Source organism: Heptranchias perlo, chromosome X (assembly GCF_035084215.1).
Source record: "Heptranchias perlo isolate sHepPer1 chromosome X, sHepPer1.hap1, whole genome shotgun sequence".
Lineage (NCBI taxonomy): Eukaryota > Metazoa > Chordata > Chondrichthyes > Hexanchiformes > Hexanchidae > Heptranchias > Heptranchias perlo.
The window spans coordinates 2,002,218-2,540,539 of record NC_090370.1 but is presented as its reverse complement, the minus strand read 5'-3'; the positions used below and the strand labels follow the sequence as shown (position 1 = coordinate 2,540,539).

The following is a 538,322-nucleotide window of genomic DNA, read 5'->3' as shown; positions in this document are numbered from 1 at the left end:
GTGCCCGCAGTAAGGGCCGTGAACTGGGAGACAGAGCGCGTGCCCGCAGTAAGGGCCGTGAACTGGGAGGGAGAGCGCGTGCCCGCAGTAAGGGCCGTGAACTGGGAGACAGAGCGCGTGCCCGCAGTAAGGGCCGTGAACTGTGAGACAGAGCGCGTGCCCGCAGTAAGGGCCGTGAACTGGGAGGGAGAGCGCGTGCCCGCAGTAAGGGCCGTGAACTGGGAGGGAGAGCGCGTGCCCGCAGTAAGGGCCGTGAACTGGGAGACAGAGCGCGTGCCCGCAGTAAGGGCCGTGAACTGGGAGACAGAGCGCGTGCCCGCAGTAAGGGCAGTGAACTGTGAGACAGAGCGCGTGCCCGCAGTAAGGGCCGTGAACTGGGAGACAGAGCGCGTGCCCGCAGTAAGGGCCGTGAACGAGGAGACAGAGCGCGTGCCCGCAGTAAGGGCCGTGAACTGGGAGGGAGAGCGCGTGCCCGCAGTAAGGGCCGTGAACTGGGAGGGAGAGCGCGTGCCCGCAGTAAGGGCCGTGAACTGGGAGACAGAGCGCGTGCCCGCAGTAAGGGCCGTGAACTGGGAGACAGAGCGCGTGCCCGCAGTAAGGGCCGTGAACTGGGAGACAGAGCGCGTGCCCGCAGTAAGGGCCGTGAACTGGGAGACAGAGCGCGTGCCCGCAGTAAGGGCCGTGAACTGGGAGACAGAGCGCGTGCCCGCAGTAAGGGCCGTGAACTGGGAGACAGAGCGCGTGCCCGCAGTAAGGGCCGTGAACTGGGAGGGAGAGCGCGTGCCCGCAGTAAGGGCCGTGAACTGTGAGACAGAGCGCGTGCCCGCAGTAAGGGCCGTGAACTGGGAGGGAGAGCGCGTGCCCGCAGTAAGGGCCGTGAACTGGGAGACAGAGCGCGTGCCCGCAGTAAGGGCCGTGAACTGGGAGACAGAGCGCGTGCCCGCAGTAAGGGCCGTGAACTGGGAGACAGAGCGCGTGCCCGCAGTAAGGGCCGTGAACTGGGAGACAGAGCGCGTGCCCGCAGTAAGGGCCGTGAACGAGGAGACAGAGCGCGTGCCCGCAGTAAGGGCCGTGAACTGGGAGACAGAGCGCGTGCCCGCAGAAAGGGCCGTGAACTGGGAGACAGAGCGCGTGCCCGCAGTAAGGGCAGTGAACTGGGAGACAGAGCGCGTGCCCGCAGTAAGGGCCGTGAACTGGGAGACAGAGCGCGTGCCCGCAGTAAGGGCCGTGAACTGGGAGGGAGAGCGCGTGCCCGCAGTAAGGGCCGTGAACTGGGAGACAGAGCGCGTGCCCGCAGTAAGGGCCGTGAACTGGGAGGGAGAGCGCGTGCCCGCAGTAAGGGCCGTGAACTGGGAGACAGAGCGCGTGCCCGCAGTAAGGGCCGTGAACTGGGAGGGAGAGCGCGTGCCCGCAGTAAGGGCCGTGAACTGGGAGACAGAGCGCGTGCCCGCAGTCAGGGCCGTGAACTGGGAGACAGAGCGCGTGCCCGCAGTAAGGGCCGTGAACTGGGAGACAGAGCGCGTGCCCGCAGTAAGGGCCGTGAACTGGGAGACAGAGCGCGTGCCCGCAGTAAGGGCCGTGAACTGGGAGGGAGAGCGCGTGCCCGCAGTAAGGGCCGTGAACTGGGAGACAGAGCGCGTGCCCGCAGTAAGGGCCGTGAACTGGGAGACAGAGCGCGTGCCCGCAGTAAGGGCCGTGAACTGGGAGACAGAGCGCGTGCCCGCAGTAAGGGCCGTGAACTGGGAGACAGAGCGCGTGCCCGCAGTAAGGGCCGTGAACTGGGAGACAGAGCGCGTGCCCGCAGTAAGGGCCGTGAACTGGGAGACAGAGCGCGTGCCCGCAGTAAGGGCCGTGAACGAGGAGACAGAGCGCGTGCCCGCAGTAAGGGCCGTGAACTGGGAGACAGAGCGCGTGCCCGCAGAAAGGGCCGTGAACTGGGAGACAGAGCGCGTGCCCGCAGTAAGGGCAGTGAACTGGGAGACAGAGCGCGTGCCCGCAGTAAGGGCCGTGAACTGGGAGGGAGAGCGCGTGCCCGCAGTAAGGGCCGTGAACTGGGAGACAGAGCGCGTGCCCGCAGTAAGGGCCGTGAACTGGGAGGGAGAGCGCGTGCCCGCAGTAAGGGCCGTGAACTGGGAGACAGAGCGCGTGCCCGCAGTAAGGGCCGTGAACTGGGAGGGAGAGCGCGTGCCCGCAGTAAGGGCCGTGAACTGGGAGACAGAGCGCGTGCCCGCAGTCAGGGCCGTGAACTGGGAGACAGAGCGCGTGCCCGCAGTAAGGGCCGTGAACTGGGAGACAGAGCGCGTGCCCGCAGTAAGGGCCGTGAACTGGGAGACAGAGCGCGTGCCCGCAGTAAGGGCCGTGAACTGGGAGGGAGAGCGCGTGCCCGCAGTAAGGGCCGTGAACTGGGAGACAGAGCGCGTGCCCGCAGTAAGGGCCGTGAACTGGGAGACAGAGCGCGTGCCCGCAGTAAGGGCCGTGAACTGGGAGACAGAGCGCGTGCCCGCAGTAAGGGCCGTGAACTGGGAGACAGAGCGCGTGCCCGCAGTAAGGGCCGTGAACTGGGAGACAGAGCGCGTGCCCGCAGTAAGGGCCGTGAACTGGGAGACAGAGCGCGTGCCCGCAGTAAGGGCCGTGAACTGGGAGGGAGAGCGCATGCCCGCAGTAAGGGCCGTGAACTGGGAGACAGAGCGCGTGCCCGCAGTAAGGGCCGTGAACTGGGAGGGAGAGCGCGTGCCCGCAGTAAGGGCCGTGAACTGGGAGACAGAGCGCGTGCCCGCAGTAAGGGCCGTGAACTGGGAGGGAGAGCGCGTGCCCGCAGTAAGGGCCGTGAACTGGGAGACAGAGCGCGTGCCCGCAGTAAGGGCCGTGAACTGGGAGACAGAGCGCGTGCCCGCAGTAAGGGCCGTGAACTGGGAGACAGAGCGCGTGCCCGCAGTAAGGGCCGTGAACTGGGAGACAGAGCGCGTGCCCGCAGTAAGGGCCGTGAACTGGGAGGGAGAGCGCGTGCCCGCAGTAAGGGCCGTGAACTGGGAGACAGAGCGCGTGCCCGCAGTAAGGGCCGTGAACTGGGAGACAGAGCGCGTGCCCGCAGAAAGGGCCGTGAACTGGGAGACAGAGCGCGTGCCCGCAGTAAGGGCCGTGAACTGGGAGACAGAGCGCGTGCCCGCAGTAAGGGCCGTGAACTGGGAGACAGAGCGCGTGCCCGCAGTAAGGGCCGTGAACTGGGAGACAGAGCGCGTGCCCGCAGTAAGGGCCGTGAACTGGGAGACAGAGCGCGTGCCCGCAGTAAGGGCCGTGAACTGGGAGACAGAGCGCGTGCCCGCAGTAAGGGCCGTGAACTGGGAGACAGAGCGCGTGCCCGCAGTAAGGGCCGTGAACTGGGAGACAGAGCGCGTGCCCGCAGTAAGGGCCGTGAACTGGGAGACAGAGCGCGTGCCCGCAGTAAGGGCCGTGAACTGGGAGACAGAGCGCGTGCCCGCAGTAAGGGCCGTGAACTGGGAGACAGAGCGCGTGCCCGCAGTAAGGGCCGTGAACTGGGAGACAGAGCGCGTGCCCGCAGTAAGGGCCGTGAACTGGGAGGGAGAGCGCGTGCCCGCAGTAAGGGCCGTGAACTGGGAGGGAGAGCGCGCGCCCGCAGTAAGGGCCGTGAACTGGGAGGGAGAGTGCGCGCCCGCAGTAAGGACCGTGAACTGTGAGGGAGAGCGCGTGCCCGCAGTCAGGGCCGGGAACAGGGCATGACTTGAAATTGTATTGTATGTACCTTTACAGATTTTATGAGTAAAGTTTATTTTGAAATAAAAAAATCGTTCATTCCTTCACCGTCGCTGGGTCAAAATCCTGGAACTCCCTCCCCGACAGCACCGTAGGGGAATCTTCACCACACGGACTGCAGTGGTTCAAGGCAGCAGCTCACCACCACCTTCTCAAAGCAACTCGGAATGGACACTAAATGCTGGCCTTGCCAGTGACGCCCACATCCCGAGAATGAATAAGAAATATTTAGAGAAAACTAACAGGGACACCTGTTTTGTGAATTTGACCCTGGTTCTTACGAGCACAACCTACCAACTCTCGTCTCTTCTCATTCCCATACACTACAGCACTCTTGTTCTTTGGCACAAACTTTGACAAGTATTGGAAAATGGAAACAAACAAAAGAAAGTGGCAAAAACACTAATGAACATCACCTTTCCTTAGTTTTACAAAATAATTCCCATTGGAAAACAGCTGACTGCTTCATTTTAAATTCACAATCTAAACTTTCATATGAAACAGATATAAAATGAAGATATGGTTTAGAGAGACACCAAAAAGGGCAGGGGCTCGGATATAAAGTGGAGAAAGTGATGCTTCAGTTGTATGGAGCTTTGGTCAGACCCCACCTGGAGTCCTGCATTCAGTTTGGGGCACCACACCTCAGCCAGGATCTAAATGAAGGGCAGAACAGGCTCAAGGAGCTGAATGGTCCACTCCTGATCTTATCCACTTTGTTGCTGAAACCCTCATACATACTTCTGTACTCTGACTTTCCTTGCTGGCCTCCCTTCACCCTCCATAAACTCTAGCTTGTCCAAAACCTACACTGGCTCAGAGTCCCCAAACACATTAAATTTAAAATCCTTAGCAATATGGCTGGGATTGGGAATTTAGCTGACTGGGGCTCAAACCTGCATCCTTCTGTTTTGTGGTGCCACACCTTGGTGTTCCAGCACAACCACCACCCAAACCACCTTTGGTCACCAAACTTGGAGCAGACCAGTGTTTAGTGTGTCTTGAGTGTATGCTAACAGTCCCCCAGGATTCTCAATGTCAGTTGTGTCACTGTAGGAAGATAGCACACAAAAGTCAGGTGCTTCCCCATCATCAGCAGAAGGCCGATAGCAGGTCACCTCCCTGTTTGTTCGCCACATACTATTTGTACCGGAGTGTTATGCACGGAAATACCTTAAAAAGAGGACGATTTCTCCCTCCCCCCATCTTCCCAGCCACACCCTCCCTCCACCCAAATATAGAAAGATATAAATGGACCAAAGACATTTTCTGGAATGGTTTATTACAATTCAAAACATTTTTAATAAAATAAAATCTCAGTATATTTTCCCAACACTGAAATCAGATTTAAAACTTTATATATATTACTTGTGACGTACAATAACCAGATGGGTATTGCCAGTTACTTTTATACCTGAATTTTAATGTCATTAAAGCCACCATGATGCATACACCAATAGCAGTGTTAGATCTCATCATCTAATACACAGCAGCTCCATAGATCCCACCAAATGAGAACAGCTGTAGCAGTAAATGTTCCCTAACAAACAGCTCACATGCCATGCCAATGCTCCAGTGCTGGTTGATTTGATTTTCATTAATTACCTACATGAACATCTCAGAGTTATACAACACAGCATACACATGTTCAGCAGCACCACCATTACACTGATGGGTAAACATGGAGTAGTACCTCTTCCTTTAATTTGTTGCAGATAGCAGAGGCAAGAGTGGAATTAAATTTGTTCAAGTAAACCGTAGCTGTAAGTGAGGGAGGCAGTGTACACTCCAAGACACTGTCTCACATTGAAGTGACCAGCAGTATCCCATCTCCATCACAATTCCACTCCCAGATCAGTGCCAGGGCATTTAACAATGTAAACCGTGCCAGTGACACATCGCGGCCAGGCTGCAAAACATTTCCACGTTTTTCAGCTACCTCAAGATGTAGGAGTGCAACTCAATGAGCTCAGATAGCCTCACAATGTGGGTATCAGGCATGGCACAGCAATTCAACGAATGGAATTTTTTTTAATACTTCTCATGTCACATGTAGTTAATTCTGGCCATTCCTAAAATTGTGAACATTCTGGCTTGCAGCAGCAGTACTTGCTCTCTCTTTATAACATGAGTGCGCTTCACAATGGAACAAGAGGCAAGAGAATGTCATCTAGTAATACTGTTTAAGGAAGGGGGCAGGGGGTTGTCCAAACAGTTTCCACTCACATTTTCTTACTTCTGGGACATTGAAGCCAAAGTGTAGAGCGGATTGAAGGAGCAGAAAATAATCAAGTAAATGGTTCCACAGAAAATGAGGGGAAAATATGCCAACTATTTTAAAAAGTAACCTTGTTCTGACCCACACATTTAAAGAGTGAGTGTCACCATGAGGAACGATGCTTCCTTTTATTTTTGGTTTCTACATTTTTCTAATTGTTCAGTGAGAGCTGATAACACTGTTAGGGTTTAAGGAGATAACTGAACCTGACTTACTTTGGAGCTAATTAAGAATGGGAGATACGGTTATAAGACTGGAGATTATTCACCATAAAAAGTTTTGATTAAATTCAGCTCCCTTGCACATCAGACACCGGAACTTTTCCAGGACAGGACTCCTAACAATGTGATTAAGATAAAAATCACTCAAAAAGGGCACAAAAAGCAATGCTAATCATAATTCCTTATACTACAGTATTGAAAAGGAGTTCTGATGATGAAAGACACTCTTTGCATAGATACAAATTACACAAACATCAAAGTCTTGTGAACTTGGTAATATCACAGTAGATATAACCTGGTTTAACACTGCTGTGTAGTTAATCTTTACATTCTCAACCAAAGACACATTTAGTATAGAGTTCACAGTACAGAGGAGGGAGCATTAAAAAATAGAAAGTAAATAGTTCTTTTAAAGAAAAAAATCAAATGGCAGCAACACAACTGAGCTGCCTGAAATATGCCTTCAGTGTATGTATAGAGTTATTTAACTTGTTCAGATTTACACACTCTGTATCTAACTTTCCCACTGATAAATAGCAATAAAAAGAAAAACAGCAGTGGTGCCAGAGTTTTAAAGTCAAATTTTTTTTGTGGAAGCTAAATTTAGCTGACAAATAAAAAGACAAAAATTAAAAAGGTAAATGGTTGTTTTTGAAAGTTCAATTAGGCCGTAGAAACACTGTAAAGATGTCTAATGCTCTCCCCTTCTCTCGGTTAAAAGAATTCAGAACTGCTACCCGTGACTCTTTTGTTCCCCACCCCCATAAGATCACAGCAGCTATTGTTTCTGAACAGAGAGTAATTTGTTTCTTGGCTTCCCTGAATTCCAAGCAGTGCACCAGTAACAGGCCAGTTCTTAAAAAAATCAAGGACTGGTCAGTAAAGTCATTAAAAACCCAAAACACCCGAGAAGAGTCTGAATTCAGGGACACACCACCACAGCTTCCAGTCTTCTGGCACACTTGATCCTCGCGTTGTGGGTACTTGACTGCCATGCACATGCAGCATCAGTACCAGCACGCCTAGTCCAGTCCAGTTTGGACGCAGATCACATTTCACCGAATCAATTGCTGAGTGTATCGATGCATAGTTATGTATTTTTGATCATTTCGATAATCCAGGTGACAAGTCAACCAAGCAGTGCAAAGAGCTTCCTCCTTTATGGAAAGAGGCCTGGTCCATAAACCTCACCCAGATTGGTGAACATTTGCTATCCGAGGCCCAGTCTCAATATTCATGATCAACTTCATTGTCATAAAAACCATTGTCGTAGATCTCATCCTCTATAAACATGCCACCTAGTCCGTACTCTTGTTCGTGAACAGAAATTTCGTTGGGATTGAGGTGAGATGCCCCTTCAACAAAGTCAGCATATCTGCAGAATGAGACACAGACTCCACAATCACACCAATGTCCCAACCCCAATAGCTATTGAAAAATTCAAAAACTATTTTAAGCCAAGAGGAGCATTTTTTTCTTACAAGAAACACTTTCCCAACATTTCTAAATAATACTTTGTGCAGTTATTAAAAACACAAACTTTTGATATTTTTGGAAAGAGCATCAATTACTCACTCCCTAGAATCATCTTATCCACGAGTTATCAGAACACACTCTGGTCATTTTTTTCCCCCCTCTTTTCTCCCTCCACTCCTGAAAGCATTGACTACTGCTGGGGTATGGATCCATAGGCACCAACAGGCCTCCTGTATCCAACCAGCCACTCTTCATTTTGAGAGTCTAGATAGTGAGTGTCAGCTGGCTGCTCAACAGAGGGGCACATCACAGCCGAGCCCCGTCTTCCTCTTATTTTACATCCAGAGCTTCCAACAGGTGTGACTGGATAGCGACCAGAAGCAGAAACACTGGTTGACATTTCTTGTCCAAAGCCCAGGGCACTGAGACTAATTGTAGCACCCCTACCATCGTGCCACCCAAGATCAGCTAACACACCAGACTGAGGATCAAACCTAGGAACTTCCTGCCTGTATGATTCAGCCCCACACTCGGCAGTGCATTTGCCAACTGAACCATCAGAGGAGCCTTCAAGGTACTTTGATTGAAAAATGGATTTAACTTTTATATTAAAAAAGTGATGACAGGCCTCTCAATTAAAGCTGTAGTTTCCACAACTTTTCTGAAGCCAGAGCTTAAGCACGTTTCAGTGACAAACTACTGAGATATTAATGGAGCATCTCTTTACCATTGAGAGCGGCTCACACATTGTTTCAACACAGTTTTCAATGCATTTTATAAGTTATTTTCCAACTGGGGAACTGGGAGATGCAGTAGACCAGCATGCTATCCTTTTACCTTGGAGCAGAGATTGATGAGATAAAAGTCACTTGCTGCTCAAGAGTTCGACACAATTGGAGTTTGGGCCACTCAACCAAGTTCTTTGTGGGCTCAAATACATTGCACAAAGCTATTGAAATTTGGCACAAATCGACAATTTTGCTCAGAACAGCTCAAAGATGGTTGGTGTGGGATGAGGGAAGATTCACAATTAAGGGGAGGGGAGGGGAGGGGGATGTGGGGTGGTAATGTCCATTGTTGGAGCAGAGTAGAGGGAGCTTTACTCGGCATCAGATCCATGCTTACCTGAGATGGACGTGCATGATGCTGAAATTGGGTGGCCCAAGTAAAAAAAAACATTCCATTTCCCAGCAGCAACATCTCATTTTAATCACTACAAAAATATTTTTTGAAGATATTTTGGTGAATTCCCAAGACAAAAAAAATAATTAGGGTTTCAACACGCAACACCACAGAGTGACAGAACGTGAGCAAGTGCCAGTGACTCCCCCCATATACTGAGCTCCTCACTCAGCTGTGCAGAGGCAAGAGACTTTCTCTATTTGAGGGGGAGAAGAGAGAGGGGAAAGAGAGGAGAAAAGAATAAGAGTCTCATCGAAGGCTACTCTCACCCACCTCCTAAAGGACAGTTTCAAAAGTGGCATTCGCAGACGCCTGGGAACAGATCACCCGGGCTGTTGATGTGGGGAGAAAACGGGAGAAAATAATTGAAACACCTCAGCCACATGCTCTCCTTTTGATTTTGTTCCAATATACTTGGCATTTAAATGTGGTGCACATGATAAATACTACAGGCAGCCATTGTGGCCCTTCATTCTGGAAATTACTATACCTGAGGGATGTTCAAGTATGAATTTTTTCTGAAAACCTGACTTCCCAGACTGCAGATTTCACATTTCACCATCTATGCTGTACAACTGTGATAGATAGGTGCAAAAATGTAGCACCTCCCTAACACGAAGCACAGTGTTACACCAGGTGTATACTGCAGAGGTCAAGCAATGGCCTTAAGCAATAATTTGAATGCTTGTTTAGAGTTAACTTCAGGAGGTTTTACCCATGAGTATCCACATCCATCAGGAGAATGATCAAGTTGGGGGAAGTTCATCACAAACTCATACACGGTCCATGATAGCAGCGGGCTCGATGGGTCGGATCACCCTTTCTCATTCCATCTTTAGGCTTTTCTGGGTTTTAATTAGGAGCAAGACGCAGTGCTGATACATAACTTAATGTGCTCCAACCTGCTAAGCCACAGAGAGCGAAGAGGTGCATTTACTATCTGCAATTTCTGCACACACCCAGTTACTGCCCTTGGCTGTACAGTCAAGGGCAGATAACAAACTAAGACCCTGGTGCTTCCTTAAATGAAGAAAGCGGGTGGAATGGGAAAACCAGTTATCCAGGCTGCTCTTGCACATCTCCTGACTACCAGCTCAAGGGCAGCGGTGTGAAAGGCCCAGGAACAGGCTATCTGCCCATTCTCTCAGAGGACGGAGGAAGAAAGTGAATGCGCGAGAGGATTGAAATGGCACACAAACATTACCTCTTTGGTGTTGAAAGTCTGGACACTGTTTTCCATGCATTGAATTCGGGGCTGCTGCAGTACTTTCGCAGTTCCACCAGGGCTTTCTGTGTTTCTACTTCTCCTTGCCTCTGATATTCCTCTTCAGTTAGAAGCCGTTGGGGCTCTGGCTTGCCTCTCCATTTGAACACTTGCCTAAAATTAGAGTTTTTAGAAAATTGTGTATTTTTAGTCAGAACTCAAGTTTGTTCTTCTCTCTGGTTACAGGGCTCACCTCACGGCAACAGTCAAAACACTTTCTAAAATCTTCTCTCCACACCTCCCCTTTCAATATGTACCCCAACCCCCCTCCTTATTTCAGGAGTACAAGTTTATTATATATCTAAGAAAATTACTTGAACTTAGACAAGAACTTAGACTCAGAAAGATTAGCCTGTCAATTCCTTATGGGAATTTAAATTATTTCTTAAGTTCCCTATTCATTTAGGAACCACTACACAATCTCAAGGGCAGACAATTAACCTGTTTCCAGGCCTCCGCCAGTCTACAACCTGCCACGAGGTGTGTCCTCATCATTTTGCTTTCCTAATGCTCCAGATATGTTGTACCTAGTAGTACACCAACAAGGTTTAAGCAGCAATGCAAGCAGGACATCAGTGCAAGGTGGGGGTGTGTATGCCCATGGAAGAATTCTGAACAGTAAGGACTTACTGCCTTAGTTTCATACTTTTTTAAAAAAGCAACATTTCCAGTTATGCAGTCACTGGGTATGTAGTGAAAGCAGCACAGGACAATTCCTCGGAGCTGTTTGATGCTGGTATAAACCTACACCAGTGGTATTACACCACATGTCTGATACTGGAGCAATGAAACTCTTGGCACAGTATAAAAGGCCATATCAGGAGAAACAGCTCCCCTCTGTCAGCTAGCTCCACAGATAGGGATTATAGAATATCTAATAGCAGTACATGAGTGATGGAAATGGAGCTTTGGGATGGAAAACCAAACACATCTTTGTCCTTCCACAATCCACCTGAGGCACTAGAAGTACATCTGTGAAGAGGTGACCTTCATCCCTTCAGTTTGGGCTGAACATTTGCCCAAGTCTCAGGTGTAGGACACTGCTTTAACCTTCTGTTCCACTCAGTCCCCGGTCAATGTTTTTTTTAATAACACAACCACTCTGGTATTTCATACAGGTAATGTGTGAACTTTTGAGGTCTATTTTTCCCTTTAGAAATTGCTGATTGACCCAGTGCCTTTGGTGCTCTTCTGCCTATCTTGAGAGATCAGGAGTAAACTCCCCCCCCCCCCCCCCCCAACTATATCCAGGAGTAAAAAGGAAGGTGGTTGACTCAGACATAATAAATCCCATAAGTTTTAGGTTGTACATGTCTGCTTGTGGAAACTGCTTTTCGATAAAAGCACAAAAGTGTTGGGAGACTTGTAACAGTTCATATCAGTTCTGTTTCCACAGTGTATATGCAAAAATCATGCTGCATAATACCCCCACAGATTAATTCCTTTACTGGGAGATTCCCACTGCATAGAAGGCAAACATTCCTTCCTCTAGATGACAAACTAAGAATTTTATTTGAGAGGGAACTGGAAATCACCTTTCCCTGATCAGTTTCCCCTCTCCATTCTGAATGATAGACAGAAGCCTGGCAAATCGGCCCTCTAGAAAAGGTCCCTCCCTGAACCCCTCTACCTCCAAGACCCTCCTTAAAATCCAGCTCTTTCACCAAGCTTTGGTCACCCCTCCTAATATATCATCCTTTGGCTTGGCTTCCATTTTGTGATTACACCTCTGTGAAGCACCTTGCGACGTTTTTCTACGTTAAAAGGCGCTACATAAGCACACGTGGTTGTCTAAGTACAAAGGTAAGTTGAGACTGGGATTCAAACTCCAGTCTCCTGGTTGGTACCTCAACACTCTAGCACTGAAGTTACTGAGTCCTTTTCCAAAGCCACAGTGACAAGATATTCACTACAATAATCTGCTTTATTTTTCCCCAGTCTGTTCTGTAGCAGAATAATGCCAACCTGATGCACTGGTCCCAGAGACAGGAGCAATAAATCTGCTTTTACCCATTTTGCACGGCTAAACAGGTAGTTATTTGCTCTGAGAAGAGTTAATACATAAAACACTTACTTGTATGCAGCATATGTCCACCTAAATGGAAGCTCTAGGTTCTTGATGCAGAAAGCTACAATGATGAGCGCCAGGGCAACTTGTCGTACTTGAATACCAGAGTATATTAGTAATAGTCCAAAGAGTTGCAGGGCCCAGTTCAGCAGATTGACACTTCGCTCCTCCTCTGGTGGGCCATACTTGTAGCAAACAGCAAAACTAACGAAGCCAGCTATTGTCACATAGCCTGAAACATTAACAGCACAGGAGGAAAAACCTTCATAAAACGATTCAATGGCTGTTTCTTACAGATAATCTGCACACCAGGGCCGATATAATCTCAGCTGCAGCAAGCTATATACCAAGGGGTGGAAGGAGGCAGACAGATTCAACCAATGGGAGAGGGGAGCAGAAGAATAAAGGCGCCACACAGAGATCAGGTGCTTCCTCACTGCGAGGGAGGGAGGGAAAATAATTTTAAAAAAGGAAGGATCACCCTGGCCTCTCTCAAATACGTTCTAGCTGCCGGTGACATAAACACTGGTAGATGTGGGAGAACTGGTCACCTATCCGGCTGAGGTGTGATGTGTGACTGAGGAGACGACGAGATAGAATTTTTTTTTTTAATTTCTCAAAACTGCACTTTTTTGCCACTCCTCCTTGCACCCCTCCCTCCCTGTGTGACACACACCAGTTCCCCGGCCAAAAAAGTGGACAGAGAAAAAACACACTTAATTGCGCAGGGAAACAGTCAACCATGAAAGTCAGCAATGCCCTGCATTTGTAAATAGTTTTCAGTAGTAAGGCTGTTCTTTGAGAACTAGAACTCTGCAAGGTCAGGTTTGTTAAAATCAATTCCTGTTCCTTAAAATAACACACTTTAGGTCCACCTTTAAAATAATTTCAATCCAAAAGGTTTCAAATTCTACCGATACTAGATCTCATGTAACACTGCTCACAGTCGATGGGATGATACACTTTTATAATGACAGGCGTGTTATATCGTGCAACACACAATGTATTTTATAACATATAAACAAAACCACATACAAGATTAAGTGGTGCTGTTCGATAACCAATTTAAAAATAAACCTAGAAACAAAAAGAAAATGGATTATGCATTTTTTAAATTGCTGGAGCTTTGGGGGTTTCCGTGTTAGTCTCCAGAGGGAGGTAGAAGCAGAGCACGAATCAATCAAACTCCAAATTCTCCTCTGGAAACACAGCTCAAAATCTGATGGGGCCCATTTACTGCTCGCCTCATCCAACACGTTTTCTTTGGACATGGTGACCTCTTAGTGTACAAGGAGCAGAGGCTGAAGGTGGAAACACTAGGTACCCAGAAGTGAGAAAAAAAAAAATCAGGTACTAGCAAGAAAGTACAGGGCCTGAGTTGCGAATGTACAAAGTGGAAGTGAGGGGCACATCCAATATCTGCGCAGAGGTCTCAGGAGAGGCATCGAGGGGCACACAGCTCACGCACATGCAAAGCGCAGAAAATACCAATGAGGTGGAGACTGCCAGCTCCAGGAATGGAGCAGAACTCAATCCCCAGACCTGTGCAATGGATATTTGATGCAGGGAGTTCGAGGGTCAGATTTTCCTCTTTTGTGCTCGGGCATAAAGCATTGCAGGGTGGGGCGTGTACAAGAAACATTAGGGGGTGGGAGGATCTGATGCCTGCGATGCAGCCCGCCCGATTTTCCTTTGATTTAAATGGATGGAAAATCAGGCAGACTATGTTACAGGAGTGCGATTCCCCCCGGGGACGATTTTCCCCATGTGTTCCACCCATACAATACTCAACACACTAAACTTACCTCATTGATGTAAAGAATAATGTAATTTCTTATGTTCTAAATGTAATTCTTAAGCAACATGCCTGCTGAAATGAATTCTGCTGGGCTCCTGATTACTATCCAATGGTTCTTTCTGGAAAGTAGATGCATGCGAGCATCAAGCACAGGATTGTACTCAACTATGATATCTTGGATGGTCAAATTGCTTGGCCACACACACCATCTAGACTCCCAATGAATGGTCACTTGGGCAAGGTACCAGAGGGCTGCCGCTGCCCTTGGAATCATACCCAGCAAGAATCAGCATCTTCAGGAAAGGAGACGGGGACAGGAGAAACCACTGGGGAAATAAAGATGGTAAAATTGCAGCACGAGACTTGGCCTCAGTTTTGTCATCCAGTGATAGGAGAGAATAGTATCAGTGCCCAGGGCAGAATGTTTATTTTTGGTTGTAGACTCTGAGTTATTAGCCTCAAACAACAAGAGTACTACTCCCTTCATTCCATTAGTTCAATAGTATAAATTCACCAGTCGCAAAGTTCTATTGACAGAGTGAAAGTAGAAACGATCACATCCTGGTATCGGCTGGCTAGACTTTATTTTCAAAAAAATTCCATGTCTACCATAAATTAAATGAAAACGAAAAACAATCTTACCTAAAACATACTGCCAATACTCTCTTAGGAGAAACTGTAAATTTCTCAGTGTCACTTGGATTAGATACAGGGACACAGACCAACCTCCCACCAGCAACAAGTAGAGAGAACTTTTCTAAAAAAAAGGAAGGAAAAATTAGCAACAAGTAATTGATTTTTTTTTGGTATTCACTGAAGGCGAGGGACATCCACGCTGAATCATGGAACAGTTCTAGCACCATTCAGATGTAGAAGGAAAACTCCCACTTTCTGTCCAACTTCAGAACAGTGTCCCCAACTCGTGTACCAGTGTGAATTTTGCTCTTCATCCATACCAGCGTTCCAACAGCCTCTTAACCTGGGTTCAAATCCAACCCATTCAGATACACCTGACTCGCTGCTAGAATGGTCTAGTTCAGGCTGTCTCAACCCAGCTTGTAGTAGGCAGATATTCACAGCACAGAATTCCTCTTAATTCAGCACCAACTTGCACTAAATTTGCAATCTCGCTCAGGAGGAACACATGGATTGCTTTTATGAGGACAAAATGCACACTGGTGCAAAAGTGGTTCCTCTTTGGAAACAGGGACACAATAGAGGGACCTTCACCTTGTACCGAACCCACACTACATCTGGAAACACAATGCTGACAGCAGTTACAAAAATTGGAAAAGTATTCAATTGCCCACCACGGACATTCATCACCTCAAGTGCCAAAAAACGCAGCTACTTTACAAGGTCCTGCTCACGAAACAGGGTGGAAAAACAGAAATGAGTCCATTTCTCACACTAGGAAAAAACTCTTACCGACCTACCTTGGGTAGAAAACGAGACAGGACAAAGATGAGAATGATGAGTGAAGCCAATACTCCCAAACTCATTCCTGATGTATAGAAAAAAAGCTGACTCCTGAAAGGAAAAATATATCAAATACATTTCACACTTTTCATTGCTTTTTTTAAAAAAGAGCAGCGTCACCATGAGAACACAACCTCTCCTTCCCCACTCTCCCTGGCACCAAGCTGGTATCTTCTACAAAACTGAAAAGCTCAGCGAAGAGAGGCACAAATTATGCCGGACCTCCAGCTCAACTAATTACAGATCCAACACTTAAAAATACCTGCCCTCCTTTTTAAAAAGTTATTTTAAATGGGGCAAGATGGAAGGAGCAGAGGACAGGGGAAGTAGGAGAAGACAGCTCGTCGTTGCAAAGGTGAGTCTGGAGGTTGTCTTCACCCTCCAGGATATTGATGAGGAGAGGGGGACACAGTAGATTTTGGATGATCAAGCCAGATCAATTGGTGGACAACTAACATAGGAACAGGAGTAGGCCATTCAGCCCCTCGAGCCTATTCCGCCATTCAGTTAGATCATGGCTGGTCTGTTTCTTAACTCCATCCACCCGCCTTGGTTCCGTAATCCTTAATACCCTTGGCCTAACAAAAATCTATCGATCTCAGTTTTGAAATTTTCAATTGACCCCTGGCCTCATCAACTTTTTGGGGGAGAGTTTTCCAGATTTCCACTCCCCTTTGTGTGAAGAAGTGCTTCCTGACATCACCCCTGAACGGCCTGGCTCTAATTTTAAGGTTATGCCCCCTTGTTCTGAACTCCCGCCAGAGGAAATAGTTTCTCTCTATCGACCCTATCAAATCCTTTAATCATCTTAAACACTTCAATTAGATCACCCCTTAATCTTCTATACACAAGGGAATACAAGCCTAGTCTATGCAACCCGTCCTCATAATTTAACCCTTTTAGTCCCGGTATCATTCTGGTGAATCTGCGCTGCACCCACTCCAAGGCCAATATACCCTTCCTGAGGTGCGGTGCCCAGAACTGAATGCAGTAACTCCAGGTGGCATCTGACCAGAGCTTTATATAACTGGAACATAACTTCCACCCCTCTGTATTCCAGCCCTCGAGATAAAGGCCAACATTCCATTGACCTTTTTAAACTATTTTTTGTACCTGTCCACTAGCTTTTAGTGATTTCTGTACTTGGACCCCTAAATCTCTCTGCTCATCCACAGTTCCCAGCTTCTCGCCATTTAGAAAATACTCTGATCTTTCTTAGGTCCAAAGTGGATGACCTCACACTTTCTCATGTAGAACTCCATCTGCCACAGTTTTGCCCACTCACCTGATCTATTAATGTCCCTTTGCAACATTCTGCTCCCATCTACATTATTTACTCTGCCACCTAACTTAAGTGTTGTCAACAAACTTAGATATATGGCTCTCTATTCCTTCATCCAAGTCATTTATAAATACAGTGAAAAGCTGTGGCCCAGGCACCGATCCCTGGGGGACACCACTAGTCACATTCTGCCAATTTGAGTACATACCCATTATCCCTACTCTCTATCTCCTACCACCTAACCAATTCCCTACCCATGCCAATAGGTTGCTTCCAATTCCATATGCTCTCATTTTTGTAAACAATCTCTTATGTGGAACTTTGTCAAATGCCTTCTGGAACTCCATATAAATAATATCCATATCTAACATGTTAGTTACCTCTTCAAAAAAATCAACTAGGTTTGTTAAACATGACTTACCCATTACAAATCCACACTGGCTCTCTCTGATCAGCTTATATTTGTCCAAGTGCTCACTCTGTCCCTAATAATAGATTCAAGTAACTTCCCCATAACTGATGTTAGGCTAAAAGGCCTATATTTTCCTAGTTTATAGTTGTAATTGATAACTTTAATTTATTACTGATTATTTACTTCTATTTATTATTTATGTATACCAGATATTAATTTAATGCTATTTGGGTCCCTTTAATGTTGGTATCTGCCACTTAGTTTATTTTATCCCTTTAGATATGATGAATTACTCTGATTTATTTATTTATATCTTTACTTATTTAACTTTTATTTAGGTTTAATAGTTTAGAAAGTGTATAATAAATGAAGTACTTAGCTGAATTCCTGAGGTTCTGCTGCTCCCTCCTCCACTTGCCTATGATGTCACTTTTTGAATTTATCCCCACCTGGTTTATGCGTCGCTTTTAAACGCTCCACTCTCCCGACGTGCTTTGCTGCACTGCTGCTGCTGCCTGGTTTATGCACTGCTTTTAAACGCTCCACTCTCCCGACGTGCTTTGCTGCACTGCTGCTGCTGCCTGGTTTATGCACTGCTTTTAAACGCTCCACTCTCCCGACGTGCTTTGCTGCACCACTGCTGCTGCCTGGTTTATGCACTGCTTTTAAACGCTCCGCTCTCCCGACATGCTTTGCTGCACCACTGCTGCTGCCTGGTTTATGCACTGCTTTTAAACGCTCCACTCTCCCGACGTGTTTTGCTGCACTGCTGCTGCTGCCTGGTTTATGCACTGCTTTTAAACGCTCCGCTCTCCTGACGTGCTTTGCTGCACTGCTGCCTGGTTTGCGCTGCTTTTAAACGCTCCACTCTCCCGACATGCTTTGCTGCGCTGCTGCTGCCTGGTTTATGCGTTTCTTTTAAACGCTCCACTCTCCCGACATGCTTTGCTGCACTGCTGCTGCTGCCTGGTTTATGCGTTTCTTTTAAATGCTCCACTCTCCCAACGTGCTTTGCTGCACTGCTGCTGCTGCTGCTGCCTGGTTTATGCGCTGCTTTTAAACGCTCCGCTCTCTCGGTGAGCTTTGCTGCACCACTGCTGCTGCCTGGTTTACGCTGCTTTTAAACGCTCCGCTCTCCTGACGTGCTTTGCTGCACCACTGCTGTTGCCTGGTTTGCGCTGCTTTTAAACACTCCACTCTCCCGACATGCTTTGCTGCACTGCTGCTGCTGCTTGGTTTATGCGTTGCTTTTAAACACTCCACTCTCCCGACGTGCTTTGCTGCACTGCTGCTGCCTGGTTTATGTGTTGCTTTTAAACGCTTTGCTCTTCCAACATGCTTTGCTGCACTGCTGCCTGGTTTACACTGCTTTTAAATGCTCCGCTCTCCCAACGTGCTTTGCTGCACTGCTGCTGCCTGGTTTATGCACTGCTTTTAAACGCTCCGCTCTCCGGACGTGCTTTGCTGCACCACTGCTGCTGCCTGGTTTATGCTGCTTTTAAACGCTCTGCTCTCCTGACGTGCTTTGCTGCACTGCTGCTGCCGCCTGGTTTATGCGCTGCTTTTAAACGCTCTGCACTCCCAACGTGCTTTGCTGCACTGCTGCTGCCTGGTTTACGCTGTTTTTAAACGCTCCACTGCTGCTGCTGCCTGGTTTATGCGTCGCTTTTAAACTCTCTGCTCTCCCGACATGCTTTGCTGCACTGCTGCTGCTGCTGCCTGGTTTATGCACTGCTTTTAAACGCTTTGCTCTCCCGACGTGCTTTGCTGCACTGCTGTTGCCTGGTTTATGCGCTGCTTTTAAATGCTCTGCACCAGGCCAGCTAAGCACAAGGTGCGCTCCACCTTGTGACCTTTAGATTTAAGGAAGCAGAGATGAGAATTATACCAGAGAAACAGTGGAGGTGTGAGACAGTAAGGGCTTAGAGAGCACAAGGGCATTAAAGGCAGAGGCAAGGGAGATGCTGAGCAGGTTGAGTGCAGCGGCTGTGTTAAGGTGGATGGAGAGCCAGAGAGGAAGAAGTTAGGAATCTGAAAGAGTGTTGGAAGGGGGGGTGCTGGGGGAACACATTTCCCAGGGGCAGAGGGTGAATGAAGAGGGGTTTGAAGCAGGCAGAACAACGTGGTGGTTAATGGAAATGAGGAAGTGGTCGAGATGGCTTTGGTGAAGACAGAAACTTCAGAGGTGGTAATCTCTCTCTCTCTATGACTACTTTGAGCTGGTGGCCGTGTGTGGGAGTTTACGTTGGGGGGGGGGGGGCTCACATGTAACAGTATTTGCAATATTTTCAAAGGCCAACACTTCTCCTTCCCTCGCCTTCCTCAAAATTTGAAGAAAAAAAAGACAGATCTGAATCTGCAAACCTGCTCGCACTGGCATAGGACTTACAGCAAAGGTGTCTGTCAGAACAAGATTCTATCAAATATAAAGCGAGATATTCCAGCCCTTTCTAGGATACTTTAAAATTAATACTGATGAAAATGGAGGACAACGAATTTCTTTCTGAAAGGCCCTGCCCAAAACATTAATCAGTCTGTTCTCTCCACAGATGCTGGCTAACGTGATGCGTGTCCAGCATTTTCCACTTTATTTGGCTGCACAATAATATTTTGTCCCTTCCTTCACCATCTTACCTGCTTAAGGTTTCAGCATAAAAAAACAGCAGCAGCCCGAAAGTGAAGATGAGGATCAGCTGCGGATCGAGACCTGTAAACAATAGGTCAGGATAAGAAGGATACACAAATCTACCCAACAGCACACAGAAAAAGTTCAACAAATTTAGGGACATAATGAAATTCAACCAGAAAGGAATAAAAAACAGCCCAGCTTCCTTCTCATTTCTTAAAAAAAAAGGACAAAGTGCTCGAATGACTCAGTTGGTAAGTACAGTCCCGGTGCAATATTGAAGGTACAAAGCTCGACCGTTGGTCTGTACTGAACTAGCCAGTTGCTTTTTTTTTAAAGTACATACGTGGGGACATCAAGCTCAGCTGCAACAGCCTCCACAGTCAGTCAAATAGCCAGCTAACACGCACACGTGAAGAATGGCCACTTGGGCAAGGTAGTGGAGGGGGCTGGAGTCGGTGGGCTGTAACTCAAGTACAATTCAGCAGCAGAGGGTTGAAAAATCAGAACCACTGCAGGCAGCCTAGAGGTGTAATACATTCACTTACTACACCACAGACTGGAGACCTGACAACACATCTCAGTCAATCAACGCAATGCCATTTATGAGGGATTAAATTGATTAAAAACTCACGTCGTGTCAACAGGACCTCATAAGACCTTGCACTGCTCGGTTCCACTTTAAAGCAGGTTTTGTTGCTAAACAGGTCGACGTTAATGTAAGTTTCATTCACTTTCTCCTTTAACATGGATGTCACCGACTCCACGATCCAACTCCACACCCCTGGGGCTTCCAGCTCCATTTCATCATCCGCTTGCTTTATTTTAAATTTCTCAGAGCTCTTCACTCGGATCTGAAGAGGTAAATAAAGGAACAGTCACCAATAGTACAGCAAACACATGTCCAACAGGACTATAGATTACAAGCATTCCATGTGTTCAAATAAAGGACGACACACCATTACTACAAGTTAGTATTGAGTCAGAATTTATACCCAGCACTCCTGAAGACATTGGTTTTAAGGTTTATATGAAGAGTGAAATAGTCTGTTACACTCATTGCTCAGAATTTCTAAAAATGTTTGAATCACTTCACTCTGATGACCCTTTGGGAACTTACAGTTTAATGTGACTTTTCAACAAAGTCACCGCTCTTTCAATTAGGAAAGTTTAATTGAATATGGCACAAAAATAAAAATTGGTTGAACATTAAGTGGGTGCTTGAAGATTGTGCAGATTGAGGTATCATACATTAGAAGCTCGTGTGTATGTAAATCACAGATGTACACAAGCAATTTCTCCTTCTGGCACAACCACAACTTCTCCCAGCCCATCCTGGCACAATCACAAGCTCTCAGTGCCTCCCTCAGCCGATTCTCAGCACAAACTCAACCTCACGCCACTTCCCCTACCCCATCCTGGTATAACCACAACTGTTTGCCACTTCCTGCCCACTGGTGCAGTAGAATAATTAACTTACTCTGACTGTCCCCCTCCCCCTCCAAAGTGCAACACCACATTTCCCTACCAAAACTCAAAAGCTGATGAATGTTCATCAATTAAACAGATCAAAATAATTGGTCAGCATTCTTTTCAGTGGTTGAGAATTCTGCCTGCCTATGTCCAGGTCCTGAACAAACTATTAAAATGAGCACCATAGTAGGTACAGCACAGGAGGAGGCCATTTGGCCCATCGTGCCTGTGCCGGCTCTTGGAAAGAGCTAGCCGTTTAATCCCATTCCCCCGCTCTTTCCCCACAGCCCTGTAAATTTTTTCCCTTCAAGTATTTATCCAATTCCCCTTTTGAAAGTTATTATTGAATCTGCTTCCACCACCCTTTCAGGCAGTACATTCCAGATCATCACAACTCGCTGCGTAAAATAATGTCTCACGTCACCTCTGGCTCTTTTGCCAATCACCTTAAATCTGTATCCTCTGGTTACCAACCCTTCTGCAACTGGAAACAGTTTCTCCTTATTTACCCTATCAAAACCCTTCATGATTTTGAACACCTCTATCAAATCTCCCCTTAACCTTCTCTGTTCCAAGGAGAACAACCCCAGCTTCTCCAGTCTCTCCACATAACTGAAGTCCCTCATCCCTGGCACTATTCTAGTAAATCTCTTCTGCACCCTCTCTAAGGCCTTGACATCCTTCCTAAAGTGTGGTGCCCAGAATTGGACACAATACTCTAGCGGAGGCCTAACCAGTGTTTTATAAAGGTTTAGCATAACTTCCTTGCTTTTGTACTCTATGCTGCTCCCATAGGCTTTTTGTTAAAAAAAAGCCTTCTCAACTTGTCCTGCCACATTCAAAGATTTGTGTATGTGCACCCCCAGGTCTCTCCGTACCATTTAGTTTATATTGCCTCTCCTCATTTTTCCTACCAAAATGCATCACCTCACACTTTTGCAGGAAGGAGGCAGATAGAAAAGCAGAATGGACAAGTGTGATGGAACTAGCTGTGGCAGAAATTGGCGTGACAGGAAAGTGTCACAGGAAGTGAGACATTTACAGGAAATATGCACATATGCAAGACTTTTAATATGTTACATAAATAAATGATAAGATTAGATCAATGGACTGTATTGGGGAGTGAGCAGATAGGATCTTCGTCTTAGCTCCACTTCTGATTAGGACATGCTGAGCATCATCCACCAGCAGGGACAGCTAAGAACCCAATCCATATAAATCTGTGAGCAATATTACAGGAAATCCACTAATATCAGTAAAAAGCAATGAGCAATAGATTTGTATGTTGCCACACATTATCCACCACTGGAGGTCGCTACAGCACCAACACAACCAAAGGCCATAGAAAAGTTCGGTTCAGTTGATTCATGTACTCTGCTATGCATTTAGATTCTGACTATGTAGCCAGTGCTGAGACTTTGCTGGACACTGTTTAACAGGTAGCTAGAACAACACAAACATTTAAAGAGGCAGCCATGTGCATCAAAATGTGAACCAGAGATTGGTCCCTTTATTAATATATTTTAATAAGTATATACACGCACACATCTATTATTAAAGGTCTTGCATACAGTGTGCTCTTCCTTCCTGTAACACTTTCCTGTCACTATTTCTGTCATGCTTATTCCATTATAACTGTTACACTTAAACTTACCTATTTATTACACTTATCTGAGTCCTCATAGCTCAATCTCCAAAGTAGATGGCCCTCTGTTCTCAGTGCCACCAGCCTGAGACCAGCAGAAATTGGGCCTTTTACCTGGTATTCCCTCCTACCACCTCTCCCTCAGCCCTCCCCCGAGGGAGATGTTACCCCTCCCATGCTCTCCTGTTGCCTCATGCTGCTCCCAGACGAGCCCCAAGCACCTGTGCCATTCTTCTCACCCCACTGCTGTAGCCTCATTTACTAAGATAGTAAAAGCAAAGGAAGTACTTTAGAAAACTTAAAGCACGTTCCTGGGTCACAGCTGGGAATGCAGCCGTAAAATTTCAGCAGTTACGGGCAGGCAGGATTCCCCTACAGTATAAGTGCATTCAGAACTTGAAATAACAAAGGTTCCCCAGTTGAAGTGCTAGCTGTGGCTCAGTTGGTTTCCTAGATTACAACAGTGACTACACTTCAAAAGTACTTCATTGGTTGTAAAACCCTTTGGGAAGTCTTGAGGTCATGAAAGGCACTATATAAATGCAAGTCTTTCTTTTCTTTAGCGCTGGGAAAGCACTGTTCTAAAACTTTGAAGGAGGAGGGAGAGAATACATGAAGGATTACAGCTTTTCTCACAAAATTATAGACATAATTTGAACCTACAAACACCAAGTATCCCATATTTTGTAATAAAAATTCAATTTTACTTATTTAATCACCATAAATCAGGGCCCTAATATATTTAATGTTACACAGCACAAAAACAACCGTTCCTCTGACTCAGTGAGAAACACGGGAATTCCACTAGTTCCTGCTCGCTATCTGAATTTCCCTCTCTCATGAAGGGCCTTGGGATGCTTTGTTACAATAAAAGCAGTGCAAGAAGTTTGTTGAAGTGCTGCTCTAACATTCGAGTATAAAAGTACATTAGTCCAACAAAAGAAAGAGGCAGTTGCCAAGTGAGTGACAGCTGTGTTGATTCCAGCATACGGCAGGTACCGTGAACTTCAAACATCACGCCCAAAATTCCAGGGAATGCTGCATGCCTGACATTTAACCTGTCTTTACATAGATTACTGGCCACTACTACCAGCATTGATGAGGCACCTTATCAAATCTAAATATCTCAAGAACTTCAGACAGTTAACTACTTTTGAAGTGCAGTGACTTCTGTAAGCAAAGTTCTGAACCTCTGGATACAAACAGACAAATTGAGGTCTCTCATAATGTATCCCTGTGTTGGTAGATATGCTGTCGTGCATCAATGAAGCCACAAAAGGCAATGCTCATCTCGATCTGATATTCGTGAACAGCCCAGAAAATGTACCCCCGAGGGTCAACAGTCACAGGATGATAAAGTTTAACACGATCGGGAAGTCAGAGATACTCAAGACCTTTCAAAAGGGCTAAATTTAATGAAATAAAGGAACTAAAGCCAAACAGATTAGGAGAGATTGTTCCACACTTCAGCAGAAAACAAATGGAACACCTTTAAAAAGGTATAATGCTGAGCATGCAGGATAAATACATTCCAAAAACCAACAAGCTCAGACTAAACAAACGTGGCCTTAAATAGATCAGCAAACAAATTTAAAGTAAGATAGAGGAGAATGGAATGTACAAATCCTTTGGGGAGAAAGGAGAAGGGGAGCACTGGGACGAATACAAGAAATTGCAGAAACATGTTAAAAAGGTGATCAGAGGCGGAGATATACCTGGGAATAAATAAGCGTGGTAGCTCAGGTCAAGCATAACAGTAAAACAAAATCTTCCAGTACCACAACCGCTAGAGGGCAGTCAGATAATTGATCAGATATTAATTTTCTGTTGTATTTTATTGTTATATCTTAATTTGGTACAGCAACAGATAATACAACAAAATTAAATAATGATGCATGTAGGTTACGATGGGAGGTCCAGAGTTTTGGATTCATTATAGTCAGAACGCAAAAAAACTTTCACATTACACACTAAAGCGTGGGCTCACGTCAAAACATACAGCAGCTAGTGCAAACCACCACAATGCTGTGGGTGGGTTAAGAAAGGAAGTTCTGAAGCAATGGGGATTTTTGTGCAGCAGTAAAGGGAGATCCCACAAATTTGTTTTCATCAGAGCAACACTCCCATTTTAACCCCTGCCCCATTTCCCAAACATGTTCTAAACACTATGCAGAGTTAGGGGTGCAGCACGCCCCAGGACCTTAGGGACGATCATATGAAAAAATGTAAAACTGGTTTTGTGATCTCCTGAATTTCTCAGCTAAAGAAAGGCTTGGAAGCCCAGTTTAGTAGACTTACTGATCCTTGTGCAATTTCATTGAGTGCTTGACCCCCAAATTCATCATGGAAACTCTAACTAAGGGACAGCAGGGATGTGGGCGTGGATGAATATTGCAAAACCATTTATATCTGCACAAGGGATATCTTGCAGGGGTGCACAGGGAATTTTAAATCATCCTTCGTGCCCCTCCCCACCCCTGTACAAAAGATCTAGATTATTTGTGACAAGAATATTTTTGTGGATCAGGTCACTGATAAATGCAAATATATTTTTAAATCACAAATTAGCACAGGCATGATGAGCAGAATGGCTTCCTTCTGTGCTGAATCCTACTATGATACTACGATATCAACAGTTCTACAGAGTTCAGGAATTTTGCTCGATGACCTTCGGGGATCAGGGCGTGTTTATACAGAACTTTCTCTCAGAAGATTAAACGGGTGGGGTAGAGTCGATGATAAGGTAGAGCGTACACAAGGTGTAGAAGGAGCGGGTTTGATAGACTGAATGGCCTATTCTCACTCCATGGTTTCTTATGCCTTTAAACAGTGGCTGCTTTTGGCAGCACTGCATTAAAATGCAGCCAACACCAAGATTCACAGAATTATGTCAAGAGCGTGTCTGCCACTAGAAACAACCATTACATCCCTAGTGTGGCTTTTGGTGCTGAGCAGAGTGCGTACGCAGCAACTTTCATTGCAGTACACAAGGAGAGCATGAACTGCACAGGCAGAGACTCAATACTGACAGGCAGCATAGTGCTGCAAACTACATGTGGTGATCTGGCAAACACAAACACTAAGAGAGACGACATAGACAGAGTGTAAGAAACAGAGAAAGAGGAGAAAACTAAAAAAGCAGAGTCTAGAGAGTGAGAATACAGAGAAAATCCAAAGCAAAGGGAAAAACAGTCAAACAAAACGCTATAATCTCAAACGAAACGCTATAATCTTTCTTTTGTGTTCTCCATTTCCTCTCCCCGCACCACACTAGCATCTTCCCAAGGAATCTGGAACACATGGACAATTGCAGGAGAAAAACCACAATCTAACGCTACAGCACAGTTTATTGGAGCTCCAGAACAGTACATCACCAGTCCATCCCCCACCCCTTCCAGATGATGATTCTTCAAAGAAAAGATGAGGTACAGTGTAGTGGCCCACCTCCCATCGAACAGGTTTACAGTCTGGGCAGCTGCAAAGCCTGGACTTCCTCTTACCTGAATCCGGGTCCAAATCTCTCTCCATCCAGGTACCAGAACGTTCTCAAAGCAAAAGTTCTTCTGTTTAGAGAAGAGATGGGCACTGCCTTCCATAATGTAGGTAATGTGGCTGTTTCCTCCTGTTAATAAATGTTCCAACAACAAAAACAAAAGTTAGTAAACAATCACCAACTGAACATCCTGATGGTTGATTCTGTAAAACATCCCTATTGTTCTGGGCGTTCAGATGCCCACGACACCAGAGCACTGGGGCATTCAACGTGGCGTCCATGCCGCTCCTACTGAGCCGTTCCCCAAGGGGGAGGAAAGGTGAGAGGGCACAGATTCCAATCTCAGCCCAGTCAAAGATGGGGACAGAGCTAACCAGACAGAAGAGTCCATTCCACTTCAAAGTGGCCTCCTAGCATCTCAATACACAGAGCACCATCATCAGCACCATCTTGAAAACCAATGCCAGAACAGATAGAGAGACAAGGAAACACAAAGAAGGGATTCAAGGAGAAAACTACTTTTTGTGCAGAACTGCAATATCTTGTTAACATATGCTCAATAAAAGCTCCTCGGTTTAGGCTCCGAGTTCCCCTTTTGAATCCTAGCAAGTTACTTGGGAAAAGTTATCAGAAAGAAAACAAAAGCTGACAAAACACACGGAGACTTCTCTTCCAAAGTCATTGCAGCAGTTTGCAAACAAAGAATGTTTTTTTGCAAGTTATTTTCTACTCTCTGGCTGGAGCACGGGCAAGCCTGCTTCCTGGCCCCACCAATGCTCTTCTGAACCAAAGCTGAGCAAGTGCATCAATGACCTGGAATGACTCGAACCCCCCATCTTCCCTCCCTCCATGCGGGAAAGTGCCATTTACTACTTCCCTACAGCAGTGGCAGCTCAACATATGGGAAGGGCAAAAACCAGCATCCCATCATTTCATGACAATGCACACTGGTGCTTGGAGTGCAGTGGGGAGAAAGAGAATCATTTCATTCACTTTATGTCGAAACATTGTGAATGTATTCAAAGAAAACAGGTTTATAATATCACTTTTTCTCTGCGGCTTCATTTTGTTGTTAGACTCCTTTTAAACAACTTATACTTATATAAAGCCCCTCATGTACAGCAACATCTCCGAACACTTTAACAAGAGAAAGAGGGCTCTATCAAGGAGACGGGAAAGATTGGCGGTGGGGGGGGGGCGGAAAGAGAGGCAGAGGGAAAAATAAATTAATGTACAATCAGAGAATTTTTAGGTCCTCGAAGGCAGAGAAAGTATTTTAAAGGAGAGTTCCAAAGTGCAGCAGCTGAAAGGTGAGTCCCCAATGGTGGAGTGGGGGTCCAGTGGTAATCCAGAGTCTGGGGAGGTGAGGGGGTCCAGTGGTAATCCAGAGTCTGGGGAGGTGAGGGGGCCCAGTGGTAACCCAGAGTCTGGGGAGGTGAGGGGGCCCAGTGGTAACCCAGAGTCTGGGGAGGTGAGGGGGCCCAGTGGTAACCCAGAGTCTGGGGAGGTGAGGGGGCCCAGTGGTAACCCAGAGTCTGGGGAGGTGAGGGGGCCCAGTGGTAACCCAGAGTCTGGGGAGGTGAGGGGGGCCCAGTGGTAATCCAGAGTCTGGGGAGGTGAGGGGGCCCAGTGGTAATCCAGAGTCTGGGGAGGTGAGGGGGCCCAGTGGTAATCCAGAGTCTGGGGAGGTGAGGGGGCGCAGTGGTAACCCAGAGTCTGGGGAGGTGAGGGGGCCCAGTGGTAATCCAGAGTCTGGGGAGGTGAGGGGGCCCAGTGGTAATCCAGAGCCTGGGGAGGTGAGGGGGGCCCAGTGGTAATCCAGAGTCTGGGGAGGTGAGGGGGCGCAGTGGTAACCCAGAGTCTGGGGAGGTGAGGGGGCCCAGTGGTAACCCAGAGTCTGGGGAGGTGAGGGGGCGCAGTGGTAACCCAGAGTCTGGGGAGGTGAGGGGGCCCAGTGGTAATCCAGAGTCTGGGGAGGTGAGGGGGCCCAGTGGTAATCCAGAGCCTGGGGAGGTGAGGGGGGCCCAGTGGTAATCCAGAGTCTGGGGAGGTGAGGGGGCGCAGTGGTAACCCAGAGTCTGGGGAGGTGAGGGGGCCCAGTGGTAATCCAGAGTCTGGGGAGGTGAGGGGGCCCAGTGGTAATCCAGAGTCTGGGGAGGTGAGGGGGCCCAGTGGTAATCCAGAGTCTGGGGAGGTGAGGGGGCCCAGTGGTAACCCAGAGTCTGGGGAGGTGAGGGGGCCCAGTGGTAACCCAGAGTCTGGGGAGGTGAGGGGGCCCAGTGGTAACCCAGAGTCTGGGGAGGTGAGGGGGCCCAGTGGTAATCCAGAGTCTGGGGAGGTGAGGGGGCCCAGTGGTAATCCAGAGTCTGGGGAGGTGAGGGGGTCCAGTGGTAACCCAGAGTCTGGGGAGGTGAGGGGGCCCAGTGGTAACCCAGAGTCTGGGGAGGTGAGGGGGCCCAGTGGTAATCCAGAGTCTGGGGAGGTGAGGGGGCCCAGTGGTAATCCAGAGTCTGGGGAGGTGAGGGGGCCCAGTGGTAATCCAGAGTCTGGGGAGGTGAGGGGGCCCAGTGGTAACCCAGAGTCTGGGGAGGTGAGGGGGCCCAGTGGTAACCCAGAGCCTGGGGAGGTGAGGGGGCCCAGTGGTAATCCAGAGTCTGGGGAGGTGAGGGGGGCCCAGTGGTAATCCAGAGTCTGGGGAGGTGAGGGGGCCCAGTGCTAATCCAGAGTCTGGGGAGGTGAGGGGGCCCAGTGGTAACCCAGAGTCAGGGGAGGTGAGGGGGCGCAGTGGTAACCCAGAGTCTGGGGAGGTGAGGGGGCCCAGTGGTAACCCAGAGTCTGGGGAGGTGAGGGGGCCCAGTGGTAACCCAGAGCCTGGGGAGGTGAGGGGGCCCAGTGGTAATCCAGAGCCTGGGGAGGTGAGGGGGGCCCAGTGGTAATCCAGAGTCTGGGGAGGTGAGGGGGCCCAATGGTAATCCAGAGTCTGGGGAGGTGAGGGGGCCCAGTCGTAACCCAGAGTCTGGGGAGGTGAGGGGGCCCAGTGGTAGTCCAGAATTTGGCATCATCAGCAGACTCCATGCCAGTCGATGATGTCGCTGATTTTTAACTTGTGGGTAAAAGGGGACTGTGGTTGGAGACCTGAGGCATGGTACGAGTGACCATAAAGACACAAAGCAGCATTTAAGGATACATAGCAGCTCTGTTGGATCAGATAGGAATGGAACCAAGAAAGTAATGCTACGAAATTGGGCTGTGAAGGACAATGGAGTAGTCAACAATGTCAAAGGTGGCAGAAAGGTTGAGGAAGGACAAGTCATAACTGCAATCATACAGGCCATGGGCTAGTTAGATCAAATATTGCTCATGACATGCACCATTCCTTGCCAATAAGCTAGCCTTTTGCTCCCATATTTCTACCTCTGTTGTTCAGTGTGTGTTAACAGCCTGGGTGATTTTCCTACCCTGTGGAGAAGCACCTGGGCACTGCTTTACACCTCCCTACTGTAGCATGACTGGGAAGGCCCACCCATGGAATATCACGGGCAAGAATCCATGTCGTACTACACAATGCCATCAGTTTGAGCACGATACTTTGCAAAATCACACAGATCAAATCACCCTCTCAAAGTGAAGCCTTTTTAATATGTGACAAAAAGCAACTTAAAAATTGGATATGGGGGTATAACACAGTTTATTGCCCATCCCTAATTGCCCTTGAGAAGGTGGCAGCTCACCACCACCTTCTCAAGGGCAATTAGGGATGGGCAATAAATGCCAGCCTCACCAGCAACGCCCACATCCCATGAACGAATAAAAAAATTTGGACGCTCATTGAAATCGGAAGCTTATGAATAGAATTGGGGTTACATTTTTTTTTACTATAAAAAGGTACACAAAGAGTTCACATTTTCGTCACTGAAATCTATGACGAGAAACAAATGGGAGATTTGAAGTCTGATCAAGTTACTAAAACTGAATGGTCAACTTCCAAGTGATTAGAATACATACTTGCAATCTACAGCACCTTACTACATCACTCAAAGCCCATGTCAGGTACTTCCAAGTGTAGTAACTGTTATGTAAGAAAACATGTCAGCCATTTTGCCCCAGCAACATCCCACAAACGGCAATGAGATGACCAATTAATCTGTTTCTAGTGGTGTCGGTTAAGGGAGGAATGTTGGCCAATTCACTGGGAGAATTCCCTGCTTTTCCTGAACCACAGGAGCAGGCACACATGGCCCCAATGTAACATATCAGAAGGACAGCACCTCCAACAGTGCAGCTGTCGGTCAGCACCACACCAGAGTGCCAACTCCAAGAGTAGGACTTAAACCCACAACTTGTGGCTCAGAAGGCAATTGCACCAAATAAGCGATCCTGAGCCATTTACAAGTTCCAGGTTTGATCCCTGGTCTGAGCTGAGTTACCTCATTTTATCCAGGGTGGCAGCAGATTTCCTGATCACCATCCAGTGACCCTCTGCTGGAAAGTGTGTGTAGGTGGGTGCCAGGATACCCCCTAAAATGGTCAAAGAACTTGCCAACACTGCCTCTCTACAAGCAGAATGGTCACTAAGGCTAAGGTACTACAAAGTGTCTAACACCCGTGGATTGCACCCAGCCACAGGCAGCAACTGGGGGAGGAGAGAAAACTGGCAGATAATAAAGGCCCGGGCACAGGGACTGTGTATCCTGAGTGAAACTATCAGCAGCCTCGGTGCCGGCTTCTCCACGGCCGCCGGCATCACCTCAAAACTTTTCCGCCACTACAGAACCTTCCCTTTCCGTACCTGGGGCCGCCGCCGCCGCACAAATCGTGACTAAAAACAAATAAGCCGCCGAAATGAGCAACACGCGCCGGTCTTTCAGCAGCAAAACTCCGTTACAATTCATTCCTCCCGCCATCACCAACCCAGGCCTAACAGACGTGACGCTGCAGCCTAACTTCATTTAGACATGTGTCCCACAGCTGATTGACAGGATTACCCGCCAATCACGAACTCCTCTCCCTTCACATCTACCGGCCGAATATCGTATCAGCCAATAGAAACGAAACGGAGGTGGGACTTCCTGGTTTAAACGCTTTGCTGGAATACAACCTGTCTTGATCGTATGAGGAGGAGGGGACAAAGGAGTGAGTGACACTAGCAACTGCAAGAAGTTTTAAAGGTATAAAACAAGAAAAGTATGAATTTTATTTGTTTCCCATTTCTCTTCTGAAGGAACTAACTCTTTGCCGGGGTCGGTCCACAGGCAGAAGTTGCCCAATGGTATCTCTCCCAGCTGGCCATTCTTAATATGTCAGTCTAGAAAGTGTCAGCAAATGCAAAATACAAATTTGACCACAAGAGCATCACAGCCAAGCCCAGTTCTATCATTGACACAAGCACCTTCCTTACCAGAATCACTGGATAATGATAAGAAGCAATGTGATAATCTCCCTCCCCTAGGGTTGCCAACTCTGGTTGGACGTATTCCTGGAGGTTTCATCACAGGACCGCATGCCTCCAAACATCCCGCTCCCACCATTGGTCGCCTGACACGTGCATCCTCGCAGTGCCCCACCTTCCCACGTCCATTGGATAGCGAACAGACCTTTGGTTACCCGATTTGATGATTCTTGACTGTAAGTCAAACAGCCTCTGCACCCCCCCCACACAATCACCAATTTTTTTTAATAACTAATAAAAGAAAATGAAGTAAAACAAACAATCCTTTTTAATGACCCTATGATTTTCCCCTGGAGTTGCTCTCAGTAGTGTCTGGGAGATTTAGTAATTCCTGGAGACTCCAGGACAATCTTGAAGAGTAGGTACACCCTCCCTAGCCCAGGGACTCTGAAGCAATATTAGGATCCCCACTGCCAGCCTAGCTGAGGTCAATTAACACAGTGCAAACCTGGGACCTCCCTGCTCTGTATGGCTCAGTAATACACCAGGCAATGCATCAAACAATGATCTAACTGCAGTTACTTTTTATCTTAACAGCTTTCATACTGTGAGGCAGAACATTTATTCAGTTTTGGTAATTTACTCCCCCCAGTAGCAGCTACCTTGGCACTGCATTATGTTGATACATGATGACAACATGTAAACTTCAGGACTAACAACCCTGACACAGTCTTTGAAGTTTATCAAGTGATTACAGAAAATTAATAGGTCAAGTACTTATCAGAAATATCAAAAGCATTTATTCATGTTTTCAAAATAAACTAAGAAATGTTTCTGGAATATTCCAGGCTGGTAATCCAGTAGTCATTTTTTTTAAAAAGTATTACAAAGTCCTGCCGTGAGCAATTCCATCAGAGCCAATAGCGGTTCAAGATTGAGAGTTTCGTATCTCTCTTGAAAATAACAATACATTTGATGCTGCTGCATAAGGGACATGTAGGTGGGAGTGTGTTAGAAGCTATAACACATTGAGGGATTTTGTGACACCACAAGCCACAAGAGCAAAGTTCAAGCAGTTGTGTCAATGCCATTTCAACACTGAGATGTAATTTCTTTGAAACATATTCCTCCTGCCTGTGTTACTCTGCAGAATAGCCATTAAGTCAGAAGGTTGTGGGTTCAAGTCCCACTCCAGAGATTGAGCACATAATCTAGGCTGACACTCCAGTGCAGTACTGAGGGAGTGCTGCACTGTTGGAGGTGCCGTCTTTCGGAAGAGACGTTAAACCAAGGCCCCATCTGCCCTCTCAGGTGGACGTAAAAAATCCCATGACACTATTCGAAGAAGAGCAGGGGAGTTCTCCCCGGTGCGCCGGCCAATATTTATCCCTCAACCAACACCTAAAACAGATTATCTGATCATTATCACATTGGTTTGTGGGACCTTGCTGTGCGCAAATTGGCTGCCGTGTTTCACATTAGGAATTGAGGGGACAATATCAAAATTTGCTGATGACACCAAATTGCAGGTATGGCAAATTATGACAGAGATTGTGGAAAACCGCAAGAAGACATAGATATCGATCTAGACATAGATATATAGGGTGGGCAGATAGGTGGCAGATGCAGTTCAATCTAGAAAATGTGAAGTAATACATTTGGAAGTAAGAATAGGGGATGGAAGTACACTTTAAATGGTAAGATTGTAAATTAAGTAGAGGAGCAGAGGACTTTGATGTACAAATATATAGGTCATTAAAGGTGGCTGCACAACTAGATAAGGCCATCAAAAAGGCAAACAGAATCCCTGGTTTTGTTACAGTTTGGGCACCCGATTATAGGAAATAAATAAAAGCAATTGAAAAAGTAGAGCATAGATGCACTAGGATGTTGCCAAAGATAAAGGACTACAGTTATGAAGGGAGACTTGAGAAGTTAGGGCTTTTTTTTTTACTGGAGCTGAGAAGGTTGAATGGTAACCTAATAGAGTTCTTCAAGATTACGAAGGGTAACGATCAGGTAAAGAGTGATAGATTGGTCGACAGGGCAGTAACAAGAGAGCAAATTTTAAGACAATCACAAAAAGAATTAAAGGGGAAGTTACAAAAAAATTCTTTATACAGGGTAGTTAGAATTTGGAATTCGCTGTCACAAACTGTTGTTGAAGCAGAGTCCATAAATTCTTTTAAAAGGGAATTAGTTGCTTGAAAAAGAGGAATATTAAAAGTAATGGGGAGTGAGCAGGAGAGTGGTATTAGACTGGGTCATTCATGAGGGGGAAAAAACTGCTGCAAAACTGATGGGCCGAATGGCCTGTCACATTCTATGATTGTGTGAAGTCATTGCACGTCATCATGTTGTTTCCAAGTGATAAGTGGTGGAACGGTGCAGAGCATTACACACACTGACCTCCAGTGACATGCACCGGGGGATGGAAGCAAGTTTGAGCCCCACTCACCAGTCCCTGATCTGAGCCACTCTGAGTTGAGGAGGTGCTAAGCAGAGGCTGCACAACATCCCAGCGGGGAGGGGTCGAAGAATCTGAAGAGTGTCATGCCTGTGCGTTCCCTGGTGCCTCCTGGTAGCCAGCTACAGGAGGTATTGGCAGTGGCCTCAGAGCAGGCCATGCATCTGCCCCCTTAACTACAGGCATTAAACAAGGAAAGAGGTTAAAAAAATGACAGGAAAAAAGGGATACCTCCCCCACCAAAACACTGCTGAACATAAAGTGGTGCTCTGCTCTTCAAACATTATCCCTCCCCCAAAACTGGTACTAATGCCCCTTTAAACCTTGTGATTTGAACTGCAGTGGTCTGGGCTCTGAAGTGTGCTGCACATTACATAGTAGTAGTCATACCCTGTCTAAAACACCCTTCACTGTTACTTCCTGTTTCTTGTCACCATATTTGGAGTCTGGCTGGGAAACCAAAAGTGACAGCTGCCATGTCACACTCGTAGCTCCTTCCTTCTGTGATGGGGGATTTTTATTACTTTGCATGTTTTTTTCCACTAAATGGAACCAAATCAGAAACCCAGTTATTTTCTGTATTTGCAACATAATAAACCCCCCTCCCCCGCACCCTACACCCACACTTACCCCAGTTCCAACACCCCTGTTCCTTTATCATCTGTCTTTTTTTTAAACTGTTTACTGAAATATTTCCTTTATGACATAAATTGTATCTTTCTACCATTTTCTTAGCTATTTGAAATGAACTTTTTCAAAGCTCAGTGTATAGTTAATGCAGATATTTACAGAGTCAGTGGACAATTGGCACAGCTCAGTCATGCACCAGTGTGCTGTGCCATAGATTGATAGGACACGGGCTAATTCATATGCAGTGTCTCCCCACAATCCCCTTCCCATCCACATAGCAACTCTATGGGGTAGATTTTGACTCTGTGCACTAGTGTAAAACAGGGATAGTGGATTTGTAACACACTGCAGCCTACATGTTATTCTGTGTGTAATTCATAACGTCATCTCAAACTCCCTCGATGAGTGGGTGCTGTGTGGAGGCACTTAAACTTGACCCCACAAAAGGGACAGTCTTGTTAGGCCTAAAGGGCTTTATCTGTTCCTACAAACTCTCATGTTCTTAATGTGACATCATAAAGGAAATGATTCCTACATACATACGTACGAACATATGAATTAAGAGCAGGAGTAGGCCATTCGGCCCCTCGAGCCTGCTCTGCCATTTGATAAGATCATGGCTGATCTGATTGTGATCTCAACCCTACTTTCCCGTCTACCTACTATAACCTTTGACTCCCGTAAACAATTTTACAACACCAAGTTATAGTCCAACAATTTTATTTGAAATTCACAAGCTTTCGGAGGCTTCCTCCTTCGTCAGGTGAATGTTGTGGAAATGAAATCCTCAAACCCTTCGCATTTATAAATCACAGAACAATACCTGGTGATTACAGAAAGTCTTTCCAACTGCCCGTTGCCAAGGCAATCACAGTGTGCAGACAGAGAGGTGTTACCTAAAAGGCCACCGAATATACAAACCATCAAAAAAAAGAGGCAGAAACATAGAAAAGACAGCAAATGACCAGTTATATTAAAAACAGATAACATTTGTTCGCTGGTGAGGTAACGTGTAGCGTGACATGAACCCAAGATCCCGGTTGAGGCCGTCCTCATGGGTGCGGAACTTGGCTATCAATTTCTGCTCGACGATTTTGCGTTGTCGTGTGTCTCGAAGGCCGCCTTGGAGTACGCTTACCCGAAGGTCGGTGGCTGAATGTCCTTGACTGCTAAAGTGTTCCCCGACTGGGAGGGAACCCTCCTGTCTGGCGATTGTTGCGCGGTGTCCGTTCATCCGTTGTCGCAGCGTCTGCATGGTCTCGCCAATGTACCATGCTCTGGGGCATCCTTTCCTGCAACGTATGAGGTAGACAACGTTGGCCGAGTCACAGGAGTATGAACCATGCACCTGGTGGGTGGTGTCCTCTCGTGTGATGGTGGTATCTGTGTCGATGATCTGGCATGTCTTGCAGAGGTTACCGTGGCAGGGTTGTGTGGTGTCGTGGACGCTGTTCTCCTGAAAGCTGGGTAATTTGCTGCGAACGATGGTCTGTTTGAGGTTGGGTGGCTCCGGTATCTCCACACTTTGACTCCCTTGTTAATCAGGAATCTATCTAACTCAGCCTTAAAAATATTCAATGACCCTGCCTCCACCGCTCTCTGGGGAAGGGAGTTCCACAGTCTCCCTGAGAGAAAAAATGTCTCCTCATCTCTGTCTTAAATGGGAGACCCCTTATTTTTAAACTGTGGCCCCTAGTTCTAGTGTCTCCCATAAGGGGAAACATCCTCTCAGCATCTACCCCTTCTAGTCCCCTCAGGATCTCATATGTTTCAATAAGATCACCTGTTATTCTTCTAAACTCCAGTGTATACAGGAGTATATCCTCTGGGAAAACAGTTTGCCGCTGAATTTTAAAAAAGCAAAAAACTGCAGATGCTGGAAATCTGAAACAAAACAGAAAATGCTGGAATCACTCAGCGGGTCCGGCAGCATTTGTGGAGAGAACAGAGGAGTTAATGTTTCAGGTGTGGACTCTTCGTTAAAACTGTTAACTCATCTGTGTCTCCACAAATATGCCTGACCTGCTGAGTGTTTCCAGCATATACCTCAATAGGACACCGCCTACTGCATCAGTATCACATTTCCAGTTCCCACACCAGCCATCCTTAAAGCCTTTCTGAGTAAGGCTATGGATGCCAATTTGTTGTAAATTATAGGCATTTTTACTTTAGGTTCACACCCACCAGGAGCTAGTTTAAGACTCGCCAAACTCGTTTCACTTCAAGCTCATAAGTCACCAATACAACTGTGGAGGGAGGGATCAGGCTACGGCGAATGACCTTACAAGAGCAAGGCGCAGTGAGTTAAGCTACTTACTCAACAAAGCTTTGCGTTCAGGCATACTCTTGAAATGGTGCTGCTAAAAAGTGGGGGGGGGTGAGTGTGATTCCTTTCTCTTTGGGCCTTGGTAGGGTCCCTTGAATTAAGAATTGAGTGGGTGGCTGAAGAAAGCTCAGCATCCACAAATGAGTAGCCTGGAGTCTGTGGGTGGAAAGATGTGCGTCAGAGAGGAGGAGGGAAGCACATGGAGCCAGGCAGATTGATTGTGGCTTTCCAGGAATAGCCTATCAATGAATATATTAGGAAAATAAATAGCCAGAGCCAGGTCAACATCCTCAATTTAGAAACCACCTACCCCCAACATAAGCACTCTGTGTGCTAATTAATTTGCTCTAAGAAGTCTCACTGCACTCTCAGCCAGACACTCTCAGCCAGACATCCCTCACTTTTCAAATGAAAACATAATAAATAATCATTGGCTGGCATTGTGACCAGAAATCTGTGGAAATTTCAGGCAAAATCTGCAGGGACATTTGGAGGAACATGCAGGATATTTGCTCTCCCCCTCCCTCCCCGCATCATGGAGTGACAGGAAATGGATGAGGAACAGGGTTAGGCGATTTGGCCCAGAGCTGAAGTCACAGTGGACAATCAGGAGAATTCCCTGTGGAAATTCACCCCTAGATTTCATCTCTTTGCAAAACGTTAGAAAGGCCATAAAAAATGTTGCAATACAGAAGGAAAATACTTACCGACTATCAGGCTATGTTTGATGGCGCTGAGGATTGCTCCCATCCAGAGAATGGCTTCAGAAAAATTAGCAAAAGTAAAAAGACACACCTTTTGGCTCATTAAGGCCTCATTGGAGGCTCTCCATGAACAACCCATGCAGAATTAGGTATTCGAACAGCAAAACTCAAAGGGCCAGGAATTACTGCAGCTAGCACAATTCGCTGCCTGGGTACCACAATTTTGCATAAAAAACCTGGGGGCAGTGAAAAGGCACTGAGTGATAATAAATCACTTAACAAATGTTGAGAGTGAAGTTCGAGCAGATTGTCAGTTGAACCCTGAGATGCTCCTCCACACACTCAATAACCCACTCACGCCTGTGATGCTCCGAATTAGCCAGTTTGCTCTTTGGACTCTGAAAGGTCCCTAATTGACAAGAGACTCATTCTAACAGATTGTGTCATTAGAAACCTAATCCCAACCCGACTGCACTACAGCCATATAAGATACTCAGCCATCTTTTACTTTCCACGTTTAGTATTTGTTCCAGCAAAGGTTCATTTTTAATCTGAAGGCAAGCTACATGTTGACGACTGGTACTTTATCATTCATGCAATGACTTCTTCTCCCATGTTCTCTGCATGTGAAATGCTGAACACAATCCAATCTGGCAGCAATACTTCACAACATGCCCAGACCATTTCATAGGTGCCAGGATATTAAACCTGTTATTCTACACGCTTTATGTAAAGTTATTAAAATGACACCCTTTCTCCCTCACATTTTTGTTGCGTGTGAATTTTCCGACTGTGCAACAATTCTATTTCAATCTAATTCCTGAGATATTTCTGAATTATCTACCCGCTTCTTTTCTTCAGCTGGTTGGCAGTTCACTGAAGGGAACCTGAATTATGAATGATTTAATCCGAGTGCTCGAGGTCTTCACAGTCATCTGTTTCATCAAGTTTTTGACCCTTAATGGAACCCAATCAAATCATTCACCCTCAAAAGCAACTGACAGTATCCAGTACAAATATTAAAGACAGGTCTGAAATTAATATAATTGTTTGTTGTCGTCTTTATCTGTGGAAATGTCTTAAAAATTGTGATAGATGATCCTAGGTTTTTTGCTTGGTTTCCCTTGGGGATCAGGGAGTATTTATACAGAACTTTCCCTCAGGAGATTAAATGGGTGGGTAGAGTCCATGATAGGGAGAGTGTACATGGGCTGTGGGGGGAGATTAAATGGGTGGGGAGAGTCCATGATAGGGGAGAGTGTACATGGGCTGTGGGGGGAGATTAAATGGGTGGGGAGAGTCCATGATAGGGGAGAGTGTACATGGGGTGTGGGGGGAGATTAAATGGGCGGGGAGAGTCCATGATAGGGGAGAGTGTACATGGGCTGTGGGGGGAGATTAAATGGGTGGGGAGAGTCCATGATTGGGGAGAGTGTACATGGGCTGTGGGGGGAGATTAAATGGGGGGTAGAGTCTGTGATAGGGGAGAGTGTACATGGGCTGTGGGGGGAGATTAAATGGGTGGGGAGAGTCCATGATTGGGGAGAGTGTACATGGGCTGTGGGGGGAGATTAAATGGGTGGGGAGAGTCCATGATAGGGGAGAGTGTACATGGGCTGTGGGGGGAGATTAAATGGGTGGGGTAGAGTCCATGATAGGGAGAGTGTACATGGGCTGTGGGGGGAGATTAAATGGGTGGGGAGAGTCCATGATTGGGGAGAGTGTACATGGGCTGTGGGGGGAGATTAAATGGGTGGGGAGAGTCCATGATAGGGGAGAGTGTACATGGGCTGTGGGAGGAGATTAAATGGGTGGGGAGAGTCCATGATAGGGGAGAGTGTACATGGGCTGTGGGGGGAGATTAAATGGGTGGGGAGAGTCCATGATAGGGAGAGTGTACATGGGCTGTGGGGGGAGATTAAATGGGTGGGGAGAGTCCATGATTGGGGAGAGTGTACATGGGCTGTGGGGGGAGATTAAATGGGTGGGGAGAGTCCATGATAGGGGAGAGTGTACATGGGCTGTGGGAGGAGATTAAATGGGTGGGGAGAGTCCATGATAGGGGAGAGTATACATGGGCTGTGGGGGGAGATTAAATGGGTGGGGAGAGTCCATGATAGGGGAGAGTGTACATAGGCTGTGGGGGGAGATTAAATGGGTGGGGAGAGTCCATGGGCTGTGGGGGGATAGAGTCCATGATAGGGGATAGTGTACATGGGCTGTGGGAGGAGAGGGACCAAATGGCCTTTTCACATTCTCTGCTTTATGTTGTGTTCGAAGCGTAAAGTTAAAATAGGATTCCTGATATACTGTCCTCACAAGAAGCGACGGATAGTGTGTTAGAAACATTGCGCTGGGATTCCCACACAGAGTTCTCCGGCGGGAGACCGGCGGGACCCTCGGCGAAACCACGTAAAGAGCTAAAAACATCCGCTTGCCCGTTTCTCGGAAGTTTCCGCCCATCACTCACCGAAGTTACGGAAGGAGATCGGGGGAACCCCTTGGGATTCAGGCTCACTGTCTCCATGCTGGGGGAGGGAGACCAGTCACATTTTGTGCCCCATTTTTGGTCACAATGCTGCATTTTGACACAAATTCCACCTTGACATTCAACCAATCAAGACAGTTTAGATATAAAGATATATCAGAGATATCAGTCTTTATATCTAAAACCTTTAGATATAAAGACTGCTCCTTTGATATAACATTATGTTTAAAAAAAAACAGATGGTTTTAATAAAAAGTGAATGGAGCAAGAAAAAGGACACAAAGATTAGTAACAAAACTAAAGACGAGGAGAGGAATTGAGGCTTTCTGAACTTTCAGTAGGCAGTGTGCGGTTAGTGCCTTCTCTGTTCGATAAAAGCCCTCCATTGTGCCTTGTGTCTGCTGCCTCCTGCCGCCCTCTGATCGAGCGTCTCCCCGGGCGATGGAGGTTGTTATTCGGTCAGATTTGGTCTCCTCGCCGCCCCCGTCTCCTCCCACGGACGGACACGCGTCATTCGGCAATCTTCTCCCCCATGTGGGAGGCACGAACCAAGCCGGGAATATCCAGAGCCCTCTCCAACAAGACTTCAGCACACAAAAAAAGAAACATTCAACACTTTGACAGCAGAGCAAAAAGTAGCAGCGAGAAGGGAGCAGCAGAGACAGAAGATCGAGGTTCACCCATAGGGTGCTCCTGGGAATCCACAGAAAGTGTCTAACATCACATCAACCTCTCAGACGCCTGATCGCCAGAGTCCGAAGGGCAACTTCAGTCAAGAAACTGACAAATGTAAAGGTAAAGACTGGGGAAAGCTCAAACTGAACGGACTCATGGGGTTAGCCAGGTCCAGAGGGAATCTCCTCTCTATCAACTGCTGTTTCATTCTAAAGTACCCCCAGCTATTACAGACTGAGGATTAGACTGTTCTATCACCCAGGGTATGGGGAAGGTTGACAGTCAGTTGTAAAGCTGTAATACACACCTAGTAGATACACTGAGACCATAAACTGGAAAAAGCTTGAATTTTTTTTTGACATCCACAGAACCAACCGAGATTAAATTACAGCCTTTAAGTCACTGCAGGGTACTTTGTATTTTATATAATATATTCTGATAATTCAAAGTTGTCTTTGCAGTAAAAAAAATGGAATATCCAATTATTTGAATTAAGCAACTTAAATGACATAGGAAAGTGGGAGTTTAGAGCTTAAAAAAATGAATTATCGGATAAATTGAATTAAGCAACTTTGAATTAAGACGAGGAGACTGTGTGCTGATTGTGTACAAGAACATAGGAATGTACAGAACCAGAAAAGACCATACTGGTCCATCTAGTAAAATCTACACTAATATACACTGACTGAGTACAAATAGTATATACACAAATAGTATACACTGATTATAAATAGTATATACTGACTGTGTGTAATATATACTGTGTGTCATATACACTGACTGTATATTATACTAATATATAGAATATAATGTACACTAATTGTAAATAATATATACCAGCAGTGTGTAATATATACTGACTATGTAATATATACTGTGTATAATATACACTGGTTGTATATTATATACTGACCATACAGTATACACTGTGTATGATATATACTGACTGTGTATAATATACAGATCGTATATACTATGTACGGACTGTATAATATACCGTATAGATCTACCAACTGTATGATATATATTGACTGTGTATAATATACACCAATTGCATGTAATATATACTGACTGTATAATATACACTAATTGTATATAACATATACTGATAATAGAAGTGGTGGTGTAAGATGGTGACATTGTTTTTATATGGCATTATCACATGACAGGTCTTATAGTAATACGAGTTTATACTTCAACAGGGGATTAATACTGGACAAACTATTTGGTATGAATTATAAAATACAAGTTTTCATTTAGTATTTAGTACTAGTATTAAACAGATTTCCTGTTTGCTGTGTAATCATTACGATTTTCCTCTCTATACAGCTCAACGTCCAAGACTTGATGCTGCTCCCATATCTGGGGAGGTTCTTCTAACACCTCTCTCTCACTCCTGAGCAGGATACCAAAAAAGCTGGTCATCTGATTGGTGACCTCTCTCCCATCTGTGCCTTCCAACCACCGTCTCCCATTGTAACCTTTCCCTATTTTATAAGCATTAAGGTCAGTGCTCCTCTGAATGTTACTGCCTTGTTCCTTCTGAGTTCCAAATACACCATCCTACACACTCTTCCTGCTCGCTACATTCTCGCCATGTTGATATTAAGACTCATCATCGTCTCCGACTCATCCTTTCCCAAGACCTTAAAAACTGTGGAACTCCTCAGTCTTTCCTCCTGCATTTTACCGGATTTTAAAATCCACCTTTGATGTCACTTAGTCACTTCTCCTTGATTTATCTCTTCTCTTTTATACTTTCCAACCTTACGAAGACACAAAAGGAATTAGAGTCAAGTCCATCAATGCTCACCCTATCCAGTAAATGCTGCAATCTCATACACTACTTTCTCCAATCACAAGAATTGCCAACTCCTGCGGTTCAAGGATCCAGCTGTTGCTTCTTCCCCTCGACCCCCTGCTGCTCGAGCTACCATTAAAACTTTTTATTTTTAAAAAAAGTTTTTAAATAAACCCTCTCTGGTGTAAAGTTTCATTTTTTAATGCAATGCTGTGGGCTGAATTTTCAGCCTTTCCGCTCGGTGGATGAGGGTGGCAGTGCCCCGAAAATGGTGGGCAATGATCTGATGCCCCATTGCTGTGGCCGCAGCAATGTTTATGGGGGCTACTCCATGGCGGCCGGAGTAACCCCCAGAATCGGGCTCTTATGAAGTCCATAGGACCCTGATTGCCACTTTTGGACTGAGCTGGGCGGAGCCTGCACCTTACTCGCTCCAGCCAGTATCATTGTAAACAATTTTACAACACCTGAGGAAGGAGGTAGCCTCCGAAAGCTTGTGAATTTAAAATAAAATTGCTGGACTATAACTTGGTGTTGTAAAATTGTTTACAATTGTCAACCCCAGTCCATCACCGGCATCTCCACATCATGACAGCCAGTATCAGATAGCGATCCGGCCGAAGAGAACTCGTAGGGTGAGCTGCTCGTCACGTTTGTGGGGCGAGGAGGAGGAGGAGGAGTGCAAATGAGACCTGGCCTTCAAAGTGGACCGGGCCTGTCCGTAGGATTACTGAGCAGCCAGCCAGCGTGTTGCGCTCTGGGGGAAGAATTCACCCCGTGTCTTAAAAACATCACTGAGAAAATAATTCTATACACTGTATAAAGGTGTGAACCCCATCTACCTACAGGATAACAGTGACTTACAGAGCTATAATACAACCCATTGCTTCCACCAACACTGTAAACCCTCAACAAGTCATTTTTGAACATCCCCTGAACCAATAGAAACAAAATGAAGCCGTTAAATAACCGCTGTGTGAGTTGGATCATTTCATTAAACCTTCCTTCCTCTCCAGCAACAAGAGCCTCTAATGCAGTTGGGATTTACAGGACTTGCAAAATGGTGACATTTATCAGAATCTTGACTGATCTTTATTTATAGAGCAAAACATTCTACTAGTGATAGACTGTGTGAGAAAACATTCCACCTGTTTTTTTAAAAAAAAACAGATTTTGGTCTGAATCACAAAGGACCTGCCAGAAATGTTAGGGAACCAAGGCGTCTACTGAGAGGGAGGAACTGAAGGAAATCAGTATTAGTAAAAAAAAGTGCTCGGGAAATTAATGGGGCTAAAGGCTGACAAATCCCCAGGGCCTGATAATCTACATCCCAGAGTACTAAAGGAAGTAGCCCTGGAAATAGTGGATGCATTGGTGATCATCTTCCGAAATTTTATAGACTCTAGAAAAGTTCCTACAGATTGGAGGGTGGCAAATGGAACCCCACTATTTAAAAAAGGAGGGAGAAAAAAAACAGGGAATTACAGACCAGTTAGCCTAACATCAGTAGTGCGGAAAATGCTAGAGTCTATTATAAAGGATGTGATAACAGAACACTTGGAGGGCATTAACTGGATTGGACAAAGTCAGCATGGGTTTATGAAAGGGAAATTATGCTTAACAAATCTACTGGAGTTTTTTTGAGGATGTAACTAGTAGAATAGATAGGGGAGAACCAGTGGATGTGATGTACTTGGATTTTCAGAAGGCTTTTGATAAGGTCCCACACAAGAGGTTCGTGTGCAAAATTAAAGCACATGGGTTTGGGGGGAATATACTGGCATGGATTGAGAATTGGTTGACAGACAGGAAACAGAGAGTAGGAATAAACGGGTCTTTTTCCAGGTGGCAGGCAGTGACTAGTGGGGTACCGCAGGGATCAGTGCTTGGGCCCCAGCTATTCACAATATATATCAATGATTTGGATGAGGGAACTAAATGTAACATTTCCAAGTTTGCAGACGACACAAAGCTGGGGTGGAATGTGAGCTGTGAGGAGGATGCAAAGAGGCTCCAATGTGATTTAGACAAGTTGGGTGAGTGGGCAAGAACATGGCAGATGCAGTATAATGTGGATAAATGTGAGGTTATCCACTTTGGTTGTAAAAACAGAAAGGCAGATTATTATTTGAATGGTGATAGATTGGGAAAAGGGGAGGTGCAACGAGACCTGGGTATCCTTGTACACCAGTCGCTGAAAGCGAGCATTCAGGTGCAGCAAGCAGTTAGGAAGGCGAATGGTATGTTGGCCTTCATTGCAAGAGGATTTGAATAAAGGAGCAGGGATGTCTTACTGCAGTTATACAGGGCCTTGATGAGACCACATCTGGAGTATTGTGTGCAGTTTTGGTCTCCTTATCTGAGGATGTCCTTGCCATGGAGGGAGTGCAATGAAGGTTTACCAGACTGATTCCTGGGATGGCAGGACTGACAAATGAGGAGAGATTGGGTGGACTAGGCCTATATTCACTGGAGTTTAGAAGAATGAGAGGTGATCTCATCGAAACATATAAAATTCTAACAGGACTAGACAGACTAGATGCAGGGAGGATGTTCCCGATGGCTGGGGAGTCCAGAACCAGGGGTCACAGTCTCAGGATACGGGGTATGCCATTTAGAACTGAGATTATGAGAAATTTCTTCACTCAGAGGGTGGTGAACCTGTGGAATTCTCTACCACAGAAGGCAGTGGAGGCCAAGTCATTCGATGTATTCAAGAAGGAGATGGATATATTTCTTCATGCTAAAGGGATCAAGGGATATGGAGAAAAAGAGGGAACAGGGTACTGAGTTAGACGATCAGCCATGATCATTTTGAATGGCGGAGCAGGCTCGAAGGGCCGAATGGCCTACTCTTGCTCCTATTTTCTATGCTTCTATTACATTTTGTGTTGTTTACTTGCAGGTTCACCAGGACTCACTGACAATGTCATTGCCACGAACCCTTGGTGAACTTCAGCTTTACCGTCTCCTCCAGAGGGCCAATCTCCTGGCATATTACAATATGTTCATTCAGCAGGGAGGGGATGATGTGCGGCAGCTTTGCGAGGCTGGAGAGGAGGAGTTCTTGGAAATCATGGCCTTGGTTGGCATGGCAACCAAGCCTCTCCATGTCCGAAGGCTACAAAAGGCCTTACAGGAGTGGGTGGCCAACCCAGCCATCTTCAACCAGCCTCAGGCCTCTGTTCCGGTCAGTAGCATCCCCCTATTTAAACTATCAGATGCTTCAAAGAGGAAGTCAGTCAATAATGGCAGAGGCATGCAAGTCAAACATCTGCAGAGTTTCGTCACTGCATCAGCAAAGAGCGTCAGCCCCAACTCCTCATCCGATGGCAGGGAGAAGAATTCCCCAGTGCAGATTTCCAGCGATGCCCGGGTTTGGCAAGGGTGGCACACGCCAGAGACCGGCAGCAGCCTGGCAGAGGAGGAGCAACTTCTCCCCACGTCTCCCCGAGAGAACACCTGCAAACTGGACCTCGACGCGGTCCGCTCAATCGCAGAGAGCGTCAGGCAGGTGATGAACACCTTCCCCAAAAGCGATCCCAAGGAAGTCAAAGAACTTTTGAGACTGAACAAGAAGCTGGCAAAATCCATCGGTCACATCTTCGAGATGGAGAACAGTAATCCCGTTAAGGAGGAGGAAATCCGGAAGCACAGTGCAATCTACGGGCGATTTGACTCCAAACGCAGGGACAGCAAACAGCTGACACAGCACGAAGTTGGGAACTGATTGTATAGTTCTTGTAATGTTAATAGAGGTAGTTCTGACACAATGTGGGGGGAGGAGGCAGTTTAATAAATATTCAATTACAGGTAGGGGATTAAAGGAGTGCTCTGAATGTTGACAAATCATTGTAAATACCCACGCCCCTCGAACCTCTTATCATTGTGTAACAGGGCTGCAATAAAGAGAAATATATTTATATCATTTTAGTTTTAAAACGTTCTACCTGATCCATATTCTTAATGTTAACAATGAACTCAAATGGGTATCTTTAGCTTCTCATACTCTAAATGCTTATAAGTCTTAATGCTTGGCTTTACCTTGTGTCATGGACGGTTGCTGGGATGCCAAATCCCACAATGACCCCACACTTTCTCATTCACCATTACCCATGTATCCTTTTCATTGATGTCTATTGCGAGTAATCATTGAGCTGCTTGTTCATAGTAGAGAGGATCAAGAAGGTGCTTGTTCCGCAGAACTCCCAAGAGTGCAGAGTGTAGGAGGGCACGAACAGATGAAGAGCAGAAGAACAGTGAATCTCAAGATCTTAAAGCCGCACTGCCCCATCATTAAAATGTTTTCTGCGTTTAGATCAGAGTTTCAGCAGTTAACGTTTTTATTGAGAAATCAAGGTGAAGAGCCAAGGCCCAGAGTGCTGGGCTCTACCACAGTTCAATAGAGTAAGGAAGATGATGAGGTAAATCAGGAAGTGATGGTTAGGTGACGGCAAGCTTGGGTTTTTAAAGCCTGCAGATTGTAGGAAGAAGGGAAGACTGAGGGAGGTGAGGAGTTCCACGGTATTGTGGTCCAGGGAAAGAATGAGTTAGAGCAGGAGACGTGCAATGAGTCTCGATTTCAACGGTGAGGGTGCAGAGAGGAGGAAGAGGTGAAAAACCTGTAGTTTAAGACAAGAGCAGCCCTGATAAGATTCATTTAGAAGTCATTTGAGTTTTGATAAGACAGAATAAGAATTGGAAATATAGGTTTTATGTCATTCTGTGAACCCCAAATTCCTGAATCTTTTGTGAGTAATGTTAAAGAGAGAGGGGAGAAAGTCGTCGTGGGCGTTCGCTAATTGGCAGCCCGTTCCACACTCCACCAATGGAAAAGAAAATTGAGCGGAATGTAAAACAGGCTGCCGATTCACCTGCGCCGTTTTGCACTATCACCTGAGACTAATTTCTCCCCCAAAGTGTTTATCAGTAAAACCAGTCACCTCTGCTTCTCATCCCTCAGTATTAAAATGCAAATTTCTAAAGATGAATCATTTGAATTGTGTTGTCTTAGTGCTGCAGATAAGACAAATATAGGACATTGCAGCTTTAAGACTTTTTTTTATTCGTTCATGGGATGTGTTCATCGCTGGCAAGGCCAGCATTTATTGCCCATCCCTAATTGCCCTTGACTTCTCCAGGTCCCATACAATAGTATTTGCCATCCTGTTTGCAAGTGTGCAATCTTCTTATAGATGGTGATTGCTGTTGTACTTGTAGGCGTTTAAATCTTGAAATGTGAGTTTAACAACGCATCCTAGGTTGCTGAGGGAAGTAAGGGTGGAAATTGCAGAGGTACTGGCTGTAATCTTCCAAACATCCTCAGAGACGGGGTTAGTGCCAGAGGACTGGAGAATTGCAAATGTTACACCCTTGTTCAAAAAAGGGTGTAAGGATAAACCCAGCAACTACAGGCCAGTCAGTTTAACCTCGGTGGTGGGGAAACTTTTAGAAACAATAATCCGGGACAAAATTACCAATCACTTGGACAAGTGTGGATTGATTAGGGAAAGCCAGCAGGATTTGTTAAAGGCAAATCATGTTTAACTAATTTGATAAGAGTTTTTTGATCAGGTTAGCACAGAGGGTGGACGAGGGCAATACAGTTGATGTGGTGTATATGGACTTTCAAAAAGCGTTTGATAAAGTGCCACATAATAGGCTTGTCATCAAGATTTAAGCCCATGGAATAAAAGGAGCAGTAGTAGCATGGTTACAGAATTGGCTAAGTAACAGGAAACAGAGAGTAGTGGTGAACGGTTGTTTTTCGGACTGGAGGGAGATGTACAATGGTGTTCCCCAGGGGTCAGTGCTGGGACCACTGCTTTTCTGGATATATATTAATGACTTGGACTTGGGTGTAAATGCACAACTTCCAAATTTGCAGATGACACAAAATTTGGAAGTGTAGTGAACAGTGAGGAGGATAGTGATAGACTTGAAAAGGATATAAACAGGCTGGTGGAATGGGCGGACACGTGGCAGATGAAATTTAATGCAGAAAAATGCGAGGTGATACATTTCGGTAGGAAGAATGAGGAGAGGCAATATAAACTAGAGGGCACAACTCTAAAAGGGGTACAGGAACAGAGAGATCTGGGGGTTTATGTGCACAAATCATTGAAGGTGGCAGAGTAGGTTGAGAAAGCGGTTAAAAAAGCCTACGGGATCCTGGGCTTTATAAATAGAGGCATAGAGTACAAAAATATGGACGTCATGATGAACCTTTATAAAACACTGATTCAGCCACAACTGGAGTATTGTGTCCAGTTCTGGGCACTTTAGGAAAGATGTGAAGGCCTTAGAGAGGGTGCAGAAGAGATATACTAGAATGATTCCAGGGATGAGGGTCTTTAGTTGCAAGGAATAGACTGGAGAAGCTGGGATTGTTCCCCTTGGAGCAGAGAAGGTTGAGAGGAGATTTGATCGAGGTGTTCAAAATCATGAAGGGTCTAGATAGACTATATAGAGAGAAACTGTTCTCATTGGTGGAAGGGTCAAGGACCAGAGGATACAGATTTAAGGTGATTGGCAAAAAAAACAAAGGTGACATGAGGAAAAACTTTTTTTTACACAGCGAGTGGTTGGGATCTGGAATGCACTGCCCGAGGGGGCGGTGGAGGCAGATTCAATCACAGCCTTCAAAAGGGAACTGGATAAGTACTTGAAAGGAAAAAATGTGCAGGGCTACGGGGAATGGGCGGGGGAGTGGGACTAGCTGGATTGCTCTTGCATAGACCCAGCACGGACTCAATGGGTCGAATGGCCTCCTTCCGTGCTGTAACCTATGATTCTAACAAGATTCTTCAAACATACAATACATGAAATAAAGCATTATTTGTACACACATCATATGCATGTATGTAGATTTATTTTGTTTGTACTGGTGATATCAGAGATGTACTTGTACCCCATCTGAGGTATCAGACTGGCTGCTCTATTATCAAAACAGCTTCTCTTCTTGCAGAGTGACTCTGTCTGTGGTGTTTGAACGGACACCCCAGTTTTTGAGTGCGTTGTCTTGGAAATTTTGAAAATGTCAACTGGAAATAAAGTCTGCTTTTTTGAACAGAAGGTATTTTATCCCCATTTCCTTTATTAATTGCGACAGGTTTTCATCATCAACTAAACAAATATCAGAACTTGAGCCACGATCCACTCCTTTCAGGCTTGGTAACGTGGTAACTCCACGCCCCCTGTATACCACAGACTGCATCTACAAGATGCTTACAGGAGTTGCTATATCTAAATGATACAGGACCTGACCTGCAGTAACTTGCTTTACAATCCAATGGGATAGATATTTGGGAGATTCGCCCATTTAAACCAGAGACATTGGAAAAGTGCCTTAGTTTGCCTGAACAAATGTACCAAACCAATTACCTGGACTCCCCCCTCCCCGCCGAAAAATGACGATGTATTTTCTGTTCTGACGCTTTAAATACAGGCGCCTGGAAATTATTGTACAGAAAGTTTGATTGCACAACACTTGTACAAAATTCCTCTCTGCTCTTTTTATCGGGCCATTAACCTCAAAGTGGCTAAAATACCACGGAGAGGAAATTGATACAACATTTCCAACATTCATACAGTTCGCAGTCATTTCTAGCCTGGAACGGCTGGGAAAAGGAGGACCAGTTAAAACTCCACCTGCCTCAATTAGCTGCTAATTTTGAAACTCCACACTACTCGGAAGCTGATGGCCCCGAACAAAATGGGGATTCAATTTGGTCCAGCACCAAAACAGAGCCCTTACCTCTAGATCTTCGCTCAGCTTCAGCCTCCGTATTTATGGGGTAGGGAGGAGAAACCAGCCAGGGATCCTGTTAGAAAATGTGCACGATTGCACGTCAGGTGAGGACATGATTGGGCTCAGCTGCGATGCCACATTCAGTCGAATAGCTGGCCAATGCTCACACACGAATATTGGACATGGGGGTAAGGTGCCAAAGGGCACTGTGGAACTGTACCCCAGCAAAAGTCGTGTTATCAGGGTGGGGGAATTAGAAGATTTTAAAAGAAGGAATGCAGAGAAATGGCTGCTCAAAGGTGCAGGAGATCAGCAAGTAGCTACACCTTTCAAAAGGCTCCTCTCTCACAGGGAAACAGCGTTCTCAATCAGTTCGGAGTGGAGTGCTAGTTTCTAAAAGTACGAGGCGCTGCTCGTATTGCCTGGATTCTGAAGCGCTCTGTTTCTAATCCTGTTTCCAGCTGACTATCAATGAAACGGCCGCTCGGTTTTGCACGCAAGATAACACCCAGCTAATGCGGAGAGTCGATCTCTTTTCACTGGCTAGACAGGTGGCTCGAGAATGCGCTTATTCTTGTACTTACAGCAAAACACGGTAAGACATAGCAGGTACCCTATTATACTATAATGTACAGACCAGTTCTAAATGCTGCTCTCTTTGATTTATTTAAATATAGAATTTTTCTGTGCCAGTGAGGGTTATTATGGTATGCACTGTGGTGGACTCGGTCTCTTGCCTCCTGTCCGATAGATCCTATGTCTAATCCCTGTTCTGTGCCGATTTACTTGATCTCAGCTGTGGTGGAGGTTCAGACACTACAATTGTTCTTGGTGTCCCTGGGCTAGGGAAAAGGAAAACGAGATTCAAGAGTTCCAGCTCCTGATTACCACGCAGTGACCCCTGATGGAAAGCTTACGTATGTTCATAGGATCAAACAAGGGTTAGAGGAGATCTGATAGAGCTGCTCAAAATTATAAGGGGTAAGATAAATAGGGATAACCTATTTCTACTGGTCAGTGAGTCGATAACTGGAGGCATAAATTTAAGATCATGACTGAAAGGGGAGAGGTTAGAAGAACAACTTTTACACAGAGGGTTGTTCCTACATGGAATGCCTGACCAGAAGCAGCAGGGGAAGCAGAATCCATAATAACTTTTAAAAGGGATGTAGCTAAATTGATTGATTCCTGGGATGAGAGGGTTGTCCTATGAGGAGAGATTGAGTAGAATGGGCCGATACTGTCTGGTGTTTAGAAGAATGAGAGGTGATCTCATTGAAACATATAAGATTAGAAACATAGAAAATAGGAGCAGGAGTAGGCCCTTCGAGCCTGCTCCACCATTCAATATGATCATGGCTGATCCTCTATCTCAATACCATATTCCCACTCTCTTTCCCCCATACCCCTTGATGCCTTTTGTGTCTAGAAATCTATCTAGCTTCATCTTAAATATATTCAGTGACTTGGCCTCCACAGCCTTCTGTGGTAGAGAATTCCACAGGTTCACCACCATCGGAGTGAAGAAATTTCTCCTCATCTCAGTCCTAAATGTCCTACCCCGTATCCTGAGACTGTGACCCCTTGTTCTGGACCCCCCAGCCAGGGGAAACATCCTCCCTGCATCCAGTCTGTCCAGCCCTGTCAGAATTTTATATGTTTCGATGAGATCCCCTCTCATCTTCTAAACTCGAGTGAATAGAGGCCGAGTCGACCCAATCTCTCCTCATACGACAGTCCTGCCATCCCAGGGATCAGTCTGGTGAACCTTCGCTGCACTCCCTCTATGGCAAGTTTCTGAGAGGGCTTGACAGGGTAGATGCTGAGAGGCTGTTTCCCCTGGCTGGAGAGTCTAGAACTAGGGGGCATAGTCTCAGGATAAGGGGTCGGTCATTTAAGACTGAGATGAGGAGGAATTTCTTCACTCAGAGGTTTGAATCTTTGGAATTCTCTACCACCGAGGGCTGTGGATGCTGAGTCACTGAATATATTCAAGGTTGAGATAGATAGATTTTTGGACTCTCAGGGAATCAAGGGATACGGAGATTAGGCGGGAAAGTGGAGTTGAGGTCGAAGATCAGCCACAAACTAATTGAATAGCAGATTCGAGGGATCGTATGGCCTACTCCTGCTCCTATTTCTTATGTTCTTATATTAGAAAAAGATACATTTTTTAAAAAGTACAGGAGAAAGGAGTTGTTTCTATTCAGAGAGCTGGTACAGCTATGATGGGCCGAATGGCCTCCTTCTGTACTGTAATTCTATGGCTGTATGATTCTATGATCAGATCTTACCACACAATCAAATACCTTGCCAACACTTGTGTGAAATACTAGAGGGCAGCCAGTGTATGTGGAACCTGTACTCCAACATGAGTCAGTGCCTTCAGGAGGGGAGAAATTAAAAAGACATTCTATTCAAGCCTACAGTTCCCTTTTAATCTTCTACAACTATTTTTAATTATTATTCTACCTTCAGAGTAAATTCTGATGAAGTCGATGGTCCCGCTGTGAAAATGATTAAGCTTGAGGTAAGTCCACTCTTTGGGTTTAACAGCCCTGTATTGTGATACAGTATCAGCCCGACAATGACCCTGGCACTGTATCAGTCACACACTTGCTTATTCAGCCCTTTTTTTTTTACAATAAGAATCACTTAGAAACAGGCTCTGAGCACGCAATGGTGGTACAGAGTCGGACAGAATTCACCAAACACCTTGGTTATAGATTCAACAGGGTCCAAATACAACAGAGAGGATAACAGCAGCCTGTCCAAGGAGAGCCTCTGTGGACACCTGCAGGGTACGTACAGCACTCTCACCACTTTACGTTTTCACAACTTTTTTTGGGGGGGGGGGGGGGGGGAAGTTGTGGTGACGAAGAATTATTTATGCACAGTTTTATTTTAAAGTTTACATGAGCAGTATTCACCAGTCAGGATAATAAATGACATTTCCTCGCTGTGATTCCATTTACAGGTCATTCCTGTCACAACAACACAGGTTTTGATGAAGAAGGCCCTTCAGCCCATTTGATATCCTTCCAGAACACCAACCCCACTGTCTCCCCATGACAAAACCCAGATATCTTAAATGGGTCCAGTTTCCTGGCCTCACCCACCCTTCTGGTTCCAGCTTTTGACTCCTCTCTGTGTAAAGAGATACTTCCTGATGTCTGTCCTAACCTTGCCCTTCACAGCCTTGGCCCTGTGTCCTCTTGTCCTGCTGCTCTGGGCTGTCTGAAACTACTGTTCCAGGGATGTTTTGCTATCCCATTAAGTATCTTAGACACGTCTTTAAGGGCCCCGGTGAGCCGTCTCTCTAAGGCTGAAGAGCCCCTGTTTATCAAGTTATTCCTCAGCTCATCTGTTACCATCCGGCTCGTAGAGTCGGACAGTCTGACCCTGCCCGTTTTAAGGGTGAGCTCCAAAACCCCATCTGACCCACAGTTTGATCAGAATTGGGATCACTTGGAACCTTTCTGTATTTTGCTGGTTAGGATGAGTTCAGAGTTCAGACACAGCCTCTGCCTATTACATTGCAGTAAACAAACAATTGCAACGAGATGGAATGCAGATCCAGAGTGGGTTTGGTCGATCTGTATAGTAGATTTCCAAATTCAGATGTCAATTCAGCTTAGCCAGTCAATCTGATCTGCCAGTGCTGATCCATGTTATTAAGGACATTATAATGAGCTATGTTGCATTTTATGTATTTTAATGATGGATGTGCTTTAGTGATGAAGGAAATATAGCATCTTGCATTTATATATAAACTATTCCTGTTAATTTAAAGTCATTTTTTGCTAGAAAAAAATTCAAATTATCCAATAGTTTGAATTTAGTAATTTTAATAAAACAGCATTGGGAGTGTTTTTGCACAATTTGAATTAAGCAGTGCAGACTATAGCACCTTATCACATCTCAAGGTGCTTGACATACATTACTGTGAAATGCAGCAACTGTTGTTATGCAGGCAAACATTTTGCACACAGCAAGATCCCACAAACCACAATGAGATGAATGACCAGTGAATCTGTTTTTGAAGGTATTGGTTTGAGGGATAAATATAAGCCAGGACACCAGACTTATTCACCTGCTCGTCTTCAAATACAGCCGGGGGATCTAATATCCACCTTAGAGCTTACAGAACTCCCAACAGTGCAGCATTCCCTCAGTACTGCACTGGGAGTTTCAGCTTAGGGTATTTGCTCAAGTCCTGGAGTGGGGCTCGAACCCACAACCTCCTGACTCCAAGATGGGAGTGTTACCAACTGAGTCAAGCTGGTAAATAGCCCATGGGCTGGGCTAATTAAGATAATGTGTAGAACCAGAAACCCTCCAAACACAAAGGTTAGCCAAGTTGAAAGGCAAGGCCCGGATTCACTCCATTTGACATTTAGATTCTTCTTTAAGCTGCAGTTTATTGTGTGTGATCCACACACCTCAATGAATGATTTGTGTTTGCTTCTTTTTAGGGCCAGAATGTCATTGGAGCTTCAGCTCATCACCATGCATTTCGACAGACATGGCAAGGATCACCAGCACCCAGGCCGCCTGCAGCAGGCACTGCTGGATGAGGGGCTTCGATTAGCAAAGCTGGTATCACATGACCAGTGAAACAGACTGAGCCCCTGCATGCAGGGGAATCCCCAGAGCGGAGGTGAGGCCCCAGTCAACAGTAAACTAAGAACTGAGCGAGGTTTTGTGTAGGAGGGCTGCGGCGGGGGTGGTGGTGGGGGGGCGGGGCGGGGGAGTGGAAGAGAAGGGAGATCAGATATCAAACTAAACGCCCTCCAAATCATTCCAAAAACAGGAGTAGGCGGTGGGCTGACCTTTTGTCTCAGCAAATCACTTGAACTGGCCAAATAAAAACCTAAAGGGAATTCCCAGAGTGGGTTAAGCAAGAAGCCCCCTCACCAGTTCTACTCTAATGCCATTCCAGACCAGCCACTTTTAAACAACTCAGATTTACTAAACTGATATTACTTTGATTGACAAAGAAAGAACTTGCATTTATATAGCACCTTTCATGACCTCAGGATGTCCCAAAGTGCTTTATAGCCAATGGATTACTTTTGAAGTGTAGTCACTGTTTTAATATAGGAAATGCAGCAGCCAATTTGCACACAGCAAGCTCCCACAAACAGCAATGTGATAATGACCAGATCATCTGTTTTTTGGTCATGTTGGTTGAGTGATAAATATTGGCCCAGGACACCGGGGAGAACTCCCCTGCTCTTCTGGTCACTGACAGAGGTGCTGCCTGAGTCGCAGAGCAGCTCCATGCATTTGAATAGGAGTCACAGAATGAAACCAGCCTTTGCACCAGTCCAGAGCAGCCCGACCCTAGGGAAACACACTAATGGCACAGTGCCCAGCCCATAGCGTGCTTTGCCAGGGTGAGATGGCTTTGCATTAGGTCTCAGCAAAATAAATGGAGCCACTTGAGAGATGCAAGTGGCAGAAAAATTTGTAGGGCTCTGGGGAAAAGAGTGGGACTATTGAATAGCTCTTTCAAAGAGCCAGCACAGGCACAGTGGACCGAATGGCCTCCTTCTGTGCAATATGGTTCTATGACTCCTCCCTTTTGGAGAGCTCTGTTATTAGTAACAAGTTAACCTTTTATTACTATGTTTTGATTCTAATTGTCTTGCTTCCTATTTTGTTTGAAAAGCAGAAAGCCAGGAGTGTCTGAAAGGCAGCTGTCAATCAGCCTCATTGAACATAGAGAACGGACTGAAAGCAGTGAAAAAGGAGCAGGAGGACGATGGGTGAAATAATTAAACCAAAGGATGTAATAAAACCAAAAAAAAGCCAACAGAATACAATTGATAAACAGAGGCTGAAACTAATGGAACTGAGCGTATGGTGGTCCTGACCATTTTTAAAATTCTCTCAGGGGATGAGTGGGATCTGCACTACTTGTCAAGTTTGAAGTTAACCCCCCCCCAAATCAGGCAGTGATTTGTCCATTTATCTCAGAAAGTGATTATTGAGGAGTTTGCGTTGGCACTGCACTGGGATGGTCCTTCTGGAGTTAATTCAGATCAGACACTTACACAAATAAGATCAGGGCCCATTCCACATGAATCCTGCTCCAAAAAGGGTACAGACTTCGATTCCTTCTGCACTACACATCAGCGCAGAAGGTTTGAGATGTAACTACACATTCCACATTGAAGTGGTACAGGACAGGTCTTCACGTTACCGACCTGTACAGAGGTTCCTCCATTAAACAGCGAGCTGGAAGCGATTGGAAGGAACGAGAGTTGGTTTTAGATTATTAATGTTGAGGAGGTTGGCTGAAGAGTATTGGGGTAAGTTCATGGCCACGTGTTTCTCCATTACTGCTCCATTATTAGCATAAATGGGGCAGATTCCCCAGCACTGCAAACCCACCACAGTGCATGATCCCTTGAAATAGAAGCAGTTCTGTAATATAAAGAGCCATTAGTCTTAATAATAAATTAACACCATCGCACCTGGTGCTATCAATCCCTTCTCTGTTAACGCAGATTATGTGTCCTGTTACCATGACTACGGTACTCCATTAACAGTGAGTTGGGACTGATTGGAAGGAGCGAGAGTTGGTTTTAGATTATTAACATGGCGGAGGTTGGCTGTAGTGTATCACAACATCTGAACAATGTTATATTACAGCGCCCGCACTGGACCTTGTACATGGGATATCTTGGAATGTGCTTCAAGATGGCACCTTTAGCCAGCAGAGCCACACTAGAAGGGTTTATCAACTGAGATGAGATGCCTGGAAACACCTACACTCACATGTGTGTGTCTGTATATCGTACAAACCTATCTCTACCCCCCGTTACAGCTTCCAAACAATTCTTTTCCTCTTTTCCCCCCTCCTGATGATTTTCCCCAGGTGCTCCCCAACCTCCAGTATTTTACCTGAGTGACCCATTCTTTACTTGCAAGCCTGGACAAGGAGTCTCAAGCAGGTACTGGAGCCAATTCCAATCCCGTCCTCACTTCCTGTACCTTTCCAGCACAGAGCTCTGGCCTTGGATTGGATACTCAAAGCCTCCTGGTCTGTATGGCTCAGTTCACACTTGGCAGTGCACTTACTGACTGAGCCATCGAGGGGGTTTTAAACCCATTTCAGCTGCAGGAACATTAACTGATATTTTGGTGAGCAGGGTGACGACGAGCTTTGACATACTGTGGAGTATGGTGATAGGTTTGGAGCTGCAGGTTACCAGTGCAGTGAGTTTAGACAACTCTCAGGATGGAAGTTGACCCAATGGTCAGACCACGAAGTGATTAAAAAATCGTCTGTCAATCTTGGATCTCTCGCTTACATCAGTACAAATATTCAATGCCCCCTGAACATCTATTTCAGTTTGCTCTGTCTACATCTACAAATATTCCAACTCCCATTCCAATTCATTAATTTATTTAAGGAAACAAATTTAATTTTTTTGTTTACTGATATAACAAGTTAACAGTGGAGGCACTGTGAAAGGAAAGGTCTGTAACTCTGAGTATTAAACCAAAGAAACAAATGCTGTCAATTTCTCAATCAGTTTATTCATTTTCAGCCTCTGCTTTATCTTAGTACTTGTAAACAATTTTACAACACCAAGTTATAGTCCAGCAATTTTATTTTAAATTCACAAGCTTTCGGAGGCTTCCTCCTTCGTCAGGTAAATGTTTCTACTTATCTTAGTACAGAATAGGAGTTTGGATGCTTGTGTTTCTATTTTTTTAAAATTGGTATGGGAGAATCTTTTTTTTTAAGAAAACTCTCAACCACACGTTCACTGAGCGATTAGCGTCACATTTATATATCACAAAGTGATTCTGTAGTGTGTTAACTCCACTGTAGGATGGATTCAGAGTGCCAGTAACAACTGAGCATGCGCAGTTACTCAGAAATTGCAATTGCAACTTTCTGTTCCTGGCTGCAGACCTTCCCTGATGTTAAGGGGAGAGGTCTGTACAGACCAGCAGAATGAAAACTGCATTGCTGAACTGTACAGGCTCAGCTGAAGGCTCGGCCTATACCGGATGAGCTCAGGTCTCAATGCTCAACCTGTACCCGATGGGCTGAGGCCTTGGCCTGTACGGGTGAGTTGAGAGCTCAGCTTGCCTACATCCAGGCCAAAATGATGGCAGGTAGTGTATGTTTGCTACCACAGGGATACAACATCTCTTGGGGCAGGCGGGGGAGAGGGGGGGGGGTTTGCAGTGCTGCATGACACACTAGGATCACCTTGTTTATATTGTCATACTACCTCCAGAGGCAAGTTGTAATATAAATGTGGTGTTAGTCCCACCCACCATGTTCCCAGGGTACCGTGTGAGGTAGACCTCTTGACTAAAAGCCAAAGAATCTGGGCTAACAATCCCCCCTCCCCCCAGCAGTTATATCTTAAACAGACGCTGTCTTGATGAAAGTGTTTTGCAAGCATATTTTTCATGTATGGAGAAAGAGATCAGCTGTCTATCATTTTCAGCACAGGGCATCAAGCATTTGATTTATGTCAACATGTCAGATTTTTGTAAACATATTTTCACGAAGACCACACCTTTTAAAGTGTGAGATAATCTGTGAGATCCTAATCCTCACCTGCAAAGATCCAAGCCAGATTTTACACTCAGTTATTATTATTGCTTCTGGTTTGGAACAGGTGAAGTGGATTAAATAAAGGGGTCAGGAATCTGCACAGGAATGGAGAAAGATTTATTGCAGTCAGTGTAGTACTGGTTTAACCGATGGTTAATTACGCACCTCCTTACTGCCTCTTAAAATGCACTGTATTGTTGTAGATGTTAATATTTTTTGTAACACACTTGTTTTTAAACGGGTAAACGTTAATTTTAAGCTCCAACAGTGAAGAGCAGCTACACCAAAGTTCCCCTGAAAAGAGAAGTTATTTCAGTGGCATCAATAGCTTTTCATGAGTGATCTGTTCTGTTCAAAACCTCATTTTCCTTTTCAATGTAACTTGCTTACTGTGCTTGTAGTTAAAGGTTTAGGTGATAGTCACAACTCGCTAAGGCTGGTCAGCACAGATCGGCCGGGTGTCCCCAAAGCAGACGTGAAATTCATGGCTACAACTAAAGCCTGTTATTATGCCGTCATGTCGTACAGTGGAGTGGGGGAAGGATGAAGATTCAAACCTGCCATTCCCTACTCAGTAAGATTCCCATTGAGGCTGGGCTGGAGATTGAATCAGCAGGGAGTACTCTAGTGTGGCAGACCCCACAGTGTAGCAGGTAGCTGACTCTCCTTACTGGAGAGCAGAGCAGTGGATGGGGTAAACTCCAAAAGGGGGGCATTAAAATGTGGAATAAGAGATGAGCTAATCATCCCTCTCATTCAATATCAGCTCTGCACTATTTAAAAAGAAAAAAAGAAATAACGTACATTTTGTTTCGCACCTTTCAAAACCTCAGAACATTCCAAAGCGCTTTACAGCCAATTAAGTACTTTTTGAAACGTAATCACTATTGTAATGTAGGAAACGCGGCAGCCAATTTGTGCATAGCAAGCTCCCACAAACAGCAACGTGATAATGACCAGATAATCTATTTTTTTTTTTAAGTGATGTTGGTTGATGGATAAATATTGGCCAGGACACTGGGGAGAACTCCCCTACTCTTGCCTCGGTTTAACGTCTCATCCGAAAGACGGCACCTCCAACAGTGCGGCGCTCCCTCAGTACTGCACTGGGAGTGTCAGCTTGGCTTTAAGGGGTACCTGAGCAAACTGGGAATGAAGATTTATTTAAAAGAGCATCAGCCTGAGTCATGGATCAAACTGTAGCTAAAGAAAAACATGATGTATTTGGTAGAATTTAGCTTAATGTCTAAATGTAGAATTGCTTTTGGAATATAAAGGGCAATAAGCAATGACCTTATAACCTGGACTGTCACAACTGCAACTCCTGCACTAACGGATCTCTTTATCTGTGTCTTAGGCTGTGAGAGGGAAGTGTCTTTGTACGTTTCTAGAAGATTAGCGACCACTCTTTTATTGCGTGTACACTAATGTATAGTATTTATTTTGTTATGTGTAAATAAAGTACATTTTAGAATTTATTTCTGGTGGTCTCCTTGGGGGTGATTTTAACCCCCAAGAACGGGTGGGTTGGGGGCAGGTGGGGGGCAGGTGGGAGTTGATAATAGTTGTTTTTTGGGTCGCAACCGTAACCCAGCTTTATTTCCGGGTTTAACTTGGGCATGTAAAAGTACAGGCTTCCCACTGGGAATGCAAAGTCCGAAAATTTTGTGTGTGAACTACTTGGGGGGCGGGGGGGAGGGCGGGGGTGGCAGGACTGAAGTACAGCGTACAGTGGGTGGCTGGCAATGAGCCACATTGAGCCAATCCTCAGGTGACAGGTCAAGCAGTGGCTTGACCACCTTTTAACGGATGAGAGAAAATGGCGAGCGGGGGTGGGGGGAAAGGGAGAGGTAGGTTTGTACGATATACAGACACACACGTGAGTGTAGGTGTTTCCAGATATTTTGTCTCAGTTGATACACCCTTCTAGTGTGGCTCTGCTGGCTCAAGGTGCCATCTTGTAGCACATTCCAAGATATCCCATGTACAAGGTCTAGTGCGGGCGCTGTAATATAACATTGCCTCTGTTCAGATGTTGTGATACACTACAGCCAACCTCCGCCATGTTAATAATCTAAAACCAACTCTCGCTCCTTCCAATCAGTCCCAACTCACTGTTAATGGAGCGCCATAGTCATGGTAACAGGACATTTGATCAGTGATAACAGAGAAGGGATTGATGACACCATCGCACCTGGTGCTGCTAATTTATTATTAAGACTAATGGCTCTTTATATCTTTGGATCAAAAAAGGATAGAACAGGGTACTTTCTAAATGGTAAAAAGTTAAAAACAGTGGATGTCCAAAGGGACTTAGGGGTTCAGGTACATAGATCATTCAAGTGTCATGAACAGGTGCAGAAAATAATCAAGGCGGCAAATGGAATGTTGGCCTTTATATCTAGAGGACTAGAGTACAAAGGGGCAGAAGTTATGCTGCAGCTATACAAAACCCTGGTTAGACCGCACCTGGAGTACTGTGAGCAGCTCTGGGCACCGCACCTTCGGAAGGACATATTGGCCTTGGAGGGAGTGCAGCGTCGGTTTACGAGAATGATACCCGGACTTCAAGGGTTAAGTTACGAGGAGAGATCACACAAATTGGGGTTGTATTCTTTCGAGTTTCGAAGGTTAAGGGGTGATCTGATCAAAGTTTATAAGATATTAAGGGGAACAGATAGGGTGGATAGAGAGAAACTATTTCCGCTGGTTGGGGATTTTAGGAGTAGGGGGCACAGTCTAAAAATTAGAGCCAGACCTTTCAGGAGTGAGATTAGAAAACATTTCTACACACAAAGGGTGGTAGAAGTTTGGAACTCTCTTCCGCAAACGGCAATTGACACTAGCTCAATTGCTAAATTTAAATCTGAGATAGATAGCTTTTTGGCAACCAAAGGTATTAAGGGATATGGGCAGGTATATGGAGTTAGATCACAGATCAGCCATGATCTTATCAAATGGTGGAGCAGGCATGAGGGGCTGAATGGCCTACTCCTGTTCCTATGTTCCTATTACAGAACTGCTTCTATTTAAAGGGATTGTGCACTGTGCTGGGCTCGCAGTGCTGGGGAATCTGCCCCATTGGTAGTAGTACAGTACTGTAAAGAGGGCATAAGAGACAGTTTAAAGCAGACACAGTCCAAACCTCCCACACCAACAAAATAATTAGCATTTGTGCTGCCTTCAAATGCACTGGAACCAAAGAACGGAGAAACACAGGAGCCCTTTCCACAGGAAGGAGAGTGTTTCAGGAAGAAGACTCAGAGCAGGTCTCCTACCCTCCATCTCAGGTGAAGGTATATGACCAAGGGAGACTGGGGTGGGTGGAGGGAGAAACCAGAGAGTAAAATACTTTTAGTAAACAAGCATGGGTGTGCATATACCACCCTCCATATTGGGTGCTTAGGCACCTTTTTTACACCTGTAATAAGGGCGCTGTGCCAATGAATTTCTAGGCCTATCCTATTTATGGGTAAAATGCTTTAGTGAATAGTAATGAATAGAAAGAGATTTGGGTTTTTCCATTCACTGACCACTGAACAGTGTTCTATCAGATCTTGTGTGTACTGACAATTCTAATCAATGTGATTTATTTGAGGTGGGATACATGGTTTGATCTTCGCTCTGTAAAATACCTGATCGCGGCCACTGATCAGGGGCCATTGCCAGGCTCCCTCCCTACTCCCTTGGCAGGAAAACTGAAAAGGAAAGCCATCACAGGCCCACTGTCGCACAGCAGCTCACACCCAGTTGGAGAGCAGCCACCGAGGGGGGGCAGCAGTCAGCGGGAGACACGCAGCCTGGTAGCACCTGCAAAGGGAGAGAAAATAAGTCGAAAAAGTGATTTGAAACCATACAAAATGTATGGATGATTTTTAATTTTTTTTTAAAAAACAGTCTGTAGCAACTGTTAGAAAGGAAAGTTCTCTTACTTCAAATCAGCTTTTAATACATATGACTCACATTTCAGAGATGAATCATAGACTGCAGGCATCAGCATTGCTGTCATAGGGGATAGAGACCAACATCCATTAAATGTCAGATCCAAGACAGCTGTCTGCAATGTGCCTGACCTTTAACCTCAGGTGGAGATGGGGAGGCTGTGTATTATGCTCGTCACAGTCCTATCCTCCTCAGTGTGGTAACAGTGAAACACTGCAAAGCCCTGGGAGAACCCAGCTTACGTGTAAAGCGCCCCATACACACAATTCTTATTACAATATTAAGTCACAAATTTCAGCTGAAAAGTAGAATTTGCCATAGCAATGTCAGTAGTGCATCACTCGATACAATAAAAATAAATGATTTTTAAAATGTATTGCCACAAGCACAGCTTGCTTACATACACCTGTTTTTGTGCCATTGCTCCCATTTTCTTCCCATACTCTTCAATCATTCCCAATGTCAAGGGGGCAGGCAGCCTTTGCCAAAGTACCTTTGAAAATGTTTGTGCCTGACCTCGGACAGTGTAGAGGCAGCTTTACTCTGTATCTAACCCGTGCTGTACCTGCCCTGGGAGTGTTTGATAGGACAGTGTAGAGGGAGCTTTACTCTGTATCTAACCCTGTACCTGCCCTGGGAGTGTTTGATGGGACAGTGTAGAGGCAGCTTTACTCTGTATCTAACCCGTGCTGTACCTGCCCTGGGAGTGTTTGATGGGACAGTGTAGAGGGAAGCATTACTCTGTATCTACAAATAGCAATGAGTTCAATGACCAGATAATCTGTTTTAGTGATGTTGGTTGAGGGATAAATATTGACCAGGAAACTGGAAGAACATCCAGTCGTGAATGGTGGTGGACAATTAAACAACTAACGGGAGGAGGCGGCTCTGCAAACATTCCCATCCTCAATGATGGCAGAGTCCAGCACGTGAGTGCAAAAGACAAGGCTGAAGAGTTTGCAACCATCTTCAGCCAGAAGTGCTGAGTGGATGATACATCTCAGCCTCCTCCCGATATCTCCACCATCACAGAAGCCAGTCTTCAGCCAATTCGATTCACTCCACGTGATATCAAGAAACGGCTGAGTGCACTGGATACAGCAAAGTCTATGGGCCCCGACAACATCCCAGCTGTAGTGCTGAAGACTTGTGCTCCAGAACTAGCTGCCCCTCTAGCCAAGCTGTTCCAGTACAGCTACAACACTGGCATCCACCCGACAATGTGGAAAATTGCCCAGGTATGTCCTGTCCACAAAAAGCAGGATAAATCCAACCCGGCCAATTACCGCCCTATCAGCCTACTCTCAATCATCAGCAAAGTGATGGAAGGTGTCGTCGACTGTGCTATCAAGCGGCACTTACTCACCAATAACCTGCTCACCAATGCTCAGTTCAGGTTCCACCAGGACCACTCGGCTCCAGACCTCATTACAGCCTTGGTCCAAACATGGACAAAAGAGCTGAATTCCAGAGGTGAGGTGAGAGTGACTGCCCTTGACATCAAGGCAGCATTTGACCGAGTGTGGCACCAAGGAGCCCGAGTAAAATTGAAGTCAATGGGAATCAGGGGGAAAACTCTCCAGTGGCTGGAGTCATACCTCGCACAAAGGAAGATGGTAGTGGTTGTTGGAGGCCAATCATCTCAGCCCCTGGGCATTGCTGCAGGAGTTCCTCAGGGCAGTGTCCTAGACCCAAGCATCTTCAGCTGCTTCATCAATGACCTTCCCTCTATCATAAGGTCAGAAATGGGGATGTTCGCTGATGATTGCACAGTGTTCAGTTCCATTCGCAACCCCTCAAATAATGAAGCAGTCCGAGCCCGCATGCAGCAAGACCTGGACAACATCCAGGCTTGGGCTCATAAGTGGCAACTAACATTCGCGCCGGATAAGTGCCAGGCAATGACCATCTCCAACAAGAGAGAGTCTAACCACCTCCCCATGACATTCAGCGGCATTACCATCGCCGAAACCCCCACCATCAACATCCTGGGGGTCACCATTGACCAGAAACTTAACTGGACCAGCCATATAAATACTGTGGCTACAAGAGCAGGTCAGAGGCTGGGGATTCTGCGGCGAGTGACTCACCTCCTGACTCCCCAAAGCCTTTCCACCATCTACAAGGCACAAGTCAGGAGTGTGATGGAATACTCTCCACTTGCTTGGATGAGTGCAGCTCCAACAACACTCAAGAAGCTCGACACCATCCAAGATAAAGCAGCCCGCTTGATTGGCACCCCATCCACCACCCTAAACATTCACTCCCTTCACCACCGGCGCACTGTGGCTGCAGTGTGCACCATCCACAGGATGCACTGCAGCAACTCGCCAAGGCTTCTTCGACAGCACCTCCCAAACCCGCGACCTCTACCACCTAGAAGGACAAGAGCAGCAGGCACATGGGAACAACACCACCTGCACGTTCCCCTCCAAGTCACACACCATCCCGACTTGGAAATATATCGCCGTTCCTTCATCGTCGCTGGGTCAAAATCCTGGAACTCCCTTCCTAACAGCACTGTGGGAGAACCTTCACCACACGGACTGCAGCGGTTCAAGAAGGCAGCTCACCACCACCTTCTCAAGGGGCAATTAGGGATGGGCAATAAATGCCGGCCTCGCCAGCGACGCCCACATCCCATGAACAAATAAAAAAAAACTCCCCACTCTTCTTCCAATAGTGCCATAGAATCGTTTACAGCCACCCGAGAGGGCAGACGGGGCCTCGATTTAACGTCTCATCCGAAAGATGGCACCACCTACAATGCAGCACTCCCTCAGTACTGAACTGGGAGTGTCATCTTAGATTATTGGCTCACGGCTAAAGTGTGTTCTACACATTATACATGGGAAATACATACTAGGAAGCTTCCAGGTTCAACCACTATGTGAAGTTAGCTGGTCTGAGGTGGGGCACAGTAGGAAGACTACAATTGGTCCGAGTATCCCTGGGCTTGGGGGAGAAATCATCCAGGGTTCTTGCTTCTGATTGTTATCCAGTGACCCCTGCTGTGATACCCCTTACAATCAAATACCCTTCTAACACTTACTGTCTGGGCTCACACATGAAGAATGGCCACTTGGGAGAGGGGCGAAGCAATGATGGCCTGCAATTACCCGTGGAACTGTACTTCTGCAGAGGTTGGTGCCTTCAGGAGAGAAGGGGGCAAAAAATACCCCTTCCATCGTAAGAAGCCACTCCATTTACCTTAGAAAGAACTTGAATGGGGGACTGGATACTGCAATATGTTAACACACACACACACACACACACACACACAGCCCTTTCATCTCTGAGACCTGTCCAGCCCAGATTAAAGGGATAAAAGTCTGGTCTCCTGTTGGTTCGAAGGGTCCTACATGAAATTAGCTTGGCCAGTCTCTACCCAGTTCTTAATGGACATAGCTTACAAAACTGCCCATAACTTAGCTCTAAATGGGCAATCTCATTCAGATCACAAGAATGGCTTGTATGGGAAATAGAAGTGATGTACTGTGGTTGGGGCAGAGTACAGGGAGCTTCACTCTGGTTGTGCTATACTTGACCAGGGAGTGTTTGATGCCAACACTGGATGCTTGGAATGGGAAAGTGTGCCAGTCCCAGCATCAGCATCCATCACTCGAATGCAAAACAATTCCCCATTTTCTTCTTAAAAAAAGAGCATCGACTGAGGAATGTCATAAAATTACAAATAATCTTTACAAGGTATACAGCTGACATCTGGTGGCAGTAAATAGCACTGCAATAATTCTTTTCTTATATTTTGGGGTTTTCCCAAACTCAAATGCAAATAAGTTCCAAGTAAATTTGCAATAATGATGTTCAAGTTATTCTTTCTGTCTCAACACCATCCAGTATCAACGCAGAGCTTAATGGATAGTGGCGTCTGCATTAACAGCAACTGCCAGCTCTGAAACAGACCCAACATTGAACAAAACCAACCCATAATGGCTGAGTTAGTAAATGTCCATTATGAAACAGAACCACACAGACCAGGAAGGAGACAGGTTCCATCCTCAGTCTGTGCTGAGTCAAGTAGATCTCAGACAGGGCAGCAGTAATGCATTAGGAATGTCCTCAGTGTCCTTGGATTACAGGGCATGGGGGAGGGAAATCACCCTGGGATCCTGATCACTATCCATCACCCCTGCTGGAAAGAGTATGTGTGCAGATGCCAGCTGAGGACGGGATCAGGCTTAGCTGTGATACTTCACATGCTTAAATACCTTGTCAACACTCATTGTCTAGGCTCACACTTGAAGACTTGAGCACATAATTCACTGGCTGGCACTCCCAGTGCAGTACCGAGGGAGCGCTGCACTGTCGGAGGGGCGGTACCGAGGGAGCGCTGCACTGTCGGAGGGGCGGTACCGAGGGAGCGCTGCACTGTCGGAGGGGCGGTACCGAGGGAGCGCTGCACTGTCGGAGGGGCGGTACCGAGGGAGCGCTGCACTGTCGGAGGGGCGGTACCGAGGGAGCGCTGCACTGTCGGAGGGGCGGTACCGAGGGAGCGCTGCACTGTCGGAGGGGCGGTACCGAGGGAGCGCTGCACTGTCGGAGGGGCGGTACCGAGGGAGCGCTGCACTGTCGGAGGGGCGGTACCGAGGGAGCGCTGCACTGTCGGAGGGGCGGTACCGAGGGAGCGCTGCACTGTCGGAGGGGCGGTACCGAGGGAGCGCTGCACTGTCGGAGGGGCGGTACCGAGGGAGCGCTGCACTGTCGGAGGGGCGGTACCGAGGGAGCGCTGCACTGTCGGAGGGGCGGTACCGAGGGAGCGCTGCACTGTCGGAGGGGCGGTACCGAGGGAGCGCTGCACTGTCGGAGGGGCGGTACCGAGGGAGCGCTGCACTGTCGGAGGGGCGGTACCGAGGGAGCGCTGCACTGTCGGAGGGGCGGTACCGAGGGAGCGCTGCACTGTCGGAGGGGCGGTACCGAGGGAGCGCTGCACTGTCGGAGGGGCGGTACCGAGGGAGCGCTGCACTGTCGGAGGGGCGGTACCGAGGGAGCGCTGCACTGTCGGAGGGGCGGTACCGAGGGAGCGCTGCACTGTCGGAGGGGCGGTACCGAGGGAGCGCTGCACTGTCGGAGGGGCGGTACCGAGGGAGCGCTGCACTGTCGGAGGGGCGGTACCGAGGGAGCGCTGCACTGTCGGAGGGGCGGTACCGAGGGAGCGCTGCACTGTCGGAGGGGCGGTACCGAGGGAGCGCTGCACTGTCGGAGGGGCGGTACCGAGGGAGCGCTGCACTGTCGGAGGGGCGGTACCGAGGGAGCGCTGCACTGTCGGAAGGGCAGTCTTTCAGATGAGACGTTAAACAGAGGCCCTGTCTGCCCTCTCAGGTGGACATGAAAGATCCAACAGCACCATTTCAAAGAAGAGCAGGGGAGTTCTCCCCAGTGTCCTGGCCAATATTTATTCCTCAACCAACATCACTAAAAACAGATTATCTGGTCATTATCACTTTGCTAATTGTGGGAGCTTGCTGTGCACAAACAGTCTGCCGCATTTCCTACATTACAGCAGTGGCTACAACAATGGCCATTTGGGCAATTGGCATCCATGGAGCTGTACCCCAGCAAAGGAGTCGGCACCTTCAGAGGAAGAATGAGGAGAAAATTGAAGGGATGGGAATTTTTCTTTAAATCAAATCTGGGAAAAGAAAAAAATAAGACATGTTGCATTATCTAAAATCTAGGACTTTTATTCTCATCTTTTTGATATGCTGGAAAGATTTTCACAGTTCACTTTGTAAGAATGTTTTTTTTGCCTTAAACAGTAAGTGCAAATGGAAAAACAAAATAAAATAGTATTAGCTGCGTCTCCAATACAGAAAACAATCAATAGCCAAATCTTATTATTGATAAAGGGAACAAACACCCTGTGTATATGACTGTATAGGGTCAAGCCCTCAGAAAATTCCAACATATTCAGGATTATGATTTCATAATATGTACAGTGGATTACAAAAACTGTGACACATCATGTAATTAGAGGCCAATCAAGAGTCTATAGAGGGCATCATTTCAGGCAGCCAAATTGAAGCAGGTTAATCCCTATAAATCAATGCAACAGCATGAGTAGAAACAGGCCATTTGTAGATCATGCTTTTGCACCAAAGTCGGAGTTTATATGGATAGGTATAGACTGAGATAACTGAGGGAAGAGGGGGAAGGGAATGTTCTCTGTGGAGGCCAAGGTTGAATAGTTGAAATGTGAAGATGGATGTATATGCTGGATTGGATTACCTTTAGGGATCAGTGAGTATTTATACAGAACTTCCCCTCATGAGATCAAGTGAGTGGGTAGACTCTGTGATAGTGTGCACATGGGCTGCGGGAGAAGATTAAGTGGGTGGGTAGAGTGTACAGTGGCTGTAGGAGGAGATTAAATGGGTGGGTAGAGTCCATGATAGGGGAGAGTGTACATGGGCTGTAGGAGGAGATTAAATGGGGGGTAGAGTCCATGATAGGGGAGAGTGTACATGGGCTGTAGGAGGGGATTAAATGGGGGGTAGAGTCCATGATAGGGGAGAGTGTACATGGGCTGTGGGAGGGGAGATTAAATGGGTGGGTAGAGTCTGTGATAGGGGAGAGTGTACATGGGCTGTAGGAGGAGATTAAATGGGTGGGGAGAGTCCATGATAGGGGAGAGTGTACATGGGCTGTAGGAGGAGATTAAATGGGTGGGTAGAGTCCATGATAGGGGAGAGTGTACATGGGCTGTGGGGGGAGATTAAATGGGTGGGTAGAGTCCATGATAGGGGAGAGTGTACATGGGCTGTGGGGGGAGATTAAATGGGTGGGTAGAGTCTGTGATAGGGGAGAGTGTACATGGGCTGTAGGAGGAGATTAAATGGGTGGGGAGAGTCCATGATAGGGGAGAGTGTACAGCGGCTGTAGGAGGGGAGATTAAATGGGGGGTAGAGTCCATGATAGGGGAGAGTGTACATGGGCTGTGGGGGGAGATTAAATGGGTGGGTAGAGTCTGTGATAGGGGAGAGTGTACATGGGCTGTAGGAGGAGATTAAATGGGTGGGGGGAGTCCATGATAGGGGAGAGTGTACATGGGCTGTAGGGGGAGATTAAATGGGTGGGGAGAGTCCATGATAGGGGAGAGTGTACATGGGCTGTAGGGGGAGATTAAATGGGTGGGGAGAGTCCATGATAGGGGAGAGTGTACATGGGCTGTAGGAGGAGATTAAATGGGTGGGGGGAGTCCATGATAGGGGAGAGTGTACATGGGCTGTAGGAGGAGATTAAATGGGTGGGGAGAGTCCATGATAGGGGAGAGTGTACATGGGCTGTGGGAGGAGCGGGACTGATGAGTCAATTAGGCATTTCATATTCTGTGCTTTATTATGTTATGTTCTTAATTTGTGTGCAAATTAAATTAACTTCAAATAAATTCTTCACCTTAATCTCTAAGAATTTTAAATCACCTCTCATAGTTTGCAATGGTGAAACAATCCTTGCAGCCCGCTCGAATATAAGGGTCCCTGCCCCAATATGGCATTTGAAATATCCTCTATATACAGGTGTATAGATTTTAACATTAACCAGTTGAATAACACTGCAATGCAAAAGTACATTACATCGTAACCTCACAACAAGACCACTGAAAGATCGATTTAGTGCACTGTGATTTTAAATGGCTCCCTCACGTCTTAAATAGCTCTCCTGAAAAACCAGTAGATTCCGCTTCCTGCAGGCACCAAAATCACAACCGTTGTGATTTTTTAAAGGGCTACTGTCTTTGTTTCCAGAGATGGAGGGGAATTAGAACAGCAGCACATCATCTATAAAAACAGTGTCCCCTTAAATGTCCTACCCCATCAACTGCATCCGTTTCCCACACTAGCTGTCTTGTGGTCTCTCTGAGTGAGACTTTTTTTTAATTCGTTCACGGGATGTGGGCGTCGCTGGCAAGGCCAGCATTTATTGCCCATCCCTAATTGCCCTCGAGAAGGTGGTGGTGAGCCACCTCCTACTGCCAGTTTACTACAAATTACTGCCAAATCTGTAGATTATTAACTTTTTAAAAAGAATACTTTTTAAAAAGAATATACAGGGAAATTTGAAACTATGCTTTGTTTAATTGCAAGCATGCTACAATACTCCTTAAATATTTAATTAGAAAATAAAGTTTCTTTGTGCCAGAGTGTGGTTGTCAATAGATGGGTGACTATTCCAATCTAGGAGATATTGATTTATTATACTCCTTTTAATTCAAAGTCACTTAATTTGAACTGTCTTGATAATTTGATTTTTTAAAGTACTAAATTCCCACTTTGTTGTGTTATTTACATTACTTAATTTGATTTTTTTGAAGTGCAAAAACAATATTGAATCATCAGGTGTAGACTGTTGTGGCAGGTTTGATTGATGCTATAAAACAGCACATCAGCTTCTCGGCTCCCCGAACACAAAATTAATACATCTCATTAAACTCACAGCAAGAAAACCACAGCCTTTTCTCAGTCGATTGAGTCAACTCTCATTATTACAAACCTACGGGGAACAGGGGTTCACTTTACTTAGGGCTAAATTCATCCAACATCTTTAATAGTATTCATGAAAATATTGGGTCTAAGCAGATTTGACTGTACTAAGTTTCCCATTCTAAGCAAGTTTATGTTCAATTTCCTTTCCATTTTAAATGCATAAGGTACCCAAACTTGCCAACCACTTTGCTTCAGCCATAGATTTGAACAAAAAAGTTAGTAAAATATACAAAACTACTCACTTCAAAAAGAATCACTTTGACCCCACTATTACAATACATTGAGAGAAGTGAACATACACAATTATTGTTTGATTGCTCGAGTGCATATTATATACATTGAACAGTATGAAAAATTAATAACTTTCTTGCTATGTTGTGCACTTAGTCCTTTATATAATCCAATGTTTATAGGTTATTTCCTGTAAACTACAGTAAGAATCCCAGAAGCAACAGTTTGTCTGTAGATAATGCTGATTAAGTCTATTAACTGTTGGTTAAATTGGGTTTAACAGTGAATCCCTCTAATTTTACAGTTTGTACAGGAAAATGCATAATGGAGTCAACAGAAATCTTATTTCAAAGCTCAACAATGCACATATTGGTCCCTCTTCGCAACAAAAAAGCCACCTGTATAACTTGGCACTTGAGAGTGCTCTTTCCTAAACTCTCAGACATCTCAAAACTCAGTCGAATTTACATGGGACGTATCCATTAGGTTTCTGCTCAGGAGATCATCCAGCTCTAACTCGGAGGGTACAGGAAGGTTGTCCGCACTAAGAGGAGAAAAATGAAGAACAGGATGTGACATTACTGTTTCTAAAAGTGGGGTCATACAGTAAGATTTTCAAAAAAATAAATAAAAATCACTTATTCGATTTACAGGTTGTATTTACTTTTGAAGTTAATAAATAGTTTTACTTTGGTTTTACTGAGCTGTGTAAAATCTGTTGAGTAACAATTCATCACATGGGATTCCAAAGACACAATGAGGCTCTCACACAGTTGTGTATATTTGAGTGGCACTACACAATAATAGGGTTAGGGTTGTTCCTTGGCTGAAGGCTTAGGTTGGAGTTGAGTGGGGGTGCACTGCATGTCAGCAGGTTTTGAACAACAGCAATGCATAGGTGGGCAAGTCCTGGAATGGGGCTCAAACCCAGAACCCAGAACCTTCTGACTCACGTACAAGAGTGCTACCACAATACAATAGTGTAATGAGTCAATACAATGTACGTAGTAACATTTTCTTGTCCTAACTTTCAATACTTTGTGTCTTTCTCCAATTTAAGATCAAAAAAGATTTTTATCTTCTCTAGCTGGATCTTTCTGTACCATTTCCTGAGGAAGAAAGCAAGCAAATGACCTGCTTCCAAAGTTTGTCAAAGTTACTCTGTATCTGGCTACTAGGGTGTGGTAGAGTAGCCAGTCAGAATGTTGGGGGCCGGAGGGGGGGGGGGGGGGGTGGGGAAGAGAGATTGGTGACTGGCACAGTGCCATTTTCTTCTCTCTCACTGCGAGGGAGGTGTCTACCTCTGATTGGTGGACCCCCTGGTGCCATAGCCAAGCTCAAGCCATGTTCTCAATTTCAACAAGATTGCTGCGGGGAGATGCTGAGTGGAGGGCAGACACTTCCTTATCAAGAGAGAGAAAGTCAGAGGGAGAGTCACCCTGGACTGTTCTTGCTCAACTCTTAGCATCTGGTTTTAGCACTGCACTGGCCCAAGCCCTGGGAATAGGAAGTCCATTCTCTTGAACAGGGATGGTGTATGGCAGAGGGAGACCTGTGTGGGGTTTGGGGGAGAAGGGGAAAAGATAACTTAAGAAAAAGGGAATCTTACCCCCAGCAAAAAGGGTCTAAATGCATTTATCTGGCTTACCCACTTACAAACTGATGATCACCTTCATAGTAGTTGTTCATCTCCGAGATGTCATTCTCATTTTGATATGGATTAATGAGATGGCTGCTTTTCCGAAGAAAGACAAGTATTAGTCAGGTAATGTAACAGGGCAAGCATATCACGTGGATACGAACACTAAGAAACTGGAGTATAAATGCAAAACTTTGAGTGAGTATAACCCCCTATTTAATCTTCAAAGTGCTGCAATACGTTACAGCCCTGGCACTGTGTACCAGCTATTGGCTTATGCCCATGATTACCCACAGAGTTCATGATCTTGGGCACACAACTATGGGGAGGCACCAATGGAAGTTAGATACTTTCAAGAGGGAGAGAGTTATTCCAGCTGCTCCTGTGTATGCCAATGAGCAGTTAAAGGGAGGCATTGGGTTTCCTTGATTGCTCAGTAGGTAATGATACCTTATGTGTTACTGAGCCATACAAACCAGGAGAGTTTCAGGATTGATGCCTGGTCTGTACTGTTAGTTGATTGCAAGCTCACGAGTTAAGTCAGTATCCAGTGAGCCCTGCTGGAGAGTATATGCGCATGAGGACAGGGTTGGGCTCAACATGGTGCCCTCCACAGTCGAAGCTCTTGACGGCACTCACCATCTACGCTCTTGCATGAAGAATGGCCACGTTGGTGAGGTACCAGGGGACCTTCTGCACTTACAGAACTATGTCCCAGCAAGATGAGGAGGGGAGAAAATTGGGGGCAACATTAAGAATTGCATAGGCAGGCTTACGAGGGCGACTCAGAACTCCAAATATGTTTTCCATGGAATCCTGAACTCCTCCCAGAGAGTGACCTTGAGTGGTCACAAACACTTAGAGTTTAAACAAAAATACTACAATAAGAAAGTCAATGGAAATGGCAAAAAAAAAGCATTAATGTAGTGAGAACTGTAACCATTTGATTTAATGAGCAGTGGGAGGAGGAGGGGGAAAGGAGCAGGACTGAATAACGCGTGTCTATGGTTAACCTGCAAAACATGGCAGCTCCAGTGGGAGACCAATCACCTCATGATGAGCTTTAAAAAGCTGTTTTCAACTTTAAGAACTTATTTCTTGTTTTTAAATTACCTGGAAGGATATGGGAAAGAGAATCTAGATTAATAGTGCAGCATAAGGCCACTATAGGGCCTGATACCTTTAACTCTTTTGACACTATGGGGGTAGAAATGGATAGAGCCAGCCTACCGGCGCGAACTGGGCGCAGGAAACGATCCCTGCGGTGGTACGGGTAGGCCCGAGTCCCAAGTGAAATTGGACCCCTGGCCTCATTTAAATTAGACCGGCAAGCTGCGGACGCCTGCTACGGTCCCCAGGCAGCTCGCTGGCAAAGTGGATGTAAATTTCAAGCCGCTGCGTCACTAGTTGTGGCCCACATGTGGGTCCTGGGAGGAGGAGGGAGAGGGGGTTGCTGAGCGGGAGCCAGTAACAGTCTTCAGGGCTGCTCTGGTGGCAACAAGATCCTGAGGTGTCAGGAGGCGAGTTTCCAATGAGACAAAATTCTGCTGGAAGCAAACAAAAATGAGAGTGCTGGCAGTGCGAGACACGACATACCAGCATTTTGCTCTTGTCGCAGATGAGCCGGGGTCTTGGCCTGCTCGTACTGCTCAGCAGTGCTGGCCTGTACAACCTAACACTGACATTTGGGAAGGTATGTAAAAAGGAAGAGAATAGCAAAAGTAAACGTTGGTCCCCTAGACGCTGAGACAGGAGAAATTAAAATGGGGAAATCAGGAAATGACAGATGCGTTAAACTAATATTTTGTATCTGTCTTCACAGCAGAAGACACAAAAAGCATACCAAAAATAGTGGGAAACCAAGGGGTAATTGAGAACGAGGAACTTAAAACAACTAATATCACTAAAGGAAAAAGTACTGGACAAACTAATGGGACTAAAAGCCGACAAATCCCCTGGACCTGACGGCCTACATCTGAGGGTTCTAAAAGAGGTGGCTGCAGAGATAGTGGATGCATTGGTTGTGATCTTCCAAATTTCTCTAGATTCTGGAACGGTCCCAGTGGATTGGAAGGTAGCAAATGTGACCCTGCTATTCAAGAAAGGAGGCAGAGAGAAAACAGGGAACTACAGACCAGTTAGCCTGACATCAGTAGTAGGGAAAATGCTGGAATCCATTATTAAGGAAGTTGTAACAGGGCACTTAGAAAATCATAATATGATTAGGCAGAGTCAACATGGTTTTATGAAAGGGAAATCATGTTTGACAAATTTATTAGAGTTTTTTGAGGATGTAACTAGCAGGGTAGATAAAGGGGAACCAGTGGATGTAGTATATTTGGATTTTCAAAAGGCATTCGATAAGGTGCCACATAAAAAGTTGTTACACAAGGTAAGGGCTCATGGGGTTGGGGGTAATATATTAGCATGGATAGAGGATTGGTTAACGTACAGAAAACAGAGTAGGGATAAACGGGTCATTTTCAGGTTGGCAGGCTGCAACTAGTGGGGTATCGCAAGGATCAGTGCTTGGGCCTCAGCTATTTACAATCTATATTAATGACTTCGATGAAGGGACCGAGTGTAATGTATACAAGTTTGCTGACAATACAAAGCTAGGAGGGAAAGTAAGCAGTGAGGAGGACACAAAGAGTCTGCAAAGGGATATAGGCAGGTTAAGTGAGCGGGCAAAAAGATGGCAGATGGAGTATAATGTGGGGAAATGTGAGGTTATTCACTTTGGTAGGAAGAAAAGAAAAACAGAATATTTTTTAAATGGTGAGAAACTATTAAATGTTGGTGTTCAGAGAGACTTGGGTGTCCTCGTACAAGAAACACAAAAAGTTAGTATGCAGGTACAGCAAGCAATTAGGAAGGCAAATGGCACATTGGCCTTTATTGCAAGGGGGTTGGAATACAAGAGTAAGGAAGTCTTACTACAGTTGTACAGGGCATTGGTGAGACCTCACCTGGAGTATTGCATACAGTTTTGGACTCCTTATCTAAGGAAGGATATACTTGCCTTAGAGGCGGTGCAACAAAGGTTCACTAGATTAATTCCTGGGATGAGAGGGTTGTCCTATGAGGAGAGGTTGAGTAGAATGGGCCTATACTCTTTGGAGTTTAGAAGAATGAGAGGTGATCTCATTGAAACATAAGATAATGAGGGGGCTTGATAGGGTAGATGCTGAGAGATTGTTTCCCTGGCTAGATTGTCCAGAACTACGGGGCATAGTCGCAGGATACGGGGTCGGCCATTCAAGACTGAGATGAGGAGGAATTTCTTCACGCAGAGGGTTGTGAATCTTTGGAATTCTCTACCCCAGAGGGCTGTGGATGTTGAGTCATTGAATATATTCAAGGCTGAGATAGATTTTTGGACTCTAGGGGAATCAAGGGATATGGGGATCGGGCGGGAAAGTGGAGTTGAGGTTGAAGATCAGCCATGATCTGATTGAATGGTGGAGCAGGCTCGAGGGGCCGAATGGCCTACTCCCGCTCCTATTTCTTATGTTCTTATGAAACAAATGCAACTTTTTAGCAACTGCGCGATCTTGCACAAGTGATGTTTCAACATTGCTGACGGTGCCTTGCATCTGCCCTGTAAAATCAAGAAGGCAAATTCGAAGGACCAGCAACTTTTGATATATTGCAGAACCACTTTCACGAAAATATAAGCATGCTACGAATCAGTCATGGGACTGGATTTCCCTCTTTGCGGCAGAGTGGTGGCAGGGTGTACTTCCACGGTCACTCTGAATCTGTTATGACCACAGCCCATTTTCCTGGGTTGAGGGTCACTTAGCATGTAGGGTAGGATTCCAGGCACCAAGAGGGAGCCACTGCCAACTGAATTGGGCAGTGCTGCCAGAGCACCCAAGGAAGCATCAAGGGACGTTAAAGGGGCAGAAAAGCTCCGACGTAGTGAGCTACCAGTTTTGTAGCCAACAAAAGTAGCTATATGGGGGCCAAATTGGAGGGAGAGAAGGCTCCGAAGTAAGCCATCTTCCTCCATCTGCAGAAATCTGGCAGAGGTGGAGGGAGGGAAATACAGCTGGGGGCGGGGAGGCAGGGCCGCACTGCCCATTTCAGGCAGGATTGCGGAGGAAAATCCAGCCCAATGTGTTGTATTAATATCAGAGCAAAGTTACAAATGAGATTTACGGTTCTTAACTATGAAAAGAACTAAATCCAAACAGGTCATGGACCAAAACTAACATTTTAGAAACAGAACTAACCCCTGAATTGCATTTTGAAAGTCTTCATCCTGGTTGATGTTTATCATCGTATTAGGAGACAATGAAATGGAAGAGGTGCCTGCAGCATCTCCACTATTATTGGAAGATAAGAAGAGCATTATACTTTAACCTGGCAGTGATTTAATTAAACGTTAAATAGGTGCTGATGACAATGGATAGCTTGTAAACAAAGGCTGCTGTTAAATGGTAAATATCCTCTGCTGAACTGTCACACAAGTCTAGCTGTTGTAATGGGAGATACCTGCACACTTATCAGTCAATTTCATACACCATTTATAGTGCTTCCACCAAAAGCTGTTCCACAAAGTGACGTGGCTGTCTGAGATTGAAATTCACTCTTTTCACACTACCCAATGCTCCAAATTCAGCAGGAGCAATGGTGACAAACTGCACATGTGCAATATTTCCACGTGCAAATACAATTTTAAAGCAACCACATGTTGGTGACTTTATGTTTCTTGCTATGGACCTTCCCTGCTCTCGGCCCTTACAGGCTCACAGCCAGAAAGAAATGGGGTCTTAACATGCTGGTACTGTACTACCTCAGTTATAACTAACCTCGGGCTGGTTAGCAAGCATTCACTGCAGTACCAACTGACTGGAAATAATTTGCCTTTAGGAGAGTCGAGCAAACAGTTTTTTTAAAAAGCTTATTTGGAGACAAACCTTGGCACGAGAGCTCATTTATGTTCGTCACCATCGGTGCTTATTTTTTTCTTTCCTCTTCCTCTCTTGAAGGTGTTGAATTGTATAGGGGTACAGTTCCACAGGCTAACTGCCCTCCAGTGTCTCAAGTAGCCATGTGGAAGCCTAGACAGTGGATGTCAGTAGGTTATTCTCCCACAGGGGATGTCAGAGCTGAGCCCAATCATGCCTTCCTCAATGTTCATACACATACATACTTCCCAGCTGGGGCAACTGAATAGTGACTGAGCCCAGGGTCACTTTCCAGCACAGGTCACAGGATAGCAATCAGGAGCAAGAACTCGAGCTGATTTTACCCCTCCCTAGCTAGGGGTGTGGAGGCCATTTGTAGCACCACTACAGAACTAGATAACTCAGCACTGACGCAGATTGAACCTGGGATCTTCTTACTGTCTATGGCTCAGTACCACACTGGGGACTACATTTAACAAATAAGCCATCATGAGAGTTAGATATCTAATATCCAGCCTTGTGTATACGAAACTAACAATACCTTAGTAAATGGACTGGGTCATGGAGAAAAGTTGCTCCAAACACGAGTCTGTATTAAAACTTTGCACCTTGGTCCTCATCCCATTCCACTTCCTGGCTGCTTGCAAAGGCTCAACCCAACAATTTATAACCTGGGTGTCCTACTCAACCCTGAGCCCAGCTTCAAATCCCATGCAATCCATAACTATGATTACCTACTCGTACCTCTGAAGTATAACCTATCTCCATCTCTACATCATCCACTGTCAGTGAATTCCTCATCCATGCCTTTGTCAACTTCAGGCTCAAGTTTTCCAACATCTTTCTTGCCCCTGCACAAATTCTAATGCATCAGGAACTCTGCTACCTGCATCCTATTCCTTACTAAGCTCACTCACCTATTATCCCCAATCCATGGCAACCCCCGTTGACTCCATGTCCCTCAGTATATCGACTACAAAATCCTCAGCCTTGTCTACATACCCCTCCACAGCCTCCCTAGCTCTGCAACCTATATTCTTACTTGCCCCCTCTGTTCACTCAATTCTGTCGAGAGTGCATCTCTCTCTTTCATCACTTCACCATTGGGGACAGAGCTTTCAGTCATCTTACTCCCCATGCTCTGGGACTCTTTTCCTAAACCTCTCCCCACTCCTGCAAAAGGCTCTCAAAACCTAACTCTGCGAGAGTGCCCTCAGTCACCTCCCAAACACCCAGTTATTCCTGTTCAGATCAAACCCACAACTGTGAAGCACTTTTGAACGCTGTTAATATTAAGGCACTGCAAGTCACTCATCGCCTGTGAAACTGTATCCAATAAGAGTAAACACCTTCAGGGGGAGGAGGAGAAGATTGTGGATTTAAAAAAAAAAATCCTCTGAGATTGTGGCTCCTAAAAATGATGACAAAGAAGCAGACACCGGTGCGAGTGGGGAACAGAATTAGTGTGGGGGGAGGAAGAAAACTAGTACAAGAGGGTGACGAGAGTTAGCATGAAAGGAGGAAAAGAAGTATTAATTAAGAAAAATACACGTGTGGTGGGAACAAAAATTCAAAACTAAATTTTGCAACGTCAGTTATTAAGAGCAGCCTCTACACTTACGTATCGTAGTTGATGTTACTCGGGTTGCATGGGAACGGAGCACACACACTGTAAGGCGGAGACACTGGCGAGGAGACCATGGGGCGTGTTTGATCACTGAAATAAAGTGCAAAAACGATGAGCGTTTTACACACTTCACGTCTGGCTGCTGACCCGACCAAAAGAAATGGAAGGCACATCCTGAGTGGCAGTGTGATACAGTCAACATCTGTGCAAACAAGGCTCACGCCCAGCAAAGTTACAAGTGGGTTATGTTGAGAGTCATGAGTGGAGATATTGATCATATCTCATTGTTGGCCACAATAACATTCTGTTGGCCACATCTGCTGCATGCTTGCAACAAAAAAAAATAATAATGAGCAGCTCGGAATGATTATGAGGCAGTAATCTCATTGAGGAGTTCAGATGACAGTTATGAATAACTATTAATAGTCACTTGAACCTGCAGATTAGATTACAGCCTTGAATCACTTCCATCTATCCATTTCTTATATGGAACCCACCTTCAATCTGCTACATGTTGCCTACCATCTTCCTGTATACGCTGGGTTAAATTACGAGGACAGGTTGCATGAACTTGGCTTGTATTCCCTTAAGTTTAAAAGGTTCAGAGGTGATCTGATCGAGGTGTTTAAAATAATAAAAGGATTTGATAGAGTAGATTGAGAAACTATAGAGTGTAACATTTCGAAGTTTGCAGATGATACAAAGATGGGAGGGAAAGTAGAGAGTGAGGAGGACACAAAAAACCTGCAGGGGGATATAGACAGGCTGGGTGAGTGGGCGGAGATTTGGCAGATGAAATACAATATTGGAAAATGTGAGGTTATGCACTTTGGCAGGAAAAACCAGAGAGCAAGTTATTATCTTGATGGCAAGAGACTGGAAAGTACTGCAGTACAAAGGGATCTGGGGGTCCTAGTGCAAGAAAATCAAAAAGTTAGTATGCAGGTGCACCGGGTGATCAAGAAGGCCAACAGAATGTTGGCGTTTATCGCTAGGGGGATAGAATATAAAAACAGGGAGGTATTGCTGCAGTTATATAAGGTATTGGTGAGACCACACCTGGAATACTGCATACAGTTTTGGTCTCCATACTTAAGAAAAGACATACTTGCTCTCGAGGCAGTACAAAGAAAGTTCACTCGGTTAATCCCGGGGATGAGGGGGCGGACATATGAGGAGAGATTGAGTAGTTTGGGACTCTACTCATTGGAGTTCAGAAGAATGAGAGGCGATCTTATTGAAACATATAAGATTGTGAAGGGGCTTGATCGGGTGGATGCGGTGAGGATGTTCCCAAGGATGGGTGAAATTAGAACTAGGGGGCATAATCTTAGAATAAGGGGCTGCTCCTTCAAAACTGAGATGAGGGGAAACTTCTTCACTCAGAGGGTAGTAGGTCTGTGGAATTTGCTGCCCCAGGAAGCTGTGGAAGCTACATCATTGAATAAATTCAAAGCAGAAATAGACAATTTCCTAGAAGTGAAGGGAATTAGAGGTTACGGGGAGCGGGCAGGAAACTGGACATGAATTTAGATTTGAGGTTAGGATCAGATCAGCCATGATCTTATTAAATGGCAGAGCAGGCTCGAAGGGCAGATTGGCCTACTCCTGCTGCTATTTATGTTCTTATGTTCTTATTTCCTTTGGTGGGGAAGTCCAGAACAAGGGGGTATAATTTTAAAATTAAAGCTATGCTGTTCAGGAGTGAAATCAGGAAGCACTTCTTCACATAAAGGGTAGTAGAAATCTGGAACTCTCTCCCCCAAAAGCTGGAGGTCAATTGGAGCTTTCAAGACTGAGATCGATAGATTTTTGTTGGGTAAGGGTATCGAGGGATATGGAGAAAAGTGAACAAATGGAGTTGAGGTACCTAATTGAATGGTAAAACAGGCTCAATGGTCCACTCCTGTTCCTATGTTCCCATGACTCCTGCCCCAAGTTAAAATCGGGGCTTAAGTGTTTTTGTTATCATGCAAGGCTGGATCAGGTCTTGGTTGTGGCTGGGGGGTGAGGTGAGAAGGGAGGTTGGAAACAGAGATCCAGCGGTGGTGACGCAATGGCAACAGCTGAATGCATTGCCCCAATAGTTGGGGGAGGGGATGCACAAGAAGTCAGATTTGGAGCAACAGGGAGTTCGATTGGGGGCGGGGATGGTTGTAGAACTAGGAAAGGGAGGAGTGAGGTCCAGGGTGTTGGTGTGGAGGTGGGAATATAAGTTATTGGTAGAGATTTTCTGCCAATGATCGGATGGGTAAGATTGGAACCAAATGAAGGCAGTCCCGCCAAGGTGAACAATGGAGGAGAGGCATCGGAGGAGGATGGTGTGGGTGACTGTTTCAAAGGCTGCAGACAGGTTGAGGAGGAATAATCCACCAAGGTCACAGTCACAGAGGATGTCATTGGTGATTTTGCTTAGGGCCGTTTTGGTGATGTGGCAGTGGTGGAAACCTGATTGGAAAGATTCAAACATGGAGTTGCAGGAGAGATGGGCATGGATTTGGGAGACAACAATATGCGCAAGGACTTGAGAGGAAAGGGAGACCGGAGATGGGGCGGTCATTTGCAAGGACAGAGGGGGCGAGGGTGAGTTTTTTTTCAAGTGGGAGTAATGACAGCAGTTTGGTAAGGGAGGGGGACAGTGCCTGAGGGGGACACTTGTTGAAGGGTAGGGTGGAGGTGGCAGGGGAGTGGAGGTTGAGGAGAGGGTTCGTAGCTCAGAAAAGCAGCTAGGGGTTTTCTTTACTCTCTGGGATGACCCTAGTATAATAGCCAGGAAGGGAGGTTAGGTGGCCGGCAGTTCAGTACCAATTTAGGGAAAGGGAGAAGGAGGTGGGTATCATGAACGAGATGAGGTTGGAGAGGGCATGGAGGGAGATGGGAGAGATACTAAAGAGAGGTGGCGACTCAAGGCTAGGGTGGGGAGGATGCCTGGGATGAGGTTTGGCTTGGTGGACAAGTGGAAGGGGGAAAATCAGCAAAGGAAGCTCAATGGATGGTCTCACTCCTGATGACAAAGTAGTCTATAAGCACCTCACACTTGTTGGAGGGTCGGGTGGAGGTGGCAGGGGAGTGGAGGTTGAGGAGAGGGTTCGTAGCTCAGAAAAGCAGCTGGGGGTTTTCTTTACTCTCTGGGATGACCCTAGAATAATGGCCAGTTTTGGCAGAGAAGAGTGAGGCCTGGTGGAGCTTGACGTAGTCCAGCTTATATCTGGTGATGGAGGACTAAACCAGTTGTGTGTCAGATAGGCTCAAGGTTGGGGTCCATACCAGGGTGAACTACCGGGATGGGAGACAGTGAAGGTTTTACTGGGGACAAGGTCATCAAAGGTGAAGGTGAGGGAGTGATTGAGCAAATCGACAGCTGCAAAGGTATTGTGTGAAATGGAGGGCCAAAAGCTAGGCAGTTGTAAGTGACTTGGGATAAGAGTTTTTTTTCCAGGGGCAGAAGGAAGTGGAGTTGGTAGCTGGGGGTGGGGGTGGTGAGGGATACAAGGAAGTGGTCAGAGATGGCCTTGTCAGTGATTGAGACTATGGGAGATGACAAGGTTGAGGGGGTGGCCATAAATATGGGTAAGAAAGTTTAGGGAGAGAAGGTGAGGTGTCTGTGCTCACTTACCCATCCACCATGGTCTTTACACCAGCATGGAGATACCCATCCTTTCCCTTCACTTCCTCTGTAGAGAAAAAAAATCAGAACAAGATTCTTTACTTGTTCTCCTGAATATTTTTCAGTAACAAAGAACAAATGTCTTTCAAAGATTTTTCTTTTTCATTGAAGTGTTGTAATAACGCACCCGAGCCAGGGAGTGGTGATACTCGTACAGTCTGCTTTGCATGACTTTAAATTGCGCTCGGATATGGGCAAAAGTTCTTTAAATTAATTTAGGAACAGGAGGAGGCCATTCAGCCCCTCGAGCCTGCTCTGCCATTCAATTAGATCATTGATCTGTATCTTAACTCCATCTACCCGCCTAAGTTGCATAACCCTTAATACCCTTGGCCAATAAAAATTAATTTCCATAACACGTAGGCATTGTCAATCAAAGTCATGACTCTGCCACCTCCCCAGCCCTGCTGGTTGCTATTATAAGCCACACCAGTGTGTGACCAGTGCATGCAGAAGAGTAATTCATTTTTGGTCAGCAACCGGGATTACTACTAAACAAGAACAGGGTGAGAAATCAACTGTTTTGTCACCATGCACACAGGACCAGCAAGAGCAGACATTTTCACTTATTTTCTAATGCACGGGGATCTTTTTAAAAAAAAAAGTATGAGATATGATCTATTTTTGTGAGTTGGAGGAGGTAGTTTCACAGTGGCTTCAGCTTGAAACCCACTGCAATACAAGTGGAACCATTGCTATTGAAATGGCTATTTGCACTTACCGCCCCTATTATGCTGGAAAATGGGGCAGTAAGCGAACAGAATTTTTTTTTTTAAAAAGCAAGTTTAATGGCCCCCCCGACTCAATTTTCGAGCAGGCCTTGAAATGGGTGGCCAGCACCCTCGCCTGAAACATGCAGGAGCCTTATTTCATTATTTAAAATTGGGGTCCTACGTTCTCCTCCTCCCCCCACCCCCATGCCTATTGATCCCTGGCATGGAATGGCCCAACCAGTGGTCCTTAATGGGACCATTGCAGACCTCTCCAAAAGCAGACCAAAAATGTTATTTTTTCACCTTCCTACCCCTTCATCCCCCAGGACTGAACTGTCAGCTGACGTAGTGCAGGACCTGGGTGATTTCCTGCCCACCCTGGCTGAATGCAAATGAGGCCCAACCACCAAGATGGTTCGGGCCTCTTGCTGATGTGATTGGGTTAGCGACTGCGACTGCTGCTGCCGGCCCAATTAGCGCATCAGACAAAAATCACCCCCTCAAAATTTAATAATAGCAAAGAGGTAACTAACCCATCAGGTCTATGCTAACCAGCACTTTGATACTAGTGAGCACTTTGCCTGACGGGAGAACGATGCGGAGCTTGCAACAAAATTCAGCACTGCCCGTTCTGCATTGTTCAAAGCAGTCCTCGTTACCTGCAGTATAATAACACTAAGTTAATCAGCATTTTGCAGTCCATCTGTGTGTAGTTTACCATACGTTACTTAGTACTTACTTGTGTAGTACTTTTTGAATGCTTCATCTTTGGGTCTGTTAGGATACAGGCAAAGCAGGCGTTCAATATCTCGGACACGATCTCCCAGCGATCGAATGGTTAAATCCTTTGTGGTGAAAGGCTGAACATTGTATACCTGTCTGCCAACTGCAGTAAGAAACAGAAACAATCAGGCTGAAACAATGCATAAAAAGGAGGGCAAAAATAAACTTCCCACCATTGTCAGTACAGCTCAGCAAACACAGACAAAAAAAACACAACGGTTTTGATTGAAACATTTCAGTAACCAGACCGTGCAATGCTGTTACTATGTTTATCCTTTTTCTTTAGGATCTACACCAATCAGCAACATGAAATGAAACAGAAAAGAGCTTGAAAGTAAGCAAAAAACCCAGAAAAGTGAATCACTTTCACACAATCTTTGTTTAAAAAATATTTTTTGCACACGTGTTTACATCCTAGCAACGTGTGGGTGCAGGGCTCCGAATCCCACCTGAAGGTAAACAGGCTGGCCTCTCAGGAGTAAAATAAGATTCCCGATCAGCATCATGATCTGCAGACCTTGACCTTTTTGCACCTTACTCAGTCCAAGATTTGGTAGGGCAGGATTTTGCTTGTCCTTAGCCAAACATAGCACCCCCATCATGTTCCAACTTTGATCAGTCAAGTCAACACAGGCCTGAGAAAGAGCCTGGGACTTTCCTGATTGTATGGATCACTACTACACTGGGCAATGTATTTACCAACTGTGTCAGTGAGGGAGCTGTATAACATCACAAGAAAAGTCAAAGGCAAGAAAAATCTGTTTGGCCCATCAAAGCCCATCCTCTAGTACCCTAATTCTCTCACTATGGCATACAGCTGTATTTCAAACACCCATAGATACCTAGGTCATTAATGTACACTAGAAACAACAGGAACGTATATATATATATATATATATATATATATACACACACACACACACACACACACACGTACATACATACATACATACACACATACATATATTGCCTTTAACATAGGAAAATGTCCCAAGGTGCTTCACAGTCAGAGGTATAAGAGGTTAGGGGAAATGACTGAAGGCTCTGTTAAAAAGATAGGTTTTAAGAAGGATTCTGAAGGTGGAGAAAGACGTAGGGGTTTAGGGAGGGCGAGCGTCGGGGTAAAACAGTTGAAAGCTCTGCCATCGATACTAGAGCGAAGGGAGCGGGATACACAGTAGACAGAATTGGAAGAGCAGAGGGTGCAAGCAGAGGCGTAGGGCTGGAGGAGATTGCAGAAGTGCTGGTGGGGATGAGGCCATGGAAAGATTGAAGATGAGGATTTTGAAATTGATGCACTGAAAGACAGGGAGCCAACTGAGGATGGGGGATTCCATTCAATACTGCCCCCAGTCTGACATTACAAAATAGAGTCCTCATGGGAGGTGTAAACAATTTCTAATCAAGTCCCATGTTCTATCCTGGATTCCTGTGGCTTTTAATTTAATTAGAAGTGCAGATTTCAGAATGTCCAAATAAACTAAATCATAGGGAGTGCCACTATGTCCTTTGTACTTATTTTTGTTTTACTTGTGGTACATTGAATGGGGGACCCAATATTATAATACACTTATCAATCTGTTGGATAAATATATCCAAAGGTCCCCAAGGACTTTTAATAGATACATCTTCTTAAAAAAAACATAAGAAAAATCTCTAAACATTGCAAGAAGTGGAATACAGTGTTACCATTCTCAAAACCATCGATCCATGCTATTGTAATCCCTCCAATCTCAGAGTCACTGAAGCGCAGCAGAAAGGTCCCATTCACTTGTTGATTAAGCAGTCTGTTGGCGTAATGCTTACTTACAAAACCGAGGATCAGTCTGCAAATGAAAGGAAGGATAACGAATGGGCTTGTCAGCAAATCCCTTCCATAGATCAGTGAGTGGCAAATAGTCGGGGCAGACAATCCTTCAGTACGTTGTGTCCATACTAGTTTATAACGTTGTACGCAGATAAACTCTACTCCCACAATGTCATAACTCACAACTCTTCCACATTTGAATATCAGTAGTTGAACCAGACACTATACCCATTCTCAACATCCACAGCCAATGTTTCTCAGAATTAGATACATTATCACCACCTCTCTACAATATTGCATTTGTTACTTTCAATTCAGTGTGAAATGCAGTTTTATATTTTAATGACTGGAAAAGGACTGCCTGGCTCTGATCAGGCTAGATTGTGGCACATTATAACATTCACATTTGATCAGTAGATGGACAGCATGAGGTTCAAGTGCACTTCTTCACATCTCTAGGGGGTGTAACTTTGGATATCAATACAGGCTGATGCTCCAATCCACTCACCAATATATCTAAAGGATGATACCTGTATGTATTTGGGATAGAGGGCGGGTTTGAAGGAATACTTGTGCCTGCTAAATGCAAGTCCATTAAGATTTTGGAGCAAGAAAATTATACAGACCCCTCCATAATTTTTAATCACTACAAAATTAGCAGCTGTAGGGCCACCTGTACACATAGGCCCCTCAATTGGCTAATGCAGATTAGTTTGGAGAGGGGTTAAAATTCCTACCCATTATTCCAGTAATCCTTCAGGTGCTTCTTGGTGAGCTCCATCACACCATCAAACCATTGCCAGAAAGTGAAGGTTCTTCCAGGTAGGTTTTCCTGTAAGAATATTAAAAAGATTCAACAATGTCCTATCTGCACTAAAGATCACGTGAAAATTTAAATCACCAGACACGTGAGAATGATAAATTCACGTGTTGGATATTTTCCTGTAATTTATCAAGATGAGTCACTCCAGACCACTTCTCATGCTCTTCCTAGCTTCACAATGCTGCTGCCTAGAAGCAAGTCACCTACCATCCTGTTGGGTATGAAGTGCCTCTGGCACATCGGGAACCTAAAGGGCCGATTTTAACTCGGGGTGGGAACTGGGAGGTCAAAGCGGGCAGCGAAGCATCCGGCCCCGAGTGGGAGGACCGGGAGATTTGCATGCCCTGCCTCCGACTCCTGCCCAAAGCTGGCACCACTGACAAGCAGGAATAAAAATTGGTTTGGCCGGGGGGGGGGGGATTTGGAGGTCAGGCTGTCGCCGGGGACTCATGGAAATGGTCCCCGGCAAGGTAAGAAGGGTTTGGCAGGGGGGGGCGGGGAGAAACAATGGGGGAAGAGAGGCAGGGAGAGTCGGAAGTCCGTTACCGGGGGAGAGGGAAGCCTGGGGCAGGGAGGGTCCAAGGTATCCATGCAGTGCCAGGAGAAGCACTCCAGCTCCTCCTGGTCCACAAGGAGCCTTTAAAAAATTTAAAAGTCACTTACCCAGACCTGGATCCTTGCTGCTGCTGGCTTTTGCAGGTGGGCTGGAAACTGTGTCGGCTATAGGTGGGCCCACAGTTTAAATAGCGTGCCCATCCCAATGATGTAATCAGGACATGACACTGCCATTTAAATTATACCCCTACTCCTCTGGGACAGGCAGCCTTTCTGTGGCTGAAGACAGGTAAGTAAAAATGGTGGGGATGGAAACGCGGCGCAAACCTCACCCGCCACCTTACCTCCCCCCACTCCCATTTGGTTGGCGGGGGGGTGGGCATAGGGGGGTTTAAAATTTGCCTTTAAGTGAAGAAGGAAACCAACAACTGGGCAAAATAAGCATTTCTGTTCTGGTGGCACAAACCAACCTTAAGGCCCATGGTCAGTGAAAAAGCTCAATGCAGGAAGCACCATGTAATCTACAATTTTAGATCAAGTTGTAATCTGCATTTTTTGGTGGCATGAAATTTTCACTCAGTATTGATGAAATAATTGAATAAAATCTCAGCAAAGTGGGTGTGACAGTACATCACCAAAGCCTAGTATTCAAGAGAGAGAGACAGAGAGAATAAACAATAAATGAATTTCACATAGTAACCTGTATCATACTACTCCTGGCACATCATAATGGTACAACACAGGGCTGCTGTGTACTAAGTCAGAGTGTTTAGATAAGTTGTGGGAATTAATATATTTAAAGTTTACCTTGTTAAACTGAGACCAAGAGACCATCCTGTCTGTGAAGTCGTCCATGACATAACTCTGCTCATCAAATACCTTCTGTGCCAGGAAGACAAAATGCTCCTTGCACAAGCCCTGGGTTGACTGCACCTCTGCCATAAATTTCATATTGAGGGTGTCACACATTTGAGACCATGACACTCTATCTGGTACATGGAAGGGTAATCTTTCCTGCAACAAAGAGGCAAAGGAATATGGAGTTCAAGATCATTATCTGGAAGCACAGCACGACCATGCTTAAGCTGGCACAATGGTACCAGGCCCTCAGACAGCATGATATTGTATGGTAAATTACAATAGTTCAGTAGATAAGTACACTATCCAGTGTGGCATTGAACCAGAGAGACTAGGAAGATCCCAGGTTAGAGTTAGACGATTTCAGTTGGGCAGCAGTAGGAGCCTCAGGCTTCCTGGCTTAGGAATTGACCAGACTTACACATCAAACCTGACACCTTGCTCAGCATGACTCAGTGACACACTACATAGTGCACTTAATAGCTATTTTTAAAAAGGAAATTTAAAAAAAAAATTGGAAGCAGAGTACTGCCAAAGCCAAATTCCAACCAACCACTCATCTTGCCCTGCACCTCTAAATAAAAGTAAAACATTCCACGTTAAACATACTTACGATCTCAGAGAACGCATTGTCCCACAAGATTGTGGCAGTAGCATTGTTGTCTTGACTGCCGTGAACAATTACCACAATAGGCAGTGATAAGGCCTGTAACAGAACAAAAAAATAAACATCTTACTGAACTTTATTTGGTCATATGAAGGACTGAACCTACTCCCAATATCTAGATCCAGATCTAGATCTAGAACCTAAAGCCCCAATTTTAACTCAGGACGCATTCGGGACGGGCAGGAAACCCCTGGGGACAGTCGAGCGTGAGGCCATTTTAACTGCCAGGCCTAATTTACATTTCTCCCGACTGTCTCTTGCCCAAAAGCTGGCGGGAATGACGCAAGAGCCAGTGGGCAGGAGTGAAAAATTGGGCAGGAGGCAGACACTACCGAACAATCTCCAGCAAGGTAAGTGAGGGGGAAGGGCAGGGGGGAAGTAATCCCCTCTTCACTTACCTTGCTGGAGTAAGTAGAGAAAATGACATCCGTGTGCCAGCGCCCCATATTTACACTGCTAAAACCTGCGCCATTAGTCCAACAACAGAATCGTACACACAAGAGATGTCATACAGATAAAGAAGCAAGTTTAAGCAATATTACATGAGAAAATCAATGCATGGATATTATTCTCCCACTGTACAAACTACAGGTGTCAAATGTAAAATTGCCTAAGGAGGTGTGCAAGAGCACCTCAGGGCACCCACTTTGACAATTTTATATCCTTTTCTCACTGTTGGGAAGCACCAGTCCTCTGCATGCTCAGTGGTTCCTCCATGCTGACTAAGCTGAGAGAGGCAACTGAGTTGAGGGAAATCACAGGCTCAAAACTTCTAATCACTGTGTGACTCAGTATGTTGGTGCAGCAACCCACATGTGCCATCTGGTTGCTCTCTGCTCCAAACTAAATTACGTAGCAACTGTGGAATCAATTCCTGTTGTTGTTCACCTCCAGAGTATCTAACTTACTGTAGTTAATAGAGCTAAACATGTCATTAATGTCTCACTGTATGTACATCAGTGTCATACTTGCGATGAGAATCTCCCTTAAATGCTTACTCACTTACAAGGTAAGGGAAGATCAGTTTCACCTGTGACACGAGAAGCCCTTTGACTAGAGAATGGTACATTTACAGACTTGGAATCAATTCATGAACTAGTTCTATATTTGGCTCTTGGGGTCAATGTCAGTAGGAGCTAAGATTGGTTTCATAGCTCACCCACGTGCTTGCATCATCATTCTAACAGCATTTTACTACTTTGACGTACATATAACCACAAAAGGAAGCTGAAGTGAGAGTGCTAGTGTGAAGGAATGAGCAGGAACCTTAATCTTGTATTTGAACTCTCACATATTTCAAAAATTCAATCAAACCCATTCTTAGGTTTTTGATAGTTCATTTGAGATTGTTCTGTATTTTCCCTCCTCACAAATATTTTTTAAAAATAAAGATTGTGGGACCTTGTGCAGGGCCTGGGACCTCACACATTTTCATAATTCTGATGTCCAAACAAAGTGGAACTTTCGATTTTTAAAATTCCTGCCCTGCCCTGGTTTCTACTTGTACCTTTGTGGGATTTAATCCAGATGATGGATTACTCTACAATGCAGATGAATTCCCCCCCACCATGGGGCTGATGGCAGAGCCCATTGGTGAAACAAAATTTTGACCCATGGTCAGTTTTCAATTTTCAGCTGGGTTAAGGGGAGGAAAAAAATAATTCAATTAGACAACAAGTCAAATTGCGCCACCATCACATAAACACATAGCAAGCAGTTATAGAGTGGCATTTACACAATCTAAGGCAGGTCTGTTCATGTGCCCTCTTGGTATTGAATTGGTGCAGGACGTGAAGATGCTTAAAAGGAAAACAAATATACAAGCAGCAGCTTAAAGGCCATCCAAAAAAGTCTTGAAAAATCTCTTTCTACCACTGGTGAAATACTGTTAGTAACAAATTCTCAGATACCTGAACATGGTACTTCATTTCACTGCCTGTGATGCTGAGTTCAGAAGAAAACAGAACAGCAAACTTTTCCTCAGTCACCGATTCGGTCCCTCTGCGGTCCGAGCGTTTGATTTTCTTTAAGGACTTGAATTTTGCAAAAAAAGAGTTAAGATCTGCTTTCGATCAAGAGACTGTCAAATGGCAAAGCACACTAATAGTTAGAAAGAGAAACAAAACTAGCACAATAATTTTATAGAATTAAAAAAATGCCTGAAAGCATTTACAACAGTGTGTAACAGACATTCAGATTTTATTTGACATTTATGTAATTGCCACTAATGATTTAGGTTGAGGATATCACATCCTTGTCACACATTCTCCCCATTTATTATTCTTTCCATACATACTGCTCTTACTTTTAGCCCCCTTGTTCATTACATTTTTGCAATGATATGTAGCCTGTCTCTTTATTCCAGGGGTCAGGTGGATGTTAAAGATCCCATGGTACTATTCAAAGAAGAGCAGGGAATTCTCCCAGTGTCCTGGTCACATTTCTCCCTCAACCATCAAAAAGACGAATTGATCATTCATCTCATCATTGTTTGAGATATTGCTATGCACAAGATGGCTATTGTGTTCCAATTTCACACATAGCAATATCTCACAAACAGCAATAGGATGAATGATCAGTTGTCTACAATAACAGTTATTGCACTTCAAAAAGTAATTCATTCTACGTCAAGTGGTTTGAAATGTTTCAGAGATGTGATAGGCACTTTAAAGATCCAAATCTTTTTCTTTCTTTCATACGCTGTTGCATAAAAGTCAAAATTCAACATCTTTGGCCAGTGTACAACATTGTACTGTATTAAAAGTATGGGATTCCGCATCCAGGCTTTCCTATGTGGACGCTCCTGATCTTGGCCATGCCGTCAAAGGGAGGTGCTGAGCAGAGGCCAAGCACTTTCTTACAAGGGAGGGAAAGAAAAAATATCAGAGATCAAATCACTCTCGGGCATTCTCGTTAACTTTCTAACAGCCAGATTCACAGCAGCACTGGCAGAGATCTAGGAGGCAGGATGCTAGCCTTCTTGGCCATTAAATGATACAGTAGTCGGGGACAGCTAACAAGTCTTTATGTAACATCACAATGTTTGTTGCAGCTACAAAATACTTTTTTGCAAACATAATCAGAGACCCAAAGTACCTCCATGAGAAGTTATAGGGAGTGCACAGCACAAAACTCCCCACAATTCAGTGCTATTGTGACCGAGTCATCATTCTCAGAAGGGCTACAAGAATGGCTGGTATGGAAAATAGAAAGATCACCCTAGGGAATGCTATGCTCAAGTTGGGGTTGGGACACATACGTAATCTGGGAGGACTCAATCCTGATATTGGAGGCAAAAGTGGGAAAATGTTCTACTTCCCAAAACTGACATCCCTCATCTCAATGAACAGGAAAATTCACCAGAAAGAAAAACACAGGTAAATATACTGCAACATTTGTTTTGATATTAGAACAGTGTTGGATCTCCTCTACTGAACAAGGCATGTTTGAACAAAGCCAATGACATGTGCGTTACCTTGTACTTTATTGCCTTCTGGCTAGCATGATCACAATCTGATTAATGAATAGTATTTTAAACACAGCCACCTAACATTTTTTATTGTTATTACCAAGAAATCTAGGTGAAGGGCCAAGGCCCATAGTACAGGATATCATTAAGACTGAAAAAGAGTAAAAGATAAAGTAAGTCAGGAAGTAGGGAATAGATGACGTCAAGCTTGGATTTTAAAAGCCTCTAGATTATAGGAGGGAGGGAAGACTGAGGGAGGTGAAGAGCTCCATAGTTTTGAGGTCCTGGAAAAGAATGAGTTAGAGGAGGAGACAATATGATAATTCTTGATTTCAGGATGCAGGAAGGAAGAAGGGTGTATAGGATGTATATTCGGAACTTAGAAAAAGTAAGAGGGGAAAGCTCAGAGCAGCACTGACTATAGTAGCATTGATAAAATAGATGGAGACAGAAATGGTTATGAGAGAAAGAGGGAGAGAGAAAGTGTCAGTTGGTTAGTTAGAGGTTACAGAAGGGCAACAGATCACTTTTTCTTGCATCCCATTTAGGAGTGAGTGAAGTCTTTGAGCTTCCCTAGATATAGGAGCAGTATTCAAGTCTTTGATGGACCTCAGCTTTAAAGAGTTAAAAACTGTTGAGGGGCAAGGAAGTGTTTGGCACAAAAGATGAAACTAGAGATAGCTTTAGTGACGGAGGAGATGTGGGAGTTCTTCTTGAGGTCAGAGGAGATAGTGAGGCTAGGACCTGATAGATGAAAGGCAGAGCCATCAAAGATCAGAGGAGGTTAGGCTTGTGAAAGACATGAAGAATTGAAAGAAACAAGATTTGCATTGCCCATTGGAGGAGATCTAGATGCAGTGATTGAGCCATTGCCCTGCTACAGGACTGGAGGTTAATGATACTTGCATCTTATCATGTACAAACACCTCAAAGTGCTTCACAGAATGAATTGTGTTTGGTGCTCAGCATTAGTAGCAATCTGTTCAGTAGAAGACAAGTGAAGCCTCCTGATCATCAACACTGAAGCTGCCACGAATGACAATTTCAGCAGAGATTAAATTATAGTTGATAGATACAATTTTGCTTGACAAAAAGTTGAAAATTTACAGAGCATTATCAAGGTTAGGAGAGTGATAGAGACAAGAGTTGAATTTAGTAAGGTGAAAGATTTTTTTTTATTGATTCTTGTGGATGTCGCTGGCAAGGCTGGCATTGATTGCCCATCCCTAGTTGGCCTAAGAAGGTGGTGGTGGGCCGCCTTCTTCCACCAACTGAGTAGCTTGCTCGACCACTTCAGGGGGCATTTAAGAGTCAATCATGTTGGTGTGAGACTGAAATCACATATAGGCCAGACCGGGTAAGGACATTAGTGAACCAGTTGGGTTTTTACGACAATTCGACAGCTTCATGGTAACTTTTACTGATACCAGCCTTTTATTTAAACGGAATTCAAATTCTCAAACTGCATGGGAACTCACGTTCTCTGAATTACTAGTCCAGTAACATAACCACTATATAAGAGATAATTTTAGCCACAGAGGAGTGATTCAAGAGAGCTAAGGTGAGCAGCAGTGAAGTCAGAATGGACATAAGAACATGAATCCCCTTTGGGACTGTAATATTTGCCTTTTGCTTTAACACCTACCATATTCCTGAAGCTGGCACTGGTGGTTTTTGTAGCATTGCTAAACTCCAATAAGCTGGTATTATTCACAATCTCTCCTGTGTTTTCACTGGAACAAAGGATATGATAGTTTCACATTTTTGAAGTATATTATTTTTATAAATAGTTTTAATGACGTGCACAAATTAAATCCAAATTTGCACAATGGACATAAGAAAAAAAATCCACAACAAAAAGTACAGTAACTGATTTTGAATTTGTTCCAAAGTTAAGACACTGAAGCCTTTATAATGCTGTTATAAACAAACAATGAGAGTTATTTATAAATTCATTGTAAATCCAATTAAGCTTACAATGGAAATATTTACATATTAAGTGAAAATTGAAAAACATTTACTTTTTTCAAATAAAATTGTTTGCATGCAAGGCAAAATTTGTTGGTGTGTGTATGTACGTATAGAAAATTGATCAATAAAAGGATGGTTGTGCCCTAGGCACAAAAGGACTGCAGAGTAATACATTTCTCAATAAACCTTGACCCACATCAATGTTGCCTTGGTCTACCTGTTGAGAACCTACTTGGGTCACTCATGAGCTAATAGATAAGCACACTGCTTCTTGCTTTGTGCAAATGTCTATTAGCCTATTACATGGGCAGTGTGGAATTGGTCAATTTTACAACACCAAGTTATAGTCCAGCAATTTTATTTTAACTTCACAAGCTTTCGGAGGCTTCCTCCTTCCTCAGGTAAATTACCTGAGGAAGGAGGAAGCCTCCGAAAGCTTGTGAAGTTAAAATAAAATTGCTGGACTATAACTTGGTGTTGTAAAATTGTTTACAATTGTCAACCCCAGTCCATCACCGGCATCTCCACATCATGGAATTGGTCACACAGAGATCATTTATTCATTTGGCTGAAAAAAGACTGAGGGGTGACCTAATTATGAAATTAAAAATTATGAAGGGGTTTGATAGGGTAGACATAGAGAAGATGTTTCCACTTGTGGAGGAGTCCAAAACTAAGGCCATAAATATAAGATAGTCAGTAATAAATCCAACAGGGAATTCAGGAGAAACTCCTTTACCCAGAGAGTGGTGAGAATGTGGAACTCGTCACCATATGGAGTAGTTGAGGTGAATAGTGTAGATGCCTTTAAGGGATTTAAGGCTATTATGATAGGGCAAGATGAAGTAGGGAGGGAGGCAGCTCGTGTGGAGCGTAAACACTGGCGTAGACCTGTTGGGCTGAATGGCCCGTTTCTTTGTTGTAAATTCTATGTAATTCGATGAATCAGGAGCAGTTGTCATGGATATGGTTCTCCAGGAGAAGCTTATAAAATAAACTTCCGATCAAATGACTGACTGACTGACCTCGTGCAGAGAGAGAAAATAGGGAGCAGAAAATTCATCCAGGATTCCAATTCCTGATCGCTATCCAGTTATCCTTACTGGAAAATGTGCCTGCGTGGATGCCGGGTGAGGACAAGATTGGCTTTGGTTATGATGCCATCCAATGTCAAATAACCTGCCAGCTTTCAGTGTCTGGGCTCACATATGAATAATATTAATGCGCACTTGGGTGAGGCAGTGGAAGGCTTGTTGGCACCTGTGGAACTGTACCCCAGTGTGAATTGACATCTTCAGAAGAGATGGGGCAAGGCAAGGAAAAAAACAATTTTGAATTTCACCCACACTTATTTTTCACTTTTATTAAGTACGTAACTGCAAGTCTGATGTACTGCACCAAATTTTAAAAACTCGCGAAATTCTGAGATTTTGCTTAAAAATTCAAAGTCCCTCTATTAACATAGGAACAGGAGTAGGCCATTCAGCCCCTCGTGCCTGCTCCACCATTTGATAAGTTCATGGCTGATCTGTGATGTAGCTCCATATACCTGCCTTTGGCCCATATCCCTTAATACCTTTGGTTGCCAAAAAGCTATCTATCTCAGATTTAAATTTAGCAATTGAGCTAGTATCAATTGCCGTTTGCGGAAGAGAGTTCCAAATTTCTACAACCCTTTGTGTGTAGAAATGTTTTCTAATCTCGCTCCTGAAAGGTCTGGCTCTAATTTTTAGACTGTGCCCCCTACTCCTAAAATCCCCAACCAGCGGAAATAGTTTCTCTCTATCCACCCTATCCGTTCCCCTTAATATCTTATAAACTTCGATCAGATCACCCCTTAACCTTCGAAACTCCAGAGAATACAACCCCAATTTGTGTAATCTCTCCTCGTAACTTAACCCTTGAAGTCCGGGTATCATTCTAGTAAACCTACGCTGCACTCCCTCCAAGGCCAATATGTCCTTCCGAAGGTGCGGTGCCCAGAACTGCTCACAGTACTCCAGGTGCGGTCTAACCAGGGTTTTGTATAGCTGCAGCATAACTTCTGCCCCCTTGTACTCTCGTCCTCTAGATATAAAGGCCAACATTCCATTTGCCTTCTTGATTATTTTCTGCACCTGTTCATGACACGTCAAAGATCTATGTACCTGAACCCCTAAGTCCCTTTGGACATCCACTGTTTTTAACTTTTTACCATTTAGAAAGTACCCTGTTCTATCCTTTTTTGATCCAAAGTGGATGACCTCACATTTGTCTACATTGAATTCCATTTGCCACAGTTTTGCCCATTCACCTAATCTATCAATATCCCTTTGTAATTTTATGTTTTCATCTACACTGCTTACAATGTAATATAGCATGTTAACATCTTTGCTATTATACAATAAGATTTAAACTCCGGTTATATCGGGTTTTATTTTCCTCCATGTTACACAGAAGCAGCAGACTGTATTACATTACACAGAGAATACCATACCTATTATGTATTATACAGGGAATAGTAAACCCTGTACATATTACAAAGTGATGGGGGGGGGGGGGGGGGTGGGGGGGGGGGGTGGGGGAGGAGAGGGAGGGAAATGTCTAGTCATGATGCTCCAGCCATCATTTTGTGGGGCAGGCTTGATGGACCAGTTGGTCTCTTCCTGCCCATCAATTTCGTATGTTTGTACAACAGACCCTATATATATTATAAGGGGTAAAACTATTCCAGCTCTGCTATGTTGGATTTATTCTTACCTGTGTACGTTCCCATGCTGTCTCATAACTCTGGCCTGTTGCTCTGTAATGATTATGGCTTTCACAACAGGCGGCTTTGTTGGGGCATTCAACTTCACCCCAAGCAGAAATCGAACTGTTGAAGAAAACTTACTCTGAGTCTTTAGTACCTGTGGAGGCTGCTTTTCCACGAGGAATGCACTGTAAAAACATGGAAACAAGTCAAAATATCTGGTTACTATTGGCTAAAACAGGTTAAACACTTCCTTAAACTTTATTAAAAAATGATATTTATCATCTCTTCTTCCCCTCTGCCGATCTCCCTGCCCCAAGGACCACCTGTGGGTATAGGAGATGTGTGGCAGCGGCCTGGGAGAAAGGTTGACTCTCTCCTCCTCTCCCTGAGGGGAGCTATCTAGCCTCTGCTTAGTGCCTCTCCACAGTGATGAAGTGGAGACCAGGAACTGAGCAGAGTGGGGGAAGTGAAGCTACATCCTCCACCCTCATTGCACATTGTTGCCCCAATGCTCTACCTGAAAAAAAATTAATACCAATTTTTACTGACAGTAGAATGATCTGAAAGCCAAGCTGCATCTGTTCTTTTTTATTATTCTAACCCCACTGAATGTTACTGATGCACGTGAGCTATACAAACACACTGATGCACACACAGGCTGAGAGGCAGAAGCAGTTTAGCAATGACAGCCTTCAGGCCTCACTTTTTCCTTATTATGTTGAGTCTTGGTGAACTTGACATTCAAATCCATGATACAAAATTCTGTGGCACTCCACCATTCACACATCCTTTTCTCAGTGGAGGTCACCTCTATGTTCCAAATGACTGTGTTTTGCGCAAGATAAAATGGTGACTGCTGTGCACGCATGTCAGATTGTGGCTGGAATGACGTAGGACAGTTAATTCAGCGGCAATTCCAGCTATCACTTTAGGTTGCAGTACCTCTGAATTAGGGCCAGCACGAATGCTATTCCACATGAAGGATTTGCTTTATGTCAGGACACATGCTGAATGCAGAAAATCATATCGTTTGCGCTTGCAGCTCTCGGTTGATTGCGGCAGAAGTTAGTTTGGCCTGCAACCTCCATTTGGTGGTATAAGCAAGGTGGTAATAAAGGAGTTACCTTCTGACCAAGGTGTTGAGTAAGGAGGAGAGTTTCTCAGGCACTGCTGATATCTGATCAATAGCAATGACTTCCTGTGTGCTAATCAGCCCGAGTTCTTGCTGAATCTGACAGTTCATTTCCGCAAGCTTATCACACCTGGAATAAGAAGAGACTTTGACATAGATGTTTAACCCAATTAATGAATTAAAAGAATGCACAGAGCATTCTAGCAACTAAAATACTAGAACGCTAAGAGTCTTGATAGCAAGACCCAAGTTGGAATTCCAAATGGATGCTAACATTCCAGCTTTCCCTGGAGGATACACTGCTCCAGTCTTACTGGAGTTAACTGGTGACTAACTGGTATCTTATCACGATTGCAGTGCAAGCAGATCGTCATGTACCTTATAAGAACATGACCCACTGAAGGACAGCCAGCACCAGTGAAGTGCTAACGACCTTAAACAGGAACAAAGTACTTTGAATGGTGCACTAACAGCCAAAAGAGCTGAATTACCCTCAGTAGACATGTTGTCATTAATTCAGAGTGCTCCAGCAATCAGGTCATATCAGATGGATATGGTAACTCAATCCCTCACACTGATTGCTCAGTAATTCCTCCATCACAAATGTCCGGATGTTGAGCACGAACTGCATCATCGGATATCTGGCATGTAGGAAGATACTCAACCCTCTTTAAACAAAGAAACACGCAGACATATAGATGAGGAATGTCCACAGCTCAATCCCCACTCTGTGCTGAGCTAGCTGATAGCCAAAGCAACGATCAGGGCACTACAATTGGCTTCAGTGTCCCTGGGCTAGGAAGAGAAAAAAAAAATCAGCTGGAATTCCCACTCCTGATTGCTATCAGGTGACCCCTGCTGGCAAATGCATGTGTATAAATATCAGCAAGGATGATATTGTGCGTGGTTCTAATGCCTCCCATGAGCAAATAACCAGCTGACATCCACTAGGTTCATGGATGAAGACCGGCCACTTGGACGAGGTGCTGGAGAGCTGCCAATGCCCATGGAACTATATATCCAGCATGATTTAACGCCTTCAGGAGAGGAATTAAAAAAAGCAAATCATAATAATTGTAATCTTGTAAATTTTTATTTCTGAAATGAGCACTGAATATGACATGGCTTCTTTAACAAAAGCTACTAAACCTAATTTTAAATTACCCAAATCAGATGTGTTTTTGAATCACTAAAATAACACTTTACAAAACAGTCTTTTATTTATGAAATACTGTGACAAGAATCAGGGAAAAGCTTTGTAATAAACAGCTCTGTTTGCAGCTCCGTCACAACATGTTGGTTTGAGCCACAATGGCTCAAACCAATACATTATTTTTAAGAATCATCATGGTTTTTGTTTTCAAAAACTGGAAACTTATTGAGATGTTTTCAGATTTGGTTTATGATTGGACTTATGTGAAAGTCAAGGCAAGCCTAGAAAAGAAGTTTATTTAAAATGTATCTGTATGAAAGCTCATACAGTGTCATTCACATTCTGCTCCACTACATAAAAGTGGCACATTAATGATCTTTTTTAAATAACTAAATGGTTGAATGCACTGATCCTCCATAAATGGAAAATTACAGAAGTCCAGAACTATTTCTTTTGGTTCAGGATCTGTTGAAGTTAACTGTAGGACTCGAGAAGTAAATTGAAATGCTGCCAGCTCAGTTTTCATACACAAAAAGGAGCACTCTCTCTTTTTCTATAGCTCAGCAAGGAATTCCAGTGGCACACATGTACTATAGCACTTGAATACTAAAGCATTTGACCACCGAAACAATTCAGTGCCAACAGCTCCTGGATTAGTTTGTCCACATGACATACATATAAAGACTTACAGTGCTTGCAAATTCACAGACAGTAACAGAGGTTGTATACAGGTAGATAGCACTGAAGCGGAATCGCAATACATCAAAGTGCAAGAGACCCAGCAAATAAATTTAGATGCATCAAGACTTTTGATGGAGATTTTTGCTCCTGGCTCATTCCCGCTCACTTGGATTCTCCACCACCAGTATCCCACTCTATCAGGTTGCCTGCATTTGGTATAAGTACAGTACCTGCATTCCTATACCTGGCCTGACATCAACATTGTGACTTTAGTGCTGGTTTCCCACTCTCCCCTCACTGACTACTAGTTAACACATGCAACAGTCAGTGAGAGACCAGGAGTTGGATGATTCAGTGCTATTGCTGTGCCATAATGTCTGTTCTCAGTGCTGCTACCTCACTGGTCCACCCTGTAGTACAGCAATAGTGCTGACTACTCAAACTCCTGATCTCAAGCTGATTACAATTCCTAGTTAGTGCATGAGGCAAAGGGGAAAGCAGAAGACTGGCAAACTCCATGGTGACCAGGAGTCAGAGGGGCAAGATCAGCAAACCACTGCTGGAGTCAGAATAAGAGGTTATAACAACATTGATGTTGGACTAGGTTTAGGAATACAAGTTCTGTACTTTGCCTGCAGCCTGAAAGAAGTGGGAGACCGGTGCCAGAGAGCTCAGAAGAGTGGGACAGGGCCAAATTTACTTTCATATATTGAAGTAAAATTCAATGCAATTTAATGCTAGGGTCCATGATTGCACCAAGACTTCAATATAGCAAGACATTCAATACATAAAATACATATGAGCAGGGTGGAGGTCGTTTCTTGGTGGGTGGCCCTTCTGTTTAGCCTGCAGTCAAAGGCAAATTTGAAATAACATCTACAGATAACTTATTTTTAATAGAGTATAAAATGACCAACTATAGGTCCATCATTCAACAGAAAGTGGTATGCATCAAATTTCTCAAATTGTTTTGTAATCCTGCAATACTGACATCACAAGAGACTAACAACCCCTTGTGATTGTCATTCAGCCAAAATTTCTACCATTAATTATGAATGAGTGGGAATTGCCAGTGTTCAACGGTAATTCAGAGCATCTTAATTTGATGTTTAGCGCCTACGTGCCAATTTATTTGTAAAATACTGCACAGCAAATGGACTGAATCTGGTTCCTCACCATTCCTGTAGTGACCCCAGGTTGTCCTCAAAGTAGGCACCATTTCCTGACAGCTGTAGTCGTCGTTTCCAGTTCTGAATCATATTCAGCACAAGGCCCTGGACCTGTTCCAGAGATCTCACCGCTTCCAAGATGCTGTAATTTCTCTTCTGTTAAAAAGCCATTCAAAAAATCCAAAAGATTCATTGTTAGCCTTAAGGCACGTTTACCCTATTGATTGGGTCCCAGGGAGCAACACTGAAACAACTTCTGTTCACCCAATGTATTTTGTGCTTGTTCTCCCCGTAGGCCCGTTGGATCCGAACCATAGGACAGAGGCCCATTTATCTGTTCATGCACAGATCATACCAACATCATGCATGGTTGCAGATGACAATGGCCTCTATTTACTGTTTAGTGCCAGGCAAAAAGCAAAGGTGAAAGTGAGCCACCATTCAATATGTTTAGATTAGTTGATATATGGTTGGGTAGAGTTTTTTGTATATATAGTGCTTAGACACTAGACTATTAATTGTATCATGTGATTTATATCAATTAATGTTAACTGTATCATGTGATTTTATATCAGTGTTAACTATCATGTGATATCAATTAGTGTTAATTGTATGTGATTTATATCTTAACTATCATGTGATTTTATATCAATTAGTGTTAATTGTATGTGATTTATATCTGTTAACTGTATCATGTGATTTATATTAGTGCTAACTGTATCATGTGATTTATATCAATTAGTGTCAATTGTATCATGTGATTTATATTGTACGTGTGTTTTTTATATATATATTTTTTAAAAAACATGAATCTCTGTGAATGAAGGCTTGGAAGCAATTGAAGACCAGGCTCTAGTATTCCATCCTTCACTACTGGGCTATCCGGTTTATGACATAGACCACATGAAATTATTGGCAAATCGCAAAGCAAAGCTAAAATAATAAAACAGAATAAGTCATGGGCTATACAGTAATCGGGAGGCATGTATTCAGTGGTGTTACGAATTAGTTTAAGGCCTCCTCCCCCCCAAACCATGTTCAGTTTGTGTGTTTTCCACTTTATAGCAAGCCTAACCGAATAAGAAATTTGTATCCAATTTAGTTCACTGTCTCAGCCATCCTTGAAAATTTAGTTCATAAACTTTTCTGTAAAATTTCTGTACAATTTTATAAGAACGTCTGTATCATAGCAAGTGAGGAACGTTAACTGTAATCTCTGACTTCAGAGTTCGTGTGTTCAGGAACACTGCACCACTAACTCAAAATAAGCACTAATTAGTGGTTCAGAACCACATTAAATTGGAGTTTCCTTTTTAATGTGCACCATCTTCTCTCCTCTCTCTTCCCCCCCCCCCCCCAATTATTAACTTTTTCCAGCTTAACATTGGCAAGACCAAAGCCATTATGATCTGCACCCTTGCCCACTGTCCAACCACTTCCCTGACATTTTGCAACCTGTGTCCCAACTGACCTGCAGCTGAGCCAAAAATCCATTATTTGATTCTTCACCAAAACCAACAATTTCCATTTCTAACATGCCTTGTCTCCAACCATACCTCAACCCCACTGTCACTGAAATATTCATTCATGCCTTCACCTCCAAGCTCAATTTCTCCAACCCCTCCTTGTCAGTATCCAAAGTTCTTCTCCCCAACACACACACTAACTCATCAAAACACCTGGCGCTGCATCCTATCCTGGGCTAAGTTCCACTCATCTATCACCCCTGCCGCAATGATATCCTTACACACATTGAATCCTCATCCTTGTTTAAAGATCCCTCCACAGCCTCATCCCTTCCAACCTATCAACCTCCTCCGGCATTATGTCCCAGCTCACACCCTCTGTGCTTCTAACTCTAGCCGACTGTGTACCCCCCAACCCCTGCCCCAACTCCACCATCAATGGCAGAGTCTTCAGCCATCACTCCCCTACAGCCTGGAATTCTCCTCCTAAACCCCTCCAGCTTACTACATCTCTCTATCTACAAAAACCTGAAAACCTCTCTTTCTGACTGTGCCTTCAGCACCTTCCCTAACTCTTCTCCCAAGTGCTGCTCAGTGTCTGTTGTCTGTCCCCCTCCATTTTGTGAAGTGCCTTGGGACGTTTCGCTATATAAGGCGCCATATAAATGCAATTTGTTGGCTGCAATTGACTGTTAAGTACATTATTACTGGTTATTTATTAAGAGCCATTTTACTTTTGAACTGTTCATGGAAGGTTCAGCACAATCAGCAAAAGCTTTTGGATGGTTGCCTACTGCCAGGGCAGTCATAGAACATGATTACACTACTGAGACAACTGAAAGTCTTCAATGAAGTTTTGGCCATATAGCTAACTGAGATGCCTAGTTTTAAAAAAAATCATATCACATCAAAGATCCTAACTTTAACTAACTTAAGTGCTGTATAATCAAATTAACTTTATCCAATAGGCAAATAGATGTATATCAGAATATTTCCATTCCTTAAACTGCTAATAGTGGCAGTAAGCCAATTTTCCCTGTGCATCTTCTTATAATTTTCACTTTTTCAAAGGCACTATAATGTGTCAGTTTAAAATAGTTGTTCAACTTGCACTTGCTAATTGATGAGAGATTAACTTATTTGAAGAAAATATAAACAATCTAAATAAACTTTTGCTGGTTCAGCGCATTTGCACAGTTGCGTCACAGTGCAAAATAATATCATAACACAAACAAGGAAATGCATGGAACCACTCTATACATCTATAGTGCCAGAACAGGAGGTCCCTAATCCAATGGCAACTTGCAAGACCCATGAAAACCTGGGTCTGTAATCCAGTCAAAACTATAGAGGTTGTTTCCTTCATATTGGGAGTGTCGATGAGAGGGAGAACTATATGTCTGGAATGGAGGGCACTCGGTAAAAGTCTCTTTAGATTAGATGGTGCTGTTGTTACGAAGCAGGATTGATTTGAGGAGGGTATATGGGGAAGCAGCAGCGATTAGGAGCATGCAGTGGAGCAGCACTTTAGTGCATATCCAAATCCAGTCCAGATCAATGGAATAAAAGTCTCTCTCTCTCTGCCATTGTACGGATCCCAAGTGAAATGAGCCTGGACAGGCTCAACTCCATTCCAAGTGGGCGTTGAGGTGACACCAAAGAATTTAGCACAAATTTCCAACCTCACTCACAGAAGCTGATAAGGGAAATGGAAAAATTCACACTGGTGCACTAGAGCGTGCCCTTGTACCTGGGCTTGTTTCACATTGTTGGGGAAATTAAAAGGAAGCTTTGCTCTAAATCTAATCTGAGCATGTTTCATGCTGATACTGGATGCAAACTATATAAACATGTTCTACTTCTTAGCATTACTATTCTTTGCCTCATTGAGGATAAAACCTGTGTCACTTTTTTTGTATAACATATGCAAGAATTGATTTGCTGACTATTCAGTGATGGATCTTACAATTTAGAATTAGAGGAATGTACTGAACCTAAAGATGTTGGTTAAGTCACAATATGCTTGGAATGCACTGTAAGGTATTGTAATCTTGTTATTCTTTGGATTTTGGAGTTGAAAGCTCCCTGATGGCTCAATGAGTAAATGTGGCACTAAGCCATACAAACCAGGAAGGTCCCAGGTTCAAACCTCACTCTGTGTTGAGTTAGCTGACCCCAGTTGGGATGGCAGTAGGGATACTATAATTGATTTCAGGGCCCCCAGGACTAGGGGAAGGAAGGGAAAACCTGCCAGGGGCCTGGTTCTGATCACCATGTGGTGACTCCTATTGGAAAGTGCAGGTATGTGGGTGTTAAGCAAGCACAGAATCAGGCTCAGCTGTGATGCATCCCACAGTCAAATAGCCGACCACCACTCACTGTCTAGACTCACACCTGAAGAATGGGCACTTGAGTGAGGTATTGGAGGGCTGAGGATGCTAGTGGATCTGTTTCCTAGCAAGGAGTCATTACTTTCAGGAGATGTGGGGAAAATAAAAAAGAAAAACATTTGAAAAGAAAATGGCAGGACCTTTGCCAAATGATTAAAATGAGTATGTTTTTGGGCAATGGGTAAGAAATGAGATTTTTGCTGGTTTGGCGGGGGTGGTGAAGATAATAGAACAAATATCTTTCATGAACAATTGCTACATTATGAAGGACTGTGCTTTTTTAAAAATGTAAATTTCTGATTTTAAAAAAAACTGAGCAGGCCGGTGTACAGTGCGCTGCTATTGTCTTTATACACACACACACCACACACACACACACACACACACACACAAACTGCTAATGGATGGACTGATCCAAAGAGTTTCTGGAACCCACACAGCTAACAAAACAGATTCCATACAAACTATCGATAGCAGCTGGATGGTTACAGCCAGTTTCCCAGATGCAATACTTTCTTTGCTATATGAAAATATATGATGCATTTATAGTGCAGCTTTTCATTTGCGCTTGTTGTGAATTTACAGCCACTGTGAACTAGACATCAGACATTCTTGTAAAACGCAGCGCAGTCTGCCAACTGGTATGGAGGAAAAGGCACCCGCCACCATGCACCCTGCACTTGAAACTTTTCCCTGCAGTCTCCTATTACAATTGCTACTGGCGTAAACTTTCCCAGCAAATACTCTTGCCGTGCATCATGAATTCACCGAATCATGGAATGATAGGGCATTCGGCCCATCATGCCTGTGCCAGCTCTTTGGACAAGCTATCCAATTAGTCCCACTCCCCACTGCTCTTTCCCCATAGCCCTGCAAATTTTTCACCTTCAAGTATTTATCTGATTCCCTTTTGAAAGTTATTATTGAATCTGCTTCCACCGCCCTTTCAGGCAGCGCGTTCCAGATCATAACAACTTGCTGTGTAAATTTTTTTTTCCTTATGTCACCTCCGGTTCTTTTGTCAATTACCTTAAATCTGTGTCTTCTGGTTACTGACCCTCCTGCCACTGGAAACATTTTCTCCTTATTTACTATGTCAAAATTATTCATGATTTTGAACACCTCTATTAAATCTCCTCTTAACCTTCTCTGTTCTAAGGAGAACAATCCCAGCTTCTCCAGTCTTTCTGTATAACTGAAGTCTCTCATCCCTGGTACCATTCTGGACCCTTTCTAAGGTCTTGACATCCTTTCTAAAGTGTGGTGCTCAGAATTGGACACAATACTCCAGCTGAGGCCTAACCAGTGTTTTATAAAGGTTTAGCAGAACTTCCTTGCTTTTGTACTCTATGCCTGTTTCTGAAGCCAAGGATCCCATATGCTTTTTTTTTTTTAAAAACAGCCTTCTCAACTTGTCCTACCACCTTCAGAGATTTGTGTACGTACACCCCCAAGTCTCTCTGTTCCTGCACCCCCTTTAAAATTGTACCATTTAGTTTATATTGCTTCTCCTCAATCTTCCTACCAAAACGAATCACTTCACATTTCTCTGCGTTAAGTTTCATCTGTTATGTGTCTACCCATTTCACCAGTCTGTCTATATGCTCCTGAAGTCTGTTACTATCCTCCTCACTATTTACTACATTTCTGAGTTTCATGTCATCTGCAAATTTTGAAATTATGCCCTGTATACCCAAGTCCAGGTCGTTAATATATATCAAAAAGAGCAGTGGTCCTAATACTGACCCCTGGGGAACACCACTGTATACTTCCCTCCAGTCTTACCACTACTCTCTGCTTTCCGTCCCTGAGCCAATTTTGTATCCATGCAGCCACGCCCCTTTAATCCCATGAGCTTCAATTTTGCTAACAAGTCTATTATGTGGCACTTTATCAAACGCCTTTTGAATGTCCATATATGCATCAACCGCACTACCCTCATCAACCCGCTCCATTACTTCATCAAAGAACTAAATCAAGTTAGTCAAACAAACAACCAACCAACAACTTCATTTATATAGTGCCTTCAACATAGTAAAACGTCCCAAGGTGCTTCACAGGAGCGATTATCAAACAAAATTTGACACCGAGCCACATAAGGAGATATTAGAACAGGTGAGGTAGGTTTTAAGGAGGAGAGAGGGGTAGAGTGGCAGAGAGGTTTAGGGAGGGAGTTCCAGAGCTTAGGGCCGAGGCAGCTGAAAACACTGCTGCCAGTGGTGGAGCACTTAAAATCAGGGATGCGTAAGAGGCAAGAATTGGAGGAACACAGAGATCTCGGAGGGTTGTAGGGCTGCAGGAGGTTACAGAGATAGGGAGGGGGCGAGGCCATGGAGGGATTTGAAAACAAGGATTTTTAAAATCGAGGCGTTCCCAGACTGGGAGCCAATGTAGGTCAGCGAGCACAGGGGTGATGGGAGAACGGGACTTGGTGCGAGTTAGGATATGGGCAGCAGAGTTTTGGATGAGCTCAAGTTTATGGAGGGTGGAAGATTGGAGGCCAGCCAGGAGAACATTGGAATAGTCCAGTCTAGAGGTAATAAAGGCATGGACGAGGGTTTCAGCAGCAGATGAGCTGAGGCTAGGGCGGAGTTGGTCGATGTTATGGAGGTGATAGAGAGGATTTATGGTCAGAAGCTCATCTCGGTCAAATATGACGCCAAGGTTACGAGCAGTCTGGTTCAGCCTCAGACAGTGGTCAGGGAGAGGGATGGAGTCGGTGGCTAGGGAATGGAGTTTGCGGCAGGGATCGAAGACAATGACTTCGCTCTTCCCAATATTTAGTTGGAGGAAAATTTTGCTCCTCCAGTACTGGATGTCAGACAAGCAGTGTGACAAATGAGAGACAGTGGAGGGGTCGAGTGAGGTAGAGCTGGGTGTCGTCAGCGTACATGTTGTGTTTTTGAATGATGTCGCCGAGGGGCAGCATGTAGATGAGAAATAGGAGGGGGCGAAGGATAGATCCTTTGGGGACTCCAGAGGTAACAGTGTGGGAGCGGGAAGAGAAGCCACTGCAGGTGATTCTCTGGCTACAAATGGATAGATATGAATGGAACCAGACGAGCGCAGTCCCACCCAGCTGGATGACGGAGGAGAGGCATTGGAGGAGGATGGTGTGGTCAACCGTGTCAAAGGCTGCAGACAGGTGGAGAGGGATGGGGGGGTAGTTTACCGCTGTCACAGTTACATAGGATGTTATTTGTGACATTGATAAGGGCCGTTTCAGTACTTGATTGGAGGGATTCAAACATGGAGTTGCGGGAAAGATGGGCATGATTTGCCTTTAACAAATCATTTATTAACCTATATTTTTCCAAGTGCCAATTAATTTTGTGCCAGCTTAATATCTCTAAAAGTTTCCCCACCACCAACGGTAGGCTGACTGGCATGCAATTGCTGGGTTTATCCCTCTCCCCCTTTTTGAACAGGGGTATAACATTTGCAATCCTCCAGTCCTCTGGCACCACTCACATATCTAAGGAAGATTGGAAGATTGTGGCCAGATCCTCCGCAATTTCCACCAGCAACCGAGGATGCATCCCATCCGGACCAGGTGTCTTTTCTACTTTGAGCGCCGCCAACCTTTCAAGTACCTCCTCTTTATCTATTTTTATCCTGTCCAATTTCTCTACTTATCTCCTCCTTTAGTGAAGTCAGATGCAAAGTATTCATTTAGTGCCTCAGCCATGCCCTCTGCCTCCACAAGATCATCTCCTTTTTGTTCCCTAATCGGCCCCACCCTTCCTTTGACTACTCTTTTACTATTTATATGTTTATAAAAGACTTTTGGGTTCCCTTTTATGTTACCCGCTAATCTATTCTCCTACACTCTCTTGGCCCCTCTTATTTCCTTTTCCAGTTCTCTCCTGTACTTTATGTATTCAGCTTGGTTCTCTACCGAATTGTGAACCTGACATTCATCATAAACCTCCTTTTTCTGTTTCATTTTAACCTCTATATTTTTAGTCATCCAGGGAGCTCTCGCTTTGGATGCCCTTCCTTTCCCCTTTGTTGGAATGTGTCTAGTCTGCACCTGAACTCTCTCCTCTTTGAAGGCCTCCCATTGCTCATTTACTGATTTACCTGCTATCTTTGATTCCAATCCAACGGGGCCAGATCCCTTTTCAATTCACTGAAATTAGACCTCTTCCAGTTGAGTATTTTCCCATTTGATTTTTCCTTGTCCTTTTCCATAACAACTCTAAACCTAATGATATTATGATCACTGTTTCCCAAATGCTCTCCCACTGAAACATGCTCCACTTGTCCCACTTCATTCCCCAAACTAGATCCGGCACTGCTTCCTTCCTCGTTGGGCTGGAAACATATTGATCAAGAAAGTTCTTTTGTACACATTTCAGGAATTCCTCCCCTTCTTTGCCCTTTACACTGTTATTTTCCCAGTCTATATTAGGATAATTGCAGTCCTCCATAATCACTACTCTATAGTTAGTGCATCTTTTTGCAATTTGCCGATAAATTTGCTCCTCTATCTCCTTCCCACTATTTGGTGGCCTATAGTATACACCCAGCAGCATAATAAGCCCCTCTATTGTTCCTTAATTCTAACCAAATAGATTCTGTCTTTGACCCCTCAAGTACATCATCCCTTTCTAATGCTGTAACAGTATCTTTGATCAATATTGCCACCCTCCACTCCTTTCTTTCCTTCCCTATCTTTCCTGAATACATTGTAACCAGGAATATTAAAGTACCCAATCCTCTCCACGTTTGAGCCAGGTCTTCGTTACTGCCACTATATCATAATCCCATGTGGCAATTTGTGCCTGCAGCTCACCAACCTTATTTACCACGCTCCGTGCATTTACGCACATGCACTCCAAACCTCTTAGTCTGCCTCGCATTTCCCCCCTGGATCCTTCCTATTTCTGAACTACTCTTTATTCTAATGCTGTTTGTCTCTCCTAGTCCTCTATACACCTTGTATCTCCTCTCTAATGATTCATCCTGGTGCCCCTCCCCCTGCCAAATTAGTTTAAAACCTCCCTGCGAGGGCATTGGTCCCAGCCCTGAAGTGCAACCCGTCTGTCTTGTACAGGTCCCTCCTGCCCCAGAACTGGTCCCAATGCCCCAGGAATTTGAAGCCCTCCCTCCTGCACCATTTCTCCAGCCACGTATTAACCTGTCTTATCTTACTGCTCCTATAATCACTAGCACGTGGCACTGGGAGTAATCCAGAGATTACTACATTTGAGGTCCTGCTCTTTAACTTCCTCCCTAGCTCCTGAAACTCTGTCTGTAGGACTTCAACCCTTTCCCTACATATATCATTGGTTCCAACATGGACCACGACTTCTGGCTGTTCCCCTTCACCCCTCAAAATGTTCTGCACCTGAGTAGCACTCAAAATCATTTTTTCCATTCAACACGCAACTTCTCTTACTAAACTGCTGTTGAAGGCGTGAACCTCTTAATGAAGTCCTGCACCTTCTCAATTTATTGGCAATAACATAAAATAGAGAGAGAGAATCATCTATGCTTGCAACCCTCCTTCGATGCCATGTGTTATTCCCAGTCAAAACAAGGCAATCAGCTGCCAATGCTGCTCTAAACTGGAAGTGTACCAGGTTGGCCTGAAGCAACTGGCTCAAATTAGCCTAATTACTTTTTCTCTCTCTAAGGACAAGAGCTTTCACCACCTCAGGCTCAGAAGCAGTTTTGACTGTTTATCAACAAAAGCACAAATAGAAGTTGGCAGTGAGTAAAAGAAAATACGTGCAATTATATAGCGCTTTATGTCTCTCAGAAACGTCTCAAGGTGCTTCACATACAATGTATTGTTTTGAAGTGCAGTGACTGTTATGTAGGCAAATGCAGCAACCATTTTGCGCACAGCAAGAATCCTCAAACAGCAATGAGATGAATGACCAGATAATCTGTTTTTTGGTGGTGCTGCTTGAGGGAGGAATGTTGGGCCCAGGACACTGCAGAAACTCCCTGCTCTTTTTCAAATAGTGCCATGAGATCTTTAACACCCACCTGAACAGACAGGGCCTTCATTTAAAGTCTCATCCAAGTACTGCACTGGGAATGTCAGCCTAGATTATGGGCTCAAGTTCTAGAGTGGAGCTTGAACCCATAATCTTCTGACTCAGAAGCAGGATGAGGTTTCAGATTGCTCCCCACTTCGAAATTCAGATTCTGAACATTCTTTATTCAATGGAAGACAGTTATAATCATTTGTAAGCAAGCCCAAAACTCCTTTGAACCTCAGCAATGCAATCAATTTAGTGCCATATTTTTGTCAACTGACCCTGAACACAAGACTCCAACTGCACATTCACGCTGTATCAGCTTCAATCCAACAACTGGAGCCAACATTAGATGAATGACCTCGGTCAACCTAGGTACCGGCATGAGTCTGGCTAGACATACAGACTGCCGAGTTTCAGTCCAAATCAGAGGCTCAAGTAAGTGTAACACTGTGGATGTGGGTGTAGCAAAGTTATTTAATGCCACTTCATTCACATTTTAATGCTGTTGACCAAAGAGCATTTGCACAGACGCACGAAGACACACACAGACACACACACCCGAAACGTGACAATTCTAGATTGCAAATTCCAAGACTGACATATGACTGTTTAGGAGAGTATCTCAGAACATAAGATGGTTAAGCAGTTGGTGATGAATAAGCCTAGCCTGCAGCATTGGACTCTGAAATCTAGAAATGGACATCTAGAACATGAAGGTGTGTATCACAATACAGGCTGCGCTGCAAGTGGTGGGGGAGAAAGAGATGATAGAGAGTAAACATGGTCCCTTTGGGGGTCAAACTGGCTCGAAAATAACACACCAGGCGATGGAAGATTGGAACAGAGTCAACCCTGCATGGCAGGCTTGGTACAGTGTTGCGATACTCGAGCCATGCAGGTCCACAACAATCCGGGGGGGCTGGGGCGGTGGGCGGTATTGATAATTGACCAGCTAGCCAGAAGGGGGTAGCCCTGTGAGTTGGGAGTGTGCTTCTTCCAATTTGGCTCCAGATAAACCTGCAAGTCAATAGCCTAAGTGTTGTCAGTGCTCCATGCTAGTAAGCTGCCTGGAGTTAACTGGTTAAACAACAGTACTCCCAAGCCTTGGCTCGTCATCCCACACTTAAAACTCTCTGGGCTTGGGTAGTGGTGCGTGTCCCTAGGAGGAGCAAGTGTGGATATCAGGCAAATGGAAACTCTACTTGCATGGATTTCTCAGTAGCTTGGGTTGGAGACTCTTTATCACATTGATGGGTCTCCATGTATGTTAAGCTACCCAGCTGACCAAAAAACAATCTACATGGTTTGGTGGAAGCAGGGGTATAGGGCAACCTTGAGAGGGCTCAATTGCTCTGATGATTGGCAATGGAAGCAACTCCCAGGAGAGGCCTCAAATCTGTTCACACTTTCATGAAGTGTTTCCACAAACATTTCCTTAGCTTGGCCAATTGCTTATTACTCCAAACAGAAGTAAGCTCACCCTTCTGTGATCGTCCTGTGTGCTCTTCTGCTGGTTTATATGCTCCTCCCGCTTGGTGTATTCTGGTAATGAGCTATTTACTTGCTGCTGGTGGAGCTGAGCTGAAATAAAAAGAATTGTGCAATGAACCTCAGATCTAGGAAGACTTCATTAAACTCTCAAACAATTTTTCCCTTTTGCTCGTCCATCTGACCTGACATCGAGAGAGAGAGAGAGAGAGAGAGAGAGAGAGAGAGAGCGCGCGCTCTGCCCCTCTGTAGCCAGCCAGCAGCAACCACTCAGGCATGACTCTGCCCTCTGATTTTCCTTCACCCCTGCTGGGAAACAGCACAGCCTCAGTTTGGCAGCTGCCCACTTAACGTGGCTCCTATCAGGGACTAATAGGAGTGTAACATAAATTGTGTCCAGCCCAGGTTCATAGCACTCAGTGTCACAACATTACCTAACGCTGCACAAACCCATCCATACATAAATGAAGAGTGTATGGGTGGAAAGGGACAGAGAATAAAGAATGAGAGAAAGAGGAAGAGACATGCATGAGACAGAGTGAGAAATGCACACATGCATGAAGTGACTCAAGAATGAGAAAGACATTCATTTGCCTGAAAGGCTTGTACCCCTTTTTTCTCTCTCACTTGTACATATGCAAGACAAAGAGACGTATATGCAAGAGAGGGGGGCGTGCACGAGAGAGAGAGAGAGAGAGAGAGAGAGAGACACACACACACACAAGACAGAGAGGGGGCACATGTGAGCAAGAAGGAGATGGAGAGGGAAGAGTGTCTGTGCACAAGAGGGAGAGGGCGAAGTTCGTGCAAGCCCAAGAGAGGGGGCATGCTCACAGAGCAGAGGGCGCAAGCCAAAGGATGCATGCAAGAGAAAAGGGAGAAAAATGGGTGTATGCACGAGAGAGAGAGAGAGAGAGAGAGGGAAAATGTGCACGCAAGAGGGGCGCATGCAAGTGAAAGAGGGGCATGCTTGATTGAAGGGCGCATGCATGTCTCTTCCTCTTTCTCTCTCTCGTTCTTTATTCTCTGTCCCTTTCCACCCACCATCCCATACACACTTCATTTATGTACGTTATGGGTTTGTGCAGCGTTAGAAGAACTTTTATAGTTTATATTAGGAAAAAGGTGGTGGTCAGGAGCAGTGTTGGCACCTTAAAAACTGAAAGTGGGGATATTGTCATTGACAATGGGGAAATGGCGACATGTTGAACAATTACATTGCGTCCGTATTTACAGTAGAAAAAGAGGATAGCATGCCGGAAATCCCAAGAAAACTAATATTGAATCGGGGACAGGGACTCAATAAAATTAACATAAGTAAAACAACAGTAATGAAGAAAATAATAGCACTAAAGAGTGACAAATCCCCAGGACCAGATGGTTTCCATCCCAGGGTTTTAAAGGAAGTAGGTGAGCACATTGCAGATGCCCTAACTATAATCTTTCAAAGTTCTCTAGATTCAGGAACTATCCCTCTAGATTGGAAAATTGCACGTCACTCTGCTTTTTAAGAAAGGAGAGAGGGAAACCGGGGAATTATAGACCAGTTGGCCTAACATCTGTTGTGGGGAAAATGCTGGAGTCTATAATTAAGGATAGGGTGACTGAACACCTCGAGAATTTTCAGTTAATCAGAGAGAGCCAGCATGGATTTGTGAAAGGTCGGTCGTGCCTGACAAACCTGATTGCATTTTTTGAAGAGGTGACTAAAGTAGTGGACAGGGGAATGTCAATGGATGTTATCTATATGGACTTCCAGAAGGCATTTGACAAAGTCCCACATAAGAGACTGTTAGCTAAGGTAGAAGCCCATGGAATCGAGGGAAAAGTACGGACTTGGTTAGGAAGTTGGCTGAGCGAAAGGCGACAGAGAGTAGGGATAATGGGTAAGTATTCATATTGGCAGGATGTGACTAGTGGAGTCCCGCAGGGATCTGTCTTGGGGCCTCAATTATTCACAATATTTATTAACGACTTAGATGAAGGCATAGAAAGTCTCCTATCTAAGTTTGCCGATGACACAAAGATTGGTGGCATTGTAAGCAGTGGAGATGAAAACATAAAATTAAAAAGGGATATTGATAGATTAGGTGAATGGGCAAAACTGTGGCAAATGGAATTCAATGTAGACAAATGTGAGGTCATCCACTTTGGATCAAAAAAGGATAGAACAGGGTACTTTCTAAATGGTAAAAAGTTAAAAACAGTGGATGTCCAAAGGGACTTAGGGGTTCAGGTACATAGATCATTCAAGTGTCATGAACAGGTGCAGAAGATAATCAATAAGGCTAATGGAATGCTGGCCTTTATATCGAGAGGACGAGAGTACAAGGGGGCAGAAGTTATGCTGCAGCTATACAAAGCCCTGGTTAGACTACACCTGGAGTACTGTGAGCAGTTCTGGGCACCGCACCTTCGGAAGGACTTATTGGCCTTGGAGGGAGTGCAGCGTAGGTTTACTAGAATGATACCCGGACTTCAAGGGTTAAGTTACGAGGAGAGATTACACAAATTGGGGTTGTATTCTCTAGAGTTTAGAAGGTTAAGGGGCGATCTGATCGAAGTTTATAAGATATTAAGGGGAACAGATAGGGTGGATAGAGAGAAACTATTTCTGCTGGTTGGGGATTCTAGGAGTAGGGGGCACAGTCTAAAAATTAGAGCCAGACCTTTCAGGAGTGAGATTAGAAAACATTTCTACACACAAAAGGGTGGTAGAAGTTTGGAACTCTCTTCCGCAAATGGCAATTGATACTAGCTCAATTGCTAAATTTAAATCTGAGATAGATAGCTTTTTGCCAACCAAAGGTATTAAGGGACATGGGCCAAAGGCAGGTATATGGAGTTAGATCACAGATCAGCCATGATCTTATCAAATGGCTGAGCAGGCACAAGGGGCTGAATAGCCTACTCCTGTTCCTATATTCCTATGTTATGTAGTGACACTGAGTGCGACGGAGCTGGGCTGGACACTATTTATGTTACACTCCCATTAGTCCCTGATAGGAGCCACATTAAGTGGGCAGCTGCCAAACTGAGGCTGCGCTGTTTCCCAGCAGGGGTGAAGGAAAATCAGAGGGCAGAGTCATGCCTGAGTGGTTGCTGCTGGCTGGCTACAGAGGGGCAGAGCGCGCTCTCTCTCTCTACAGGGATGTCAGGTCAGATGAACATGCAAAAACCATGGAATCACTTGAGAAACACATTGATGCTACAATGGGGAACAGTAGGATCTTTCTGGATTGATTAATTAAGGTGCACTGAATATCCTTCCTCATCCTTAATGATCTTGTGATCAGAACGCTCCACCAGAAATAGTAACTTGTCTTCTCTTTCCAGATGCCAGCAGACCTGCTGTGTATTTCCAGCATTTTCTGTCTATATTTTAAGTTCTGATAGAAGTACAATATATCTTATTAAATTGATTATCTAATATTGAAATGCTGGTGAATCTGTGTGTGAAGATTTGTAGAAAATTTCCCAGATGTCAAATATCCTAATATGGTGTATAAAGAATCAGTCCTTTTGATGTTGCCAAATTGGGTTTGACTCACTAATTTAGCAAAAGTTAGTCATGTAGTAAATTCTCAGTCTCCAAACAGATTTCACGTTAGATTTGTTGGTATTTTGAACTTTGTGAAAGTCCAGCTGTGATCTGCTTCATACCTACCCTGGTAACACTCTAACTGCTGCTGTTCACGGAGGAGAGTTTCATTGATTTGCTGAATGCCACTGCGGTACATCTGAATGTTCTTGATTAAGTTACTCAGCAGAGTGAGCTGCTGTAACACATTTGCATCTTCCTGCTTCATCCTTTCACTGTTGGTGGTCGGAACAGCTTGGGCTGGTAAGGAGATAGGTGGTGCAACACTGACCTACAAAGCAAAACAAAGAAAAATGGCTGTAACATCACCTGCTCTGATCAAAATTTCATAAATACTAAACCGGATTGTCAAAAATGAACCATTTACTGAGTGAATACACACCTTTCATTTGTTACTTCCTCCCTTGAGAGTACAAGCATGATTGTATATTCTTCTATTTTACAATGGTCTCTTATTTGAGTAACTGGGATGACTTTCCTACCCCGGCAGCTCCCAGAAGTAGCTTGGCTTGTGCTCTGGAAATAACCGTTTAATGAATAGTCACACTGCCAGTTCAAATTTTCACTCAGTCATCGTAACATATATCTGAGAGTCCATGAAGGAACCAAAATAGCGAGCGGGTCCTTGTTACCAACAACTGGGGGGCCTTCCCACATCTCCATTGTTAAAACTGCCTCCAAGAATCTGTGTTTCTTCTTTCACCATCAACGACTTTCACTCTCTAACGCCCAACTCAGTCCAAGACATGAATACTGCTCTCATACCTCAGGACACTTTAACATCTTCTCATACTCCTTCAGGGGATACCAAAAAAAGGCTCATCATCTGACAGACAATCCCACTCTCACCTGAAGCCTCTAAACCCCTCTCACAACCTTTCTTGTCTCTCTATTTTATCTCTATTCTCTCCGCTATGCTCAGTGTTCCTCTAACTTTCCTCTCATTCTTCTAAGTTCCAAATACACGGTCTTACAAGTTCTTCCTTACACCTTCAATCTGTGAAAATTAAGACTCATTGCACCGTCTCAATAATCTAATACTTGAGCCAGGCAGGTACGCAGTACTCTAGCACACTGCTGATGCCTAGTGCATTAATGAGGGATAGACCTGTTTCTGGGGACAGGAGTTCTCTCATTCTGCTTCAAATGAACCTGCAAGTTAAGGTGGTTTTGAATGGACAAGCAGCAAGAAATTTACCAGTGCTATGTATTGGTAAGCGGCCTTAATATTAGCTGGTTAAGAACCGGCAGTGCCCTTGCGCACACTTATCCTAATCCTTGGCTCTTGCCAACATGCGCCTAAACTTACTGGACTTAGGTAAGTGGGGTGTGTCCCTACAGGGAGAGAGTGCGCAGTCCATATTGAGCTGGCTGAAAGTCTACCTGTGTGGATTTCCCAGTAGCTTGGCATAGATACTCAATCATGGTGGTCAATATCAAATACACCCAGCTGACCAGAACAAGTCTGCCCTCCCTCCTGGAAATCCCCAGCCCAAAATTAAACCAAAAAATCCCCCTCATCCCACTGAGCAAAATTTCAGTCCCTGCCCCTCTCTTCCAAAAGCAAGATTTCAACCCTACCCCCATCTGGCTGCATTTCTTGTTCCAACACACCCACTGGCTGCCAATCCCTCCCCCCCACTCCCAACTCCCTCGTGGCTACAGTTCCCTCACAGGCTACCTCTGCCTTGCCTCATTTCCACTTTTATAGTAACCTCCCCAACAGCATTTCCGATCCTCCACACCCACCACCTGGGGACATAATTCTTTTCCCCCAATGATTAGCTATTACATGCCTCAATCCCCCTATCCCCGTTGATCTGAATTTCCCTTCCTCACCACTCCCTCCCTTCATCCCCCACTGTCTTCTCCTTCCCCTCCTCTCCCTGTGCCATCCTTGCTTCCCTTCCCACACTTTGTTCCATTATCCCCCACCCTCTAATCCTGCCTGACCTGAAAAATTCAAATGGGCTTTGAATAGCCATATACAATGCCACAGCTGTTCAGCTAGTAGGCTTTTAATACCCAAACATGAAGCTACCTGATCACTACTTCTTGATTTATCGCGTCTCCTCTCCTACTCTTTTCAAACTTGGTAGTGTTCTGCGCCTTCAGCCCTTCAGATAGGTTACTCAGTCAATACAAGTTAGTAGTATGATTGCATGCCAGAATGAACCAAGATTTATTTATCATTGCGCTAAATATTATTTGCATCCTGTCACGCAGTCCTAGATCTAAGCCAATGACAATTGTAAAGCAGCGTGCAAGAGTATCTGCATTTTCCCCTCCTGTGGATAAGTATCTCAACTCCACTCAAACTCTCCCCACAACAGCATGACTGATATCAGCAGCTCACCAAGCGGGAAATTGCGGCCTCCCTCACTGTGCCACCCAGAAATAGTATCCACTGACTGACAGATCTCCCATGGTATTGCTCATGGGTATTCCATGACTTGCAGTGTGGTTTCTGGTGTTCCCACAATCCTGCTTTCAGCCTAAACGTGACAGAGGTTTACCCCTATTGCTGTAATACAGTGAAGCAATATAGCTTATGATTAACAAGATAAATAATACTAAACAGTTATGGATACTGAAAGATACAGGGCCTCACAGATCAAATATTTGTATTATTATTTACCTACTATTTTACAATACTTGCAAGTAAGGGTGCATTTACACTATAACTGTAGCATTGGTGTGAAGCACCGCTGCAAGACTGCTTCACACCAATGCTGCAGTTATAGTGTAAATGCAGCTTGATTTGGAATCAGAGCCTGACTTGACACCAGTACAAAGAGAAGTAAGATCCTTGGAGCCAGGCAATCTTACTGCACTTCACTTTGGAGTCATTTTAGGCCTTGACACTGGATTTACAGTCCACAAGCTTGTAGTATAAATGCAGTGTAGCTGTTTGTTCTTCCCTGCCCAAAGCCACTTACTCTCAGTTTACTTAATAATTGTTTTGCTGTACATCCACAATGGATTTGCAGTATTTGCTTAAGATACAAGTATTTCATTTGTTCTTCCCTCCCCAAAATGTTGCTTCTTTTTCTCAGCTATTTATGTGATTAGAGAAGATATCTTTCCTCTCTCTTACTTCCCACACTGGATTTGTAGTTCTTGCTTTAACTGTTGTTACCATAGTGCTGTACCAGCAAGCTTTTCCTCAGCATCAAATCTCCAGTGACTCGAACGTTGCTCTGGACTTGGCCAACTGATTCCCAATCACAATGTCTGTGCTCAGCATCAAAGCACCCCACAACATTTCCCCTTTTATAGTAACCTCCCCAACTGCATTTCGCGTCGTCCCAAACTTATCCCCAGGACCACCTTTAGCTCAGATTTTTTTTATTTAATGGCCTAAATTGTGTAAAAATGCAATTTTTTTTATTTTTGCTTCTTTCTGCCTCATGGTTGCTATTTGTAAATTTTTAGCCTAATTATTGTCATACACTAAGTATTGTAGTTCCACAGGAGCAGGGTTAAAAACAATTTCCCTGATGCATCTCTTGCATACATACAGAATTTGTTAACAGGAATTGGAACTTCTCACCTCCTAAGGCCCAATTCAAATTTCCAGATTCTGGACCGGAAGCAGAATCCAAGTCCCTGGCCCAAGAGAGAGGGGCAGGTATGTTCAGGGGAACCTTCTCGCAGGCATTCCTACCATTAAATGACGAATTTTATGGATAAGTTCAATGATTTTTTAAATCAGAATTGTGTAATTTATGTGCTTATGTTATGGTATGATATAATATAATATAAATGTTATTTGTTAGCTGTATATATTGACCTGAGTAAGGAAGGAAATGGTCAGCATAAACAGTTTGGAAAAATTATTTGAGTGATTTGGTTTGTTCATCTTGTGGTATTTGCTGGTTCCAGATTGTTTAGCTTAAAAACAAAAATGGAACGATTTAACTGGGTGATATTGTGCAGAATCCTGGTGTAACCTTTCGCTACCTGTCGAGATATTACTAAATCAGCTTGGTTAACTTGAACGCACAATCAGAATTGTGTGGCAAATGATTTTTCTTGTTAGACACATTCCAAAGATTTTTGATTATGTTGGTTGATAATTTTGTAATTTTACAATGGCAATAAGTCATGGAGCCAGAAACGTTAATCGATTCCATGACAAGTTACTAAAAGACACAGTTGTCGGAACTCAATCCACCTACAATTTCTAACTTTGTTTACTAATGGGACGTTCAAGATGACAAACCAATTTTTCTACATTTAGGTGCAAGCTGCACCACATAAAGCACCTGATGCAAGTACAGGAGTCCACATTACAATAAAACTGATGGTTAATAAAATAAAACCTTTTTGTTCCTCACCGGCCTCAGTGTTCCTAGACTAGGGAGACAAACAAATTTAGCCTTCTGTTTGTTAACCAGCAACCCCTACGATTCAGTGACGTGTGTGGACATCAGGTGAGGACAGGATCAGGCTCAGCTGCAACGTCCTTCACAGACGTGCACTGGCTGAGGTCAAACATGAAGAATGGCCACTTGGGCAAGGTATCAAAAGGCTGCTCTGCACCTGTGGAACCGTTCTCCAGCATGAATCCACACTTTCAGAGAAAGTGAGGGGCGAGAAAAGTGGGAAAATATTTTTTATACCACACCTGTATAAATAGAATACTTGATAGTAAACTTTCAAACTTGGGATTTAAACCACTGGCAAGGGGGACTCATGTGAATGCGCAGACAATTCCCTCCCTTATCATGTGGTCGCCTTCACTGTGGAAACTGTATGGCTGTCACTTGATTTTTCTTGACAAATGAGGGAGCTTCAGAAAGAGTTGAAAACTTACGCTGGCCTGCTGAAGCTCTAGCAATAATTGTTTTTCCTGCATCAAGAGGCAGTTCACAATATTCACCAGTTCTAATGGCTGCAGATCATACATTTTCTGTAACAGAGTAAAATATTCATTTAAGTATTATTTTAGTGACATTTCTAGCAAATTAGCACAGTCTGTCATAAAAAATAGCTGGTAATGCAACATGGGCAATGAGCATCTTAAAGAAAAAAGACATGTCAGCATTTCTGATGAAACCTTTCATGTTGCATACTCTCGATGCACTTCACACTGCTAGTACAGTACCTTTCATACAGAAATAAGAATTTATTTTCAAGATACCAGTTGATTTCCCCTGGCATTGCACAGAGGGAGTCAAGACCAAGTGCAGTATTCAGGTCAAGTCGTGTTAAAGGGTGGGGATAACTGGACCCATGCGAGGTGGGGGGGGGGGGGGGGGGGGAGAAAGAGAGGGGAGAGAGGAGAAGAGAATCAAAATCAATGCCATGTGGCAGGGGGGTGGTGGGGTTTAGTAGAAATTTTGCCAGGTTAGTACCCACCTTAATCTGAGAGGAGTTTGGACAGTTGGCTTGGAAGGTATGGGAAGAGTAAAAATCAGGTTGTCATTTCTAGTGATGAATTGCACAAATAGAGATAAATGGGTTTCACCTAATAGCCATTACAGAGACGTGGTTGCAAAGTGACCAAGATTGAGAACTAAATATTCCAGGGTACATGACATTTACAAAAGACAGGCAGAATGGAAAAGGAGGGGGTGTCGCCCTAATAATAAAGGATGACATAAGGACAGTAGTGAGAAAGGATCTCGGCTCGGAGGATCAGGAAGTAGAATCAGTCTGGGTGGAGATAAGAAATAACAAGGGGCAGAAAACACTGGTGGGAGTAGTTTATAGTCCCCCTAATAGTTGCTATACCGTTGGACAGAGTATTAATCATGAAATAATAGGAGCTTGTAACAAAGGTAATGTAGTAATCGTGGGGGACTTTAATCTGCATATAGACTGGGAAAATCAAATTGGCAAAGGTAGTTTGGAGGACAAGTTCATGGAATGTATTCGAGACGGTTCCCTAGAGCAACACGTCATGGAACCAACCAAGGAACAGGCTATTTTAGATCTTGTACTATGTAATGAGATAGAGTTAAATCAGTAATCTCACAGTAAAAGAACCTCAGGGGAAGAGCGATCATAATATGATGAATTTCACATCGAATTTGAAAGTAATGTACTTAAGTCAGAAACTAGAGTCTTAAACTTAAATAAAGCCAATTACATAGGTATGAGGGGCGAGTTGTCAAAGGTAGATTGGGAAATTAAATTAAAGGGTTTGACAGTTGAAAAGCAATGGCAAACATTTAAAGAAATATTTCAATATTCTCAACAAATATACATTCCATTGAGAAATAAAAACTCCACGGGAAGAGTGATCCACCAGTGGCTAACAAAAGAAGTTATGCTGCAGCTATACAAAACCCTGGTTAAACTGCACCTGGAGCACTGTGAGCAGTTCTAGGCACCGCACCTTCAGAAGGACATATTGGCCTTGGAGGGAGTGCAGCGTAGGTTTACTAGAATGATACCCGGACTTCAAGGGTTAAGTTACGAGGAGAGATTACACAAATTGGGGTTGTATTCTCTGGAGTTTCGAAGGTTAAGGGGTGATCTGATCGAAGTTTATAAGATATTAAGGGGAACAGATAGGGTGGATAGAGAGAAACTATTTCCGCTGGTTGGGGATTTTAGGAGTAGGGGGCACAGTCTAAAAATTAGAGCCAGACCTTTCAGGAGTGAGATTAGAAAACATTTCTACACACAAAGGGTGGTAGAAGTTTGGAACTCTCTTCCGCAAACGGCAATTGATACTAGCTCAAATGTTAAATTTAAATCTGAGATAGATAGCTTTTTGGCAACCAAAGGTATTAAGGGATATGGGCCAAAGGCGGGTATATGGAGTTAGATCACAGATCAGCCATGATCTTATCAAATGGCGGAGCAGGCACGAGGGGCTGAATGGCCTACTCCTGTTCCTATGTTCCTAGATTGTAAGAGCTTCTACAGGTAAGCAAAAAGGAAGAGAATAGCAAAAGTAAACGTTGGTCCCTTCGAGGCTGAGACAGGAGAAATTATAATGGGGAATCAGGAAATAGCAGAGACGTTAAACAAATATTTTGTATCTGTCTTCACAGTAGAGGACGCAAAAAGTATACCAAAAATAATGGGGAACCAAGAGGTAAATGAGAGTGAGGAACTTAAAACAATTAATATCACTAGAGAAAAAGTACTGGACAAACTAATGGGACTAAAAGCCGGACCTGACGGCCTACATCCGAGGGTTCTAAAAGAGGTGGCTGCAGAGATAGTGGATGCATTGGTTATGATTATCTCAAATTCTCTAGATTCTGGAACGGTCCCAGTGGATTGGAAGGTAGCAAATGTTTCCCTCCCTTCTTGAATAGCGGGGTGAGAGAAAACAGGGAACTACAGGCCAGTTAGCCTGACATCGATCATCAGAAAAATGCTGGAATCCATTATTAAGGAAGTGGTAACAGGGCACTTAGAAAATCATAATATGATTAGGCAGAGTCAACATGGTTTTACGAAAGGGAAATTGTGTTTGACAAATTTATTAGAGTTTTTTGAGGATGTAACTAGCAGGGTAGATAAAGGAGAACCAGTGGATGTAGTACATTTGGATTTTAAAAAGGCATTCGATAAGGTGCCACATAGAAGGTTGTTACACAAGGTAAGGGCTCATGGGGTTGGGGGTAATATATTAGCATGGATAGAGGATTGGTTAACAGACAGGAAACAGAGAGTAGGGATAAACAGGTCATTTTCAGGTTGTTAGGCTGTACTAGTGGGATGCCGCAAGGATCAGTGCTTGGGCCTCAGCTATTTACAATCTATATTAATGACTTAGATGAAGGGACTGAGTGTAATGTATACAAGTTTGCTGACGATACAAAGCTAGGTGGGAAAGTAAGCTGTGAAGAAGACAGAGTCTGCAAAGGGATATAGACAGGTTAAGTGAGTGGGCAAGAAGGTGGCAGATGGAGTATAATGTGGGGAAATGTGAGGTTATTCACTTTGGTAAGAAGAATAGAAAAACAGAATATTTTTTTAAGTGGTGAGAAACTATTAAATGTTGGTGTTGAGAGGGATTTGGGTGGCCTCTTCCAAGCAACACAAAAAGTTAGTATGCAGGTACAGCAAGCAATTAGGAAGGCAAATGGCATGTTGGCCTTTATTGCAAGGGGGTTGGAGTACAAGAGTAAGGAAGTCTTACTACAATTGTACAAGGCATTGGCGAGACCTCACCTGGAGTACTGTGTACAGTTTTGGTCACCTTATCTAAGGAAGGATATACTTGCCTTAGAGGCAGTGCAACAATCACGAGATTGATTCCTGGGAGGAGAGGGTTGTCGTATGAGGAGAGGTTGAGTAGAATGGGCCTATAGTCTCTGGAGTTTAGAAGAATGAGAGGTGATCTCATTGAAACATAAGATAATGAGGGGGCTTGACAGGGTAGATGCCGAGAGGCTGTTTCCCCTGGCTGGAGAGTCTACAACTGGGGGGCTTAATCGCAAGATACGGGTTCAGCCGTTCAAGACTGAGATGAGGAGGAATTTCTTCACGCAGAGAGTTGGGAATCTTTGGAATTCTCTACCCCAGAGGGCTGTGGATGCTGAGTCATTGAATATATTCAAGGCTGAGATGGATAGATTTTTGGACTCTAGGGGAATCAAGGGATATGGGGATCAGACAGGAAAGTGGAGTTGAGGTTGAAGATCAGCCATGATCTGATTGAATGGCGGAGCAGGCTCAAGGGCCGAATGGCCTACTCCTGCTCCTTTTTTAAAAAAATGTTCTTATGTGCATGCTAAGGGGAAACCGTCATCCTATGGCTTCATAGAGAAACGGGAAGCTATCTGATAATTTTAAAATGACTTAAGCAGTATTGGATTTGGAACAATATTAGTGTGACAGCAATTTATTATTGTAGATGCCTATCGCATAGCCAACTACAGGCATAACAGGTACTGCAGATAAATACTGACACTTATAAAATGAATTTTGCCATAGACAGAGCCTGACATGGGAGTTTTCGATGCATTTTGAAATGGAATCTTGTAGCCCACTCAGCAATTTTATTGTATAATGGGTGTTAAAAATGACACAGTTGGAATTGTGATCTCAGCTCTTCAGGGCACCAACCATGTGTTCAAACGACTTTCGGGGCAGGGAGTCTTTTGTTGCAACCTGATCCCAATTAGCTGCTCAGCCAAACACATCCCTCTCTGTTGCAGAGGATGGCCATGTTTCTGGCCACATACCAGCCAAATACATTTGAATATTCTAATCTACCAATGACTAACCAGTAATGGTTAGTCATAGTTAGTACCTATGCCAACAGTACAACGCCAATCATTGGGTAGTGCCTATAAAGTGGCAGGACAAAGATTCATACTCATGATGCTCCATAACCTAAGCATTGAGTGTCAAGTGGAAAGTCATGCCAGACAAGTGTCGTACACCAAGAGTCAGGCAGCACTGCAGAGCAATGCAAGCAGATTGCCTGTCCACCCTCCTGGACAGGAATGGTGTAATGCTGGCAGAAACCCAAGAAAATGGAGAAGATACCTTAAAAGAGTGAGACTCAACTCTTTAAATGGCTCAGTGAATAAGTGGCATGCAGACAGATCTACTATTGTCATTAACCCATTACTACTCAATCATGTTAAAATGCAGATTAAGTGCTCCCTCTTGTATCCTGCACCATACCTTGAGGAAAGCAGCATATTCATTCAGCTTGCACTTCATTGGAAAGGACATACGACTTGAAACTTTGTCTAATTCAGATACCATTGTGTCCAAGAGATTTCGAGCGATATTTTCATTGGAAGGGTTTATTTTAATGGAGCTCCTTAAAAAGAAAGGACACACAAATTGAAACTTTTTTTTTGACAAAAAAGAAAAGCTGATACAAGTGATCAGCACATTAGTGTTGCTGTCAAACTTCATGTTCTAATCCTTGCGTTAAAGACAAACATTGAATTAAATTAAGATGTTAGACTGGATCCTCCAAATATTGGTCGTTAAGGTTGAACTGGCAAGCAGGAATACATCTTCTAGGACATCAAATGGCTCCCACACATACTTACTGCTAGCAGTGTAGCACTAGTCATCAAGTAGTGCCATGAAATGGTAGAACATAGGTTCATGCTCACAATCTACCAGCAAGCTGAGCCCCCAGTTTCAAGTCTGCTGCTACGGAGAAATGTCAAGTGGGGTTAGTCACACTGAGCAACTCTCACGCACCTTCTAGAACCCAGTCAAGTACACGAGGTTGCCCGTCTGCCCCGTCAAATTGAGATGGCGCATGTCAAGATAGACCCAAAACAGAGGAGAAAATACTTTTTTTTTAAAAAGAAGTCTCAGCTTCCCTGATGGCTCAGTGGTTACTTTCACTATGTGGTGTGGTACTAAATCAGTGAGAACAGCAAGGTCCCACATTTGATCCATGGCTTGATCTAAGCCAGGGCAGCAATGAAGTGGACAAAAGTGTCGGGCAAAAAAGGTAGGCATGATTTCCACTTCTGATCACCATCTAACGATCCCTGCTGGAAAGTGCAAGTGTGTACATCATGGAGTGCAGAATTAGGCAACACTGTGCTGCCCTTCATAGTTGGATATCCCTGACATTCAATACCTGGGTTGATGCATAATGAATGCCCACTTGGGTGAGGTACCAAAGGGCCGACAGCACATCTGCAACTGTACCATAGCATGAATTACCATCTCCAGCACTGGAGGGAAAAGAAAATCAAGGGAAAAGCACCATGCAAACCCACCATGAAGCAACATCTTCCCCATTAGATCAACAAGGATTAAAAACACCATAGCATACCCCAACCCTTACAGTAATTCCAAAATATTCCATCCCTTCAACTACATCAACAAGAAACAGTACATCAGCTCCAATCATATCATCGTGAATCAGGTGGATATACGAGTAATGAAACAAAAGAGTGCACATCATCTCATGATGGGTATGTACAGTTTAAGATGTAATTCGACCACCCACTGTTAATTTGACAAACTTGAAATCATTCCTTGCAATCCATTATTGGGCATACAGTCAACCATAAAATAATTTTATGAACTTTATGACAGAACATAAATCATCCCCATCACCACTGAAATGTTCATCCATATCCACATCAAGCTCCACCTCCACAAACTCCAACTCATCCAGAATCTGTCGCCTGCATCCTATCACGAACTAAATCCCACTCCAATATCAACCCTGTCCTCGCCAATCTCCATTGGTTCCCTAACCCCCAACGCACTGATTTTACTTCAAAATCCTTGTACTCGTTTACAAATCCCTCCATAGTTTCCCTCCACCAGACCTCTCCCATCACATCCAGACCTAAGTTGCAGTTTGCACTCTCCACTTTTCTGATTCTGGTCTTCTGTGCGTACCCTCCTCCTCCTTCTCCGCTCCACCATCAACAGCACGGCCTTCAGCCATCAAGTACTGGCATTCTCTTTCCAATCCCATCCCTCTTGTTGCACCTCTCTGCATCTTCCAAGGCTTCCTCAAAACCCAAAATGGTGAAAAGCTCAAAACAGTGGATGTCCAAAGAGACTTAGAGGTCCATGTACATAGAACATTAAAATGTCATGGACAAAGTACAGAAAATAATCAAAAAGGCTAATGGAATGCTGGCCTTTATATCTAGAGGACTAGAACACAAGGGGGTAGAAGTTATGCTGCAGCAATACAAAGCCCTGGTTAGACCACACCTGGAGTACTATGTTCAGTTCTGGGCACCGCACTTTAGAAAGGATATATTGGCCTTGGAGGGAGTGCAGCGCAGATTTAAGAGAATGATGCCTGGATTCCAAGAGTTAAATTATGAGGCGAGATTACACAAACGAGGGTTGTATTCCCTGGAATTTGGAAGATTAAGGAGTGATTTGATCAAAGTTTTCAAGATATTAAGGGGAACTGATAGGGTAGATAGACAGAAACTATTTCTGTTGGTTGGGGAGTCTTGGACTAGGGGACAAAGCCTAAAAATTAGAGCTAGGACTTTCAGGAGTGAAGTTAGGAAACACTTCTACACACAAAGGGCGGAGAAGTTTGGAACTTTCTTCCGCAAATGGCAGTTGATGCTAGCTCAATTATTAATTTTAAAATGTGAGATAGATAGATTTTTGTTAACCAAAAGGTATTAAGGGATATGGGGTTAAGGCGGGTATATGGAGTTAGGTCACAGATCAGCCATGATCTCACTGAATGGCAGAACAGGCTCGAGGGGCTAAATGGCCTCCTCCTGTTCCTATGTTCGCATTCTTTGAACATGTCATCTTCCCTAATTCTTCCCCACCCCTTTTTCTTAAGCACTGTAGGACATTCCCTAAATTCCCTAGGGAATCTCGTTGCCAATGCATGGATCACTTACATCAGTTGTTCTAGTTGCTATCTATGTAAATATCGCATTTTCCCAATCAGCTGTAGGCCAGCCATGGAGAACCTATATTTGCCTAATATAGAAAGCAAAACAGTTTTATTTCTTCCTCGCTGTTGATTCTTAATTAAACAATGACTACGAATTTCTATTTTTCTGCCACAGTTCAAATGAATAAACAGTGTTCAATTGCTGTTGGAATGACCATCAGTGTTGGACAAACCACTGACTGACTAAACCTTTCAATGCTCAAGGAACCTTTGTTTTATTCCAGGTTTCAGAAAACAAAGTGGTCTATTTTTCTAACTTAGATATCAGAGTCTGAACTAGAAACACAGGAATATAGATGGCAGGTTGTTATGCCTCTTTAGAATGCAATCAATGTGTATAGAAGACTGTCAGCCAAACAATAAATTCAACTATGGTAATAATCCCAAAGGATCTCCCCAATTACTGTCAGTAAATAAATGCACTGCCTGGTGTTCTACTGAGCCATATAGATAAGGGCACAGAGTAGATCCCCGGTTTGCACTTGTTAGCTGACCTCAGCTGGGCAACAGTAAGGATGCTACAATTAGCCTTAGTAACCCTGGGCTAAGAAAACAATATCAGGGCTCCCATTCCTGATCAATATCCAGTGATTTCTGTAGGAAGTTCTTGCTTGTGGGCACTGGGTGAAAACAGGACCAGGATTGGCTGTGATGCCCTCCATGATGGAATAACCTACTAACACTCACTGTCTAAGCTCACATAGGAAGAATGGCCACATTAGCGAGGTTCTGAAAGGTGACAGGTGCCCATCAATCAAGAATCAATGCCTTGTGGAGAACAAGGCAGGAAAAAAAGTGTTTTCTCTTTGTTTTTCAAATTATTACCAAAACCATCGATAATTCTACCTCCATCATTTTGTTTTTTTTTCCAGCCCCTGCTTTTAGGTTCTCCCCAAGCCATGCACAATTCCATGATCAGGAACATGGGCAATAAGGCTGATACCATACCCCTGCTAATGCCACTCACCAGTTGCTGAGAGATGTGCGAGGGTTACTTACCCTTAAGATTTTCACTTCTTATCCAGGATCGGGAACTCACAGTAGGAGGAATTGTGGGTGTGTGTTTTCACCTTAGCTCACTGTGACTTAACATAATATTTAACTACATGTTCTTAGCATTCCTGTAAAAAAAATTAGAACCAAGGTAACACTGGCTACACCAGCACCAGATAACTTTGTCACTCTTGTCCTTTGAAATGCTCAGATTTTTTAGCACCCAAGGAAGATCCTTTAAGTATGATTACTGAATTTTTGCACATGGCTTTGTAGCATGACAGGAAAAGGGTGCATCTTACAACCATATAATGTTAGATCAAAGTTATAGTAGGGTCAAGTGGTGGATAAAGAAGGTTTTTTGAGAGAAATTAGGTATCTTCTAAACACCTCTTAAAAGTTTTGTGTCTATAAAATTGTATGGTACCAAAATTTCAGTTGAAAATCAGTACTGAGAAAGTGCTGCATTGTCGGAGGTGTCATCTTTTGCACGAGATGTCAAACCGAGGCCCTGGCTGCCTGCTCGAATGGACAAAAGATCCCACAGCACTACTGGAAGAGGAACAGGGAATTCTCTCCATTGTCCTGGGCCAACATTCCTTCTTCAACCAACATGACCAAAAACAGATTGGGTGTGAAATTGGATAGCACCAGTCTGCCATCACAAACTGGGCACCGGGAATAATCCATGCACCAGAACAGGTAGGCCTGAGACCCACTCAATATTGGGCCTCGGGCCTCATTTAAATTAGAGTGGTGCTGAGGATGCATACAATCCCTTCAAAGACCTCCGGTTAAGCCCCTTGTAGACTTGATTATCCTAAACGCAGCAGGGCCGGCAAGCACTAATGCCTGTTTCAGGCACGGATCCTGAACGCCTATACTTCAGCCTTTACCAATATGGCGGGTGGCGCACTTCCAGCGTGGAATGTTTCGGAATTGCTAGGCCGTTATGTGGTCATTCATCTCATTCCTTTGTGTGGGACTCTGCTGCATGCAAATTGACCGCCATATTTGCCAACATTGCAACAGTGATTGCACTTCATTGATGGTAAAGCATGTGATAAGGTACGATATAAAGTTCTTCCTTTATTCTAGTTCAGAGTGAGCGCGAGTGCTAGGACCATGTGACCAATCATATCTGGAGAATCAATTCCATAAAAAACACACAGGGATGGACTTTAACTATCGGACAGCTGGCTGGCTGCCCGATTCCTCATGCAGGAGACCTGGTCCATTTCAAACGTTGGGTCTTATTAACATACATACCCACCACTAACCCAACCCCCCAATCCATTAAAACACAGACGTGTAGTAAAATGCATGAAGAAATAGGCCCGCAGAATGTTTACACATGGCATTAATAACAAAGCAAATCATATAACAATATACTACGCTTAAATTAAACTGCTCCACATTTGCCTGGAGCCGCTGGGCACAGTAGGCCCATGCATTAATCCGCTCCTGGAGTGTCTGTAACCCCTCAGTGACGTTAATAACCACACCATTAACAAAAAGAAAGCCAGTGTTCTGACCTGCAGCCTGAATGAACTCACCTTGTGTTTACTGAACAGCAATTAAGATTTTGTGTCTTTAAAGGGACAAAGCTTCACCTAAACATTCTGCATTACATGGAAAACTGCTCCTGTCCTTAGTAAGCCAGAAGATACGTTGTTTTATATGAGCAACCCTGGTTCAATGAGGAGTGTAGAAGAGCATGCCAGGAGCAGCACCAGGCGCACCTAAAAATGAGGTGCCAACCTGGTGAAGCTACAACTCAGGACTACATGCATGCTAAACAGCGGAAGCAACATGCTATAGTCAGAGCTAAGCGATTCCACAACCAACGGATCAGATCAAAGCTCTGCAGTCCTGCCACATCCAGTCGTGAATGGTTGGTGGACAATTAAACAACTAACGGGAGGAGGAGGCTCTGTAAACATCCCCATCCTCAATGATGGCAGAGTCCAGCACGTGAGTGCGAAAGACAAGGCTGATGCGTTTGCAACCATCTTCAGCCAGAAGTGCCGAGTGGATGATCCATCTCGGCCTCCTCCCGATATCCCCACCATCACAGAAACCAGTCTTCAGCCAATTCGATTCACTCCACGTGATATCAAGAAACGGCTGAGTGCACTGGATACAGCAAAGGCTCTGGTCCCAGACAACATCCCGGCTGTATTGCTGAAGACTTGTGCTCCAGAACTAGCTGCGCCTCTAGCCAAACTGTTCCAGTACAGCTACAACACTGGCATCTACCCAACAATGTGGAAAATTGCCCAGGTATGTCCTGTTCACAAAAAAACAGGACAAATCCAATCCGGCCAATTATCGCCCCATCAGTCTACTCTCAATCAGCAGCAAAGTGATGGAAGGTGTCGTCGACAGTGCTATCAAGCAGCACTTACTCACCAATAACCTGCTCACCGATGCTCAATTTGGGTTCCACCAGGACCACTCGGCTCCAGACCTCATTACAGCCATGGTCCAAACATGGACAAAAGAGCTGAATTCCAGAGGTTAGGTGAGAGTGACTACCATTGACATCATGGCAGCATTTGACAGAGTGTGGCACCAAGGAGCCTTAGTAAAATTGAAGTCAATGGGAATCAGGGGGCAAACGCTCCAGTGGCTGGAGTCATACCCAGCACAAAAGATGGTAGTGGTTGTTGGAGGCCTATCATCTCAGCCCCAGGACATTGCTGCAGGAGTTCCTCAGGGCAGCGTCCTTGGCCCAACCATCTTCAGCTGCTTCATCAATGACCTTCCCTCCATCAAAAGGTCAGAAATGGGGATGTTCGCTGATGATTGCACAATATTCAGTTCCAATCGCAACCCCTCAGATAATGAAGCAGTCCGAGCCCGCATGCAGCAAGACCTGGACAACATCCAGGCTTGGGCTGATAAGTAGCAACTAACATTCGTGCCAGACATGTGCCAGGCAATGACCATCTCCAACAAGAGAGAGTCTAACCACCTCCCCTTGACATTCAACAGCATTACCAATCGCCAAATCCCCCACCATCAACATCCTGGGGGGTCACCATTGACCAGAAACTTAACTGGACCAGCCATATAAATACTGTGGCTACGAGAGCAGGTCAGAGGCTGGGTATTCTGCAGCGAGTGACTCACCTCCTGACTCCCCAAGGCCTTTCCATCATCTACAAGGCACAAGTCAGGAGTGTGATGGAATACTCTCCACTTGCCTGGATAAATGCAGCTCCAACAACACTCAAGCAGCTCAACACCATCCAGGACAAAGCAGCCCGCTTGATTGGCACCCCATCCACCACCTTAAACATTCACTCCCTTCACCACTGGCGCACCATGGCTGCAGTGTGTACCATCCACAGGATGCACTGCAGCAACTCGCCAAGGCTTCTTCGACAACACCCCCCAAACCCGCGACCTCTACCACCTAGAAGGACAAGGGCAGCAGACACATGGGAACAACACCACCTGCACGTTCCCTTCCAAGTCACACACCATCCCGACTTGGAAATATATCGCCGTTCCTTCATCGTCGCTGGGTCAAAATCCTGGAACTCCCCACCTAACAGCACTGTGGGAGAACCGTCACCACACGGACTGCAGCGGTTCAAGAAGGCAGCTCACCACCACCTTCTCGAGGGCAATTAGGGATGGGCAATAAATGCCGGCCTCGCCAGCGACGCCCACATCCCATGAACAAATAAAAAAATAGAAAAGCCAAAGGAGCAGTGGCATAGGCAGGGGTGTGGGTCTCCCCCCCGCCGCCGCCAAAACGTCTACGATTTTTTTTAAAAATCGGATTACTCCTTCTTTCGCAAGAACGTGCCTGACATAACATATAAACAACAGATGTCCTTCCAGAGTTAGTCAGTTCTGCAATTCGACCAGCGAATACCGTTTTGTTGGAGATGAATAGAGTGATCAGTTCCGGAGGGACATAGTCAAACACAAGGCAGTGCGCATTCACTCTGGAGAGAATCTCGCTTTCCGCGAACGGAAGCACCTCCCGTGGCGAAACAAACTTACGAAATGTGTTCTCCTCGTTGGGGAAGGGCGGACAAAGCTCAAACGTAGCGGCACAGACAATAGTGGCCATGATGTGGATAAGCCGTTGATGGACTGGGGTGGACAAATGTAAGGAATCTTACAACACCAGGTTATAGTCCAACAGCTTTATTTGAAAATCACAAGCTTTCGGAGGCTTTCTCCTTCGTCAGGTGAGTGTGGGATTCCATGAAAGTTACCGCATATATAGTCAGAGAACAATGCCTGGTGATTACAGATAATCTTTCCAACTGCCCGTTGTCAAGGCAAAGTGTTCAGACAGAGACACATTACACACAGGACTACTGAATATACAAACGGTCAGAACCCAAAGACAGACAGACAGATCCGAAAGAGAGAGAATGACCAGTTGTATTAAAAACAGATAACTCTTTTCTCGCTGGTGGGGTTACATGTAGAGTGACATGAACCCAAGATCCCGGTTGAGGCCATCCTCATGGGTGCGGAACTTGGCTATCAATTTCTGCTCAACGATTTTGCGTTGTCGTGTGTCTCGAAGGCCGCCTTGGAGATCGCTTACCCGAAGATCGGTGGCTGAATGTCCTTGACTGCTGAAGTGTTCCCCGACTGGGAGGGAACCCTCCTGTCTGGCGATTGTTGCGCGGTGTCCGTTCATCCGTTGTCGCAGCATCTGCATGGTCTCGCCAATGTACCATGCTCCGGGGCATCCCTTCCTGCAACGTATGAGGTAGACAACGTTGGCCGAGTCACAGGAGTATGAACCATGTACCTGGTGGGTGGTGTCCTCTCGTGTGATGGTGGTATCTGTGCCGATGATCTAGCATGTCTTGCAGAGGTTGCCGTGGCAGGGTTGTGTGGTGTCGTGGACGCTGTTCTCCTGAAAGCTGGGTAATTTGCTGCGAACGATGGTCTGTTTGAGGTTGGGTGGCTGTTTGAAGGCCAGTAGTGGAGGCGTGGGGAAGGCCATAGCGAGGTGTTCGTCGTCATTGATGACATGTTGAAGGCTGCGGAGAACATGGCGCAGTTTCTCCGCTCCGGGGAAGTACTGGACGACGAAGGGTACTCTGTTGGTTGCGTCCCGTGTTAGTCTTCTGAGGAGGTCTATGCGATTTTTCGCTGTGGCCCGTCAGAACTGTCGATCGACGAGTCGAGCGTCATATCCCGTTCTTACGAGGGCGCCTTTCAGCGTCTGTAGGTGTCCATCGCGTTCCTCCTCGTCTGAGCAGATCCTGTGTATTCGCAGGGCCTGTCCATAGGGGATGGCCTCTTTGACGTGGTTAGGGTGGAAGCTGGAAAAGTGGAGCATCGTGAGGTTGTCCGTGGGCTTGCGGTAGAGTGAGGTGCTGAGGTGCCCGTCTTTGATGGAGATTCGTGTGTCCAAGAAAGAAACCGATTCTGAGGAGTAGTCCATGGTGAGTTTGATGGTGGGATGGAACTTGTTGATGTTATCGTGTAGTCTCTTCAGTGATTCTTCGCTGTGGGTCCATAGGAAGAAAATGTCGTCGATGTATCTGGTGTATAGTGTTGGTTGGAGGTCCTGTGCAGTGAAGAAGTCCTGCTCGGACTTGTGCATGAAAATGTTGGTGTATTGGGGTGCGAATTTGGTCCCCATGGCTGTTCCGTGTGTTTGGGTAAAGAACTGGTTATCGAAGGTGAAGACATTGTGATCCAGGATGAAGCGGATGAGTTGTAGGATGGCGTCTGGAGATTGGCTGTTGTTGGTGTTGAGTATTGCTGCTATTGCAGCGATGCAGTCATCGTGGGGGATACTGGAGTAGAGTCCATCGTGGTGAGAAGTGTTCCTGGTTCAACTGGTCAGTGGGTGCTGAGTTTTTGTAGGAAGTCTGCAGTGTCGCGACAGAAGCTGGGGGTTCCCTGTACGATGGGTTTCAGGATGCCCTCGACGTATCCAGAGAGGTTCTCACACAGGGTTCCGTTGCCTGATACGATAGGACGTCCGGGTGTGTTGGCTTTGTGTATCTTTGGGAGGCAGTAGAAGTCTCCCACGCGGGGAGTACGTGGGATGAGAGCACGTAGAATGCTTTGAAGGTCTGGATCGAAGGTCTTGATAAGTTTGTTGAGCTGGTGGGTGTGTTCTTTGGTCGGATCTACGGGTAACCGTCTGTAGTGTTCCTGGTTGTCCAGTTGTCGGTATGCTTCTTTGCAATAGTCCGTTCTGTTCTGTATGACGATGGCTCCTCCTTTGTCCGCTGGTTTGATAACGATGTTGCGGTTGGTCTTGAGAGCGTCGATGGCGTTGCGTTGTGCTCGGGTGACATTCTGGACTGTCTTGTGAGTGCGGCTGATGAATCTGGCATTGACTCATCTCCTGACAGCTTGAGCGTACATGTCAAGCTTAGGGCAGCGACCCTCCGGAGGAGTCCAGTTTGACTTTCTTCTTCGGTTGCTGTACCGCGGATCCCTCTGTCTGCTGTTCCGGATCATTGATTGTCTCATTGGGTTCGCTGCTGAAATCTTGGGATTTGTGGAAGAATTCCCGGAGCCTCATTCTCCCGATGAATTCCTCTGTGTCTGCCGCGAGACCGATGGGGTCCATTTTGGTGGTGGGGCAGAAATTGAGCCCTCGGCTGAGAACTTCGATTTCGTCTGGTTGAAGAGTGTGGTCGGACAAATTGATGACAGACTTCCCTGTGGTTGCAACCGTGGTACTGGGGGAGGCTTGGTTGATGCTGGTGGTGATGCAGAGTTTCTCAAGCTTCCTGCTCTTGGTTTTCATGTAGGCAGTGTAGTTCCGTTGCCTCGTCTGTTTGGCGGTGTCTCGTAGCTGGTCTGCTGTGTCCTGAGTATAGGTTGAGAGTATGGACTCTATATCTTGGTTTCGAGGTTGCGGCGTCTGTAGAGTTGGTGTACGAGATGGTTGCGGAGTGTGCGAGAGGTACGACAGCAGAGTCTCTCAGCGTAATCTGAGTTGTATGTCGACTTGAGTGGGTTCGTGATCTTGTCTGCTTTCTTGCAGCTCTGTAAAAACATGATGTCTGTGTTGATATGCGCGATCTTCTTGGAGATCCTCTCCACTGTGAGCCGGCAGTTTGTGGTGTCGATAGTAGCCATGATGTGGCGATGCCGGTGATGGACTGGGGTGCACAAATGTAAGGAATCTTACAACAGGTTATAGTCCAACAGTTTTATTTGAAAATCACAAGCTTTCGGAGGCTTTCTCCTTAGTCAGGTGAGTGATAACCAGTTCTTTACCCAAACACACGGAACAGCCATGGGGACCAAATTCAAACCCCAATACGCCAACATTTTCATGCACAAGTTCGAGCAGGACTTCCAACCAACGCTATACACCAGATATATCGACGACATTTTCTTCGTATGGACCCACGGCGAAGAATCACTGAAGAGACTACACGATAACATCAACAAGTTCCATCCCACCATCAAACTCACCATGGACTACTCCTCAGAATCGGTTTCATTCTTGGACACACGAATCTCCATCAAAGACGGGCACCTCAGCACCTCACTCTACCGCAAGCCCACGGACAACCTCACGATGCTCCACTTTTCCAGCTTCCACCCTAACCACGTCAAAGAGGCCATCCCCTATGGGCAGGCCCTGCGAATACACAGGATCTGTTCAGACGAGGAGGAACGCGATGGACACCTACAGACGCTGAAAGATGCCCTCGTAAGAACGGGATATGACGCTCGACTCGCCGATCGACAGTTCCGACGGGCCACAGCGAAAAATCGCATAGACCTCCTCAGAAGACAAACACGGGACGCAACCAACAGAGTACCCTTCGTCGTCCAGTGCTTCCCCGGAGCGGAGAAACTACGCCATGTTCTCCGCAGCCTTCAACAGGTCATCGATGATGACGAACACCTCGCTAAGGCCATCCCCACGCCTCCACTACTCGCCTTTAAACAGCCACCCAACCTCAAACAAACCATCGTTCACAGCAAATTACCCAGCTTTCAGGAGAACAACGTCCACGACACCACACAACCCTGCCACGGCAACCTTTGCAAGACATGCCAGATCATCGACACAGATACCACCATCACACGAGAGGACACCACCCACCAGGTGCATGGTTCATACTCCTGTGACTCGGCCAACGTTGTCTACCTCATACGTTGCAGAAAAGGATGCCCGGAGCATGGTACATTGGCGAGACCATGCAGACACTGCGACAACGGATGAACGGACACCGCGCAACAATCGCCAGACAGGAGGGTTCCCTCCCAGTCGGGGAACACTTCAGCAGTCAAGGACATTCAGCCACCGATCTTCGGGTAAGCGATCTCCAAGGCGGCCTTCGAGACACACGACAACGCAAAATCGTTGAGCAGAAATTGATAGCCAAGTTCCGCACCCATGAGGACGGCCTCAACCGGGATCTTGGGTTCATGTCACGCTACACGTAACCCCACCAGCGAAAAAAAGTTATCTGTTTTTAATACAACTGGTCATTCTCTCTCTTTCTCTTCCTTTCGGATGTTTCTCTCTCTCTCTCTCTCTCTCTCTGTCTGTCTGTCTGTCTTTGGGTTCTGACCGTTTGTATATTCAGTAGTCCTGTATGTAATGTCTCTCTGTCTGAACACTTTGATTGCCTTGACAACGGGCAGCTGGAAAGATTATCTGTAATCACCAGGCATTGTTCTCTGACTATATATGCGGTAACCTTCATGGAATCCCACACTCACCTGACGAAGGAGAAAGCCTCCGAAAGCTTGAGATTTTCAAATAAAACTGTTGGACTGTAACCTGGTGTTGTAAGATTCCTTACATCAGACAATAGTGGGCACGAAGTGGTGCCTGGTTGCGAGTACGTGCGCCCCTTTCACTGCTCTCAGTTCTCTGTTAGCGAGGATGATCTTCGTGCTAATAATCACCTTATTGAACAGAGACTCGACGGCATAAATGGCTGCATCTGTAATGACGGTCGTTTCAATCCCAGCCACGGACATTTCCTGTTGTCGTTCTCCCTTTGTGTCTCTAAAAGACGATACACCGTCCAACTTGTATAGCGGGCTAATCACGTTAACACCCACATGCCTACTATAAGCGGTGGGAACTGTAGTAATGCATCTATTTGAATCTCATTGTGAAATTCCGATTTGAAAAATAGGCCTTTTGAAGTAGTTTTGTTTGATTCGACAAAATCGTATCCAAAGAGCCCACGAAAACAAATACTACCAACACCACTGCACAGGAGATGGACTATTATATGATATATACTCAGTGTCCTGTATAAAATATATTGTACTGACTGCTTGCTCCCCAGTAATCAATTGCCCAATATCAGTTGACAAACTTGCAGTGATTACATTGCAAACGTTGATCGTTTACAGGCATGCACGAAGTGCACAATATGTCCAGGCCATTGGTATTGCCAGGACACTTATTATCAATTTTTAAAATATGAAACCTCTACCCTAGATCCACAGGGTATATTATTGAATGTATAACAGATCCTTGAGAGCCATTTCAAATCCATAATTTTATTGAGACATTCAGATATTGTTAAGAAATCACTTAAACTTCAATCTCTCAGTTTAAGACATCATAGAATCCTTTCAGGAGGTGCTATCTTGCAATCACCACTGAATGTCAACTGTTGGGTGCAGACAGGAATGGACTTGGCCGTAATGCCGCCCTCCCGTGGTAAAATAGTTTGTTGACACTCTCTGGGCTCACACTTGAAGTACAGGATAGCTGGCAGTGGACAAGCATCAGCACTTTTAGGAGGAAGGGAGGAAATTGAAAAAAAAACAAGGGAAGGCTCAATCTTTGCTGCCATCTTTGAGATTACCAAACAAGCTGCTGTAACACCAGCGAGCACTGAAGTTGCTGTGTTTCGGGCTGTTTATTTTCTGACTTGTAGCGGTGGGGCTTTAACACGAACAGCCTTGAGGAAAGAAAAATCCATTCCACAAGGCCGTTGTCCCTCATTTTGATAACGACATATACACAAAAAGAGTGCCCTGGCCTGCTAGGGGTAATGTTCTGCCCATTACCCTCGGCATAACAGCCCAAACTGCAGCATCATGTATGTTAATTAGTGTTCAAATGACTGACTGCATGTGCTGGAGATTGCACGCTGAACAAAGCTGCTTATATAACGAACAACTTAAATGAAAATTTCAAGGCCACTTGGAGTTCCCTTTCTAATCGGCATCCTTCAATAAACAATCATAGTCATACTTACAAAATCATACCCATCAGCTAATGTCCCAAACTCTTCCATCACCATCCTTGCGTGCGTTCTGTCCCACCGGTAGGACAAACCCACCAGAGGTGGCGGTACAGTGATATACAGTCAGAAGGAAGTGGCCCTGGGAGTCCTCAACATTGACTTCAGACTCCATGAAAACTCATGGCATCAGGTCAAACATGGGCAAGGAAATTTCCTGCTGATTACCACCTACCGCCCTCCCTCAGCTGATGAATCAGTTCTCCTCCATGTTGAACACCATTTGGAGGAAGCACTGAGGGTAGCAAGGGCACAGAATGTACTCTGGGTGGGGGCTTCAGTGACCATCACCAGGAGTGGCTCGGTAACACCACTACTGACCGAGTTGGTCAAGTCCTCAAGGACACAGCTGCCAGACTGGGCTTGCGGCAGGTAGTGAGAGAATCAACACGAGGGAAAAACCTACTTGACCTCGTCCTCACCAATCTACCTGTCGCAAATGCGTCTGTCCATGATTGTATTGGTAGGAGTGACCACCGCACAGTTCTCGTAAAGACCAAGTCCCGTCTTCGCACTGAGGACACCCTCCATCATGTCGTGTGGCACTACCACCGTGCTAAATAGAATAGATTAAGAACAGATCTAGCAGCGCAAAACTGGGAATGCATGAGACGCTGTGGGCCATCAGCAGCAGTAGAATTGTATTCCACCACAGGAGCTGAATTGCAGAGGTGAGGTGAGAGTGGCTGCTCTTGACATCAAGGCAACATCTGACTGAATGTGGCATCAAGCAACCCTAGTAAAACAGGTTAATGGGAATCGGGTGGAATACTTCCCAGTGGCTGGAGTCATACCTGGCACAGAGGAAGAAGACTGTGGCCACTGAAGGCCAATCATCTCAGCGCCAGCACATCGCTGCAGGAGTTCCTCAGAGCAGCATCCTAGGCCTAACTATCTTCAGCTGCTTCATCAATGATCTTCCCTTCATCATAAGGTCACAAGTGGGGTTGTTCACTGATGATTGCAGTGTTCAACTCCATTCACAATTCCTCAGATAATGAAGCAGTCCGAGCCCGCATGCAGCAAGACCTGGACAACATCCAGGCTTGGGCTGATAAGTAGCAAGTAACTCGCACCAGACAAGTGGCAGGCAATGACCATCTCCAACAAGAGAGAGTCTAACCACCTCCCCTTGACATTCAACGGCATTACCATCGCCAAATCCCCCACTATTAACATCCTGGGAGTCACCATTGACCAGAAACTTAACTGGACCAGCCATATAAATACTGTGACCACGAGAGCAGGTCAGAGGCTGGGTATTCTGCAACGAGTGACTCACCTCCTGACTCCCCAAAGCCTTTCCACCATCTACAAGGCACAACTCAGGAGTGTGATGGAATACTCTCCACTTCTGTGGATGGGTGCAGTTCTAACAACACTCAAGAAGATTGACACTATCCAGGACAAAGCAGCCCGCTTGATTGGCACCCCATCCACCACCCTAAACATTCACTCCCTTCACCACCGGTGCACCGAGGCTGCAGTGTCCTATCGACAGGATGCACTGCAGCAACTCACCAAGGCTTCTTCGACAGCACCTCCCATACCCGCGACCTCCACCAACTAGAAGGACAAGGGCAGCAGGTGCATGGGAACACCATCACCTCCAAGTTCCCCTCCGAGTCTCACACACCATGCTGACTTGGACAAATATCGGCTGTTCCTTCATCATCGCCGGATCAAAATCCTGGAACTCCCAACCTAACAGCACTGTGGGAGTACCGTCACCACACAGACTGCAGCGGTTCAAGAAGGGGGCTCACCACCACCTTCTCAAGGGCAATTAGGGATGGGCAATAAATGCCAGTCTTGCCAGCGATGCCCACATCCCCAGAATAATAAAAATAAATCAAGTGATCATGAAGAATAATCTGATTGACTCTTTAGACAGCTACAGTCGCATGTTTGCATCAAAAGAGCAAATTGTTGCAGGAAGCAGTAACGTACTACAATGCCTTTAAATTCAGCTTCAGGATGTCAAGGGAACTTAGAACTTTCAATTTTGATCAGAATCTCTCTTCCAGCTAGCACTAAATAAAAAAGTTCCACTCTGGTCAACTGGTCACATGTCTCACCAGATCTCTAATAATCCAAAACAAGAAAAAAGCAGAAACCCCCAAAAAAAAAATTCCAATGGGAACAATTTATTTTTAAGAGGTGATTCTCGAGCAGCCTCATCCAAATATTATTGGGTCTTCAAAAGTATCACCCTGGATGCACGCACACATATACAAACACATACATACCAGCAACAGTACAATGTGAATGCTTCACCTCTTCATAAACAAGCAAAAACGGAAATATTTGCGTGAAAACTTGATAGCAAAGCACATCACCTCTCTGACATGTTGTGCCACAGAGTGGTCGAATGCAGGTCCATTGCCTGCAATTTCCCATACGGCGAGTTCCTAGTCATCAGTGGAGGACCAGGCACTTCCCCATGGAGGACCTCACCTCTCGTAGCAGCTTAAGAGCAAGATGGGGTAAAGCCTGGGAGCAGATGGCCTCCAGCCTACCCTCTCAGCCAGTATTTTGTGTGTGGATGGGGGAAGGGGTGGTATTCGAAGACGAAAAAATTGCTTACACAAATAGGGGAGAAAATATGAATAATCAAATTTAAGAAACTGAATTATTGTGGATGGATTAGAGTAGAAACTATGCATTTTAGCCTGAAAGCTACATATAGCATTTAACAATGAAATGGTAAAGCAAGTTGCTGGAAAATTTGTTTCACTGAACAAGGAAGTGAGGTTTTAATCTGATATAGCCACAAATTGCTGTTCAGGGCTCTGTTTGCCACTCACAAATGATAAGAGCTAATGGGCAATTAACTTGTGTGTCCCATGCCTGTGAACAGATTAGATTCACACAGAACACCTGCAGTAGTTTTAATCTCATGACCTATGCCATTTTTCAAAATGGAGCAAAATAATTACAATTAACTTTAATAATACTTTGTTGCTATTTCCATCTTTGGGGAAAGTAGCCAGGAGGGAATGTTGTGCAGATCATACAAGGAGATTGAAAACATGGCATTGAAAATGACGATAGTGCTTATATTTTCCCTGAGGGCAATCCAGCTTTCTCCCACCATCAGAACCGGTAATTCTTCCAAAGGCACTTTTATGACTTAGAAGTGCAACTTATGGCACATCTGCCATGCTCCCATTGTTGGCTACACTTGGAAACATAAAAGTGCCGACTTACCTCGTTCAGAAGCAGCGAAGACCCACTTTTTCAAGGGTCTTGTGAACTGCGTCAGGATTCTGCTTCTGCCGGCATCTGATGGAGAACAGCGCCGGAGGAGAGCAGAACAAGAGGATGGTATAGCGCCACTCTCCTGAAATCAGAATTGCAAAATAAACGTGCCTCAAGACAGTTCCCCCATTCTGATACAGTGCTCACTACTTAATCAAAAGCTAATAAAACTCAGACCTCAAAGTTAAGGTGCAGCCACTCATTAACCTGCAGTTTAATACACTATTCATAGTGCTGCAAATGCAAATTTCTTCAGTGCTTGAACTGCTCAGTTTAACACCTGGTAGATTATTAACCACCAGGGAGGGAGAATTTTGTTTCAACAGATGCTCTCTATTATATTGAGATATGGCATGTGTGTATTTGTTTAACAAACATCTAGCACCATTCAGTAACCAAGGAAGTAAAGCACTCTACAATCAAAAAACACTCACACACTCTGTTTTCCATCTTTACCAATAAACACACTAAAAGGTTAAAGTTCACATGCACACCCCGTGCGAATATAAGTATTGAGATCACATTCAGAAATGCAATTAGCCACATCTGGATTCCCAATTAGCCACATGTGGCTAGTGACTAATGTACTGGAAAGCAGAGATTTAGTGTATCCACTGCCTCACCGTGAGCAACCCCACGGGAGATCTACTAGTATGTAAAAGAAAAACTGCAAATGCTGGCAATTTGGAATAAAAACAGAAAATGCTAGAAATACACAACAGAGCCTGGATTGATCTTATTCTATTGACTGACCATGGCTGCTGCTCTATCCATTCAGCGAGATAGTGCCTGACTTCAATGGGGAAGTGTTGTCCATACAAGACCTGGAACTGAGGAAGGAACTGCGGTAGTTTCACTATCTCACTCCAGAAAGCCATCCTTTACCTTTGAGTACCTGAAACAAGAAATATATGTTCTTTTATGAATATGTTTTTTAAACATGCTAATAAACCAAGGAGTATACACTTTAGAACAAGACAATCCACTCATAACACTCTCATACATACAGTACCCAATGGTTGAACTTACAGTCAGAGTATAAATTCAGAACTCAGGTTATCATGGAGCTCAATCAATGGATCAGTGATTTTATCCAATGAGTAGCTGAGCCATACAGCCCAGGATTGATCCCCAGTCTGTGCTGAATAAGCAGATACTGAGGGAGTCCTATATTGTCTTTCGAATGAGATCTTAAAATTTTATTTAATTCTTTTTTACGTGGGTGTTGCTGGCCATCCCTAGTTGTCCTGAATACAACCAAGTGGCTTGCTAGGCAGTTAAGTCAACCACGTTTGTGTGGGCTGGAGCTGGGTAAGGACAGCAGGTTTCCTTCCTTAAAGGACATTATTGAACCAGTTGCGTTTTTACAACAGTCTGACAGCTTCCTGGTCACTTTTACTTGCACATTTTTTTTAAAAAACTGAATTCAAATTCTTAAACTGCTATGGTGGAATTTGAGGGATGAGAAAGGACCAATAACATAACCACGACGCAACCATACCCCATGTTCCAGAAGCATTAACAGCCCCATAGTGCATCAGGCTGCAGCTGAAGATATGTTTCTACAACAATCTGACAGTTTCATGGTCACTTTTACTGATACCAGCTTTTTATTTCATAGAATCATAGAATGATATAGCACAGAAGGAGGCCATTTGACCCATCGTGCCTGTGCCGGCTCTTTGAAAGAGCTAAGCAACTAGTCCCACTCCCCCTGTTCTTTCCCCATAGCCCTACAAATTTTTCCCCTTCAGGTATTTCTCCAATTCCCTTTTGAAAGTTACTATTGAATCTGCTTCCACCGCCCTTTCAGGCAGCGCGTTCCAGATCAGAACAACACACTGCATAAAACAATTTCTCCTCATCTCCCCTCTAGTTCTTTTGCCAATTACCCTAAATGGCTGACCCCTTATCTTGAGACTATGACCCCTGGTTCTAGACTCTCCAGCCAGGGGAAACAGCCTCTCAGCATCTACCCTGTCAAGCCCCCTTAGAATCTTGTATGTTTCAATGAGATCACCTCTCATTCTTCGAAACACCAGAGAGTATAGGCCCATTCTACTCAATCTCTCCTCATAGGACAATCCTCTCATCCCAGGAATCAATCTAGTGAACCTTTGTTGCACCGCCTCTAAGACAAGTATATCCTTCCTTAGGTAAAGAGACCAAAACTGTACACAATACTCCAGGTGTGGTCTCACCAGAGTCCTATAAAATTGCAGCAAGACCTCCTTACGCTTATACTCCAACCCCCTGCAATAAAGCTCTGCAGTCCTGCCACATCCAGTCGTGAATGGTGGTGGACAATTAAACAACTAACGGGAGGAGGAGGCTCTGCAAACATCCCCATTCTCAATGATGGCGGAGTCCAGCACGTGAGTGCAAAAGACAAGGCTGAAGCGTTTGCAACCATCTTCAGCCAGAAGTGCCGAGTGGATAATCCATCTCAGCCTCCTCCCGATATCCCCACCATCACGGAAGCCAGTCTTCGGCCAATTCGATTCACTCCACGTGATATCAAGAAACGGCTGAGTGCACTGGATACAGCAAAGGCTATGGGCCCAGACAACATCCCAGCTGTATTGCTGAAGACTTGTGCTCCAGAACTAGCTGCGCCTCTAGCCAAGCTGTTCCAGCACAGCTACAACACTGGCATCCACCCGACAATGTGGAAAATTGCCCAGGTATGTCCTGTCCATAAAAAGCAGGACAAATCCAATCCGGCCAATTACCGCGCCATCAGTCTACTCTCAATCATCAGCAAAGTGATGGAAGGTGTCGTCGACTGTGCTATCAAGCGGCACTTACTCACCAATAACCTGCTCACCGATGCTCAGTTTGGGTTCCGCCAGGACCACTCGGCTCCAGACCTCATTACAGCCTTGGTCCAAACATGGACAAAAGAGCTGAATTCCAGAGGTGAGGTGAGAGTGACTGCCCTTGACATCAAGGCAGCATTTGACCGAGTGTGGCACCAAGGAGCCCTAGTAAAATTGAAGTCAATGGGAATCAGGGGGAAAACTCTCCAGTGGCTGGAGTCATACCTAGCACAAAGGAAGATGGTAGTGGTTGTTGGAGGCCAAGCATCTCAGCCCCAGGGCATTGCTGCAGGAGTTCCTCAGGGCAGTGTCCTTGGCCCAACCATCTTCAGCTGCTTCATCAATGACCTTCCCTCCATCATAAGGTCAGAAATGGGGATGTTCGCTGATGACTGCACAGTGTTCAGTTCCATTCGCAACCCCTCAGATAATGAAGCAGTCCGAGCCCGCATGCAGCAAGACCTGGACAACATCCAGGCTTGGGCTGATAAGTGGCAAGTAACATTCGCGCCAGATAAGTGCCAGGCAATGACCATCTCCAACAAGAGAGAGTCTAACCACCTCCCCTTGACATTCAACGGCATTACCATCGCCGAATCCCCCACCATCAACATCCTGGGGGTCACCATTGACCAGAAACTTAACTGGACCAGCCATATAAATACTGTGGCTACGAGAGCAGGTCAGAGGCTGGGTATTCTGCGGCGAGTGACTCACCTCCTGACTCCCCAAAGCCTTTCCACCATCTACAAGGCACAAGTCAGGAGTGTGATGGAATACTCTCCACTTGCCTGGATGAGTGCAGCTCCAACAACACTCAAGAAGCTCGACACCATCCAAGATAAAGCAGCCCGCTTGATTGGCACCCCATCCACCACCCTAAACATTCACTCCCTTCACCACCGGCGCACTGTGGCTGCAGTGTGCACCATCCACAGGATGCACTGCAGCAACTCGCCAAGGCTTCTTCGACAGCACCTCCCAAACCCGCGACCTCTACCACCTAGAAGGACAAGGGCAGCAGGCGCATGGGAACAACACCACCTGCACGTTCCCCTCCAAGTCACACACCATCCCGACTTGGAAATATATCGCCGTTCCTTCATTGTCGCTGGGTCAAAATCCTGGAACTCCCTTCCTAACAGCACTGTGGGAGAACCGTCACCACACGGACTGCAGCGGTTCAAGAAGGCGGCTCACCACCACCTTCTCAAGGGCAATTAGGGATGGGCAATAAATGCCGGCCTTGCCAGCAACGCCAACATCCCGTGAACGAATTTAAAAAAAGACTAACATACCATTTGCCTTCTTAATTGCTTGCTATACCTGCATGTTAACTTTCTGTGATTCATGTACAAGGATACCCAAATCCCTCTGAACACCAACAGTTCTTAGTGTCTCACCCCTTAAAAAAAAATTCTGCTTTTCTATTCTTCCTACCAAAGTGGATAATTTCACTTTTCTCCACCTTAAATTCCATCTGCCACCTTCTTGACCACTCACTTAACCTGTCTATATCCCTTTGCAGACTCTGTGTCCTCCTCAAAACTTACTTTCCCACCTAGCTTTGTATCGTCAGCAAACTTGGATCATTGCACTCAGTCCCTTCATCTAAGTCATTGATATAGATTGTAAACAGCTGAGGCCCAAGTATTGATCCTTGCGGCACCCCACTAGTTATAACCTGCCAACCCGAAAATGACCCGTTTATTCCTACTCTCTGTTTTCTGTCCGTTAACCAATCCTCTATCCATGCTAATATATTACCTCCAACCCCATGAGCCCTAATCTTGTGTAACAACCTCTTGTGTGGCACCTTATCGAATGCCTTTTGAAAATCCAAACATACTACATCCACTGGTTCCCCCTTACCTATCCTGGTAGTTACACCCTCAAAAAACTAATAGATTTGTCAAACACTATTTCCCATGTTGACTGCCTAATTTTATTATGATTTTCTAAGTGCGCTATTACTACGTCCCTAATAATAGATTCTAGCATTTTCCCTACTACTGATGTCACGCCAACTGGCCTGTAGTCCCCTGTTTTCTCTCTCCCTCCTTTCTTGAATAGTGGGGTTACATTTACTACCTTCCAGTCTATGGGGACTGTTCCAGAATCTAGAGAATTCTGGAAGTTCAGAACCAATGCATCCGCTATCTCCGCAGCCAACTCTTTTAAAACCCTAGGATATAGGCCATCAGGTCCAGGGGATTTGTCGGCTTTTAATCCCATTAATTTCTCCAGTACGCTTTCTTTACTAATATTAATTACTTTAAGTTCCTCACTCTCATTAGCCCCTGGGTTCCCCACTATTTCCAGTATGTTTTTTGTGTCTTCTACTGTGAAGAACGATACAAAATATTTGTTTAACATCTCTGCCATTTCCGGATTCCCCATTATAATTTCTCCAGTCTCTGCCTCTAAGGGACCTATGCTTTCTTTTGCTACTCTCTTCCTTTTTACATACTTGTAGAAGCTCTTACAATCTGTTTTTATATTTCTTGCTCGTTTACTCTCATATTCAATTTTCTCCCCCTATCAATTTCTTGGTCATCCTTTGCTGATTTCTAAAACCTTCCCAATCCTCAGGCTTATTACTCTTTTTGGCAACATTGTAAGCCTCTTCTTTTAATCTAATACAATCCTTAACTTCTCTAGTTAGCCATGGTTGGATCATTTTCCTGTGGAGTTTTTATTCCTCAAGGGAATGGTCATCGATCTGAAACGTTAACTCTGTTTCTCTCTCCACAGATGCTGCCTGACCCATTTCCAGCATTTTCTGTTTTTATTTCAGATTTCCAGTATGTGCAGTATTTTGCTTTTAAAACATAGCTATCTTTAGTGTCAGATTAAATTACACATCTCTGTTCGTGACAATTTGAGAAACTGTCCTAACTTATACCAGTGTGGTTTTAATGAATCAGTAGATGCAAAAACACATGCACTGCCATGCCCTGTAGCAGATTTACCCTGGGTGGTATACAACGACTGGGTGAAGAAATATTGCAGAGATGGAGGAAGGTTAAAAATAAAAAAAAAACAAATGCAGTTTTGTTTTTAGATAAATACATTAGCCAGCCACTATACAGCAGATAAGATCAGTATAGAGGAAACCATTCAATGGGAGATCAGCAATGGATCAAAACAGTATTTACTTAGGTGATCTATATTTGGAAAATGGAGCCTGCATGCCTGCTTACTAGACAAGACTGAATTGGGTTTCAGATTAAGTCCCAAATTGGGACTGGGCTAATCGGAGCTCTGTAGACCAGATGGGCTAGAGTCCCAAATGGACATGGAGGTCTGCCAAATTCGCAAGTGCAATTTGGCACCCATTTGAAATACTAAAACTACAGAATTAAAGATGGCTGGGAATGCGTTATGAAACAATTACGCAATCAAAAAGTACCAAAAACTCCATGGACTATAACAGCAAAGATTAAGTAATTTATACAGTATCGAGTACCCCAAGATTGGGTTACAGCCTGTAAAAGCCTTATATAGCTTGCCATTTTTCATTGTTCATTAATGCTTTACAGTTAGATTTAGGCTCAACTGTGATGATGCCTATAGTAAAATAGCCTGCTGACGCTCACCATATAGACAAAGAAGACCACTTGGTGTCAGGTACCAGAGGGCTGCTGCCACATGCAGAACTGTTTCCTAACATGCAGTAGAGCCTTCAGAAGAGGTGAGAATATTTTAACATAATTATGTTACATTTATATGAATTATAAATAACACCTTTCTTTGCTCAGAATATAGGGTATTGACGAAAGTGCAACAGGATGGTGGGTCATCACCTTTGTAGAACAGGTAGATAACAGGTCATCCACACCCCTCTTACCACAGCTCTACACATTGTTAGAACTATTTCCAAACTTTAGCTCATTTCTTCAGGCAAATTGTGAAATTGAATGTTGGCTAATCCAGTTCTTCATTGTGCTGTACATACCGAGGTAATATAAGTAATCCTTCATCATGTTCAGACATGATTTTGTTGGTTTAAATCTTCTTAGGTGCAGCTCTGTTGGGCAAGTATGAGGTTGATATTTCATTCTTTGCATGTAACACGCTTTTTTAATCCCTTCATCACCAAAGTCATTTCAAGTCGCCATGCTTGCCTTAACCGTGCCAAAACTAAATGCTTTAAACTAAAGTTGCCACTTGAAAGCTTAACTTTGGCAGGACCTATTTTCCACAGCTACAAAAACAAGTTGTTGTGGTGTTATACTAACTGCATGATGGGACAATCTATCTGTCTGGAGTCCTAATCCCAAAGTAATGGCACTGGCGATGTTTGGGGGTGATCAGAGCGGGAACACATGGATTTTTTAAAAACTACAATATGAAACAAATTGTTTTGATACATATAGGAACTAGTCATAAAATCATTTTTTTCTTAAACATGAAGGTGTGAAATCCCTTTTTTTTTAAAAACTCTTGTACAACTTAGAGAGCAGATGGTCTCACTGCCATCAGTGCTCTTAACCAATGCCACTCAAGAGCTGGCTACTGTGTGACTTTCCCTCTTTTTTCCTCTGTCCTTCCCCAACGGACAAGCACCGGTCCCCCAAAGTAGTGAGGACAAAATCAGTAACAGAACAGTGCAGGGAATTAACACTACCCTGGCACATACAAACCTTTTGGTGCACTGAAGCATCAAATCAATGGTGATGTACCTTTGAAACAGATATTTCACAATTAAAGTGAGGGATGGCGAGGAACAGGTGGCACAGTGAATTAATGACACTGGTTTTTCAATTGTGGGACTGGGATTTGTTTCCAGCCCAGACTGGTGGGATAAAAACTCTCCTCTCACTGCTACCTACAAGAATCCTACATGAAATTTCAACCCAGTTCTTAGTGAGTATAAGCCCTGAGCACAAAACTCACCCTAATTTACCACTACAATCTCACTGATACTGTAGGGGTGCTCTTGGGGCAAAGGTATGTTGTTGAGGCAGAGATGTTATTATTTTATTTTTCACAAAATGTTTACACACTTTTGCAGGACATGGCTTGATACAGCGTACATTCTATATTACACATTTCTCAATACTCACAGGCACACGCAATGGTGGTCATATATAGTTATACATGTCCATTCATTAGGATGGGGCTGCCTGGTGACAGCACCCAAGTCATTTCAAAGCAGTGAGTGGAGACTTATGGGGGAAAGAGAGGCGAGGTGGTGCATTAAGTTGATGCATCAGTGCGTCCCTGTTGGGGCTGAACAGGGCACTGGGACCTTATCTGTTCAACAGTCAGCCCTACGATCAGTCCACTCGTGGGGGCTTGAAAGGCTGGCCTTCAGGAAAAGACGCCATAGGTCCTGTTATTTTCCCATCTCCATGTGCAGCCTGTACATTACTTGCTTTGACTGGCAAATATCCCACATGTAATGTGATCATGTTTGGGTTTTGCCACAGCAGGGGAGTGCACCACCTTGCTGCCAGAAACAGTTTAATGGGAGCTTTCCTCTGTAGCTGGGCTACACTATACTTGACATGGGAGCACCTGATGGGGACACTGGCATTAGTGTGCAAATTAGTTGGCAAAAAGTGTACCACTATCCAGCACTGAGCCCTCGATGCACACAAAAATTAAAAACAGTGGGTTATCATAATGTCTGGAAGCCGTTGGTGACTTATGGAACAGCTCATTCCAATAACTCAAATCCAATTCTGCCATGTTTTCTGTAGTGAGCAGTTTACACATACAAGTAACCCATGGATGTATCATCACATCTTCTAACAGATATTTTATTGCACTAGCAAAAAATGTTATAGTAACAGGAAATCTTCAATGTACATTAGTTACAAAAACATGTATCACTGCCATAAGCTTTACGTGCCAGCTGGTATAAAGTAGACTGAGCTGCAGTACATGCTTGTGGGCACTTTGAGGTGCAATTCATCAAATAGTCGGACAGATGAACACAAAGCAAACTTGCTTGGTTTGAGGTAGGTTGCTACGAATGAGATAAAAAGCATGGACGTCATCAACTGTTTTTTAAAAAAAAATTGCAGTTGCCACTTTAAAAAAAAAATTCGTTCATGGGATGTGGGCATCGCTGGCGAGGCCGGCATTTATTGCCCATCCCTAATTGCCCTTGAGAAGGTGGTGGTGAGCCGCCTTCTTGAACCGCTGCAGTCCGTGTGGTGAAGGTTCTCCCACAGTGCTGTTAGGGAGTTCCAGGATTCTGACCCAGCGACAATGAAAGAACGGTCGATATATTTCCAAGTCGGGATGGTGTGTGACTTGGAGGGGAACATGCAGGTGGTGTTGTTCCCATGTGTCTGCTGCCCTTGTCCTTCTAGGTGGTAGAGGTCGCGGGTTTGGGAGGTGCTGTCGAAGAAGCCTTGGCGAGTTGCTGCAGTGCATCCTGTGGATGGTGCACACTGCAGCCACAGTGCGCCGGTGGTGAAGGGAGTGAATATTTAGGGTGGTGGATGGAGTGCCAATCAAACGGGCTGCTTTGTCCTGGATGGTGTCGAGCTTCTTGAATGTTGTTGGAGCTGCACTCATCCAGGCAAGTGGAGAGTATTCCATCACACTCCTGACTTGTGCCTTGTAGATGGTGGAAAGGCTTTGGGGAGTCAGGAAGTGAGTCACTCACTGCAGAATACCCAGCCTCTGACCTGCTCTTGTAGCCACAATATTACAAACCCATGTATTTCATCGGCCTTTCATTTTAGTTTTTAGGAGTTGGTTGGATTGGGGCGGGAGTGGCAATGCCAGTGATATTATGCCCTACATTGCCCCAAAAATTGTGCCTAAATGGGGCGGAACCTCTCAGCCAAGAAAGCTCATCCAGCTTTTAAATAATGGAGGAGCTGGGGACATCCAAATATCCTTCACTTGGTTATATATTCACTTTTGTGAACTATTCCGCTAACTTTCAATTTCCTACACTCAGAAGCTAAACCAATTTGTCATCTTTCCTTGTTAAAGCACTTGAAATCACGGCAGACACCCAGGAGAGGTGGTGTGATTCCTAGGAATCAAGCTAGTGAACCTTCATTGCACCCCCTCCATGGCTAGTATATCTTTCCTTAGGTAAGGAGGCCAAAACTATACATAGTACCCCAGGTGTGGATTGAACAAAGTCCTGTACAATTGCAGCAAGACTTCCTCACTCTTGTACTCCAAACCCTTTGCAATAAAGGACAACATACCATTTGCCTTCCTAACTGCTTGCTGTACCTGCATGTTAACTTTCTGTGTTTCATGTACAAGGATACCCAAATCCCTCTGAACACCAACATTTAATAGTTTCTCACCATTTAAAAAAAATCTTCTGTTTTTCTATTCTTCCTACCAAAGTGAATAACCTCAGATTTCCCCACATTATACTCAATCTGCCATCTTCTTGCCCACTCACTTAACCTGTCGATATCCCTTTGCAGACTGTGTCCTCCTCACAGCTTACTTTCCCACTTGGCTTTGTATCGTTTGCAAATCTGAATACATTACACTCAGTCCCTTCATCTAAGTCATTAATATAGATTGTAAATAGCTGAGGCCCAAGCACTGATCCTTGCGGCACCCCATTAGTTACAGCCTACCAACCCGAAAATAACCCATTTATCCCTACTCTCTGTTTTCTGTCCGTTAACCAATCCTCTATCCATGCTAATATATTACCCCCAACCCCATGAGCCCTTATCTGGTGTAGCAACTTTTTGTGGGCACCTTATCAAATGAATGCCTTTTGAAAATCCAAATATACAACATTTACTGGTTCCCCTTTATCTATCCTGCTAGTTACATCCTCAAAAAACTCTAATAAATTTGTCAAACACAATTTCCCTTTCATAAAACCATGTTGACTTTGCCTAATCATATTATGATTTTCTAAGTGCCGTTACCATGTCCTTCATAATGGATTCCAGCATTTTCCCGACGACCGATGTCAGGCTAACTGGTCTGTAGTCCCCTGTTTTCTCTCTCCCTCCTTTCTTGAATAGCGGGGTCACATTTTCTACCTTCCAGTCCACTGGGGCCGTTCCAGAATCTAGAGAATTTTGGAAGATCATAACCAATGCATCCACTATCTCTGCAGCCACCTCTTTTAGAACCCTCAGACATAGGCCATCAGGTCCAGGGGATTTATCGGCTTTTAGTCCCATTAGTTTCTCCAGTATACTTTCTTTACTAATATTAATTACTTTAAGTTCCTCACTCTCATTAGCCCCTGGGTTCCCCACTATTTCAGGTATGCTTTTTGTGTCTTCTACTGTGAAGACAGATACAAAATATTTGTTTCATGTTTCGGCCATTTCCTAATTCCCCATTATATTTTATCCTGTCTCAGCCTCCAAGGGACCAAAGTTTACTTTTGCTACTCTCCATTTTTACATACTTCTAGAAGCTCTTACAATCTGTCTTTATATTTCTTGCTAGTTTACTCTCATATTCTATTTTCTCCCTTTTTATCAATTTTTTGGTCCTCCTTTGTAGTTTCTAAAACTCTCCCAATCCTCAGGCTTAATACTCTTCTTGGCAACATTATAAGCCTCTTCTTTTAATCTAATACTATCCTTAACTTCTTTAATTAGCCACAGATGGATCACTTTTCCCATGAAGTTTTTATTTCTCAATAGAATGTGTATTCGTTGAGAATTATGAAATATTTATTTAAATGTTCGCCATTGCTTATCCACCATCATATCTTTTTATCTAATTTCCCAATCAACCTTAGCCAACTCACCTCTCATACCTATGTAATTGGCTTTGTTTAAGTTTAAGACTCTGGTTTCGGACTTAAGTATGTCACTCTCAAATTCAATGTGAAATTCTATCATATTATGATCACTCTTCCCAAGAGGATCCCTTACTATGAGATTACTATTTAACCCTGTCTCATTACACAAGACAAGATTTAAAATAGCCAGTTCTCTGGTTGGTTCCACGATGTATTGTAGGAAATGGTCTCAAATGCATTCCATGAACTCGTCCTCCAAACTACTTTTGCCAATTTGATTTGCCCAGTCTCCACGATTATTGCATTAGCTTTGTTACAAGCTCCTCTTATTTCTTGACTAATATTCTGTCCAACAGTATAACTACTATTTAGGTGGCCTAAAACTACTCTCACCAGTGTTTTCTGCCCCTTGTTATTTCTTATCTCCACCCATATCTTCTGGTGTTCGACTCAGAGCGGTGCCGGTGGACATTTAAGAGCGGCCCTCTCAACCTCAGGCACTGCGTGGCCCATAGAAGCAATGAAAGAAAATAATTAGCCTACAAGCTCTGGGGAGAAAATTCCCTCACTCCTGTCAATTATTTTCAACTCTGGAAGTCCAAATCAACAGCTGGGGTTTTTATTTCTGCCCCATGTTAAAAATCGCAACAACGAAGAAATCGCACCAGACAGATTTTTGCGTGAATAGGTGTAAGCAACTTCCTTGACAGAAGACACAGTATTTATGATTTTTTTTAATACAAGAGATCAACATTCACAGAGTTACTCAGGGCTTGCGGTTTGACTCTGCTATCCTCAGCTTGGTTCCATACTCTCCAATACATTTTTTGCTATTCGAACTGTAGTGTGTAAGTACACTGCATTGCTGATAATGTGCCATTTGTCGTTGTGAATGTTACTCCTCCAATTCACCTTCTGATAGGAAAACAACTCATACGTACTCTGCCTTTTTTCAAGGAGGGAGTTAAAAGGTGGCTGGGGCTTTTTCACTTGAAGAAAAGGTTCTTAGAAACCCTCCCTGAAATTACAGTGACTGAAACAGAAAGTGGACTGCTCCTCTCTGTACCAACCACAGCCTTCTCCCACTCCTTAATCAGTCAGCCTTGGCAAGTGCACTTCCAGTAAAGCTGTACACAAGAAACTTCAGAAAGGAAAACACAACTCTTTCATAAACAGCACTCTCTTGTTTTTAGCAAGTTTTTCTGCTTGTTAAGGGAAAAGGATGCTGGTGCTAGGAACAGTGCATTTTTAAACGTCCAGAATTCTGCCAATATCAGGCAGTTCCAAGACAGGTACACCACAGGTTAGATACAGAGTAAAGCTCCCTCTACACTGTCCCATCAAACTCTCCCAGGGCAGGTACAGGGTTAAATACAGAGTAAAGCTCCCTCCACACTGTCCCATCAAACACTCCCAGGGCAGGTACAGGGTTAGATACAGAGTAAAGCTCCCTCTACACTGTCCCATCAAACTCTCCCAGGGCAGGTACAGGGTTAAATACAGAGTAAAGCTCCCTCCACACTGTCCCATCAAACACTCCCAGGGCAGGTACAGGGTTAGATACAGAGTAAAGCTCCCTCTACACTGTCCCATCAAACACTCCCAGGGCAGGTACAGGGTTAGATACAGAGTAAAGCTCCCTCTACACTGTCCCATCAAACACTCCCAGGGCAGGTACAGGGTTAGATACAGAGTAAAGCTCCCTCTACACTGTCCCATCAAACACTCCCAGGGCAGGTACAGGGTTAGATACAGAGTAAAGCTCCCTCTACACTGTCCCATCAAACACTCCCAGGGTCAGGTACAACGTGCATTAGATACAGAGTAAAGCTCCCTCTACACTGTCCCAATCAATCACTACCAGGTCAAGCACAGTATGGGTTATATGCATACATGTGAACCAAGAAAACTAGCTAGAAACTAGACAGACAACTTCACTAAAGTTAACCCAGCCCCTATAAAGCTACCAATTCAAGAACAATCCTGATTATAAGCGTATGATATGAAAACAAGTAGTTACATGAGCTTTGCACCTTAAGCTATAGCTGTACACAACATTCCTTCACTAGTATTGGAGAAAAAAAAATACCTACAAGCAAACCTGAAGGTGAAATCTAAATGAGAGAGAAAATTGATGCTGCATTTGTGGGGGGGTTCAGGGAAATAATCCCCTGGAAAATTTTGAATTTTTAACATTAAAAATGTTGAATTCTGGTTCCAACCTTCCCAGTTCATAGCGGCACTCTTCACCCCCTAATTCAACCCGGCACTCTTCACCCCCTAATTCCACCCGGCACTCTTCACCCCCTAATTCCACCCGGCACTCTTCACCCCCTAATTCCACCCGGCACTCTTCACCCCCTAATTCCACCCGGCACTCTTCACCCCCTAATTCCACCCGGCACTCTTCACCCCCTAATTCCACCCGGCACTCTTCACCCCCTAATTCAACCCGGCACTCTTCACCCCCTAATTCAACCCGGCACTCTTCACCCCCTAATTCCACCCGGCACTCTTCACCCCCTAATTCAACCCGGCACTCTTCACCCCCTAATTCAACCCGGCACTCTTCACCCCCTAATTCCACCCGGCACTCTTCACCCCCTAATTCAACCCGGCACTCTTCACCCCCTAATTCAACCCGGCACTCTTCACCCCCTAATTCAACCCGGCACTCTACCCCCCTAATTCAACCCGGCACTCTTCACCCCCTAATTCCACCCGGCACTCTTCACCCCCTAATTCAACCCGGCACTCTTCACCCTCTACCCCCCTAATTCAACCCGGCACTCTTCACCCCCTAATTCCACCCGGCACTCTTCACCCTCTAATTCAACCCGGCACTCTTCACCCCCTAATTCAACCCGGCACTCTTCACCCCCTAATTCAACCCGGCACTCTTCACCCCCTAATTCAACCCGGCACTCTTCACCCCCTAATTCAACCCGGCACTCTTCACCCCCTAATTCAACCCGGCACTCTTCACCCCCTAATTCAACCCGGCACTCTTCACCCCCTAATTCCACCCGGCACTCTTCACCCCCTAATTCAACCCGGCACTCTTCACCCCCTAATTCAACCCGGCACTCTTCACCCCCTAATTCAACCCGGCACTCTTCACCCTCTAATTCAACCCGGCACTCTTCACCCCCTAATTCAACCCGGCACTCTTCACCCTCTAATTCAACCCGGCACTCTTCACCCTCTAATTCAACCCGGCACTCTTCACCCTCTACCCCCCTAATTCAACCCGGCACTCTTCACCCCCTAATTCAACCCGGCACTCTTCACCCCCTAATTCAACCCGGCACTCTTCACCCTCTACCCCCCTAATTCAACCCGGCACTCTTCACCCTCTACCCCCCTAATTCAACCCGGCACTCTTCACCCCCTAATTCAACCCGGCACTCTTCACCCCCTAATTCCACCCGGCACTCTTCACCCTCTACCCCCCTAATTCCACCCGGCACTCTTCACCCTCTACCCCCCTAATTCCACCCGGCACTCTTCACCCGCTACCCCCCTAATTCCACCCGGCACTCTTCACCCTCTACCCCCCTAATTCCACCCGGCACTCTTCACCCGCTACCCCCCTAATTCCACCCGGCACTCTTCACCCTCTACCCCCCTAATTCCACCCGGCACTCTTCACCCCCTAATTCCACCCGGCACTCTTCACCCTCTAATTCCACCCGGCACTCTTCACCCTCTAATTCCACCCGGCACTCTTCACCCTCTAATTCCACCCGGCACTCTTCACCCTCTAATTCCACCCGGCACTCTTCACCCTCTAATTCCACCCGGCACTCTTCACCCTCTAATTCAACCCGGCACTCTTCACCCTCTAATTCAACCCGGCACTCTTCACCCTCTAATTCAACCCGGCACTCTTCACCCTCTAATTCAACCCGGCACTCTTCACCCTCTAATTCAACCCGGCACTCTTCACCCTCTAATTCAACCCGGCACTCTTCACCCTCTAATTCAACCCGGCACTCTTCACCCTCTAATTCAACCCGGCACTCTTCACCCTCTAATTCAACCCGGCACTCTTCACCCTCTAATTCAACCCGGCACTCTTCACCCTCTAATTCAACCCGGCACTCTTCACCCTCTAATTCAACCCGGCACTCTTCACCCTCTAATTCAACCCGGCACTCTTCACCCTCTAATTCAACCCGGCACTCTTCACCCTCTAATTCAACCCGGCACTCTTCACCCTCTAATTCAACCCGGCACTCTTCACCCTCTAATTCAACCCGGCACTCTTCACCCTCTAATTCAACCCGGCACTCTTCACCCTCTAATTCAACCCGGCACTCTTCACCCTCTAATTCAACCCGGCACTCTTCACCCTCTAATTCAACCCGGCACTCTTCACCCTCTAATTCAACCCGGCACTCTTCACCCTCTAATTCAACCCGGCACTCTTCACCCTCTAATTCAACCCGGCACTCTTCACCCTCTAATTCAACCCGGCACTCTTCACCCTCTAATTCAACCCGGCACTCTTCACCCTCTAATTCAACCCGGCACTCTTCACCCTCTAATTCAACCCGGCACTCTTCACCCTCTAATTCAACCCGGCACTCTTCACCCTCTAATTCAACCCGGCACTCTTCACCCTCTAATTCAACCCGGCACTCTTCACCCTCTAATTCAACCCGGCACTCTTCACCCTCTAATTCAACCCGGCACTCTTCACCCTCTAATTCAACCCGGCACTCTTCACCCTCTAATTCAACCCGGCACTCTTCACCCTCTAATTCAACCCGGCACTCTTCACCCTCTAATTCAACCCGGCACTCTTCACCCTCTAATTCAACCCGGCACTCTTCACCCTCTAATTCAACCCGGCACTCTTCACCCTCTAATTCAACCCGGCACTCTTCACCCTCTAATTCAACCCGGCACTCTTCACCCTCTAATTCAACCCGGCACTCTTCACCCTCTAATTCAACCCGGCACTCTTCACCCTCTAATTCAACCCGGCACTCTTCACCCTCTAATTCAACCCGGCACTCTTCACCCTCTAATTCAACCCGGCACTCTTCACCCTCTACCCCTCTAATTCAACACGGCACTCTTCACCCTCTAATTCAACCTGGCACTCTTCACCCTCTCCAATCTGATTCAAGTTGGTAAGCTTCTTCCACCCCTCATTAAAGTTGCCTTTATTCACCCTTCTCCCACTCCCCCCCCCCCCCCCCTCAACTGTTAATGCTGGCAATCTTCTCCCCATCTATCTCAGCTAATGCTGAAATTCTACATTCTCTCCCATCCCAAAGTGCCATTCCTAGCTTCTCCCCTCTTCCCCCACAAAGCTCCACACTCAGCTTTTGCCACTTTTCCTCTTGCTTTCATTGCCAACCATTTTCCCCTTAATTACCATTCTTTCCCCCATTGTTGCCATTCATTTTCCCCTTCCCTCTCCCCTCTACGTCGCAGCTACCCCAGTACTGTTGCTAATTGATTCCATCCACTGCACACTCTAGGTTTTTGCGAGGATGACTTCCATTAGCAAAAGGACTCCAGTAACAGCGGCACTGAGGGGAGAAGGGCCCGCCCACATTGATTGTCAGCGAACGTTGACACGTGGTCCGGCGCCCAAAACACTGACTGTCAATGTGAAACACTAATGGTTAGCTTGTATGTAACTGTAGAGTAAAGCTCCCTCCATACTACTGATCAAGCACTTTCAAGTCAGGTAAATCACTGGTTAGATGCAGAGTAAAGCCGACTCTAAACTATCTCGTAATCCCAATAATGTGCCTCTATTCATAAGTAGCTGCGTTACACAACTGGTCAATGCTTCATGAGCAAGTGGTGCAGAGCACTGATATACCAACATACTTCATTGTGCAAGGTACAATGCAAGTTCACACCTGTGCTTTTCTGCGCTGCAAACGTCCTGATCTCAGCCAGGGTATTGATGGGGGAAAGAGACATGATAGGCATCTCACCCACAGGGGCAGAGGAAGGGCAAAAACAACAAGAGGTTGAGTTAACTCGGTCATCTTCACACACCTGCTAGAAGGTCTCCCTACAGCAGCAAGCTATAGGTCTGTTCCAGTGGAGGTGAGCTGCATAATGTGAAGGTGCTGAACACGGGAGGAAATAACAAATACTGCAAGAAAAAATATAAATAAATAACACAACTGAACAAAATGCAACTCTCAAAAGTTTATAGTCATAAAACCCATTATGGGTTTATGCAGCACTCAAATGTGATTCTGCATTGAAAATCCTGGAAGTTGTCTCTGCACAAAAGTAAATTATCTCCATAAAAAAGTTATAACAATTTTTCCACTAAACACTTCTGTCAAGTGTATCACCACTGATAACCTTTTGAACAAATAGGCTAAAAGGCCTTTTCTTGTTGCTAAAACTCCTTACATTCTTATGTACATAGATTACAAAAAATACTTTTGAGGGGTTTTCCAGTCTATTTGCGGAGATTTTGCTGAATATTTTTCTTTAAACATTGAGCAAGAGGAGTCGGGCAGGGCCAGAAGAGGTCCAGACAGGTAAGTGGATTTTATTATTTTTGTTACTTTCCTTGTGGGCCAGGAGGAGCAGGAGTGCTCTTCCGGGCCCCACAGGGATACCGTGGACCTCCCCTGCCCTGTGCTTGCCCTCCTTCCTCCCCCCACCCCCCCCCCTCCTCTGACTGCAAGGCCCTCCCAACCACTTACCTACGTGCCAGGGATTGTTTCTTCCGGTCCCCTCCTATCACCCAACATCCCACCCGCTACCTCTTTGTACAAAGCATTGGTTAGGCCATAGTTAGAGTACTGTGTGCAGTTTTGGCTGCCCCATTATAGAAAGAACATTGAAGCCAGACAGCATACGGCGTAGATTCACCAGGATGATACTGGAAGCGTGAAACTATAGTTATGAGGATAGATTTGAGAAACTGGGACTATTTCCACTGGAGTAGAGAAGATTAAGAAGAGATTTAATGGAGGTTTTTTAAAATCATGAAAGGCTTTGATAGGGTGAATAGGGAAAGACTATTTCCTGTGGTTAGGGACAGTGACAAGGATTTTAAATTAAAAATCCCTTATTAGAAGAATGAGGAGATGGGTTAGGAGGAATTTCTTTCTGTAGAGTTGTTAGTGCATGGAACGCTTTGTCACAGGGAGTGGTTGAAGCAGAGGCCACTGCATCGTTTAAGGAAAATGTAGATAAACATTTGAAGCACAGAAGATAAAGGGCCATGGGGAGAATGTAGTGCAGTGGGATTAGTTTTGAATTGCTCTAGCAAAGAGCCAGCACAGACACGATGGACTGAATGGCATCCTTCTGTGCTGTAAACTTCTATGGTTATATTGTACTTTAGATAATTGGGATAAAATCAGGGGAGAACCACAAAAATAAATTTTTTAAATTCTTAATTTGAAGCCAGTATCATTAAAACACATAATAAAACTTGTACATAAACACAGTGGGTGTGAGAAGATATTAACAATATTGTACACTGCTTCCTGTACTTTGCACTTTGTTGGATCTCTGCATTACCAATCATGGCTTCCTGTTACAAAAGTACAGTTACAAGAAATCTGTTGCCATCCCTACTTCAGCCTGCATGGCATTCCGTTGTCATACAATGTCAAGGGAGGAAGTACACTCCCATACATGTAACAGCTTCTCAATAAAATGCTCACTCCTTCCCCTATAGGGGGATTTCTAGGAACTAGACTAAAAAAAGGATGTTGCAGACTTTCCCCTCCTACAGACCATGAGCTCACTTTTTAAACACAAGTTTCACAAAGGCTCAGAAGCACTTTGACATCACATGGGTGATATGGCTACGGCTTTACTCAAAGAAATAAGTTGTCAAAATGAAGAACGAAATGACTAGTTTCTGAATCAGCTAAGTCCCTTGTTACGGTAGAAGATGTAATATTTGTTCCTCGCTGGCATTATGCCACCAAAACCACATTGCATTTTTTTTTCCTTTCCACAGAAAATTATAATATCTGCTTATTGCTTCTCTTGGATTAATGTTTTGTGACACAGTAGAACTCTTAACACAGTGTGTCATTAGCACAGGCCCCTCATTTCCCACGTTTCTGATTTCACTCGCATCATTGAGGGAAAAAGATGGATTGGGGTAAGACGATTGCTTATGTGAACACCTCTTAGTTGACAACTACACCACTGCAATAGCAGAAACCTCAGGCTAGAGATCCACAGTCCCTTTTGGCTCAGGAACGTTATGTGCAATAAGGAGACTGCAAATGTGGGTAAAAAGTAAAATTTATTTGGAAAAGCTTTGGGGAGTGGAGGTGGGGAGGCAGAGGGGGAAGTAACACACACAAGCACCAAATAAAAGCAAAGCATGTGCATATCTGTTCCTCCATTTTGAAGTTTGCTTCAACACCATGACTGATGTCTGATTCTTTTGGAGCCAATTTACGTGTCAAACTCCATAATTTGAATCTATTGAAGTAGTGCTGTGCATGTTTGGACTCTGGATTTCCCCTGAATCACCTCCACCATCACTGCAAATTACTTTCAATAAAAGGGCTTGGAGAAGGACTGAGCATGTAGCTAGTTATCCAGTTTTATAGTCAGGCTTCTTTAGGTTTCTTTTGGCTTTGGATAGAGGTATGACACTTGGCTAAATGCAGTCAGACAATTTGTTTGCGTAGGGTAGATTATACTTCAGATATAGTCCATTTGGTAAGCCAGGCAATTAAATAAATGCTGTTCTTCCCCTATCCAACCTCCAAGATAAAAAAAAGTCAGACAAACAATGACAGGGAATTCCTTAATGGTTCAGTATGTAAATGCACCTTCTAGTGTGTTATGGACCATGTTCGATTCTAATTCTAATTTGTGCTGAATTAGTTGATTTAGATTGGCTACAGGGGTGCTGCAACTGGTCACAGTGTCCCTAGGTTGAGAAGGAGGAAATCAGCCAGGAATTCCACTCCCGATTGCTATTCAGTGTCCCCTGCTGAAAAGTGGACATTAAGGGCGAACAGGATTAGGCTTGGTGGTGATGTTCCTTACAATGGAATAGCCTGTTGACAATCATTGTCTAATTTCACACATGAAGAATGGCCACTTGTTTGGAATCCAAGCTCGAACATGTCCTCTCAGTGTAATTGATTAACAATGGCAGCAGCAGACAGCAATATAGAGGCATCTTCTGCCAGGCATTCAGATACTTACTCATGAATCTCACTGGGCCCTCCTGGGCATCTCAAGAGGACAATTGACACAAGCCTGGAAGTCGGTCACCTGTCAGCAAGCCTTGCATGCAAAAGGTGCAAGGTCCAGTGAGATCAGATGCATGGGAAAATTAGAATAGCTGGGCAAATAGAGCAAGGCTACAGTCCTGGAGTGCTGGTTAGAGAATCAGGGTTATAGTGTTATCTTAGCCCTATCTCTAACGAGCTGTCATCGAGCAAGGTTCTGCATTGGGAGTGCAGCCTCGATTAATTTGTCCTAATATCCCTTCAAAAATTAAAGTTCAAGTAAAATAACAAAATCAAATTTGCAAAAATGCATGCAGATGTGTAGTTAATGCTAAGGAGGAATGAAAGTATGTTGCAGCAGAATCTGAATGTCAATGCAATGTTATAAAGTAAACCTAAATATAATTATTCAGTTCAAAGACCCAAGTATTACATGGTATTATGAACACGAGAAGGTATGGAACAAGAAACGGTCATTTGGGCCATGGGTGATAAGACTAACTCTAGCTCCCTTACTGCTGCCGCCTTGACTCAGACCAGGGACCTTCCTGATCTGTGTAGTTCAGAAAGACATCATGTAATGTATTTACCCACTGAGCCACCAGGGAACCTGACATTTGTTTACAAACTGAACTAAGGAGCACTTTCAAGATAAGGTTCTGAAGAGAGAAAATAGAAAAGGATCGAAAAAAAATTCAGCACTCAAATGCTTAATATTCCACACAGTACATGCATGCTCATGCGTGACCAACTATGGTATGGAGACTCACTTAAGTAAAGCCATCTGTATGTGTTGCAACAAGCAAATTAAATCCATTACTCCAAGTAGTCTAACCTCAATCAAATTATGACTTGGTTTCTGGTAACTATGACTGTTCTTTCTAACTTCTGGGAGATCATGTGACTCTCCAGTGCTATCCTCCACATCCAGGCAGCATTTACTGTCTGCAGAGATAGGCTTGGTGCTGACAGCTTTCCAGCAGACATGACCAGCAGTTTCTAGATGTCCTGCAAATTCATTTCACATTTATCAATCCTGTATTTATTGCACTCTACACAAAGCTTTAAGATTACATACAGCATGAAAAAAACAACCCGCAGAAAGAACAAAAAAAAATTGGATTTATAGAGCACCTTATCGTGTCCTCAGGACACCCCAAATCATCTTATGTAAAACCAGAGAGATTTACAGCAAAGAAGGGCACTATTCGGCCCATCGTGTATTTGACGACTCTTTGCTAGAGCAATCCAGAACTAATCCCACTGCCCCGCTCTCTCCCCATAGCCCTGTATCAATCCCAAACTAATCCCACTGCCCCACTCTCTCCCCATAGCCCTGTATCAATCCCAAACTAATCCCACTGCCCTGCTCTCCCCATAGCCCTGTATCAATCAAGAACTAATCTTTATAAACATGCTGTGCTTTCCCTTATCCACAGATCTTAGCACAAGCCTCCCGTGTATGGTTATGTTACTAATTAGTAACCCAGAGGCCTGGCCTAATAATCCAGAGACCATGAGTTCAAATCCCATCATGACAGTTTGAGAATTTGAATTCAGTTTTAAAAATATGAAAATAAAAAGCTGGTATCAGTAAAAGTGACCACGAAGCTGTCGGATTGTCATAAAAAACCCAAGTGGTTCACTAATGTCCTTTACGGAAGGAAATGTGCCATTCTGTCTGGCCAATATGTGAGTCCTTTTTCAAACCAATGTGGTTGACTCTTAACTACCCTCTGAAGCCTAGCAAGCCACTCAGTTGAATCAAACTGCTTTCAAGAAGAAAGCCCATCACCACCTTCTCAGGACAATAAACGTTGGTGTTGCCAGCGACGTCCACATCCCAAGAATAATAATTTTAAAAATACATCCTACCAACCTACTTTATAAGAGCATGCTTGGGAGTCAAGGGTTTGGTATGCTATAATGCAAAATGAATGTTCTGGCACATTTTATGCTGAAACAAACATGCAGAACACCACCAAGGATGAAAAGACTCAGAAAATTATGTAAATTAGGTAGTAATGGTTACTTGTCACTAAGCTTTGGTTTTAAAAGCCTTAAGATTTTAGGAGGTGGGAAAGACTGAGTGAGGTAAGGAATTCCACACTTTTGAGACCTTGGGAAAGAATGAGTTGGAGTAGAAAACAGTACAATGGGTCTTCATTTTAACACGCTGAGAATGTATGGAGGAGGAGCATGAAGGATGGCGTATTTGCAATTTAAAAATAAGAGAGAAAAGTTCAAAGGAGCATTAAGCATAGTAGTATTGATAAAATTGAGATAAACCTCCGCTATTAATCTCAACAAACATATTTTAGGTTCATTATCAATAGTGATATCCTGGCTGTGCAACTCAATACAACACCTCAGAAGGGGGAGATTTTAGGGCCGTCCCACAAGAAGTCAACAAGTATACACACTCCAGAGACTTGAGCACAAAAATCAGACTGACGCTCCAGTGCAGTACTGAGGAAATGCTGCACTGTCGGAGGTGCTGTCAAACAGAGGCCCCATCTGCCCTCTTGGGTGGACGCAAAAGATCCCACGGCCACTATTGGAACAGCAGGGGAGTTCTCCCCGATGTCTTGGCCAATATTTATCCCTCAATCAACATCACTAAAACAGTTATCTGGTCATTTATCATATTGGTGTTTGTGGGATCTTGCTGTGCGCAAATTGGCTGCAATGTTTCCTACGTTACAACAGCGACTACACTTCAAAAGTACTTCATTGGCTGTAAAGCGCTTTGAGATGTCCCGAGGGGGGAGGGGGGGTGGAGAAGGAAAGAGAAAGTGCCTAGCAAAATGAAGGTGAAAGGAAATGCATTGTGAAAGCATGAAATGCAGTCTGGGGGCGAGCAACAGAGCTGTATAACGCCTATTCCTCGGTTGATAGCTGGCAAAGTGGACATGCTATTACGTGAGGTGAGTTGCCCTATTTGGCACTTCAGGGCACCCGACCCAGAGGGCAGAAGTGCATCTCGTCTGGTAAGGGATAGCGGACAGGCTCAACAGTCTATGGGTGTTATCATTACACCTTGTAATATTCTGAACACAGACACCCAAGTTCTGTGCCCTGTTGAACCAAAGCCTCCTAACCACAGGAAAAGTGGTGAACATGTTGCCCCTTACGAGCACGGCCTGCACAACTGGTATGATATATCTGTGCACAGTGACTGACGGATTTAGCATATGTCACTGATGGTGGCTTGAAGGATCCAGAGGCATTAAAAGTTAAATATATGCCCGCACAAAAGAGCCACCCCTGTGCTACAAGCTGTCTGCAGACTGGACTCCAAGAAATGGCATTGTGATATGGGAGCTCCTTTGTGAAGCACAGCCACCAAAGACAGTTCTTCTCTGACATATCCAGGAAGGACCGTCTAGGCCAGTTAGCACAGGTCCTGGAGTAAGAACAGGTGTGCACCTGCGTTACTTGTCCCCTCAGGAACTGCTCTTCCTCCTCCAAAGCACCTTGGGACGTTTTACTACGTTAAAAGGTGCTACATAAATGCAAGTTGTTGTGTTATCATCAGCACAGCTTCAAAAATGTCAACTTTTTTCCTGGCCTTGAAATGCAAATCAAGTGTGCTAGGTTTCAGGCCTCATTTAAACGTTCAAAGGCTGACTCTTGCCTGAACCTGGCAGGAATGCTGGTGAGGCCATCGGGTGGGAGCAGGGTGTTAAAATCAGGCCTTCGGTCTCGTATATGAAAGGGCCACTAGCCCACTGCATCACCCAATCTCCTGAACAATTAATATAAAATATTAGATGGATACAGCTCAAATACAGTTCTTCATTCTCAATAGACATACAAATTCACAAATGTGTTAGAAAATCATGGAACTGATTCACAAACACAGATATGGTCAAGAGTACAGTAAGCCTTTCCTGCTCATAGCAACAACGAAATTTAAAAATCCACACAAGTAGCATCACAGCTTCCTCAAGCTTCCTTCCACAATAAACTAGCAAACAAACAAACACTGACTCTTAAAGACCACTAAGTAGCTATTTCGTCCAAGCCACCTCAGTTGACAGACAGTAAGGTAAGAAAAAGCAAAAAGAGAGCTCTGTATCTACTGTATTAAACATTTTGTTGAATGCTTAGATAAACACAAGTCTAGCAGAATTGGTATTTCAGCATTTTAATGCATAACAAACTCAACTTTAGGAAGAAATCTCAGAGTGGAAAAAGGAGTTCAAGCTGATTTATAGCACATCCAGAATAGTCTGTTTCTTCAGACATCTTAGTAAACAGTTTAAATAGGGCATGCTGCAACACAATGGTGAATCATCCTAAGAAACCCATAACAATTGTTAATCATTGATTTGTGTTCGTAAGTGTAGGAACAATACAGCTGAGGCAAAGCATTATACAAATACTTTCCTAGCTTTAATCAGAGTTACTCAAAAAAACTCAAAGATAACATGGTGGGGTTTTAGAGCTCCAACTTGCTATGCCGTATAATGGTAGTACATGGAGTCATGCCCACAATTCCTTACACGGTGAGTGTTGCGACAATGTTTGGGCTTCTGCTTGACACCTGTCCACCTTCTAACAATTTCAACATCTTTAAAAGACTTTGGAAAAAAAAATTGCAAGAACACAAGACTACCAATCCAAAATTCAATTGTACAGGCACTAACACTGAAAATAGGAATTAAGATCCAGGATCCTAAAACTAGGAATACACTCAGACTTAACAAGTTCAACTTTCAGGACTCTGGTACTGGATTCAATAAATCAAGAGGAAGGAAATCCACGGTTTAGATCTCTTGACACACTGGGGGCAATTTTAACCAATCCCTCCGGCAGCCGCACGTTAAACCGGCAGAATGGGCAGCTGCACAGTTAAACCAGCAGAATGGACAGTTAAAATCGCCTCCATTCCCATCCTCTGCCACCTTTAACTGGTAATATAATGGGTCATTTGCTGGCTCTCTCTGCCTTCCGGATGTTTCTGCCTCTCTCTCTGTTTTTTTTTCTCCTTTTTTTTCTCTGTTTTTTTCCCTGTTTGTTTTTTTGTTGAATGTGTATTCGGGGGTTCTGCAGATGACACCTCTCTGTCTGAACACGGTGATTGCCTTGGCAACGGGCAGTTGCAGAGGCAGTCTGTGAACACCATGTATTATTCAATATGTATAAATGCGTAGGCTTCAAGGAGATCTTGAAACATTTACCTGAGGAAGGAGAAAATCTCCGAAAGCTTGTGAATTTAAAATAAAATTGCTGGACTATAACTTGGTGTTGTAAAATTGTTTACAATTGTCAACCCCAGTCCATCACCGGCATCTCCACACCTTTAACTGAGCCCTTTTTTTTTAAGGCGGCCAAGGTGCCCGCCTGACTCAGGCAGGAGCCTAATTAATAAATGCAAGTCTGAGTCCTTAGGACCCCGATGGCATTTTAACCGCTGGCTGACCGGGGTGCCCAGTGAGACCTGGTCTGCAGGAAGTCAAAGCCCTGTAGGTAAGCGTTAAACTTTGTAAACTTCTGATTGTTTTTATGGCATCTAATTAGAATATCCGTCATCTATGGACTCACTGGATATGTAGTAACATGCTGACTTGCATAGTTTACAATCTGCAGGATATGTTTCATGTCTTTATCACTGTATCTATCCTGTACACCTTTATTTATCACTTTATATATTTCTTCAAAAACAGTTTTTTTTAAAAAAGAATTAACCAAAGTTAATTGGAGATGCTGAGCATCAAAAATTGTTGGGATCGATGTAGAAAATTCCACTCAACTATTGTTTTAGCTTGTCTGCGCTACAAGTGACAGAAAAGAAATTCTGTGTTGCATTCCTCATTTTTTTGTGGCCTGTTGCAACTTCTTTTCCTTCCCTGTTGGTACTGCATATTTTATTCTCCTTTTAAAGCTTGATTTCTTCTGGTTAGAGCCCAAATCATCACTTCGGGAGATTAAAAAAAATAAAGTCTTACTCTCTTGTGGAACCCCCTCACCTCCCTCAGCCTTCCCCTCTTCCTACAATCTACTGGTTTTTACAACCCAAACTCACATCAAATGACCACAACTTCTTAATTTATTTTGTCTTCTCTCCAGCTGTTTTCAAACTTGGTGGTGTTCTGCACTGCGGTCCTCTGCCCTTTAACTAGGTTTTTCAATAAAATAAGCTTTTCTGAAAGCACTGAAGTTGTCGCACTTTAGGAGCCAAGGAAGCTGACCCGTTCAAAACATTTGCCCTAGATCCCCAGGTGTGGTTTACATACTGACCTCTGTTTATAGCCCAGAACCTAAGAGGAAGTCAGACTGCTGGGTATACAAATCATCCCTTCCTGAACCTGACCAGAATGGTTGGCACTAGGAAGAACTTGTTTTGCAAGGTAGACTTGTTTAGTGCCCACCTTTGTGCCACAGCTTTTTGAAAATTGTTTGACAACAGTGGAGCAATACAATTTTTTAAAAACTACTGAAACATCAAGCACATGGATGTTGGGTGACAACAGAATCAGGCTCGACTCCCATAGCTGAATATCCCACTGACACTCTGACAAAGCTCATGCATAATGGCCACCTGGGTGAGGTGCTAGAGGAGACCATGTACCCATGGAACTGTACCCAGCAAAATTGGCACTTTCGGGATGGGAGAATGAGGGAAAATTAGCAAGAGAGAGGAAAGAGAAATGTCTGAATGAGGAACTATCCCCTTTTCCTCAGCTTATTAAATAAATTAAATCTCTGGCGCTGTTTATAATGATGAGATGTTATCAAAATCAGGAAACTTGTTGGCAAATTCTGAAAATTGGCCCTTTAAATCGCTACGTGTGTTTTACAAACTACTGATAAATCCTGGAAACGAGTCATTAAACCAAGGGTCAGATATTTGTTTGTGGCCAACATTAGTCGTTGGGTTTTTCTTGTTTTATGTGATACATCACAAGTCGGGAAATTCCAGAGGTAGTTGTTGATTTTGAGGTTTGTCACCAAAAGCATTTTCAGTACAAAACTAGTCAAAATGTCAGCTAGGCTAAAATAACACTTTATCCTAGTTAGCTGACAAAGAAACGAACAGCTATGACTAAACGGAGCAAGCATGTTCTTACCTCATGATAGTCTCCCTACTATCAACACAAGAGTGTACAGACAGACAGGAACAAGCTAGTAACAACACCTACCAGCTCTCACTGTTCTACATGCAGTGGTACACGGGTCCCTTCAATTCTCCAAAAATGATCCCGTTCAGTAGTTTGTTCCCCCTCCTTCAATTCTCCAAAAATGATCCCGTTCAGTAGTATGTTCCCCCTTCCTTTCCTGAAAGTGTTAGCTCCTTGTTGGGGTACAAGCTCTATGGACACCAGTTGCCCTTCCGTACCTCACCCAAGTGACCATTATTCATGCATTGTCCTTAACAGTGAATCTCTTATGGGCTATTCAACCCCCAGGTCACCGCAGCTGACCCTGATCCTATCCTCCCTCAACAATGTCCACTTTCCAGCAGGGATCAATCGATAGTGAGCAGGAACACTGGACGATTTTCCCATCCCTAACATGGGCACTGAGGCCATCTGTAGGACCCCTACCACTGCCTGTCTGGGATCAACTAACACAGCACACACACGGGAATTTCCTGCTCTGTTTTTTTTCACCTCTGTGAAGCACTTTGAGTTGTTTTTCTACATTAAAGGTGCTATATAAATCAAATTGTTGTCTATATGGCTCAGTTACTCACTGAGGCATTAGTGGAATTTTCATGCATATTTCACTTGGATAATAGAGTAGTAGTCAACAGTTCCAACAACAAACCAGACCAATGAAAAGTGATTTGCTGAATGCTGCTTACCACATTTAGGAATAACTCTCAGGCATCCCTCCATGCTCCACTGCCAGTCAGAGTATGTAAACATTTTTAAAATGGAGGCAGAGCAGCCCTTATACCCAACAGATTAGCAAATCTCTCAAACACACAGATTGAAAAGTCTCTCTTGTTCACACATGCAAACACACAGGTTACAAAGTCTGTTTCTCCCACACATACAAGTTACAGAGTGTCTCTCTCACACACTATTATAGATACACACAGATTACCAAATATGTGCCTATGAAGGGGTACAAGTCAAGGAGAAGTCGCACACCCACAATACCTACAACTGTTAACTCATTCCACCTTTCCACATCCCTCTCCTCTTTTAAGGCCCTCCTTAAAACTCACCACTTTGGACAACCAAATAGCTTTTTGGCTCTGTGTCCATTTTTTTTATTACACCTCTGGTGAAGGGCAAGAGCAATCCAACTAGTCCCACTCCCCCGCCCGATCCCCATATCCCTGCAAATTATTTCCTTTCGAGTACTTATCCAGTTCCCTTTTGAAAGCCACAATTGAATCTGCCTCCGACCCCCCCGCAGTGCATTCCAGATCCTAACTACTCGCTGTGTGAAAAGGTTCTTCTACATGTCACCTTTGGTTCTTTTGCCAATCACCTTAAATCTATGTTTTCTGGTTCTTGACTCTTCTGCTAATGGGAACAGTTTCTATCTACACTGTCATGATTTTAAATATCTCTATCAAATCTCCTCTCAATCTTATCTGGTCCAAGGAGAACAATCCCAGCTTCTCCAGTCTATCCATGTAACTGAAGTCACTCATCCATGGAATCGTTCTAGTAAATCTTTTCTGCACCCTCTCTAAGGCCTTCACATCTTTCCTAAAGTGCAGTGCCTGGAACCGGACACAATACTCCAGTTGTGGACGAACCAGTGTTTTATAAAGGTTCATCATGAGTAGGGATAAAAGGGTCATTTTCAGGTTGGCAGGCTGTAACTAGTGGGGTGCCACAAGGATTGATGCTTGGGCCTCAGCGATTTACAATCTATATTAATGACTTAGATGAAGGGACCGAGTGTAATGTATACAAGTTTGCTGACAATGCAAAGCTAGGTGGGAAAGTAAGATGTGAGGAGGACACAAAGAGTCTGCAAAGGGATATAGACAGGTTAAGTGAGTAGGCAAGATGGAGTATAATATGGGGAAATAGGAGGTTATTCACTTTGGTAGGAAGAATAGAAAAACAGAATTTTTTTAAATGATGAGAAACTATTAAATGTTGGTGTTCACAGAGATTTGGGTGTCATCATACAAGAAGCACAAAAAGTTAACATGCAGGTACAGCAAGCAATTAGAAAGGCAAATGGCATGTTGGCCTTTATTGCAAGTGGGTTGGAGTACAAGAGTAAGGAAGTCTTACTACAATTGTACAGGGCTTTGGTGAGACCTCACCTGGAGTATTGCATACAGTTTTGGTCTCCTTACCTAAGGAAGGATATACTTGCCTTGGAGTCGATGCAACGAAGGTTCACGAGATTGATTCCTGGGATGAGAGGGTTGTCCTATGAGGAGAGATTGAGTAGAATGGGCCGATACTCTCTGGAGTTTAGAAGAATGAGAGGTGATCTCATTGAAACATAAGATTCTGAGGGGGCTTGACAGGGTAGATGCCGAGAGGCTGTTTCCCCTGGCTGGAGAGTCTAGAACTAGGGGCATAGTCTCAGGAGAAGGGGTCGGCCATTCAAGACTGAAATGAGGAAAAATATCTTCACTCAGAGGGTTGTGAATCTTTGGAATTCTCTACCCCAGAGGGCTGTGGATGCTCAGTCGTTGAGTATATTCAAGGCTGAGATTGATAGATTTTTGGACTCTAGGGGAATCAAGGGATATGGGGATCAGGCGGGAAAGTGAAGTTGAGGTCAAAGATCAGCCATGATGTCATTGAATGGCGGAGCAGTTTCGAGGGGCCGTATGGCCTATTCCTGCTTATGTTCTTACATGCAAGTATTTTTTTAATCCTTTGAATGCTTTACTTCCTTGGTTACTGAATGATGGTAGCTATATAAGTAAACATCCACGTGTGAAGTATATTTACCTGAATTGTGAGCGAGTGTAAGGCGTTTTCTACTACAATTAGTGTATCAGGCTAAAATGATGTCACCGTAGCCACACCTGTGTCTAGTCAGCAATTTCTATTGGCCAACACTGAATGATTACTTGGGCAAGCTATTGGAGGATAAATGACCAGCACACATGGTCCTGTATCCCAGCATTGGGCACTACCTCCAAGAGGGGGAAAATGGAAAGAAAAAAAATCCTTACATGATGTAGAAAAATAGAAATATAATGGCATCATAAGAGGAGTATTAGTTTTTTTTGTCCTACTAGTACTATAATGAAAAACATTCAGTATGCACTACAATGAGATTGCAATCTGACTTTCTTGATCGGTCACCATGAAATGCACAAGGTGCTTGATTTACAAGCATGCTTTTGAAGTGCCCGTCAATGGCAGTAACTCGTCACCTTAACACGAACAAATACACGTAGTTTTCTTGTGTGTTTACCGTTGAAAGCAACAGCGTACTAAGGCCGCCGGGGACTCACCCCTTCAACGCGATGAATGGTTAAACACAACACTAAATCCCACATTTGGCTAATCATGATAGGCGGTAATCGTGATTGACATTTGGCGTAACCAATCGGAACGGAAAACTCACCAAATGGGGTTGGTTTATCGCAAGTGGTGGTTTTCGATTGGCCCACCCAATTATCGATCACCAAAATTTCTCCCTACTTCGATTCGCCTCAACACAGTGAAGAATATTTTTAAGAATAAAAACTCATCAAAAAAACAATTTGTTGAATCAAAATAACATCGAAAATATAAACAAACATCACATAAATCCCTTGATTTAAACAAATCTTCAACGTTAAAATTGTACAATTATTTCTTAAATATGTTCATTTGTTCTTTACTCCTTGGTAAACTTTCATAATTGAGCTAAAGTTTTATTTTTAAAACAATTTTTATGAACTATTTTTAGCCTCTAAAGTGACAGCCAACTGCGACGAGCGAAAATTTAAAAAAACGCCTTGCAGTCCCGCACCAAACAAGGGTGACAGGTAAAAACGAGACCGTAAATGTTTTCTTTTTCTTTTGTAACCCTCCTTTTTTCAAATAACTAAATTAGATTCAGAAAGATGCGAATTTTAAAAAAACTTGAAACAAACTTAATGACTTCAGTCAAAGTGAAAGTCGAACTCCACATTGCTTGTCTGGTCCACTTACCTCACACCAAAGGCACAGGTAAATTCTTTTCCATTTATTATATATTTTACACTCGGAGACGCGGCTTCTTCTGTGTAGACTTCTTAATTTTAAAAAACCACGATATTTTCCTGTGCGCTTTACATGTATTTGTTATTTTGAGACAAAATGAAACTCCGGACTCGGCTACGCTGCCGTTTGGAGCTCGAGAGGTTTCCGCTTGTGTGGCACGAGTTCCTCCCTGTGAAAAGAGTTTGTTTTCGCTTTTCTGGTGATTGGTTGAGAATCCAGCAGCAACACCACACACTCAAACCCACAGCTGTCAACAGCAAGACATTGTGAGAGTGACTTTAACCCAGAGCTGTCAACAATCCGACGGGATTTATGCTCCCCTGTTCGTAAAGTTAAAAGATAAATAATTTTACTAAACTATTATGAACCACCGAACAAGTTTAGTAAAATATTTTTTTCTTTAACAGAGACAAGTATCCCCCATGGAAATGGTAGGAGTGGGATTTATGATCAAAAAGAGTGAGACAAATTACTAGCCCATATAAACACATAACAACTTGCATTTCTATAGTGCCGTTAACATAGTAAAAATGACCCCGAGCCACATAAGGAGATATTAGGACAGGTGATCAAAAGCTCGGTCAAAGAGGGAGGTTTTAAGGAGCGTCTTAAAGGAGGAGAGGTTTAGGGAGGGAATTCCAGAGCTCAGGGCCGAGGCAGCTGAAGGCACGGCCGCCAATGGTGGAAGCGATGGAAATCGGGGGATGCGCAAGAGGCCAGAATTGGAGGAGCGCAGAGATCTGGGAGGGTCGTAGGGGCTGGAGGAGGTTACAGAGATAGGGAGGGGGGCGAGGCCACGGAGGGATTTGAACATAGGGTCAGTTTTATTTTTAGGAGTGGCATATATTGAAATAGGCTACTTTTTTTAAAAAATTGCCCATTTTCTCTCCTGAAAGTGTCGGTTTGTGCTGGGGTCGGGTTCCACCAGGACCCTCTAATACCTCACACAAGTGGCCATTCTTCATGTGTGAGCCTCAACAGCAGGAGTTGGCCAATTACTTGGCCATGGAGAGCATGATGGCCGAGCCCAATCCTGTCCTCACCTAAAATCCGCGCATGCACACTTTCTAGCATGAGTTATTAGATAGCAATAGAATAGCAGCTCTGGCCGATTTTCCCCTCCTTATTCCAATTGTAGCTCCTCTCACTTTGGTGGACTGAGTGGCCTTTTTCATCCCTGACTTTTCTTATGTTCTTATTGCCACCCTGGTTGAGATTGATAACTCAGGACAGACAGGGAACTGAATTGAAAACATTCAGTTATGCTTTACCAGGCTATATTTTTAAACCAAAACAAGTGCGATTTGACAGATCTAATAAAATATGCCATGAAAAAAAAACAAAGAGCAGGGAATTATTATGGGGCAGAATTGCACATAGGCTGAACCGGAATTTCACAGAGCAGAGAGAGGTTTATTAAGGGCACTGTTATACATAAGCCTTAAAATGGAAGATCATGGAGAAGAAAGAAAGGATTTAATAAGAGGCAAGGTTACACACATAGAACTGGAATGAGAACAGAGGGAAGGGGTTTATTAACAATAACTTGCATTTATGTAGTGCTCCTCACATGCATATAGACATCAGAGAGCCTTTTACAATGAGAAGGAAAAGGATATATTGGACACTGGGCATGGGAAAAGAGGAGGGAAGTGGAGTGCCTTAGACAGGGAATCAAAGGCATGGTCAATAAGGAAAGTTCTCAGTAGGTTTTGAAAACAGGGAGATAGGTAACAAGGTGGAGGGAATGAGGTAGAGAATTCCAACTGGAATATCAGAGAGAAGAGAAAAGGGATTTAATAAAAAGGTATTATTAAAACTCCATCCTCACATCTCTACTATGTGACCGTGGCCTGCTTCCCCTACAGACAACAATCTTTCTCTTTCCCCCCCACCCCTGCCCACCGCCATCACCCATACCACCAACAGAGGAACCATTGTTTCCCTTGGAACAGTTGATCACCTCAGTCTATACCAATCTCTATCGCTCCCAATCCCTTCTCCAACCATATATGTAACCAGCTCCTTTTTGGAGTTTAGCAACTCAGCCTCCACTCTTTTTGTAGTCTGGTTCGATTTTGTGGTGGTCAGCAAAAGAGATATAAAAACTGCTTAAAAGCGACGCTGAAACAGTGCCAAATTGACATCCATAAGTGCGAAAAACTTGCTCAAGATAAGAAAGCATGGTGAGAAACCATCCATGAAGGCACGTCTACTATGAGGCCCGGCGCACTGCTGATGTTGAATGTAAATGCCAGCTAAGGAAGTCTCGCTTGAAAAAAAAATCAAGATCCCCAACCTGGTGTATCCGGGATCCACTGTTCAATCTGCAGACCCTCATTCCCAGCAAAAACAGGTCTCACTAGTCACCATAGAACTCACTGCAAAAACTGAGATGATATTCTGGCTGTATTCCTCGATATCGAAGGACGAACGACGAGTTTGGTCCACATCCACTACTCTATGGGAGAAAAAGTTTCTTCTAACCTCTGGTCTCACTTGATTGTGGCTTATTCATTTTATACTGTGTCTTTTACTTATTGGTGTGCTTCTCGGCACTTTAATATCTGGTTCATGTTGCGACAAAAGTAGTTTTCACCTGAGAGCATGTATATTTTACACGTATCATTTTAAATTTGTGGTTCCATCATAATGACATCCAAGCATTTCCTGGGTGTAAAGCCCCAGTAGCCTTTAGGGCTTTACAATTATAGACCTTCAGGTCTTGGGGGAGTGGCCTAAGAGTGCCACTCTTCTGAATTTACTTTTAAAATCGTGTTGCTGGTCTCTCTGTAAGCCAATGGCGATATAAAGGTGCTGTTTGAGCTTAAGTTAGTCAATGATAGGTTCTTTGGAGGTCAAAGAGTAATTCATGTGCTGATTCAATTTCAACCACCCAGATGGAATTATGCTTTCAATTGCTATCAAGTGTGACAATCAGACAATTACATGGACAGGAAGCTTTAGCACACAGCTTGTTTATCTAAGCGATAAAAATGATAAGTATTTTAACCTGTTTTTATATTGGGTTTAGCGGTATGCTAGTGGCACTGGCTTTCGATGTATGGGTTTTGTACAATGGCTTCCGACATGTAGATCTTGTACAGCCAGTGTGATCTGAAAGTAAACTTGACAGATTCACTAAGGTCGGTGGCAGGGAACACCTTTTTTTTAAAGCAGCTCTTCCCAGCGGCTGGCCTTAGTAGATCTAACAATTTTACTTGGAGGTTGCCGCCAGTTCCCTATGAGCGGCACTAGCACATCACTAAACCCAATATAAAACAGCTTATATTACCTGACTTTTGAGAACAATTGATCCTCAAAGGGAAAGACACCTTTTAATCCACAGACTTTCCTAGGGGTCTTCAGTTCCCTATTCAGGTACAGTGGTTATGCTGTTAGATTAGGAAGGCTACACTGGCGCATAGCCTTCGGACGCCTGAGGAACAGAGTGTTCGAAGACCGAGACCTCAAATCCAGCACCAAGCTCATGGTCCACAGAGCAGCCGTGGTCCCCACCCTCCTGTACACATCAGAAACATGGACAATGTACAGCAGACACCTCAAATCCCTGGAGAGATATCACCAACGTTGCCTCCGCAAAATTTTGCAAATCCACTGGCAGGATAGGCGTACCAACGTGAGCGTTCTCTCCCAGGATAACATCCCCAGTATCGAGGCACTGGTCATGCTCAACCAGCTGCGATGGGCGGGCCACATTGTCCGCATGCCCGACACAAGATTCCCTAAACAAGTGCTCTACTCCGAGCTCCGCAATGGCAGGCGATCACTAGGAGGGCAGAGGAAACGCTACAAGGACACTCTCAAAGCCTCCCTTAAAAAATGCGACATCCCCACCGACACATGGGAATCGCTTGCCCTAGAACGCCCAAACTGGAGAAGAAGAATCCGCGAAGGCGCCAATCACCTCGAGCGTCAGCGAGTAGAGCACATGGAGGCTGAGCGTAAGCAGCGGAAAGAGCGCGCAGAATCCAGAGCGTCTCACCCACCCACCTTATTAAACACTGCCTGCCCCACCTGTGGCAGAGTCTGCGGCTCCAGGATTGGACTATTCAGCCACCGCAGAACCCACCCTCCCGGAGTGGAAGCAAGTCATCCTCGACCCTGAGGGACTGCCAAAAAGAAGAAGAAGATTAGGAAGACAGAAGTTGTGAATTCAAATTCCACCATGATAAGTTGTGAAATTGAATTCCAGAATTCTGGTCATTTGTGGGCTGGCACCAGAAAAATGACCATGAAAGCTGCCGGATTGTTGTGAAAAATTCACCTGGTTCAATAATGTCCTTCAGGGAAGGGAACCACTCCTTTTAGTCTGGGCCTACATGTGACTCACACTACATGGTTAACTCCTAATATCCTTTGAAGTGGCCTAGCAAGTGGTTTGGTTGTAAAAGGAATTGCTCCAAGAACGCAGCCAACCACCACCTTCTCATGGCAACAAGGGATGGGCAATAAATGCAGCATTGCCTGCATCCTGAAAACAAATTACATTATTTGACTTGCCGCTATACGTGCCGATAGAGGCTTTGTGAGGAATCAATCCCATGTAACTTACCACCAAAAATTGTTTTCAGAAATTTACCAAAGGATTTCTGACTTTCTTTTCTTGTGTTTGATTGGTTCATATATTGTGTAAGTATTATTATACTAAGTTTATTATCTTGATATGTCTTTTTGCTTTTATGTACATTAGTTCATATATTATGTGTATTAGTTCACCTATACGTAAATCTGACCCAGTAATCTAGCCTGTGTGCATTGGTCTGGCACAGTGTTATTTTCTGCCTTCGAAGGGACAGGAGAATGTGGTAAGCATCTCATGGATTCTCCAGTAAATGGTTTACCTTGATTAGCGTTTAATTGATAAATCTCGGCACACTATCTCATACTTGGCAGTGAATAAAATTGCAGGTTTTGGTTTATAAGGGATTCAGTTTGCTTATGATTGTCTAGCATGAAAAGTTAGTCCCCTTCAATCTTCTTTTTTCAAATGAAAAGAAGCTAAGCTGTGAGTTTATTTCCAAACAAACAAAAGAAAGAAAAATCTTCCAAACACTTTCTGAATACAATAGTGCTTCTTCAATACTTTATCTCCTTCATGTATTTGACTGGTCATCCATAGCATTGATGATGCTTCTGATGGTGGGCTGGAGTTCATGTCTGTTTCCTACAATGAACAACTGAAAGAGATACAGAGAAGTCTGAGTATCCTTCAGAAACAATCATTTTCTTTTCCCCAATGGCACTGAAATCAAGATTAATTGATTTAATTATCTGAGTTAACACAAACTGAATGAAAGATTAAGAAACTAGGAAGCTCTTCATGAAGATCATAATTCTGCACCTGCCCCAGTCTACCGACCATTAATCAGGTTTCTGGTGCAACCTCTGGAACATCAAGATTATGTTGGTCGCACACTTTACTGCAAGAAAAAAATAAAATTATTAATGATTGCTCTGAAAGGCTATTTGAGCAAACATCATGAATGGGAAGGGACAATGCCATGCTCAATTCTCAGGGATTCACCCTGAAGTACTACTCAACAATTTACTTTATACCATTAAAGGGGCATTTGTGTCCATGTAAAGTTTTGAGAGCGTGTTGTAGCACTGTTTATAGTCATGGTAGATGATGGTGTCATTCATGTTGTGAAAATTGTGTCTGTTACATATGATGTCATCTTCTGCATATTAATGAAAATTATACTTCAATCTTCCACAAGCGAGTGATTTCACATACCACACACACAAAATTAGTGACACTTCCCTTTAATAGCACCACAGTTTCATGTTGGTATTGATGTTTTATGGGAACAGTGTGCTAATTTTTAAAACAACATACAACAGGCACTAGGATCCTTCATGTACCTCACTGTAGTTTTGTTTTAAACACAACAGGAAATCATATCAGACCCTGCAATTACAATATACAACAACAATTTGCAATTATATAGTGTTTTTAACATAGAAAAACATCCCAAGGCGCTTCACAGAGGCGTAATCAAAAAATAATGGACCGAGCTGAAGATCTATTAGGAAGGTTGACCAAAGTGATGGGTTTTAAGAAGGGTCTTAAAGGAGGAGGGAGAAGTGGAAAGGTGGAGGGATTTAGGGAGGGAATTCCAGAGCATGAGCACTAGACAGCTGAAGGCACGGATGCCAATGGTAGGGCGAAGGTATGGTGGGCGCACAAGAGGCCACAATTGGAGGAACGGAGAGTTTGGAGTGGGTGATGGGGTTGGGGGAGGTTACAGAGATAGGGAGGGGTGAGACCATGGAGGGATTTAAACACAAATATGAGAATTTTAAATTTGAGGCATTGGGGAACAGGGAACAGGGAACCGGGAACCAATGTAGGTCAGTGAACACAGAAGATGGGTGAGTGGGACTCATGGGATAGTTTACGGGTAGCAGAGTTTTGGAAGAACTGAAGTTTATGGAGGGTGCAGATGGAGAGCATTGGAATAGTTGAGTCTGGATGTGTCAAAGACATGTATAAGAGTTTCAGTAGCAGATGTTACAGAGCTGGAAGTAGGTGGTCTTTGTGAATATGGGTTCAGAAGCTCACCTCCAGGTCAAATAGGATGCCGAGATTGCAAATAATTTGGTTTCAACCCAAGACAGTGGCCAGGGAGGGGGATGGAATCAGTGGTGAGGGTACAAAGTGGCTTCGGATTCTCCATCACAAAGGCAAGTTAGAGATGGGGTGGTAGTTTGCAAGGACAGAGGGATCAAGGGTGGGTTTTTGAGGAGGGGGGTGAAAACGGTGGTTTTGAAAGGGAGGGGAACAGTACCTGAAGGGAGAGGACCATTTACAAAATCAATGAAAAAAAATTGAAAAATGAATTTAAATTGATATTTTTTCTGATTTTGCTCTCCACATCACCTGCAGGTTCTGCCTATTGCTGAGGTACAATTCCACAGGCACTAGGATCCTTCATGTACCTCACTGTAGTGGCCATTTTACACATGCAAGCATAGACAGTGAGTGTCCGTAAGCTATTCAAACATGAAGGCCATCACAGCTGAGACCAATCCTGTCCTCATTTGATATATGCACATACATGTCCTTTCCAGCAGGGGTACCTGGATAGTGATCAAGAACAGGAACCCCGAGTTAATTTTTCCCCCACCCTCGGTCAGAGCCAATGAGGCCAATTGAAGCACCACAGAAAGAAAGACTTGCATTTATAAAGTGTCTTCCACGACCTCAGGACGTCCCAAAGCGATTTACAGCCAATGAAGTACTTTTGAAGTGTAGTCACTGTTGTAATGTAGGAAATGCCATAACACAATCCCAGTTGAGATCAGCTAACTCAGCACAGACCAGATCTGATACCTTTCTGGTCAAGTAGCCTGTTTGTATCCGTATCATCGATGCTTCTTATCATTTTAAAGATCTGAGTCTTCTTTCTCCAATGAAAATAAGTTCAGCTCTGTGATGTTCTGGTCACATGACACATGTTATTCCACTGCCTCCTCAATAATAATTCTATCTGAAATCAATACAAAAAATACAGAGAATTCTGGAAATATACAGCTGGCCATGAGCATCTGTGGAGAGAACAAGTAAGTTCTGATAAAAGGTCTACACCTTTCCATAGATGCTTACTGACCTGCTGAGTGTTTCCAGCGTTTTTTGTTTTTGTTCCAGATTTCCAGCATTTGTAGTTTTTGCCTTTTATTTCAAATCAATGAAGAATTAAACTGCATAAACAGATTTATTCAAACTTAAGACTGTTGCATAATTAGCAGAACGAGTATCTGGGAGAGATGGTTGTCGTAAAATGAAATCAACCAGTCATGTCATAGCCAACAGAACTCACTCACCGCTGCTCTGCTGGCTAATTGTCTGGTGCCAGGAGATGCTTTCTTTTTCCATAAACTAACAGACCCTAACTGTATTTCTCTCCACAGATGCTGCCTGACCTGACCTGCTGAGTGTTTTCCAGCATCTTCTGTTTTTATTTCAGATCTTAAGTGTGCCCTGTGTTTATTCTTCTAAAATGGATTATGGTTTATGCAAAGCAACTTTTAAAAAGACCCAAAATATTAAGGTGAAGGGTTGCCATTGATATTGTACAGCTAGCTTTCCCAATATGACTGGAACTTTTGAAGACTGTGGGGGTTTGTGTTCTCTCGCGCCCCCTTGTGTTCTGTCACATAACAACAAAATACATAGAGAACCCGTATTATTGTAAATAGCTCACTGAATTGCCATGACCCCCCCACACCCCGCCACCCCCAGCAGAGGAATAAACACTCTACCAGACCATGTGACATTGAATATAAATTACAAATCAGTTCAATTACTATCATCTGAATAGGTTCAATTTTAAAGTTTAATTTTTTAAGTTTCTGTCAGGTTTAAGCATAGAGAGCTGCTGTAGTTAGTTAATTAGTTAGCTGGATTAAACTGGTTCCTGAAACAGGAGCAGGCCTGACTCATCTGAGTCACAAACAGTAGAAATACAGGGGCCTGTGAGTGCAACGGAGCACAGAGTGAAGCAACTGTGAGTTTGGTGAGTGGGAGTTCGGTGAAGTGGGGGAAGGAGGTGCTGCTTTGCCTTGATTTTCCTAACTTTTTCCGCAGAGCGGCGGTGGACCTGAGCGGCAGAAGACTGAGAGTGTCCTAGGCCCAACCATCTTCAGCTGCTTCATCAATGACCTTCCCTCCATCATAAGGTCAGAAATGGGGATGTTCATTGATGATTGCACAGTGTTCAGTTCCACTCGCAACCCCTCAAATAATGAAGCAGTCCGAGCCCGCATGCAGCAAGACCTGGACAACATCCAGGCTTGGGCTCATAAGTGGCAAGTAACATTTGTGCCAGACAAGTGCCAGGCAATGACCACCTCCAACAAGAGAGAGTCTAACCACCTCCCCTTGACATTCAACGGCATTACCATCACCGAATCCCCCACCATCAACATCCTGGGGGTCACCATTGACCAGAAACTTAACTGGACCAGCCACATAAATACTGTGGCTACAAGAGCAGGTCAGAGGCTGGGTATTCTGCGGTGAGTGACTCACCTCCTGACTCCCCAAAGCCTTTCCACCATCTACAAGGCATAAGTCAGGAGTGTGATGGAATACTCTCCACTTGCCTGGATGAGTGCATCTCCAACAACACTCAAGAAGCTCGACAACATCCAGGACAAAGAAGCCCGCTTGATTGGCACCCCATCCACCACCCTAAACATTCACTCCCTTCACCACCGGCGCACAGTAGCTGCAGTGTGTACCATCCACAGGATGCACTGCAGCAACTCACCAAAGCTTCTTCGACAGTACCTCCCAAATCCACGACCTCTACCACCTAGAAGGACAAGAGCAGCAGGTACATGGGAACAACACCACCTGCACGTTCCCCTCCAAGTCACACACCATCCCGACTTGGAAATATATTGCCGTTCCTTCATTGTCGCTGGGTCAAAATCCTGGAACTCCCTTCCTAACAGCACTGTGAGAGAACCTTCACCACATGGACTGCAGCGGTTCAAGAAGGCGGCTCACCACCACCTTCTCAAGGGCAATTAGGGATGGGCGATAAATGCCGGCCTCGCCAGCGACGCCCACATCCCGTGAATAAATTAAAAAAAATCCGAAACTAGGGTCCTGAATCTAAATAAAGGAAATAACGAAAGTATGAGATGTGAGTTGGCTAGGATAGATTGGGGAACTTCACCAAAAGGGATAACAATGGATAAGCAATGGCTAATATTTAAAGAACGTGTGCAGGAATTACAACAATTATTCATTCCTGTCTGGTGCAAAAATAAAACAGGAAAGGTGGCTCAACCATGGCTTACAAAAGAAATTAGGGATAGTATTAGATCCAAAGAGGAGACATATAAAATTGCCAGAAAAAGTGGCAAGCCTGAGGATTGGGAGCAGTTCAGAATTCAGCAAAGGAGGACAAAGAGATTGATTAAGAGGGGAAAAATAGAGTATGAGAGTAAACTAGCAGGGAACATAAAAACTGACCGTAAAAGCTTCTATAAATATGTCAAGAGAAAAAGATTAGTGAAGACAAATGTAGGTCCTTTACAGTCAGAAATGGGGGAAATTATAATGGGGAACAAAGAAATGGCAGAACAATTAAACACATACTTTGGTTCTGTCTTCACAAAGGAGGACACAAGTAACCCCACAGAAATGTTAGGGAACCAAGGGTCCAGTGAGAGGGAGGAACTGAAGGAAATCAGTATTAGTAAAAAAATAGTGCTAGGGAAATTAATGGGGCTAAAGGCTGACAAATCCCCAGGGCCTGATAATCTACATCCTAGAGTACTAAAGGAAGTAGCCCTGGAAATAGTGGATGCATTGGTGATCATCTTCCAAAATTCTATAGACTCTGGAACAGTTCCTACAGATTGGAGGGTGGCAAATGGAACCACACTATTTAAAAAAGGAGAGAGAGAAAAAACAGGGAATTACAGACCAGTTAGCCTAACATCAGTAGTGGGGAAAATGTTGGAGTCTATTATAAAAGATGTGATAACAGAACACTTGGAAGGCATTAACAGGATTGGACAAAGTCAGCATGAGTTTATGAAAGGGAAATCATGCTTAACAAATCTACTGGAGTTTTTTGAGGATGTAACTAGTAGAATAGATAGGGGAGAACCAGTGGATGTGATGTACTTGGATTTTCAGAAGGTTTTTGATAAAGTCCCACACAAGAGGTTAGTGTGCAAAATGGGATTGGGGGGAATATACTGGCATGGATTGAGAATTGGTTGACAGACAGGAAACAGAGAGTAGGAATAAACGGGTCTTTTTCCGGGTGGCAGGCAGTGACTAGTGGGGTACCACAGGGATCAGTGCTTGGGCCCCAGCTATTCACAATATATATCAATGACTTGGATGAGGGAACTAAATGTAACATTTCCAAGTTTGCAGACGACACAAAGCTGGGGTGGAATGTGAGCTGTGAGGAGGATGCAAAGAGACTCCAATGTGATTTAGACAAGTTGGGTGAGTGGGCAAGAACATGGCAGATGCAGTATAATGTGGATAAATGTGAGGTTATCCACGCTGGTTGTAAAAACAGAAAGGCAGATTATCTGAATGGTGATAGATTGGGAAAAGGGGAGGTGCAACGAGACCTGGGTGTTCTTGTACACCAGTCGCTGAAAGCGAGCATTCAGGTGCAGCAAGCAGTTAGGAAGGCGAATGGTATGTTGGCCTTCATTGCAAGAGGATTTGAGTACAGTAGCAGGGATGTCTTACTGCAGTTGTACGGGGCCTTGGTGAGACCACATCTGGAGTATTGTGTGCAGTTTTGGTCTCCTTATCTGAGGATGTCCTTGCCATGGAGGGAGTGCAATGAAGGTTTACCAGACTGATTCCTGGGATGGCAGGACTGACAAATGAGGAGAGATTGGGTGGACTAGGCCTATATTCACTGGAGTTTAGAAGAATGAGAGATGATCTCATCGAAACATATAAAATTCTAACAGGACTAGACAGACTAGATGCAGGGAGGATGTTCCCGATGGCTGGGGAGTCCAGAACCAGGGGTCACAGTCTCTGGATACGGGGTATGCGATTTAGAACTGAGATGAGGAGAAATTTCTTCACTCAGAGGGTGGTGAACCTGTGGAATTCTCTACCACAGAAGGCAGTGGAGGCCAAGTCATTAGATGTATTCAAGAAGGAGATGGATATATTTCTTCATGCTAAAGGGATCAAGGGATATGGGGAAAAAGCAGGAACAGGGTACTGAGTTAGACGATCAGCCATGATCATTTTGAATGGCGAAGCAGGCCCGAAGGGCCGAATGGCCTACTCGTGCTCCTATTTTCTATGTTTCTAAGTTCACTAAAAGTAGACAGTAGCAGAAAATCCATACAACTGATTTTACTTGATTACAGAACATTTTAACTCAGATATACAAAATTAATAAAATATGCAACACCTCATTAACTCTCATTAATATTAAAACCTGGACCAGGGCCCCTAATGTAAGACCACCACAGAGCCTAAAGCCTCTAATCTGATAGGCTCAGAAGAACTGACTAACTGAGATACAAGACAAATTAAAATGATGATCTCCTGATCACCACCCAGATTCTAAACCCAAAGGTATTTGCAGGCATTACAAAGCCCTTCAATTCATTGCTTTTAAGACAAAACAAGCAGTCTATGTTGACTGGTTTCTACTTGCTTTGCAATCAAAATATATTTGCATTGGAATACTGCCTTGGGTCCTGAGCGAGTATGTGAGGCTTTGACTATTTTCTCTCCAGATAGTGGTATTCATCCGCCATTGAAGTGATATTTTTCTTACCAGACAAACCAACATGGAGAAAACAAACCAGCAGATTGCTGACGGATTCTCTCCCAGCATGTAGTACTCAGATGTAAAGTGATCAGCCACCTCTCATAAATAAGTAGGTATTAAAAAATATAGACTTCAAATGTGACAAAACTCCCTATTAGTCATAGGCTCCAGGTTTAATTGTCGGTTTGTGCTGAGTTAGCTGATCTTAGGCAAGGTGGTGGTAAGGATGCTTCCCTACATTACAACAGTGACTACACTTCAAAAGCAATATGAGCACCTCCACACAAGCCAGGACTGTTCATCAACAGGAAGGGCTATCACTCCATCAACACTCAGCTCATCTGTGACCACCGCAAGAGATTCCTTCACGTGTGCGCCAGATACCCCGGCAGCTGCCACGATTCCTTCATCCTCCGGGAGTCCAACATCCTGCCCCTCTTCTACACACCGAACACCCGCAAGGGCTGGCTCCTCGGGGACCAGGGATACCCCCTGCACACATGACTGATGACATCTCTGAGGAACCCCACCACCGAGCAACAGCATTGATATAATGACAGCCACATCGCTACTACGTCTACAATTGAGCATGCTATAGGGCTACTCAAGATGCGCTTCAGGTGCATTCTGGGGGAGCGCTTCAATATGCACCAGACAGAGTGGGATGCATTATAGTCGTGTGTTGTGCCCTGTCTGAACACCAACGACACCTTTGATTGCTGTGATCGTCTCCCAGCCTAATATATGCTATGCGTTTTTAGAACTTCTCACTCACCTGACGAAGGAGGTAAGCTCCGAAAGCTTGTGATTTTCAAATAAAACTGTTGGACTATAACCTGATGTTGTAAGATTCCTTACGTATGAACCTGGACAGTGAATGTCTTCTATTTTACGGGGGGGTGGGGGGGAAGAGCATTGAAACTGTACCCAATCCTGTCCTCACCCGATATCCACAGATACTTTACAGCAGGGGTCACCAGGCAACAACCACGAATGGAAACCTTGACTGATTTTATTGCCCCCTCCCTAACCCAGGTGTGTTGAGACTAAATTTTAAACAATTTTACAACACCAAGTTATAGTCCAGCAATTTTATTTTAAATTCACAAGCTTTCGGAGGCTTCCTCCTTCGTCAGGTGAACGATGTGAAAAATCACATTTTCACATCGTTCACCTGATGAAGGAGGTAGCCTCCGAAAGCTTGTGAATTTAAAATAAAATTGCTGGACTATAACTTGGTGTTGTAAAATTGTTTACAATTGTCAACCCCAGTCCATCACCGGCATCTCCACATCGAGACTAAATTTAGCAACCCAACTGCTGTCCCAGCTGAGATAAGCTACCACAGCACAGGCATCACATCTGGGATTTTCCTGCTCCATATGGTTCAGTATTGCACTACACAGTGCATTCACCTACTAAACTATCAGGGCAAGAGCCAGCATTTTTTTTTTGGTAAAGGAATATAATTCAAGACATCTTCCTAATTTGCATTTTGTTCAAATTTGAAGCTTTAGTTCCCATGAATCAGTGCACAGATGTCCTAATTAATCACCAAGCACGCAGACAATATTGCTGCTGCATGTGCTTTTTTACATAAAGATTTGCATTTCTATAGCACCTTTCATGACCTCAGGACATACCAAAATGCTTCAGCCAATTAAGTATTTTTTTTTGAAGTGTGGCCACTGTTGTAATGTAGGAAATGCAGCAGCCAGTTTGCACACAGCAAGATCCCACAAAAATGATGTTGGTTAAGGAATAAACATGGGCCAGGACACTGGGGAGAACTCCCTTGCTCGACTTCGAATAGTCCCATGGGATCTTTTATATCCACCTCAGAGGGCAGTCCGGGGCCTCAGTTTAACATCTCAACTGAAAGACAGCACCTCCGACAGTGCAGCCCTCCCTCAGTACTGACCCTCCGACAGTGCAGCCCCCCCTCAGTACTGACCGTCCGACAGTGCAGCCCTCCCTCAATACTGCTCCTCCGACAGTGCAGCCCTCCCTCAGTACTGACCGTCCGACAGTGCAGCCCTCCCTCAGTATCGCCCCTCCGACAGTGCAGCGCTCCCTCAATACTGCCCCTCTGACAGTGCAGCCCTCCCTCAGTACTGACCCTCCGACAGTGCAGCCCTCCCTCAGTACTGCCCCTCCGACAGTGCGGCGCTCCCTCAATACTGCCCCTCTGACAGTGCAGCCCTCCCTCAGTACTGACCCTCCGACAGTGCAGCCCTCCCTCAGTACTGCCCCTCCGACAGTGCGGCGCTCCCTCAGTACTGACCCTCTGACAGTGCAGCCCTCCCTCAGTACTGCCCCTCCGACAGTGCGGCGCTCCCTCAGTATTGACCCACCGACAGTGCGGCGCTCCCTCAGTACTGACCCTCCGACAGTGCAGCCCTCCCTCAGTACTGCCCCTCCGACAGTGCGGCGCTCCCTCAGTATTGACCCACCGACAGTGCGGCGCTCCCTCAGTACTGACCCTCCGACAGTGCGGCGCTCCCTCAGTACTGACCCTCCGACAGTGCGGCGCTCCCTAAGTACTGACCCTCCGACAGTGCGGCGCTCCCTCAGTACTGACCCTCCGACAGTGCAGCGCTCCCTCAGTACTGACCCTCCGACAGTGCGGCGCTCCCTCAGTACTGACCCTCCGACAGTGCGGCGCGCTCTCAGTACTGACCCTCCGACAGTGCGGCACTCCCTCAGTACCGACCCTCCGACAGTGCGGCGCGCTCTCAGTACTGACCCTCCGACAGTGCGGCACTCCCTCAGTACTGACCCTCCGACAGTGCAGCCTCAGTACTGACCCTCCGACAGTGCGGCCTCAGTACTGACCCTCCGACAGTGCGGCACTCCCTCAGTACTGACCCTCCGACAGTGCAGCCTCAGTACTGACCCTCCGACAGTGCGGCGCTGCCTCAGTACTGACCCTCCGACAGTGCGGCGCTGCCTCAGTACTGACCCTCCGACAGTGCGGCACTCCCTCAGTACTGACCCTCCGACAGTGCGGCGCGCTCTCAGTACTGACCCTCCGACAGTGCGGCACTCCCTCAGTACTGACCCTCCGACAGTGCAGCCTCAGTACTGACCCTCCGACAGTGCGGCGCGCTCTCAGTACTGACCCTCCGACAGTGCGGCACTCCCTCAGTACTGACCCTCCGACAGTGCGGCGCGCTCTCAGTACTGACCCTCCGACAGTGCGGTGCTCCCTCAGTACTGACCCTCCGACAGTGCGGCACTCCCTCAGTACTGACCCTCCGACAGTGCAGCCTCAGTACTGACCCTCCGACAGTGCGGCACTCCCTCAGTACTGACCCTCCGACAGTGCAGCCTCAGTACTGACCCTCCGACAGTGCGGCGCGCTCTCAGTACTGACCCTCCGACAGTGCGGCACTCCCTCAGTACTGACCCTCCGACAGTGCAGCCTCAGTACTGACCCTCCGACAGTGCGGCGCTCCCTCAGTACTGACCCTCTGACAGTGCGGCACTCCCTCAGTACTGACCCTCCGACAGTGCAGCCTCAGTACTGACCCTCCGACAGTGCGGCGCGCTCTCAGTACTGACCCTCCGACAGTGCAGCCTCAGTACTGACCCTCCGACAGTGCGGCACTCCCTCAGTACTGACCCTCCGACAGTGCAGCCTCAGTACTGCACTGGGAGTGTCAACCTGGATTAGGGACTCAAATCTCTAGTAGTGGGATTAGAACCCACGACCTTCAGAGGCGAGAATGCTACCACTGAGCCACAACTGACATATACATAGTCATGTTTCTGTTCCATTCTTTTACATACTTCGTCCTAACTATTAGGGTGGGGAAGGGAATTGTTCAGCGACAGCGCTTCAGAGAAAACAGGTTGTTTCTGCAGCGACCAGCGATCCACTTATAATAGGTTAATTGCGTGTGAGTGACAGGCAAAGGGATGTCACAAGGCCAATGAGCGGAGACCGTGGGCGGGACGTTCTGTGCAATTGACGGATCATTTCTCAGAAGGTTGATGCTGATTTACTGTAAAGTTACAAGAGTTTCCGGGACTTCCCAGAAAAGTAACCGCTGACAAAAGGTGGAAAATGTGAATCTACGCAATATTGCGGATGCGCAGAAGCCACCGATTGCAACAAGCGGCACACCGCAATATTAAACAAGCAAAAGGACTCCTGAACGTCATCCATTTTTGCAAATGCAAATGTATTTGAATGACCGATTAAACTTAGATACATAATCTTTATTGTTCCTTAATAAAACCATGCCAGTGTCAACGCTGCGGGTTTTTTTAAAAGACAAATACTGACAAGATTGCAAACCTACTGAAATAAATGGAGCTGTTGTTTTTATCACGAACAAAACAAATTCCAAAAATAAAACAGACCCTCACTGAAGAATTGACAGCCTTCAAGCAAGTGACTGACAAAGCCTGATGTCAGCTGCCAGACTGTTTATCAGTAATACACTCCTACCCCAATGGCTTTTAATAGGTAAGGTCTCAGCGACAGTTCTCGGTTTGCTTTGAGTCAGCTGATCTCAACCAGGATGCAATGGAGGATCTATAAATGGGCCATGAACGAAGGAGGGGATGTAAATGTCAGGCTTCCCATTCCTGATCGCTGTCCAATAACCCTCCCTTGTAGAAAGTGCACATTTGTAAAGGATTTGGCAGATGTGTTCCAGTTGAGTTAACACACGATCCTTTCACTTCTGCGATCAGAGTTCAAATCCAGCTCAGACTGAAAGGAGGACATTCTTTTCCTGTTGTCAGTAAGGCTTCTCTGAATAAGACAGTCTCAACCCAGTTCATTGTGGGAGTGGCCCTGCAGCATAAACCTGCCCAAATTTTGCACTAATTGGCAATCTCACCAACAGACGTTGCAAGGTTGGCTGGCAGAGATATCACCATGCACAGAGTTAGGGGAACAGCAATTTCTGAGGTCACCTCCTGAATTTACACTGCCAGTGGGGCACCACACCTGCCAACCGCTCTTATTAGGAAATCACGGTCGCACTAATTTAATGCCCACAATTGCCCGACATGCACCAACAGGAGCATCAGATGATCAGGGCATCTAACCCGTGCCAAAAATAAGTCCACTCATTTGCCTCCTCTCTCCATGACTGGTTAGTGGGAGCAATGGAGAGCGTTACATCAGTGTCACTGTGCCCCAGTGCAACAGATGAGACAAAACTTATCTCTGTATTTAAACCGTGCTGTACCTGCCCTGGGAGTGTTTGATGGGACAGTGTAGAGGGAGCTTTACTCTGTATCTAACCCTGTACCTGCCCTGGGAGTGTTTGATGGGACAGTGTAGAGGGAGCTTTACTCTGTATCTAACCCTGCACCTGCCCTGGGAGTGTTTGATGGGACAGTGTAGAGGGAGCTTTACTCTGTATCTAACCCTGTACCTGCCCTGGGAGTGTTTGATGGGACAGTGTAGAGGGAGCTTTACTCTGTATCTAACCCTGTACCTGCCCTGGGAGTGTTTGATGGGACAGTGTAGAGGGAGCTTTACTCTGTATCTAACCTGAGCTGTACCTGCCCTGGGAGTGTTTGATGGGACAGTGTAGAGGGAGCTTTACTCTGCACCTAACCCATGCTGTAACTGCCCTGGCAGTGTTTGATGGGACAGTGTAGAGGGAGCTTTACTCTGTACCTAATCCATGCTGTACCTGCCCTGGGAGTGTTTGATGCGACAGTGTAGAGGGAGCTTTACCCTGTATCTAACCTGTGCTGTACCTGCCCTGTGAGTGTTTGATGGGGCAGTGCAGAGGGAGCTTTATTCTGTATCTAAGCCGTGCTGTACCTGCCCTGGAAGTGTTTGATGGGACAGTGCAGAGGGAGCTTTACTCTGTACCTAATCCATGCTGTACCTGCCCTGGGAGTGTTTGATGCGACAGTGTAGAGGGAGCTTTACCCTGTATCTAACCTGTGCTGTACCTGCCCTGTGAGTGTTTGATGGGGCAGTGCAGAGGGAGCTTTATTCTGTATCTAAGCCGTGCTGTACCTGCCCTGGAAGTGTTTGATGGGACAGTGCAGAGGGAGCTTTACTCAGTACCTAATCCATGCTGTACCTGCCCTGGGAGTGTTTGATGGGACAGTCTCGAGGGAGCTTTACTCTGTATCTCACCCGTGCTGTGCCTGCCCTGGGAGTGTTTGATGGTCCAGTGTATTCGGAGCTTTACTCTGTATCTCACCCGTGCTGTACCTGCCCTGGGAGTGTTTGATGGGACACTTTTGAGGGAGCTTTACTCTGTATCTAACCCATGCTGTGCCTGCCCTGGGAGTGTTTGATGGGACAATGAAGAGGGAGCTTTACTCTGTATCTAACCCTGTGCTGTACCTGTCCTGGGAGTGTTTGATGGGACAGGGTGGAGGGAGCTTTACTCTGTATTTAACCCATGCTGTGCCTGCCCTGGGAGTGTTTGATGGGACAGTGTAGAGGGAGCTTTACTCTGTATCTCACCCGTGCTGTACCTGCCCTGGGAGTGTTTGATGGGACAGTGTAGAGGGAGCTTTACTCTGTAGCTGACCCTGTACCTGCCCTGGGAGTGTTTGATGGGACAGTGTAGAGGGAGTTTTACTCTGTATCTAACCCATGCTGTACCTGCCCTGGGAGTGTTTGATAGGACAGTGTAGAGGGAGCTTTACTCTGTATCTAACCCGTGCTGTACCTGCCCTGGGAGTGTTTGATGGGACAGTGTAGAGGGAGCTTTACTCTGTAGTTAACCCTGTACCTGCCCTGGGAGTGTTTGATGGGACAGTGTGGAGGGAGCTTTACTCTGTATCTAACCCATGCTGTGCCTGCCCTGAGAGTGTTTGATGGGACAGTACCAAGGGAGCTTTACTCTGTATCTAATCTGTGCTGTACCTGCCCTGGGAGTGTTTGATGGCACAGTGTATTCGGAGCTTTACTCTGTATCTAACCCTGTACCTGCCCTGGGAGTGTTTGATGGGACAGTGTAGAGGGAGCTTTACTCTGTAGCTAACCCTGTACCTGCCCTGGGAGTGTTTGATGGGACAGTGTAGAGGGAGCTTTACTCTGTATCTAACCCGTGCTGTCCCTGTCCTGGGAGTGTTTGATGGGCCAGTACCAAGGGAGCTTTACTCTGTATCTAACCCTGTACCTGTCCTGGGAGTGTTTGATGGGACAGTGTGGAGGGAGCTTTACTCTGTATCTAACCCGTGCTGTACCTGCCCTGGGAGTGTTTGATGGGACAGTGTAGAGGGAGCTTTACTCTGTAGCTAACCCTGTACCTGCCCTGGGAATGTTTGATGGGACAGTGTGGAGGGAGCTTTACTCTGTATCTAACCCATGCTGTACCTGCCCTGGGAGTGTTTGATGGGACAATGAAGAGGGAGCTTTACTCTGTATCTAACCCTGTGCTGTACCTGTCCTGGGAGTGTTTGATGGGACAGGGTGGAGGGAGCTTTACTCTGTATTTAACCCATGCTGTGCCTGCCCTGGGAGTGTTTGATGGGACAGTGTAGAGGGAGCTTTACTCTGTATCTCACCCGTGCTGTACCTGCCCTGGGAGTGTTTGATAGGACAGTGTAGAGGGAGCTTTACTCTGTATCTAACCCGTGCTGTACCTGCCCTGGGAGTGTTTGATGGGACAGTGTAGAGGGAGCTTTACTCTGTAGCTAACCCTGTACCTGCCCTGGGAGTGTTTGATGGGACAGTGTAGAGGGAGCTTTACTCTGTATCTAACCCATGCTGTGCCTGCCCTGAGAGTGTTTGATGGGACAGTACCAAGGGAGCTTTACTCTGTATCTAATCTGTGCTGTACCTGCCCTGGGAGTGTTTGATGGCACAGTGTATTCGGAGCTTTACTCTGTATCTAACCCTGTACCTGCCCTGGGAGTGTTTGATGGGACAGTGTAGAGGGAGCTTTACTCTGTAGCTAACCCATGCTGTACCTGCCCTGGGAGTGTTTGATAGGACAGTGTAGAGGGAGCTTTACTCTGTATCTAACCCGTGCTGTCCCTGTCCTGGGAGTGTTTGATGGGCCAGTACCAAGGGAGCTTTACTCTGTATCTAACCCTGTACCTGTCCTGGGAGTGTTTGATGGGACAGTGTGGAGGGAGCTTTACTCTGTATCTAACCCATGCTGTACCTGCCCTGGGAGTGTTTGATGGGACAGTGTAGAGGGAGCTTTACTCTGTATCTAACCCGTGCTGTACCTGCCCTGGGAGTGTTTGATGGGACAGTGTAGAGGGAGCTTTACTCTGTAGCTAACCCTGTACCTGCCCTGGGAGTGTTTGATGGGACAGTGTAGAGGGAGCTTTACTCTGTATCTAACCTGAGCTGTACCTGCCCTGGGAGTGTTTGATGGGACAGTGTAGAGGGAGCTTTACTCTGTAGCTAACCCTGTACCTGCCCTGGGAGTGTTTGATGGGACAGTGTAGAGGGAGCTTTACTCTGTATCTAACCCATGCTGTACCTGCCCTGGGAGTGTTTGATCGGACAGTGTAGAGGGAGCTTTACTCTGTATCTAACCCGTGCTGTCCCTGTCCTGGGAGTGTTTGATGGGCCAGTACCAAGGGAGCTTTACTCTGTATCTAACCCGTGCTGTACCTGTCCTGGGAGTGTTTGATGGGACAGTCCCAAGGGAGCTTTACTCTGTATCTAACCCTGTACCTGCCCTGGGAGTGTTTGATGGGCCAGTCCCAAGGGAGCTTTACTCTGTATCTAACCCCTTGCTGTACCTGTCCTGGGAGTGTTTGATGGGACAGTGCGAAGTGAGCTTTACTCTGTGTGTAACCCTTGCTGTACTCGTCCTGGGAGTGTTTGATGGGACAATGTCAAGGGGCCTCAGTTTAACATTTCATCCGAAAGCTAGCACCTCTGACAGTGCAGCACTCCCTCAAGTGCTGGATTGAAATGCCAGCTTGGATTATGTATTCAAGTTTCGGGAGTGGGGCTTGAACCAATATCCCACCAACTCAGAGATCAGAATGCTTCCACTGGGCCAAGACTGACACCATATAATGCTCAGGTATATCATGCTTTTTTATGGTTTTGCTGCTTGAAGATTATGAGAAATAAAAAAAGTGGAGTCAAAATTGTTTTCACTCCAATTAGATATATTTTTGTAAGGAGATGGAATTGATGGATATGGTGAGACGGCAGGCACGTGGGGTAGAGATCAATCAAAATAGGCCAAGCTTTTTGAGTCCAAAGGAATTTTTCTCTTCCTAAAAATGCTTAATTTCTATGTTCCTAAGAGTTTATACTTTCACATACATGACAACGGATAGAGCTGAGAGAGAGAGAGACTAGAAACCATTGAAACATTCCACTATGAAAACCAATCAGTTTCAATTCGGTGCTGACGGTGCGGGTTCCTCTAATTGGGGAGACCGAACGCAGACTGCTTTGCTCAACACCTGTGTTCAGTCCACAGGAGCGACCCTGAGCTTTAACGCCAATTTAATGCCCCCCCTCCCATTCCCACTCAGATCTCTCTGTGATTAGCCTTGTACACTGTTCCAATGAAGCTCACCCCATGCTTCAGGAACAATATCTCCTTGTTCCCCCAGGCACCCTCCAACTTTCTGGTCTGAACACTGACTTCAGTAACTTCAGACTTTAGCTAAATCCTGCATGTCCTTTGCAATAGGGGTTGTTGGGGATGCAGGGGTGAGTCTGCCATGTGTTGGGGGCAGGGGAGAAAATCGAGTTGGCCTTTTGGGTAGGAGTAGCTGCACTCTCCCTGTTGACATGTTCTCTCTTTTCGTAGCTGGTGTACTTTGCCAGCACCTTCCATTTTCATTTCAAATTTGATCCCCAGATTTTCTGTGTTTTCCATATCTCCTGTCTTCTCACCTTTTCCTTCGGCCCCACACTGCCTCAGCTGTTCATATGTGCTTTGTTTCTTAATTTTAAAACAATTCTTTCGTACTTCTTTCTATTACTTGACTAAGATGATCTATTATACCATTCAGCAATCATTCCATTGATACTTTCTCTCTGTTTAATATTGCACTCTCCTTTTTCCGATCCTATTGGTTTGTTTGTCCATCTCTTTATTTTTCAGTTCTGATGAAGGGTACAAATCCAAAACGTTGACTGTCTTTTCTCCTCACAGATGCTGACTGACCTGATATGTGTTTTTGTTTCAGATTTCCAGCATTTGTAGTATTTTGCTTTTTACTTGTACAATCCCAAAGGGTATTCTGCATTGTGTTTCTGCAGTTGTTTTATTACTATTCTTTTTAGTACGCTGGCATGTCCTCTGTCTCTCAGTTAAGTACAAGAGTCATCCGGATGTGGTTAAAAACAACACCACAGGAAACTTTAAAAGGAGGAAAGGAGCAGAGAATCATTAGTGTTTCGAAACAAATCTTTAAAAGTGGGAAAACTAGTTGGTAAAGGTGTGAAAAAGTATATGTGAACTTAGGTTTCATAAACAAGGGCCTAGAGTAGAAAAGCAAAGAGGTGATGGTGACCCTGTACAAATCATTGGTTAGCTTGCAGGTAGAATATTGTGTCCAGTTTTGGACATCTTACTCTAGGAAGGATGTCAAAGCTGTGGAGAGGATACAAAAGAGATCCAGGAAGATGATACGCGAGATGAGAGGCTTTACTTAGGAAGAGAGACCAGAGAAACTGGGGCTCTTTTCACTAGAACAGAGAAGGTTAAGAGGAGACCTGATGGAGATGATCAAAATTGAGTGGTTTTGATCAGGAAAATCAGGAAAAATTATTTCCACTGGTTGGTGAGACAGTAACTAGAGGCTATAAATTTAAGAAAATCACCAAAAGAATGAAGGGAGAGGTTAGGAGAAATATTTATGTTGGTGCATGGAATGCCTGACCAGAAACAGTGGCGGAAATAGAATCCATAATAGCTTTTAAAAGGAAAGTGGCTACATAGTTGGTACGGTAGCATGGTGGTTATGTTACTGGACTAGTAATCCAGAGGCCTAAACTAATTAATCTAGGGACATGAATTCAAATCCCACTATAGCAGCTGGGAAATTTAAATTCAGTTAATTAAATAAAATCTGGAATAGAAAGCTAGTGTGGTGAACCATGAAACTACCAGATTGTTGTAAAAACTCATCTGGTTCACTAGTGCCCTTTAGGGAAGATTACCTAGTCTGGCCTGTGACTCCAGACCCATGATAGACTGTAGTGGTCAAGAAAGTGGCTTATTACCTTCTCAAGGGTAATTAGAAATGGACAATGAAATGCTGGCCTTATCAACAATGCCCACATCCAATAAATTAAAAAGAAGAAAATTTTAAAAAGTTAAGAGGGACTTTTTTTTTATTCGTTCACGGGATGTGGGCGTCGCTGGCGAGGCCGGCATTTATTGCCCATCCCTAATTGCCCTTGAGAAGGTGGTGGTGAGCCGCCTTCTTGAACCGCTGCAGTCCGTGTGGTGAAGGTTCTCCCACAGTGCTGTTAGGAAGGGAGTTCCAGGATTTTGACCCAGCGACGATGAAGGAACGGTCGATATATTTCCAAGTCGGGATGGTGTGTGACTTGGAGGGGAACGTGCAGGTGGTGTTGTTCCCATGTACCTGCTGCCCTTGTCGTTCTAGGTGATAGAGGTCGTGGGTTTGAGAGATGCTGTCGAAGAAGCCTTGACGAGTTGCTGCAATGCATCCTGTGGATGGTACACACTGCAGCCACAGTGCGTCGGTGGTGAAGGGAGTGAATGTTTAAGGTGGTGGATAGGGTGTCAATCAAGCGGGCTGCTTTATCCTGGATGGTGTTGAACTTCTTGAGTGTTGTTGCAGCTGCACTCATCCAGGCAAGTGGAGAGTATTCCATCACACTCCTGACTTGTGCCTTGTAGATGGTGGAAAGGCTTTGGGGAGTCAGGAGGTGAGTCACTCACCGCAGAATACCCAGCCTCCAACCTGTTCTTGTAGCCACAATATTTATGTGGCTGGTCCAGTTAAGTTTCTGGTCAATGATGACCCCCAGAATGTTGATGGTGGGGGATTCGGTGATGGTAATGCCGTTGAATGTCAAGGGGAGGTGGTTAGACTCTCTCTTGTCGGAGATGGTCATTGCCTGGCACTTGTCTGGCACGAATGTTACTTACCACTTATCAGTCCAAGCCTGGATGTTGTCCAGGTCTTGCTGCATGCGGGCACGGACTGCTTCATTATCTGAGGGGTTGCGAATGGAACTGAACACTGTGCAATCATCAGCGAACATCCCCATTTCTGACCTTATGATGGAGGGAAGGTCATTGATGAAGCAGCTGAAGATGGTTGGGCCGAGGACACTGCCCTGTGGAACTCCTGCAGCAATGTCGTGAGGCTGAGATGAATGGCCTCCAACAACCACTACCATCTTCCTTTGTGCTACGTATGACTCCAGCCACTGGAGAGTTTTCCCCCTGATTCCCATTGACTTCAATTTTACTAGGGCTCCTTAGTGCCACAATCGGTCAAATGCTGCCTTGATGTCGAGGGCAGTCACTCTCACCCCACCTCTGGAATTCAGTTCTTTTGTCCATGTTTGGACCAAGGCTGTATTGAGGTCTGGAGCCGAGTGGTCCTGGCGGAACCCAAACTGAGTATCGGTGAGCAGGTTATTGGTGAGTAAGTGCCGCTTGATAGTACTGTCGACGACACCTTCCATCACTTTGCTGATGATTGAGAGTAGACTGATGGGACAGTAATTGGCCAGATTGGATTTGTCCTGCTTTTTGTGGACAGGACATACCTGGGCAATTTTCCACATTGTCAGGTAGATGCCAGTGTTGTAGCTGTATTGGAACAGTTTGGCTAGAGGCGCAGCCAGTTCTGGAGCACAAGTCTTCAGCACTACAGCCGGGATGTTGTCGGGGCCCATATCCTTTGTTGTATCCAGTGCACTCAGCCGTTTCTTGATATCACGTGGAGTGAATCGAATTGGCTGAAGACTGGCTTCTGTGATGGTGGGGATATTGGGAGGAGGCTGAGATGGATCATGCACAGGATGCACTGCAGAAACTCGCCAAGGCTTCTTCGACAGCACCTCCCAAACCCGCGACCTCTACCACCTAGAAGGAAAAGGGCAGCGGGCACATGGGAACAACACCACCTGCACATTCCCCTCCAAGTCACACACCATCCCGACTTGGAAATATATCACTGTTCCTTCATCGTCGCTGGGTCAAAAACCTGGAACTCCCTTCCTAACAGCACTGTGGGAGAACCTTCATCACACGGACTGCAGCGGTTCAAGAAGGCGGCTCATCACCACCACCTTCTCAAGGGCAATTAGGGATGGGCAATAAATGCTGGTCTCGCCAGTGACACCCACATCCCATGAATGAATTTTTTAAAATCTACTCGGCACTTCTGGCTGAAGATGGTTGCAAACGCTTCAGCCTTGTCTTTTGCACTCACGTGCTGGACTCTGCCATCATTGAGGATGGGGATGTTTGCAGAGCCTCCTCCTCCCGTTAGTTGTTTAATTGTCCACCACCATTCATGACTGGATGTGACAGGACTGCAGATCTTTGATCTGATCCGTTTGTTGTGGAATCACTTAGCTCTGTCTATAATATGTTGCTTCCGCTGTTTATCATGCATGTAGTCCTAAGTTTTAGCTTTACCAGGTTGGCACCTCATTTTTAGGTTCACCTGGTGCTGCTCCTGGCATGCTCTTCTACACTCCTCACTGAACCAGGGTTGATCCCCTGGCTTGTTGGTAATGTAGAGTGAGGAATATGCCGGGCCATGAGGTTACAGATTGTGCTGGAATACAATTCTGCTGCTGCTGATGGCCCACAGCGCCTCATGGATGCCCAGTTTTGAGCTGCTTGATCTGTTTTGAATCTATCCCATTTAGCACGGTGGTAGTGCCACACAACACATTGGATGGTGTCCTCAGTGTGAAGACTAATTGGATAGCTCTTTCAAAGAGCTGGCATAGGCACGAAGGGCCAAATGACCTCCTTCTGTGCTGAAAGATTCTATGATTCTAGGAGTGGCTTTATCAATAAATAGATATTAAATAATATTCTGGCTTACACTCCCTTCTATGTTTCCTGTGTGTCTGGAGTTACAAAATACAATGTTCTTAGCAAAATTAATACAAATTATAATACTTTTCAAAGCTCAACAGGGAGGAATATTGAATACGGCATGTTTACCTACAGATATAGAATATGCAGACTGTTCCTTCAGGTCAGAGGGTGGCAAAAAAAACAAAACTTTAAAGTTGAAACTAACTTGTATTATTCCTTCTTTCCGTAACATTGCCCGTCTCCGCCCCTGCCTCAGCTCATCTGCTGCTGAAACTCTCAGTTACCTCTCGAATTGACTATTCCAATGCTGGCCGGCCTCCCATCTTCCGTCCTCCATAAACTTGAGCTCATCTAAAACTCCTGCTGCCCCGTACCTTAATTTGCACCAAGTACCGTTCACCCATCACCCCCCCCTCCCCCCCGCTGACCTACGTTGGCTCCCAGTCCGGCAACAACTCGATTTTAAAATTCTCATCCTTGTTCTCAAATCCCTCCATGGCCCTCGCCCCCCTCCCTATCTCTGTAACCTCCTCCAGCCCCTACGACCCTCCCAGATCTCTGCGCTCCTCCAATTCTGGCCTCTTGTCCATCCCCCCGATTTCCATCGCTCCCACCATTGGCGGCCGTGCCTTCAGCTGCCTAGGTTCTAAGCTCTGGAATTCCCTCCCTAAACCTCTCCGCCTCGCTCTCCTCCTTTAAGACGCTTCTTAAAACCTTTGGTCACTTGTCCTAGTATCTCCTCAAATTTATTTTGATAACGTTCCTGTGACCATCCATATGCCTTGGGGCGTTTTACTGCGTTAAGGTGTTATATAAATGCAAGATATTGTTGTTGTTGTTGTTTCCCAAACATTTTTCCAACAGTACTTCCAGCTGTGTTACCAAAGAGATCCTGCTTATGTACCATATCTCAATTCAGGACTCTGTGTCCAGAACTCCCCTCCTTGGTTGAATAATGGTACATTCCTTCCAGGATTTCCCTCCTTTCAGTTAATCCTTTCCCTGCTGTTCTTGTTTTTAATTTCTGTCTCAGTTAAATGATGGAGGTTCAACCATTCAGAGAATATTACAAAATAAACAAGCTATACAAAAGTTTGTGCAAAGTTCCACTTGTCAAATCTTAGCCTCTCTTAAAAAAAATTACCAGTTACTAGAATAACAAAAACAAAGTGTAAAAACAACATTTTTCATTAGCTATTTTAATCAGCATATCACTAAAGGGAATTGAAGACCCATACATCTCGACTCCATAAGGCAATTCATAAATAGATCTCCAAATATTTGGTTAGTTATTTAAAGTCATTTTGGCTCAGTTGCCAGGACTTTTGCCTCTGAGTCGGAAGGTTGTGAGCTCAAGCCCCACTCGAGGCCTTCAGCACATAAACTAGGCCGACACTCCAGGCCATGAACACATAAACTAGGCCGACACTCCAGGCCATGAACACATAAACTAGGCCGACACTCCAGGCCATGAACACATAAACTAGGCCGACACTCCAGGCCATGAACACATAAACTAGGCCGACACTCCAGGCCATGAACACATAAACTAGGCCGACACTCCAGGCCATGAACACATAAACTAGGCCGACACTCCAGGCCATGAACACATAAACTAGGCCGACACTCCAGGCCATGAACACATAAACTAGGCTGACACTCCAGGCCATGAACACATAAACTAGGCCGACACTCCAGGCCATGAACACATAAACTAGGCCGACACTCCAGGCCATGAACACATAAACTAGGCCGACACTCCAGGCCACGAACACATAAACTAGGCTGACACTCCAGGCCATGAACACATAAACTAGGCCGACACTCCAGGCCATGAACACATAAACTAGGCCGACACTCCAGGCCATGAACACATAAACTAGGCCGACACTCCAGGCCATGAACACATAAACTAGGCCGACACTCCAGGCCATGAACACATAAACTAGGCCGACACTCCAGGCCATGAACACATAAACTAGGCCGACACTCCAGGCCATGAACACATAAACTAGGCCGACACTCCAGGCCATGAACACATAAACTAGGCCGACACTCCAGGCCATGAACACATAAACTAGGCCGACACTCCAGGCCATGAACACATAAACTAGGCTGACACTCCAGGCCATGAACACATAAACTAGGCTGACACTCCAGGCCATGAACGCCTCTGTGAAGTGCCTTGGGACGTTTTTCTATGATAAAAGTGCTACATAAATGCAAGTTGTTGTTATTCCTAACTGTCTAATGTCTCCTAGTATTTGAACCCTTTGCCACAGTGAACAAAAATGCCAAAATCAATCCCTTTCATAATTGAAGTGTCATTTAAAACGAATGTACCTTGATTTGACGGCTGCACTGCGACAGTGATTCTTGCTCTCATACTTGATATTTGACCATATTTTTGCAAACACAGGTGTGCGATTTGGCCTGTTGGATGTTGCAATGATTTACCATCTGACTGATTTGCCTGTGCCAAAATAATTTTAACCCTCATTAAAATTTTTAAAAATACACAGAGGTTATCAAAAGTTCACACAGTACCAGGTGGAGCTCCCGTCACAATGTAAGCCCACCCTGGGGGAAATTTGAATCGACCTTTTGATATGGACTATTCCTGGTGATTTCTGTCAACTCTTTTAAAAGAATTCTTTCTTTCTTTCTTTTCTTTCTATTATTGGCTCTGACAGAATCTAAACAAGAGATGAATTTAATCAGAACTGAGACAGACAAGGATTCCTCAAAGAAACAATCGTGGATGGATGGTCACAAGTAAAATAACATTATTCTCCAGCTGTACTAGAGTACTGGAACTGTGGAGACAAGTTAACAGTAATAGATGCAATGGTGTACCAAGGGAGTAAGATTGTAATTCTGAAAAGCATATATAAAGAAATGTTACAAAAGATTAATGAGGAACAGTTGGATATAGAACAGTGTAAAAAAACCATGTGAAGTCACGTATTGGACCAGAATAACTCAGGACATTACCCACGTGGTAACAATTTGTTCATCCTGCTTAAAATGTAAATCAAACCAACAAGCAGAACCAGCCAGACTGCATTCAGTACCACATCAACACCACAGAAAACCTGTTCCTTTTTTATTATACTACAGGCCTTTGGCACTTCTGTACATGTGCTGTGAGAGCCAGAAGATCCGCTAATATCACTGAGATTCCTTTTCAGTCCCACTGAAATCGCCTTTCTTGTGTGCTGTGGTTTGCCAAGCATATGCATGCCCCTAGAATATGCATGCCCCTAACAGAGCCCTAATCACCAGCCTCAAATGGGCATCTTCAATGCGAGTTGGTAGCTCGTGGCACTGATCTCTAAGACCATAGCTGTTTTCCCTTCCTCACCTAATGCAGCTTTTAGGAACTCAGCATGAATATGTCCATGTCTGCCACCCTACCATTAGCTGGGTCGTGCCATGTGCAGAGTCCACTTCCTCACAACAAACTGGTATCTTAAGGCCGTCTCCTGCTCAGCCTGCTTCTCTGTTAGCTTTTCCAAACTCCGAGCAAGCGGGTCCCTAGTACGGCTTAGGTTGAGTCAGATGCCACCTCGGTGTAGTGCTTGCTCCAGATCCTGAGAACGCCCTTATGGGTTTGTTGGAGGGTACTGCACGACAGTCATTGGCACTCATCTACTGGTATCCTTTTGACCATGACTGATGTCAGACTTTTGCCACTGAAAAATGATTGTCTGTTGGCCAAAGTTTGTTGTCAATCATGGATAAAAATGGACAATTAAGCAATGAGCATGCCCAACAGAATAGTGCAAAGGATGAAGCCAGACACTTCCCACGGGAAAGGAGGGATAATCAGAGAGAAAAGTATCCATGGGACATTCTTGCACAGCTCCACATTTGAATTGCAGTATCAGGGATGAGGCGAGAAGATCCCTAAAAATAGGGGGCAACATTTTCTGCGACCCTGTGCCACTGCCCAGGGTCCCATAGGGCAGCCTATTGGAAAACTGGGGCTGAAAACCTGCAGTTTTCCACCCACTTTGGTCCCATGTTATGGCTGAATGTTTCAAGATGAGCACTTGGACCAAAGGACGATGCTGTCCTCTGCTGGCTGAAAAGTGCAAATTACCATGAACTCTCCACAAATCCACACAACAATTGAGCCATGATGTGGAGATAATGGACTGGGGTGGACAAATGTTAGGAATCTTACAACACCAGGTTATAGTCCAACAGTTTTATTTGAAAATCACAAGCTTTCGGAGCTTACCTCCTTCGTCAGGTGAGTGAGTGAAAGGTTCTAAAATCGCAGAGCATATATTAGGCTGGGAGACGATCACACCAATCAAAGGTGTCGTTGGTGTTCAGACAGGTTAGCCACGGAAAACATTACATCCCAGTATACTGAATGCACAATGGGTCAGATTACACAGACAGAGAGAGAAAAAGACCCGAAAGGCAGAGAGAGAGAGAGAGAGAATGTCCAGTTGTATTAAAAAGATAACTTTTTTTTCCCCCCTGGTGGGGTTACGTGTCGCGCGACATGAACCCAAGATCCCGGTTGAGGCCGTCCTCATGGGTGCGGAACTTGGCTATCAATTTCTGCTCGACGATTTTGCGTTGTCGTGTGTCTCAAAGGCCGCCTTGGAGAACGCTTACCCGAAGATCAGTGGCTGAATGTCCTTGACTGCTGAAGTGTTCCCCGACTGGGAGGGAACCCTCCTGTCTGGTGATTGTTGCGCGGTGTCCGTTCATCCGTTGTCGCAGTGTCTGCATGGTCTCGCCAATGTACCATGCTCTGGGGCATCCTTTCCTGCAACGTATGAGGTAGACAACGTTGGCCGAGTCACAGGAGTATGAACCATGTACCTGGTGGGTGGTGTCCTCTCGTGTGATGGTGGTATCTGTGTCGATGATCTGGCATGTCTTGCAGAGGTTACCGTGGCAGGGTTGTGTGGTGTCGTGGACGCTGTTCTCCTGAAAGCTGGGTAATTTGCTGTGAACGATGGTCTGTTTGAGGTTGGGTGGCTGTTTGAAGGCGAGTAGTGGAGGCGTGGGGATGGCCTTAGCGAGGTGTTCGTCGTCATCGATGACATGTTGAAGGCTGCGGAGAACATGGCGTAGTTTCTCCGCTCCGGGGAAGTACTGGACGATGAAGGGTACTCTGTTGGTTGCGTCCCGTGTTAGTCTTCTGAGGAGGTCTATGCGATTCTTCGCTGTGGCCCGTCGGAACTGTCGATCAATGAGTCGAGCGTCATATCCCGTTCTTACGAGGGCGTCTTTCAGCGTCTGTAGGTGTCCATCGCGTTCCTCCTCGTCTGAGCAGATCCTGTGTATTCGCAGGGCCTGTCCATAGGGGATGGCCTCTTTGACGTCGTTAGGGTGGAAGCTGGAAAAGTGGAGCATCGTGAGGTTGTCCGTGGGCTTGCGGTAGAGTGAGGTGCTGAGGTGCCCGTCTTTGATGGAGATTCGTGTGTCCAAGAATGAAACTGATTCTGAGGAGTAGTCCATGGTGAGCTTGATGGTGGGATGGAACTTGTTGATGTTATTGTGTAGTCTCTTCAGTGATTCTTCGCCGTGGGTCCATAGGAAGAAAATGTCGTCGATGTATCTGGTGTATAGCGTTGGTTGGAGGTCTTGTGCAGTGAAGAAGTCCTGCTCGAACTTGTGCATGAAAATGTTGGCGTATTGGGGTGCGATTTTGGTCCCCATGGCTGTTCCGTGTGTTTAGGTAAAGAACTGGTTATCGAAGGTGAAGACATTGTGATCCAGGATGAAGCGGATGAGTTGTAGGATGGCGTCTGGAGATTGGCTGTTGTTGGTGTTGAGTATTGATGCTGTCGCAGCGATGCCGTCATCGTGGGGGATACTGGTGTATAGTGCCGAGACGTCCATCGTGGTGAGAAGTGTTCCTGGTTCAACTGGTCCGTGGGTACTGAGTTTTTGTAGGAAGTCTGCAGTGTCGCGACAGAAGCTGGGGGTTCCCTGTACGATGGGTTTCAGGATGCCCTCGACGTATCCAGAGAGGTTCTCACACAGGGTTCTGTTGCCTGATACGATAGGACGTCCGGGTGTGTTGGCTTTGTGTATCTTTGGGAGGCAGTAGAAGTCTCCCACGCGGGGAGTACGTGGGATGAGAGTGCGTAGGATACTTTGAAGGTCTGGATCGAAGGTCTTGATCAGTTTGTTGAGCTGGTGGGTGTGTTCTTTGGTCGGATCTACGGGTAACCGTCTGTAGTGTTCCTGGTTGTCCAGTTGTCGGTATGCTTCTTTGCAATAGTCCGTTCTGTTCTGTATGACTATGGCTCCTCCTTTGTCCGCTGGTTTGATGACGATGTTGCGGTTGGTCTTGAGAGCGTTGATGGCGTTGCGTTGTGCTCGGGTGACATTCTGGACTGTCTTGTGAGTGCGGCTGATGAATCTGGCATTGACTCATCTCCTGACAGCTTGAGCATACACGTCAAGCTTAGGGCAGCGACCCTCAGGAGGAGTCCAGTTTGACTCTTTCTTCTTCGGTTGCTGTACCGCGGATCCCTCTGTCTGCTGTTCCGGATCATTGATTGTCTCATTGGGTTCGCTGCTGAAATCTTGGGATTTGTGGAAGAATTCCCGGAGCCTCATTCTCCCAATGAATTCCTCTGTGTCCGCTGCGAGACCGATGGGGTCCATTTTGGTGGTGGGGCAGAAATTGAGCCCTCGGCTGAGAACTTCAATTTCGTCTGGTTGAAGGGTGTGGTCAGACAAATTGACGATAGACTTCAGTGTGGTTGCAACCGTGGTACTGGGGGAGGCTTGGTTGATGCTGGTGGTGATGCCGAGTTTCTCAAGCTTCCTGCTCTTGGTTTTCATGTAGGCAGTGTAGTTCCGTTGCCTCGTCTGTTTGGCGGTGTCTCGTAGCTGGTCTGCTGTGTCCTGAGTACAGGTTGAGAGTATGGACTCTATATCTTGGGTTCGAGGTTGCGGAGTCTGCTGTAGAGTTGGTGTACGAGATGGTTGCGGAGTGTGCGAGAGGTACGGTGGCAGAGTCTCTCAGCGTAATCTGAGTTGTATGTCGACTTGAGTGGGTTCGTGATCTTGTCTGCTTTCTTGCAGCTCTGTAAAAACATGATGTCTGTGTCGATATGCGCGATCTTCTTGGAGATCCTCTCCACTGTGAGCCGGCAGTTTGTGATGTCGATAGTAGCCATGATGTGGCGATGCCGGTGATGGACTGGGGTGGACAAATGTAAGGAATCTTACAACAGGTTATAGTCCAACAGTTTTATTTGAAAATCACAAGCTTTCGGAGCTTACCTCCTTCGTCAGGTGAGTGAGTGAAAGGTTCTAAAATCGCATAGCATATATTAGGCTGGGAGACGATCACACCAATCAAAGGTGTCGTTGGTGTTCAGACAGGTTAGCCACAGAAAACATTACATCCCAGTATATTGAATACACAATGGGTCAGATTACAAAGCCAGAGAGAGAAAGAGACCCGAAAGGCAGAGAGAGAGAGAGAGAGAATGTCCAGTTGTATTAAAAAGAGATAACTTTTTTTTCTGCTGGTGGGGTTACATGTAGCGTGACATGAACCCAAGATCCCAGTTGAGGCCGTCCTCATGGGTGCGGAACTCGGCTATCAATTTCTGCTCGACGATTTTGCGTTGTCGTGTGTCTCGAAGGCTGCCTTGGAGAATGCTTACCCGAAGATCAGTGGCTGAATGTCCTTGACTGCTGAAGTGTTCCCCGACTGGGAGGGAACCCTCCTGTCTGGCGATTGTTGCGCGGTGTCCGTTCATCCGTTGTCACAGTGTCTGCATGGTCTCGCCAATGTACCATGCTCCGGGGCATCCTTTCCTGCAACGTATGAGGTAGACAACGTTGGCCGAGTCACAGGAGTATGAACCATTTAACTGGTGGGTGGTGTCGTCTCGTGTGATGGTGGTATCTGTGTCGATGATCTGGCATGTCTTCCAGAGGTTACAAAAACTCAGCACCCACGGACCAGTTGAACCAGGAACACTTCTCACCACGATGGACGTCTCGGCACTCGACACCAGTATCCCCCATGATGACGGCATCGCTGCAACAGCCTCAGTACTCAACACCCAACAACAGCCAATCTCCAGACGCCATCCTACAACTCATCCGCTTCATCCTGGATCACAATGTCTTCACCTTCGATAACCAGTTCTTTACCTAAACACACGGAACAGCCATGGGGACCAAATTCGCACCCCAATACGCCAACATTTTCATGCACAAGTTCGAGCACGACTTCTTCACTGCACAGGACTTCCAACCAACGCTATACACCAGATACATCGACGACATTTTCTTCCTATGGACCCACGGCGAAGAATCACTGAAGAGACTACACAATAACATCAACAAGTTCCATCCCACCATCAAACTCACCATGGACTACTCCTCAGAATCGGTTTCTTTCTTGGACACACGAATCTCCATCAAAGACGGGCACCTCAGCACCTCACTCTACCGCAAGCCCACGGACAACCTCACGATGCTCCACTTTTCCAGCTTCCACCCTAACGACGTCAAAGAGGCCATCCCTTATGGACAGGCCCTACGAATACACAGGATCTGCTCAGACGAGGAGGAACGCGATGGACACCTACAGACGCTGAAAGACGCCCTCGTAAGAACGGGATATGACGCTCGACTTGTCGCTCGACAGTTCCGACGGGCCACAGCGAAGAATCGCACAGACCTCCTCAGAAGACAAACACGGGACGCAACCAACAGAGTACCCTTCGCCGTCCAGTACTTCCCCGGAGCGGAGAAACTGCGCCATGTTCTCCGCAGCCTTCAACATGTCATCGATGATGACGAACACCTCGCTAAGACCATCCCCACACCTCCACTACTCGCCTTCAAACAGCCACCCAACCTCAAACAGACCATCGTTCGCAGCAAATTACCCAGCTTTCAGGAGAACAGTGTCCACAACACCACACAACCCTGCCACGGCAAACTCTGCAAGACATGCTAGATCATCGACACAGATACCACCATCACACGAGATGACACCACCCACCAGGTACATGGTTCATACTCCTGTGACTCGGCCAACGTTGTCTACCTCATACGTGGCAGGAAAGGATGCCCCGGAGCATGGTACATTGGCGAGACCATGCAGACGCTGCGACAACGGATGAACGGACACCGCGCAACAATCGCCAAACAGGAGGGTTCCCTCCCAGTTGGGGAACACTTCAGCAGTCAAGGACATTCAGCCACTGATCTTCGGGTAAGCGTTCTCCAAGGCGGCCTTCGAGACACACGACAACGCAAAATCGTCGAGCAGAAATTGATAGCCAAGTTCCGCACCCACGAGGACGGCCTCAACCGGGATCTTGGGTTCATGTCACGCTACACGTAACCCCACCAGCAGAAAAAAAAGTTATCTGTTTTTAATACAACTGGACATTCTCTCTCTCTCTCTCTCTCTCTGCCTTTCGGGTCTCTTTCTCTCTCTGTCTTTGTAATCTGACCCATTGTGTATTCAGTATTCTGGGATGTAATGTTTTCCGTGGCTAACCTGTCTGAACACCAACGACACCTTTGATTGGTGTGATCGTCTCCCAGCCTAATATATGCTATGCAATTTTAGAACCTTTCACTCACTCACCTGACGAAGGAGGTAAGCTCCGAAAGCTTGTGATTTTCAAATAAAACTGTTGGACTATAACCTGGTGTTGTAAGATTCCTAACATTTGAGCAGATCAGGGTGCTCTGCAAAGTTAATTCATTGTACTTGTTTTCACTGAAGAATATTGAGTTACATCGAATCTACAGCACAGAAACAGGCCATTCAGCCCAACTGGTCTATGTCGGCATTTATGCTTCACGCAAGCCTCCTCCCTCCCTACTTTCTCTCACCCTATCAGCATATCCTTTTATTCATAGAATCATTAAAAATTTACGGCACAGAAGGAGGCCATTCGGCCCATCATGTCCGCGCCGGCTGAGAAACGAGCCACCCAGCCTAATTCCATTTTCCCGCATTTGGTCCGTAGCCCTGGAGGTCACGACTCTTCAGGTGCACGTCCAGGTATTTTTTAAATGTGATGAGGGTTTCTGCCTCTCCCACCCTCTCAGGCAATGAGTTCCAGACCCCCAACACCCTCTGGGTGAAAAAACTTTTCCTCATTTCCGCTCTAATCCTTCTACCAATCACTTTAAATCTATGCCCCCAGGTTATTGACCCCTCCGCTAAGGGAAATAGGTCCTTCCTATCCACTCTATCTAGGCCCCTCATAATTTTGTAGACCTCAATCAATTCACCCCTCAGCCTCCTCTGTTCCAAGGGAAACAACCCCAGCCTATCCAATCTGTCATCATAGCTAAAATTCTCCAGTCCTGGCAACATCCTCGTAAATCTGCTCTGCACCCTTTCTAGTGCAATTATATCCTTCCTGTAATGTGGTGACCAGAACTGTGCGCAGTACTCAAGCTGTGGCCTAACTAATGTTTTATACAGTTCCAGCATAACATCCCTGCTTTTATATTCTATGCCTCGGCTAATAAAGGAAAGCATTCCATATGCCTTCTTACCTACCTGTCCTGCTACCTTCAGGGATCTGTGGACATGCACTCCAAGGTCCCTCACTTCCTCTACACCTCTCCGTATCCTCCCATTTATTGTGTATTCCCTTACCTTGTTTGCTCTCCCCAAATGCATTACTTCACACTTCTCCAGATTGAACTCCATTTGCCACTTTTCTGCCCATCTGACCAGTCGATTGATATCTTCCTGCAGTCTACAGCTTTCCTCCTCACTATCAACCACACGGCCCGTCTTTGTGTCATCCACAAATTTCTTAATCGTGCCCCCTACGTTTAAGTCCAAATCGTTAATATATACCACAAAAAGCAAAGGACCTAGTACCGAGCCCTGCGGCACCCCACTGGAAACAGCCTTCCAGTCGCAAAAACACTCGTCGACCATTACCCTTTGTTTCCTGCCACTGAGCCAATTTTGGATCCAATTTGCCACATTCCCTTGGATCCCATGGGCTTTTACTTTTCTGATCAATCTGCCATGTGGGACTTTGTCAAAAGCCTTGCTAAAATCCATGTATACTACATCAATTGCGCTACCCTCATCGATCCTCCTTGTCACCTCCTTGAAAAATTCAATCAAGTTAGTCAGACACGACCTCCCCTTAACAAATCCGTGCTGACTGTCCTTGATCAGTCCATGCCTTTCTAAGTGACAGTTTATACTGTCCCTCAGAATTGATTCCAATAATTTGCCCACCACCGAGGTTAGGCTGACTGGCCTGTAATTACTCAGTCTATCCTTCGCTCCCTTTTTAAACAACGGTACAACGTTAGCAGTCCTCCAATCCTACGCCTGTATCCAGTGAAGTTTGGAAAATGATTGTTAAAGCCTCCGCTATTTCCTCCCTGGCTTCTTTTAACAGCCTGGGATACATTTCATCCGGCCCTGGTGATTTATCCACTTTCAAAGATGCTAATCCCCTTAATACTTCCTCTCTCACTATGTTTATCCCATCCAATATTTCACACTCCTCCTCCTTAACTTCAATCCCTGCATCATCCCTCTCCTTGTGAAGACAGATACAAAGTATTCATTAAGAACCATACCCACATCTTCCGCCTCCACACATAGGTTACCTTTTTGGTCTCTAATAGGCCCTTCTCTTTCCTTAGTTACCCTCTTGCTCTTAATGTATTTATAAAACATCTTTGGGTTTTCTTTGATTTTACCTGCTAATATTTTTTCATGCCCTCTCTTTGCTTTCCTAATTTCCTTTTTAACTTCACCCCTGCACTTTGTATACTGCTCTAAGCTTTCCGTCGTATTGAGTTCCCGGTGTCTATCATAGGCTTTCTTTTTCTGCCTTATCTTACCCTGAATGCTTCTTGACATCCAGGGGGCTCTAGATTTGGCAGCCCCTCCCTTTTTCTTTGTGGGAACATGTTTACCCTGAACCCCTTGAATCACCCCTTTGAATGTCTCCCACTGCTCTGACACTGATTTACCTTCAAGTGGTTGTTTCCAGTTTAAGAACATAAGAACATAAGAAATAGGAGCCATTCGGCCCCTCGAGCCTGCTCCGCCATTCAATAAGATCATGGCTGATCTGATCCTAACCTCAAATCTAAATTCATGTCCAATTTCCTGCCCGCTCCCCGTAACCCCTAATTCCCTTTACTTCTAGGAAACTGTCTATTTCTGTTTTAAATTTATTTAATGAAGTAGCTTCCACAGCTTCCTGGGGCAGCAAATTCCACAGACCTACTACCCTCTGAGTGAAGAAGTTTCTCCTCATCTCAGTTTTGAAAGAGCAGCCCCTTATTCTAAGATTATGCCCCCTAGTTCTAGTTTCACCCATCCTTGGGAACATCCTTACCGCATCCACCCGATCAAGCCCCTTCACAATCTTCTATGTTTACTTCTGCTAAATCACTTCTCAGTTTAGTAAAATTGGCCTTTCCCCAATTGAAAACTTGAATCCTGCTCTGTCTTTGTCCTTTTCCATAACTATTCTAAAACTAACTGTATTATGATCACTACCACTAAAATGCTCTCCCACTGATACTCCTTCCACCTGCCCCTCTTCATTTCCTAAAACTAAATCCAGAACTGCCCCCCTTCTCTTTGGGCTTGCTACGTACTGGCTAAAAAAGTTCTCCTGTACGCAATTTAAGAATTCTGCGCCCTCTATACCATTCACTCTATGCCATATACTGTTTGTATCCCAGTTAATATTAGGGTAGTTGAAATCCCCTACAATTACTGCCCTATTGTTTTTGCACTTCTCAGAAATTTGCCTACATATTTGCTCTTCTATCTCTCTCTGACTGTTTGGGGGTCTATAGTACACTCCCAGTAGTGTGACTGCTCCTTTTTTTGTTCTTTAGCTCAACCCATAAGGCCTCATTTGATGCTCCTTCTAAAATATCATCCCTCCTCACGACTGTAATTGTTTCCTTAACCAAAATTGCCACCCCCTCCTTTTTTATCCCCCTCTCTATCGCGTCTGAAAACCCTGTAACCAGGGACGTTGAGCTGCCTGTCCTGCCCCTCTTTAAGCCATGTTTCTGTAATAGTTAAGATATCATACTGCCACGATTCCTTTCTCCCCCATGTGTTTATCTAGTTTCCCCTTAAATCCATCTACACTATTCGCCTCAACCATTCCATGTGGGAGTGAGTTCCACATTCTCACCGCTCTCTGGGTAAAGAAGTTTCTCCTGAATTCCCGATTGCATTTATTGGTGACTATCTTATATTTATGGCCCCCGAGTTCTGATCTCCCCCCAACAAGTGGAAACATCTTCTCTACGTCTACCCTATCAAACCCCTTCATAATTTTAAAGACCTCGATCAGGTCACCCCTCAGCCTTCTCTTTTCTAGAGAAAAGAGCCCCAGCCTGTTCAGCCTTTCCTGATATATATCCTCATGTAATATTCAGTGACAAGAAAAAAATGTTTGCGATTTAATTGAAAGGCGGCAGTGTACTTCTGTTAAGGAGTTTTGAGGTTAAATGAACAAAAAACCTGCACTATATCAGTGAATGATTAGCTGTAAATGCTGGGTGACCATAAAATCTCGTGATTATACATGTGGTATAAAGAATATAAGGTGGAAAAATGTGAAATGTTACAGTAAAAGCTTCTGACTATTTCCCGACAATTTTCTCCTTTTTATTCTTATTTTGATGTACAAGTTCCCATCTTACTTGTGTAACTATATTTTTATAAAGTGTCATTCACTTAATTTACAGTGTAATTCCCTTCCCACTCCCATCCCTCTACCTCCTCAAACCTCACTGTCTGTCCCTGGAAGAAAAACTCTCCTACAGCTCCTTCACAGATTCACTCGCAAATTCCAAAACCCCTTCTCTGACCCCTCACGTCGCAACACCGTCACCACTGTTGAACTGCTGAACTGTTCGCTCACCCCCATCGGTGGTACCTTTGATCCCATCACGTCACGCACCATCTCCCAGCAATGTCGTTCCCCCATGAAGTCCACATCTTTGCTCCCTTAGGTCTGAGGGCTGCAAACTCAAGCACACCTGGAGCTCGACTGGTGTTGTCATTCATCACCAGCCCTGGCTCGACCATGTTAAGCACAAGAATATCGCGTTCTCCGCAGCCAAATCCTCCCACTAAAACAAGAGCATCCTGGAGGGCAAGGACAGCCCACAGCTTCCTCACCGACACGCTGCTATTCCATGACATCACCTGCAGACAAAGGGTCAGCTTCCATACATGCGCTAATGATACTCAGCTCCAACTCTCCACAATTTCCCTCGACCCCACAACCACCTCTGCCGGTCTGACATCAAGTCGTGAATGAGTCAAAACTTCCTCCAACTGATCACCAGGAAGATCAAAGGGGGAGTGGTGCACAAAATGCCCAGAGTCAGAGGACTAAGGAGGAAAAGGGATATAAGGTTTGAGGAGGTTGCAGAGATAGGCTGGGACGAAGCCATGGACTGTTTGATGGGACAGTGTAGAGGGAGCTTTACTCTGTATCTAACACTGTACCTGCCCTGGGAGTGTTTGATGGGACAGTGTAGAGGGAGCTTTACTCTGTATCTAACTCTGTACCTGCCCTGGGAGTGTTTATTGGGACAATGTGGAGGGAGCTTTACTCTGTATCTAACCCTGTACCTGCCCTGGGAGTGTTTATTGGGAAAATGTGGAGGGAGCTTTACTCTGTATCTAACCCTGTACCTGCCCTGGGAGTGTTTGATGGGACAGTGTAGAGGGAGCTTTACTCTGTATCTAACACTGTACCTGCCCTGGGAGTGTTTGATGGGACAGTGTAGAGGGAGCTTTACTCTGTATCTAACACTGTACCTGCCCTGGGAGTGTTTGATGGGACAGTGTAGAGGGAGCTTTACTCTGTATCTAACTCTGTACCTGCCCTGGGAGTGTTTATTGGGACAATGTGGAGGGAGCTTTACTCTGTATCTAACCCTGTACCTGCCCTGGGAGTGTTTATTGGGAAAATGTGGAGGGAGCTTTACTCTGTATCTAACCCTGTACCTGCCCTGGGAGTGTTTGATGGGACAGTGTAGAGGGAGCTTTACTCTGTATCTAACACTGTACCTGCCCTGGGAGTGTTTGATGGGACAGTGTAGAGGGAGCTTTACTCTGTATCTAACCCGTGCTGTACCTGCCCTGGGAGTGTTTGATGGGACAGTGTAGAGGGAGCTTTACTCTGTATCTAACACTGTACCTGCCCTGGGAGTGTTTGATGGGACAGTGTAGAGGGAGCTTTACTCTGTATCTAACCCGTGCTGTACCTGCCCTGGGAGTGTTTCATACTAACACTGAATGCTTAAATTTGAACTGTATGTACTGTGCAGCAGTGACATTACTGACCCTGGTGAAAGCAAAAAATGACCAAAAAAGATATAAAAAAAGAGAAATCTGAATCTCAGCAATAAACAAAATCTGTTATTGTTGTTGTTGTTAATCACCAATTTACTAATTTTATTTAGAAATACAGAAATATTACAAAAGAAAGTATCTGTTGGAAATTTAAATGTAATTTGCTGAATCCAGCTTATTACTTACTGAGTTTTGTGTGTGCTCTCCACCAGGGGACAGTGGTCATTTACAACTCATCCTCACACCTGGATAATAAATACATTCATTTATTACCAGAGGTGGAGGGATTTGATATGTTCCTAACAGGATGGAAATTGGACAGCACAGTGGGTTAGACACTGTCTTTCCACTTGGTTTGAATCCTGTCCAGACTGATGGGATGAAAATCTTTTCTCTCTGTTGGCTGTTGCGGTTCTACGTGAAGACAATCTATACCCAGTGTCCTCACGGCAGTGTCCGAGGCCCAACCATCTTCAGCTGCTTCATCAATGACCTTCCCTCCATCATAAGATCAGAAATGGGGATGTTCGCTGATGATTGCACAGTGTTCAGTTCCATTCGCAACCCCTCAGATAATGAAGCAGTCCGAGCCCGCATGCAGCAAGACCTGGACAACATCCAGGCTTGGGCTGATAAGTGGCAAGTCACATTCACGCCAGACAAGTGCCAGGCAATGACCACCTCCAACAAGAGAGAGTCTAACCACCTCCCCTTGACATTCAACGGCATTACCATCGCCGAATCCCCCACCATCAACATCCTGGGGGTCACCATTGACCAGAAACTTAACTGGACCAGCCATATAAATACTGTGGCTACAAGGGCAGGTCAGAGGCTGGGTATTCTGCAGCGAGTGACTCACCTCCTGACTCCCCAAAGCCTTTCCGCCATCTACAAGGCACAAGTCAGGAGTGTGATGGAATACTCTCCACTTGCCTGGATGAGTGCAGCTCCAACAACACTCAAGAAGCTCGACACCATCCAAGATAAAGCAGCCCGCTTGACTGGCACCCCATCCACCACCCTAAACATTCACTCCCTTCACCACCGGCGCACTGTGGCTGCAGTGTGTATCATCCACAGGATGCACTGCAGCAACTCGCCAAGGCTTCTTCGACAGCACCTCCCAAACCCGTGTCCTCTACCACCGAGAAGGACAAGAGCAGCAGGCACATGGGAACAACACCACCTGCACGTTCCCCTCCAAGTCACACACCATCCCGACTTGGAAATATATCGGCCGTTCCTTCATCGTCGCTGGGTCAAAATTCTGGAACTCCCTCCCTAACAGCACTGGGGGAGAACCTTCACCACACGGACTGCAGCGGTTCAAGAAGGCGGCTCATCACCACCTTCTCAAGGGCAATTAGGGATGGGCAATAAATGTCGGCCTTGCCAGCGACGCCCACATCCCATGAACGAATAAAAAAAAATAAATGGCAAAGGCCCATAGCACAAAACTGCCCACAGCAAGAGGCGATGGCGGGGAGATTTACCCTGTGCACTCTGTGTAACAAAATCATAAACCCATTTATAAAACACTTTTTAAAATTCATTCTCAGGATGTGGACATCACTGGCATTTATTGGCAATTCCTAGTTGCCCTGAGAAGGTGGTGAACCTTCTGTTTGATACAGCTTAGTGTCTTCAGAGGGAAGTTAAGAGTCAATCATGTTGGTGTGGGACTGGAGTCACGTACAGGCCAGACTGGGTAAGGACGGCAGGTTTCTTTCGCCGAAAGACATTAGTGAATCAGTTGTGTTTTTATGACAATCCAACAGCTTCATGGTCACTTTTACTGCTTTTTATTTCCAGATTTTTTTAAAAACTGAATTCAAATTCTCAAACTGCAATGGTGGGATTTTAACTCATGCTCGCCTGGACTATTACACCAGGCCTCTAGATTACTAGTCCAGTAACATACAATTTCAGTGCACATACTGCACAGGAGGTATTTTCCATCAATATTGACAATCTCAACCATGGCTCGGGCCTCAGGCTTGCACGACTGGCGCACGAAGTGGTCGCTACACCAATTTCGCGCCCATTTGGTACGTAATTCGAATTTCTGCCCCCCTTGCCTTATTTAATACTTTCTGTTGTCCTTAATTTTTGGCCAAGATGGTCTTGCTAAGTCTTCATCTTCGCCATGGTGCTTCAAAGAATCGTGACTACTCATTTCTGGAGATAGGGATGATCTCATAAAGAGTACTGAAGTGTCTCCTCCATATAAAAGACTCCTCATTATAAATAAAGAATGTTTTAAGGGAGTGTGTTGTATTGGGAAATTTTCAGGCAGGCTCAATTCTTGAATCAACCTGCTGTGAAAACTCAGCTGCAACACACCATGATCAAAAATATCATTAACTTGTACCAGCAGCTTGACTTAATCCGGCCAACATGGATTTACCCTTGTGGCAACAACACTTTAACTTAATTTTTAAAAATGAACTACAGATTGTTTAAACAGATCTTAAGATGTCTTAATAAACCAATTGTAAGGTCCTTGATGACTCACCAATGAATTGTCAGGTCTTCATCTTCAGTTAAAGGAGGCTCATTGGCTCCTCCTTCCTCATGATTCAGTGGGTAAATGCACCATGGACCTAAACTATATAGACCAAGGTCCCAGGTTCAACCCTTAGTCTGTGTCCAGTGGTTGTGCCTGTTCTCAGCTGCGATGCCTCCCCACAGTTGAAAAGCCTTCCAACACTTACTGTGCAGCCTCACAGATGAAGAATGGCCACTTGGGTCAAGTAAACCAAACCCAGATTGGGTCAGTGCTGAGGAGACACAGTAGAGAACAAGATAGAAAGAACTTGCATTTAGATAGCACCTTATCAAAATGCTTCACAACCAATGATGCACTTCTGAAGTGTAGTCACTGTTGTTATGTAGGCAAACAAAACAGCCAATTTGCCCACAGCAAGTCCAACAAACAATAAGTTAAATGTGTTTTGGTGGTGTTGGAATGTTGACCAGGACACCATGCGGCTTTTCTCCATATTTGGTCATGGGATCTTTAACATCCACATGAACAAACAGACGAGGCCTCAGTTTAACATTTCATTGAAAGATGGCATCTCTGACACTGCAGCACTCTCTCAGAACTCCACTAGTGTCAACCTATATTTTGCACTCAATCTCTGGGGTGGAACTTGAACGGGCTACCTTTTGACTCACAGGCGAGAGGGTTACACACTGAGCCCAGCTAGCACTTGGAGTCAGCTGTGGCTCAGTGGGTAGCACTCTTGCCTCTGGGTCAGATGGTTGTGGGGTCAAGTCCTACTCCACAGACTTGAGTACAAAAGTACTGAGCCTAAAATCTAGGCTGACACTTCTAGTGCTGCACTGTTGGAGGTGCCATCTTTCGGATGAGATGTTAAACCAAGGCCCTGACTGCCCTCTCAGGTGGATGTAAAAGGTCCCATGCACTATCTTGAAGAAGAGCAGGGGAGTTCTGTCTGGTGTCCTGGTCAATATTTATCCCTCAACCAACACTGAAAACAAATTATGTAGTTATTATCACATTGCTGTTTGTGGGATCTTGCTGTGTGCAAATTGGCTGCTGTGTTTCCTACATTACAACAGTGACTACACTTCAAAAGTACTTCATTGGCTGTGAAGCGCTTTGGAATGTCCCAAGGTCATGAAAGGTGCTATATAAATGCAAGTTCTTTCTTTCTTTCACTTGAGGGGAGGGAATTCCCACCATTTTAGGGGGAGGAGAATCACACATCACAATGGCATTGTGCCTAAAGTCACAGGGTTGTGTTCCAGACAGTCCAGTTTTTAATGTAAACCATTAAAAGTCTGTTTGTCAGAATATGTCTTTTTTTTAAAAAAAAGTTCTCTGTGTCCCATGTTATGGAGGTTAAGGTTTACAATGAACTTCCATCACCAGCAAATCAAACATCTGAATTAAAGCCATGACTCCGGCCTATCCTGCTCTGGGTTCCGTTTTGGACTTGGCAAAAGGTTTTATTGCATACTCCTTATTGCATAACTCAAGTGCCATTTTCCCAAGGGAAACAAGATTATTACAATGTGAAATGCATAATCACCAAAACGTTTCCCTAACAACCTCACAAAGGTCAGCATGCTCCTTTAATGGTTGTCCTATAAGCATAAGAAGTTTACGTGACCATACATTTCCCCTGTAATCAATACCAACCTGTCATGTGGTTCAGTGTAAAGAAAAGAAAGAACTTGCGCCTTTCAAGATCTCAGGATGTCCCAAAGCACTCTACAGCCAATGAAGCACATTTTTGATGTGTAGTCACTGTTGTAATGTAGGAAACGCGGCAGTCAATGTGTGCACAGCAAGATCCCACAAACAGCAATGAGATAATGAGCAGATAATCTGTTTTTTAGTTATGTTGGTTGAAGGATAACTATTGGCCCAGGACACCAGGAAGAATCCCTCTGCTTTTCTTCCAATAGTGCCATAGCATCTTTTACACCCACCCGAGAGGGCAGATGGGGCCTCAGTTTAACATCTCATCCAAAAGATAGTGCAGCACTCCCTCAGTACTAGTCTGGTTTATAAGGTTCAAGTTTCTGGAGTGGGACTTGAAACCATGACCTTCTGACTTAGAGGCAAAAGTGCTACCCACTGAGCTACAACTGACACCTATACACTTATGAACGTGCATGTACAGCTGCAGCGTTCCTGGGAGAATTTGTTACAATCCCTCACGTGTGATGTCAAACAAGGATGAAGTTCCATACCCACGAAAGGGAATGACAGGAAGACCTACCAGGACATTAGTGGAATTTGCAGCCTACTTGAGTCAAGAAAGCCAGAAATCTTAAAATGTATTTTTAAAGATGAGTCCACGTATTTTTCCACTTCATCAGTTTCATAATTTTGGTACCCACACAAATGCCCTTTCTTTTGTATCTGTGAGTGTGCTTAGTTTTGATTTTTTAGTGTTACCTTCAGCTCAGAGGGTAACGTTCTCGCCTTTGAGTCAGAAAATCGTGGGTGACACCCTTCGTCCTCCAGTGCCTCCCACTCCACAATCGATGCCAGGTACCAGCAATGCCCCTTCCCCTCTCTCCATACTGCCCAATGGCAAATCCGCCGAATTTCACGCGTGGCAGGGCAGCCTAACGTGCTAATACCCCGCCTCCTCCCTTCAGCCAGTGACGGCTCCGCTTTCCAGGTTGCGGCGCTTCTGGTTGGACGGTCACCCTGTCATTCTAGCCCTTAGTCCTACCTCCTCTTGTAAAGTTTGCTTGTGCCGCGTGTCCCGCCCCAGCACAAATTGATAGATGGGAGAGAGGAGAGTAAGTGACTGACAGTCTGGAAAAGAGATTCTGATTTAGTGAAGGGTAAGAGAAAGAATACCGTAGAGAAGAGTTAACTAGGCAGATATATTAGAGGAAAAGGGGTCGTTACATCAGCGAAGAGAAGAATCTGACCGGCTTTCTTCTGGAATGCATCGTTTAAAATCACTGCCTGGCTTCACTACGGGAGTTTGTCACTTTCGAGCCGCCAACTGTTCAGAAAAACCCAACGGCTTCATCAATCGGCTGTGGAAATGGCAACACCCCCCCGCGGCGGGCTGGGCCGGGGGGCGAGCGGCGAGCGGCGTGGGCGGTTATGAGATAAATCCTCTCTTGAACCCTTCCAAGCCCGAGGTCAAAAAGGCGAATGAGAGCGGGGTCATTCGGAAAGAATCGTGAGTAAAATACATCCACCGACAGTCACTGAAATCCAGTCGGCTTCACTTTTTATTTCAAAAACACTCACACCACAGGTCAGCCAGCATTTGTGAAGAGAAAGGGACAGGTTAACGTTGGCTCGACTTTAGATCGCCGGTGTTACTTTTTATTGATACGGACAGGATCGAGTCTCTTTCACTGTTACTCATTTCAACCATTTTATCCATAAGCTCCGCTGAAATGACCAATACACCGTGTTTTAAATCTACATTGTGTACTAATCAATACAAGCAGATAACAACAAGTTGCCACAGTCATTTCCTACTTACAATCTGAATGGATACGTAATCGTTAATCTAGGAAAGGTTAAAGGAAAGCTCACAGTGGAAAGGTTAATCTAGGCTACGAGGAGTAACCAACAGGTACTCCTACATTGTAATATCTCACTTTATTCAAAGCATATTAGAAATAGAAATGCATTCACGTGTTTATATGTTGTAATGACTGCCTCAGGAAGGAGCGGAAAATGTCCTGCTCAAAAATAATAAGCTTTTAAAAATAATTAACCTCCTGTGGATTGTTTTTCGCGTCATTTAATCTGCTGGTTGCAGTGTTTGAATTTCCAGTAATCTGCGAATCTCTCAACCATGAGTTTGACTGAGCGGATCTGCACCTGCAGTGTGGATTCTCTCTCTCTCGAGGTGCACTCTTCGCGGTACCGGACAGTATCATCGGAAGGGAACAGCTGACCTGCTACCCGTAGGTAACATTCTCACAACACAAAACGACAATATACGAACAATGACAGACAAGAAAAGACCCTCTGGTCCATCCAGCCTGTCCCACACAACTGCGATGCCTTGTGCATCACAATATACACTCCCCATCCCACTCGAAAGCCACGTAAGCTCTTGGGAGAGGTGAAAAACCAGATGGAAACCCAGGACAATTTGGGGGAAAAAAAATCAGGGAGATTCCTCTCTCTCCCCCCCCCCCCCCCCCCGTGGGCGATGGAACCTAGTCCAAGAGATCGCTCCGGTTTTGATTAAGGTTTCCGGGTACCCACCTCTTTGTACAATGTGATCCCCACCCCAGACAGAAACAGGTCCAGCTCTCGCTCGAAGGAATTCAGCCAATCGGCGTCCACCGCACGAGCTGGCAGCCTGTTCCACAGACCCGCCGTTCTCCGATATAGAACCACCTCCTGACATCTAACCTAGTTTGGCCTTATACAATTTAAAATTGTCCTCCCTAACCTATTTAATTGGAACAAACTGTCTATTCGAACACAATCTATTCCCTTCATCATCTTATAAACCTCGATCAAATCACCCCTAAGACTACGCTTCCCTAAGGTGTGGAGTCCCAGCTCTTTTAGCCTATCTTGATAACTAAAATACTAAGATGATAACTAAGTATAACTACCAGTAGTGCAGAGCTGCCCTTTTAAATGTTAAAATTAAAGTTTAAAAAGAGCACAGGAAATCTTAGTTATATATGTTGGCTGGCCCATCAATTCTTTTCTAACAATAAGACCCAGTACACACACACACACACACACACATATATACATCTTTCCCCTAATTGAGGGCAGAGTGTGTGGAGCAGTGTAATTTGGTCCATTTACACTGGTTTAAAACCCATACTAGTGTCAATCTGCAGTATAACTACACTGTCCGATTCCACAGGGTGTGCCCCAGCAGCTACCCGCTCTGGAAGCCACTTCTGTATCAGTGCCAAGTGGTGTCCGCTTTGCATTGACACAAGTATAACTCAGGAGTCAGAGCAGCACATCATGGGCTGAAGAGTGAAAGTCCCTCACATCCATCCTGTGGGCAGGCCGGAGGATAACTCCTGTCTTACTGTTCATTTCATTGTCATCCAGCTACAAGGGCGGAGTTTCTATTAGCCTCCCTACCCCTCCCACCCCGCCCAACCTTCCAAAAAGGAAGGGTACCAGTGTTTGAAACTTGTTATGGAGCACTCGTGAATCCTACAAGAATGTGAGGACAAGTTTAATAATTGAGTACAATTGGACTCCATCTGAAGTGACAGTTATGCGTGGAAGGTCTCGGTTTCTGGAAGCTGTCTGGTATCATGTTAAAGGCATCACCAATCTGATAAAATGCTGTCCTTTTACAGGTCTGTAATTGGTATGATGATAGCAACAAGTTTTTGATCATGTCACCAAAACAAACGTGGCTTTGTTTAAAGTTTACTAACATGCTCTGAACTGGAATTCCAGGCAGACTGATACAGGCACTGGGTTTGCTCAGAAACTCCCCAAACCATTATGATGCCACTTTTATATATAAAACAATCTCTTTCTTTGTTCATTTTCTTTCCTCCTCCCTCTCCTGAAGGTGTTGGCTACTTGCTGGGCAAAGCTCGACAGAGTGCCAGCTTCCCCCAGGGTACCTTGCCAAGTGCCCATTCTTCAAGTGTGAGGCTAGATAGTGAGTGTCAGTAGGGTGTTCAATGAAAGTGGCCATTACAAGTGAGCCTGATCCTCTCCCCACTCCCCATTCACACTGGCATTTGTAGCAGGGGTTGCTGGGAATCTTAGAATCAGAAAATTTACAGTACAGAAGGAGGCCATTCGGCCCATCATGTCTGCGCCAGCTGAAAATGAGCCACCCAGCCTAATCCCACTTTCCAGCACTTGGTCAGTAGCCTTGTAGGTCACAGCACTTCAGGGAACACTGGCTAATTTTCCCTTCACTAACCTAGAGGCACTGAGGCCTTACCACAGCCCCCCCAGCTGAGAGCAGTTAACAGCATAAACCCAGGGCAAGCTGATCCTGGGATTTTCCTGGTTTGTATGGTTCAGCTACTCACCAGCAGAACCCACCAAGACATCAGAGCAGCACCTTTGAGAAACTGAGCTTAAATGGAGCATCTCGCTATTAATCAGTCTAAAATCATTATTATCTATAAGTATCCTTTTTCTGTCTGTTCTCATTTTGAAGTGTCTTCGTATAAACCGTCATCGAGTTCTGACAGTCCAATACCCAAGCTGAGGGCTCACGTTTGCTACTGAATAGAACGGTGTTTTAACAGCCAGCCTTAGACTTAAGGTTTGAGGATATTGGTTCCGTTGGGACTTTGGACACAACTATATATTGATTGATCTGAGAGAACATATTAAAAGTAGGGGCTCTCAATTATAACCAGATAAGGTTCCCTTTCCTCCTTTGTTGTTCTTAAGAGATCTGGTTGGGACTGTACCTCAATGCTGGATTTTTAATAGGGTCATTAGATATCGAGGCACAGAAGTGACTTATCTGCAACATTAATCAATACTGTACTGAGATTTCCTGTCTCAGTACCATTATTCCAATTAAAAGAATACTGCAGGACAAACTAATAGAACAAATTAGATGGTAATTTGTCCCTGGTATCTGCCGGATCGATTTGTTTATTATCATGTGGCAGTAATTAACCCTTTTGAAGACTGCAGTAGCATCTCAGTACCAAATAAAACTGGAACAAGATGTAATATTTATTTTCTTGTTTTATGAATTAAGAAGTGGGGTCTGGAGATTTCTGTCCTACTTTAGAAAAGTCAGCAATGAAAATTTACAATTTTTTTTGCAGCTGTTATATACCATCTGAGGGGCTGGGAATTGTGGAGGCCAGTTTCAGATCTCCACAGTTGCGATGCTAGAAATACATAAACATTGTACATAAACCACGCCTGTCCAAGCTTTTGTCTCCGTGCGCCACACAGGTGTGTCCCATGGAGCCTTGGGGGTCACCTGTAGTTTAAAACCCGTGTTCCCATTAATCCCCACACATCTCAGGTTGCTGACTCTAACAGATCCGGGTGCTCCGATTTAGAATTTATCCATCAGTGAGAAATGGCCTTTCCCACAAAATTCAGACAACAAACCAGAAAATAAGAAATATAAATACAAATAGGACTGAGATCCATACCCCGGCTTAGAGGGATGGAATGCCCAGGCTCGGGAGCCACAAGTGGTTTTAGGGCTGCAGGTTGAACAGTCCTGACATCAATACATACACAAGTGTGCACGTGCTCCTTCAACCTACTTCTCTTCTTGTGCAACAAGTTGGCACCTTGGACAGGAGGAGGTCTCAGAGATTAGCAGCCTTCAGCTACTTTGGAGGAGGCCAACCTGGACAGCCATACCGCTAAGGGAATTGAAGCAGTAAGAGGAGGTGAAGCTGCAGGCCTCCTGTGGGCTAGTACCATCCAGATCTTGCAACTTGCCCTCAACCTCTGTCACGCCCACAACAACACAAACAGCATGCACAGTTGATATCTTGTAATGTGAGCTCTGTTGGAAGGTATCTCTTGGATACAGCATTGTAACATCAGTTGCTTCCCCATCATTGTTGGGCTCAAGCAGCAGCCTGTCAACAATGTCAGTGAGCCAGGGCAAGACAGAACTTCACAGCACCCTGCAATCTTCTTGCCAACATTTGCAAGCACCAGCACACACATCTGGAGGATGTAGTTCGTGAGTTTGTGGAGGTAGCACTGGGTGACTCATGGTGTGCAGGTGAGGAGGAACAAGTGATGCTGCCAGAGGAGCAGCAGGAACCTGCTGCCCAGATGTTTATATGGCTGCCAGCAGAGAACCCCTGTACTCTCTCAAATACACCAACGTGGTAACATTGGGCAGCCATGTCATGCTCCTGTTGCTATTCAGTGGGAAAAGGGATAAAAGGGCTGGCCATACCAACCAATTCATCAGTCGCTTGTTTAATACATGTGTGACTGGCACATTAGCTGTACATCAGTGCTGGAATAAACTGGATGCAAATAGTTGAAGGTAATAATGATCTTGCTTGCCACTGGCAATGCTACGCAAATGTTGCCTGTTGGCTGAAGATGTCCTTGTATCAGATGGCAAAGCTCTGCAACTGGCTCCTTTCTGACCCAGAGCCTGCGGAGGCAGTTGTCCTTCGTCATTGGTAGGTACGGTAAGGTCTGCAGGTATGGTTGGTGGCATAATGGCAGGTGAGGGCAATGCAGCTCAGGTGCCTACTGATCTCCTTGGCATGCCTTCTTTCATATTGTACCCCTTCAACCATGAAATTCTATATTTGGGGCACATCCAAACCAACACCCATCATAAGCTTCAGTTCCTGCCTGCCGCTACACTCTGATGCCTTGACCTCCCGTGAAAGTTGATATTGGAAGAACTCCTTCTCAGGTGCCCTCTCACCTGTTCCTGTTCTGCCATAGTCCTGTAAATGCTTCACTTACAGTTCACTTTCCGGTGGTTTAGTAGGCAATAACGGACTTTGTTTTTGTGATGCTTAAAACCAAACTTATTGTAACTGAGTAAGTGAAAATTGTCCTCAAAAATTTCCACAAAGTCATATTAATAAAAATTACAGAAACATTGAAAAATAAGTCTCTAATAAAAACAACACAGCACTAAAAAGGATCTGTAAGCAATGGACCCAAGTAATATCCAAAAGCCTTTTCTCGTTAAGAGTTCCATCACACACTGAGCTTCTCTTGCACCCATTCAAAATGGGCTTTGTGGGGAAAAGATGCAGTCCTGTTGCAAAAACTGGAAGATTGAGTCTGGTATTCATTTAAATGTATTTGAATATATTCTGAGGCCTTAGTGAGACTACAAAATGAAATGTGTGCAGACACTCTCAGACACAAAATGTAGCCAGATGAAAAATTGTGTGCAAAAGGATAGGGTATAAAGCATGTCTAAGGCTTGCTTCCCCCCAAATCCCCTGCACCCATTCTGCACTTGCACAGCCGGTACAGATGACCTGAAAATCTACATTCATTTCTCTGTAAAGACATTGTAATTATGTTGCAAACCCTTTTAATCAGCCACCCCACCCCCAACAGATGTCACACTGTGCTGGTGCCAACTATCACTATGCCAGCAAGGACTTGGCACAGTGGCACAGAACTTTGAAGCATCAACAGAAAGTGCTATGGAGTCGTGGCATGCAGGTTTAGTCCGCTATATCACTGAGTTTCTGGTTCCAGATGTATGGGAGGTTCTGCGCTTCAGGGCGTCGAGGTGGAGGAGAGGGTGTAACAGGATAAATCAGTGGCAGTCATTCCCTGGGTGGCCCTTGTGCATGTCCTAGTAGCCAGCTCAGAACAGCATTGGCGGAGACCTGGCAGCAGGTCACCACCCAGTTGGTGCACAGTCTGTCACTGATGGGGTTGGAAGCAAATTAAAGTGATTAATTAAGAAGTGTATTGAATTAAATGCAATTTTTCCTAACGTGTATTGGTCTCAACACTGCTAAGAATGTCCTAGAAGATATCGTCTGTCATGTCATGGAGTGTGTTGGTCAATGTGCAACATCCAGGAACCCTCCTTCCATATCAGTCCGCCAAACACTTTGAGGGGACAGGAATTTCTAAATTGCAACCAGAAATTTGATGTGGCCAGTAGGACCAATCAAGTAATTGTTTCTTATTCAAACATGCCCTAATCTCAGTTTCACCTGAGGCGCTGGCACAAGATTAGTTGCCATCTAAATTCCAGTCAGTCAGTCACATTTTCATCTTCACCATAAACCTCTTGTCAAGGCAATGTTGCCTCTTTTTTGTTATTTTCCTATAGATCCCCAACTGGGTCTGCCTGTGCCATGCAATGTTGATGCTCTCAAATACAAAATCACCTGCCACTGCATATTGTACAAAACATCATTTCAGTTATACATAGTCTTACAAGGGAGTCCTTTATTAAAATTGTTTCTGGGGTCAGATGGCTCTTGTGTAGGAAAGCAAGCTTGCAGTATGGTAGTATAGTGGTTATGTTACTGGACTAGTAATCCAGAGGCCTGGACGAATAATCCAGAGTCATGAGTTCAAATCACACCACGGCAGCTGGGGAGTTTAAATTCAATTAATTAAATAAAAAATCTGGAATAAAAAAAACTAGTATCAGTAATGGTGGCCATGAAACTACCGGATTTTCGTAAAAACCCATCTGGTTCACAAATGCCCTTTAGGGAAGGAAACCTGCCGTCCTTACCCGGTCTGGCCTTCATGTGACTCCAGACCCACAGCAATGTGGTTGATTCTTAATCGCCCTCTGAAATGGCCTAGCAAGCCTCTCAGTTATACAATCTCGCTACAAAAAGTGATAATAAGAATAAAATCGGACGGACCACTAGGCACTGGACATGACAACGGCAAACCAAGCCCAGTCGACCCTGCAAAGTCCTCCACACTAACATCTGGGGACTTGTGCCAAGATTTGGAGAGCTGTCCCACAAACTAGTCAAGCAACAGCCTGACATAGCCATCCTCACAGAATCATACCTTTCAGCCAACGTCCTAGACTCTTCCATCACCATCCCTGGGTATGTCCTGTCCCACCAGAGGTGGGGGTACAATGATATACAGTCAGGAGGGAGTAGTCCTGAGAGTCCTCAACATTGACTCCGGACCCCATGAAATCTCATGGCATCAGGTCAAACATGGGCAAGGAAACCTCCTGCTGATTACCACCTACCGCCCTCCCTCAGCTGATGAATCAGTCCTCCTCCATGTTGAGCACCAGTTGGAGGAAGCACTGAGGGTAGCAAGGGCACAGAATGTACTCTGGGTGGGGGACTTCAATGACCATCAACAAGAGTGGCTCGGTAGCACCACTACTGACCGAGTTGGCCGAGTCCTGAAGGAAATAGCTGCTAGACTGGGCCTGCAGCAGGTGGTGAGCGAACCAACACGAGGGAGAAACCTACTTGACCTCATCCTCACCAATCTACCTGTCGCAGATGCATCTGTCCATGACAATATTCGTAGGAGCGTCACCACACAGTCCTTGTGGAGACGAAGTCCTGTCTTCCCACTGAGGACACCATCCAACGTGTTGTGTGGCACTACCACCGTGCTAAATGGGGTAGATTCAGAACAGATCTAGCAGCTCAAAACTGGGCATCCATGAGGTGCTGTGGGCCATCAGCAGCAGCAGAATTGTATTCCAGCACAATCTATAACCTCATGGCCCGGCATATTCCTCACTCTACCATTACCAACAAGCCAGGGGATCAACCCTGGTTCAATGAGGAGTGTAGAAGAGCATGCCAGGAGCAGCACCAGGCGTACCTAAAAATGAGGTGCCAACCTGGTGAAGCTACAACTCAGGACTACATGCATGCTAAACAGCGGAAGCAACATGCTATAGACAGAGCTAAGCGATTCCACAATCAACAGATCAGATCAAAGCTCTGCAGTCCTGCCACATCCAGTCGTGAATGCTGGTGGACAATTAAACAACTAACGGGAGGAGGAGTCTCCGTGAACATCCCCATCCTCAATGATGGCAGAGTACAGCACGTGAGTGCAAAAGACAAGGCTGAAGCTTTTGCAACCATCTTCAGCTAGAAGTGCCGAGTGGATGATCCATCTCGGCCTCCTCCTGAAATCCCCACCATCACAGAAGCCAGTCTTCAGCCAATTCGATTCACTCCACATGATATCAAGAAACAGCTGAGTGCACTGGATACAGCAAAAGCTATGGGCCCCGACAACATCCCGGCTGTAGTGCTGAAGACTTGTGCTCCAGAACTGGCTGCGCCTCTAGCCAAACTGTTTCCAGTACAGCTACAACACTGGCATCTACCCAACAATGTGGAAAATTGCCCAGATACATCCTGTCCACAAAAAGCAGGACAAATCCAATCCGGCCAATTACCACTCCATCAGTCTACTCTCAATCATCAGCAAAGTGATGGAAGGTGTCATCGACAGTGCTATCAAGCGGCACTTACTCACCAATAACCTGCTCACCAATGCTCAGTGTGGGTTCCACCAGGACCACTCGGCTCCAGACCTCATTACAGCCTTGGTCCAAACATGGACAAAAGAGCTGAACTCAAGAGGTGAGGTGAGAGTGACTGCCCTTGACATCAAGGCAGCATTTGACCGAGTGTGGCACCAAGGAGCCCTAGTAAAATTGAAGTCAATGGGAATCAGGGGGAAAACTCTCCAGTGGCTGGAATCATACCCAGCACAAAGGAAGATGGTAGTGGTTGTTGGAGGCCAATCATCTCAGCCCCAGGACATTGCTGCAGGAGTTCCTCAGGGCAGTGTCCTTGGCCCAACCATCTTCAGCTGCTTCATCAATGACCTTCCCTCCATCATAAGGTCAGAAATGGGGATGTTCGTTGATGATTGCACAGTTCCATTCGCAACCCCTCAGATAATGAAGCAGTCCGTGCCCGCATGCAGCAAGACCGGGACAACATCCAGGCTTGGGTTGATAAGTGGCAAGTAACATTCGTACCAGACAAATGCCAGGCAATGACCATCTCCAACAAGACAGAGTTTAACCACCTCCCCGTGATATTCAACGGCATTACCATCGCCGAATCCCCTACCATCAACATCCTGGGGGTCACCATTGACCAGAAACTTAACTGGACCAGCCACGTAAATACTGTGGCTACAAGAGCAGGTCAGAGGCTGGATATTCTGCAGCGAGTGTCTCACCTCCTGACTCCCCAAAGCCTTTCCACCATCTACAAGGCACAAGTCAGGAGTGTGATGGAATACTCTCCACTTGCCTGGATGAGTGTAGCTCCAACAACACTCAAGAAGCTCAACAACATCCAGGACAAAGCAGCCCCCTTGATTGGTACTCCATCCACCACCCTAAACATTCACTCCCTTCACCACCGGCGCACTGTGGCTGCAGTGTGCACCATCCACAGGATGCATTGCAGTAACTCGCCAAGGCTTCTTCGACAGCACCTCCCAAACCCGCGACCTCTACCACCTAGAAGGACAAGGGCATATGGGAACAACACCACCTGCACGTTCCCCTCCAAGTCACACACCATCCTGACTTGGAAATATATCGCCGTTCCTTCATCGTCGCTGGGTCAAAATCCTGGAACTCCCTTCCTAACAGCACTGTGGGAGAACCGTCACCACACGGACTGCAGCAGTTCAAGAAGGTGGCTCACCACCACCTTCTCAAGGGCAATTAGGGATGGGCAATAAATGCTGGCCTCGCCAGCGACACCCACATCCCATGAACAAATTTTAAAAAAGTAAGGCTGCTTCGATTACTTGTCAAGTGTTACAATCCTGATCTTGCAAGGACTGCGCAAATGTGAAATGACCGTAGTAATGTAGTTTGGCTCAGGTGGTAGTACTCTCACCTCTGACTCAGAAGGTTGGGTTCGAGCCTGTTCCAGGATTTGAGCGCATAATCTGAGTTGCATTGTTGGAGGTGCCATCCTTTAGATGCCTGATCACTGATTCAGGTGGGTGTTAAAGATCCCATGGTATTATTGGAAGAAGAGCTGGATGTTTCTTCAATGTCCCGGCCAACATTCCTCCCTCCAGCAACCCCACCAGTTTGTGGGACCTTACTGTGCGCAAAACGGTCTCCATGTTTACCCACATACTAAGCTACTGCACAGTGTAATTCATTGTATGTGAAATGCTTTGAGATGCTTCTGCGAGATGTGATAAGGCGCAATGTAAATGCAAGATTTTCCTTTCTTAATAGGTGTGAAAGCAGCTAGTTCTTGTTGAAAAGTTGCCTCCTTGGGCCTGCCAGGCTGCATTTCATACATCAGTCCATTTGGCACAGCTCTGCAACTATAACCCTTTCCACAATGAATACCCCTTTAACAGCAAAAATGACAATAATACACATATAATGCATATCTGTTTCTCCTCCATAATATGTACCTTGCAGGTTTTAAAAAAAATATGTATTTACCCGCAAACAGTTTTCTTAATTTTCTGTTGCTATGGTAACCCCCGGCTGAGGGCAGGGTGACCTGCACAATGGCCTTTACCTATTCTGCCCTGATCTGGCTGCATGAGAGCCAGTGAGTGTCAATTCACATGTGATTCTTGTCTCCCACGCCCTGTCCCCCACCCCTTGACAAATGCACCTGCAGCCTGCTTGCCACTTCAAACCATCCCTTTCTGTGAGAATGCATCCAGACCCTGCTCACCAACCCCACCCCCATCTCCAGCAGCAAGGCTGAAGTGGGGAAGTCCCACTGCTCCATGCTTGAGTTTAAAACTACAGAAAATTTGTACCATCCATCACCAGGGCCAACTAGTTCCACCTCCGCAATATCATCCATCACACTGAAACCTTTTTCCATGGTTTGTTACCTCCAGACTTGGCTTCTCTAATGGTTTCCTTGCTGGCCTCGCTCCCTACCCTACGTATACTCCAACTCTTCAAACTTCACTGCCTACATATCCCACTCTCCTATTACTCCGTCCTTGCCAACTTCCTTTGGCTCCATATCCCCCAATAAATTGAATTCAGAATCTTCATTCTTGTTTACAAGTTCCTCCATGGCCTCACCTCATCCTACCTGAGCAACCTCCTCCAGCCCTATGTCCCTGAACTTGCCCTCTGTTCTGACTCTGGCCTCCTACGTATCCAGTCTTCCTCCACTCTGCCTTCAGCTGTACTGGCCCTACATTCTGGAACATGCTCCCTAACCAGTCATTCCTCATCCATTTTTTGGTTGAGACATTAAACCAAGGCATTGTTCAGGTAGTTCTGGTGAATGTAAAGGATCCCATGGCACTATTCAAAGATGAGCAGGGAGTTCACCTGGTGTCCTGGCCAACATTCATCCTTCAAACACTATCAAAAATAGATTAACTGGTCATTCATCTCACTTGTTGTTTGTGGGACCTTGCTGTGCGCAAATTGACTGCTGTGTTTGTCCACATAACAACAGTGACTACACTTCAAAGCCATTCATTGGATGTGAAGCACTTTGGGACATCCTGAGGACATGATAAGGTGCTTTATAAATGTAAATTCTTTCTTGCTACCTCGCTCCAACCTTCAAAAGCCTCCTCCAAACCTACCTCTTCAACCATCTCTCTTAACTCTTCGACGAGTGCTCAGCACCCTCTTCTATGAAGCCTCCTGAAATTACCAGGTGCTATTTAATTGTTGGTTGCTGTTGTTGCAACTTCATCTGGTATTGCAATGGTGAATGTGTTGACATACAGTTGCTTTGTGCACTATTTTAATCCGGTTGTTAGCCCATTTAAAATCAAATTTAACGCTAAGGTGTCAACCAATGTGCTACCAGAGGAAATTAAACCACCAGCGTAAAATGACCAGCCTGTTTTTGCTGACTAATAGTTTTGGGCTGGTGTCCAGTTATGCAGTTTGCAGAAAAATCAATGCAATCCAGCTTCTACAGGGTGCTGCTGGACAGATCCAGTTGGCTGCCCGATCAGGTCAGATTCTGATGGGTCTCTGTTGAAATGTGATACTATTGTCACACTTACTGCGCTTGTTTATCCCCAGGAGGAAGCACAAACCGGGCCTGATGCCAGGACTGGAGGACATGCTTTTCTACACAATCACCGAGGGACAGGAGCAGATTCCGATCCCCAAGTTTATCAGTGTAAGCAAACGCACACCCAAGGGGCTAATCTGCCTCACCTCCTCACACAAAGCCACACCATTTGATGTGTCCTATCCTATTATTCTGTGTTACGCTGCTTATGTCTGACCTTTACCACACAGCTTTGACTGTAAGGTATCAGACCGAGCTTATTCAGGGCCTTCCAGGGACAGTCGCTGCTTTTTTTGTGTGAAAAACTCGGTCTCACTATAAATCATTAACCCAGGCGCTATTTGCAATCTATGACGCTCTTTTCTCAAGCACCATTCCCAATGGTCTGATCCTGTCAATAATGAGATCACATATATTGAAAGTGTCTTTCATTTTGAAATCTATTTGATTTTTCCACCCCCCCTCTCCTTAAGATTTCCTGGGCCACACACTCTTCCCTGGCTGACGAAATCTATTTTAAAATCTGATCGCAGCTGCCTTGCAACACCATGCATTGGTGCTCCAATAAGCTGCAGCAAAGGGTGGCCAGATTCAGCTCTGGGTTTGCTGCATTTCGAACATGTCCTGTGCTGGGGGTTTTGTGTGTTGGTGGGGGGGGGTGGAAAGTGGACCCTCCTGTACAAGGAGTGAGGGAATATCGGAAGAGTCTCACGTACTTGCTAAAGGTCCAGTCATTACAGCAGCACAGTGAATAACAGACATGCAATTCTCTCTGTCTACTGCACTTCTCAGTGTAAATGGTCTGACATTTATGGAACCAATGGCTTTGTAGTAGATCCATGAAAATCTGGGTCTAGAACCTACCAATGGTTTAAGCTAACCTATACCTGTGAACATTGGCAGCCAGTCACGTGTCTGCACTCAACACCAATCCGGTCTCGGCATTGCGCAGTGGAACCCATAGACTGGCACCCCACTAAAGGGTGAGAGTGGCACATGGAAGATGCTCTCCATAGACAGAGACTGTTTTACTGAGTACTGTAGAAGCACCTAGAGAGTCCTCACCTGGCTTCTTCACTTAGGGAATTAAGTGTGTGGCAAACAAAGGTTTGCTACTTTTGGATAAAATGCTGCTGTTTTTTTTGTTTTCTCCCTTACCCCGTCTCTCCCGAAGGTCCTGACTCTTGCAGGAATAGCCCTCCCATAATCCCGGAAACATATCAACAAAACCTCCAGAAATGAATATGTTGATGATTAACAACTCTTCTGTAAATCTGCTCGTTCACATTTTAATGCTCGATTCCTCACTAACAGTAATCCAAACAAAGCAAAGGGAATGCGAGCATTGGAACGCCACATTAAATGTAAGGTGTTCCCAGCTGCTCCCTGCTCCTTCCCAATCTGCAGTGAGAAAGTTTCGGATGGATGTGGTCACCTGCTTGAGGGACTGGATTGTCGAAATCCAACTGAGTAGCAGATGGGCTTTTCATTTGGACTAATTTATTTAAACACAAATACAGAGCAGGAGCACAGCAGAAAGCCAACACTGAGCAAACACTTACACAATGCAAACAATCAATTGGACATTCAATAGAGTGGATGCATTAATCGGTTCTAGTTTTCCAAAGAGGACTGGAAGCACTTCCTTGCTGGGATTGGACCTGAGCTCGTCATCACGGGGCTATCTTCTCTAGTCCACATAGTTGGGGGGGGGACGATACCTATGGGTGCTAAGAAGTCAATTTGCATATCCTTCTCCCTGTGGGAGGCTACTTACTGTGCCTGGGATTATCCCCCACAAATGAAGCAAGACTTTTTCAGGTGGAGGTTCAGCACTGGCTAGTTCTTGTTTCACAGGTGCCGGCCACACAAAGGACCTGACCCAAGTGGCCACTCTTCCTGTGTGAGCCAAGTCAATGAGCTTCAACAGGCTGCTTGACCGTGGAGAGCATCATGGCCAAGCCCCCATCTTGCCCTTCTCCAATGCCCATAAGTGCACTATCCAGCAGGAGCCACTGGATAATGATCAGAAATGGGAACTCTGACTTTGTTTTGCTCCTGCTCTCGAGGCAGTACAAAGAAGGTTCACTCGGTTAATCCCGGGGATGAGGGGGTGGACATATGAGGAGAGGTTGAGTAGATTGGGACTCTACTCATTGGAGTTCAGAAGAATGAGAGGCGATCTTATTGAAACATATAAGATTGTGAAGGGGCTTGATCGGGTGGATGCGGTAAGGATGTTCCCAAGGATGGGTGAAACTAGAACGAGGGGGCATAATCTTAGAATAAGGGGCTGCTCTTTCAAAACTGAGATGAGGAGAAACTTCTTCACTCAGAGGGTAGTAGGTCTGTGGAATTTGCTGCCCCAGGAAGCTGTGGAAGCTATATCATTAAATAAATTTAAAACAGAAATAGACAGTTTCCTAGAAGTAAAGGGAATTAGGGGTTACGGGGAGCGGGCAGGAAATTGGACATGAATTTAGATTTGAGGTTAGGATCAGATCAGCCATGATCCTATTGAATGGCGGAGCAGGCTCGAGGGGCCGATTGGCCTGCTCCTGCTCCTATTTCTTATGTTCTTATGTTCTCTAGCCTGGGCACCTGGAAAACAAATGTAGCAACCCTACTACTGATATAAACTCGGTACAGACCAGGGATTGAACCTGAGATCTTCCTGGTCTGTATGGCTCAATACTACAATAGGGAATGCCCTCGTTGATTCAGCCATTAGGGAAGCAGACTGACTGCCTCCATATCTGCTTGTGAATGATGCACCACAGACACAACTTTGAATTTAATGTGATTGTTCTTTTACACTGTAGTTTACTAGTGCCGTGCAGCACCAGGTTCTTTTTCTGTTGGTCTCTATCTCCGCTCGTTCCATAATCCATGTCAATGCATCTTTATTACAGTTAAAAAAGAAAAACCGTTTTCCTGTGCTGAGTTAGCTGATCTCAGCTAGGGTGGCAGAAGATGCACAGCTATTGCCCCAGGCAACCTTGTGTTGGGGAGGGAGAGAAAAAAAATCAGCCAGGGTTCCTGCTCCTGATCACGAACTATCCAGTGATGCCTGCTAGAAGTGCACATGTGTGGTCATCAGGTGAGATAAGGATTGGGCTTGGCTGCAATGCCCACCATGGCTAAATAGCCCGCCACCACTCAAATGTCCAGACTCTCACGTTGAAGGATGGTCGCCTGGGGTGAGGTGCCAGAGGGTGGCTGGCCCCCAGCGGAATCATACCCCAGCAAGGAGACAGCGCCTTCAGGAGAGGAGAGAAAAGGGCAGGCAGAGAGATAACTGAAAAAGAGAGAACTTTTTCTGAAAATGTTTCAAAAATTAGAATGAAGTAAAATGTTGCTCTTATTTTGTCTCCTTTCGGAGTTCTGCCGCATCCATGTTTTCTTCATTGAAGAAATAGCACTCATTTCAAAATGTGTGACCGCCTATGTTTAAACATGTTGCAATATTCTATTTCCAGATACCTAGTGGCCTTTCATGTCATTTAATTTGAATCTCTTCACACTTGTGCCTTTTTTAAAATACAGGCATTGAAATCAACAGGACTGCTGACCTCTGACCCCAGGCTGAAATATTGCATGGACCTCTTGCGTCAGACAGTACAGAGTTCTTCAAGTGGAGTCACGCTGGACAGACATCTCTTCAGAAAGTACTTCTCATTCATTCATTAATCATTCATTAATTTTGAAAACAAAGCTTTCCCCCTCGTCTTCTGGCATTCATTCTTCCTTTGCTTACAACTGAGCTGTGGATTTGTAATCTGAGGTCAATTTTGGGAGTTGGTGGGTCCTGGACTTTTGGAGCTGCCCCGTCTTATACTACGGGTGGATATCAAAGCTCAGCCATTAACACTGAAACAATTCAAACTTATTCAAACATCATAATCATGACCAAGTCTGGCCACAGACCTGCCCTAATCTTGGGATAGGTCTCTATAAGCCAGCAATCAAAAGTCTGCACTGGTGGCCTCTATGGGCAAGCTGAGATCCTTTAAACCTTCAATTTTATTTCCAAACAGATGCTACTCCCCTCTTTTCATATAGACTGTTCCACGGTGTGATTTACACAGATAACCTGAGACTTCACCCACAGCATCATCCATCAAGAGCACAGGGAGCAATATAAATTCAACAATTTGACATTTTTGAACACTCTAACTTTACTAGGGGGGAGGAGAGAAGGACAGGAAATTAAAATTCTAGGACACAACTGACTTTCAGATGAAATATAATGTTAACTAGGAAAGCACAGTTAACCCCAGTGAAAGCAGACAGGAGCTGTTTGAGAACTGTTTGGCTTTGTGGTTTTAGAAATTGTAAATAAGAGCCAACAACTGGCTGAAAATGTCAGGAAGGATGGGGAGGGGTCTTGGGGCTTTACTGGCCCCTCATTGGTAGGTCAGTTATGTGAGCTAGTCTGCATCTCATTTAACGGGAGAGGACTGCAGATACAATTACATTAGATTGCATCAAGTCATAAGACTCTCTTACCAACACTGTGACTGGACAGCTAGGCACAAGTGTGATTTGGGTCAGGAGGGAATGGAATGCCAGTACCATGGGTACGTTATGCCAGTTAAAGGGGAATGTTATTCGGGGGAAGAAATACTTTCAATGTAAACTACACTCCCTGAAACTACTTAGTGGTTCTGTCACCACCCAGTGCACAACTGAATCAAAGATTAGAACGGTCCTAGTTCTCAGCCGAATTAGCTGGTCTCAGCCATGGCTTCAAGGCCCTAGAGCTGGAGAAGGGGAGTGTTGGGGGGGAATCAGCCACTTCTGCTCCTGATCACTACCTAATGTCCTTAATAAAAAGTGCATGTGTGTACATTGGCTGTGATCCTTTCATGTTAGAATAGCTCGCAGATATTCACTCTCTAGGCTAATACGTGCAAAATGGCCACTTGGGAGAGATACTGAAAGGCAAGTGTCACCCATGGAACCAGTATCACAGCACCACACAGCTCATTCAGGAGAGGAGGGGGAAAACGAGGGGCGCGGGACAGAATTTTTAAAAAATGCACGCTTTAAATGAGATGTTTAAACACCTGGTCATTGAGTCATGTTCCCGTCATGTCTGTTCCAAAGCAGCCTTGTGGAGTCTCATTATGTCTCTGGTTTGGAAAGGATGTACTTGAATGATGTGCCTGATGAGTCAGTCTTTGGTTAGCTGTTGGTATGCTGAGCAAGGATTAGCATTCTTCCTGCTCGTTACCCATTGGGTACTCAACTTTTTAATCCTTTTGTTGCACTGGGTTTGGTAAGGATGCCAATGCCCGCTCACTGTAATGGCAGTGGATTAAGCCCTTTCACCTCTGGGACCTGGATCTGAATCCAGCCCAAACTGATGGGATAAAGGTCTGCTCCCTTCTTTGTTTGATTGCATCAGCTAGCATTTTTCTCTGACTTCTCTCCTATCTCCCCTCATCCATGAGACCCACCTCCTGCTCACTCTCAATCCTATTCCCACTAAACTGCTGACCACCCAACTTCCCTTCCTGGCCCCTATGTTAGCTGATATTGTAAACGGTTCCCTCTTCTCGGGTACTGTCCCCCTCCCTTTCAAATCTGCCATCATCACCCCCTTCCTCAAAAATTCCACCCTTGACCCTTCTGACATTGCAAACTACCGCCCCATCTCCAACCTCCCTTTCCTCTCAAGTCCTTAACGGTGTTGTCACCTCCCAAATCCGTGCCCATCTTTCCCACAACTCCATGTTTGAACCTCTCCAATCAGGTTTCTACCCCTTTCAAAAATGATTGATGATTTGGTGATCAGGTGCAATAAAGCTGCCCCCAATGTAACCTTCATTTTGTAGCTCATGATCACTGCTTGTTGTGATTTTTTTTTTGGCTCCTTTTTTTCCTCTATCTTTCTCCTCATAAAGCTGTCAGGCTTGTGATGTGAGGGGGTTAAAACCATTCTGCGGAATGAGGGGCCAAGTCTTTCTGGTGTCTCTGTGGTCAGGCAGTTGGCAGACGGAGCTGCCTCAACCACAATGTCCTGACAGATGTACGGGCTGGAATGTGTTTAGGTGATCCCACATAGGCCAGCAGAATAATCTGGAGCAACATCGCTCAAATGTTGCATAGGATATTGCATATTAAAATAGCAGGCAGAGCATGGGCAGCCCTGACCCTGCATTGCCCTGGGCCTACTGCTGTCAGAAAGGTCATAAACCATCCTGCCACACTGTGCTGGTATTTAAAGGGCTGAGTTTATATTTACTCATCTCGTTACATGTCATAATTGGAGTCAAATCCAGTTTTGAAGGAGAGCCAGATTCTTGTTGGAGCAGATAGAATTAACCAGCAAATAAAAATGGCTCCTAACGGAATTCCACTTATGAACACATTGCCTTCCACATTTGTTTTGTGATGAATTATACACAGTATTTTGGTTCTTTTAAATATGTCTGGTCATTTTTCAAGGAGGCAGTTATTCTGGAGGTCAGTGCAATTTTTTTCCCCTCACAGCATAAATTCAGGAAAATATAAAAAAGGAATTGCGTGGAACTTGTGCTCTGAACAGGTTCTGATGGTCGACTAGAGTGACAACTCAAACACACCCAGAGAGGCGCACCGTTGGCTGAAGTAACTGCTTCTGCATCTCATTTAGGAAACGGAGGGATTAACTGGTTCACAGAAGAGGTGTTTAAAACTCAAATTTTTAAAAATGAGTGGTCAGAAAAATAATTAATAGGGACACATCTCAGGATCAACATTCGCCACTCACTGCGCTGACCCTGGAGTTACCGGCTCCTTTAAATACTCTCCACTCACTGCACTGACCCTGGAGTTACCGGCTCCTTTAAATACTCTCCACTCACTGCGCTGACCCTGGAGTTACCGGCTCCTTTAAATACTCTCCACTCACTGCACTGACCCTGGAGTTACCGGCTCCTTTAAATACTCGCCACTCACTGCGCTGACCCTGGAGTTACCGGCTCCTTTAAATACTCTCCACTCACTGCGCTGACCCTGGAGTTACCGGCTCCTTTAAATACTCTCCACTCACTGCGCTGACCCTGGAGTTACCGGCTCCTTTAAATACTCTCCACTCACTGCGCTGACCCTGGAGTTACCGGCTCCTTTAAATACTCTCCACTCACTGCGCTGACCCTGGAGTTACCGGCTCCTTTAAATACTCTCCACTCACTACGCTGACCCTGGAGTTACCGGCTCCTTTAAATACTCTCCACTCACTGCACTGACCCTGGAGTTACCGGCTCCTTTAAATACTCTCCACTCACTGCGCTGACCCTGGAGTTACCGGCTCCTTTAAATACTCTCCACTCACTACGCTGACCCTGGAGTTACCGGCTCCTTTAAATACTCTCCACTCACTGCACTGACCCTGGAGTTACCGGCTCCTTTAAATACTCTCCACTCACTGCGCTGACCCTGGAGTTACCGGCTCCTTTAAATACTCTCCACTCACTGCACTGACCCTGGAGTTACCGGCTCCTTTAAATACTCTCCACTCACTGCGCTGACCCTGGAGTTACCGGCTCCTTTAAATACTCTCCACTCACTGCGCTGACCCTGGAGTTACCGGCTCCTTTAAATACTCTCCACTCACTGCGCTGACCCTGGAGTTACCGGCTCCTTTAAATACTCTCCACTCACTGCGCTGACCCTGGAGTTACCGGCTCCTTTAAATACTCTCCACTCACTGCGCTGACCCTGGAGTTACCGGCTCCTTTAAATACTCTCCACTCACTGCGCTGACCCTGGAGTTACCGGCTCCTTTAAATACTCTCCACTCACTGCGCTGACCCTGGAGTTACCGGCTCCTTTAAATACTCTCCACTCACTGCGCTGACCCTGGAGTTACCGGCTCCTTTAAATACTCTCCACTCACTGCGCTGACCCTGGAGTTACCGGCTCCTTTAAATACTCTCCACTCACTGCGCTGACCCTGGAGTTACCGGCTCCTTTAAATACTCTCCACTCACTGCGCTGACCCTGGAGTTACCGGCTCCTTTAAATACTCTCCACTCACTGCGCTGACCCTGGAGTTACCGGCTCCTTTAAATACTCTCCACTCACTACGCTGACCCTGGAGTTACCGGCTCCTTTAAATACTCTCCACTCACTGCGCTGACCCTGGAGTTACCGGCTCCTTTAAATACTCTCCACTCACTGCGCTGACCCTGGAGTTACCGGCTCCTTTAAATACTCTCCACTCACTGCGCTGACCCTGGAGTTACCGGCTCCTTTAAATACTCTCCACTCACTGCGCTGACCCTGGAGTTACCGGCTCCTTTAAATACTCTCCACTCACTGCGCTGACCCTGGAGTTACCGGCTCCTTTAAATACTCTCCACTCACTGCGCTGACCCTGGAGTTACCGGCTCCTTTAAATACTCTCCACTCACTGCGCTGACCCTGGAGTTACCGGCTCCTTTAAATACTCTCCACTCACTGCGCTGACCCTGGAGTTACCGGCTCCTTTAAATACTCTCCACTCACTGCGCTGACCCTGGAGTTACCGGCTCCTTTAAATACTCTCCACTCACTGCGCTGACCCTGGAGTTACCGGCTCCTTTAAATACTCTCCACTCACTGCGCTGACCCTGGAGTTACCGGCTCCTTTAAATACTCTCCACTCACTGCGCTGACCCTGGAGTTACCGGCTCCTTTAAATACTCTCCACTCACTGCGCTGACCCTGGAGTTACCGGCTCCTTTAAATACTCTCCACTCACTGCGCTGACCCTGGAGTTACCGGCTCCTTTAAATACTCTCCACTCACTGCGCTGACCCTGGAGTTACCGGCTCCTTTAAATACTCTCCACTCACTGCGCTGACCCTGGAGTTACCGGCTCCTTTAAATACTCTCCACTCACTGCGCTGACCCTGGAGTTACCGGCTCCTTTAAATACTCTCCACTCACTGCGCTGACCCTGGAGTTACCGGCTCCTTTAAATACTCTCCACTCACTGCGCTGACCCTGGAGTTACCGGCTCCTTTAAATACTCTCCACTCACTACACTGACCCTGGAGTTACCGGCTCCTTTAAATACTCTCCACTCACTGCACTGACCCTGGAGTTACCGGCTCCTTTAAATACTCTCCACTCACTACGCTGACCCTGGAGTTACCGGCTCCTTTAAATACTCTCCACTCACTGCACTGACCCTGGAGTTACCGGCTCCTTTAAATACTCTCCACTCACTGCGCTGACCCTGGAGTTACCGGCTCCTTTAAATACTCTCCACTCACTACGCTGACCCTGGAGTTACCGGCTCCTTTAAATACTCTCCACTCACTGCACTGACCCTGGAGTTACCGGCTCCTTTAAATACTCTCCACTCACTGCACTGACCCTGGAGTTACCGGCTCCTTTAGATACTCTCCACTCACTACACCGTAATCATCCGCTAAATTAATTGACTATTTAAGGCTGTTTCTATTTTTTCTTTGATTTCAACAAGCACAATTTTGGTCATTGAAGCAAATAAGTGTGAGAGTTCAGGAGTTTATTCAGGGTGCTGGAGATTGGTGTGGAGAGGAATGGCATCTATTGAAGGTACAGTAGTTATGATTCACGATCACACCTTTACTGTAGATGAATCTGAATGTAGCTTGCAGCATTTATAAAGTAAAGATGGGGATCTCATTTTTGAGGTGCTTTTACACTATCTTTGGCATTGGTGTGAGGTGGTTGCCGCTTTGCATTGACCCTGAAGTTGAAATGTGAATACACCCTTGTTCTCTACCATACGAGCCGATACTGAGCTGATCATGTTTATCCCGTGTCTTTCTTGTTAAGGTTTTTTGGGAGTAACATTGTGCTGCTGACCCAGGCCTTCAGGAAAAAGTTTGTCATTCCCGACTTTGAAGTATTTTCCTCACACATCAACCGGCTTTACGAAAACGCCAGAAAGAAGACCACTGGCAAGGTAAGAAGTGAAAGGTTTGTTGTGGGTAATTGTGGGGTCTCTTTGAGATTGGGACGGGGAAGATTGAGTTCGACCAGAATTATGTAAAATGGGGCCAACATCAGCCGGCACCACACCTGGCCCTGGGCGTGATGGGTGAGATTCCGAGCTCAGGTATGCCGAGTAATGCTTCTTATCAGAGGATTTGACTTCAGGTTATTAATTACACTCTTGAACTCTCCATTCCTCAGACTCTGGCCTTTTGTGCAGCTCCACTCCCTTCGTCTCACCATTGGCAGCTATGCCTTCAGCCACCTCGGCCCTAAGCTCTGGAATTCCCTCCCCAAACCTCTCCACCTCCCTCTACTCCTTTAAGACGCTCCTTAAAACCTACTTCTTTGACCAAGCTTTTGGTCACTTATCCTTTGGCCTTTGTCTCAGTGTCTGTTTTCCATACAGCTTTGTCAAGCACTTTGGGCTATGTTTCTCTGTTAAAGGCACTGTATAAATGCAAGTTGCTCTTGTTGTTTAAGGTCTTTCATACCCAAGCTTAAAAGCGATTGTATCATTCACAGGTTGCCGATTACATCCCACAGCTGGCCAAGTTCAGCCCGGATCTGTGGGGGGTTTCTCTGTGTACAGTGGATGGACAGAGGTAAGCTTGAAACTCATCATGTACAAACTGAGGGTCATCGCACTGCAAACATGACAGTCCTGGGATAGCTGGGAAATCCCATAAACTGGGAAAGCATATCCCTAAATAGCAAATCTTCCTGTTATATCCCCTCGGGAATGGAAAAAAGGAGATCTGTTCTCAGAGAAGCAAATTTTGGCTGAAGGTTGGTCTCTCCATTCAGACCTCCTAAATATCAATGCCATAATGGATTACAGGAGTCCTACTTGAGGAGAATTTTGTTGACACTACATGGGGAGCTGAATTGTTGACGGTACAGTCCCTTAATCCTTCCTGTGCCGTCTATGACCACTTTGTCCCCGGCTACATTAATCATTGTTATGTGTTTTTTTAAATCAAATTTCGGGATGTGGATGTCACTGGCAAGGTCATCGCCGCTAGCACCTGGGTAAAAATAGAATTAAAGTAGAGCGGTTTTGATTGTGTTTTTTGTTTTTAAAAAAAACACATCGCTTTATGCGGTTATCTGGAGTCAGCCATTTTGCTTTTCCCTCTCTCTGCAGACACTCTGTTGGAGATACCAAAATCCCCTTCTGTTTACAATCGTGCATCAAGCCCTTGGAGTACGCCATTGCAGTTAATGAGTTCAGCACCGACTATGTTCACCAGTATGTGGGCAAAGAGCCCAGTGGACTACGGTTCAATAAGGTCTTTTTGAACGAGGAAGGTGAGTATCGTAGCAACATACAAAGTGCTTCAATGAGCACCTAGCCTTGGTTCAATTGACAAGCCAAGAGAGCCAGGGATCCATCTCCCCTTGGCAACAGAATACACAAAGGAGATTCATCACAACTGCGCATAAACTGTTGCTATAGAGCTTTCATTTACTGTGGAATAATAGAACTAATTGTACATCTGTCATCAACAACAAAAAAAGAAAAGAATCACATCAAGTACTTGGAGTTTGAACATTACACTGAAAAGGATCAGGGAAGTGCAAAGCATGGAAATCTCAAAGGGCCATATGGCATCTATTTTCTTGCATATAAGCAAGAAAATAAACACTGATAAACAGTGCTCCACCTTGCTGCTTTTTTTATAGCAATTGTACTGATAGTGTCACCATCTGTCATGTCTTGAGTGTTTGAAATGCTGTGGTCACTTAAAGGGACCTGCCACGTCCAAATAAACACCTTTTCTGGGTATTGAGTAATTGTGGCAATAGAGCCTTAATGGAGTGGTTTTAATGCTAGTTCGAGGATGTCGGCATATTGGTTGCCAAAATGAAAGCAAAGACAATAAGTACAGTTTTAAAAATGAGTGCCGTACAATTTCAATTCACTTAAATTTTCGAATCTTCAAAATCACTTCATACTGTTAATCTAAATGTCGTTTTTTTGTTGGTTTTGTTTTGTCTTTAGATAAGCCCCATAATCCCATGGTAAACGCAGGAGCAATAGTTGTTACCTCACTAATCAAGGTAAGATAACACGACAACTAGGACAGAGAGTGAAGAACCGGGCTACAGCAGGGTGACTCAACTGTGCTGATAGGCCAGTATCTGTCGGGCGATTTGGCCCTACTATAGACACAGTAAAACTATCTCCAAAGGTACTGACACAATATTGTTTACACTACATTTACTTGCTGTCAGAAGCAACCCTATAAAAGTAAACAAGGTAATGCTGTAAATTATAATAGGTCAATCACTGTTGCTAAGATAATGATGTCACAATAAGTCCATTTTTGGATTTGTTGTGCCTGATACTGGGTGCAAGGTGTCAATAGAAGCCTATGGTAGAAATGTAATTTGGGGCAGTCTACTGGCTTAGGCTGTTGGTGGACTGATATAGTGCATCCCATAAGGATGTGGGTTCAACTCCATGATTCCCCACTCAGTGGGATCTTCAGAGAAGCTACTGACAGAGGTCAGAGGTCAAGTCAATGTGGGCCACTCTGTCAGTTACTGGTCATTGGCTACCGAAAGATATTGCAGGTGCATCAGAACAATTTGCTTCCCCGTTTTCTCTAGGGTTGCTATTTTTTGCCAAGTCCAAAACCAGACAATGGACATGGCAGGGGGGATCATGACTTCAGATCTGATGTATACTTTGCTGCTGATACAAATTAATTGAAAACCATAATAACTAAGAATGTTTGCACATCCTGGGACACAGAAGGAAGTGGGAAAACGGTTTGTTATTTTAAAATGTGACTACCCTAGTCTCCTCAGTCAAGGGGCAGTGAGTGGTACTGGTGGGGGTTGGGATCCTATGAGGTGGGTAGTGCCCTTCCTCCTGACACTTGCCCCTAAAAGCACAGCTGATACCAAGAATTCCCACTGTTCACAGAGAAGCTCTGTCACAGCACTGATGCTCTAGCTAGTCAACAGGCCGCGCTATCCCTGGGCTAGGGGGGTGGGAAATCAGCCAAGGTTCCTGCTCCCTGGCTAATCTCGTTCTCCCTCCTTCCTCACCCCAGCAGTGTTGCAGCTACTGCCCTGGGCTGAGATCAGCTGACTCAACACAGATCACAGCTTAAACCTGGGACCTCCCTGGTCTGTACAATAAATGTATTTTTATTTTTAAAAATGTAAAAATCCTGATTGGAAGTATTGTTAAGAAATTTGCTAATTTTTCACTTTTTACTGCGGCTGTTGTCAATCTCTATTCTAGACGCACATGCTGGTCAGTCCCTCAAGTCTATTCAGGCCCCTACGAAACTGCGGAGTAAGGTTGGTTTCTATTTAGACACGAGTGACAGTGGACACATTAGAGGAGGGTAAATACATTCAGTGTGGTGCTGACACAACCTGCATTTAGTCAGGATACAATACCTGGTAATCAGGAACCACACCAACTGACATTGCACAATCCCTATGAAAACACAAAGCTTTCTCTTTGTCACTAATGCCTGGCTGCACATCCCCATCACCACGGCAATCTTCAAGTTCTGAAGCTCAGTTGTATTTGTGTTTCATTTCACACCGGCTGGTTAGTGTTAAACACATTACAGTGTGCTTGAGTAAAACCCAATGCCCCTTTTGTACCGAATTCCGGTCCAGTAATCGAGGTTCAATCGTTGAGTCTGATGCCATGGTATATTGTGCAACTGCTTCAGGCAATTGTTTTGCAATATTGACTCATGGTCCTGGTGCTGTGGAAACTGGCCCATTTACATCGTAGATGGTTTCTGCGGCAACTAGGACAATACAACAAATACATATGGATACAAAATTGTTTTTAAGTAATGATTTGTGACATTGCTTCTACACATCTCTCTCATTCTGTGTACATACGTCTCTCTGTCGGAGGTGCCGTCTTTCGGATGAGTTGTTAAATCGAGGCCCCGTCTGCCCTCTCAGGTGGACGTAAAAGATCCCACAGCACTATTCGAAGAAGAGCAGGGGAGTTCTCCCCGGTTTCCTGGCCAATATTTATCCCTCAACCAACACCTAAAAACAGATTATCTGATCATTATCACGCTGCTGTTTGTGGGAGCTTGCTGTGTGCAAAATTGGCTGCCGCGTTTCTTACGTTACAACATTAACTACACTTCAAAAGTACCTCATTGGCTGTAAAGCGCTTTGGGACGTCCTGAGGTTGTGAAAGGCGCTGTATAAATGTAAGTCTTTCTTTCTTTGATTTTCCATTTTTCTATCCATCTCGCTGCTATCATTGTGTGCGTATATCTCTCTCTCTTGTTTTCCCTTTCTCTCAGCCCGTCCCCAGTGTCCCAACCACAGGAAAAAATACAATACGTGAGCTGCAATAAGATGGCTGCTGATATCACGTATTTTCATTGAGCTGTTGAACAAAGTACCCTGTGGAATATTTTTTCGTTCTAATACTCTTTTCCTCTTGTACTTACAGCCTGGAGCAAACAAAGCAGAGAAGTTTGACTGTGTGAGTATTTCACAAACAGCAGTACAAGAACAAGAGGCAGCCGATTTAACCTGGCAGTCCTTAACCTGGCAGCACACATACCAATATCTGCTCATCTGATTAGCCATGCAGATAATCAGCTGTGCAGAACCAAAAATAAGCTTGTGTGATTGGACAGTTTGAATTTAAAAGGGATGGGTCTTTTCTGGCAGGTTTGGTTGCTATTGGGGTGGGAAAAACACAAGGGAATTTCTGCAATAACTTCATAGGAAGTGTGAAAAGCTCCACATCATTAATCATGTTTTCTCGTGTAATCCATCGCTCCTGATTCATGGCGAGCATTAAACACTTGCCTCCCAATGTCATATCAGTCCTCTCCAAATATATATTATTGCCCTAATCATTAATTCTTCACTGAATAGGTCAACTACATCAATGTAGGTGAGTTCCCATTTAACCTGAACTCTGCAATTCGATTACTGTTTGATAATCACACCCAGCTATCCATTATTCTTTATCAGCACTGCACATTATGGTTCATCAGACTTTGACCCACCTCAGCCATCAAAAATTTTCAATATACCATCCTGACTGGTTGCACTGTGAACCCCCACAGGACTGGCTGGTCTGAGAACAGCGACAGAAGTCGCCCCTTTATTAAACACATGGTTAGAAGTCTCCTCAACATGCTGCTAAGTAGAATTTCAAACTTGTATAATTGAGCTTTGATCCCACTAGATGCTGTTTAGTGCTAATCATTCTTTTCAAATTACAATGGTTATAAATCGGACATGTTTCAGTTAGAAACAACGTCTGCTCGATAGGAATCTAAGTATCTTGTAAGTTACTTCCCAGTGGCACTAAGAGAAGCCGAAATTCCACCAGACCAAAGCTGTTCTGATCTGTAGCTGGGATCTCCATCCTGCCCGTGGCACAAGAGCCTCGCTCCGTTTGAAATGGTAGCCTGGCTCTAAATTTGTATCTTCCTTTCCACAGGTTATGCACTTTCTTAATAAGATGGCCGGTAATGAATACGTGGGCTTCAGCAATGCTACGTAAGTGCCAAACTGTTTTCTTGTGTCTCCCAAGATCCATGCAGAGCCTTCAATGGTCACCTGTAGTTTACTATTAAACCCCTGAGAATAAGGATTGTTTCATTAGTAAGCCTGGTACCTTTCTTTTCAGCTGTGGCACAGCAGGTAGCATTCTCACCTTTTGAGTCACAAGGTTGATGGTTCAAGTCCCACTCCAGGACTTGTCACATTATCTAGGCTGACACTCCCAGTGCAGTACTGAGGGAGTGCTGCACTGTCGGAGGTGCCGTCTTTTGGATGAGATGTTAGACCAAAGCCCCATCTGCCGATTCAGGTGGATGTACAAGCTCTTGCTGCACAATTCAAAGAGCAGGGAGTTCTCCCCATTGCCCTGGCCAAAATTTCTCCCTCAACCAACACCAAAGAACAGATTAATTGGTCATTCATCTGATTGCTGTTTATGGGCTCTTGCTGTGTGCAAATTAGCTGTGTGCTTGCCTACACAATACTGACTGCATTTTTCAAAAAAGCAATTCATTGGCTGTAAAGTGCTTTGAGATGTCCTCAGGATGTGAAAGACGCTATATAAATGTAAGTTTGTTCTTTTCCAAATGTTCTCCTCTCACTGGGCTGCAGTTCCACAGATCCATGCCATGTTCCACTATATCACCCATGGCCATTCTTCATGTGTTATTTTGAGCCTAGAGAGTGACATCAGCCAACTCCATACAGAATGGGTTTCAAACCAGAGACCTTCCTTGTTTAGATGGTTCAGGACCATACAAGGTAGTGGTCTTCCCCACTGAGCTATTGGAGGATCAGGCAATGACCTTGTTTATTCACCTCTCCTCCCATCATCATCCTTCCTCATTGGACATTCATTGCTGTCATTTAGTGCCCTACTTCCTCTTTCATCCAGAATGGGCGGGATGTACATTTTCCCCTCTTTCTCCCCTCCCCATTTTGCTACAATTTCCTGGGTCTCCTTAATTTGATGGTGTCTATAATCAAAGCTCTCAACTGTCCCCGGTTTAATCAGGATATCCCGACATTAAACCGGGCCACTGAGAAAAACAGCAGTGATACAAAAGAAGCCCAAGGTGACCAAATCAGGTGATTTACCAGTTTTACAGACGCTCTGAGCCAAATTCCATCCTTTTGATACGTTACAGACTGAGAGGGATGATCAATATTACTAAAGACTCACTATGCAGAGTGTGGGAGCTGAGCCGTCCAAATATTAACACAGTCTGTTTTCAGTATTTTCCCTATAAAGGGGCACCCTCTTCATGAAATGTTTTACACACCAAACTTTTTCTTTGGGGGAGGGAGTTTTAGAATAACCAAGTGACGTGCGTGTGACATTGAGTATTACTGCCCTTCAGAGGGGACACAGGGAAACAAAGATGATTTCAGGTATCAGGAATTTAAGTTATGTTGGAAAATTAAGGAAGTTGGGCTTGCTTACTTTGGAAAGATACAGCTTTGAGGTGATCAATTGCACTTTTCTAGGTTAGGAAAGTGGCCGACAAAAGTGATCCAGGCAAATTGTTTCCTGTGGTGATGGGTTCAAATCCTTGAGGACACCAGTTAAACATGAAGAAGTTGGGAGTGAGAAGAGAAGTCAGAAGGGATATTTTCACCCAAAGGGTAATCGAGTTGTGGATTAAGTTGCCAGGAATGAAAGTTGAAGCAGACAGTATCAATGGGGTCAAGAGAAAACGACCCCGACAATCCTGGGGGGGGTTCTGCCAGTCTCCTGCCGCAACTCCGGTGGAAGCCCCTCACCCCCAGGTAAAGCCGGAGATGCAATTGTGCCGGACTCTGCCGTTTCTCGGATTTTCTAAGCAGGTGGATAGAGGTTGATCCATCAAAACGGGACAGCTAAAAGCCTTTTCCTGTTTCTCAAAATTCTTATATTCTTAATTTCTGCTCAACATTTTTTCATGAAGACTGTGTCCCATTAAGTTGTGGCATGAGCATTCCCTGCAGATCACTAATGTTGCATTTTTATTTCCATGATTGAGGTTTCAGTCAGAAAAGGAGACAGGAGACAGGAATTTTGCCATTGGATATTACTTGAAAGAGAAGAAGGTAGGCCGAAAGCCAGGCATTGGAGTTAAATGTCTGTCGGTTGTTCACTAAGTTGCAGAGGGTTTGATGTTGTAGAGGTGAAAGATTGGGTGGTACAATGTGTTGAACTGCGTACGGTTGGAATGATGTCAATTATCCAACGCCTGGTAGGGGTCTGTGCCCTGGACCGTTCACCCTATATCTGCAGTGAGGCTGGCATTTCAATACCAGTCTGTTCATCATGCTCCTTACTGCAGAAGCACAATGCAAAAGTTTCCTTTTACATTTTGTTCTGTTGGGCTAGAGGCTGGCTGATCTCAGACATCTCTTAAAAAGTGTCCGAGTCAACCTTCCCCCACCCTCTTTCCCCAACCCACAATTCGCCCACCATTTTACCCTCCTTCATCCAGCTGAAGTCAGTTGAGGTCACTTTGATTACGCTGGTGGTGACCATTCAGCAAGACAGGAAACTGAACTTGGGTCTTTGATAGAAGTGCTAGTGCTGGAGCTACTATGATTACTGGTGTGAATGGTTTCCGAAAGGAGGAAGAAAAAGAGAGGTTGGTGGATTATGTTTAATAAAATAATCCTTGTCTATGTTTTTTTCCAGTGTTTTCCAGCGGGTGTTGACATGATCGCTACGTTAGATTTCTACTTCCAGGTGAGTAAAGCAGTTTCGCTCTCTGATCATGCTGGTGATAGAATGGCAGCTGGATCAGAACCCATCCTTCACTGGTATACCAGCTGGATCAGTGCCCATCCTTCACTGGTATACCAGCTGGATCAGTGCCCATCCTTCACTGGTATACCAGCTGGATTAGTGCCCATCCTTCACTGGTATACCAGCTGGATTAGTGCCCATCCTTCACTGTTATACCAGCTGGATTGGTGCCCATCCTTCACTGGTATACCAGCTGGATTAGTGCCCATCCTTCACTGGTATACCAGCTGGATTAGTGCCCATCCTTCACTGGTATACCAGCTGGATTAGTACCCATCCTTCACTGGTATACCAGCTGTATCAGTGCCCATCCTTCACTGGTATACCAGCTGGATTAGTGCCCATCCTTCACTGGTATACCAGCTGGCTCAGTGCCATCCTTCACTGGTATACCAGCTGGATTAGTGCCCACCCTTCACTGTTATACCAGCTGGATTAGTGCCCATCCTTCACTGTTATACCAGCTGGATTAGTGCCCATCCTTCACTGTTATACCAGCTGGATTAGTGCCTATCCTTCACTGGTATACCAGCTGGATTAGTGCCTATCCTTCACTGTTATACCAGCTGGCTCAGTGCCATCCTTCACTGGTATACCAGCTGGATTAGTGCCCATCCTTCACTGGTATACCAGCTGGATTAGTGCCCATCCTTCACTGGTATACCAGCTGGATTAGTGCCCATCCTTCACTGGTATACCAGCTGGAATAGTGCCCATCCTTCACTGGTATACCAGCTGAATTAGTGCCAATCCTTCACTGGTATACCAGCTGGATTAGTGCCCATCCTTCACTGGTATACCAGCTGGATTAGTGCCCATCCTTCACTGGTATACCAGCTGGATTAGTGCCCATCCTTCACTGGTATACCAGCTGTATCAGTGCCCATCCTTCACTGGTATACCAGCTGGATCAGTGCCCATCCTTCACTGGTATACCAGCTGGCTCAGTGCCATCCTTCACTGGTATACCAGCTGGATTAATGCCCATCCTTCACTGGTATACCAGCTGGCTCAGTGCCATCCTTCACTGGTATACCAGCTAGATTAGTGCCCACCCTTCACTGTTATACCAGCTGGATTAGTGCCCATCCTTCACTGGTATACCAGCTGGATTAGTGCCCATCCTTCACTGGTATACCAGCTGGATTAGTGCCCATCCTTCACTGGTATACCAGCTGGATTAGTGCCCATCCTTCACTGGCATACCAGCTGGATTAGTGCCCATCCTTCACTGGTATACCAGCTGGATTAGTGCCCATCCTTCACTTGTATACCAGCTGAATTAGTGCCCATCCTTCACTGGTATACCAGCTGGATTAGTGCCCATCCTTCACTGGTATACCAGCTGTATCAGTGCCCATCCTTCACTGGTATACCAGCTGGATTAGTGCCCATCCTTCACTGGTATACCAGCTGGCTCAGTGCCATCCTTCACTGGTATACCAGCTGGATCAGTGCCCACCCCTCACTGTTATACCAGCTGGATTAGTGCCCATCCTTCACTGGTATACCAGCTGGATTAGTGCCCATCCTTCACTGGTATACCAGCTGGATTAGTGCCCATCCTTCACTGGTATACCAGCTGGATTAGTACCCATCCTTCACTGGTATACCAGCTGTATCAGTGCCCATCCTTCACTCGTATACCAGCTGGATTAGTGCCCATCCTTCACTGGTATACCAGCTGGATTAGTGCCTATCCTTCACTGGTATACCAGCTGGATTAGTGCCTATCCTTCACTGTTATACCAGCTGGCTCAGTGCCATCCTTCACTGGTATACCAGCTGGATTAGTGCCCATCCTTCACTGGTATACCAGCTGGATTAGTGCCCATCCTTCACTGGTATACCAGCTGGATTAGTGCCCATCCTTCACTGGTATACCAGCTGGATTAGTGCCCATCCTTCACTGGTATACCAGCTGAATTAGTGCCAATCCTTCACTGGTATACCAGCTGGATTAGTGCCCATCCTTCACTGGTATACCAGCTGGATTAGTGCCCATCCTTCACTGGTATACCAGCTGGATTAGTGCCCATCCTTCACTGGTATACCAGCTGAATTAGTGCCAATCCTTCACTGGTATACCAGCTGGATTAGTGCCCATCCTTCACTGGTATACCAGCTGTATCAGTGCCCATCCTTCACTGGTATACCAGCTGGATCAGTGCCCATCCTTCACTGGTATACCAGCTGGCTCAGTGCCATCCTTCACTGGTATACCAGCTGGATTAGTGCCCATCCTTCACTGGTATACCAGCTGGCTCAGTGCCCATCCTTCACTGGTATACCAGCTAGATTAGTGCCCACCCTTCACTGTTATACCAGCTGGATTAGTGCCCATCCTTCACTGGTATACCAGCTGGATTAGTGCCCATCCTTCACTGGTATACCAGCTGGATTAGTGCCCATCCTTCACTGGTATACCAGCTGGATTAGTGCCCATCCTTCACTGGCATACCAGCTGGATTAGTGCCCATCCTTCACTGGTATACCAGCTGGATTAGTGCCCATCCTTCACTTGTATACCAGCTGAATTAGTGCCCATCCTTCACTGGTATACCAGCTGGATTAGTGCCCATCCTTCACTGGTATACCAGCTGTATCAGTGCCCATCCTTCACTGGTATACCAGCTGGATTAGTGCCCATCCTTCACTGGTATACCAGCTGGCTCAGTGCCATCCTTCACTGGTATACCAGCTGGATCAGTGCCCACCCCTCACTGTTATACCAGCTGGATTAGTGCCCATCCTTCACTGGTATACCAGCTGGATTAGTGCCCACCCTTCACTGTTATACCAGCTGGATTAGTGCCCATCCTTCACTGGTAAACCAGCTGGATTAGTACCTATCCTTCACTGTTATACCAGCTGGCTCAGTGCCATCCTTCACTGGTATACCAGCTGGATTAGTGCCCATCCTTCACTTGTATACCAGCTGGATTGGTGCCCATCCTTCACTGGTATACCAGCTGGATTAGTGCCCATCCTTCACTGGTATACCAGCTGGATTAGTGCCCATCCTTCACTGGTATACCAGCTGGATTAGTACCTATCCTTCACTGTTATACCAGCTGGCTCAGTGCCATCCTTCACTGGTATACCAGCTGGATTAGTGCCCATCCTTCACTTGTATACCAGCTGGATTGGTGCCCATCCTTCACTGGTATACCAGCTGGATTAGTGCCCATCCTTCACTGTTATACCAGCTGGATTAGTGCCCATCCTTCACTGGTATACCAGCTGAATTAGTGCCCATCCTTCACTGGTATACCAGCTGGATTGGTGCCCATCCTTCACTCGTATACCAGCTGGATTAGTGCCCATCCTTCACTGGTATACCAGCTGGATTAGTGCCCATCCTTCACTGGTATACCAGCTGGATTAGTGCCCATCCTTCACTGGTATACCAGCTGGATTAGTGCCCATCCTTCACTCGTATACCAGCTGGATTAGTGCCCATCCTTCACTGGTATACCAGCTGAATTAGTGCCCATCCTTCACTGGTATACCAGCTGGATTAGTGCCCATCCTTCACTATTATACCAGCTGGATTAGTGCCCATCCTTCACTGGTATACCAGCTGAATTAGTGCCCATCCTTCACTGTTATACCAGCTGGATTAGTGCCCATCCTTCACTGTTATACCAGCTGGATTAGTGCCCATCCTTCACTGGTATACCAGCTGAATTAGTGCCCATCCTTCACTGGTATACCAGCTGGATTGGTGCCCATCCTTCACTCGTATACCAGCTGGATTAGTGCCCATCCTTCACTGGTATACCAGCTGGATTAGTGCCCATCCTTCACTGGTATACCAGCTGGATTAGTGCCCATCCTTCACTGGTATACCAGCTGGCTCAGTGCCATCCTTCATTGGTATACCAGCTGAATTAGTGCCCATCCTTCACTGGTATACCAGCTGGATTAGTGCCTATCCTTCACTCGTATACCAGCTGGATTAGTGCCCATCCTTCACTGGTATACCAGCTGAATTAGTGCCCATCCTTCACTGGTATACCAGCTGGATTAGTGCCCATCCTTCACTGTTATACCAGCTGGATTAGTGCCCATCCTTCACTCGTATACCAGCTGAATTAGTGCCCATCCTTCACTGGTATACCAGCTGGATTAGTGCCCATCCTTCACTGGTATACCAGCTGGATTAGTGCCCATCCTTCACTGGTATACCAGCTGGATTAGTGCCCATCCTTCACTGGTATACCAGCTGGATTAGTGCCCATCCTTCACTGGTATACCAGCTGGATTAGTGCCCATCCTTCACTTGTATACCAGCTGTATCAGTGCCCATCCTTCACTGGTATACCAGCTGGATCAGTGCCCATCCTTCACTGGTATACCAGCTGGCTCAGTGCCATCCTTCACTGGTGTACCAGCTGGATTAGTGCCCATCCTTCACTGGTATACCAGCTGGCTCAGTGCCATCCTTCACTGGTATACCAGCTGGATTAGTGCCCATCCTTCACTGCTATACCAGCTGGCTCAGTGCCATCCTTCACTGGTACACCAGCTGGCTCAGTGCCATCCTTCAGTGGTATACCAGCTGGATCAGAACCCATCCTTCACTGGTATACCAGCTGGATCAGAACCCATCCTTCACTGGTATACCAGCTGGATTAGTGCCCATCCTTCACTGGTATACCAGCTGGATTTGTGCCTATCATTCACTGTTATACCAGCTGGCTCAGTGCCATCCTTCACTGGTATACCAGCTGGATTAGTGCCCATCCTTCACTGGTATACCAGCTGGATTAGTGCCCATCCTTCACTGGTATACCAGCTGGCTCAGTGCCATCCTTCATTGGTATACCGGCTGGATTAGTGCCCATCCTTCACTGGTATACCAGCTGGATTAGTGCCCATCCTTCACTGGTATACCAGCTGGATTAGTGCCCATCCTTCACTTGTATACCAGCTGGATTGGTGCCCATCCTTCACTGGTATACCAGCTGGATTAGTGCCCATCCTTCACTGGTATACCAGCTGGATTAGTGCCCATCCTTCACTGGTATACCAGCTGGATTAGTACCTATCCTTCACTGTTATACCAGCTGGCTCAGTGTCATCCTTCACTGGTATACCAGCTGGATTAGTGCCCATCCTTCACTTGTATACCAGCTGGATTGGTGCCCATCCTTCACTGGTATACCAGCTGGATTAGTGCCCATCCTTCACTGTTATACCAGCTGGATTAGTGCCCATCCTTCACTCGTATACCAGCTGGATTAGTGCCCATCCTTCACTGGTATACCAGCTGAATTAGTGCCCATCCTTCACTGGTATACCAGCTGGATTGGTGCCCATCCTTCACTCGTATACCAGCTGGATTAGTGCCCATCCTTCACTGGTATACCAGCTGGATTAGTGCCCATTCTTCACTGGTATACCAGCTGGATTAGTGCCCATCCTTCACTGGTATACCAGCTGGATTAGTGCCCATCCTTCACTGGTATACCAGCTGGATTAGTGCCCATCCTTCACTGTTATACCAGCTGGATTAGTGCCCATCCTTCACTGGTATACCAGCTGAATTAGTGCCCATCCTTCACTGGTATACCAGCTGGATTAGTGCCCATCCTTCACTGTTATACCAGCTGGATTAGTGCCCATCCTTCACTGGTATACCAGCTGAATTAGTGCCCATCCTTCACTGTTATACCAGCTGGATTAGTGCCCATCCTTCACTGTTATACCAGCTGGATTAGTGCCCATCCTTCACTCGTATACCAGCTGGATTAGTGCCCATCCTTCACTGGTATACCAGCTGAAATAGTGCCCATCCTTCACTGGTATACCAGCTGGATTGGTGCCCATCCTTCACTCGTATACCAGCTGGATTAGTGCCCATCCTTCACTGGTATACCAGCTGGATTAGTGCCCATCCTTCACTGGTATACCAGCTGGATTAGTGCCCATCCTTCACTGGTATACCAGCTGGCTCAGTGCCATCCTTCATTGGTATACCAGCTGAATTAGTGCCCATCCTTCACTGGTATACCAGCTGGATTAGTGCCTATCCTTCACTCGTATACCAGCTGGATTAGTGCCCATCCTTCACTGGTATACCAGCTGAATTAGTGCCCATCCTTCACTGGTATACCAGCTGGATTAGTGCCCATCCTTCACTGTTATACCAGCTGGATTAGTGCCCATCCTTCACTCGTATACCAGCTGAATTAGTGCCCATCCTTCACTGGTATACCAGCTGGATTAGTGCCCATCCTTCACTGGTATACCAGCTGGATTAGTGCCCATCCTTCACTGGTATATCAGCTGGATTAGTGCCCATCCTTCACTGTTATACCAGCTGGATTAGTGCCCATCCTTCACTGGTATACCAGCTGGATTAGTGCCCATCCTTCACTTGTATACCAGCTGTATCAGTGCCCATCCTTCACTGGTATACCAGCTGGATCAGTGCCCATCCTTCACTGGTATACCAGCTGGCTCAGTGCCATCCTTCACTGGTGTACCAGCTGGATTAGTGCCCATCCTTCACTGGTATACCAGCTGGCTCAGTGCCATCCTTCACTGGTATACCAGCTGGATTAGTGCCCATCCTTCACTGCTATACCAGCTGGCTCAGTGCCATCCTTCACTGGTACACCAGCTGGCTCAGTGCCATCCTTCAGTGGTATACCAGCTGGATCAGAACCCATCCTTCACTGGTATACCAGCTGGATCAGAACCCATCCTTCACTGGTATACCAGCTGGATTAGTGCCCATCCTTCACTGGTATACCAGCTGGATTTGTGCCTATCATTCACTGTTATACCAGCTGGCTCAGTGCCATCCTTCACTGGTATACCAGCTGGATTAGTGCCCATCCTTCACTGGTATACCAGCTGGATTAGTGCCCATCCTTCACTGGTATACCAGCTGGCTCAGTGCCATCCTTCATTGGTATACCGGCTGGATTAGTGCCCATCCTTCACTGGTATACCAGCTGGATTAGTGCCCATCCTTCACTGGTATACCAGCTGGATCAGAACCCATCCTTCACTGATATACCAGCTGGATCAGTGCCATCCTTCACTGGTATACCAGCTGGATCAGTGCCATCCTTCACTGGTATACCAGCTGGATCAGTGCCATCCTTCACTGGTATACCAGCTGGATTAGTGCGCATCCTTCACTGGTATACCAGCTGGATCAGAACCCATCCTTCACTGGTGTACCAGCTGGATTAGTGCCATCCTTCACTGGTATACCAGCTGGATCAGTGCCCATCCTTCACTGGTATACCAGCTGGATCAGTGCCCATCCTTCACTGGTATACCAGCTGGATTAGTGCCCATCCTTCACTGGCATACCAGCTGGATTAGTGCCCATCCTTCACTGGTTTACCAGCTGGATTAGTGCCCATCCTTCACTGGTATACCAGCTGGCTCAGTGCCATTCTTCACTGGTATACCAGCTGGCTCAGTGCCATCCTTCACTGGTATACCAGCTGGATTAGTGCCATCCTTCACTGGTATACCAGCTGGATTAGTGCCCATCCTTCACTGGTATACCAGCTGGATTAGTGCCCATCCTTTACTGTTATACCAGCTGTATCAGTGCCCATCCTTCACTGGTATACCAGCTGGATTAGTGCCCATCCTTCACTGGTATACCAGTTGGATTAGTGCCCATCCTTCACTGGTATACCAGCTGGATCAGTGCCCATCCTTCACTGGTATACCAGCTGGATTAGTGCCCATCCTTCACTGGTATACCAGCTGGATTAGTGCAATCCATCACTGGTATACCAGCTGGATTAGTGCCCATCCTTCACTGGTATACCAGCTGGATTAGTGCCCATCCTTCACTGGTTTACCAGCTGGATTAGTGCCCATCCTTCACTGGTATACCAGCTGGCTCAGTGCCATTCTTCACTGGTATACCAGCTGGCTCAGTGCCATCCTTCACTGGTATACCAGCTGGATTAGTGCCATCCTTCACTGGTATACCAGCTGGATTAGTGCCCATCCTTCACTGGTATACCAGCTGGATTAGTGCCCATCCTTTACTGTTATACCAGCTGTATCAGTGCCCATCCTTCACTGGTATACCAGCTGGATTAGTGCCCATCCTTCACTGGTATACCAGTTGGATTAGTGCCCATCCTTCACTGGTATACCAGCTGGATCAGTGCCCATCCTTCACTGGTATACCAGCTGGATTAGTGCCCATCCTTCACTGGTATACCAGCTGGATTAGTGCAATCCATCACTGGTATACCAGCTGGATTAGTGCCCATCCTTCACTGGTATACCAGCTGGATTAGTGCCCATCCTTCACTGGTATACCAGCTGGATCAGTGCCATCCTTCACTGGTATACCAGCTGGATTAGTGCCCATCCTTCACTGGTATACCAGCTGGATTAGTGCCATCCTTCACTGGTATACCAGCTGGATCAGTGCCCATCCTTCACTGGTATACCACCTGGATCAGTGCCCATCCTTCACTGGAATGCCAGCTGGATCAGTGCCCATTTGGTGCTCGCCTCTGTCTGGGAAGGTACTGTCATCCAATGCCTTGAATTTTGTTTTCTTCTTTCTAATCCTGAATTTGGCCTGATTTGAGAGCAATTTTCTGCCTCAGTGCAGCCTGATACCCTTATTACTAAATTAGAGGTACGGCAAAGGGCTTGGAGTGGCAGAAAAAACCAAACATTTCATTAAGAGAAACGTGAAGCTGAAAACAATTGAATGTCCAGTGATTTATGTTGAACTCTCTCACTCCATCCCTTTGTCTCTCCGTTTCTTCCCGTTTACTCACTTTTCCGTTCAGCAGCGTCTCCCTCAGCTTCCTCTCTTTTGCCCCCTTTTGCCTAATTCCAGTACTTACCAATTCCTTAATTCAGCTGGAGCTCCTCTCTTCTCTGATCTCTCCCCTCCTCTGAAGATTGTTTCTCAGCCTTTCTCCTGAGCTCTAGCTTCCTTTGAGAACTCTTCTGTCCCAGTCTCTTGTGACTCTTTGCTTTCCAGCCAACATATTGCTGACTTTCTACGGACATGTCTTTTGTTGAAAACCAATGCCTGTGTATGATCCCAGGATATTGACCCCAGAAGTTTTACTTGCTGTCTCTTTGGGGGCAACATATTAGCAGCTTCAGGGCTGAATCAGAGGTGTGCAGTGTTCCAGGTGGTGGCGTCAGGCACCTCAAGAATAATTTTCTGGGACCCACAATCTCGAAGAGTCGCTGTTACGGTGATTTCCTTTGAACCTCTGCTGGTGCTGCAGGGCCAATACACTGCAGAAAGCTCTGCGTTGATCCCTCAGTGCTCCGCATTATGATTTCTTGATTGGATGAAGATCTTCCAGTCCTCAACAGTGGTGAGCTCCGAATTTGACTGTTTCCTCACTCGGGCTCTAAGCAGGTGCGGCTCCCGTTAGTTGAGGTGCTGCCTCGCCGAGAATCTGCGCGTGGCCGCACGCAAGCAGGGAGTCGGCGTTGCTGCCGGCAGCAGCTCGAGCCCCGGGTGAGCAGGATGGAGCCGAGTGGTGATGGGATAACACATGAAGGGCTGCCAGGTGAGGGGAAGGTCAGTTCGGAGCTGGATCCAGGGGAGTGAAGGGGACTTGGCTGAGATTAGAGGGAGGGATGGAAGTTAACGATGTGCACATCGAGAAGAGTTCAAGAAAAGGGAGCTGGCGTTTTCAACGTGATTATCGGCTTCCTCTCCTCCCATCTGTTTACTGGCTCCCCTCTTACTCTTTTCTTTGACCTTCCTTTCTTCTAATGATTGTATGTAAGGAATCTTACAACACCAGGTTATAGTCCAACAATTTTATTTGAAAATCACAAGCTTTCGGAGGCTTCCTCCTTCGTCAGGTGAATGTCAGGAAATCCTTGAACGTTTCGCATTTATATTCAGAGAACAATACCTGGTGATTACAGATAATCTTTCCAACTGCCCGTTGTCAAGGCAATCAAAGTGTTCAGACAGAGAGTTGTTACCTACAGGACCACCGAATATACAAACGGCCAGAACACAAAACAGAGAGAGAAAGGCAGAAACATCCGAAAGGAAGAGAAAGACAGAAAATGACCCGTTGTATTAAAAACAGATAACTTTTATTCGCTGGTGGGGTTACGTGTAGAGTGACATGAACCCAAGATCCTCATGGGTGCGGAACTTGGCTATCAATTTCTGCTCGACGATTTTGCGTTGTCGTGTGTCTCGAAGGCCGTCTTGGAGAACGCTTACCCGAAGATCGGTGGCTGAATGTCCTTGACTGCTGAAGTGTTCCCCGACTGGGAGGGAACCCTCCTGTCTGGCGATTGTTGCGCGGTATCCGTTCATCCGTTGTCGCAGTGTCTGCATGGTCTCGCCAATGTGCCATGCTCCGGGGCATCCTTTCCTGCAATGTATGAGGGAGACAACGTTGGCCGAGTCACAGGAGTATGAACCATGTACCTGGTGGGTGGTGTCCTCTCGTGTGATGGTGGTATCCGTGTCGATGATCTGGCATGTCTTGCAGAGGTTGCCGTGGCAGGGTTGTGTGGTGTCATGGACGCTGTTCTCCTGAAAGCTGGGTAATTTGCTGCGAACGATGGTCTGTTTGAGGTTGGGTGGCTGTTTGAAGGCGAGTAGTGGAGGTGTGGGGATGGCCTTAGCGAGGTGTTCGTCGTCATCGATGACATGTTGAAGGCTGCAGAGAACATGGCGTAGTTTCTCCGCTCCGGGGAAGTACTGGACGACGAAGGGTACTCTGTTGGTTGCGTCCCGTGTTTGTCTTCTGAGGAGGTCTATGCGATTTTTCGCTGTGGCCCGTCGGAACTGTCGATCGACGAGTTGAGCGTCATATCCCGTTCTTACGAGGGCGTCTTCTAATGATAGCTGTGGACAAGAAAATAAAACATTGCGCGTGCGCGAAGGGCCTGTTGCCATGGTGACACGTTGGTTTGGTTAGACATGTTTGGCTGTGCCTCACCTGTCAAAAAAGTCACCAGCCATCACTGGCTTTAAGCTTCTGTAACAATCAAACGCTCACATTTATGGTCTCCACTGTTCTTTGACAGGGTGTTGAAATCTCACTTCAGTCTTTTTATTTGCTGTTAGCCTCTTTACAAACTCAGTTTTCCTTTTTTCATACCAGCTGTGCTCGATCGAGGTGACAAGTGAATCGGGCGGAGTAATGGCTGCCACCTTGGCCAATGGGGGAATCTGCCCAATCACAGGGGAGCGGGTCCTGAGCGCTGAGGCGGTGAGGAACACCCTCAGCTTAATGCACTCGTGTGGGATGTACGATTTCTCCGGCGAATTTGCTTTTCATGTAAGCATTTTATGGCAATAATCAGAGGTTGCACTGAAAGAAACCATAGTGCAATTAGTGGGTTTTGGATCTGTCACCTCATTACTACAGCTTTGCAGAGAAATATGAGATTGATACCAGCATCAATGATAGTCCAGTGTTCGGAATCCCACTTCCATATACTGTACGAACACTGGGATCCATATCCTGACAAAAAAATCATCAAGGGCACCAGACGAATTCTTAACCATTCACCTTAACTTCTCATCAAAGAGCCACTTGGGTTTACTACCCAGTCTATACTTAGGAGTTAATGATGCCCAAATTTGGCTTACATCAACCAGTTCAGATTATATTAGCTTTTACACTGCCAAACCCTCATCAGGATCCACACAAGCTCCTGAATGAATTAACCCTTTTTTGCTAAATTATCAACAAAAGTCAGTTAACAAAGTCATAAACTAACAATTGTTTATTAACCTTAAAATCATAGTGAGCAGCACTTAAATTTAACATTAGGTACACAAATAATGAGTGATGGGGTAAATTGACAAAATAAATAAGAGGCAGTTCAGTTATGTCACAGTGATTCAGTATTAACTGCTTGCTGATTATAAATTTACAGTTGGGATCAGTGTCTGAGATAGGTATAAATTGATGAGATCAAGTGGCCTGACATTCGGCATTTGGAATGTGTGAGCTGCGTGTGAACGCATGTTAATGAGGCCCAATTTCAGGCCGACCATGGGCCTCTCGGTTAGGGCACGTACTGCCTGCGCAGCGCCGTGTCTGGGCCCGTAAACGGCCCCAGATTAATTTCTACCCCCTGGTGTGAAGCCTACAGACCAGAAAGGTCCCATCTCTGATCTGTGCTGAATTAGCAGATCTCAGTTGGGAGCCATTGGGGACAATACAATTGGCTTCAGCACCCCTGGTCTAGGAGGGGAAAAGCAGCCAGCTCCTGATCGCTATCAAACAGTTCCAACCAGAAAGTGTGTGCATATCAATCACACATTTGTCGGCAAAGGCAGTGAGCCTCCCCATGGTTGAACAGCTTGCCAACACTCACTGCCTAAGCTCGCAGATGAAGAACAGCCACTTGGGTGAAGTAGCGGAGAGACGCCGGCGCCTATGGAACCATACCCCAGCAAGAATCACCACTTCCAGGAGAGGAGAGAGAAAGTTAGGAAAACAAAAAGATAGAAAGAGCCTACTGAATATTTTATAAGGTTAATTCTGTGTTGTTGGCTAAAAAGCTGCACAGACCACTGTGCACAGCGGATAAATAAAATTCTTGCAATGTAAAAGAATGTCTAAGCACCAACAAAATCTAATGTAATGATAAAAGTACAGAAAGTAATATAATAAGCAAAAAGGCAATTTTTAAAATTAACACTAAAAAGTGATACACACCCTAAAGAAGCCAGACTACACAATCGGCTGTTTCCTTTTTCAAATCACGAGAATCTCTGACTGACGGCACAGCCTCAAAAACTTTGTAGCACCACAAAACAGGGCTGCAGACCACCCCCACGCCCAATTCTCTGACCCATGCTCCTAGCCAGCTAGGTTCTGTGCCAGCTCCGCTCCTCGAAAACTCCCTCACGTACCTCCAGGTTCAAGGTTTGTGCTGAAATCTTGAGGAATTACACCATCTAGTGGTTTGATACATTACAAGTTTAGGCAAACCTTGTCAAATGTCCATTCCAGTGACAACCCCTGTGTGTTTCGTGAGATAATAAAAGTAAAAAAAATACACACTAGAGGCAATTTGTGATGCAGAATAATTCATACATTTTTAAAATCTGTTTTTAGCTCATTTTACTGAATGAACTTTGTCCTCTGTTATGTCCCTATTCTCCCCCCAGTCCTACTATTGCCTGGCTGAGAATTAGGCAGTTGTCCCTACCACCTGCCATAAGCAGCATCAGAATGTGGAGTGATCTTTGCATTTGACTTTTCTTCCCCTCTCTGTAGGAAAGTGGCAGATTACTCCCCCCCCCCCCCCCCCCCCCCGCCACCGTATCGACCCTCCCGCATGCACATCACAAGTACAAAACCTGTACCCTATCATTCTATTACAAGGGCAGTTTCAAACAAATCTTGTCACTGGATAGCACCCAGAAGCAGTGACCCTGACTGATTTTTCCACTTCTTAGCCCAGGGGTACTGAGGCCAATTGGCAATCCCTTACCACCCATCCTGGCTACAATCAGGTAAGCTCAGGAGAGGCCCAGAATTAAACCTACTGGCCTGTATGTCTCAGGCCTTCTCCAACTGAGGCATTGGAGGAAGTTGGGTTGTAGTTATGTTAAGTCTCTGTGGCTGAAACCATTTCGAGCTCCGTTACTCCCTGGCAGTTCCCGCATGTCATGGCTTTGGCTGTCCAGCAGAGTAATGCCGTTTGGTGGTCGGCTCGTACATGAGCTCATTATCCAGCTGGGAGATGTGGCCTAGAAGCATTGCACTGTGGGATCTGCTGCCACCTTTGGTACTCACGTCGCTTCTTATCTGTTTTATTTTGTGTGCGTGCAGGTTGGCCTTCCAGCAAAATCTGGCGTTTCTGGTGGTGTTCTGCTGGTGGTGCCCAATGTGATGGGTGTCATGTGCTGGTCTCCTGCCTTGGACAAAGTTGGCAACAGCGTGAGAGGTATCGACTTCTGTCAGGTACGAAATCACAGGAGAATGTGACTCAACAACTCAATTAGCTGGTCACAACCTAGAGATTACAGGGCCAGGCGGAGCAGCACGTCTCACATTCAATAACAGTCCGACTCAGGAACATCCCCCTAGTCATCAGAGGATGTCAGCAACGCTCTTTAAAGAATGTGACAAATGTTTTTTTTTAAATAATCGTAATATTTGTAAGGGTTTTCAGTTAGTTTCCCATCTAAATTTTCTCTCCTGAATGTACTGACTCATGTTGGGATACAGTTCCTCTAGTACCTCACCCAAGTGGCCATTCCTCGTGTATGACCCTCAACGGGAGTATCGGCGGACTGGTCAACTACTGGGAAGGGGGAGTCAATCTCCTGGGCCTAATCCTGCCCTCATCCAATATCCATATGTGCATATTCTCCAGCAATTTTTAGTGATCGGGAGCAGGAACGCCGGCTGTTCTGTTTTCCCTCACTGACACAGTGGTTCTGAGGCCAGTCATTGCACCCCTATTGCTACCATGGCTCAGAGCTGCAAACCCAGCATGGATTGGCGACCAAACCTAGGACCTTCCTGTCTGTATGGCTCAGTACCACACTGGGTGGTGCAATTACCCGCTGAGCCTTTAAGGGTGGAGGAGGAGGAGGAGTGGGGGGGGGGGGGGGGTCTGCAGAGTACAGTAACATGGGACATATACAAAACAATGTACAATTATCTCCCTTTATAGCATTTAAGACTTTGACATTCAGTTAAGTAGATTTACCCAGTAAATCCTTCTAGTGATGTGACTGTGGTCCTTTATCTTCCAGGAGCTGGTTTCTCTGTTCAACTTCCATAACTACGATAACTTGAGGCATTTTGCCAGGAAACTGGATCCACGGAGAAATGGAAGTGAAGCCCGGGTAAGGAGTCAGATGGGTCTGCGTGTGGGAATACTCATTGAGCACCAGTTACCCCAGGCCTTAGCTCAGTTAATGCACTTTGACCAGCACCAACCCAGAGCCAGATCGGAGCTGCTGCACAATTACTCCCAGAAGTTAATAGCGGAAGAAAACAAAATGTCCTAAAAGATTCCCCCCCAAAATATTAAAACCAGTCTGATAATTCCTGGCCCATAAAGAAGCATCAATTGATGGATCACATGCATCCATTCTTCATTGATACTGAACTTTATACGCACTACATTGGCTGCAGGTCCCGGCTATGGTGACAGAGCTAGACTTTGAAGGCTATGTGTGAGAAGTTAAAGGAGCTTATTCATCAAAGGATGATAGGAACAGTTAACTAAAGGGGATGTTTTGCTAGTGAGATTGGCTGTTTCCATTAGTGGAGGGAGAAAGCTGCAGAAATTAGAAAAGAAAGAACTTGCATTTATATAGCACTTAGCTTTCACAATGCCTGGATGACTCTAAGCACCTCACAGCCAATTCATTACTCTTGAAGTGCAGTCACTGTTGTTTTGTGGGCAAATGCAGCAGTCAATTAGCGCACTGCAAGATCCCACAAACAGCAGATGAGATGACTGAGCAGTTCATCTGTTTTTGGTGGTGTTAGTTGAGAGATGAACATCAGTCAGGACACCAGGAGAGCTCCTTGCTCTTCCAATAGTTGCTGCGGGATCTTTTACGTCCATGTAAATGAGCAGACGGGACCTCGGTTAACTTCTTATCGCCTCCAACAGTGTAGCACTCCCTCAGCACTGCACTAAAGTGTCAGCCTGGATCACGTGCCTAGAAAGAGGGAAGATAGCCAGTGGGACATAATAATGAAAATAAAGTTTAAAAAGCCAAAAATGATTTTAATGATGAGTTCTGATGATATGGACCAACTTTGAGCTCATACAAGGGATTCCCTTATGGAGGGCAGCAAACCAAGGTTAAATATTGGAGACTTAAATGCCAACCCAGAAAATTAACAGAAGCTGGCAACTCAAAACCAGCCCTGAAAGAGGCCCATGACATGTAGTGACAGAAAGTGCATATGGGGAACATACCTTAACTGAAGATGCAGGTATATCCAACACTCCATCATTAGTACAGTGGAAGACTGTGACAAAAAATCATCTTCCTCATTTTTTGCAGAGAACATTGTGGGCATGTATCCGTTGTTAAACCAGATTGTTAAATTGTTTATACTGTTGTCACAGTAATGTAGAGATACTCTTCTCCCTCTCTGCCCTTCTAGGTCATAATGCTGCTATTCTCTCCCCTCAGTTCATGCTGCCACTCTTGCTTTCCCCCTCTCCCATCAGTTCATCTTTGCCCTTCACTATGCCCCTGTTCACTTTGGCACTCTTTCCCCCTGACTGCCACTCTGACGTTGCTTCTACTCTGCAGCATGCTGTGGGCAAGGATTTATGATTTTGCAAAAGTATCACAAAAATTCCTGTCCACTGCAGTGTCCCATCCCCCAGAGCAGCTGCAGCGTCAGGTAGGAGCTGGGAGCAGTGCTGCATTTGTCCACAAATGCAGACACCACTGTCTGTATGAAATATGTATGGGAATGTAAGAGTATTTTGCTTTATTACCTTTGTGGATCAATGGATATTTAGACAGTACTTTCCCTCAGAAGATTCAATGGGTGGGGTAGAGACCATGATATGGTAGAGTGTACATGGGCTGTGGAAGGGGTGGGCTTGATGGACTGAATGGCCTTTTCTCATTCCCTGCTTTCTATTCTTAATCTGCTCTTATTCTGTTATAACTATAAATTTGAAAAGTCAAAGAAACATGAAATCTTTAAAAAATGTTATTTTTGTTGACCACACCAGGAGGAGTCAGTGGTGAACTTGCTCTTTGCTGCATACAGTGGTGATATAGCTGCACTGCGGAGGTGAGTACTTGTTTTTGTGTGGTAGTAAGACCTCCCTCTCCCCCGCTGTAATTGGGCCTTCCCAAGCCAAGCATTGGACTGGGATAGGCTGCAGTGGGTGAGCTAGTCCCTGACCTGTGCTCAGGAGCTCTGTCCACTGACGCAACTGAGATTAGGAACGCAGTGAGTGGAAGATCATACTTATGAGCCCATTTCATACCCCGGGTGTTAAATTCAACTTTGGCAGAGGCACAAAGCTCGTGGCCATCCATTATACACCCAGCCAATTCTCCTTTCTATTAAAGTCAATGGAATAGAGTAACGGGCGGGGTCTATAACAGGCAGCCAATCCACTACCACCCATCCTGCTCCCCCACGTCTCAGTGACACTCATCACATTGCAGCACAATGAAACACTTGTATTATGATTTGTGTCATTTATTTGCATTCCACTTTATTCTCACTTCCTGCCTCTCCACCACCATCCCATCCACCATCAATCATAAGGCAGAACAATCCGGGAACCGTTCGCTTGTCTGGCAGGTGTGCATCATGGGCTGGACTGAATCCCTGTGCCTATTTGAGAGATAATGGGCATGATTTTTACCCCGAGCCGGGAAGGGGTGGGGGGGTCAAATTGCAATGGGAAACCCGGAAGTACAGGTTTCACGGACGTTCTTACAATTTTGACGTAAGGACGTCTTTTATTTTTCTTTGTCAGTTTGCTATCTGACTGACCAGCCTAAGTGACAGGCTGGCCTCAGTCGGATGGGAGAGCAACCAGGGTGTTCAGTTAAGTCTTTGTTTGTATGCATGGGGGCACAAGTTGGTACAGGAGGGCACCAGTGGGCATAGGGGAGAGTCAGTCATGGGGGGAGGGATCAGGGGTTAGTCATGGGGGGGGGGATGGTCAGGATCAGGGGTCATCGATCATTGGGTGGGGTGGGTCGCTGCAGGTAGGCTTGTTGGGCCTGGGGGAAGCACTCCTGCTCTTCCGGGCCCACAAGCTATGCCAGAAAGGCACTTACTTGTTAGTTTTGGGCCTACTCCCACATGCTGTGAAAGAGAAGGCCCAGGAATCCCGGCCCCCAAGGGTTGAAATTGGAAACTCTCTAAAAATGGAGGCCCGCAGTCTCCTTGAAAGGTTTTAATCACCAACCCGCCTACTGGGAGTGGGTTGGTCTCCTACCCCGGTGAAAACCGGAAGTGGGCGGGTTGGAGGCGGGCCTGAAATGGTTGTGGTTTTGAACGTCCCCCCGTCCCCAACCCACCCATTTTCCCCTTTTAAAATCTTGCCCAATATTACAGGCCTGAGTTTTTTTTAAAAAAAAAGAATTCAGTCAGTCAGAGCCTGCAGCACCCGAGGCCTCCACAAGCCACATCCTGACCAAGGTGGCAGGCAGATAACCTGCTCTTTATGCCTTTTCAAATTTAACTGGGGTGTGAGAGGGCATCACCGAGGAGCTATTCCCAAAATTCTCCTTCCCTACTTCGTGGAAGTGCCTGATCTCAGCTCAGTCCCTTCTGTCTACAGCATAATCGAGATGTGGAACTCATCACATGGCAAATAGTAGATGCAAACTGTTGCCTCATTGCTTTCATCTGCTGTGTCCCTCAGTAAGTGCACAGTGTTATATTTAATGTCTCAGTTACATTCATTTTCATTGCAACCAGACCAATACGTGGTCTGACTGGGGTGTGTTCTCTCTTTCCCAGATTCGCACTCTCCGCTATGGACATGGAGCAGAAAGACTATGATTCACGTACACCACTACATATAGCTGCAGCTGAAGGTATAGATGAAGTTGTTTGCTGCTAAATGAACAGTATGTCCTCCGGTCTTCACTATATTTAGTATTTTCCCTCCTTCCCCTCTCAGCCTCTCCACATCACAATGTCCAGAGGCACACTGCTCAGACCATACCAATGCCACACAATAGCCATCCACTGGAAGGTGCACGAGAGCCACCCAGCTGACTCTCCATCTGCTGCTCCTCTGTTCACTATACCAAAAGCACCTGGCTTCTGCCCAGCCCCTCCCCTGTTCTGCTGCAGCTGAAGAACTCACCATGTCAGCAATTGTGGAAGCGAATGCGCGCCTGACCAATCCGTGGCACAGTGCCTCAGAGCTGGCATAGTGCATCAGGTCTCCCACCACTCACCTTATGGAACAAAACCAATTCATGGAGGCAGGTGATTTGCGGAGATTTGTTTCTTTCTGAACTCTGGAGAGAAAAAGTCAGATCTGAAAATTTCACGTAAAATGTTGTTTTCTGGTGTTCACCACACCCCCCCACCAATTTTCCTGAAGGTGTGGGTTCTACATGTGCCAACTGTCCTGCACTACCTCATCCAAGCGGCCAATTTTCATACGCAGTGAATGCCAGCAGGCTATTCATGTATGGGGAGGGGGAAACTGTAGACAGGCCTGAACCTGCTATCACCTTACGTCCATACACACACACACTTTCCAACAGGGGACATTGGATTGTGATCAGGAGCAGGCACCTTGGCTGATTTGACCCATCCTAGCCCAGGTGTGCTAAGGCCAATTAGAAGAGCCCTATCGCTACCCTGGCTGAGATCAATTAACGCAGCACGGACCAGAGATTGAAACGGGAACCTTCCTGGTCTGCATGGCTCTATCCCACACTGAGTAATAGTACAAGGGCTGCTTGCATCATCTCTATGCTATCAACTCAAGAGTGGCTCAGAGGCCTTGGAGCAGGTCACCTGGCAACAGGAGATGTACGGCCAGAAGTGTGGAAACAAAATTAGAGAAAGCAATACTGCCCAACAAGACTGCCCTACCACAGCCCATGTATTATTTGCTTTATTATGAACCCAACCCAACTGATTTTAACTGAGGAAGGTGAAAACCCACAGGTTAAATTTTCAATTATATCTGGCTCCAATTTATTATCAAGTTACCTGATATCCAAGCAGGTAGGTGTGTGTGTGGGGAGGTGGGGTTCGATATTAGGTACAAGTACAAGTTTCCCTCTTAGGTGGAGTTTGAACCATCAGCTCTGTAGTAGTGACTTTATCCCATCAGTTTACCCCTCTTCCTACAATTTGCAAGCTTTTAAAACCCAAACTTGGTGACAGATTTCTCTAAGCTGCTCTCCAACTCTTAGATCTTGGTAGTATCCTGCACTATAGGCCTTCACTTAAATTTTTAATCAAAAAATGTTAAGCACCCTCTGCTCCACACCAACCTCAGAAGAGCATCTCCTACTGAACCAGTGAGACATTGTCCACTTCCTACATCTGCCATTCTATGGCATCTGAGCGAGACTGTCAATTTAGTGCCCACTGCCAAAATAGGGGCAGTTTTGTGCTCCGGGCCTATGGCCATTGTAATTGGGTTGAGACTACCTGGGCTTCATTCATATCTGATCTCAGCTGGTAGAGAGGGGAGATATTCATACCATCAGTCTGAATTTCAACCAGAGGTGGAAAAAGTAGGATCTGACCCACAGCACCATCTCCTCCCTGACTGCACTGCTTTGAACTCACTTAATGCTCATTCCATTTTATGCAGGTCATGTGGAAGTAGTTTCTTTTCTTCTTGATGCCTGTCGTGTAAATCCCTTCTGCAAGGACAGGTGAGTGACAAATCTTGAAAGCAGAGGATCCAAATGAGGTTTGAATGGTATTTCTTCAGTCTAGGCTCAACATGAATTTTTCCACTCCAACTTTAGTATTAGTCTACCTGAGACATGAATATCTGTGCTCATCTAATTGCTGGGTTCTGTCCTGATGTGTAATCTATAGCTTTAAAGTTTTTGTTGATCCTGATGGGGGTTGTATAGCAGTACTTGTGTTCCTGGAAGCACCAATGACAAAACTTATACAATCCCACTACAAGCACTCATGAGGATCAGGTTCCAGCAAGATGGCAGATTCAGCACTCTGATTACCCGGCTGTTTTGGTACAGCTTCAGTGCCAGGGTCTGGTACCTCTGCTGGCAGCTCTCAGTACAGCCATTGGACAAAGTGTGGCATTACATGGCAGGGAGAAATCTCAAATCCCCTTTTTCAGCACTTGAAATGTGCTTCCGGTCATCCAGTTATGGAGTACCTGTAAGTTTGGCGACACTGTTGCAGCCCAGCTGGTTCTGTCACCCTCCCTCCGGAGGATGTGGGAATGAGGAAGTAATTACTTGTTTTGCCACAAAGCACCTAGCCTCCTCCTAATGTCAGCTAGAGGGAGAAAGGTGGCAATAGTTCAGCTCATGGAGATGTGGGAGTACAAACCCTCCCATCATTCTGTGGCATAGTGCACTTAGGTGTTGGACCACCTTAAGTGAGAAATGTTAAAAAAAAAACTATCCAATTCCAAAATTGCTGCTGTTATCTCAATGCACATCAGAGAACTTTGTAACCTCAATCAGCTTTGATTTGTCCTTAATTATTCTTTCACCTGTCCACAGATGGGGTAATACGCCTCTGGATGACGCAGTTCACTTCAACCATCACCAGGTTGCGAAGCTGCTAAGGAACTACCAGATGTCCTACTCCCTGCCAGAAACAGCAGAGTGTGCCAGCGAGGATACATCTGATGAAAATATAGGAGAAAGTGGTGAGAGATCACCAACCTCTCTAGTCACAAAAGCCTGAAAGTCAGCCCTGGTTCTCCTATGCTGTCTGTGATGTAGGTGTCTAGTTATGCAACAGCAGTATGCTCTGTCTTGTCAGAGTGTCCAGTAGCACTAAGTGTCATAGTTTCACAGCCTGACTTGCCTTATTGCAGCAAAGCCCCACGTCAATATCTACACCAACAAAATTACTGCTATTTTGGTCAGATGGGTGGCTGACATCCAGAACCTACCACCACGATTGAGTGTCCAAACCAAGAACCCACCACCACGATTGAGTGTCCAAACTACTGAGAAATCCACACCGCTGAGTTTGATATACATTGCACACACTCTCTCTATAGGAATATTTACACAAGCCCTGAGAGGTCAGGTGCAGGTTGGCAGTTTAAGAACCCCCACCCCCTCTCTAAGAGTATATAAAAGGTACCGCTGGAGTTTAACTAGCTGGAACTGTGGAGTTTACCAACACACAGGACTGGAAAGCTTCCGATAGCCTGTCCAGCCAGGCACACCCTACTAATTAGAGCATTGCCTTGCAGGGACTTCCAGTCTCCAGTGACAGGTCTACCCCTCCAGGTCCCATCAATGAACCAGATTGACTGAATAGCATCCCTGTGTACTGTGGACCTGCCTGGCCCCAGTAACATTACCAGAGCATCAACTCAGTTCCAATATTCCATTTCCAGGCATGTCATTTTGGAGCCAACCTGACCCCAAAGAGACTCCCTCCCCCAAGGGGGATAGTCTCTAGTTGGCCATGAGACAACTCAAGTGCTGGTTTGAGCCCTTGCTTAGGAGACACTGGGTACCAGGAACTTCTCACAAGCAAATGTGAGTACATGAATACACCTATCCCCCATGGCAACAGGCCAAAAGCCCACATTTAAAAATTAAATAATTCTACAACACAAGCCAAAAAAAAAATGGAGTAGCAAAAACAAATGGATCAGAAAAGGTTGAATAAAGAGAAAATTATAAAAACAGACAGAAAACTCTAAGGATAGTCATGAAACAGAAGGAGGTAGGAAGTGAAGATACGAAGACAAGAAGAAAAAAAAGGATTCTCCCCCCCCCCCCCCCCACCCCGCCCCGAGAGACAGCTTTTGCTTCCCCCAACGGTTTTACGGGAGATCCCCGTAACTCATACAGCAGCTATATTGGGTGTAACATTTAGTCTTAGAAACGACATGACCCCTCCAACCTGACTGTCTGAGACTATTTGGCATCAATCCCAACACAGTAAAGAAAAAGATTTTTTGCACACATCAAAAATAATTGTTAAGGCTCTAACTGGACAAGCGAGACTCCTGGCTTTGGTAGAATGATCTTTAGTTGTCAATTCAGTAATGTTGTACTTGTATATTATGAATTATAATAATGTTTTGACTGCCCCTCTGGCAGCTGGAGTGTCTGTACATTTGAGTTGGTGGTGTGTGTGTGTCACTGTCTAACGGAAGCAAGCTCTGGGCATTATTCAGAGTTTTAAATTGCTATTTATTTTGTGGTAATGCAATAAAAATACAATTACTATACAAAGATAATGGTTGTGTGTTGTCCCAACTCATCAGGCCTATAATTAGCAAGGCAAGTATTACTGCTTAGTAACCACGATATAAGGAATTGTTCTACACTTATATGACAGTGTTTTAGACTGAGCTACGATCTAGAAGACACAAGTGAAACAAACCTGAAGTGAGACTAAAGATTAGGAGTTTTATTCCGCAGAGCAGTGGCTAGCAGAAAAGCAGTTGCAGTTGTGTTAATTCATTCAACAAGGAGCCGATAAATATCTGGTTGACAACAGGACTTGAAGTTATAGTGATTACATTATACACACACAAAATCAAATTTCTGTGGCAGGCAGTGGGCCAGGGTTGAATAGTGGAGATGTGAGGAAATATTAATATTCTGGAGTTTTGCTCGATTTGCCTTCGAGGATCAAGGAGTGTTTATACAGAACTTTCTCTCTGGAGATTAAATGGGTGGGTAGAAACCGTGATAGGGTAGATTGTAGATGGGCTGTGGAATCAGGCCATCTACAGTACCTTCCCTCAGCAATTAGCCTCTAATTGACCTCAAGATATGACTACTTAAAACCACTTCCCCAAAGGGAGTACCCAAGCAGTCACTTTAAAAAGGGACCAGTTCCATCTTGCCAGTGCTTCAGACTACACCTAGGTAACGGGAAATCAGCTGGTACTTGTAACATTCTGACTTTCACACTTCTAAAAGAAGAAAAATCTCTGTTCCCGAGATGTATTCCTGTTGCTGGGACCATCTTTTTACAGTCTATCATTATGATACGTGTTATAATTGTGGGCCTCAGACAAGACTACACCCAACGAACCTCATCGAAATATAATCAAACACTCTGTTGCAAGATCTGGTTATACAGGAAGAGGTCAAAACAAGATGCCTGCTATTTACTTGTCTGATTTCCGGACCCCAACAGTGATAAATAATTGAAACAGCTTTTCGAAGTTCCACGCAAGTTTTTTTAAACCTTATTTATTGATCAAATTGTAAAAAATAAATCACACAGAAGCAGTGCATTATTCAATAAACTAGACAAAACATACAAACCAGTTAATGGAATCACTTGTGCTGCATAATGTTGTGGGAACATAAAACAATATTATGATACTGCTTGGCCTTGGTCAGTTGACAGCACATACATATCACAATACCATGGAGGTGCTGAGAGGTTACCTCCAGAAAGCCAGGCATGCTCCTTGTTGCTGTAAGCACTGTTAAGAAATTTTGCGTACACAGTAGTGATTTTAAGCGATAACAGATGTATTTACTCCAGTTCTAATGACAAGGCGATCTCCAGTACATGGAGGGAAATTGGGGGTGGGGGGGGGGGAAAAGAGAGGGAAAAACAGTCCTGAATACTGTTATTTTCTCCTCCATCCCTCCATAGATGACTCCAGTGAAGATTGCAACTGAACTACTTAGGGAAAGCTTGACAGAGCATCATTCAAGACTGCAATTGGAACTCAGGTCTGCAGAGAGCCTGAAATATCTTGTCCTATAGATGGAGGAAAACAGCATCTTGATCCAGACCCCCATACAAGGTATAAACACCGTATGCAGCATCAACTATACAAAGTACAGCTGAAACCGAAGGGATACATAATACACAAAACTGATAGTAGATCAACAGTATGTGCCACACTTTTTGGTTTCATTTTTGTGAGATGTAATGAGCACCGTCACAGGTAAACTGCCACTGGTAGGTGTACTAGGGTACAGTCAGTCAGTCACTTTGGCCTATGCAAAAGCTTTGCATCTTATTTGCAATATATTTAGAATAAAAATATGAACCACAGAGCGAACCAAACTTAAAATACATCTTCCAATGAACAACTCTGGCCGATGTCATGGTAATTGTGCGTCCACGTGCCAACTGTGCCACAGCAAGTTCCTTTGTCTTAAGGCAGCTTAAATTCAAGCATCGGTTATATCCGGTTGATATTCTTACCTGTGGTACTTGCACCCTGTACAATCTGTGTGCAGTGCGATGGTGTACAGGATATACACTGGGGAACAATGGGATCTTCAGAACCCGGTGCTGTTATTCATTGAATACATTCTACAATCCTACGGAATGCCCTCTATAAAACACGTAGAGCGCTCTATCAGAGTGTGAAACTTTGATATCTAAACAAGATGCACAGGGAAATTACTTCATTTCTGGCCCAACAATCTTCATTTTCACCTCTGAAGGTACCACACTTTGATCTTACTCATTGCTACATCTAAATTTCTAGTTAACATCTGACTCCATCAAACCTACACAATAGTGAGGAATGCTTTTTAACAATGAAGCACACATCAAGGTTCAAATGACATTCAGGAATCCTCATTTTCTCCACTCAATAGTCTAAGCAATGTCCATTATTGACTAGTTTCAACCTAAAAGGCTGCTAAAGGACAGATATCTGGAGCATGTACAGTATCTCAGTATCTTCATGTCATAGATTTGAAGTAGCTGTCAGGATAAACCTAAATCATTTATTTAAAACATTTACACAGGATATTCCACTTTAAAAAGTTAGTTGGGTTGTTATCCAAGCATGGCAGATGGATTCAACAGTTGCATCAGAGAGACAATACCAACTACCAAGCTGACATATGGTAAAACGTAATGCTTTGTTTAAATTGTAATGACTGGATGGTGACCATATATGAACAGAAAGCAAAGCAAATCGTGCAAAAGTTATACATGTGTAAGACTTAAATTTTCCCTTTTCTGCACCCCAAGGGGACATTTCACAAAAATAACCCTAACTCACAAGATGTATCCATCTGCTTTTTCAAAAAAAATTCTTCATAAATATTTCTCCCGGCTCAATGTTATATATTCCAATTATTACATTCAACTACACCAGCTACTGTCACACACACGCAACATGTAGTAGCCCACTTTTTTTTTTCCGTACACACGTGCACCCCACACATTTCTCGACTTCCCCTTACACAAGGCTGTACACAAGCACAGGCAAGATGGGCCAAATGGCCTCCTTCTGTGCTGTAAGATTTTATGATTTAAGTGCTTAAACAATGGCCACAACTTCTTTTAAAACAAGAATTCTGCACATAACTCTCCCTCAGTACATTTAGATCAATCCAGGGTTATTTTTGTAAAATACTGGTCGTTTCTGGAGCAGAAAACTATTGCACAAGAATCCAGTAAGAGTCAGTCCTGTTGAAAAGAATGAGAGCTTTCCCAACCCTTCCAGCACTCAACAGCAGAGTACAAAAAGTTATCTTCTTCAAAGTACAGCTGTAGCCCACTTTCTATCCAAGTCCACCATAACCTTCCTCTTTATATCTGTCTCACAAAACATCAGACAGTATAAAATTCCTAGACAGGAGTATTCCAGCCGTTTCTCCTGGTTGGACAATGGGCCTATTCTGTGATACACGGAAGATAAAGTAAATCATAGTTTTAAAAAGAAACAAGAAAAAGTGTGTCCCTAAAAGAAGTTGTTCCAATAGTTTGGAAACTTTAAGCAATGGGGCTGGCTTGTTGGGTGTTACTACTTTTGCCTGCTCCTAAAAATTCCTAGATTCGAATATATTCTACAGCTACAAGAATACCTTACAAAGCAAAAGGAAACACATCCTCTCTCATGCTATTATCAGCTTACATTGAAAATAGGGTTTCCAACACAGGTCTCTCTAGTTTTTAAACAAAATGGCAGCTTACTGCAATGTACCATTAACTACTTCAATAAAATGAAGGAAACCTCTCTCAACACATGCTGGCAATATCACTGCAGGTTAAGCAATTGTTGTGTCAAATAGCTTAGCATTTCCCTCCCATTGTTATAAACCAGCACTGATGCATGCAGTGAACATTCACTTCAATCTTTACCCACTGGTGAACAAAGCAGAAGAAAGGACTTTTGGGAATTAATCCAAGAAAATGTCATTGAGGGGTCTGGATAAGACCAGTCTTTTGAACCCACAAACAAGATTACTACTCTGAAATCATTCCAGCTTATATAGTGTAACTGTGGATATGGGAAGTGGGAGAGGGAGGGGGAAGAGGAAGATAGAGAGAGAATATGAGAGAGAAGTGCCACTTATTATGTAGACAAATGTGGCAGCCAATTTGCAAACAGCAAGATACCACAAACAGCAAATGAGATCAGTGATCCCTTAATCTGTTTTTGGAGGCAATGGTTGAGGGATAAATATTGGCCAGGACACTGGGGAGAACTCCCCTGCTCTTCTTCCAACAGTGCCATGGGATCTTTTATATCCATCTAAGCAGGCAGACAGGGTCTCTGTTTAACATCTCATCCAAAAGACAATACAGCACTCCCTCAGCTTAGGTTACGTGCACAAGTCCTGGAGTGGGACTTGAACCCACAAACGCCTGACACAAGAGACGAGACTGCACCATCCACAACAGTGCATATGGATACTCCATTAAGAATTAAAATTAAGCAAGGTGGTAAATAAAAAATGTCAAATACGGTGGATAAAAGCTAGTGACCCCACAAAGCAGCCAAACACCCCAATGTGGTCACAATAAAGGCAGCAACATAGTTCCTCTCCCTCAAGAGTGATTTTAAACTATCACAATAGTGTATTGGGGTAAATGACCTCCCCCACTTCTAAAGTGTTGTGACCTAGGTAATGATGACATCGTTGAAAATTCATATTCATGCGACCTATGTTCATGTAGGTCAATCATTGAATATGTCATTCCTGAATCTGGAGAGGCCATTCAGTGCCACAAATTAAGGGGGGAGGGGGGAGTAATAGTAAGGTTAGTGTTGATATGGGTTGAGGGGTGAGGGGCAACAGTGGTGGCCTGGCCTCTTCCTTTGGCAGCAATGGCATTGCTTAGGTGAATTTTATGCTGCACTACCTCAAAATGACCGTGGGACAGCATGGACCACAATGTTGATGTGTCCTCTCCTAGTCAGTTGACCAATAAGCAAGTTTCTATGGGGTAACACTTGTCCAAATAACACCTCTTGCCTTTCCCCATCCAATTTCCTACATCTCAAATGGCATGGCAGAGAGATGGTTCTCTGCTAGCCTCCCAAACCCTCCCCATGTGCAGCATCAGTATTGGTTTGCTTTTACGTACACGAGATTGCATTTTAACATGTTGAAAAGTTCTGCTGTTTACAGTAAGAGCTCAACAATCTTGGAATTAAAAACACTATAAAAGGAAATTCTATGAAGTGTACAGAATTGAAGGTGGAATAGGGTCCATGTCCTAACACCAGAAACCATGGTATTGAAGACTTATTTTGCATCAGAAATACGAGATCCCTCATATATAATTTCATTGCGCGTTCTAAGGCAGAGTATCTGTCTCGAGAAATTCCATTAAATCTGCAGGGGGGAAATAAAAACAAAATAAAGTGAGAAAGTGATGGAGGGAAAGGGTCATTACTGTCCCGCTGTTAAAGAGCTACCAACAGTCAGCTCAAGAATTCACAAGCACAGAGCTGGGTGGAAATTGCCTATCACAGTCTTGTCCACAGTTTGTGTGTGACCTGGCAAGATGGAGGCAGGTAGTAACTTGACGCAGGAGGGAAAATTTACCCTTATGCATCACTACTCGTCTACACGTTTAAGTGAGGCACACTAAAGTACTCTTCCAAACTTGCTTCAGAGCACTAAGCCCCCTTCTCCCCCCTCCCCCTCATGAATTTTGAACTCATTAAGGAAAGGGATGTTACTGCTGGAGAATGGAACACTTTCTTATTTCAGGCACCAAGTGTCAGCACCACTTCCAGCTCAGGTATGGCATATTTAGATGCAGGGCAAAGCTCCCTCTACTCCGCTGTGCTCCAACAATGTGCCTCAGCTCCAACCCAACGGCACCCTTATTGCACTTGTGACATTTTCCATGTCAGCCATCCTGTGGTCTCGTGTGCAGGATTACCTATTTAGAGCCAAATAAGGGGAAGTTTTGTCTGTGATACAAAGCTCATTTGTCACTGGATCTTTACAAATCTCAGATAGAAACTTAAAAAAAAAAATCCATACGTAATTAAACTGGTCTTAGCGACTGCTTTAACCTAAAGAAAAGACAGCAAAAAAATCCCCCAAAAAAAAAACTATAGCAGACAAATCAACCGGGCCAATCTTTGCTTCCCACACAATGGCTTTGGTCACTCTAACTGACCAAAAAGATGGGTGAAGGGGAGCACAATCAGCTCACTGGGGGAAATGACTCCCCAATTCTAAAATACACAATATAAAGACAGTGTTCTCGAGAGAAATGAGAGCAAATTAAATGACATTTGAAGACATTATGAAAGACAGTAGAAAGAAGAGACAGATTGAATTTTCATAGGAGTATTGTTAATTGTATTCAGGTGGTGGGTATCAATTGGGGGCTCTCCTGTATCCTTTTTATAGGAGAGCTTATCTAGGGTCTGGGGTCTGTGAGGGGGATCTCTGTGAATAAAGGCATAGAAGCAACTAAAGACCAGGCTTGAGTATTCTATCCTTCACCACATGGCTATCCAATTTTAACAAGTATAACCTCATTTCATAAGTCCCAGGGGAACCATGTGCTACACACTAAATATCAAATATTGCAATGCCACATGTGGTCTCCCTAATTCTTTATCATAAAAGCCTTCTGATCCACACCATAATACTAGTACATTTTGACCTGAACCTCAACTGAAAATAATTAACCACTCAACACAACCTCCCACAGGGTGTGTGGAAGATACAAGTTTGAAGAATGAAGACCCTACAAAACAGATAATCCATCTTCTTCATTCTGCAACCTTCACACACTTTAGAAGCATACTGAAGTTGGAGAAGGAGAGGCCCCTGTGCAGGTGCCATAACACTAGCTGTCCAGACTAATTTGCCAATAGGTGGTGTTGCACGCTGCAGTTAAACCTAGATGCTAATGTTTAGTAAATGTGCGGAGGAGTGCTCCACGTGGCAGCCTTGTGCGTGGTATCAACTGGAACCTGACTTGAGACACTCCAGGAAGCAGCCCACGGAATGGATTGAATGACCTTAACCATGCAGCCTGGGCTTTTTCCTTGCAAGTTGGTGGTGGAGTAAGATGCACCAAACTATCCATTTGGCTATTTTCTGCTTAGTCTCCAGTTTCCCTGGGAGTCCCTGCATCATAGGAAATGAGCAACCATCAAGATGGTCCAAATTGCTTTGTGCAAGAGATGCAATAACTAGGCTCTGCAAGCACCTACATAGTGAAAACTACAATTCTATTTGGACTTGTGTGGCCATAGAAGACAACAGGACAATATCTTGACTCAAACAAACCTGGAAAGTGGCCTTAGGACTCAACCAGACTTTTTAAATTCAACGACTGCCTCAGAATGCACATCAAATATAGCTGATCTATAATAGCACTCTCTGGAGTGTGGAGGTGTGAAATGAAGAATATACTTATCCAAGATTGTAGCCATAAAATGAGTTTAAAAGAAAGCGAAGGGGTCCCATGAAAAACTGGATTGTTTTTCCCCTCAACGTGCCTTGCCAGTGTGGCAGGACAATTTCCTCATATGCAAAGTTCCCACCTTAGTTGGGGGGAGGAGGGGAAAAGAGGAGGAGAGAAAAAGACTGGAGAAGCCACAGTAACAGAGCAATAAATTACCAGGGGTTAATACATGACCTAAACAAGGATGTGGCAGCTTGGGCAAGAAGAAACATTTACCAGTACATGATGTATTACCTGATAGTTCAATGTTCTCCAGACAACCTTCATCAATCATCTCCAGCCCCTCTCCACAAGGAATATCAGTAGATGGCCTACAAGGATGGGAAGGGGGTAGAGAAAGGAGAGAAACGAGAGGATACATTTTCTTCACAAATTTAAGGCAGCGGTTTTAATTCCATCGCAATACAACAGCAGGAAACCTGGAAGACCTCCTTCCCTCCCTCAGAAGCGCTGTGGCCAACAGTCGGAGGTGGTGGGTTTAAGCCCCAATCCAAGATTTGAGCACAAAGATCTAGGCTGACACCTCAGTGCAGCATTGAGTGTGCGCTGCATCATCAGAGGTATCATCCTTCGGACGAGATATTAAACGAGGGCTCTGTCTATCTGTTCCGATGGATGTTGAAGATCCCAAGATACTAATCCTAGAAGGGCAAGGAGTTCTTCTGGTGTCCTGGCTAACATTCCTCCCTCAACCAGCAGCACCAGAAAAAGATTAAATAGTCAGCTCATTGCTGTTTGTGGGACAGTATTGTGTGCAAAATGGCTGCTGTAGCGACTGCCCTTCAAAGTAATTCATTGCACCTGAAGTGCTTTGGGATATTTCTGATACGTGTGATCAGAGACTGCAAATATGCAAGTTCTTTATTTTAATTATAAGACACAATCCAATTGAGAGTTCTGATAACATCAAAGTCTTGAGGCTTCACAGTTTATGTTCACCATCTGCACCAGAGTTGAATTTGTAATGAACTACAAAGATATTGGTTAATTCAGAATTTTTATTTCTTACCTACGCAATGCATGCAGGTGCACAATGCTGTAGGAGGAGCGTTTAATGACAGTTCGTTCTATTTTCAGGGTCAGAATCCCATTGACACAGAGCCCCCCCCCCCCCCCCCCCACATTGTTCATTTTTAAATAAAATTACTTACCAAAGACTCCCCATCATGAATACAAGCCTCAGATAAATACAGAGTCAGGGTTATTGTCAAAACGATTTGCTCACCTTTCTGATACCACAATTAATCTGGTTCTCAGGTATTTGTTGTTTTGCAGACCTGCAGATAGAGCACAAGATATTTATAAGAGAATTGCAACAATTCCTGATTCTGTAAAGTGAATTTGGTTTATGGTGGGAAAATTATTTAATTCCTACAGTCCCAGCAGACCTAGGGAACTCAAGGCTCCCTGGGCCGAGCTCTTCTTATGCTTTCAGCCCATGCACTGTGATGCTGATGCACTAATGTTACAGCAACATATGTTGTTCAAATGTCAGCAGATTTCTGTGACGTTAACCATACACCATTAAGTATACTTAATTTTTAGTTAATACTTATGCTCAGTTCTTCCTGCCATTCCCTCAATTCTATTACTCCCAATTTACATTCCTTACACTAACTATTGGAAAAATCTTTTTTTACTCATGAAGAACTAAATATTGTTCTCATCTGTATCGTGCTGCCATTCAGGTCCCACTCCAGGGGTGGATCCACATTGAATAAAGGTGGGCCCCGAGTGGCTGAAAAGTGAGTCCAACAGATGCCCAGAGCCAAAGAGATTGATATGGTCAGGTCAGACAAAAAAAACCTTAAATTTAGAATTCTTTGCCAATTCAGATATAGATAAATAATGTTCCCCTAACAGAATTAAAGAACAAACCAGGGAGTTGTTCAGAAAGTCACATTTTGACAATTTCAATGGTCTAAATGATCTTTAATATGGTTTTACTGGAGTATGGTATGAAGCTATTGTTGCTCCTCATGGAGTGAAATACCTGCTTCGGATTCTGAATAATATTTCCCAAATGCCTCATCCTTGGGAATATTTGGGTACAGATACAGCAGAGGGTGTTCTGGGACATTCTCATCCGCCATCACTTTGTAGGAACGGACGATTTCCGAAAGAGAGATGTTAGTCAGGTGAGTCTTGGTGTATGGCTCAACTGATCGGATTTTGTATCCCCCTACAAGAGTAAGAAACAAGGCATTAATAAGCAGAACAAAAAACTATTTCAAAATGGTCAGAAGAGCCATTTTATGTTAGGTTCAGAAAATAAGATGACATAACAGTGTGGCTGCTCATTTCAACAGACAATCTTGTCAGAAAGAAGATGGGCCAGGAAAACAAGAGCCCAGGAAGAGACCCTTGTGCAATTTACAAATAGTAAACTCCAAACACATCCTTGTTGCATATTATATAACTGTGTCCAATTCACTCATTTTAAAACAGGTGAAACTCAATTATAATTAGATACACATTAGACAAAGGAGGAAAGAATTTGAGAAGCACAGGTGAAGGGTGAAAGCCCATTGGGCAGGACCCCACCAAAGGTTGAATAGGTTAGAGTCGGAGAGAAGACAAGGTAAATCAAGTAGTGGGCAAGTGATGCCAAGCTCACATTTTGAAATTATATTGTAGGAGGAAAGAAAGAAATGAAAGTAATAAGGAGTACTACAGTTTTGTCATCCCGGGAAAGAATGAATAGGATACAGTGCAATGTCCTCCTTTCGACCAAAGAGAGGTTAGAGGGAGGAGGAAGAGCAGTAGGACAGCAAAGTGGAGCTCAGGAAGAAACGGAAGAGGACATTTCAGAGAAGCAGTAACCATAGTAGCATTAGGCAAGTGGTGCAAGAAGAGCCTTGGAGGGAGTGCAGTGTAGATTCATTAGAATACCTGGACTCCAAGGGTTAAATTACGAGGAGAGATTACACAAACTAAGGTTGTATTCCCTGGAATTTAGAAGATTAAGGGGTGATTTGATTGAAGTTTTCAAGATATTAAGGGGAACTGATAGAGAGAAACTATCTACTCTATTTCCACTGGTTGGGGAGTCTAGGACTAGGGGACAAAGCCTAAAAATTAGAGCTAGGACTTTCAGGAGTGAAGTTAGGAAACACTTCTACACACAAAGGGCGGAGAAGTTTGGAACTCTCTTCCGCAAATGGCAGTTGATGCTAGCTCAATTATTAATTTTTAATCTGAGATTGATAGATTTTTGTTAACCAAAAGGTATTAAAGGATGTAGGGCTACGGCAGGTATATGGAGTTAGGTCACAGATCAGCCACGATCTCATTGAATGGTGGAATAGGCTCGAGGGGCTAAATGGCCTCCTCCTGTTCCTATGTTCCTCTCCAGCCATGGGAGGAGTACTCATCAATTAAAACAATTAGGGCAAAAACCATGGTTAGTGCAGTTCTAAAGATTTAGGATGCAAATTAATCTTATTGACTGCCTCAAGTGTTTTGAAAGACTACTTGCTTCTATGGGTGATGCAATTCATCATCGTGTAATCTAACAAAGTATAATCAATGCTAAGCCACTCTGAAATTCGCACCACACAGGAGCTAGAAACTCCCAAGTATTATAAGTACAAGTGAGTTGTGCAGGTCCCTTGCCTCTCATGTGCAATAAATTCAAGCTGTGCACCACAAGTGTACGATATCAAAGGATATTGAAAGTTTCTAGTTCTCTTCCCCGCACCCCAACTTTTCTCCATCTCTCTCCCAACATGTTGGGGTACAATTCCTGGGACATGTTGATCTGTACGGCTAAGCACCATACACAGTTCTAGCTGAGCCATTTGTAGTTTTTTAAAAAATATATTCTACTACAGCAATTGATTTTTAGGGGTGAATTCTTTATTTAAAAAGTGGATAGGTGTTAGTGTTGGAGATTGGAATATTTCTCCATCCAGTATCAGTATTGCACGCATGCCGAGCACTTCAATACTCTTGTTTAGACGAGGTGGTCTTAAAACACTCCCAGAAGGATTGGCTGCCATCTAGAAAATTCTCATGTTGGGATTCAAATTATAAACTGGGGAATGGGTTTCTGGTTTGATGTTGAATGGAGATGGATAAAGTTTGTTCATGCAGGTCTTAAAAGAGGACCTGAAAACCCAAATTTGTTTTGGGTCTTCCAGTTTATTTGAAGAAATTACTCCACAAAACACAAACTGAAATAAAATGACCATCTCAGCAGAAGAACAACCCCTGCCCCATTTACCCCAGGGGACAAGAACTCTCCTCCCATTTACTGTCCCACTCTCCAGGGTTTCCCCATTCACTACTTACCATTAGGTAAATGCTCCACCCACGAGAAAGTAATACCACCATCCTTGCAGCTCTCACTGAAGCGAAGTAGGAAAGTGCCTGTTGGCATCCTTTTCAACAAACTGCGCTCTCTCTTTTTGCTCAAAAATCCAATAATGTTCCTAGAAGACAAGATTATACAAACCAAAATCAGCCACATTAAAACACATTTCAGTCTTATGGATCGGGGGGAGAATGGGTAGGCCCGATGGTATTTTCACACTTTTCCTTTCATAGTTTTGTAAATATATTGTAAGTTACCCTGTATGAATCGCCCACTCAATATAATAAAATATATGGATTGTTTTCCACTGAACATACCTTTGAAGTTCTATGATGATTTGGGTTATTTAACTTGGGCTGAAACCTGGTGCTGCAGTAGGAAGGACTAAACTCTCGAGCACTATTAAGTACTTTGACAGCACAATGCCCTTGTTTAGCTAGACTGGTGGGATTGTCCAGACAGCAAACATCCACACGGGCAGCAAAGCCCTACTCCAATTTGCCCAACAGGAAGGTACTCTGTGTGGGTCAGGTTAGTCTCCCCAGCCAAATATTCCTTCCTGCAAGATGGAACGTTCCAGCTAAGACAGAACAGGTTCTTAAGAGGGGAGGTCATTCACCTGTCAGCTAAAGCTAGGATTTGAACACTTTCTCTCTGAATGGGAGCTCAATATTCGACTAACAGCAACCAAGCTATCAGACTTTGACAAATCTCTTTTTACTACCCCCTCCCAAAATAAATTATTCCATATTTTCCCGTTTGCATACTCTGACTGAGAGGGCAGATTGGCAACATCACCAAATCCTTAGCAGACAAGCCTCCAAGAGGTATACAAGAGGTTCTCCCTTCTTTTCTTCCCCAATATATTCACCATTCCTTTCTGGGGAATAGCCTGGCGTCCACTTGCCACCTCCCTACAGCAACATGGGCAAGATCTGAAAACCAGAGATGAAGCAGATTGCGAGTGCGAGCTTATGTCACCATCCTGTGGTAACGTACCTTTGGTGTTTGAAGGTACTGCATCACAGTGTTGGCTGCCAACTCCATTAATGCTTATAGCTTGGGTGTTTCTAAGTAACATCACAAACCTACAGCCTTTTATTAAATTCTACCTGCCTCAGCACCTGGACAATTGAACTAAACGGTCAGATTTTCAATTTCCCACAGCCCAGTGTTCTGATTCACGATGTCCATGGAGCAGAACCGAATGTCACGTCAGGAGGTGGTGGGTGCAAACATCAGTTCCCAGGGCTGCCTCAAATATAAAAACACAAAAATGGAACACTGACACAAGTGTTAAGTGATGAGACTACTACAGTGGAGGGCCCATTGACACACACCTGTAGGTGTACAAATATCTATACTGCTTCAAAGCAAAACGCTGACCTCAGTTTTAGATGTAGGATTCCAAAATTAGAGTCTATTCAGATGTTTTTAGGAGCGGCTTCAATTTAAAAAAACATCTAATTAAAAGCATAATCTTTGAAGCATTATGAAGAGATATTTGTACATATGAAGGGGACAATTAATTACTCTCTATTTTATCGAAGTCATGAGAATACTACACTGGAGGTGAACCCCAGCCACCTTACCCATCATTCCAGATATCCTCCAGGTATTTCTTAATAAGCTCTAGGATACCTTGCAACCAGAGCCAGAAGGAAAAGTTCTGTTTTAGTAAATTCTCCTGTAATAAGACATCAAAACAAGTAACAATCCTTACTAAAAATGCTGAATTAATTTGCCAGTAAGCACAATGCTTGGATCAGGATCCTTGCATAACAAAAGAAATGGCACATGGAATTCATAGAATTGAATCATACAGCACAGGAGGCCATTGGGCCCATCGTGCCTGTGCCAGCTCTTTGAAAGAGCTTTCCAATTACTCCCATTCCCCTATGCTCAGTTTTGATATGTGATGATCCAGATTCCACTGTACTGTAAATTGAACGGCAACATTATCTGGTTCGTAAAAGCCATAGTTTACTGCTTCTCAATTAATTTATATTTGCAGCCTGTAAGGGGAAGGGAGGAGTGATCCTTCCCAAGTATGATTCCTTAATGGGGAAGCAGCTTATAGGAAAGTGGACTATTACCATATAAATGTTCCTTTGTTGTTAGTTTTGGCACCTTTAATGATTATAAATTTTTACTTTTTTAAAAATATATATCACCATTTAATTGGAGGACATCACAGTGTTAATATCAATTCTGGGCAAGCAAGCATGAAAGTTTACTGCTTAATGCACTAAAAGCATTCCATTTGTTGAGGTGTTGCAAGAAAAACTTTGCCTTGTAATGGTGCATAGCACAGGGAACGTTGGAGAGAGACAGAAAGAGAAGAAAGGAGAAATCTAAGTTTACCCAGTTTTAATTAATGTGGACTTTGGAGAGCTGGTGCTGCCCAGTTCAGGTTTGAGCAGCTTAGAGGTAGATGTTACAGGTAGAGCTAGAGTCACTAACCTTGGAAAACTTTGCCCATGTAATGCAACAGTCTGCATAGTTCGGTTGAGACCCTAAGCAATGCAAGAAGAATTCACAGATATAAAACTGATAACAGAATGGAACCTTTCCTTGAACTTGCTGAATCGGGACATATTTTGTATGTTTAATTGAAATGTCACCATATCATAGAATCATACAGCACAGAAGGAAGCCATTCGACCCATCGTGCCTGTGCCAGCTCTTTGAAAGAGCTATCCAATTAGTCCCACTCCCCTACTCTTTCCCCATAGCCCTGCAGACTTTTCCTTTTCAAGTATATATCCAATTCCCTTTTGAAAGTTATTATTGAATCTGCTTCCACCACCCTTTCGGGCAGTGCATTCCAGATCATAACAACTCGCTGTGTAAAAAAATGTCTCCTCATCTCTCCCTTGGTTCTTTTGCCAATTACCTTAAATCTGTGTCCTCTGGTTACCGACCCTCCTGCCAGTGGAAACAGTTTCTCCTTATTTACTCTATCAAAACCCTTCATGATTTTGAACCCCTCTATTAAATCTCCCGTTAACCTTCTCTGCTCCAAGGAGAACAATCCCAGCTTCTCCAGTTAATCCACATAACTGAAGTCCCTCATCCCTGGTACCGTTCTAGTAAATCTCCCCTATACTTATTCTTCATTAAGCATTAACCCTTTGGTAACAAAAGGCCTTCATGAAGGACGTGTAAAACACATCCATAACAACTGAAGCATCCAGTGATAGATCCCGAATATTTCATTACTCTACTGGACAGAACACAAGATGACGGCTTCACCATCAGGACAGCTTCAAAAGGAAATCAAAATTAGTAAGTGAAACATTCTTTGCATCTATTCAGATTATAATCCTTCCCAACAACTCTCTGATTTACTATCACAATCATTTAATCAGACCTATAATTAAATAAAAATATTCCCAATATGTCATCAAGTCAGGGATTTTTTTTTATTTGTTCATGGGATGTGGGCGTCGCTGGTGAGGCCGGCATTTATTGCCCATCCCTAATTGCCCTCGAGAAGGTGGTGGTGAGCCGCCTTCTTGAACCGCTGCAGTCCGTGTGGTGAAGGTTCTCCCACGGTGCTGTTAGGAAGGGAGTTCCAGGATTTTGACCCAGCGACAATGAAGGAACGGCAATATATTTCCAAGTCGGGATGGTGTGTGACTTGGAGGGGAACGTGCAGGTGGTGTTGTTCCCATGTGCCTGCTGCCCTTGTCCTTCTGAGTGGTAGAGGTCGCGGGTTTGGGAGGTGCTGTCGAAGAAGCCTTGGCGAGTTGCTGCAGTACATCCTGTGGATGGTACACACTGCAGCCACTGTGAGCCAGTGGTGAAGGGAGTGAATGTTTAGGGTGGTGGATGGGGTGCCAATCAAGCAGGCTGCTTTGTCCTGGATGGTGTTGAGCTTCTTGAGTGTTGTTGGAGCTGCACTCATCCAAGCAAGTGGAGAGTATTCCATCACACTCCTGACTTGTGCCTTGTAGATGGTGGAAAGGCTTTGGGGAGTCAGGAGGTGAGTCACTCGCCGCAGAATACCCAGCCTCTGACCTGCTCTCGTAGCCACAGTATTTATATGGCTGGTCCAGTTAAGTTTCTGGTCAATGGTGACCCCCAGGACGTTGATGGTGGGGGATTCGGCGATGGTAATGCCGTTGAATGTCAAGGGGAGGTGGTTAGACTCTCTTGTTGGAGATGGTCATTGCCTGGCACTCGTCTGGCAGGAATGTTACTTGCCACTTATCAGCCCAAGCCTGGACGTTGTCCAGGTCTTGCTGCAAGACCTGGACAACATCCAGACTTGGGCTCGGACTGCTTCATTATTTGAGGGGTTGCGAATGGAACTGAACACTGTGCAATCATCAGCGAACATCCCCATTTCTGACCTTACGATGGAGGGAAGGTCATTGATGAAGCAGCTGAAGATGGTTGGGCCAAGGACACTGCCCTGAGGAACTCCTGCAGCAATGTTCTGGGGCTGAGATGATTGGCCTCCAACAACCACTACCATCTTCCTTTGTGCTAGGTATGACTCCAGCCACTGGAGAGTTTTCCCCCTGATTCCCATTGACTTCAATTTTACTCAGGCTCCTTGGTGCCACACTCAGTCAAATGCTGCCTTGATGTCAATGGCAGTCACTCTCACCTCACCTCTGGAATTCAGCTCTTTTGTCCATGTTTGGACCAAGGCTGTAATGAGGTCTGGAGCAGAGTGGTCCTGGCGGAACCCAAACTGAGCATCGGTGAGCAGGTTATTGGTGAGTAAGTGCCGCTTGATAGCACTGTCGATGACACCTTCCATCACTTTGCTGATGATTGAGAGTAGACTGATGGGGCGGTAATTGGCCGGATTGGATTTATCCTGCTTTTTGTGGACAGGACATACCTGGGCAATTTTCCATATTGTCGGGTGGATGCCAGTGTTGTAGCTGTACTGGAACAGCTTGGCTAGAGGCGCGGCTAGTTCTGGAGCACAAGTCTTTAGCACTACAGCCGGGATGTTGTTGGGACCCATAGCCTTTGCTGTATCCAGTGCACTCAGCCGTTTCTGGATATCACGTGGAGTGAATCGAATTGGCTGAAGACTGGCTGCTGTGATGGTGGGGATATCGGGAGGAGGCCGAGATGGATCATCCACTCGGCACTTCTGGCTGAAGATGGTTGCAAACGCTTCAGCCTGGTCTTTTGCACTCACGTGCTGGACTCCGCCATCATTGAGGATGGGGATGTTTACAGAGCCTTCTCCTCCCATTAGTTGTTTAATTGTCCACCACCATTCACGACTGGATGTGGCAGGACTGCAGAGCTTTGATCTGATCCGTTGGCTGTGGAATCGCTTAGCTCTGTCTATAGCATGTTGCTTCCACTGTTTAGCATGCATGTAGTCCTGAGTTGGAGCTTCACCAGGTTGGCACCTCATTTTTAGGTACGCCTGGTGCTGCTGCTGGCATGCTCTTCTACACTCCTCATTGAATCAGGGTTGATCCCCTGGCTTATTGCTAATGGCCCACAGCGCCTCATGGATGCCCAGTTTTGAGCTGCTGGATCTGTTCTGAATCTATTCCATTTAGCACGGTGGTAGTGCCACACAGCACGTTGGATGGTATCCTCAGTACGAAGACGGGACTTTGTCTCCACAAGGACTGTGCGGTGGTCACTCCTACCAATACTGTGAACCAGATGGGCTTTTATGACAATCCGGTAGTTTCATGGCCACCATTACTGATACTAGTATTTTAATTCCAGATTTTATTTAATTAATTGAATTTAATTAATTGAATTTAATTAATTGAATTTAAATTCCCCAGCTGCCGTGGTGGGATTTGAACACATGACTCTGGATTATTAGTCCAGGCCTCTGGATTACTAAAAGTAACATAACCACTATGCTACCGTACCCAGCAATCAATTAATTCCATTCCTTCAGTCAGACTCCCCAGTAATACCAGCAACATTCAGTTGAAATAAAAAAAATAACTAAACAAAAAAACAGAAAAAATTACAAGCAGAAATACTTTCTATATGAAAACACCATACCACATTTTACACAATACTAACTAATGTAAAAATCTACCTGGTAGAAGATATCCAATGAGAATTCTATACCATGGTATCTAGACCAGTCCTGGATGCTGATGAAGCATCCCAAGTCACAAAATATCCCTATCCAGTTAGAAGTGACTTTTCCCCAAGTCAGGTGCTTCTTTATCAGCATCCAGGAATGTTCTGGGCACTGACATTAAGGGGTTCCCAATAAAGCCACTTCCTGAAATGCCTGTAACAAATGTCAAAATGTCCTGCACCAAGTCCCACTCACTCATCACCCCTGTCTTCACTGACCAACACTGGCTCCTGCTTTAACACATCACATTTAAAATTCTCAACCTCATGTTTGAATCCCTTCATAACCTCACCCCCTCCCCATCTCTAACCTTGTCCACCCCTACAAACTCTTTGTCCATCCGACTCTGGTCTCTTGTGCATCCCCTCCCCTTCACCCCACTATTGGCAGCCTCGCCTTCAGCTGACTAGGCCCACATTCTGGAATTCCCTCCCTAAACCTCTCCACCTCTCCAGCTTCCTCTCCTCCTTCAAGACCCTCCTTAAAACCCACCACTAACCAAGCTATGGTCACACCTCCTAATATCTCGTTCTTTGACATGGCATCCACTTTTTTTTAAAAAACACCTATGAAGCACAATGGGACATTTTTCTACGTCAAGGTTGTTTTATAATGCCAGTTGTATTGTTAAGAAGTGCTAATAGGAAGTATTCCTAAAGTCACTGAAGGCTGGTTGATAAACAAAAGTAACACCAGGTTGTGGGGGCAGGGGGAGGAGAATCAAAGAGAACGTGGGGGAGGAGAGGGTCCCGTAATGGGATCCAAATTAACATTTTTTTAAAATTCATTCTAAGGATGGTAAGGTCAGCATTTATTGGCAATCCCTAGTTACCGAGAAGATGGTGGTAGGCCTTCTTGAAAGTGGTTTGATACAACTGAGTGACTCGCTAGGCCATTTCAGAGGGCAGTTAAGAGTCAACCACGCTGGTGTTGGACTGGAGTCACATATAGGCCCAGACCGGGTAACGATGGCAGGTTTCCTTCCCTTAAGGGCATTAGTGAACCAGTTGGGTTTTTATGACAATCTGACAACTCCATGGTGACTACTTTTTTAAAATCTCTTGGTGTTTTTTTAAAAAACTGAATTCAAATTCTCAAACTGCCCTTGTGGGATTTGAACTCTCATTTGCTGGATTATCAGTCCAGGCCTTTGGATTACTAGTCCAGTAACATAACCACTACCCACTGTATCCCTTGTCTTAAGGAAGTTAACAGCCCTACACAACGCAATGGCCTGCAGCAGAAGATACTCACCAAATAACTTTTCTGCCAACATGTTGAGCTGATCAGGGTCTAACTGCCTTTTGGTGTTTGAAGAAAACTGCCAGCTCAGTGCCCCTGAGAGCTGGTTCCAGGGGGCCATGGGAGGGTTGGAAAAGAACATCAAATTCTGGGAGAGAGGGGAACAAATTTTACTCTCCAAATTCTTCATACTACCGAGGTTTAGAATGTATTCAGAAACACGACATTAGTATTCTGCATTTGCTACACAGCACCTATCAACCACAATAAGAATAAAACCAGGAACATCTTTACCAAGCGGACTACAATAATTGAACTTCTCTTTGCTGTATTCTGCAATTGCCATCATCACTACAGAGATAGCAACAGTGCGATTAGCTACCAGAACATTGACTTCAAATTATACTATTTCTAGTCATCAGAGTAATTCCTGCTAGGGTTGCCACTCGTCTGGTTTTGGTATTGAATTGTTTACATTACTCTTTCTACACTTTCCTTGCCCTGGGAGTAACTGGGTCACACCATATCGATATTAGATGGCATAAAGAACAAACACAGCACATATCTTGTGGAAAGGCTACAAATCAATAGAGGGGAACAGTTTCAAAACAGTGGCATTTAGGAGGCTCATTAGTGGAATAGCTCATCCAGATTTTTCATTAAATTTATGAAGTTTGCTGCTAGCAGATGGATTTGATGAATAACTGGAATTTGCTTTACATAAGATGATGTCTAAGAACCCTGCCTGGGAAATAAAGCCAGTTATGTTCAGCTGTACTGTGGTTAAAGGTTGCAAGGTATTCATGGAGTCTGATCCAGCATAAAATCTGGCTCAGGGTTAAGCTCCAATTGGTGCCTCAGAACATGAAGAACTTCCATGCATTTCTGTTTTAGGAACTGGAGTAGGCCATTCAGCCCCTCGAGCCTGCTCCACCATTCATTTAGATCACGGCTGATCTGTAACTCAACTCCATCTACCCGCCTTTGCTCCATATCCCTTGATACGCTTACCCAACAAAAATCTATTGATAACCTATTGATCTCCGTCTTGAAAGCTTCAATTGTCCCAGCATCCACAGTCTTTTGAGGGAAGTGTGTTCCAGGTCTCCACTAACCTTTGTGTGGAAAAAGTGCTTCCTGATTTTCCGCCTAAACGGCCTGGCTCTAATTTTATTATGTCGCCTTGCTCTTGATTCTCCCACAAGAGGAAATAGTTTCTCATTCTATCTACCCTATCAAATCCTTTTAACATTTTAAACACCTCAATCAGATCACCCCTCAATCTTCTAGGTAATGCAAGCTAAAAGGTTTTGGACCCCCCCACCCCAAGCCAAACCAGAGACAAACTCGTAACAGTCGGTAAGAAAACAGAGTCAGATAGGAAGATGTCAATTCCCAGTGTAAAGTGACGAGGACACACATCAGCAGTGGTCACGAAGAGGATTCTTGTGGATCACATTCCCCTTTTCCCCTTCTTCTATCCAGGGACCATTACTAGTTTACAGACTGCATGTGCATGGGTTTTTTTGGCTGCATTTTTTAAAAAAAAGGTTCCTTGAGCAGTCCAGAAACAGTAAACATATGGAGCAATGCTAAGGAGCCAAAAGCTCTGCAGGAACCTCTGGGACTTGACCTCGCAACTTCCTGCAGGGAACAAATGGTTTGCAGTCTACAAAGGAGACCTTCAAACATGTAGTTTACCTGATGTACTCGGAGATCATCCAAAACACCTGCCACAGAACAACGGCAAATACTTCACATTCGAAGTACACCCCGTGGACGGACATTCCTTCTACTTTAAGCTACTACCAATTACACTTGTTAAATCCTATGGTCAGTACAGGATGCTGCAGACGTCAATGTCCTGTACAACTCCTGTGCAGAAGGTGATTGAGAACTATTTCCAGTAGTTAATTCCTCCCCCTTTGCCTTGGCTGAGAAAGATTCCTATAGATCCTTACCTTTGGGTCACTGCACAGCATATTGTACCAAACCACTGAGGCCCAACCACTAAGGAGCTGGCTGGCATTTGAGATGACAACAACAGGTAAAGTGCAAGTCTGTCAAAAACAAAAAGAGTCAGATCGCAGTGTAATTACAGTGAGAAAATAAAATTAGGAACTATTTAACCAATACTGCAATATAAAAAAGACAGACTTGCATTTATATAGGCGTCTTTCACCACCTCAGGACATCCCAAAGCATTTTACAGCCAACGAAGTACTTTTGAAATGTAGTCGCTGTTATAATGTAGGAAACGCGGCAGCCAATTTGCGCACAGCAAGGTCCCTCAAACAGCAATGAGATAATGACCAGATCATCTGTTTTAGTGATGTTGGATGAGGGACGAGGGACAAATATTAACCCAGGACACCAGGGAGAACGCCTCAGCTCTTCTTCGAAATAGTGCCATGGGATCTTTTACATCCACCCGAGAGGGCCGATGAGGCCTCGGTTTAACATCTCATCCAAAGGACGGCCCCTCCAACAGCGCAGCACTCCCTCAGTACTGCAATGGGAATATCAGCCTGGATTATGTGCTCAAGTTTCTGGAGTGGGACAGAACATTCCAATATGACCTATCCCCTAGTATATTAATTATAATTTTGACAGTCTGGGAAATGAAAGCCACTTTGCAACACACTACCCCATAATGATTTTCCTCCCTTCAAAAAAGGTATAGGTAAGTCAGAGCTGAAGAAAACTTAAGTGGCGCACCGATATGCAACACCACAGTAATATGGAGGATTTTAGGCACAAAGCCACATTCCACTTTGTTGGAACCAAATTCAGCAGAAGATTGGGAGTAGGTGCATGTCTATGTTCTCTGGTGAGGGAGAAAACATACCAAAAAAAGTTCTATCCTCACAAAAATACCATTTAAATAAGTATCAAGGGTTCCAAGATGAGGAATAACAAATCCAGATACAGAACAAAGCGCCCTCGGTTCTGTCCTCCGCTACTGCATCTATGATGAGTTTTGATATACAATAGAGAGGAGGGAGAGAGGGGGAGAGAGAAAGAAAAAAAAGAGCAAGAGAAAAAAAGAGTGGATGTGACTACAATGTAATTCATGCATCCAATCACTTGTTTAACCAACTTTTGTGCCCCACCCTCCCCAAAAGTTTTGTTTAAAAGGTTTCACTGCAGGACCTATGGCAATGTTCCAATGATGACAGTTAAATCCACATGGTGGTCAACCTACCTCAAGAGTGAGGTTGAGCTCTTGGTAAACCAGCTCAGTCTCAAAACTAATAATATGGAGCTCCTCTGTCACGATGAGCGAAACCTGGCCCGTTTGGGGTGGGGGGGGGGGATGTGTATAGGGAGAAAGAAAAATAAAATCAACAAAGGATGAACGACACAGGCACAGACATTACACACATGGTGGATACAATTTAGTATAAATCAATCATTCAACTTGCACAAATAAAAAAAAACACGTTTTATACATCGCCTGCAGAAACACAAATTTTAACAGGGTTGCACATCTTTACTGATATGAAACAAAATAATATCTTCATTGATGTCCCAGAAAACTAATGGTTAAAACAACTTTCCTGTTTACAAAATAGCCCTGTCCTGCCTCCAGGCAGAAACTAGAAGTAGCAACAAAGCCCTGTGTGAAAACGGTGAAACCCGCACAACTTCCCCAACTTTGTAACAAAGAACAGAAAAGGCTGGCGACACTCGAGTGGGTTGGGAGAACACAGGTCAGTCAATGTTTCTGGAGTGGAACCCTTCCTCAGAACTGAAAGATAGTACAACACCCAAAACGACGACTAACTGGTGTTCTCCCTCGACGGATGCTGCCTGACCCACTGAAAGTCTCTGCGTTTTCTGCTGTTGTTTCAGATTTCCAGCATCTGCATTATTTTGTTTTTTGTTCCCTAACTAGGTTTCCTATTTTCTCCTCTTCCCAAAGGTCACGTCAACAACCTATTCAACCTTGTTCCTGCTAAGCTTCAAACATGTCATCCTGCAAACTCAGGTGTGCCCAACTGTTGTGCCCCCACTTCTGCCCCCGCTAAAGCACTGTTGAAAGCATTTTCATCGGCATGACAGGACACTTGCTGTGCCTCTGCAAAACAACGTAAGCATCTTGGGATGCCATTCGTTTTGGATTAAACATGGGGACTAATTTCAGGGTCTAACTGATGACCAAGAGTATAAATCATTTTCAATCTTTAATCGGAAGTGCTTTACCTCATTACTTCCTTTGCCTCCAATTCCGGACTTCTGCTCCTTTAGTTGCTGCAATCAGAAGGAAAGAATTGTTGTGCTAAAATAGTTTGATCAGTGTGGAATCTTCAATAAATCAGAAACCCACACACAAATTACACAACATAACAAGCGTAACAGTATCAGGTAAGGAATGAAACCTTGCTCTTACCAAGTGTCTGAAATCAACACACAAGCCCCCAAATCTGGATTCAGTCATGTTCATTGCCTTAGTGTTAGTGCCAAGTATATTGAATTTGCGATACCTGGTGAGTGAAGTATTGAGGACTTAATAACTGTTTTGGTAATAATTATCAAAAAAAGTAAATTTACAATGCAAGCTGCTGCCCCAGACAATGGATTGTTAATTCACAATCTGTTACAGGTTACCGCTTTAGCGGCTTTACTTTTTGCTGTTATTTGACAGTATACTTCAGTAGGATTTTGTCGCTTCTAAAGACACTGTCTGCAAGAATGGTGAAACATCAAATTTTGCCTTTCTTCGCCCACTTTTTCAACCACTTTAACGTAGCAAAAATAGCTCAAAGAACAGACACAGAGCAGGAGCTAGAAGAGATGACTAAAAGCATAGCTGAAAAGGTAGGTTTGAGGAAGCTTTGAAAGGTGCAGAAGAGATGTAATGGAGGGGTTATGAACAGGGTTCCAGGAAGCAGGGCTGTGATGGCTGAAGGTGACGCCACTGATGGTGGTGAGGGAGCAAAGCGAGGGGAAGGGGGAAGAATGGGAATGAGCTGAGGATGCGAGCTGTGACATAGCTCTGAAGAAGGTTGCAGAGGTCTGGTGAGGCGCGGCCATGGGAAGGTTTATAAATTAGGAAGTCAATTTTGAAGTCAATGCATTGGAGGAGAGGACCCAATGGAGGTTAGTAAGCGCAAGGGTGATAGGTGTATGGGGCTTAGTGCAGAATAGGATGTGGTCAAGGGAGTTTTGGATGAGTTGGGAGTTTATGTAGGGTGCAGCTTGAGAGACCAGTGCGTCGAGCGTAAAAGAAATCAAGTCTGGAGGATCTTTAAGTTGTGAATGAGGGTTTCAGCAGTGTGGGGGTAAGGGTAGAGTTGGGCAATGTTGCAAAGGTGAACATAGATGGTTTAACGATGGTTAGGATATGGGGTTTTTAAACTCAGCTCAAGATTACATGGGACACAGTGCTTTCACACCTTGAATAACTGTTTTTGACATCAATGAGAAGGTTATTGAGTCTACTCTATCACTCTGGACCTAGTCTAACAATTTTCAATTTATTCCTCTCCCAAACCTATATCCCTCTATTCCCTTCTTAACAAGAAGTTGATCGACTCAGTCTTCAATCCTTCAAGCAAATCAGTATTTACTACACCAGGTGAAGGTCTATTCTATAGATTAATTAACTAAATATGAAGCAAATATTCTTTGTTTAGCTCTTGGCTTCTGTAGCTTATAATCATGACCTTTGGTTCTCCATCTTGGCTCTGAATAAAAAAAAACCTCTACATCCACTTTTTCAATCCCCTTTGTTAAAACTCTGATTAGGTCCCTGACGTCCAATCTCATCTCCCTCCCCCTCCAGTATAGATTTGGTCTTCTCAAGGAGGATAGTTCAAGATGGACCCATTGGTCTTTTCATGCCTGTCATTATCATCTGTTTGTAGGTAAGAAAGCACACAACTATGAAAAATATTTATATGCGTAGACTAGTTATAAAAATGTATTTTCTGTTCTGAAGAAGAAAGTCTTCTTACCCTTTCCCACTCGGTGGATTCCTGCAAGTTAAAAAAAAACAGAATTGACAAATGTTTTAAGGCTTTCTTAGTCTGGCTTGTCAAGAACATAAAAGATCATTAAAGGCAATGACTGGTCGAATCTGGCTGCGCTATATGTAGACAATGTAATCCTTTAAGAAGTGTACTTCACCACACCGACCCCTTTAATCTTAAACAAAAAGTTCTTCATGGCAAATATTTCAAAATCATCTCATAGTGCTAACAATATTGGAGACACTCACCAGGAGCAGTAACTGCCAAAGTTAGTAACCACTTCCGGCAAGTATCTAAGGTAAAAAGACTCTACCTGCACAAAATTTAATGCAGACATGTTTGTTGGTGACTAGTTTTACCATTTTAAACAATTGGTTAATGACATGGCAAAGTTTGGTTTGTTTACTATTTAGGTTCTGTGATCAGGGAACGTAATCCACAAATTCTCCCCCTGCCCAAAGTTTTCCCTCCTCCTCTAGAAAGTGCTGCCTCTTGCTGGGGTACGATTCCACAGGTGCCAGTTGCCCTTCAGTATCTTGCCCAAGTGAGTCTAGTGTCAGTAGGCTATTTGACCCAAGGGAAGGAAAATCATAGCCAAGCCCAATCATGTTCTCACCTGATATTCCACACAAGCGCACTTTCCAGCAGGAGTTATTAGTTAGCAATCACGAGCAGGAACCAAAGCTCATTTACCTTCTTCCATCATCCAAGGCCAAACTGTAGCACCCAGACTTCTGCCCCAGCTGAAATCAACTAACTCAACACAGACTGGAGTGTAAGCCTGGGATCTTCCTGCTCTGCCTGGCTCAGTAGCACACTAGTGAACCATCAGGGGAGCTGAACTGACAAAACCAGTTAACAGAACACCAATTACACCTAAATGGGCAAGGAGAATGTTCTTTGCTATTTGCTACCCTAATCGACAAACATTACTGATGTGGTATAAATAGGGTCAATGCAAGGGAGCTGATTGAATATATAAACAGTTGAACAGGTACAATCACTGAAATCTCCTAGTTTAACAATTGAAATGTCACACTCTTGGGCTCAGCCCTCTCCCTGATTTCAGCCTAATCTAAACAAAAATGTTGAAAGAAGCAGGAAAACAAAAGCTAAACCGTAATTAAAGCATTTCTATTTTCTCCCCTATGCAATGGATTATCTACCATCAGAAGAGCAGAGAGGACATTGCTAGATCATCAGCCATTGGGAGCTCTTCCTTTCTTTTTAATGAGCTGAACGGCCTCCACTCCATCTCTGTACATTCAGTAGGTGCTTAGGAAATTGCAGCACGAATAGCATCAACTGTAAACAGTACTGATTTTTCAGCACTTTCTTGCTGTGATGCTGAACCAGAAGCTTTAGATCTCAGTGAGGAAGTGGTACCAGGGCCTCCTATTTTTGTCCCAACAGTGGGGGACTCCCTTCAGGGAGATACGAACCCAAACCAAATAGCCTTTACTCGCACTCAAACATTCTGGAAAAGTTCTGCCGGGTCCCTGAATTGCTTCATCCCCATGGCGTGGGAGACAAAGGAACTGACAGGATTGGTTTTTCCTTACAGAAGCGTAGCATGCAAGAGTCACAGAACGACAAGTACAGAACCAACTGTCTGCACAGCCCCGCTCTCTTATCCAAAGGGAAGGAGCAGGAGGAAAAGACCCAATAGAAGATCAGGATACCTTTTTACATTATAGAAGTAGCGCTGTTCATCACTTACTTATCGATGCAAGCCTTCAAATTCATTAGATGATTTCCGACCTCTGGCAGTTTCACCAAAAGTCTAAAAGAGGACAGAATATAGAATTTTAAAATGCCATCTATAAGATCACGTATTTCAAGTACTATAATTCCAATGAAAATCTCAAAGTTCTCCCCCAACATTGTGTAATTTTTGTTAAAGACCACCAGTATCACCGGGGGTGGGGGAGCGAGGAAGGGAAAGTGTTTGGTGAACTATTTTCCACTTGCTCTCCTTCCTAGCACAATGAAATAAAAAAGTGAGTGTTACTTGCATGTACTATTACAAAAATGATGCACTCTCTTCTGCTGGTCCAGAAAGTATGTAAACCCACTGCACTACCCAGAGCCTGCCATTGTTTGAACATACAGACTGTGTTCTACCTAGTAATGCATTTCTGGACATCTTATTCTGCAAGTATTGTGGGAACTGTCACAGTCTTAGAAATGAATATTTCATACCAGTGAAAATAGCAGTAATATTAATTGTGAAAATGTACTGAGCAGTTCAGTTTACTTCAATTGTTTGAAAACCCAACCAACACTGGTTACATAACCACTGTTTCTTCGGAGACTACACTTTGTAACTTAATTCACCAGCACCATTCCGATACTCAGACTTTCCCATTTCAGAAATAATTATTGATGTACCATCACTGCAAGAGCCCAGATTTTTAATGCCATTATTATTCCTGCTTTCCTTCATAACAGTGCACCATTGGCCCTAAAATGGAATGCTACCCAAAAGGTATTGTTTGTAAGTAGCAGCGTATACTGAACACTGTACAAACTGGTAACTTGCTGCCTGACTTTAAATGGTCAGAAATGTTACCGGATGCTTTAGATCTTCAGGTCAAAAGACCAGTCAGCAGTAATAGCCCCTCACCAAATCACCCATTTGTCAGCTTGAAACAATCTTTATATATTGTATATTTAATATGCTAATATGACAGAGCATAGGAGAAAGTTACAAGGCACTAATCCAATCTTGCTGCTCCGGTGATGTTCACAGACTGCTCTCAGTGGGAGTAGACATCAGCTGAAGTTAAAAAAAAAGGACTTGCATTTATATAGCGCCTTTCATGACCTCAGGATGTCCCAAAGCGCTTTACAGCCAACGAAGTACTTTTGAAGTGTAGTCACTGTTATAATGTAGGAAACGCCGTAGCCAATTTGCACACAGCAAGCTCCTACAAACAGCACTATGATAACAACCAGATAATCTGTTTTTAGGTGTTGGTTGAGGGATAAATATTGGCCACGACACCGGGGAGAACTTCCCTGTTCTTTGAAATAAGCCATGGGAACTTTTACGTCCACCCAAGAGGGCAGACGGGGCCTCAGTTTAACGTCTCACCCGAAAGACAGCACCTCCAACACTACTGCGCTTCCTCAGTACTGACACTGGGAGTGTCAGCCTAAATTATGGGGCTCCAGTCTCTGGGGTGGGACTTGAACCCACAACCATCTGGCTCTGAGGAGAGTGTGCTACCACTGAGATATCCCACTCGATTACGGCCTTATCATTTTCTCCTATGCATTTCTTGTTCCACACACAAAAACTCTGAATCATTACGAACAGTCAAGCATTTTAAACATTATTCTGCTCCTTCAAAGAAGGGCAAGGTGACGTCTATACTCACCGTGGCTTAACAGAGAACTGTGAGCTCGTTCTCAACACCAGAGGCATCTTACTCTGAAGAGGCATGCAAGGCTGATTCTCCACAACAAATGCACTACATTTAAAAAAACACAGCTTAATTTCTTTCAATTAAAAGAAAACAATCTAATATTGTGAAAAATCTTGCCATTAAACAGCAGCCTAATGGTAAATAGTCACCAGGATAATGGATATTCTTCAAATTAAGCATTTTATGCTCCCCACTGACTTAAATACTTGATATTTATGCATTCCTACCTCCACCCCACCCCACCCCACCCCTCTGCCAGAATTTTACTGGCAAGATTATGGAAAACTCAATGAGGCGATTGATCCAATTCCTGACTTGTATGTGGCACGGGAAAAGACAAAATGCTAAAACAATACTTATTTGCTGACTTTGGGTAAAGGCACATTGCTCTTCTGGTGAAATGCCCTGTGGGTCATTTAATTAGATTTGTAATTAAAAGCCGTAAGAATTCAATGAGTGATAGGAGGATGCAATCACATCTTTGGCTAAACTATTAATACTAGACAAAAGTTTACCAAAAAATCACAACTGTATTGCAACAGTTTGTGCTGTAGTACAACAACAGCTGCTATAGAACAAGCTTTCAGACAAAATATATGGGTACTAAGAAATTGTCCTAAATGATGCCACAAATTCTTAAGTGTCTATCTCCCAACCAAACAAGGCCCTGTCCAGTACCTTTTTATGAGGCAGGTTAGCAGAGATATAGCTTGCTTCTCCAAAGCAGGTCTTTGTGTTTTAAAGGGATCCTTCTCATAAGTCAATTTAATTCCCAGCTCCTCCAGTTTTTTCAGCAACCTTTTCACTTGAAACAAACACACTGCACTTGCAGTAAACCTGTAAGATAAGAATTTAACAGGAGTTATGAGGCAGTGGAGATATTCAGTACTAGGGTTCAGTCCAAGCAAACCCATCTCATTTTACCTTAAATGTGAAACTCTCCCCTGGACAGTTAGCCACATGGAACTCTGTATATACAAGTTCAAAATATATATATTAGCCAAAAAGTGATAGCGATTAACCATGTGCATTAATGTCAATTTCAAAGTTGCCCGTTTTAGCGTCTTAAGTGCTCCATTTATTTCAGGCAGAAACTGCTGTGCTTACTCACTAGTTCGCACCTCGTTAAGGTGCACTGGATGTTAAAATAAAATTACCGTCTCCATACTGTAGGAATAATACTAATTACGAAATTGTATCAGCAAAGATGCCTGCCAAGAAAAGCAAAAAGGAATTCTTCCACCGATTAAGTTCAGCCTTTGTTAATTTACACTATGCTGTAATTGTAGCTGGCATTTTCTGCATAACTCGCACAATGCTAAATCAGATGTTTCTTTAATTATGTTGTCTGCTACAAGCACTGAACAGTGGCTTTTAAGTCAAAGTAGCAAGCTCTAGCAGCTGTGGCAACAGCCAGTTAGACTTTAAATGTCCTTCGGGTATCCTAATTAACTGTTGTTTACACGCGTCATGATGCTCTCTGCTGGCCCATAGAGCTTGGCAATATTCCTTACACTTGCAGTAACGTCTTAATAAAAGTAGTGGCACTGGCATTATTTTGGGTGCTCATAAAGTCTGTCAAATGTTATACCAACCACCGCGGATAGTGGGCAAATTGCGTACGCACGAACGTGCCCGCTATAAGCAATGGGGACTGTACTGTTGAGTCTTTATGTCCTCTGCAGCCACCAGAACAAGTTCATGAGTCGTCTGTTCTCCTTTACAGTTGCCTCCAACTAGGCACCTATGCTACAATTGAGCACAGCGCCCCTGGGCTAAGGAAGGGAAAACCAAAACCAAAAAAAAAGAAAAATATATAAAATCAAATTAGCCAGGGATCCTACTTCTGATTACTATCCAGAGGCCCATGCTGGAAATTGTGCATATGTGGAGGTTGGATAAGGTTTGGATCAAGAGTGAGCAATAAGGCCTTCCCTCAAATCAGCACAAGCTATCATTCTGCGCACCAGTTCTCCAGTTGATCCAAGCAAACGTCCAAAGGAGCACCAATGCAGGCCTTCTGTTGCCGTCTCTTCCAGTCTGCCAGCTCCTCTTTCACCAGTGTGTCCAGCAGCTCCTCAGCTTCCTTTAGAAGCTCACTGAATTTATCAATGACTTTCTGCCAAAGATAAAATAAAACTCTCAAAACACCAGGACATAACAGCAGAGAGGAGAGACAAGGGGCTTAGAAAACTAAGAGGGGCAAACAGCAACAGAATAAAGAATAGTGTAGAAAGAACAGGAATTAGATGGGGGATAAAAGAAAAGCCAACTACCATGGTGTTGGAATGCATGTGTGTTAATGCGAGGAGTGTTACAAATAACTTTGGTGAGCTGCAGGCACAAGTTGCCACATTGATATGATATAGTGGCTATAATGGAGACCTGGCTTAAACATGGGCAGGAATGGGAACTAAACATTCCTGGCTACAACGTATTCAGGAGGGATAGGGAAGGAAACAAGAAAGAAGTACTGATCAAGGTTAATATTACACTTCTACAGAGCGATGATATACTAGAGGGTTCAAAGACTAAATCTATTTGGTTAGAGTTAAGGAACAGAAAAAGAGTGGGTTGGGTGCTTACCATAGACCCCCAAATAGTGAGAAGGAGATAGAGGAGCGAATCTTTAGGTAAATTTCAGAGAAATGTAAAAATAATAGACCAGTAATAGTAGGGGACTTCAATTACCCTAATATAGACTGGGATAAAAACAGTGTAAAGGACAAGGAGGGTGAAGAATTCCTAAAAAGTGTACAGGAGAACTTTTTTAAAATCAGTGCGTTTCTAGCCCAACGAGGAAGGAAGCAGTGCCGGATCTAGTTCTGGGGAATGAAGTAGGGCAAGTGGAGTGTGTTTCATTGGGAGAACATCTGGGTAATAGTGATCATAATATAATTAGGTTTAAAGTAGTTACAGAAAGGGACAAAGAAAAATCAAAAGGTGAAAATACCCAACTGGAAGAGAGCCAATTCCAGTGATTTGAGAAGGGATTTAGCACAGATGGACTGGAAACAAAGATTGGCCAAAAAAATAGTAAATGAGCAATGGTAGGCCTTCAAAGCGGAGATAGTTCAGGTACAAACCAAGCATATTCCCATAAGGAGGAAAGATGGGGCATCCAAAGCTAGAGCTCCCTGGATGACAAAGGAAATATAGAGGTTAAAATAAAACAGAAAAAGGAGGTTTATGACAAATGTCAGATACAGAAACAGTAGAAAACCAGGCAGAATACAGAGAGTGCAGGGGGAAATTGAAAAAAGGATATAAGAAGGGCAAAGAGAGAGTATGAGAAAAGATTAGCGGGTAACATAAAACTGGAGCATTGTGTCCAATTCTGGGCACCACACTTTAGGAAGGATGTCAAGGCCTTGGAGCGGGTACAGAGGAAGTTTACCAGAATGGTACCGGGAATGAGGGACTTCAGTTATGTGGGGAGATTGGAGAAGCTGGGATTGTTCTCCTTAAAGCAGAGAAGGTCAAGGGGAGACCTAATACAGGTATTCAAAATTATGAGGGGTTTTGGTAGGGCAAGTAGGGAGAAACTGTTTCCTCTGGCAAGTGGGATGGTAACCAGAGGTCACAGATTTAAAATAATTGGTAAAAGAACTAGAGGGGAAATTAGGAGAAATTGTTTCACACAGAGGGTTAAGATCTGGAATGCATTACCTGAAAGAGTAGTGGAAGCAGATTCCATAGGAACTTTCAAAAAGGCAATTGGACATGTACTTGAAGAGGACTAATTTGCAGGGTTATGGGGAAAAGGCTGGGGTGTGGGACGAAATTGAACAGCTCTTTCAAAGAGCTAGCACAGGCACGATGGGCCGAATGGCCTCCTGTGCTGTAAGATTCTATGATCATCTTAAACAGAATTAGACACTGGCCTTTCATCTCTGGGATCAGGGCTCAAACTCAGGCCACTAGGCTGAACATCTCTCCCTGCTGGCTATACGAATCTTATTTTAAATGAGTTTGGGCGGTGTCAACCTAGTTCCTAATGGCCATAGGCCCACAGCACAAAACTGACAATATACTCAGGTGGCTGATGGCTGGTTTAGGAAATGGAAAAATATTAACACTGGTGCAGTTAGGGGGTACTCTGCTCAGGTTGGGAACCTTGGTACATTACTGGACCAGAAACTTCCCCCAGAGGGAAGGAGGAGAAGAGAGAAGAAAATAACTGAGCTGACCTTGTGCATGTCAGAGTGACTTATTAGAACACAATTGGCACAGACTTGAACAGGTTACGTGCCTGCCCTCGCAGGCAAGAATTGGTGCCCGACTTGGAGACCCAAGAGGGGAAAAAAAATATAAGGCCTAATCTTAAGTTTAAAATTCCACATGGAATTGATATGACAGTCTCGCCATTAGGACCCCTTTTTTTAAAAATCAATTGCAAAGAATTAACAAATGCAATTTTGTTTTTTCATTGACATAAGGGGAACTGCATAGTAGTAGTTACACAGAGCCTGACTGAGAGGAATATGAATTACCAACAAAGATGGTAACCAACGCAGAAGTTTAAACAGGAGGAGGATAAATTGCAGACAGTTGGAATGACAGAAGTTTACTGAGTTTATGCAAAAAATTTCAGAGGACATTGAGTATGGCAAAAAACTCCTTATACATTTATATACTTCAGATCACACAATAATATCTAGAAATGTACCAGCAATACATTGCTTCAATACAAAGATTTCTGTGATTCCAAGTTTATGTAGAAACAGAAAAACAATCCTCAAGAATTAAACATGCAATTAAGTTTTAGACCTCCTGATAAAACACAAAGCCTCCATATTTCAGGAACACAAATGGTACCAGTAAAGAGTTACTACGTGCATTGAGAATTATAAATAATAAACTGGAGCTCTCAAAAAGTGTCAGTAAGTTTATCTACTAAGGAAGACCCGAGGACCCCAATCTGTGCCACGTTAGTGGGGGCAGGTTGGATGTTATAATTATCTTCAGTGTCCCTGGTTAAGTGATAAGTCTCAGTAACACACTTCCCAAAACCAGACTGCTGTGTAAAGAGAATTACTTACTTTCCTATTGCTGTCCAAGATGTTTAGCATTTTCTGTAGCACTTTCATCTCTTCCGCTATCTGCTTACTGGAATTGTTCGACTCTAAAAGATAATGGAATTGGCCTGAAACGCATTGTACAGGTTGTTTTATAGCATTTCCTAGAGAGAATTTTCTGCAGGGTGCAATAGAATTTCCACAGCCAGTGCTCTCCATCAACACTGGATACCAACTGGGGAAGGTCCCACTTCAGGAAAGGAAAACCATTTCTATCCAGCTCGTCTTGGGTGGGGGAGGGGGAGGGGTAACAATACTATCAAGTCAATTGATAAATGCTAACTTTTGAATAGCAATATGCCTTTGGTCTGTCATCCACCCCCTTCTTCAAAACTCTTACTTCCAGCTCTGTCCATCTCTCCTTCCTTGGAGGCATTCTTTTATGTGAGAGTATGATATAAATACAAGCTGTGTATGAATATCAGCAATATTGTTACTTTAACTCTTATATTTCGTTCTGCCAATTACCTAATAAATAAAGGTATCACCCAGTGTAGCACTAAACTAGGGCAGAGGTAGGGGTGCCACAATTGGTCTTAGCTCCCCTGGATTGGGGAGGCAGTGCTGGTGAGAAGAGTCAGGGTCCCTGCACCAGAGTATCATCTTGTGACTCCTGCAGGAGGAAAGAAGTGAGTGAATGCACACATATACAGACAGAATTCATAATTCAGCTGAGATAACCCTTCCCTCCCAGTCAGGTAGTCTGCCAACACCCAGTGCCTAGGCTCACACAAGAGGAATAGCCACTTGGGCAAGGTACTGGAGGGCTGCTCACCTCTGTGCAACTGCATCCAGAGTAAGAGTCAGTGTCTTCAGAAGCAGAGAGGACGAGAAACAATTGCATTAAAAATAATTTATTTGGTCTAAATCAATGCAGCTGCCAGAAAAACTAACGAACGAGCATTGAAAGATTGTAAAAAGAGCACAATATACCCTGCTCAGTTGATGGAGTCACTTTAGCATTGACTTTTAAAAACTACGGAGAGCTCTACATTGCCCTCCCACCTGACTATTGTAGGATTCGTGGAGACAAAGTGCTCCAGAGAACTGGGCTCCCTAAAGCTGCTCACCTTGAAACTTGTAAGTCTTGAATTTGAAATCAAATTCATCTTGTTGTTCCTCTAGGAATTTCAACTCCTGCTCACACGCCTGTATACAACAGTTTCAAATATAATTAGCAACTTTAGACAGTTTCTATATAAATGAATTTTCAGACCGCCAACAGGTCCACAAAAATTTCTGCCTCCCTGGGGTGACTGGTTTTGTTTGTATCCAGTTCACACACCCGACCAAGCACCAATCTTATAGTACTCAAATATCAGGCACAGCTTTATTAATGTATTAATTGTAAATTAAAATACACTTGAAACATAACATGTCCCACCACCCCAATTTTCACCCACTCTATTTCTGTCCTATTTTAAGAAAATGCAAGAAACTTGAATTTACTTTTTTCTGCCTAGCCTATCTTTCCTACGTTTATACGATGACAAAAATAGCAAGTTAAAACTATACTCAATTGTAGAAGAAGTGAAAAAAAACTGTGCCATCTATTAAAATCGCAGTAACATAAATCTCCCACTACAGTTCATACAAAGTATGAAGGAAACTGTACAAGAGAAAAAGTTACTGACAGTTCAAAATAAGTGTGCGAAAGGCTGTGGGAAACCAGCACTCGACTACACGCGGCACTCACCTGCACGCCATTTCTCAGGCCAATAATCTTTTGTTCAATGTCCTGGTGCCTTTCAGAGTCCATGGGCTGAGTCTGTCCCAAGACAGCCTAGGGCAGATCAAGAAATAAACTGTCTCAATAATGAAAAGCATTCTGAGCAGAGTGCTATGTTACAAACAGTTCCGTCTGGTAAACCAACCTTCGAGGGGTGGTACAGTATCCCACCACACAGCAGCACCAAGGCGCCGTGCTGCGGAGTGATAGCCTTTTGAATATATACATTTTATAAACTTAATGGGGAAGAGTTACTTTTCTTCCAAACACTTCCCTGCACAGAATAATTCTCTTTCAATTCTGCCTTTTGTTGTCCCTACCCAAATTGTACCAGTTCATTTTAAATTTCCATTCATCTTGCATTCTCTCTCTCTCTTCTCCTTCTCCTCCTCCTCCTCCCCCCGCCAAAGTAACAAGTCATAGGCTATTTTAAAATGTAAATTCACATCCACTTGAATCTAGGTTACGACTGCCAAAACTCAAGTCACTTAGAATCTGTAACAGCCAGTAAGAAGAGAATGTCTAGACCATTTTGAGCTCGGACAGTCTCCTAACCCACTGCACCCACCCTAGGATAACATGTGCCCTTTGATATAATAACATCACCATGGGACTGAGAACGGGATGTTCAGTGCTGCACATCAGACCCAAATGGCAGTGCCTGAGGCATCGAGAACCTGATTTTACCATCCTGAAAAAATTGAGAGTTGCAAACGTCCGTTGTGCAGGCCACACTGAATTTTTGAGATCAGTGTCATCCGCTTGCCCCCCTCTCTCCCAATTTGAATAGGTTACTAGCATAGGAGGCTTGCCCAAATAGCTTGGCTGGAAGGTGCAAAACCCAGCGATGCAGCAGCTCACCATGAAAGCAGAAAACTGTGGTGGTGGCAGAAAAGTAGACAAATTGGTACAGCGAGACATGAGCAACAATGCTCCCTTGGACACTGAAGATTTGGAAGTCCACAAAGCAGCATAGTCCTATTTGGTACAGAAGGCTACCCTGCAGTCAAAGTACAGGTGACAGCTGCACAGAGGATGGTTCCCAACCAAGTGAATGCAGTCACCCAGAAACCTTGTATTTGGCTGTCAAGTAAGAAGCAGCGTGCTGGTGTCAGCAGCAAGGTGAAGCTCAGGGCACTCCTCATTTTTTCATTGCACCCAAGCTGCATGGCACACTTTCCTTGAAGGGGGAGTTGGAAGCCAAGGTACAGCAAACAGACGCCGAAGCATTCAGGCCAAGCTGCTCCTCTCCCATGATAGTGGTGGCGGGGGAGTGGTGGTCAGCAGCCATGGATGCAGAGGATTGCTCTGGTATCCTTGAGAACCATAAACTAAGTGTTTCTTCTTCAAATAAGTCCACCACCGTGGAACGCCATTTCCTAGATATTACCTGAACATTAATTTAGTGCAACCCTTTCTTTTCAACGAAAGCCGTGGAGTTGACATGAAGAAGCCTTATCCCACATGGGTGCCACGTGCGACTCTGCACTGGAGGGAACTTTACCACCCAGTGGTAAAGCTGTGCACCCTGTCCAACTTATGCCTCCTTCCTAGAAGTGATGAAGGTGTTGCTCTAACAAACATAGCAATTGTCACTTCCTTTCTGCACGAGTCCACTGCAGGCTGCCTCACTTGGCAAGACGTTTCCTGGGGTGGCTTGGAAGGATCAGATAACACGAAGGCTCCATGCTGCAGTAACCTTCACTGCAATGGGAAGCAGTCCCTGTCCCTGATCTCGTGCAGCAGATTGCACAACTCTGATTGCCACCTCCATTTCACAAGACCAGCTAAAAAAAGTCTCCTCTGACATGTCCAGATAGGATTGGAGTGGTCTGTATACAGAGGTCCTGGGGCAGTAGCAGGTGCATACATAGCACCAGAGATGTCTTTGCACCTGCACATGATATCCCATCTTGCAGTGGCCCTCCACTTGTCCAGACCTTACAGCAGTCTGGGAGTGGACACATCAGAGTCCCATCCACCCAACCTTGCTGGATGCCAATTGCATTGCTGCAGTTATTTGTCAATTTAAATATAAGCACAGCACAGTAAAAGGAATGATTATGCAAAACGGCAGTGCCAGAAAGCCAAAAAATCTTGCAAAATGATCAATGCAGAAGGTTCAAAATGCTCCCAAGCAAAGAGACTAAATTTAAAAAGCGTGCAACCGGTTTATAGAAATTTCTGTTGGTCAGTGAGGCCGGTGGATAACAGTAGCATGGCCTCACTTGTTGGAAAAATCTGGCACATTGAGATTCGGCCCTGTTGACGTCGCCATACAAAAATCAGCCTACATGACAAGACATTCTAGTGTGTTATGCTCATACACGCGGAAGCACACCTGCACCGCACACTTTAGGGTAGCTTGATTGCTACTGTAATGTGGCAGACCAAGATGGCTGTGAAGTGCTGCTCTTTGATAGGTCCTGATGCAAGGCTGTGGGCAATGATGACATTGGTTTGCTTGCCCAGGGTAATGGGCATCAACCTGCAAGACCAGCTGCATATTCATGAAGTGAAACCCCTTTTTGTTCCTGAAAGCAGTAACAATGGGAATAGGGGCCTTTATGGCAACGTGCACGTCATCAATAATACCCCGTGCTTTGGGGAATGCAGCCAGATGGTAAAAGTGGAGGGCTCTTGTGTTTGTTTGTTTTCGATGGGGAAGATTGGTGAATCCACTGGGCTGGGCAAACAAGCCTGTGACCTGCACAATGCCACTGCATGCGGCAGGTTGAGATGCTTCACATATAAGAAGCCGGGAGCATAAAAATGCAAGCCAGCAGTGACCTTGACGGCCAATGAATGAGTTGTTCCTGTCCTGGAAACGGTTTCTAAGTCTGGCTGTAGTTATGTCATGGTCTCCTTGGGGAATATCGCTCTCTGCATGCAGGTTTTTATGAACCATATCCAGCAATGATTGTATTGGGCTGTATACAGTAGTGGTGGCATAAAGGGCAAGTCCTACTAGATGGCCTAAGGTACAGATGCATGTGTCTTGCATTCCTTCTCCAGGACCTCCATGTAAAGGTATGGCCAGAGGGATACTGAAAACACCTACATAGGCAACACACTGACTGCTTGGGAAAACAGTCTCTAATAGCAGCTTTGTGAATCGGAGCAAGTTACAAACATACGGAAAATGACGGACAGGAAAAGACCTACTGACTTGCGCATCACAATACAGATACCCCACCCGGAGCCATGTAATCTCCTGAGAGACAAAAGAAGATTAAAAACCCAGACCAATTCGGGGGGGGGGGGGGGGGGGGGGGGGAGATTGGGAAATTCCTCTCCAACCCCCTTAAGTGATCAAAACTAGCCCAGGAGGCCACTCTGGCCCTGATTGATGTTATGGTTCAGTTTTGGGAATGCAGCAAAGATACACTAATCAGTGCAAACAAACTGAGCAGCTACTGGCAAGAAGTACAAAAATATGAGTCTACTTCAAGAGGAACCAACAGGGCAACCAAACTTTCCATGCAGGACCCATTTGAAATGGGCACCTGGTCTCTGGAGTGTTGTTCAGCACTAATACCCCATTATGGGGATATGCTCATTTATTTTTAGGCCTCAACGAGCCTAGCGCATAACAGGACTGATTTTGAACAGCAAAATCTCCCATCCCCTCGATTGCTTCCATACCCAGAATCTCCAGGGCCCTCTCCTCACCAGAAGGCAAGAGTCATAGGTTGGCAAGAGAAATCAGACATGTGCACCCAGCAGCCAACTTATGAGAGTCTGTGAACATGCAGCATGCAGATATATTACATGTTGACAGTTTGCTTGGTGTTTGCTCTTGCAGCAGGGCAAACAAACTACAGTGGCAGCAATACACAATTCTCCGGTAAAATAGTAGCATGCTTGTGCATTTGGAAAGTGCATTAAACAGTTGCCAGAGTGCTGTTTATTCTCCTCATGACGCTGGTCCAAACAAACTGCAGTGCCACTAAGGTGACTTGCGTGGCGACATTATAAAATTAAGCAATATGTGGGCAGGACTTACCTTGGTAACCGTCCCAAGACTAGCAAATCATTTCTTCATGTTCTCCTAGGTGAGACAGCATTCACTCTTTCAGGCACCTCCATCCAGACTGTTCCGGTGCTGCTCTTCACTGGAGAGTGGCCCTCACCTCCAAAATGGCACATCCTTCTTCACAGGACCTCTTCCAGCATCACTTCCAGAGCTGCCTCACGAAATGGAGTGATTCTAGCATTTGCGCTTGCTGCAGCCATTCTGGAGCAGGACAACTTCAGGGCGACCAGCAGCCCTTGAAAAACTGTTGGTACCGGATAACCCACCCTTAGCTACTGGGTGCACCCAGCATAGCATGCGCTGTTCACCAGGAACGTAGCAAATTTATTTAAATGAGCTGGCCTCACATTATAGCATGAGGTCAGCTCACTATACCAAAAGCGCACACAGTGCCCAAGAAACAACAGCCCCAGTGCCTTTGCACGGAGATTATCGGCCCAATATCACTACTGAACAGCCTCACATCACGAATGATCAGTAGACTGGAGAGCTCCAGAAAGGTCTGTCAGTCTGGGTTTCTGAAGATCTATCTCTAGAAAAGATCAGTGAATCAATAAATTAATAAACCCATGACCTTCAGTCCTCATTTGCGTTCCTCCTACCTGCTGATCCTCTACAACATCGCTTAGTATCTTCTTCTCCTGCTTCAGGTAAGCAGCGACAACCTTTGCCAATAGAACAGGGTCCTCTCCAAAACAAGCCTAATGAAAGAGAAGCCAAAGGATTAACATACTACCTGCAACACAGGGAGAAGCTCTACTGTGATGATTGCAGGTTCCGCCTTTTGTCATCATAGAATCTTACAGCACAGAAGGAGGCTATTCGGCCCATCGTGCCTGTGCCGGCTCTTTCAAAGAACTATCCAATTAGTCCCACTCCCCCTCTGCTCTTTCCCCATAGCCCTGCAAACTTTTCTTTTTCAAGTATTTATCCAACTCCCTTTTGAAAGTTACTACTGAATCTGCTTCCATCTTTCAGGCAGCGCATTCCAGATCATGAAAACCGGACAGGTCATTAACATACGTTATTATTTCTATATGCTTTCATTTAAGCATAGGCCACAGCATTGGTTTTTGCTATTTTTTTTAAAAAATAAAAGCCATGGCTGCTGTTTCTGTTAAGTTTCCGTTTTAGCTTGAGGGCCCGTAGGCAAAGCGAAGAGGCATTACAGTTAATAGCACAGGAATTTTCTCTGGTCTGTGATATTTGATGACTTGTTGATGGATATGTTTTGCTGTGGTGGGGAGGTTGGAGATGGAGATAAGTTGGATGTAATAAATAACTCAAAACAGTGAGGAGAGCTTGCCACTTTCCAACCAACGGGGATTATCTCCAATTCTGGCCTCTTGCGTATCCCCAATTTTCATCGCTACACCATTGGCGGCCGTGCCTTCAGCTACCTAGGCCTTAAGCTCTGGAATTCCCTCCCTAAGCCTCTCTGCCTCTCTCAAACTCCTTTAAGACGCTCCTTAAAACCTACCTCTTTGACCAACCTTTTGGTCACCTGTCCTACTCTCTCATGATGTGGTTCGGTGTCAAATTTTGTTTGATGACGCTCCTGTGAAGCGCCTTCGGACATTTTACTACGTTAAAGGCGCTATATAAATGCACGTTGTTGTTATAAAAAATAATTAATGTTGTTTACAGGGCTCTTGAGAAAGAGTTTGGGCTTGCTTCAAAGGCACGTGCCTATTGAGACAGATCTGCCGCTCTTGGATATCAGATGTCACCCAAACCAGGTATAATTCCTGCAGCTTTGCGCTACATATTTAGTTCATTTAGCCAAACCAGAGTTACATCACTACAGCGATGTGGACCTCTATGATACTGAAGCACCCAAGTTCTTTCATCGAAGATCCAATTAAAGGACTAGGAATTTGGAAAATCTTGGTTTCAGAAAATGATCAGAGAGTCAAATAAGGTTTTGATAGTTCCATCTGATATTTTTCAATGTCTATTTCTTTCTTGCAATAAACAATTTGGTGTTTACCCTTAAATATAGGATCGATCATCATAGTACTTTCCTACGTATTGGAATGGTCAGGAGAATATGATGGCAATTCCAAACTACAGCTGCATTGCCCCATCCTTTCACCCCCCTCTCCCTATTCCCCCAAACAAAGCCCAGGCAACCCAATCCTACTTGCGCTTATACTGCTTACTCGCTGGTGTGTCCTGTTTGAATTGCACAGGCCCAAAGCTTTGAAAACAGCTGTCCTTAGCGCTGCTGCCTCAGATAAATCCAAAATGAGAACACCAAGATCTGTTAGCATCAGCAATTTGAGATATATGCAACTTAATGGGAACAGGAGTATAAACTTTATATGTGGCTCCCGAAGCTGTGACCACGGTTAGTGTTGAGAGAAATTGGAATTGCAACACTAATTATGCATTTTATATTTAAGATTCGGAGGTGGATAGGAGGGTATGGATGTCGCATATTATCAGAGATTAGTAGGATATGGATCCATGCCCATAATTCCCTACACAATTGAGGGGGGGGGGGGGGGGGGGGCGGGAGGGGAAAAGAGAAAAGACTGTCCACCTAAATCAAGCACAATGCCCTCCCATCAAGTGAGGCTCCATGCCTGCAGGTCTAGCTAATAATTGATTCCACAGAAGAAAGATAGAGAGAGTTAATCCCTGAATATTACTTCAAAGTAAAGTAGACGAGTAGAGCCAGAGAACTTACATTTATTTTTCACTAGCTTAAGTTTAGAAGATATTACAAAGAATTTACTCAAAAGGGTGTAAATTGTTCGGAAGGATCCACCAGATAAACTAGTAGAGACAAAGACATTAGGGGCTTTGAAAATGTAATTGGATGCTCGAGAAAGAAAGCTCCTTTACACAAAATCTCTCAGAGTGCTTCACACAATCAGTTACTTTTAAATGCAGTGACTTATGTAGGCAAATGCCGCAGCCACATTGCGCGCAGCAAGATTCAAACAGCAGCTAATATGTTTTTGATGGTCTCGATTGAGAGAGAAATGCTGGCTGGGACACTGGGAGAGCTCCCTGTTCTTCAAATAATGCCACAGGATCCTTAACATCCACCTGATGGGGGTCTCAATTTAACATTTTATTCAAAAGACAGTACCTTACAACAATGCAACGCTCCCTCGGTACTGCACTGGAATACCAGCCCAGTTTACATGCTCAAGTACTGAAGTGAGGCTTTTATTGAAAAAAAGTTTCTCTTTTGCGCTTCCTTCACTTGCAGACTGTGACCCAGAAATGAGTCCTTTATGAACTTACAGCTGTGGCTTCTATAACCACTGCGGTCAGTGCTGAAAACACCAGCAATCTGCCCTTGCAATCAGTCCAAACTGGAACTACCATCAGCCAGTTTGAAAGGAACTTTTAAATCTAAATCAGATCTTTTTTCCCCTCTCATGTAGCCAACAATGCCAGAGACGTGATATTTCAGTGTAGCCTTTGAGAGAGGTGAGCCAATAACAGCAGCTAATGTAAAACATGTGGCAAAATACAGCAAATGAACCACAACCAAATGGTTGAAGTGGACTGTGTGCACAAACACAAACTATAAAATTGGCAAACCAGCCTCCTCCTCCATTTCCTTATTCAATGCAATCCATCAGATGGATTTGGCACAAGGTCATTGAAGAATGATCTGGTAGAATAGAGCGTGGAGAGGAAATAGCAGATACACGGTTAATGTATTTTTTTAAAATCACAAGTCCCTGGACATACCATTTCAACATTTGATTACACGAGTGTGACTGCCCTAACACAGTCTGTACTACATGCAGGGTCTGCAGTTCAAACCACATGGTATAGCAGCAGTTCAGATGAGGTTATGTGATCACCAAGACCCCCTACTTCCACCTCCGTAACATCGCCCGTCTCCGCTCATCTGCTGCTGAAACCCTGATCCATACCTTTGTTACCTCTAGGCTCATCTATTCCAATGCTCTCCTGGCCGGCCTCCCATCTTCCACCCTCCATAAACTTGAGCTCATCCAAAACTCTGCTGCCCGTATCCTAACTCGCACCAAGACATGTTCACTCATCGCTGACCTACATTGGCTCCCGGTCTGGGAACGCCTCGATTTTAAAATTCTCATCCTCCTGTTCAAATCCCTCCATGGCCCTCGCACCCCTCCCTATCTCTGTAACCTCTTCCAGCCTTATAACTCCTCCAATTCTGGCCTCTTGCGCATCCCCAATTTTAATCGCTTTTAGCTGCCTGGGCCCTAAGCTCTGGAATTCCATCCTTAAACCTCTCTGCCTCTCTCTCCTCCTTCAAAGATGCTCCTTAAAAACCGACCTCTTTGACCTTTGGTCACCTATCTTAATATCTCCTTATGTGGCTCAGTGTCAAATTTTGTCTGATTTACGCTCCTGTGAAGCACCTTGGGACGTTTTACTACATTAAAGGTGCTATATAAATACAAGTTGTTGTTGTTGTTGAATCACATTAGAATGCCTGCTTCCAAGACTTTTGCATTGCTGAAATTAGAATACAAACACCCATTCTCTCCTCTCCCACACAAATCCACCAATATACACACCAGACTGCAATATATTTCAAGAATATAACATATCTGGGGGTTGATAACGATGGGCTTCTCAAGCTTGCTCTCAGTCTCCAACGTCATCTCGACACATTACTGCTTTTGTACCAGTCCAGACTATGGTCATCTCACACATTATAAAATCACATGTGCAGGGTGGAGTGGTACCAAATGTTTATGCACCAATGTTCAGTGCCATAAAGTAGGTCTTTTCACTTGGTTCCTGACCTGAGCTGCATTGGGTGGTTGGGGTGGGTAAATCATGGGAATGCATCATACCTCAGCAGTCTTTAGTATCTCCCAATGACCAGCTCCCTTGCAACATGAAGCCACGTTGATGGTGTCAGTCACAATGGAGTCAAGCAAAACCCAGAAATCCACAATCTAAGAGGTGTCCAATCAAGTCAGTACCTGCCAGCATGGATTGCTCCTGACTTGGCCACGCAAGGATACAAAGCTCCTGTTAATCATATAAAATTCTTCCCCTTTGACAAAATGTGAAAGAGCAGCCCTTAAGAACAGAAGTCTCTGTGGGTAAATGTACCATCCTATGTGATAGTGAAGCATACAGACCAGGAAGGTCCCCGCTTTTCTCTCTTATCTGTGTCGTTCCTGTATCCAGTGACCCCTGCTAAAACACACGTGGGGATGTCACGCGAGGGCAGGTTTGGGCTTTGTTTAGATTACTGCCTCGATATGGGGGTGGGGGAATTGGAGGTTAAGAAAAAGACTATAGTTTAAACAAAAAACCCCCACCAAAATCTGTGACGTTTCTTTTGTTCTTATATCAAAAATGTTTCAAAATTTACAATACTCACTTCCCATTTCTGATTGATGCCACTTCCTGTTTCAACAGCAATGAAATAGACCGAGAATTCTCCGTTTCCCCTAATAAATGTGTTCTATCCAGAACATGGAGATCAGATCGTTTCATTTTTTTTTAAATAAAAAAAAACATTTAGTTTCACTCTGTTCTCTCTGGTTCCTTTATTTCTCACAACCAATCCCACGATGATCGTGTGTGTCTGTTTCTGTTACGAGTGTAGCTACTGGTCACTCCAACTTTTCACTACTAACTGTGTTCTCAGCACGCACCTCTTCAGTGCCAGGATCACTTTTGCCGCAGTTTCTTATTGGAAGTACTCACTTTAAATCGCTTAAACTACCATTTTGAAAATGAAATAATGGGACTGGGTGTTACGTTGCATCAGAACACTCTCCCTTCACTTATGGGACCGCAGTTTGAATCCAGCCAGAATGACAGGTAAAAGACTCAATCTCAGCCTCATGGCTGTAAGGACCCTCTTGTGAAAGGATTTTAAGGTAGCCTGGATCCATTTCCTAAACGGAGTCTGAGCTTACAACACAAAAGCGCCATCATTTGACACCCAAACAGCAAGCTTAGAGGTCACAAGAATGACTACGAGAAGAATAAAAGTTGTTTATTTAACTGTGTCTCTGTGCGTGTATTTTTTTTGCTCATCGACCAGAAGGATATTAGTGCTGCGGAATGAACAACTTCAAGCATTCCAAGATCATGTACAGCAGAACTCTCTACTTCACCAAGCAATGTGCCTCAGCCCCAACTTCAGAAAAGCACTCTTTAAGATGTAAGATTTACCATTTCCCACATTAGCCATCCTGCAGCCTCAGAGTCTGCCAACTAGTGCAAATTTGGGGCAATTTTGTGCTGTGAACCCACTACCCATGCCCACTAGGATCTGGGTTAAAACTGTCCAAATATTTCATATAGAACCTTTATAGCCTGTTGACAGAGGAGACTTTCATCCCATTAGTCTGGGCTGGGTTTGAACACAGAAGCGAATGAGCAGTGTCTAACCCACCACACCACACAGCCTCTGGGGGACCCTCTTCACCGTGGTGTGAATGCACATTATTGAGGTAAATGGAGCTCCATTCTGTAGCTAGAAGGAAGAGAAACTTCTGAGGGAAAGTCAACTGAGACCACTCGCGTGCATCTTCTGGTGGCTGATCAGAACACCACCGCCAGAGGCCTAGGAGCAGAATTGGTGCACAGTAAGAAAATAAGGCTGAGGATACAAGTTTAAAACAAAACTGTGCAATACCTTCTGGAGTTCCCAGCATCCAGTTGCTAACAAAGACTGAGTTAGGTCAGGACCTACTACTGTAGTTGCACTTAATTCTTTCCTCCCGTTTTCACCCCGCCCTCCTGGGTTGTAGTTCCATGTATCTCTGGTACCACATTTAAGTGGCCACTCTCATGGTCAAATGTAGACAAGTATTGGCAGGCTATTCGATATCGCAGCTGAGCCCGACCCAGTTCTCGTTGGACCTCCAACAGGGGTCAGGTAAATAGCGTTCAAAAGCACTAATCCTGCCTGCATTCTCACATCCTTTGCCCAGGGGAACCGAGACCAATTACAGCACTGAGGCATGTTGTAGCATCCCATAATCAGTACCAGCTGAGATCAGCTAACAACACAGACCAGAAATCAAACCTGCGACCTTGCTGGTCTGTATGGTGCAGCTACACGTTAGATACTGAGCCATCGGGTGGGCGCCGTGGTACTTCAAGTGGTGGTGTAGCCAGAAGCGAACAAACTTAATGAACACATAAATCCATAGATCTTTTCTTTCAGCCCTTACTGAAACGTATACTCATCTTTGCAAGTCCAAGAAAACTATCTGCAAGACCATGTGATATATCAAGGGATGCCATCAATAATATGCATCTTGCTTAAGAGTGCAGAATTGTGGGGAAGTGCAGAGTTGAGATTCTAACATCTGCCAGTGAGAGGGAGGGAAATATCAAAGGGGCGAATCACATCTGGGCTGTCTCTGGCACCTCCCATTAGCGAGCTACAGGGCCACTGCTCACAGCCTTGGAGCAGGCCTTGCATTCAGTTTTCGTGGCTGGAGGAGTCAGCCAATCGAATGGGATAAAAATAAAAAAAGGAAAGTGGGGTGGGAGAAGCTGACCTAAATATGTCCATGAAAGAACAGTTTCAGCTCCCTGATATATCAATTGGAACAGCCATCAGATAACAGGCATACAGACCAGAAAATCCCAGGTTCAATTTCTGTTCTGTGTGGAGTTAGCTGATCGCAGCCCAGGTGACAATCGGGACACTACAATTGGCCTGGGAATAGAAAGAGAAAAATCAGTCAGTGTTCCCGCTCTTGGTTGGCATCCAGTGGCCACAGCTGGGAAAATTGCATGGGTGTCAGGTTAGGATAGGCTCAGGTCAGCTGTGATACTCCCACATTCCCCCCCACCCCCACCCCACTCCACTCCACTCCAAATAGTCTGTCAACATTCACTGCCTGAGTGGCCATTCTTAGTATGTGAGCCCAAAGTATTGGAGGGCAACCAAGGTGAGAGGATGTGCACCCCAGTGGAAATCAACACCTTCAAGAGAAGAGGGAGGGGAAAATGGTGAATAAACTGGGGAAAAAAACCACCACACAGGAATGGAAGAAAAATTGTCTGCAGAAGCCAAAAACTCATGGCATTTTTTCTAGCACTGTAGCTCTAAACAAATTCTCAGTATTACTCTGCTCCAGATGACAAGCAATTAGACAGCAGCCAGTTTGAATTACACAATAAATACAAGCAGTTGTAGAATTTAGGCTGTACAATACCTGCATATTTTGCCTGTATCTCTTGAAATTGTGCTGACATACAAACTTCTTCTCCTGCAGAAAGCGGCTGTACTGGTTGTTGATTTGGTCCAGCAGATTTTGGTAGAGGATGGTGGCCAGTGAATAATTTGTTGTAGCCTTATCCCTAGAAATATAATAAAGGACATGTTTTGTTCCATTTTAAAATTGCATGCACCCATCAGCCACTTGGTTTCATTTTCTCCCCCAATCTTTGGCTCCCTTTCTGTCAGGCACCATCCCTCATTTAAGACCACAGGCAGGTAGGCAAGCAGTCACCTCTGCCAACATTGCCCTTGTGCAGTTTGTGAGCAGCCGGAGGCTATTTGCCCTAATAGAGGTCTTTAAAATTATGAAAGGGTTCAACAGGGTAGACATAGAGGAGATGTTTCTACTTATGGGGGGGTGGGGGTGTCCAAAACTAACAGCCATAAATATAAGATCGTCACTAATAAATCCAATAGGGAATTCAGGAGAAACTTCTTTACCCAGAGAGTGGTGAGAATGTGGAACTCGCTCCCACCCTGCAAGGTCCTCCTTACTAACATCTGGGGACTTGTGCCAAAATTGGGAGAGCTGTCCCACAGACTAGTCAAGCAACAGCCTGACATAGCCATACTCACAGAATCATATCTTTCAGCCAACGTCCCAGACACTTCCATCACCATCCCTGGGTATGTCCTGTCCCACCGGCAGGACAGACCCACCAGAGGTGGCGGTACAGTGATATACAGTCAGGAGGGAGTGGCCCTGGGAGTCCTCAACATTGACTCTGGACCCCATGAAATCTCATGGCATCAGGTCAAACATGGGCAAGGAAACCTCCTGCTGATTACCACCGACCGTCCTCCCTCAGCTGATGAATCAGTCCTCCTCCATGTTGAGCACAACTTGGAGGAAGCACTGAGGGTAGCAAGGGCACAAAATGTACTCTGGGTGGGGGACTTCAATGTCCATCACCAAGAGTGGCTCGGTAGCACCACGACTGACCGAGCTGGCCGAGTCCTGAAGGACATAGCTGCTAGACTGGGCCTGCGGCAGATGGTGAGCGAACCAACACGAGGGAAAAACTTACTTGACCTCGTCCTCACCAATCTACCTGTCGCAAATACATCTGTCCATGACAGTATTGGTAGGAGTGACCACTGCACAGTCCTCGTGGAGATGAAATCCCGTCTTCGCACTGAGGACACCATCCAACGTGTTGTGTGGCACTACCACCGTGCTAAATGGGATAGATTCAGAACAGATCTAGCAGCTCAAAACTGGGCATCCATGAGGCGCTGTGGGCCATCAGCAGCAGCAGAATTGTATTCCAGCACAATCTGTAACCTCATGGCCCGGCATATTCCTCACTCTACCATTACCAACAAGCCAGGGGATCAACCCTGGTTCAATGAGGAGTGTAGAAGAGCATGCCAGGAGCAGCACCAGGCGTACCTAAAAATGAGGTGCCAACCTGGTGAAGCTACAACTCAGGACGACATGCATGCTAAACAGTGGAAGCAACATGCTATAGACAGAGCTAAGCGATTCCACAACCAACGGATCAGATCAAAGCTCTGCAGTCCTGCCACATCCAGTCGTGAATGGTGGTGGACAATTAAACAACTAACGGGAGGAGGAGGCTCTGCAAACATCCCCATTCTCAATGATGGCGGAGTCCAGCACGTGAGTGCAAAAGACAAGGCTGAAGCGTTTGCAACCATCTTCAGCCAGAAGTGCCGAGTGGATAATCCATCTCAGCCTCCTCCCGATATCCCCACCATCACGGAAGCCAGTCTTCGGCCAATTCGATTCACTCCACGTGATATCAATAAAAGGCTGAGTGCACTGGATACAGCAAAGGCTATGGGCCCCGACAACATCCCAGCTGTAGTGCTGAAGACTTGTGCTCCAGAACTAGCTGCGCCTCTAGCCAAGCTGTTCCAGTACAGCTACAACACTGGCATCTACCCGACAATGTGGAAAATTGCCCAGGTATGTCCTGTCCACAAAAAGCAGGACAAATCCAATCCGGCCAATTACCGCCCCATCAGTCTACTCTCAATCATCAGCAAAGTGATGGAAGGTGTCGTCGACAGTGCTATCAAGCGGCACTTACTCACCAATAACCTGCTCACCAATGCTCAGTTTGGGTTCCGCCAGGACCACTCGGCTCCAGACCTCATTACAGCATTGGTCCAAACATGGACAAAAGAGCTGAATTCCAGAGGTGAGGTGAGAGTGACTGCCCTTGACATCAAGGCAGCATTTGACCGAGTGTGGCACCAAGGAGCCCTAGTAAAATTGAAGTCAATGGGAATCAGGGGGAAAACTCTCCAGTGGCTGGAGTCATACCTAGCACAAAGGAAGATGGTAGTGGTTGTTGGAGGCCAAGCATCTCAGCCCCAGGGCATTGCTGCAGGAGTTCCTCAGGACAGTGTCCTTGGCCCAACCATCTTCAGCTGCTTCATCAATGACCTTCCCTCCATCATAAGGTCAGAAATGGGGATGTTCGCTGATGACTGCACAGTGTTCAGTTCCATTCGCAACCCCTCAGATAATGAAGCAGTCCGAGCCCGCATGCAGCAAGACCTGGACAACATCCAGGCTTGGGCTGATAAGTGGCAAGTAACATTCGCGCCAGATAAGTGCCAGGCAATGACCATCTCCAACAAGAGAGAGTCTAACCACCCCCCCCTTGACATTCAACGGCATTACCATCGCCGAATCCCCCACCATCAACATCCTGGGGGTCACCATTGACCAGAAACTTAACTGGATATCACACGCAAACCATGATTCATTTACTACTTTTATTAAATGACTAAAATAATTCCTAATATTTATTGCCCGTAGATCTCCCAGGATGATACGCTGTACTCTGACCACATGCTCCAACAGCAGCCTAGGACCACTCATCCTCCAATTTTCCCTGGGCTCAACTCTTCCCTAGGAGGGCCCAGCCAAATACAAAAACCAACAATGTGGAAAGAACTCTAAGCACAGACCTGGATGCTAGTACCACCTGGTACCAATGTGCAGCAGCTCAAGCATGCACTGTGCTGTTCTATAAACTGCAGGCAGAAAATGTCAGAACATATCTGGATATCATCCTCTGCATCTCAGCATTTCTTGGCCTCTTGTAATAAACCGTCGCAATATGTGCAGACATATGCATCGGTTGCAGGCATGGCACCAGAGTAGTTGCATGCAGGTTTGGAGCCATACTCTCCCCACTACCATGCTTTGGAGAGGTCTGGTGACAGATAGGAAAGGAGGGGGTGAGGAGAAAATTGCTTTCTAACCTCTGTATCCTTCCTGAAGACTAGATTCAGTCACTGGGACCAAGTGACTTAGCCATGGACATATTTGGCTGTTGATGGGTTTGGGGTTAATGGCTGTTGCGGCCCAGTATTCAAAAGAAAAGGATGCAGAATCTGGACTCCAGCTTTCACCAATACCATCTGAGCAGAGAATCTGGGCCTCCATCCAGTCTGGTCAAAAAGTGCAGTAAAGCAGGAGTAATGCAGCCGACATTCTTGACAGATTTTAAAATGGAAAAAAATCTTTTAGGTTCCCTAGCCCCAACATATTGACTTCAAAATTCTTGTCTTCATGGCCTCAATCTGCCCCACCTCTGTAGCCTCCCCCAGCCTCATCCCAATTCACACACTGCTCTTCAGACTCTGGCCTGCCGTGCATTTTTTCCTCTCCGCCCTCCCATCAACAAAATTAGCGGTAAAGCCTTCGGTCATCACACCCCAGCATTCGAATTCTCTCCTTTAACCCCCCTCCACCTTTGCCAAACCTCTCCCCACTATCAAAAGCCTCCTCAAAACCTACCTCTTTGACCACACCTTCAGTTACCCTCCTAACCCCCAATTGTTGCTGAGTCCCCTCTCCTTTGGCAAAGCACCTTGGAATGTTTTGCTACTTTAAAAGTGCAAGCTGCTGTTGTGGGTGGGAAAGGTTGAAGAAGGAATATTCCACCTTCTACAGCTGAACGAGATTGTGTTTAACTTGAGCCATACGCACTACTAGACAGACCCAGGTTTGATCCCCAGATTGTGAGAGTTAGTTTAGCTAATCTCAATTCACGCAGCAATCCTGGACAAGGGGATGGCTGGGGGGCAGAGTGCGGTTAAAATCAGTTGGGGTTCCTGCTCCTGATTGCTATCCAGTGACTCCTCCTGATAAGTGCACACGCAGGATTGGTGAGGTTCCAGTCTTACAGGATCATTTTTGCAAAATTAATTGATTATCCCATTTTAAAATAAATTTGGAAAGTGGCTGCAACTGTTGTCAATTTGCCTTTGCCAGTGACAAGTGGGTAAATTGCTTGATCGTTTTATCAACATCGCAAAAGTATGTGTAGGGACATCCAATGGTATTTACTAAAACTATTTGAATATCATTGCAGGGGCAGGGGGGGGGGGGGGGGGAAGAGGAGTGCAGTCTTTACACACATTAACCCTTAACCACAGAAAAATAACCGCAGTGTGGCATTTCCACGTTGCCCTACGCCCCTCCCTGGACAAAATTGTCCAATTGTATCAAATTATGGGGCAGCTTTAGTGTGGGACACAAACCACCATGAACTGGATTAACAATGCTCAAAATCATCGCACCTCTGACTCGCAGCCAGATTCATCCTGTAGCTCTCAGCTGCGTTCCAACTGTGCTTTCTATAGAAGTATCTGGTCTACACTAATTGTCGGAACCGTTTGCTCTTGGCTTAGCTACGCCTCAGTCATTTGGATGTGATGTACGTGTTGATGATTTAACTATGCGATAGTGGGTGAAGTGTTCCTGTAGCACATTGTACCAAACGAGTCACAAGAATTATCCATTTACAACCTCCTCTGCCTTCTTTTTTGATTTTGGTTGTGTCAATGCAATTTCCATCTCAACGGCCAATCATTAGCTAAACTAAAGTGCAAGAGGACAACTTGCTCCTATACATCTGCCAAAGCTATGCTGTTCTGTCACCAAATGTCAGAAAGTGGACAAGAACCCCACAATTTATTTCCTTCTCTCCAGAGAAGTGCCCAAACCTGACTGACCAGCTAAGATTGCTAACTCCCAGGGTACTGGCTACATTCTACTACCTTGACAGCTGCTAAAATCATGTTCTGCACTGCACTTCAGATAGCTGCCCATGCAAGTTATCGGATGTAATTTGTTAAAATTACACAGGTTCAGATCTTTAGCTCTTTAGCCCATTTAACCGTAACCTCCCAAAAGGCCGATCCTACAGTATTCCCATTATAGCTTTGAGATACTCACCTGAACAGGCAGGCAAGAAGTCAGTTTATGCAGTTAAACTTAGAACAGCACCTCTGACAATGCAACAATTCCCCAATACGGCACTGGAATATCAGCCTAGATCATGAGCTCAAACCCTAGTGTGGAACTCCAACCCACAACATCCCGAGTCAAGAGCGCAACCCAACAATTGAGCCACTATTTTAAAAAATGTTAATTCTCCCTTTCAGCAAATTGGACCTCTCCATGTCATCCATAGACAAGAGTTCCCTTTCTCAACTGTGTTGGAGGTGCTGAGCAGAGACCAGGCACATCTACAGAGATGAAGGAAGAAAAAAAAATCAAGAGGTAGTTACCCATCCCCAGCCAGCTTTCTAACACCTCCTAGTAGTCAGCTTTATAAAAGGTGCTTAAGAGGCATTGGAGAGGTGCAGGTGAAGCATACAACATAGGAAAAGCAGCATAATGTTTACTTAAATAGAAATGGTTTCTTTTTTTATGATTTAACATACCAGTCCTGAGTTTCAATCCAATGAGAAAGATATTCCCGAACATCCATGGGAAAGTTTTCATTCTGGTACAGAATATCCAGCTGCTCCAAGTACTTTGTATCCAGTTGCTTTAGGTTCTCCCACTGACTCATACTGCTGGGAAAAAAAAATGTTTGCATCAACCAAGGGTCATCTTCATTGAATTATATACATTATAGAGCTTGGCAGTACAATTACAATGCCTTCTTTTGGCTGGGAAGGTGATTTTAATTTGTGCTCGTCAGGACAAGTGATGTCAGTGCTGAGGAACAGTGGTACCCAATGTCAGCATCAAGCACACTCGGGTAAAGTAGCACAGGTTGGAGACGAAGTAAAGCTGCTTCTACACTGCCCCAATGTGCCTTCATCCCCAACCTCAGGAGTGCCCCCTATTGTATCTGTATGACATTTCTATTCCCCCACACCAGTCATCATTGTGGGCTTTGAGTGCGACCACCAATATTGTGCTGAATTATGGGCAGTTTTGTGCTCAAGACTTGAGTCCACTATGAATTGGGTTGGGACTGCCCCAACGCTAGTTTCACATAGGACACTTGCAGCGTGCATACACTTTCATCCTTCCATCTATTAGTTTGGAGTGGATTCAAATCCAAGTCTCAGAAGTAAAACAACAGCATTCCAACTATAGCCCAGCAAGCCACCAAATTCAAAATTTTTCTTATTCTTTCCGTTTCTCTGTATCCTACACAGTTCTTCAACCATACGTACAACCAAACCACTTCTGTAAAGAGACACAGGAAGGGAGGAGTTTGGGTAAACTCAGTACCTGGAACCACCCACTTGGAAGATAAAATCTCAGCAATTGCAGCAAGCAGTCTTGTTGTTTAGGCACAAAATCAAATCAGGTTTCCTGACTGTGTCTCAGCTTGTATTCAATGACTCACACGTCACCTGAAAATGACAGCCACCTAATGGAACTGTACAGTCACAGAGTCAATCAACATTCTTAGGACTACATTTAGAAAGCAGATGATTAAAGAAGCAGAGTTTTTTTATGTGGCAAAAGTTTTTTGGGTTTTAGATTGGTAGCTAGTGGTTCAATAAAAGAGAAACTGTGAACTTTGGTATTCAGTTCAACATGTATAACAACATTCCAACAGCACAAATGTTTCAAAACAATTCCAACTACACCCCACATACAATCCCTCACCTTTTCATTGTACCCAATAGATGAGAAAAAGGTGTCCTGTCCACTCTGGACAGACAGTATCCCATGTATTTCCTCCTCCCCCCACTTCAGAACCAAGATTCCAATTCAATCGTGAGGGCATCGGGCACCCAGCAGCGAATCTTAATCCTTTAGCCCCGAAGTTCCCCCATCATTCGTAGAGTTTTACCTTTCCCACATTATAGATTGCCAGTCTCAGGACTTCCCAAATAGCCTAGTGTACTGGTAGCAAGGTAGCACTAATCTCAGCTAGGCTGGCAGTAGGGATGCTACAATTGGCTTCAGTATCTCTGGGCTGGGGAAAGGGAGAAGTCAGCCAGGGCTCCAAGTTATCCAATGACTCCTATAGGAAAGTGCACCTGTGGCATCAGGCTTGGCTGTGATGTCCCCCATGGTTAAATAGCCCACTGGCACTCACATGAAAAATGGCTACTTAAATAATGTACTGGCAACTGACAGCACCTATGGAACTGTGTCCCAAAAAGAATCACATTCAAGAGGGGAGGAAATTGGTTAAAAAAGTACCAATCCCTTCAAGATCATATTCTAGAGGAATGCATGACCCAGTAGGAAAATGTAGGCAACACCCTCACATCTAAGCTACTAGATCACTCTGCACCAACACTCAAGCTTTACCCTGCAACAGTAGATCCAATCTTAGGACCCTTGTTAATGGACACCCATTCATCTTGGACGGAGTGCCAATACCCCTTCCCAAAAGACTAAGGACCATTGTTTGCATTAAAAAGTACGCACTTCTCAGCTTTCTTGACTTGTAGATATGGCCCAATAACAAATTACATCACTTGTGTATGACACAATTAAAGCGACAGATAGCACAACTTCCTGAAAGCTTTGCTTCTACCCCCCCACACAAAAACCATGCCCCTTTAAGCGAGATATCCAAACATGACAGCAGTATGACAGATATATGAACACAAACCACTCAGCTCTGTACCAGCTGATGTGTTAGGAAACATTTCTCCACAAAGTAGCAGATAAAACAGGGTGCCAACTAATCTAATGCTTACATAAACAAACACATCTTAGAATAGGATACTCAGCCAGGCTGTTGAGATGGGGTGGAGGAAGCAAGTTGCGATGAGGACACAAAGTGTCTGCAAAGGGATATTGACAGGTTAAGTGAATGGGCAAAAATTTGGCAGATGGAATATAATGTGGGAAAATGTGAAGTCATCCACTGAGAGGAAAAATAAAAAAGCAAAATATTATTTGAATGGAGAAATAGCCCACTGGCACTGTGGTACAGAGGGATCTGGGTGTCCTCGTACATGAAACACAAAAAAATCAACATACAGGTGCAGCAGGTAATCCGGAAGGCAAATGGAATATTGGCCTCTATTTCTAGGGGGATGGAGTATAAAAGCAGGGAAGTCATGCTACAACTGTACAGGGTGCTGGTGAGACCACACCTGGAGCACTACGTACAGTTCTGGTGCCCGTATTTAAGGAAGGACATACTTGCATTGGAGGCAGTTCGGAGAAGGTTCACTAGGTTGATTCCGGGTATGGAAGGGTTGTCTTATGGAGGTGAGATTGAACAGGTTCGGTCTATACTCATTGGAGTTTAGACGAATGAGAGGAGATCTTGTTGAAACATACAAGATTCTGAGGGGGCTCGATAGGATAGATGCTGAGAGGATGTTACCCCTCATGGGGGAATCTAAAACTAGGGGGCATAGTCTCAGAATAAGGGGTCGCCCGTTTAAGACGAAAATGAGGAGGAATTTCTTCTCCCAGAGAGTCGTGAATCTTTGTAATTCTTTACCCAAAAAGCTGTGGAGGCTGAGTCATTGAATACATTCAAGGCTGAGTTAGACAACTTTTTGATCAGCAAGGGAGTCATGGGGAAAGGGCGGGAAAGTGGAGTGGAGGTAAAAATCAGATCAGCCATGATCTCATTGAATGGCGGAGCAGGCTCGAGGGGCCGAATGGCCTACTCCTGCTCCTATCTCTTATGGTCTTATGGAGGAAGTCAGTCTGCTTTGGTATGTACTATATGATACACTGCAATGGACAGCAGGAACTCTTAATTTAAAACTCAATACTCTCCAGTTCATTATCTAATATATACCATACTCACCTCAAACAATAGACATTTTTTTTAAAAATTCATTCTGGGGACGTGGGCCTCACTGGCGAGGCCGACATTTATTGCCCATCCCTAATTGCCCTTGAGAAGGTGGTGGTGAGCCGCCTTCTTGAACCGCTGCAGTCCGTGTGGTGACGGTTCTCCCACAGTGCCGTTCGGAAGGGAGTTCCAGGATTTTGACCCAGCGACGATGAAGGAACGGCCGATATATTTCCAAGTCGGGATGGTGTGTGACTTGGAGGGGAACGTGCAGGTGGTGTTGTTCTCATGCACCTGCTGCCCTTGTCCTTCTAGGTGGTAGAGGTTGCGGGTTTGGGAGGTGCTGTCGAAGAAGCCTTGGCGAGTTGCTGCAGCGCATCCTGTGGATGGTACACACTGCAGCCACTGTGCGCCGGTGGTGGATGTTTAGGCTAGTGGGTGAAGTGCTGATCAAGCAGACTGCTTTGCCTGGATGGACCAACTTCAAGGTTTGTGGGAACACAGACTCTTTTTCCTCTCCACATTTGCAACAGTAGTTATAGTTATGCAAACATACACACCTCCACCCAACAGAAGGCAACACAAGAGCATCATTATACTAACCGGTTTTGCTTATAACTTCCCTTGGCCAAAACCAGATATTTGCATAATTCTGAACACAAATTCATAAGCCTCCCACAAAAAAAGCATCTTCAAGCCAAGTTAAATCTTCCAGGAGAATAAAGAGCCAACAGACAATTTGCAGACTTTTCTGAAGTGAACTGGGCAGATCTATTCCAGAGAACAAAAAGCAAAATTCTGCAGATGCTGGAAAGACTCCGCAGATTAGACAGCATCTGTGGAGAGGGGAGAGCAGGGGTAACATTTCAGCTCTCTGACCCGTTGTCCTATTCAATGGAGAACTCCCCCATTTACATTAAAAACATTTCTAAAACAGTCCCATTTCCTGTGCCCGGCAACATTAAACTTCCTGTTGACCAACAAATCCCTCGCCTTTAGTTAACAACACTACAGCTGCACCCTGCTTTCTCAGTTCCTCTCCTGAAGGCTCCTTCTGCCAGCCCGCAGGACTTGAGCAAGAGCATAGACAGCAAGGGTCAGCATTCTAGTCAATTATGGCACATCCCCACTTCGAGTTTGAAAATGTCCTCACTAGACAACCACATACAGGAACTTTCCAGAGGGATCAATGGAATAACAACTAGAAGCACAAATCCTCACTGATTTCAGCCATCCTTGGCACGGGGAAACAGACCAACCGTTGTACCACCTATCATCATCAGCTCTGGCTCAGTGGGTAGCACTCTCGCCTCTGAGTCAGAAGGTTGTGGGTTCAAGTCCTACTCCAAAGGCTTGAGTACATAATCTAGGCCGACACTCCAGTGCAGTACTGAGGAAGTGCTGCACTGCTGGAGGTGCCGCCTTTCGGTTGAGACATTCTCCCCGGTGTCCTGGGGCCAATATTTATCCCTCAACCAACATCACTAAAAAAAAACAGATTAACTGGTCATTATCACATTGCTGTTTGTGGGATCTTGCTGTGCGCAAATTGGCTGCCATGTTTCCTACATTACAACAATGACCACACTTCAAAAGTACTTCATTGGCTGTAAAGCACTTTAGGACATCCTGAGGTTGTGAAAGGCACTATATAAATGCAAGTTCTTTTACTGCCTTTGTAGCTGAGCTGTCAGGGGAACACAATACAGTATTTTGTTACTTTATCAAAACAGGTCTGAATTCAAACACCATTCTGATCCTGAGTTCAGCTTCATTTTTGGAGATGGCATTCACGGTCCCTCAGTCACCATTCAACTAACAGTAACCTGCAGCATTCCATTTCCACCTGTATCTGCATCTTCTATCTATTGTATACCTTGGCTCCTGAAATGTTATCGGAGGCCAGTGCTCCCAGACAAGCTGTATCACTGTCCATGCTTCCACAGAGCTAGGATCTGACTGGTTGTATCCACACCACATGCAGCAGCTATCTCAATGACACATTGTTCCAAGTTTCAATCAGCCTGGCTCCCAGCCAAAGACAAAAGTGTGGAGGCAAGAGATACCAGGAAGACTAATGCAGTAATTAAAGAAAAACAAGTAGTGGTCAGGGTTCTTGCATCTGCTCACTGTCCAGTGATCTAATGGGCAAGTTCACCAATTCCTGGTCCCAGCAAGGAGCCACAGTCGAAGGGTGTGCAGGTCAAAGAATTGACGCTAAAGTGTTGTAGCCCTGTCTCCAACCTGCGTACCCTCCAAGCAACGAATCGGTGAATTCACTCTATATATATATATATATATATATATATATATATATATATATATATATATATATGTTAAGGGGGCAATACTGTGATGCTGAGAAGCTTTTGGGTAGGCCTATTTTGAGTTGGACCAGTAGAGTAGCACTGAGCTAACTCAATGCCACCAGGCCAAAAACATCATAAGTGCCCCCATCAGGAGGTAACATTCAACTGGAGTTCACCCCGATAACCGTCAACACACATGTCGAAAACTTAACACTATACCAATGCACTAACACACTCAAACCAGTATCACAAAGGGAAAACTTTTACTTTAATTGACTTGTATACAAGGGAAGCTGTATTCTGAACAACGGTCAGAATAACCTCTTCCCTGAACAAAGGAAAACATTTCACATTTATACAGTTTAATTTGCAATGCCACCTGTCATAGAATATGGGCATACATGTACATTCTTTATTGGTTCAGATAGTTGGTCAATCAAGTAGTGAGCCTGCCTCCTCTGGACATCCATAGCTCATTCTTGTTTTGGCACGTAGGCCTCGTAGGCCTGAGAACACTACCCTCCCTAAATTCTGAAGCTGGCTTATCAGTAGGGCTGAAGTCAGTCTCAAGGCCACATGGCCTCTTAAGAAACTGTATTCTCATTATATTTTATAGTCAGCAATACCCTTATCTGCTCGGGGGGGGGGGGGGGGGTGCAGACAGTACCAAGCACCTGGACAGCCAACTTAATTATCAACATACCAAGACTTAAACGTAATTACACAATTGTGTCTTTCTGTGTGTGTGTGCTGTAGCTACCCCATGTATGGGAGTCAAGGAGTTAACATTGGTCAAATATCAATCATGCATTTCTTTTCTTTTTATGGTCAAGTAACTGTTCACGTATTTCTACATTAACGTGGTCAGGTATCTCTTTATGGTTTAGGTGTATTAGAAAGTTAATATGGTCAGGCATTTCTTTATGGTTTTCCACGCACACCCAGTTCGAAGTCTCGTGTTCAGCGACCAGAACGGGACCGTGCTAATGAAACAAAAGTTGCCATGTTGTCGTCTATATAGTGTTGAAGAATAACTGCATATTCTGCACTACGCAATACCAGCACAGTATTAGAGAGAGTGAAATGACTCAATTCTGGACTGTCTCTGGTAACCACCCAACGGGGGGAAAAAAAGTTGTCTGAGATTGAGTGTCTCGGGATACCAAACCACTGGTTACAAAACTGTTACTGTATTCTAACCGATTCATTTTTGGAATCACTGATTTTTTTTTTGTGTGGTTTCATGTGCAACCATGCTAGGGATTGTAACATTTTCCCCATTTTTGACACCTAGGCTCACAATCAAGCACTCCCTAGCCTAGTATAGCAGAGACCAAATGCAGGGTGAATACCTCCACTCAGTCCCAACAGGGTTGCGGAACTTTAGCCTCAGAAAAGCACCTCCCATAGAAAACTGCTTCCCTTCAATTTTCTTTCCCCTCTCCTGAAGGCCTTTCCTCCTTACTGAACTACAGCTCCATGGGTACCAGCAGCCCCCTAATCATTCGTTCAAGTGACCATTCTTCATGTGTGACCCCAGACAGTGAATGATGGCAGGCTATTCAACTGGGAGAGGGGAGGAGAAAGGGTGTTGCAGTTGGACATTTAATTGGAAAAGCACCGGTATTACAATACCATTTCTCACACCAACCACCTTTGTTGGCTCTCCAAGTGAGTTTACTAAATTAAATACCAGTTAGCACAGAAATATGGGAAGTTTTGTGCTGTGGGCTCACCCCAACCAAAAAACCTGGTTTAGTAGTTTGCTGCACTCGAGACCTTTGTAGCTCATTATTATAACCACTATCAGCCCAGGTTGGACTTGAACCCAGAAAGAATGAACTTGCATTTATATAGCACCTTTCACGACTTCAGAATGTCCCAAAGCCTAATGTAGGAAACGCGGCAGCCAATTTGCACACAGCAAGATCCCACAAACAGCAATGTGATAATGACCAGATAATCTGCATTTTTTTTAGTAATGTTGATTGAGGGATAAATATTGGCCAGGACACCGGGGAGAACTCCCCTGCTTCTACTTTGAAATGGTGCCATGGGATCTTTTACATCCACCTGAGAGCGCAGACAGGGCCTCGGTTAAACGTCTCATCCGAAAGATGGCATCTCCGGCAGTGCAGCGCTCCCTCAGCACTGCCCCTCCGGCAGTGCAGCGCTCCCTCAGCACTGCCCCATAAGACCATAAGAGATAGGAGCAGGAGTAGGCCATTCAGCCCCTCGAGCCTGCTCCGCCATTCAATGAGATCATGGCTGATCTGATTTTTACCTCAACTCCACTTTCCCGCCTTTTCCCCATATCCTTTGACTCCCTTGCTGATCAAAAATTTGTCTAACTCAGCCTTGAATGTATTCAATGACTCAGCCTCCACAGCTTTTTGGGGTAAAAAATTACAAAGATTCACGACCCTCTGGGAGAAGAAATTCCTCCTCATTTCCGTCTTAAACGGGCGACCCCTTATTCTGAGACTATGCCCCCTAGTTTTAGATTCCCCCACGAGGGGTAACATCCTCTCAGCATCTATCCTATCGAGTCCCCTCAGAATCTTGTATGTTTCAATAAGGTCTCCTCTCATTCTTCTAAACTCCAATGAGTATAGACCCAACCTGTCCAATCTTTCCTCATAAGACAACCCTTCCATACCCAGAATCAACCTAGTGAACCTTCTCTGAACTGCCTCCAATGCAAGTATGTCCTTCCTTAAATAAGGGCACCAGAACTGTACGCAGTACTCCAGGTGTGGTCTCACCAACACCCTATACAGTTGTAGCATGACTTCCCTGCTTTTATACTCCATCGCCCTAGAAATAGAGGCCAATATTCCATTTGCCTTCCGGATTACCTGCTGCACCTGTATGTTGATTTTTTGTGTTTCATGTACGAGGACACCCAGATCCCTCTGTACCGCAGAATTTTGTACTATTTCGTCATTCAAATAATATTTTGCTTTTTTATTTTTCCTCCCAAAGTGGATGACTTCACATTTTCCCACATTATAGTCCATCTGCCAGGGGAAGTCATGTCTGACAAATTTGCTTGAGTTCTTCGAGGATATAACGTTTCGGGTGGATAAAGGGGAACCAGTGGACATAGTGTATTTAGACTTCCAGAAGGCATCCGACAAGGTGCCACATAAAAGATTATTACTTAAGATAAAAAATCACGGGATTGGGGGTAATATTCTGGCATGGGTGGAGGATTGGTTATCGAACAGGAAGCAGAGAGTTGGGATAAATGGTTCATTTTCGGACTGGCAACCAGTAACCAGTGGTGTTCCACAGGGGTCGGTGCTGGGTCCCCAACTCTTTACAATCTATATTAACGATTTGGAGGAGGGGACCGAGTGCAACATATCAAAATTTGCAGATGATACAAAGATGGGAGGGAAAGTAGAGAGTGAGGAGGACATAAAAAACCTGCAAGGGGATATAGACAGGCTGGGTGAGTGGGCGGAGATTTGGCAGATGCAATATAATATTGGAAAATGTGAGGTTATGCACTTTGGCAGGAAAAATCAGAGAGCAAGTTATTTTCTTAATGGCGAGAGACTGGAAAGTACTGCAGTACAAAGGGATCTGGGGGTCCTAGTGCAAGAAAATCAAAAAGTTGGTATGCAGGTGCAGCAGGTGATCAAGAAAGCCAACGGAATGTTGGCTTTTATTGCTAGGGGGATAGAATATAAAAACAAGGAGGTATTGCTGCAGTTATATAAGGTATTGGTGAGACCGCACCTGGAATACTGCATACAGTTTTGGTCTCCATACTTAAGAAAAGACATACTTGCTCTCGAGGCAGTACAAAGAAGGTTCACTCGGTTAATCCCGGGGATGAGGGGGCGGACATATGAGGAGAGGTTGAGTAGATTGGGACTCTACTCATTGGAGTTCAGAAGAATGAGAGGCGATCTTATTGAAACATATAAGATTGTGAAGGGTCTTGATCGGGTGGATGCGGTAAGGATGTTCCCAAAGATGGGTGAAACTAGAACTAGGGGGCATAATCTTAGAATAAGGGGCTGCTCTTTCAAAACTGAGATGAGGAGAAACTTCTTCACTCAGAGGGTGGTAGGTCTGTGGAATTTGCTGCCCCAGGAAGCTGTGGAAGCTACATCATTAGATAAATTTAAAACAGAAATAGACAGTTTCCTAGAAGTAAAGGGAATTAGGGGTTATGGGGAGCGGGCAGGAAATTGGACATGAAGCTGAGTTCGGATCGGTCAATGCCCTGTGGGTGGCGGAGAGGGCCCAGGGGCTATGTGGCCGGGTCCTGCTCCGACTTCTTGTGTTCTTTAGATTTGTGGTTGGGATCAGATCAGCCATGATCTTATTGAATGGCGGAGCAGGCTCGAGGGGCCGATTGGCCTACTCCTGCTCCAATTTCTTATGTTCTTATGCTTAACCTGTCAGTATCCCTTTGCAGACACTTTGTGTCCTCATCGCAACTTGCTTTTCCACCTATCTTTGTATCATCAGCAAATTTGGCCACAAGACACTCTGTTCCTTCATCCAAGTCATTGATATATATTGTAAATAGTTGAGGCCCCAGCACTGAGCCCTGCGGCACCCCACTAGTTACAGATTGCCATTTTGAAAATATCCCTTTTATCCCGACTCTTTGTTTTCTGTTAGTTAGCCAATCCTCTATCCATGCCAGTATATTACCCCCAACACCATGAGCTCTTATCTTCTGCAGTAATCTTTTATGTGGCACCTTATCAAATGCCTTTTGGAAATCTAAATATACTGCATCCATTGGTTCCCCTTTATCCACCCTGCCCGTTACTTCCTCAAAGAACTCTAATAAATTTGTCAGACACGATTTCCTCTTCATAAAACCATGTTGACTCTCCTTGATTGTATTATGAGTCTCCAAATGTCCTGCTACTACTTCCTTAATAACGGATTCTAGCATTTTCCCAATGGCCCTCCGACAGCACGGCGCTCCCTCAGTACTGGCCCTCCGACAGCGCGGCGCTCCCTCAGTACTGGCCCTCCGACTGCGCGGCGCTGGAGTGTGAGCCTGAATTATAGGGTTCAAGTTTCTGGAGTGGGACTTGAACCCACAACCTTCTGACTCCGAGGTGAGAGTGCTACCACTGAACCACAGCTGACACAGAGGTGAAAGAGTTACATGCTAGCACTCCACCTATTTGCTAATGTGTATAAAACTTATGGTTTACAGAAGAAGTCTACAAATACATTTGAGGAAGCCATTAGGCTGAGCCAGCATCTGCAGTAAAGCATGTTTGAGGTTCACAACAACGTTAAGTTCCTAATACACAACATAATGCTCAGTCCAGCAACAGATTTGTTTTATATGTATATATAGGAGCAATAAATGCAGTATGTGAAACTTAATACATCAAATTTCAACAAAATCTTGCTCTGCATATAGCTCTCTAACACCACAGTTGGTAAAAGGGAAGCATGGCACAGAGCCAGATTAGGAAGGCACCAGGTTCAACAGCCACGGCAGTAGTACGGATGCTGTAATAGGCCTCAACCCCCCTGGGCTGGGGGAAGGGGAGGCGGGGAAGAGAGAAGAATTATCGGCCGGGGCTTCCAGTGACAAATGTGCACGTGGATGTCAGGGAAGGACAGGATCCGGCCCAATTGCACCAGCCTTTCTCCTCTCCTCTCCTCTCCTCCCCCAGTTGAATAGCCTGCCATCATTCACTGTCTGGGGTCACACATGAAGAATGGTCACTTGAACGAATGACAAGCAGGCTGCTGGTACCCGTGGAGCTATAGTTCAGTAGGCAAGGCCCTCAGGAGAGGGGAAAGAAAAATGAAGGGAAGCAGTCTTTTACGGGAGGCATATATGAATTTGGACTCAATTTTGCCTTTCTCCCCCTCCCTGGCCCCCACCCCCTATAATTTTGTAGCCCTCTGATGTCAGACTAATCAAGAGTCTCAATTCTCAGGACGGAAACAACAGCAAATGGAAAAAAATGATTCAGAGATTCCACCTCAAGGGTATGGAATATTAAAGATTAACAACAATAACAGGCTACAGTCTTTTTGGAGCATACACATCAAAATGATGAAATACCTTACATATAAAAAAATATGTTTACATTATTAAGTGATTTGAACACGACAGCACATTAAATCCCAAGGGTCTCAAGTTGAGATGCTGCATTTGTGCTTTCTCAACAACATGCTTGTTCTTAATACTGAGAGCAACAAGAAATAAGTGACAGTTATGGGGGGGGATTAGGGTTTGTGTGGGTTCTAGTGGTTCTGGTACTGGACCAGCAACCCAGAGGTTATGGGCTCAAATCCCATCATGGCAAGTTGTGAAATTTAATTCAATAAATCTGGGAATTTGTGGACTGGTACCAGGAATAATGACCACAAACACCAACAGATTGGTGTAAAAACCCTACTGGTTCACTAACTGGTCCTTCAGCGATGGGAATCTGCCACTGCTACCTGGTCTGGTCGATATGCAATTCCGGTCTCACACTATGTGCTGGACTCTTAATGCCTTCAGGATAACTAGGAATGGGCAATAAATGTGACCATGCCAGTGTCACCTCCATCCCAAGAACAACTTGATTTTTAAAAATGGGTCTGATGTTAAGACTTGCACATGTAGTCCAGCAGCATTTTGGGTAAGTGGAACTCTGACCACGAGTTTGCTTTTAAAAAAAAAGTTAACTGAGTGGAGAGGTTAGTATGATTTTTTTTAGGGCGGGGGTGGGAAAGAGAAGACAGAAAAGAGAGCTACATAATGAGCTGAAATCAGAATGTAAATTGGTTAAATTCACAGATGATACTAAACAACCAAAGAATTACACAGGGACCTAGAAAATATTTGCAAGTGAACCATGGCAGATGAATTCAATACAGATAAATAAATGCAAGGTCTTGCACACTGGATTAAATTTTTAAAAATGGAGAACATACTTAACAAATCGAGTTGAACTAGCTGGGACAAGAGGCTGAAAGAGATTGGGGAGTGACATTGGACTCTGTAGTGACAATGTACAATTGTAAACAATTTTACAACACCAAGTTATAGTCCAGCAATTTTATTTGAAATTCACAAGCTTTCGGAGGCTTCCTCCTTCCTCAGTCCATCACCGGCATCTCCTCATCATGACAATGTACAGTCACAGCAACAACAAAAAGCAAACAGAATGCAGAGCTCTATTGCCAAATCAGTAAAGTACAAGGCCGAGTATTTGTGTCACAAAGCTGATCTCTAGTATCAGAGGACCATCATTCTAGGGTTAAGCACCAACATCATCCGAGTGCTAGCAGAAGATGAAGAGAGACCCAAAGACATACGTAGTCAGTGAGGACAGCATTATGCACGACTATCATGTTCTCTCCTTCACTTCCAATTCACCCCCACAGCTGGGCTGCCTACCATCACCTACAATTTAGGCTTCCACATGAAGAATGTGCATTTGGACAATGCCTATGGAACCCAAATTCAGCATAAGCCAACACGAGGGGAGAAAAATTATGAGACGAGTCTGTGATATGCAACCAGTGTACCTACACAAATGAGTTCCCCTCTCCAATCCTGAGTCCATTGCAGGATCAGAGAGCCAAGTCAGACACACAACGATACAAACTACACACTCTTGGCACCAACTTCCATCAATAAGCTTTCTTATATATAAAAAAAATCCAGATGTTGCAAAGAAGAAATTTACTTCTGTTGACATACTTTGTGAAGCCACTTTATAGATTTACCATAAGGTATTCTGGGGACTGTGGAATCACTGCTGGCATTGCTGTGCCTGTGCTTAAACTAGGGACAGTTTGTTGCTTAAGAGTGAAGATAATTTTGTTTTGATCCCTGGAGCATCAAGGGTCCTGAATATATGGAGAAAATGTACACAGCTCAGACCAATCTCAACAAGGAACATCTCACATCCTTGCCAAGGCCTAGCCACTATAAAATTGTATGTTTTTTTAAGCAAAACAATATAGATTGAAAAACCTACAAAAGTTGTTTTTTGTATTTTCACATTCTTCCCTTGGAGAATAGTGTGAAGTAGTGGAAAGATGTGCAGGCTGATTAAGTCTGACAGGCCGCGATGTGAACTATCCTTCCATGGCCATAACCTTCTTTATCCCCACCAATAGGGTGGGTAGTTCTATGGGCTCCCATAACCCACACTATGGGGGGGGGGGGGGAAGACACCCACTGAATAAGAGTATCCCGCTAGATGTCAACCCAGAATTGAGAGCTGGAGCTCCGGTCTGCAATCGCTGGGACTGCCTGGAGTGGGATTCGAACCCTGCACCATCTGACTCAAGAGGCAGGAATGCTCAACCACTAATCCAAAAGCTCACTCTAATTATCAAAGTAAACATAGTTTTTTTTTAAAATTGATTAGTCAAATATATGCAAAGTGACCTTCAACCTTATGCTTCATCTTATTAAAATTTGGTGAAAGGAGAGACATTTTAAAATGATTGTTGGAAACCAGCAATCAGTAAAATTCTACGAGTGATGAAAATATCTAATTGTAAACAATTTTACAACACCAAGTTATAGTCCAACAAATTTATTTTAAATTCCACAAGCTTTCGGAGGCTTCCTCCTTCGTCAGGTGAACGGTATGGAAATATCTAAAGCACTGACTGAATACACTCAGGAAGCGCCAATCAATATCTAGTCAGCTGGGAGATTGAAAATGTCATTCAAGTATCAGTCCAGACGAGACGACGTGGCTGAAATCAGTCCCAGATACCAGGGAAGATTATTGTTCCTCCCTGCTCTCACCTCATCTCAAGTTCATTTAGCATACAAGTAACCTGGATAAGGTTACAGCAGAGTCTTTAATTTACAAAGTATCCATTAAGTTGCTGCCTTACCTGAACTTCTCTGTTCAAACCTAGAATTTCAAATCATGTAAAGTAAACTATTATCCGTTATCGGGACGCTTTTCACAGATAGTGCTGTGGCGGTTGTTCTTATTAATGTCTCACTTTTACTTAATTACATTGTAATCCTCATATTTACTGTATCCAAATCACAATAACTCAACACACTGGAACAACAGGCCCTTCCAGCAACTCAACAAACTCCTACCTCGGACTGAAGCAAAACAGCACATGTCCCGCCCCTCGGCACGCTTATTGGCGGTTTACTCCCGCATTCTAGCAGCCTATTGGTGCACGTTTGCATCATTGGCTCGGCGCTAGTCCCGCCCCCCGTGTTGTCTGGCTGGCAAACGAGCCAACCAACCACCGCCAGCTGATTGGTCAGTGCGTCTGTCGCTCACTGCCGAGTAGTGCGGTCTGGTTGGCTGAGAGCGAGTTTGGAGGTTGCCTGTCCGGCGGGAGGGGGTCAGGGCGGGAAGAGCGGCAGCAGCGAGGCTCGAGCCCAGGCAGCTGATTTCGAAGAAATTGCGTCACGCGCAGCCCGTGCGTCTGACGTGTGAGGTAGAGGAGGTGTGACCCGTGGGGTGACGTGTAAACATCGGCCCACTGCTTAACTTTGGCGGGAGATCCGGCGAAAAGCCCAAAGAAACAGCCATTTCTGATAATAACAGCCGTTTATGCTGTTTCTCCGGAGTTCCCGCCGAAGCGACGGCGGGAGATCAGGAAAAGTCCCGCTAAAATTCTACTCCAGGGAGTCTGTGGTTTATTTAAATTCCACAGCATTAATTACGGACTATGTGCTGTTGTCCCTCCCTAAACCTCTCTGCCTCTATCCTCTCCTTTAAGTCGCTCCATAAAACCTCCTCTTTGACCAAGCTTTTGATCCTAATATGTGGCTCAGTATTAAATTTTGTTTGACAACACTCCTGTAAAGCATCTTAGGACGTGGAAGTTCCTGTCCTTAATCAAAAGATTGCTTTATTAAGAAGCTATAACAAGTAACAAAGAGGTTAAAATACAAGAGCAAAATCAAACATGATGTGGACATGGCGGTGATGGACTGGGGTGGACAAATGTAAGGAGTCGCACAACACCAGGTTATAGTCCAACAGTTTTATTTTAAATCACAATCTTTCGGAGCTTTCCTCCTTCGTCAGGTGAGTGAAGGGCTCTAAAAACGCATAGCATATACAGTCAGAGAACAATGCCTGGTGATTACAGATAATCTTTCCAACTGCCCCCTATCACACCTCAGCTGGGAGACGATCACAGCAATCAAAGGAGTTGTTGGTGTTCAGACAGGTTAGCCACGGAAAACATTACATCCCAGAATACTGAATACACAATGGGTCAGATTACAAAGACAGAGAGAGAAAGAGACCCAAAAGGCAGAGAGAAAGAGAGAATGACCAGTTGTATTAAAAACAGATAACTTTTTTTCGCTGGTGGGGTTACATGTAGCGTGACATGAACCCAAGATCCCGGTTGAGGCCGTCCTCATGGGTGCGGAACTTGGCTATCAATTTCAGCTTGACGATTTTGCGTTGTCGTGTGTCTCGAAGGCCGCCTTGGAGAACGCTTACCCGAAGATCGGAGGCTGAATGTCCTTGACTGCAGAAGTGTTCCCCGACTGGGAGGGAACCCTCCTGTCTGGCGATTGTTGTGCGGTGTCCGTTCATCCGTTGTCGCAGTGTCTGCATGGTCTCGCCAATGTACCATGCTCCGGGGCATCCTTTCCTGCAACGTATGAGGTAGACAATGTTGGCCGAGTCACAGGAGTATGAACCGTGCACCTGGTGGGTGGTGTCCTCTTGTGTGCTGGTGGTATCCGTCTCGATGATCTAGCATGTCTTGCAGAGTTTGCCGTGGCAGGGTTGTGTGGTGTCGTGGACGCTGTTCTCCTGAAAGCTGGGTAATTTGCTGCGAACGATGGTCTGTTTGAGGTTGGGTGGCTGTTTGAAGGCGAGTAGTGGAGGCGTGGGGATGGCCTTAGCGAGGTGTTCGTCGTCATTGATGACATGTTGAAGGCTGTGGAGAACATGGCGCAGTTTCTCCGCTCCGGGGAAGTACTGGACGACGAAGGGTACTCTGTTGGTTGCGTCCCGTGTTAGTCTTCTGAGGAGGTCTATGCGATTTTTCGCTGTGGCCCGTTGGAACTGTCGATCGACGAGTCGAACGTCATATCCCGTTCTTACGAGGGCGTCTTTCAGCGTCTGTAGGTGTCCATCGCATTCCTCCTCGTATGAGTAGATCCTGTGTATTCGCAGGGCCTGTCCATAGGGCATGGCCTCTTTTACGTGGTTAGGGTGGAAGCTGGAAAAGTGGAGCATCGTGAGGTTGTCCGTGGGCTTGCGGTAGAGTGAGGTGCTGAGGTGCCTGTCTTTGATGGAGATTCATGTGTCCAAGAAAGAAACCGATTCTGAGGAGTAGTCCATGGTGAGTTTGATGGTGGGATGGAACTTGTTGATGTTATCGTGTAGTCTCTTCAGTGATTCTTCGCCGTGGGTCCATAGGAAGAAAATGTCGTCGATGTATCTGGTGTATAGCGTTGGTTGGAGGTCCTGTGCAGTGAAGAAGTCGTGCTCGAACCGCAAGCCCACGGACAACCTCACGATGCTCCACTTTTCCAGCTTCCACCCTAACCACGTCAAAGAGGCCATCCCCTATGGACAGGCCCTGTGAATACACAGGATCTGCTCAGACGAGGAGGAACGCGATGGACACCTACAGACGCTAAAAGACGCCCTCGTAAGAACGGGATATGACGCTCGGCTCGTCGATCGACAGTTCCGACAGGCCACAGCGAAAAATCGCATAGACCTCCTCAGAAGACAAACACGGGACACAACCAACAGAGTACCCTTCGTCGTCCAGTACTTCCCCGGAGTGGAGAAACTACGCCATGTTCTCCGCAGCCTTCAACATGTCATCGATGACGACGAACACCTCGCTAAGGCCATCCCCATGCCTCCACTACTCGCCTTCAAACAGCCACCCAACCTCAAACAGACCATCGTTCGCAGCAAATTACCCAGCTTTCAGGAGAACAGCATCCACGACACCACACAACCCTGCCACGGCAAACTCTGCAAGACATGCTAGATCATCGACACGGATACCACCAGCACACAAGAGGACACCACCCACCAGGTGCACGGTTCATACTCCTGTGACTCGGCCAACATTGTCTACCTCATACGTTGCAGGAAAGGATGCCCCGGAGCATGGTACATTGGCGAGACCATGCAGACACTGCGACAACGGATGAACGGACACCGCACAACAATCGCCAGACAGGAGGGTTCCCTCCCAGTCGGGGAACACTTCTGCAGTCAAGGACATTCAGCCTCCGATCTTCGGGTAAGCGTTCTCCAAGGCGGCCTTCGAGACACACGACAACGCAAAATCGTCAAGCTGAAATTGATAGCCAAGTTCCGCACCCATGAGGACGGCCTCAACCGGGATCTTGGGTTCATGTCACGCTACATGTAACCCCACCAGCGAAAAAAAGTTATCTGTTTTTAATACAACTGGTCATTCTCTCTTTCTCTCTGCCTTTTGGGTCTCTTTCTCTCTCTGTCTTTGTAATCTGACCCATTGTGTATTCAGTATTCTGGGATGTAATGTTTTCCGTGGCTAACCTGTCGGAACACCAACAACTCCTTTGATTGCTGTGATCGTCTCCCAGCTGAGGTGTGATAGGGGGCAGTTGGAAAGATTATCTGTAATCACCAGGCATTGTTCTCTGACTATATATGCTATGCGTTTTTAGAGCCCTTCACTCACCTGACGAAGGAGGAAAGCTCCGAAAGCTTGTGATTTAAAATAAAACTGTTGGACTATAACCTGGTGTTGTGCAAGTCCTTATAATAATCAAACATGCTAGTAAGATGAATACAACCTGACACAAAGTTGGTCACTCTCCAAAGCCTCAAACAGCACTTTCGAAAAACCTTGATTGATTCGGCAGTCCAATTCTGCCTCAAGAGTACTCAGAAACGTGAGGAAACGCAGCCAAGTTTATACAGATTTTAGACAATTAGTTATTTATGTGTCTCCCATCAATCATCCACTCTGTCCCGTGAGGCTGCTTCAATCTTCTCCCTTAGGAATGCATTATTTTAGTACTAACAACTCCCTAATGAAAAGTACGGACTTGGTTAGGAAGTTGGCTGAGCGAAAGGCGACAGAGAGTAGGGATAATGGGAAGGTACTCACATTGGCAGGATGTGACTAGTGGAGTCCCGCAGGGATCTGTCTTGGGGCCTCAATTATTCACAATATTTATTAACGACTTAGATGAAAGTCTCATATCTAAGTTTGCCGATGACACAAAGATTGGTGGCATTGTAAGCAGTGGAGATGAAAACATAAAATTACAAAGGGATATTGATAGATTAGGTGAATGGGCAAAACTGTGGCAACTGGAATTCAATGTAGACAAATGTGAGGTCATCTACTTTGGATCAAAAAAGGATAGAACAGGGTACTTTCTAAATGGTAAAAAGTTAAAAACAGTGGATGTCCAAAGGGACCTCGGGGTTCAGGTACATAGATCATTGAAGTGTCATGAACAGGTGCAGAAAATAATTAATAAGGCTAATGGAATGCTGGCCTCTATATCTAGAGGACTAGAGTACAAGGGGGCAGAAGTAATGCTGCAGCTATACAAAACCCTGGTTAGACCGCACCTGGAGTACTGTGAGCAGTTCTGGGCACCGCACCTTCGGAAGGACATATTGGCCTTGGAGGGAGTGCAGCGTAGGTTTACTAGAATGATACCCGAACTTCAAGGGTTAAGTTACGAGGAGAGATTACACAAATTGGGGTTGTATTCTCTGGAGTTTCGAAGGTTAAGGGGTGATCTGATCGAAGTTTATAAGATATTAAGGGGAACGGATAGGGTGGATAGAGAGAAACTATTTCCGCTGGTTGGGGATTCTAGGAGTAGGGGGCACAGTCTAAAAATTAGAGCCAGACCTTTCAGGAGTGAGATTAGAAAACATTTCTGCACACAAAGGGTGGCAGAAGTTTGGAACTCTCTTCCGCAAACAGCAATTGATACTAGCTCAATTGCTAAATTTAAATCTGAGATAGATAGCTTTTTGGCAACCAAAGGTATTAAGGGATATGGGCCAAAGGCAGGTATATGGAGTAAGATCACAGATCAGCCATGATCTTATCAAATGGTGGAGCAGGCTCGAGGGGCTGAATGGCCTACTCCTGTTCCTATGTTCCTATTAGTGGCTTTCAGGATGGTACTAACTCCATCTTCGAGGAAATCATAACAAGGAAAGGGATAACTCCCCTTCTAACTGATAGGCACGGATGGCGCCCAAATGTTTAATTGCCCATGGAGGCCTTCTCTTTCACAAGGTCATAAAAACAGCTTATTTGGACACACAGAAAGCCTTTGTTCACAGCAAAGCTGAATACTGCTTTTCCTTAACAAGGTTTACAACATTATAAAGAAAGCTTGTATAGTGCTTTTCTTACAGGATGTTTTACTACGCTAAAGCCACTATATAAATGCAAGTTGTTGTTGTCACCCTTAACTTTACCTGTTACACTTTGTCAATAACACTCCTATTGTTATAAAACAGTGGGGGCGATTTTAATCCTACCCACCCGGCAGCTGGGTGGATGGGCAGTTAAAGTCACTTAGTTACTTACCCAGAGGAAAGCCGCCAGAAATCCACCCTTCCGATATTAACCTGCACTACTGAGCAGGCGGTAAGGACACATACCCAGAACTGGAGGGGTCCTTCCTTACATATGCACGGGTCCCGATGATTCATTTTTAACTGGAGGCCTGAGCAGAGAAGCCGCTGTGGTTTTCCTGCCAGGTGAAGACAGCGGGGAAGCGGAGCCAGGGCCTGAAGAGGCCCAAACTGATAAGTTTTTTGACTCTCCTTGTGGAGTCAGGAGGAGCAGGAGTGTTCCTCTGGGTCATACAAGGAAAGCCTAGGCCTCCCCTGCCGCGGACTCCCTCTCTTCCCAATCACGAGACTCCTGCGCGACGACCCCAGAATCCCATCCCACCATCCTGCAGGGCCACGTGATTTTCTGCATCTTTCCTGGAATTCAGCTGGCGGGAATCAAATGAGGCCCTGGAATTAAAATAGTCTGCGTTAGGGTTACCTGGTGGCACTAGTATTGCTTAAGGAGTCAAGCCCTACAGGAGAAAAGCAGGGGAGGGAGAAAATTGCTGGGAAAAGAAACAAAATAAAATCCACTGTTTTCCCCCAAGGTGGGGGGTGATGTTTTGCAGGGGTTCTCTCATTCGTCTGTCGTAACTTTGGAGGGAGAGCCACAGAAACGCCATTCTTATAGGATTCCGTGGCTGATCCACGCTGACACTCCCAGTGCCAGTACTGAGGGAGTGCTGCACTATCGGATGTGCCATCTTTCGGATGAACATAAGAACATAAGAAATAGGAGCAGGAGTCGGCCATACGGCCCCTTGAGCCTGCTCCGCCATTCAATCAGATCATGGCTGATCTTCAACCTCAACTCCACTTTCCTGCCCAATCCCCATATCCCTTGATTCCCCTAGAGTCCAGAAATCTATTGATCTCAGCCTCGAATATACTCAACGACTCAGCATCCACAGTCCTCTGGTGGTAGAGAATTCCAAACGTTCACAACCCTCTGAGTGAAGAAATTCCTCCTCATCTCAGTCTTGAATGGCCGACCCCGTATCCTGAGACTATGCCCCCTAGTTCTAGACTCTCCAGCCAGAGGAAACAGCCTCTCAGCATCTACCCTGTCAAGCCCCCTCAGAATCTTTTATGTTTCAATGAGATCACCTCTCATTCTTCTAAACTCCAGAGAGTGTCGGCCCATTCTACTCAACCTCTCCTCATAGGACAACCCTCTCATCCCAGGAATTAATCTAGTGAACCTTCGTTGCACCGCCTCTAAGGCAGGTATATCCTTCCTTAGATAAGGAGACCAAAACTGTACACAGTACTCCAGGTGAGGTCTCACCAAAGCCCTGTACAATTGTAGTAAGACTTCCTTACTCTTGTACTCCAACCCCCTTGCAATAAAGGCCAACATACCATTTGCCTTCCTAATTGCTTGCTGTACCTGCATGCTAACTTTTTGTGTTTCTTGTACCAGGACACCCAAGTCTCTCTGGGCACCATCATTTAATAGTTTCTCACCATTTAAAAAATATTGTTTTTCTATTCTTCCTACTAAAGTGATAAACCTCCCATTTCCCCACATTATACTCCATCTGCCACCTTCTTGCCCACTCACTTAACCTGTCTATATCCCTTTGCAGACTCTTTGTGTCCTCCTCACAGCTTACTTTCCCTCCTAGCTTTGTATCGTCAGCAAACTTGGATACACTACACTCGGTCCCTTCATCTAAGTCATTAATATCGATTGTAAATAGCTGAGGCCCAAGCATGATCTCTGCGGCATCCCACTAGTTACAGCCTGACAACCTGAAAATGACCTGTTTATCCCTACTCTCTGTTTTCTGTCCGTTAACCAATCCTCTATCCATGCTAATATATTACCCCCAACCCCATGAGCCCTTACCTTGTGTAACAACCTTTTATGTGGCACCTTATCGAATGCCTTTTGAAAATCCAAATATACTACATCCACTGGTTCCCCTTTATCTACCCTGCCAGTTACATCCTCAAAAAACTCTAATAAATTTGTCAAACACCATTTCCCTTTCATAAAACCATGTTGACTCTGCCTAATCATATTATGATTTTCTAAGTGCCCGGTTACAACTTCCTTAATAATGGATTCCAGCATTTTCCCGACGACTGATGTCAGGCTAACTGGTCTGTAGTTCCCTGCTTTCTCTCTCCCTCCTTTCTTGAATAGCGGGGTTACATTTGCTACCTTCCAATCCACTTCCATTCCAGAATCTAGGGAATTTTGGAAGATCATAACCAATGCATCCACTATCTCTGCAGCCACCTCTTTTAGAACCCTCGGATGTAGGCCATCAGGTCCAGGGGATTTATCAGCTTTTAGTCCCATTAGTTTCTCAAGTACTTTTTTTCTACTGATAATAATTACTTTAAGTTCCTCACTCTCATTAGCCCCTTGGTTCCCCACTATTTCAGGTATGTTTTTTGTGTCTTCTGCTGTGAAGACAGATACAAAATATTTGTTTAACGCATCTGCCATTTCCTGATTCCCCATTATAATTTCTCCTCTCTCAGCCTCTAAGGGACCAAAGTTTACTTTTGCTATTCTCTTCCTTTTTACATACTTGTAGAAGCTCTTACAATCTGTTTTTATATTTCTTGCTAGTTTACTTTCATATTCTATTTTCTCCCTTTTTATCAATTTTTTGGTCATCCTTTGTGGTTTCTAAAACTCTCCCAATCCTCAGGCTTACTACTCTTCTTGGCAACATTATAAACCTCTTCTTGTAATCTCATACTATCCTTAACTTCTTCAGTTAGCCACAGGTGGATCACCTTTCCTGTGGAGCTTTTATTTCTCAATGGAATGTATATTTGTTGAGAATATTGAAATATTTCTTTAAATGTTTGCCATTGCTTTTCAACTGCATACCCTTTAATTTCATTTCCCAATCTACCTTAGCCAACTCGCTCTTCATACCTATGTAATTGGCTTTATTTAAGTCTAAGACTCTAGTTTCGGACTTAAATACGTCACTCTCAAACTCAATGTGCAATTCTATCATATTATGATCACTCTTTCCCAAAGGATCCTTTATTGTGAGATTACTAATTAACCCTGTCTCATTACATAGTACAAGATCTAAAATAGCCTGTTCCCTGGCTGGTTCCATGACATGTTGCTCTAGGGAACCGTCTCGAATACATTCCATGAACTTGTCCTCCAAACTACCTTTGCCAATTTGATTTGCCCAGTCTATATGAAGATTAAAGTCCCCCATGATTACTGTTTGTTACAAGCTCCTATTATTTCATGATTAATACTCTGTCCAACGGTATAGCTACTATTAGGGGGCCTATAAACTACTCCCACCAGTGTTTTCTGCCCCTTGTTATTTCTTATTTCCACCCAGACTGATTCTACTTCCTGATCCTCCGAGCCGAGATCCTTTCTCACTACTGTCCTTATGTCATCCTTTATTATTAGGGTGACACCGCCCCCCCCCACCTTTTCCATTCTGCCTGTCTTTTCTAAACGTCATGTATCCTGGAATATTTAGTTCCCAATCTTGGTCACTTTGCAACCAATGAGATGTTAAACCGAGTCTGCCCTCTCAGGTGGATGTAAAAGATCCCACAGCCACTATTTTGAAGAAGAGCAGGGGGAGTTCTCCCCGGTATCCTGGGCCAATATTTATCCCTCAATCAACATCACTAAAACAGATTATCTGATCATTATCACATTGCTGTTTGTGGGATCTTGCTGTGCACAAATTGGCTGCCGCGTTTCCTACATTACAACACTGACTACAAAAGTACTTAATTGGCTGTAAAGCGCTTTGGGACGTCCTGAGGTCGTAAAAGGCGCTGTATAAATACAAGTCTTTCTTTTTTCTTCCACCTATCTTACGGCAAACAAGCAGGAGAACACCCCACGAAAATTCACCCAGGGTCCCCTGATCCCACAGGAAAAAAATTTGTTGAGGAAGGAGAAAATCTCCGAAAGCTTGTGAATTTAAAATAAAATTGCTGGACTATAACTTGGTGTTGTAAAATTGTTTACAAAAGGAAAAAAATTGTCATGTCTACAATGCCCACAAGAGGACGCCATTGTATGACAATTCTGGAATTGAGATTTGCAAGTTCTGCATAGAAGTGAATTGTAGAAAAATATTTACACACGGAAATGTGTAGAACCCTTCAATTTTGTGTTTTAAGAATTTATTCAATTTTTACTTAGTTACTTTTTTAAATGTTAAAAGGTGCATGTGTTTGTTTCTGAGGGTAAGAGTCCCTTTTTGTCAAATACTTTCTCCTTCCCTCTTTTTTGTGGGGTCCACAAGCACCATTTTAGGTCCCTGTCCTTCACCACTGCTACTCTGGAATTGGCTGCTAAGTGGCGCACAAGTGCAAAGTGGGGTGTTGATTTTACTTCCCTTTGGTTTTCCCTAACTCTGGACAGGCCCTTTGCCCAGTACCTCCCCACATCAGCAACAATGGCAACATACATTTCCATATCGCTCACTGCGTACAGAGACATCTCAGAGTGTCCTGCAGGGTGGTGAATAGTGAGTAAACGCTGAGCTGGGAGGTGCTGCCTTCAGGATCTGTTGTTAAACTGAGGCCCCACCTCTGCCTCTTCAAGTGGACCAACAGGGGTGGCATGGAGTTGCCCTAGTGTCACCTAACAGAAGGGCACCACTAAAACAATAGTCTAACACATGGTCCAATCAAACTGAAAGAACTTAGAACAAAACTAAATCAGGATATTGTCAAGACCAGCTACACAATGTATGCCTTTTTTAATTATCATAGAGTCATAGAAAGGTTACAGCACAGAAGGAGGCCATTTGGCCCATTGAGTCCGTGCCGGCTCTCTGCAAGAGCAATCCAGCTAGTCCCACTTCCCCGCCCTATCCCCATAGTCCTGCAATTTTTTTTCCTTTCAAGTACTTATCCAGTTCCCTTTTGAAGGCCATTGATTGATCCATAAAGATGGCACTGGTTCAAGAAAAGACAAACAACACTTATATAAACTAAATCATAATGTTATTCCCAGTGTCAATTAGACACTCGATGTCCTGTGGTGCCCACCGGTCACTGAAGGCCCCAAGTGTACCGGTGGGCACCATCCACTCCCGCTCCAGGGCCACCCAGGCACGGACAAGACTGCGGAAGAGAGGCAGGCAGCCAGCCTGCTCAGGTAGGTGTTTAAGATCTCATGGCACTATTTGAAGACGATAAGAGAGTTCTCCAAATGTCCTGAAGCCAACATTCCTCCCTCAAGCAGCACCACCAAAAAACAGATTAACTGGTCATTTGGGATCTCGGAACAAATTGCCTGCAATGACTACACTTCAAAGTTAATTCGTTGGCTGTAAAGTGCCTTGGGATGTCTAAGGGAGGTGTTACAATGCTGTATAAATGCTTTCTAAATGGTATGGTTTTTGACCAAGCTTTTGGTCACCTATCCTAATATCTCCTTATGTGGCTCGGTGATAACTTCTGTTTGATTCACGCACCTTTGAAGCGCCTTGGGATGTTTTACTACGTTAAAGGGGCTGTATTATTGCAAGTTGTTGTTATAAGTCTGGAGTAGGGCAAGGAAATCGGTTATCTGGTGAAAGGTGAATTTAGGACTGAGGTCAGGAAGAACTTCTTCACATAAAGAGTAATCAGCACATCCTACTTTACAACAGTGACAGCACTTCATTGGCTGTGAAGCACTTTAAGTAGTCACTGTTATAATGTAGGAAACGTGGCAGCCAATTTGCACACAGCAAGGTCCCACAAACAGCAATGTGAAAAATAACCAGGTTTTTAGTGATGTTGGTTGAGGGATAAACGTTGGCCCCAGGATAAACTCCCCTGCTCTTCTTCAAATAATACCATGGTATCTTTTACATCCACCTGAGAGGGCAGATAGGGCCTCAGTTTAATATCTCATCCGAGAGACACCACCTCCGACAGTGCAGCACTCCCTCAGTATTAGCACTTGGAGTGTCAGTCTAGATTATGGGGCTCAAGTCTTTGGAGAGGGGCTTGAACCACGCAACCTTCTGACTCTGAGGCAAGAGTGCAACCACTGAGCCAGGGCTGACAGTGCATACCTGTGGATGGTGGGTGAAGCTGCTGAGCTTAAATAGCCTGCCAACACTAATTACCCAGACACATGTCTGAAGAATGACCCCTGGGACCAGATGTTGGAGGACTGCCAGCAATAGAAATATATATTTTTAAAGTATTTCCCTGACAGAACTTCCTTAACCAGGTCCTAAGATAAATCAAGAAGTTGAGTAACGTATTTGGACACTGGCTGCACCTTCGATGCAAAGATTCCAGATTCATTTCCACACGATCCTTGAAAACGTCGTTGTTTTCATTGCATGATGGTACCGGGAACATATAAATGCCCTTTGGACGATATATTTTTAGTCGAGTTTAAATACTGGCTCCTTCGGGAGGAGAGGTGGTGGTGGTGACGTTGGATTTGTGGAGAGGGAGGCGCTGACTGCCGGCTCCAGAGAGAGCATCAGCGGGAGTCAGCAAGAGCAGGAGGATGACGACGGGACCCTGAGACCCAACCAGGGAGAGACAATCACAGAGAGAGAGAGAAAAGAACATTTCTGTGCAGTTGTCAACCCGCTCACCACTTGGCAAGACACCTTTCCACTGCTCGTCAGGCAGAAATATACACATCTCATTGAAGGTAAGAAGGATGCAACGTTGAAGTAATTCAGAATACACCTGGATTCAAATAGCATGATCCAAAAATAAATGATTCAACTGTGTCTTTTGCTGATGAATCAGAATATTGGTTAACTTTTTTAAAAATATATACACTCAGCCCTTTTGGGGATTACAGGTCAATTTCACTCTCTTGTTTAATGAATGTATTATTTGATTTCATGTCATGTTCTGTGTGATTCCTGATGCAGTGAGTGGGGAAAGTAAATAGTCTGTATGACTGTCAGTCTTTACACTGATCGGTGTAAGGTTTCCTGGAGACCCGTGTCCTGGGCTGAACTTCCTCGGTTTGAGACGCGGTTTGAACAAATAGATTTGCATTACATCAACCTTATAGAGATACGATTCTCTTTATATATTTTTTTTAATATTAAACAACCTGCTTGTTAGTTTGGACAAGATTTTGATGAATTCCGATGAATTTGGCCGTCACTCTCAGTAAAAGGATGACTGCACTTACATGTTCCAGGACTTCAGAGAATCTCACAGCAAAAGAGGAGGCTACTCGGCCCATCGTGCCTGTGCCGGCTCTTTGAAAGAGCTATCCAATTAGTCCCACCCCTCCCCCCGCCCCCACTCTTTCCCCATAGCCCTGCAATTTTTTCCTTTCAAGTATTTATCCTATTTGCTATGTTTCTATGTTTCAATTCCCTTTTGAAAGTTACTATTGAATCTGCTTCCACCCTTTCCAGCAGTGCATTTCAGATCATAACATCTCGCTGCATAAGAAAAATCTCCTCATTTTTTGACTTCACTAAAACTCCCATAATATTCTGCCTTTCTAATTTAAAAAAAATTCTCCTCCCATATTTACCTCTCCTCTCCAGAAGACACTGATTGATGCTGGGGTTTGGTTTTGCAGGTATTGTGTCACTCTCTGGTACTCCACCCAGGCGACCATTTTTCACGCGTGAGCCTAGGAGGCTATTCAACCAAGGGGGGAGGGGAAATCGCAGCCGAACCCAATCCTATCCTCAGGCGACATCCACTCATACACACTCTCCAGCAGGGATCATCAGACATGAACCCTGGCTGTTTTTCCCCCCTCCCTAAGGGTGCTGAGGCCAATTGCGGTGCCCTCATTGGTGCCTGGCTGAGATCAGCTAGCTCAGCACCACTTGGGGATCAAACCTGAGCCCCTTCCTGGTGTGTAGTTGGGGAAAGCTCTGTTTTTCCATTAGAGATAAGGCCTTGGTTTGTGGCCCCACTGGAAAGGTGTTTGGTGCAAAACTTGATTCCTGGATAAGCCAAAAAATAGTCTGTTCTGAAAACCCAGTTGGCACGTCAGCTGCCAGGCTGAGTTGCTGTGGCGCCCACTTTCCGATCTGTCTCAGCTGAAGCTCTTACGATGAACCTTTAAAAGACTCGTACGATGGATCAGTGTGAAGGTCTTGGCTTCAATCCCAGTCTGTGCTGCGTTGGATGATCTTAACCGGGGAGGAGATGGGGGCGCTACAGTTGGTTTCAACGTTGTTGAACTGGGGGGGGGGGGGGAAGAATGGGTTGAGGAGGGTCCTGCTCCTGATCACTATCCAGCGACCCTTACAGAAACGGTGTGGACATTTGGTGAGAACAGGATCGAGCTTGTCTGTGATGCCTCCCAAGTTCAAATATCCTGCTAAAACTCACTGTCTTGGTTAAAGCACCAGAGGGTTGGCAGTGTTTGTTCAACCACTCCCCAGCAAGGAGCCAGCTCCCTCCGGACAGCGGGTGGGGGGGGGAAGAAAAAAAGTGAGGGCAGGCAGAAATCAAGGAGGTAATAGTCATACCCATCACGTTCCTACTTTCGCCCATGTTTCCCCACTTAGTAAAGGCTCCTTTGTCCACTTCAACTAGGTGGCAATGCCCCTTTAAATGTGCCTCGATCTGAGTTTAGCCAAGCCCATTGGTAGGAGACCCAGATCAAAGCGACTCACTATTTTCCTCGTAGAAATCAATGGCAAAGTGACAACTTGGTTCGGCTGTAGGTTTGAGGCCGCAAAATAGAAAGCACAAGTTCCACCATTTTAAAAAGATACATTGAGCTCTGCACCTTTAAAGGGGAGGTGACACCGCAGTAAAGCAGATTGCAAAACATTTTTACCGCCTTACAGAGCCTCTACCCACTATGGCAGAATTCCTATATTTTACAGCAACCCCACAACAGTTACAGGTATGGGAATGACTTTCAGAGCTGTGGATGTGTACAGACTTTTTATTGAGCAACCTCTTCAAAATGGCGATGTCGCTCCACCCAGATCATAGCTGGTGAACTTCTAAAATGGCTGCTGCTGTTTCTGACACAAGTGCAGATTTTCTAAGAGAATCTCCATGACTTTCTTTTCCAGGACCCTGTCGAGGTCTAGAGGCCGACTAGCTAATGGTCCATTAGTGGGGGGAGGGGCGTGGTTGGGGGGGGCAAGGATTCAATTAGTGAAAGAGAAATGAAAAGGAGGAAGAAAATGATAAGGGATGGGAGGGGATGGTATGAGAATATTAAAGCAGGAACATTGGCTGAGAAACAGAGACAGACAGAAGATTCTAAACGTTACAACCTTCAGTATTTATTGTCCATTCAGGAGCCAACCAAGAAAACCATGGAAACTGCTTCACAATTTCATTTTTTCCATATTTTTATGTGTGTTTAAAGTGTGTGTGTATATGAAAAGAAAGAAAGACTTGCATTTATCCAACACCTTTCACCACCTCAGGACATCCCAAAGCGCTTTACAGCCAAAGAAGTACTACTTTGAAGTGTTGTAATGTAGGAAACGCGGCAGCCAATTTGCGCACAGCAAGATCCCACAAACAGCAATGTGATAATGACCAGATAATCTGTTTTTTTTAGTGATGTTGGTTGAGGGATAAATATTGGCCCCAGGACACCGGGGAGAACTCCCCTGCTCTTCTTCAAATAGTGGCCGTGGGATCTTTTACATCCACCTGAGAGGGCAGACGGGGCCTCGGTTTAGGAGAAGTAAACTGCCCAAAAAAACGCAGGTTAAAAAGTGAAATAACAAACAGAAAATTCTGGAACTATAAACAAGGTGATCAGTATCTGAAAGAGAAAGGACAGGTGAACATTGCTAGTGGATTCTTCATCAGTAATGGCACAATCTGGGTGCACTGTTCTTATACACAGATGGGGCTGTGATCATGTGGTCGGTAGTGCAACAACACTATCACATTGCTGATTGTGTCCACTATTACAATTTTTTTTCACTATTACCGTTTTTAAAACAAATAGAATGAATTTTCATTTTTGTAGGGGGTGAATTTGGGACAGTTTCTTTTTTTGAAATATGAACATTTTCAAAGTATTTTCTTCTCGATTGTTTTCTCCCCTCCCCTCTCCTCCCCTCCTCTCCCTGAAGGCATTATATCCTTGAAGGGTTCAGTTCCACAGGTTGTCCTCTGGTAGCTGAGCCGAGAGACTATTTACTCTGTGCAAGCTTTGATCTTGAGTGTCAGCAGTTTGCTCACAGGGACGTCATAGCCAAGCCCGATCATGTCCTCATCTGAATCTTGCTGTGCCGGCCATGGCTCAGTGGGTAGCACTCTCACCTCTAAGTCAAAAGGTCATGTGTTCAAGTCCCACTCCAGAGACTTGAGCCCATAGTCTAGGTTAACACTCCCAGTGCAGTACTGAGACATTAAACTGAGGCCCGGTCTGCCCTCTCAGGTGGATGTAAAAGATCTCACAGCCACTATTTTGAAGAAGAGCAGGGGAGTTCTCCCCTGGGGCCAATATTTATCACTAAAAGAGATTTTTTTAGTCATTATCACATTCCTGTTTGTGGGACCTTGCTGTGCACAAATTGGCTGCCTCTTTTCCTACATTGTAACAGTGAATATACTTCAGAAGTACTTCATTGGCTGTAAGGTGCTTTGGGATGTCCTGAGGTTGTGAAAGGTGCTCTAGAAATGTAAGTTCTTTCTTTTCACTCCAGCAAGAGAAAGCAAGTAAAAGGCTACGAGTTACCAGCACAGTGTATACACAAATCTCTCCTGCTGAGTGTGGGTTCGGTGGGCCAAGGATGTTGGAGTGGGTGTAAAATGGAAAATGACCATTGGCAGCAGCGACCTAACAAGACTTTACATACACTTAAATGAATTGTACCAACATACAACTACAAAGTGCATCCAGATCATCATGCCATATTTATTACTGACACTGATACCATAATGCTGACTCCCGGGGTACACACAGACGCCAGTGCTGGCTGTGCCAGGTATTTGCATGGACAACGACACACCTCCCTTATACATGCACACAGAACTTTAGCAAAACCACCATCTGTCATTCAGGAGTTAGGATGCTTCCAGTAGTATTGGTGGAACAAGCTAAGTTTCGCTCTCACTGTACACAGGTGGTCTGCTTGATATTCTGTCAGCACTTTCTTCGGGTACCAGTATCGATATCACCCTATGGCTTAGATAAGTACAATACTCCAAAGATCAGTCATCATAAAAATCACATTATGAACTACAACAGTGTAGATTTATTTTTTGACAAGCATGTAGAACGTTAATACGTATCCGATAAATCACTATCTTAGCTCCGCTTAATTTAGGAGCAATTTTGCAAAGTCAGTGTAAAGTTCTGATAATGAATAAAGATAGGAGTGTGGCAGAATTGCAATGCCTAAATCCACTATGTGGTACTGAGCCATACTGACCTGTAAAGTCCCAGATTCTGTTCCCTGGTCCATCTGGCCTCAGCCTCCCTGAGCTCAGGTCTAGAAAAGAGAGGAAATCAGCCTGTGTTCCTGCCCTGATCATTATCCAGTGACCTCTTTCTCTCCCTCCTCCACCCCACTCTTGGAAAGTGTGTGTGTGTAAATTCCAGGCGGAGACAGGATTGGGTTTGGCTGTGATGCCTGACATAAATGAATAGCCAGCATAACGCACTGACCTGCCTCATGCATGAAGAGTGCCCACTTGGGTGAGGTACAGAAGGACTTCCAGTGTAGCAGCTGGATGAAGCCTGAGAGCAAATTGTCAATCTGCCCTCCCAGGCAGGGCATGAGGCATGGCAAGGGGGAGAGAGTGGACCTAAATATTGGCAAATCAGGGAGGAAGGGCACAAACAAAACTTCTGAAGGTACTGTACCGGCAGGAGTTTGGAAACTGATTTGTGATGTTAACCCAGGGGTTGGTATAAGTGTCTCCTTATTGCAGCAATGTAACTTTAGTCACTTGGCCAGTCCTTGCAGTACCAATATTCACAACAATTGCAAATCCAACATTTATAGCCACTTAAATGGTATGGGAGTCTGGCTGTAAGTGGGAACTGCTTGTACTCTGATCAATAACGTTCTACCTAATACAACAGCCAAAGCTGGAAGGTGTTAGAGCACAGACCCACATAACCCTTAAGAGATACATTTGTTTATCAGCACTTTATTCTAACGACCTCTCTCTCTGACTCCCAATAGACACCTCAGTTAGTTACTGGGCCTCTATATTTTTGCAGAATAAGCTTCCAATGGACAGATCTTAACAGTCCTAAGATGGAGCAGTGACATTGATTGGTACTGTAGTCTAACCTTGAAGAAAATGTTGCTGTAATATCACAATACTGAATTTAGGGACGAACTAATGTAAAGCAATGAAGGGGAAGGGGGAGAAGATGATAGTTTTGGCACAAAGTCATGTTGAAAGACTTTTATCATTTTATTAACTTTTTACTTCACCATGCACTGAATCATTAAATAGATGGGGCGCCAATATAAACAGGTTACTTTGTAACTGTGTCTGTATTGCCAATGGGCTTTAGAGGTGTTTTTTATCAGTGCATTTCTGCTTATCAAGGAGGTTTGACTTTATTATGGGAGTGGCAGGAGGTGAGTGCATTCATACCAGTTGTAAAGTGTTGACAGATGTCACGAGCTGCAATAGTCTTGAAATTGTCTTTCTCCGTGCTCCTGTGCCCTCAGAGGGAGCGACTGAAAGATGTTCTCGTGCACCTCCTGGTGAACCATCTTAGAGTAGCATTGGCAGGACTTTGGGATACCTGCTCTCTTGGTGACAGCCGGTCTGTGGAATAAGAGAGCCAGGAAAGGAGGAGAGAAATGGCCTGAGAAAAGATGGAATCCCTCCCTCAACAAGAAAAAAAACTCCATTGGTTTGGAAAGACTGCCCAAAATAAAGATTGCTGCCTAAAGAAAGGAAGGATCTGCATTTATACAGTGCCTTTCACGACCTCAGGACACCCCAAAGCGCTTTAGAGCCAATTAAGTACTTTTTTGAAGTGTAGTCACTGTTGTAATGTAGGAAATGCGGCAGTCATTTTGCGCACAGCAAGATTCCACAAACAGAAACTAGATAAATGACCAGATAATATGGGAGAAGGGCAAAAACCCTAGGGATGTTAGAAATAGCACAAACAAGGAACTAAATCCACAACAGATGAAAAATGGTGCACAGTGTGCCGACAGCAACAGGGTGTTGCTAAAGAGGTACAACATTAATTAAAAGAAACGGTTGATATAAAATTATAATCATTAATGAGAATTCTTCAGCTGATTTAAGCTGCACTTTCACCCTGTACAGTCTCTCTTTTAATTAGATGGGTCAACAGTCATTTCAAGTTTTATTTTTATGGCTCATATGTATTTTTGGCTAGATAAGACTGTCTTCTCTAAGTTACCTGTGATTGCTGACACACAGAGTTCTCAACCTCAGTTGTGCTGTTTTCGGAAATCCAGACTCCTCCCTTTGGGGAGGCATAAATCATAGAATCTTACAGCACAGAAGGAGGTCACCACAGAGCACCCTCCAGCGCACGGTGTCACCACAGAGCACCCTCCAGCGCACGATGTCACCACAGAGCACCCTCCAGCGCACGATGTCACCACAGAGCACCCTCCAGCGCACGGTGTCACCACAGAGCACCCTCCAGCGCACGATGTCACCACAGAGCACCCTCCAGCGCACGGTGTCACCACAGAGCACCCTCCAGCGCACGATGTCACCACAGAGCACCCTCCAGCGCACGGTGTCACCACAGAGCACCCTCCAGCGCACGGTGTCACCACAGAGCACCCTCCAGCGCACGATGTCACCACAGAGCACCCTCCAGCGCACGGTGTCACCACAGAGCACCCTCTAGCGCACGGTGTCACCACAGAGCACCCTCCAGCGCACGGTGTCACCACAGAGCACCCTCCAGCGCACGGTGTCACCACAGAGCACCCTCCAGCGCACGGTGTCACCACAGAGCACCCTCCAGCGCAGGGTGTCACTGCTCGACGTGTTCTTTTTGGCTGTGTCAGTTAAACATTCAGTCACTCTAATAACTGACTCTCATTACTTGGCAGCACTAATGCAGGGAGTGAAAGATAATGTAGGAGAACTGAAGCATTATTTACAGCCAGTACCAGCAACAGAGAGCAGTTGGACTTTACAAGGTGAGGGCATCCCAACAGGATAAAGAATACATTCATATCTGGAGATAGCTGCCCGTGGTACAAACAATTTCATTATTTTATACACCATTTACAAGGCACAAGTCAGGAGTATGATGGAATACTCTCCACTTGCCTGGATGAGTGCAGCTCCAACAACACTCAAGAAGCTTTGACACCATCCAGGACAAAGCAGCCCGCTTGATTGGCACCCCTTCCACCACCCTAAACATTCACTCCCTTCACCACCGGCGCACTGTGGCTGCAGTGTGTACCATCCACAGGATGCGCTGCAGCAACTTGCCAAGGCTTCTTCAACAGCACCTCCCAAACCCGCGATCTCTACCACCTAGAAGGACAAGAGCAGCAGGCGCATGGGAACAACACCACCTGCACATTCCCCTCCAAGTCACACACCATCCCGACTTAGAAATATATCGCCATTCCTTCATCGTCACTGGGTCAAAATCCTGGAACTCCCTTCCTAACAGCACTGTGGGAGAACCTTCACCACATGGACTGCAGCGGTTCAAGAAGGCGGCTCACCACCACCTTCTCAAGGGTAATTAGGGATGGGCAATAAATGCCGGCCTCACCAGCGACGCCCACATCCCATGAACGAATAAAAAAAACTCTGCTAAATGGTTTAAATAATTTCATGTCGGTTTCATTCTTCACAGTGACCAACCATGGATAAGAAATCATCCTTTCTGGACAATGTGGTTGGGGTGGGTGACATGGTGCTGTTAGACCCCCTCACAGACGAGTCTCTACTTTCAAACCTCAAGAAGCGATACAATAAAAATGAGATCTATGTAAGTACATTGAGAATAGCCACCCACGTGATGTTTGTAACTGTTACATGAGAACATATGTTTCTGGATGTCTAATATTATATAGTCAATAAATGTATTGTTCAGATGTGATACTGAACCATACTGGCCAGGAAGGCCATAGGTTTGATCCCCAGTCTGTGCTGATTTAGCTGATCACAGCCAGGGCAGTGATAGGGGCTACAATTGGCCATAGTACCTCTGGGTTAGGGAAGGGAAAAAAATCACCCACCATTTCCACTCCTGATCGTTATCGAGTGACCCTCACTGCACAGGATCAGATTTGGCTATGCTGCCCTCACATACAGTGGAATAGCCTGTGTCCTGTTGTGCTCCCCTCCCCACATCTGGGACAGGGTCTCCGGCCTTGGACAAGGCCGGGCAGGGGTTCTGCTCCACACCAACTTATGCAGGCAGACCGGGTCCCCAGGAATTTCCAGGCCTCTCTGTCTAGACTTACGAATAAAGAATGACAATTGGGAAAGAGCCCAAATGGCAACCACCACCCAGGGAGGAGAGGAGAGGTGTGGGGACGGGAAAAGGGAGGGGATGGGCGGGGAGGAGAGGGAATGGGAGGGGAGGAGAGGGAATGGGAGGGGAGGGGAGAGAGGGAATAGGAGGGGAGGAGAGGGAATGAGAGGGGAGGGGAGGGGAGGAGAGGAGAGGGGAGGGCAGGGAGAGGAGAGGGGAGGGTGGGGAGAGGGGTGGAGAGGAGAGGAGAGGGGAGAGCAGGGAGAGGAGAGGGGAGGGTGGGGAGAGGGGAGGGGAGGGGTGTAGTGGAGAGGAGAGGGGAGGGCAGGGAGAGAAGAGGGGAGGGGAGAACATTTTGGAGGTGGAGGGAGGGAGAAATATTGGATAGTATGTGACAACACGTGCGCTTGGAATTTCCTCAAGGATTCTCCTGATTGGCTGCCCTAACTTCGGCAGGAGAAACCCCTGATAGATGCATAAACAGAGTTTCCACCGACCGTCCACTGAAGTTATGGCGGTCCATCGGGAGAAGCCCTGAGGTAATTCCTGGCGATACTGTAGATATTATGTTGCAGAGTATGTTAGACAGTGTATTATAATAGTGTACTGTATGTACACATTACATAAGGTATAATGGGTGACAGTGTGCAGGTTGGTTACAGTGGCTTTAGCAGAGACTTGGGACCATTCTGTGCGCACACTCTTTTGGTCAGGTATCAAAAGGTGAGTGGAAAAATCGAGAATAATATCAATAAGCTGCTGATGGACTCTTGGCATTTCACTCTTATTCTCAGACCTACATCGGGAGTGTGGTTATTTCAATCAATCCATACAAAATGCTTCCTATCTACAACCAGGAGAAGATCAGCGAGTACCGCAACTCTAACCTGTACGAGTTGAGTCCTCACATGTAAGTGCTGCAGTCAATAGAGGAGTAGCTATATTTGCAATTCAGGTGATTGCCCTATGCAGCAGGTATTACACCTCTGATCTAGGTGAATGCCCATTCAATGGACATTCAGTTAATGCCAAACAAAACCTTAATTTCACTTGCCTCTGGTGTACTGTGACAGAAATAAGTACCATTTTTGGAAGGAAAGTGTGGTGTTGCTATGGTATCATTTAAGGTACTGTCACGTTTATACACAGAGGAGAACGCAGTCCTGCCTTCACCGTGTCCATCATTTGCAGCTGCACTCTGACTCCTAATATAGCTGAAAAAGACCTTGCTATTACTATCACAGTTATCCACCATCTTCTTCTCCAATGTCTTTTTGGCCGCTTTGGTAGCAGCTTTTGTTGCCTTTAGCTGAGATCGATACCGATCCCTGTTCTCCTGAGAGTTCTTTTTCTTTAAACCTGTAAAAATATCTCTGCTTAAGTCTAATTTGCCTTTGAAGATGGCCCATTAGCCAATTTGGCTTTGTTTTACCATGTGCCCTTCTTTTAACTCTGGGGAAAAACATGGCTTCCTTTTGCCAATGGATGGTTTAAAAGCATTCCATTCCATAGCTAAGCATGAAGCTGAGGCTGCACCTTGAATACTGCATCCAGTTCTGGTGCCTAAGAAACTCGAGCAATGTTGAGCCATGAGGTTAATCCCCAGGGTTAGGGGTCTGAGTTATGAGAAAAGACTATAGAAACTTGGGCATTTCAGCCTGGAAAGGGGGCATCTGAGAAGTGATCATATAGACACATATAAGATTGTTAAAGGTATAGAAAAAGTTAACCCAGAATATTACTTTAAATCAAACTGTGAGAGTAGAACAAGGAGACACAGGTTCAAACTAGTAAAATTTTAGAATGGATATCAGGAAATCCATCTTCACACAAAGAGTGATCAACATGTGGAATAAACTCCCAGGTAGTGTTGTGAAGGTAACAATCGTGGAATCATTCAAGAAACAATTAGGTGCTACATTGCATTAGGATCTCTCTGGATGGATGAACTAAGATGGGCTGAATGGCCTTCCTCATCTGTGGTTATCTTGTGAAATCATCAGTCCTGAGTTCCACGTTCACCTGACAATTTGTGGCTAATGGTTATCATCAGGGCCACTGGTTTATGGTGACTGAATAGGTCAAATTCTGCTTCTATTACATGGATTCTGGGATCTTTCCTGGTGTTTTGATATTTCACCATTCTGCCCGTTTTTCTGGGAAAAGTACAAACCAACAATGAGAGGCTTTGTGCAATATATTTCCAGTAGAAAAAGGATCCATCAGATGAAAGTGAAGCTTTCCTTTCATCTTCTAACTCTATAAACATTTCAGGCAATAAGGTTAATAGATTTTAGATAACCCTTTGAAACAACCCACAAGTGTATCATTTAGGGCAAAGAGCAGTTTATTTACAATCTTTTTTTTCCTTTTATTTTCTCCCCCACTGTGAGCGTTGACTCCTTGCTGGGGTGTAGTTCCATGGGTGGCAGCAGCTCTCAGATATCTTGGCCAAGTGGCCATTCTTCACACGTGAGCTTAGAGTGAGTATCGGCAGACTAATGGACTGTGGAGGACATCACAGCTGAGCCCGATCCTGTCCTCACCCAATGCCGACATATATGCAGCAGGGGTCACTGGTCAGGAACAGAAACCATGGCTGATTTTTTTTCCTCCTCCCTTTCCTACTCCAGAGGGGCTGAGGCAACTTGTATTGCCTCCATTTAGATCAGATTTTTTTTATTCGTTCATGGGATTTGGGCGTCGCTGGCAAGGCCAGCATTTATTGCCCATCCCTAATTGCCCTTGAGAAGGTGGTGGTGAGCCGCCTTCTTGAACCGCTGCAGTCCGTGTGGTGACGGTTCTCCCACAGTGTGTTAACTCAGCACACACCAGGGATTGAACCCTGGGACATTCCTGGTCCGAATGGCTCGGTACCACACTGGGTGATGCATCTATCCATTGGGCTGTCTGTTTATTTACAATCTTACACCATTAATTACTACCAATACGTAATGTACTATGACATCCCATGCGAACATGCTGGGGAATGGAGCACTGGGACATGGGTTTGCGCCCATGACAACCCACGTGGCAACTACCCAAACTTGACTGAGCTACTGGAGCAGGACTTGGCCTGAAGTCACTTCTTATAAGATAATTGTTGCTTAAAGGGAATGTATGATGAATGAAGCCAAACATAAATCCCAAATAATTAGAGTGCTGTGTGTGCTGTTTCATTGGTGAGGTGTGTGGTGAGAAGAGGTCTAGAGAGCGAACATGGAGAAAATCCAGTGACCCCTGTTGGAACGTTCATGCTTTCAGGTGAGGACAGGTTCGGACTCGCTTGTGTTGCCCAAATGATTGAGAAGCCGGTCAACACTCACCATCTAGGTTCACGCGTGAAAAATAGCCACTTGGGTAAAGTACCAGAAGACGGTCAGTGCCCATGGAACTATACCCCAGCAAGAGTTAGCACCTTCAGGAGAGGAGGGAGATGAAAGGTGGAAACTTGGCAAAAATAAAATCACTTTATTGGATTTATATTCTCCGGATCTATTTGTAAATACAATATTCTATCTGGCCAGGCAGCTGTTGCCCTACGTGTGATGGTACGATCAACATATTGGTTAATGGTTACACCCTGATACTATTCCTGATCCTCCGTAGCGAACAATTCCTTCAGTTGTAATCAGATTTACTGTTAGCACCAGTGTGCGTTAGCCTGTGCATTTCTCTTCTGTACAATGCTCTAGATCTTCCTGAATTTTATGTTTTTTCCTACAAGGTTCTAGCACCACTTTCCCTACAACCCCCCACCCACCGGGGTCCCAATCTTACCTAGAAAAGCAGGGATGAGGTGCTTCCTGAGGTAGGATGCATGTTGCTCTTTGTCAAAGATCACAGCTGGATCAACAGGGCTTGAGTGTGCGGCCCACTCCATCCCACCTTCCCAACATGGAGGGAGCCTTCCCATCAATAAAAATCAAAAGCTTTCCTAGTATCTCAGATAATGATTTGGAATATTTTGACTAAACAGTGCTGTTGACATCACTGGGGGAGCTGCCTGAAAGGAATTACTAAGCCTGTCAAAGTGAAGGAGTTGAATTAACATTCATGGATAGTTGCCTAGTCTGTGTTTAGTTCCCTGATCTCAGCAGCATTGTTGGGGGAGGGCTCAGTAGGTGTGCTGCACTTGGCCCCAGTGCCCCGGGGAGAGAGGTGGGGGGGGAGAAATCAACCAGAATTCCTGATCATTATCCAGTGACCCGTACTGTAAACTGTACATCGTGGAGCTCAGGTAAGGACCAAATCAGGCTGGGCTGTGATGCCTCCCCCATTGTTGAATAGTCTGCTGACACACACTGTCTGGGCTCACAAATGAAGAATGGGCACTTGGGGCGAGGTACCCAGGGCAGCTGGTGGCCATGGTGCAGTACTGCTGTGAGGAATCAACGCCTTCAGGAGAAGAGGGGAGAAAACTGGGACAAAAGAAATAAACTGCAGTGAGAGGGTCATTATCTGTTAATAAGAATTTTTTCTAAGCTATTGGTTTTTATGTGGGTTCCTTGAGGTGATACTCTCTCTTTGAGAAGGAAATGTTAAGCCACAGGTAGCAGTGGGGGAAGGGAGCAGAAATACATTCAACAAAAAAGTTCTAATTATCTCACTTTTCCCTACAGCTATGCCATTGCAGATGAGGCATACAGGTCTCTACGAGACAGAGATAAGGACCAGTGTGTTCTCATCACTGGGGAGAGTGGATCAGGAAAGACAGGTACAGTAACCTGGGACAAAGTCGTCAATACTGGCCACTGCCCAATTAGTATAATCCACAGTCAGCTTAATGTATTGCAGGGTGTAATACAACAACAACTTGCATTTATACAGCACCTTCAACATCGTAAAAATGTCCCAAGGTGCTTCACCGGAGTGTAAATCAGACAAAAATTGACACCGAGCCACATAAGGAGATATTAGGACAGGTGACCAAAAGCTTGGTCAAAGAGGTAGGTTTTAAGGAGAGTCTTAAAGGAGGAGAGAGAGGCGGAGAGGTTTGGGGATGGAATTTCAGAGCTCAGGGCCCAGGCAGCTGAAGGCACGGCTGCCAATGGTGGAGCGATGGAAATCGGGGATGCGCAAGAGGCCAGAATTGGAGGAGCGCAGAGATCTGGGAGGGTCGTAGGGCTGGAGGAAGTTACAGAGATTGGGGGGGCCGGGGGGGCAGTGAGGGCCATGGAGGGGATTTGAACAGGAGAATGAGAATTTTAAAATCGAGGCGTTGCCAGACCAGGAGCCAATGTAGGTCAGCGAGTACAGGGAGGGTGATGGGTGAACGGGACTCGGTGTGAGTTAGGATATGGGGCAGCAGAGTTTTAGATGGGCTGAAGTTTACAAAGTTGCAGAATGTGGGCAGAACATGAGCTCTAGTAGGGAGGCAGTGGGCTTCCAATCTATAGCATCAGGACATGCCAGGTGAGACATGTTTGGCCACACTTCACTGGCTGTACAACCAGGCCACTAGGTCTGAGCCACTCTGCACACGCTTCCCCTTTGCCGGCAGTTTACAGGGAGACTGGCGGCACGATTTGAAATTCAATTCAGGAGAGTGACCCTCTGTGAGCACTCTTCCTAGACCCACCTATAATATAAAAGGATGTGATATGATGTAATGTGTGGGTGTGATCGAAACTCTGCACCTGGAATTTAGACCAAGAGATAAGAGGCAGGACCAGTTACCTTGTTGTGAGGTGATTATCAGCAATGCATCTGCTGGATTACCATATAAGTGTAATTCAGTCAGGAGTCCTGTTTAATGCACAGCTGTCAAGGTCACTTGGATGTTTTTGTGCAATTAAAGCAGGAAAACTGATGTACCTTTTTCACTCTAGAAGTATTTAATACTGTAGTGTACACAGCTAATAAACAGATAAAACCTCTAACTCAGTTTACAATGTAGACTTTATACTGATATAAACCAAGGATGATTTTGACAGTCTTCATGAAATTTGGTGTAAATCTGGTATTAAAAGCTCTGCTGGTTGTGCCAGGTGCAGTACTGATTTTACACTTGTGAAAAGGAGCCTCAGAATTGGTGTAACATTAAAAAGAAAAACTGTAAATGCTGCAAATCTGAAATAACACCAGAAAGTGCTAGGAACACAGCAGGTCAATCAGCACCTCGGATGGTTAATGCATTGTGAACTCTGAAGGGTCTCAGCTGAAACAGTAACCTATCCTCTTTCAGGTCCTAACTGACCTACTATGCAATTCCAGCATGTTCCGTTCTTATTTAAGAATCAGTGTAAACCCCACAGTGCCTAGCTGCTCGTGTAAAGTGTGCATGTGGAGGGATAGGATGTCTGTTCTTGTGTCTTTCGGATGAGACGTTAAACCGTGGCCCCGTCTGCCCTGTCGGGTGGACGTAAAACATCCCACGGCCACTATTTCAAAGAAGAGCAGAGGAGTTCTCCCCGGTGTCCTGGGCCAATATTTATCCTTCACCCAACATCACTAAAAAAACAAATTATCTGGTCATTATCTCATTGCTGTTTGTGGGATCTTGCTGTGCGCAAATTGGCTGCCACGTTTCCTACATTACAAAAGTTACTACACTTGAAAAGTACTTCATTGGCTGTGAAGTGCTTTGGGACATCCCAAGGACGTGAAAGGCACTATAGAAATGCAAGTTTTTTCTTTTTTATCCAGACTTCCTCATGCCTCCATCTAAATACAGCCAAACTTCAACTATCTGGATACCCTGGGACTGGGAGGGTCTGTAACACTGTATATTTAACACAGAGCCATACAGACCGGGAAGGTCTAAGGTTCAATTCCTGGTCTGCGCTGAGTTCACTGAACTCAGTTAGTGAGGGGGGTGGGGTGCAGGTGCTACAACTGGCCTCTATTCCTCTGGGATTGGGAGGGGAAATGAATGGATCGCCATACAGTGACTCTGCTGGAAAGTGCAGGTGTGGATATCAGTTAAGGACAGGATTGGGCTCAGCTGTGATCCCCTCCAGGTCCCAACAGCCCACTGACGCTCACTATCCGAATTCACACATGAAGAATGAGGTAGAGGGCGGTGCCCAGAGCTTGTGGGATTGTCCTCTAGCGACGAATCAGGCAATAGATAAATTGTTTCTCTGCCTAGTCCCCACCTCAGCCTTCTCAGGCTGTTCTTCTAGAAAGTTCTGTCACTGCCTTGAGTCTTCAGCTCAGGGACAGAATCACAATTGGAAGTCTTTTTCTCCACACACAGCACTGAAGGCAGGAGTAAGATACAAACCCAGCTGCTCACGTACAACCCTCAGTCATTAGCAGAGTCTTTCACTGAGTTGTGGTATAAACTTGGTGTTTTAAAGCTCAGCTGCCTCATATTTGGGATAAATCATTCTGAATGGCTCCAGGCGTGAATATAAAACACGAATTAGGAAACTTTCAGGAAGAAGAATGGAAATGTGCCCAACTAGAGTTAATTGGAATGATCTTAAGTGCTCTGTGGTATTGATTTAAAGGAAGACAGACTTGAATTTATAAATGCCTTATCATGCCTCTCAGAAACATCTCAAAGTGGTTTACATAGAATTAATTATTTAACAGTTACTGTTGTTAATGTAAGTAAACATGGCAGTCATTTTGCACACTGCAAGATCCCACAATCAGCAATGAGATGAATGACCAGTTAATCTGTTGTTTTGATGATGTTGGTTGAGGGAGGAATATTGACCCCAGGACATCGGGAGAACTCCCTGCTCTTCTTCCAACAGTACCGTGGGATCTTTTACACCCACCACAATTTAACTGGATGATACCAGGAGTCCTGGTAAAACCCCTTCAGGTAGAGACAGCATTGCAATGTAAAGGGTGCAATAGGGAAACCAGTGTCACCACTTAAAAAGATAGTGTGTTGGCAAGTGTGGAACCATAAGCCTAAAAAGGTAGAGGGGAAATGCTAAGGTAAGATGTGTGAATAATAGTGTCTGTGATTCTTTTTTTCCCCTCAGAGGCCAGTAAACTTGTGATGTCATATATTGCTGCAGTTTGTGGCAAAGGAGAAGAGGTCAATCAGGTCAAAGAGCAGCTTTTGCAGTCAAATCCTGTCCTGGAAGGTATGGTGTATCCACTTGTACCGCTCTTCAGTCACTGTTTTTGTTTTCTTTCCATGTTCTCCCCTGAAGACGCTGACTCTTGCTGAGGTACAGGTTCCATGGGCTCTGGCTGCCCTGCAGTACCTCACCCACATCCTATTCTTCATATTCTACCATGGAGGGCATGATAGCCAAGCCCGGTCCTGTCTTGATCTGACACCCACACTTCTGTACTTTCCTGCAAGAGTTGCTTGATAGCCATCAGGAGCAGCGATCCTGGCTGATTTTTCCCCCTCTTTCCCTAACCTGGGGGCACTGAGGGTAATTGTTGCTCCCTGGATGAGATCAGATAACTCAACATAGACCAGAGATGGAACATAGTACATAAAATTACATTGAATTTTACATTCGGCCCAACTGGTCCGTGCCGGTGTTTATGCTCCACACGAGCCTCCTCCCTCCCTACTTCATCTCACCCTATCAGCATATCCTTCTATTCCTTTATCCTTCATGTATTTATCCAGCTTCCCCTTAAATGCATCTATGCTATTTGCCTCAACTACTCCATGTGGTAGCGAGTTCCACATTCTCACCGCTGAGAACATGGGACCTACCCAGTCTGAAAGCCCAGTGTGGAAATGAAGCGGTTCATTTACCCATCAAGACACTGGGGGAGCTCTGATCTTTATTTAAAAGGACTCTGTACTTTCCAAAAGAATCTATAAACCTCACAAGCCCAAATCAGGTCCAGCTAAAATGGTGACACTTAGTGTTTGCCACAGTTATACACAGGACTCCAAAACTATGTTTCTATTCTAACCCCTCTGCCTAATTTTCAAAAATCCATCATGGGATTCCAAGTAGGAAAGCAGGTGGTGATGTTTAGTAATGCCCCTGGGTGTCGTTTTTTTGATTTTGGTGAAATACATGCTCTCTTTTTTTTAAACTTTATTTGCTTTTGTATCTTTATCCCTTTTCTTGTCTTCCTGACCTAATGTCTGTAGCCAAGAGGAAGCATACAAGCTACCACCAATGTCCCTTGAAGTTGGTAGCCAGGAGGTGCCAGAGGCTGCCCGGATGTTGCTCTCCACTGATGTTCCCTCCCTCACAAGAGAATACCTGCTCAGCAACTTCCCATCTTGATGCATCCCAGAACGGAATGCAGTGGTTTGGGAGTCGAGCCTGTGCCCATCCTGCCCTAGCACTATCCCTTTATTATTAAAAAAAAACACATTACCTTTACAGTCCCCTTGCTCTGGTCTCACTAGCACCACACCAATTGTGGCTGATGGAGAGGGCGGATAGATAACTTGTTCCCAGACCTCCGCCAGGGCTGCTCTTTAACCTACCGTGAGAAGGCACATGACAGAGACCTGGGTAGCAGGCCCCTGGCCTCCGAACAGTAACTCCTCACAGCAGCGGAGCTGAGATCAGGAACCCAGTGCAGTGAGGAATCAAACTCCATGGTACTGGCTGTGTCACCATTCACCTTATGTCTGTATTAGTATTAATGCTGATCACTTCTCATAGAGCTACTCCTGACTTGATGTTACACCTTTTTCTTTTAACAGCGTTCGGGAATGCCAAGACTGTACGGAATGACAACTCCTCCAGATTTGTACGTATTATTGTGGGCCATTACCTGATGTGTGTATGTGACGGGGGGTGGATTTTGGATGTAAAGAGAATTAGTTGGGAAAATAAAAAACTTCACATTGCACAGAGCACCTGAGAGCCACATATTTTGTTATCCATATGCGATTTACATCCTGTTAGAGCCTAGCCCATAGCAACAGAGCAGGAGGATGGAACTTCTAGATTAGGACCCTTCGCACTGCTGCATTCACCATCTGAGCCACGGTGCTGTGAGAAGGTGGTGAATGGAGACTAGAGCTGTCTTCCACAGAAAGATGGTGGGAGGGGGGTGGGAGGGGGAGACTGCAGGGAAAGTCACCCTGGGCTGCTTGCACCACTCTCCCAGTAGCACAGGCCTGGGAGCAGGTTTCCTGGCTGCTTGGCTAGGAGTAAATGGTATGTGGTATAGCAGAGCAACCCAAGGAAGTGGAAGGGGAGAGAAGACTGTAAAAGAGGGGGAAGTCTCACCCACAACAAGAAAAGAAAAAAGAAAGAACTTGCATTTATATAGCGCCTTTGACGACTTCAGGGCGCCCCAAAGCGTTTCACAGCCAATGAAGTACTTTTGAAGTGTAGTCACTGTTGTAATGAGGAAATGCAGCAGGCAATTTGCGCACAGCAAGATCCCACAAACAGTAATGTGATAATGACCAGATAATCTGTTTTTTAGTGATGTTGGTTTAGGGATAAACATTGGCCCCAGGACACCAGAGAGAACTCCGCTGCTCTTCTCCGAAATAGTGGCCGTGGGATCTTTTACACCCACCTGAAAGGGCAGACGGGGCCTCAGTTTAACGTCTCATCCGAAGGACAGCGCAGAAATCCCTCAGTACTGGCACTGGGAGTGTCAGCCTAGGTTATATGCTCAAGTTTAAATGAAGAATTATTTAACACAATGACAGAGCATGCATTTAACAGGCTGCCTCAATGCTCAGTGGCTACGATTGTGGGCCCCTGGAGTGGAGACAGAGAGGAGGCATCCGTCCTCTGCTCAGCACCTCTGGATGGTAGCATGCCCGTAATTGGGAACTGATCTGGATCAGGAGCTGTAGCAGTCAGGAGTGGGGGAAGGGAAGAGTCTTACATGAAGAAGGAACTCTATAACTGGCATTTACAAGGATGGGATGGGGCTGCTTTGAAATTTTTATGGATATCAATAAATAAATAAAGCTAATGTATTTTCCTACTTTTGTATTTCTCATCAACTGAGTTTCTGGGTTTCTCTGTTCAGGGAAAATACATGGATATTGAGTTTGATTTCAAGGGCGATCCATTGGGTGGAGTCATCAGTAACTGTAAGTACCGTCCTTGGTAATGCTAAAGGAAATCAGAGGCAGAGTTATCCCCATTCTTCAGTTCTCCTGGACTCGGCCTTCTGCTACCAAAAAGGTCAGGTGGGCAGACAGTCCTCAGACCTCCACTAGTGACCCTTTGGGGTGAGCTGCTGGAAGCCAAGAGGTACAGCTCAGGCAACGTGTCTTATCTGATCCCCCTCCTCCATAATGAGGCGTCTCCCCACTCAGCATGGCTCAAGCTGAATTCTGAGCGTCTGCTTTTTCTCACTCCATAGCACGAAACATTAGTGCTTTGAGACCTCAACCCCACTGTGTCACCTTGTCAAAGAGTACATAAAGAGAGAGTTTTCAACCACATGCCAAAAAGAGGAGATACAGAGTGTTGAGGAAAGATAGAGTGGATAGGAAAGGAGATGGTTTAGCCCAAATGTCAGAGACAGCTGCAAGGTTAAGGAAGTAGATTCCATGAGATGTGGAAAGCTCCCTAATGAGTTCCAGTTTCTCATTATCTCCACTCCCCTCCACCCTTCATCAGACTCATCTCAATGAAACCCAGGACCTATTCCCCTGATCCTCTCCTGACCCAGCTCCTTACCACTCAACTGACTCTCCTTGGCCCAATGGTTGCCGACATAGTTAACTGCTCCCATTCCTCAGGTACCGTTCCCTCCCCACATTCCAAACTGCTGTGCAATGATTTGTTCTCCCATCCACACACAGTCACCTTCGGTGTACCCTGAAGTTTCATCCTTGGCCCCTCCTAGTCTTCATTTACAAGCTGCATCTCAGTGACGTTATCCATAAGCATGAAGTCAGCTTCTGGATGTACGTTGATGGCACCCAGCTTTACCTCTCCACCATCACCCTTGGCACCACGGTGCTGTGTTGTCTGACTGCCTGTCAGACGTCAAGATCCAACAACACCTTGAGCTCAGAATTTGTAGTCAATGGTTTAAATTATATAAAATGTTAAAAATTTAAATCGTTTTATATTTTTGATATATTTTTCCACTGTTGGTTTTTCACAGTTGCTGTTTGTAAATTTTCTACCTACTCTTGTCACATGATGTGAGTGTTGTGGTGCACTCTGGGTATTGAGGTTCCACAGGAGCAGGGTGAAAACTACAATTATCATGATGCATCTCTCTCTCACACACACAAAACTAGCCCACAGCAGCTCAAAATTTCTAGCACCCAAGGCCCAGATGAATTATCCAACTCAAGCCCCAACACCTGCAGCCCGAGGGTCAGGCCGATATGTGGAAAACACCTTGCAGACTTTTCTAACATTAAATAATGACATTTCTCGCTACGTTTTTATTGAGTTTTTTTCAGAATTGTGTGATTTTTTTTGTGTTTGCTATATTATAAATGTTGGCCCTGAGATTACTTGGCCATTCTAGCATACTCCTGCCCTAACTCCAGCGGGAGTCCAGCGAAAGGGCCACAAATTCTGCCAGGTCCCAGGCTTGCGATGGAATTTCCTGCGGTCTTGTTTGGAGACAAATGCCTCCACCAACCTCAAACAAGTCAAAGGAGGAGGGCAGGGCCGAGTGTGGGGACTCCCTGCGCTGGGAGTTCCTACTTCCTCAGCCTCAAAGGGATCCAGCATAAGTTTGGAGGCTGATACCTTGAGTGAAAGCCTGGGGGTGGATCTCTTGACACAGGAGACCACAATGCGCAGCTTTCCGAGGAGGACTGGGTGCCTACCAACCCCCGCCCCGGGCTCTCCAGCTTCTTCCAGCATTTCCAGTGTCTTCAGCGGGGGAGGGGAATGCTGCAGATGTGCCCCCGCACCTCCAGAGGCCTGTTCCTGGAGGCCTTTCCCACTGACTCTGCGAACTTCAGCAGCAGGTGCAATCTGGGCATAACTGGCAGGATGACACCCCCTTGGGATTCTTGGGCCGTTACTTCTAGCGGTATATACCGACCTGAGTGAAGAAGCAAAATGATGGCTGAAAACAGTGCAAAGAAATTACTTGAACAATTTGGTCAGTTTTAGGTTGTGAATGGCAGTTTTGGAAAAAAAAGTTGAAGGGGACGATTGCTTATTTTTCTTCTGGTTACTTGTTCCTTATTAGCACTTCTTGCTACCTTTGATTCATTTGATTTACTCAATCATGTTTGATTGGTAACTTAGCAGATCACAATATTTGTTGCCCTATGGGTGTGTGATATATCGGAGGTGTGATCTTTTATGGTGTGACACCTCAGATGCCACAGTTTCAAGTGTGATGTCTTTGAAAGGTGTCCTGCTACCAAGGCATGATAGCTGCCAGACTTGTACTTATTAGATAGATGATGTGGTACTGACAAGAAAGAGTAAACTTGAAGAATTAAAATGTCAGGAGGACGAGCTTGTGGTACATACCCCTCAAATTCCTGTACACTGCTGACATTGTGAACTGACAAGATTTGTGTCTGTCAGTGACAATTAGGGAGCTTTCCCAGATCACAGCACTAGAGCTGGAACAGAGACCTGGGACAGCCAGCAACAGAAAAGAGAAGACAGATGTGGAACGGTCAGCCGGCAGCAATCAGTCAGTAACAGGAAACAAACACTAGTGAACAAGCAGCATCAATAACCAGCTGGCAACAGCAAAAAGTCAGCAAACAGCAGTAGCAAACAGCAGCAGCAAACGGTCAGCAAACAGCAGCAGCAAACGGTCAGCAAACAGCAGCAGCAAACGGTCAGCAAACAGCAGCAGCAAACGGTCAGCAAACAGCTAGCAGCAACAGCATATGGTCAGCAAACAACTAGCAGCAAACGGTCAGCAAACAGCTGACAGCAAACAGCTAGCAACAGCAAACAACAGAAGTCAGTAGCAGCAAATAATCAGCAGCAGCAATAAACAGTGACAATACAAAGAAATATTCGGTCAGCAGCCAGCAGAACAGGGACTTGGAATTTGGTGGCCGAATCATGGAAGTCTTGCAGGAGCAAGAACAAAAATCTTCTATACAAACTGAGAATCTTACTGTGAAGGCCACCTGGATTGCTGCCTTTCCTGGATTCTCGCCCCGCTCTGTTGCTGCGACTGATTCTGCTCTCACTCTGCCTTGGATCAGAATGCGAAGCAATGGTAGACAGTGGAAGTGCTGGCAATATAGTCAACATTTACAGTAAGCTTCTCAGTTTATACGGAAGTCTCAAGTTCCTGCTGTTGCTCCCGCAAGATGTCTGTGATCTGGTGCCAGATTCCAAATTCTGGGCGAGCAATTGCATTCCATGATTTCATCTACTTTTCCATGAAAACAAAAATTGGTGGTCTTGATAATAACCTAGTCAACAGTAGCCAAAATCGCTTCAGAAGGGAAAGATCCTGCCTAACCAACTTCAATGACTTTTTTCATGACCTAACACCCCAAGTGGACTGTGGAAATTCTTATAACGAGGTATCCTTGGACATCCAAAAAGCTCGTGACAAAGTTCTGCACAAAAGGTTGAACCTAAGGTTAAAGGGGTAGAAATTCAAGGCAGAACCTGTGAATAGATAAGGAGCTGACTGAAGGGCAGGAAACAGCAGATACTCGTTTAGAGGGGCAAGTGCTGAGTGAGGTGCTCCAAGGATTTATGTTGGGACTCCTATTGTTTCCAATTTACATATTCACAGATGATATCAACTGTGGGGGGGGGTGGGCGGTAGGGTTTCTAAGGCATGACAAAATAAGTTAGATGAGATATGTAGGAGTGCCGAACAATGGCATATGAAATTCAATATAGACAAGTCTAATGTATTGTATATTGGAAGAAAATTTGGACAGCGTATGTACTTTATCAACAGTATTGAAATACTCAAGGGTGAAGCTGAAAGAGACCATTGGGTATTGGTTCCATGGAATACTTCAACACCTCAGTCTACACTGAGATAAAGATCTGTAGGGTGATATGTGATGATAACACTCAAGTTTTATGTCCAAGATTTTACCCAGGATCAAAGCAGGTGGAAACAATCCTCGGTTATCTGCAACTCCAAAGCCAAGTTGTGTTAATGATTATTGGTGGACTTTGAGGGATAATCAATGTACACCAACAGCTGAAAACAGACCTTAAAGCAGTCTAAAGTCATAGCTGATTAGAACTTATTAGGAATGTACTGACTCTGAAGCTGTATTTGGTTTTCAGAGTATTTGCCCAGATAATACGGAATTTCCCATCCATGTCCAAAATTATAACCCCCACCACAACCCACTCCCTCTCCCCATGTTCCCAAGGAAAATGTCTGGTGTGTAGTGGATCTGAAGTATAAACATAGGCTGGACACCTGGATTGTATCACTGCATCGTCCCTCTATGTGAATCTGTACCATCATTCTACATCAAGCTGATTTTGGTTTGCTTATCAAGATCTTCCATCTTGAAGTTCCTGAAATTGCAGATTTGAATCCTGCAGGCAACCTTAGCACATTTGAGTTTCAGTTTGGTTCAGATGCAGATTGCCACATTCCTAGGATTTGCTGAAAAATCTTCCCTATCTTTCCGTAACATCACTCTATGGAGGTGGGGTGGGGGGGGGGAGGTATTTCACAGTAAGGAAAGAATTGCTTAGGTCCCCATAAAAAGAAAGAAAGACTTGCTTTTATATAACGCCTTCCATGACCTCAGGATGTCCCAAAGCACTTTACAGCCAATGAAGTACTTTTGAAGTGTAGTCACTGTTGTAATGTGAAACACCATCGTAAATGTGTTTACAAAGTTCTCCTGTGGTCGATATTTCTGATGTGTTCTTTTTAACTGTGTTTATGATTTTGCTAAAAATGTACTGAGCAAACAAAATCATCATGGACACATTTAAGATGTTGCCACACATACGGACCATATCAATTCTTTGTCCTACATTCCTCCTCAATGCTATCTCCTCTTGATGGGCCACCTGTAGTTCGAAGACCTAATGAGGCCATGTTCTGATGCTCAATTTCTATTGCTTCCGGTGGTTGTGATATGATAGAGTTGCTAAAATTTGAATTCACCCCTTCTATGTGATCTTGACTTTACAGTTCTGGTCACAGACCCTCCCTGATGCCAGGGGAAGGTCTGTGCAGGCCAGCAATGTGAAAATTGATATAGGAGTCCCTGCATCCAACACTTCCATATTCTTCATTCCGCTAATTGCCATTTACATTTGCTGTCGGTGGCTGCTGGCCAGCAGAGACAGGAACCCCCAAAACCATGGTATGAGGTAGTGTTTTGTGTCTCCAGAGACATGTATTCTGTATCGTTTATATTATGGAGCAGCCTGCAGAGATAGTGCTGTAATATAAATAGGGAGAAAGAAAAGAAAGAAAGAAAAAGAAAGAATTTCGTAGTGTAGTCACTGTTGTAATGTAGGAAACGCGGCAGCCAATTTGCACACAGCAAATGGTGGAAGAAGGTTTTAAATACAGCCTGTTTTAACATTGCGATAAGGGGATCTTACCTCTTTGAAGTAAATCATCATTGTCCTTCTAGTTTCTGTAGCACTTTGCTTTTAAGAAACCCTGAGTGAAGCAGGCAGCAAACTATCACTAATCTATTCTTCATTGCCATTAAAGATTCACAAGCTCACAAAGGCAGACAGCAGATAACACAAGGCTGACTGGTATTTAAAACAGTTACGGTTACAGAGTAAATGTGGGTGGTAATGGGATAGGAGGATTTCCAGCCTCCTGGCAGGGACACTGGCCTGTTTGCCAATTGCTTTATTAATGTTTTACAAAAAATCCATTAGAGCCTGTGATCCGATGCCTGCAGGAGCGAGTCTGCAGCTTGTCCAAAAATAACATACAGATTTTCCTCATCACTTTTGTAAACTGCTGTAGACCTGGGGCTAGATTTTCCTTTTCAGCACCAGGGTGTAAGAGACGTTAAACCAAGGTCCCGTCTGCCCTCTCAGGTGGATGTAAAAGATCCCATGGCACTATTCGAAGAGCAGGGGGGTTCTCCCTGATATCCTGTGGCCAATATTTATCCCTCAACCAACATCACTAAAACAGATTATCTGGTCATTTATTTCATTGCTGTTTGTGGGATCTTGCTGTGTGCAAACTGGCTGCCGCATTTCCTACATTACAACAGTGACTACACTTCAAAAATACTTAATTGGCTGTAAAATGCTTTGGGGCATCCTGAGGTCGTGAAAAGGCTGTATAAATGCAAGTCTTTCTTTCTTGGTGGGCTAGATGCCCTTATTGCAAAATCGGGCACAAGCTGCTCACAACTTTCCATCCATTGCCTCGTCAAACTCTTACACCCTGGTGCTGAAGAGGAAAATCTACCCCCTGTTCTCTGTGTCTTTGAACGCAGTTAAAGAGGTGGTCTCATCCTACCAACTGCTCAGACTGGATGTGGGTCACTACTGGAACTGACAGCAGCAAATGAGGCTGGGGACTGGGTGGCAAGTTGGGTAGAACACTATCCTTTCAATACTGGGACCTGGGTTCAAATGCAGCTCAGACCAACAAGGTGAAAGTTTCCTCTCTCTGCTGAGTGTAAGGGTTGTAAATAGGCTCTCTCAATCCAGTTCCTAACAGGTGAGAATCTATAACATAGAATTGCCCAGAGTTTAGTGCTGATTGGTACACTCTCTCAAAGAGGCCACAAGGATGGCTGGTGTGGAAAAGTGAAATCCCACACACATATAGTAGAGGTTCTCATTCCCAGATTGGTGTTAAGGTACATAATTGGGCAGAATAACTTTCTGCCAGCTGACCTGGGAATGCTTCATACTCACACTGGGTGAGTCCATCTCTCCTAAAGCTGCCTCAAATGAAATGGCATCACTATTTTTACATTAGTGAGCCACTCACTTGTGTCCATCATCTATTTTCCCAAAAAACTAATTATTCCAGTACTATAACAGCAAGAGAGTTGTAAGGGAGGAGGTAAGAACCTTTAAAGGATGTTTATGGGATGACCTAGGATTAGCAGTGAATAGAAAAATACTCAAGTCCTGAAGGCAGTGCAGAGAAGGTCATGAAAAGCTGACCCCAGTGTTAAGAGGATTGAGCTATGAAGGAAGACTGGAGAAACATGAGCTCTTTAGCCTTGAGGGAAGGGAACTGAGATAGGACTTCCTAGAAGTATACAAGGCAGTAGATGAGAACCATAAGACCATAAGAGATAGGAGCAGGAGTAGGCCATGTGGCCCCTCGAGCCTGCTCCGCCATTCAATGAGATCATGGCTGATCTGATTTTTTACCTCAACTCCACTTTCCCGCCTTTTCCCCATATCCTTTGACTCCCTCGCTGATCAAAAATTTGTCGAACTCAGCCTTGAATGTATTCAATGACTCAGCCTCCACAGCTTTTTGGGGTAAAGAATTCCAAAGATTCACGACCCTCTGGAAGAAGAAATTCCTCCTCATTTCCGTCTTAAACGGGTGACCCCTTATTCTGAGACTATGCCCCCTAGTTTTAGATTCCCCCATGAGGGGTAACATCCTCTCAGCATCTATCCTATCGAGTCCCCTCAGAATCTTGTATGTTTCAATAAGGTCTCCTCTCATTCTTCTAAACTCCAATGAGTATAGACCCAACCTGTTCAATCTTTCCTCATAAGACAACCCTTCCATACCCGGAATCAACCTAGTGAACCTTCTCTGAACTGCCTCCAATGCAAGTATGTCCTTACTTATATAAGGGCACCAGAACTGTATGCAGTACTCCAGGTGTGGTCTCACCAGCACCCTGTACAGTTGTAGCATGATTTTCCTGCTTTTATACTCCATCCCCCTAGAAGTAAAGGCCAATATTCCGTTTGCCTTCCGGATTACCTGCTGCACCTGTATGTTGACTTTTTGTGTTTCATGTACGAGGACACCCAGATCCCTCTGTACTGCAGCATTTTGTGGTTTTTCTTCATTCAAATAATATTTTGCTTTTTTATTTTTCCTCCCAAAGTGGACGACTTCACATTTTCCCACATTATATTCCATCTGCCAAATTTTTGCCCATTCTCTTAACCTGTCAATATCCCTTTGCAGACACTTTGTGTCCTCATCGCAACTTGCTTTTCCACCTATCTTTGTATCATCAGCAAATTTGGCCACAAGACTCTCTGATCCTTCATCCAAGGCATTGATATATATTGTAAATAGTTGAGGCCCCAGCACTGATCCCTGCGGCACCCCACTAGTTACAGATTGCCATTTTGAAAATGACCCTTTTATCCCGACTCTTTGTTTTCTGTTAGTTAGCCAATCCTCTATCCATGCCAGTATATTACCCCCAACACCATGAGCTCTTATCTTCTGCAGTAATCTTTTATGTGGCACCTTATTGAATGCCTTTTGGAAATCCAAATATACTGCATCCATTGGTTCCCCTTTATCCACCCTGCCCGTTACTTCCTCAAAGAACTCTAATAAATTTGTCAGACACAATTTCCCCTTCATAAAACCATGTTGACTCTCCTTGATTGTATTTTGAGTCTCCAAATGTCCTGCTACTACTTCCTTAATAATGGATTCTAGCACTTTCCCATTGACAGATGTTAGGCTAACTGGTCTATAGTTACCTGTTTTCTGTCTCACTCCCTTCTTGAATAGGGGTGTTACATTTGCGGTTTTCCAATCCGCTGGGACCTTGCCAGAATCTAGTGAATTCTGGAAGATTACAACCAATGCATCCACTATCTCTGTAGCCACTTCCTTTAAGACCCTCGGATGCAAGCCATCAGGTCCAGGGGACTTGTCAGCCTTTAGACCCATTAGTTTACCTAGTACTTTTTCTCGAGTGATTGTTTTTAGTTCCTCCCTCCCCTTCGCCCTTTGATTTTCTACTATTATTGGTATATTATTAGTGTCTTCTACTGTGAAGACAGATACAAAATATCTGTTCAATTCCTCTGCCATTTCCTTGTTTCCCATTATTATTTCCCCAGTCTCATCCTCTAAGGGACCAATGTTTACTTTAGCTGCCCTCTTCCTTTTTATATACTTGTAGAAGCTTTTACTGTCAGTTTTTATATTTCTTGCTAGTTTACTCTGATAATATATTTTCTCCCTCTTCATTATTCTTTTAGTCATCCTTTGCTGGTTTTTAAAGTTTTAAAGTATTTTTTTAAAGTATAGGAAAGGTAATCCAGAGCACTGCGTCTTTCTGGACTGATGAAGTAAAATGGGCCGAATGCCTTCCTCATTGCTATCTATCTTGTGATCTTTACTGTTAGTTAGCGTATCGCAATATAGCACTATTTATTCTCATATATTTTCTTGTGAATTTGAACTTTTTATCCTGGTGGAAACTCGACATAAAAGCTGAGTAAAAGCAAATGTGGATTTAATGTTGATTCGTTTTGAGTTCTGACGGTTTGGGTGTTGTTTCAGATCTCCTGGAGAAATCTCGTGTTGTCAAACGTCTGAAAGGGGAGAGGAATTTCCATATCTTCTACCAGCTGTTGGCAGGAGGATCACCTGACCTGCTCAGTGAGTGTTGTTTATGCTTTCATTGTATGGTCATTTCCTGTTCCTCCATCCCATCTAAGGCTTTGTATCTTCACACATCCTATTTCAGTGAAAGGGCCTCTGGTGCATGTGTGTCAACCTTGTTCAGGTGAGAAATATCATCCCTGCCACAGGGAGTCATGGACAAAATAGATGTTTTCTTTCCTCCTGAAAACACTAACTTAGAGTAGTGCCAGGAGGGTATGGTTCCACAGGTGCCCACACTCTAGTTCCTCACCTAAGCAGCCATTCTTTATGTTGAGCCTTGACAGTGAGTGTCTTTTGGCTATTCTAATGTGGGAAGCATCACAGAGGAATCTGATCCTGTCGTCATTTGATGTCCAACATGCACATGTGCCACTTCAAGGCTCAATGGACTGTGATCGGGAGTGAGAATCACTCACCACAAAATGTCCAAGAGCAATCTGGGTGTTCTGCGGTGAGTGACTCACCTCCTGACTCCCCAAAGCCTCTCCATCACCTACGAGTCAGGAGTATGATGGAATACACTCCACTTGCCTGGATCAGTGCAGCTCCAATAACACTCAAGAAGCTCGACACCATCCAGGACAAAGCAGCCCACTTGATCGGCACCCCATCACCACCCTAAACATTCACTCCCTTCACCACCGGCGCACTGTGGCTGCAGTGTGTACCATCCACAGGATGCACCGCAGCAACTCGCCAAGGCTTCTTCGACAGCACCTCCCAAACCCGCGACCTCTACCACCTAGAAGGACAAGGACAGTAGGCACATGGGAACAACACCACCTGCACGTTCCCCTCCAAGTCACACACCATCCTGACTTGGAAATATATCGCCATTCCTTCATCGTCGCTGGGTCAAAATCCTGGAACTCCCTTCCTAACAGCACTGTGGGAGAACCTTCACCACACAGACTGCAGCGGTTCAAGAAGGCGGCTCACCACCACCTTCTCAAGGGCAATTAGGGGTGGACAATAAATGCCGGCCTTGCCAGCGATGCCCACATCCCGAGAATGAATATTAAAAAAAAGAAAATCTTTGAGTTACTGGCTCCCTGATTTTCCCCCTCATCCTTTGGGGAGCATTGGCTTTGCTGAGTGGTTCCCATGCCTTACAATTAAGAGTGGAAATACATTGTGTGGGGAATCATAGACATTGCTAACCCATGCCTCATACTCTATGGTGTAGGGCATCGCAACTGCTGCTCCATATTTGCAAATTTTTAAATTCAGCAGCTCGAGTAATATTCAGTCCTCAATACAGATGGTCACAGGAGGAATTATTCCCTATGTCTCTACTCCACAGAGCATCTTACGGTGCTGCAGGACTGCAATCATTACACTTACCTGAACACGGACGCGTCAACATTGAATGGAGTCAACGATGCCGCCAATTTCAACACAGTTAAAGTAAGTGCCTTGTGTTTAGAAAGGGAGTGATGGCCTCCTGTAGCCTGATTCCTCCAGAGTATCTGGGGAACTCAGTTTTAGACAAAACTTATTTCCCGTAAATTCCTGCAAACCTACAAAAATATGGAAAAGAAGTGTGTAACTGCTGCCCCTCTCTTAACCTGCAAGGTTAGGAACTGGCCAAAAAAACCCGGCATCTTGTCTCCAGGAATGGATTTGATGTACCTGGGGTAACTAGATTGTACGCAGGGCGTCCAGACTATACGTGGGGTGTCTGGGATATATTTGGGGTGTCTGGGATGTATACGAGGTGTTTGAGATGTACATGTGGTGTCTGGAATATACGTGGGGTGTACAAGATATATGTGAAATATCTGGAATGTATGTAGGTGTCTGGATGTTTGTGGGGTGCACACTGGATGCTTTTTGATTCAAGACTCTATATATAAAGGATTTGCTCAGGATAGCAATGGGATCTGGTGAATATCACCAGATCAGCACTACAAGAATCACCAATACTTAGGCTAAGCCTCCTTGTTTATGCCAGTAACACAAGAGCTTATTGGGCTGCAACCTAACATTCCAAATAGTCTGCATGCAATACCAATAGCAGAATTTCACACGCTGCTTCTCCTGGCTCTGAAATTCTACCTCAGACACTTTTGTTGTCTGTCCCTTATGTGTAAAAGTTGAAATGCAAGGGCTTTTTTTCTCAAGTGCACATACTTTTTTTATCAAGTTATTGTCCCCTACTTATCACACATTGGATTTTTATTTCCATTGGTTAATGAGAGATGCAAAACAGGCTGCCGACTCACTATCACCCATTTTACATTATCGCACAAAGTCAAGACCTACCCCACTGACTGCAGTTGAGTGGGCAGGTGGATGATATGTTCCCAGGCCTCTGGCGTTGCTGCTCTGGACTGGTCACTAAGAGGTGGACAGCTGCCTAATGGTAACTCTCCCTCAGATTTTTCCATTCTCTATCCTCACACATGGGGAGGTGCCTGACCTCCACTCAGAACCTCCCAGGGTGGCATGGCTGAGGTTGGCATCTCAGCAATGTGGAGCATTGGGGACACAAACCCACATCTCACCTCTCTATAGGACCATAAATTAGTGGTCTACAGAGACCAAGATCAAACAAGCTGCTTCAATTACTTGACCCAGCGCAAGCACAGTCATGCTGAGAAACTTGAATGTATCAATGCACTCCTCTCGCAAGATCATGCAATCAAAATGTACTAAGGCTTCATAAAACATACCTATGAATGTACACTTAAATATACAATGGCTTCATAATTAGGTGTCAACCTTGGCTCAGTTGGTAGAAGTCTCACCTCTGAGTCAGAAGGCTGTGGGTTCAAGTCCCACTCCACAGACTTGAGTACATAATCTAGGCCGACACTCCCAGTGCAGTACTGAGGGAGTGCTGCACTGTCAGAGGTGCTGTACTTCCGATGAAATGCTAAACCCTCTCTGCCCTCTCAGGTGGGTATAAAAGATCCCATGGCACCAATGGTTGAAGAGCAGGGGAGTTCTCTTTGTGTCCTGGCCAATATTTATCCCTCAACCAACACTACTATTCATTTATCTCATTGCTGATCGTGGGACTTTGCTGTGTGCAAATTGACTGCTGCGTTTTGCCTACATAACAGCGACTGCACTTAAAAATTACTTCCATTGGCTGTGAAGTGCTTTGGAATGTCTTGAGGATGTGAAAGGCACTATATAAATGCAAGTTCTTTCTTCTTTCTATATATGCAAATATACATTTAAATTATACAATGGCTTCATAAAATATACATGTGAATGTACACTTAAATTGTACAATGGCTTTATAAACTATGTATGTGAATGTATACTTAAATGTGCAATGGCTTCATAGAATATAATTGTGAATGTACTTTTTTTTGACAATAAAAAAAACACAATAAAAATTGGTGATCTGATACACTGTGTCATCCTAAACACGGAGTTAGCAATCATCTGCTGAACCAGGATTGTTGACACTCAGCACAAATCCTCCAGATCTTTCTGTACTCTTAGCAACCACCAGGGTCAAATTCACGTCATTATTGCAGTTGACTCCGATTGCACCCAGTTGCCACACTACTTTCGGCTGTGTTATTGGGGGAAGCTGTGGCCAAGTGGTCCCCCAAAGCTAAGAGGGGAGGTCATCCACAATTACAGCATTGGTTGTCTTATTGTATTACAGGCTGCCATGGAGGTAATTGGATTCAGTAAGAGTGAAGTGGACTCCATCTTTGAGACTGTTGCTGTTGTACTTAAACTCGGCAACATCGCACTGAGGTCAGAATCTCAGACGAGTGGGATGGAACAGTGCTACATTGATGATACCAAAGGTAAGTATTTTCTAAATGGCGAGAATCTAGGAAATGTAGAAGAGCAGAGAAATTATGGGGTCCATGTACAGAAATCACTAAAAGCTAGTGGACAGGTACAAAAAATAATTTAAAAGGCTAATGGAATGTTAGCCTGCATCTCAAGAGGGCTGGAATCTTAAGGGATGGAAGTTATGTTCCAGTTATATAAAGCTCTGGTTAGACCCCATCTGGAGTTACTGCATTCAGTTCTGGGCACCGCACCTGGGGGATGATACAGCCGTCTTGGAAAGGGTAGAGCGCAGATTCACCAGAATGTTACCAGGGCTAAAAGGGTTAAATTATGAGACTAGGCTTGTATTCCCATGAGTATAGAACATTAAGGGGTGATCTAATTGAGGTGTTTAAGATGATTAAAGGATTTGATAAGGTAGATAGAGAGATACTATTACCTCTGGTGGGGGGAGTCCAGAACAAGGAGACATAACCTTAAAATTAGAGCCAGGCCGCTCAGGGGTGATGTCAGGAAGCACTTCTTCACACAAAGGGGCGTGGAAATCTGGAACTCTCTCCCCCAAAGAGCTGTTGAGGCTGGGGGTCAATTGGAAATTTCAAAACTGAGATTGATACTGTTTTGTTAGGCAAGTGTATTAAGGGTTAATGGAACCAAGGCAGGTAAATAGAGTTGAGATACAGATCAACCATGATATAATTGAATGGCGGAGCAGGCTCGAGGGGCTGAATGGCCTCCTCCTGTTTGTATGTAACAGGCCCGAGGGGCTGAATGGCCTCCTTCTGTTCCTATGTTCTTTAGTACATGGAGCTGAGTCTGTGCTCTGCTACTTCACCTAGTTATGCTCAGCCACCTGGTGGCACCCAGGCAAGTACTGTAATCTTAAAGGGACTTTGTCACTCCATTGGGAGAGTACAGAGATGAGCAGTGATGATCTTACAGCAGATCTAACCTATGACAAGCAGTAATGCAGATTGGCTCAGGGAAATTCAACTATCTGTTGTATCTTCTTTTCATTAGTAAATACTTTTTAGTTTATTTTCCCTCCTGTTTTAGCTCTTCCCCACCCAGCACCTGCCCACTCATGAGGACAGGTAGCAAACTGCTCGGCCTATTACTCTGGCTGCTGGGAGAAGTATGGCAGTTACAGCCGCCTGGTTGTGATATTCCCACCGCAATTTTTTTGTGATAAAGATGCAAAAAGGGATCTATCAGCTAACAAAATACATGCACGCTTCTTGCATTCTCCTGTGAGTTTAAGCACTGGGCTTTAAAGTGCGTGTTTCTGTTCTTGTGTGCAGGACTGAGAGATGTCTGCAGTTTGATTGGTGTTGACCAGTCCATTCTAGACCGAGCACTCTGCTCTCGCACTGTGGAAGCCAAGAAGGATAAAGTGACAACGGCATTAAGTGTTGCTCAGGTAAAGTATTGTGTTTAAAAAGAGATCTAGAGAGTGATGGATACTTGGGACTGAGTTATACAGAGAGTAATGAATAACTAGGAGTGAGTTATACAGAGCGTAATGGGGACCTGGGAGTGAGCTGTACAGAGACTAATAGGGACAGAGTGAGTTATACAGAGAGTAATAGGAACCTGGGAGTAAGTTATACAGCGAGTAATCGGGACCTGGGAATGATTTGTACAGACAGTACTAGGAACCTGGGAGTGAGTTGTACAGACAGTAAGAGGGACCTGGGAGTGAGTTGTACAGACAGTAAGAGGGACCTGGGAGTAAGTTGTACAATGAGTAATAGGGAGCTGGGAGTGAGTTGTACAGAGAGTAATAGGGACCTCGGAGTAAGTTATACAGAGAGTAATGAATATTGCTGTGGAGAAGAATTTGGCTGGAACAGTTTCAATATATTTCATTTGGACCCTTTACAGCCATAGAAGAGGATTTCATCTGACCCTTATGGGTTGGTTCAAAGCCGCCCCAGAGGTGAAAGGCCAGTGTCTAACCCAGTGAATATTCTAGTTCTCTCTCCCCTGCTAGCCCTGGGGTTGTTTTCTTTGGAACAGAGGAGGCTGAGGGGTGATTTAATTGAGGTATATAAAATTATGACGGGACTAGATAGAGTGGACAGGAAGGACCTATTTTCCTTAATAGAAGGGTCAGTGAACAGGGGGCATAGATTTAAAGTGATTGGTAGAAGGATTGGAGGGGAGCTGAGGAGAAATCTTTTCACCCAGAGGGTGGTGGGGGTCTGGAACTCACTGCCTGAAAGGGTGGTAGAGGCAGAAACCCTCAACTCATTTAAAAAGTACCTGGATGTGCACTTGAAGTGCCGTAACCTACAGGGCTATGGACCAAGAGCTGGAAAGTGGGATTAGGCTGGATAGCTCTTTATCGGCCGGCACAGCCACGATGGGCCGAATGGCCTCCTTCTGTGCCGTAACTTTCTATGATTCTAGCCGTGTATAATTTGAAGGTTTCCACATAGTCATTGGCACAGGAACTTTTTTGTTTTGACTTGCGTCCACGGTTACTGAACCAGTTCTCAATCCCTCTTACGGGTAGGAAGGATAATTAGCAGACGGCAACAAAAATAATGATGATGTCATATTTTTGCACAGGGTTACTATGCACGTGATGCTCTGGCGAAAAACCTTTATGACCGCTTGTTTAACTGGCTGGTGAAGCGAATCAACGAGAGTATCCAGGTAAGCTGGCACTGGAGATTCTGCGCTAATCATACTGGGGCTCAACTGACACAAATGTCACTATTACTGTACTGCTGGATCCACGCAGTTACCCAATGCAACTGCCATATTACAGAGAGAATAGATGGAACACGGTTAGGAAAAATGGAGTCAAATTAATCCACAGGAGTTATAAAATAATTTATGAGGAGAATAAACTGGGCATTATGAACTCCTCAACTGGATCAGTGAGTACATGCACTGCCCAGTGTGTTACTGAGCCATACAAACAGGAAGCTCCCAGGTTCCATCTCCCGTCTATGTTGAGACAATTGGCCTCAGCACCCCTGGGTTAGGGAAAAGTCAGTCACCAGTGACCCCTGCTGGAAAGTGCGTTTGTGCATAGACGTTGATTGAGGATAGTACCGGGCTTGGCTGTGATGCCCCTCATAATCAAATAGCCTGTCATTTCATTGTCTAGGCTCACACATGAAGGATGGTTATTTGTGCGAGGTATTGGAGTGCTGCTGATGTCTGTCGAACCTTACTCTAGCATGATAGCGCCTATGAGAGGAGGCGAGAAGATTGGGAGTTAAGCACTGGAATAGAATAGAAGAGACTAATAGGATGTCTCACAAACAAAGTCACAGTAAACCGGATTAATTAGAATGATTTTTGTTGGAAGGTTAAAGGCAAAGTACAGAAGAAAGTGATGGGAGTGCTGGATATTTATGGATTTGAGATTTTTGAGGTAAGTTTGCATTTATAATTATTCCTGTAAAAACTGTCCCAGAGCTAGGCAGCAATACAGAATAACAGGGTAATTACATGATTACAATGCTACTCATGGGAACCAGGATGAGAGGCCAATAACAGCAAATACTGTAAACACAGATCGTGTTATACAACGGAACTCTATGCTGTCAGTGAAGTAATGAGGGGTTTTGATTCAACTGATGTGAGTTAAGTAGTTTCGTTAAATCCGGGGGGCCCTTCTGGCTCAGTTGATAAATGCACCACCCAGATTTGATTGCTGTTTTGTGTTGAATTAGTTGCAGCTGGGGCAGTGGTGGGACCACTATACTGGCCTGAGTTGTCCCTCAGCCAAGAAGGGGAAAAATCAGCCAGTGTTGCCGCTTCATGATTGCTATCCCTTGACTCTTGTTGGAAAGAGCACGTGTGAAGTTCAGGTGAGGGTGCCACTGGGTTCGGCTGTGAAACCCCCCATGGTCAAATAGCCTGCCAATACTCGCTGTCGAGATTCACACTTCAGGAATGACCACTTGGGCGAGGTAATGAATGCCGGGGAGCCCCAGCAAGAGTCAGCACCTTCAGGAGAGAAAATAAACAAAAGAAAATCGATTGTTTTTTTTACTATTTATCTGAGTTGGCCCACAATCAATATTTTGAGTGAATTTTATTTCTGTTCGTAAAAAGATTGAATTTCTGAAAACGTCTGATGTTTATGTTCATTTTTTGGTGGCTACAGACTCCAGTAAGTTCTGTGTGGAGTAGTGCTCATTTTGTTAGTTTGAATACATTGACTGCTTTTGCTGTGCTCTGTTCTGTTCCTTTACTTTAATTTTTTGATCCATATTAAAGCTATTTCTCTCTTCAGGGCTCCTCCCCCTCCCCACAGAGGAGCAGACAGTAATCATCTCTCAGCCGGTGGCAATGCTTCTGTGTAAATGATTAAAGAAGTGTGTGAGAGTGATTGCCTCTTCATTTTCACTCCCACCCCGGGTTTTCAGGGAAGTGCTTAGGTTCTCTTTGGTGCCTTCCTTACTCGAGAGTGTGAGAGCACTCTCCCCTCTGAGTCAGAAGGTTGTAAGTTCAAGTCCCACTCCAGGGACTTGAGCACAAAATCTAGGCTGCCACTCTAGTGCAATACCGAGGGAGCGCCGCGCTGTCGGAGGGGCGGTACCGAGGGAGCGCCGCGCTGTCGGAGGGCCGGTACCGAGGGAGCGCCGCGCTGTCGGAGGGCCGGTACCGAGGGAGCGCCGCGCTGTCGGAGGGCCGGTACCGAGGGAGCGCCGCGCTGTCGGAGGGCCGGTACCGAGGGAGCGCCGCGCTGTCGGAGGGCCGGTACCGAGGGAGCGCCGCTCTGTCGGAGGGGCAGTACCGAGGGAGTGCTGCACTGTCTGAGGTACCATCTTTCGGATGAGACGTTAAACCAAGGCCCCGTCTGCCCTCTCAGGTGGATGTAAAAGATCCCACGGCCACTATTTCGAAAAAGAGCAGGGGAGTTCTCCCTGGTGTCGTGGGGCCAATATTTATCCCTCAACCAACATCGCTAAAAAACAGATTATCTGGTCATTATCACATTGCTGTTTGTGGGAGCTTGCTGTGTGCCGATTGGCTGCCGCGTTTCCTACATCACAACAGTGACTACACTTCAAAAAGTACTTCATTGGCTGTAAAGAGCTTTGGGACGTCCTGAGGTGGTATAAATGCAAGCTCTTTCTTTATTTGATAGATGTGGATATGTACAAGGCTCACATAAACCGATCAAATTTCTTCTCGCAGGACAATAGTTTTGAGCAGTTTGTTATAAACTACTGCAATGAGAAGCTGCAGCAGGTCTTCATTGAAATGACATTGAAAGAAGAGCAGGAGGAGTATATACGAGAGGTATGTTGTCCCTCAATCCTCTTCTCATCCAGGTAGGTGAATCTATTAAAACTAGAAGAGCTCTCCTGATAGTTCAGTGGGTAAACGCACTGCCCAGCGTAGAATTTGTCATACAGACTGAAAAGTTCTCAGGATCTATGTCTGGTTCATGGGGCAGATGCTACAATTGGCCTCAGTGCCCCTGAGCTCGACAGACTGACTCTTCTTTACTTTTAAAGTGACTGACTCTTCTTTACTTTTCCACATCGTTCACCTGAGGAAGGAGGAAGCCTCCGAAAGCTTGTGAATTTAAAATAAAATTGCTGGACTATAACTTGGTGTTGTAAAATTGTTTACTTTTTGAAGTTTCAGTTAGGTTAATGTCTGCCTCACTAAAACATCACCAAAACATGCCTGTGCCCCTGAGTCTGGCCTTTGAGAACTATAGTGTGTCGCAAGCTCCAACTGACCATGTCCTGTGCTGAATATTATCCTTGTTTTATTTTTCAGGGGATTGAGTGGATGCAGATCAAATACTTTGACAACGCCATCATCTGTGACCTGATCGAAAATGTACTTTTTAAAAAAAACTTTCAGTTCTTGTAGTTAATATTATTGTATTCCCATGCAGTGTGGGAGAATTTTCTGAGTGTTTATGTTTGTTTGCGAGAGCGTGTGTGGTGCGAGAGCGTGTGTGTTTGTGTGTGGTGCGAGAGCGTGTGTGGTGCGAGAGCGTGTGTGGTGCGAGAGCGTGTGTGTTTGTGTGTGTGCGAGAGCGTGTGTGTGTGGTGCGAGAGCGTGTGTGGTGCGAGAGCGTGTGTGTTTGTGTGTGTGTGAGAGCGTGTGTGGTGCGAGAGCGTGTGTGGTGCGAGAGCGTGTGTGTTTGTGTGTGGTGCGAGAGCGTGTGTGGTGCGAGAGCGTGTGTGTGCGAGAGCGTGTGTGGTGCGAGAGCGTGTGTGGTGCGAGAGCGTGTGTGGTGCGAGAGCGTGTGTGTTTGTGTGTGTGTGAGAGCGTGTGTGGTGCGAGAGCGTGTGTGGTGCGAGAGCGTGTGTGTTTGTGTGTGTGTGAGAGCGTGTGTGGTGCGAGAGCGTGTGTGGTGCGAGAGCGTGTGTGTTTGTGTGTGTGGAGAGCGTGTGTGGTGCGAGAGCGTGTGTGGTGCGAGAGCGTGTGTGTTTGTGTGTGTGCGAGAGCGTGTGTGGTGCGAGAGCGTGTTTGTGTGTGTGCGAGAGCGTGTTTGTGTGTGTGCGAGAGCGTGTGTGGTGCGAGAGCGTGTGTGGTGCGAGAGCGTGTGTGTTTGTGTGTGTGCGAGAGCGTGTGTGGTGCGAGAGCGTGTGTGGTGCGAGAGCGTGTGTGTTTGTGTGTGTGTGAGAGCCCGTGTGTGTGTGTGTCTGTGTGTGTGTGTGTGTGTGTGTGTGTGCATGCTTGCATATTCGTCTATAAAACAATTATTTTAAGAGCTAATAGCAAGTTCCCTCACAAATCAGTTAATGAATGCACCTCCGAGTGTGGTAATGAACCATACAGATTAGGCAGGTCCCAAGTCCAATTATTGCTCACTACTGAATTAGCTGGTCTCAATACTGCTGGGCAGGGAGAGGAAAATCAGCCAGGTTCCTGTCCTTAACCATTCTCCAATGACTCTGCTGGAAAGTACACACGTTGAGTGAGGTCAGGATTGAGTCTGGCTGTGATGTGAACAATAGTCTGCCGACAAACACTGTCTAGACTTACACATGAAGAATACTAACTTTGGCATGGTATCAGAAAGCAAGTTGGCACTCGTGCAACTGTACCCCAGATTGAGGAGAGGAGTGATTAAAAATTGCGGGGGGGTGGTACAAGGAATCACATAGCAATAAAAAGGTAATGCTGGCCATTCAATTGAAACGCAGTATTGATTGTCATTGCATAGGGTAAAATGAGCATCCTGGCGATGTTGGATGAAGAATGTCTGCGGCCTGGTCACATCACTGACAAGACTTTCCTCCAGAAGTTAAACCAGCTCTTTTCTGGCCATCAGCATTTCGAGAGCAAACAGACCAAGAATTCCAAGTTCATCACCGATGCAACACTGTCTGACAACTGCTTCCGTGTGCAGCACTATGCAGGAAAGGTGAGCACTCCCTGATACTTTGTAGGTCCATGGTAGGTTCTTCATTTTGATAGCTGTATTTATGGGAATTGGAACTACCAACCTGATTATCTGTTATACTTGTAAGTGAGGACTCATCACCACGGCCAACACCCAGTGGGCCTGCATATTGAGGGCAATATGTTCATGTCTCTGCCTTGCAATTCAGAAACTCTTGACATCTCCCCCTTTCATGTGTTTCTACATTTGCAGTGGATCATAGTATTTTACAATGTTAATTTTGACTGTCACAGCAATTCTTTTTTGAAAAAGGTACTTTTCTTAACTTTTTTTGGTCTCCTTGTGTCATGCACTATATACACTCAAGATGGAGGGCAGCTCGTCCGTTCCCAAGCTTTTGCCAGTGTCGTTCTGTAACCAGCCACTAGGAGGCCATACAAAGGCAAACTAGGATGACTCTCCCTTCAGTTTTCCATCTCTCCCTGTAGGGGAATACCTGGTCTCCACTTGGCACCTTCCAGTGGCAGCATCAGCTGAGATCAGGCACTCAGCGTGGGTGGGTGTTCATGCTCACAAACCAACATCCCACCACTCCGTGGCACAACAGGTTAGTGCATCAAAGAGCTCGCTGTCCAGGTAGCTGACCATGGATCATCAGCTCAGTTTGCATGAATGGAATTGGCATCACATCTTCAGCAAGGATCTTCAAGCCAAGAACTACCCTGCTGGCTCAATGGATTAATGCACGATTCAGTGCAGTACTGAGCTGTTCAGACCAGTGAAGTCCCAGGTTCAATCTCCAGTCTCTGCTGAGTTAGCTGATTGCAGTCAGGATGCCAGTAGGAACTCTACAATTGGCCCCTGGAGTAGGGAAGAGGAAAAAAACAGCCAAGGTTCCCACTCCTGCTACCCAGTGACCCTTGCTTGAAAATGAACATTGGTGAGGACAGGATCAGGCTCTCCTGTAATTTCCAATCCCTTCCTGGTGTCAACACTCACTTGAGTGACGTACTGGAGGGTGGCTGGCACCTGTGAAACTGCACCCAGTATGAGTGAGCAACTTCAGGAGAGGAGAGGAGAAAACTGGAAGAAAAGAGCATCTTCACGTTCATTTTTTCTTGTTCTTCCAGGTGACGTACAATGTTGCGGAGTTCATAGACAAGAACAATGACCTCTTGTACCGTGACCTATCTAAGGCCATGTGGCAAGCCAAGCACAAGCTAATCAAGTCCCTCTTCTCCGAAGGGGACCCAAGTAAGACGTTGTTGAAGAGGCCACCAACTGCTGGCTTTCAGTTCAGGGCCTCTGTAGGTGTCCTCATGAAGAACCTTCTGGCTAAAAACCCCAACTACATCAGGTAGGCTTCTTCCCACATTTTACTTTGTTGGAAGGGTTGGTCTATGATTGTTCAGTTATAAGTAGGGCAAATGGTTTGCTGAAATTGCTGAAGATCATGGGGCAGTTGTGGGGAAAATAGCAGTGTTGCTTTGGGGGAAACTTTTCTTGCGGGTGTGGGTTCATCACAGTCAGTTTCTCCCCTAATTGACGCATTACTTTTAATCCCTGGTGTGTGTTTAAAATGCTGCTGTTCTGTCTGCCTCAGCCCCCCTGAGAATGAAGGTTACTGGAAGAACTGCTCATACAGTTGGCAGGCACTCATCTCTGTTCCACTCATTGGCACTTTTTAACATTAGATTCTGAATTACATTGCAATAAACTAGTGATGGAGGGAACGCCACCTGCTCAGGGCCAATGGCAGCATTCTGGTACCATAGCATACTCTCTGCGCCCATGTCCCCACAGTCAGTAACCTTCTTGTCCACCAGAAAAACCTGTCTCAGGCTCCTGTGAATGTTTTATTATTATTCATTCTCAGGATATGGGCATCGTTGGCAAGGCCAGCATTCATTGCCCATCCCCTAGTTGCCCTGAGAAGTTGGGGGGAGGGGGGGGCCTTTTCCTTGAACCGCTGTAGTGGTTTGTTACAACTGACTGACTTGCTAGGCCACTTCAGAGGGCAGGAAAGAGTCAACCATGTTGGTGTGGGACTGGAGTCACACATAGACCCAGACTGGGTAAGGACGGCAGGTTTCCTTCCCCTAAAGGACATGTGTACATATCTTAACTATTACAGAAACATGGCTTAAAGAGGGGCAGGACAGGCAGCTCAACGTCCCTGGTTACAGGGTTTTCAGACGCGATAGAGAGGGGGATAAAAAAGGAGGGGGTGGCAATTTTGGTTAAGGAAACAATTACAGTCGTGAGGAGGGATGATATTTTAGAAGGAGCATCAAATGAGGCCTTATGGGTTGAGCTAAAGAACAAAAAAAGGAGCAGTCACACTACTGGGAGTGTACTATAGACCCCCAAACAGTCAGAGAGAGATAGAAGAGCAAATATGTAGGCAAATTTCTGAGAAGTGCAAAAACAATGGGGCAGTAATTGTAGGGGATTTCAACTACCCTAATATTAACTGGGATACAAACAGTATATGGCATAGAGTGAATGGTATAGAGGGCGCAGAATTCTTAAATTGTGTACAGGAGAACTTTTTTAGCCAGTATATAGCAAGCCCAATGAGAGGGGGGGCAGTTCTGGATTTAGTTTTAGGGAATGAAGCTGGGCAGGTGGAAGGAGTATCAGTGGGAGAGCATTTTAGTGGTAGTGATCATAATACAGTTAGTTTTAGAATAGTTATGGAAAAGGACAAAGACAGAGCAGGATTAAAGTTTTCAATTGAGGAGAGGCCAATTTTACTAAACTGAGAGTGATTTAGCAGAAGTAAACTGGAAACAGCTACTTGAAGGTAAATCAGTGTCAGAGCAGTGGGAGACATTCAAGGGGGAGATTCAAGGGGTTCAGGGTAAACATGTTCCCACAAAGAAAAAGGGAGGGGCTGCCAAATCTAGAGCCCCCTGGATGTCAAGAAGCATTCAGGGTAAGATAAGGCAGAAAAAGAAAGCCTATGATAGACACCGGGAACTCAATACTACGGAAAGCTTAGAGCAGTATACAAAGTGCAGGGGTGAAGTTAAAAAGGAAATTAGGAAAGCAAAGAGAGGGCATGAAAAAATATTAGCAGGTAAAATCAAAGAAAACCCAAAGATGTTTTATAAATACATTAAGAGCAAGAGGGTAACTAAGGAAAGAGAAGGGCCTATTAGAGACCAAAAAGGTAACCTGTGTGTGGAGGCGGAAGATGTGGGTATGGTTCTTAATGAATACTTTGTATCTGTCTTCACAAGGAGAGGGATGATGCAGGGATTGAAGTTAAGGAGGAGGAGTGTGAAATATTGGATGGGATAAACATAGTGAGAGAGGAAGTATTAAGGGGATTAGCATCTTTGAAAGTGGATAAATCACCAGGGCCGGATGAAATGTATCCCAGGCTGTTAAAAGAAGCCAGGGAGGAAATAGCGGAGGCTTTAACAATCATTTTCCAAACTTCACTGGATACAGGCGTAGGATTGGAGGACTGCTAACGTTGTACCGTTGTTTAAAAAGGGAGCGAAGGATAGACTGAGTAATTACAGGCCAGTCAGTCTAACCTCGGTGGTGGGCAAATTATTGGAATCAATTCTGAGGGACAGGATAAACTGTCACTTAGAAAGGCATGGACTGATCAAGGACAGTCAGCACAGATTTGTTAAGGGGAGGTCATGTCTGACTAACTTGATTGAATTTTTCAAGGAGGTGACAAGGAGGATCGATGAGGGTAGCGCAATTGATGTAGTATACATGGATTTTAGCAAGGCTTTTGACAAAGTCCCACATGGCAGATTGATCAGAAAAGTAAAAGCCCATGGGATCCATGGGAATGTGGCAAATTGGATCCAAAATTGGCTCAGTGGCAGGAAGCAAAGGGTAATGGTCGACAAGTGTTTTTGCGACTGGAAGGCTGTTTCCAGTGGGGTCCCGCAGGGCTCGGTACTAGGTCCTTTGCTTTTTGTGGTATATATTAATGATTTGGACTTAGACGTAGGGGGCACGATTAAGAAATTTGTGGATGACACAAAGATAGGCCGTGTGGTTGGTAGTGAGGAGGAAAGCTGTAGACTGCAGGAAGATATCAATGGACTGGTCAGATGGGCAGAAAAGTGGCAAATGGAGTTCAATCTGGAGAAGTGTGAAGTAATGCATTTGGGGAGAGCAAACAAGGTAAGGGAATACACAATAAATGGGAGGATACGGAGAGGTGTAGAGGAAGTGAGGGACCTTGGAGTGCATGTCCACAGATCCCTGAAGGTAGCAGGACAGGTAGGTAAGAAGGCATATGAAATGCTTTCCTTTATTAGCCAAGGCATAGAATATAAAAGCAGGAATTTTATGCTGGAACTGTATAAAACATTAGTTAGGCCACAGCTTGAGTACTGCGGACAGTTCTGGTCACCACATTACAGGAAGGATGTGATTGCACTAGAGAGAGTGCAGAGGAGATTTACGAGGATGTTGCCAGGACTGCAGAATTTTAGCTATGATGACAGATTGGATAGGCTGGGGTTGTTTTCCTTGGAACAGAGGAGGCTGAGGGGTGATTTGATTGAGGTCTACAAAATTATGAGGGGCCTAGATAGAGTGGATAGGAAGGACCTATTTCCCTTAGCGGAGGGGTCAATAACCAGGGGGCATAGATTTAAAGTGATTGGTAGAAGGATTAGAGCGGAAATGAGGAAAAGTTTTTTCACCCAGAGGGTGTTGGGGGTCTGGAACTCATTGCCTGAGAGGGTGGGAGAGGCAGAAACCCTCATCACATTTAAAAAAATACCTGGATGTGCACCTGAAGAGTCGTGACCTTCAGGGCTACGGACCAAATGTGGGAAAGTGGGATTAGGCTGGGTGGCTCGTTTCACAGCCGGCGCGGACATGATGGGCCGAATGGCCTCCTTTTGTGCCGTAAATTTTCTATGATTCTACACCCAGCAGCAGTTCAGTGTTGGTATACCACTGCTTCTTTTTGGTGGACTGGTGACCCTCTGTCAACTAATGGTCCTCCTACCTACCTTTCGACCCCTCTCTTGAAATGTTTAACCAAATTTCACCCTAACCTGTGCTGACTCTTCACAGATGCATCAAACCCAACGACACGAAAACCCCACTGCTGTTTGTGGATCCCCTGGTGCAATCCCAGATCAAGTACCTGGGGCTGATGGAGAATGTGCGGGTGCGCCGGGCAGGATATGCCTACCGTCATCTATACGAGCCCTGTCTGAAGCGGTTCAAGATGGTTTGTAAACAGACGTGGCCAAAGTGGAAGGGGAATGACCGGTAAGGACATGTCACCATTTCTCATAACCACATGTCATCACGCCCTGAGTCTGTGCAACTTGAATGGAAAAAGTGTGCTTTTTTAAAAAAAAGAGTTCCACATACCTGCCCCAATATCCTAATGAGTATATACACCACCCAGAGTGGTACTGAGCAATACATACCAGGAAGGACCCAGGTTTGATGCACGGCCTGTGTTAAATTGACTGACCTCAGCCAGAGCGGCAGTATGGGTGCTGCAATTGGCCTCCGTGTCCCTGAGGTGAACATCTGCTGCCTATTCACTATCCAGTGACGTGCTGCTAAGTGCTCATTTGTGGAGGACAACATTGGGCTTGACTGATGCCCTCCACAGTTGAATTGCCTTGCACCACTCACTAGACTCACACATGAAGAATGGCCACTTGGGTGAGGCAACAGATGGCTGTCACTACCTGTCGAATTGTACCCCGGCAACAGTCGGCACCTCTGGAAGGAAGGGGAGGAAAGGCCACTTTCAGAGCCAGGCCACAATTTAACTGAGACTTTGGGAGTCAGAGGGCACTACGTGTTCACCTACTGTTCTCAAACCAACTCGGAAATCATACACATCTGTAATTCACTGCTTACCATCTACAGATAATGCAGGTAATTAATAAGGAATGTTTTAACCAATGATTAACATCTTAAGGTCCAGCCTTGTTGACAAAATATGTCACACTTCAAAACCCTGTTATGAAATGTGTTGTCACATGTAACACAAACAGAATAACAAATGTGATGTTTGTCCCATCATTTCTATCTCTGTCCTTCTTTAAGAGATGGCGTGAGGGCTCTTTTGACTGAATTAAATATTCCCCCAGAGGAATATGCATTTGGGCGGACAAAGATCTTTATCAGAAATCCACGAACAGTGAGTATTTGACTGAACTTCTAGGTATTAAAAGACAATTGCTACATAATCCTAAATGTTAGAGAAGGAGATATCAGCATGTTGACTGGGGAGAGGAGTCTCATAGTCCCTCCCTGAGGGAGATGTCAGTGTATATCGTACACTCAGTCGTGATATTCAGAAACAAGCCTCCTGCAAAGGGAAACATTGTGGGGGAAGGGGAAGGAAATGAACCATAGAAAAAAATGATAATCTCAGATGTTTGACATTTGCCCCTTTACCTTCATAGGGGAACATCACAAAAAACAACCCCTTTCACTTGAGACTTTTCTTCTAATGAAAGTTTAATGAGATTAGCAAGAGCTTATTGCTTGCCTGTGATTCCCTTCCCTCTCCCAAACCCACCTCAACCTTTCTTCCTTTCTTTGCAGCTCTTTGATCTGGAAGAGCGACGGAGGATGCAGATGGCATTCCTGGCTATCTTGATTCAGAAGACTTATCGTGGTTGGAAATGCCGGACCCACTTCCTCCTGATGAAGAAAAGTCAGATCGTTATCTCTGCCTGGTTCAGGGGACATGACGTAAGCCTGGGCCTTCCTGAGCTGTTGAAATACTTGGGGAATATCAGGATTTGAGAAATACACCAAGGTTGACATCAAAAGGTTGTCAGTGGTTTGGCTCTAGCCAAACGTGAGCCACCAAATCAAAGATGACAAAGTAACTGAAGTGGGGCATTGTTTACAGTTTAGTGCTGGCAACTGGACTATTTTTCCATTTTAGCATCAAGCACTCCCAGATTAGATGAAAAGCAAAGCTCCCGCTCTCCCTCAAGAAAGCACCTTAATCCCACTAGAAAAGTATCCCTGTATAGCTCAGTAACAAACCGTGCACTAAAGCCACTGAGGGAGCATCATTGGTGTTCATTCTTTCTTTTCTTTTGAGAATGTGAATTCATTTTTATAAATCTGGAATAAAAAGTTGGTCTCGGTAAAAGTGACCATGAAGCTGTTGGATTGTCATGAAAACCCATCTGGTTCACTACTGTCCTTTAGGGAAGGAAGCCTGCTGTCCTTACCCAGCCTGGGCCTAGATGTGACTCCAATCCCACACCAACAGGGTTGACACTTAACTGCCCTCTGAAGTGGCCTAGCAAGACACTCAGTTGTATCAAAACCACTACCAGCGGTTCAAGTAGAAGGCCACCATCCTAACCCTTCTCAGGGCAACTAGGGATGGGCAATAATTGCCGGCCTTGCCACCGACGCCCACATCCTGAGAATGAATAGTAAAAAAAAAATGGGTTGCTGACACTCACTGCTTAGGCTCACACATAAAGAATGGCCCTTTAGGCATGGTAATGGTGGGCTGGTGGAACTCATGGACTGTACCCCAGCGAGAGTCAGTGCCTTCAGGAGAGTAGGGGAGAGAATTGGGGTGGAAAAAAACAAAACTATTGAAAACAAACTCAACGGAAAGATTCTTTATCGAGTGACTACTCCTTTTTGACACTGTATTTTTTCATCCTCACACAGCAACAAAAGAAATATAAAAATATGAAGAAAGCCGCCATCTTGCTTCAAGCCTATATCAGGGGCTGGAAGGTGAGTACTGCTTTACTTCCTGTCATATAACAAATTGTCTCTTAAAGGGATACTCTCATCTAGTCAAACTAGAACAGGACACAGGTATGACTATTTACACAGATAGTCGTTGCATATATCCCTTGATACATTTGTCCTCTCCCACTGTCCTTACATGCACATTTCCCAGCAGTGGTCATTGAATAGTGATCAGGAGTGAGAACGTTGGCAAAATTTCTTTACCTCCATCCCTAGCCAGTTGTAGGGAGGCCAATTATAGCAAACCCACTGGCACTGCAGCTGAGATCTACTTTGAGGAACATTATCAGGTCATCTTTGAACAGAGTGATGTAAGTGAGCTTCATAAAGCTTTCGAGGCGCTTCCATTGACTGAGAACCATATACAGAGTTTATAATGAATCATACTCTGCACATCTCGCTGTAAAAAGTTTACTGTGTGGCAACTGACTGGAAACTGACAGAGAACGTCAACGGGCAGTGTTTGCACAGAGATTAACAGATACCTGTGAGTGAATTAAAAACTGTAATCCGGTCAAAAGGGACCCGTGAGAACAAATTCAAGCAGTTTATCTCATCATCTGAAGGCCTGAAATTACAGCTGTCACTTATCATGTACTCATTTTCCTTTTAAGCCTCTACAGTAATGCGGTAAATTTCATTTCTTCCAAAATGCTTCTCATTGACTGAATGGGAATGAGATTATTGAAAATGGTACGGCATGGCCAGATAATTCCCAATCTTATGTTCAAATCCCTCCATGGCCCCGCACCCCCCCCCTATCTCTGTAACCTCCTCCAGCTCTACAACCCTCCGAGATCTCAGCGCTCCTCCAATTCTGGCCTCTTGCGCATCCCCCGATTTTCATTGCCCCACCCTAAATTTAGGAATTCCCTCCCTAAATTTCTCTGCTTCTCTCTCCACCTTTAAGATGCTCCTTAAAACCTACCTCTTTGACCAAGCTTTTGGTCACCTGTCCTAATATCTCATGTGGCTCGGTATCAAATTTTGTCTGATTTACAGTCCTGTGAAGCGCCTTGGCGATGTTTTACTACATTAAAGGCGCTATATAAATGCAAGTTGTTGTTGTTTTACTCATCCCTAACACCTACCATTGGATAAGATTACACAAACTCCAGAGAGATTTCAAGCAGGAGCGGCGTCATGCTGCAGCTGTCAGCATCATTGCGGCTGGCTGGCAAGGTTATCAGGTAATGGGGTGAGGGGGGAGTGCTCATTAAATCCTTACCCATTTGGATTGTAGCCACTAGCCAAATCAACATTGCTCACTCTGCTTTCAGTGTGCTGCTCCCTTGATGATGTTAAGAAGTTGAATCACAGCTGTATTCCCCATGTCACCTGTCGCACTTTTAACATCATCTTGGGCAGTTAGTACAATTTTTTAATACCAATTTTTCACCCTGCCAGAATCTCAATGTCAGCCGTGCATCAGTGGGTAGCACTCTCGATCTTTGACTCAGAAGGTTGTGCATTCGAGCCCCACTGCAGAGTTTTGAGTACATAATCCAGGCTGACACTCCCAGTGCATTACTGTGGGAGTACTGCACTGTTGGAGGTGCAGTACTGAGGGAGCGCTGCTGCACTGTTGGAGGGACAGTACTGAGGGAGTACTGCACTGTCGGAGGTGCCATCTTTCAGATGAGACAATAAACTGAGGCCCCGTCTGCCCTCTCGAGTGGATGTAAAAGATCCCACGGCCACTATTCAAATAAGAACAGGGGAGTTCTCCCCGGTGTCCTGAGGCCAATATTCATCCCTCAACCAACGTCACTAAAGAAAACAGATTATCTGGATGATCTCATGATGTCTCAAAGCTCTTTACAGCCAATGAAGTACTTTTTGAAGTGTAGTCACTGTTGTAATGTAGGAAACACGGCAGCCAATTTGCACACAGCAAGATCCCACAAACAGCAATGAGATAATGACCAGATCATCTGGTTTTTTTTTTAAAGGCCAACATTCCATTAGTCTTTTTGATTGCTTTTTGTACCTGTCCACTAGCTTTTGGTGATTTGTGTACATGGACTCCCAAATCCCTTTGCTCTGCCACAGTTCCTATTTTCTCACCATTTAGAAAATACTCTGATTTGTCTTTCTTGGATGCAAAGTGGATGACTTCACACTTCCCCACTTTGAACTCTATTTCCCATAGTTTTGCCCACTCAATCTGTCTATGCCTCTTTATAACTTCCTGTTCCCACCTGCATTACTTACTGTTCCTCCCAACTTAGTGTCATCTGCAAACTTGGATAGACAGAGAGAGGTTAGAGGCTCGAGTTGAGAGGATCACCTGTCAGACAACAAGCTTTGCTTTATATCTTGTTCAGGAGTGTGAGAGAGGGGTTAGTAGAGCTGTTCACTATGGTCACTTGCAATTGTCAGAGTTTCATTAATTACACTAAATGTGTCAGCTAAATTGGACTAGTGGAAAATCTGCTTTTTTATCTTTGAATTTTCTTGAACAGAAAAAGTACTATACACAGCCCGTCAGTACTAATATCCTTTGTTTGTGACCTCAGGTGCGGAAAAGGAACAGGAAGTACTTCAAAAGTAATGCTTCAGAGACAATCCGTAACTTCATAATGGCTTCAATTGTGAGTTTACTCATTGTGTTACCTGCATTGTATTTAATGTTTAGTGAGTTTATGTGTTTATGAAGGGGAGGATGTCAGTGCTGGGGAGCAGAACACGTGCTTCTTTGCTCCTAATGCTGGTGTCGAGCACTCCCAGGTATACTTTTATGAAGCTACATTTCAGAACTCACTTTGTCCCAACATCACACTGATCGCCAACCTCAGAAGATCACCCCCTACTGGACCAATGTGACATTTCCATGTCTCACACCAGCCACCTTCATGACCTCCATGAATGAGAATATCTAGTGGTGCCAATTATGAACCATTCTCTCCAGTGGATTTGTGTCCACTAGGAAGTGGGTTATCACATTATGGCCAGCAATAACTTTCTTTCATAAATCCCAATTTCACCCATCTCTAAGGTTTGTTTTCCCATTGCTCCTTGTGAGCTTCCTGCTAGTTCATGTCCTCCTCTAGCTGTGAGATGATCTAGGAGATGGATGTGTCGCTACAATCGCTGATTAGCAAGAGGCCTACGTGGATAGGATGGTGTCAGTATTTCCTTCATCCTATCCTGCACGACCATCACCATCACCTGGTACTCCATCCACTGAGATTCAGACTGTGTTCTTCTCATGAATACATTGGCAAGATCAAGTGGCAGAAGGTGTTGGCGCCCTGTCGCAGAGTGGCATGGATGCAGCTTTGTGGCGGTGACTTACCACACTGGGAGCTCCCAATCTTGGCCACGTGGAAGTCGCATAGCTCCCCAGAGGGAAGAAGGGAGATTCAGGTGAGCTGCCTAGGTCACTCGCATGCCTCTTTTAGCAGCTGCTCACAGAGTGGTAGAGCCTGAAAGTAGGTCACCTCTCTGCCCTCTCAGACGGGGTATGATGCATAGCACTAGATGATCTAGGGGAAGAATGAGTTTTTCTTAAGATATCAAGAAGTCTGTTGGCACAAACTATGGTAAACCCACACATTCTACTGTGTATGTGTCTATATAAATAAGAAAGCAAAGGTTTAAAAAAAAATAAAGCAATGCGATAACTTTCTTTTCCTTCATTCCTGAAGAAACAAAAGTACCTTCTTGATCTAAAGGACAAACTACCTTCAATGTCTCCGACAGACAAGAAGTGGCCAGCGTTGCCTTATCTCTTCTTGGAGAAAACTCACCAGGAGCTGAAGAGGATCTTTTGCCTCTGGAAGGTCAGAAAGCAAAATGACACAGCCTCAGACCTAAGCTGCTGATGTGTGAAGTACCAGTCTACCCCTGTATTATTCTGCAGCAGCATTATATAATGGGCTATTTTACTGAATGTACAACAGATACATTTTTGAATCTATCTGATCATATTGGCGAAGATCATTAATACCAGCTAAAACCACCCATTCCTAAAACAGCCTCAAGTGCTGTGGTTTCAGTTACAATCTACCAACATTCACAATGAGAATTCCAGTGTCTCTTATGCTGGGATAGGGGGCAAAGAATTGAATTCCCCCCACCCCCCATTCTCCTCCTCCTGGTCTCATCACATCAGCCAAGAGGCCAGGTGGACCATCTGTTCCAAGGCCTCTGCCAGTGTAACTCTTGAGTCAGCCAGAAGAACAACCCAGTACTGGTTTTCCTGATTTTCTCTCCCTCCCTGATGGGAGGTGACTCGACTCCACTTGTCATCTCCTCACAGCTGAGATCACAAACTCGGTGAAGTGGGGGAAATTGAATTTATATCCTACCACTCAATAGCACCTCATTGTTGGTGTGCCAGTGCGGTGACACTGCTTGTGTGTACCTTGTGCTTCGAATCATTTGCTGTCCCCAACTTCCAGCATAAAATACACTTGAATATCCATTGTGACCACTGGTATGTGATTTATAATTGCTCAACTGATGCCACATGTACTGTCCCTATCTCTGTAACCTCCTCCAGCCCCTACAACCCTCCGAGATCTCTGCGCTCCTCCAATTCTGGACTCTTATCCATCCCTGAATTCCATCGCTCCCACCATTGGTGGCCGTGCCTTCAGCAGCGCAGACCCTAAACTCTGGAATTCCCTCCCTAAACCTCTCTCTCTCCTCCTTTAAGACGCTCCTTAAAATCTACCTCTTTGACCAAGCTTTTGGTCACCTGTCCTAATATCTCCGTCTTTGGCTCAGTGTCATTTTTTTGTCTGATAACCGCTCCTGTGGAAGCGCCTTGGGACATTTTACGTTAAAAGTGCTGTATAAATGCAAGTTGTTGAACTGATAAAGTAATAATGGCCGCATGCCCTGAACATGCCCTGTTACACCATGTGGTGTCTTATTAGAATCAATAGCTTTGAGTTATTAGGATGTAATAATTTATAATGGAAGTTACAAGCAAAATAAACAGGATCTGTAGTTTTTGAGGATCAAGGCCAAAAGCCTTTTGAACCCCCGCCGCCGACATCCCGAAGATCAGCTCAGCAGTGCCACCAGCAGGAACGTTGGAATATTGCAGGTGCCTATTAAAATAAGTACTAAAAACAGAAAATGCTGGAAAAGCTCAGCAAGTGAGGCGGCATCTGTGGAGAAAGAGACAGAGTTTGACCTTCGACCTGAAATGTTAACTCTGTTTCTTTCTCCATAAGTGCTGCCTCACTTGCTGAGCTTTTCCAGCATTTTCTGTTTTTATTTCATATTTCCAGCATCCACAGTATTTTGCTTTTGATTTAGTATTAAAATAAGTCTATGATTTGTAAAATTACAACAACAACTTGCATTTATATATAAGTGCCTTTAATGTAGTAAAACATCCCAAGGTGCTTCACAGGAGCGTAAATGAGAGGGCTGAGGCTGAGTATAACTCACACTTTAAATCAGCTGGTGGGATACTAGTTTGAGTTCCTGATCTCAGCTGTAATGCTGTGAGGTGATGGATAAGTGGAGTCCAGTGACAACCCATCAGTGAGAGAGAGAGAAGGTGATCAGGAAAGTAAGTACTGGGTCACTGTCATGACTGAATCAACAGTGATGATTACAATGATTTTCAAAATTAGAGGCAATTGTCCTTGTCCCATCACATGTCATTTGGTACACCAGGACCCTTGGTTTAAGGATAGTGGACAGGTGTGAACATAAAAGTAATTGGGGAATGGGGGTGGGGGGAGAGAAAAGAGCATTTCCCCTGACAGCTCAGTGAGTAAGTGAACTATGTGGTGAGATATTGAGCTTTATAGACCAGGAAGATCTTCAGTCTGTGCTGAGTTAGCTGACCTCATCCCCAGCAGTGGTAGGGGTGCTACATTTGTCTCAGTTTCCCTAAATTAGGGAGGGAATCTGCCAGAGTTCCTGCTCCTGATTTCTATCCAGTGACCCCTACTGGAAAATGCATTTTTTAATTCATTAAGATGTGGGCGTCACTGGCAAGGCTGGCATTTATTGCCCATCCCTAATTGCCCTTGAGAAGGTGGTGGTGAGCCGCCTTCTTGAACCGCTGCAGTCCGTGTGGTGAAGGTTCTCCCACAGTGCTGTTAGGGAGGAAGTTCCAGGATTTTGACCCAGCGACAATGAAGGAACAGCCGATATATTTCCAAGTCAGGCTGGTGTGTGACTTGGAGGTGATGGTGTTCCCACGCACCTGCACCTGCATGTGTGGGTGTTGGGTGAGCATAATCACCAGTAATTTCTGTGAGCATTTTCCTGATGTCCCACCGTAATTGTTGGAAATCGGCCGATCTTCCACCGCAGTTTATGGGCAGAGATCAGGCCCCCCCCCCGCCCCCATGAAAATTCTACCCCACGATCAGGCTTGGTTATGATTCTCCAAGGTCGTATAGGCTGCCAGAACTCACTGTCTGGGCTCACCTATGAAAAATGGCAACTCGGGGAATACCGAAAGGTTTCTGGCACCGTGGAACCACAGCCCAATTTGACTTACACTGGAATGTGCGTTTAAAAAAACAGATCTCTGAATCAGAAGGTCGAGAGTTCAAGACCCACTCCAGAGACTTGAGCCCCATAATCCAGGCCAACACTCCCAGTGCCAGTACTGAGGGAGCGCTGCACTGTTGGAGGTGCCGTCTTTCAGATGAGACGTTAAACCAAGAAACTATTTCAAAGAATGGCTGCAGTGTGTACCATCCACAGGATGCACTGCAGTAACTCGCCAAGGCTTCTTCGACAGCACCTCCCAAACCCGCGACCTCTACCATCTAGAAGGACAAGAGCAGCAGACACATGGGAACAACACCACCTGCACATTCCCCTCCAAGTCACACACCATCCCGACTTGGAAATATATTGGCCATTCCTTCATCGTCGCTGGGTCAAAATCCTGGAACTCCCTTCCTAACAGCACTGTGGGAGAATCTTCACCACACGGACTGCAGCGGTTCAAGAAGGCGGCTCACCGCCACCTTCTCAAGGGCAATTAGGGATGGGCAATAAATGCTGGCCTCGCCAGCCACGCCCACATCCCATGAACGAATAAAAAAAAACAGGGGAGTTCCCCCACCCACCCCGGTGTCCTGGACCAACATTTATCCTTCAACCCACATCACTAAAACAGATTATCTGGTCATTATCTCATTGCTGTTTGTGGGACCTTGCTGTGTGCAAATTAGCTGCCACGTTTCCTACATTACAACAGTGCCTACACTTCAAAAGTACGTCATTGGCTGTAAAGTGCTTTGGGATGTCCTGAGGACATGAAAGGCGCTATATAAATGCAAATTCTTTCTTTTTGTTTGCTATAATCAGTACTTGTTTATGGTGCTGCATCTCTGAACAATGCAAATTACTAAACTGTCTCCCACTTCATGATTACAGTGTAAGAAATACAGGGGGACAATCTCAAACCAAAGTAAAGCCGTATTAGAAGAGAAGCTGTACGCCAGCGAGCTTTTCAAGGATAAGAAAGCCTCGTATGCCTCCAGGTAACAGAAAACTTTTCCAGCTCCTCGAGTGTTCATGTTACTGGTGACTATCACACACAGTATTGGAGGAGGGAGGAGAGATTCCCCTTACCTCTAATTTTGCATGGTTTGTTCATTTACTTGCACTTGTCTGATCTTGTTTGCACAATCTATTCCATTGAGATTTAATTGGTTTCTGTGGTCTTGTCAGCGTGTCTCAGCCATTCAATGGACAGTACTTGGACACTCAGAAAATGTCCAAGTACCAGAAGCTAGCCAGTGGCTTGGAGGGGAAGTTACTTATGATGGACACAGCCATGAAAATTAACAGAAAGAATGGAAAGGTAAGAAAAGGAATGGGAATCTGTCCTATGTCTTAGAGTAGCCTGCAATAGACAAAATAGGGAGGAGAAATAAGACGATGCTTGTGTGGAGAGTTTACTAATGAGGGAGCTGAAATAGCATTCGACAATGATTGAATCTCATGGATTAATCAGTCCGTGCTGTAAATTCATCTCCCTCCTGCCACTGGGCTCGGTAACTCTGCTTTTTTACTTTTCCCTCATGATGTCACCAGGAGTCATTGCTCATTTCTTCCTCCTGATCACTATCTAGTAACTTTGCATGTTAACGTCAGGTGAGAACAAGATTGAGCATAGCTGTGATGTCCTCCACACGGCAATAGCCTGCTGACACTCAAATGAAGAGTGGCCATTTGGTGAGGTATTAGTGGGGGGGTGGGTGTGGTCTCTGTAGATCAAACCCCAGAAAGGAGTTAGCACCTTCCGGAAACAGAGGGGAAAAAAAAAGAAAATGTGTGCAATGTTAGGAAATGATGTTTGGTTCCTTGTATGCATCCATACTCTGCTTAGTCATTTGGACTGTTGATCATTTACATGTGCTATCTCCTCATTCCAGAATTCTCCAAGGATCTTGATGATGACAAACAGCTACTTTGCCCTAGCTGATACAAAGTCCCCCAAAATTAAAACCCTGATCAAAGTGAACGAGATCAAGAGCATCTCTATGAGTGAACGTAAAGATGGACTCTTTGTGCTACATATAGCGGAGGTGAGCACTGAGCTGAACCTAAGATGTGATAATGTGGAGATGCCGGTGATGGACTGGGGTTGACAATTCTAAACAATTTTACAACACCAAGTTATAGTCCAGCAATTTTATTTTAAATTCACAAGCTTTCGGAGGCTTCCTCCTTCGTCAGGTGAACGATGTGAAAATGAAATCCTCGAAATGAAATCGCATTTATAATTCACAGAACAATGCTTGGTGAGTACAGACAGTTTTTTCAACTGCCCGTTGCCAAGGCAATCAGTGTGCAGACAGACAGGTGTTACCTGCCAGGTCTCACAGAATATACAAATCACCAAAAAAAAACAACAAACAAAAAAAACAGAGATAGAGAGGTAGAAACATAGAAAAGACAGCAACTGACCGCGCAACAATCGCCAGACAGGAGGGTTCCCTCCCAGTCGGGGAACACTTCAGCAATCAAGGACATTCAGCCACTGATCTTCGGGTAAGCGTTCTCCAAGGCGGCCTTCGAGACACACGACAACGCAAAATCGTCGAGCAGAAATTGATAGCCAAGTTCCGCACCCATGAGGACGGCCTCAACCGGGATCTTGGGTTCATGTCACGCTACACGTTACCCCACCAGCGAACAAATGTTATCTGTTTTTAATATAACGGGTCAGTTGCTGTCTTTTCTATGTTTCTACCTCTCTATCTCTGTTTTTTTTGTTTGTTGTTTTTTTTTGGTGATTTGTATATTCTGTGAGACCTGGCAGGTAACACCTGTCTGTCTGCACACTGATTGCCTTGGCAACGGGCAGTTGAAAAAACTGTCTGTACTCACCAAGCATTGTTCTGTGAATTATAAATGCGATTTCATTTCGAGGATTTCATTTTCACATCGTTCACCTGACGAAGGAGGAAGCCTCCGAAAGCTTGTGAATTTAAAATAAAATTGCTGGACTATAACTTGGTGTTGTAAAATTGTTTAAGATGTGATAGTAAGAGTCTAATTATATACTAATGAATGAATTAAACAGAGATTCAGGAAGACGGTATTGGGAACAATAGGTGCATCATTTGGCCCAGACCTGGTCCAGTTTCAAAATACAGCCATTTAGGTGGCACAGTAGTGTTAAGCATCACTACACAAATCTGATCTCTTCTCCACTCAGTTTATAATCTAACCTGTGCCACCTGGGGAGTGGGGGGAAAGAGTGAAAAATCAGAGGAGAGATTGACATCTGGGTGGTGACTGGCACCTCCTTGTTAGTCAGCTGTATTGATGCCCATCTAGGAACATATTGACCAACCTCTTGGCACCAGATCAGCCTAATCCAAGCAGACCAAAGATGATGGATAATTTATAAGACAGAAAATTACATTTTAAAAAAAAAAGCAAAATGCACTTGTCCTAGATCCACAACATATTACCTGCACATCATAGTCACATTGAAATAAATGTGCAGATTTGATATTTCATTATACTATATCGTCTAACACTTTGAAGGAGATGTTGGTAATGTCTTGCTGGCATGGTATGCATAAATACTCAAAATAGACTGTGGCTTGAAGCACAGATGTTTATGCTCATCATTTTCTGGATGTGGTAAATTTACCATCTTGATTATTACCATGAAGAGGGGAAAACAAGGGAGTAAGATTTTGCAATAAAATCCAAGGCGACTTCAGAATTTTAAACTTTTAAAGAATGAGTTGCATTAGCTGTTTAAAAGTGTATGAAATCAGGTTGGTGATTATTTTTTGTAATTAATAATAACCCTACTTTCAAAATCATAAAAGTGCAGACTTGACTTAGGGATTTTGCCAGTTTGAAATTATGTGACTAAAATGGACAAATGTATTTTAATTTAATTCCCTTCAACTTGCCAGAACTCTCAGGATAAGGGAGACTTCCTCTTAAACAGTCACCATCTCGTGGAGCTCACCACCAAACTGCATCGCTCCATACTGGAGGCTACCCAGCAGAAGATAAACCTGAAGATACAGGACGAGTAAGTAAAACTAATCAATTTGGTATATCTGCAGACCTCTTCATTTCTGCTGATAGCCTCTTTTTAAAAAAAATTCTTTTCTAACTTTAAGCTCAAGATGGGGGCTTTAGTGTTGGGGAATGGAACACATTCCATTTAGGGCACTCAGCATTAGGTATGATAGGACAGTGTAGAGGGAGTTTTACTCTATCAAACACTCCCAGGGCAGGTACAGCACAGGTTGGATACAGAGTAAAGCTCCCTCCACACTGTCCCATCAAACACTCCCAGGGCAGGTACAGGGTTAAATACAGAGTAAAGCTCCCTCTACACTGCCCATCAAACACTCCCAGGGCAGGTACAGGGTTAGATACAGAGTAAAGCTCCCTCTACACTGTCCCATCAAACACTCCCAGGGCAGGTACAGGGTTAAATACAGAGTAAAGCTCCCTCTACACTGCCCATCAAACACTCCCAGGGCAGGTATAGGAAATTCCCAGAGAAAGGTACAGGTACCTATAACACATATTTTTGGTATAATACACAATACTCAGGTCAGTCAGCCTTTGCAGAGTGTTGCACGAGTTACATAACAGTGTTGCACCATTTTCTCCTCTGCAGGTTTTCTGTTAAGTTCAAAAAAGACACGGTCTCTGTGAAGTTCATAGGTGCAACAGAGGAAAATGGAAATGTTCCAGTGTGCAAGAAGAAAAATAGTCACTTATTCGAGGTCCAGGTTCCTTAACTGTGATGGTTCCAACCTGTCCAGTGGCTCAATAGCTACCTCCACCCAGAGTTGTGGAAAGTCTAGGGCCCGAAGCCTTAAAGCGACATCGAGTTTAAAAAAACACAAAGCAACTTTCGACTAATCATCGCTTCACCGATCGCACCACGCTTCTGCATGGTGTGCATTGATTCATATGGGAACTGAAGAGGAAAAATTCTGCAGCACCGCTCTTGTCCGGATGGAATGCCCGATTTTGCGAAACGCACTCCCGGTTCGCGAGTAGGGGCGGGCCTACGGAGTTTTTACCCTCAAAAGTTTGGCAATTGTTGTAAATGCTGATTAACCTTCTGCGGAGACCAATTAAACCACGTCATACTCAATCAGGCAAGGAGACAATCCTGCCACATATTCCTGACAATGGAAAGTGCTGTATATTCTGTACCTTTTGTTCTAATTCATTTTTATGCTGATTGCTGCTTCGCTACACCATATTAAGGGATCATGTCAAAATTGATTTGACCTGATTGGGATGTTAAAACTGAAAGAAGCAAAAAGTTGTCCACACACTTCTCCTTCTGACAGCTGGTTATGACCGATCACAAGGGAAATGATGTTTGACAGATAGGTGATGGATATGCATGATATGGCCAAATAGGTCGGAAGGGCCTGAAAATAACTAATGGTCAAAATCCATTACAATACTCTTAATTTTCCCTGAAACACTACAATAGATAAAGACCCTTATTGAATCGCAGTTCAAAAGATTGGCAGAAACTAGTATTTTAATTACCTCCCCCACTTTACTTCCTTCCTACGCTGGAGGGACTGACATGCTTGAGGATGGCGGCATATGCACTGTTCCTCCAAGTGGTATTCTTCATTCCTGAGCCTAGGTAGTGAGTGTCAACAGGCTATTAGGTTGTGGGAGGCACCACAACTGATTCCGACATTGCCCATACCTCACCTACACTCATATGTACTTTTCAGCAGGAGTTACTGATGGTGCCGTGGGAAGCAAGGTGTCCACTTGTAGTTCTGAGAAACCTTATTCCATTTTATTAATAGACATATAGCTAGAGAAAAATCACAAAGCATTCTCATGATAGCTGCCAAAGAGTCAGCTGTGTTGCACTTGTGTCATTTATCTTCTAGTTCTGTTAAGGCCGCACAACCAATCCCCAATGCCACAGACTATTCCCCAAATCACTGTGCAGCTGACCTATTCCCAGACCTCTGTCATCGATGGACACAAGCAGGTGCACAAGAGACAGGCCGATAGGCTCATCGTCCAATTTTCCACACCTTCTATGGAAGTTCCACCTTGATTCCCCTGCCCAATATCGAGAACCCTTGCATGGTGTAATAGATTAGTACAGAAACAGGCCATCCATCCATCCATCCACCCACCCACCCACCCACACCCCCCCCCCCCGTTACTGCACTGTTTCTAATACCCCACTTGTTGCCAATAGTTGAATCCGGCATGACATCAAATTACCTTTAGGATTGAGCATCTTAAACTGATATTAACTGCCTCACGAAAAGTCAATTTTCTTAAAGCTAAAATAAGTTTCTAATTTCTTTTCCTCCTGAAGATAGTGAGCCATAGTTTCATGGGTGGCAGCAGCCTTCTAGTACCTCCCCCAAGTAGGTATGCCCCCAACATGAACCTAGACAGCAATCTATATAATCTTGCGGGCATTACTGCCATCTTTTCCTCACCTAATGTCCACATGCGTGCAAGAGACGCTGGATAGAGCAGGAGCAGGAGCCCTGGCCGATTCATTCTTCCCCATCCTCACCATTCCCTAACCCAGGGTCACCGAGGCCAATTACATTGTTAGCCAACACTGTCCTGGCTGCAATCAGCCAACTCAACAGACCAGGGATTAAACTTGGGATTTTCCCACACTCTATGGCCCAATGCCACAACAGGCAGTGTATTTCTCTACTGAGGCATTTGGGGGCTGTAAATTAGCACTCAGTGTTCAAATGAGGCAAGATTATCTGTGTTGTAGAATGTGTTCAGGATTTGGAAGGAGCAGTCAAAGAACAGAACCCAGAGATAAAGTTAGGCTGTAAATGAGCATCTCCATAAGTCTACACTGCATTATGATCTGGAATTCCCCCCGCCACAAACCTCTCCGCCTCTCTCTCCTCCTTTAAGATGCTCCTTAAAACCAACCTTTTTGACCAAGCTTTTAGTCACCTGTCCTAATATCACCTTCTTTGACTTGGTGTCAATTTTTGTCTGATTACACTCCTGTGAAGCACCTCGAGATGTTTTACCATGTTAAAGGCACTGTATAAATGCAAGTTGTTGTGTTTAGAATGAAGTAGACAAAAGTTTGATACTGTATAAGAACTCCAGTCTTAACATTCACATCATTGGACAATATTGACTGTTGCCATATAGTCTGCCAACTCTGTGTTTAATTTGTCATAAGAAATTACTTTTATGAAAAGGTACACTGCACATACATCACATTTAAAATGGGTACTGCCCTTCATTCCATCTCATCTGAATTATTTCCTTGGAAAACAAGACAGTGTCAGATAGCATACCAGCACCTTAGAATAGCTCTCCTCTCATCATCACTGGAGATGCAAAAAGCAGCTGGAGAGTTGGCCTGTCTTTCAATCTGTGCAGCCATTTGAGTGCGATTCATTTCTAGAACTTAGTGACCAGATTGTGCCACCACTGCTTCCCTTTCCCAGGGAGAGGAACAAAGCAGTCACAATTATATAGAAATCATTCCTCCCTCCTCCTGCTGAAGAGACATTACTTCGACCTACAAAATATTTTTGCACAAACTATTTAAAGAGATTTACAAAACATATTGGTGTCATGTGTTGGCAGGAGTGCACTAAATTTCCTGCTTTAGGCCAAAAGTGGGTAGTGCTCCTTTAAAGGGAGTGCTGTTTATTATCAGAGAACTCGTGTTGTAAACGGAATTATATGCCACACAGACCAGTGATTACATGAGTAAAAGCACGTGGTGTAAGTTTAAGCTCGATTTTTCACTGGAGCACAGTAAGGGTGATGAATGCTGCAGGTGGCTCACACAAGTGGAGTTAAGTGAGCAGTTTTGCATTGTCCACACACGCTCCAATTGTACCAGTTCTACCCTACAGTAAAGCAAATTTCAAAATGGAAAAGATTCAAGGTCTAGCTCCTGGAGTACCCTAAAATTTCAAACTCCCCAACATTGCCAATAATCAGTGTCAAAAACATATCTTCATTCACACAAATGGAGAAAGGGAAGCAAGCACTTCCTTCAACTCATTCCAAAGCAGAACAGATAAAAATGAAAAGATCCTCTACTATATAAACTGTAATGAAGACAACAGTGCTTACTATAAATTCTAATTTTAAGTTGAAAATATAATTATGCTGCAATACTATTTTTATATTTATTTTTGGATTATGCTGTAAAAAAATCAGTTGTATTTACAAATATGATGCTGTTCAATTTCTTTTAAGAGCACAATAAAATTTGAAAAAACAATCGTACTGCTGGAATGATCTGATTTCCAGCCTAGAGGGTTTGATAACGACCCACAGCCAAGCCTGAGGATATAACGAGAGGTAAGCAGCCAACAGAGACCTTATGGGTTGAATTGAGAAATAGGAAAGGATCTAAGACTATTGTGGGAGTTGTATATAGGACCCCTGGCTGCAGCTCTGAAGTGCTAGATTGTATAAATGCAGAGATTAGGCAAGCTTGTAGCAAAGGCATAGTGGTCTTAATGGGGGACTTTAACCTTCGTATAGATTGGGAAAAGCAGACTAGCAACTGTCAGAAAGGTAGTGAATTTCTTGAGTGTGTCCGGGATAGTTTTCTACAGCACTATGTCCTAGAGGGAACAAGGGGGCCAGCCATACTAGATTTAGTAATGAGTAATGAACCAGATTTAGTTAACGGCTTAACTGTGCGTCAACATCTATACAATAGTGATCATAACATGATCGAGTTCAATGTAGTGTTTGAAAGGGAAAAAAGTGAGTCAGCTGCTAAGATTCTAGACTTGTCCGCAGTAAACTGGGCAAATCTGTTAATGGGTAAAACGACTGATGATCAGTGGGAAATGTTTAAAGAAACATTTAACGCGATACAGAATCGGTTTATACCTCTGAGGGGCAAGAACTCTACTTGCCAAAAAAAACAGCTATGGACAACTAAAGAGGTACGGGACAGTATAAGACATAAAGAAAGGGCATACAAAAAGGCAAAAAATGGCACAGACCCTGGCGAATGGGAAAGATACAAAGATCAACAAAGGGTCACAAAACAGATAGTAAGAGCTACAAAAAGAGAGTATGAAAAGAAACTCGCAAAGGATATCAAAACCAATACGAAGAACTTTTATAGTTATATTAAGAAAAAGAGGGTGGTCAGGAGCAGTGTTGGTCCCTTAAAAACTGAAAGTGGGGATATTGTCATTGACAATGGGGAAATGGCGGACATGTTGAACAATTACTTTGCGTCAGTATTTACAGTAGAAAGAGGATAGCATGCCGGAAATCCCCCAAAAAATAATATTGAATTGGGGACAGGGACTCGATAAAATTAACATAAGTAAAGCAACAGTAATGAAGAAAATAACAGCACTAAAGAGTGACAAATCCCCAGGACCAGATGGTTTCCATCCCAGGGTTTTAAAGGAAGTAGGTGAGCACATTGAGGATGCCCTAACTATAATCTTTCAAAGTTCTCTAGATTCAGGAACTGTCCATTTAGATTGGAAAATTGCACCTGTCACTCCGCTTTTTAAGAAAGGAGAGAGAGGGAAACCGGGGAATTATAGACCAGTTAGCCTAACATCTGTTGTGGGGAAAATGCTGGAGTCTGTAATTAAGGATAGGGTGACTGAACACCTCGAGAATTTTCAGTTAATCAGGGAGAGCCAGCATGGATTTGTGAAAGGTAGGTCGTGCCTGACAAACCTGATTGCATTTTTTGAAGAGGTGACTAAAGTAGTGGACAGGGGAATGTCAATGGATGTTATTTATATGGACTTCCAGAAGGCATTTGATAAGGTCCCACATAAGAGACTGTTAGCTAAGATAGAAGCCCATGGAATCGAGGGAAAATTACGGACTTGGTTAGGAAGTTGGCTGAGCGAAAGGTGACAGAGAGTAGGGATAATGGGTAGGTCCTCACATTGGCAGGATGTGACTAGTGGAGTCCCGCAGGGATCTGTCTTGGGGCCTCAATTATTCACAATATTTATTAACGACTTAGATGAAGGCATAGAAAGTCTCATATCTAAGTTTGCCGATGACACAAAGATTGGTGGCATTGTAAGCAGTGTAGATGAAAACTTAAAATTACAAAGCGATATTGATAGATTAGGTGAATGGGCAAAACTGTGGCAAATGGAATTCAATGCAGACAAATGTGAGGTCATCCACTTTGGATCAAAAAAGGATAGAACAGGGTACCTTCTAAATAGTAAAAAGTTAAAAACAGTGGATGTCCAAAGGGACTTAGGGGTTCAGGTACATAGATCATTGAAGTGTCATGAACAGGTGCAGAAAATAATCAATAAGGCAAATGGAATGCTGGCCTTTATATCTAGAGGACGAGAGTACAAGGGGGCAGAAGTTATGCTGCAGCTATACAAAACCCTGGTTAGACCGCACCTGGAGTACTGTGAGCAGTTCTGGGCACCGCACCTTCGGAAGGACATATTGGCCTTGGAGGGAGTGCAGCTTAGGTTTACTAGAATGATACCCGGACTTCAAGGGTTAAGTTACGAGGAGAGATTACACAAATTGGGGTTGTATTCTCTGGAGTTTCGAAGGTTAAGGGGTGATCTGATCGAAGTTTATAAGATATTAAGGGGAACGGATAGGGTGGATAGAGAGAAACTATTTCCGCTGGTTGGGGATTTTAGGAGTAGAGGGCACAGTCTAAAAATTAGAGCCAGACCTTTCAGGAGTGAGATTAGAAAACATTTCTGCACACAAAGGGTGGCAGAAGTTTGGAACTCTCTTCCGCAAACGGCAATTGATACTAGCTCAATTGCTAAATTTAAATCTGAGATAGATAGCTTTATGGCAACCAAAGGTATTAAGGGATATGGGCCAAAGGCAGGTATATGGAGTTAGATCACAGATCAGCCATGATCTTATTAAATGGCGGAGCAGGCACGAGGGGCTGAATGGCCTACTCCTGTTCCTATGTTCCAAAGTTCTTTAACCAACCACTAGAAGACAACAGTGTTAAGACCTTCAGATCTCAAGATAATTACAATTGAGTAAGACCAGTCAGCCCATCTTAATTCATTCACCCAGGAAGATCCTAGATTCCCCATGTCAGCATCCAATTGCTTCTTAAAAAAATTCCAGGGTTTTCACCTCTATTCCTCTTCTTGGAAATCTGTTCTATATATTGGTCGCTGTGTATGGGAAGAATTGCCGGACAGTTACTTTCCCTCCCAGAGGGAGCCATCTCTGGGATTTAGTGTGGGGTAAATTGCAGGGCAAATTGGTGTCCTTCCACTCTAATACACAATATACTGGTGAAGTACACATGGTGCAGTTCCAGTATTTTACTGTACTTACAGTTAATAGAAAATTAATATCAAACTTCCCCATCACTTAAGCTTACCTTGAGGTAAATCTAGTTGGGCATTTCTTTCTTGGAAAAGTCAAGCTTCAAAACAGAAGAAGAATGTCCAACTATGGTGAATGATTATCTTGTCCCACTACAAAATAGAACTGAAGTAAGTAGTACAAGGGTGTGTAAAATATTAAATGGTTAAAATATTATTTCAGTGTAAGACAGGAAAGTAGGATCAGAGAAGATAAATTTACAATTAATTAATAAAATGTAAAAATAGTATCAGGAAGAACATCTTTCATCGGAGTGAGAAAAGTTTGGAATAATCTGCCGGGTGGAGTAGGGGAGATTAAAACATTGGGGATAGTCAATGCAGCTGGATGCTATAATGGGAAGAGAGGGGGTTGGGTTCAATGGGAAAGTTATGGTACTGGAGGGATGGATTTTGATGGGCTGAATGGTCTTCTACATTGTTAAAATACATAGTGGAAAACAAATTGCATGTTATGTAAAACAAGTGAAAGAGCTCCTGTCTTCACCTACAACCTGTCCCACTCTTAGGTGAATGAAGCTATTCAGTATGTGGAGGAGAATAATATGGAGATATTCATCCAGGTAAACCCATCACATTTAAGGTATTCACGTATGCACACCATGTAACAAGTTTTATTTAGTTTGCATTCAATCGGCAATTAAAACCTGCCTGAAATTCATTACAAAAAATACTGGGAAAATCCCACCAGTTAACATGCTCAGTAACAACCTCAACAGCAGGTTTAAAACAAATTGACAAAGCAGGAACCCACACCATACCAGGTGTCAAATCACAAACAATAATGTGCACAGAGCTAAAAATTATTATACAGTGAGAAAAATATTACATTAAAATTCAAGGTTTCATTGCTGGTCATCGAAAATAAGCTGTTTTTCATTAAAGAGGAATAAAGAAGGCCACTCTCTTTAATATAATCAAAACATCCGGGGAGCAGGGGGCAAAAAAAATTCAAAATCACTCCCTTCCTCACAGAACACACACAACATTCATTTGAAGTATATATGGAGCCAACTTGCATCCAACCAATAAAACCAGGATAAATCCAAACTCTCTCCATAGATCTACTGTGCTGCTTCCAACAGAGGGGTGGAGGGCAGCAACAAGAAAGCAAGAGGCCAATTCCTTTCAGTTCTTTTTGTAATTTTAAACCTCTCCTCCTCCCCCTCATTGATGCCTTCCAACCTCTATCTTCCTTTTATTTAACCTGGCCACCTGACCTTGCACACCCGTCGCCCAGCTGCCGCTATCCACCCATTTCAGGTGATCAGCTGACCAGCAGCATGCAGCTGAGGCCCAGGAGTTTAAATACCTCCGCCTCAAACATGGGCCTACGAGTCTGTTTTGCACTCAACCCGCACGCCCCCACCTCCCAAAACTCACTGGGGGTTAAAATTGACCCCTACCTTTGCCTCATGCAAGGAATGTTTGCTCCTTCAATTCCCAAGTGAGCTTTGTTTCTCTCCCTCCTCCAAAAGAATTCTGCTTTCTGCTGAACACAATAGTGTTACAACACAAACACTATACAAAGTAGCTCTCAAAGTACCTACATTAATGTAAATGCCCAACACATGGAAAGCGCTGCAATTACGTTTCTTAAAGCAACAGTGCTCCCTTTTCATTTTCAGAAGACAACTACGGATCAAGAAACCTGTACAATCCCATCATTGTTTTTTAAAGAATGCTTTCTACTGTATGGATTTCTTTTTTATTGGCTTTAAAAAATTAAGCGCTTTTTAAAAAAAAATCCAAAACATGTGAATGCAAACAAAGATGGTTTAAAAATAGGTTGTGAGATATAGATTGTATTGATTCACTCTTTGAATGAAATTGCTTACAAAACTTACATAAAGGACTTTAATATTTGCAGATGTATTAGAAAATGAATCTTTGTCTATGTGTTGCCTTTTGTTTGACCCAGTGTTCAAAATCATTTCAAAAGGCTCAAGTTCATCGCGGTTAATCCTCATCATCATCGTCTTCAATTGCTCGGCGCCGCCTTTTGATCAGTCTGTGGGTGACCTCGGAGTCAGACCCCTCGGAGTCAGGTTCAGGGTCTTCCATCGCCTCCACTTCAGCAGTTTCCTCAGCTGAAAGTCCATATTCAAGACCATTAAAACCACAGAATCAGTAGAGTCCTGCCACTTTCCCGTCCATGTGTAAAACGTGCCCAGGCCTCTACCAATACTGTTTATTGGCTGGCTGCTGCAGACTGCCCTTCCACGAGGACAAGGGCCACATGATGGTTTATTATGGGAAACTTATGCCCTCCCGTTAAAGTGCAAAGTTGTGCAGCTACAACACACCGCCCTCTACCAAAAGGTCTAGAAACAGAATGCTGTAATTTTAGGTTAAGATATCTTTTTGTGTTGGGGTGGGGAAAAAAAAAGAGAAAGCACGTGCAGGGTCAAAAGGTGCACTAATTCTTGGAGAATGCTGATAATGGTTGAGAGATCTTTATCTACAACAGAATACGTGACTTGAAAAAAAAACTACTGCACCCTAAAAAGTTTATGAAGAAAAAAAGAACAGAATCTTACCCTCATCTTCCATTTCATTATCACTATCAATCAGGCGACTCCGCTTTAGCAGATGTTTGGGTTTGATCATCTCGCCATCGCTGTAACAGTGAAATATAATCTGGTTTTAATCCACACAGGACCAGCGAAGCTCATCCATCAAATTTACAGATAGCAAAGCCACTGATCACTGTAACGTCCTTTCACAGATACTATGAAGTTTAGGGCACTTCAATAGTTCAACAAAGTGGCAAGACATGTATCCACACCTCGATATGTACAATTTAGGATCTCAGTGACGTTGTCATGGAGAGGAAGAAAGAACTTGCATTTATACAGTGCCTTTCACAACCTCAGGATGTCCCAAAGTGCTTTACAGCCAATGAAGTACTTTTGAAGTGGGGTCACTATTGTAATGCAGGGAGAGGAAGGGGGAACGTCCCAAGTGAAGGTGATGTGCATACTTGCCTACACTTAACAGTGAAGATAATTATAGCAGTGCAATCTTGACCGCCTCTTTCAAGATGCAGAGACTACGTTTCTTCCACAAAATGAAGTAAAAGAGCTTGAGAAGCAGCAGCAAATATTCATTCCCTAACTTGTCTACAGCAAGAGGTAAGAACATTTCTCTACTTTTTTTTTTACAAAGAAGGTTTAATTGCCACCTGTTTCTCTTCCCCAGCCACTCCACCTCACTTCTCTGACTGAGGAATAGCTTTTTTTTGTACTATGGGATGCCAGCACTGGGGAATGTAGCCATTTTTCCACACTTTGCATTGTGTCAGCATTAAGAACATAAGAAATAGGAGTAGGAGTAGGCCATACAGCCCCTCGAGCCTGCTCCGCCATTCAATAAGATCATGACTGATTTTCAACCTCAACTCCACTTTCCCGCCCGATCCCCATATCCCTTAAGCACTTCTACGTCAGCTATAACATGGATCAGATAAAAGATAAAGCTCCCTTTATTCTGCCCCAATAATGTGCCTTAACCTCCAACCCCAGAAGAACTCCCAATGCTAGTGTGACATTTCCTACACAAAATATGTTTTGTGGTCTCAGTGAGATTGCCAATTTGTACCAAATTGTGGTTGGTTTTATGCTGTGGATTCAAACCAACTAGCAACCTTCCCAAATACTATTCACTGAGAATTCTTAAAGCCAGCAGAGAGAAAACGTTTTTCATCAGCCAGAGATGAAAGAAGCCCAGTGCACCTTCCATTCTCCTCTGCTCTCGAGCCTCACCATTCCTGCTTTGTCATCAACTGGCAGGGTGTCAGTATGAACATCCCACATTGACTGTTTATTCTTTCACTTCCCCCTCTCTCCTCAGCAGCCTATGGAAAAGTGCCTTGCCACTGTATGACACTGTACCACCAGGCTCGGCACGCTGGAGCTTAAATGAAGGACATTATTTATCACTTGCCTCTTAGCGTCACTGTCTGATCCGGAGGCAGACTCGTGAGCTCGTTTGGTTCTCTCTTCAGATACATTGTCGCGACCTGTAAAATATAAAAAGATGCAAATCTCAGGAGGTGTACAGACCAGGGCATGAGAAAATATTTCAAAATCATTCTCTCCTCTCCAACTTTAGATAATTTTTTATTCCACCCATGTAGTCCAACCCCTGCACCCAGGTCTTTGTCAATCATAATGGTGGACAAGCAACTTGCTCTTAACCCTCACTCCATAACCAAAACCTAGTGGTTTTGGAATTCCCAGCCAGGGGAAGGACGAGGGGAGCATCTTGCATCCATTCAGTGACTGCTCTAGAATGCGCAACTGATTAGAGACCAGTTGTTTGAAAACTATGGTTGCAGATCTACCCTTCCATGGACAGTAGATTGGAGCATCATCACAGTTACCAACTTTCAAAAGATAAATAAATCTGCAGCAAGCCAAGAATTGAAACACAAGAACAGAGCTTTCAATTGCAAAGCTACTTGAATTTATTTGTAGCAATACCTTTAATAGGGTCAGCACTCCTCTCCCTGGCCATCACCAGAGCTCGCAAGGCCTCAGACCTCTGGTCTGCACGAACATCTTCATCTTGTTCCACTGCCTCTCCTCCTTCACCTCCACCATCCTGCAGGGTGATAACTGAAGCAATCTTGCGCAACTGCAGAGCACTCAGGTTAGCAGAGATACGCCAGAAAGATTCCTGAAAGAAATAAAAAAGGAGTATCACATGTAGAAGTGATTGTAGGGGAGGAGATAGAAATTGCATAGTAAACTAAAAGGAAAATACCATTTTGCCCAGCAATCCACCCATTTTTGGTTGATCTCAACCCTACCTTTTCACCATATTCCTTAAATCATTTCTCTCTTCACAAACATATTTGTCTCAAATTAATTTATGTTGTCTGCTTTAGTAGCCTTCTCTGGTAATTAACTTCATACGTCCATTAGACATTGCGTGAATTCCCTATTTTCAATCATATTTCTGCTCTTTGACCCCTTAGTCACTGTAAACCCTTTGTCCAGATCAACGGTCAATCATCTTCATAAATCTGAAAGCTATTAGGTCATCTCAATGTTCCTGCTACCATCAAGAGCCTTTCCTCAAATTACAACATCAACCATCAGTTTCCTTCCCTTTTAAAACAACTTGCATTTATATAGCGCCTTTCACAACCTCAGGACGTCCCAAACCACTTTACAGTCTAAAGGATCTTTAGGGAAGGAAACCTGCCGTCCTTACCCGGTCTGGCCTATGTGTGACTCCAGACCCACAGCAATGTGATTGATTCTTAATTGCCCTCTGAAATGTCCCAGCAAGCTACTCAGTTGTACAATCTCGCTACAGAAAGTCACAATAAGAATAAAACCGGATGGACCACTAGGCACCGGACATGACAAAGGCAAATCAAGCTCAGTCAACCCTGCAAAGTCCTCCTCACGAACATCTGGGGACTTGTGCCAAAATTGGGAGAGCTGTCCCACTGATTGGTCAAGCAACAGCCTGACATAGCCATCCTCACAGATTCATACCTTTCAGCCAACGTTCCAGACTCTTCCATCACCATCCCTGGGTATGTTCTGTCCCACCAGCAGGACAGACCCACCAGAGGTGGCGGTACAGTGGTATACAGTCAGGAGGGAGTGGCCCTGGGAGTCCTCAACATTGACTCCGGACCCCATGAAATCTCATGGCATCAGGTCAAACATGGGCAAGGAAACCTCCTGCTGATTACCACCTACCGCCCTCCCTCAGCTGATGAATCAGTCCTCCTCCATGTTGAACACCACTTGGAGGAAGCACTGAGGGTAGCAAGGGCACAGAATGTACTCTGGGTGGGGGACTTCAATGTCCATCACCAAGAGTGGCTCGGTAGCACCACGACTGACCGAGCTGGCCGAGTCCTGAAGGACATAGCTGCCAGACTGGGCCTGCAGCAGATGGTGAGCGAACCAACACGAGGGAAAAACCGACTTGACCTCGTCCTCACCAATCTACCTGTCGCAAATGCATCTGTCCATGACAGTATTGGTAGGAGTGACCACCGCACAGTCCTCGTGGAGTCGAAGTCCCGTCTTCACACTGAGGACACCATCCAACGTGTTGTGTGGCACTACCACCGTGCTAAATAGGATAGATTCAGAACAGATCCAGCAGCTCAAAACTGGGCATCCATGAGGCGCTGTGGGCCATCAGCAGCAGCATTGTATTCCAGCACAATCTGTAACCTCATGGCCCAGCATATTCCTCACTCTACATTACCAACAAGCCAGGGGATCAACCCTGGTTCAATGAGGAGTGTAGAAGAGCATGCCAGGAGCAGCACCAGGTGTACCTAAAAATGAGGTGCCAAACTTGTGAAGCTACAACTCAGGACTACATGCATGCTAAACAGCGGAAGCAACATGCTATAGACAGAGCTAAGCGATTCCACAACCAATGGATCAGATCAAAGCTCTGCAGTCCTGCCACATCCAGTCGTGAATGCTGGTGGACAATTAAACAACTAACAGGAGGAGGAGATCTGTGAACATCCCCATCCTCAATGATGGCAGAGCCCAGCATGTGAGTGCAAAAGACAAGGCTGAAGCGTTTGCAACCATCTTCAGCCAGAAGTGCCGAGTGGATGATCCATCTCTGCCTCCTCCCGATATCCCCACCATCACAGAAGCCAGTCTTCAGCCAATTCGATTCATTCCACGTGATATTAAGAAAGGGCTGAGTGCACTGGATACAACAAAGGCTATGGGCCCCGACAACATCCTGGCTGTAATGCTGAAGACTTGTGCTCCAGAACTAGCCGCGCCTCTAGCCAAACTGTTCCAGTGCAGCTACAACACTGGCATCTATCCGACAATGTGGAAAATTGCCCAGGTATGTCCTGTCCACAAAAGGCAGGACAAATCCAATCCGGCCAATTACCACCCCATCAGTCTACTCTCAATCATTAGCAAAGTGATGGAAGGCGTCGTTGACAGTGCTATCAAGCAGCACTTACTCACCAATAACCTGCTCACCGATACTCAGTTTGGGTTCCACCAGGACCACTTGGCTCCAGACCTCATTACAGCCTTGGTCCAAACATGGACAAAAGAGCTGAATTCCAGAAGTGAGGTGAGAGTGACTGCCCTTGACATCAAGGCAACATTTGACCAAGTATGGCACCAAGGAGCCAGAGTAAAATTGAAGTCAATGGGAATCAGGGGGAAAACTCTCCAGTGGCTGGAGTCATACCTAGCACAAAGGAAGATGATAGTAGTTGTTGGAGGCCAATCATCTCAGCCCGAGGACATTGCTGCATGTGTTCCTCAGGGCAGTGTCCTTGGCCGAACCATCTTCAGCTGCTTCGTCAATGACCTTCCCTCCATCATAAGGTCAGAAATGGGGATGTTCGCTGACGATTGCACAGTGTTCAGTTCCATTCGCAACCCCTCAGATAATGAAGCAGTCCGTGTCCGCATGCAGCAAGACCTGGACAACATCCAGGCTTGGGCTGTTAAGTGGCAAGTAACATTCACGCCAGACAAGTGCCAGGCAATGACCACCTTCCCTTGACATTCAACGGCATTACCATCGCCGAATCCCCCACCATCAACATCCTGGGGGTCACCATTGACCAGAAACTTAACTGGACCAGCCACATAAATACTGTGGCTACAAGGGCAGGCCAGAGGCTGGGTATTCTGCGGCGAGTGACTCACCTCCTGACTCCTCAAAGCCTTTCTACCATCTACAAGGCACAAGTTAGGAGTGTGATGGAATATTCTCCACTTGCCTGGTTGAGTGCAGCTCCAACAACAAGAGGCTTGACCCCATTCAGGACAAAGCAGCTCGCTTGATTGGCACTCCCTTCACCACCGGCGCACTGTGGCTGCAGTGTATACCATCCACAGGACGCACTGCAGCAACTCGCCAAGGCTTCTTCGACAGCACCTCCCAGACCCGTGACCTCTACTACCTAGAAGGACAAGAGCAGCAGGCACATGGGAACAACACCACCTGCACGTTCCCCTCCAAGGTCACACACCATCCCGACTTGGAAATATATCGCCGTTCCTTCATTGTCGCTGGGTCAAAATCCTGGAACTCCCTTCCTAACAGCACTGTGGGAGAACCTTCACCACACGGACTGCAGCGGTTCAAGAAGGCGGCTCACCACCACCTTCTCAAGGGCAATTAGGGATGGGCAATAAATGCTGGCCTTGGCAGCGACGTCCACATCCCATGAACGAATAAAAAATAAAACAGCCAATCAAGTACTTTTGAAGTGTAGTCACTGTTGGGAAACACAGCAGCCAATTTTCCCATAGCAATGAGATAAATGACCTGATAATCTGTTTTAGTGATATTGATTGAGGGATAAATATTGACACTCGGACACCGGGGAGAACTCTCCTGCTCCTCTTCGAATTGTGCCGTGGGGTCTTTTACGTTCGACTGAGAGGGCTGACGAGGCCTCGGTTTAACTTCTCATCTGAAAGAAGATACCTCCGACAGTGCAGCACTCCCTCAGTCTGGGAATGTCAGTCTAGATTACGTGCTCAAGTCTCTGGAGTGGGACTTGAACCCGCGACGTTCTGACTCAGAGGCGGGAGTGCTACCCACTGAACCAAGGTTAACATTTAAAAACTAAAAAGATTCAATTCTGATGCATGTAACAGACTATCAATGTATGGTTCCCTCAATGCCATGTAAGCAACAGTATAACAAAATCTTACATTCTGCATCATAGAGATACATGACTACATCAATCTTTGATACATTAAAACACACCTAAAGGTGGTGCATATACCTGGCGGTGATCATCATGTCTGACAGACATAATCACCCAGACGAGTACATTGGACTGTAGTGATTTAAGTGTTAACTGCAAAAACTGCTGATGTCTGAACCACAATGCTGGTAGTAGGAGCAGTATCTATCAAGACATAGCGCTGCTGTAACAATAATTGGAATTCAGCCCCTTCTATGGCAAACACTATACTGTTGACAGCCCGAGAGAAAAAGGGTGCTTTCATTGCATATTTTAGTCAAAGAGATTCTGCAACATTCACACACCCTTGTACGTCGTCACCTAGTTTACCTGTTCATCAGCAGGAGGCCGAATTCCAACTATCTTCAGAAGTTTCTGGAACAATTCATGCTCCATAGCATCTTCATTTTCTTCAGACAAGGGGACAAGCGGCACTGCAATCGAGATCCCTGCACAGAAATCAGATTTGCTGAACACTGAAACACAGAGAAACGCTGCAGCTAAAGCAAGACAATTTAAGACAGGTCCGCCCAATGGCTCACTGCGGTTCGAAGCCACACAGAGCAGGAAGCTGCCAGGTTTGATCCCATCTCTGTGTGGAGTTAGTTGACCTCAGCCAGGCAACAGCAGGGATGCTACAATTGGCCTCAGTGTCCCTAGATTTGGAGGTGGGGCGGGGGGGGGGGGGGGCGGAAAGGAGGGAATAAAACGAGAGAAAAAAAATAAGCCAGGGTTCCCACTCCTGATCACGACCCAGTGACTCATGCTGTGTGGACACTGAGTAAGGTCAGGATTGGGCTCAGTTGTAATGGCTGCCAATACTCCCTGCCTAGTCTTGCTGGCAAAGAACAGTTACATGGGGGAAGTACCAAAGAGCTGCCAGTGCAGGTGGATCATACTTAATATCAGTCAGTGCTTCCAGAAAGAGAGGAAGGAGTTACATTCCGCCCCCGCCAACAAAAAAGCTCACGAGGACAGCAATGTTTCTTTTCTAAATTATTAAAGTGAATGCCTGCCAAAGGGCAACTTTTACCAAAATGTTTTCAGTGTGTGTTTAATGCATATTCAACATTATTGAAAAAGAAAGTGAGTGCTTTCAGTCAGACACCTGTAAGCTAAAGTAAAGAGGCTGTCTTTTTACTGTCCCTGTGTCACATGCCATCTGAGCCAAGAGGATGACCTATTCCTAGGCGTCCACCTAGGTTAGTCTGAAATTTGCCACCAATGGCACATTAGGCAGTGGCAACTCTCCCTCAGATTTTCCTACCCTGTGGGAACCACCTCAACTGGGTTACTCGGCGACTGTGGTGGATGGATTACCGGTGTTCTAACTTTCAAAGCCGACTGCCAGACTGAACCTTAAAATAAGCTCTAATCTGACTGATGTCCTGTGAAAAGAACTGTCATAGGCTGGAACATCAGCAACACAGTATGAATTAATCAATAGGATAAAGTACAGGTCTTTAGATTAGGAAATGTAATTAAATACTGACCATTATCTTCTCGATTGTCTGCCGTCCTGTTAAGGCAGTTCTGGAGCCACAGAAGAGGACCTAACAGACCTGTTTTGAGAAAGAAAAATGAATCACATTAATCCATTGTAGTTCACAACTACCATGTGTTGCTGGAACCTATGCAGACTGTGAGCTTTTGTTCCAGATTAAAACACAAAAGTCTCAAAGAATACTTCTCCCCAACTCTTTCTTTGGGGACAGGAGGAGGGAAAGGGGAGAGAAAGAAGAGAAGCAACAAGATCTGGGGGGGGGGGGGGGGGTGGAGTTAAGAATTGTCAGAAATAAATATTAGTATACAAATAAGTCAATGCAATTTAAATTCACCTCCCCTTCTATAAATAAATTTACTCTTTCCCACTATTTATTCTCTTGGTCCCAAAAAAAGTCACCAAGGTTTCATCTATTTTAGACTGCCGTCCTCAACATACATGCATACATAATTTTGTTTTTTCTCTTTCCTCCAGAACTTCTATATTATGTTGTTCACATTCTGTAATATCACTGGTTTTGAAAATTCAAGTGAAAAGTTGAAGCGTCTTCATTCTGCCTTTTCTCGATAATGAATTACTGCGTCACCAATGTTGCTCTGTCACTGATCACTCGGAGGTCCAAATGTTTACTTTGCTGTTACATTTTCTCATGCCAATGATCACAAACCGTGTCCACGTACGGATCGATCCTCATTCCAGTGTTCAGTTGTGCAAAGTCCGCTTCTTTAGGTGAATTTTGTATCACGGTGAGGGATGTCAGTATTGCGGAGTAGAACATTTTTCTGCTTCAGGCACCCAGTGCCAAGCACTCAGGTGTAGCATGGCTAGGTGCAGAATAAAGCTCCCTCTATTTTGAGGCTGGGGCAGAAGAGTGTCCCCCAATGCACCGTGTTACATTTTGCATCTCACACACACACCATCCTGTGGTCTGAGTGAAACTACCAGTTTTAGTGTCAATTAGGGCAGTTTGGTGACATGGGCTAGGACTGAGACTGCCCAAATACTGGACCCATGCCCACTAGAACTGAGACTGCCCAAATACTGGACCCATGCCCACTAGAACTGAGACTGCCCAAATACTGGACCCATGCCCACTAGAACTGAGACTGCCCAAATACTGGACCCATGCCCACTAGAACTGAGACTGCCCATATACTGGTCCCATGCCCACTAGAACTGAGACTGCCCATATACTGGTCCCATGCCCACTAGAACTGAGAATGCCCAAATACTGGTCCCATGCCCACTAGGACTGAGACTACCCAAATACTGGACCCGTGCCAACTAGAACTGAGACTGCCCATATACTGGTCCCATGCCCACTAGGACTGAGACTACCCAAATACTGGACCCATGCCCACTAGAACTGAGACTGCCCAAATACTGGACCCATGCCCACTAGGACTGAGACTGCCCAAATACTGAACCCATGCCCACTAGAACTGAGACTGCCCAAATACTGGACCCATGCCCACTAGGACTGAGACTGCCCAAATACTGGACCCATGCCCACTAGGACTGAGACTGCCCAAATACTGGACCCATGCCCACTAGAACTGAGACTGCCCATATACTGGTCCCATGCCCACTAGGACTGAGACTGCCCAAATACTGGACCCATGCCCACTAGGACTGAGACTGCCCAAATACTGGACCCATGCCCACTAGGACTGAGACTGCCCAAATACTGGACCCATGCCCACTAGGACTGAGACTGCCCAAATACTAGACCCATGCCCACTAGGACTGAGACTGCCCAAATACTGGACCCATGCCCACTAGAACTGAGACAACCCAAATATTGGACCCATGCCCACTAGGACTGAGACTGCCCATATACTGGACCCATGCCCACTAGAACTGAGACTACCCAAATACTGGTCCCATGCCCACTAGGACTGAGACTACCCAAATACTGGACCCATGCCCACTAGAACTGAGACTGCCCAAATACTGGACCCGTGCCAACTAGAACTGAGACTGCCCATATACTGGTCCCATGCCCACTAGGACTGAGACTACCCAAATACTGGACCCATGCCCACTAGAACTGAGACAACCCAAATATTGGACCCATGCCCACTAGGACTGAGACTGCCCATATACTGGACCCATGCCCACTAGAACTGAGACTACCCAAATACTGGTCCCATGCCCACTAGAACTGAGACTGCCCATATACTGGTCCCATGCCCACTAGAACTGAGACTGCCCATATACTGGTCCCATGCCCACTAGGACTGAGACTACCCAAATACTGGACCCATGCCCACTAGAACTGAGACAACCCAAATATTGGACCCATGCCCACTAGGACTGAGACTGCCCATATACTGGACCCATGCCCACTAGAACTGAGACTACCCAAATACTGGTCCCATGCCCACTAGAACTGAGACTGCCCATATACTGGTCCCATGCCCACTAGAACTGAGACTGCCCAAATACTGGACCCATGCCCACTAGGACTGAGACTGCCCAAATACTAGACCCATGCCCACTAGAACTGAGACAACCCAAATATTGGACCCATGCCCACTAGGACTGAGACTGCCCATATACTGGACCCATGCCCACTAGAACTGAGACTACCCAAATACTGGTCCCATGCCCACTAGAACTGAGACTGCCCATATACTGGTCCCATGCCCACTAGAACTGAGACTGCCCATATACTGGTCCCATGCCCACTAGAACTGAGACTGCCCAAATACTGGACCCATGCCCACTAGGACTGAGACTGCCCAAATACTAGACCCATGCCCACTAGGACTGAGGCTGCCCAAATACTGGACCCATGCCCACTAGAACTGAGACAACCCAAATATTGGACCCATGCCCACTAGGACTGAGACTGCCCATATACTGGACCCATGCCCACTAGAACTGAGACTACCCAAATACTGGTCCCATGCCCACTAGGACTGAGACTGCCCAAATACTGGACCCTTGCCCACTAGGACGGAGACTGCCCAAACACTGGACCCTTGCCCACTAGGACTGAGACTGCCCAAATACTGGAGTCAAACCCAGGTCCCACAGCTGAAAGGCCACTGTGTAAACCCACTGCACAGCCCAGTAACGCTTTCTTTCTCTTCTCCACCCCTTGTCTACTCTCCCCCCACCACCCCACCTCCTCCCCACTCCTCATTTAGCCGATGAAATGAAGGAATAAAGCCATATTACCACTGTTTGCCCCACCCTACACTAGGACAGTGACTAATTTTTTCCCAGACTATGACACAAAACCAATTGAAAGACTGAGTTTTAATTTAAAAATCACCTTGCTGCTGAAGTTTGCAGCACAGACTCGGGATTGCTGGGTCAGGCTCTCTCTCGCCCATCTTTTGTCCATCTCCTTTTGCAGTGTATCTTGGTCTGGATTCAGTGTTCAGCTCTCCCCTCTCATCCTCACTACTGTCATCTTCGTCCAGTTCATCCTCTTCCTCAGACGACCCCCGAGCAGCATCAAATCCCAGATTATTTAGGAAGCCCTCCTCGTCCTCCTGAAATAACAATTCACGGCGAGAGCCTCTTACAACTCAAGGAAAGTCAGCTGTCTTTCAGAAACATTTTGTTTTCTAGACAAGCACAGAATGAGCAAAATTCACGTTTACCCAAATAGATCAGTATGCTCATTATTATCCTTTTTAAAACCATTTTACATTTTGAGCTTAGAAAAGGACATATTAAAATAACTCAATTCTAAAATTCTATTGAGGGCATGAGCAGCAGAATCCCCTCTCTGACAGAAAGTCCCAGAAATCCCTTCAAATTCAAGTATTGACCCCGACAATTCCCCCCAAATAAAAAAAATTCCCAACTAACGTTTACCCAAAATCTGCAAGATTCTACAGAACTAAAAGTTCATTACTGGGGTTTAAAAGAACTGATTCTCAACCAACCAAACCAACTTTTCTTGTATTTCCTTGAGTATAGAAGATTGAGTGGTGATCTAATTGAGGGGTTTAAAATGTTAAAAGGATTCGAAACGGTAGATATTTTGTATCCGTCTTCACTGTAGAGGATATAAATAACATGCCAGAAATAATTGTGAATCAAGAGGTGAAAGGGAGGGAGGAATTTAAAATATTTACAATCGCCAGGGAAAGGGTTCTGAAAAATATATTAGAACTAAAAACTGACAAGTCCCCAGGTCCTGACGGACTTCATCCTAGGGTCTTAAAAGAAGTGGCTGCAGAGATAGTAGATGCATTGGTATTAATTTTCCAAAATTCCCTAGATTCTGGAAGGGTCCCATCAGATTGGAAAATAGCAAACGTAACTCCTCTATTCAAGAAAGGAACATAGGAACAGGAGTAGGCCATTCAGCCCCTCGAGCCTGCTCCGCCATTTGATAAGATCATGGCTGATCTGTGATCTAACTCCATATACCTGCCTTTGGCCCATATCCCTTAATACCTTTGGTTGGCAAAAAGCTATCTATCTCAGATTTAAAATTAGCAATTGAGCTAGCATCAATTGCCGTTTGCAGAAGAGAGTTCCAAACTTCTACCACCCTTTGTGTGTAGAAGTATTTTCTAATCTCACTCCTGAAAGGTCTGGCTCTAATTTTTAGACTGTGCCCCCTACTCCTAGAATCCCCAACCAACGGAAATAGTTTCTCTCTATCCACCCTATCTGTTCCCCTTAATATCTTATAAACTTCGATCAGATCACCCAAAGAGACAGAAAGCAGGAAACTACAGGCCAGTTAGCTTAACATCTGTCATTGGGAAAATACTAGAATCTATTATTAAGGAGGTTATAGCAGGGCACTTGGAAAATCTCAAAGCAAACAGGCAGAGTCAACACGGCTTTGTGAAAGGGAAATAGTGTTTGACTAATTTATTAGAGTTCTTTGAGGAAGTAACAAGCAACGTGGATAAAGGGGATCCTGTGGATGTGGTGTACTTGGATTTCCAGAAGGCTTTTGACAAGGTGCCACATCAAAGGCTACTACACAAAATAAGAGCTCATGGTGTAGGGGGTAACATATTAGCATGGATAAAGGGTTGGTTAACTAACAGGAAACAGAGAGTAGGCATAAATGGGTCCTTTTCAGGTTGGCAAGATGTAACAAGTGGAGTGCCACAGGGATCAGTGCTTGGGCCTCAACTATTTACAATCTATATCAATGACTTGGATGATGGGACCAAATGTATGGTTGCTAAATTTGCTGATGACACAAAGGTGGGAAAGAAAGTAAGTTGTGAAGAGGTCATAAGGAGTCTGCAAAGGGATTATAGATAGATTAAATGAGTGGGCAAAAATTTGGCAGATGGAGTATAATGTGGGAAAAGGTGAATTTGTCCACTTTGGCAGGAGGAATAGAAAAGCAGTATATTATTTAAATGGAGAGAGATTGCAGAACTCTGAGGTACAGAGGGATCTGCGTGTCCTAGTACACGAATCACAAAAAGTTAGTATGCAGGTACAGCAAGTGATTAGGAAGGCAAGTGGAATGTTGTCATTTATTGCAAGGGGAATGGAATATAAAATTAGAGATGTTTTGCTACAGTTGTACAGGACATTGGTGAGACCACATCTAGAATACTGTGTGCAGTTTTGGTCTCCTCATTTAAGAAAGGACATAATTGCTTTAGAGGCGGTTCAGGGAAGGTTCATTCGGATGATTCCTGGGATGGGGGGAGTTATCTTATGAGGAAAGGTGTTGGACAAGTTGTGCCTGTATATATTGGAGTTCAGAAGAATAAGAAGTGATCTTATTCAAACATGTAAGATCCTGAGGGGGCTTGAAGGGGTAGATGCTGAGAGGCTGTTTCCCCTTGTAGGAGAGACTAGAACTAGGGGCCAGAGTTTAAAAATAAGTGGTCTCCTATTTAAGATGGAGATGAGGAGAAATTTTTTCTCTCAGAGGGTTGTGAGTCTGTGGAACTCCCTTCCCCAGAGAGCGGTGGAGGCAGAGTCACAATCAGATCAGCCATGATCTCATCAAATGGTAGAGCAGGCTCGAGGGGCCGAATGGCCTACTCCTGCTCTTAATTTGTATGTTTGTATGATACAAAGAAACTATTTCCTCTGTTAGGGGAAATAAACAATGAGGGGACATAATCTTAAAATTAGAGTTCAGGGGTGAAATCAGGAAGCACTTCTTCACACAAAGGGTAGTAAAAATTTAGAACTCTCTTCCCCCAAAAGGCTGTGGATGCTGGGGGTCAATTGGAGCTTTCAAGACTGAGATCAATAGATTTTTATTGGGTAAGGGCATCAAGGGATATGGAACCAAGGCGGGTAAATGGAGTTGAGGTGCAGATCAGCCATGATCTAATTGAATGGCTGAGCAAGCTTGAAGGGCTGAATGGCCTCCTCCTGTTCCCAAGAACTATTTTATCTTCCATTTGCTATTTTTTTTGTCAAGTCTACAAGTGGAACCATTCCAGTAAAATTCTGTCATGATTTCAATTGATCATGAGACAAAATTTAAAGAGCACCCCCCTCATAAACCCTCCTCCCAGTTACAGTTACGAAGCATAGACTAGAGGCAATTCCCTTACCAAGAGAGTCACCCTAGCTCACTCCTATGCTTTTTAACAACTTGTTACATACTGGCATATTGGTTGAGGGAATGGGACATGGATACATGCAAGTAGAAAATTAAAGCTATAGGCAATTTTCCACACCCTCCTTCAGACCTCTGCACTCATTTTTTAATGCTGCAATTATTGGGGGCCAGTTACAGGTGACATGACAAACAGCAAAGGCAGGTTCCAATGATCAAATCATGCAATTGTAGTGGTGGTTTTATTTCACTGTATTTTATATGAGAATAGCACACCCTATTTCCACTATAATACTACAAATAAACTTAAGTCAACAGAGGCTTTGAGATTCTAAGAAACACCAGAGTACCTGATTCGCTACTTTTGTGAGCTTCCTTCTCTTCTTGTAGAGTTCCTTTCTATTGGAAACAAGGCCCATACTGATCAGCTTCTCAATAATCCTGGCTCTGGATCGCTTGTTGGTTATGTGTTTCATGATATTACCGAGGACATCTTAAGATAAAAGAGATAACTTTCATCAATTGTATTTTTCCCTTCTCTCTTAGATTTCAATGCTCTATGGTTTAAGGGCAAATCATTGAGTTTCAATTAGACAGCTGGATGTCGAATAAATCATTTTAAAAGAGGTTCACCTGGTTAAGGCAATGAGTACCTAAGTCATACAGTGCTGGCAGATTGAAGAATTGATCCCTCTTTTGTGCTGAGTTAGCAATTTTCAGCTTGTGGTTGCAGAAGAGCCTCAAGAATTGGCTCAATGTCGGGAAAAGGGAAGGTGAGGATAATGGTTCCTAGTCCTCATCACTGTCTAATGATCTCAATTTCTTTCCAGTTATGACATGAGCAAATGAATTCCAGCTACATATATGAACAGCAAAAAAAAACTTACCATCTGATCCTCTGTACTCCACAAACAATGTCTCAAGCTCCATTTCCTGCTCCTCTCTCCAAAGCACAATCTTGGTGCCCTTACTTAAAACAGCAAAAACAAGAGTTACAAAGTGAATCACAAAACACAGTAGCCATACATCTCCCACACCTTGGTTATTAAGTCTTTGCCCATTAGAAAGCTCCAGATGGACAGGTTGGAGAAATTGATTATGGTAGAAGGGTTAAAAGAAAAAAAAATCATTCTTGAGCTCCTTCCTTCCCCTTCTTACCATCCTGAGCTATGCACCACCCCTGGCCTCAAATAATTACAGGTTTCCATCCCTCTACCAATTCTGTTCTAAAACTAGCTGTTAGGAGGTGATCAAGAACAGCTTAGAACAACTTGCCCTCTGATTTCTCTTCCATTTAGGGAAGCACCTAGACTCGCTCTCCCACTGCACAACTAGGACAAGTAATCCTGTAAGTGAACAACCATAGGTGCAAACCCATGTGTTACTACTCCACTGTAGAGCTCCAACCAACTGTGCCACTGCCCATGGAACAATTAAGCTTCATTCTGAAGGGAACTGTGAAGAGAATAAGAGGCAGATCCAGGGAAATGACCATCTCCTTGAGCCAAAGGACACTGCAAGTTTTCAGCTTGTGGTCAGATTGTCAACTGTGCTGGTTGGGGTCACTTGTGAAACTCTTGACTGCCAAGTTTCTATAGACTATCCCTTTAGTAGCCAAACGACGTTATATACACTTACTTGACACGTTTGAGATCTTTTACGCTGTCCACCAGGCTCATCTGAACAAGTTTGGCAGCAATCTGTTTTCTGGTCCTTGTGTCATTTTTAATGTGTTCCATGATGCAGTCAATGACATCTCTATCTGGAAACAGGAAAAGTTCACAATGCAACAGAATGCCTAGATTTTGCATTCCAAGTATGTATCTGAAAGCATCAGGATAAAGCTTCCCTATGAAGCCATTAAATATTGCTTGTATGAGATATCTGGATCGTAAACCCCACTTGTATAAAAATCTTGTTTATGTATACACATACTTGAAGGGGAAAAAACTGCAGGGCTATGGGGAAAGAGCAGGGGAGTGGGACCAATTGGATAGCTCATTCAAAGAGCCTGCACAGACACGGTGGGTCAAATGGCCTCCTGCTGTAAAATTCTACGTACTGGAATTTAAATAAAACTGTGGGAAAAAAAAAATCAGTTGCACACTTGATATGGGATATATTCAGAAATAATCCAAACACAACACATACCTCCTTCTTCCTCTTTGAATCTTAGATACAGTGTTTCAAGTTCCTCCTCTTCCTCTGATGACCATGTTGGAGCCCTTTTATTTTCTCCACTGTGTAAAGAGGAGAAGAAACTGTTCATTATCACAACTGCAAAAAGAAAATTGCATTTGTGTTCGTGCCTGCTGTGGACTGTTCTGTAATCCCAGCATCTTCCACTCCATTAACAGAAGGAATGCAACACTCGTGTGGTCAGCAAGCACAAAACCTTAGCAGCCAAGTTCCCTTTGGCAACCAAACATTCCAGGAACGATCGATCATTTCAGGTCCACACAGGCCACAGTAAGGATAAGACGGTCCATCTAAAAATAAGGATTGCCAAGGCTAACAAAATGGCAGCAACACTGGCCTTTGCATCTCGAGCGCCAGATTAATTGATCCTTTTAGTTAAAACAGGCTACGCAGTGTCAGCACAGTACAAAAGACCCAATACCTCCCAAGCTCTCGTGCTCAATGCACTTGCCTTTCCTCATCCTTCCTGTAACCCTCAGTCATTTCTCGAATGGTTGCAATATTCTTCCAGAAAAGCAGTTCCACATAAGCTTTGTCGTTTTTAGCAGCTAAAGTAAAGAATCTGTTCAGGACGTATCTGGAGAACTTCACCAGCTCCTGTTGTGAAAAAACAGAAGAGATTAAATGCGGAGTGCAGATTGCCTTGCCGCGTTTCATGAGAGAGTCGGAATGGACTGTCAGACCACAATTCTGGATTTAACCTTGATAGCAACTAGGAGAACTGGGGGGAGGGGAGTCAGTCCCAATAACTGCCCAGCAACCCTTATTGGAAATTGCCTGTTTGAGGGAGTCAGGCAGAGAGAGAATTTGGCTTCGATGAGACATCCCCCTGCCAACACTCACTGACTAGGCTCACAAACGAAGAATGGCTACTTGGAGGAGGCACTGGAGGGCAGTGGGCACTCCTGGAATTGTACCCGATAAACCTCAGGAGAGTGGGGAAGAATTTTAATGGAACTTTTAGCAACCAAAGCAGGTACATGGGCACCTAAATTACTTGGGGTAGAGTATGTAAAATTGTTTTAAAGCAGCAATGTAGTTAAGTTGCCTTGGGATTATTCACACCAAAAAGAGCTACATTCAAGACAAATCATTTCACCTATCCCATTTTAATAGGTAAACCAGTAAACCATTGCGGAGAGCACTCAGAACCAAAACTGAATTGGTCAGAATACAATTTCAGGAGCGTTATGAAAGACTGATAATTTGGCAGCTTAACACTGTATATTATCCAGCAACCTTTTCTCTTGAATCCCAATTTTCAAAATAGCTTTACTGTTGTAATCGTCTCCCCTCCTGCATGTAAACAGTCTCTTGTCCACCCCCTAAATACTCTTCTGGCATCACACACTACCCCTGGTTCAAAGGACATCCTGTAGATCTGCTCCCAGGCCTCCACCAATGCCACTGTATAGCCGGTCTTTCACTTTTCCTTTCCTGTGTTGAAGTGTCTGACCTCCATTCAGCGTCTCTCCAAAGCTGCATAGTGAAGACTCACCTTTTAGGGAACTAACAGGCACAGTGCTGCAAAATACTACAGCACCATACAGTAAATCTTTAAGAACAAAAATAATCACCAACCAATTACATAGAACAACAGAAACAGGCTATTTGGCCCAACTGGTCTATGCCGGTGTTTATGCTCCACAGGAGCCTCCTCCCACCCCTCTTCATCTCACCCTATCAGCATATCCTTCTATTCCTTTCTCCCTCATGTACTTATCTAGCTTTCTCTTAAAGGCATCTATGATTATAATGACTACAACAATTCAACATACTTGGTACGCGCTGGCTGCTGGATCTTCCAGAATGTGATTGAACAAGTGGAATACCGACAGCTGGTAAAGAAGAGTATCCATTTTCAAATCGTACGCTACCCGATGGAGCATCTTTACAACGCAGTGGTTGGTGTGAGCACTGTTCTGCCGGTAGTCCTTCAACAGGAGAATGTAAGGTTTCACGACACTGGCATTAGCGAACCTAAGCACAACAGATAAAAAGGATGGTGAAAAAGAGAGAATTACACACTGTATACGTTTCCCAAATAAGCCATCCTTACAGCCCGACTGAGATGGTTAATTTAGTGCCAACTTGTGGATAAATTTTTGGTCATGGGTTCCTGCCCATCAGGAGTTGTGTCGAGACTCCCAAACCTTTATTTCACTTGGGACCCCTACAGCTAGCAGGCAGAGGGTTTTCCTCCAAACTGCATGGCCTGGATTCAAACCTTTGTCCCAGAAGTGAAAGGAGAGAATGTGCTAACCCACTGCATCAGTTGGATAACCGCCACATTATTATTTTTTAAAATTCTATTTAACGGCTTAAAGCCCCATGCAGGGGTTTTAGGGGATTGTGCAATAGCAGATTCAGCCACAGTGGGACAAGAATAATTTTTAATTTAAAAAAAAACAAGAATTTTTGGAATCTTATACCTCCTGAGATAATCCAGAAAATTAAATTCACTTTCTGTAACTCGCATGGATTCAGTTTCTTCCTCTTCTATTTCTTCATCTCTGAATTCTTCAGTTTCTTCGACCTCTACAGCAGGCTGCCCTATGGGACGGATAGAGCGAGAGAGGGACAGAGAGAGAGAAAGCATTTGGACAGGGCTTCAAGACGATTTTCAAAACTGTGAACAGCAAAATGACAGCGGCTAAAATACTTACTCGGTAACTTTGCAAACAGTACTTGTCTGAGCAACTGGGACTCTTCCTCGAGCTGCAAGCCAGAAGACCCAAAAACATCACCTGCAGGCCACACTTCCCTGTGGAGACCAACATTAGATTCACAATCACTCACAATGCCTTTATGGAGTTCACATCTTACATTCTTATCCTGCTTGTCATAATTGCAGTATCGTCTGGCATCGTTCCAGGAAATGGCACTAGGTGGAATGCATACAGATAACATGCAACTTGAAATTTTTTGGATGAGATTTGTGACCATCAGGGTAAAAGATGTCATGTCAGTGTTGGAAGATGAGTACTTCTTCCAGTTTTCACGACATCAAATACTTTCAGGGTTAGATACAGAGTAAAGCTCCCTCTACACTGTCCCATCAAACACTCCCAGGGCAGGTACAGGGTTAGATACAGAGTAAAGCTCCTTCGACACTGTCCCATCAAACACTCCCAGGGCAGGTACAGGGTTAGATACAGAGTAAAGCTCCCTCGACACTGTCCCATCAAACACTCCCAGGGCAGGTACAGGGTTAGATACAGAGTAAAGCTCCCTCTACACTGTCCCATCAAACATTCCCAGGGCAGGTACAGGGTTAGATACAAAGTAAAGCTCCCTCTACACCGTCCCATCAAACTCTCCCTGGAAAGGTATAACATGGGTTAGATAGTGTGAAGCTCCCTCTATTCTACCCTAATAACATACCTTACCCCAATCTCAGAATCATAGAAAATTAGAATCATAGAAAATTTACGGCACAGAAGGAGGCCATTCGGCCTATCGTGTCCGCTCCGGCTGAGAAACGAGCCACCCAGCCTAATCCCACTTTCCCGCATTTGTCCTGCAGGTCACAGTTCTTCAGGTGCACATCCAGGTATTTTTTAAATGTGATGAGGGTTTCTGCCTCTACCACTCTCTCAGGCAATGAGTTCCAGACCCTCACCACCCTCTGGGTGAAAAAACTTTTCCACATTTCCGTTCTGATCCTTCTACCAATCACTTTAAATCTATGCCCCCAGGTTATTGACCCCTCCGCTAAGGGAAATAGGTCCTCCCTATCCACTCTATCTAGGCCCCTCATAATTTTGTAGACCTCAATCAAATCACCCCTCAGCCTCCTCTGTTCCAAGGGAAACAACCCCAGCCTATCCAATCTGTCATCATAGCTAAAATTCTCCAGTCCTGGCAACATCCTCGTAAATCTGCTCTGCACCCTTTCTAGTGCAATTATATCCTTCCTGTAATGTGGTGACCAGAACTGTGCGCAGTACTCAAGCTGTGGCCTAACGACTGTTTCATACAGTTCCAGCATAAAATCCCTGCTTTTATATTCTATGCCTTGGCTAATAAAGGAAAGCATTCCATATGCCTTCTTATCTACCTGTCCTGCTACCTTCAGGGATCTGTGGACATGCACTCCAAGGTCCCTCACTTCCTCTACACCTCTCAGTATCCTCCCATTTATTGTGTATTCCCTTGCCTTGTTTGCTCTCCCCAAATGCATTACCTCACACTTCTCCGGATTGAACTCCATTTGTCACTTTTCTGCCCATCTGACCAGTCGATTGATATCTTCCTGCAGTCTACAGCTTTCCTCCTCACTATCAACCACACGGCCCGTCTTTGTGTCATCCACAAATTTCTTAATCGTGCCCCCTACGTTTAAGTCCAAATCGTTAATGTATACCACAAAAAGCAAAGGACCGAGTACCGAGCCCTGTGGCACCCCACTGGAAACAGCTTTCCAGTCACAAAAACACTTGTCGACCATTACCCTTTGTTTCCTGCCACTGAGCCAATTTTGGATCCAATTTGCCACATTCCCTTGGATCCCATGGGCTTTTACTTTTTTGACCAATCCGTCATGTGGGACCTTGTCAAAAGCCTTGCTAAAATCCATGTATACTACATCAATTGCGCTACCCTCATCGATCCTCCTTGTCACCTCCTCGAAAAATTCAATCAAGTTAGTCAGACACGACCTCCCCTTAACAAATCTGTGCTGACTGTCCTTGATTAGTCCATGTCTTTCTAAGTGACAGTTTATCCTGTCCCTCAGAATTGATTCCAATAATTTGCCCACCACCGAGGTTAGGCTGACTGGCCTGTAATTACTCAGTCCATCCTTCGCTCCCTTTTTAAACAACGGTACAACGTTAGCAGTCCTCCAATCCTACGCCTGTATCCAGTGAAGTTTGGAAAATGATTGTTAAAGCCTCCGCTATTTCCTCCCTGGCTTCTTTTAACAGTCTGGGATACACTTCTGCCCATTGTGATTTATCCACTTTCAAAGATGCTAATCCCCCTTTTTTTTCATTCGTTCACGGGATGTGGGCGTCGCTGGCGAGGCCAGCATTTATTGCCCATCCCTAATTGCCCTCGAGAAGGTGGTGGTGAGCCGCCTTCTTGAACCGCTGCAGTCCGTGTGGTGACGGTTCTACCACAGTGCTGTTCGGAAGGGAGTTCCAGGATTTTGGCTCAGCGACAATGAAGGAACGGCCGATATATTTCCAAGTCAGGATGGTGTGTGACTTGGAGGGGAACGTGCAGGTGGTGTTGTTCCCATGTGCCTGCTGCTCTTGTCCTTCTAGGTGGTAGAGGTCGCGGGTTTGGGAGGTGCTGTCGAAGAAGCCTTGGCGAGTTGCTGCAGTGCATCCTGTGGATGGTGCACACTGCAGCCACAGTGCGCCGGTGGTGAAGGGAGTGAATGTTTAAGGTGGTGGATGGGGTGCCAATCAAGCGGGCTGCTTTATCTTGGATGGTGTCGAGCTTCTTGAGTGTTGTTGGAGCTGCACTCATCCAGGCAAGTGGAGAGTATTCCATCACTCTCCTGACTTGTGCCTTGTAGATGGTGGAAAGGCTTTGGGGAGTCAGGAGGTGAGTCACTCGCCGCAGAATACCCAGCCTCTGACCTGCTCTCGCAGCCACAGTATTTATATGGCTGGTCCAGTTAAGTTTCTGGTCAATGGTGACCCCCAGGATGTTGATGGTGGGGGATTCGGCGATGGTAATGCCGTTGAATGTCAAGGGGAGGTGGTTAGACTCTCTCTTGTTGGAGATGGTCATTGCCTGGCACTTATCTGGTGCGAATGTTACTTGCCACTTATGAGCCCAAGCCTGGATGTTGTCCAGGTCTTGCTGCATGCAGGCTCGGACTGCTTCATTATCTGAGGGGTTGCGAATGGAACTGAACACTGTGCAGTCATCAGCGAACATCCCCATTTCTGACCTTACGATGGAGGGAAGGTCATTGATGAAGCAGTTGAAGATGGTTGGGCCAAGAAAACTGCCCTGAGGAACTCCTGCAGCAATGCCCTGGGGCTGAGATGATTGGCCTCCAACAACCACTACCATCTTCCTTTGTGCTAGGTATGACTCCAGCCACTGGAGAGTTTTCCCCCTGATTCCCATTGACTTCAATTTTACTAGGGCTCCTTGGTGCCACACTCTGTCAAATGCTACCTTGATGTCAAGGGCAGTCACTCTCACCTCACCTCTGGAATTCAGCTCTTTTGTCCATGTTTGGACCAAGGCTGTAATGAGGTCTGGAGCCGAGTGGTCCTGGCGGAACCCAAACTGAGTATCGGTGAGCAGGTTATTGGTGAGTAAGTGCCGCTTGATGGCACTGTCGACGACACCTTCCATCACTTTGCTGATGATTGAGAGTAGACTGATGGGGCGGTAATTGGCCGGATTGGATTTGTCCTGCTTTTTGTGGACAGGACATACCTGGGCAATTTTCCACATTGTCGGGTAGATGCCAGTGTTGTAGCTGTACTGGAACAGCTTGGCTAGAGGCGCAGCCAGTTCTGGAGCACAAGTCTTCAGCACTACAGCTGGGATGTTGTCGGGGCCCATAGCCTTTGCTGTGTCCAGTGCACTCAGCCGTTTCTGGATATCACGTGGAGTGAATCGAATTGGCCGAAGACTGGCTTCCGTGATGGTGGGGATATCAGGAGGAGGCTGAGATGGATCATCCACTCGGCACTTCTGGCTGAAGATGGTTGCAAACGCTTCAGCCTTGTCTTTTGCACTCACGTGCTGGACTCCGCCATCATTGAGAATGGGGTTGTTTGCAGCGCCTCCTCCTCCCGTTAGTTGTTTAATTGTCCACCACCATTCACGACTGGATGTAGCAGGACTGCAGAGCTTTGATCTGATCCGTTGGTTGTGGAATCGCTTAGCTCTGTCTATAGTATGTTGCTTCCGCTGTTTAGCATGCCTGTAGTCCTGAGTTGTAGCTTCACCAGGTTGGCACCTCATTTTTAGGTACGCCTGGTGCTGCTCCTGGCATGCTCTTCTACACTCCTCATTGAACCAGGGTTGATCCCCTGGCTTGTTGGTAATGGTAGAGTGAGGAATATGCCGGGCCATGAGGTTACAGATTGTGCTGGAATACAATTCTGCTGCTGCTGATGGCCCACAGCGCCTCATGGATGCCCAGTTTTGAGCTGCTAGATCTGTTCTGAATCTATCCCATTTAGCACGGTGGTAGTGCCACACAACACGTTGGATGGTGTCCTCAGTGCGAAGACGGGATTTCATCTCCACGAGGACTGTGCAGTGGTCACTCCTACCAATACTGTCATGGACAGATGCATTTGCGACAGGTAGATTGGTGAGGACGAGGTCAAGTAAGTTTTTCCCTCGTGTTGGTTCGCTCACCACCTGCCGCAGGCCCAGTCTAGCAGCTATGTCCTTCAGGACTCGGCCAGCTCGGTCAGTCGTGGTGCTACCGAGCCACTCTTGGTGATGGACATTGAAGTCCCCCACCCAGAGTACATTTTGTGCCCTTGCTACCCTCAGTGCTTCCTCCAAGTGGTGCTCAACATGGAGGAAGACTGATTCATCAGCTGAGGGAGGACAGTAAGTGGTAATCAGCAGGAGGTTTCCTTGCCCATGTTTGACCTGATGCCATGAGATTTCATGGGGTCCAGAGTCAATGTTGAGGACTCCCAGGGCCACTCCCTCCTGATTGTATACCACTGTACCGCCACCTCTGGTGGGTCTGTCCTGCCGGTGGGACAGGACATGCCCAGGGATGGTGATGGAAGAGTCTGGGACGTTGGCTGAAAGATATGATTCTGTGAGTATGGCTATGTCAGGCTGTTGCTTGACTGGTCTGTGGGACAGCTCTCCCAATTTTGGCACAAGACCCCAGATGTTAGTCAGGAGGACCTTGCAGGGTTGACTGGGCTCTCTCACTATGTTTATCCCATCCAATATTTCACACTCCTCCTCCTTAACTTCAATCCCTGCATCATCCCTCTCCTTGTGAAGACAGAAACAAAGTATTCATTAAGAACCATACCCACATCTTCTGCCTCCACACATAATTTACCTTTTTGGTCTCTAATAGGCCCTTCTCTTTCCTTAGTTACCCTCTTGCTCTTAATGTATTTATAAAACATCTTTGGGTTTTCTTTGATTTTACCTGCTAATATTTTTTCATGCCCTCTCTTTGCTTTCCTAATTTCCTTTTTAACTTCACCCCTGCACTTTGTATACTGCTCTAAGCTTTCCGTAGTATTGAGTTCCCGGTGTCTATCGTCGGCTTTCTTTTTCTGCCTTATCTTACCCTGAATGCTTCTTGACATCCAGGGGGCTCTAGATTTGGCAGCCCCTCCCTTTTTCTTTGCGGGAACATGTTTACCCTGAACCCCTTGAATCACCCCTTTAAATGTCTCCCACTGCTCTGACACTGATTTACCTTCAAGTAGCTGTTTCCAGTTTACTTCTCAGTTTAGTAAAATTGGCCTTTCCCCAATTGAAAATTTTAACTCCTGCTCTGTCTTTGTCCTTTTCCACCCCTTAATGTACTAGTGCATTTTTTTTTCATTTTCTGCACCACTTATTTTGTGGTCTGAGTGGGATTGCCAACATAACTAAGAAATTAGGACAATTTGGAACTGGGTTGAAACTGCTCAAACTCATTTTACACATGCCACTTACAGTCATCAGACTGGATTCAAAGCCAAACCCTGCGATTGAAAGGGCAGCATGCTAACCCACTGCACTACACAACTCCTTTCCTCCACCTCCCTCAAATCAACATTGTAAATCCAATGTACAAAGACATTACATTAACTCAGGAGTGACTGCATCGCTCATGGGCTGCAGTCAGTGCCACAATGCGATATTGATCATATTTCACAGCTTCTCGTCATGGACTTAATTCATTTACAGTACACGTTAAGTAATGAGAATGGGAAAAGCTTGATGTCAATGGCTCACATTTAAAACATGTGTTTATATACAACTTTCAAATTGCTTCCAGTGGACAAAAGAACACCAGAGAAATCTCCATAGCAGTCAGTTCTCAATTGACAGCGTCCAATAAGTTACATAACTATTTCCTGGATACAATGTTATCAAGCATGCTATAAAAGTCACATCACAATTTTATGGTTGCAGTTTCTATTTAGGAAAAAAACACATAAATGGTACTGCAATACAAGTCACTCATGTATATTTAGATGGTAGGAGTCATGGGGCAAGGTCAAGCTCAAGATCGAGTGCAGCACTGCTCAGTTCCCGAGTGAGCAAGAAGCTGCAGCAACTCCCAGAAAGTGGAAGAAAGAGAAAGAGAGAGAAAAATCACAGGGGAGAGTCATGTCCTTCAGTAGTCACCCCTGTGCTCACTGACCTACATTGGCTCCCAATCCACCAATGCCACAAGTTTAAAATTCTCATCTTTGTGTTCAAAGCCCTCCATGGCCTCCCCCCTCCCTATCTCTGTAACCTCCTCCAGACCTACAACCCTCCGAGATCTCTGCATTCCTCCAATTCTGGCTTTTTGTGCATCTTCCATTTTCTTCGCCCCACCACTGGCGGGCGTGCCTTCAGCTGTCTAGGCCCCAAGTTCTGGAATTCCCTCCCTAAGCCTCTCAACCTCTCTCTCTGCCTGTAAAATCTTCCTTAAAACTCTTTGACCAAGTTTTTGATCACCCCTCCTACTAACTCCTTCTTTGGCTCGGTGTCAATTTTTGTTTGATTTACACTCCTGTGAAGCGCATTGGGATGTTTTACTATGTTAAAGGCGCTGTATAAATGTACGTTGTTGTTGTAGTCTGGGAGCAGTCTACTCTCTTGGCTGGGGTGACAGGTCAGATAAATGGAAAGAAATAAAAATACAAATCCTACCCAAATATCTCAAACATAAGAAAGCAAGCATGAAGAGGCAATATATACTACATTTGAGAGGTCAAAATTACAAACCAAGCATCATTTCTTCACAAGGTAGGTTTATTCAGGATTCTATTAGCACTTCAAAGCTCATAACAAATAGTTACCGTGCGGCTCGGAGAAGCACGAGGGCCTCTGTAGCTTTGCCAGCCAGGAGTGCGTCCTGAATACGAATCGTTGCTTCAGCACGCTGCTCCTCCACAGGGATTTCCGAAGCAGCATCAAATGGAACAACATCCTCAGGGAGAAGCTCTTGGCCCTGGAAAACAAACGCATGCTTCATTCATTAATCAGCTCGTGAAACCAGGGACACTGTACAGGGGTGGAATCGGAGGAGATGGCTCAGGAGGATAACAGGAGGTCAACCACCTTATGTCTTCCTTATGTTAAAAAGAAATTATGGCACAGCTCAAAGCCTTAGCTCTTCTGCAATTTTGCCAAGCACCCACCCTATTGTTTCCACTGCTTGGTTGTGGAAAATGCATTTGGCCCTTTTCTTTTAAAAAAAGGGTGATTGGCAGGCAGTGCACTGGAGTACCAAGGCACAGCACTACCTAACAGTGGGACATGAGTTTGTGCTAGCAATTTACTGACTTTCGCCCAATCAAGCAGTAGTCCTAATGACCTATTCGAAGGGGTCTTAGCTCATTGCTCTTGTATTGGGCACATACCTCTGCCCACTTGCCGAGTTGCTCCAACGTTATTTTCCACATTTCCTCAAGTTCTTCTTGGGATCTTTCTGATGAAGCAGAAGCTAGCCGCTTTGCTTTTGGCTTTTTCCTTTTGAATTTCTTTTTCTGTTTCAACAAACAAGAAATAATCAAACAGCTACATCAGGAGCAACAACTTGTCTCAAGACACCCAAATGTCTCATTTACAGTCCCTCCATGGCCTCACCCCCTTGCTATCTCTGTAACCTCCTCCAGCCCTACAACCCTCAGAGATCTCTGCACTCCTCCAATTCTGGCCTCTTGTGCATCCCCCGATTTTCATCGCTCCACCATTGGCGGCCGTGCCTTCAACTGCCTAGGCCCTAAACTCTGGAATTTCCTCCCTAAACCTCTCCACCTCTCTCTCCTCCTTTAAGACGCTCCTTTGACCAAGTCCTAATATCTCCTTATGTGGCTCAGTGACAAATTTTGTCTGATAATCGCTCCTGTGAAGCGCCTTGGGAAGTTTTGCTATGTTCAAGGCGCTGTATAAATGCAAGTTGTTGTTGTTGTTGATTTCATCCTCATTTCCAGCTATAGCATCTGGGGGAAGTTTTGATGAGCCCCACAGGCACACATTCTTTCTACAACTTCAGCAGTAGAAATTTGCTTTACAGTAAACTCCCCCAATAACTCTGTAGGTAGACGGACCAAGTGTGGTAGGGGGCACATTCAGTAATTCTTGGTCTGTGCTGAATTAGCTGGTCTCAGCCAGGGTAGTGGTTGAGGAAATTAACAAAATTTCCTACATGGACATTGGGTGAACACAGGACTGGGCTTGGCTATGATGCCCTCCAGTCAGTCTGCCAACACCCACTGTCAAGACTCGCAGATGAATAATAACCATTTGGAGGGCACTCAGCTCCCGTGGACCCACACCCCAGCAAAGAGTCTGCATCTTCAGGAAATGGACTAAAACTTAAAATTGCTCTGAAAGCTACAGCCATCAGTTTAAAAAAAAAACAGTTTAGGATAATATAGAAACACAATGTGTAACCCAGACAGAAACATTACCTGCACATAAAGGTTATTTTTGCCTTTACAGAATTTCTCGATCATCCGGATGAAAAGATGGGTAGTTTCAACGAGATCCTTCAGGAATGACTTGGGTTGCTTGGTTGCATCATACTTTCGGAATAATGTTAAGAATAACTCCCGGAACTCCATAACATAGAAGATATTACCTGAAAATGGAACAAGACAGAATGATCAGCCAATTGGATATGCAGATTTCAAATGAAAATGTGTGCCCTTTGATATACAACCGTTTTTTCATGCAACCCTTTGGTGTAAATTATTTCCACCATTTCCCCTTAACCTTCTCTGCTCCAAGGAGAACAATCCCAGCTTCTCCAGTCTCTCCATATAACTGAAGTCCCTCAACCCTATTACCATTCTGGTAAACCTCCTCTGCTCCTCTCTAAGGCCCTGACATCCTTCCTAATGTGTGGTGCCCAGAATTGGACACAATATTCCAGCTGTTCAGCTGGTTGGTGAAGGTTAAGCACTTACCACATAGTGAACCACGGCTATAAACCTGCATCCTACTGCGCTGAGCCAGCCACCGCAAATTAGCACATCAACTCAATAACACTATTCGAACATCATATTGCAGCATTGCTAAGAAAAACTATCAATGCCGAAGACATATGGCGAGCCCTTGACTCATGCTGTGTCCTCCCAAACAGGGGCTGACACATTGGTAGAGACCGGGCATTTCCCTAGAGGGGGAATATAAGAATGGGGACCCGTCCTAGCCATCAACTCATTAACAATACTGAGAGGTGAACTGTGCGCTCAGCTGGGAAAGGGGTGGGGCGGGGGGGGGGGGGGGGAAAGAAACACCATCTTTACAAATTAAAAAGCATCAATATTTACCTTGTTATTGAATAAATTATCCCCAAGTACTGGAAGGCTTTTCCATGCTATCCTGAAAAAGAGGCCAAGACTCCCTCTTAAGGTACAGTCTCCCTATACCAGACGACCTCCTAACAAAGCACCATCAATGCAACTGTAAAAAGCGTATATATGGGGCATCAATCCTGGTGAGGAATTAGCTGGTACTATGGCGGACTTCTCCATGATAGCACAGCTGAGATAAGTAATTCAGTAAGGGAATAAAGGGGGAGAAAAAAGAAGAAAAAGAGCATGTGGGCATAACCTGAATCTCAGTGACGAAGCACACTGGGACTATCTTGCGAAACGAGAAAAACTAAACAAATTTCCAATGAATCTTTATAAAGTAGAACTGCAGATGTACAAAACAAAAAGGATATCAATTCAAGGTGAAACGTTGTAACCTTGGACCATGGCTAAGCAACCATAGGGTTTAAAGCAACATGGTTTCTACATGATTTTTTTCTCCCCCACCATGACCTTCACGCACTGCAAAACACCACCATCTCAGTGATCATAGAGTGTCGCCTCACAGCAATCTAGATACATGGCACCAGTTTTAGTTCTAACTGTGGCTATGCGTATTGTACAAGGAGCTTGCTGGCGTACAGCTCCACTGGCACTCCCTGGTACTTGCCAAAGTGCTGATTATTTATACACGAGTCTCAGCAGGGAGTGCCACCAGGCTCTACAACTGCAGTTTGTATTGCAGACAAACCATGGACACTTCCAGCAGGGACTGCTGTATAGAAATCGGGAATAGGAACCCTGATTATTTTTCCCTTCCTAACCTACATCTTGATTGATATTACGTTGTGCTGCCCAGTCTGAGTTGGGACAATCCAGGAGCTCCAAACAACTGAAATGAACATCGAATTGACCCCAAATCTCCAATGGCACTACATGGGTCCTTGTCTCAACTTGTGTCTTTTTGCTGCCAGTACAACAAGACATCAACTAATGACTTATGCAAAAAAACAATCCAAAGGCTGGCAGCCCACTTATGCACAGAGGGACACTGGAAAGGGCACTGCTGCTAGAGTGTCCTTTGAGCCACTCTAGCAGCAGGACGAAGACTAATGCCACAATGTTGGCCATAAAATAACTACTGCCTGGGCTAGGCTCACACATGAATAACGGGCATTTGAGTGAGGTACCACAGAACAGCCCATGGAACCATATCAAAGCAGAAGGTAGCGGCTTGAGGGGGCAGGGATTCCATTTTAAAAGTTTTCAGGTCAATCACTCGCACTCAAGTGCAACCTGTATACTGGACTTTTATGACACTTTTTTTAAAATCCTACATTTGATAACTCTGGCACTCTCTCTTAGATTCCCATCCTTCGAGTGGTCCATTTCATTGATAGTAGTGAGCAGTTCTTGGTAAGCTTTCAGTGCTAGATGCATTCTGAAAGAAAGGAAGTGTTGTTTTAGCTGAAGTGTAATTTGTCACGTTTTTTGTTGCATATTAGATGATATAACAGAGTACAACCAGACACAAAAAGTAACGATGACAGATGTGGTCAGATGTCTCACCAATTTCACGCTGGCGGTTACTGGAAGCACAGAAAGATATGGAGAAATTGTACTTTGGTACTAACAAACAAGGCAAAGATTTACCATCACATGACTTGCTCCAATAACCAGAGCTTGGTCTGTATTTGAAGCTGTATTATATAAGGGATGGAAGGGCAGATGATGATATAGCCAGGAAGACAGTTGTAATGTAGAGTCAAAAATAATTAGTCAGTCCTATCCCAATGGCTCAGTGATTAAATGCACTGCCTGGTGTAGAATTGAGCCAGAAACCAAGAAGATCCCAGGTTTAATCCAGGCCGTGCTGAATTAACCGATATCAGGACATCAGTTGGGGCACTATAATTGCACGGAACAACCCTGGGCTAAGGATTAATAGGAAAGAAGTCAGGACTGCCACTTGAGCAATGTACCAGAGGTCAGCTGGCATCTGTGGAACCGTACCCCAGGAAAAGTAAATGAACGAAAGGAGAAAAAAACTGAGAGAAGAAAAAATAAATAAATGATAAATGCAGTCAACTAGAATCCAGGAGAAGTGTGTCCAACAGTTCATCTCCCCCAGTAATGTTAATAGAAATGGTCAATAAACCCAGCAGTCTCATTACTTCAACGAATGGAATTAGTTCACTGTACCGTCTCGACCAGGAAATGGCCGCCGCCTTGTCGGTCAGCATCATCTCGTAGTAGTTGGTCACATTGCGCTCAACGAAGTGAAACGCTCGAATGCTGACTGTTTCAGACACCAGCTCAGGGCGGAACTTGTACACCCTGTTGAACTCCATGAAGAATGGCATGGCCCACAGGTAGTAGGTCTCATCGTGCTGCTGTGCTTTTTCACGAATAAGACTATCCTATAAACGGAAAGAGCACACCCCTATATTAAAAGTCTTTGTATATGCGCACAATTCCTGTTTAGCAACCTGCATTTATATAGCGCCTTTAACATAGTAAAACGTCCCCAAGGCGCTTCACAGGAGCGTAAATTGACACCGAGCCACAGAAGATATTAGGACAAGTGACCAAAAGCTTGGTCAAAGAGGTAGGTTTTAAGGAGCGTCTTAAAGGAGGAAAGAGAGAGAGAGAGAGAGAGAGGCGGAGAGGTTTAGGGAGGGGATTCCAGAGCTTAGGGCCTAGGCATCTGAAGGCATGGCTGCCAATGGTGGGGTGAAGGAAATCGGGGATGTGCAAGAGGAAAGAATTGGAGGAGCGCAGAGATCTGGGAGGGTTGTAGGGGCTGGAGGAGGTTACTGAGAAAGGGAGGGGGCGAGGCCATGGAGGGATTTGAAACAGAAGGATGAGAATTTTAAAATTGAGGCATTCCTGGACCGGGAGCCAATGTAGGTCAGTGAGCACAGGGGTGATGGGTGAACGGGACATAGTGCAAGTTAGGATACGGGCAGCAGAGTTTTGGATGACCTCAAGTTTAGAGGGTGGAAGGGTAGGAGGGCAGCCAGGAGAGCACTGGAATAGTTGAGCCTAGAGTTCACAAATCACATCTTCTGGTCACATCATTTCAGTCAAGCCTGCCCGCAATGTCTAAACTATACCGAGCTATACTTACTTCTGATTGAGCCCCTCCAGCTCACTTCACCAAGCTAGCTGGCACCATGCTCTTCACCCAAGAGCTACTTGGCCTCTCCCATCTCCCTCTCTTGCAGCAGCTGCCCTCACCAGACTGCTCAGGTCTCACTAATAACAGGGAGGACCCCAGCTAGCGCACTTTAAAAAGATCCTAAAAGCAGTTAGACCAACTTGAAGCCAGTTCCTGCTGGGAGTATAGCTTTTCTTTGTGGAGGTAGGATTCCCACACTAGCTTGAGAACCCCCTATTATCTGAAACAAGAAGCAAAGCTTCTTTGTGTCTACCGTTTAACTAAAACTTTGAGATCACTGCTGGACAAGCCATTTATTTTAAATCTTCTGGGAGGAGGGAGAAGAAGGGTTCTCCTGCCCCTTTGTGAAGGAGCCCTGCATCTCATGAACTTACCTTTACCACATACATGAGCCTGTTGTAACAGTTCTCCAAAAAATCAACACAGAATTCCTTCAGGAACAGCCTCACATTCAGAGCAGAGCGCCGCTTGCTCTCCACTTCTTTCGCCGCTTGTTTCCTTTTCGGGACTTTGTTGGTCTTCTTGCCACAGTCATGGGTGTAATTTTTAAACTAAGAAAATGTATAATTAAAAAATTAAAATGTCAAAACTGATTAAGCAGTAGAGTGAAAAATAAATCTATAACAACTCCTGTCCTGGACTTCCTTCAGCCCAGTTTGTGCCCCCACAGCTACAGTGAGGAAACAGCCTACGTGTAAGAGTACCATTGGACATACTATGCAGCCAATAATAATTTTTAAAAATTCTTTTGTTCCTTCAAGGCAAGGAGAGATTTAGTAATAGAATAAAATCTGAGATGAAGACAGCTCCAAGACAACAGGCCTGGTGATGGAGGTTTGGAACCAAGTCAACACTGTATGACAGACTCTGTAATCATATCTGAACCAGACAGCAGCAATACTCCAAGGCATTGTTGATGATGATGGACCAGCCAGCCTGGCTCACTAACAGAACCTGGAGGGGTAGCCTGGTCACTGGAGACCTGGATTCTTCCCACTCAGCTCCAGATGCCAATGCCCTAAAAGGGTGGCTCTGGCCAGACAAGCTTACTAGTATCCTGCATTGTTTAGCTGCATGTTTTAGCTGGTTAGACTCCAGCAGTATTCCTGTACAAACTCAGGGGCCTGTGAGCCTTGGCTCTGCCAACCCACACCCAAGGTCTGTGAACTTGGGTAAGTGGTCTGTGCCCTTATGGAGAAAGAGTGTGCACTCAGTTTCTACACAATCGGTGTCTGATTTCTCAGTAACTTGTTCTGGAGATTCTGAACACAGTGACGGATTTCTGGGATGTCAAACACCCAGATGAACCAAAAACAATTTTGCAATTATGCACTTTTTATCTGCAACAAAGAAATGCCTCACCTGGTGTGGTACAGAGCCGATCAAACCAAGTGGTCCCAGCCTCAATCCCCAGTTTGTTCTGAATTACCCGATTTCAGCTGGGCTAGTTACAACTTAACCACATTGCCCTTGGGCTGTGTGTATGTAAGCGCCATGGGACGTTTTACTACGTTAAAGTTATAGTATCTACTGGAATCTGACTTGCAGACAAAGGCGCTACATAAATGCAAGTTGTTGTTGTAGTATATGGAGGGAGAGGGAGTGCAGAGTTGGGGGGGGGGGGGGGGGGGGAATACAGCCAGGATTCCTGCTCGTGATCACTGTTTCATTAATCCCACTGGAAAGTGAGAAAGTGTGCATATCTGGTGAAGAAAGATCAGGTTCAGCTGTGACACACTATTTCTAGACTCAAGTAAAGGATGTCTGGGAGGAGAAAATAAAATTAGAATAACATATGCCAGTTACTGAACCTGCACCATGGGACATCCAATAATACTATTTATTTTTTTAAAACAACACACATATCTAGGGAGTAATATGATGCAACTTGCTATCAAAGAATTGTTAAGAATGCCACTAAACATTAAAAACCACAAACATTTATAAATAATGATACTCTTATTAAATTCAGATTTTTCACAGCTGTAGTATTTCAATACTTTCTGAATCACAGATTTGACTGTGCATTGTGAAGCTACAATTCATTGAAACTTCTCTTGAGAAAACACAATTTAAAAACGTATTACCAATAACTTACCTCTGATTGAGGCTGCCATCTTTCAAGCAAGAGACGAGGTACTTTAAGGTGACTTATTTAAATATTTGATAATGGGTGTGTTTTTTTGCAGACTAATAATAATCAAAAATATGGTCAATGAAGGGCCTTACCCTGGAGTAATGCTTTAAAATTTTCTGAAGTATTAGTGCTAAGACATCATTTAAGATGCTGTCTCTTATCCCACTTGATCTGGTTGGCATAGCTGTTAAGTGGGGCTGCAGTTAACTGTATATATACACATACTAATACCTGTAACTAATATCTGTAACACTTTCACTCACTTTGTGGACACCCATATGGCAAACAACATCCCTGTCTGCAATTGACTTCAAGCCTTGTACGAGGTACGTCCCCCCAAAACGAGAATGCCTAAAACAAATAAAGTACACATTTGGTAGCCAAGAAATTACATTTTAAAAAAGCATTCACTTAAGCAAAAAAGTGCACATGCAGTACTTGTGGGTTTTTTTTGGTCAAAGATTTGTTCACCTGGATGAAAAATAAAACAGCAGTGTTTGTGGGGAGAGGATAGGTAGACGCGAGTGATCCGATACAAGTTCATACCCGAGGTTCCCCACAGGGAGGGGCAGAGACAGAAGGAAGGCTGCTTATTTCCAGCCTGCTCTTGTGTACTTTTATAATAGCTGCTCATACTGCAGCATTGCCAAAGAATGGCACAGGGAGAAAATATTTCACAAGAACTGAAAAAAAAACAGCACTTAACATTTCTACAAGGAAGCCTTACATATAATAGAGTGGAGGCTTGCTGTTTGCAAGGGGGAGATTTAATAGAGGCGTTCAAAATTATGAAGGGTTTTGATAGAGTAAATAAGGAGAAACTGTTTCCACTGACAGGAGGGTCGGTAACCGGAGGACACAGTTTTAAGATAATTGGCCAAAAGAACCAGAGGGGGAGATGAGGAGAATTTTTTCCTTTTTATGCAGCGAGTTGTTATGATCTGGAATGCGCTGCCTTAAAGGGCGGTGGAAGCAGATTCAGTAGTAACTTTCAAAAGGAAATTGGATAAGTACTTGAAAAGGAAAAATTTGCAGGGCTATGGGGAAAGTGCAGGGGGAGTGGGACCAATTGGATAGCTCTTTCAAAGAGCTGGAACAGGCACAATGGGCCGAATGACCTCCTTCTGTGCTGTAATATTCTATGATGTGGAGATGCCGGTGATGGACTGGGGTTGACAATTGTAAACAATTTTACAACACCAAGTTATAGTCCAACAATTTTATTTGAAATTCACAAGCTTTCGGAGGCTTCCTCCTTCCTCAGGTGAATGTTGTGGAAAATGTTTCCACAACATTCACCTGAGGAAGGAGGAAGCCTCCGAAAGCTTGTGCATTTCAAATAAAATTGTTGGACTATAACTTGTTGTAAAATTGTTTACAGTAATATTCTATGATACACTTGGCACCCTCAATCAGGAGACCGTACTGCCAGCACTTGAAGGGGATGCAGGTAAGATACAGGACTACAACACTGTGGCACCAATTCTCCAACCCATGCTCCCTTCCATCAAGCAAGGCACCCTGCTCTGAGCGAGGGTCCCTCTGCAACACAAAACCTCAGTAATATTTCACCTGTCTCGATTCTCACCTGGTCCCCCTTTCAAAAATTCTTTTCTTCTTCTCAGCCAGCTCTCTCTGCTTTAAGATTTCGAGTTCTCTGGACTCGCTCTCTTTCTCCTTCACAGTTTTCGCTTGCCCCGTAGTAGCAAGTTGGTCAGGGTTCTGTAGGAGACAAATTCCCATTTAATCATTCTGTTCAAATATTGCTCAGTTTGCCAAAATTGAGCCATGACAGAAGAAGTTTTACTTTTTTTTTTGCAGGGAAATTTTTGTGGTGCTTGTGCATCACTTAAAATGGTAACTTCTGTGCTGGTGGCTCTGTTTGTACGTGCACCACCAATGAGGTACTGAGCCACACTAGGCAGGTCCTTGGTTCGATGCTGGACCTGTGCTGATCTCAGAGGGCAGTGGCAGGACACTACAATTGGCCCGGTACCTTAACAAGAGTCAGTGCTGTCAGAAGAGAAAACGGGGGGGGGGGGGAATAAAAACTAAACAAATCAAGTTAAAAGGCATTCACTCCCAGCACCACATAGCAACCTGCTTCCAGCCCTTCACTAATGCCACTCGCAAACCGACTATTGTAGATGCTCAAGACAATTCTCCCCTTATGAAAGTACACAAAGAACAAACTTGCATTTATACAGTGCCTTTCAGAACCTCAGGACATCCCAAAGCGCTTTACAGCCAATGAAGTTGTTTGTAGGAAATGTGGCAGCCAATTTGCACACAGCAAGGTCCCATAAACAGCAATGCGATAATGACCAGATAATCTGTTTTTTTTTTGAAGTGATGTTGTTTGAGGGATAAATATTGGCCCTAGGACACCGGGGAGACCTCCCTCCACTGGGAGTGTTAACCTGGATTATGGGCTCAAGTCTCCGGAGGGGGGCTTAAACCCACGACCTTCTGCTTCAGAGGCGAGACTGCTTCCCACTGAGCCAAGGCTCCCATGCAGCCTCCGTTCCCCACAGCGACACCGCTCAGATTAGGGAATGTGTGCAGAGGATTGTGGGCACCAAAGGGTGTTCCACCATTCCATTGGGCACTGGTACGAAAGTCTTCTTCTTTTAACTGAATCCAAAACTCCAGTATTACTAATCTGATTCCTTCCCTCCGGCCCCACCACACCTGGTACATAGGAACAGGGGTAGGCCATTCAGCCCATCAAACCCGCTCCACCATTTGATAAGATCATGGCTGATCTGTGATCTAATTCCATATACCTGCCTTTGGCCCATGTCCCTTAATACCTTTGGTTGGCAAAAAGCTATCTATCTCAGATTTAAAATTAGCAATTGAGCTGGTATCAATTGCCACCAATCTTTGTGTCATCGGCAAACTTAGATAGGAGACTTTCTATGCCTTCATCTAAGTAGTTAATAAATATTGTAAATAATTGAGGCCCCAAGACAGATCCCTGCGGGACTCCACTAGTCACATCCTGCCAATGTGAGTACCTACCCATTATCCCGACTCTCTGTCGCCTTTCACTCAGCCAACTTCCTAACCAAGTCCGTACTTTTCCCTCGATTCCATGGGCTTCTATCTTAGCTAACAGTCTTTTATGTGGGACCTTATCAAATGCCTTCTGGAAGTCCATATAAATAACATCCATTGACATTCCCCTGTCCACTACTTTAGTCACCGCTTCAAAAAATTCAATCAGGTTTGTCAGGCACGACCGACCTTTCACAAATCCATGCTGGCTCTCTCTGATTAACTGAAAATTCGAGGTGTTCAGTCACCCCATCCTTAATTATAGACTCCAGCATTTTCCCCACAACAGATGTTAGGCTAACTGGTCTATAATTCCCTGGTTTCCCTCTCTCTCCTTTCTTAAAAAGCGGAGTGACATGTGTCATTTTCCAATCTAGAGGGACAGTTCCTGAATCTAGAGAACTTTGAAAGATTATAGTTAGGGCATCTGCAATGTGCTCACCTACTTCCTTTAAAACCCTGGGATGGAAACCATCTGGTCCTGGGGATTTGTCACTCTTTAGTGCTATTATTTTCTTCATTACTGTTGCTTTACTTATGTTAATTTTATCGAGTCCCTGTCCTCGATTCAATATTATTTTTTGGGGGGATTTCCGCCATGCTAACCTCTTTTTCTCCTGTAAATACTGACGCAAAGTAATTATTCAACATGTCCGCCATTTCCCCATTGTCAATGACAATATCCCCACTTTCAGTTTTTAAGGGGCCAACACTGCTCCTGACCACCCTCTTTTTCCTAATATAACTATAAAAGTTCTTCGTATTTGTTTTGATATCCCTTGCGAGTTTCTTTTCATACTCTCTTTTGTAGCTGTTACTATCTGTTTTGTGACCCTTTGTATCTTTCCGATTCGCCAAGATCTGTGCCATTTTTTGCCTTTTTGTATGCCCTTTCCTTATGTCTTATGCTGTCTCTTACCTCTTTAGTTGTCCTTGGCTGTTTTTTTTGGCAAGTAGAGTTCTTGCCCCTCAGGGGTATAAACCGGTTCTGTATCACATTAAATGTTTCTTTAAACATTTCCCACTGATCATCAGTCGTTTTACCCATTAACAGATTTGCCCAGTTTACTGCGGACAAGTCTAGAATCTTAGCAGCTGATTCACTTTTTTCCCTTTCAAACACTACATTAACTCGATCATGTTATGATCGCTATTGGATAGATGTTCACGCACAGTTAAGCTGTTAACTAAATCTGGTTCATTACTCATTACTAAATCTAGTATGGCTTGCCCCCTTGTAGCCTCTAGGACATACTGCTGTAGAAAACTATCCCAGACACACTTAAGAAATTCACTACCTTTCTGACAGTTGCTAGTCTGCTTTTCCCAATCTACGTGAAGGTTAAAGTCCCCCATTAAGACAACTATGCCTTTCTTACACACTTGTCCAGCACTAACCTGATTTCTGAACAGGAGGGAGATTATCTCCAGTATGTGCATGGCCCATTGTTGCTCTTCCTGGGAAGTAGCCAGAAATTTAATCAGATCATCCATCCCACTCATGTGCATAGCCCATAACACCTTGTCGTGCACGCTGGCATCATCATCCACATTCTGCATGGAAAGTAAAAATGGGCACCAACAACAGAAAATGGTTACAAAATTACACACTTAAGAAGAAAAAATAAAATCAAGGTGCCGTGATGCTTAAGAGAGCTTGTTATATTTTTATTTAAAAGTCAGTTCAGCCATTTTTATCCATCTCCTAGCAACACAGAAGTACTGGCTGTTGATAAAGAGTTACTTAGAACGAGTTTGATATTGACTTGACAGTTTGTGACTAAACAAGAAACAGAACAGATAAATCAGCGAGACTGTGAAAGCTTAGCGATGTTGAAAAAGTATTTCCCTCTATGGTTGGATAATGGGGTTGGAGACTTAATACAATTCAGGAATCTCCAATGAAACAAATCCAAGACTAGTCTCACATCACATTCTTAGTACAAACCTATTGTCATATTATTCCATCTCTTTCCCCCCCAAAAAAAGTGTTGAGAAAACAGTACAATATGGTGCACTTTCGTTTTCAGCTGAGCTTTATTAATGCAATTTGTAGCACTCAATATACACTCATGTCCTCTCAGTCAGATCGATTCATGCTAATTCTCATCATTTTCCTGTCCTAACCAGGACCAAACTGAAATAAGCAAATAGGAATCCATAATGCAAAAAGAGCAGATGCACAATTAAGCAGATTAGGTTTACACGACACATCATGGAAATGAAAAAAAAAATCTCACAACCTCAGTCTTATGTAATTAAATGTTACATAATTAAGCAGGAGGTATCAAAGAAAAAACTAAAGAAAGAGGCATTAATATGGAACACAAGAAAAGTGAGAACAGAGAATTGCAATTCAGGGCGTAACGCGTGAAGTCTGTTTATTTGAGGCTATATTTCTCTCTCTTACGCGCACACACACACTTTTAACTTGTGTGCAGGATTGACGCCCACAGAGACAAGGTGAACTGCTAATACAGTACACTGAAGAAGAAAGATTTTGTACTAAATTACTACACATGGAAGATATCCATACATCCATTCGTGTTCTTCAGACCTCCAATTTTCCTGCATTTTCCTCTTTATCTCGCTGGTTTACAGGTAGTCTGACAGTAGGTGTTTGCACAGAACACCTCCATCAAGTGGCATCGTGAAATGATATACTGTCAACAGTCCTCCAACCTGCTTCATGAAGTCACTTTTACACAAAACATCTGTACCCAGCTGCCTTCAAGAGACAGGCACTATTTAGACACCTCACTTTGTTGCACAGCAATTCAAGAGAATACCCTTTTCCTTTAATTACAACTTATATAAGTTAATACATCAGCATGACAATTGTTTATTTCATGAGTGATGAATAATGGAACTAAACTGATGGAGACAAACAACATTAAAGCACCAAAAGGAAAACAAAGGATTTTGAAGGCTATTGGCTAGAGATAATTTATCATAACAGACCTTCTCCTCCTCCTCAGAGTCAGGTGGTACATGTAGAACATTTCGAACCAGCAACAGGATCCTTTCAATCAGCAGATTATCCTCCTCCTGCCTCTGCTCCCAATCCTGTTATAGAAACATCATCTTTAAGTAGGAAGAAAAGAACCTCACAACCGACAGTAATTCATGTACCAGCATTTCTTCAACACCAGATAAACATGACCAGAAGGTCCCAGGTTTGATCCTTTAAGGGATCCTTCATTATTAAATCAAGTCAGTCACATGTTCAAGTTAAAACTGTTGACACTAACCGAACTGAAGGGCTATGGGGAGACAACTGGGCACTACATTTATTTAGAAAAAAAAGGTAGTAATAATAAGAATTGAACAGTTTTAAAAACAAAACAATTTGCGTTCCTCCTCTCCAGAAGGTGAAGACTCTTGCTGGGGTATAGTTCCGTAAGTGCTGCCAGCCCTTTGGTACCGCGCCTGAGTCGTCATTCTTCATGTGCAAGCCCAGACAACATTGAGGGAGGCATCACAGCTGACCCCAATCCTGTCCTCACCAGACATCCACACATACAGTTTCCAGCAAGGATCACTGAACAGTAATCAGGAGCAGGAGCTCTAGGGCGATTTCCCTCCTCCCTAACCCAGGGAGGTTGAGGCCGATTGTAGCAGCCGACTGCTGTGCTGGCTGAGATCACCGAACTCCGCACCAACCAGAAATCAAACATGGGACCTTCGTGTATGGTTGAGGAACGTAACAGGCGGTGCTTTTACCAACTGAACCATCACAAGCCGTTTTAAAAAAAAATAAAGCTGTACTTTCACTTACCAGCTGCAAGAGATCATAGAGTTTTTCACTGAGAACTCCAAACACCTTTTCATCTGCAAAAGCCTACAACATAAAGACAGTGGTATAACTACACTGGACATTAGTAGTGTTTAAAAAAAAGTGCAGTTAAATAGGTACAATCTACAGATCACTCTACACACTAACACTAATCCTACTGGAAGTCATTGCTCGCTTCCCCCCCCTCAATAAAATCACTTTTTCATTTCTGACAAGTTGGGTTAGTGTCTCCCCACCGCCCCCCCTCCCCTTAGGTCACTCCACACTCTGAAGAGAGTTAGCTGGTGACCTACTCTCTACCCTGTGACTGGCTGCTGAGTGATGCTCAAAGTAAGTGTGGTTCAGGGTGACATGCCCTTCCTCCTTCCCTGTGAGGCAGCACCAGACCTCCAACCATTTTAACACAGCTGAGACCAGCAACTCAGCAGACTGAGATTTGGGGGCACAAACCTGACTCCTACCCCATTGTGGTTAATCATGCTATGCTATCCACCATGTTACCTTAAATTGCTTTTTACCCTCTCCCAGTTTCCTCCTCTCCTCTCTGAGGCACCAAAACTTGTTGCAGGAGGGTTGATGGGTGTTAGTATCGCATGTAAGTGGCTATTCTTCATGAGGGTTTAGGCAGTGTGTTGGCAGGATATTCAATCATGAATGGCATCACAGCCTATCCAGATCCTGTTTTTACTTAAACAAACACATTTCAGAAAAGGGTCACTGGACAGCAATCATAAGTAGGAAATCCTGGTTGATATTTGTTTCTCCTCCTTAGCCTGGAGATACTGAAGCAATCTGTTGCACCCCTACTTCTGCCCCAACTGAGATGAGCTGCCAGAGCAGACTGACTGACTGCCTCTCATTAGCATCCTAAATGAAATGAGTTTAGGCAGTCTCAAAGGTTCACAGCTACAGTAATCGTATAGTTTTATTCCATTACTGCAGCCATGTACCTTTGGGTACCTCTGAAAATTAAGCACCATTATTTACTGTTCCCATGAAGTAAGGAGATCTAAATACGATTACGTTGAAAGTAGCTGACAATTATGCAGTTCACTGGAGTCTCACATCCAGACATGGTCTGCAATAGGAGATTAGTTTCCTTTCCATCCTTTATGTACTTGCCTCTTTGTATCCCTGCAGATATGAAACCACTTGCAGAAAATGATGCCTGAAGGTAGGGTTGTCAGGAACCTTCCCAAAACACAGAAGTGCTGGCTGTGTTAGATTTACCAACAATCTAGAAACAAAACACAGGGGAGGAACACACCAGACATCACACTGTGTTACAAATGAAAAGCAATCATTATTAAAATTGGTATGTTCTGTTATCTATCCATTCAAAAGTCCTATGTCAACAATGTCTGAAGTTTTCAATGTTAATTTGTGTCCACATCTGATGCCTGCCCAATCACATTTTCAATAGGATTTTCCCGTTAATGTGACAGGCTGGATGCTGCAGCTCCAAGCTCCAGCCACCAGGTAGCTCTGCAGAGGAATGCCAGGATGCTCAAACTCCTCTGGCAGCCATCTTAGTAAAGGTGAGCACACAACCAAGTGTTTAGACTTTTTAAACAAAAGTTCTATAAATTTGAAATACCCCTGTTGTTGTTTAAAAAACACTAAAGTTTTTTATCCCACCCCCCCTCCCCAATCCTGACACCAAACCCTACCCAAGGAGCTAGATTTCACTTGTGCCCAACATTGACCACTGTTCAGATCTTTTAGTGCATCTTCTGTGATGTCCCAGGATCTTAAGCAAATAGCACTAATGACACAGCCCAGCAGCATCCCTCCTGCAAACAATCCCAATACTGAAACTACAAAAATGCGATCTTGAAGGGAACAGCCTACTAAGGGAACATCAAATCTGCATGACCTTTAGCTCACCCCCTTAATCGCTATGCGGCAAACCTGACTAATGGACATACAGATCATGCACACGGTGAATCTTTGCCTGTTTCTGGTTACAACACCAACCTAACCCCCAACTTCCAATCAGTGGGTAGTTCTCAGGCTCTTGATTTAAACACCCGTCCCCGAGGATACATTTGAAACCTTATTAGTTCCCCCGCCCCACAGAAAATATTTCATGCCTTAGCTCCTATCACCCTCCCCACCCCCAAGATTTCCCTTCTCCTTTAAGCAACATTCTGTGTTTTTGTGGATTTTTCAAATTTGGAACATTCATCACTAGAACCCTGCAAACAAAAAGTCCCATTGGGGGAGCCAAAGGGACATTTAGTTACCTCCTTATCTGCTTGATTACAGCAGGACATTTCAGACAAAACCAGCAGTTGATGCATGTTTCACTTTTGTAGTTTGAGACATCACCTAAATGCAGAGGCTACACTATTGCTATATAAATTCTTTGCCCTTTTCCACACAGAGAGCACTCGGCAAAAATTTTCCATGCAACAAAACTTTCTAATTTGGTTCACACCTGATAACTGCTTCATACAGCAACTTCTCCTGAGGGTACTGTGCGACAATGGGCAGCAAGTCATTTTGTAGAATCTGTGCAGCTCCGAGCTGCTGCCGAATGTCTCTCGTCTCATCTTCGTGTCTTAGGTACCTGATTAGGTCCTTTATACTCTCTGAAAAACAAGAATGAATTCCAGTCATAACAAAAATATTTCACTTCCAATCTTCTCTACTCCTTTTCCTGAAGGCGGTGACTCTCGCTGCGGTATGGTTTCACTCAAGTGGCCATTTTTCATGCGTGAACCTAGAAAGTGAGTGCTGGCAGGCTATGTAATCATGATGGGCATCAGAACCAAACCCAATTCTGTTCCTGTCAAACGTCCATAAGACCATAAGAGATAGGAGCAGGAGTAGGCCATTCGGCCCCTCGAGCCTGCTCCGCCACTCAATGAGATCATGGCTGATCTGATTTTTACTTCAACTCCACTTTCCCGCCCTTTCCCCACATCCTTTGACTCCCTTGCTGATCAAAAATTTGTCTAACTCAGCCTTGAATGTATTCAATGACTCAGCCTCCACAGCTTTTTGGGGTAAAGAATTCCAAAGATTCACGACCCTCTGGGAGAAGAAATTCCTCCTCATTTCCGTCTTAAACGGGCGACCCCTTATTCTGAGACTGTGCCCCCTAGTTTTAGATTCCCCCACGAGGGGTAACATCCTCTCAGCATCTACCCTATCGAGTCCCCTCAGAATCTTGTATGTTTCAATAAGATCTCCTCTCATTCTTCTAAACTCCAATGAGTATAGACCCAACCTGATCAATCTTTCCTCATAAGACAACCCTTCCATACCCGGAATCAACCTAGTGAACCTTCTCTGAACTGCCTCCAATGCAAGTATTTCCTTACTTAAATAAGGGCACCAGAACTGTACGCAGTACTCCAGGTGTGGTCTCACCAACACCCTATACAGTTGTAGCATGGCTTCCCTGCTTTTATACTCCATCCCCCTAAAAATAAAGGCCAATATTCCATTTGCCTTCCAGATTACCTGCTGCACCTGTATGTTGACTTTTTGTGTTTCATGTACGAGGACACCCAGATCCCTCTGTACTGCAGCATTTTGTAGTATTTCTCCATTCAAATAATATTTTGCTTTTTTATTTTTCCTCCCAAAGTGGATGACTTCACATTTTCCCACATTATATTCCAACTGCCAAATTTTTGCCCATTCACTTAACCTGTCAATATCCCTTTGCAGACACTTTGTGTCCTCATCGCAACTTGCTTTTCCACCTATCTTTATATCATCAGCAAATTTGGCCACAAGACACTCTGTTCCTTCATCCAAGTCATTGATATATATTGTAAATAGTTGAGGCCCCAGCACTGAGCCCTGCGGCACCCCACTAGTTACAGACTGCCATTTTGAAAATGTCCCTTTTATCCCGACTCCTTGTTTTCTGTTAGTTAGCCAATCCTCTATCCATGCCAGTATATTACCCCCAACACCATGAGCTCTTATCTTCTGCAGTAATCTTTTATGTGGCACCTTATCGAATGCCTTTTCGAAATCCAAATATACTGCATCCATTGGTTCCCCTTTATCCACCCTGCCCGTTACTTCCTCAAAGAACTCTAATAAATTTGTCAGACATGATTTCCCCTTCATAAAACCATGTTGACTCTCCTTGATTGTATTATGAGTCTCCAAATGTCCTGCTACTACTTCCTTAATAATGGATTCTATTATTAATGACAGATGTTAGGCTAACTGGTCTATAGTTACCTGTTTTCTGTCTCACTCCCTTCTTGAATAGGGGTGTTACGTTTGAGGTTTTCCAATCCGCTGGGACCTTTCCAGAATCCAGTGAATTCTGGAAGATTACAACCAATGCATCCACTATCTCTGTAGCCACTTCCTTTAAGACCCTTGGATGCAAGCCATCAGGTCCGGGGGACTTGTCAGCCTTTAGACCCATTAGTTTACCTAGTACTTTTTCTCTAGTGATTATTTTTAGTTCCTCCCTCCCCTTTGCCCCTTGATTTTCTACTATTATTAGTATATTATTAGTGTCTTCTACTGTGAAGACAGATACAAAATATCTGTTCAATTCCTCTGCTATTTCCTTGTTTTCCATTATTATTTCCCCAGTCTCATCCTCTAAGGGACCAATGTTGACTTTAGCTATCCTCTTCCTTTTTCTATACTTGTAGAAGCTTTTACTGTCTGTTTTCATATTTCTTGCTAGTTTACTCTCATAATTTATTTTCTTCCTCTTTATTATTCTTTTAGTCATCCTTTGCTGGTTTTTAAAGTTTTCCCAATCTTCGGGCTTTGCCATGTTGTATGCTTTTTCTTTTAACTTGATACCATCCTTGACTTCCTTAGTTAGCCATGGTTGGTTCACCCTTTTTGTGGGGTCTTTCCTCCTCACAGGGATATATTTTTGTTGCGAGTCATAAAATATCTTTTTAAATGTTTGCCACTGCTTATCCACCATCATACTATCTAACCTGTTTACCCAGTCCACTTTAGCCAATTCCACCCTCATTCCTTTATAATTGCCCTTATTTAAGTTTAATACAATAGTTTCAGACCCAAGATCCTTGCTCTCAAACTGGATGTGAAATTCTATCATGTTATGATCACTGCTTCCCAAGGGATCCTTTACTTTGAGATCATTAATTAATCCTGTCCACATATGCACTTTCCAGAAAGAATCTTTAGACGGCGAAAGAAGAAATTTGCAGGGCTATAATCATTGCTAGAAACTATTACAAAGGATGTGATAACAGGACACATAAAATAATAATAGGATTTGGCAGAGTCAACATGGATTTATGGAAGGGAAATCATGTTTGACAAACCTATTGGAGTTCTTTAAGCATGTAACTAGTAGAATAGATAAGGGGGAAACCAGTGGATGTGGTGTATTTGGATTTTCAGAAGGCTTTGAATAAGGTCCCACACAGGTTGGTGAGCAAAGTTAGAGCACATGGAATTGGGGGTAATATACTGGCATAGATTGAGAATTGGTTAACAGAAAACAGAGAGTAGGCATAAACGGGTCTTTTTCAGGTTGGCAGAATGTGACTAGTGGGGCACCGCAGGGATCAGTGCTTGGGCCCCAGCTATTCACAATATATATCAATGATTTGGATGAGGGGACCAAATATAATATTTCCAAGTTTGCCGATGACACAAAACTGGGTGGGAATGTGAGTTGTGAGGAGGATGTAAAGAGGCTTCAAGGGGATATAGACAGGCTAAGTGAATGGGCAAGAACATGGCAGATGGAATATAATGTAGAAAAATGTGAAGTTATCCACTTTGGTAGGAAAAACAGAAATGCAGAGTATTATTCAATTGGTAAGAGATTGGGAAATGTTGATGTTCAAAGGGGCCTTGGGTGTCCTTGTACATGAGTCACTGAAAGCTAACATGCAATTGCAGCAAGCAATTAGGAAGGCAAATGGTATGTTGGCCTTTATTACAAGAGGATTTGAGTACAGGAGTAAAGATGTCTAAACTGCAATTATATAGGGCCTTGGTGAGACCGCACCTGGAGTATTGTGTACAGTTTTGGTCTCCTTACCTAAGAAAGGATATACTTGCCATAGAGGGAGTGCAACGAAGGTTCACCAGACTGATTCCTGGGATGGCGGGATTGTCGTATGAGGAGAGATTGAGTAGACTAGGCCTGTATTCTCTAGACTTTAGAAGAATGAGAGGTGATCTCATTGAAACATACAAAATTCTTACAGGGCTCGACAGGGTAGATGCAAGGAGGATGTTTCCCCTGGCTGGGGAATCTAGAACCAGGGGTCACAGTCTCAGAATAAGGGGTGGGCCATTTAGGACTGAGATGAGGAGAAATTTCTGCACTGAGGGTGGTGAATCTTTGGACTTCTCTACCCCAGAGGGCTGTGGAGGCTCAATCATTGAGTACATTCAAATCAGAGATTGATAGATTTCTAGATATTAAAGGCATCGAGGGATATGGGGATAGTGCAGGAAAATGGCGTTGAGGTAGAAGATCAGCCATGATCTTGTAGAATGGCCGAGCAGGCTCAAGGGGCCAGATGGCCTACTCCTGCTCCTGTTTCTTCTTATGGGGAAAGAGCAAGGGTATGGGACTAATTGGATAGCTCTTTCAAAGAGCCGGCACAGGCACGATGGGCCGAATGGCCTCCTTCTGTGCTGTAAGATTCTATGATTCAGCTCTGACTAATTTCTTCCCCCCCTCCCCCCATCCCTAGGGGCTCCGAAGCCAACTGTAGCACTGTGGCTGGGATCGGTTTATTTAGCACAAATCAAGAATCAAGCTTACAAATTTCTTACTCTGTCAGGGCATTGGGCAGTGCATTTATTAACTGAGCTACAATGCTTAAAGGCTAAGCAGCTTAAGTGGCTGATTCAGCTTGTTCCTTGACCAGTACCTGTCACTGTAACTAGCAATCACAAAAAAAAAGACGTTATACTCTGCAAGACCCTCTTATTACAAGGCAGCGACAAAGGTGTGGGTTACAAGTGCTGCTATTCACCATCCAAGTTTTTCCTTTTTTAAAAAAAAAATTGGTCGACTGCTAATGGAGAGAAGAGGAAGGCTGGATAGAACCTGTCCAAAACCTCTACTCTCTTGCAAATATTTTGTTGTTTGTGGGACATTGCTAGCACAGAATGGCTGCTGCATTTGCCTATGTAACAATCATGGCACTCCTAAAGTAATTCATGGCGTGAAGCACGTTCAGATGCTCCTCAATGTGATAAAGTGCTATAGATTTAAGTATTAGGATGGCCACCACTGGGACAGGATTCAAGTTGCACATTAAGGTACATTAACAGGGCTGACCTGATGGAGGTCTTTAAGCTTATGAAGGGGTTTGATAGGGTAAACGTAAAGAAGATGTTTTCTCTTGTAGGGAAGGTCAAAACTAGGGGCCATAAATATAAGATAGCCACCAATAAATCTAATAGGGCTTTCAGGAGAAACTTCTTTACCCAGAGAGTGGTGAGAATGTGGAACTCACTACCACAAGGAATGGTTGAGGCGAATAGTGTAGATACATTTAAGGGGAAGCTAGATAAACACATGAGGGAGAAAGGAATAGAAGGTTATGCTGATAGGGTTAGATGAAGAGGGGTGGGAGGAGGCTCTTGTGGAGCATAACCACCAGCATAGACCAGTTGGGCCGAATGGCCTGTTTCTATGCTGTACGTTCTATGTAATTCTACGTAACTGCATTATTTTCTGGTAACTACCAAAGTTACAATGGTTATATCACAATCATTAGTCCTTCAGCCTGGACGTAATTATGCATCAATATATAATGCAGGTTTGTCAGTATCCACCAAGACAGTCACTGCAGCAATTAAAAGGAACAAAAAACTTATCTGCATAATAAACAATGCAAATATCAAAAGTTCAGATGATTATAAACCACTGCAGCTTTGCTACTATAGTTTTTATCGTGATCTGAACCCTCCTTATGATGATTACTGCTTTACATCTCAAAAGCAAAATACTGTGGATGCTGAAAATCTGAAATAAAAACTGAAAATGCTGGGAATACTCAGCAGTTCAGGAAGCATCTGTGGAGGAAGAAGCAGAGTTAACGTTTCAGGTCGATGACCTTTTGCTTTACATCTCTTGTGTGGTGATTAACAGATATCGGAGAGTGACATGTAAAGCAGTAATCATTATATATGATGGTTTTTTTCATTGTTTATTAAAATTTTCTGCATGTCAGTTCAATTGTGTTTTTTTTTGGAAAATCTCCTCACCATGTGACTCAGTAACTTATCAAAAGTCAGTGGCCATAATTGAAGGATGGCTTAAAAGTTCAATACAAACAGAATAATGGAAACGTGAGATTGTACCTTATAATAAACTTTTAAATGGTGGCAAGATTGGTAAAAACAGCAACACATTTGATGGGTTGGGATAATGATTGCAAGCAAGGCGTAAGCTGCAACAAAATCTCTCAACTTTGAACAACATTTATACAATTTGAAGTAGTAAGCCTCAGGATCAAACCATCACAGCATTTAAACCATGACTGAAAGTTCTGGTCTGAAGTAACTCACCTAAACAATCAGGCTCTTTGTGATAGTTGTCTCCTTCCAAGTACCCCAGGGCACTGCACGTTGCTAATAGTTCACAGTTCATCATGTTCAAGTCCACACCTCAGAGCAGCAGACATAGGCCAGAAGCAACCTGGAACAACAGAAAAAACAGGGTGGGGGGTGGGGGGGGAAAGGGTGAAATCCCACCAGCCTATGAGAGGACCAGTGCGGAAGAATCATTCTGTCACCTGCCTAAAACACTGTAAAAAATAAGTTATGAAAAAGAGGAGAAAAGAAAGATACATCTGTCCAAAGAGGACAAAAGATGCCCTGTAGGAAGTAGCAATGCATAGCGATATGGTAGTGGTGGAATGAATTCCTGGTCTCAACCATACTGCAATGGGAAAGAGAAAAAAAAAAATCAATATAGAGTTGCCTCCATAGCTCTTGCTAAACTCTTGGCAGCAGGCCCAGAGCAGGAGAGGAGAGGGACTGGCAGCAAATCACCCACTCACCTTCTTGGCTGCAGGCAGCCTGTGGAGTAAACAGAGATTTCCCACCAAAAAAAAGCACTCCCAACCCTAGGAGAGGAGCACGAGAACAATCCAGGATGACTCTAGTTTCAATCTCTTCCTCTCCCCTTCCACCCAGTAGAATCACTTGCGGCCAGCGGTATCTTTGTTAGTACAGCAACAAATACGAATATGCCTTGTGTGAAACGTCACACAAGGTTTCCCTTTCCTCAGGCCAACTGTATCACTCGAATGGTCCAAAATGAGATCAGAACAGACTAAGAATTGAACCTGGGACCTTCTAGTGCTACACCAGGCAGTGCATTTACCCACTAAGCCTTCAAGTAAACTTCTCACTAAGTTAACAGAAAATCCTTCTTCTTTCCATTATCCTCTACCATTACTCACTTGTGCATGTTGAGAAGTGTTGGTAATGCAAACCATATTAACCAAGGGACAACTGACTAGTTGTACTTTGCCATCCACTGTAAAATGGGAAAAGTTCACAAGGTTTACAACTAATAAAAGCAATTTTATACTGAAAGAGTATCACTGACAGCACATGTGCAGTACTCACATCACTGACAGCACTCTCCAATATAAAGCAGGGGAACCAATCGCATCGGAGACATTTTTTTTGGTCCTATAGATGGCTGTTGAGTCTAAACTGACATCCAAAATGTGTGGAGCCAGATTTGTTTTACCTTCTAGCCATCAACTGCAGGTCTTTGGCTTCTAAAGGGCTTTGGTTCAGAGCAGCAACAGGATGAAACATAAATAATGGACAGTGGTGCTTGGAGTTTGTGGGTCTGCACGCTGGCCTTTCTCCAAAGACCCCTACTTAAATGTAGAAAGTGCCTTACAACAGAAGTGACATTTCTACCAAACACATCTGTGGGCCATTCATTCACCCAAAGTGTCAAAAAGAAATCTGTAGATAGGCCAAGCTTTTCAGTTTAATATAAGGAGTCGCACAACACCAGGTTATAGTCCAACAGCTTTATTTGAAATCACAATCTTTCGGAGCTTTGCTCCTTCGTCAGGTGAAGTGAGGAGCATTTGCACAAAGGCACAGCATATACAGTCAGAGAACAATGCCTGGTGATTACAGATAATCTTTCTAACTGCCCTTCATCACACCTTGGCAAACAGATAATCATAACAATCAAAGGAGTGTTCAAACAGGTTAGTCAGGGAAACCTAACATCCAAGAATACTGAGGTGGGGTCACCAGGGGTCAAATGTAGCAGATGCTGGGGTTTTTTATTAAAAACAGATAACTTTTTTTTGCTGGAAATCGCACCAAGTCCGGCCGCATCTGTGTATGGAGAACAAGCCAACTACGACTTGAGTCTGGATGACTCTACGTCAGGTGGGGTTACATGTAACGTGACATGAATCCAAGATCCCGGTTGAGGCCGTCCTCATGGGTGCGGAACTTGGCTATCAATTTCTGCTCGACGATTTTGTGTTGTCGTGTGTCTCGAAGGCCGCCTTGGAGAACGCTTACCCGAAGATCGGAGGCTGAATGTCCTTGACTGCTGAAGTGTTCCCCGACTGGGAGGGAACCCTCCTGTCTGGCGATTGTTGCGCGGTGTCCGTTCATCCGTTGTCGCAGTGTCTGCATGGTAATGCCGACATACCATGCTCCGGGGCATCCTTTCCTGCAACATATGAGGTAGACAACGTTGGCCGAGTCACAGGAGTATGAACCATGTACCTGGTGGGTGGTATCCTCTCGTGTGATGGTGGTATCTGTGTCGATGATCTGGCATGTCTTGCAGAGGTTGCTGCGGCAGGGTTGCGTGGTGTCGTGGACGCTGTTCTCCTGAAAGCTGGGTAATTTGCTGCGAACGATGCCAGATCATCAACACAGATACCACCATCACACAAGAGGACATCACCCACCAGGTACATGGTTCATACTCCTGTGACTCGGCCAACGTTGTCTACCTCATACGTTGCAGGAAAGGATGCCCCGGAGCATGGTACATCGGCGAGACCATGCAGACACTGTGACAACGGATGAACGGACACCGCGCAACAATCGCCAGACAGGAGGGTTCTCTCCCAGTCGGGGAACACTTCAGCAGTCAAGGACATTCAGCCTCCGATCTTCGGGTAAGCGTTCTCCAAGGCGGCCTTCGAGACACACGACAACGCAAAATCGTCGAGCAGAAATCGATAGCCAAGTTCCGCACCCATGAGGACGGCCTCAACCGGGATCTTGGGTTCGTGTCACGCTACATGTAATCCCACCTGACGTAGAGTCATCCAGACTCAAGTCGTAGTTGGCTTGTTCTCCATACACAGATGCAGCCGGACCTGCTGCGACTTCCAGCAAAAAAAATTATCTGTTTTCAATACAAACCCCAGCATCTGCTACATTTGATCCCTGGTGACCCCACCTCAGTATTCTTGGATGTAAGGTTTCCCTGACTAACCTGTTTGAACACTCCTTTGATTGTTATGATTATCTGTCTGCCGAGGTGTGATGAAGGGCAGTGAGAAAGATTATCTGTAATCACCAGGCATTGTTCTCTGACTATATATGCTGTGCCTTTGTGCAAATGCTCCTCACTTCACCTGACGAAGGAGCAAAGCTCCGAAAGATTGTGATTTCAAATAAAGCTGTTGGACTATAACCTGGTGTTGTGCGACTCCTTACATTTGTCCACCCCAGTCCATCACCGCCATGTCCACATCATTTTCAGTTTAAAGCATGAACATACATTATTGGGACTCGCGAGATTTTTAACTATGCACATTTATAAAATTACATTAAAATCAGGGGCATTGCTTTAACAAAGAAAAATGAAAAAAAACGCTGGAGATGAAGTGATCAAACTGCCCAAAAGAACTTTTAATCTGAGTACAACAATGCTTCTTAACTCTATGTTTGCAAGTTACAAAGCGTAAAAGTGAACTTTCCCGTTTGAAGGGGTTAAACTCTACCACATAAAAAACTAAACGAAGATTTAAGGAAAAGAAATAAACTCACCTTAAGTTTTACACAGCATTTTCAGAGAACAGAACCTAATAAATACTTCACTCATTTCAATGTATTCCTCATCCAAAACTGAACCCGCGCTGCAGCGAGCGAACAAATCCCGCCAACCCTGGAGCCGCTCAACTTGGGAAGGAGTGGGGGTGGGTGGGAGATAAATAAAAACCAAACTAGGGAACAGGTGAGCAGAAAAATACTTTATAATTGTTATGTTACATTTTTAGACATTATCTATCTCGTGCTAAATTACAGAACAGGTTACAAAGTAATGCAGAAGATTTATAAATTGTTTCGGTCACCCCTCTCGAGGTGGATTAAAACAGTCCTGGCGCGTGCTGATGAGCAACAACACAAAACAAATACATTTTAATTGAGAAATAATAAAATATTCCACATTTTCTTCGGATTATTCATTGTTTATCACGTATTGTACACATTCTATTTTTGTTCCGACGGTGAGTGACCTTTTAACCCGTTCTGGCAGCACTAGGCCGACTATAACCGCACTGTAACAATCCGGGACACAGCACAATTTAAGCTACGCCTTTGAACACTTAAACGAAACGTGCAATTAATAAACAGTCCTAAATTAATATATATTTTAATACAAAAGTAGACGGAACAGTCACTTCCTTAAAAATCCATTTTCACGCTAGGAGAGCGGTAGCTACTGTTTGGACGTTATCAGTGATTTAATATTCGTTTAGTATGAAAGAAAACACGGGTTATTGACATTTCGGGTGTGGAGCCTTCATCAGAACTGAACACCTGTGTATTTGCAGCATTTATTTCAGATTTGCACCATTAGAATTGTAGAATTTTGCAGCACATTATCTTTTTATCTCCAGCAAAAGACTGTAATCACTGAGCTATAGAAACAGATATTTGTGTGAAAAACTCGCCCCAGCTCTGTTCTCTTTGTGTTTGTTCCGGCCTCACGGACTGAGCTGCTTTTATTTTTATGAATAAAGGTTAAATTAATTTAACAGTTCTTGGCCTGATCCATTTCGTGTGTTGTTCCAGTCCATATTAAGATATCTCTGTGCTGTGTGTATCATGAGTCACGGTGGCCGAGTGGTTAAGGCGTTGGACTCGAAATCCAATGGGGTCTCCCCGCACAGGTTCGAATCCTGTTCGTGACGATTCATATTTTTTTTTAAATAAATTATCTAAAATAACGTTTTATTCACATTTCGTTCTTGACAGTTTAATTATGGCTCAGTTCTCACACAGATTCATGCAGCATTATATACAGGCATAATAATGTACAGGATAAAAATCCTGTTTAAATGTCAACATTGTCAAAGCCCCTGAACGATTGTGTGTGGCATTATCGACTAAAAACATGGAAGGAAGCTTCTGAAAAGTTTATTAATAAGGAGTGCCCATAAAATGTAAAAGTCTGATCACCATTGACTAAAATTGTTTACTCCATGAACAAAAATCTTTAGTTAAAAATGCTTCAGTAATTCTAGAACGAAGGGTTCACATCTATACGTTAACTTTTCTGCTCTCTGCACAGCTGCTAACTGACCTGTCACCAGCATTTTCTGTTTCGTTTCAATAATTCTTCCTCCTTTGTTGCTATTACTATTTTAAATCTGACAGTAAAATAAACAATTCTTGAAATAGCTTTTCATAAATCACCAAAGTATCAAGAGCTATGAAAAACAATGAAGTTTGGACACAAGTATTAACCTCTATCTATACAAAATCATATTCCATGGTTGGACAAGAGGATTTTAACACAGCGCATTATATTCCTTTGGGGTTTGGCTCTAGTGCGAAATCTAATTCACTGATTGTTGTGCAGTGAGTTTACAATGTTTTGTTTTCATCATGCTCCAAACAAACTCTCTGAGGAAAATAATTCCTGTAGTTAGAATGTGATGTCACCTCCACAAACAATGAAAAACATTCATGGAACTAATCGTCACAACAGGTAGGAAAATTACTTAACATCTTTTTATTTTTGTTCATTTTTTTCTGCCTTTTACATAGCTGCCAGACTGCGCCTGCGGCAGGTAGTGAGCGAACCAACACGAGGGAAAAACCTACTTTACCTCGTCCTCACCAATCTACCTGTCGCAGATGCATCTGTCCATGACAGTATTGGTAGGAGTGACCACCGCACAGTCCTCGTGGAGTTGAGGTCCCGTCTTCACACTGAGGACACCATCCAATGTGTGGCACTACCACCATGCTAAATGGGATAGATTCAGAACAGATCTAGCAGCTTAAAACTGGGCATCCATGAGGTGCTATGGGCCATCAGCAGCAGCAGACTTGTATTCCAGCACAATCTGTAACCTCATGGCCCAGCATATTCCTCACTCTACCATTACCAACAAGCCAGGTTCAATAAGGAGTGTAGAAGAGCATGCCAGGCGTACCTAAAAAGGAGGTGCCAACCCGGTGAAGCCACCACACAGGATTACATGCATACTGAACAGCGGAAGCAATATGCTATAGCCAGAGCGAAGCGATTCCACAACCAATGGATCAGATCAAAGCTCATGAATGGTGGTGGACAATTAAACAACTAACGGGAGGAGGAGGCTCTGCAAACATCCCCATCCTCAATGATAGCAGAGTCCAGCACACAAGTGCAAAAGACAAGGCTGAAGCGTTTGCAACCATCTTCGGCCAGAAGTGCAGAGTGGATGATCCATCTCAGCCTCCTCCCGATATCCCCACCATCACAGAAGCCAATCTTCAGCCAATTCGATTCACTCCACGTGATATCAAGAAACGGCTAAGTGCACTGGATACAACAAAGGCTATGGGTCCCGACAACATCCTGGCTGTAATGCTGAAGACTTGTGCTCCAGAACTAGCCGCGCCTGTAGCCAAACCGTTCCAGTACAGCTACAACACTGGCATCTATCCGACAATGTGGAAAATTGCCCAGGTACGTCCGGTCCACAAAAAGCAGGACAAATCCAATCCGGCCAATTACCGCCCCATCAGTCTACTCTCAATCATCAGCAAAGTGATGGAAGGTGTCGTCGACAGTGCTATCAAGCGGCACTTACTCACCAATAACCTGCTCACCAATGCTCAGTTTGGGTTTTACCAGGACCACTTGGCTCCAGACCTCATTACAGCCTTGGTCCAAACATGGACAAAAGAGCTGAATTCCAGAGGTGAGGTGAGAGTAACTGCCCTTGACATCAAGGCAGCATTTGACAGAGTGTGGCACCAATGAGCCCTAGTAAAATTGAAGTCAATGGGAGTCAGGGGGAAAACGCTCCAGTGGCTGGAGTCATACCTAGCACAAAGGAAGATGGTAACGGTTGTTGGAGGCCAATCATCTCAGCCCCAGGACATTGCTGCAGGAGTTCCTCAGGGCAGTGTCCTTGGCCCAACCATCTTCAGCTGCTTCATCAATGACCTTCCCTCCATCGTAAGGTCAGAAATGGGGATGTTCGCTGATGATTGCACAGTGTTCAGTTCCATTCGCAACCCCTCACATAACGAAGCAGTCCCTGCCCACATGCAGCAAGACCTGGACAACATCCAGGTTTGAGCAGATCAGAGGCTGGGTATTCTGCGGTGAGTGACTCACCTCCTGACTCCCCAAAGCCTTTCCACCATCTACAAGGCACAAGTCAGGAAAATGATGGAATACTCTCCACTTGCCTGGATGAGTACAGCTCCAACAACTCAAGAAGCTCGACACCATCCAGGACAAAGCAGCCTGCTTGATTGGCACACCATCCACCGCCCTAAACATTCACTCCCTTCACCACCGGCACACCGTGGCTGCAGTGCGTACCATCTACAGTATGCACTGCAGCAACTCGCCAAGGCTTCTTCGACAGCACCTCCCAAACCAGTGACCTCTACCACCTAGAAGGACAAGGGTAGCTGGCACATTCCCCTTCAAGGCACACACCATCCCGACTTGGAAATATATCACTGTTCCTTCATCGTCGCTGGGTCAAAATCCTAGAACTCCCTTCCTAACACCACTGTGGGAGAACCTTCACCACACGGACTGCAGCAGTTCAAGAAGGCAGCTCACCACCACCTTCTCAAGGGGCAATTAGAGGTGGACAATAAATGCTGGCCTTGCCAGCGACGCCCACATCCCATGAACGAATAAAAAAAAACACATGGAAATGCACAGGAGTTACAACAGAAACAGGCCATGCGACCCCACCAGTGTGTCCTCGTTAACTCGCCACGTGAGCAACTAGTTCTAATCACATTTACACGCCCTGTTTCCATATCCCTTCAACCCCTTTCTCTTCATCCACCTCTCCAATCTAATCTTGAATGTTGGCATAGTTTCTGCCTCAACCGCTAACCCTGGAAATGAATTCCACAGCCTCACAACTATGTGAAGAAGTTTCTCTTGCCCACCGTTCTAAATCTCTTACATTTAATCTTATATCAATGGCCCCTCTTTCGAGACCCTTCAACTACTGGAAATAACCTGTTTCTATCTACCTTGTCCCATCCTTTTATTATTTTAAACACCTCCATCATATTGCACTTTTCACCCCTCCTGCCTTGATGGCACCGTTTTTTGATAGAGTAAAGTGCCACAAAGGCCGGCAGCCCTTGTGTACTTTACCCCAAGTGACCAATCTTCATATATGAATTATCCACAAAGAACAAACCCAATCCTGTCCTCACATAACATCTGTATATACTCACACTTTCCAGTAAAGATGGCTGGATAGCAATCAGGAATAGGGTAATTTTGGCTGATTTTTACCCCTTTTTAGCCCAAAAATGCTGAGGCCAAGTGTAACATCCCCTGCAGATGGACATTTCTGGTTACAGCTTTATCATTTGAAAATAGGAAGTCATTGCTGCCTTTTTAGGAATATTAGAAATGACTATCCCTCTCTACAAGGCTGCATTAAGTAGCTTTACAAAAACTATAATAAAAAGAAAGCTTAAAATGGTTTCCCCTTTAAAGAAAGCCATAAGGAACACATTGTGTCAAAGTTTATAGGATACCAGAGTCCATGTAGTAAACAGGAAATGAGTTTTCAATTTCTGCCATGTATTTTACTGTCGTCATTATCCTAAGCCTTCTTTGGGCAATTTCCAAAAATCCAGCAGACAGACCAGTTTTACAAAGCACATCACCAAATACTGTTTAAATACAACAGATCAAGAATTCGTCCAATTACCTTTTTTAAAAAAATAGAACATTTGCACTCAGTCCTCCAACCTGATTCCTAACATTGCCTGATCTGAGTTTTAGCAGCTCGTTTGCCACCATTCAAGCTCACACAAAGAAAAGCCACTTGGGCAAAGTAGGGGACACCAACTGCTACCCATGGTATTATTATTCCAGTATGTAGGGGGAAGAAGAGAAGGAAATAGTTAAACTCCAATACAGAGTGAAGGTGTGTAGAATCTTCCTTCACCTCCATCTTCTATTACCCTTCATAACTCAGTCCCTCTAACATTAGGGATCAGCTTGTGGCTGTTCTCTGAACTGCAACCAGTATTTGAACATTCCTGCCATCTCCTGTGGACCAGAACTGGACACAATACTTGAGGTACGGTCTGACTAGAACACCGTTTGATCACGACTTTCTCGGACTGTACTTGATCAACTGTTTTGGTTATGCAGTTCAGCATTCTATTGTTTTGTTGATTTTTCTCTGTGGTAATGGGACATATTGAGCATCAAGTCTTAGACCCTCCATTTCCTCAGCTATTTTGATACTATTCATTAAGTACAGATATCACCCATTTTCCCCCCATTCCTATGTGCAGTATTGCACTCACATTAAATTTCAGCTGCTGTTGTCACATCCATTTACAAATTTTATTTTGTATTTCCCAAGCTGAGATTCCTAGTTTGACATCATTTGTAAATTTGACCAATTTGCATAAATACCTCATATTTAACACACAAAAATGATGGGCAGGAAAAGACCAGCTGGTCCATAGAGTATGTGGTTAACTGGCCATTGCCACTGGCAAGTAAAAAACATTTAAAACTATGCACCAGAGCAAAGTGCAGAATGTTACTGGCCCCGTGAGATTTGCGCTGGTCAGCTATGCGGGGAACAGGCCATGGGGGAAATCAATAGCACCAACCATTTCGCCACCTGGCTTCTAGCCCAAAGTGTGGGTTGGGGAAATAAAAAAGATTGACGCAGATAGCGCAAGAGCCACGTGCACGATAGCCTGCAAGATGGAGAGAAAAAAAAACACAGAAAACAAATACATACTATGGATTTTATTTCACAGATAATTTATAAAAAGTGTTTTGTTCATCATTAATACCAAGTGCCACAGCTTTTCAAATACATCACAACTACTCAGCTACAGGAGACAATTCTGGACTGCAAACACTTCTCCAATCACAAAATAACTTGTGTACTCAGAAGGTCCACTTTAAAAAAGGCGCACACAGAGACATTACACATTTTTATAAAATTAACCAATGAAGCATTGAATTGTTTTCCCAGAGCAACATAAAATAAAAACACTTCCTACAAGGTTTTTTGTGTTCATCTTTTTGCTGCAAGGTAACAGTTTCTAAAATACCATTTTATTTTCCATGTATAGTATCCAATAGACAACTATTCAGATTGGCTACTGCATGACCATCACCATACTGCCATTAGGATTAACGCAACCGTCAAATTCTGTTTTTCAATCTATCACATCTAAAGTTACTCTGCTAAAATTTGGTTTTGATATTAAATTTCAAGTGTAGTTTGAGAGATTTACTCCCCTGTGTAACCAAATACTAGATTACACTGAACATATGTTGTATTATGAATGATCTGAACACATCAACAAAATCAAAAACAAGTATTAGATAGCTCCTCCAAGAGACTGGATAGTAGATGGCCCTCTTCCCCCATGGCAGCACGAAGCCACACAAACAATGTGATCAAGAAGTTCAATTCCTGCTCTTAGCTGTTAGCCAATCTCAACCAGAACAGCAATTGGAGATACACAATTGGCCTCAACATCCCCAGGCTACGAAGGGGTAAAACACATCAGGGCTTCTGCTCCTGGCTGTTTTCCAGCAGTGACCCCAACTGGAAAGTACATAGGCATCAGGTGAGAAGACCAAGCTTGGCAGTAATGCCCTCAGCCAAATAGTCCACCAATATGGTATCAGAAGGCTGCTGGCTCCTCCTCCTCAAGAGACAGACAGACAGAGACAGAGAGACAGAGAGAATTCTCATGAGGATATTTCCAGATGATTTTGTTTAGGCCCATCAAAGACAAGGGGTGTAGGGCTGGTAATGGAAATCCTCCCCCCCCCCACCCCCCAAAGAGTCATCATTATGTAGACTCCTCAGCACTCAAACAGGCTTGTTTCACAACACCAATTATCACTACCATAACTTTCTCTACATAACCAGGTGGTTCTTTTTCTCTTTTCTGATTATTAGGACAGATTTTATTAGAGGGCCCACAAGGTAGTTTTTTTTTTAAAAAAGAACTCTAGGTCATACCTCAATTTCTGGTACAACGCAACGGACTCAGCTCCAAGTCCTAACAGAGGCTAAACTGCCTTCCGCACTTGTTAAAGGGTTTCCTAAACTCAGTTGAAACACTGGGAGAGAATTCACTAATTTATGGATAACATTAAAAACTCCCAGCCAATAGGTAAGATTTTATTTTTTAAAAATACATACACTCACAGACACAAATTCTAGTGAGAATTTATAGGTTCACAGCATTTCTCTCCACCCCCCACCACCACCACCAAAGTTAGGATTTGAAGCACCATATTCCAGATCTGTTGCCATTGGCAATTGGATTGGTCATTTGTAGTTGCTTTGGGTCAAATTTAATTTGATAAAAGGCTGGGGAGGGGAAGCTCAACCCCCATTTGGAGTCACTGTTAAAAATGTCCTACACATTAGGTACAGCTACCAAAGTACTGATACCTAGTTTGGTCAGTCCCATCACTGAAGTGAAGCCAAGTGAATATAATATTCTCTGATGTACATTTAAAAAAAAAAAATTAGTTATATCCAGGCTTTCAAAGATATCTTTCAGTCATACATATTTTTGGAATCCTGTACTAGCTCAACCTTCATTCTGGCTTTTTGAGGCCTGCAATCATACACCCAATACCTATGCATATGATAATGTAAGCTGGGTTACTTCTGCAGTTCACATGAACAAAGGGCATCACACACAGGCTCATGTAATCAGGTTTTTGTAGACTGCATCTCAACTGAGATGGCTTTCTGGTTCAGTCACTAATAAAATACTTACAGGATTTTAAAAGCAGGAATAGATGCAGGATCAATCATTTTAAAAAAAAATAAAAGCCCAATCTTTTTGTTCCCTCCCACTGGATGCACTTCACTCCGATTTTGGCCATTCTTGCACAAGACTGTTCAGAGGTCACTTGACTTCAGTTAACAATTCAATTTAAGGCAAATCCAAAAAGGTAGGATTTAGGTTAAAGTGATTAAATATTGGCATAGGTTCAACATAAAACAAAAAGTGAATGCAATTGCCCTGGCCTGTAGCGGTTTCAAATTCAATTCGTATCGGCCCCTGCCTTGTCACTTAGAGAAACCACACATCACGTGATTGACTTATTTTCACATTTCATAGATATCACTCCACGTCTCGTCACTTAGGTTTTGCATAAAGAGTTTTGATCATGCCTGAATATAGACAGTTTTCACAGCAAATCAGAGTCATTTTGATTGCTTTAGTGGATATTAAGCCATGTAGTACATACAACACGAAAATTTATTTGTTGTAAGTTTGACTATCAGCTCTGCTCTGACAGAGAAACCGCAAAAGAATTTTTCCCCTCAAAATGATCACAGGAAAACACTTTGTATTGTACACTCGACCACAGTCTAACAGCATCTACTACAATAGAAATATTGTCCATTACTATTTTCTGTTTGAAACAAAAAAGGGAAAAAAACACAAACATATTAAATCGGGTATTAGAGCGTAACTCAAACCACTGCCGGCAAGGTGAAACAGCACCACAAATGTCAGCTTTCTCACGTGGCAGCGGGAACCTGGAATGGGCAACAGAATTGTACATCCTGCCTTTAGTCTTTTAATCTTGGAAGAATAAATACAAAAGGTTGCGACTAATGTTTTGTGAGCTGCAAGCTCGCATTCTTTAAGCCAGTTCACGAGCTGCTTTAAAGCCGTTGGTCATACAGTCCATAATGCAATTTGGCATTAAGCCTCTGTCCGTGTAGAAGTCTGTTCGCTGAAGATATTCTAGTGAGGGCAAGGCCAAGTCTTGCTTTCTTCCCATATTATGAACTTCATTCAGACGAAAGGAGGGAAAAAAAGTGTGATTTTCCTTTAAAAGATTTCCTCCACACCATGAGCAAAGATCATCACCAAACCAGGCTCCATGATCATGTCCTCTCCCATGTGTTGGTTCTCACACGCCATCACCACCACTGCTTGCTTCCCTGGGATTCGTTTAGCTACATAATTCTCGTAGTACCTGCGGTTCATTTGACGAGTCTCTAAGGTGGCCAGACCCTGAGGCCAGTTCCTCTCGTGTGCGTTTTCAATGAGGTCATTGACTATGGACATTGGACACCCGCTGTCTATGAGTGACCGCTTAATGACTGCTTGCAGAACTGCATCAGGGGTGGAGATCATCCCACCCCATCGGGTTACTCTAGCAGGTTGCAATGAATTGACCCACCTACAACACAGAAGATACCATTCACGTAACGAGTGCATTTTGATTTAACAAAACAAAGCCAGTGTCAACTAAACCCCAACAATTCAGATTATGAACAGAACACACACTTTCTTTCCTCCTTGCACCCTCATGTCTCGAGCCAGCTAGGAGGGCTGCATCATGACTGCATCCTCACCCAGCTAGGAGGGCTGCATGACTGGGTGCTGCCAACACTACAAAACCTTAAAATCTGCCCGGGAGGTAAACAAGTTGGAGTGACCGACAATCCTTGGATATGAAGACCACATTTTTCAAATTGATAGGCATTAAAAATGTATTTTCCTAGCTCACTGGGTATGCATAGAAAACCTACAGCTGTAGGTTTCAAGTGTCATGGGACTGTTTGGGCTAACGTACATATTTTTCCTGCAGTCATTTGACTTCCCAACTTTATTTAGGTTTTCCTCTGTGTTTTATTTTTAAAACGAGGCCGTGCACCAATAGATGGAAGCATGAAAGAAAAAAGATCTTGCATTTATATAGCGCCATTCACAACCTCAGGACGTCCCAAAGCGCTGCACAGCCAATGAAGTACTTTTTTAAAACGCAGCAGCCAATTTGCGCACAGCAAAATCCCACAAACAACAATGCAATAATGACTAGGTAATCTGTTTAATAGTGATGTTGGTTGAGGGATAAATATTGTCCAGGACACCGGGTAGAACTCCCCCCTGCTCTTCTTAGAAATAGTGTCGTGGGATCTTTGACCATAGATTAATTAGAAGGCAACACATAGGAGTCTCTTTGTACAATAAGGACCCTCCATAACTTCAGATTTCTTACAGTAATATTTTTAAAACTGATTATGTGATCAGTCAGCCTCCAATGAGGATTTAGGTTGCCCTTCAACCCTCAAAAAAGCTAAACAATCCATTCAGTAGTTAAGTAAAGAGGAAAAGCACCAAAGTCAAATATGTAGCTATACAGTTAGCATTATAGAATCATAGAAGTTACAACATGGAAACAGGCCCTTCGGCCCAACATGTCCATGTCGCCCAGTTTATACCACTAAGCTAGTCCCAATTGCCTGCACTTGGCCCATATCCCTCGATACCCATCTTCCCCATGTAACTGTCCAAATGCTTTTTAATAGAATCATAGAATCATTAGATCTAACTTCATATCCACAGGCAGCTGACATTCAAATATGGGATTAATGGAAAGGATCACAAAAAAATTTCCAAAATAATCAGTCCGTCAACATTATAAAAGACTGGTGCTGAATTAAGATACTAGACAGAACTTGCATTTATATAGCGCCTTTCATGACCTCAGGACGTCCCAAAGCACTTTACAGCCAATTAAGTACTTTTTTGAAATGCAGGAAATGCAGCAGCCAATTTGCGCACAACAAGCTCCCACAAACAGCAATGTGAGAATGACCAGATAATTTGTTTTTTTAGTGATGTTGGTTGATGGATAAACGTTGGTCCCAGGACACCGGGGAGAACTCCCCTGCTCTTCTTCCAATAGTGCCGTGGGATCTTTTATGTCCACCTGAGAGGGCAGACGGGGCCTCAGTTTAACATCTCATCCGAAAGACGGCACCTCCGACAGTGCAGCACTCCCTCAGTACTGCACTGGGAGTGTCGACCTAGATTTTGTGCTCAAGTCTCTGGAAAAAGAAAGATAGATTTGCATTTATATAGCGCCTTTCACGACCTCAGGACACCCCAAAGCACTTTACAGCCAATGAAGTACTTTTGAAGTCTAGTCACTGTGGTAGTGTAAGAAATGCAGCAGCTAATTTGCGCACAGAAAGGTCCCACAAATAGCAATGAGACTATGACCAGATAATCTGTTTTATAGGTGTTGTTTTGAGGGATAAATAGTGGTCAGTACACAAAGGAGAACTCCCCTGCTCTTCGAAACAGTGCCGTGGGATCTTTTGCATTCACCTGAGAGGGCAGATGGTAACTCAAGACAGTGCAGCACTCCTTCAGTACTGCACCGAAGTATCAGCTTAGATTACGTGCGCTGGTCTCTGGAGTGGGATTTGAACCCACAACCTTCTGACTCAGAGGCAAGGGTGCTACCTACTAGCACCACAGCTGACACCCAAGATGTTATTAGGGCATTTAGTGAATGATCATAATTACACAATGACAGACCATCATTGTGCCAACTTAGTCTCCACTTTGACACACTCACCTCAGTACTGGACTCAAAGAATGGACATGGGAGTCTGACTAGAGCCCCAGTTTCAGTATCTTAATTCAGATAACATTTTCAGTATAAATGTTATGCATTATAAAGAGTCAGAAAGAAGGACGCAGCTAAAGAACAAAGTATATTTATGAAATTAACCAGCTTACAAAGTGTGGACAGCTCATATTTCTCATACATCTCAGAGTGGCTGGCTCCACAGCAGCAGAGATCTGGAAATAAGACAACTGTCTCCCTACTTGGTCACAGAATGGTGCATGGCACAAGGAAAAAGGACAAGAAACTGAACTGAAACATACTCTAGGATCTCATTGTACTCAATGGTTTCCTCCAAGTTCTGTAGGTTTGGGTTTGCACTGCGGATAGCCCTCATGTACGCTTTCAAAAGTTGAATGTCTCGTTTCTGCAAAGCAAGGAAAACACACACACACACAGAGTTCATCAATGATCGACTCTTTTTGACGAAGGGTTCTGATGAAGGTTTCTACAACTGAATCATAAATAATCTGCCTTTTCTCAGATGCTGATGGACCTGTTGTGCACTCCCAGCTTTTTCAATTTTTATTTTTAATTTTCTTTAGTGGACATACTTTCATCAAGTGGAGGGGCCAAAAACGTGGAGGAACATTTGCTCTATGTTCAGTGACAGAATCAAGTACATAGAATTTACAGCACAGAAACAGGCCATTCGGCCCAACAGGTCCGTGCCAGTGTTTATGCTCCACACGAGCCTCCTCCCTCCCTCTTCATCTCACCCTATCACAATAACCTTCTATTCCTTTCTCCCTCATGTGTTTATCCAGCTTCCCCTTAAATGCATCTATGTTATTCACCTCAACCACTCCATGTGGTAGCGAATTCCACATGCTCACCACTCTGAGTAAAGAGGACGTCTAGATCAAGTGTGTGGCACTCAGAAGTTCACTGCCTGTTTTTATAGTCTGCTTCAGTGTGAAGTGCTGCCACTAATTTTCAATTTTAATAAATCACAACACAGAAAATGTTTCAAGAGTCCTTTTCAAAAACAAAACTCGCCAACATTATTTCCCCATTCCTCCAAATGACGGTGACTTACGCTGGAGGTGGATTGCACAGACATCAGCAGCCCTCTAGCACTTTGTCCCAAGTGGCCATATTTATCTGCAAGCCTGGAGGGCTACTTGACTGTGCCCTCAAGTCAATGTCCGTACACTCGTTTTGTCAAACAAACAGTGTTAACGATCAGGAGCTGGTACCCATCCCTAGTCCAGGAGTACCAAGACAAATTTTCAAACCCATAGCACCACCCTGGTTGGAGTTTGAACCTGGGAACTTCCCGGTTTAACTCAGTACCACACTAGGCAGGTGTACTTTTACCCTTCAGAGGATACAATCTTCTTGTCCTGTTGACAGGTGGAGTTAAACAAAGGAGCTGCCTTATTTTTTTTATTTTTTTTAAAAGTCTTCAAGATTTCAGACAGTTTACTATGTACAGTCCCCACCATTTTGTAGCAGGCGCATTCATGCAAACGTGATTTGCCTGTTATACACGATGGCCGGTGTAATGCAGTAGCGCTATAAGAATGTTGGATTCAATTAAAATCTTATATTAAAAGAGTAAAATCATTAAGTGTAGTCGAGAAAAATGGAAAGATTTTAGGTGTTTCAATAAACAACAGATTTCAAGATTCTTTTCAGTTGAGACGAATGAGTCATTGGAAAGCTGACTTATAATATGAGCTTGTTATAATGAGATTTAGTTAATGCACATGGTTTATGGCTCCCTCACTAACAAGAGAAGCTGCATAAAACACTCTCGCAAGAGCATATCACTTGCTGCAAAGCGCCCATTGCTTTTAATGCTCCACTCTGCACACCACAGGTCATTTACGACTCCCTCAGCAGGAGCGGAACCATATAAAACATACTGGCTATAACACATTACTCATTTGAATCTTGTACAATTCCCATTGATCCCTCTTCCAAGGGCTCTCACTCTGATTTGCTCTAGAGTCAAGTTGTGTCCTGACTGGGTTTGTTCTACAGCTTTAGCATCGATGCAAAGTGCAATGGCCTCACACTGATGCCACAGTTGCAGCGTAAATGCAACCTTAAGTTAGACTCCTCTCAAAGCCAGAATGCATTTCTACACTGCTAAGTGCAGTTGGGAATTATAAGCCCCACAGACCTAGAGGCCGGAACTTGGTGATTTCATTTGTTGACGTGCCTCAATCTAAGCATTAAGATAATCTCTTCACCGAACAACCATTTAAGCAACCCAAACACCTAATTAGGGCACTAAATTTCAGCTGCTGGGATTATTTTTTGTTAAATATAAATACATTTTTAAAAACATGCACCAGTTTTTCATGTATATTTCATTCATACAATATCACAGGTGAGTAAGCACAGCTGTTTCTGCCCAAAATAAAAGGAGCACTTAAGACGCTATAACCAGCAACTGTGAAATTGACGTTAATACAAATGGTTAATGCTTTTTGGCCAAAATGAGCAAATGCCCGTTTTAAACGTGGACGTTTTAAGTGGTGGGGACTGTATCTCAAAAGGAAGGATTATAGTTAATCTTCCTGGGAGGAGAGGAATGAATGAGGGGGGGGAACAAGGTTAATGGGAGGTCAGTCATGGAGGTGTAATATACAGGTGGTCAACATGGAAAATCCAAACTTTTGCTTCCCCCAGGATAATGTTTTTGCTATTCTTTCTCTGGCACCTGCCAGCAAGCACCCACCTGCTCTGCCAGCTGATGTTTATGCTCTGCTGAAGTCTTCTCCAGCTCTGCGATTTTCCCCTGTTGCTGAAGTACCACAGTGCGAAGGTGTTTGATACAGTTATGGTTTGGTAGTTCATCTTTGGGCATTTCTAATCTGAACAGTGGGAAAAATAAAAGTTAAAATAGCAAAACAGCTTTGCTTTTTAGCTGGACTATAGGGTACAAAACCTTGAACAATACTAAGGGTATATTATCTGATTGGTATTTTAAAATACCAAATGATACCAAAGAATGAAAGAACTTGCATTTATATAGCACCTTTCACCTCCTCGGGATGCCCCAAAGCATTGTGAATTACTTTGAAGTGCAGTCACTTAAGTAGTCAAATGCAACAGCCATTTTGTGCACAGCAAGATCACACAAGCATCAATGAGATGAGTGACCAGTTCATCTGTATTGGTGGTGTTGGTTGAAAGATAAACATTGGCCAAGATGCCAGGAGAACTCCCCTGCTCTTCTTCAAATGCCATGGAACCTTATGTCTGAACAGGCAGACAGGTCCTCCGACAGTGCAGCACCCCCTCAGTACCGCACTGAAGTATCAGCCTAGATTACGTGTGAAGGTCCTGGAGCAGGGCTTGAACCCATGACCTTTTGACTCAGAAGCGAGTGTTACGACCAAGCTAAGCTTACACTTAAAATAACACAGGCAGGAATTTGGTATGTGTATTAAGCATTCCTACCAAAACAGCACTGATCTGAAAAGATACCCGTAAACTCTTCATTTATATTAGTCTCCTTATTTTCCCTATCAGAACAAGAAGCTTTTGTCAGTACATGCCCGGCATCAGCTGGAAGAGCAGAGGGTCCACAGACTCTTCTGAGATAATCAATAAAACTGGCAAAACAAGATATATTTAAATTGGAGATTTTAAAAAAAACAGGATTTTATAGGGTGGACATTTTAGATTTGTAGTTGTGCCAGATGCATTTCAAAAGGTTTTATTTTTTTCTTACAAAAAGTACATCTATATAGATTACTGCAACTTTAATTTACTTCTTCCTTCAGTGAAAATGTGCTCATGTAGCAGAGGACTGTTAATCTCACCTCTCCCCAATAACAAAATAAGGCAAAGATCATTACAGTTATTCGAATTGAAAAGGTCACTGTTCTTTTTAAAAAATGTAAACTACACAGTACAATAATCAAATTACAAATAAGTGAAAGTTGAGTTTTATTTTGGCTGTTAAGATTCCTATTTAGTCAGTGGGAGTCCCAGATCCTTCAGTGATAGATTTTGTCATTTAAAAAAGGTTCAGAAGTGGAAGTGTTGGCACATGCAGTGCATCATTTAACAGGTTATGTCATGCAAGGTGGCAAGACAAATTGTTCTGATGTGCTCAAGTCATTCCCTCGGGTTTACACACAAAATAAGGTTTGCCAGCCACTTTAACGAAGGCAGTGCCTTTGTAAAAATAGAAAACTAAGTTCCTATTTTCTCCCCACCTCACGCACCATCCTTGATCTACTGGACCGGTTAGAAACCTGCTTCCAGGCTTCAGCTCAATACCTCACTGCCCAGGGTTACTGGCCCTTCCAACCTCTCCTCCATTCCCGTGGGGAAATACCTGGCCTTCACTGGGAACACATCACATAGGAAACCCATATCCATCCATTTTTAGACATATTGATGTGGCGTTCATTACAACTCACAATCATTCCAAGTCATTCAATGTTGTGTAGCAATTACTGCAATTCAACAGAAATAAATCAAAGGGTTATGCTTGTATGTGCTTGCCTAGTACATTCTGATAAGGAGGGGGGTGCCCAGTCTCACCTACATGGACAAACCTGATCAGATTATTTGCATTTGAATTCCAAGTTGAAACAGTTTTTTAAAAAGTTAAACATTTATTGACATCACAACGCTATTACTGTAGTTGCAAAGAAGAAATCTTCATCAGCTTAGCAAAAGGAAATACCCATGACAGCTTACAAAATCTCACTATGGCCAAACAGATCCAACCCATCTTTCTTTTGAAGATGTTTCAAGGATTGCACTCTGGATTTTAATCCCCATCCTCTTCATTTTGAAGTTACATTCACTCTCTAAGCTCCCAGGTACCATTCATCAAGAGGCCATAACCGATTTGCAAGCCCCTGCTAACAAATGGAGGGGTGCACATAAACAGCAGAGGTTGACTCAAGTCACACAGATTCGCATCCTTTTGTGGATGGCCATCTCATTACTGCTGGACATTTTCACCAAACAACACAGCCAAGATCAGCAGCTCACCCTGTTTTGTGGTGAGGGGTTAAAAAAAATAGAAAGAGAGTGCTTTCTATGGCAATGTAGTAGTGCGCAAATAGATTGCACTGCTCAATTACCCAGTGTGAATTTACATTTAGAAATTAGCTTACACACTCCCTATCCCTCAGGTTTCTATTTTCTCCACTTCATGATTGGTTCTTGGCACAGGAAGTGCATTCTCAAGCCAAGAGACTGAATTAGAGGTGGTAACATTGGCCTCTGGTCAGCAAGGGGGGAGAAAGCTGAAAGAAGGGAGATGGCGAGAAGGGAAGGCCAGCATTCCTGCTCCCAATTGCCATTAACGACCCTTGCAGGGAAGAGTCAGCACATGAACAAACATGTACAGGATTGAGCATGGCTACGATGCTCTTAAGAGTTGAACAGTCAGCTGACATTCATTGTCTTCTAGATTCACAAGTGAAGAATGGCCATTTAGGTGAAGTACCAGAGGGCTCCCAGCATCCACAGAACCACACCCAGCATGAGTTAGCACCAGGATGGAGAAAGGCAGATTAAATCACGAATCAAAGTGGACAATTTTTCTTTCCATTTCCCTCAAGGCAGAGACTAGTGTTGGGATATGGATCCAGACATTGCTGGCCTACCAGTACCTTACCCAAGTGACCATTCTTCATTGCGTGAGCCAGAGTATCTCACTCTCCAACTCCTCCCCTCTGCCACCCTTCAACAAAAGGCCAGTGATGCCAGATGGTAGCACCTCACCACTGTGGAGGCTAAGATGGACGAACTCAGCACAAACCAGAGATCAAAGCTGGCAAACTTCTTGGTCTGTGGGCCTCAGTATCACACTACGTGCTACATTTCCTCACCAAAAAGAGGTTCTGAAAGTTTGGTCATAGTCAAAAGAAGCAGTTGTTAAGAAACTCACCCACATCCTTGCTCACACGTCACGGGTCGCTTGGGATTGTGCTCGCAATCGTTGAGGTGGGAGGTCAGCTGGTCAAGCCGCACCACGGCCGTGCAGCCAAAGCTGGCGTTGTCGCAGGTGATCTGCAGTTTGGACAGCATGTTCCGCATGATGCGGGGCACAGGCCGGAGGTGGGCTAGAGTAACGACGCTGCGATCCACCGGGCAGGTCTGCTGCTGGGAGAACCACTGGGTGATGCAGGCATTGCAGAACGCATGCTCACAGTGTGGAGCCTAAGAGAGAGCAGAGACAAGCAAATGAACCAACGAGCGAGAACAAAACAAAACAGCACAAGTCATCCGGAAATCCAATTTGCAGTGACCCAATTTAAATGCACTCGGGCACTATTTAATAAAAGCAGATCTGCTTCTATAAACACGCATGGCTATAAATCTACATGATGTGATGTATAGATCGCCTAGATCAGAATGCACGGAAGTGACTCACTCAGTTTTCCCCAGTAGCTATGGAGATGAATACTGGCCCGAGGTGAAGCTCCTTTAATCAAATTCAAGGTTAAAAAAGAGTCTGCGGCATTGACATTGGGCCAATTTTTATGATGCAGTCAGTATCAAAGTACCATTTTGAGCCCAGTTCCTGTAATCTTTTAAAAGTGTCCCATTAGATCTATCATGCATCTCTTCATTGGGAAGAAATGAATGAGCTAGTGGAAAATGTATACCAATTTACTAATTCAAAATTAAATTTATACAAGACTATATAGGGGGCAATGGGGTGGGGAAAGAGGGTAACCACAAGAGAAACTTCAGAGAGAGGAGGCCCATCAACTTCCTCTTCACCATCACTGTGCTGTTTTCAGAAAAGCATTTCTAACATTGAATCAATTGAAATTCTAGGATTAACCCTCCCTCAACCAGTCAAAAAACTTACTGCAGTACTTAACAAACTAGGACAAATGCCAACCCCAAGAGCTTAATTAAAAATCCTATTTCCTCTTAAGACACATTAACACTCCACCACCCCTTCTGGACTCTCATCTCCATCCTGCAACCATGAGAGCCATCTTATCCAAGCGGACAATTTCTCTGACTTACAGTCCTTACTGATTTGTATGTGGAGACAGAGACAGACACCAGACAGACAGAGATCACCATAATAGCGGGACAATGGCCTCAGGAAGATAAGGTAACAAAGCACAAGGAGGACTTTGTGAATAGCCAGCGTGCTTAATGAACAATTTAGAAAAGGAGCAGACAATCACAATTTGGAACATGACTAGTCAGGTGTTCTCAACAACAGAACATCAAGGTTCTCGCCTGGGAACATTTCAAAGCTTCCTCATTGTGAATAAAGGCTAGTTTTCCACATTTCCCCTTCCCTCAGTCTATCACACATCCAGCTCCCAATACATTTACATGAATATTGTGCTATCTCAAAGCTGTACTTGTAACAAGTTATTTTCATAGAGTTGAGTCACAGTGATTTACTATCTTAAGTCATTTATTCCTATCTGGCTGTAATTCTTGGAACCCAAATAATGCGACTACTAATTTGTCACTATCATAAATTCCTAATGTTAATTCTTCGCTCTCAAGTTAGTGCATGCCATTCACTTGGCGTGGAGACATCTTCAGACCAATTACAATCGCCACTATTCTATAAATAAACTTCAAAGCATTCCTTAAATAAAGATTTGTTGCATACAGTAATTAACAACCCCAGTTCAATTTTCAGCACTGCTTCAGTGAGTCAATTCACAAGGTGGGAGAAGAGACAGGCTTTTATCCTGATGTGATTGCACTAGAGGGTACAGAGGAGATTTACAAGGATGTTGCCAGGACGGGAGAATATTAGCCATGAGGAAAGATTGTATAGGCTGGGGTTGTCTCTTTGGAACAGAGGCGGCTGAGGGGTGATTTAATTGAGGTGTATAAATTTACGAGGGGCCTAGATAGAGTGGACAGGGAGGACCTATTTCCCTTAGCAGAGATGTGGAGATGCCGGTGATGGACTGGGGTTGACAAATGTAAGCCTTGCAAGGCTCGACAGGGAGGAGCAGCAGCAGGCCATTTGTCAACAGGGAGAGCAGAAGCACAGCTCAGGCCAGCCTTGCCCTCATGCAGCACATATACACTGCCACCAGAGGTAAAGGACTAGAGATTGGGAGCAGGAACCTGAGTCTATTTCACCCCTCCCTAACTAAGGGGCATAGAGATGAACTATAGCACCCTTACTATTGCCCCAGCCAAGATCAGCCAAATCAGCAGAGATCAGGGAGCAAACCTGGGACATTCCTTGTCTGTATGGCTCACCCACCCACTTAATGACCCATCTAAGGAGCTCTACCTATAAGGAATCATGGCCACCACTATATTCAGCAAACATCTTAATGCACATTTGATGACATTGCCACCCCAGCTTGTTATTTTTACACTGTATGGTTGCCATGGAGAGCCAGATAACTATCCACAGTCCAGTTCTGACAAAGGGCTTGTGTTTAAAAAGTTAACCTGTCTTTTCCCTCCTCAGATGCTGATCAACCTATTGTGCATTTAGAGCATTTGCAGTTTTTCCCCCTCTTTTTACGTGTCTTAGTATTACACAGGGCCTTGGAACTCAACAGAACCACTTGGTTCACAAAGCAATGATTTCTATTTAAAACTTTACCCTATGCTCAGCAGAGAGATTTTACAAGGCTCTGCAACGTAGAAAGCATCCTATTAATCTCCTGACGATGCAAATTTCTGACGCAGCACAGCTGCAGTCATCCCAACTCTGCATCAATACATTACACTTATCCAAGAGGTTTGATGGACAGTATTTCCCCATTCACAGCTCAAACTCCCATTAACACACTTGCCCTGAACCCAAAATTAAGCAGAAACATTCAGATAACATGGTCAGTTGAACCAATGTGATCGGAACTTAGATTTGACTATGAGGTTCGCAGATGAACATTATTTTCTCCCTTTAAAATAAAGACTCTTACACGATCAGGCTCCGTTGTGATGCCCTCCACAGCTGAATAGTTTGCCGACACCAGAGCCAGATTAAGAAATCTTGGGGCTTTGGGCACCAAGACCACTCAGGGTCCCTCCACATAACCAACCCCCGCCCCCACAATAGTTTACTCACCTGTACAGGTTCTTCCAAAACCCCACTACAAATTGGACAAATCAAATCTTCATCCACCTCGCCCTGAAACCGATTGACATCATACCCCATGGCTCATGCTGCAAGAGGCTCAGGAGTTTCTGGTAAAAGAAAAACTGTAAGACATTGCTTAATTGCAACAGATTCCATTGCTTGGTATAACACTGAAGGTTCATTCCTAAATGCAATATGCACGCAGAAGCAAAATGCAAAAACCTCAGTTAGACATACATGAAGCACATCAAAACCTTTACATCTGGTGTCGGATTGATTAAAGAGAACTAACCTGGGGAAATTAATGATTCTAACTGGACCAGATATAGTAGCTTCAAACATCTGCAACATTGCATCCCTGCCCCAAATCTTTCACAAAAGTACCCCCCAACTCTCTCTACACACAGACATGATGTGGAGATGCCGGTGATGGACTGGGGTTGACAATTGTAAACAATTTTACAACACCAAGTTATAGTCCAGCAATTTTATTTTAAATTCACAAGCTTTCGGAGGCTTCCTCCTTCGTCAGGTGAACGATTTCACCTTTGCTTGCTCCCTCATGTTTCCCCCCCCACCAACCCTAAAAATACAGCCTCCCTCTTCTGTTTCTTTTCCACAACCCGGAAAGCCTAACTATCATTCCCAAGACTCCATCGCATGAATTTAAGCTGCATCAGAAAATTCTTACCATTTCAGAAAACTTTTAGAAACACAACTTTTGTATTCGCATACAAAGCTCTTTTCAAAATTGAAACTTGCAGCCACGTAAAAACTCCCGTCTCAATTCTAATCTTCCTAGCCCAAACAGCACAAAGGTTCAAAGATAACTGTAGCAGAACGCAGCTTTAATGTAGCACAGCAGCAAGCCGCACAACAGTATGCATCCATTATTTTAATGACATCAGATGTCCTGGCTGGAAGTAAGCCAACATCGGGAGATGAATTTGAGCGCAGTAAACATTTTTTCCAATTCTTTCCAGCTCTACCGCTATAACAAAGAGCCTCACTTCTCCAATTCTCTTCCGCAATGAAAAGCTTCACTCTCGGTGTTGACTTGTAGAGTAAGGGAGGTTAGCAACAACTGCAGGGTAAATTTGATGGCATCACCTCCCCTTGGGTTATAAAGAAAAACAATGACAAAGCAGTCACAATGCGTCATCTCCTCTCGGGCTGTACTTGGAAAATCCATTAAAAACCATTAGAAGAGCATTAACGGATCATGCCGTACCACTTTCAGTGTAAACAGCTCCTACGTCCACTTCTGCTTTCTGCACGCTAGTTTAACATTTGTACACCATGACTTTTTTGGTTTGTGGTGGGGGGCGGGGCGGGGCGGCGGAGGCATTGAGAAGGTATCAACAAGCCTTCTCCAACTTCAACCACAAGGCAGCTTCATGCTCAACCTGCAGGTAACATACTTGTCTCATAGTAAGACAGAGTATTCCTCCTCATGAAAGTAACAACCACCAGCAAGACTCCACACAGTAATTGGGCCCGGAAAATACATCACAATCGTTGCCTCATGGGGTTTCAGTAACGGCTACAAACTACTTCAACCAAAACTGTGGAGTTTATTTACCACACTAGTTTCTTTCTAGTCCGTGTTCTTCTTTGGCAGCACTTCCCAAACCCATGACCTCCACCACCTAGGCAGGAGGCGCATGGGAACACCATCAACTCCAAGTCACACACAGCATTCCGACTTGGACACGTATTGCCGTTCCTTCATCGTCGCTGGGTCAAAATCCTGGAATTCCCTCCTTAACGGCACAGTGGGAGCGCCTCCACCACAGGGGCTGCAGCTCACCACCACCTTCTCAAGGGGCAACTAGGGGATGGGGAATAAATGGCGGTCTTGCCAGTGATGCCCACATCCCAAGAATGAATTTTTTAAAAACATTGACAGATTTGGCTCAGGAAAGCTACTTCTATATAAAAGTATTTAACAGAGTGTGAACAGGACTGAGCTCAGCTGTGATGTCCCTTGCAGTTAAGGACCTTGTCAATGTTACTTGGGAAGATACAAAAGGGGCAGCCAGCATCCATGGAAATGTACCCCAGCAAGGAATCAATACCTCCCGGAGAAGAAGGCGGCAGCAGCTGTGGGGGGGGGGGGGGGGGGGGGGCGGGAAGTCATTGACCAAAAAAGTGGGAGGGCGAAAAATACGTTAAACTACTCAACAAAACAAAAAGCGAAAGTGCAAAGTTGAGATTCCTTTTGACGAGGACTGGAAAACACCACTCACCAGCTAAATTGGAGTAACAAGGTAACAGAAGAGTGACTCATTAGGTTCAAGAAACATGCATTTATTCCTCTATCTCCAATCATTTGCTTCTTGCTGCATTAGGACCTCTGAAGCTCACTGCACTTTTACCCAATCCTCACTGATCAACTCATTGGCTTCTTCACAAGTCTACACTCAAATATGTTTATTTAAGACATAAAAACACACAAGACACTGCTAGGCAGTGAGTAACTTCATATCACATTTTATCAATGATGCTGCTGGAGGTAGACCAGATGAAAACAAGGTGGTACCAAGACACACCGAGAGATGGATTTTCTCTGCAGCACTGGCAAACAGGTGCCAACACCAGATGCCAGTTATCTTTTACAGATGGGCTGGCAGGCTCCCTTCCTTGAAGCATAGATGTCCTTCAGGAGAAAGAGCCCGCCACCCATATCTGGTCTGATGTACATATGACTCCAGTCCCATATTATATGGCTGAACGCCCTCTGAAATGGCCTAGCAAGCAGCTCAGTTGTACAAACAACCACCTGAGGACAACTAAGGATGTGAAGGGCAATAAATGCAGCCTGGTCATATCCAGAGAACAAATTAAAATACAGTTAATTTGTTTTGGCCAGGACACCAGGACAACTCCTTGCTCCTGAACCATAAGACTGGGTCTCAGTTTAATATCTCATCTGAAGGGTGGCACCTTCAACAATGCAGGATTGTGTGGGGAATATTCCAATCGTAAACTTCAACACAAATCGATAAATTACTCGCATACCCCTCACCATGCTAACCAACAAGCACAAAATAAAACTAGTCCAGCCTCCTCAAGCATCACTGTATTTTGGTGTGTTTGGGATTCTGACACCCAAACAGGAAGACATTGAACAAATCAACATTTCGTAAGGAACACCATTTGGCTTGACAACACATGGACTTCCCAGCTTCCACTTCATGCCAGATTTACTGGAATTTGCCACTTAGAGGGTATGCACCTTTCATTCACCTGATTCCCTAACACCCTCCACACCAGCAGGAAGGAGTTACAAATCCAGGTCAGAGAAAGGACTAGTTCGACAGAATAGGTAAACAGATTCACTCTTTCTCCCTCCTCCCCCCACAATTAATTTGGAGTGAATCATAGAATCTTACAGCACAGAAGGCAGCCATTCAGCCCATCGTGCCTGTGCTGGCTCTTTGAAAGAGCTATCCAATTAGTACTACTCTCCCGCTCTTCACCCCTAGCCCTACAATTTTTTCCCTTTTCTAGTATATATCAATTCCCATTTGAAAGTTATTATTGAATCTGCTTCCACCACCCTTTCAGGCAGCACATTACAGATCATAACAACTTGCTGTGTAAAAAAAATTCTCATCTCCCCTCTGGTTCTTTTGCCAATTATCTTAAATCTTTGTCCTCTGGTTACTGACCCTCCTGCCAGTGGAAACAGTTTCTCTCCATCTACTATACCAAAACCCCTCAGAATTTCAAATACCTCAATTAAATCTCCCCTTAACCTGCTCTACCCTGAGAACAATCCCAGCTTCTCTGGGGTCTCCACATAATCCCCTCCTTACTATTTCTCTCCCCTTCCCATCCCACACAGTCTATGTGCTAACTGTAACCAAGAGAACATACACAGGCAATGTTCTCACAGCACCTCTCCTTCCCCCTGCATTTGTCATTAAAAAACAGCAGTTGAGAAAATATAGCTCAGCAACTGGTGAACATCTTGCCCAGTAACTGGGCGACACATTAAAAGCCAATCATCTTTGTCTTTATGTCCATTCCACAAAGGCACATCACACAAAGGAAAGAAAATTTAAGACTAAAAGAGGCGAACAGCTGACATGATTCACACAAGTGGATAACAAGAGACGATGTGAATGAGCACTGCAGCCAGCACACAGCATTCCCCAGCGACCGTTCACTCCCATTGTCCAATTCCAGACTCCTCTCTCAACCCATATATATGTCATATATAAAGTAAAAGGAACGCAATCCCTACTTTCCACAACCAAGAGCTGCGGATTACATACTCGTGGACAGGATAAAATATCAAACGTTTACAGGCAGTACAAAGGGTCCAAGGCATCAAATTATTCTTAGGAGCCCATTATGAATTTTTATATTTCTGCACATTGGGCAGTCTAAAAATTGTACACAACTGGGATATTGTGCATTGCTTCCAGAACCGTCTCAGCTGCATTAATGCCAAATTACTGATGTTCTCCTGAAAGCATAGCTTCTATTTTTACAATGGAGTCCATTCCCCAATACGACAGTGAGCTACAGTAGTAGGCTTGTCATTGTACCATGCACGGTTCTGAATATGGGGTCGGAACGCACAGTTGTGGTCTCAACGCACCCACGTGCGAAGAGGTAATCCCAGCAATGGTGGCAGAGTGCTGCTCGACTAAAAAAAAAAGGGCATTTTTCTATTTGTCTGACCAGCAATAGAAGCTATTCAACAGTGTGAAAATTATCAATGCTCCTGCCCCATTCAGCTCCACTTACTGAGCACACTTCTAACAGGGCACATTCCATTCACATCTGCCCCAAGCTCTGGAATTCCCTCCCTAAACTTCTCCACCTCCTTCTCCTCTTTTAAGATGCTCCTTAAAACCTACCTCTTTGACTAAGCTTTTGGTCACCTGTCCTAATATCTCCTTATGCGGCTCAGTGTCAAATTTTGTCTGATAACGCTCCTGTCAAGTGCCTTGGGACCTTTTACTATGTTAAAGGCGCTGTATAAAATGCAAGTTGTTGCTGTTTTACACACTACACACAATTTCCCTTTAATACAATGTTCTAGTCTCAAGCAGCCTTTCGAATTCTTACACCATCAGTTACTTAAAACAGGGCTGGACAAGCTCTTATCCTTTGCCTCTGTCTAATTTTATGACATTAGTTCCCCTCCTTTTACTGCCTCCCACTCAAGAATCCCACTTATGTTCCTATAGTGTCTGCTCCTTCCTGAATCAAAAAAAGCTTCTGCCCACCCCCAAAATCATCTCGAGCAGGTAAATGCCGCTTGTTTAAAAGACGTCTATCATATCGCTCCATAATCTGCATTATTTTAACAAAAAAGCCCCAATCTTTCAAGTCTTTTTTTTGGATTTCCTCACACCAGGCAGCATCTAGTGAATCTGTATTACACCCTCTAAAGCCTCAATATTCTTCCTATAATGTGGAACCCAAAACTGCACACAGTACTCTAACTGAGGTCTTATGGTTTAATTTAGGCTCATCAAAACCTATATCTCATAAAACCTAAAATTCCATTAGCGTTTTTTTTTAAAAAAACAGCATCAACCCGAGGTGTTGCCTTTAATGTTCTGTGAACTTGACCCTCTGCTTTCCCACAGCACTGAGCGTACTGCCATTAAGAGTATAGTTACTGCTGTTATTTTTTTTAAAAAACAAATGCATCACCTCACACTTACTGACATTGAATTCCATCTGCCACTTTTAACCCACCCCCCCCCCCCCCCGCCCCTGATCAATATCCCTTTGGTCTTCTAAAGAATTAACTATGGCTCCCTAATTGGCATCATCTGCAAATTCTGACACCACTCCCTCTAGGCCTATATCCAAATCATTGATATGCAGTGAACAGAAGTGGCCCAGAACTGAACCTTGAGGGACACCACTACCAACCGCTCCAAATAACTCCTACTCTTCGTTTTTCCCTAAATCCAATTTGCTATCCTTCCCCTAATTCCATACCCCTTCATCTTGGCTAGTAATCTCCCGTGTGGTACCCGGTCAAAGGCTTTCCCAAAAGGTCCTGCATCGCTCCCCAACTATCATGTCTGTTACCTCCTCAAAAAGGATTCCATGAGGTTGCTTAACCATAAACACCCATATACTTCATTTTCTAGCAGGGGTCACAGTACAGCTATCAGGAACAGGAACCCTAGCCTGAACTTCCCCTCCCTATCCCAGGGCAGAACTCAGCAGCCTGGATCTTCCGGATCTGTACGATCTCAAGGTGAATAATTTCTCAGCAATCCTATCGTTTATGGATTAGACAGTCAGTGATGGATTATGGGTAAAAGCCCAGAAGCATGGGTGTAATACACACCTGTAATTTATCTCCAGATAAACAAACAGTTATTTTGCACAATGTGCACAGTCAGAAATCACTGGCACATCAGGGGTGATGTGGCTGTGCAGGTGGTAAGGAAATTGTTAGCTGGGGAAGAGAAAGAGGAGAAAAAAAACAAAATCAGGAGGCTACTGTGGCTCACCTTTTTAGCAGCTGAAGAGGGATTAGTGGACGCTGGAATGTGCATGGCAAGCAAGGAGAAAGCTAAGGGGTAAAGGGGTAATAAAGTGGGAGAAGATGAAAAAAATCAGGTTTTGTGAAATGACGGTCTTTGTGCCCCCCCACCCCACAGACTGCGTGCTTATTTCTGTCCGGTGCTATCAAGAGCTGTCTACGTCTTTCAGCTGCAGTCGCCAATACCTTGCTTCACATTTTACACAACGTGAACCTTAAGCACTAATAGGAACTTGCAAGTCACTGAGCTATTACCATCCCACCCAAAAAAAACACATTTCATGCAAAACAAACACCAATGTGACCCCCAGCATGCTTTGTTGCCAACCATCTCCTGAAACTGGGATTGCACTCTTCCTCTCTCACACAAACAGGAATTCCCCACTCCATAAACTCTAAATTGCACCTCCAGTAGCAACTAGCCTTTTCCCTGCTGCAGAGGCCGGCAGTGTACCAAAGGCCCACACCATCAGCGACGTTCCTCCCAGTCCGCTGGCTACGGGGCACTCTACAACTCAAGGGCCGAGTTTGCGCAACAGAACCCACCCCCTGACATGGGAGCACATTAGAGTCAAAATGCATCATTCAAGGAAAAGAAAATGGATGCTGAGCCAAAGAAGGAGATATTAGGAGGGGTGACTAAAAGCTTGGCAAAGAGATGGGTTTTAAGGAGGGTTCTAAAAGGGAATGGGGGATAGAGCAGTTTAGGGAAGGAACTCCAGAGCGTGGGACCTAAGTGGCTGACGGCACAGTTATCAATGGTGGGGGACACACAAGGGGCTGGAGTCACAGAATGGAGATTTGGGGGGGGGGGGGGGGGGGGCTGCAAGAGCTGGAGGAGGTTAGAGACAGGGAGGAGTGTGATCCATGGCCTCAATCAGTTGGCTCGTTAGTTTAACTTTCGCCACTGCTAAATATATGCTCAATTCCCCTCACTGATACAAACATTTAACAATGAATCACAGCACAGAATTAGTTTTGCCAAAGCCATTAAGAATTTAAGAATTTATCCCAAAAAAAATCATATTAGTTGGATAATGCTAACTGTTTTACTACACTAGCCGATCTCTAATGGTAAAAAGTGGCGTGAAGGATAGTTCAGGCATGTCAGTACAATGCTTACTCTTTTCTGTTAATAGAAATAGTAATTTGCCTGAAGCTAGTATTTAAAAATATGCACCATACAGGCTGCTTAGTCTCCAAAACAGTCAACAAGATTACTATATTTAAAATTAAAACGCCAAGCTTCTGGACATTAAATGGCTCACACACAGGTAAAGCTCATCAAACCCTCTAGCCTCAACAATGATGATACCAGAACTGAGAGGTTATAACTATCAGGGAAGACTGTACAGCTGGGGCTCTTTACTCCAGAAAAAAGGCTAAGGGGAGACCTAATAGAGGTCTTTAAGATTAAGATTATGAAAGGTTTTGATAAGGTAGATGTAGAGAAGATGTTTCCACTTGTGGGGGACTTCAAAACTAGGGGCCATAAATATAAGAGAGTCACTATTAAATCCAATAAAGGAATTCAGGAGAAACTTCTTTACCCAGAGAGTGGTGAGAATGTGGAACTCACTCCCACATGGAGTGGTTGAGGCGAATAGTGGAGATGGATTTAAGGGGAAGCTGGATAAACACATGAGGGAGAAAGGAATAGAAGGATATGCTGATAGGGTGAGATGAAGTAGGGAGGGAGGAGGCTCGTGTGGAGCATAAACACCAGCACGGACCAGTTGGGCTGAATAGCCTGTTTCTGTGATGTACATTCTATGTAATATCATCTCCTTATGCTACACTTATATTGGAGAACTGTTTCCAGTAACAGCCACTCCCACATTAAACACATTTATATTGCAGGGTAGTGTCAGCAGCAGCTGAATCCACTTTCCTCAGTAATTGTAGGTTTGTACGGGCCAGCAATAGCAAAATTGGACTTCGACCTCTAACCAACACGCAGCCAAGACAAAACAGGCACCTCTCCTCATCTTCCTACACAAACCTGACACATGCAAACACTGCCACCAATGGCATAACTGCTTTCTTTCCATTCAGTTTGCTGCCAACTTCAGCTGTGCCATCAGCAGAAAATTATGAACATAAACAGGCTTTTAATTAAACAAACACCAGTATTAGACCCTAGAGTTGGGGCACCTTGACGGTTCAGTGCTCGGTGTGGGACTGAACCATACAGACCAGGAACACCCCACGTTCAACCCCTTCTCTGTACTGATCCCGAATACAGTACCCCACCCGAGTGGGCATTCCTCATGAGCAAGACCAGATCGTGAATGATGCCAGTTTATTTAATTTTTTTTGGGGGGGGGGGGGGGGAATGAAATGGAGCATTACAGCCAAGCCTAATGGTAGGAGCAAAATCAGGTAATGATGCAGAGATGGAAGTAAGCAGTCATTGTGATAGAGAAGATGTGGTGTTTAAGGCTCAGCTCAGGGTCGAACAGGATGCCAAGATTGCGAATGGACTGATTTGACCAAGGAACTCCCAGGGAGGGGGATGGAGTCAGTGACAAACAAGCAGTTTGTGGCAGAGGCCAAAGACGATGGCTGTGGTTTTCCCAATATCGAGCTGGAGGAAGTTATGGCTCATCCAAGACTGGATTTCCGACAAGCACTCTAGAGTCGGTCGAGGAGTAAAGAGGTGGAGCTGGGCTTCATCAGCATATACGTGAAAGCTGAACTCACGTCTGCAGATGATGTCAGAGGGGCAGCACATAGATGAGGAAGAGGCCAAGGGTAGATCCTCAAGGGACTCTGAAGGTAACGGCTGGAAGAGAAGCCACTGCTGGGGATGCTCTGGCTCCACTAGGACAGATAGGAACCATGTAAGGGCAGTTCCATGGAGCTGGACAGGGGAGAAGCACTGGAATGGTCAACTACATCAAGCATTGCAGAAAGGATAAGGAGGGGAACGCATCACAGTCATAGAGGATGTCATTTGTGACTTCGACTAGGGCTGTTTTGATGCCGAGGAGGGTGAAAACCTGACTGAATACATTCAAACAGAGCTTTGGAAGAGTTGGGCACAGAGCTGGGAAGCAGCAACATGTTAGAGGAGCTTAAACAGGAAAGAGATGTTGGAGAGGACAGATGGGCAAGCATGGGGTTTTTTGATTTGAGGAGGGAGTTGGCTGTTGTTGAAGACAGTGGACTTGAAGGGGTGAGGGACAGTGTCTGAGGAAAAGGAGCCATTGATAATGTGAGCCAGCATGGAGGCAGGAAGGGTGATTGAGTGGGGAGGAGTTGAGTGGAGAGGGGAAAATCAAAAAGGATTAGGAAAATTTCCCATAGTTTTGTAGATGCATTAACAGATAAAATATGGAACCAAACTCTAGTGAGAGAAACACAATTAAGTAAGTTTATTACATCTTTAAAGGACTTTATACCGTAACCATTACCTCATGTATAAATAAATCACAGGCACACAAGCTAGAGCCTCAACTGTACAATATTCATCTAGATCACACCTCACACATATCTGGGGATATATGTTCAATCTCATATGCAAACTCACAATCACCTGGTCACACATACAGTCACAGTATGACTCAGTTTCTTCCAAAATCATATGCTCATCTGCCAAGAACAACTAGAGCTCTAGCCAATTTAGTGTTTTTATAAAGCTACAAAACACTAGGGAGGTCATACTGTAAATGCTCAAACAAATGGAATCAAATAAGATCAGATATAGGGAAAGGAATGCCTCCATGAGACAAGGTCTTATACAATTTTATATTAACTAGGGAGTCAAGCACAAATCAGAATATTAAAATAAGCCACTAGAATTGCAATGTGATTCCAATACATCAATAATCACAATAAAAAGCAATAGCTTTAAATTTTTGTTAAAAGAGTGGTTAGAATAAATCTCCTACACTCCCACCCCTTATAAAGGCTTTTTGTTACAATCCTAATTTTAAAATTACTTCATGGTCAACCATAATAGGGAGTCCCCTCTCCCCCTTCCTTTTAACTATCCTGAAACAATTTAACCATGACACCGACCAGCCTCACAAGCGTCTTATCCCAACTCACCATTGGCCATCATCAATTTTATCCACTTCACACTGGAAAACTTACTAAAATGGCACCAGAGGCTGGATACATTAAAATTCTTCTAGGACTACCAGACTGGGTATGATTAAAATCTCTACACATCACATTCTGTTACTGAAGTGAAGCTTGAGGAGTTCCTGCTCTTGCACAAGGACAGAGGAAAAGCTGTACTCTGTATATTTAACATCAGGGGATAGATTGACAGATAGATACAACACATACCTACGTACATAGATGTGGAGATGCCGGTGATGGACTGGGGTTGACAATTGTAAACAATTTTACAACACCAAGTTATAGTCCAGCAATTTTATTTTAAATTCACAAGCTTTATTTTAAATTACGTACATAGAGACAGAGAAGGACAGAGGGAAGCTGAACTCTTAAACATTAGGGAAAAGACATATACAAAGACTCTGTATATTTAACAGTTGAATTATCAGGGGACTCGGACAGAGAAAATATACACTCTTTATTTTAGTCAGGAGACTGCAATGCCCGGTAAAGGACTCCGTCCCACACCGATACTAAATAACCTGATGTTCAGAGACTTCCCGCTAGCCCATCCTGTTACAGCCCGAGCAACATCACGTTTTATTTTCACCCCCCCGCTCCCACTCCATATATAAAAAAAAGACTTTATTACCAGGCCCGATTTTAGACCGCGGTCTTTCCTACCGTCCGCAACGGGAACTACGCATCCCTGGATCCGCCGATTGACATACCGTAGGCGGGACACAATAACTTAAGTACAGCCCTACATTTATTTAATAGTCATACTTACCAGAGATCCATCAGCAGGCAGACAACCGCAAATCCAGGTCACATCAGTAATTGTTAAATTTTATTTTAAGATTTTCCTAAAACACACATCACAGCCTTTCAACGTCATCCTTCACTCCAGCCTTTAAACGGATAAAACCTTCAGCCCAGCGCCTCCGATCATTGACATTTCATCCAATCAACCCCGACCGTAAAGTCTGAGTGATAGCTCAACTACCCAGTCATTTGTTTTCATCGACCGGCCTAGAAATGACTGCCAACTACGACAACCAATAGAAATTAAATATGCCACAACCTTTAAGTGATTGACATCTTATTAAACCAACTGTAAGAATGTTCTCGTTGAGGATCCAATCACAGGCAGGCGGGGGCAGGGCATAATTAGGAAACCTTGACGAACCGAGGATTTCTATGGGAACCCCCCGGGCGGGAAGTGGTGACGCAAAATGAATGACTCCTCACTCAGCCACTCGTGACGCGCTCATAAAATGAACGACAGTCACTCAGGGGCGGGTCACGAGATGTCATCACTGCCCAGTTTCAATCGGAGTTTCAGTTTATTTTGTAATCTGACTGTGGTGCGGTAGCAAAATAGGTCCCCATATGTACCACATATTGGATGCAACTCCAAAACCAGCCGCTTAGCATAGAATTTATCCAATTTCTGATTTTCGACATAATGTCACATACAGGACCTGTCATGATGACACTACACTGTTATGACGTGAATAACATTTTCATGTCTGAATGATTGACAAGCAAATCAAAAGTGCCCAGAACTCATAGGTGAAAATTGTGTCCATTTAAGGGGTTATGTTGAGCCCCTATAAATTCCTACCTGTGTACCCTCGTCCATGTAACAGACTCCAGGAGGACATAGGCAGACTGGTGAAATGGGCAGACATGGCAGATGATATTTAAGGCACAGAAGTGTGAAGTGATACATTTTGGTAGGAAGAATGAGGAGAGGCAATATAAACTAAATGGTACAATTTTAAAGGGAGTTCAGGAACATACACAAATCTTTGAAGGACAAGTTGAGATGGCTGTTAAAAAAGCATATGGGATCCTGGGCTTTATTAATAGAGGCATAGAGTACAAAAGCAAGGAAGTTATGCTAAACCTTTATAAAACACTGATTAGGCCTCCGCTAGAGTATTGTGTCCAATTCTGGGCACCACACTTTAGGAAGGATGTCAGGGCCTTAGAGAGGGTGCAGAAGAGATTTACTAGAATGGTACCAGGGATGAGGGACTTCAGTTATGTGAAGAGACTGGAGAAGCTGGGGTTGTTCTCCTTGGAACAGAGAAGGTTAAGGGGAGATTTGATAGAGGTGTTCAAAATCATGAACGGTTTTGACAGAGTAAATAAGGAGAAACTGTTTCCAGTGGCAGAAGGGTCGGTAACCAGAGGACACAGATTTAAGGTGATTGGCAAAAGAACCAGAGGCAACATGAGGAAACATTTTTTTACACAGCGAGTTGTGATGATCTGGAATGCGATGCCTGGAAGGGTACTGGAAGCAGATTCAATAGTAACTTTCAAAAGGGAATTAGATAAATACTTGAAGGGAAAAATTTACAGGAAACAGGGGAATGGGACTAATTGGATAGCTTTTTCAAAGAGCCACACGGGCATGATGGGCTGAATAGCCTCCTCCTGTGCTGTACCTACGATGATACTATGATATGCTTTTTGTTACCTCCAGACTCGACTATTCTAATGTTCAGAAATAAAAACAGAAAATGCTGGGATGTTGAGAATTATTTCAATATGAACAGAATTTCAAGCTCAGTAATGGAGTCCAATGGTGTGCAAGTATGGCTCTGGGTCCAAATCCAGACCTGCATCACATTACACTTCAATAAGTTTTGATACACAAGCATCTTTGATACATTTAATGTAACACATTCTATCTTCTTACACATTCTACATTACACAGCACTGAAACACAAGTCAATCACTAGATTGAGTATAGCATTTTGTTTAAGAAACACAATACTGGCTCTCCCAATTGGAAAGTGCAATGTCTGGTATAGTATTGAACTGAAAGGCAGTTCTTTTTTTCTATCAGTGGAATGCCCCTCCACTACCAGTGCAAACTGGTGCCACCAATTTTACAGCACTTATTTTTTACATGATGACTGGTTTGCTTAATAAACTGGTGCAGAAAATAATCAATAAGGCTAATGGAATGCTGGCCTTTATATCTAGAGGACTGGAGTACAAAGGGGCAGAAGTTATGCTGCAGCTATACAAAACCCTGGTTGGACCGCACCTGGAGTACTGTGAGCAGTTCTGGGCACCGCACCTTTGGAAGGACATATTGGCCTTGGAAGGAGTGCAGCGTAGGTTTACTAGAATGATACCCGGACTTCAAGGGTTAAGTTACGAGGAGCGATTACACAAATTGGGGTTGTATTCTCTAGAGTTTCGAAGGTTAAGGGGTGATCCAATCGAAGTTTATAAGATATTAAGGGGAACAGATAGGGTGGATAGAGAGAAACTATTTCCGCTGGTTGGGGATTCTAGGAGTCGGGGGCACAGTCTAAAAATTAGAGCCAGACCTTTCAGGAGCGAGATTAGAAAACATTTCTACACACAAAGGGTTGTAGAAGTTTGGAACTCTCTTCCGCAAACAGCAATTGATGCTAGCTCAATTGCTAAATTTAAATCTGAGATAGATAGCTTTTTGGCAACCAAAGGTATTAAGGGATATGGGCCAAAGGTGGGTATATGGAGCTAGATCACAGATCAGCCATGATCTTATCAAATGGCGGAGCAGGCACGAGGGGCTGAATGGCCTACTCCTGTTCCTGTATTCCTATGTTCCTAAGGTGATATAGTCAACCAGAGGCAAGTCAGTCTCAGGATTGTAATTTTTATTTTGCAAAGTACAAGGGCAGCTTCAGCCTGAAGAAGCAGAGTCTATGAATTATCCTTTGGCTCATTGTCGATGATGTAGTGTTTTGAAGTTGAATTTACTATTTACTGAACCATTGTTAGTTGATCAGGAGTAAAAGAGTAACAAAGAGTAATATATATTCCATTCAGATGAAAAACACCTTGAAGTTTGTTGCTTGCTTAACTAAAAATACTGTAATAAGTGATTGACATGAAAGTGTTTCTTCAGAATTAGGGCTCTTCACACTTATTAAAAGGCTCCATGGCTTTTTTTTCTTAAGTTACGTTCTTCTCTTTTTCCATTAAGTCTCCCCTGTGCCACATACCTTCCCCAGCCAAGAGGACTGGTGTGAAAAAAGATATAAGCTGATCATTTTTTTCTGTTCCCAGATCCCTGCCAGTTATGCAGTTAATCTGGTCACTTTCCCTCCCTATAGGGATGTATCTTCCCTCTGGTCAGTGCCCTCTCCTGATGGATTGGTCAAAATTGGGAACTCGCTGTGTGGGGAATTGTGGATGGGAATTAAGTTGTAAATAAAAAGCATATGGCATCCTAGGTTTTGTCAATAGAGCCATTGAGCGCAAGGCTAAGCACTGTACAAAGCACTGGTTAGTCCCCAGTTAGAATGTTGTGACTACTTTTGGACACCCTACTTTAGGAAAGATGTAAAGACAGTGGAGAGGGTGCAAAAAAGATTCACTAAGATCATAGAATCATAGAAAAGTTACAGCACGGAAGGAGGCCATTTGGCCCATCGAGTCCGTGCTGACTCTATGCAAGAGCAATCCAGCTAGTCCCACCCCCCTGCCCTATCCCCATAGCCCTGCACATTTTTTCCTTTCAAGTACTTATCCAGTTCCCTTTTGAAAGCCATGATTGAATCTGCCTCCACCACCCCCTCTGGCAGTGCATTCCAGATCCTAACCACTCGCTGTGTGAAAAAGTTTTTCCTCATGTCACCTTTGGTTCTTTTGCCAATCACCTTAAATCTATGTCCTCTGGTTCTTGACCCTTCCGCCAATGGGAACAGTTTCTCTCTATCTACTCTATCTAAACCCTTCATGATTTTGAACACCTCTATCAAATCTCCTCTCAACCGTCTTTGTTCCAAGGAGAACAACCCCAGCTTCTCCAATCTATCCACATCACGAAAGTCCCTCATCCCTGGAATCATTCTAGTAAATCTCCTCTGCATCCTCTCTAAGGCCTTCACATCTTTCCTAAGGTGCAGTGCCCAGAACTGGACACAATACTCCAGTTGTGGCCGAACCAGTGTTTTATAAAGGTTCATCATGACTTCCTTGCTTTTGAACTCAATGCCTCTATTTATATAGTCCAGGATCCAATATGCTTTTTTAACCGCTTTCTCAACCTGCCCTACCACCTTCAACAATTTGTGTACATATACCCTTAGATCTCTCTGTTCCTGTACCCCTCTTAGAATTGTGCCCTTTAGTTTATATTGCCTCTCCTCATTCTACCTACCGAAATGTATCACTTCACATTTTTTAGGTTAAATTTCATCTGCCATGTGTCCGCCCATTCCACCAGCCTGTCTATGTCCTCTTGAAGTCTATCACTATCCTCCTCACTGTTCACTACACTTCCAAGTTTTGTATCATCTGCAAATTTTGAAATTGTGCCCTGTACACCCAAGTCCAAGTCATTACTATATATCAAGAAAAGCAGTGGTCCTAGTACCAACCCCTGGGGAACACCACTGTACACCTCCCTCCAGTCCGAAAAACAGCCGTTCACCACTACTCTCTGTTTCCTGTTACTTAGCCAATTCTGTATCCATGCTGCTACTGCCCTTTTTAGTCCATGGGCTCCAATCTTGATGACAAGCCTATTATGCGGCATGATACCAGGGATGAGTGGCTTTAGTTATGAGGAAAGTTGGGAGAAACTGGGGATCTTTTCATTAGAACAAAGAAGATTAAGAGGAGATTTGATAGAGATGTTCAAAATTATGAGGGGTTTTAATCAGCCAAATAGGGAAAACTATTTCCACTGGAGGGCATAAGTTTAAAATCATCACCAAAAGAACAAAGGGAGAGATTTAAATATGTTTTTTACGCAGAGGGTTATTAGGATTGGAATGCCCGACCAGAAACAGCAGGGGAAGCAGAATCCATAAGAGATTTTAAAAGGGAAGTGGATAATTATTTGAAAAAGAAAAATTTAAAAGGTTATGGGAATAGGGCTGGGGAATGGGATGAAATGGATAGCTCTTTCAGAGAGCGGGCACAGGCACGATGGGCTGAATGGCCTCCTGTGCTGGTATATTTTATTTTTTGGAATAAAGGGAACGTTGGTTAAAAATAAGGAAAAAAATGTAAAATAGATTAAATGATACAGAGAAATGGTGTAGAAATTGAAATTAATGTAATTGAAAAATTACACCAAATTGTACATTGGAGATTTATCAATAAAAGAAATGGGAGTTAAAATGATAATGGGAGTATATTAAAACATATTATATATAAAGTATCCACATAACATTTTTAAATCTTACACCTGCATTCATGTCCAGTAAACATTTTGGTAGGAGGATGTAATTACAGTGTGACAAGGTTACATTGACAATTTCCATTAGAAATGTAGACATAGGAATTTATAATAGAAGTGTATAAAAATATGGACACAATGTGAGTTTAAAATGGGGACTGAATTATGTCTGCCTGCCCTGCTCCAAGTATCCCCAGCCCTCTAACCCCATTTCACTGAAGACTACACTTGGTCTTGACTCTCATATTTTATATACAGATTAAATAAACACATTTTTATATACCATAACTATTTTCGTGTAATGAGTGTGTTTGATTTAATTGTATGGAGTATTTTGCATACAGAAATAATAAAAATATTACTGAACTTTATACTGGGCAAAAGTATATTTGTGTTTATTTTGGCAAGTGTGTGAAAATGTGTGTGTCCTGAGGCAGAAAAAATACAATCGGCATGAGCAAAACTAAAAAACTCAAACACTGGATACAGGACTACAAAAAAACACTGGGTATAGGACTACAGCCTTTGGGGAAGGCTGGCTAATGCCCCAGGGTGACTTTGTCTCATCCCATCCCACAAACTCTGTCCCACCATTCACCCCAAAGTGACAGTAGCCCCTTATCCCTCACATCCTCCCCTCCTCCTCATCCCTCATTCCTCCTCTTTCCCCCTTCTCCAGGTTCGCAAATTTCCAGCCCGTCTCCCGGCACTGAGCTGGGAAACAAGCTTTTTAGTTTTATAATGCACTTACATTGTGTTTGAAGTTGGCCCATTTCCCTTCCCCACTCATCCCTCAGCTTTTCCCTCACCATCACCCATGTGCGCTCCCCCATTACTACTACCCATCCCCCTTCCCCATTCCTGTTGCCTCTCCTGCCCTTACCTCATACCTTTCCCATCACTGCAAACACTTGTAGACACAAACATCACCTCATTAACAGTTGAGTAGGAGTGAGTTATTAGCAGGAACACAATGTTAAGAGTGCAACCAACATTCCAGAATCAATCAAGCTTTACGTTCAGAGTTTATGGTCTCACATCAACCTAATACACTCCAGGTCAACTGCCATAAGATCAAGATTCCTGTATTATTCAATCAGATAAGTTCCACTTGGCAAATCACGTGATTTGATTTTAGAAAGTTGCTGTCTGTCAATTTTGTTTTAATCCTAGAAATAATTTTAACTTTAATTTTTTTCCTTGTCTCTAGATCTCTAGTTTTAGTTCTATTTTACTTATAGTCTTCAGATGAAATTTAGTTCTAGTTTTAACCTAGGCCTTTGTTCCCAAATTTTAATCACATTTTAGTTTAATTCTTGGAAAAATGTAGCTTTTGCTTCCAATACTTTTGTTCTTTTCAAAATTCATGTTTCGAAAACAGTCCCAGTTGTTGTTTCCTTTCTCATACAACTCATGAGGGTCCAAGAAATGATAAATCGGGGGTTGAATAACAACTAAGACTTTAAACGGATACTTCAATTTCCAACACCTTTTCCAAAAATTGTGGACTGCTGACCAGTGTTTTAGTGTAAAAAATGTAAATTTCAGTCTCACCTCTGTATCTACAATTTTAGTTTTAATTTAGTTGATAAAATAAATCTAGCCAACGTTTGTTTCATCCTTATTTTAGTTGACTATGACAACTCTACTGCCCATTGCTGTTTGCCATGACATCCACCAAGCAAAGAAAGAAAGGCAAAAACCTTGGAATAATTTAAGAAAACAATTGGATGCTACAAGGAAAAGAAATAACAAACTTGCATTTATACAGCGCCTTTCATGACCTCAGGACGTCCCAAAGTGCTTCACAGCCAATGAAGTACTTTGGAAGTGTAGTCACTGTTGTGATGTAGGAAATGCGGCAGCCAATTTGCACACAGCAAGCTCCCACAAACAGCAATGTGATAAATGAGCAGATAATCTGTTTCGAGTGATATTGGTTGAGGGATTAATACTAGTCAGGACACCGGGGAGAACTCCCCTGCTCTTTTTCGAATAGTTCTTCGAAAGAACAAGAAAGTGGTAAAACTGTAAAAACAGCAAGAAATCCTTACACTTATGGGGGGGGGGGGATAAAATGCGGGGAAGCAATAAAAATTGCAAATAATCTCCATAATGCATTAGGTATCATAGTTTTGCAATTTCATGGATGTCTGCAACAACTCACATCTCCTGCACCTCTGGGTCCCCTTGTTTCACAGCCTTTTCCGTGCCCGGGTGGCCATGGAGAGGCATCATGTGGTGCCCACCTGTAAGCTTGAGGCCTTCTGCGACTGGTGGGCACGACAGGACGTTACTTGTATCTTAGATGATGAGGACAAGATTATAATTTCGTTCATTTTATTTTGAGCTTCTTTTAGTTGGAATGGACCATCTGTAATAATGTTATATTAGTGGTGCCCTCGACACTTGCAGTGATGTCGTTGTTCAGAAGGCACTGCCAGTGCCATCCTATTGGTATATTTAAAAGTAGTCCTGTCCCTCTGGGGAGGGAAAGCATCAAACGATATCGCGCCTTTTAACCGCGTGAGCCCGACCACCACTCACATTTAGGAGATCGGGTGTTTTCGGAAACACTCGGAGACAGGGTAACCAGCGGATGTCCCGCCTCTGCCAATCATCGGTTTGTCGGAGAAGCGACCAACCGGGCGGCACGAAGGCGGAGGCCGGTTTCTGATTCGTCAGAGTTGCTGTCTGTCAGAGGTAATTCCGGAGGAGAGTGAGAGTCGGTGTAGTGAGTGAGTGGGAGTGGAGTGATCGTGTTGTCAGTGAAGCCGTAGGGTTTGGCAGTTATGGAGTAGGGAAGAGCAGCATCTCGGGCCCAGTAACCTTATGCAGTGTTTACAGAAGCTCTGGGGGGCGGGGGAGGGTTTGTGGATTTATTTTGCAGGGGAAGGGATGGTTCTAGCCCTGTAACCTCAACCAGTGATTTGCATGTGTTCTTCTGAGCCTGACCCTTCCAACTTGTTGGCTCAAGTTTGTAGCTTCAGAATAATTAATATTCAGTGTGTGGGAGAGAGGATGTCAAACGACACTTACGTGAAGGATATCAAACCTGGTTTGAAAAATCTGAATCTCCTCTTCATTGTCCTGGAAATAGGTAAGTGAAAGAAGTAAACATATTTTATATTTCTCCCCCACGTTCCCTAAATCCAACCCTGTCTTTGCTTGATGGACTTTTAAGCAGGAGTCACTAGATGATGATAGAGTTGCCGAGATCGACAAACTCGGTGCGTACCACCCGTTGGACCTGGGATCTTCCCATCCCTAGTTGCCCTGAGAAGGCATTTAGGATCAACTGCACAGTGTTGTACTGGAGTCACATGTGGGCAAGATCTGGTAGGGGTAGCAGGTTTCTTTCCACAAATGACATCGGTGAACTAGTTAGGTTTTTACAACAATCTGGCACTATGTAACCCAAGCCTGTGTTTGTCCAAGTGTCTAATTTTATAGTAACATTGATGCAGGCCTGGGAATAAGTCCTCTGTTTGCTCCCTTCGTTGGGATTGGTGCAGGAAGTCAGAGAAAGGAGAGAAAATATATGGAGTTTTGGAGAAAAACATCCCTGGCATGTGTTTCTGTCCTTGTGTGAATGCTGGAAAGGAGTCTTGTCATTGTGTTTCTTGTTCTGTAGGACGAGTGACCAAAACAAAGGATGGGCATGAAGTCAGGACGTGTAAAGTAGCTGATAAAACTGGCAGCATCAACATATCTGTGTGGGATGATGTGGGAAGTCTGATTCAGCCTGGAGATATCATCCGATTGACCAGAGGGTAACTCGCTTTGTTTAACAAGACCTAATAAAGTTGGAGAAAACGTTGTTATACTCCTATGAATACAAACCATTATTAAATGGTGCACATTTTCTCCACTCCTCCTCGACTGGTTGACACCTGCTGGAATTACACTTCCAAGGGTACCAGGAGCCCTTTCTAGCTCACCTGAATACCAACTTTTATTTGTTCTCTGGATGTAGGTGCTAGAGACAAGGTTGGCATTTATTGCCCATCCCTCGTTGCCAGAGAACGTGGTGGGCCTTCTCCTGGGACCATTTTAGTGCTTGTCATGATGGTGCTCCCACGATTATTTGAGTTTGAGCCTCGTCTGAATATCAGCAGACAATTCCACTACAACAGGCATCCCAGACAAGTCTGATCCAACATCCATACTGGCACCTTCCAGCAGGGTTCACTGGTTAGTGGGATCCCTGATCAACTTCCCTTTCCTCTCTCTAACCCAGGGGTGCTGAGTAAAGTGTAGTATGCCAACGTCACCTGAGATCAGCACAGACTGGGAATCAGACCTGAGAGTTTCCTGGTCTGTATGGCCTAGTGCTATACAAGGCAGTGCATATGATCAAGGCATCAGGAAACTCTTATGTTCAGGTATTTGAAGTCTAGAACAACCCTACTTGTTTCATGTGCCTGAGGGGCAGAGCCAGTTTGAGCCACTCCCAGCACCTGCCTTCCCCACAATACTGGGTGTCAAATATATTTGAATCATAATAGACTCTGGCTGTACTGTGAAATTGGGAATAAGTTGATTGATCTGCAGGATGAGGACATTTGTCCATTAGTTAAGCGTTGGTTTGCTAGCCCCTCAAAGTGAATGTGCCTTTGTTGGATGTACAGTGCCAATGCCCACCAGAGATGATGCCACGCTTCACAAGATCACGAGAATTATAGATGAGGAAGGCCATTCGACCTTTCTTAGTTCATCCATCCAGAGATCCTAACGCCCCCATTCATCCCTCTCAGGTGGATGTAAAAGATCCCGTGGCACTATTTCGAAGAAAAGCAGGGGAGTTCTCTCCGGTGTCCTGGGGCCAATAATTATCCCTCAAACAACATCACCTAAAAACAGATTAACTGGTCATTTATCATATTGCTGTTTGTGGGAGCTTGCTGTGTGTGCAAATTGGCTGCCGTGTTTCCTACATTACAACAGTGACTACACTTCAAAATTACTTCATTTGCTGTGAAGTGCTTTGGGACATCCTGAAATGATGAAAGGCGCTGTATAAATGCAAGTTCTTTCTTTTCATTGTAGCATCCAATTGTTTCTTAAATTATTCCAGTGTTTTTGCCTCCATAACACTATCTGGGAGATTATTCCACATGTGTTAAGGATTTCCTGATATCACTCTAATCTCAAAGGTGAAAGGACAGTGTGCAACCCACTGTGTCTATGATTTAATAGTGGTCTCCCCTCCCATGCACCATGGCATGAATAAGATTCAGAACCCTCTGGGCTAGATATGGTGGTTGTGGTCTCATCCTACCAGCTCGATTAACCAGAAAACTGGGGGCATAAATGGTTTTGAATGGAATCAGTTTCAGATTTTAGGATCAGTGACATTTTTTTAAAAAATCTGTATTGTATCTCGCAGATATGCCTCGATTTGGAAAGGATGTCTGACACTCTACACGGGGAGAGGTGGAGACCTCCAGAAAGTAGGAGAGTAAGTTCTTTGCCTTAAAACTAGAGAGCTGCTTGTAAGCTGTGTTCCTGCCCTTGGTCCATTCGAGCTGCTGTACGTAGTTTTAAGATGTTCTTTGCACTTTTTGATTTGCACAAAGGGTAGGTAGAGGTTTTTAATCACCACTCTCACTGATGATCTAGTGATTTGGATAATGTTTGAGAACTGTTAAGTTTCAATGGTGCTGCTGCATATTGAAGCTTCAATATGTGGGTCCACGTAGGGGTCAGAAGTGATTTTTTTGTCCAGCAGCTGCCCATCCACCTTGTTGCTGATCTTGTTTGTGTTATTGTGAGGAGGTGTCATTTCCCCACAGGAAGGGGAAGGATTACGGGGAAGGTGGAATGGTGAGGAGGGGGGCGTTGTAATGGTCAGACTGCTCTTGTGCACTCCCAGCAAGCAGCTTGAGCAGAGATGGTGGAAGGCTGGGTCATGGTGGTGCCCAGGAAACCCAGACACAGGGAGGACAAAAGAAAGGTGCCTGTCCTTTTAAAAGGAGGGGGGCATGCTCTCTTCCAGAAGAAAAGCTGTCACTTTATTCTAGTGCTTTGTCCTGTGATACCTCTTGGAGAAATCTTTGATATAATTTCCCACCAGGGACACCTTCTCCCCCTCTTTCCCCCCCCCCCCTCAGCTAGGTGCCCATAGTGCTGCAAAATTGAGCTTATTTTGGAGATCCAGTACTGATATGGAGATGAGATTTTTTTTACGCAGCGAGTTGTGATGATCTGGAATGTGCTGCCTGAAAAGGCGGTGGAAGCAGATTCAATAATAACTTTCAAAAGGGAATTGGATAAAAACTTGAAAAGGAAAAAATTGCAGGGCTATGGGGAAAGAGGGGGGAGTGGGACTAATTGGATAGCTCTTTCAAAGAGCCGGCACAGGCACGATGGGCCAAATGGCCTCCTCCTGTGCTGTAAGATTCTCTGATCATCGAACCCCTGTGCTGTCAGTAGAATCATCTGAAATCTTTATCACTGGAAGGAGTTTTCGTTGGCACGATGTAAAAGCTAACACTAATAGATGGGCAGCCTTTCAAATTCTCCACACTTCTGAGGAGGGTAGAGTTCACTTTTTAAGAATGTTTTTTTTCTCAAACCCCCTTTGATCCCTCCTGGAATCTTCCTGTGCTGCAGATCCTTCCCAACTGGAAAGATGGAAATTCGCTTCCAGGCCTCTGCTATAGTTGCGTTTGTTATTTTCCCAATTCTCTCACCTTTCCCGTGTGTGAGCCTCAATGGTGAATGTTGGCAGGCTATTCAGCTGTGGAGGCAGCATCACAATGTTACCCACCGTCCACACACAACATGCACTTCCCAGCAGAGGATCACTGGTTAGCAATCAGGAGCCGGAACCCTGGCTGATTTCCACCCCCCCACCTTTCCCAGCTCCGAGGCACTGAGGCTGATTGTAGTGCCCCATCGGCTGACCTATCTGCGATCAGCTCACTCAGCAGAGACCAGGAATCTAGAGAGTCAGTGCTGCTTTTAGGTTGCCCGCTAAGCAGTACACAACGGTGACTGGGTGACTGGCCTACTAGTTTTGAGTAAGTGTCAGCCGTGGCTCAGTGGGTGGTACTCTCACCTCTTGAGTCAGAAGGTTGTGGGTTTGAGTCCCACTCCAGAAACTTGAGCACATAATCTAGGCTGACATTCCCAATGCGGTACTGAGTGCTGCACTGTCAGAGGTGCCATCTTTTGGATGAGACGTTAAACCGAGGCCCCGTCTGCCCTCTCAGGTGGATGTAAAAGATCCCACGGCCACTATTGGAAGAAGAGCAGGGGAGTTATCACTGGTGTCCTGGGGCCAATATTTATCCCTCAACCAACATCACTAAACAGATTATCTGGTCATTATCTCATTGCTGTTTGTGGGACCTTGCTGTGTGCAAATTGGCTGCTGCATTTCCTACATTACAACAGTGACTACACTTCAAAAATGTACTTCATTGGCTGTAAAGTGTGTTGGGACATCCTGGGGTGGTGAAATCCTGGTCTTCCATACATGTAACTACAACCCTGTGTCAGACTTGACGGTGAGTGTCGGCAGGCTATTTGATTGTATGTGGAGCTGTTTTTTGGCTGTATTGGGCAAATCCTCCCCACCCCTTCTGGAGCCGCTCAGCGAATGTTTTCATTGTAGTTAGCATCAGACCATCATCCACAGTGTGTGTGCTCCAAGCTGATGTTTTGCTGACGCTTGGCGGACCAGACTGTTTACTCTCGTCCACTTCTTGCTTCCAAGGACTGTGTTGAAAACCGCCTGACATGCTGTGACAGCGGGTGTGTACTGTGCAGGCGCACAAGATTATAGTGACGTGTAAACATTTCTGTGTTCCTTTCAGGTTTTGTATGCAGTATTCTGAAGTGCCGAATTTCAGTGACCCCAATCCTGAGTATGTGTCCCAGACATCGTCCCAGAACAAACCTGTAAGTCTGATCCCTTGGGGCCAGGTTGCTGTTGCTTTAATTAAATGCCAGTTTGACTCCCCTGCTATTATGGGCTGCATTTCTGCAGATGCCATCAGCCCTCTGCTACCCTATGTAAGTGGCCATTCCTTTTATTTTTCTTGCCAGTTTTCTCCCCTTGCCTCCTGTCCTGGAGGTGTTGACTTTTTCTGGGGTACAGAGCCATAGGTGCCCCCGGTACCTTGCCCAAATGCCATTATTCACGTGTGTGTGTGGGCAGGCTATTCAGCCACAGGGCAGTAGGAGGGGGACATGTCCCAGCTGAGGCTGATCCTTTCGTTGCCTAATGTCCACACACCCACAGTTCCAGCAGAGGTCACTGATTAGCAATCAGGAGTGGGAACCCTGACCGATTGATTACCCCTCCTTTAACCTGGATGCTAAGGCCAATTGTCGCACTCCTAAGCTCTTCGTCCTGCTGTGATCAGCTAACTCAGCACAGACCAAGGATCAAATCAGACACCTTTCTGAAGTGGCTGTCCTTCATGTGTGAGCCTCAATGGTGAGTGTTGGCAGGCTATTTGACCAGTGAGGGCATCACAGCCAAGTCTGATCCATTCCTTATCTTGCATCCGCACATACTCACTTTCCACCAGGGGGTCACTGGATAGTGAAGAATAATGGCTGATATTTTTTTATTAACCTTCCCCAGACCAGGAGCACAGAGGCCACTTGTAATATAGCTACTGCTTCACTGGCTGAGATCAACAAACTGAGCACAGACCAGTGATAGAATCTGGGCTCTTCCTGGTCTGTACAACAGGGTTTCAGTACAGCTGCATCCCAATGCCATCGGGCATACACAGCACACATCCTCACCAGGACTGGTGGTGGTCGAATCTTCTGGAAGCAGGGGGAAAATCAGGCGGCTGCCTGGTGGGGCTATTCTTGCATATGCCTCAAAGCAACCTACCATTCCTCCTAGTAACCAGCCGTTGAGTGGGAGCAACTTAGCTTGTTGTACCTGGTGTGAGAGAATACAATTAATTTTACATATAAGAAAACTACCAAATCTGCTATCAATAGCCAATTGAGGCAAGGTGTGTGTTTGAGGGGGAAGCAGAGTAGGGCAGGACTGAGATGTATAAAAGGAGAGGGGGAGGGAGACAGGGCCCCGAGGTGGTAATCTATGTAATGGGGGAAGAACCAATAGTTCATTATGTAAGTTCATTTCCAGTCAAGCCTGTTAAACCTGAGCACTGTTTCTTTCTTTTTAAGACCCTGGCTGAACAAGGTAGTACTTCTACAAATAGTCCATTGACTGCATCTCCCTCTGTGACTACTGGTAAGTACCTGCAGTACAGGTCCCACAGTATTCCACACAACTGTCACCACCTATCCTGGAACACAGGATGAAATACTTTCATGTGATGAGACACAATATCTTTGAAATATTTTTATATTTGAGGTTTCTGAGGGAGTGCTGCACTGTCGGACGTGCCATCTTTCAGATGAGACGTTAAACTGAGGCCCCGTCTGCCCCTCTCAGGTGGACGTAAAAGATCCCACGGCCACTATTTTGAAGAAGAGCAGGGGAGTTCTCCCCGGTGTCCTGGGGCCAATGTTTATCCCTCAACCAACATCACTAAAACAGATTATCTGGTCATTATCGCATTGTCACTGTTTGTGGGATCTTGCTGTGCGCAAATTGGCTGCTGCGTTTCCTACATTACAACACTTCGAAAGTATTTAGTTGGCTGTAAAGCACTTTGGGACATCCTGAGGTCGTGAAAGGCGCTATATACATGCAAGTTCTTTCTTTCTAGCAGACATCACAGGCATCAAAACACTACTGGCAATTCCTCCCATTGTTGGTACAGCTCATCGATGTATTAACACACTGCTCTACAATACTGGAGACTACTTAAAGGGACTCTGCTAAAAGTGAATGTAAAATTCAATAGTTTACTTGCAAGTGTGGTGTTTCCCCCGCTCCCCCCCCCCCCCCCCCCCGAGAAGGTGCTGATGATTCCATGGGTGCTGGCTGCCCTCCAGTACCTCACCCAGTTGCCTTTCTTCATGCGCTAACGTAAAAGGCAAATATTTAATCATGCGGGACATCACAGTTGAGCCCAATCTCCTGTCCTCATTTGAGACCTACAGTAAGGATCACTGGGCAGTGTCTGGAATTTGGTGATAGTTTCCCCCCCCACCTCCTGGGACCTAGGGGTGATGAGGCGATTTCTAGTTCACCCAACTGAGAGCAGCTAATTCAACACCACCAGCAATGGAACGAAACAAACTGGATCTTTGGTGCTTGGAAGAGGCACTGGGTGCTACGGTGGGTTAGACGCCATGTCAGCCTTGGCTCAACAGGAAGCACTCTCTCTCACCTCTGAGTCAAAGGGTTGTGGGTTCGAGTCCCCACTCCAGAGACTCGAGCACATAATCTAGGCTGACGCTCCCAATGCAGTGCTGAGGGAGCGCTGCACTGTCGGAGGGGCGGTGCTGGAGAGAGTGCTGCACTGCTGGAGGGGCAGTACTGAGGGAGCACTGCACTGCTGGAGGGACAGTACTGAGGGACTGCTGCATACCGGAGGTACTGTCTTTCGGATGAGGCGTTAAATCGAGGCCCCATCTGCCCTCTTAGGTGGATGTAAAAGATCCTACGGCCACTATTGGAAGAAGAGCAGAGGAGTTCTCCCCGGTGTCCTAGGGCCAATATTTATCCCTCAACCAAAATCACTATAAAACAGATTCCCTGGTCATTTATCACATTGCTGTTTTTGGGATCTTGCTATGTCCAAATTAGCTGCCGAGTTTCCTATATTACAGCAGTGACTGCACCTCAAAAGTACTTCATTGGCTGTAAAGCACTTTGGGACATCCTGAGGTTGTGAAAGGCGCTATATAAATGCAGGCTTCAATTTGAAATGCATTTGGACAGTCAATCTGGTTTCTAGTGGGCACTAAATTGGCAATCTCACTCAGACAGGCCATAAACTAGCTGGTGCAGGAAAACGGAACAGTGTCACCCAGGTGTCGTAGAGCTTGGGGCTAAGGCACGTTGTTGGGAGTTTTACTCTGCAGCTGGCTGTGCTACACCTAACTTGGGTGACAGAAGTCGAAAAAAGTGTTCCACTTCCTTGCACTGACATCCTTTACTTGAGTGCAAAATTCACCTGAGAAAAAGAGGGGGGGGGGGCGGGGTTGCCAATGGGCAAAGCCCTGGCAGCCGATTGAACGCTCGACTGATGGATAACTCTCTGTTTGAACTCTTACGTAAAAAGGACGGAGCTCCAGGCAATGGGAGAGGGTTCCACAGGTGATGGATGTCATGTGTGAAGCTGTGCTGCTCATATCCTGTGTGGACTTTTTTAATTGACGCAGAACATTGACGTCCAGCTGCAGAAGGCTTTTTGAAGTTCTTGGCATAAACCTCAAGGTGCCAGCCAGCCACGCTTGTGTTGCTGCCCTGGCAGAGGACTGGCAGCCTGGGCACATGTGTGATGTAGAGTCTGGGCCTTGGCACGGAGTAAGCTGGCTTCCGGCCCAGTGGCTTTGCATTGTGCTGAGTTCAGGAACAAGATGTGCATATTCTCTAGACTCCTGACATGGAAATGCCTGATGCTGACACTTGATACAAGAAGTTCTGTTCCCTGCTCCTAACATCCCTCACCTTGCTGAGCAAAAAAAAATGCCTAATGGGTTCTATAATTGCTGGCATTCACCAGCTTTATATATTTGCTGGGGCCCACGTGATGTTGCTGAGCGTTGGAGCACTAAGTGGTGATGGAGGCAGCTTTTGAGTTATGCTCCACTCGGTCCTCGAACTGACCTATGCCAAAGAGGGAGGCACTGAGCAGAAGGCCCCCAGCAGGAAGGAGGGCAGAGTTGCATTTGGGTGATCATGGGCAATTGCCAGGAGGTGCCAACTCTGTACCATTGATGGCAGCCATGGGACCAAACTGAGTGCCTACGTCTCTGGCAGGTAGCTGGGGGGGAGGAGAAAGTTGCCTAAAGCCCCCATAAAACAAAACATTTTCATTTAGGATGCTGTTGTCATTCGGTTTTGTTCCTTGTTCCCGTCGCTCCAGGTAACGACAGTCTGAATGCTGCTAGCTCAGGTGGAGCTCCCCCAGGCAACACGAATCATCAGCCGCCACCACCACCGGTAGGTGGAAGAGGCAATGGACGCGGCCCAGGAAATAACCAGGCAGCGGCCACATCCGGCTCCACCCCGGCAACCACTACTCTTAGCAACGGAAGGGATCCACGGCGGGTACCGAAGCGATGATTTTATGAACTTTTAATTTTTTTTAATTCCCTTTTGATAACCTGTAGAAACGGTATCAAAGTGGTATTGTTTCTACGACATCCCATCCTTCACCCCTGGGCTCCTTAAGATTAGCATTCACAAGCACGTTGAGGCATTGTAAGCATGACAGCTGGTAGAGATGACTCATTCTTCCCCCCCCCCCCCCCCCCCCCCCCACCCACCATTGTCATGTTTAATAGGACTTACCTGGATAATTATGTCGTTGAAAATGCTTTCATGGTGGTTAATACAACTGACAATTTGAATGCTTTGGGTCTAAATCAGAGGAACGAATGCAGCTTTCCTGGGGCCCTGTCGGGGTTGATGGTGAGAATGACTGATCCCAAATGGCGAGGGGGCATTGTGGAGAGGGGGTGGGGGGGGGGGGAATGGTGGTGAGACCCCCTGACGTTCTCCCACTTTTTGAACACTCTTGTACCGACCGACTCGACCAAATCAGCCGCAAGGTTCAGTTGGGGAGCGACACAGATAAAGATGGGTTTTCTTCCTCCCTGCAGCACTGTGTAATTTGACTGTCACTTGGCTGTTTAACTGTGCAACCAGCCCATGACTGGATCAAATCCAGTATTAAAAAAGGTTTGTGTATTCAGCTAAATTGCTGCCTTTTAATAACTTAGAAAGAGAGATACCTGTACGTTTCATGGCGTCTCGGTCCTCTCCTGTTTCTTTGGGAACAGGAATTTTGTGCACCATTCGCCCCCCCCCCCCCTCCATGAAGTAAGATTTACAATATCACTGCAGAGCGAATTTGACACACAGTAGGCTCCTGTCTGCCCCCCCCCCCGCCCCAGTGAAATTTGTTTGTATTTTGGAAAATCCTGTCACCATTGGGTGTGTGAGAAGATTCCTTATGTTTATCCCGTTTTTCTCTCCTGAAGCTGTTGTGTTCTCGCTGGGGTACGGATCCACAGGCATCCTTCAGTACCTTGCCCAAGTGCCAATTCTTCATGTGTGATCCTTCACGGTGAATTTCTTCCGGCTATTTGACTGCAGGATGCATCACAGCCGAGCTCGATCCTCCAGATGTACTCACTCTCACAGTCCTCATAGTCTCTCTCACACTCACTCTCACACAGTCACTTTCACACTCAGGAACAGGCACCCTAGGCAATTACCCTCCACCCCCCCCCCCCTTCCCTTTCCCTGTTTCCTCCCATGGAGGCCATTTTTAGTGACCACTTGACAAAAAGTTAGTAACAGTGCCAAATATCTTCAGCTGCTGTGTCACTGCCCTTTTTATTCCCCTTTCAGCAAAGCTCTTCGGTCACATTCAGTGTATAACAGTAAACTTAAAGCATAGCAGATGTCTAGAGTCAGACGGTAATTTAATCTCCGTATTCTGATGTTTGTAACTCTTTGAGTTTCACTCTTGTGCTTTAGAACATTCCAAGTGCAGCTCAGTTGAATAGTTACCTTGTAACTCATTCCCAGCCAAGTCTTGAACTATTTGTAATTTAGGCTGTATTTAAACATTTTGGGTTTAAAACCTCGTCCCAACTGCTGTGGGTGGTTTTACTTTGTTTTTTTTTATGGCGTGTGGGATTGAAGTGAAGTCAAAGCTTTGGGACCAGCCCAGTGCAAGAGGTTTGCGAAACCCCCAGAACAGATATTTCAAAACAATTTATTATTTTAAAAAAACTACTAGTTTTAAAATAAGTGAAGTGCTTTAAAAGATTGCAGTCCCAGCAGCTGTGGGGGAGGGTTCACGTACTTCTTTAGAGCCTGACAGTCCAGCCTACTTCAGACATTGATGGGAGAGGCGGGGGGCGAGGTGAAGCCCCTGCACACTCTCTTAACTCTTCTTTTATTGCATGTCAGCAAGGTAACATGCTCGGAGACCAAGTTGAGTAATAATACTCCTCATCCCTTCACCTTCCTGCCTTTCTGTTGTGCAATTATACAATGGCACTGGGTTTAATCTCTCAAATTGCTTGTAGTAAATAATAGTGTAAAGCCCTCCTCATCCTTTTCGTTAATCCTTGTTACCATTAAGTACGAGGTGGGCCAAAAATTGAGAGTCTCTGTGGGTTGCTTTTTTTTTTAAGGAAATGTTTTTTTTATCGGTTAGCACACTCTCGCCTTTGAGGCGGAAGGTTGTGGATTCAAGTCCTACTCCAGAGACTTGAGCCTATAATCTAGGCCGACACTCCCGGTGCAATACTGAGGGAGTGCTGCACTATCGGAAGACATTAAACTGAGGCGCCGTCTGCCCTTTCAAGTAGACGTAAAAGATTGTATGGCGCTATTCCTCCCTGATGTCCTGGCCAATATTTATCCCTCAGCCAACATCATTAAGAAACAGATTATCTGATCATTTATCATATTGCTGTTTGTGGGATCTTGCTGTGCGCAAATTGGCTGCCGTGTTTCCTACATTACAACAGTGAGTACACTTCAAAGATAATTCATTGGCTGTAAAGAGCTTTGGGACGTCCTGAGGTGGTGAAACCCCCCCCCCCCATGGAGAAGAACATTATCTGTCCTTTGTGTCACCAGTCTAGCTGAGAGAAGGAATTCGAGTAGCAGGGAACCAGAAGGGGTGGTGGGGGTTTGTGTCTTATCACTGTTGCAATTATCATCAAACTTTGCTATCACTGATAACCAGCTCTGCTTGTGTTTCATTCAGGGCCAAGTAAATCAAATTAATACCAGATATGTTTCCTATCTTGGTAAACTTGCGAGGCCCCCAGCATCCCAGTACGGCATTCTCTGTGTGCTATTGTGTATGTTTTCCATTTGTAATACTTGCATTCTGTAGCTGAACAAGTCCTTTCCATGCACTGGTTTATTCTTCTTTAAAAAGTGCCAACAGTGGAGACATCTTTACACAGGCCAGGGTGAGGAATCATTCAAATACAACACTGGCCTCAGATACACAGCATGTAATCATTTATTGACCATAAGAGACAATTTTTTTTAAAAGTAGCATTTTTTGTTATAACCATACAAGTAGGAGGCTGTGCGAGATGTCATTTTAATGGATTTTCCTGGCCAATATTTATCCCTCAACCAACATCACTAAAACATTATATGGTCATTATCTCATTGCTGTTTATGGGAGCTTGCTGTGCGCAAATTGGCTGCCGCGTTTCTTACATTACAACAGTGGCTACGCTTCAAAAGTACTTCAATGGCTGTGAAACGCTGTGGGACATCCTGAGGTTGTGTGCAAGGCGCTGTAGAAATGGAAGTCTTCCTTCTTTATGTCTTCCACTGCTGGATAAGGAGCTTATCGTGCTGACAAAGTAACGTTCTGCTGGCAGTGGTAAAATTTGAAATAATTTAGCGTTATTGCATCAAAGGCAGTTCCATCTGAAACTACACTTCAAGGTGTTTAGATAGTGTTAGCAAAGGGAGAATGTGTTTTTATTAAAATCCTAGTTTTCTCCCTTAGACAGCCTCTGACATTGGAGCATCGTAGCTACGTCTAATCCTATTCTCACTTGATATCCACCCGCACGCGTGCAGTTTCCAGCAGTACGGTCACTGGCTGACAATTCTCTCCCTCACCCCCCCCCCACCTCCAGAACACTGAGGCCAATCACAGCACCCTTTCTGCTACATCAATCGAGATTAATTAACACAGCACAGACCAGGGATCTGAACCTGGAATCTTCCTAATCCACACGCCTCAGTACCACACCAGGCAGTGCTTTTACCACTGAGTTACCAGGATTTTTTTGGGGGGTTGTTTAGGAATTGCCAGACTAGTATGATCTTCAGTTTCTGCCCAGTGGCAGAAGTATCAGAGCATGCAGTACGACAGCAACCAATGCCGGCGTGACTCGTCAGTGCCACTCAGTGGTGACAATCTGATACTGTACTTGTATGTTTCACAGTAAACTTGAGTTCAAAAGAGGATTTTCTGCTGGTCAGAACAGTGGCATTTTTTGACCTCCATTCATTGATGACTAACATGTATTGTAGACACTTAACAGTATCAGTTAATTTTAAAAGTTTCTTAAATTATCGTTGGCAATCAGCAATAATGTCAATTCTTAATGTGCATTAACAAGCAATTGTAAACAATTTTACAACACCAAGTTATAGTCCAGCAATTTTATTTTAAATTCACAAGCTTTCGGAGAATTTCTCCTTCCTCAGGCAAATGTTTCAAGATCTCCTTGAAGCCTACGCATTTATACATATTGAACAATAATACATGGTGTTTACAGACTGCCCCTGCAACTGCCCGTTGCCAAGGCAATCACCGTGTTCAGACAGAGAGGTGTTACCTGCAGAACCTCCGAATACACATTCAACAAAAAAACAAACAGGGAAAAAAAACAGAGAAAAAAAAACACAGAGAGAGGCAGAAACATCCGGAAGGCAGAGAGAGCCAGCAAATGACCCATTATATTAAAAACAGATAACATTTGTTCGCTAGTGGGGTAACGTGTAGCGTGACATGAACCCAAGATCCCGGTTGAGGCCGTCCTCATGGGTGCGGAACTTGGCTATCAATTTCTGCTCGACGATTTTGCGTTGTCGTGTGTCTCGAAGGCCGCCTTGGAGTACGCTTACCCGAAGGTCGGTGGATGAATGTCCATGACTGCTGAAGTGTTCCCCGACTGGGAGGGAACCCTCCTGTTTGGCGATTGTTGCGCGGTGTCCGTTCATCCGTTGTCGCAGCGTCTGCATGGTCTCGCCAATGTACCATGCTCTGGGGCCTGGTACATTGCATGGTACATTGCATCCCCAGAGCATGGTACATTGGCGAGACCATGCAGACGCTGCGACAACGGATGAACGGACACCGCGCAACAATCGCCAAACAGGAGGGTTCCCTCCCAGTCGGGGAACACTTCAGCAGTCATGGACATTCATCCACCGACCTTCGGGTAAGCGTACTCCAAGGCGGCCTTCGAGACACACGACAACGCAAAATCGTCGAGCAGAAATTGATAGCCAAGTTCCGCACCCATGAGGACGGCCTCAACCGGGATCTTGGGTTCATGTCACGCTACACGTTACCCCACCAGCGAACAAATGTTATCTGTTTTTAATATAATGGGTCATTTGCTGGCTCTCTCTGCCTTCCGGATGTTTCTGCCTCTCTCTGTGTTTTTTTTTCTCTGTTTGTTTGTTTTTTTGTTGAATGTGTATTCGGAGGTTCTGCAGGTAACACCTCTCTGTCTGAACACGGTGATTGCCTTGGCAACGGGCAGTTGCAGGGGCAGTCTGTAAACACCATGTATTATTGTTCAATATGTATAAATGCGTAGGCTTCAAGGAGATCTTGAAACATTTGCCTGAGGAAGGAGAAATTCTCCGAAAGCTTGTGAATTTAAAATAAAATTGCTGGACTATAACTTGGTGTTGTAAAATTGTTTACAATTGTCAACCCCAGTCCATCACCGGCATCTCCACATCATTAACAAGCAGGCATGGATAAGCACTGTATGTAATTATTGAAGTACGATTGATCATACAGACTGGGCTGTGTGTACTGTATACACCTCACAATGTTGTATACCAATTTGCCACAAATACTGTTAATAAATGCTTCTTTTGAACTTTTGTGTTTTTTATTTCATTAAATTCCTATTCTTAAAAAAAAAATTGTGAGGAGAGATAAAACGCATGGCTGACTGGAGCCAACATTTGACTCCCAACATTTCTCTGGCACCAATCGCATTTAGCGCCTGTCTTGTTCAGAGTCAGGTTCTGGGTCACTCGCGTCGTCAGTGCTTGACTTGCATGGAAGGCTGCATAAAAACTATAAAGGAAGAAAAACACACAAGCGAGGGGTAGAGCTGCAAGCCTGCCCTGAACGCTCTCAATCTTCCCTGCCCTCCCCCAATCCCTCCCGGCCATGTACCAACTACAACTGAGTACCACAACAGGCTTCCATCAATGCATTTTAAACCCTCCACAAGGAGGTGAGAGAGAGCAGCCTGGTGCTCATTTCTGTGTATTTTTTTCCCCAGAGGGGCAGTGAATGGGATTTAAATTTCACAGTAAAGGGTAATGGAAGGCAGCACAGTGGCAGGATGCAGGTCTTTGATTCTTTACACCAAGTTCTCTATCTCATGGGGAAGATACTAAGTAGAAGTTGGATGCTGACCCACAAGCTGCACTCAGCTGGTTCCAGAGTGGAGGCTGGCAAGTGTGACCGTCTCTAACTGTTGCCAAGTCCCAAACCAGACAGGGGTGATGTGGAATGGGCCAAATGTTGTGTCTTGAATTCTTGCCTTTGTTTTGCTGCTGATCGAGATTAATTAGAAGCTGAATAACGAATGCTTCCCACATCACAGCTGTAAGTGGAAAAAAATGCACTTTTATTTTTTAAAAAGCTTTTAGAAATTTCCAGCTAGCCCCTCAAAAGCGTGGTTATTCAGGTGGGTGGTGAACCGATTTTGACCCTCCAACTTCCTTAACCTGTGCTTTACTCTGATGACTGTGTCCATTAACTCATTTGCTTTCAAGCTTGAGAATGTCTTCCAAGGTGATTTCTTCACCAAGCGGCTATGGAAGGTGGGAGGACAAACGTTTCTCTCTAACTAAGGTGCCCAGAGTTCTCTCCAGATCTGAGGGCCAGTAACATTGAGGCTCAGTTAATGTAACGTCCTGCTAGTCAGAGCAGCTGCTGTCGAGGCATTTGGATAAATTGATGGCTAAACTTGTCCTTTTACTTTTATGTTCCAAAAATGTCCAATTTGGAACTTCACAGTCAAGACCAACACTGTCCTCAACCAAATGTCCACATTCACACAGTATCTAGCATAGGTAGTGACCAGGAGCAGGAACCCTGCCTGATTTTTTTTTCCTTTATCAAAGGGTGCTGAGGCCAATCATGGCACCTCTACTGCTGCCCTGCCTGACATCCGTTTACTCAGCACATGTGGGGCTTTGTTTATTTTCTTTTTAAGAGTTACATGCATCAAAATTAATTCCGTTTTGAACAAGAATGAAAAGAAAAGAAAGAACTTGCATTTAAATGGTGCCTCTCACAATCTCAGGACGTCCCAAAGCGCTTTACAGCCAATGAAGTACTTTTGAAGCATAGCTACTGTTACAATGTAGGAAACGCAGCAACCAATTTGTGCACAGCAAGATCCCACAAACAGCAATGTGATAGTGACCAAATAATCTGTTTTTAGTGATGTTGGTTGAGGGATAAATATTGGCCCTAGGAAGAACTCCTCTGCTCTTCTTTGAAATAATGGCCATGGGATCTTTTATGTCCACCTGAAAGGGCCTTAGTTTAACATCTCACCTGAAAGGCAGCACCTCCAACAGTGCTGCATTCCCTCAGTACTGACCCTCCAACAGTGCAGCGCTCCCTCAGTACTGACCCTCCGACAGTGCGGCACTCCCTCAGTACTGACCCTCCGACAGTGTGGCGCTCCCTCAGTACTGACCCTCCGACAGTGCGGCACTCCCTCAGTACTGACCCTCCGACATTGCGGCACTCCCTCAGTACTGACCCTCCGACAGTGCGGCACTCCCTCAGTACTGACCCTCCGACAGTGTGGCGCTCCCTCAGTACTGACCCTCCGACAGTGCGGCGCTCCCTCAGTACTGACCCTCCGACAGTGCGGCGCTCCCTCAGTACTGACCCTCCGACAGTGCGGCGCTCCCTCAGTACTGCCCTAGGAGTGTCATCTTAGATTTTTGTGCTCAAGTCCCTAGAATGAGACCTGAACCCACAACCTTCTGACTTAGGGGTGAGAGTGCTACCCACTGAGCCACAGCTGACTCCTTGATCGATTTTTTTCCCCTCTGTAACCCGTGAGCCAAATGAGGGCAAATGTACCTATTCAACCCACTCCCCCAGCTGAGATGAGCTAACTGCACGGAACCTGGTTGAAGCTACAACTTTCCTGGGCTGTATAGCTCAGCACCACAGGTGAAGTTTGTCTTTTAAAAAAAATTGGGTCACAAGGCACTGAGCAACTTTTCTGATTGTGAAACTTTGTGGAATACCGATAAAAGTGGGCAATGTTTGTGTTTATATGTTGTTCTTGGCATCCATAACCTATTCGTCTCAATTATAAACAGCTGATATTTTTATGCAGTGAAGGACATGATGTGATGTATGAGGTTAAAAAATCACTAACCAGAAGTCAGTTGGCGTAGGTGTTTTCCTGCTCACCCATGAGGAGAAGGGGTCGGCTGCACTTCCTGTACATTTTTATATTTCAGCGTTTACCCAGAGAGCGGTGAGAATGTGGAACTCGCTCCCACATGGAGTGGTTGAGGCGAATAGTGTAGATGGATTTAAGGGGAAGCTGGATAAACACATGGGAGAAAGGAATAGAAGGATATGGTGATAGGGTGAGATGAAGTAGGGAGGGAGGAGGCTCGTGTGGAGCATAAACACCGGCACGGACCAGTTGGGCCGAATGGCCTGTTTCTGTGCTGTAGATTCTAGGTAATTTTCAGAACAGGCAAATTGAATTAAACCTCATTTGCCAGTGATCATACTGAGTCTGTGTAGATTCCTGTTTGCCACAAAATATAATAGGTCACGTGCAGACTGAGTCTTCACTGGTTGTCACCAGCAACTTCATCCTGCTTGAAATATCACGCTTCAAGTGATCATCGAATGACTCGCCAGTGTCTTGCTGTTACTTCCTATACCTCCAATTGACAGGGAAGGGATTGTGAAATGCTAGCACATCCTCAAATGGCCATTTTGAACACAGTATTTTGGTACAGATGGACTGAGTGATGATAATACCGAAGCTTAGAGGGTTAAATTGCGAGGACAGGTTGCATAGACTAGGCTTGTACTCCCTCGAGTTTAGAAGCTTAAGGGGTGATCTAATCGAGGGGTTTAAAATGATTAAAGGATTTGATAGGGTCGATAGAGAGAAACTATTACCTCTGATAGGGGAGTCCAGAACAAGGGGGCGTAACCTTAAAATTAGAGCCGGGCCATTTAGGAGTGAAATCACACAAAGGGTAGTGGAAATCTGGAACTCTGTCCCCCAAAAGGCTGTGGATGTTGGGGGACAATTGGAGCTTTCAAGACTGAGATTGATAGATTTTTGTTGGGTATTAAGGGTTACGGAACCAAGGTGGGTAAATGGAGTTGAGGTACAGATCAGCCATGATCTAATTGAATGGCGGAACAGGCTCGAGGGGCTGAATGGCCTACTCCTGTTCTTATGAGTGTGATGCCCACTGTAGACGCCAACTACATGTTCCTTGAAAGACTCTGAATGCTCATTTGCTGTAGACAATGTCCAAAATGCGACTGAGCCACACAGACCAGGAAGGTGCCAGGTTCAACTCTGGCCTTCACTCAGTTAGCTGATCTGTGCCGAGCTTAGTGCCCCAGGGTTACTTAGGGGAAAAAAATCAGCCAAGGTTCCCACTCCTGTTCGTTACCCAACAAATGTTCCCATGCGTGGATGTCAGGATCAGGCTCGGCTGTGATAACCCTCACGGTCGAATAACCCGCCAATCCTCTCTGCCCAGACTCACACATGAAGAATGGTTACTTGCATGAAGTGTCGGAGCTTGCACTGGTGGAACTATATCTCCAGGACAGGAGAGGGACAAGTTTGGGAGGAAGGGGAAGAAAGATTCTGAACAAATAAACAGAAAATGCTGGAAACTCTCAGCAGTTCAGGCAGCATCTGTAACTCTGTTTGTCTCTTCACAGATGCTGCCTGAACTGCTGAGTGTTTCCAGCATTTTCTGTTTTGATTTCAGATTTCCAGCATCCGCAGTATTTTGCTTTTGAAATAAAGGGTAGAATCATCCTCTCATGATAGATAACGTTATCTATTACACTGAAGTGCTCATAACTTGGAGGTGACTGTGACTGCAGCTTTGCTCCATTTTTCAGTCTGTTCTTTCGCTCATGGTCATTGTCATGATGAACACTGGTGACCTGTGCGCCCCATGTTGTCCATGAGGAATGTTATCCACACCAAAGGATTAATGATTGGAAGGTACACTGCAGTTCTAACGATTAATAATCAAAAGCGAAACACTGCGGATGCTGGAAATCTGAAATAAAAACAGAAAATGCTGGAGAAGCTCAGCAAGTGAGGCAGCATCTGTGGAGAGAGAAACAGAGTTAATGTTTCAGGTCAAAGACCTTTCGTCAGAACTGGAAGATGTTAAAGAGTTAAAGTTTTTGAATGTTTTGAATGATAGTTCTTGAATTAATAATCAAGATTTAATTAGCAGGAAAATAGTACAATTAGTATATATCATCTATATAACAGTTTTTTTATATATATAGTCAGGTGTAATTATAATG

The 538,322-nt window shown here is 44.7% G+C and overlaps 9 protein-coding genes, 1 non-coding gene and 1 pseudogene across 20 annotated transcripts; 5 read left to right on the top strand and 6 right to left on the bottom strand.

The window, feature by feature from the left end:
* Nucleotides 1-5,046: 5,046 nt before the first annotated feature.
* nemp1 (nuclear envelope integral membrane protein 1) lies at nucleotides 5,047-31,417 on the bottom strand. The gene is made up of 9 exons (XM_067976463.1): nucleotides 31,258-31,417; nucleotides 26,476-26,597; nucleotides 20,492-20,711; nucleotides 19,866-19,938; nucleotides 15,495-15,588; nucleotides 14,701-14,815; nucleotides 12,267-12,492; nucleotides 10,133-10,306; nucleotides 5,047-7,645 (listed from the first exon to the last, which is right to left on the bottom strand). The coding sequence occupies exons 1-9, from the start codon at nucleotides 31,415-31,417 to the stop codon at nucleotides 7,498-7,500; spliced, it is 1,332 nt and encodes a 443-aa protein (XP_067832564.1). The 3' UTR covers nucleotides 5,047-7,497.
* A 9,481-nt stretch (nucleotides 31,418-40,898) lies between these two features.
* LOC137307139 (NGFI-A-binding protein 1 pseudogene) lies at nucleotides 40,899-49,630 on the top strand (annotated as a pseudogene).
* Nucleotides 49,631-68,911: 19,281 nt separating this feature from the next.
* LOC137307135 (signal transducer and activator of transcription 5B-like) lies at nucleotides 68,912-204,676 on the bottom strand. 7 transcript variants are annotated; one of them, XM_067976453.1, is made up of 21 exons: nucleotides 204,627-204,676; nucleotides 144,874-145,015; nucleotides 126,874-127,015; nucleotides 122,087-122,182; nucleotides 117,334-117,538; nucleotides 113,659-113,759; nucleotides 102,334-102,482; nucleotides 99,316-99,453; nucleotides 98,197-98,376; nucleotides 95,132-95,219; nucleotides 91,928-92,050; nucleotides 89,964-90,056; nucleotides 89,300-89,506; nucleotides 87,852-87,946; nucleotides 86,997-87,133; nucleotides 85,264-85,410; nucleotides 83,761-83,818; nucleotides 80,139-80,234; nucleotides 77,840-77,932; nucleotides 73,611-73,697; nucleotides 68,912-72,506 (listed from the first exon to the last, which is right to left on the bottom strand). In XM_067976453.1, the coding sequence occupies exons 2-21, from the start codon at nucleotides 144,996-144,998 to the stop codon at nucleotides 72,410-72,412; spliced, it is 2,457 nt and encodes an 818-aa protein (XP_067832554.1). In that variant the 5' UTR covers nucleotides 144,999-145,015; nucleotides 204,627-204,676; the 3' UTR covers nucleotides 68,912-72,409. The 7 variants fall into 7 exon arrangements, with proteins under 7 accessions (XP_067832554.1, XP_067832556.1, XP_067832557.1 ...); XM_067976455.1 differs by lacking the exon at nucleotides 204,627-204,676 and adding an exon at nucleotides 175,949-176,183 and having other exon boundaries at nucleotides 73,619-73,697; XM_067976456.1 differs by lacking the exon at nucleotides 204,627-204,676 and adding an exon at nucleotides 175,949-176,183 and having other exon boundaries at nucleotides 73,633-73,697.
* A 4,754-nt stretch (nucleotides 204,677-209,430) lies between these two features.
* LOC137307127 (uncharacterized) lies at nucleotides 209,431-265,056 on the bottom strand. Its single transcript, XM_067976447.1, has 3 exons — nucleotides 262,690-265,056; nucleotides 249,421-249,576; nucleotides 209,431-209,469 (listed from the first exon to the last, which is right to left on the bottom strand). Exon 1 carries the CDS (start codon nucleotides 264,735-264,737, stop codon nucleotides 263,937-263,939), a length of 801 nt encoding a protein of 266 aa, XP_067832548.1. The 5' UTR covers nucleotides 264,738-265,056; the 3' UTR covers nucleotides 209,431-209,469; nucleotides 249,421-249,576; nucleotides 262,690-263,936.
* LOC137307126 (glutaminase kidney isoform, mitochondrial-like) lies at nucleotides 222,860-276,715 on the top strand. 3 transcript variants are annotated; one of them, XM_067976444.1, is made up of 18 exons: nucleotides 222,864-223,328; nucleotides 235,590-235,689; nucleotides 239,128-239,249; nucleotides 245,380-245,509; nucleotides 246,064-246,143; nucleotides 246,686-246,849; nucleotides 247,544-247,602; nucleotides 249,995-250,027; nucleotides 251,003-251,061; nucleotides 253,068-253,134; nucleotides 253,724-253,774; nucleotides 264,946-265,122; nucleotides 267,637-267,768; nucleotides 268,569-268,661; nucleotides 270,530-270,591; nucleotides 272,287-272,363; nucleotides 274,115-274,178; nucleotides 275,007-276,715. In XM_067976444.1, the coding sequence occupies exons 1-18, from the start codon at nucleotides 223,084-223,086 to the stop codon at nucleotides 275,191-275,193; spliced, it is 1,902 nt and encodes a 633-aa protein (XP_067832545.1). In that variant the 5' UTR covers nucleotides 222,864-223,083; the 3' UTR covers nucleotides 275,194-276,715. The 3 variants fall into 3 exon arrangements, with proteins under 3 accessions (XP_067832546.1, XP_067832545.1, XP_067832547.1); XM_067976446.1 differs by lacking the exon at nucleotides 235,590-235,689 and having other exon boundaries at nucleotides 223,241-223,328; XM_067976445.1 differs by lacking the exons at nucleotides 272,287-272,363; nucleotides 274,115-274,178; nucleotides 275,007-276,715 and adding an exon at nucleotides 272,105-272,180 and having other exon boundaries at nucleotides 222,860-223,328.
* A 2,443-nt stretch (nucleotides 276,716-279,158) lies between these two features.
* LOC137307125 (signal transducer and activator of transcription 1-like) lies at nucleotides 279,159-344,657 on the bottom strand. The gene is made up of 24 exons (XM_067976443.1): nucleotides 344,449-344,657; nucleotides 329,985-330,119; nucleotides 324,205-324,349; nucleotides 316,645-316,743; nucleotides 311,974-312,060; nucleotides 311,348-311,426; nucleotides 310,242-310,324; nucleotides 307,167-307,318; nucleotides 305,878-306,036; nucleotides 305,152-305,244; nucleotides 303,489-303,551; nucleotides 301,754-301,774; nucleotides 300,187-300,280; nucleotides 300,000-300,047; nucleotides 298,999-299,082; nucleotides 297,755-297,853; nucleotides 295,806-295,941; nucleotides 290,921-290,973; nucleotides 290,050-290,144; nucleotides 288,436-288,575; nucleotides 286,136-286,324; nucleotides 285,368-285,419; nucleotides 284,377-284,453; nucleotides 279,159-282,038 (listed from the first exon to the last, which is right to left on the bottom strand). Exons 2-24 carry the CDS (start codon nucleotides 330,113-330,115, stop codon nucleotides 282,001-282,003), a joined length of 2,217 nt encoding a protein of 738 aa, XP_067832544.1. The 5' UTR covers nucleotides 330,116-330,119; nucleotides 344,449-344,657; the 3' UTR covers nucleotides 279,159-282,000.
* Nucleotides 344,658-356,558: 11,901 nt separating this feature from the next.
* LOC137307118 (unconventional myosin-Ib-like) lies at nucleotides 356,559-419,471 on the top strand. Its single transcript, XM_067976438.1, has 28 exons — nucleotides 356,559-356,790; nucleotides 364,897-365,031; nucleotides 366,315-366,430; nucleotides 370,143-370,237; nucleotides 373,467-373,571; nucleotides 375,122-375,168; nucleotides 376,417-376,480; nucleotides 385,786-385,884; nucleotides 387,194-387,297; nucleotides 389,519-389,666; nucleotides 390,960-391,078; nucleotides 392,233-392,319; nucleotides 392,984-393,049; nucleotides 394,825-394,929; nucleotides 395,419-395,481; nucleotides 396,821-397,021; nucleotides 398,131-398,357; nucleotides 402,065-402,265; nucleotides 403,064-403,157; nucleotides 403,568-403,717; nucleotides 404,669-404,737; nucleotides 407,275-407,349; nucleotides 408,406-408,540; nucleotides 412,124-412,230; nucleotides 412,421-412,553; nucleotides 413,128-413,280; nucleotides 415,135-415,256; nucleotides 415,857-419,471. Exons 2-28 carry the CDS (start codon nucleotides 364,906-364,908, stop codon nucleotides 415,978-415,980), a joined length of 3,135 nt encoding a protein of 1,044 aa, XP_067832539.1. The 5' UTR covers nucleotides 356,559-356,790; nucleotides 364,897-364,905; the 3' UTR covers nucleotides 415,981-419,471.
* Nucleotides 419,472-423,179: 3,708 nt separating this feature from the next.
* Nucleotides 423,180-479,232, bottom strand: timeless (timeless circadian clock). Its single transcript, XM_067976437.1, has 30 exons — nucleotides 478,155-479,232; nucleotides 474,663-474,792; nucleotides 468,592-468,745; nucleotides 467,274-467,388; nucleotides 466,134-466,196; nucleotides 465,317-465,421; nucleotides 463,754-463,909; nucleotides 460,884-461,017; nucleotides 459,559-459,646; nucleotides 457,533-457,709; nucleotides 456,180-456,397; nucleotides 455,315-455,418; nucleotides 453,129-453,298; nucleotides 452,076-452,201; nucleotides 451,512-451,663; nucleotides 444,207-444,304; nucleotides 443,973-444,093; nucleotides 443,319-443,520; nucleotides 441,992-442,137; nucleotides 441,493-441,581; nucleotides 440,980-441,103; nucleotides 440,229-440,311; nucleotides 439,692-439,834; nucleotides 436,102-436,324; nucleotides 432,808-432,876; nucleotides 431,645-431,763; nucleotides 427,068-427,263; nucleotides 426,529-426,604; nucleotides 425,124-425,203; nucleotides 423,180-424,673 (listed from the first exon to the last, which is right to left on the bottom strand). The coding sequence occupies exons 2-30, from the start codon at nucleotides 474,745-474,747 to the stop codon at nucleotides 424,543-424,545; spliced, it is 3,747 nt and encodes a 1,248-aa protein (XP_067832538.1). The 5' UTR covers nucleotides 474,748-474,792; nucleotides 478,155-479,232; the 3' UTR covers nucleotides 423,180-424,542.
* Nucleotides 479,221-479,302, top strand: trnas-cga (transfer RNA serine (anticodon CGA)). The gene has a single exon. It is a non-coding gene; the product is annotated as a tRNA-Ser (tRNA).
* A 5,057-nt stretch (nucleotides 479,303-484,359) lies between these two features.
* On the bottom strand, nucleotides 484,360-510,639 carry rnf41 (ring finger protein 41). Of its 3 annotated transcripts, none has more exons than XM_067976439.1 (6): nucleotides 510,460-510,639; nucleotides 499,061-499,194; nucleotides 495,926-496,197; nucleotides 492,743-492,878; nucleotides 490,314-490,417; nucleotides 484,360-487,809 (listed from the first exon to the last, which is right to left on the bottom strand). In XM_067976439.1, exons 2-6 carry the CDS (start codon nucleotides 499,148-499,150, stop codon nucleotides 487,455-487,457), a joined length of 957 nt encoding a protein of 318 aa, XP_067832540.1. In that variant the 5' UTR covers nucleotides 499,151-499,194; nucleotides 510,460-510,639; the 3' UTR covers nucleotides 484,360-487,454. The 3 variants fall into 3 exon arrangements, with proteins under 3 accessions (XP_067832540.1, XP_067832541.1, XP_067832542.1); XM_067976440.1 differs by having other exon boundaries at nucleotides 499,061-499,179; XM_067976441.1 differs by lacking the exon at nucleotides 510,460-510,639 and adding an exon at nucleotides 499,764-499,781 and having other exon boundaries at nucleotides 499,061-499,179.
* A 7,960-nt stretch (nucleotides 510,640-518,599) lies between these two features.
* On the top strand, nucleotides 518,600-532,143 carry LOC137307115 (SOSS complex subunit B2-like). The gene is made up of 6 exons (XM_067976434.1): nucleotides 518,600-518,974; nucleotides 519,509-519,647; nucleotides 521,264-521,335; nucleotides 523,698-523,782; nucleotides 525,040-525,106; nucleotides 527,859-532,143. Exons 1-6 carry the CDS (start codon nucleotides 518,809-518,811, stop codon nucleotides 528,056-528,058), a joined length of 729 nt encoding a protein of 242 aa, XP_067832535.1. The 5' UTR covers nucleotides 518,600-518,808; the 3' UTR covers nucleotides 528,059-532,143.
* The last annotated feature ends 6,179 nt before the right edge of the window (nucleotides 532,144-538,322 follow it).

Bases quoted from the DNA above. Each gene is read 5' to 3' on its own strand.
- timeless (XM_067976437.1), bottom strand. From the start codon at position 474,747: ATGATGAACTGTGAACTATTAGCAACGTGCAGTGCCCTGGGGTACTTG. The intron at 466,197-467,273 runs GCAAGTACATAA...TTTATGTTGTAG, and splicing joins ATCTGCAGGGATACAAAGAG to GCTTTTGCAGATGAAAAGGT. The intron at 455,419-456,179 runs GTACAGTGAACT...CCTTTCTTTCAG, and splicing joins GCCATTTCCTGGTCGAGACG to AATGCATCTAGCACTGAAAG.
- LOC137307115 (XM_067976434.1), top strand. From the start codon at position 518,809: ATGTGTTCTTCTGAGCCTGACCCTTCCAACTTGTTGGCTCAAGTTTGT. The intron at 523,783-525,039 runs GTAAGTCTGATC...TTTCTTTTTAAG, and splicing joins CATCGTCCCAGAACAAACCT to ACCCTGGCTGAACAAGGTAG. The intron at 525,107-527,858 runs GTAAGTACCTGC...CCGTCGCTCCAG, and splicing joins ATCTCCCTCTGTGACTACTG to GTAACGACAGTCTGAATGCT.
- LOC137307127 (XM_067976447.1), bottom strand. From the start codon at position 264,737: ATGGCAACAGGCCCTTCGCGCACGCGCAATGTTTTATTTTCTTGTCCA.
- nemp1 (XM_067976463.1), bottom strand. From the start codon at position 31,417: ATGAAGTTAGGCTGCAGCGTCACGTCTGTTAGGCCTGGGTTGGTGATG. The intron at 20,712-26,475 runs GTAAGAGGAAGT...TTACCTCTTCAG, and splicing joins AGATTTGGACCCGGATTCAG to ATCCGAGTGAAGAGCTCTGA. The intron at 14,816-15,494 runs GTAGGTCGGTAA...CCTTTTTTTTAG, and splicing joins TGTCTCGTTTTCTACCCAAG to AAAAGTTCTCTCTACTTGTT.
- LOC137307125 (XM_067976443.1), bottom strand. From the start codon at position 330,115: ATGAGTCAGTGGGAGAACCTAAAGCAACTGGATACAAAGTACTTGGAG. The intron at 324,350-329,984 runs GTATGTTAAATC...TTATATTTCTAG, and splicing joins TGGATTGAAACTCAGGACTG to GGATAAGGCTACAACAAATT. The intron at 285,420-286,135 runs GTATTTCACTCC...CTCTATCTGCAG, and splicing joins TTATTCAGAATCCGAAGCAG to GTCTGCAAAACAACAAATAC.
- LOC137307126 (XM_067976444.1), top strand. From the start codon at position 223,084: ATGCATCGTTTAAAATCACTGCCTGGCTTCACTACGGGAGTTTGTCAC. The intron at 235,690-239,127 runs GTAAGCAAACGC...TTTAAAATACAG, and splicing joins CGATCCCCAAGTTTATCAGT to GCATTGAAATCAACAGGACT. The intron at 247,603-249,994 runs GTAAGATAACAC...TTGTACTTACAG, and splicing joins TTGTTACCTCACTAATCAAG to CCTGGAGCAAACAAAGCAGA.
- LOC137307135 (XM_067976453.1), bottom strand. From the start codon at position 144,998: ATGGCTTTCTGGAGTGAGATAGTGAAACTACCGCAGTTCCTTCCTCAG. The intron at 117,539-122,086 runs GTAAGTTTTCAA...TTTGCTTTGTAG, and splicing joins TAGAGCTTCAGCAGGCCAGC to GTCAGTGTTGCACCACCTAT. The intron at 85,411-86,996 runs GTAACACTGTAT...TTCTTACTGCAG, and splicing joins GATCGATGGTTTTGAGAATG to TTGGCAGACAGGTATACAAT.
- LOC137307118 (XM_067976438.1), top strand. From the start codon at position 364,906: ATGGATAAGAAATCATCCTTTCTGGACAATGTGGTTGGGGTGGGTGAC. The intron at 395,482-396,820 runs GTACTTTTTAAA...GTCATTGCATAG, and splicing joins TCTGTGACCTGATCGAAAAT to GGTAAAATGAGCATCCTGGC. The intron at 404,738-407,274 runs GTGAGTACTGCT...TTGTGACCTCAG, and splicing joins CCTATATCAGGGGCTGGAAG to GTGCGGAAAAGGAACAGGAA.
- rnf41 (XM_067976439.1), bottom strand. From the start codon at position 499,150: ATGGGGTATGATGTCAATCGGTTTCAGGGCGAGGTGGATGAAGATTTG. The intron at 492,879-495,925 runs GTGAGTTTCTTA...CCCACTGTTCAG, and splicing joins ACGTGTGAGCAAGGATGTGG to ATTAGAAATGCCCAAAGATG. The intron at 490,418-492,742 runs GTGGGTGCTTGC...CTTGCTTTGCAG, and splicing joins AACATCAGCTGGCAGAGCAG to AAACGAGACATTCAACTTTT.